The following is a 431,796-nucleotide window of genomic DNA, read 5'->3' as shown; positions in this document are numbered from 1 at the left end:
TCAACAAAAAATCACTGTTTCTTCCCCCATCGTCGCTGAAAGTGACATGCCCCTAGTAGTAAAATCATTATAAACCGTAAGTCAACAATAAACATCAATCCTGGGGGTCCAATGAATCGTAGGCACTCATATGCAAGTCTCTTTCAAAGCCCTCGCGATTTTTGGATCGCGAATATCTAAAACGAGCGCAGAGTCAACTGATTTTCAAATAATAGGTTTGGCCACGCGGCAAATTCAAACCTCTTTAATTATTCCTGCTGTTCGGTAAGGTTCCATATTTCACCTAGCACTAATTAAATAAGGAGTTGCATGAGAGTTCAGAGAAGGAAAACATTGTAAACACTCGCTTTCTTTACCGTCATATTATAATAGTATTTATTGACTAGGGGATAATATTATTTACCGAAACTCCGTGAAAATCTAGTCCATACAAGTTCTTCTTGATAGATTCTGTTGTTTCCGTGTCACCATAGCGGTAGTTCTCAAGCGCCCCTTTAGGAAGTTCCTTTTGGGAAGCATTAAGGGCCAGAGCTAAGGCCAACATAGCATCATAACCTATACCCAAGTACTCTTGACCATCCATAGTGAAATTGTAATTGATGCGGGCAGAGGCTGATTTCCGAAATTCACCAGGCGTCTGAAAATATAGGTTAAAAAATTTATACTTGGGAGGAAAAGGGAAAATCTTTAAGATGTAAATTTATAGCCACTTAATTACAGAGTAAGATTCTCTTTAGGATTTGTAGTGCCATGCCAAATGACCAAAGCCAGTCTTAATTTCTTCATACTCCCATTTTGTTGTAAAGTTTACAATTATTTAAAAAATGCCATTTAAATTTTCAACTTTACCCTTGGGCAATGACAACAGCTATCAAATATCTAAACTGATATTTCTAAGCTATCTATGATACTTATTATTGTTAATTTATATATTTATTCATTTAATCATCTATATGTGAACATTGAGGGCGCTATTTACTTTCATTAAAAATACAGACTCACAATTCCAGTAGCTGCTGGCGTTTCTGTCCTCCCAAAGACACTGTATGTAGCACAGAAGTAACCGTTGGATGCTGTTTTCACCTCCTCTGGTGAACAACTGTCTGTACCCTCGTATTTCAGCCACCATTCCTTTTGAAAAAGGCCTTTGATGAACCAAACATATTTCACACCGTACAAGCCTTGTTTAAAAGCCTACAAATGAAATTATTGAACATACTTATACATTTACATAAACAATATTGTTATCCAAGCAAGGCTTTATTCATGTTACGGCACCGGCAGGAATAGTCATCGGTTGCTCACTACAGTCGCTCTCTGAAAACTATCATAGGGAAAGTGTTCTTAGATTGTAGTAAGTACCAATCTGCGACCATGTGTTACTACTGAAGGAGCTCTCGGTTTGTGGGCTAGAGATAGTGAAAGATGCAGACCTGAAGATAACGACATGATGACTTCCCTCAATGTTTTTGACAATGTGGTTATAAACTTGGTTTTTCAAACATAAAGTTTCCCCAGGTGTGTCAATTTTCTCATGCTGGACACTTACTTGACAGAAAACGCGATATGCTGATCCCTCATAAAATTTCCGAAGATAATCCGTACATCGGTGTCCTGTTAATTGAAAAAAGAGAAGCAACAATATAGGGATATATTTATAAACTGGGCTCAAAAAGAAACTTATAATTTTTATGGACAGGATTTTTAAGATATTATGACCTTGTGAAAAATTATGAGTTTTGTTTTGAGTCCAGTTTATTTAGTTTTGCTATTTTTTTAAGTAGGCCTACATAGAATCATAAAACTATGATATCATAGATCATAACAACTGGACTTCCGGCCAAATGTTGATCTGGCGGCAATGGGTCTTTGACCTGTGACAAGATGGTATTACCAGAGGGGCGCTGATTTTTACTAGTCAAACTTTTTAGGGCTATAATTTTTTTATTACAGAATTGAAGGCCCCTGCCAACTTATTACGAAGGCCACCTCCCGATCCCCTGTTGAGTTAAGATTGTTCTTTCTTGTACTGTGGAATAATGCTTGCTTAAAGCCACAGCTCACGGTTGTTTGATGTGATCATTTATTATTATTTCTAGCAAAACATTACATGATTTTCAATTCTATACCTTTACAATACCAACAGTTATCACAATAATATACACATACATTTTTAGCTATTTTTAACTTAGATGTTCTTTTCTTTATCAAACTTTTCATCTTTTTTTGCCTTTTTGAGGTAATCTTTATTCTATAAACTGTATATTTGTGTGCAAATTGAGGGCGCTATTTATATACATATATTTGAAATTAAATTTAGCCCAATAATATGAGTTATTCCTTTCATTTCATGATAAAAAAAAGTAGTAGAAAATTAACTTGCTATATGTTACTCATTTTTATGTTTTAATGCCATTTTACAAGTGTCTACCCCTTGAAAAGATGCAAACAAGATTTTAGATAAATAGCGCCATCAGTTTTCAAATTTGCTTTAAAATAAATACAGTTCTACATCCCATCAAACAACCGTGAGCTAGAGTCCTACAAATTCATGGCACATTGGATGGCCCAGGAGACGGTTTACAAGACTATCGTATCCATGCCTTCAAGGTGAAATATACCCACACATGTTACCGTCTGGTTATGGTCTGGCCTGCTGTCTGCTCTATCCTAGGAAATGGGGTCTTCCAATTTGGACCCTTACGGTAACTTTATTGTAGAATTTCCAATGCATTCATGAAATGTAATAGGTGACGCGTTGTAAGGTGCGGTAGATTTAGACCAAATCTAGTGGTACATATCAGGCCGATAATGGAGCTGATACTACCGCTATTCAATAAAGCGTGACACCTTTCAACTAAGTACAATTAGCGAAACTTGTTTTTGTTAATTGGTATTAGTCCCGGTATCGATCGACGATGAGGGCGTGTGCATTGGCCGCCGTTGACGTCACAATTTGACTCCGGAATAGTTTTGATGGCCATTCTTTCAAATGAAAACCCACCCTACCCGCCCTTGTTTCGTTTGGGGGGAAAAGGGGGTGGGGGCGTTGAGGGCTTACTTTTTGGAGCCTGAGCGGGTTTTTTTTCAGATTATTCGCGTTGCTGGGGACGCGGCCCCTTCGGGAACAAATAGGGGTTGGGAAAAAACTTTTAAGCTTTTAGGGACTATTGTGATTTGCTACAAATTGTTATATTTAGTCGTCCGTGTAGTATGGCGACAGCATAAACATTAAAGTACATGTTGAAAGTATATGTTTTTCTTCGTTCGCCTGTGTATCACGGTGACAGTTGGTAATTCAGAATTTAAAGGTGCTCTTGTGTTTAACATTGCACAGATAGCCAGTGTATATACGGCTTTGTGTTTTATGTGTTTTTTATTCAGTATTATTGAGCCATAAAACTATTCCGTGGTCATTCCGCACAAAAGTTTGGTTGTTTTGTGTCTTTCTTCTTTGTCGTCGATATCCGGGGCTAAGGAGACCGTAAAATCACTAGCTTGTACTTGGCGAAGCATTATCAGCTTTTTTTACAAAATACTCATTTTCTTATATTAGAAGTTAGAAGCATACAGTCAAACCTTTCCAGTATGATATTATAATGTTTGAGAAGATTTTGCCCATCTATACATACAAATTTCTTAGATATTGACTTTTTTCTAATACATAATTTCACTTCTGGTGGCTGGATTTCTGCACATTCCACTATCGATTGAACCGAGGCAAAGCAAGCTTATACTAGCTGAATAATTATTTTTGTTTTCTCCAAAAAGTCCCTGTTTCGCCCAAATATGTTTTAACATCACCGTATTTACTGTTATAAAATGACCAAAATTCTACTACTACTATGGGGGTGTACTTAAAAAGTGTATATCAAAAGTATGACATCGAATAGGCGCGTGCAGCTACTTTTTGTGCATTAGTCTTAATTAAGTGCATGGTAATTAGAATTTCTTTATCACTGGCGTTCTGCTTGATTACAGAGACAATAAGAAAGAAATGGAAAGAAAAATCAGTCTCTGTAGTGTATGAAATACCTTAATAAGTCGAATTGTATCAGATATGTCGGTTGCGAAAGTTTTTGCAATAGCTACTCTGATACCGTTGTCCTCTAAATTGCTCTGAAGATCTTGTGATACCTGTTAGAGAAAGAAAATAGAAATTTTTAGAGTAATCTGCAATCGAATATAAATATTGTTTTTATAACAATTTACTTTTATGAGTACAACAATGGTAAGAATATTTTCAAGCGATGTAATTTGAGCTGTTCCATTTAACGAAGTGCAGCCGAGTTGAATCGTAACCATAGTAATGTTTGACACTGAGTTTCTTAATTTCAGCTTCAGCAGAGTTTGCTCATAATTTTGTCTAAAAATGCCATTAGTAATGTTATGCTTTATGATTCCGCGTTAAGGTGGTACTACACCCCTGATAAATTTTGAGACTAATTTTGCATTTCTCTCAAAAAACAACTACACACTGCTAACAAAAGTTATGTATATTATAGGGGCAAGGAATCCAATTACTTCACTGAAATTTCAGTGATTCAAGACAAGTAGTTCATTATAACCGTATGATAAGAAATGAGGTACATTATTATAGCGGTACCTCTTTTCTTATCATAAATAACGTACAGTTTGTCTTGAGTCACTGAAATTCCAGTGTAGTAACTGGATTCCTTTCCCCTATAATATACATAACTTTTTTTACCAGTGTGTTATTATTTTTTGAGAAAAATGCAAAAATAGTCATAGATTTATCAAGGCGTGTAGTACCACCTTAACAATCTTACACTTAAATGTGGTTCTCTTGATTCAGTTAGTATTGCAACTGTCTTCCAATCCATCTCTTTAAGAATCTCAAGGTAGCCTAAGTTAAGTTTAGCAGCCGATGCAACAGTACGGAAAAACGTTGGGTACTTGTTTCTGTCAGCAAGAGCGGGGGAGGTTGCGGCTCCGGATACCTGGATAAAATAATGTGTATAAAACCAAGACCTATACGTAAATCATAGTATGTTGCGACTCACGTTCAGAGCCAGAAGTGGGTAAGTGTAATAGCTGCTCTGTGAACATTTGGCAATTTACACACAGCATAATAGCATATTGTACTAATCTACACATGGCAGCAATTGCACTTACCCACACAAAATATAACCGCCAATGGAGTATGACGATTTCTTCAGTAGTCCATATTTTCAAGGTAAACAGTAAAGTAAATCTGTTTATAGGACCGTTCATCGAGAATGACATTTAGTAGGTGTCTTTATTTTTGGATGTCTCAGACTCTGATTACAAATTATACAATAAATTTATTTAAAGTACTAATAGATTTCAGATTTAAAAATACAGACTTTTCATGTGGGAAAAAATATGTTCTATGGGCACGACCTGAGCTGTCCTGTACTGTATGCAGGTAAAATCAACCGGCTTTGTTAAAAAAATGGATTGTTTTTAAAGAATTTGGTGTTTAGGATCATTTTACCTAGATCGCTAAAGGACCAAATCACGAGCTAGCTGGAGTAATGGCGGCTATAATTATGCAAATTAGGAGGTTGATGTTTATGTCCGTGACGTCATTTTTTATTATTTGTGCCAAACAATGACGATCATTTGCACTTTTCTTTCCATGGTTGCGACCGTACCGTTTGAAGAGTCAAAAGGAGTGCCTGAATTATCAATACATGAAAATACCTCGCCCCACAGCGTGTAATTGACGCACGGGTTTACATGGCTTACGGCACTATGATCAATATTCAATTATGCAAATGAAATATCGTCACAACAGCTTGATCATACCCATAGCAACAAAATGGCGTTGTTGGCATTTTATAGCAATTCAAATTTGCTTCGCTTCAAGTACTTGCAGCTTTCAATAACAAGTATTGAGTGCATAATTATTATAATGATTTAAGCTTCCAAGATTTCCTCTGGTGATATAATGCTGCGTTGCTATCCTTCTTTCAAACATTGATATTACAAATGAGAAATCGGCGGCCCTAAACGGTCATACACGCTAGGTTCGAACTATTCATTTTTTTAAATAGAATCCCTACTCATATATCTTTGATCCCGTAACAATAACCCCCCCCCCCCCACACACACACACACACACACCCACCGACATCGCCCGGTTAATAATTACATTATACAACCAGAGGCGCTGAAATGAATACACGGGATCGATACACGTAAATGTGCTATGCATGATTGATATTCAGGCGATAAATCTTTGGATACCGGGGTGGAAAATGATGAATATCTCCCGTAAATGATTTCGTATAAAGAAACCAGATGTGGTTCCTTGCACTTGAATATATATTTTGAACAGATATGATAGTCGTTAGTTTGCGTCTTGAGAGAGTAGCTTGCGTCTTGAGCTGAAAAAGTGACCAAAATTCAGAATTTTAAATAGCGCAGCGTAGACCCTCGTGGAGGTAGTCTCGGGCCAGACTGTATGTGGCTATCACGAACATACAGGATCGACGAATGTCAGACCGACTGACACAAACTAGCTGTATGAGACTATCGTAGAGGCAGTCTATAAGCAGATGACAATGGCGAATGTATGCTCGCTGACCGTACAGAGGTCAGTCACAGGCTAATGTCATTAGCCTTAGTCGGATGTCCTTCAGCCCACTATGCATTTAAAAACTATTAAATAGGTGGGAATACAATGGCCATGCGTGGCTGTGAATTCAACCTACCATGGCATTTTCTGCCATGAAGATATCGGGGCGATGACACTGTGCCCCACCTTTGTTCCATAACCATTAAGGTATAGGACATTTTTTGTTTTTGCTATAGCCCCCGAATGAAATGTATTTAATTATGTTTGTACTCACTCAGGTAGCATTGCATAGTGTCTCAAAATGAGGGTTTTTCAATATTGCCGTCCATTTCTAATCGTCACCCCCATAGACTTTACATGTAAAATAAAAAGGCTCAAAAAATTTAATAGCACCTAGTTTGGATGTAAAATTCAAACAAAATGATTCTTGAGTGATTACAAAGATAATTAAATACTTTTCATTCGTGGGCTATGTGGATTTTTTTTAAATGTATTCCTTGTACAATGAAATTTCACAATAAAATGTCCATTGGAAACAAAGGTGCCCCCCCCCCCACCGAAAAAAATCCTGGTGCCGCCACTGGGGATAAGAAGATGTGATGACAATATCTAAGTCATACTGCAGTTACTGTCCGTTTTCCTATACACAATACACAGTGCTCTTACCATTGACGCGTGACCTCTACAAATAGCGTACGTTAGAAGTATGGGGATTTGCCTAGTTAACGTCGCTGTGTGAAAAATAACCGGCCAATATTAAAAGTATTCTTCTAAAATTCTAGAAAATATAGTTTTGTAATATGTCCTAAATTTTTAGCTAATTTAGATGTTTGGAAATATTCGTACTTTGGTGTTTTAGTGTATGTTATAGGTAATAGTACATTGCCTAGTTAACGTCGCTGTGTGAAAAATAACCGGCCAATATTAAAAGTATTCTTCTAAAATTCTAGAAAATATAGTTTTGTAACATGTCCTAAATTTTTAGCTAATTTAGATGTTTGGAAATATTCGTACTTTGGTGTTTTAGGAAGGATATGTAAACGACAGATAACACGAAAAATATGAAGAAATTATTTCCAAACCGTGTTAAGTCAACAATCATTATGTTGCTCATTTTCAAGAATGCTGGTTAACAAAAAGCAGACCATTGTCTCATTTCGTGAACAAAGGTCAACATACCATTGTTTCCTTGCGTTTCCTTTATAATCGGTTACCCAACTGAAGCTATAATACCAGCTCATTGCGATACCGCACATGTAAAATAGACACATGTGCACAACCAGAGAAGATCTGATTTAATCAGTTGAGCTGTTTTCAATGAGTGTTATCTTGGTTTAATAGCTTTTAATGGGGTTTAAGTCCTGAAAAGGTCGTGGTGAATTCTACTGTAGACATGACTGCATCATGTCAAGTCGACTTCCTAGGGAAGATCACGAATTAATACGACATACCTGTACAAATTGCCACAATCCCGTGACAGCCGCTATTTCCACTGTTATAAAGGATAATACAGGCCCTATCATACCAATACGTACAGGTGGCGTGTAAAACATCTCGTACAGGCCATTCAGAGCCACTGCTGTAGATTCCTTTAAAATAATAAAAGAAAGAAAATAAATAATTATGTCGAAAATCCATGAACACGTATCTGAATTTCAATAAGAATAAGAATCTTATTACAGAAGGAGTTGAAAGTTGATAGCTGAACGATATAAGCTGAATGATCAGAATACTGGACATCATATTAGAGAGTTTGCGAAATGAAGTTTGAAAATGTACTTCAACCGCAACGGCAACGTCATAAATATCGATTGGATTTATTGCTCAAATTTACTTCAGCGTCTGATTGGTTTCTGCACTAATCGCCTGTTGTCGCTTAAACTCTGGACTAGTGTATCAATGGGCAATCAAAAGATGGGCATGTGCGAAACCTTGTAAGCGACTGCATCAAAATGCCTTTTGTTTCGTCAAGGAGGTTATTAGGTTTCTGTCAATTATGGGTTATTGGTTTCTGTAAATTGTGGGTTATTATAGGTTGGTCTTAACCCTGAAATTATGAGAACTTTTGGGCCACATAACTGCTAAATTGGTAGCCTAAAGTATATAAAAGTATACATATTTAGAATAGCAAAGGCTTGATAAATCCATCTGTGAGGTCAAATTTGGGTACAAATGCTCAGTTTTGGAGAAAATCTTTAAAAAAACACGTTTTTTAACCCAAATTTTTTCGGGTAACGTAATAAACAAATTACGAAGCCCAAAAGAGTCCGTAATTGCAAAACTTCATTAAAAAAAATATTAGGATTGTTGCAAGCGTCAGCTAAAATTTGCAAAACTGTCGGGCCAAGAGAGCTCATAAATTAACATCACGAACAGTAATATCCACAATAAGTATCTACATTCCAACCGAATACACTTTTTAAACACATTAACTATCACGTTTTCCCTGCAATCGATTAGACCCAAGTATGTCAAATGGAAACATAATATAATGCAATTGCAAACCAGTAGGTGAGCGTAAGTAGCTATAGACACAACAAATGTACAGCCTGTCTAAAAAAAATTGTGCAAGAGAAAAGCGCCCTCTATGGCAATTAGAAAATACCGTTGTGACATGATGTTTACATCAACGTCAAGGGCGTAGTCGTAGCTCTCAAATACTATTTGTTCTGTTCAATTTGCTTGTTTTAATCTCGAGATATGTTTAGTTAACAACAAAAGGGTACAATCACAATTGTGCCACTTTTACTAGGGAAGATCCAAAGGACTGTACATGTAAATCAATGATAGCATCAAGTTTATCAAGAGTTCCCTCGTGTAATCAGAAGACCGCATCAATTATACAACAATAAAAATAGTTTTTACTGTTTTTACTGTTTTATCATGATACAGGTATTATATGATTCTCTTTTAGAGAAATAGCTTTTTCACATTCTTCTGTAAAATTAAATACATGCGCATGTCAATGATTTTATCATGGTAAATACTGTTTTCTTTGTCACTCACGACATGTTAAAAGACAAACAAATATTGCAAACTTATAGGTTAATGAACGCGTATTATTTGTTGGGAGAGAAATTAGACAAAATAATGCAGCGCGCTGATGTTGATGCGTCTTATGCACGAGGCCCGAAGGGGGAGTGCATTAGACGCATCAACATCAGCTATCATTGATTTACTTGTGTAGTCCAATTCCTTAGTAAAAGTGGCACAATTGTGATTTTAACCTTTCGTTGTTAACTAAACATATCTCGAGATTAAAAGAAGGAAATTGAACAGAACAAACGGCATTCGAGAGCTAGGAATGCGCCCTTGACGTTGATGTAAGCATGTCACATTGGTATTATCTAATGGCCATAGAGAGCGCTTTTCACTTGCACAATTTTTTTTGAGACAGGCTGTATATGGGACATCACAATAAATGTATGATTACAGAAGCAAACGTGCATACTATTAGGTTAAGTATAAGTGTTGTTATTATGCAACCTTGATACACTCAGTTCCTATTTAAGGGGAAACGATATTGTATACTGGGTTTGAATGGTCTAAAATGTTTCCCGGTTGAAATAATATTAATAATAAAAATAAATCAATTTAAAAAACGGTGAAAGTGTTATGTTTTTATGTAATGGTGTCCACTGCCGACTCATGGTTGTCAAGTTAAAGCCTTAATGTACGATCTTTTTGAATTTTTAGATTTTTCTTCCAAAATGATAATATGCAATCATTATGAAAGTTCCCAATACATTTGGACGCGAAAAATATTGGAAATTTGCAAAGAAACAACATCATAAACTTCATCTCTATCACTCGAAATATCTCGCACTTTTTGGATTAGGACGCCGAGGGCGGCCTCAGAGTTAGTCTCCTACGCAGCCAGTTTGGTTATACTCCCTCCATGTGTGGAGGGAGCGTGACCAAACTGGCTTCGTAGAAGATTAAGATTTGCGATCGTTCCGACATATGTGATGCGATCAAGCAAAATCAGTCGGAACTCGGAAATATTAAATTTTCAGTTTTTTATAGGATAGTAAAAAGCATTCACAAAACTGCATTCGGCAGAAAACCCCAATAAAATTGAACAACCAGTTCCAAAGATATGAGCGATTTAAGAGTTTCCAAAACAATAGGAAACAAAAGGAAATATTACCTTTGTTTGGCTATATCTCAAAATCAATATTTGCGAGTTCCGACTGATTTTGCTTGATCGCATCACATATTATCATAATCTGAAATATTATGATAATATGTCGGACCAATTACAGAAAATCATCCAGTTTTACTACAAATAGGGCGAATTTGACAGTTTGCTCATAGATGTAAGTTGGAACATGTGTAATTATTACAAATATGCCAAAAGAATTCTGAAAAAAGATCGTACATTAAGGCTTTATAATACTCACATAGTAAACACATTGATTTGGTATTTTTGCGCGCTTCCTCTGTATTGAATACAATGTGTGTCAACTTTTACTTCAAATAGTATGAAATCGAATTATTTTGCGCAGGTATTCCGATAACATTTGGCCGACCCACCCCTCTACCTCACCCCAATCCCCAAAATGTCCAGGCATGCCAATTATCCCCAATGCTGCATTGGGTAATGGCGAACTGTCATCATTTGTCATAATGGGTTATTCCATTTGAAATCCACACTACCTCTGTAGAAGACTTTGGAAATATCTTCCACAGGGGGAGTATGAATTTTGAATGGAATTAGCACATTACGCAGGTCCATTTCAAATTCATACTCCCTCTATGGAACATATTTCCAAAATCGTCCACAGGGGTAGTGTGGATTTTAAATGAAATAGCCCAAATTTCTGACGCACGGTAGCTGTCAAACGGAAATTATAACCAGGATATAATTTAGTTTTCCCTTCCCATATTCATTTAAATTCCTGATAGGCCCTATCCAACGGAAGTCATACCAATTTCACCAATTAGATAAACACTTGCACTGTCGTAATCGTTACAAAACGCTGTTCAATTGGGCATTGTGGCATTCGCCGTGGAAGTAGTGATGTAACAGGATTATAGCGATGATTTGGATGATATGTGACGTGTCATGTCAAAAGCAGACACTTTTGGGCAGGTTATCAATTTTGAAGTTTTTACATATCTTAAATAAAGAGATATTTTGCTCCACAACGCCGTTTTCCCCAATGAAATCGGACACTCCTAAGATATTGAATCGTAAGTTATGGTATTATAAAATTGGAAATTGAGATATCGGCCTTTAAAGATATTATTGACAATGTTAAGAGTAGGAATTATCTTGAAAAATGTCTCAAAAAATACCAGATGCCAGTTCTATTCCAGTCTGAAACTATCAGACAATATTTTAAACATTAATGACATCACAAATTCCCAACAAACCCAAATTGTGAAAAAATCACCCTGGACAGATTTTTGGCTATTTCTCCATTTACGATCCTGCCCAAAAGTGTCTGCTTTTGACATGACACGTCACATATGCTGCATCAAGGTCACAGGTTTTTTTTAAAATTCCGTATGGAAAATCGTTATCAACGAATATACGTCTAGCCCTCTTCTTTTGTTCCATTATCTATTGTATTTCTTTTGTTCAAAGTCTGGTCAACTGTCGATTATATCAAGTAATGTGGACAGGTCAAGATAATGTGGACAGGTCAAGATAATCTGGACAGGTCAAGATAATCTTGGTCAGGTCAAGATAATCTTGGTCAGGTCAATAAATTTTGAACAAGAGAAGTACATGTTCATATTTAGAAACACTGGCCACATTATTTGACTTTTTGGACATTTCAACAAACTTAAAATGCATCTAAGTTTAATATATTTTACACGATCAGCATAAATTATTATGCAAGTTTATGCATATTAGATTTCAATGAAGATGGTAAACAATACTTGTGTGTATTGAATGACACCAAGAACACCTTTATTGAATAATGCAAATTAGTTTGTATTATGTCTTAAAGCCTGTATAATTAGGACGAGGATGTCAATCTACCTTTGTCCCCCCTCCCCAAATAACGCAGATTCCGACAAAGTAGGTAACAAAACAAGAGCCATGAGGTCTTACAAATTAAGTTCAACCAAGGATATTTTGCACCTAAAATGCAGTACATTACAGGCCACAAGACTAGATGTAGAAAAACTACAACAATCTGCGGCCTAACCCCAACCAAAAAAGGTCGAGGAAGGTACCCAGGAATATGCGTTGATTTGGTTCAGTACATTTGTTCTATAAGTATATTAAAGATAAATATAAATTCTATGGTGTTAAATGAGTTATCGCCATGTCTAGGTAAAACACACCCACTTTGACCTTTGAACTATTTACATATTCATTATTAATATTACGAATATGTATAATCGAGTGGGACATGACCACAAGTGAATTGAATAGAATCTCCGGTTAAAATCAATGCTGTATTGATTTGATTAAATCACTTTCAATTGACACTAGATAAGACTCGTAGACTCAAACGCAGGACACACGGGAAGAATATTACACTGTCTCGGTGTGTTTTTTATTTTGGAAAACCCTAAACTTACACAAGATAATCATATCAGCTTTTCCAGTTTGTCTTTTGGAAAATGAATAAACCATAACAACAAATTCGTTTATTTTGGCTCACCGTATATGTAAGATAAACGGTTCAAAACAGACCATTACCATAGATAATCGGTGTCTTGTTGAGGTATGGTTCGCATGTTAGTCGCTCGGAAGGCTCGACCCTTCGGGGTCTCGCCTTCCGAGCGACTAACATGCTCACCATACCTCAACAAGACACCGATTATCTATGGTAATGGTCTGTTTCTCACCCTTTATCTACTACTTAAACTTTCTCTCGGTCTCCTAGAGTGGATAATATTCACTATCTGAATGTAGATAGTTATAGCAAAATTGGGATCCCAAAAAATTACCATGTGCAAAGGGGGAGGGTATAGATATTTTGGCATGTGGGAGATGTGGGGGAAAGCGATTTTCGGCAGCCCGAAAGTGGTGGCAAGCAATTTTTGGCATGCCGTTTGGAAATTGACCCCCCCCCCATATAATTATTGCACAACTTCTTACAAATATAGCAAAATATAAGGTTTGAAAAAATCAACAAATTTCATAAGATCGATTGATGGCTTTCGCGTACGTTAGCGAGGTCAATTAGTGCTCTCTCTTTATCCAATACCACATGATTATTGGAAACCAAAAAGGTCTTTTAAAGCAATGTCATCAAAGTGCAAGAGCTTAGTTATTTATTATTAATTTATTAATTCACTCCCATCCTAGAACAAAGATGAATTTAATTAGAAATATTAGTTCAGAAATATTGTGCAAAATAAAAGAATATATTTTCCCGCCAAGAACCCAATGGCAGATCAATTAATAAATCTTGTAAAGTACAGAAGTGAGTTCAAATGATATGATTAATTGCATAAATCTGTTAAAAATATAACAACTTGGTGGGAAATGTCTCCATTATCTTTAACATCAATAAATTCGCTATAATCTACATTCAGACAGTGAATATTAATCCTCGAGGGAATATTTTTCCATATGAATTTTTTTTTTAAATTGTGGCCTTGATGCAACATCATCGCTATATTAATTCTGTTACATCACTACTTCCATGGAGAACGATTTTCCATATCAATTAAAAAAATTGTGGCCTTGAAGCAACGCTATATTAATTCTGTTACATCACTACTTCCATGGGAGAATGAATGCCATAATTCATGTCCACTTGAAGAGCGCTTTGTAACGATTATGATGGTGCGAGTGTTATCTAATCTGAATGGTCGACTGCAGATCCGTCGGATAACGCCTTTTCAATGGGAAATGAACTTTGCTGCTGGATAAGGTTAGCATTTATTCCGTATTGAAAAGCGTGTTCCGACGGATCTGCACTCGACCGGCCTCTAATTGATGAAATCGTTCTGACTTCAGTTGGACATAGGGAGACCGGGCTCATCCATTTGACCCCGCAAGAAAACCTCATTTGAACCCATCTCGCTCAGTCAGTGTTGCCGATACCTTACAAGCAGTGAAAGAAGCATAAAGGCGTGGCGAATCAACAATAATGACCTCCCAGTCCGAGCCAAATATGCTATAACGGAGAGTCACTTCATTGATAACCCATCCAATACTAATTGATGTATGTTGCTCCATCAACTCGTAAAGATACTTTCAAACAATATCCAAAACCGGGATCTAAAGTTAAATATGTTATAAACTGAACTAGCACGATTTGGCGCTTTAACCGCAGTGTTGACAACATTCGTTCCCGGAACCACCGCTAGGTGGCAGCACACGACGAAAGCTTTGATGGAACACCTTCATTACTTTCATATGGAAAAACCAGGTGATGCGCTGAGATGCCCGAGATATCTATGATGTAGCCACAATTTTGACATTGTAGCGCTTAGAATGGTTTCAAAAGGGTTGGAAACGCTGATAAATATACGAAACAGCATAGATCTGGGCCAAAAAAGTGCATTTAATCGACATATCTAATAGACCCGTGACGTCTGCGTGACGTCACGGGTCTATACATGTACAGATAGCCGGGTATAGCCCCCTTCATCTGGCCAGTTCCGAAAAACTCTGGATCGATGAAGCTACAAGTAGTGAATATAACTGACACTCTATGCTCTTGTAAGCCTATACATTAATACGTGAATGGTATTTTTATAGGCCTATGAACAGAAAAACAAACAGAGATAGAAAACGACAGAATCTGGATATTTCAGATGAAATAATAAAATAAATAATAACCCATAACAACCTCTGCATTAAAGTTTAAACTTCAAGATAGGTTGAAAAAAATGCACTTCAAATCCCATTAGGTAAAAATACAACATTTTTGGGGTACATTCTGTCTCAAAGACTTGCATAATAACATAGCAAAAGTTGACTTTTCTTCCTTAGGCTGCGTTCACATAGAAGTATACTATTCGGGTATACGGTGCACGTTTTGCAGGTGCACGCGTATAGCTTAAATCGAGCAATGCAATTCCATAGTACCGGGTCACATAAGGCTACGATCAGATAGAAGTATACTATTCGGGTATACGGTGCACGTTTTGCAGGTGCACGCGTATCGGGCAATGTAATTTCATAGTACCGGGTCACATAAGGCACTATTCGAAAAGGCCGTATACCATATATACCTGCGTATAGTATAGTATAGTATAGTGGGAATCGTGCGTGCTCGATTTTAGTGCAGCGTATACCGTCCTAATTTTAAAACTAAACCATACGTGGGTAAATTCATTTTTTTGTAATAGATGCACTATCTAATTCTGCACATTATGACACCTCATTCAATGCAATGTGACCTCCAGAAGTAAAGTTACAAGCATTTGATTAGACGAAGAAAATTGGTAAACTGACCTACAAATGTATACTCGCTATTAGCTATACGAAATACGCTCATTTGACCAGGCTGAGTTCACATAGTATACTCCTATATGAACTCAGCCTGATCGAATGAGCGTATTTCGTATAGCGAATACCGTATACCGTATACTTCTATGTGAACTCAGCCTTATGGCGATATTGAGCTCGCTGAAAATACTAGTACTAAAACATCAATTTTGCCAAAAAGAGATTTCCTCCGGAATCCCCAGGAAAATGAACAAGAAAACTTTATGGTTTGAGTTCGCTAACACCATACGGACCGTGATTGGCATGCATTGTACTCTCATTGCTCTGTCTTCAGATACACAAGTATGTATCATGGAGTTCGCCATTTCCCATTGTTCGCCATCCCCTGCTTAACTCCATGAGAACTACCTGCCTATTGGTCAAAAAGAAGTTGTCATTATCAATTGGACCAATCAGCAACATTGTTTTTTTGTTTTTTTTCTTTAACCTCAAAGAGGTGCGGCAAATTGCCTTTATTTCTTTGTTATTATCTCTTTTCCATATATCCTTATTATATCATAATTAATACATAATATCATGCTTCACTTGACATTACTCATATTATTATCATACAATATTTTTGATTTGGAATTTCATATTCAATACATCATGTTATCATTTTACAGGCCTATACATATTGGGCCTATATGTATTATTATCATACAATATTTTTTGATTGGGATTTCATGTTCAATACATTATGTTATCATTTTACAGGCCTATACATATAGGGCCTACATGTATATTATTATCATACAATATTTTTGATTGGGATTTCATGTTCAATACATCATGTTATCATCTTACAGGCCTACATTGGGCCTACATGTATTATTATCATACAATATTTTTTGATTGGGATTTCATGTTTAATACCTCATGTTATCATCTTACAGGCCTATTCATAATGGGCCTACATGTATTATTATCATACAATATTTTTTGATTGGGATTACATGTTCAATACACCCATGTTATCATTTTACAGGTCTATACATATTAGAACCTCATAGTTTAAGACAAGATTACATAACATTCCAGTACACTTTACCGTACTGCCAACCATTTGAATCAATGTCGATTCTTAACTTTCTTTTCGTGTTTGAAATTATTTGGTCAATGTTTTTAATTTCTTGAATAAATAAACTCGAAATTGGAATGATTTTTTTCGTATCATTATATATGATTTTTGATTTATAAATTGAATAAGCGCCTAAAATAATCAAAATATTTGATCAATTGTATTCAGATTTGTCAATATGCCATCCACAAATAACTTTTTCTAAACATATATTAAACACTCTAATATTTTGAATATGGCATATAAAGGCGGAAAATTGCTTCCAAAACGATTTATTTTTTGAACATGTTATAAAGAAATGTTCATAGTTGTCAGTACAATTACAAAAGTCACAAATATCAATGTCACTAAGTTTCCATTTGTGGAGATTTCTTCTACATGGAATGAGATTATAAAGAACATTGAATTGAAAATGCCCTAATTTATTAATCAGTCTATTTCGGATTTTAAATAAAAGATTTTATTCCACGGCTTGTCTACAACATTTAATTGTTTATCCCAGTATTGGATGCAAACTGGTTTCTCGAAACATGTACTTAAAATATTATATATTTCTTTTGTTTTTAGTAAGGAAATGTGTTTAACTTTCTTGTTTTTAACTCAACTAATGAACTGGGAATTCTCTCACAAGAATATAACCTTTTTTCCTTAATTTGTAACTTCCAAGTTTTTGGGATTGCCTCAATTATTTTGTGAAGGTTAAATATATTCATAGGGCTTACAACCATTCGTGATAACTCTTTTAAATTTAGAAATCTGTCTTCTACTATAATATCTTTCAAATAAATAATACCGGCATTGATCCACTCTTTGAATAATAATATTTTACCTTTACATTTCACATGGCTATTTCCCCACAAAATTGTGTTTGTATTAACATTAGAATCTTTCATCTTGTTTCCCTGCATATAATACCAAGCTTCCAATACATCTTTGTAGAAAAGTGGAAAATCCTTGTACACCATGTTTTTTACATCAGCACTCTTACAATTAAATTCAAGTACTAACGATAGCCCACCAAGTGGTTCAAACCAGTACTTTGATATTCTTTTCCAAATCGCATTGTCATTTCCATCTAACATTCTAGATACCCATTTTATTTTAAGTGCCTGTACTTGATGTTCAAGATTGATCATTTTCATCCCACCTTGCTCCATGCAACCAGGAATAGTTTCTCTCTATACTTTTTCTGTACCTGAACCCCAAAGGAAGGTAAATATGTGTTTATTAACAGTTTTAAAAACGTAATCAGGGACATGTATACAACTAGCATTGTACAATATTTGTGAAATACCTACTGATTTAATAATATTGACTTTACCGTAATATGTCAACTTTCTGGCTTTCCAACAATTCAGTAATTTTTCTAATTTTTTCAATTTTGGTTCCCAATTGAGTTCCTCGACTTTTTTTATTTTTACCAAAATATATTCCAAGGCATTTTACTGGATCTTCCGTCCATTTGATCTCTTTATTTAAACCAGGTGGTTTGTTTTTGCCCAGCCATATAGCTTCTGTTTTTTTCTTATTCATTATAACACCAGATACAGAACTAAATCTTTCTATTTCTTTCATGACATTGTTTGCAGAAACCATGTCATTAACAAAAACCGTAGTGTCGTCAGCTAATTGGACAATTTTAATTTGCAATTCTAGATCAATATTAAATGTGACACCTTTTATATTATCGTTATTTCTAATGCATGTTGACATATATTCAGCAGCCATAATAAATAACAAAGCTGAAAGAGGACATCCTTGACGAATACCTCTGTGTAGTTTAAACGACTTTGATAGCCACCCATTCATAGAAATGCAACTATTTATATTGGCATATATGGTTTTAACCCAATTTAAAAATTGTACCCCAAAACCAAACCTTTCAAGACACGTTAACAAGAAGTTAATTTCTAACGAATCGAAAGCTTTTTGAAAATCAATAAAGAGAACAGCACATTCATTATCCATTTCGTTGCAATATTCAATAACATCTTCAATCATTCTTATGTTTTGACCAATAAATCTACCCTTAACATAACCACATTGATCAACACTAATTATTTTGTTCAGGACATTTTGAACACGTGATGCCAATACTTTAGTACATATCTTATAGTCATAATTTAACAGAGATATTGGACGAAAATTATCTAAATTATTTTTTTCACCCTTTTTGTAAAGTAAATTGATTGTCCCTCTTCTTTGAGAAAAAGACATTTCACCATTTTCAAAACCTTCATTTAATGAATCAGTTACCATTACTTTAATATCCTCCCAGAAACATTTGTAGAATTCTGAAGTTAAACCGTCACTTCCAGGAGACCGGTTTATTTTTAACTGTTGGACAGCTTTTGTACACTCATTTACAGTTATCATACCTTCACATATATCTGATTCTTCATTTGTCAATGTTTCTACACGAATATTATTGACATACGAGTCAATATCTTCATCTTTAATTTCCTTTGACTTATACAAATTACTGTAATATTCTACTGTCTCATTATACTTTTACCATTTTTCGACTTAAGCTCCGTAATTGAATTTTTGACTACTTTATGTTTTTCAAGGCCCATAAAGTATTTTGAATTGGTTTCACCCTCTTCATACCATTTTACTCTAGCTCTAATAATTGCCCTTTGGTAATTTCTTTGTATCTTTTTTCTAGTTTTGCTTTGGCTTCAATATATTCATTTTTGTATAAATTAGCATCTTTGTCCATTTTATTTTCGAATAGTTGAACATCTTTTGAAAATCAGCAACATTGTTAGAATAATTTCACCACACAAAAATATTGGGGTGAATTATTTGCAAAGCTCCATTCTGATTGGTGATCATCATCATCATCATCAGTCGGCTGCGGAGCAGGCGACTACAAGCTTTCTCCAACTGTTGCGATCTTGGGCAAGCGAAACAATTTTGGAGGTGTTGTACATACTGTAAGTACAGTGTCCGCATCCGTCCCGGTTTCCTCTTCCCATGTGGTGGAATATAAAGGGCATATTCTTTCACAGGCTCGTCATCTTCAAGACGCAGTATATGGCCGAGAAATTTGAGTTGATGAATCTTGACTCTGGCAACCAGTGTCAATTAAGGGGATTAACATTAATTGTTCTTTAATCAGTGTCTTAAATTAGATTAAAATTTTTAGATGAAATGATATTTGACACTAAATTGAATTGAATCTTTGTAGAACTTTAAATAGAACTAAGAAAGTTCTGCACAGCTGAGATAGAAAAAGGTTCTGCACAGCTGAGAAAGTTTAGTTTTTTTCATGTCTTTCTTTTAACAAAAGGCGAAAATAAAACTCAAAATTTGCAGCAGACATTGGACACTTTCTGAACAAAATGCTTATCCCAAACTGTACTGACACATAAAAATAATGATAATAATAATAAAACCGCATTCCGCATATTAGGTTTTCAGTTTCTTATAAGCTTTGAGACTCGGGATTTAATTAAGGTGGACTATTCAATAGTAGCATCCAAGTAGGTTTAAAAACTGTTATTATGCAACCTTGACACATTTAGGTTCTCTTTGACACCATGACAATGGAATAAACTAAGTTAATATTTGTTTGCATTTTACAAAATTCTTTGATATCAATATGATCAGAATTATGGTGATCCACCTACACAGCAATTCCCGCCATAATATAATGGGCGGATTTTTGATAGGGGGAAAATGTATATCTTAAATGATCGTCGGCTTATAAATCCAGTTCAATTTGCTAATTAGGTGAATGGAAATATCCTTGGGGAAATTGATGTCATTGATGTTTCAGCTAGGCTGGACTAGAGTAATCATGTAAAATGTGTTTATTAACCCATGTATAAATTTGGTCAGGAGAAAAACTCAATTTGAAACACTAAGTTTGTCAATCATACACCATTTTCTTTTCAAAAATACAGAATAATTTTGTTCTATTGCCGATAAACTAGGTTTAACGACTTGGAAAGCGTGGGTTTTTTTTTCAATTTGATATGCAAATTTTTTGAGTTATTTTCAATGGCAAATTAATTTTATTGGCTTACAAGCATGACAACAAGTGTGTATGCAATCAAATTTTATGTACTTAGACTTAAAGAAAATTGTTGTCTCAAATCCCATGCGCGTTCGTTTTCCCCATATATAGTGAAGGAGATGGTTTTTCTTAGCACGTCCATGTCAGCTGTAGTTTTTGCCGTAAAATCATGAAATTCTGAGACAAATTTGGAAGAAAAGTTACTTGATTCGATACTCGCATTGTTTAGGTATAAAACAATTGATATTTGTACTTGTACTTCAATTGTGTAAATCAACCACAATTTTATCCTGTGTACTTTTAACACTCGAAAATAACATTTTAATTCAAAATCTTTAATTCAAAATTCATTCCGCATTCGTTTTTGAAACTGCCATGGGCTTTGAGACATAACAATTTTTTTAGCCTTATATTGTACATTGTATATAATGAATGAACACTTTTCGGTGCAGTGATGTGTTTCAATTTATCAATTCACAAATGTGTAAAAGAATGAACTACGTGTATTTTATATTTTTTAACGAATTACCGTATAGGTCGGAGTAAAATAAACGAATTGTGTATGATTGACAGAAAACGGTTTTGTAAAAATATTTTTCCAATTATATGAAGCCTGGGAGCTACATTTATAACAAATTGAATTGAAGTTTAACATTGTAATAATATTATCAATAGCACAAGAAACACATACTCTTAATACCAGGGTCAATCATATAAAAACAACATATTTCCAAAGGGGTCCATTAAAAGGTAGATATTGAAATCGTCAGAATAATATTCCACATAAATTTCGCAGAAAAGGCATGCACCCAGGGTTAACATTCATCAGGCTGTTGGTATACGACGGTACCGACAATCTATATTAAATATGAAATGGTTTTGGGGTTGTTCTTTTCAAGTGTAATATGACCATTTGTGTAATATGACCATTTGTGTAATTAAGTAGCAAACCTTTTTAAAAAATTTTGTGAACATGGCCTTAGGCTTGTATTTGGCCAATGTTGCAATCAAAATTTTTAGTTTTCAAATGTGTATATATAATTGAAATGCTGATAAAATTTCTTACTGTATCAATTTTTAGTGTGTTAAAAATCTTCGATTGTTTTATAATTTGAGAAATATGTTTATTTAATTCAAATACTAAATTTTCTTGTTATGTAAATTCTATTGTGTCACAAATCTGAAACCGTGTAAATTATTTAGTTTCCAAAACATGTCTTTTATGCTGTATTTTGGCAAGTATAATGGAAATCTGAAATCTTAAATTTCTTTCTTGAAAAAATTATGAATTCTGAATTCTATATTAATTTTGATAAAAACAATTTGTTGTTAAATTTGATGCGCTGTGTTGGTTATGTATTTTATAATTATGTATTTTATAATATGTAAAATATGGGTTAGTTTCCCCATTTTAAATTTATGATTGTGTATGCTTATATATTTATGTATCCTATGTATTTAAATATTTTGTTTCATTATTTTGATGTATTTTAATGTATATTTTTATGTGACCCCTGGGCCTCATGGAAGAACAGAGGATACCTTAAAACATCCACTGAATGAGTAACCCAGGCAAAAGAAGAAATAAAACAAACAAACAAACAAACCTGATTTTTTTGTGTGTGCATATTTGTAATGTTTACACATGTCCCAACTTGCACCTAAATGGAATCAGACAAATTTGTTGTGTACAGTGTTTGTAGGTCAACATAGCAGAATTTTTGATTATGACTTTATGTCCTCCCATAGAACTGCATGTTAAATGGCCAAAATAACCAGTGGGATTTCTTTCACTTTATCTTGTTATTTCAGCTTAAAATGGACAGCAACTCTTTCCGGCAGATACATATTGTTTCAACATTTTGAATAAAGAATAACAAAATAAAAATTAGACGGAAATCGTACATTATGGCTTTAACAAAATTTATTTTTTTTTAAATTAAACAGGTTAAAACCTGTTGTGGGGAAATGTATTGCTTAGGTGTCCCAAAGGTTTCTTTCTTTTCTTACATTTTTTTTCGATCGTCATTGATTATTTGGAAAAAGGTGTAACTTTAAATTTGTTTTCTGTTAATGAAACATTATTCAGTTTGTGTGTTCCTCGATGAGACTGGTTTGCAGTTATTGTTAACAACATGTATGCACACAATACAGGGGCACTCACAGTAGGCAATTGAACCCTACTGGTAACGCTGTGTTGTAGCTATTGGGGATGAACTAGTTAGTATCATATATCAAAAAGTATAAAAGCTATGATTTTAGTACTTTCGCTATGTTTCAATTACTTTTTTTTTTTCCAAATATGTGAATCTTCAACCTGATACAAGCTTTAATAACGGGGAACATACATTTTTATTAAAAAGAAATCCTACCATCTATCCAAACTCGCCGTGTTATTCCAATGCACATTTTACTTCACCGGGCAGCCATTTTTTGATCGTATTTTGAAGATTGGTGTCATAAAACCGTCATAGGTACAAATTTAGTACTTTCTGTCAATCAATTATGGCTTATTCTCTACATGTCAATCTTTAAATAATTGGCATAGTCCTTATAATAACGGTGGTCCGCCTCGATGAGTAAATGACAGCAAACAGCTGCAAACCAGTGAAAAATATCCCAAAACTCGGTCAGTGGAGCTCCGCTCGTACATGTCAATAGAGTCATTATCGATTGGATTAGTCGTCCGTAGCGGACAATTCGGTCGCTCATTGGATCAATATTATCAGGTGGTAATAAATTTGCATTGGACACTAGATTACTATATAATGGTTTAGTACTGCATATATCGGTTTAATCTTCAATAAGCGGGATGGCTGGAAAGGTCACGGTGAATTCGCCGTGGACGTAAGTGTTCATAACACATTTTTAAACACTTGAGAATGTTCTTGCAATCTTATTGGTTATAAGATTCAGAATAACGAGGGTCAATCAAGTTCTACCTCCGCTCACGGTTGTTTGATGTAATGTAAAACTGTGACATTTTAAAGTAAAGTTGGACAATGATGGCGCTATTTATGTAAATCTTGTTTGCATCTTTACAAGGGGTGGTCACTTGTAAAATGATATTAGAACATCAGAAAAAATACTAACATAATGGCAATGAAATTTTCAATAAAATTGAATGATGTAAGGAATAAGTAACATTATTTGGCTAATACAAAATTTAAAAAATATATGTAAATAGCGCCCTTAATTTGCACACAAATGTACAGTTTATAGAATAAAAATTACCACAGAATAACAGAAAAATATAGTGTGATAGCTGTTGGTTTTATCCAGGCCTAGAATTGAACATTATAAGGTTATTGTTAAAAATTAATAAATGTGACGTAGTGTATCGAAAGGAGACACTTTTGGGCAGGATCGTAAATGGACAAATAGCAAAAAATCTACCCGGGGGTGATTTTTTTTCACAATTTTGGAATGTGTAAAATAATGTCTGATAGTTTCAGATCGGCATACTAGCAACTTGTATATTTTAAGACATTTTTCAAGGTAATTCTTATTCTCAACATACAATATTTTAAAAGGCCGATATCTCAATTTCCAATTTTATAATACCATAACTTACGAACTCAATATCCTCGCTTAGGAATGTCCGATTTCGTTGGGGAAATGGTGATGTGGGGCAAAATATCTCTATATTTTTAAGATATGTAAAACACTCAAAATTGATAACCTGCCCAAAAGTGTCTCTTTTTGATATGACATGTCACAAATGACCACATCAAACAACCGTGCGCTCTTCTAACTTAAGTTCTGTAAATGGAAGCCTCTTTCAACTCAGCATGATTATACATTGGAATGTCACCTACAATTGAAGGCAAATGCATATCCTTTTCAGATTTTTCTAGGTGATCTTAGAATATGTGTGCATCCAGAGGAGGCTTAAAGGCATTCCTACAATGCACTATGATTGGGAAATTTGATCAATATAACCTAATTTTAAAGGCAAAGTCCCCATTGCCACACACACAAAATGGTAATTTTAAAACTGCAGCCAACAAGCTAATAGTTGAGACTTAGGACTGATATTTGATTTTCTTACAGGAAACATTCATATTGTCCCACTGCATTAATTTTATTCCTAAGTCTCGATGTTATGAATGTTAAATAATAGGATGAAAACACCAGATATTTGCACACAATTCCAATGCAAGGCATGATCAACCATACCACATGTGTACAAAAGCCAGACATACAAGGTCAGAAACCCCATTGTGTTGTGGGAATGTCTTTAAACATCCTCTGGTGTGCATCTGAAGTAACATGAATTTCCCAAATTAATCAAATTTCCAGTGATGTATTAAAATTTATCAATTCACCGATGTGAAGAAATGAACTATATGAATTTTTTTATTTTCTAATGATAAACTATATGGGTCGGAGTAAAATGAACGAATTTGAGGCAAATTATGTTACGGTGGTGGTCTTTGCCTTTTCAACACGGTAATTTAACTTATATTTAATTTGATTAGATATCATTACAAAAATGACTGAATGATTAACCTAATTTGATAATAACATAAATTATTGTGATAGCAGTAATTTTACAATTTACATATACAACTTTATTAGCTGATTTTCTTTACTGCATGAAGCAATCACTTCTCCGTGCACTTCGGTATTAAGGGGCGCGCCCGCCCGAGCGGAGCCAACATATTGTGCCACCGTATGGCGTAATTATAATATGTTCAAAATGTTTAACTAGAAATTTTAAGAAATTAATTTTTAAATTATTGTGCTGCAAATTTAACCAAATTTCCGGTGATGTAGTTTGATTTATCAATGTAGAAATGACCTACATGTATTTCTTTTTAATTTTCTAATGAAATACTATATTATGGGTCGGAGTAAAATAAACGAATTGTTAATGATTGGTCATATAATAACAACATGATTCCAATGGGGTCTATTAAAAGATAAATATTGAAATCGTCAAAGTAATAGTACATAATAAGACATTGCTCCACTGTTAACATGAATGCACCAGAGTGAACAAAAAGGACCACTATTGTAATACCCCATCAATTTTGATGTTTATAGAAAAGCCTGCCTATTCCAAAAGTAATCTAACATTGAACACTTGTTATTCCATCACCATCCCAACTATCAATTGTGTGAACTGTGAAATGTCTATTTATTGTATGAATATTCATATTGGTTCTTTCTTTGCATATTCTTCTCTTCTCTTCTTTTTCCTTTTATTTGGTAAGATTGTGTACTTGTATGTTGTAACTTTACTCAGTTTAAGTTGGTGCTCGCTTTAGGCCTCCTGGCCTTTGAACATCACTTCATAAAATTACGATGTATGATTATGTGAGCCTTGGACAACAATAGCCCATTGTTGACCATCTTTCAGAGTGTTACAAGGAACATACAGGTAATTTACTTCGTCAATTTGACCCGTTGAATTTGAAAAGATTCAAACTGCATGATAGCGATGCTACTTCAATTGTAAACTGATTCAATAAAAAATGTTCAAGGATAGATATTAAATTAAATCTGAGAAGGTGCTATACTTGTCGTACCAATCAATTATATAATGTTAATGTGAAGCAATCAGACACAATACACGTTATACAATAGTGGGGGCAAACTTTAAGGCGACGCGATCTTTTGTTGGTCGAAGCAACCAAAATAAATCGATTTTCAGTGTCTAAATCAATATATTATTGAAAAATAACACTTTAATCTTTTCCATAAGTTCATTCTACAAATCATATACTGTGAAAATTTGTTTGATTTATTGTTGTTCATGAGTTATGTACGTTTTACAAGAGTATTGTTGTTTCAGCCCTCTTTACAACATAACTCAAACGTATATCTGTGATATTTGAATTCTTCTACACGCTCGCTATGAAATGATCAATGCAATTTATGCCGAACCTCACTACCATTCGCAAGATGCTGAGAACTACCAAATCGCAACAGTTTAAAATAGTTGCTAACCTTAAATCAGCCATTGTTCCATTTTTAGCGCTGATATAATTGGGAAATTTACAATCAACGTTCAGTATCCGAAATTGGGGGAGTTGTTTTAGTCAGGTCAGGTGTGAAATACACCCACACCTGACTGTGCGTTTTAATTACGTTGCTTTCTTACTTTCTTGATTGTCTCTTCCTGGCTGGCTTGCATCTTCTTCTTAAAATGGTGATTCGTGATATTGAAAAAAAAAATCAATGCATATACCTATAATTCAATTTGGTGTCGGAAAATTAGTTCCAATTTCTTGGTACTGTTGCAATCGGCATAAAATGTACTTTTCAAACACGTACATAAATCATTAACAACAATAAATCAAGCAAGTATATGATTTGTAGAATGTAGTAAAATATAATTATTTTGCATTTCACCCCAGAGATACTTTTTGGAAAACCTTGAAATAAAATGAATGAAGATAAGATTCAACAGTACATTCAAGTTATGGCGATGAATTTCCTTATAGATATCAAACAACGAATTTTAAACCTTTCTATCCAGTTAAATATTATTTTAACTAAGTACAATTCAAAGCATACAATTGAATACATGAATACAAAACCCACCCAAGTCCATGGGAAGTGATTTTGAGAGAAAAACCTGTGTATCATTTTAATTCCTTCAGTTAGATTTACCCGGTCAATATGGTAAGTTTTACGTGCAAATGAGTGGATTAACCTGTATTAGGTATGACGATTAGCATTTCAGGGACTTCGTGGGGTTCATTTTAAATGCTGGGGGTTTTAATCATATACAAAGACAACAATGTTGGAATGAGATTACCACTAGTAAGATAATACAAAATAAAGCACACAGGTATGTATAATGTTGATAAGCATTCTGACATATAATATAAACCACATACTTTCCTTTATGAAACCCATTTTTGTTACAAAAGTTACTCTCCAGCAATGAATGGGTTACAAGTGGACTTTTATACATACTGGATTTCAATCAATGTGTTACAAATCATGGAATTGGGTGGTTCTTTCATACATGCAATTTTTCACATGCTCAATAGACACAGAGGATGAATTTGAATTGTTCTTTCATACATATGAAAGACCCATGTATAGCAACACTTTCCCATGCTTAACTCAATTTGGCCAACGTATGGACTTGGGTGTGTTTTGTATTCATATATTCAATTGAATACAGCTACAAGGTGAATAAAAAAAGGCCAATAGGGCCAAGAATCGACATTTACGTGAGAACAAAGCTGAATTTTCACATTGTTGAAATTTCTATAAATGCCACACTGAATAATCACCTATTATGAAAAAATGAAGTGAATCGCAATTACCGTTTAATTTTTACGAGTCATTTTACTGCAATACTCAATTTAATTTAACCAAGTATTCGGAATTTTGCATTTACATACGTATAACAGCATGTAAGGTACAATTCATGTGAAAATGTATACATTTCAAAAGCTTCCACACGAACACCCTCCCGTACCCATCCCCTCCAGCGTTTCGCGCCTCAGAGCAGGCCTCATATTGATGGATACCTAGAAAATTGGCAACGTTGACCTTTTGTTTGCAAAATTACAAGCGCTGTTCCCTTTCCATTACTTTTCCGCCCCGGTAAAATCCTTCCTGGATCCGCGGCTGAATGTTGTCATCAATGTTGTTGTAAAATAAGAGACCGAAGCATGAACCAAATATTGTATGGTTAATTTCTTTCCCGATCTAAAATTGCGATTGTGTTCATCAACACTGCTGTGGAGGCTAGTGAAGGAATTTATGAGATTGGATAGGAGATGCGACGAATTATTTGCTCAACGAAATCTATTTGTAGAATCAACAATGTAAATTTAGATAAACACATTACCACATTACAACTACAGACCTAACAGGTGTAATGGAACTCAGCGATATCGTGTTCAGACCAAACACAGAAATACAATAATGACACATTCAGTATCAACATTTAAAAGGACAAAATATCTTTAATATTGAATGGTCTTTCAGTAACATTGAAGTTGATATTCGATAAAAAGCTGATTTTTACTTACATTTGAGTTTTCATGTTATCAAAATTTCCTCACTTCGAGATTCATTTTCAAACACTAAACTTCTATAATGTAGGCATTTTTCCTATGTAAATGTTGTTATGAGAGTACAATTTGCCAGATATACGTTAAGGGGGTACTACACCCATTGATTTTTTTTTCATTTTTTTGCATTTTGTGAAGAAATTACAAAAAAAAATGGACAAAGTGGTATGCAAAATGAAGGGGCAAATCTTCTCGTTTTATTGGTGGCATCGGTATCAACGTAGCTTACATGCTTTTAAAAGTAGAAGCCAAAAGGTGGTACATCACTGATGATTTAAATTCACTTCATTTTGGAAAGCTTACTATCAACGGATTTCGTTAAAATTTTGGATATGTGTTGCTAACACGTTAGGGAAATAAAGTTGATATGTAAAATGGGAATAAGTGGTTCCTGATTTCTTTTATGACTTCATGAACTTGGTGCTCCACCACTATCAAAAAAGGAACTGGTTAAAATGCTTCTATTTTCAATGTTGAGCTATATTTTGTATTTTTAACTTGCGACATTATTTCACTGAAACTTAATTAAGCCACAGGTAACAGGTTACCACAACCATACTACAGCAATGTTGAAAAAAATTGTATTTCTTGTCACCTATACCACCATATTGGGTAGTTTTCCGTAAGCTTAACGTTTGTGATTTTGGTAACTATTTTATATTTATTTGTGAAATCCATCGCAACTAGGCATTCTAAATTGTACTCACCATTTACATCCCAAGGTATATTAGTATATCCACCTTGCACTTCTCGATATATATCCAGTTAAAGACAGAATATCAAAATTATTCCTCATTATGATATCACAAACTCTCACATGTGTATTCAAAATTGATGCTTAAATTTGACCTGAACCAATTGACCTATAACCTGACATACGGTGACCTAATAGCCTTTTCTTCTCCTAACAACACATTATAATATTATTGACTAATGACTATACATCCATTGTGTAAGTGTTTATATATTTTGCATGCACCACTAGATTTTCTATAGAGAGTATAACAAAGGATTTAATGTATTCTATTCATGTACCCTACTTGAACATGCTGAATAGAATAAATCATGGTTTGTTATGAAACACGCATCTGAGTAACTAGGATACAGTAAACAAAATATATATAGGGCTAAAATGACTTACTACAATTGTTTAAAAGCACCTTTTTCTTCTTTTTTCATATTTTTTTTATTTCACATGATCCGTGCATATATCGCCTAGCTATAAATGAAACAATATTTATTTAGACCAATCAAACCAATATATGGGTGTAGTACGCCCTTAACAGTACTTAAAATACAGAACTCAAGTTATGGTGCCAATTCTAATATAAAAATGTAACGTAAGTAACGTACCATTCTGTTTGACGTATACCATATGTATGTACCTATCATATATAAGGCATTTTGAACATATTTTGAAAAGTTATTTCAAGAGATGAGAACACTTTTTTGAATAAAAGTATGTCGGAATTTGTGAAAAAAAAAAAAAATGCAATGTGCATAAGAGTAACGAATTGTTTTTACTTCTCTGACATACATGAAAGTAACATTGGAGTCTTGTGCAGCTTCTGTGTACGAAAAACAAGTCAGTGAAATGTTACTTTAAAAAGGTAACGTGAGTAATGTGGAAGTACCAAATAATTATCATACGCTATGGTACAACACTCTGAAAAAGTTGATAACCTAATATAAAATAGGAAAACTGAATACATAAGAGATGACATTCTCGTCCATAGTGCAAATTGCTTTACACATATAAATGCCCATTTTCGTCAAACACCGACAAGATCGTGAAGTTAGATGTTGACAATCTCTTTTGCATGAATAAATTTGAGGAGCTTTGCATATCCCATTGGTGGCGAAGGTAAAGCGCAATCTATGAAACATCTCGTAATCTCACGATGTCCGTTTTTAACCTTGGCATATCGACTAGGCGATCGACCATCTTATCTCATTTCGTTTTGTTTGAATATTCCTTTCTTATCGTTTTGTGATTCACAGAGTGCCGAATACACAAAATTGTTGTTCTGAGTAAACGGCGTTTGAAAGCTGTTTGAACATTTGGTACCATCCCATATGTCCTTCTAAATATTGAGAACATTGAAACAACAAGAACAAGAACAAGATTGAAAACATTCTCTGAACTCATTCAAATCATAACTGAAAAGTCTCCTGTTTATTTCAAATGTCATGTAACTTGTGTAGTGTCTTTGTAAATTTAAGATCAAGGGTATGTAGTGTAAGTTTTCTTATTAATTTGTAAGTTTAACACAGCTGAAGAATATGTTCGTTTGGTCTTTATTCCTATTATCTGTCGCCCTAAAAGCGCCACCATATTGTTATTATTATTATCATTATTATATACTAAATAACTGTAGAAAATAAATTGAATCAATCCATGATTAAAGTCATTACCAGATATGTTGCTAAATCTTACGTAATTTTTGACAGTTAAAATTATCATTGAAATTCAATTAATAAGCCCTACTTTCTTCCAGAATGTGCCATGCTACTCTCAATTAGTAACAACATGTACTAATAATAGTGCTGTATTTGAAATAAAACGCATTTCTAACCCCAGGGAGTATTGTACAACTACTCGTGAATACCTTTGTTCATAATTTAGTTCGTCTCAAGGTTACACCTTATTATTTTATTAACCCTGTTACCATTATTTGCAATCAATTGTGTTTAAATGAACAAAGTATTAATCTAGTCACCTTAACGTTTGTAGTGCCGACAGTTGTCTATTATAGTCATCAATACTTGTGACATATATAAGGCACAGAAATAACAATGTGATGAAAGTTGAATTACAAGCAATTTAATTTACTCTGTTAATTTGACCTGTTCAATTTGAACAGATTTGATAAACATAATTAGGGATGCTGATTGTTAACTGATTCGATCAAGGTTGTTCAAGGATAAACATTTAATTAAATGTAGATTAAATGTAGATTTAATTACACTCCTCCACTCAACTGCCACCGTGACCGAGTGGTAAAGCGTAACGCGTAATCAAAGGAAGTTTCGAGTCGCTGGTTCGAATCCCAACGAAGCCTGTGGAAACTTTTTTTTCTTCAAAATTCATGATCGCATTCCGAAATGAGTCACTTGTTGGTAAATCATGTATCGTATCCTTAACGTAACACATATGGGCCGGCCAGGCCAAGATTGACTAAATTTTGACGTCGTTATTGGTTTACCATGTAAAAACAAAACTATGAAAAATAATTCCAAAATGTATTTATATTATCAAGGAATTATGTTAGTCATGTTACTAGTCTAACTCCGTCGGGGTGTGGTAGTACAACCCACTCAAAGTACGTGTTTTCAGTCTTTTTATGATATAGGCCTATGCTTCACAATTATTTCGTAACATTGGACCATTGGTCTGTAAGCGCACACGCCGGTACAGGTTAAATTTTTCCTATTTATTTTTAATCCATTTTCTTTATACATTGCACTGGGGAATATATTGTGTGCACTTTTTTCTATAACGGGGCAGATTGAGCAAATAACGCACCTCCGATCGCGTCAAACGTCCAGACAGTGTTGCCGTCACATTGTTTGTTTTTGCTTACGATATTGGCTGTTGCCACATTAAAATGACATCGACCACCATCGTCTGACGTAACATACAGTTAATGAATGAATAGTTAAGGACTCGGATAGCAACGTTTGCACAGTAATTTTGTGGGACCTGAGAGCACATCAGAAATATCGAATTGCAATCTGAATACGAGGAATGTCCTTCTGGTATCAAATAATTTTGATTTTTTAAAATTCGCGATATAATAAAAATGTTATGACAAATTATCAAAATTTGATATTTTATATTTTTCAAAACACTCAAATATTTAAAATCCAATTAGATATGTCTGATGTGCTCTCAGGTCCCACAAAAAGTGAAAAAATAATCTGAATCTGAAACATTGGTTATCTATGTTCAAGATAACCCATTTGTTTGATACGGGTTGTTGTGCTTTTAGATAGGTCACTGAAATTTAATGAAAATGTCATTAAGAAATAATGATGTTGTTGCTATATAGAAAATATGTAAAAGGTGCAAGGATGTATTATTATAGCAGCAAATTAGTTTTCAATAAAGAAATTAAAACATTGCGTTTATGTTAAGCGGTCGTTAGTTTCTAAATTTAGTTTTAAAAGAAACTAAAACAGTCAAAATATTGAGCTGTTATGAAAGCGACCATTGATTGACTTTCATTTTTTGAGACTAGGAATAATTTTGATATCCATAACACAGTTTAAATTTGAATGGCGTGATTGGGGCTCGAGCAAACTGGCATATGAAAATATTGAGAGAGAAAAAATCAGGACTCAGCGGGGATTGAACCCCGGTCGCTGGATTACCGGTCCAGAGCTTTACCACTGTGCTACCTGAGTTCACAGACGATACTCGGGCAATCTCAACTTAAGTCCCCATGATAACTCTCTCATTGTGTCTCAGCGGCCAATTATATATTAAATAATGACGCCTCCTTCGTCATTACAGTTTAAATTTGCTTATTCTTTTTTTAAGAAATGTATTCAAGTAGGACCGTATAGGAAATATGTGAGTGGACACTACGTATTCATAGGTGTCTCAATTAGGCGCGATATGTTTCTCATTTGATAGCGTTTAAACCAATCAATAATCCTATTGCTGAAGAGGATAATAATCTTCTACATATAGAATCATTAAATAGCTCTAGTCTTTGTATGCTTTGGCTAAATAAGTATGTATAAACAATAAACAATGAGAGGACGTTCCTGAACCTCGTTGACTTAGGGATGATTTGAAATTACGGCCAATTATGACTTTATTACCAGCAATATGGAAAAAGAGACACATGTAAAACCGAAAAAGGGTACCATTTTGTTGAAGGAGCAGAGTTCAACAAACCATAACCCCGCTTCTGGATATCGTTTGAAGTCAAATGATATACTATTTCAAAGCTTATGATGTATATTTTCTAAATACGAAATAAAACAAAATTGACCGGTGGCCAAGTTTACGGCTGATTCGTCGTGTCTAGTCACATAATTATATTGAAATATCTTGGTGACTATTGTTTTTTGTATTCAATTTAATTGAAATTGAAATTGAGATAGAAAGAGAATTAGATGCATTTATCTTTTACAGATTAAGCGCGATACTTATTATATCATAGATTGTAAATTCAGCAATACTTTGCTATCTCGCTATCACTTGAACAACACGAAGTGTCATTCAATCATTCTCTTATGACCTTATACATGTATATTGAAATATCTTGGTAAAATTGTCATTATATTTTTGTACTAAATTAATTAGAATTGGAATTGATGACAGAAAATGAAATACATTTGACGAATTTCTTTCTCTCTAAACAAATCACAAAAAGTAATTACCCCCTTTACACAAAAGGGATGTTAGAGGTTTAAAATTGGGGTAATAACGAGTAAAAGAGTCGATTGTATTTTGTTTCTCTACTTTATTATCGTTAAAAATATGCGAGTATTTGCGGGTTAATCATCGCCGCCTTCGCCCATGGCAGACTCCCCGACGTTATCATCTTCATCGTACTGGAACAGCCCGTCAAATTTAAACCGATGTTTGGCCATCGTTCTCTTCATGGCTTTGTTCACGTCGAGCCCTTTCTCCATTTGCTCCTCGAGATCATCCGATGACGCATTGTTTATGCATCTCGTTACGCTTTGACGCATCATACTGCATAATTGACGCGATTCGATACGTTTTGACGCATTTTGTTACGCAATCGACGCATTTTGACGCATTTTTGCATTTTGTTTTATATTTAGGGGTGGTGGGAGGAGAGAGGTTCTAGCCGGTTTATCCGGTTTTATATCACGAGTCCCCTTGACTAGTAAATACCCCTCATAATTTACGTTTGTTTTTAATCCTGCTCATTGACTCATTTCGTTGCTCATTCCCTGCTCATTTTACTAATTGACATGCTCATTGACTCATTTCACTCCTCATTTCACCGCTCATTTACTCATTCTCCTGCTCATTTACTCACTTCCCCGCTCATGTACTCATTTCTCCGCAAAATTGACGTGTTTGATGCAATTGGCGCATTTGAGGAGAGGTCATGTAGGGGTCAAAGATCGTGTAGGGGCACTCAGGGTCGAACGTCAAAGGTCACTTCTGTTTTGCATGGTCGCACCTCTAAGTTTTACTTCGATACGGGGTATAAAACGAAAAATTCCCTAGACAAAATACATTTTTAAGCGCATCGACCTTTTGACCTGTCGACCCCGCGGGTAGTTTGTAAATCGACCCTTCCCAGCAAACACAAAAACGTTTTAAAAACGTTTTAAATAAGTTATATTTTGGCTTTTGGTTTAGGTAAAAACATTTTAATAACATTTAAATGTCGGGTTATATAAAGGGTATGATAACGTTTTAAAACATTTTGTATGAAAACACACTACAACAATATTTTTAAATGTTTTCAAAAAATGCTATTGTAAACTATATTTGAACCCAGCAAACACAGAAATGTTCTTAAAACGGTTTTTTTTTCAAAACCTTTTAATAAAATTTAAATGTCGGGTTATATAAAGGTCATGAAAACGTTTTTAAAACGTTATTTAAATATTTTGGGCAAACATTTTTCGCAAAATATTTTTCAACCCCAAAATAATATTCTGTTTAGAATGTTTTGTATCAAGTTTTCAAGAATGTTTTTGGAGTGTTATTAAAACGTTTTTATACCCTTTATTTAACCCGACATCTAAACGTTGTCTGTAAAACATTTTTAGTTTGCTGAGCATTAGATTATCAAAAAATGATTATTGAGGTTATGAAAAGGTTTTATACTCTTATTATACCCTTTATATAACCCGACATTTAAACGTTTCCTGACAACCTTCTATAACCTTTTGCGAATGATGTCGAAAACGTTTTGTGTTTGCTGGGTTAACGGGTATACCGAATATGACGCCGATACGTTCCGTAAACCGGTCGATACGTTTTAATTAGGAAAAAAATTCTTATTTTAAAAATTCGGTGTTTCTAGAAAAAAACATCCCCTGAGGATCATTTGGGTGGGTCAAAGGTCACTTCCGGGTCAAAGTTCATTTTTTGAAAAAAAATTGATTTTTTTTTCCGATTTAAAAAAAAAAATTCCGGTTGACCTTTGACCTCATGAATATTAAGTAGGCCTGGAATACGTACTTACTACTTGTAATAATCGGATTAACTACCATAGCAATAGGTGAAAACAATTTTTTTATACATCGCACTGCACTACAAGCAGGTTGCACTCATCACCTGTGTATGTCTGCAATCATAGATTGAATACAATACCGGTGTTTTCAAAGATACTAGAAAAATTACGAAATTTACGTGACACGCGATCGGGAACGCCAACCGCATGCTACATTAGAAAACTAGTTGGTATGCCCTCTAGAGGGTGAAATCCATTGTGAATTTGTCAGCCGTGGAATTCCCGTAAGGCGGTTACGTTGCTGTTGGTAGCAAAAAAATGACGTTCCAAAATGACTTTAAAAAAACGCATTACAAAATGCAGAAAAATGTTATGTTTGTCGTGTTATGAAGCGAATCAAATTATCTAAATAGAACAATTAGAGTCCGACATGTAATAAAATCCATTTGGGGGGTTATAATTTGACCTAGTATCTAGACAAGAAGAAGTGAATAAAGTTCGATTTTTTTCGACGCGAATTCGAACGGGCAGATTGCCTATTCATTTGTGTGTGGAGAATGCCGTCCAAAAATCATCTTGCGATGAGGCCTTTTAGGCAAGATCGTGTCGTCTTACGACAAAATGCGGTGTGAATTGTCTGTTTTGGACGGGGGACAGCAGTGCAACGTCATTTGAAGGATATATTACTAAAACCGGATGTAGAAAGTCATATATTTGAAACATTTAGGGGCAAATTTACCTATAGGGGCAGTCTGGGGCACAAATATGAAGGTAATTTGATCAAATTGATTTTCCGTTTGTCTTATGATAAAATATGTTCCCATTTTCCAGAAACAATCGGAACAACTTGTTTTATACCTTTACATTTTAATTAAATTTGGGGTCAGCGAAAATACGATTATCCTTACAAAATGTAAAACTTTTTTAAAAGTGCCTTTAGTCGAAAATATTTATATTAAATTTCCCAATATTTGTATTGTTTTGACTTCTCTGCATCTGAAAATGCAGAAACTTGTTGCAAATGTTTATAGAATCCAGTCTAAATGAACGTTAAAAGTGCGCTTTATCAACCAAGGTCACAACAACCGGTTCAAAATTTTGTTTGTTCGCAAAGATTTACCGCTATGCATTTCCAGTTTATGCTACCAGATCACGCTGATGGCGGCAATATAAGTGTCTACAAAAGGGAATTTGTTGAGTCCTCTTCCTTTGTAATGAAAAATAGATAAGAGGGATTTGTCACATACGATCGATTATGTTGTGATTCCTTCTCATCTACTATTTCCATGGTATAAGGGCTATCAAATTTATGAGGAGAAACTCATCAAGTTAGTTAAGGGGGTAGTACACCCTTCAATAAATTTGTGACTAATAACACACTGGTAACAAAATTTATATATATTATAGGGCAAGGAATCAATTACTACACTGGAATTTCAGTGACCTAAGACAAGCGGTTTGTTATTTATGATAAGAAATGAGGTACCGCTAGGATGTACCTCATTTCCTATCATATATACTGAACCGCTTGTCTTGAGTCACTGAAATTTCAGTGTAGTAATTATATAGATTCCTTGCCCCAATAATATACGTAACTTTTGTTACCAGTGTGTTTTTAGTTTTTGAGAAAAATACAAAAATAGTCACAAATTTACCACAGGGGTGTAGTACCCCCTTAAGCTCCGGGGTTAGGCTATTCAAGGTAGCCTATACACAGGTCAAGTACATGATCAATACCTCTGAAATCCAGTAAGCACTCTATAGATCACAGTGCCAATATTGATAGTTACAACATTGATTGTGAAAATGTGCAAGCAATCATTGGAATAATGTCAAGACTTACAAACATTTAAAAAAAATAATATTGATCATTTTCCTTAGGCTTACATTTACGATACAACTGACACTTCAGTTCATTATCGACCTCTTTGTCTTTCCTTGTCTACTACAAATTGAGATTTAAGTATTTTGTTTTCACATTGGTTGTGTTCAAGGGTATGTGAGACCCTCAAATTGGCTCTTATGCTACATCGCGGGTCTCTCATCTCATGCTTCTTAGACAGGCGTCCCCATCCTTTCGATGGAGATAGTGAAGCAGCTTGTATACTGTAAGTTGCACTAAAAAACCCGCACATGACACATAATTAAATAAAAGAATTTACAGTATCTTTTGTGTTGTAAACTGTCATCATTCTTTTGTCTATGTGTAACACGGGTGATAGAATGCAGTTTAAAATCCCCTTCAAGGCCGCATCATTTCACATTTAGGTGAGATAGCTGGGTCCCCGTCGCGGCTATGGCTGCCATTGAGGAGTAGAAATGCGTGAAATTGGATTCGTCAATACAAGCTTCTTCACCAACTCAATATCATGATTTCAGTTATGTATCAGTATGCGTTAGTTATTTTATGAGAATATTGTTTTCTTTGTACGGACTTTTATAACAAGTTTCATATTTATCATTACATAATCATGATAATTGATTGTGTTGAGGGGCATGTGAGGCCCACAGATTAGCACTTGTGCTACATCGGTGGGTCTCTCATGCTTCTTGCATAGTCGTCTTCATCCTTTGGATGGAGATCGTTGTGTTTTTGGTTTATGCACTTACTGATGTTGTGCATTGTGCAGCTGGCCTGCTTTTTTATGCATAGTTATTATTTTTGTAAAGTTAAATTCACATTTTGTGAATTGATAAGTTTGGACGTTTTATTATAATGTTAAGCGCGTTGAGGAATCTCTTATTAACAATACGTTACTATAAGTATGTGCATTAGTGCGGTTTTAATAAATTTCTTATTATTTCTTCTTATTATTATTGCATTCATGGTCAGTTTTGTTTGGTATTGTACGCCATGTCTATTACTTAGGCTATTGTTTTAAATATTGCAATTGAATGGAATGGGACGAATTGAGATGTTGAGATGAAGTATTACATTTTGGCAAATTGCTTCTTCATCTTAATGATTATTGATGTAGGTTTATATGTCCAATTTGGTGTGATAATAATGTATATATTTTCTCTATTCAAAGATACCTTTATTTTTGCTCTCGGTTCCTGAATACTACTATTACTGCAGTTATGCGCATATAAAATGGTAACGCGACATTTAGACACCTGACACACTTTTAAAACTTTTCGGATATTCGTTGTCATATTGAGAATTCGTTATACCATGTTTAAGCCCTCGTATCAAGGATACCACCCACCAATTTTGAGTCCAATCGGACAAAGTTGGAAATTTGACCCCTCCGTAATGACCTATGACCACGGTTGACCTCAATGTTATTTCGCGCATATATTCCCTTCGTATCAAGGATTCCACCCACCAAGTTTGAGCCAGATCGGACAAAGTTTGAAATTTGACCCCTCCGTAATGACCTTTGACCTCGGTTGACCTCAATTTTATTTCGGGCATATATTTCCCTAGTATCAAGGATTCCACCCACCAAGTTTGAACCCGATCGGACAATGTTTGAAATGTTACCCCTCCGTTATGACCTTTGACCTCGGATGACCTCGATTTTATTTCGGGCATATATTCCCCTTGTATCAAGGATTCCACCCACCAAGTTTGGGCCCGATCGGACAAAGTTTGAAATTTTGACCTTTGACCTTGACCTCCAATGACCTTTAAAACCACCCCATAAACGTGGAATGCCCGATATCTATCTAAATCCGAAATATCGGATCGATGCGTCATAGCGCGGCGAAATGCACAGCCGGACAGACAGACACACAGAGCTCATTATTTTATTAGTATAGATAATCACAAAGTGATCACGTGTTGTTTACCGCCTTTGCATTCAAATGTACAGGAAGACTACCCGCTATGTAGAAGGTCACTTTGAGACTTACTGTCTACAAGCTGTTATGTTAGCGCGGAGGTGGCCACATGCGTATTTATAAATACGTATTTATAAATATAGTCGAAGCATGCTGTTTATGTACAATCATAGGCTGTAATGAAAATGGCCGTTCTCTTCAATTTACACTAGACTACAACACCCAAAGTCAACATCCCTCTTATTTATTGATTAATGGTATGAAAGGGGTGTAAAACTGTAAATTATGAAATTATGATCCCATGCTGCATTTGGTAGAAACAGGCTTCTCAACAAACATCAAAACTGCTGGAAGACCAATCATTTTCGTATAGCCTATGTCAGTCCAGGAATAAAGTCCAGCTCAACAATTTGGCGTTAACAGTTTTATGAGGCAAATACAGGCTATACAAACCTACGATTAAACCAAGATACAATATACAAGATATTTTTTATTGTCCATAATTCCCACAAATAACACACGTAAAAATAAGAAGAAGAACAAAAGCTTTAGGCGACGAATAACCCTGTTCTATGGGCGGGCGGACCCTTCAAGTAGGGTCGGTCGACCGGGCGTTTCTTTTTGTTCACTATAGTGAACAATGGTGAATCTGATAAATCTGAAAAATTGCAAACACATTTTCTAAACATTTTCAGGCAAAATTAATCAATTTTATCCCCCAAACGGCTGATTTTATATGGTTTTAGCAAAATTTCAAAAATTAAATATTTAGTAATAAATAGTTATTATAGTAAACCGCACATATGGTCGTTGTTGCTATTTATAGCAACAACTGTACCGGATCATTTCATAACTTACCTTTGTATCACTAACGAGTAAAACGATTTCATAATCAGGCAAAATTGACTTAGCATTGTTGATATCTTCTGTTGCCATCTGACCACCAACCATTGCATGATATCCTTTAGTCCCTGTACTTAAATCCTTTGGTAAGGAAAATAATCCACCAATGTATAACTGTTGATTCGCATTACAGACATAAAAGAATCCGGCAAGCACATATAACATCATTTGTAGGATTCCAAAACGGCAAGTTGAGCACATTTTGCTAAATGCATGCATGCAACGGCAGGTACGTATTAATGCTCAATATTTCGCTCTTTCATAACCTGAGAAGTTCTCAGAAAACAGCACCACGCACATATATATGAGCGGGATAATGGTAATTGTGTGCTGTACAAGTGAGGAAAATTACGCCACTCTTGCAATCCACGAGAATACATTTTCTAATCATTACAAAATCATATCTGCGCAGTTCCAACTTTCAACACAACTTTCTATATGCAAGTGTTTGCTTTTTATTTGATCACAGATGCATAGAAATATTGTATTACTCGAAATACAGTTATGACAGTCATGACAGTACTACAAAATGCAGTTACTGATAGCTACTGATGTGTTTATAATTATTGTTCTGAACATTTTGTTCACTATGTTCACGCTCTATCCCTGGAATCTGACAGAAAACGTCTTCTGTCTTTGACTTTAACAGTGATCATTAACGTAATAACGTTCAAAGGGGCAGTTCTATAATTACGTATAGTGTGCTATTTTTGGCAAACTGAAAGGGGACAAATAATTTTTGACTGGTTTAAAGGAGATGTAATTTTTGGTACGCAGTAGTTGGGGTTACTTTTACAAATAAATTAGGAAAAAAAATATCAAAAGTTTCGAGGTTGACCGGCGTCGTCCTACAAGTTTTGTTTTATTAAGTATGTCAAATGAACAAAATGATATACGGCTATTTCCATAGGCTACATGACCATAGTATCCATTCTTAGTATTTCCTCAAAACTGCCTATGGACTCTATAGGGGCGTTGCCCTCTGCTCCCGTCCCGCCCTTTTTGCAACTCTAGTCAATCAGTCTGATAACTAATAGAAGGGCTCTGATGGACCAATTTTAAATGGTTCTCTGCAACTCGTAGGTGCTCTATATACCATGGGCTATTTTAACATACCTCCTGGCACGTGCGTGCAGTGAGTTTAAAATTCCGTGCAGTGAGAATTTTTGGCCACATAGGTGTCAAAAGTGCTCCGGTTTCAATGAAAATGATCTCAAATAATTTGTTTGTCATGTAAAATGAATAATTTCGAACATTTTTAGTTCTAAATGGCTTTGGTGGTATTTTTAAACAAGTAACAAAATCTGTGATAAATGAAAGTTGTTATTCAAATCGAAAAAAACCAGGTTTTTTTTGTGACAGATCAAATGTAAAAATACGGGGTCTTCGGGTGACAGAGCATGTGTTCGTAAATAAAAAATAATATAGTGTCTTGAGTGACAGCGACGTTGAAAGGGGTCTTAACAGCCATACGCGTCACCTTCAAAGTAGGAGTGTAACCCCTTCCCCGATAACGCCTATCTGTTGTTTCATTGCATACAATGTTGTTACCGATTGTTGGAATTTGAGTTCGATTCCACAACCATCCATACCTCTCACCTATTGTATTGTTTTATCATGCGAATTGCCCCATGGATCACATAATTTAAAAACGAGGATGACTCTGATTATGAGTGACATGCATTGTATCAGCCTGCCGGTTGCGAGGGCCCTAATCCTTTGCTGTTAAGCACATTTTAATTGGATTACGTAACTGACCTGTCCTTGTCACCGCCCTGACGATGACAGTGCAGTAAACAACACATTTTGGGGACTAAAATAAGTTGAAAAGCGATCAAATTATGACACAAATTCCTTTACGTATTGATTATCAACAACGTAAACTTGAATCCGCTTTAAAACACCGCAATCGGCCAATTACCGAGATGCATGTGAATACGTTTTGTACACAAACCTGTTCAATTGTATTTAAATCAACGCCTCCAGATTTCAGTTGTTGTGATCGAAACAGACCCACTTTTTACTATTGTTATGGAAACTCTATGCCTGAGACAAAATTCGATCACACTCGGGCACACATGCAAAACGAGCAAGATGCATGCGAATACGATTTAACGGTAAAATGTTGGCAACCCAGTTGTCAGGTATTTTTACCGTATAAAACATGTGTTAAAACACTACTCCTGTGGAAGATTTAATTAGGACGATAGGAAATATCTTCCACTGGGGCCCAGGGGAGTATGTTCTTCAAATGTAATTGGTCAGAGTTGATCGTTTTGAAACCCATACTCCCTGTATTATGGCTTTACCTATCTTTCACAACTGGGTTGAGTATTTCAAATGGAAGTTACCCAATTGTCTATTTTATTTGAAACTTATTTTCTCTCTGTGGAAGACTTAAATTAGCTAAATCTTCGACAGGGGTAGTGTGGAATTTAAATGGAATAGCCCAATGAACGCGCAGGCGATGCAGAAAATTCATAAAAATATGTCCGTTTTACAATATACTTATTATAGAATCAAGGACATTGAGCATTTGATGGAAAGTATTCTAACTATAATTGAAGAAATCATTTTAATACTGAAGCTACAACGAGATGCATATGGGGTTCATACGAGCATACAGATTGTCCATCATTGAAATGTTTGTGAGATCGGCCGTAAAAGAGTTTGCGATTTCACATTATAGGCGCAAAGCGCGGGCATAAAGTTAGCAATAGGTTGATTTGTAACGCCTTACGCGGTTTATGGAACGTTATTATATTTTCACCCAACAAAAAATTACAATTTTCCCGTAATGCAAATATTCATCATGCGCGTATTTTGGGGGGACATTGGGGGCGCCAGCCCCCGCGGTAAAAGCAGGAGGCGGCCAAAACGAAAGGGCGGCGGAAGAAAGAGGGGAGGCAAACGAAGGGGCGGCAAAAAGAATTGTCAAAGACAAAAGGCCGGAAAAAATTTGAAAAGTATAAAAAAAATTGAAATTGAATTAATTGTATTATTATTGCTTTTAGGGCGCTAGCCTTGCGCTGGCCAGACTAGAGGGTGGAGAAAAAGTTGGGAATTTTTGAAAATGAAAGTCCAACTTAAAGCCATTTTGGTGCACCATGTTTTACACTGTTAAAGCTTTAAAAATGTATGGGCATCCAAACCGGAAACCAAAACGGCCACTTTGTTACATCAATAACACTAAAAGGCAATGTGGCCGACTTGCTCTAAAATAATCATAGATCCACGATCAACCCGGCTGTGAGTTTTTTGTTGGCAACGGTGGATCTAGGGGACTAGAAGTTTTAGGCGATTTTGACAACATGTGTGCAAATATTCTCTTCTCCGATTTTTTGTGTCAGTTCCTGCAGAACTGACACCTTTAGTACAGGTTTGACGATCACGTGACAATTCGAATCATCATATCGAAATATCACGTGCTCTGTAAAAATATCAATATCGATATCTATACTATTCGTCAATTCAGCCCCAAACCAAATCGCCCACATGCCAATTCGAACCCTGTATATTGATGTACAAAAAAAGTTGGCCAAATTTAACTATTTCGTGATTTTCTCCATAACCGTTGTTTTTACACCAAATCTGTATATTTAGATGAATTGATGTCTTGCATTCGGTCACAAACCAATTCGTTGTACTTTGTGCAATAACCCTCTATCTTTTAAACCAAATATCCTAAAGAGTCGTGCGATGTCGAACTTTTCCTCTGGTCATAAAGAACAAAACATGTCAGCGGCGTATCTGTACGTAGCCGCAGTTTGTAACCCTCACAACACGGACTTCCGGTCCTAGGAAATGGAATATTACTGATAAATATATAAAGATGGCAAAATCAGTAAACCAGTTTAAGTTACAAATAAAGAAAAGTCTAATAAAAATTACATCTAATATTTAGGGATTATTTAATGACCTCACCCATCCCCCCCCCCCATCTCCACTCCAACTATCAATTTCTTGTGTGGACTGTGGAATATCTATATGAAATGTTATAAATATTTATATTGGAGTCTTTCTTTGCATGTTCTTCTCCTCTTTCTTTTTTCTTTTATTTGTTAACTTTGTGTAATTGTATGTTGTAACTTAAGGCAGTGTAAGGGGGTGCTCACTTCAGGCCTTTGGGCCTTTTGAGCATCTCCTCATTCAAATGTTGTGTCTTTTATATTTTGTATGTTGATTTGAATGAAAATAAAATGATGATGTATGATGATGTACATCATTTCCTACAGAGTCGTGAGATATGTCAAACTTTTCCCTTGGTCATAAGGAACAAAAAAGTCAGTGGTCGCATATCTGTAGGATCATTGGTTAATGAGATATAGGCCTAGTCACTTTTTTTAATTTTGTGCACTTAACCCTCTATCTTTTTAACCAAATATCCTCGAGTCGTGCCATATGTCGAATTTTTCCTCTGGTCATAAGGGAAAAAAAGTCAGTGGTCGCATATCTGTAGGATCATCGGTTAATGAGATATAGTCACTTTTTTGTACGTTGTAACATATTAAATCGTTTATCGGCCTCTTTGGTCAATATCGAATTGGTTTGTGGCTGACTTAGCTTGGGGCCAAATGCATGAATTGGCATATGGCCAAGTCAACTGTGGACGAATTGATATGGCCGAATCGATCTGCTTCCATGCTGACCAGGAAGTGCCGAAAAATTACGTACTTTTACAAGGCAAAAAGCAACTTTTCTAGGCATTGTTGACATGGTGCCTTCGCCCAAAAAGGTTTCCTACTATAAAGACCTAACTTTTGAGATGGTTTGTATGTTTGAAGGTGCAAAATTAACAATAAGCTTAAAATCATGGCCCGGTTTACCGCCGAGTTTTGCAAGTCATCATCAATCACTTTGACAGATGACGTCAGACACTTATCTCTGTCTTGATAATATCGACATAAGTCTTGATAGTAATACGCTGTTTTACTTAGCCTATATCTGGTGGCAGCAGCATTTTTCTGATAATACACGGGGGGAACTGACGGGGTCCACATCTTTTTTTTCTTTCTTTCTTTTTTTTCAGTTTTTGTATTTTATCAGTAGGCCTACTTAGAGCTGGTGGGGAGAGAAAGCATTAAAATACATTCAGGAAAAAATACAACTCGAACCAAAGATGAAGGCTCCATTTCAAAATCAAAATTTAAAAAAATAATAAAAAAAAACCACCAGACATGAGCAGGTTCAAAGACCCACAGAAGGAAGATGACAAAACAGAGTCCTGACCCTATCCGAATCCTATTTTGACCTTTACACAAATAAACCACCAGCCCCCTTCTTCATCACATACAATATTTTTATAAAAACATCCAGCATGTCCAGTGTTAATTTAACAAAAATCTTTTTGTATTGCGCTGGTATATAGGAGTTGCAAGGGCCTGATACTTTGCTGATATCGAATGATGAAATTCGCCATCTTCCTCCTGTGAAAAAATTTGAAGAATAGAAGGCTGACGTTGCGCCAAGTGTATAATTAGGCCTATTTAATGATAAAATGAACTACCACTAAATGTTCTTGTCAGTGCTGCAGTGCAAAACTTCTCTTTAACATTACATTAAAATAATAGTTACATTGTAAATTGGAACTGACACCAATTTTTTTCAGGAATACTTGTTATGATTGGGCTCCCGGCCCTTTCCCTTTAAAACATTAATCTGTCCCTGGTTATAACCGTGTATCTTGTCTAGTTCGTGGAAAGCGAAGTCGAAGAAGAGGAGTGCAAAGGGGAGTCAATAGACATGATAGAAGGTAAAAAAAGCTAAAGTAAGGAGGAAAAGGAATAGAAGATGACGAAAAAGAGACAAAAAATACGCCTCTGTTTGCTAGTTCTAAGAATGTTTATGTGTACGTGTGTGCAGCATTTTTAAACACTTTGTACTTTTATACAAAGTACAAAGCACAAATCTTCCATGCGTCAACATTTTATGGTTTAAATATATTAATATATAATTGGAACTCAACAAAAGAAATCTGCTGGGATGTGAATTTTGGTCCAGAAAGGTGTTCCATGTCAGTGCATTTTGCTGTTGTGTCAGTTGGACAACTGCTTGGTTACTGACATGTGTTTAGAGTAGAGTATTGAAGTAATCCTGTGTGCAATTTTTGTTCATTTTTATGGAGAGGATTTTAAGATATTACCTTAAAGGTATAGTATAACAGGTGAACCGTGAACATAATTTTGTTGTTTAGATATATTAAAATTGTAAAATTCATATTCAATTTTAACAAAATACGTAAATTCTTATGTCCTTAAATTTTAAACAAGGTTCTTCATTTTAAGCCTTATAATGTTTTGGAATGAATAATTAAGACTATATTTATAATTCATTTGATCTAAGAGTGTTATGGAGATTAGATGAGATAAATTGTCTTTGTTGACACGGCATTTCAAGAGCATGACCATGTTCACTTTCATTAATTTAATCACTCAATATACTGAGCAAAATAATTATAGTGGTTTATTACATTAAGCTTGTACTTTAGGCAGGGTTTCATTACTTTCATGATGTTCATTTAAAATAATAGGTTTTGTTATTTGTTTAACGGTCACAAGCAGATAGGGCCACTTCCTCTATAAAAAAAAAAAAAAGAAGGAATATTTGTTGTACGATTTTGTCTCCCATATTTGCAAATTCTTCTGAATATAATGTGGTGACCACCCCCTCGGGCTCCCCCAGAATGGTTAATACAGTCGTATTTATCGTAAAATGTGGGTAGCGTACCGAAACGGAAAATATTTCCAAGAGTGGCTCACCTGGATCCGTCCGTATTCAAAGAAATCGCCCTACTCAATTAGACCTAAGTGCAATTCAATGTTTCGCTTCTCTTTTGCCCCTTTTTTCTCCTTTTCACATCTTTGCCTTCCTTTTCTTTTCCCTTTCTTGGGGAGGGGAGGGGCACCCCGTACCTGCTCTAAGGTAATGATCTCCAAACTATATGCTTCGGTCCCTACGATATGAGCGTGTTCAAGAAAAGGGATGCTGAAAATTTGACAACTTTACCTGAAAGTGGGCATAATAAAGACTCTACAAGCATCTCGACTACATATTCTAAGCACGGATTTTTATTTGTCACTGCACGGATTTTTAATCTCACTGCACAAACGTGCCAGGAGGTACGTTAAAATAGCCCCTGACGACGATTGGGTTTACAATAGCGTGAGAGGAATGACATTTACGTTATATTGCTTTTCCTTGTTCAGATACATGTCCGTGAGAAATCTTTTAAAAATGCATATAATTGGCGATTTAAAAGGTGCGTAATGCGTGGACTCTCTTCTACAAAGATAGCTTTATTGGCTTGGTTTTTGCATAAACTATATACGCAACATTCGTTGATGTTCTATGCCATGTTGATTATGTCTACTGTCATAAAATTGCCACTATTTAATATTTCATTTGAATGGAATGGAATAGGAATTGGGTCTAGATGTTGATTGGAATGGACACTTGGCATATGTTGGGGAAGCGAAATCAGTGTATGGATTTGTGCGTGACATGTTAAACTATTTCACAGTGATTTATTTAGGCACCACATCAACTTTGGTCCTAAATAACTATTGGTGCTACAGAGTCATGTTAAACATCAAGCGTGTGGATCGGATTCCAAATGAAACCATCTACAATCTGACCAACACCACTCCACTGGTTGCCAGAGTCAAGATTCATCAACTCAAATTTCTCGGCCATATACTGCGTATTGAAGACGACGAGCCTGTGAAAGAATATGCCCTTTATATTCCACCACATGGGAAGAGGAAACCGGGACGGCCGCCCACACTGTACTTACAGCTGTACTTATGCTGCAGCCAAACAAATTTATTTCGCTTGCCCAATATCGTAATATTTGGAGAAAGCTCGACAGATAATGATGATGATGCCCGATAAGATACCGATGACTCTTAACATCACATCATGTAATAAATTGTATCAAGCATAATAATTAACATTTGCAAAGTGCTGTTGATTTTCATTTAAATAAAAACGAAAGCACTATGCACAGGGGACGATAAAAATAGACATCGGTACCTATCGGTGCACCGCCGATAGCGCTATAGGACCAAATAAGACCTTGTGCCTTATTATTTATGTAGGTTTATATGTCACGTTGGTATCAAAATAAATTGTATATTAACCTATATCTTTCCTGTCGGTTGCTGAATACTAGAGCTATGAGCGTTCAAAATGGCGACTTTTGAGACACCCTATTTAATGTTCATGTACAATCAACAACACCAGGCCAAGAACAAAACCAACCTCAACTGGCGCTAAATATAGACTTTTGCAAGCTAATATTTTAAGTAATTTAATTAAACTAGATACTAGTAAAACGAGACAACAAAAACGTAACACACAATAACAAAAAAGCCTGCCTGGGGGCACTCACTAAAATAGGTGACGGGAATGTGTAGCGACAACTACCCCCATCCCCCTATCTAGCCAATTACCCCCTTTTATTTACCCCCTTTTATTTTACGCCAGCAAACTGGCAAAAGAACGTATCTGTTCAAAGAATTTAATCATTAATTTGTTGATTTTTATATCTTGACAATGTTATGACTCAAAATTGCTCAAAAGTTATGACTCAAAAGTTGGCCAACACAGAAAGACCTGGAGAGCTTTTGAGCCATTCTCACCAAACGACCCCTTTTTACGTGTCCAATCTCTCACCAAAGGACCCCTAGCTTCAAACTGGTGTCCGCACATCTCAGTCACTTCCAAAGTCAAGTATACCCGAGCCAACAACTCGATTTTCCTAACTCACCTTAGTGTCATTGATGAGTAAAACGATTTCATAATCAGGCAAAATTGATTTAGCATTGTTGATATCTTCTGTTGCCATCTGACCACCAATCATTGCATGATATCCTTTACTTCCTGTATTTAAATCCTTTGGTAAGGAAAATAATCCACCAATGTATAACTGTTGATTCCCATTGCAGACATTAAAGCAACTAGTTAGTATGTAAAACATCAGTTGCAAATTTCCAATGCTGCCAGTTGAACACATTTTTGTAACAGTAAATGTTACCGTTAATGTTAAATGCAGATTTCCCTATCAAAGCCCCAGAAGCTATGAGAAAGTACCACAACACACACACGCAGAATAATATATAAACAAATATCGCAGCAGCGATCGACGAGGATGTCTTTTCTAATCATTGCAAAAGTCATCGTATCTGCGCACTTCCTGCGTTGTATATATATATATGAGGAATCCAAATACAGAAATAATATCTTTATACTAAAGCTTTATAATTTCCTTATAGGTTGTTTAATGAAGCCTTTATATCGGAGCAAAATTGTACTATTTATTTGTGGGAGTGGCCTTTCTTTTCCTCCATAGGCGGCGGAAGTGGGGGACGGAGGGGACACGTCCCCCAATTTTTTTCCAGGGGGAAGGACCCCCCCTACAAATTCCTAAAAGAAAAGAAAAACAAAGTAATAATAGCCCTGCGCATCTTCCCTTTTAGCCCCAAAAGGATCTTATACGCATTCTCACAGATTTCTTGTGCTGAGTGCCAATTATTGGGCTGTCAATGTTGTCCAGGATGCTGTTCAAAGTGAGTGCATTTTGCTGTTGTGTCAGTTGCACAACTGCTTGGTTACTGACATGTGTTTAGAGTAGAGTATTGAAGTAACCCTGTATGTGATTTTGGTTCGTTTTGATGCACATGATTTTAAGATATGACCTTTTTGGCTCAGTGTAGAACAGTTCATATTTCATATCATGAAAATTATTCTTTATCATTTTACCCATAAGTATTTCATATTTTTTATATAATAATATCATATCAATTTGTAAGCGCTCTTTAGCAAAGTCATAGTTCATTGAATTTACAACCGTATGACAAAACTGGCGAAAATAGTAACTTTTTGCACAATATTTGCAATTTAAAGAGATTTGGCCATTGCTCATTCTATTGACGCTAATGTATGGACAATTTAAGTGTGCTTTTTCATTTAATGACATAAAATTGGACAAATATTGTAAGGAACACTTGAGGTTTTGACTTTTAAAACCTTCATTTTGGTCAAAAATTGTGCTTGGATAGGTAGTTTTCAACAGATTTTCCACATTCGCCTTGCTATAACATTGAATTGTGTTATCTGTTGACCTAGTGACGAAAAGTGTTTTTAGGGGGAAGTGTTAGCTTTCGTTTGATATAAAAAAAAAATTCTGATTGGATGAAGGGAACACTTGAGGTTTCGACAAAACCAATCAAAGAGGCCCATTTTTTAGCTAGAAGCTTCACAGCTCCTACATTGCTATGCACTCAACCGTGTAATGTAATGTAATCAAAGACTGTGGTGGAGGCATTCACTGCTTGTTGTTCTCTGCTTGGAAGCTCTTTGGACGAAAATGTGTGCTCAGGTGTATCGAGGTGGAAACTGTGCGCATGATGGTTTATAAGAGAATCGTTTTTGTATTCACTGTCGTAGTGCACGTTAGAATATGAACGTTGCTAGGTCAACTGGATCACGCTTTCTTTGTTACGAACCACTGATCGAAATGATCACAACACAAAGCCTATGGCATATCAAAATTCTGAACAGTTGCATGAGCCCAGGCTTGGAGCAGTAACCAATGGTTACTAACGTGCACTACGACAGCGAATAGAAACCTTTCCATATGGCGCGGAAGCGGCGATCCAGGAAAATTACACTACTCCGATCTGAGAGTACCAACTTACAGAAGCGCCACTCCGTTCGCAAAACTAAGGACAGTGTAATAGCAGGACCGTGAGGGTAGACTAGGTATTAATTGTTGGTCGAAGCAGGAAAATCAATATATTATTGAAAAATAACATTTTGATGTTTTATAAAGTTCATTCTACAAATCATATACAGGGTGTAACAATAAAATTTGTACAATTTTGAAAATAGAATGACACAAGTATGCCGCTTATTTTTTGGTTTGATATTTATATTTCTATCAAGATAATTTCTTTAGCCACCAGCTAAGCTTTGTTCCAATAAAATCGACGGTACACAAGTGAAGATATGGCCAATTATGTAACCAGTCTTAAAACCGCTTGGGCCACTTTTGTCTAAGTGTTACAAAAGTGACTGAATAGAGTTGAACCATGGACCAGTTGGACGATGCTCTTATGATAGGTAGTTTTAAACAATGAGGTATTCGAAGTGGTAGAAATGATTACATAATAGAATATCTCCTTGAGCTTTTGAAAGTCACAACTAAAGCACTGACATAACAACCTCATTTAGTAGAAATCGTGGCTGCAGCTCAACAACTTCAACACCAATTCACGTTGGAAGAGCGTATTTTTATGGTTGTGACATTCGGTAGCACATGGAACATGGAGTCAAGCGGAAACCATAAGATTCTTTATAGCTCATTAACCAAACTCACGTCTTCCATCAAGGCGTACAATTACATATAGAAGTATGTAGAATTTATAAACAGAAATGCTGGCAATAGTGGTCGCCCCAGAAGCCCAGTTGAACTTAATTTCAAAATCTAATTGTGTTGTACTTGGATGCAAGAACTGTTCTCAGTTTTACCAATTTACCAGGGATATGAGAAATTACTTTAATTATAAGATAATTTGAAAGAAATTTCACGGCTTCATTTATAGATTTTAAAGAAATATCATATTACTATTAAGTTCATGTTAATTATGAAGAAACATAAGAAATTATATGAAGATAAGCATATCTACGCGGTTCAAACTTATGCGCAAACATGGCAAAAGTGGCCCAACACGTTTTCTGGACTTCTGAAATGTCTTCTTTTGGCCAAGATATTGCTAATTGTATTGCATATAAAATGTGTACCATAACTCTTTTAGTTTTTGCCTGAGAAGTCAAAATGCAATTGTACAAATTTTATTGTTACACCCTGTACTTTGTAAACTTGCTTGATTTATTGCTGTTAATGAGTTATGTACGTTTTACAAAGTGTTGTTGTTTCAGCCCTCTGCAACATAACTCAAGAACCACAGGACCTAAAAAAAGTAGGCATATGTCTGTGATATTTGAATTCTTCTCGCTATGAAATGATCAATGCAATTTTTGACATAGCTCACTACTATTTGCAAGATGCTGTGAACTACCAAATCGCAACAGTTTAAAATAGTAAGTTCTAACCTTAAATACGCTAATTTTCTCATCTTTTCTGGAAGTTCGAAGTTGGTGTTTTATAGGTTGTTTAATCACATAAACAAAATGTGTGGTACTGGGGCTGCCATGTGCCAAACACGTCTTTTCTCATATTTCTGGAAGCTCGAAGTAGGTATTTTTTATAGGTTATTTAATCACCTTTTATTTAAAAAAAACTAGGGCTAGCTATTTAGATTATTTTTTCTAATACCACTTATTGTATTATTAATAACGTTCGCGGTCACATCTCCGGTTCTCAGGAAAAATAATAATTTCGGCATCGGAAATAGAAATTAGCGCCAAATAACACTATTAAAATCCTCAAGGTGTGTATTTATAAAAAAATCTTCGTTTGATAAATGATCTTAAGCAATGCTAGTTAGCAATATGTAGGATGTTTCATAACCTAGATTTCGCATCAAAATAGGTCAATTACCATAGAAACCCATTGAACTTGACATATTTTGATGTGTACATAGGTAATGAAACATCCTCACATGTTGCTAACTAGAATTATTTATAAAGATCATTTATCATATATTATTAAATTATTAGGGGTTCGTCTGCTGAAAAACTCACGTGAATGCTGATAACATTATATTGTTATCTTGTCTGCTATTAAAACAAGCGCGATAATAGCGACACTCATTGATAATATAGTTACTAACAAATTGTGATATGTAATACAATCAGCAATCTTGGTTACTATGGTTACAAATATTAGTAACAACATACACATAGTGGTTAATAATTTTAGTTTTGGTAATAAATAATTAATATTACTGCCCGGGGTCACTGCGTGTATATTAAAAAAAATTAATGACGATATGAATAGAATTATTAGAATATAGCCTTTCACAGATGATATGGAAAAATATTCGTGATAATAATAATGCTGAAGACGATTATACTATATTTCTTTCAATCAAGGCACTTATATTTTTCCTGTCGGTTGCTGAATACTAGAGCTATGAACATACAAATTGGTAGCGCAACTTTTGGGATACCCTGTATATTATACTAATCTTGTTCCTGTAAAATCAACAATACCAGTTCAAGAACAAAGTTTTAATTGGCGATAAATAAAAGATATTGCTCAGGCAAATATTTCAAACTATATAAAACTACGTACAAACCTACTGGCAGAAAGAGACAACGAAAAGACGTCCCGCACAAAAACACAACCCGCGGGAGACACTCGCTAAAAGTGGGTGACGGGGATGTGCGGCCACAATGGCCTACATTTCGACTCCCTCCGCCCAAGAACGCCTTTTTTATTTTACTGTCAGCGAAAGACCCCGCTTTTTCAAGAATTTTGAACACATTTGACATTTCTGATAATCTGCCACTGATTTTTATATTTTGAAAATGTTATGAACCACAGTTTTCCCAGTCTCACCAAATAACCCCTTTTCGTGTCAAAAGATCTCTAGGTTAGAACTATTGTCCGCACATCCCCGTCACTTCCAAAGTCAAGTGCCCCCTGGCCAACAACTAATACTCGATGATCATTTCCTGACTAACCTTTGTATCATTGATGAGCAAAACGATTTCATAATCAGGCAAAATTGATGTAGCATTGTTGATATCCTCTGCGGTCTATTGTCATTTGGTCTAATAGCATTTCGTCTAATTCCCGTTTAGTCTATATTCAATTGGTCTATTACCAGAAAGGCTAATTGCCACTAAGTCTAATAATCATATAGTCTAATGACCATTTAGTCTAATATTGTTTGGTCTAATAACCGGTATGTCTACTGACCATATAGTCTAATAACCATTTGGTCTAATATTTCTTTAAAAACCATTTGGTCTAATAACCGTTTGGTCTAATAACCGTTAGGTCTAATACTCGTATGGTCTAATAACCAGTTAGTCTAATACCATTTCGTCTATTTATTAATAAACTAAATGCCTGTAAGACTAAATGGTGTGTAGACCAAATGGGTATTAGACCAAATGGCTATTAGACCAATTGGTTATAGACCAAATGAGTATTAGACTAAATGGTTGTTAGACCAAATGGTTTTAGACTTATTGGTTATTAGACTAAATGGTTATCGGACCAAATGGTTATCGGACCAAATGGTTAAAGGACCAAATGATTATTGGACGTACTGGATATAGACCTAATGGGTTTATACGAAATGGATGTAGACGAGATGGATATTAGACCAAATGGTATTAGACCAAATGGCAAATCCCCTCCTCTGCTGCCATCTGACCACCAACCATTGCATGATATCCTTTACTTCCTGTACTTTTTTCCTTTGGAAAGGAAAACAATCCACCAATGTATAACGGATGATTCCCATTGCAGACTTTTAAAAACTGGCAAGTACGTAAACCATCAGTTGTAGATTTCCAATACGGCAAGTTGTACACATTGTCGCAATAGTACCGGGTACTGTAATAGTTACATGCAGAGACAGGTATTAAATATCCAGTCTTTTCCAAAAATATTTTTGGTAACCTCAAAAACTGTCATAAATCACCACACACAAATGTAAACAAAATATGGCAACAATTCGTGAGCGGGTCCGTGAGGATGCGCTTTCTAATTATTGCAATTTTTCCATATCTGAGTAGTTCCGAGATTCTGCGAGAAAGGTGCGAGATTCTGCGAGAAAGGTGCGACATTGTAGGTTTTTTAGCTGTGTTGTGTGTGAAAATTAATTACAGGCTATTTTTATTTAAAGCTGAATACGTTGTTTGTAGCATCTTATTTACAGTTTCAGGCGTTATATTACTTTTTGGGTTTTTTTAACTGTAACTGATATCCGTTCTTCCTCCCTTTCTTTCTTTAATGTAGTCGGATAACTTGTCTTTGTCTTGCCTTGTACTGTCCCGTGTAGGCCACTCCCGGGGAGGGGTCACTTCCATTGTGGCCTGTACACCATCCGCGATAATGAAAACGCGTAAAAGGGGTAGTTTTTCGTGGGTAGGCACGGTACGCGCGTAACGCGTTTAGGGTGTCAAAAACATAAAATATTGGAAAAAAGGGTAGCAAAATTGCAATTGCTAATACGCGGAAATGAAATTTAGGGTATGAAATTTGATGCAAGAAATAAAATCCCTGTTTAGGGTGTGAAAACACCTGTTTAGGGTATTGTTAAAGGGTTAAATCCTTGTTTAGGGTGCTTTTCAAAGTTGATTATCGCGGATGGTGTACAGGCCACAATGGGAGTGACCCCCTCTGGGAGGCCACTGCTTTAGCAATGTCCTCATGTTCCATTGTATGTGCATTCAAAATTAATAATGTTGCTACCATTTAGACAAACCTAATTATAATTATTGTTTCAATATCATTATTACCATTAGCAATATATATTATGTATAATTATTATTATGATTATTATAACTTATTCTCAGCATAATTTGCATAATATTTATTTACTACTAATTTCTGCAATTATGTGCATGTTGCATAGTATACTTTGTACTGCACAGATTCGTATATATTTTGTATTACACTATATTTATATTGTACATGCATTGTCAGATAAATACACATGATTGATTGCCCAGCAAACACAAAAACGTTTTAAAAACGTTTTAAATAAGTTATATTTTGGCTTTTGGTTTAGGTAAAAACGTTTAATAACATTAAAATGTCGGGTTATATAAAGGTCATGATAACGTTTTAAAACGTTTTGTATGAAAACACACTACAACAATATTTTTAAATGTTTTCAAAAAATGTTATTGTAAACGTTTTTTGCAAACATTTTGCCAAATATTGTGTCAATACTTAAATAACATTATGTTAAAATATTTTAACCCAGCAAACACAGAAATGTTCTTAAAATGTTTTTTCAAAACCTTTTAATAACATTTAAATGTCGGGTTATATAAAGGTCATGAAAACGTTTTTAAAACGTTATTGAAAATATTTTGGGCAAACATTTTTCGCAAAATATTTTTTCAACCCCAAAATAACATTTTGTTTAGAATGTTTTGTATCAGGTTTTCAAGAATGTTTTGGGAATGTTATTAAAACGTTTTTATACCCTTTATATAACCCGACATTTAAACGTTTTCTGTAAAACATTTTTGTTTGCTGAGCAGAAGATTATCAAAAATGTTTTTAAGGTTATGAAAACGTTTTATACTCTTAATATACCCTTTATATAACCCGACATTTAAACGTTTTCTGACAACCTTTTATAACCTTTTGCGAATGATGTCGAAAACGTTTTGTGTTTGCTGGGTGATTGATTGATTGATTGATTGATTGATTGATTGATTGATTGATTGATTGATTGATTGATTGATTGATTGATTGATTGATTGATGAATAAAAATATTATACTGCATAAATATTTTTATTCGAAAGATGTTAAAACAAATGCAATCCGTTTATGATTTAATATCCGGTGACTCTATCGGAAAAAAATTAAATAAAATTAAATTGTGGATTTGTATAGCGCCTTTTCTTCAGATCTTAGAGGACTCAAAGCACTGTAATTTCTCTGCCATGGTGAATCATCACAATCAGGTCGCATCAACTAGGCCAGTTGCTGCCGAACGGCGCAAACCTATCCGCACATAGATTGTAACATTATCTGTGCAGCTCCCCAAATTCCATTGGGTCAAGTTTTTGACAACCAAACAACTCATCGCCGATTTTTGCGATACAAGAGGAAACCGGAGATCCCGGAGAAAACCTGCGAGAGCGAGCATGGAATCGGGATAAACCAAGTGCACATGAGTCCTTGGGCCGCGCCGGGGCTTGAACCCGGGACCTCAGTGGTGCAAGGCGAGGGAACAACCGCTGCGCCAACTCGCTCCCCCATTTGACTTGTAACTGTAATCATTTTGTCGTTTCAAAGCATGCAATATATATATTTAATGCGCAAGCATGCAATAATTATATTGAATGCTCATATGAGTACAAATAGGAAGAATGTTTTCATGAGATGAAATATGGACTATTCCGTATGGTGGTATATTCGTAGAAACAAAAACCCGTGGTCAGAACGCCCCCCCCCCCTCCCCAGGCGACTGTAATTCAGGAAAATTGCTCGGCTCCAATGCATTGTTTATGGGCACAGCGAGTAGTAGCTAATTACGTGTCCAATTACAGCGACCTTTTGCCAATGCTTTTAGCAAATTAAAATTAGTCCAAAATTAAAATTAATTATAGAGAGCGAACAGCATAGAGGGTGACTGCTTCCAGTAATAGCTTGATTTAACTTAAGTCTCCCATTATTATATTTGGATATCATCTGCTGAGAGACTCTTAATTAAGCGCTAAGAAGCGACAACGACGAACGCAGAAACGTCACTAGTAATAAATTTGCCTGTGATGTATGTTAGAAAAGCCTCGCAGGGCTAGTAAAGCTAAATGAGGATGAGAACTTCATTGTTATTGGCTATTGAAAACTTGAAGGTATTGTATATTCTTCGCCTTGATTCTCCTCGTGGCGCGGTGACCGCGAGGGGCCGCTCGAGGCCACGCATTATTGCCATCAATCATGGCGCGGAGAATATTTCGCCAGCGGACGTACGGCTTTGACGTGTTAAGGTAATCCACTTTTTCAAGAATTGAGTCCCCCAAAACAATTCCTGACTACGGGCGGGGATCTAGTCAAAGATACCTGGATTTCATTCGTGTACATTCTTTGATTCCAACTAATCCAATAAGAATTACAGAAAATACAGCGACATTCATTGATAACATTATTAACAAATTGTGAACTTTCATGGTAAAATTGTGATATGTAATAAAATCAGCTCTCTTGGTTACTATGGTTACAAATATTAGTATTCGCTTACCAACAATATAGTTGATAATTAATTTCAAGATTAGAATATAACCTTTCAACGATGGGAAAAGATTGATTATATTTCTTTATACAGGGTGTCCAAAAAAGCGGACCCAACGGATGTGTTGATATTTTAAAATGTGTTTTCACCAATCATTCAGTAAAATGCTTACATAATTATGTAAAATTCACATCATTTACAAGAAACCAGAGCTCATTGTGATAAAACAGTTTTTAAGATAATGATCTCGGATGTAAAAATGTTTGCAGGATACATGATGCCATTTCTATTGATTTCAAGTGGCATCGTACTGGTTTATTGCGCACGTACCATGTGCTTATCCAGAAAATAAATGCACACCCGCTATAGAGTTTTGCTTTCTAAAAACGACAGGAATTCTAGTTGCCACTGATACTGGAAAACCTTGAGGATTTCCGATTTGGAACTATTTTTCTGCTGGAATTTGTAGCCTTTGGACACTTTAAAAGTCTAGGTTTCCAAAAATTTCTGACTTAACAAAAAGTCCAGAAAGACAAACTCTATATTTGGTGTGCATCTTGGAAGCTCGAACCCATGCACCCACTGATGCCAACGGACTGCAGGGTCTATTCATTTATTGTGTCCGATTCGAGAGCTGACATATTGGAAAATGTTGCTAATCAATAGTCATGAAATTGTACAATTAGCGTCCAGATTCCCAAATTAGGTGACCTTGTGTTAGACAGGTGTGAAATATTCGCCGTAGAAGTAGTGATGTAACAGGATTAATTACCATAGTAACGGGTATATACTATTTTTGAATGCATTGCACTTGTCCTGCACATAATTATCAAGAACATGGATAAAGACCTGGATCGTAATTCTATAGAATTTTCACATCATGCATAAACCTACTGGTAGAAAAGACTGAGATAACGAAATACGTAACGCATAATAACAATAACTCACTACGAATGAGTGACGGGGATGTGCGGCCATGACCTCCATAGGCCAAAAAAAAAATTGTTTGCTTGTCCATATATCACTTTCCGAAGCTGGGTCGGTCGGGAAAAGTTTTTGTTTCTTATATCTTTCCAATTCAAGTATAATGTGAAGTACTTGTTTGTATGTAAAACACTCTCTAACCACATAATTTACACCAAAGACAGGTTCAAGGTAAATCCTGGGGTAAACCCTATACTTCATTTGACATGTACATGTCTATTTAACTTGTGTAGACGATGAGAATGATACAAAATATCCAAACCCTCAGCCAAGTATGATTGGACAGGGGAAACATGCATGAAATGGTATTTTACAACATTTCTTTTATATCTTCAGTTTTTTAGATGAAATTTTCGTGACATTTTCGGAAAATTGTAAAAAAAAACCACCTTTTTCAACAACAAAAAAAGTTCCACGGTCGGGACTGCCGAGACGGTAGGTCGGACGAGGACAAGCAAACAACTTTTTTTGCGTCATCTCCCTCTGCCCAATGACCCTATTTATTTTACTGCCAGCAAAAGACCCCGCGTTTCTAAGAATTTTATCAACAACTTGTGACATTTTTATATTATGTGAATGTTACGACCCAAAATCCCGCCCAAAATTGTTCCCGGTATACAGAAAGATCCCCTTTAGGCAAAATTGATTTAGCATTGTTGATATCTTCTGTTGCCATCTGACCACCAACCATTGCATGATATCCTTTACTTCCTGTACTTAAATCCTTTGGTAGGGAAAACAATCCACCAATGTATAACTGTTGTATCCCATTGCAGACAGTTAAAGAACTGGTAAGTATACAAAACACAAGTTGCAAATTCCCAATATCGCCAGTTGAACACATTTTTGTAAGAGTACCGGGAGCCGTAAATGTTACATGCGGATTTCCCTAAGCTATGAGAAAGCACCACAACACACATACGCAGAATAATCATAAACAAAATATCGCAGTAGCGATCCACGCGGATGACTTTTCTAATCATTGCAAAATGTGATATTCATCCGTATCTGCGCACTTCCTGTGTTGTATGTGAGGAATCTAAATACAGAAATAATATATTTATACTAAAGCTTTATAATTTACTATAGGTGGTTTAATGAAGCCTTTTTATCGGAGCAAAATTTATTAGGCGGCGGAAGTGGGAGGAGACAGAGGGGACACGTCGCCTAATTTTTTCCAGAGGGGACGGACCCCCTAAAAATTCCCAAAAGAAGAAAAAATAAAGTAATAATAGCCCTGCATCTTGCTTTGACCGAAAACACCATGTTTGGGCCAAAATAGACCCAAATTTCACCATTTTGGGCGCTTCTCTCGCATTGGCCCACCAAACAGCAAAATTCACCTTCATTTTGGTCAGATATTCCAATGATGTTTGTTTCCCCCTCCCAAATCAGTTTTGTTGCTTCCGCCGCCACTGTTTTCCTCGCTCTTTTACTTTTATTCTGTTTCTTTCTTTTCTCTTCATACATGTCAGCATGCTACTTGTGTTTGCCCGGACCGACTGGTTAAACAAACAAATAAGAACGACACAGATATTTACGATATATGACAGTTTCAGGTTACAATTTTCTGTGTATTGTTATCTGGTCACAGAAATTTTTATATTGTACTGAATGATTTTTCCAGAAAGATGTTACAACCAATGCAAATTGTTTAAACAATTGAAATTGTGCATGATTTATCCCAGGGCTCTGTCGGAACACATTGTGTTTGACTTGTAGCTGGGATCATTTTGTCGTTACAAAGCAATACATTAGCTGAAGGTTGGGTCGGTTGAAACTAAGGGCTATAATATTGTAGCTCTTAGTTTTATTATGAAGCTAAACTGGGGAATTCGTCAAAGGAAAAAATATAATGTACGGGAAAGTGAAGGGCTAACACGAAATGAGCCAGATGAAACAGAAATAGGTTTATGAAATTTATTTTGAATCAATTAACATACGGATCAAAATGATAAATGTATATCTTAATAAGTCTTACCAGAGTCACATTACAGCAAAACAAGACATGATAACAATATATTCGCCATCATGTTGACCAATCTAAACTACACATCAGGAGACGAGCCTGGTTGCGACTATAGGGTCTATGTCGCGGCCGTACTGTTTGAAGAGTTAACAAGGAGTGATATATATCTTTTAAAGCAAGGGTAATACCTCGCCTCACAGCGTGCAATTGATGCATGGATAATACGACGTTCACTTGATGAACGGGTATCATGACTTAAAGGTCATATTTATTATATTGCTCGGACAACATCATATCATTGGCAAGCTAATATTATGAAGACAATGAAAATGACTCCTTTTTGAAAATAAGACGTTTAAAATTGATATTCCGCAAAAACCAACTCAATAGCAACATATGGGGCAGAAGCTTGGACGCTCAAGAAAAGAGACGAGAAGAGATTGTTGGTGTTCGAGATGTCTTGTTTAAGGTGGATAATGGGAGTCTCCAGAAGAGATAGGCTACGGAACACATCAATAAGAGAGGCAACAAACAGCCAGGTCACAATACTAGACAAAATCAAAGCCAAACAACTGTTCTACTTTGGACACATCGTACGGATGCCAAAGGACAGATACCCTAAAGCGCTGGCTTGACAACATAAAAAGCAGCTGCCAAGAACTTGGGATTATATCAATCTACAATGAAAGGAGTATGGTCACAAACAGAGGCATATGGACTTCCATGGTGAAACGGCTGATAGCTCCAAGGTTCCCAGGATCCGAGGGAGGAAAGCAATAAGTCCAAGTAAGTCCAAAAACCAACTTACGCGGTGAGTTCCTTCGAACGAGACAGATTTGACCTAGAAAAAAAATTGACGTCATGAAATGAAATGAAATGAGATGTGCCTGCTTTGAGAAAAGGGACTATAAACGCTTTCAATGCACAGAACGTATACTGTTGTTGTCCTCAGAAAAAAAGTCTAATCAAGTGTTACAAATTTAATGTTTTGACTTTTACTGTGTGATTTCTTGTCACAGACACCATCACTCACAGATTTAAAAGAAATATAAATTTAATTATACCTGTTTTGGATGAGTGGCATTTTCTAAAATGTGTTGAAGTTATTTGATAAGAAATTATGAAAATCTGTTAAAGCCTTAATGTACGATCTTTTTTCAGAATTTACCTTTATTTTTTTCAAACCCCCGATTTTTTTTCCATATTTGTAATACTTACACATGTTCTAACTTAAATCTATGAGCAAACTGTCAAATTCGCCCTATTTGTAGTAAAACGGGATGATTTTCTGTTGGTCCGACACAAAATCATAATTTTTTAGATTATGATTTTATGTCGGGCAAGATCGCAAACCGTAGTCTCCTACTAAACTAGTTTGGTTACGCTCCCTCCACATGTGGAGGGAGCGTAACCAAACTGGCCGCGCAGGAGACTAACTCCGAGGCCGCACTCGCTGTCCTAATCCAAATAGTGCGAAATGTTTCGAGTGATAGAGGTGAAGTTTATGATGTTGTTTCTTTGCAAATTCCCAATGTTTTTCGCGTCCAAATGTATTGGGAACTTTCATTATGATTGCATATTATCATTTTGGAAGAAAAAAAATAATAATCTAAAAATTTAAAAAGATCGTACATAAGGCTTTTTAAAGCCTTATGTACGATCTTTTAAAAAAACACAAACGAAACTATATTTCTAAAATATAAAGTATTGCCAAACCAGTGTTTGGCCAGGTATTTAATAGCATTTTCAATTTTTATAAGTATTTCCCAGTAATATCCGGTATCAGAGATGCCACTTTTCCTTCTTTTGCCTAAATTCCTTATTTTATAAACTCGAAATTTCCCCAATTTTAATTATCTTCAGTCGCCCATTTTAGGACTTAAAGATAATATATATCGCTCGGACAACATCATATCATTGGCAAGCTAATATATATAATGAGGACAATGAAAATGACTCCTTTTTTGAGAAAATAAGACGTTTAAAATTGATATATTTTATTTATTTCGCCGCTTATGTATTTCTTTATTTTTTGTTTAAAGCATATTATCATTATAGCGCCCTCTATTATTTGGACCTATTTCAGTTCGTGCAAATTGGTATGAGGTAAAACGGCTCCTATTCACGGATTCATTCTTTCCTTTCCCAGAATGTCGAAGCTGGTAAAAACTGGTAATAGTGGTATACCAGAATTAGCCGGTTTTTTCATGATTTCTCCGGATTTACATCGAATTGGATCGTCAAATTTCAGGATGGTAATGAGAAAAATATAATCTATTATATAATATACCAAAAACTCATTAACAATGAAAAAATTGGGGATGATGCTGTCGATCGGGTTACGGACCTTTAACTTTTAGCTTCTTATACCATTGTGTGTGATATTTATTTATTCCTACTCCGAAACTGTAAAAAGTTGTAAATGAATAAATTGGCAAATGTTAATTTTTAAGAAAAGATACATCACTTTCATTCAGCAACACTTCCAAAATTTGAAGTTGATTTCAAGAGATGCACCATGGTACTATACTTTGATCAGCTCGTAATCGGCGGACCTTATAACATCGCGGATTAATATCAACATATTTTATTTTCAGAATATTCTTGTGATATCTCGCCAGATGCGTCACGAATAATAATTAAAGTCCTATACTTTGTTTACTTTCTTTAACACACAAAATATAGACCAGACATGTCAACTAATAAAATCCTTAACGTGGATCTACTTTTTGGCGTAGTGGTAAAAGCCTAACATTTCCCGCCTATTATGAACTGATCAAACTATAGTTTATGATTTATATTATCATATGGTGCCCAATTTTTTGTGGCCAAAATAATTTACTGGGTGGGTACTTTTGGGCAATGGGCAAGTTGAATTTACTGGGTGGGCAAAATAATTTAATGTTATTTACCTCCTTGCTTGCTCCACACTATCTTGCTGATTTTATTCAGGAATACAAACCTTCTCGAAATCTACGTTCATCCTCAAAACGCTATCTCGTTTCTACATTAGTTGCATAAGTGTCATATGGACAGAGACCATTTTATTTCGCTGCTCCTGAACTTTGGAACAATTTACCTTATAATGTGAAAAACTCTCTGACTCTTGTACAATTTAAATCGTCATTGAAAACACATTTGTTTACTCTAACATTTTGTGATAATTGATTTATCTCATGTTTACTTTGTTCATTTACATCACCCGCAAAAAATGTATGTAGGTTGTATTGTGTAGGTATTGTTCGTTATTTGTTTTTCATGTTTAAGCGCTAAGGGACTTCGGTGTAAAGCGCTATATAAGAGTCGTATTATTATTATATTATTATTATTCGTGCACATTATTTGATTCCAACTCTTTATAATCCAATAAGAATTACAGAAAATACAGCGACAATCATTGATAACATAATTAATAACAAATTGTGAACTTTCATGGTGAAATTGTGATATGTAATAAAATTAGCTCTCTTGGTTACTATGGTTACAAACATTAATATTCGTGTACCAACAATATAGTTGTTAATTATGTTCAAGATTAGAATATAGCCTTTCAAGGATGGGAAAAGATTGATTATATTTCTTTATACAGGGTGTCCAATAAAAAGCGGACCCCAACGAATGTGTTGATATTTTAAAATGTGCTTAAATACGACGTACTATGTGAAATCCACATCTTTTTGATATCATTTACAAGAAACCAGAGCTCATTTTGATAAAATTCAATTCAATTCAATTCAATTTAAGGAACATTTATTTCACAACTTCAATAAAACATGATATAATGACAAATACCAGAATTAGCGAAAAAATATCATACAAAATTATTTAAGCAGGTAGTCTATCCGATCACAAGCCCACTGCTGACAGTCAAATGCGATCACGGTAGAACAAACAACTATGTGATTGGGCAAGAGACAGGACAAAAGTGAGCCTGAGATAAGATATAACGAGTAGCATCAATCAAAAATGTTGTTGTTTCAGCTCTCTGAAAGGAGTTGTGGGGCAACACGCGCGGAGCAAGCTCGTCGGGTGCGGGTTGTCGGCAAACAGTACCAAAAAAATGAAAACATTTAAGGGTCTGCGGTTGAACAGACAAACAGGAAAAGACAAGACATTAGAATAAAATAAGATGTGAACAAAAATCAAAGAGAATTACTGGTAAACCGGTAAATTGCTCTTAAAATGATGTTGAAAGGAGCTTTTGAAGTTTTGAAGATATGATCTCGGATGTAAAAAATGTTTGCCTGATACATTTTACCATTTTCTGTTCAAGTCGCATCGTACTGGATAACTGCGCACGTACAACGGGTTATTCCAGAAAATAAATGCACACCCCTATATAGAAGTTACCTTTTAATAAAAGAAATGTCTGGGTTTCCAAGTTTGCTTTCTGAAAACGACTGGAATTCCAGTTGCCACTGACACTGGAAAAAGCTTGGAAATGCAATTAAATGAATGAAAAATCACGGAATTGTCAACACGAGCCTCTCAAATTGAGGATTTCCGATTTTAACTACTGTTCTGCTGGAATTTGTAGCCTTTTGACCCTTTAAAAGTCTGAATAAAAAGTCCGGAAATCCAAACTCCTCTATACGCCATGGGTACTCACTAAGAATGAGTGACGGGGATGTATCACCTCCATTTATCATCTCCCTCAGCTCTGCCCAATGACCCCTTTTCATTTTACTGTCAGTAAAAGACCCCCGTCTTTCCAAGAATTGTATCTACAATTCGTCACATTTTTATATTTTGTGAATGTTACGACCCAAAACTGTTCCCAGTATACAGAAAGATCCCCTGGCTCTTCTGAGCTATTTTCACCAAATGACTTCTTTTTAGGTCAAATCTCTCACCTCAGGACCTCTAGTTTCGAACTTGTGTTCACACATCCCCGTCACTTTTTCCTGACTAACCTTTGTATCATTGATGAGTAAAACGATTTCGTAATCAGGTAAAATTGATGTAGCATTGTTGATATCCTCTGTTGCCATCTGACCACCAACCATTTAGAGAATAAACGATAGGAATTTTTATTTTGCCTATCCTCTACCGTGTGATAGACGACAGGCAGGTCCAATATTTTGAGTAGTGGATGCCGGCGCAGCCGGTATCCACTACGATAAAAATATTGGACCTGCCTGTCGTCTATCATAGGTAGAGGATAGGCAAAATAAAAATTCCTATCGTTTATTCTCATTCTTAGTCAGTTAAATATTATTTTAATAACTGTAAACAATTTTTTAAGCAAAAACTAAGTTACCGTCATAAAACTCCCTCATTATAAAATGAACGAAACTTGTTTACAACTTCACGTATTCTGTTGCGCGTATTGCTAGCGCGTTCGCGTATTTCGCACTAGTCTACGCATCCAGCGCGATACATACGCGCACCTCTACACGCATGTTACGCATTATCAAGACGCATGATGACGTGGGGTCGTCTACGGCCTGATAGACGGCACCCAAAATCATGCGATTGTCCAATCAGAAATGTGTCTACGAACTAGACCACTCCCACTGACTAAGAATGCATGATATCCTTTACTTCCTGTACTTAAATCCTTTGGTAAGGAAAATAATCCACCAATGTATAGCTGTTGATTCCCATTGCAGACATTTAAGAAACTGGAAAGTATGTAAAACATCAGTTGTAGATTTCCAATACTGTCAGTTGAACACATTTTTGTAATAGTACAGGTGTCGTAAATGTTACATGCAGAGTTCCCTCCTTTTAAAGCTTTAGAAGCTGTGAGAAAGCACCACACACACATACGCAGAATAATAAATACGACAAAATATCACAGCAGCGACCCACGAGAATGGTTTTCTAATAATCCGATATTCATCTTTATCTGCGCAGTTCCTGTGTTGTGCATCTAATAATTTATTGCATGTTATATTTATATAGTACGTAATAATTTATTTTTCTTCAATTCTGTTTCTTTCTCTTCATATAAACCAGCATGCTTATAGCGAAGGTTCAGAACCAGAATACCAAAATAATCACCAGCACCCACAGATTCTTCCAATCTATTCATAAAACGTTAACCCAATCAAACGCCATATTGCAGATTATATACCTCATATATAGATTCCTGTCATCTGATTGGTTGAAAGTGCAGTCATTGAATTAACTATGCCCGCAAAATGAACTATGGACCGGTCCATGGAAATGAACTATGGACCGGTCACGTGCGTCACGATCAAACTGCGCGTTTTCCCAGCGTAAAATGAAATTACGCACGCGTTAATGTTTTCACCCGCTATAAATACGCAGAAATCGCAGATTGCAATCTGTGTGCCGTTCGCATTGAAACTATTAATTTCTCTTCCCAAAATCGATGCTTTTAACCAAACAGATGACAAGAATCTAAAGATTTGGTATATAAAACAAATATTGACTGCTTTTATTCAGGGCATAGTTAAAATTATAGGCCCGCAGTGATCTCAAAACCATGACTATGCCCCTCGGCTACGCCTCGGGGCATAGTCATGGTTTTGAGATCACCTTGGGCCTATAATTTCAACCATGCCCCATAGCAGTCAATATTTGTATGTATTTAATGGTATAATTCTACTTAGCCACATCTTAATATACTCAATGGCAGTTAGCCAGAAAGCCTCAACTCTTGAATTTACTTCTTGATTCCGACGATAAATAATCCAACAAGAATTGCATAAATAACAGCGACAATCATTCAGAATTATTAACAAATTGTGATATGTAATAAAATCAGCTATCGTGGTTAGTTACTATGGTCACAAATAATTTTATTACTGACTACATACCAACAATATAATAGTGCTTAATGATTTTAGTGTTGTCAATGTCACTACGTGAATATAAAAACAAATTTAATAACTCAAGATTAATAGCCTTTCAAAGACACTAGTATGGGAAAAGATTCTTTATAATAATAATGCTGAAGATGATTATAATATATTTCTTTATACAGGGTGTCCCAGAAATATGATCTATGAAGTATGATCTCGGATCATACATTTTTCACTTTTCTGAGAGTTTTTTTCAAGCCTTATGTGCGTCCATCGATGACTCAATCATTTTTCTAAAATATCAAATCTATTTGGGAAAAAGTGAAACATGCAGGTTTTACGGTTCTTGAGTTATATGGGAAAGCTTTTAAATGTAAACTCTCTTTATAAATTTCTCTATATTGGACCAATACCTACCCAGCAAACACACGTTTTAAATAAGTTATATTTTGGGTTTTGATTTAGGTAAAAACGTTTTAATAACATTAAAATGTCGGGTCATGAAATCGTTTTAAAACGTTTTGTATGAAAACACACTTCAACAATATTTTTAAAATGTTTTCGAAATGTCATTTAAAAACGTTATTGTAAATATTTTGGGCAAACATTTTTTGTAGAATATTTTTTCAACCCCAAAATAACATTCTGTTTAAAATGATTTGTACCAAGTGTTCAAGAATGTTTTTGGAATGTTATTAAAACGTTATATACCCTTTATATAACCCGACATTTAAATGTTGTCTGTAAAACATTTGTGTTTGCTGTGCAGTAAATAACCAACAAATGTTATTTAATGTTATGAAAACGTTTTATACCATTAATGTACCCCGGTACACTTTATATAACCCGACATTTAAACGTTTTCTGACAACCTTTTATAATCTTTTGCGAATGATGTCGAAAACGTTGTGTGTTTGCTGGGTAACAGACCTATCAAATTTAAATGTAATTTTTTAAATTCTCAGATAACTTTCTATATGATTCAATTTTATATAGTTTTTACAAAAATATTCAAATTATTTTTGATAAGAATAGAAATATGTATCATGTCCTCCATGGATTGAGGTATGTAGCCTGTACCACACGAAAATTTCAAAATTGGTCCTGCAACCATTTTTACATTTTTTTGTTTTTTGGTTTTTGGTTTTTGTTTTTGCAAATGATAGTTAACAGATGTGACATTCACATATATTTACGCTGAATGATTGGTGAAAACACATTTTAAAATATCCAACATTCGCTGGGGTCCGCTTTTATGGGACACCCTGTATTGTATATTGATTCTTTCACAAATTAAACTATTATATACATGATTTGCGTTGTCATAGTAGGACACTGCAAAAAATATTAGATATTCAAATTGCAAAAGAAATTATAATCGGTCAAATGAATGTATATGATATAATAACTTCATACAATAATGAATGTAAAAACACTTCAATCGTGAACTTCGTAGCATTTGACATTTTCTTTGTCAAAGAAAATTCTGTATATATCAAGGCAGAAACATAGATATATTATCTACTATTAAATCAATGGAAAACATTGAGAAAGACAGAAAATTTTTTTAAAACTGCCAAGGTCTTTTAAAGCAATTCAAAGCGTTTAAGAATACTAAATTATAAGTAATATCTCTAAAACCAAGGTTACCTTGTATGTTATGGATCATTTTATTCATGTTTTTCCTAAGTTGTATTGTATATAATTATTATTATGTTATGTACAATTTGACACCTTTTGTTTTCAATGTAAAATTAATGCCTCAGACCATCAAACCTTTTGGTAACCTCCTACTTTCTCTTACACGGTTGTTTGATGTGATCATTTAATGTTTCTTACAAAGCATTACATAATTTTCAATTCTAGACCTTTACAATACCAACATCTATCACATTAATACACATATATATTTTTTGCCATTTTTAACATAGATTTTCTTTTCTTTAACATATTTGTATCTTTTTTTGCCATTTCGTTTTAATTTTTTACTATAAACTGTATATTTGTGTGAAAATTGAGGGCGCTATTTACCTATATTTTTTATTTAATTTAGCGCAATAATATGAGTTATTTCAATCATTTCGTGATGAAAAAAGTAGTGGGAACATTTCCTTGCTATGTTTATTCATTTTCATGTTTTAATGCATTATACAAGTGTTTACCCCTTGTAAAGATGAAAACAAGATTTGATCTAAATAGCGCCATCGGTGTTCAACTTTGCTTAAAAATGAATACAATTCTACATGCCATCAAACAACCGTCCTTAGTTTATATGTTTTAGAATATGAATTATGTTCTAATTTAATCTAATCTAATCTAATCAACATTGTCAAACATTACCATGGTCTATGATGAGTTGAGATAGAAACGATATTTGACGACGAGTAAGTCTCTGAATGATGAAAGCAATCGGCAAAAATTCAAAAGCTTCAAATATAAATTACAAGTTCTAATCATCGAAGTAATTATTAAATCAGAAATCAGAGACCAAAGCGCAGCTATTATTTTTTTTAACTTGAGAATGTCAAAAGTAACATGCGCCAAATGTGAAGACAATCATTAACATTTAATATTGGCCGAACACAAACAATATGAGAACCATAGTAACGTGAATCAAGAGCTATATAATCACAGACTCAGTAGTTATGAAACGAATTCAATGATTTCTTTATTAATGAAGGGCCAATGTTACATCACAAATTCACAACCCTGGTAAAAATTATTATGATTATTGTACACCTAGTCAAAATAACATATTTATGAGACCGATGAATTAACCAAACGAATCGGACATTTTGAAGAATATTAATAAATTTGAACAATGAACGATGGCATATGGGAGACGTTATCGCTACAAAGGTAGCTAATAAATTTCCTAAGCCTCTTATACTACAATTTAAAATTTGTTTTTTGTCAACAAAGGTAGTTAATGAACTTCCTAAGCCTCTTATACTACAATTTGTAATTTGTTTTTTGTCAAAATGTCATTTTCCTACCCAAGTGAAAATAGCTAAAATAATTCTACGGGGACATAACGACTCGAAAATAGTGTCCATTTTATAAATCAAAAGCAATATGAATTAAGAGTCACCCATTTCACAAATACGACTGTAATTATTGTCGACAAGATTAGTGTCTTTGAAAAGAACAGTATCGTGGTTAATTTATCATTGCATACATACACAAGTGATTATTGCATCCTGTTTTTAAACTGACTGCGGAGGAGAATAAATGGACGGGTCATTGCCATGCAAATTAGCAATTTTCATAGCCTTGGTTAGGGTTAGGGTAGAGGTTACGGTTGTGCTGTCCATAACCTATATAATGGGATAAGCGACTGAAATCATACCGATGTATCCTAGGTATAATTTAGTATAAAAAGTATAATTTTGATAACGTCATTATATGTGCACGTTGTGGTCCTTAATCTACCAAATTATTGTTTTAAAAAGGTATAAACCTACTGGTAGAAAAGACTGAGATAACGAAATACGTAACGCATAATAACAATAACTAACTACGAATGAGTGACGGGGATGTGCGGCCATAATGACCTCCACTTGTCCATAGATCACTTTCAGAAGCTGGGTCGGTACAAAATATCCAAACCCTCAGCCAAGTATGATTGGACAGGGGAAACATGCATGAAATGGTATTTTACAACATTTCTTTTATATCTTCAGTTTTTTAGATGAAATTTTCGTGACATTTTCGGGAAAATTGTAAAAAAAAACACCTTTTTTCAACAACAAAAAAAAGTTCCACGGTCGGGACTGCCGAGACGGTAGGCCGGACGTGGACAAGCAAACAACTTTTTTTGCGTCATCTCCCTCTGCCCAATGACCCCTATTTATTTTACTGCCAGCAAAAGACCCCGCGTTTCTAAGAATTTTATCAACAACTTGTGACATTTTTATATTATGTGAATGTTACGACCCAAAATTGTTCCCGGTATACAGAAAGATCCCCTTTTAGGGGCTCTTCTGATCTATTCTCACCAAATGACCCTTTTTTGTGTCACCAAAGGACCTCTAGTTTCGAGCTGATGTCCACACATCCCCGTCACTTTTTCCTGACTAACCTTTGTATCATTGATGAGTAAAACGATTTCATAACCAGGCAAAATTGATTTAGCATTGTTGATATCTTCGGTTGCCATCTGACCACCAACCATTGCATGATATCCTTTACTTCCTGTACTTAAATCCTTTGGTAAGGAAAACAATCCACCAATGTATAACTGTTGCATCCCATTGCAGACAGTTAAAGAACTGGTAAGTATACAAAACACAAGTTGCAAATTCCCAATATCGCCAGTTGAACACATTTTTGTAAGAGTACCGGGAGCCGTAAATGTTACATGTGGATTTCCCTAAGCTATGAGAAAGCACCACAACACACATACGCAGAATAATCATAAACAAAATATCGCAGTAGCGATCCACGCGGATGACTTTTCTAATCATTGCAAAATGTGACCGTACACCACGAATGAGCCGTAAATGTCCTCAATTGTATTCTGAGTTACAGTGTAAAATGGGCATGAAGGTCATATTCATAGGTATTTCCATTTGGTGCTACGTGTATCTCATTAAATGAGGTACACGTACATTTAAAAACACAAACGAAACTATATTTCTAAAATATAAAGTATTGCCAAACCAGTGTTTGGCCAGGTATTTAATAGCAGTTTCAATTTTATAAGTATTTCCCAGTAATATCCGGTATCAGAGATGCCACTTTTCCTTCTTTTGCCTAAATTCCTTTTTTTATAAACTCGAAATTTCCGCAATTTTAATTATCTTCAGTCGCCCATTTTAGGACTTACAGATAATATATATTGCTCGGACAACATCATATCATTGGCAAGCTAATATATATAATGAGGACAATGAAAATGACTCCTTTTTTGAGAAAATAAGACGTTTAAAATTGATATTCCGAGACAAGATAAGGTCTTGCCTTTTATTTATTTCGCCGCTTATGTATTTCTTTATTTTTTGTTTAAAGCATATTATCATTATAGCGCCCTCTATTATTTGGACCTATTTCAGTTCGTGCAAATTGGTATGAGGTAAAACGGCTCCTATTCACGGATTCATTCTTTCCTTTCCCAGAATGTCGAAGCTGGTAAAAACTGGTAATAGTGGTATACCAGAATTAGCCGGTTTTTTCATGATTTCTCATCGAATTGGATCGTCAAATTTCAGGATGGTAATGAGAAAAATATAATCTATTATATAATATACCAAAAACTCATTAACAATGAAAAAAATTGGGGGATGATGCTGTCGATCGGGTTACGGACCTTTAACTTTTAGCTTCTTATACCATTGTGTGTGATATTTATTTATTCCTACTCCGAAACTGTAAAAAGTTGTAAATGAATAAATTGGCAAATGTTAATTTTTAAGAAAAGAGACATCACTTTCATTCAGCAACACTTCCAAAATTTGAAGTTGATTTCAAGAGATGCACCATGGTACTATACTTTGATCAGCTCGTAATCGGCGGACCTTATAACATCGCGGATTAATATCAACATATTTTATTTTCAGAATATTCTTGTGATATCTCGCCAGATACGTCACGAATAATTAAAGTCCTATACTTTGTTTACTTTCTTTAACACACAAAATATAGACCAGACATGTCAACTAATAAAATCCTTAACGTGGATCTACTTTTTGGCGTAGTGGTAAAAGCCTAACATTTCCCGCCTATTATGAACTGATCAAACTATAGTTTATGATTTATATTATCATATGGTGCCCAATTTTTTGTGGCCAAAATAATTTACTGGGTGGGTACTTTTGGGCAATGGGCAAGTTGAATTTACTGGGTGGGCAAAATAATTTAATGTTATTTACCTCCTTGCTTGCTCCACACTATCTTGCTGATTTTATTCAGGAATACAAACCTTCTCTAAATCTACGTTCATCCTCAAAACGCTATCTCGTTTCTACATTAGTTGCATAAGTGTCATATGGACAGAGACCATTTTATTTCGCTGCTCCTGAACTTTGGAACAATTTACCTTATAATGTGAAAAACTCTCTGACTCTTGTACAATTTAAATCGTCATTGAAAACACATTTGTTTACTCTAACATTTTGTGATAATTGATTTATCTCATGTTTACTTTGTTCATTTACATCACCCGCAAAAAATGTATGTAGGTTGTATTGTGTAGGTATTGTTCGTTATTTGTTTTTCATGTTTAAGCGCTAAGGGACTTCGGTGTAAAGCGCTATACAAGAGTCGTATTATTATTATATTATTATTATTCATGCACATTATTTGATTCCAACTCTTTATAATCCAATAAGAATTACAGAAAATACAGCGACAATCATTGATAACATAATTAATAACAAATTGTGAACTTTCATGGTGAAATTGTGATATGTAATAAAATTAGCTCTCTTGGTTACTATGGTTACAAACATTAATATTCGTGTACCAACAATATAGTTGTTAATTATGTTCAAGATTAGAATATAGCCTTTCAAGGATGGGAAAAGATTGATTATATTTCTTTATACAGGGTGTCCAATAAAAAGCGGACCCCAACGAATGTGTTGATATTTTAAAATGTGCTTACATACGACGTACTATGTGAAATCCACATCTTTTTGATATCATTTACAAGAAACCAGAGCTCATTTTGATAAAATTCAATTCAATTCAAGAAACATTTATTTCACAACTTCAATAAAACATGATATAATGACAAATACCAGAATTAGCGAAAAAATATCATACAAAAGTATTTAAGCAGGTAGTCTATCCGATCACAAGCCCACTGCTGACAGTCAAATGCGATCACGGTAGAACAAACAACCATGTGATTGGGCAAGAGACAGGACAAAAGTGAGCCTGAGATAAGATATAACGAGTAGCATCAATCAAAAATGTTGTTGTTTCAGCTCTCTGAAAGGAGTTGTGGGGCAACACGCGCGGCGCAAGCTCGTGGGGTGTGGGTTGTCGGCAAACAGTACCAAAAAAATGAAAACATTTAAGGGTCTGCGGTTGAACAGACAAACAGGAAAAGACAAGACATTAGAATAAAATAAGATGTGAACAAAAATCAAAGAGAATTACTGGTAAACCGGTAAATTGCTCTTAAAATGATGTTTAAAGGAGCTTTTGAAGTTTTGAAGATATGATCTCGGATGTAAAAAATGTTTGCCTGATACATTTTACCATTTTCTGTTCAAGTCGCATCGTACTGGATAACTGCGCACGTACAACGGGTTATTCCAGAAAATAAATGCACACCCCTATATAGAAGTTACCTTTTAATAAAAGAAATGTCTGGGTTTCCAAGTTTGCTTTCTGAAAACGACTGGAATTCCAGTTGCCACTGATACTGGAAAAAGCTTGGAAATGCAATTAAATGAATGAAAATCACGGAATTGTCAACACGAGCCTCTCAAATTGAGGATTTCCGATTTTAACTACTGTTCTGCTGGAATTTGTAGCCTTTTGACCCTTTAAAAGTCTGAATAAAAAGTCCAGAAATCCAAACTCCTCTATACGCCATGGGTACTCACTAAGAATGAGTGACGGGGATGTATCACCTCCATTTATCATCTCCCTCAGCTCTGCCCAATGACCCCTTTTCATTTTACTGTCAGTAAAAGACCCCGTCTTTCCAAGAATTGTATCTACAATTCGTCACATTTTTATATTTTGTGAATGTTACGACCCAAAACTGTTCCCAGTATACAGAAAGATCCCCTGGCTCTTCTGAGCTATTTTCACCAAATGACTTCTTTTTAGGTCAAATCTCTCACCTCAGGACCTCTAGTTTCGAACTTGTGTTCACACATCCCCGTCACTTTTTCCTGACTAACCTTTGTATCATTGATGAGTAAAACGATTTCGTAATCAGGTAAAATTGATGTAGCATTGTTGATATCCTCTGTTGCCATCTGACCACCAACCATTGCATGATATCCTTTACTTCCTGTACTTAAATCCTTTGGTAAGGAAAATAATCCACCAATGTATAGCTGTTGATTCCCATTGCAGACATTTAAGAAACTGGAAAGTATGTAAAACATCAGTTGTCGATTTCTAATACTGTCAGTTGAACACATTTTTGTAATAGTACAGCTGTCGTAAATGTTACATGCAGAGTTCCCTCCTTTTAAAGCCTTAGAAGCTGTGAGAAAGCACCACCACACACATACGCAGAATAATAAATACGACACAATATCACAGCGACCCACGAGGATGGTTTTCTAATAATCCGATATTCATCTTTATCTGCGCAGTTCCTGTGTTGTGCATCTAATAATTTATTGCATGTTATATTTATATAGTACGTAATAATTTATTTTTCTTCTTCTGCTTCTTTCTTTTCTCCATACTGCAGTTACTGTCCGTTTTCCTATACACAATACACAGTGCTCTTTCCCATTGACGCGTGACCTTTACAAATAGCCCTACGTTAACAGTATGGGGATATGACTAGTTAACGTCGCTGTGTGAAAAATAACCGGCCAATATTAAAAGTACTCTTCTAAAGTTCTAGAAAATATAGTTTTTAACATGTCCTAAATTTTAGCTAATTTAGATGTTTGGAAATATTCGTACTTTGGTGTTTTAGTTAATGTTATAGGTAATAGTACATTGCCTAGTTAACGTCGCTGTGTGAAAAATAACCGGCCAATATTAAAAGTACTCTTCTAAAATCATAGACAATATAGTTTTGTAACATGTCCTAATTTTTTAGCAAATTTAGATGTTTGGAAATACTCGTACTTTGGTGTTTTAGGAAGGATATGTAAACGACAGATAACACCAAAAATATGAAGAAATTATTTCTAAACCGTGTTAAGTCAAAAATCATTATGTTGCTCATTTTCAAGAATGCTGGTTTACAAAAAGCACGACATTGTCTGATTTCGTGAACAAAGCCACACATAACATTGTTTCCTTTCGTTTCCTTTATAATCGGTTACCCAACTGAAGCTATGAATATGAGCTTTATTGCGATATCGCACATGAAAACAGTCACTTGTGCACAACCAGAGAAGATCCGATTTAATCAGTTGAGCTGTTTCAATGAGTGTTATCTTGGTTTAATAGCTTTTAATGGGGTTAAGTCCTGCAAAGGTCGAGATGAATTCTACTGTAGACATGACTGCATCATGCTTCATATAAGCCAGCATGCTTATAGCGAAGGTTCAGAACCAGAAAGCCTTAACTCCGAACTTTTTTGCCATTTTGAGATTTTGGTACCAAAATAATCACCAGCACCCACAGATTCTTCCAATCTATTCATAAAACGTTAACCCAATCAAACGCCATATTGCAGATAATGGTATAATTCTACTTAGCCACATCTTAATATACTCAATTGCAGTTAGCCAGAAAGCCTCAACTCTTGAGTTGAGGCTTTCTGGTCCGAACAAAATTTGGTCAGACACTGTGATAAGTCTTTCTGGCCTGCACTAGTATATTATATGTGTGACGTGTCATGTCAATAGGAGACACTTTTGGGCAGAAAATCGTAAATCGAGAAACAGCCAAAATTGTGATGAACTCAATATCTTCGCTTAGGAATTTCCGATTTCATTGGGGAAAACGGCGTTGTGAAGCAAAAATTGGTAACCTGCCCAAAATGTCTCCTTTTGACATGACACGTCACATGTTGAAGTGCCGGGCACTTCACAATAATCCATCTTAAAGCACTTTTTAGTGTAGTTACAGAACTATAATAGATAATTGGCTTGAAATGTAAAGAGATTATAATAACACATGAAAGTTAGCAGCCGTAACTCAGAGATTGTAGATTTCACTTAACGCCAGAAAGACGTAACTAGGTTAAGGGTAGACATTGTATTGTTGGTAGAATCACCCAAAAATCGATTTTCATTATCTAAATCAATATATTATTGAAAAATAACACTTTGTTGTTTTGTAAAAGTTCATTCTATAAATCATATACTTTGAACACTTGCTTGATTTATTGTTGTTAATAAGTTATGTACGTTTTACAAAATTGTTGTGTCAGCTCTCTTTACAACATAACTCAAGAACCTCAGGACCTACAACAGTGATATTTGAATTCTTCTACACGCTCGCTATGAAATGATCAATGCAATTTTTGCCAAAGCTCACTACCATTCGCAAGATGCTGTGAACTACCAAATCGCAACAGTTTAAAATAGTTGCTAACCTAAATGAATACTAAAGCATATCTTAATTCCACTATTTTTAATCATAATTGACATTTGTTATAATGAATATGATACAACTTCTGGTTGACCAAACTTAAGTTAAATCAGGCACTTACATTGTGACTTGTAAATAGGTTTAGTTCGCAAAAATATTAAAACCTGTTTTTCTCTAAATGGCATTTCTTGAGTTCTGGTCCTCAACCCTCGATAATAAGCTTGGCTTGATGAGCATTTTGCTTGAGTCCGGTCCAATTACGACCCCCAGCCATAGAGTACCGAAGTGATGACGTCACAAAAACTTTTTTTGCATTTCAGCGTTTTGAATACCATGTATCGGTGGAGCATGATGAAAAACATCCACAGTCCAAATTTGGTGGGAATCGGATCATGAGGGCCCGAGATATGACCGCATGAATACCTAATTAGCCCCATTGAAATCAGTATAAATTGGCCTGGTTCCAAACAGTTATGAGCCACGCAGGGCTAATAAGGCCAAATGACTTATAAAAAGTTAACACTTCATTACAACAAGTTATCACAGACCAAGTGACAAACAATAATGAGCTGTGACATCGCCGTTATACAATTGGAGCACCATTGACCTGTTTGCCAAATATTCATGAGAACCGCATATACAATGACCTGCGCGTGCACGGCTATAGAGGTTGTGCATTTGACGAATCATGATTCCACATGCACCAACTCATGAATACCTGAATTTCATTTACTTATATTCCTTGACGATTAATAATCCAACAAGAATTGCAGAAATAACAGCGACAATCATTCAGAATTATTAACAAATTGTGATATGTAATAAAATCAGCTATCTTGGTTAGTTACTATAGTTACAAATAATTTTATTAGTGACTACATACCAACAATATAATAGTGCTTAATGATTTTAGTGTTGTCAATGTCACTACGTGACTATAAAAACAAATTTAATAACTCAAGATTAATAGCCTTTCAAAGACACTAGTATGGGAAAAGATTCGTTATAATAATAATGCTGAAGATGATATAATATATTTCTTTATACAGGGTGTCCCATAAATATGATCTATGAAGTATGATCTCGGATCATGCATTTTTCATTTTTCTGAGAGTTTTTTCAAGCCTTATGTGCGTCCATCGGTGACTCAATCATTTTTCGAGAATATCAAATCTGTTTGGGGAAAGTGAAACATGCATCTTGAAGCAAATTTCTGAGATTTTCAAAAATGATTAACAATTCTGTAGGTGTTACGGTTCTTGAGTTATATGGGAAAGCTTTTAAATGTAAAATCTCTAATTATTAATTTCTCTATATTGGACCAATTACTAACAGACCTATCAAATTTAAATGTCATTTTTTAAATTCTCAGATAACTTTCTATATGATTCAATTTTATATACTTGTTACAAAAATATTCAAATTATTTTTGATAAGAATAGAAAAAGCATCATGTCCTCCATGGATTGAGGTACGTAGCCTGTACCACACGAAAATTGCAAAGCTGGTCCTGCAACCATTTTTACATTGGCGATCATATCTTCAAAATGAGCTCTGCCTTGGTGTGTTTGCTTGTTTGTTTGTTTGTGTTATGTTATTGTTTTTTTGTTTTTTGCTTTTTTGTTTTTGTTTTTGCAAATGATAGTTAACAGATGTGACATTCACATTATATTTACGCTGAATGATTGGTGAAAACACATTTTAAAATATCCAACATTCGCTGGGGTCCGCTTTTATGGGACACCCTGTATTGTAAATTGATTCTTTTACAAATTAAACTATTACATACATGATTTGCGTTGTCATGGTATGACACTGCAAGAAATATTAGATATTCAAATTGTAAAAGAAAGCTGTAAGAAAGATCTTTGATGAAATCCTTTCAGTCCCCTATTAACAATTATAATCGGTTAAATGAATGTATATGATATAATAACTTCATACAATAATGAATGTAAAAACACAAGTTCAATCGTGAACTTCGTAGCATTTGACATTTTCTTTGTCAAAGAAAATTCTGTATATCAAGACAGAAACATAGATATATTATCTATTAATCAATGGAAAATATTGAGAAAGACAGAAAGTTGATAAAACTGCCAAGGTCTTTTAAAGCAATTCAAAGCGTTTAAGAATACTAAATTATAAGTAATATCTCTAAAATCAAGGTTACCTTGTATGTTATGGATCATTTTATTCATGTTTTTCCTGAGTTGTATTGTGTATAATTATTACTATGTTTTGTACAATTTGACACCTTTTGTTTTCAATGTAAAATTAATTTTGGGAATCTCCTACTTTCTCTTACATGGTTGTTTGATGTGATCATTTAAAGCCATATTATAACATTTTCACACAAAATAGATTTTTCTTTTAATGTTACGGCGTACCGAGATCTACCCTCTTTCCCTGAGCCGACGCTCTTCCGATCTAAGACCCATCCACAGCGGCGCACATGTCGCCAATACGTACCACTCCTTCGGTCATGTTATGGTACGGCCCTTTGTTGTGTAGATCACCGTCGCGCACGCCGTGTACGTACTGTGTGTTATGAACATCGTGTATGCGTTCGACTAATAATTCCATCGTAATAATAAAACGCTGATTCCGGCGTTTTATTCAAAATCTCGGATTTTGACAAAACTACAGCACCTAGAGTCTTGATTTTTCAGGGTATATTGGTTTAATAAAGTACAATATAATCGTGTAAAAAATTAATTTTAAAAAATCAGCGAGGGCGTCCTCCTCAGCAAATGTTATAATATGGCTTTAATGTTTCTTACAAAACATTACATAATTTTCAATTCTAGACCTTTACAAACCAACATCTATCACATATATATATTTTGCCATTTTTAACATAGATTTTCTTTTCTTTAACATATTTATAACTTTTTTTGCCATTTCGTTTTAATTTTTTACTTAAACTGTATATTTGTGTGAAAATTGAGGGCGCTATTTACCTATATTTTTTATTTAATTTAGCGCAATAATATGAGTTATTTCAATCATTTCGTGATGAAAAAAGTAGTGGGAACATTTCCTTGCTATGTTTTATTCATTTTCATGATGTTTTAATGCATTATACAAGTGTCTACCCCTTGTAAAGATGAAAACAAGATTTGATCTAAATAGCGCCATCGGTGTTCAACTTTGCTTAAAAATTAATACAATTCCACATGCCATCAAACAACCGTGCTTAGTTTATATGTTTTAGAATATGAATTATGTTTTAATCTAATCTAATCTAATCTAGTCAAACATTACCATGGTCTATGATGAGTTGATAGTTATGAAACGATGTTTGACGACTAGTAAGTCTCTGAATGATGAAAGCAATCGCCAAAAATTCAAAAGTTTCAAATATAAATTACAAGTTCTAATCATCGAAGTAATTAATCAGAAATCAGAGGCTAAAGCGCAGCTATTATTTTTCTTAATTCGAGAATGTCAAAAGTAACATGTGGCAAATGTGGAGACAATCATTAACGTAAAACATTGGCAGAACACAAGCAATATCAGAACCACAAACGTAAATCAAGAGCTATATAATCATAGACTCAGTAGTTATGAAACGAATTCAATGATTTCTTTATTAATGTAGGGTCAATGTTAACATCACAAATTCACAACCCTGGTAAGAATTATCATGATTATTGCACACCTTGTCAAAATAACATATTTATGAGACCGATGAATTAACCAAGCGAATCGGACATTTTGAAGAATATTTAGTCAATTTGAACAATGAACGATGGCATATGGGAGACGTTATCGGTACAAGGGTAGCTAATAAATTTCCTAATCCTCTTATACTACAATTTAATTTTTTTTTGTCAACAAAGGTAGTTAATGAACTTCCTAAGCCTCTTATACTACAATTTGTAATTTTTTGTCAACATGTCATTTTCGTACCCAAGTGAAAATAATTCTACGGGGACATAACGACCCGAAAATAGCGTCCATTTTATAAACCAAAAGCAATTATGAATTTAGGAGTCACCCATTCCACAAACACCACTATAATTAATTATTGTCGACAACATAGATAATACAGTAGAGAATAATGAAATTATGGTTCATCTCAAGCTTTGTATAGTGACGTCAATGCCTTTTCACGGTTACGCAGCAAGCGTGTCGACCAAACCGCCTGGTACACGTACGTGTAAATTTGCGAAATTCGACACTGCGACCAGTGAAATACGCACCTACGTCACTACCGAACTTGAGATGAACATACTAAGTAAAGTATGTTCTAATGAGACCAACTTTGTGAAGATGAAAGGAAATTGTTTTGCAAATAGATGAGACATGATCATTGAGTGACATATCCGAATCAAATATTGTGCCAAGATTGCTTACATTAGTTGCAGCAGGTATTTGTGATGTGCCAATAAGTAGAGGAGGAATGTTTATTCACGTTGATAGATCCTAGCAATATCATTACTTGTCATCGTTCAATTTCAAAAAAGTTCATATTCATCTAGTTCAGAATGCCGTCAATACAACATTCAATGCGACGTAATGGTGATTGAGATTATTCTTTCCACAATATATTTCCAAGAGGGACAGTTTACAGAGAAAATAATACAGGGCCAATAATTGACCCTTGTGGTACCTAAAGTCAGTTATGAAAAATTGGCATTAATTTGCACTTTTTGAGCTCTATCTATAATATAAGACTCAAATCATTAACAATGTCGTCAAAACGCTGCAAAATGACACACAAAATGATTCAGTGATCAACCGTATCAAAGATGGGTCGCTCTCATTTTCCGATTCAAGAGATGAGAGCAAAGTGGTCCCGACGCGTCGGGACGATTTCTTCTTTTACTGGGTTGCCATGCTTACTGCTTTCGTTTCAGGGCAGAGAGCCCGATAACTCCAAATATGTGAATTGATACAAGGACAATTTAACCTATATAATTCAATTTTTATTTGTCTGCCAAACAAAGCGTATTGGATGTACCATTATGCCACATCCCTGTACTCCTTAGTGAGTCCAATATGTTTATTTACCTGATCTGAAGCAATATGCAAACAGAGCTAGAGACTTCGGGGAAAAGAAGTTACATCTTGATATTAGTTTCAAGCGTCCACATAAAGCTGCAACCAAGGATACGATTGCATAATTGTTGATACAGATAATTCATCAACATGATCGAGCTGGGTAGATGCCAAATTGTATTTTTATTATTCCTTCAAAATAAGGTTAAATAAAAAAACAGCTTCTTATCATCTTAGTGACCATGGTAACTCTATTGAATTTTTATTATCATTTAACAGTAACATTGCTCCGACTTTCCTAGAAACACAACAAATTTGGCTGATTCCAATGCACCGGAGTATGAAGAGCTTTGTTGTAAAACCCCTTACCTTCACTTGAGCAATTTTGAGAACACATCAACAAAATCATCAAAAAAATCACTGGTATAAGGGGGTTTTCAACAAAAGCAGTTTTTGCGGGAGGCTCATCCTACCCACAGATCCCAAAAAAACTGCTTTTGTTGCAAACCCCATACGGTATATCAGTACTTTTTTTGATGATTTTTTTTATGTTTTCTCAAAATTGCTCAAGTGGATGTAAGGGGTTTTGAAAACAAAGCTCTTCATATACTGATTGGTACCCATCAGTTTTCATTATTAATGAATGAGTTCCCAGCAAACACAAAAACGTTTTAAAAAAGTTATATTTTGGCTTTTGGTTTAGGTAATAACGTTTTAATAACATTAAAATGTCGGGTTATATAAAGGTCATGAAAACGTTTAATAACGTTTTGTATGAAAACACACTACAACAATATTTTTAAATATTTTCAAAATGTTATTGTAAACTATTTTTGCCAAATATTTTTGTCAACACTTAAATAACATTATGTTAAAATATTTGCACCCAGCAAACAGAAATGTTCTTAAAACGTTTTTTTGTTTTCAAAATGTTTTAATAACATTTAAATGTCGGGTGATATAAATGTCATGAAAACGTTTTTAAAACGTTATTGCAAATATTTTGGGAAATATTTTTTCAACCCCAAAATAACATTCTGTTTAGAATGTTTTGTATCAAGTTTTCAAAAATGTTTTTGGAACGTTATTAAAACGTTTTTATACCCTTTATATAACCCAACATTTAAACGTTTTCTGTAAAACATTTCGTGTTTGCTGGGCAGTAGATTATCACAAAATGTTTTTTAATGTTATGAAAACGTTTTATACCCTTAATATATCCTTTATATAACCCGACATTTAATCGTTTTCTGACAACCTTTTATAACCTTTTGCGAATGATGTCGAAAACGTTTTGTGTTTGCTGGGCTGATACATCAACATTGCGAGTAGTCTTTGACAAAGACTAGTGATATAAACAAGAAAAACATTCAAATATACGGAACAAAAAGAATACAATTTTCTTCTGTCAACTTTTTTTTTTATTGAAGCAGTATATGTTTTTGTTTCAATATTTCTGTTTTGCACTTTTCACAACAAATTTTCCGTTCTTAAGTTCATAAGAATTGAACAAGTAGAACAAGTTGAAGACTAGTACTGCTATATATCAGAATCTTACAAATATTATGCACTATGTTCTATCAGCACTCTAATTTCCTGAGTAGATTTACATAGTTAATTCACTGTTATCAAAGGTAAATGTCCCAATTGACATCCATAACTTTCACTTGACACCCTATTAAAATTGCGATTTTAGCCTACCTAGTCACTTCACTCAAATTATTATGAATCATTCTTCAAGTGGTCTTAAAATGATCATATTAATCATTTTAGTGCTGTGATAGCGCCATCTGTTGTTATTACGTTAATGCCATATATAAAATGTTTTGAAGCTATTTATTCAAATAGAATATAAAAACATGCGCTTTGATAAGTAAGCTTGTGATAACTTATGGTTATGCAAGGTTTTTGAGCGCTTTCGTTTTTACGGGCCGTAAGCGTAAAAACAAAAGCGCATTGAGGAATTTTATTTATCAAATAACATGTTCTTTGGTCTCAATTATAGCTTACCCAGCAAACACAAAAACGTTTTAAAAACGTTTTAAATAAGTTATATTTTGGCTTTTGGTTTAGGTAAAAACGTTTTAATAACATTAAAATGTCGGGTTATATAAAGGTCATGATAACGTTTTAAAACGTTTTGTATGAAAACACACTACAACAATATTTTTAAATGTTTTCATAAAATGTTATTGTAAACTATTTTTGCAAACATTTTTGCCAAATATTGTGTCAATACTTAAATAACATTATGTTAAAATATTTGAAGCCAGCAAACACAGAAATGTTCTTAAAATGTTTTTTCAAAACCTTTTAATAACATTTAAATGTCGGGTTATATAAAGGTCATGAAAACGTTTTTAAAACGTTATTGAAAATATTTTGGGCAAACATTTTTCGCAAAATATTTTCTCAACCCCAAAATAACATTCTGTTTAGAATGTTTTGTATCAAGTTTTCAAGAATGTTTTTGGAATGTTATTAAAACGTTTTTATACCCTTTATATAACCCGACATTTAAACGTTTTCTGTAAAACATTTTTGTTTGCTGAGCAGTAGATTATCAAAATATGTTTTTTAAGGTTATGAAAACGTTTTATACTCTTAATATACCCTTTATATAACCCGACATTTAAACGTTTTCTGACAACCTTTTATAACCTTTTGCGTATGATGTCGAAAACGTTTTGCGTTTGCTGGGTAGTCAAAACATTTAAATACGACATAAACTTAATAACAACACAAAGCGCTATCACTGCACTAAAATTAATATTTTTAGTTTTAAATTGATTGATATGATCATTTTAAGACCAGTTGTAGAATGATTAATATGACCATTTTAATAGAGAGACTGGGTTGGTTTTGGGATCTGAAGAATACCCATGCGTGTAGTTTTCTCATAACCTAATACTTCTAGTAAATATTTAAGCCTGAGATGCACTTTCTTACGCATAAAATAAGTACTCAGTTTTATAAGCCGCCATTGTTCACAGTTCGAGAAGATATGATATACCACCACGGCCAATTTGCGGAAGCAAAACGTCACGCATGTGACCTGCACCATAGTCTAGCTAATAAGGAAGAAGATTACTATCCCTGCATATTATGCCTCATCAATTACTTGGTATAACCGATTTACTATAGAATAGTTCTTATACCATGTTAACTGTATTAATATTTTATCATATTGATAAAATGTGGCCAAATTTGTATTAAATATCTTCCAGGGTAATGGTGAAACGGATGTGCCTACTAAGCATGCCGTTGGGTGCAACATATACAGGTAGCAAAGACAAGGCCAACATCCTTAACGACCAGTTTTGCTCTGTCTTTACCAAGAATGAAGATACTTCAGGCATTCCAGACCTTGGACCTAGCCCATTTCCACCAATCCAACACATTGAGGTGTCAACTAATGGTGTCATCAAGTTGTTGAAAAAGATCAACCCTCATAAAGCCACCGGTCCAGACAACATCCCAGCCCGTCTCTTAAAAGAACTCGCTGATAGCCTCGGACCCATGCTTACCATTCTGTACCAGGCCTCTTTGGATAGTGGTATTCTCCCTGATGTGTGGAAGTCGGCCATCGTCGCACCAGTCTTCAAAAAGGGTGACCGGAACAAACCAGCCAATTATAGACCTATTTCCCTCACCTCCATCTGCTGTAAGCTCCTCGAGCATGTCGTACATAGCTCAGTGATGCGCCACTTCGAGTCACACAACATTTTGACTGACCACCAGCATGGTTTCAGGAAGTCCCGCTCATGTGAGTCCCAACTCATCATCACGGTTGACGACCTTGCTCACAACATGGATAAAGGCCTCCAAACCGATCTCATTCTGCTTGATTTCTCCAAGGCGTTTGACAAAGTGCCACACCATCGCCTCCTCCATAAACTCAAGTTCTATGGCATCCATGGGAGCCTGCTCATCTGGATCAGCAACTTTCTCCAGGGCAGAGTCCAGAAGGTGGTTTTGGAAGGAGAATCTTCAGACCAAACACCTGTGTCATCGGGAGTGCCCCAAGGAACAGTCCTGGGCCCACTACTATTCTTAACGTATATTAACGACCTCCCAGACTGTATCTCTGTTGACTCCCATGTGAGACTGTTTGCTGACGACAGTGTTATTTACCGTGTTATTAACAACACCGATGATGCAACCCAGCTCCAAAACGATCTTGACGCCTTGCAAGAATGGGAAAGGAAATGGCTGATGGAGTTCCACCCCGAGAAATGCCAACTTCTTCGCATCACCAAACGCCGCAAGCCAGTGAATTCCACGTATTTTATCCATGACCATCCTCTGGAGGCAGTCCCATCCGCCAAATATCTGGGTGTTGAATTCACTGACAACTTATCCTTGAACAGACAAGCAGACTGCACCAGCAAGAAAGGCTTGAAATCCCTTGGTTTCCTACGACGCAACTTGAGCTGCTGTCCCCGTGACGTCAAGACCCGTTGCTACAATACATTTGTCAGACCAGTTGTTGAGTATGCCAGCTGCGTATGGAATCCTACCACCAAGAGAAATATCACCAAGGTTGAGTCTGTGCAACGCAGCGCTGCCAGGTACATCATGAACGACTACTCCCGAGAAAGCAGTGTTACATCCATGCTGAATGACCTCGGATGGGAATCTCTACAACAACGAAGAGCAATCTCCAAAGCCACCATGATGTACCGAATCGTCAACCATCTCATTGACATTCCTGACAGCCAGCTGATACCCTCAAACACCACCACCAGGGGCAACTCTCAGAGATTCCATGTTCCATTCTCCCGCACAGCTCTACTGCAAGGCTCTTTCTTCCCAGACACTATCCGTCAGTGGAATGCCTTGCCCCAGGAAGTTGTTGAGTCGCCAACCCTAGACGTCTTCAAGTCCAGAGTGTGTGGCGTCTCCTTCACCTAACCAGTCCACTTTCCAGTCATCTTTTTAGCTGCACATTCACCTTGTATATAGGATCAGCACTCTTTGTCTGCACTTACTTGAATGCACCACAACTAATGTGCGAGTATACTCCAGCGGAGGTTTCTGCCCCGGGGTTTCTGCACAGTATCGGAAGATGATGATGATGATGAAATATACTGACCTATGTCAATTCAGGTCATAGAGATGATATGCCACTTGTGTGAATTGTGACATTTTTCAGTCGCAATTCCCGGATAGTAATAGAAGTTCTCTGGGTGAACGCACACGGTGAATTTCATTGTACTTAATTAATGTGATATTGAAGATTATGGACGTTTTATATACACCATAAACTTAACAACAACAGATGGCGCTATCACTGCGCTAAAATGATTAATATGATCATTTGAAGACCAGTTGTAGAATGATTACGTACACAATTCCCGGATAATAATAGAAGTTCCCTCCCCATGTTCCCCATCATTTTTGTTAAATTTTCACAAATGAAGTGTTAAATTAAAGAAGATCTCTTCCGTATAAAATGTATAAAACTGAGCGGTTATTTTTGTATACCTTTCTTAAGTCAGTAATTTAGATTTAGATTGTTTTTTATTGTATCTCTAAATGAATGATGAGAAGTATATAAAAGTATACATTTTCAGAAAGGAAATGATGCAAGGAATCCAACTAGCATAATAGATTCCTGCCAAAATTAACAGTTTTTGAGAAAATCTCATAATTTTATTTTATTTTACTGACTCAAGGAAGGTACTATGCGGACTTATATATACCACTGTGATACACATGTGCTTTAAGACCGAAATTCAACTCAAAACTTGGAAACATATTGTTCTGGAGACTCAGAATAGACCTCCAGTTCCCGTATCTAATGTTAAAACAACACCATAATGTGATCAAGCAAAATCAGTCAGAAGTTGGAAAATCTTGATTTCCAGATATAGACAAACAAAAAACTTTCTTTTGTTGTCTATTGTTTTGGAAACACTTCAACTTTTCAGCTAAATGTTCGATTTCAATGGGTTTTTCTGCAAAATGTTTCTTTGCAAATACTTTATACAATCATGTCGAAAACTAAAAATTGAATTTGCCCGACTTCAGACTGATTTTGATTGTTCACACCAAATATGGAAATTTAGACCACGCGCCTTTAATCAGTAGTAGAATATACACAATTTAAAAATTACATTCAATACTAGGTATTGATCAACCGTCGCGACGGTTTAATTGCTATAGGCCACATTAACACAAATCACATCTTTTTAAAAGATTTAAAGACACAGATTAACACACTAATAGAAGTCATCTTGATTCATATTATATACATAATAATAAATAATTCATAATTACACAAATTAAAATACAAAAGTGTCAACTATTCATAATATTGCATTATGGGTATAATCAGTTACAATTAGGCACTTGTTGACTACGTTGAATTCATTTTGCAACAAGAACCAGCCTAATGATTTATTTATACGACCTAAAAACCAAATTAAAACCAAATCATGTTGTCATAAAATGTTGAGTTCATAATTGAATATTGTATGACACCATGATTTGGTTTTAATTTGGTTTTCATTTTAAGAAACGTTTTAAGCCAACGTGCTGTTTTTTGCTGGCCACGTCTCAGAATTTGGTACATGCGCTCATACGGTCCTATATGCAACCAGTGCAAAATGAACGATTGCGATGCTATTTATGCAGGATTGCAACCCATGTGCTTGTCGGATATGGTAATACTGGTTGTTGTCACAAAATGCAATACCTAATTTATGACATTACTGCCGGGGAAACAAACCAAATGATCGACGAAAGTTTTTAAACGAAAGTGGTTCTATAGGACGAGAGGACGAATCAGATTCAACTGACGATCACGTGTATCGCAATCTTAACCCTACACTACTGGTCATCTAATAGCATTTCTGATTGGTTGATAACTTGAAATGCTCATTTCAATTGTCAATTACGACTAGGCGTTAAACTATTTGTGGTCAATGCTACATTTGTAGAGGATCTTATCAATACCCTCCTTGATTGGTTCAAAATTGGACACACTATTGCTTTTGTCCAATCGGCAGGTAGTTATCATGGGGTAACAAATCTCGATGTCATGTGGACCTTCTTGTTTCAGTACTGATGGGGAAGAACCTTTGTAACGGAAACTTCTCTAGATTTTGGGACTAAAACAATATTTTGGTGTGTTCCCCCAGGGTGTGTTCCTTATGTATATAGCAAAAATATCATGGTGTTAACAAAGTCTCCAAGCAAATATTGAGAACACAAGTAACATTTGTATTTGAAATATTGCTTTTAGAATTGATGCTCCCGATGTACCCCCTTCATCTAAATAAAAATCTACTTGTTCTACGTTGTATAGATAATTTTTTACTAGTACTTCTTGTGTCTGACTGAGGTAGCCTTCTTTTTCCACCTGTTAAGTGAGAGACAAAGAGAGAAAACCCCAATGTGTTAACATGGTAGAATAAGACAAGATGAAATAGTTTGTTTTTATAACTTATATTTATGTAGGTAAGAAAACGTTCCTTGGTTTTTACTTTTGAGCTGACATGGCTGATGTCTTCATTTTAAAATCCTAAATAAAGAAACGGCGTAAAGGAATCCATTCACATAACAAAAGTGACTTGAACCGGGACCAGGGCCGCCATAGATTTTCTGGAGCTTACAACTCCTTACTGCGTCAGTACCAGACACGTGACTCATGTCACGGTTCAACGGTCTCTGACCAGCAACAAGCATGCCTCATTCACCAATCCATCAACCGGGTGAACAAGGAAAGGTGATACATTCCGAAAGCTCTCCGATGAGCAAAACAAGCTTCGAGTAATTATTTAACTTTCTTCATCAGCAATATGACTTGTTTTAACAAGTCATATTATGTAGTTAGACAATACTATGTAATATTATCTAGTTGGTCATATTATGTAGTCATATTATGTAGTCTATTGTGTAATTAGATAAATACCTATCTAACTACACAGTAGTTCAATAAGGTGTTTTTCAGTGGAATAAATCACATTCCTTCGGTTTACCATAAAATTATGTGCAAACTTTAATCATTATTCTTACCATAATTGTATATATTCCTGGCAATAATATTCTCCAATATTCGCCATTTGCATTGGTTCTAAATGGATACGGATTATCCCGTCCTACAACAGTTACTTTAGCATTGGGAATGTATCGACCAAACAGATCGTAAACTATACCAGTTACACCTGAAAGATGACCACAAATATACAACATTTAGTAGCACAAAAGACACACATAATAACATAATCCTTCATCCATTAACCTTTTTGAAGTATGGCGTAGTCAGGCGTACACAATAGGAGAGCAGTTTTCAATCTGGATAAAACCCGGCAAATTCAAAGGCTTTACCCACTTCGTGCAGCGGCATCCTATTGTTGCCGCCATACCTCTAAAAAGTCTAATGGTATTGCCAGTTTCGGCAAAAAATAATGTTAAATTAATTACAGGAACCTTAGCACCCGTATGCAAAATAGAGCAGGATAAGATATTATTATTTATATAAGGCTTTTTATCGATACAATAAAAACACGTATTTGTTATTGTCCAACAAGAGTACCCCGATGTGAACAATACTAAAAATGATATTGTGCGATTCAAAAATAATATTGTGCATCGTCCATACGCGTATCGCGTACGCCATCGCGAGTCACCCTGGTCACGGCACCTGACAGCACCAACACGCATCACAATACAACAACACAACAAAACGGCCACCGTACCGGCTCACAGGAGATTTTAACAAGTAAAACCACAAACTTAATTTGCGGCAATTCTGGATGATGAATTACCTAGGAAATATAATCCACATCTACAAATATACCTGTATATTTTCCGAATTTGTCCTTGGGGAAGGAAAGAGCAGAAAACAAGAAGGTCAAAACTTAAGCTTACATTAATAATAGGCCTAACAGGCCTACGCAATGGTTAGGCCCAGTGGTTAGGTAAGCTTAAATTTTCATTTTACCGCAGAGAGAAAGCCTGATATAAATAATTAATAATAATATTGAATGGCTTATTTTCGTGTGATACAAGAATATATTGCACTCGATAGAAAATATTCTTGTATTACACTCAAAGCCATTCAATATTATATAAATATTGGATGCCAATATTTGAATGCCTGACCTTGAACTTCCAAGATTGCATCCTGGACGTTTAAGATTACATCTTTGACGTTCAAGGTTACGCGTATAATCTTAGGTGTATTTTAGCCTTTCGGCTATTCAATAACAACTGCTTACATACGTAGTCTCACCTCTATGTGCTTGTTTTATATATTCCAATAGAGATTTTCTATTCTCCATCCAATATGCTTCTAAATGCTCTTCTTCAGGATATTTACAACATCCAATTTCTAATGTTAGCTCCAAACATCCCAAATTAATATAATTGTAGTCCTGCATACAACCTGTGTGAAAAAGCAGAAAACCGGTATTTCGGTAAAAATGTTACTTCAATGCATTTCCCGGGATACATGTACAGTACGTCACGCTATTGTTCGACTAAGGCTACATCATTTTTAACGCATGCTTGTTCGTCAATACAGCTTTAGTCTCCTCCACCTTCGCAACACGGTACGTGGAGTGACTGGAATCACACTGACGGCGGAGGAGAATACTAGCTGGTCAGACAATTTAATTATATCAAGCATATAATACCTGAACAATCACCGTCATTTGATCGATTTACTACAGAATATATTGTATACACAAAATATAATTTTAAAATTGTAAACCTATTAACTTATATATTTGTGTACTAAAGTATAAGGACACGTGAATAAAATCATGTCGAAGACAAAATGGCCGCTAATCCGCCTATTGTCTAGACCTAGGATACATATTTCACAAGAGGGCAGCAGTCTAGGATGCTTATCCCTTCGTATCGATCCCTGTGCATACTCTATTGATTTTGGTTTCTGTAATACATACTGTATTGATTTTGGTTTCTGTAATGGATAACCAATCAAAAGAAAGAATTTGCCAGGAGACAGAAACGAATACGCCCAGGCATATCTTCATAAAAGATGGTTTGTCGCACTTCATGTACTTTTTCGTGCTATACGCTGGCGAAGTTACGTAATAATCGGATTAACTACCATAGCAATAGGTGAAAACAATTTTTGAATATACCGCGCTGCACTGATATGTTCACGCGGTACCTCTGCATGAACCATATCATGCTGATCACTTGCACCTGTAAGATTAGTATCTTTGAAAAGACCAGTATTGTATTCAATCTATGATTGCAGACATACACAGGTGATAAGTGTAACCTGCTTGTAGTGCAGCGCGATATGTTCAAAATTGTTTTCACCTATTGCTATGGTAATTAATCCGATTAATTACGTAACTTCGCCAGCGTATAGTCAATAGGAATAACTGACAAAATTTGGATATTATCAATAATAGATCAGGAAACTGGTAAAAATCCGATGAAATGTGTTAAAAGCATTTGTTTATCTGTGATTAACACTTTAAATTAATAAGCCAAATCGGCATTGGAAGTTTGCAATGCATTGTGGGACAGTTTTTGCAGTTTTGAGACACTTTGTCCTTTGACCTTTCAGAAAATTCAGAAATATTGGGTTTTTGTACGTACAAAATATCATCTAAAATGTTTTACAATAATTGAAACAAATATAAAAATGTTCATTATTTTAAAAATTAATTATTTAAGTATTTTCAATGATAAAATTATTACAATAATAAGTAAATTAATAATAATTACGTCAATTTCCCCGATATGTCAGAGGTCAAAGTGTCCCAAAACTGCTCTCAAAAACCGGAAGTTAGAATGGCGATTGGGCTTTATTTTTTTTTATTAAAGTCCCATTCAGTGATCCCAGCGAATGTGTAAATAAATTCAAACTGAGTATAAATTGCTTAAAAGTGAAGGATATTAAGTCATTAACATTGTCAAAAAATGAGGAAACAGCAGTATTGACCAAGTTGAAGCTCTATTCAAATACATGTAGCCAAATTCTCTACTTAGTCAGTTTCATGTAAAATGTCTTATATTGTCTTTAATACAGGGCTTTCGGCTGAACCATTAGCAGGCTATGTTAGCACATCTATGACAATGACAAAGGGTACCAAAATCTGAATTATGATGATTTTTACGATCGACCTGATGAGCAAATCACTGAATGGCCTTTAATGAAAATATTTCATTTTGTGTATAAAAATGTAAATTTGCAAAGTTCCGAGCATTTCAAGCTTTTGACTAAGTTTAAGTCGGGAAGAAAAGTAACATTTCCTCGACGCTACATCCAGTGGGGGTTGCCTTAAAAGTGAAGGAGGGGGTAAACTGTGGGGGAAGTGCTGACACTGGCTACACCCGTACCTGCATGCTTGCAACCGTTATATCGTCACTTTCACGTCTCTCGTCACTGCGATATGATTAGCACAACCTCCCGAATGACTTACCCGCTACAGGATACCAATCCGCTCCGTTAGTTATACCGTCTTTGAAACCACCTTCCGAACCACCGCAGAAGGTCTCATTGAATACGTGCATAGTTGGGTGGGGTTGGGAATAACTTAGTGCGAGATGCCGAAGAATGTCATCATCCGGAGCTTTACTGTATGGTGACGTATCGTTGGCTTTTTTTTTGTCCTCTAAAAATAACAAAAGCAGACGAACTCTTTTTATACACTCATGTCACATGTTTAGGGAGTGGCGGCGCCAAGTGGGTGGAGAACTTGGGTTTTCTCCCTTTTCACTTCCCACAAAAACAACAACGTGTTGCTACTGCGACTAGGACCTTACATGTCCGCCACTCAATTGTTTAAAGTCAAAGGTACATAATGCCAAAACTGTCGCTGGATGTTGATATAAAAGTTGATGGATTGAGCGTGATATATAAATTTATCAATCTTGCTTTCAGTTTTCAAATATCGCGCTCGACGAATCATGAGAAAAATCCGTCCAATTTTATCATTATGTTTTCAGAATTATAATAGCCTTCATAAAGATTCCGAGTGGTGGTTATGTACAAAGGTATCACCAGATTCTGAAAACATAATAATGCCTTTTAAATATTGGGTCTTATTCTATAATTAACAAACCTGATGATGTTCTTAAATGACTATTTTAAGTAAATATGACTGATGTCAGATTGAGCTTTTCATGGCAGGTTCGTGTGGGTGAACTTCCTTGCATTAAGTTAAGACACAGCTTATTTTGCCCTGAGCTTGTTGTCTTGTTTGCTGAGTTCTATTTGAACTTGCCTTCAGTTTTTGACTTGAATTTGTTTTTCAACTACAGCATGTAGTTTCCGTTGTTTGATTTTATATGTGTGTCCCTGAAGAAGAGCAGTTTATCTGCTCGAAACGTCTGTTGTTTTTCGTCTGTTTGGTTTAGTTTGACAGCTTATGTGCCCCGTGATTTTCATCACTTGTTCCAGTATAAGCTAGTATATTTTTGCACTGTTTTCCTGATACTTCTGCGGGCTCTGCAACTGGTAATTTTTGGCCATCGAACTTGATACCAATTAATATTTGCAAGTAACGTCATTGTATGTCATTTGCGGAAACATCAGTATTTTAAAGTATTTGGTCACTTACCGGAAACGACCCCTAAAGGACCTTTGACCCTAATTTGTGTACAACTCTATATAATAGTAGTAGCCAATGCATGTTCAAGTCACGTTGCCATAGCTGCAATGCTATGCAATGCAATTCTACAGTTGAGGAAGAAGTATTTTGAAAAAAAATCAAATGTAGTAATTAATTTTTGAAGACAACACTCATGCTGTGATTTCATGTGATGTGATGTTATACAAATATTAACTGTCTATGAGTGTGATGGTCGAAATATAATCACGAGGTGAAAGATGGATTGTTCCATTCCACGAGCCGGAACGGCGAGTGGAATGGAAAAACACATCTTTCACCGAGTGATTATATTTCAACCATTACACGAATTTAAGACAGTTAATATTTGTTTTATATCACTCATGCATATATTCTATTACTAAAATACTATTTAAGGTAGGAAATACATTTTTTCATCAACATAACACCATGTTTTGCCGTGATGTAGGCCTATTTCACATTTTGGGGTCCACCCCATAACTAAATCGGCGAGTCCAAGAGTCAGCGCGCGGCTTGGCGCAGGCGCACTACGCCAGAGCACATGATGGTAAAGACTATCACACGGAGAGGGTGATAGTAAAAATGGCAAATGGTAATCAACCAATGAACTGTCTAGAATTTATGTATGAGTGATATAAAATGCGATGTCACATCACATCACAATCACATCACATATGTCACATACTATTATACACACATTATGTATTACATACCTGGAGATAGATTATCGTACGGATAGTTCGCCAGCAGTGCGCCACCATGCAGATTGGCTGAAAGAACAAACGATTCGGTCTCAATCCAATCCATTATTGCTTGTGTTTCGGCCTGAATAGGAGTATCGTTTTCTTCAAAATAGTCCGGAAAGTTTCGATTTAGGTCGTACCCATTTCGATTATATCTGGAAAAAAGTGAAGTATATTATTTATTTACGCCGGAGTCCTACAGCGTTGTTTTCTTTGGTTTTTTCCATGCTGGGTGTTGGTGTAAAAATATATTTCTTCCGCCAGCAATAATCAACCGATGATTACAATCTCACCAGTAAAGTGGATTATTGGAAATAAACCACTTAGTTTATCAAATTTATCAACTAAAAATAAATGACACGTTGGTAGCAAATGGAGTACGAGTAATACATTTTGTTTAAATTTCAAGAAACATTCTCGTTTAGCAATTCAACTTTGCCCTTACCCCAAGTGATAACCCAAACTATATATGGCACACCAAAATGACCAAATGTTTGAGAGTTCTGCATGAGTTACCTAGAGGAGACAATGTGTCAATGTGTCTTTGAATAGATTTGGGTAACAAAGATTACATTAACAAAAAAACAAAACAAAAACAAAATCAAGTCCTCGTCCTTAAAAATAGGAACCTACCTGCCCATTACACCTGTACACCCTGGAGCAGCGTCTTCAAACCCATCCGGATTCATTGTTGGTAAGATATGAATTCGAGTCCGATCTACAAATCTTGTGATGTCATCATCAAAACCGTACATAAACAGTAATTCTTCTGCGAACTGAAGCAGCATTTCGCGACCAACAGCCTGCATTTTGGTCAAAGGCATGGCGAAAAGAAATTTAAAATTAACAGTTATTCCTTTTCTAAGATATTAATTACAACAATGCGTGTCATGTGAGAGCGTGGCATGGCAATTTAATTGGCAATACGTGTTAATGTACAATAATTGTATTTCCTTTGCTATAATGTTTATATGAAATTAATGAATTGATTGATTGATTGATTGATTGATTGATTGATTGATTGATTGATTGAATGATTTTACATTTAAAATCAGATCTCCATTTTCCTCATGGTGCATTTGGATTGCATAAATGAATCGTGAGAGAACTCCGTTCTTCGGTCAGTTCGGAGGAGCTTTAAATTGATGGTCCCGAGTACAGATAGCCATCCATTATCTGTACACGTCTGCCGGAGGTGAGGGAATCGTGGAGGAAGTGAACTAATTCTAATATCTGTGAGACAATATCCACCATATACAGCGGCACGACGCTTTGAGACTAAAAAGTGCCATACAAATGGAAATAATCACATATGTGACCCCTCGGCACAACTGAGCCCGGATGTCGCCAGTGCCACTATTGAGATATGCTCCATCGAACTTAACAATAAACAATAGGAAACAAAGGATTTATTGACTGTTTTATTGATTTTTCACTACTTAAATGTCAAGTACTATAGACATCATTTTAAAGCTAATTTCAAGCAGAATATTTTGGTTGAATATCTCAAAAATGATGATTGGCGACTTCAGGGCTCAGTTGTGCCGAGGGGTCACATATTATGTAATAAATATCTACGAAAACTACAATGTTATTAGTTTACAATCCGATAATGGACCAACTCATGACTTGTTCCAAACTTTTAAGAAAGAGCTAAGATATCTTCTTGGAAGACAAAGATAAGATATCTTATCTTTTTCTTCCGAGGTCAAAGTGTAACATAAACCCCGCGTATATATCAATGAATCGATCGACCTAGCAATAGCTAGCAATGTTATTTGGGTTCGTTCGTTGGTGTTCAAGACAATGTTCTAATGACACACATCCCCTCGATGCCCATATCTAAAAAATGTTCAGTCCGGTGGTTGAAATCGGAATAGGCTCCACAATTTACACAACCCCCACACACCAAATTGAAGTATATTTCATTCTGCTTATTAAATTCCTTTCAATAATCGTCTCGAGACGACTCTTTGAATATATAAAGTTAGTAGTTAGTTGCCAAGGAATTACACACTTGCAGCTGTGGCACAGAAACGACAAGTATAGGTACAGTGTCATGTCAGATCGTAGAGACCGGCGGGAATATAATAAGATAACCTTATCACGCACTCTGTTGCACTAAAACGCGAAAACAAGTGACCAAACGCTTGTATGTAATTGTAGGGCCATCCTTTGCGTTCGTTGACAACCCTGCCTTACCCGAGCGTATGGTAGTATGCTAGAGATTTTACAAATTGTTCTAATGACAATTATATTGATAGTATATAATGGGGCTTGAAATTTGTTATAGAATAGGTATTTCCTTGTTTGCCAAAAACCGAAAATTTAATGTTTACCTACTTAGTAGGCAAACATGATCTAATTACACTTATGAAAATTGTGCTATTTTGAAGATTCGTGGAGATGATGAGGTATTAATGGAAAAAATACACTTATAATTATCTATCACATGGTACCAAATACAATCTAATTTTCAAGGATTTAAGATAAATCCCAAGGGATTATGATTAGGGACCAATGAAGTGTTGGATCTAAAAATTCAATCTTACGGATTTTAAAATTAAATCTTTAAGATTTAAAATTTAAGATGGTTTTTAAATCTTAAGTTGATTGGTCCCTAATTGCAACCTTAAGGATTTATTTTTAAATTTGTAATATAGAGGGTTCACATACAAAGTATACATAAAACATTTAGTTCCATAAAAGGCTTGGCAGGACAAAGGTACTATATACTATGGCAGTTGAAAAATCCAGATTTCGTTTATAATGTTGGTGATGCACAGACCAATGTTTCTTAGTGTTTATGAAACCATATAAGAGTATTTCAGAAATAAAAATATAGGTCCATTCAAAATTCAAATCTAATAATTGATTTAATGATTAGTGATTGATGGACCTTTTGTTGCACAAATTAACTTCACACACAACTTCACATATACAAAATGATCGAAAGTATCATTGATCAAATTCAATCAAATATGTAACCGATCTATTTTTTTCCATTATTTCTCTTTGGAATCGCGTTAATAACTAATTCTAAGGAGGATCTGAAATTGTTCTTTCTTGATTTCATCAGAGATCCTATAAAGAATATTTTTGTTCAAAATATCTTACAAAGACATGAATCGATTTAATGATTTGTAGTTGATGAACCTTTTGTTGCACCAATTTAACTTCGCACATAACTTCACATGTACAAAATAATCGGAAGTGTCATTCAATAAAATATGTAACCGATCTATCTTTTTCCATTATTTCTCTTTGGAATCGCGTTAATAACTAGGAGGATCTGAAATTGTTCTTTCTTGATTTCATCAGAGATCCAATAAACAATATTTTTGTTCAAAATATCTTACAAAGACATGAATCGATTTAATGATTTGTAGTTGATGAACCTTTTGTTGCACCAATTTAACTTCGCACATAACTTCACATGTACAAAATAGTCGGAAGTGTCATTGATCATATTTTAATCGAATCTATAACCGATCTACATCTGACCGGATAGAAATTATACGCCAATGTACCATACATTTGCTCTCATTATAAACACCCTGCATAAGTATCTGTTTCTAAATTTCTTCGTGGAGTCGCGTTAGGTCCGGGGTTAGGTCTGAAGGATGAAGTGAAAATAATGTTGTTGTTTTTCATGACCTTCAAAATATTTTCATCCCTTTACGTTGTACATGTATCACAAACCACTCACAGAAGTATCCTGTATTGTTCTGAGCAACACTAAATGAAATTGCCGTCTCTCTGGAACCGTAAGTCTAATTATGATGGCGTTTTCAGCAAAATAAAGTTATGAGAATGGCTCATGTAATGAAATTGAAAACTGAATTTTGATTTTGATCGACATCAGATTCATTGTGTTTGATCGCAGCACATATTCGAGTCACTTCCGATCCTGCCGGGCCTCGAACCCACGATCATATCCTTAAAAAGCGAGCGCGCTAGTATAGACCAAAAAAGGACTTCCCCGTCTGGTCTATAACACTAATCTTACAAACAGCTTTTATCTAAGATAATTGATTTCATGACAGCACTTCCATGCATATTTTCTTACGAACTCATTCTACCCACCTCATTTCCGTGCATGTTACCAACATACTTCACTTCTGGTACGCCCACTGTATGATGTTCAGGATTCGCACCGGATATAACCAAGACCCATAACTCCCTACCTGTATCCAAATTAAGAAGGGGAAAAGTACAGTTTATAGTCAAGTATAATTAGCCCTATAGCAACTTAAATATGGGTTTCAAAATGTCCTGCAAGTTTTGTGCGATTACAACTGGCAACGAAGATAAAACTCTGATGAGGTACCTTGTAAATTATACCAGGAACCTTTTTTGGCAAAAATGCAGCTTGTTCCCAAAAATGTTTGATGGCCCTAAAAAGCTAAATTTGAAAGTTTATCCTGTACGAACTTTTGAAGGCCTAAGTTCATGTCTGAGCAGAGGCTGGTTACTATTTTACCACATGCTTGACCTACATTGGAGATTGACTACGGATGTTGTATTGTATGCCAGATGCCCGGCATGGCTAATTACAGGGCAATTAAGTACATTTTGATTACATCACATGAATGATTTTGCTCATTATCAATATGGTCATTAATTATGGACTATTTAACATGAATAGATGACATTCTTTGAAATGAAAACACTTGGAAGTGTTTGATGCAGTATAGTCTTTATGGGTTGTGTTGGAGGGGTCAAAGCGACATAAAATAAGCAAAACAAGTCCGACCCCTCAAATGAAGCTTCAATCCCGAAAAATACCGAGGGTTCAGAACCAGAAAGCCGTAACTCACTATGACCAGCTCTCACAAAATGAGCATAAAGTTGGCTCCTTGCATTGGTCTTCAAAAATCAATATTTCCTCCACAATACCTTTTGTTTCCTAATAAATTTTGTCATGATTAATAGACTCTATCTTCTATAGTGCCCTGACGAGTTTATGCTCATTTTGTGGGAGCAGGTGATTGTGAGTTGAGGTTTTCTGGCTTTCAACCCTCGATACAAGGAATTTGCCTTTGTATTTCTTTGTATTCAAATGGTCGACCCTCTCGTTTGACAATTTCAACCACAACCCCGTGAAATTTATTAAACACCCACTACTTTAATGTGTCATCTAAGTTAGTAATAAACCACCATACCTAAACAATGTAACCATGGTACCAGCCACTTAGTCAAAGGCTACCGTTTGGTACTCTTTCGCGAATACCGGCACTTACCGTCAACAGATTGTCCAATACTGTACAAATCACACATTTCAGGATACATTTGTTGTAGTGTTTCCAGAGCATAAGTTAATTCAACATAGTCGTGATATTCAAAGTCGATGATTGGCACAGCCGAGGCACACGTCATAAAAGCTGCCATGATTGACAATGCGAGGTAGTGAAGATGCATGGTGATCACTCAGGAATGTTCTGTAAAAAACGCAAATTTGGAAAGAAATCGGTTGTCATCCATTTTGCATTATCATGTCTGTTTGTTATGCTCGTATATGTATATATAAGTTCTAAATAAAATATTTTGCTGGAGGTTCCGTCTACGTACGTCCAAGGCTAAAGGAAGTTATTCGCCCAATTCGGTTGAATATGAGATAACCACTTCCATTTCTGATAATGTTGGTTTAATGACTTAATCAATTTATATAGATCTATATACACCAAAAAATGTATAATTCAGTTCTTTAATGCGACAACTACGAAAGATATGAGAAGAGGGAGACACGAAACCCGGAGATGAATTTACGCTATGCGCGGGTGGGTTCTCTGCTCTTCGACCAGAATTTCCAATGACTATTAAATGTATTGAACGTTCTGTAGGCCAACAAGAAATATATAAACTAATCTGATGATATTGAATTATTGAAAAGTTAACACGTCTAAAAGTCTAAACCAATAAAATACACGTCATAACAATAGATTAGTAGTAAAGTATTTAACCAACTACTCCCAGTGAAGTCGAATTAATTGCTTTAGGAGAGTCGAAGGTCTCTAACTTTCACACGACACTCAAAGCACCCACTTAAGTATAACTAATATGATTGATTCAATTGATTGAAGAAATATATAAATAGAAATTCAAATATAGATAAACATACACTATGTAATAAGGAATCGAATCTTGAGCTATAAGTCAGACGTTTTAATGAAGACGATTTTCAAGTATATACCAGGAGTACTGGTATATGACACACTCTTAGCAAAAAAGTTCCAAGTAGAGCATTAAAAGGTTCCTAAGCTGTCCTGTGTATAGAACCTTCTACAATGAACTTAAAAGATTCCTATAAAGGCCACAAAGAACCATTTTAGACATGAAAAGGGTTCTGTAGAGCCTAGAAAGGCCCATTTGGGGTACTTGCAATTTCCAAGAAGCCCTTGACTTCTCTAAACATGAAAGTTAACGTTCGAATCTGCGATGAATAGATGGTCCATGTCATCAGTTTCACCTCTTACGAAACGTACGTTTGAAAATCGCAATCTCTCATAAAGTTTCGGACCAATTTTTGCCTTTAAGAAAACTTGCAGGACATTGTGAAAACAATAACCTATTTTGCCTTTAAGAAAACGTCCTCAACATTATCTCGTAACCAAAATACGACATGAGACAACCTTTACGTATTCATATTTATGTACCTCCAAAATAGCAACATGATTGATTACCATGTATCACAATGAAAATAAAATGCTACATCCTTCGAAGGATTTAGTTATTTATTTTGTTATTATCCTTATTATCATGGTGTGGAACTACGTCCACGGGACGTCCACACGTCAAAGTGCAAGACAAATTGATTACAGATATATCGACTAGTCTCCCTGCCCTCTATCATGGAATAATTGATAGGAAGAGGCACTCCCTAATTAGCATGAGGCCGCATTCTTATTTAAATTAGCCATTGTGTTATAAATTCATATTCATGTTTACCGGTAGCACTTTACACCACCACGTAGGGTAAGCCATGAATAATTTAGTGTTGTAGGCCTAAAGTCAAATAAGCTTCATTCTTTCCAGTCTTGAACAAAATAGAAGGCGGAAGCGGGAATCGATCTCGGGACCTCTCGGGTGAAAGGCACAGCGTACAACCACTAAACCAAGTAACTATCTGCTGTGAGACGTGTGATTTTAATCCTTGATATTGCTCAATGGAATAAATCGTGAAATTAAATCAATAATAAAAGAAGCAGAGTTTTATTTAGGGCTCAAATTGGAGAAAGCTCTACTAGAGAAAAGGGAAAATATGTGTCTTTGCTCTAAAGAAAATATTTAAGTTAGAAAATAATCAAATAAATATAAATAAATATTTTGAAACAGAATGTTACGCCTCTATTGGAAAAAATATATTACAATAACTTGTCTATACTATAATTTATTATTTATTTATTTATTTATTTATTTATACACGAAAAAAGTTATCACAAACTGCTGTAAAAGAGTGCTCGATTTCGAAAAAGAGCAGTAGTATTACACGTATATCAATACATACTGTATTGATATACGTGTAATATTTATTTTTATTTATTTATTTATTTATTTATTTATTTATTTATTTATTTATTTATTTATTTATTTATTTATTTATTTATTTATTTATTTATTTATTTATTTATTATTTAATCACTAACATTTATACTCACATCAACACTCACTCACTTAAAATTAATCTCATTCTGATGACAAAACAACCCAATTAATTATATCATGAACAATATTATTTAAATTATTTACATTTTTTAAATTTGACCAAATATTTTTTATAAATGTCTCAGATAGATCAATTTGATTGTAGGTGCATGCAGTAGAAAATAGTCTAAAGACAATATATGCAAAGTTTAAGGCCTATTATGGTGGGTATACTTTTGGAGCTACATTTTATCTCAGGTCGAAATATGGTGAAAAAATGAAATGTGTAAAAAACGCGTTTAAAAATTAAAAAAAACGTTGTTTTTAAATCTTTTTATCCGATTTGCATAACTTTTAAAATTTTGTTTAATGTACATGTATTATCAAAAGTGCATTATGTTAATGTGTCTAATAATGAAAAACACCGTCACCACTGTCTATTTTACCATAATGACAGATTCAGTAATCATCCATCTTACAAAATAATATTGTGTGAAATAATATGTGGTCAGTAAATCAATCAACCAATCAACACCCTCCTCTCAACCACTCTTGCATTCATTCATTTACCTGTTATACCTTCACACTTTATTCCAACAATCAATCATCAATCAATCAATTCATCAATCAATCAATCCATACATCAACATATCAATCAGTCAATCTGTCAGCCATTTAGTCTCACGTCATCACAAGTCATAAAATTAAAATTGATCGACAACTTGATTGGTCGATCAGTTCATTGTTTCATTGTTTGATGGTTTGATAAGTCTATTGATCGAAATTGACTATTATATAATTATTAATATTGTTATTGTTTGATTGATTGATAACTTGAAGAATTGATTTATTGATTAATTCGTTGAGCCGTTGCAAGTGAGTACGTGAAATGTTTAAGAGCTGAGTTACTTCAATAGGCCTAATTTAAATAAATAAACAAGCAAATAAATAAATTAAGTAATTAAGTAATTAAGTAATTAAGTAATTAAGTAATTAATTTATACATTCATTCATTAATTAACTAATTAATTATTAGATAAATAAATAAAAGTTGTGCAAGAAAAATCAATGCAATAGATGTCCCATTTCGTTTTCATAAAATTTCCAAACGGCGTGTCCAAAAATGCCCCGCCCCCCCGGCCTGCCAAAAATCGCTTATCTGCAAATAAAATTGTGACACCCCCACCCCTCGTTGCACATCCAAATTATTGGGATCCGATCCCGCAAACCTTAAATTAAATAGATTCATCAGATTGGTGGATAGGCCCTCCTATAGGCTTACAGTAAGAAACATTTTTTTTTAACAAAACCGATTTTTTACTCATTATTGACCATAGGCCTATTAAACAGGCGAAGAATTTGGTTTTGTTCAAAAGACAATTTGCATATTTAAGCGTTTCCGGACGCGTACTGTTATCCTAAGCCTTTTTAGAGCGTTTTATTTAATAGGCGTAGGCCTACCATGAATATGTGCAAAAATCCCCTTCTCCCCCCCAGGCTCAGAATTATTACACAGCCCTTGATAATCTCCGGGGAAAATCTCCAAAATCATTCAATCATTCTTTTGATAGACCTAAACTCTTCTAGTAGGGATTTTAAATACTATGAGTAGGCCTACACGAAATTCAGCAAGTGACATATCAGTGCAATGTACAAGTGATATAAACGCCGTGCATCAGTGTGTCACTTCATTAATATTACTAACCGGCTCACACGCTGTAGTGTATAAATCAAAATTCAAAACACTCGGGTGATTATATAATCAGTGGCCTCAGCTCAATTGAGGGCGTTTCAAAACAAACGAGGTCAGTGGAGGTCAGTGGTCTCAGCTCTCAGAGCGGGCGCACTTTCAAGCTTGGTACTCGCATTGAACAGACAAAGTTCGCAAAACTGAATGGCGGCTTTATTTGTCAACCGTAATTAACATGATCAAGGGGTCGAACATGAATATTCATAACCGATCGATAACTGGACTCATTTTCTACCAAGCAAACCAGCGGGATTTGTCATAGGTTTGCGTGCTTAATAGAATAACCGTGAATTTAGTGTCACCCCCGTGCCTCTATTTGGGTTATTATCATTTTTACGCGCTGGGTATACGCCCTCTTTCACGCCTGTCACAAATCACACACATTATAAATATGTTTGCTTGAATTAAACGAGGTCGATGAACTCGCTCGATATTATTTCAATATTATCTTCAAATTTATTAACTTTAATAAATAACAAGTAAATGACGGAGTTTGTTATGTTCAAAAGTCACATTAAGCATCGATTGCAAGCCTACTAACTTTTTGTGGGGTCTTATATAAGTGACAGCCCGATCCAGTTAATGGATAGGATACTAACCACTAAGATCCTGAAATAATTGCATTTGTCTGAATCCTTTTGTGAGCTTTCTAACAACACAAAATTTGATGTCAACATTTGAGCTGTTTTGAATTATGAGTCGATATAATGAACTTTGAATATTAGGGATTTCAAATTGACAGAGGGCCGGTAAAGTTTGAATTTGAAATCGGTTGTCTTGTGAACTTGGCAACAATCTATGAAAAATAAAACTGTAGAAGTAGCGATGTAACAGGATTAATTACCATGGCGATAGCTGAAAACAATTTTTGAATGTATTGCCCATAGGCGTAGATCCCGGAGGATTTTGGTAGAGGGGAGATGGTCCATACATTCATCCCCCCCCCCCCATTGTTGACGCCTGTATGTGTGTTTCTGACCAAATGAACCTCATATTTGGCCATTTTTGCCCAAAAAGTGCCACTTTTATACTTATATTCAACTTTTCCACCGTATCATTTTAGCTTCAATATGGCAAATTTTAATCGCGCTTCGCGCGCATTTGTACCATAAACTTATTTGGTCGCTAAAAGGTGGTGGATTCACTATACTTCAAACAATTTTGCAACCCCATCCCCCCTCCCCCCAATGTCAAAAAGAAATCTACCCCACTGGTATTGCCTTGCACTAGAAGTATGTTGTAACTCTGCATTGTACCAATAAAGGCACATTCAGTGATTTTTATCCGGACGACCGTAAAAATCATCAAAATTCAGATTTTGGTACCTTTGTCATTGTCATAGACGTACTAACATAGCCTGCTAGTGGCTCAGTCGAAAGCTGTGTATTTAAGACAAAATAAGGCATCTGTAATTCATAATACTGACAGTATATAAATTACAGATTCATGTAAATGCCTTATTAAAAAAATAATGTTTAAAATTGCACGAATTTCCAAACAACGGTTCCTATACTCACGATAATTAAACTTTTGATATCAAATTTGGTATCAACCTTCGAAGGAAAGTGTATAGAAAATTATTATATAAATTATTTTGCCATAAACTCATCAGACTCTGATTAAATGAGGATGGAACTAGTGGCGACTTTTTATTTGGCTGTGTTTAGATTGCTACATGTATTTGGATGTGCAACTTCACAAAATGACTAATCTTCAAACGACATTGCACCATGCACATTGAAATTTGGCCATTGGTAAACTATAAGGGTACAGTCATTTTCATGTCACCACTCGGCCTTATTAATAAACAAAACTAAGCAACGAAAAAAGAAAACATATCGTTGCAGCTCATGGGCTGACGTATTGTAATCAGGCGTCACTTTGTGTAGAGCATGCAAACTTCAAAATGATTTCTATCTCATATAGTTTGGTAAATGCTGCAACTGCCTTAATATTATTAAAACGCACCGAATATTTAAGAAAACTCAGGAGGTTCTGAACTAACGCAGAACTCCAAATCGGAGGTTCTGCGGCATAAATTTAACATTTATAGTTAGAAGTTTGTACTAATGATCTTTTTTCGGAGATGGCAGAAATGAAAGGGACGTGTATAGGCGGTATCAAAATGATTGGTACCCATCAGTTTCCAGTGATTGTGGACAAGACTACCGCATCAAAATACAATGTAGGAAGCTGTCTTATTTATAGATGAATGTTTTAAAAGGTCATAAAACTGTAAGTCCTGGGCATTTCAAGAGGATCCAAGCTTGCATATTGAAGGAGCGGGCTTGTCGATAAACACCTAAGACTGATGGGTACCAATCATCTCGATACAGCATGTACACACAAAATTGTCTACCATTGACCATGTTACTCTAAAAGCATGTGTTCGAGTGAAACTTGATTTCTCTAAACATGCAAGTTAACGTTTAACGCAAAAAGTTAACGTTCGAATCTGCGGTGAATGGCTACTCCGTGTCATCAGTTTCATGTCTCGCATCTACAGGAGAAGTTTGACATACATGTAACTAAATATTATTCAAACCTCGCTTTGCACCGAGCCCCGGTCGTTCCCGACGATTTTTGTATATTTGATTTGCAGTCTCTGAAAGATTGCGATTTCCAAACGTACGTATCATACGCCCGTATATTTATTCAAAATCACGTTTGGAAATCGCAACCTCTCTATCATAAGGTTTCGGACCAATTTCCGTATTGAATATGATTGAAGGTAGATAATGGCGCAAATAGCCAGAGTAGCTGAAAGCGCCAACAACATATCAATTTGTAAGCGTTCTTTAGCAAAGTCAAAGTTCATTGAATTTACAACCGTATGATAAAACAGGCGATAATAGTAACCTTTCAGAAAACGTCCTCAACAGTATCTCGTAACCAAAATACGACATGAGACAACCTTTACGTATTCATATTTATGTACCTCAAAATAGCAACAGGATTGATAACCATGTATCACAATGAAAATAAAATGCTACATCCTTCGAAGGATTTAGTTATTTATTTTGTTATCACGATTTTTGAGGGTATCGTATGGTCTGGAACTACGTCCACGGGACGTCCACACGTCAAAGTGCAAGACAAATTGATATCAGATATATCGACTAGTCTCCCTGCCCTCTATTTGGGTTATTATCATTTTTACGCGCTGGGTATACGCCCTCTTTCACGCCTGTCACAAAACACACACATTATAAATGTTTGCTTGAATTTAACGAGGTCGATGAACACGCTCGATATTCTTTCGATATTATCTTCAAATTATTTAAGTTTAATAAATAACAAGCAATTATGATGGAGTTTGTTATGTTCAAAAGTCACATAAAGCATCGATTGCAAGCCTACCAACTTTTTGTAGGGTCTTATATAAGTGACAGCTCCAGTTAATGGAAAGGCTACTAACCGCTAAAATCCTAAAATAATTGCATACTTTGTTTGAATAGAGGAATACTTTTGTCAGCTTTCTAACAACACAAAATTGCTCAAATGCTGTCAAATTTGAGCTGTTCTGAATTTTGAGTCGACATATATCTGAACTAAGTGATTTCAAATTGACAGAGGGCCGGTAAAGTTTGAATTTGAAATCGGTTGTCTTGTGAACTTGGCAAAAATCTATGTAAAACAAAACAAAACTGTAGAAGTAGTGATGTAACATTTTTGAATGTATTGCCCTGTAGCCTACTAGAAGTACGCTGTGACTTTGCATTGTACCATTAAAGGCCTATTCAGTGATTTGCTCATCCGGACGGTCGTTAAAATCATCAAAATTTTGGTACCTTTGTCATTGTTATAGATAATAATAATAATAATAATACACAGATTTAGAGAGCGCTTTTTAAATGAAGAAACAAAGCGCTATGGAAAAGGAAAAATGCAAGAGGGAGGAAACATTTAGGTGAAAAGGTGAGTTTTTAGGTTCTTTTTGAAAGTTTGGACATTGGGAGAGTCACGAATGTGGGAAGGTAAGCCATTCCATAGAACAGGGGCAATGATGGAAAATGCTCTGTCACCAGCCAACTTGTGGGATCTTGGAATGGAGAGACAAGTGGCAGCAGTAGAGCGCAAAGAGTACCCAGAATGACGGGTGTGAAGGATGGAGGACAGGTATTCAGGTGTAGATGAAGCAAGAACCTTATAGACCTTTTTCCCTCTATCCCACAATGCACTATTCCAGGGGGGTATGACGTAGTTCATCAACCTCATAGATCGTGTGCATCCGATGGTCTTTGCCATACCTTTGCAATTATTTTGTCTTAATATGGGCATACTGATTCCATATATGCGGATTATCGTAAAGGCCATCGATGTTACTAATTATGCAATTATTGAATACACGAGTGATGCAGTTACGGAGCGATGCAGAACATCTGTGTAAGAGATTGTGTTTACATTTTATTTTCATCTCCGAAAAAAAGTGATACGGACACCGACAAAATATCACGGCGTGTCCCGTCATTAGTTTATTACCATTAGGTCTATAAAATATATACAAAGTTAGGTTCCAATAGCAGGAAACTTTTTTGGCTGATGACACCATGTCCATAAGGCATAAAAATGTTGTTTTTGCCCCGAAAGGTATTAGTGATCGCGGCGCCATTATCGTGATTATCGGGGATCCTTTTTTTGTGATGAAGGCACCAGCCGAAATGTCCGTATTCCAGAATGTAATGAACTTAACACTGTAATCCCCCGGGGAGATGATGTAGTTTGCGACACTCATACCCCCCTGGAATAGTGCATGATGGGAAAGAGGGAAAAAGGTCTATAAACATGGACGAGAGTGCGGATCTGGACACGTTTAGCAACTGGAAGCCAGTGCAGACTATGAAGCAAAGGAGAAGTATGCGTATATTTTGGTTCTCTGAAAATGAGTCTGACGCACTTGTTCTGGAGAAGCTGTAGGCGGGTGAGGTTTTTCTGGGAGATGCCATTAAGCAAGGAGGAGCAGTAATCAATCTTGGACAGGACAAGAGTCCTAACCGCATTGGTACACGCATCAAAACTGAGGCACCTTCTAATCCTCCAAATATTGCCAATCTGCCAGTTCAAAGTTTTGGACAAATGTGCAACATAACTGGACATCTTCATGTCATGGTCAAAAATGACCCCTAAATTCTTTATGGATGAAGATACAGAGATCTCCAACCCATCCAAATAAAGGGTGAGATGTTTGAGATTAATGTAGTGATAATCAGAAGAGGCAGCAAAAAACTCAGTCTTCGCCATATTGAGCTTGAGCTTGTTACTGGTGAGCCAAGCTTGTAGCTCATGGATGCAGTTGGAAAGTTTGAACAAGGCACAAGCTGCATCACCCGGGTGGGAAGGATTAAAGGTGATAATCAGCTGAACATCATCAGCATAGAGGTGATGTTGGAGGCCATGATTACGAATAATGTTCCCGATGGCATGAGTGTAATAGGTGAACAATATCGGACCAATGACCGATCCCTGGGGGACACCATAAGGCAGATGAACCTTATCAGAATAGCATCCCTTCACAAAGACCTGACTACTGCGATTTTCAAGGTAGGACTGGAACACTCTATTCTTGGCTCAACCGCTGCAACAGAATACGGTGATCCACCGTATCAAATGCGGCAGTCAAGTCCAGTAATACCACAAAGACAGCCCTGTTGTCATCAATAGCTCTGAGAATGGTATTATGAACAGCCAAGAGTGCTGTCTCGGTGCTGTGAGCAGCCCGATACGCTGACTGCAAAGGCTCAGCCAGTTAATTGCACTCGACATACTCGGTGAGCTGAACACTGACAACCTTCTCAATCAGTTTACCAACAAAAGCCAGATTGGAGACAGGTCGGTAGTTCGAGAGCTGCTGTTTGTCAAGGGGCACCTTTTTTAGCACAGGCGTGATGGTAGCCCTACGTAGTTCAGCAGGAAAGCAGCCAGAAAGGAGGGAGTTATTGACGATCTTAGTAAGAATAGGGAGAAAAATATGGATATGTTTCTTTAACAACCAGGTCGGGAGGGGGTCTAGGTCACATGACTTGGAGGTCCATGGCATTATTATTTTAGATAACTCTTCTTCAGACACAGCTTCAAATTTGTCAAACGAGCATTGCAATGTGCTAGATGTAGAACATTGAGAAGTGGTGTTTGAAGAGGTAGCATGGACAGCATCAACATCAGCACGAATTGTTTCTACTTTACCAATGAAATATTTACAGAAATCATTAGCTAATGTAGCTGGAGAGCTACTATCAGGAAGGTCACGTGAGGTCTTATTCAAAAGAGCATTTATAGTCTTATACATGTCCTTAGTGTTACAATTGAGTAGCCTTTCATTATAATAAAAATTCCCTTTAAAAGGGAAAGCCAGCTTCAATGCAGAAGAGGTCTTGTAATTAATTTGGGTGGAAGGCATTTTTAGGATCACTCTTTTTTATGATCCATCATGTTTCATGACAGTCCACCAAACCATCAATGATGAGAACATGCACACAGAAACAGCAAACCAAACATTAACTCCTATAACTTCCTGTCAACTCGTTAATTAATTACTCCAAATTGTTCTGTCTTTTTGTCTTTTCTGCCTTTTAGGCTACCCTTAGCTCATTATTAATATAAAGAAATACACTGCAGTTTTTAGTTAATTGGCTAAAAACTGCCATCCTATAGTACTTGCTTTATACATGCACATTAATTTTATATTAATTTTTATATTAATTCGCAATTTATACTTAATATCGCACATTATAAAATGTATAAAGACTGATATTGTTCAATAGGCCTACATGTAGGCCTATATAAATTATACCCATATCAAAAATAGGCCCTGAAATTGCATCGAATTTTTCCCGTTGAATAGACAAAACTGATGTTTAAGATATCAATTATTTCATTTTGACATTTTGAATCATTTTATCCATAAAACGATACAGGTAGGATATTTTTAAGAGTTGACAGGTTTGCTGTTTCTGTGTGCATGTTCTCATCATTGATGGTTTGGTGGACTGTCATGAAACATGATGGATCATAAAAAAGAGTGATCCTAAAAATGCCTTCCACCCAAACTAAATTACAAGACTTCTTCTGCATTGAAGCTGGCTTTCCCTTTTAAAGGGAATTTTTTATTTTACTTTGACTTTAACATCCATAAAGATTTTAATTCTGTTATCAATACACTCACATCTCATGCTGTGTTGGTCTCCAGGAGGTCTGCAAATGTAAATCTAAAAACGCATGATAACAAGGATACTATAATTTTCTTTCGTTGATATGCTGTGGTAACTATTATAGGCCTGGCATATAACTTTTAATGTCATATTTCCTTCAAACCATAACTCTTGAAATTCTCACTCGTTTGCATTCGTTGAAACGGCAAAACATACTTTCTTTTTCTTACAAATCAAATAGTAGGCCTTACATTATATTTTCACCATAAAAAGGTCCGCAAAGTAATTCAAACCAATGCTAGTAGGTCCCCTACCCTGTAATCTCTTTAGCAAACAGAGACGATCTTCGAATTAGATAGCCAGCTGTTAGCTGGCGAAAAGATGCTTTCTCTTTGCTAATAGTTGTTGCAGCTTCCCTCTGGGAATCAATATAGGCTTGACGGTCAACTTCAGTCCTTGTTTTACGCCAGCGCCGTTCACGCCGCCTACGTAAGCGTCGCGCATCCTGAACAGTTTGATTAAACCATTCAGGTTTGATGCGAACGGTAGATGTGCTAACATAGCCTGCTGGTGGTTCAGCCGAAAGCCGTGTATTTAAGAAAAAAATAACACAGGATATCAATGAGCTACATGTATTTGAGTGGGGCTTCAACTTCGTCAAAACTGATGTTTTCTTCGTTTTTTGCCAAATTTTTCTTTTCAAAAATACCAAATGATAATTTGAATGACTTATCCTTCACTTTTAAGCAATTTATAAACATTTTTTTTTACACTTTTGCTGGGATCACTAAATGGGACTTTAAGACTTTAAGGAAATTTCACATTATGCAGAGTCCATGTACGTTTCACTTGCATGCACCTGCTTTATTAGTGTCTTGGAAAAGAGCGGTATTTACCTGCAATATCCAACTTGATTTTACTCCGTACATTTTTACCCCGTGTTCTAATAGTGTATGATTTGGGTCTGCATGCAATCTAAATAGAGCGATCGAATCGGTATGAATTACTTAGCATATTGAGTTTGATACCATATAGCAGCATAGTCGCCAAATCTGTTATGTTTAATATCCTTCGATTTACCGATTTTATCTTATACAACACATGTTTCAAAACATTTTAGTGGCATGCGCCAGTAAATGTTCCGTTGTTAATACTTTTTGATCGCAAAGATTTTTGCATGTACAATATACTAAACAAAGATTTCCACGATTGTTGAAACGAATTAAATATGTTTGTTTTGGTTTTTTTTTTTTTTTTTTTCTCTCTCTTTTGTTTAACTTGAAAACCTCTAGCATATCAATAGTGGGATACATTAAAGCTTATGATGTGTTGGCACGTTTTATAGTCTATATCTTGATAATTGTGCAGGTCTTTGATCATTTTATCATCTGTACAATTTTTAATCTGTTAATGATTGTGGGTTGTTGATATATCTCTACGGTCTTTGACCCAGTGATCATCATAATCAGGTATGTAATGACTATCTTCACAAATAACTGGGCTATTCCAGTTGACATCCATACACCCTCTATGGAAGACATGACCTTAATCTTCTACACAGGGAGTGTGAATTTCAAATGGGGTTACCTGAATGGGTGACGCCATTTGAAATCTACACACCCTGTGTGGGAGATTATGGTCATGTCTTCTATAGGGGGTGTATGGATTTCAACTGGAATAGCCCAATGCAGCACAACTAAAAACAATAATCATTTACCAAGTTTCAAGCAGTAGAATATAATTGAAAATATTATAAAGACAAAAAAGGGGTTGTCAGATGTTTTGTGTTCACAATAGTTTTTCGGTAGGCATTCGCATTTTTGTTGACAAATAATATATGAAATCAATAAATCATAATAAAATTGAAAATCAATTTACCATTTTCCTAAAACTATAACATATTTCAGGATCAAACCCATTAATGTTTATAAAACGTTATAAACGCGTTATATACGGGTTTTGGTTATGGATACAACAGTTTAATAACATTTAAATGACGTGTTATGTAAAGTTCACTAAAACGTTCTATATATATAATATTTAAAAAAATAACAACATTTTAGAAAAGTTGTCAAAATGGTATTGCAAAGATTTTGCCAAATATTTTTGTTGGAGTCGATCTTTAATAACATTACGTTAGAATGCTTTTCGTGAAGTTTTCAAAAACGTTATCTGATGTTATTAAAACGTTTTATACCGTCATATAAACATAAACGTTTTCCGTAAAACGTTTTGTGTTTGCTGGGACAACACCTACACATTTTTAAATAGAATGATTTGAGCCAACCTAATGTGTGGAACATAATGTGTTTTTAAAAATTGGAACCGAGGCTACTTTGGGTTCTTTTGCATAATCGCAAGGATAAATACCGAAGTTGAAACTACAAAACACAAAATATGGGGTTTTACCAATATCATCCTTTTCTAAATCATCGAATTTTCTTTTGTTGTTTAGGAAATACAGCGATTTCCCCAAAATTCATGAAAAAGATTTGGGTCCACGGATGATTAATTGGAACACACCCCACACGACGTAAGATGTGTTTTTCTATGGTCGTTGGTGTGTGGTGTGTGCTCCAGTTAATCACCCGAAGACACACATCTTTTCCATGAATTTTGGGGAATTCGCTGTATTTCTTAAACAACAAAAGTAAATTCGATGATTTAGAAAAGGATGCTTTTGATAAAACAACATACTTTATGTTTCTGAGTTTCAATTTGGATATTTATCCTTGCAAGTAAGCAAATAAATCCAAAACTGTAGCTCCGGTACCAATCTTTTAGAAACACTCTGTACGACGAGGCCTAAAGGCCAAGCATTGCAGTGAGCAAACCATAGTAGAGAGCACAAAAAATTAAATACAACAAAATTTAAAACCATCAAGACAAGTAGACAAAAGTAAACCAAAGTACATTGACGAACAAGAAAACATTATAGCAACTGACAATATCCATGATATCACAGCAAATAATTGAAGCTATAGGCCTATAGATAGCAAGCAAATTATGATAGGTTCAGAGTTAATGGAAGCGGCGGCGTCTCTACAATAAGATACCAGAGAATGCGGCCCTGAAAGAGGGCGAACGTGCTATACACACTTCCATTGGTGGGGTTGGGCCCGGGTTGGGGTTGGGGTAGGGATCCGGGTTGGTTTATTTTGATCTATGAGCTTCTATGTTTGTATTAATTAAACTTACCTTAATATATTAAATGATTTGGCTCCTGAAGATGTATAATTCCACTTAATTCCTGAAGAAGATTTACCATTATATTATCCAAGCACACCCCTACATGTATGAGACTCCAGTCTGATAACTAACTCCAAATGAACATTTGGAGTTTACCTTGGTGGTTTATCGATACAAATCCTATAGATATCACTACCTAAATTAGATAACGATTCGTGATTATCAGTACCATTTTATTCCGTTTGTTTAACGAGTGATTCGATCAAACTGATCAAAGATAATCGTGCTTATCGAGCAAGTACACAATTAGGTATGGCCTGCTTGATTGTCGACTTATCGTCAAGTTTATCCTGCCTAAGTGAAGTTAAGTTAAGGGTTTTAAGAGCATTGCGCGGTCATAACGGTCGTGGGCAGGCGGGTGTATTATAGGGTACGATGTTTTTGTTCGTTTTTAAACCCCATGCGTTTACTGTTACAAATTTTACAAGTCACGTCTATAATACAGGGTGACTTGAAAGTGCCAAAAGAATAAATCAAATCAGTCCCGTTCATGATAAGGCATGCAGACAATGGTTTATTTCGTTACAATTTCAGGATATAGCCTATCAGTATTTTAAATATTTTTGACCATCAGCATAATCATCAGTCGGCTGCGTAGCAGGGGACTACAAGCTTTCTCCAACTATTGCGATCTTGGGCAAGCGAAACAATTTTGTTTGGCTGCAGCATCCCTTCAGTATCTCCCCAGGAGGTGCTGGACATACTTTTAGTACAGTGTGCGCGGTCGTCCCGGTTTCCATGTGGTAGAATATTATTTCACAGGCTCGCCGTCTTCAAGACGCAGTATCATGGTATAGCCGAGAAATTTGAGTTGATGAATCTTGACTCTGGCAACCAGTGGAGTGGTGTTGGTCAGATTGTAGATGGTTTCATCAGCATGATAGGAAAACAAAACTCAAATGACCATACAGTCATTGTTTTGTTCCGCTGAAAAACATTGATTTTGATATAAATTTCAGCTCTAAAAGACCACAAATTGCTCATTCCTCAGAATTTTTTCAAGGTGATTTTCACCAAAAGCCAAAAAAGACCAAGTTGACATTTTCGTAGCTCCGAAAGACTCTGCTTTTATACTGATACTGATATACTGTCAGCTCCCAAAGCCCACCAGCATGACCAGTTCCAACATATACCACAAAAAAGATGATAACAATTTGATTACAAGTTGGATGCTGGGACTCTGACCAGAAATCGTGGGTGCGATGGTTCGGGCCCTGTCAATTCTGTTTTGATTTTCGTTCTCTCGATTTATTATGTAACTTGAATTTATCCTAGCAAAATGTCATTATACTAATCGGATTTACAAGCAAACTTCCCAGCAAACACACAACGTTTTCCAAAAAAGGTTTGAATGTCGGGCTAAAGGGTATAAAAACCTTTTAATAACATTCATAAAACTTTTTTAAAAACGTGATGCAAAACATGTAATTTAGCTGTTGACAAAATGTTTTGCAAAATGTACCTCAATATTTTACAAGGCGTTTTTAAAAGGTTTTGAATAAATGTTTTAGGAACATTTTTGTGCTTGCTGGGTTGATGTGTCCATTTGAAATTAGAACCACCCTTTACTTTCACACGCTACCGTAGAAACCCTGCGCGCGTGCTGAACGGGTTGGGTTCAACAAACAGTATTGTACTCGAGTCAGCATTTTGTTTTGAAAGCCCTCAAGTCAAGAAAGTTGGAAGAAAATATCAATGAATGAAAGAAATTGGCTTAAATGCACACAAAGACAACTTGATCATTGGTTTGTTGGCTTTTGTACAATAACCACTGTATTTATCAAATGCCACTATGGCTAAATCAGTTCATTGTCAATTTGAAAAGATATGGGTCTTTATTTCCATCAATCACACCATGCACAAGAAAACAAAACAATTTGTTTTATAAGCCAATATTTGTCAGTGGTTACGTCTTTAAATCAGTGAATTAAAATCAGTGAAAGTAGAAAAAATGGGGATATCCACAAGCGACAAAGAAAAATGGACCCGTTGAGGTATTTTGAGAATATAACAAAAGTCTCAAAAAGTACACCAGAGACAGAAGCCCATCTGTTTCAGGAAATTTTACATCATTATACTTTGATACCTAAATCTTTTAGTACTTTTAGTTTACGTATATAAATAGCCGCCGGTATAACTTTTTGTTACATAGGCTAATTAATGCATGATAATTCACATGAAGACAATGAGATAATGTTCTGTATAGTGGGTCGGGCTCCGTTCCGAGTGGCAACACTCTTTGCCGCGTAAGAACAATACATTTGAATAATTATGACGGAGGATCATTGAGCGGAAATTTAAATTTTCATCAAAATAAAGCCGAAACTCTCTGGATCGTGAATTTGGGGGATGGTAGATTTACTTCTGAATATTTTGAGTTGAAACCATGTTTTTGTTAATGATTGTTAACCAAAAATGACAAATATTAAAACATTTGAAAAAACCTAAACAGAGTTAGGCATATGACTTATTGAATTTCATATTTGCTCTGAAAAGTGCATTTCACGTGGCAATTAAAGATCTGCGAGCCAAAACAATTGCATCACGCGATCTTGATAAGTAGCCTATTTTTGAGCAAAAACTACTTTCTCGGTGATTTTGGTTGATTTAGCATATTTTTGCCCAAAGAGGTTCATTTTAACTATTTTACAAGGTATTTTTGCGTGAAAGTTTTTCCGGTCGTTTTACAGCTGCACTTGAACAGATGGCACGTTTTTTTTTTTTTGGTTCTCGACTGTTGTTTGCCATTGTTTGTTTTTTACATCATTAAGAAAAAACAGATTTTCAACTCAAAACAATGCAACAAAAATATACACTGACGGTTATAGTTATAAGTACAAAAAGTTGGTCAATTATCAAGTGTAAGATGTAAGTGTTCTGAAACAGATGGATTCTTTTGGAGAAGATAATATCATGAAAATGTACAACTTTTGACATTTTTGAAGTTTTAAAGAAAATTTGGAACTCGTCGTCTGCAGTCGATACCTGTGTGAAGATTGTTTAGGCTATATTCGCCGTAGAAGTTAGTCTCGCGGCCAGACTGTATGTGGCTATCACGAACATACAGTCTGGGAAACTGAAGGATCTACGTGATTGTGATTGGACAGTCGATTCTGAGTGTCAAGTCACGCAATTGATATAACATTGTTCGCAATTGGTCAAGATACCATGACGTAATTTAACCCCGGAAGCCGTTCGTCAGCTGGCTGCAGTGTATTACGGGGATTTCCCGGGAACTGTTTACGGTTGTTTACGAGGATTTTATGTAAACAAACAAGGTGCTAAACATGAACAAAAGAAAGTATAATTAAAATGCTGTGTGGCGATCCGAGTGACACTTTATGGATACAATTTGTATGGATTTACCGTGACCGGCGCGGCAGACAGCTGAAGCACGATCGCGACAGAGACAGCACAGGGCAGTTTTGTGCTGATCTAAGAAAGCTTAAAAGTGACGTGAGTATATTTATATTTAATTAAATAATTAGGTGGCTGGCATTTTCTTCGGAAGGGGGTGGGTCTCAAATATACTTGGGGGAGGGGCGTAGAATTTTCAGACCAAAAATAGGGGGGGTTATAATTTTTTTAACACCCAAAATAGGGGTTTGTAGAATTATTAAGGGCTGGCGACTAAAATTTTCACGCTGCTAAGGTCTTGTTATTTAACTTCACAATCAAAATGTGCATACAATCTATAGCTATATAATGCAAGTTTTTTATGCACTTCACGCATCTTCATCGCTCTTAGCCTTTGGCGCACTCCGCTTTAGTTCCGGCAATGAATGATTTGTCTTGAGTGCGTGTAGGTGGAAGGGGGTGGGGTGGGGTTGGTCATAAAATTTTTGACCCAAGATAAGGGGTTGTTAAAAGTTTTGGCTGCGATAGGGGGGTCATAAAAATTGACTCTGGTCACTGACATATTTGGGACCCCCTTCTGAAGAAAAAAATGCCAGCCCCTTATACTAGGAGCTTTACATGAATTGAATCCTACAGTCTGAGGGCCGATGACACACATTCGATGGGTGTACATGTAAGGTGCTTGCATGGAAGGTCATTAGTTCAAATCATCCTCCACTGACCTCCAGACATGCGCTCCAGAAGACATGCAAATGCATTTGCATGTCTTCTGGAGCGCCGGTCTGGAGGATGAGTGAACTGATGACCTTCCGTGCAATAATTAGGGACTGTGCAATAATTATGAGCCGGGGAGGGTAAAATTTCGAACGGTTCGCCAAAATTGCTTGCCCCACCCTCTCTCAACCTGCCAAAAATTATTTGCCCCCCCCCCTTGCGCATGGCCGCATGCCAAATTTTTGGGATCCTAATTTACAAGATACATGTTGCGGCGCAGCAAGCAGGAATATTTATGTATTTCCGCACTGTTTTCCTAAGCCTTTTAGAGCGCTTTTATTTAAAAGGCGCCACATGAATGTGTGCCAAAAATTCCTAGCACCCCCAATTTTACCCTCCAGGGCTCATAATTATTGCACAGCCCCTTATATGTACCGCAGGGTGGTGAATGGGGGGGGGGGGCAAAGTTTTTTTGGTAGGCCAAAGGGAGGTTTGATTTTAAAATAGGTGACGAAAAAATAAAACCCTGTTCTATGGGGCTGACCTACTGAGATTTTTCCAAAATTGGGAAACAATTTAAGTTTACAAATGAATGCCACTGAGTAAACCAAATGTTGGGAGGGTAATTTTTAAAGTTTGACTAGCTATAAACATGTACCTACAGTCCACCTGATCTGCAACCAGTCACAGTGTATCATTTTCAATTTACCAAAAAAAATTGTTTGATTTTAAACAATAAAAATATTTTATTCTTTTTCCTTTAAAATTTACAGGTTGAGGTGGTGCCGAGTGGTTGACCAAGCCTGGGAAACTTACAGAAGCCACCTGGGAGTCAGCAATATGAGGTTCCACATTCTGCATTATTAGTCTGATGTACACTGGTGTGGCAACAAGCATTCCACAAACAACTTTTAATTTAACACATTCCAATTTAGAAACTAAATTTATGCAGTGAACTGTGGCAACAAATGAATAAGGATTGATATTATGAAGCTTTGTTAGACTGGATAGACAGAAGCTGAGAATCATGTTTATTCAGTGATTCTCAAATCTCCAATGAGTGCACCACTATGAACTCTTTAAATTACACCATAGTACCACTTTCAGTGCACCTTAATAGCATGTAATTGGTACAAAATTCACAGCAAAATCATCTGGCCATTCTTACATCCGTTCACAGCTCAACTTATTGTCAGAAAAATGCAAGTATTTTCATACCCTATGAAATACTTCCACTAACTCATTGTGTGGCAATAGATGGCCTTGAGGTCTACATGAAATGTGTAATTTCCACCTCTTGATGAGAGATGAATGACTATAATCTGACTTATAAATGACCATGGTATATAAAAAATACATTTTATTCAACCTCTTTTCATGGTATCTGAAGATTTACTTTTCATACACTATTGAAAGAAACTATAATTATATTTGATAACACAAGCACTGGTAATACTGTTGGTAATTACAAATGGCATTTAATAACAATCATGACTTTGTATTTCATGACTTTGTATGTGTAACAATGGAAAGAAAGAATAATAATTACAAGCATAATTATTTTAGTTTGTTTGAATTTGCTTCAGTGTTAATACCTGGGGAACTACTCAGAATAAATGTGTTGTCATCATCGAGCAACAATCTGCAGGAAAGGGTACTCTTTTCATGCATCATCGTGGTCTGCAATTTAATATACAATCCTAAAAACCTTTGGGACAAAAATATTTTTGCAGGCCAAAATAAAAATCATGAAAGATCATGGGTTTTATTTTTGCCTGCAAAAATGTTTTTTGTCCCGTAGGCTGTAAATGTTTGAAACTGTGAATACAAGAAACTGCAAGTTGAAGGGGTTGGAATAAGCGATAGCCCGATAGCCATGCCTACCAAATTTTCCATTGGGCTATTGGGTTTTATCTCCATGTGGCCCGTCGGGCTATTTAAAAACATTTAATTAATTAATTTAGTTATTTATTTTTTCGGTTTTGGAGTGTCCCTGGACCCTAGAGCTAAGGCCTTAAAAATTGTTTGATTGGCGTAACCCGAGCGACCTAAACTTAAACACCCTAAAAAATAATAATAAAAAAACCTTTTTTAAAGTTCCAAGGCCTTTATCATACGCAATTTACAGCTTAAAAAGCGGGTGCAAAAACGAAGAAAAAAAAAAAAAAAAAAAAAAAGGAAAAAATGCTGACCGACCTACCCTAATTTTTCAAATGTCAATCAAACAATTTTTTAGGCCTAAATGCTAGGATCATTCATGGTTGATATTTAAAAAAGAAGAAGAAAAAATAATAGGCCCTAGTGTTTTTAATATGCAAATAGTTATATATAATGTGTTCATGTCATACTCTATTAATGATTTCAAAATGGATACAAATGCATTTTGAAATCATTAATAGAGTATCTCATGAACACAATCAATTATAGCTTTGCAAAAACACTGGGGCCTTATTTTTCTTATCTTTTGTTTTAAATGTCAATGAAGACTGATCCTAGCATTTAGCTCTAGTACAGGGACACTCCAAAACCAAAACAATAAAAAAAAAAAAACACTTAAATACAGAACTGTACTCTCTGAACTTTAATTATTGTTCCAAGTTTGGTTCCTGAACCAAACCGTTGATTTTCAAAATTAAAAAGTAAGTGACAGATGCTTTACCACGTAACAACATACACCTTTTTAATTTCTTTGTAGCAACATTAATTACGGTACTCAAAAATTAAATTTTCTGACTGCAGTTCTTTCAGAGGCCCTGTATTAAATCAAATTCCTGTGTCATAATCTTTGACTGTTATACATGTGTACATTGTTTATGTAATTTTTAGAGTAATACTGGAGCCCTTTTAGTTTTGTTCTCCATGAACACAATCATTTTGTGTTCTGTGTTTCTGCACAATTCATTTTCATACAGGCCAAACAAGTGTTTTTGTCTGATTTTTCTCAATTGCTGAATGCTGTAACTTTACATCTAATTGCTATTTGAGAAGTAGTATGTGACAAATCAGTAGGCTACATAATCCACTGAATAATCAGCAATAATAGTTCTGTCTGTTGATTCAAAAATCGGTTGTTCGCTATTTATGTCCAAGGTGGCCATCACAAGGTCCAATTTCCAAATCATCATGCATGCTCCTGTATATGTAAGACAATAATAACAATTAAACATAATATATTAAATGGGTCTGATAAATGTCTGCATGGAGATTTATTCACCAATAAAGTGAGTGCTGAGACGTCTCATGCATGTTTACGTATCATTGAATCAGTGACATTATGGGGATTTAGTATTTTTCTTTCAAATCAAAAGCAAATAAAAGAGCCATTTTAGTGTGCTGCCATAGATTATGTTTTTCACATTTTCAAGCCTTTCTGTGATTGTTTAGGGTAATGTAGCCTCTTCCAGTTTTTTAGTTGCTTGTCTTATCTAGGCTTATTTATATTCCACCATTCTTAATTAATTTCACCAATATACTCTATGGTGTTTTGCTGTTGGCATGATTCTAAAGGAAAAAATGAGTTGACATTAAGCATGTTTCTACTTACAAAGTAACAGGTCATTGTCTGTCAGAAACCCAAGATCGTGTTGCATCAAGCCATCTCCATTACTGTTGTTCATCAAATGTCAACTGCAAACCAAATACACAAATTAATGATTTAATAAATGGCAGTTTTTTCTCACAAATGATGTTTTCATCATAAAATAAGTATATCCCCATTTACCAATTCCTCATGTTTGCTAAAAATTGTGCCCTGAGCTGGCGCTCTAATTGGATATGGTATATTAACCGGCACTCAACTTGAGCTAGCTAAACCTGATTTATCTCTAGGCCTCAACCGACATGGCAGATCTGTCTACCGATTAGATATCGATGTAAATAATATCGGCCAATATCTGATCCGATCAGATATCAGTTAAAAATTCTTTTTTTTTAAATTTAATTTAAAATTTTTTTCCAAAGTTTCCAACAACTTTAAAAAACAACTGGACCTATTCGAGGTGCTAAGATCAGCCAAAATTAATTTGAAAAAAAAATTGGAAACAATTACGATTTTCCATGCATTTATAATAATTATGTAATAGATGAAGAGCTAAGAGGTAAACATTTGTTGATAGTTTGCATATTGGATAACAAACTGTAATCTTTATGTAATTTTGTTCCCAATTTTTTCTTCAAATTAACTGTGCTAGCACCTCAGAATAGGTCCAGTGGTTCTTCAAAGTTGCAGAAAACTTTGCAAACAAAAATAATTGGAAATTTTTTTGAACTGATATCCGATCAAATACCGATATCGAAAATATCTGGCCGACGATGCGATATCCCATTTAATGATCGGTTGATCCTATTTATCTCCAAACAAAAATGATACTGAAATATTATTTTAACTAATTTTGAGTTAGATTCAGAATGCCAAAATCGGGACTTCACATGTGAAAAAAATCCCCACCATACTCCCATGGGACCAGGATTTGTACCATTCGAGAATCGAGACAGTAACGTTTGCTTACTACTTACTTGAGTACTCTAGCTTCAAATTTGCACACAATAGTTTTACATGTCCAGCTTTGTACGCACCCGACGCACGAGTCCATTTGCTATCATTATTTCAGTGGATCTGCCGATCAGCATTGACATGTAATATTTCTGCTGATTTTGATGCAAGTTAAAATTTGATTGAGTCAACTGTGTATTTTAAGGAAATGCTGCCTGTCTAATATTTAATTGAAGTGCAAACTGCAATTTTAGCAACATTTTTTTTTCTTTTTCCAGCAGTGATCGGCTTTGTTTACTTACAGCTTCCCTAGCCATTGATTTCTAAGTACTAGATTTTGATAGCTCAGGACTCGTCTTTAAATAGTGTGAAGCTATCTGTGACAAATTCGAAGCTAGACTTCTCGTACAAGCGTTCATGTGTATTGTGTAATTACACACACAATCAAATGTTTATAAATTAACACTGTATGAAGGCCGCAGTCACCTCACACTTCATCCCGAACCTGGTGCACTGCTGCCTTGCAATGGTGCTATAAGTATAATATATGTTGCACTTGCAGTAAATCAAAGTTTGATGAGCGCCAGACGCATCGTGATGTTGTAAAGTCTGAGCTAACAATGTGTTATGTACAGCACAAAGTTAATTTGTAAATTTCCACTGACTCCACATCAGCAGATCACCTCTGCAGACAACAATCAGACAAGTGTGTTCCAACGGTAATAAAAATGACTGACTGAGCTGAGCTGAGTAAATTTTGTGATGTACACTCTCGTCAAAGGTTTACTCATGTACTCCAAACGCCATGCCATCAGACAGAATCAGTATGTAGAGTATCATGCATGCATGCAATGGCTAGTATTATAATATATTTATAATATTCCAGTGTAATAGTATGTATGCCATGTACAAATGATGTAAACATTGTAATGTACAGGAGGATGTATGCAGAGATTGCAGGGATTTTAGACTGGACTCAATGGACCTGGCCTGTCGAGCTGTATCAATAAAATCAACAGAAATCAGTTCGTTAAGTACTTACTTTCTCGTCTTGAGATTTTCTTTCATGAAAAGGTGCTCAAAATTACCAAATAGATGTTGAAAATTCGGTCAATTTTCAATCAAATCTGCTCGCGTTGACAGATCGTGCTACGGTGCTGCGGCGAACGAAATCAATCAGCTGTTCAAAGGTCAGATCAAATTGATCAGGTCAACAGTCACTTCCGGCACCCGAAATACGGGGCACCAATCAGAAGAGTCGTTATATGTGCTCTTTTGCAGACTGTTTGTTAGGAGGATCGACGAGTGTCAGACCGACGCAAACTGGCTGTGTAGGAGACTACGTAGAAGTGACGTAAGTAATCGGATTAACTACCATAGCAATATAGGAATGCAAATTAGAATATATCGCCCTGCACTACAACATTCACGCGGTGCCTATGTATTCGACCATAGATGTCAACGAAAGGCTGATTACTCGCACCTGTAAGATTAGTATCTTTGGAAAGAACGGTATTGTATTCAATCTATGTTTGTTTGTTTTTTGTGTGGGTAACTGGTTCGTGCAAAACCTTTGCATTTTGGGGTAACGTCGAGGGTTTTTTTTTCTAAACCTTATTTTATTTATAAGCAAATTGGATTGTTCAAAAAATATATGGTTGTAAAACTCTATTCTTTGAGTTTCTGAGATTAAATTTGGTTATTTGTACTTTAATGTAATGTAACCCCCGAAAACCCAGTACGTACCAAAAATTCAGAAACAACACCCTGTATAATTATACAGTCCGCCTGTAGCTTCTGTTGCAAATAACAAGGTATTTTCATTTATAGCAAAAAGGGAACTGAAGGTGGCTTCCAATGGAATAAGAAATATGCAAAACTTAGTGCATTGAATAAATAATGAATGATTGTTTTAGCTCGTGGCTGATAGGTTCGAAAACAAACCTCTCCCAGTGGGCACAACTGACGTTGAAATCACGTTCAAATCAGGTTGAAATTTCGACGTCGAAATCAATTTTGACGTTGAAATCAGGTTGAAATCACGTTGTATTTGCAAATGGACCTCAACCTGATGGACTTCAACCTGATTTCAACCCGATTTCAACCTAGATGTTAGTTGAAATCAGGTTGAAATTTCAACGTTGTATCAACGTTGAAATTTCAACCCGATTTCAACTAACGTCTAGGTTGAAATCGGGTTGAAATCAGGTTAGGTTGAAACTTCGACGTTGTATCAACGTTGATTCAACGGCGAAATCCTAACCTGTGCCCACTGGGATCTCTTAACTGCCCCATATCAGAGGGCTTTGGTTGATCGGAATAATAAGGTCCCGGAGTCATGAAAGGTGATGCAGTCTGAGAATCTCCGCCTCAGTGAGAATAGATTCATCAACAATCTATGATGTGAACGTAATTCAAATATGAGAGGCATAATACATCATTCCAATAAAATTATGCAGTCAAAACTGTTTTAACAGTTTAATTCTTAACTTCAATCCTCCCACTTTTAATGTCCGAGTTTAAAGACTTTCGATCACTTCGCATCAGGTATATGTTGGGTATTGTGAATAAAATCTTAACATTTTGATTTGGACTTCGGAATATCTTTAGAGGGATGCGCGCGCCCCTCAGGATATTCGTCGCCTGATTCGTCGGTGTCAAATGCAAACTGTTTCGACTTTCCAAACAATGGACGCACAATTATGAAACGCTAATCAGTAAAAGACGATCAATTTAAATTGTGATCAAAATTTATTCATAAACAATGGCTATAGCGGACACAATAACACAAGAAATATCATGTTTGTACAAATATATTATGATCATTGTTTCGTAACATCTTCTGTAATATTTGAAACATGCACTTCAATTATTATCTTAATGTTGCTATCTTCAGTAGACAGCAGTCACCTTTTATATCCATGATCAAATGACAAGCATAATATATTTCTATACTAATATGACTAATAATTTATTTAGGGAATGGTCAAAAGACCTTTAATGAGACAAGGCCCTTTAACGAGACAATCTCCTTTCATGAGACATATATTAGTAAAGCAAAATAAAAGACTATTACAGAAGACTAAAAACGGACTCCTGGACTTTAAGCCATAATATACGATTTGCTCACAGCGACACCTTCAATTTTTCTCGAATCTCTGTTATAAAAATAAAATAAAATAAAAGGACATATCTGATAGTGAAAACCAACAACATTTGAGGAAAAATTAAAATCAATATTTTATGCAAATTCGCACATTATTGCTTTAATCGAAAATGAGACACAATTTGTATAATTTTTCTCGCTAGTTTTAAATTTGATTTGGCTTCTTTGATGTTTTTTATTTGGGGAGTTCCATAAGATTTTTTTTGACCTGTGGTTCTGACTGCTTAATCAGAAAGAATTTCATGTTTCTTGTTTGATTACAAGTTTTGCTGTTTCTGATAGGTCTGTCACACTACGACGGACTGGATCAACGTACATCACCGAATACAAAAATATTTTATTCGGTGGAAAAATCACCAGTCCGGCAGAAGATTCGGTGGGATTTTGGGTCCGATTCCCGTTCGTCGCTCTATGCGTTGTGGCCGCTAATAATCCTGCAGGCGTCTTATATCCGATCGTTCAACGTCCGACAAATGACCGGTTTTGGGGTCCGATTCCCGTTCGTTTCTCTATGCGTTGTGGCCGCTAATAATCCTGCAGGCGTCTTATTTTCGATCGTTCAACGTCCGACAAATGACCGGATTTGGGGGTCAACGTCCGACAAATGTCCGGATTTGGGGGTCTGATTCTCGTTCGTCTCTCTATGCGTTGTGGCCGCTAATAATCCTGCAGGCGTTTTATATTCAATCGTTCAACGTCCGACAAATGACCGGCGAATCCGTCGCATGTGGCACCAACAGGGACGTCCACCCTATCAGAAAAGTGGGGGAGGAGAGTGTGTTTGAGAGGGTTTTGACCCTTAGAGGCAGTGACGTAGCAAGCACTTTTTCAGAGGGTGAACAAAGTGGGAAAGACAACTTTTAAGGGGTAAATTTTGACGAAAATGGTCAAATATTGGCTAATAAGTACAAAAGGGCTACAAATCTGATATATCAGGGCAACCAGCGTCCGGGGGCAATAGAGGTGAGAAACCTTTGGACAATGAAGGCCCAATTGAAGCCATTTGTCATTTTTGGATCAATTTTAGCACTATTATTGGGTACTATTTTAGTTTGAAACAGCCGCAAATTGGTGAAACGAAAGCCTAATTGAAGCCATTAAAAGTTTTCACCATTATTGTATAATATAAACAATTGTTTTAAAAATAACACGTGGATGTCCATAGCAGAAGCAAAAAGGAAGACTTGTCCATTTTTGAAAATGAAGGTCCAATTGAAGCCATTTGCATGGGGACTGTAGGGCCTATTTACATTATTAGGCCTAGGCCTATTGTGTATAAATTTAGTTTTAAAATGGAAAATTTGGAAAATTGTTTTAGTGCATCATTTTTACACTATTATTGCCTTAAACAAAAAACAAAGAAGGCCCGATTTGAATTTGCAAAATTTAAAATGTTACACTGATCCACTGACACTTAGATATATAAGACTTCAGACTCGTAATTTCAGGTAAAGCATGCATGGATTGATATGTTAAAGTCAGGAATAGACCTATAAGTCCGTCTTAAATACTGACTTTGGTGACAAAATATCACGGGCCCTGCATATGGACTGGCCAGCAGTAATTTTCACAGGCTTTTGGACCAAGGAACCACATTTAAGCACTGTCTATAATAATCACAGGCCTATAGGCCTACTTAGGCTTACTAGTACTACTATCCTGGGCCTACTCAATAACGTATACAATTTAACCTTTTCCATGTTTTCTCTTCTTTTTTCTTCCTTGTCAATCACTAAAACTGGTAGGAATTTGATATTGCGTCCTCTACCCTTCAGAAAGTGCCCCTCCCTCAATACTACTTACATGCATAGGCCTACTACTAAATCACGTGCAATTTTTTTTCTCTTCTCTTCTCTCTTCAATTTTTCTCACTTTCTTTTCTTTTTTTCTCTCCTTTCCCCCTTTTTTCTACTTGTCAGTCACTAAAGTACTGGGGAAATATGATATTGCGTCACATACCCTTCAGAAAGTCCCCTCCCCCCATGATCGATGCACATGTTCGCCATAGGCCTACATCCGGCACAAGCGCCTGCGAAACCTTGCAAACACCCGCGCGGTATATAAACGAAAGAATAACGAACAAACCCAGGGTATATAATACAGAACAGTACGAACACACATCGGACAACTTCCGAACATGTGAATTCGGTACACTCCGTTTCAAGTTTTGTGCATGCACAAAACTTGAAACGTATTGTCGACGGACTAAACAAACATCACCTAACACGAAACGCATTTGGCGGATAATAACAGGACATATGAAGAACATAAAACGAACACTAACGGATTTGCTAAAATACCATCCGTTTCTTATACGGAATACCGATCCGGTGTAGTGTGACACTAAGACGGTCTAGGTCAACGTACATCACCGAATGCAAAAATATGCTATCCGGTGGTGAAGGCCTCACAGGAACGTATTTGCAACGAACACGGGCCGAGTGCAACGAACAAAGAACGAACATGAACGAAAGGAGAGCGAACAAACTCCGGCAATATGCAGCACCATACGAACACACATCGGATAAATACCGAACATGTGTATTCGGTACACTCCGTTTCAAGTTTTGTGCATGCACAAACTTGCCGACGGACTTAACGAACATCACCTAACACGAAACGCATTTGGCGGATGATAGCAGGACATAAAAAGAACATAAAACGATCATTGACGAACAACAACGGATTTACTAAAATGCCATCCGTTTCTTGTACGGAAGACCTATTCGGTGTAGTGTGACAGACCTATGAATTGTATGATAATTATGGATATAAGAACGTTTTATAAAGAAGTTATGATTAAGTAAGCTTGGTAAATATATACGGTATTTACACATTTACATACAATTCTAATCTTTACGTACCAACAAATACATTTAAAATATCATTTTTAAAATGTAGATATGATGTGGTCCAGAATGGCTTCGTTAATGATTTATATTTGATTTGCAGACCTTGCACTGCCCATTTAAGCTTCGAAATAGTTTTTCAAGGTATTGTACGCGTTATCAATACATTCAAATGATCTGTTGAAATCCAATCTTTCCAGGATTTTAGCGAAACATGTGAAGGGTCATATATAGGGCAATAAAAAGCCTACAGATCATGTGAAATGATTTCTTAACTTATCACACCACAATATCTGAATGAAATAATTGGAAAAAAAGAGCTAGGAAAAAAAGCTATTGTGCCTGCTTTTTGTAATAGCTATGGTTTACTCAATTGGTTCATCCACTATTTTGTGTTTGAAATTTTACTTGTAATTGATACCAACAGTCATTTGATGTTCTTCGAAGGTTGCCGTGTCCTGTCTAAAGTCGATGAATATCGAGTGATTATCTTAACTCTCGACCCATTTGAAGACAGAGACAGTGTTTTTGGAAGCCACCAAAAGCTGCTCCTTGCCGTCAATCTTTCTAGTTGCGATTCCACATGAACTTCTCTGTACTCCTTTGGATATGCAGCCCAAGTACTTCCCAGATAATGAATATCTAATGATGCAGGGATGCGAATCACCATACTCACTAGCAGCACTGACTACCAATAGTTCATTACTTGCTGTAATACACGTGCCCTTGGTAGATAACTTCGTCTTAAGCGATGGTGAAGCTATTGTTTTTTCAAATGTACCCGACATGTCTAAGTCTAAAATAATCGTTCCACCAGATTGAGTTATAAACAAATTGGACTTTGATAACGCAATAAATCGAGGAACCGAAATAGAACTAAATTTACTCGGGAAACTTCTGGTGTGACCACCGTCTAAATTATGTACACTTATACAATGGCTTGAAGACTCTCCAACAAACACCTGGTCATGTGATATTCCTATTCCCAAACAACTACAATCTCTCTCCTTCTTAGCTGAATTTGGCGGAGAAACCGTTTCAAACAAACAGAGATACTTTCCTGCATCATTGAATATACGAACAAATGGTGTGTTGTCTGTTACGTAAAAATATCCTCGACTATCGATAGCAACACCATATGGGTGTGATTTCTGTCCAGGTAACGAGTTAATTGTAGTGTCGAGAAAGAACTTGAACTTAAAGTCCTTTGTATAGACATGGACAGAGCCTTCCGAAGTTTCCTCTGTAATGGCTACATCACCATTGGGCGATACTGCAATACATCTCGCCTGTTCCCATGTCCCAAATGTTTGGTCGAATTCCCATACACCGTGCTTCATTTGTCCTGCAGATTGCACTTCGCTAACTTTGAGGCTTGTCTTTCCGGTCCGCAAGTTCTCCAATTCTAAAACGTCGTGATCCTCAAACACTTTCAAAGTTTTATGACTCAGATGACATTGTTTGCACAACCATCCACACGCTTTGCATCTACCCTGTATTTCCAATTCAGGATTTGGATTTTTGCAAGACATGCATTCAGGTTGCTTACAGACTTGTGGAGATTTCAGTTGTGGTATGTAGAAATTAGTTGGTAAATCGTCGACGCCATTTGGTGGCAGGTGCGATTCCTTGCGACAGTTTGGACATGTTATAACAACCACGGTCTGTTTCCCTTTGCCGACATTGGCCCATTGGCGAATGCACTCACAACAAAACGTATGCAAGCAAGGTAAAGCTTTAGGATTGTCGAAGTTGAACAAACATATTCCACAAACAAACAGGTATTCGTCGGTTTCTTCTGGCATTGAAATAGTCTCTTTCGACAGTGCCATATTAAATGGTGAAATTTTAAAGAGTCCAAAAAGATTAAAATAATACGCAGAGCCCCACAGCTAGAATTTTATCGTAGGTGTGCGGATTTTCCAAATGCAGACCTTTTCAAGAGAAATCTTCATTCTGGCCAAAAGTAGACCTTTGTCCCCTTTGCAATTGATTTTTGCATCCACCCACAACATAAATATCGTATGATTTTTTTGACTTTGGACCGATATGCCTGCAGAATCCAGAGGTGAGAGGTCGAGTCATCATTTCCGTTTCTAATCAATTGCATGATTTTCAGGGTATTTGGTGGTTTCCGTCACATTTACAGCATAATATACGTTATTCAGTTTGACAACGGCACAACGGAGCTGGAATGACGCTTATGCAATGTATCAGTTGTATGATGGGGCCAAGAAAAAAAGTGACAAACTTTGGCGCTTTTTTTTTTACATTTGCGACGTTTTTCGTTTTGTTGGGTAGATTTATTTCCCGGATATACTTACTTTTTGAATATTTATTAATAGTCGTTAAAATAAACTTTCTGTTAACAATTCGTATTTCACAAACACCTAATAAGATCACCATTCAATCAATACAAAAGAATACTCAAATTTGGTAGTCCAAACAACTGCTGTTGTATAGGGTAGAAACTGCAGGCAAAATGTAGTTAGTTTTGAATAGGCCCCTACACCAGGAAGTTTTAACCACGATGCTGTACCTTTTGGCCAATATTAAAGATAATAGTGTATCTGTGCTGAGTATCTGAGATCAAATGTCGTCTTCTATCTCTATCACTTGCTCCCCTCCGATTCGCTTTAAAGAGCTAAAATGACGAGTTTGTATAATGAAGTAATTCTAACTGTATTCACGTGACGTCTATACGAATCTCATTTTAGTAATATTTACCCAAAAGCAAAGTATAGTTCAAATAATAATATCCATGATTTTGGTCAGTTCAACCTGCACGTCATGTTTTTCCACGCACTCTCTTCTTAAAGAATGAAAAGAAATTGCTTATAACATTCAATGGTGTTGTACTGGATCAACAAGCTGATGGCAGTTTTAAGGTTATTATAATCAAACCACAGACGTTAGAAGATTGTGCTCTCATTTTCAAATTTCTACTACAATGTGTTTCTGAAAGATTTGTACCGAAGCTCTCATTTGCTTTCTTGCAAAGATAAATAATTAATATCCAAATTGAAACTTTATGAATCTTATCTTAGGAAATGCAACGATTCCCCTAAATTGATGATACTGTCCACGGATGATTAAATGTTACACACATTTCATGTGTTTTTGTGGTTTTGTGGGTTACTTGTCCGTGGTTAAAAATCCTGTGCATTTTGGGTGTATTCGTTATATGATATCTTCTATAACCAATATAAGCAAATTTTATTATTTGAAAAGAATATTGTTCATAAAACTTTCGGAGATTTAATTTGGTTATTTGTTAGCTGTATGCAAAATAGCCCCCAAAACCCAGTATAAACAATTCAGAAACACCCGGTATACAGTCCGCTTGTAGCTTCTACCATGTCTACTGAAAATAAAGGATGTTTTCATTTATAGCAAAAGGGGAAATGGAGGTGGCTTCCCATGGAATAAGAAATATGCAAAACTTTAGTGCATTGAATAAATGATGAATGACTGTTTTTTAAATTTAGCTTGTGGCTGATGGGTTAGAAAACAAACCTCTCTTAACTGCCCCATATCAGAGGGCTTTGGTTTATCGGAATAATAAGGTCCCGGAGTCATGAAAGGTGCTGCAGTCTGAGAATCCTCGCCTCAGTGAGAATGATCAACAATCCATGGATATGTGAACGTAATTCGAATAGCGCAGAGTCGTAATAATATTGAATTTGAATCCCAGCTATGAACAAAATGATGTAATCAAAACTTAAACTGATGAAAGAAAGTAGGATGATTGAAATTGGAATGATATTTTTTTATCTTTACAAGCGCTTGATATATTATGTCCGAATGTATAGACTTCCATCATGTTCACTTTGCATCAGCTATATATTGGGTGTTGTGAACAAAATCTAAACATTTTGCTTTGGAATTCGGAATGTCTTCAAATTTGCTTCTCTCTTTTCTTTCCACATAGGCCAGCATGCTTATGCATAGGTATTTTAGCCTGGCTTGAGCATTTGTTTGAGCCTGGTCCCATCAGGGCCCATGTGTGCCTCCGTATGGAGCGAGCGTTTAAACAAACAGATATCTCTCGGAGCTGCGCCTTTCGAGATATTAGATTTTTTACAATACCATTAACGGGTGCGCAGTTATGAACCCCCAATCAGTGAAAAGACATTCAGTTTAAATTGGGGTGATCAACATTTATTCAACACTAGCTATAGTGGACACTATAACACAAGAAATATCATAAAAGATATATATAAACATTGTTTGATGGCCTTTTTAGACAATAATTATTTGAAACTTTTCAATCATGCTGATTTATAATTTCTTAATGTTGCTATCTTCAGTAGATAGCAAGTAGTCAGTCACGCACTTTCGAGTCGGCATCATAAACCTACATGGTGTAAAATCATTTTAAAACTGTTTTGTGACCCTGTAGATTATCACACTGGTAAAGTCTAAATGGATTGCATAGTTTACAAAGAAGACTGATGTTTATGTGTCTGTTTTTTCTGATAGTTGTGCTTTGTAGTTGCATTACTTAATTCTGTTTACACGAGTATCGGGATCGTTGCTAGAGTGACAAGCCAATGTTATACGGATGGTAAATAAAACTTGTTTTACGCATCATTTGTATAGAAACGAAACACTTGCACTTTAACGCTGAGCTGAAAACAATACCCATAGTCCAAACTAAAAATGCACCATTTAAGCTCATTTAAAGACGTAATTATAGAGAGCCATGTTTGATCTTGAAAGTGTTTTGGTGTATTTTGTGAAATGGTGCATTTTAACCAAATTGACCTTTGTGTATCTTACACCAATGATGCGTTTGACACAACCGCGGTGTAAATTTCAATCAGAATTGAACAAAAAATTATCGCCATTTATTCTTAAATTGTGGAAGTATGAAATAATTATATTAAATTGATGTCAATTAAAGCAATCAAAAAATTAAGACTAATATGACAATAATTGATGTTTTTATGCATTATAATATAGCAACTATATGTGGTAAGTGTAAGTGCCGTCGAGTGTATGTATAATTAATGCTGTTAATTGTCCATCGTTTGCCATCTATAAGTCAGATAGTGCCTAAGGGCACACGTACTTAGACATGCATATTCTACAAGAAAAAAGGAACATATCTCGCGGCAATTCTATCCAATATGTGAATACAAACACGTTAATTCAGGTGCGGACGCAGAACTCCGATACCCCGGGTTATAGCTGGATTTATTATGGGCAGAATATACTCTGCTATCTTGCAGAACACAAATTGCGAAATTAATATATTTCTTGTTCTGTTTATGACATCTTTATAGTATGGAGGGTATTACAATTTATCAGCCTCCAGAATGGGCCATCTTTAATGCATTCGGGACGGGTTGTGACAGTCCGGGATTTAAACCATACCCTTATCGAAACCAACTCTACACATGACCGTCGCGACGGTTTCACGTCTCTTTTCGCCCTCCGAAGGACGGAACACTCTTCTAGTTCATTAACTAAGTTTGAATTTTAATCTACAGATATGGACAATTAAATTAAGACTTTTTACTGAATTAATCATCCTAATAGATCTAAGCAAGTTGCCACCACCGGTAATTGAACTCAGGACTTCTTGCTCCAAACTCGACATGCTATGCTAGAGGCGAATTCCCTATACCGCCACTGTCCCACGTATGCACCCCTTGAAAACCTTTGCATATTTCCGTACAAAATCGCGGGATTTACTACAACTGGTGGTAAATAATATTAGTCATGATAATCATGACGTAAAAGCAAATTTAATGTTATTTTAAAGCTGATTTCCAATCTTTAGGCTTATTTTAGAGCAAAAAGTAAGATCTTCGCATGTTCCGGGAATTGCGTTATCATCATGATCATGATTATATCATCATCATCATCATTATCAGTCGGCTACAGCATCCCTTCATATCTCCCAGGAGGTGCTGGACATACTGTAAGTACAGTGTGCGCGGCCGTCCCGGTTTTCTCTTCCCGTGTGGTGGAATATAAAGGGCATATTCTTTCACAGGCTCGTCGTCTTCAAGACGCAGTATATGGCCGAGAAATTTGAGTTGATTAATCTTGACTCTGGCAACCAGTGGAGTAGTGTTGGACAGATTGTATATAGATGGTTTCATTTTGGAATCCGATCCACACGCCTTAACATGACTCTGGGATGTAGCAAGATGTTGCAAAGGCATTGATCTTGTTTTCCATGTCCTTGGTAATTACCCATGATGACTCGCACCCATACAGAAAGACAGTAACACAAGTTGTCTCAAACAGCTTGATTTTTGTTTCGATTGGTAGGGATGGACTTCTCCAAAGGCGTTCCAGTTTCCAGAAAGCTGCCCAGGCTAGTGCTTTTCTTGCTGGTTGGGCGTTACAGTTTGCAGTCATATATTCTGTCTTAGGTGCGCTGATGACAAGGCCTGGATCTGCTGGTGCAGTTGCAGTCCTAGTAAGCTGCGACTGGACCCGGGCTATGGAAGATTCCAACAGGACAATATCATCAGCAAAATCCAGGTCGTTCAGCATCCTAGCACGATACCTGCTTGAACGACGTGGGTAAAGGTAACAATTCCAGAGTCAATTCCAAAAGTTGATTTCTTCAGAAGGTAGTCTACCAGGATAATGAACAGGAATGGTTCCAACACATCACGCTGAAGCACTCCAGTTGTTACTTGGAAAGGTTCTGAGATACTTCCATTTACCATAACGGCACTATTACATGGTTATAAGTTGTGCATGTTTTGCAAATTCCCTGTCACACCTGCTATATTATGTAATTAACTCTCTTCACGCGGGTGGCGACTGCAGACGACATGTTTTTAAAAAAATCAAAAAAATCAGGAATGTAAATTTTCATGACCATATTTGGAATCAACATGAAAATTGCATTAAAATGAGTACAAACAAGCCTAGTATTGGTTCAGTAATTCTTAAGATAGCTCTTGATATTTTGAGAAAATATTTCAAAACTTGGACTTTTTCCGTTGAAGCGAATGGCTAGCACGCAGAGCATTTTAATTATGGCTATGATACAGCAGCTGCTCTTCTTTTTTTGGTGATGACTCTCATGACGCGAGAACCTCATGACATCACACCATAGAAGCCCATAGACTTTCGAAATAAGCACCAAGGAACCACATATAATAACGAACAAGCGGCATTATTTATGCACATAATTTTGATATTAGTGTGTTTTCATCAATCAATTTTAATTAATCCTACTATAATTCACCAGAATCTGTGTGTGTGTCTGTCTGTCTGTTTGTCTGTCCGCCTCTTTTCTCGGAGACTGGGGGTCGCACGTTCCTCAAACTTGGTGGGTGGGTGCAGCTTGGTATGAGGAAGAACGAGTTTATATTTGTTGGTGGGTCAAGGTCACCCAAGGTCATGCAGGGGTCAAATTAGTACAAACTGTTTTTCTCGGATACTGGGGGTCGCACGTTCCTCAAACTTGACGGGTGGGTGCGTCTTGACCCGGGACAGGACAAGTTTGTATTGGTTAGTGGGTCAAGGTCACCAGAGGTCATCTAGGGTCAAATTAGTAAAAACTGTCATATGGGCATGAAACTTGGTGGGTAGGTGCATCTTGACCTAGGACAGAGCAAGATTGTATTGATTAGTGGGTCAAGGTCACCCAGGGGTCATCTGAGTGTCCAGAATCTGTGTGTGTGTCTGTCTGTCTGTTTGTCTGTCCGCCTCTTTTCTCGGAGACTGGGGGTCGCACGTTCCTCAAACTTGGTGGGTGGGTGCAGCTTGGTATGAGGAAGAACGAGTTTATATTTGTTGGTGGGTCAAGGTCACCCAAGGTCATGCAGGGGTCAAATTAGTACAAACTGTTTTTCTCGGATACTGGGGGTCGCACGTTCCTCAAACTTGACGGGTGGGTGCGTCTTGACCCGGGACAGGACAAGTTTGTATTGGTTAGTGGGTCAAGGTCACCAGAGGTCATCTAGGGGTCAAATTAGTAAAAACTGTCATATGGGCATGAAACTTGGTGGGTAGGTGCATCTTGACCTAGGACAGAGCAAGATTGTATTGATTAGTGGGTCAAGGTCACCCAGGGGTCATCTGAGGTCAAATTAGTAAAAACTGTTTTCCGCCTATTTTCTCGGAGACTAGGGGTCGCACGTTCCTCAAACTTGGTGGCTGGGTGCATCTGGACCTCAGACAGAACAAGTTTGTTTCAGTTAGTGGGCCAAGATCACCCGAGGTCATCCAGGGGTCATCTGAGGTCAAATTAGTAAAAACTATCGTATGGGCATGAAACTTGGTGGGTACAGTCAACTTTTATAGCCAAATTTTTGGAAGGTCATTTTGGGGTCATCCGGGGTCATCTGAGGTCAAATTAGTAAAAAATGTCGTATGCGCATGAAACTTGGTGGGTACAGTCACCTTTTAGAGTCAAATTTTTGGAAGGTCATTTTGGGGTCATCCAAGGTCAAATTACTAAAAACTGTCATATGGGCATGAAACGTGATGGGTACAGTCAACATTTAGAGCCAAATTTTGGAAGGTCATTTCGAGGTCACCTGAGTTCAAATTAGTAAAAACTGTCCTATGGGCATAAAACTTGGTGAGTAAAGTCACCATCAGCCAGGTAATCGCGACAGCCGAGAACCGCCAAATTAGTAAAAACTGTTTTCCACCTATTTTCTCGGAGACTAGGGGTCGCACGTTCCTCAAACTTGGTGGATGGGTGCATCTGGACCTCAGACAGAATAAGTTTGTTTCAGTTAGTGGGCCAAGATCACCTGAGGTCATCCAGGGGTCATCTGAGGTCAAATTAGTAAAAACTATCGTATGGGCATGAAACTTGGTGGGTACAGTCAACTTTTATAGTCAAATTTTTGGAAGGTCATTTTGGGGTCATCCGGGTCACTCAGGGGTCATCTGAGGTCAAATTAGTAAAAAATGTCGTATGCGCATGAAACTTGGTGGGTACAGTCACCTTTTAGAGTCAAATTTTTGGAAGGTCATTTTGGGGTCATCCAAGGTCAAATTACTAAAAACTGTCATATGGGCATGAAACATGGTAGGTACAGTCAACATTTAGAGCCAAATTTTGGAAGGTCATTTCGAGGTCACAAGGGGTCATCTGAGGTCAAATTAGTAAAAACTGTCCTATGGGCATAAAACTTGGTGAGTACAGAGTCACCATCAGCCAGGTAATCGCGACAGCCGAGAACCGCCAAATACGGGTAACCGCCTAGTCTATATAATAATAGGCATCGTCTATCTGTCTATCTGTCTATCTGTCTGTGTATCTGTGTGTCTGTGTGTCTGTCCGCCTATTTTCTCGGAGACTAGGGGTCGCACGTTCCTCAAACTTGGTGGGTGGGTGCAGCTTGACCCCATACAGAACAAGTTTGTATTGGTTAGTGGGTCAAGGTCACCCAAGGTCATCCAGGGGTCAAATTAGTAAACGCCTATTTTCTCGGAAACTAGGGGTCGCACGTTCCTCAAACTTGGTGGGTGGGTGCAGCTTGACCCCATACAGAACAAGTTTGTATTGGTTAGTGGGTCAAGGTCATCCAGGGGTCAAATTAGTAAATCTGTTTTTCTCAGAAACTGGGGGTCGCACGTTCCTCAAACTTGACGGGTGGGTGCGTCTTGACCCGGGACAGAACAAGTTTGTATTGGTTAGTGGGTCAAGGTCACCAGAGGTCATCTAGGGGTCAAATTAGTAAAAACTGTCATATGGGCATGCAACTTGGTGGGTAGGTGGATCGTGACCTAAGACGGAACAAGTTTGTATTGGTTAGTGGGTCAAGGTCACCCAGGGGTCACCCAAGGTCATCCAGGGGTCAAATTAGTAAAAACTGTTTTTCTCAGAAACTGGGGATCGCACGTGCCTCAAACTTGACGGGTGGGTGCGTCTTGACCCGGGACAGAACAAGTTTGTATTGGTTAGTGGGTTAAGGTCACCAGAGAGGTCATCTAGGGGTCAAATTAGTAAAAACTGTCATATTGGCATGCAACTTGGTGGGTAGGTGGATCTTGACCTAAGACGGAACAAGTTTGTATTGGTTAGTGGGTCAAGGTCACCCAGGGGTCATCTGAGGTCAAATTAGTAAAAACTGTTTTCCGCCTATTTTCTCGGAGACTAGGGGTCACACGTTCCTCAAACTTGGTGGGTGGGTGCATCTGGACCTCAGACAGAACAAGTTTGTTTCGGTTAGTGGGCCAAGATCACCCAAGGTCATCCAGGGGTCATCTGAGGTCAAATTAGTAAAAACTGTCATATGGGCATGAAACTTGGTGGGTACAGTCAACTTTTAGAGTCAAATGTTTGGACGGTCATTTTGGGGTCATCCAGGGGTCATCCGAGGTCAAATTAGTAAAATTTGTTGTATGGGCATGAAACTTGGTGGGTACAGTCAACTTTTAGAATTTTGGACGGTCATTTTGGGGTCATCCAGGGTCAAATTAGTAAAAACTGTCCTATGGGCATAAAACTTGGTGAGTACAGTCAGTATCAGCCAGGTAATCGCGACAGCCGAGAACCGCAAAATACGGGTAACCGCCTAGTAGGTAATTAATTCAGAATAAGTCTGTCTCACTGCTGGTGTCATCAGCTGGCTAATGATGACATGGTTTGTCTGTTTCTTTGTTTAGAGGGCGGGAGAGAGGAAGGTACAGTGACGGTAAGGAGGTCCCTAGCCATTCATGTATGACAATGACCATATGGCATGACCTAACTAGGGATGAGAGAAATTTACAGTGGTACATATGCTTGTCATTTTTTTCATCATGGTATCACCGTTATAAAACGAGTTTAGCAGCAAACATTTACTAAACAGATTTTTGGTAAAAACAAATTGTTCTTTTTGACTCGATTTACAATTTTAAAAAACCACCCTTTACTTTCTGGAAATAAGTGTGCTTTATACCCAAGCCTCCTAAACTCCTCATGCGGATAACTTGCCCAGGTGGAACATCCTTCATAAATCATCGAAGATGGTCAGAAATGTGTTTAAAAAAGTAAAAAATACCAGGGCGGTCATATGGACAGCATCCAATGGGGGATAGGGAAAGAGGGGTGGCAAGACTTCTCATAGGGGGCAGCTGCCCCCTTGCTCCCCTGTCGCTACGTCACTGCATAGCTTTCCATCCACGTATGTGTCGTCTGTCCCCATATACCATATAAACTAATAAAAGAGACATTAGTCAGGGCATGTTGTTGCATGGTATATCAAGCATAGGCCCCAGTTGCAGTTTTAAACGAAGGTGTTGCAACACATGAAGTTAAACTTCAAAAGCATCAGAGAAACTAATGACACCTTCCTTTCATTATGTGCAGCAATATGATACTGATACGTGATATGAATAATTATGCTGGACGCATTACATTGTCCTTTATTCATGTTACCGTTTAAAACATCATAAAACTCGTCTCCTGATCTTTGGCTTACAAAGATGGTGGAAGACATAGCCAAAGAATATTCAATTTCATACATTAATGAAACATATCTTGTTGATGTATCTTGTTAATGTTGATGTATTTTTGGAAGTCAATACAATTTATTATTGCTGGAAGGTTTTGTTAGCTTTGACCCCTTCGATGTTACTGTGATTACCAATGCGAAATCCATTTTGACTGTTTCTATAGATGTTCATCAAGTTCAGGCCTGATCTTGTTGATGGTTTTTGCCACGATCAAACTTAAGGGATGGGGTATGAACGTTTTGACAGTATTTATTTTGGGATATTAGAGCACATCAGACATATCGAATTGCATTCTGAATACGAAGAATGTCCTTCTGATATCAAATAATTTTGATTTTTGAAATTCGCAATGTAATGCACATTTTATGGCAAATTATTAAAAATCGATATTTTTGATATTTAACAGTAGTCGAAGTAAACTTTATAAATCAGATGATTTATACTTAAAGTGTATGTAGGTGGGATGAAAAGCCGACGATCAATTGAGAATTTTGACCTTTCGTATTGAAGATGGATTTTTTTCCCAAAACACCAAAAAAAATTAAGTCTTTTTGGGGGAAAAAGCCGACGATCAATTGAAAATTTTGACCTTTTGTATTTAAAATTTACATTTTTTGTGTATCTTCAATATGAAAGGTCAAAATTTTCAATTGATCGTCGGCTTTTCCTCCCAGCTACGTACACTTTAAGAATATATCATCAGATTTATAAAATTTACTTCGAGGACTGTTATATATAAAAATATAAAATGTGAAAAATATCAATTTTAATCATTTGTCATAAAATTTGTATTATATCGTGAATTTCAAAAAATGAAAATTATTTGATATCAGAAAGACATTCTTCGTATTCAGAATGCAATTCGATATGTCTGATGTGCTCTCATGTCCCACAAATATACTGCCGAAACGCTCAAAACGCTCATTCCAAATCCCTTAACCAACTCATGGGTTGATAAAATTGTCATCAATTACAGTCCAGGCAGGATGTAAGAGGACGGACCACCTGGAATATTAAATAAGATACAAACATTGATAATTGGCCTCAATTAGAATATGCGGGTGGTTAATTGTCCAGTTAGCAATGGGTATAGGTCTATATATAGTATGGGAATTAATTGCAAAATGGAGAAAGTAAAAATAAAATTTTATGCAGTAAAAGGGTTTTTTTAAATGCATGATAATTTGCTAGTTTTCATTATTCCATCGGTAGAAGCTATATGCTACAATAAGCATAAAATAAACATGTTTCACGTCCCCTCCCGCCCGCTTCCTTTTTTGAAGTTTCTTCCTTTTTTTTTTAAATTCAGTTTTAACTTTTCAAAAAATATGTCTAGGGAGTAGAGATGCTTTCTATAGCCATGCTAATAATATACAAGAAACACTTTTGGAAGGTTTTGTGATAATTAGAGGGGCTACCTCTCAAAACAACAAATAAAAAATAGAAAATAAAAAGCCTCCTCTTCCTCCTTTTTTTTCAAAAACCCGGACGTGAAACAGGTTTTTTTATATTTTACTTGGCCTAAAATATGCCTTTTAATTGCGAGTACTTTTTTATTTTTGTGTGCTTTTGATAATTTATTTACTATAGTATAGCACTTTTTGTGCGAATTATATATGACTCTATATAGGGACGGTTTCTCGAAGCATGGCTAGTTGCAGGCTTCTATGCCATCGTGCTAACAATTTTACATCGTGCATCACCTAGAAAGATAGAGCAATAAAATGGACAATATCTGTGGTAGGATAGCATGCTGGTTTAGGAAGCCTCACTAGCCAAGCTTCGAGAAATCGGACCTTACGGGTTTAATTTGTAACAGCGCAGCAAACTGAGCTTTCCACTGATTCTGAAGATAAAACTTGCATGCTCGCTTTAATGAAGATAAAACTTGCATGTTCGCTATTATACTCCCCTGTCGTGAGTCATAGTTATATTATAGACAAACAGGTGCGCTGTTTCAACAGATAAATTAGCAATAATTGATTAATATTGATATATCACCTGAGACATACAGGTGTAAAAACAAAGCATTAAATGGCCACCATTGTGCTCATAATTGGTATGTCAAATAATAAGGTGAATATATAGATTTAAACATAGGTCAAAGAATCAACGTAGGGTTTTCAACCCTTAAAATAAGAAGTCACCAGTGGTCATACAGACCTGATTACTTTTCTGATTGATTCAAAGATTGCAGTGTTTTGACATCAAGTGCGGGTGTTGACACTATTATTTTTTTATACCTGATGATACGATTTTACTTAATTTTCGCAATTGCATGTGTGAATGAACGTATGCAACATGATGTTAATTTTTACAATTGAAAGCAAATTAAAGACCGGGAAAAAAGATACCGTATATCGTTTATTGACTATTTACTATTAGATGCTCATGGTTAATGCAAATCAGAAAAAACACATCATCATATAAAAGTATTCGGTGGCCAACAAAATCAAAACGCATATGAAAACTGTCACGTGAAAGGATGCTTACATCGGACACCCTGTATAGCTGGAAAAATAAAATTTTAGGACTTTAGGAGTATTTTGTGGTTCTAATGTATTAGGTATTTTTGAGTAGATATCAAGTCGAAAAAGTTCGATCCGAAAATGTCAATTGATTCCGATTTTGCGTTTGCAAGTTATGCATGATTATCATACATTGTTCCATATAATTATAGTCCACTGTGTTGTAATTTCTGTTAACAGAATTGCAGAACAAATTACAAATTTGACGATACTTTTGCCAAACGAATGAATCTGCAAATTGCACACAAACATTATAGGCCTATAGCAAAAGGTTTCCGATGGTATAAAAAAATCTTAACTTTCTTTTTTTTTAATTTTTTTTTATTGGGGGATGAGACTATAGATCACGAAATGCCCCAAATCACAACATTTCATAAGAAGAAATGGTCAACTGGTCAAATAATGTACGAAAACTACAAAATGCACAAAATATGTAACCTGCTGTAAACTTGTTGCAATATTATTATTATTTGAATACTGATCTGAAGCTAAAACGCGGGTGCCGCGACTGCATAGTGAGCGTCACAGTAGGTGAAAGGGAAAGGGAACTGTATCCATACCAAACATTTTGCTTCAAGCAACTAGAATTTGTCAAAGTATGCCTAAAAGTTTCTAAAAACGTGACGTCTTGAACGAGAAAGCGTGCTTATTTTACCTACATAAGTCGTTGAATAGTAATACCGACCAACTTTGAAGTTTTACCGCCTCCGATTACAAGTTTCTTGTATCATAACATGGGTCAAAATAACTGCAAAAATGTGTACAATGTACTTTTTTTTATCCAAGTTCCTCGGACTTTTATGGTATATTTTGTGAACACCTTTGACATAATCAGCGATTATCTGATAAAACTATATTGAAAGAGAATTTAACATTATACTTTTTTAGTTTTTTTTATATCACCTATGCAAGAAAAACTGCTTTCATTTTACAACTATTATTCGGTATTCAGATTAGGCCTATTGCTGATATTCATTTTTTTTTTTGGCCGGTGGTCAAGTCATTAATTTGGCCTAATTTTGAGTTCAATTCGAGTCAAGTAAGTCGTTGTACAAATTCTATGGGATCGAGTGGAGCGGACTTGTCACAAAAATGACTGATACTGTGTGAGTTCTGACCACAACAAAATGTATCAGATACCTCAAATCATTATTAACCTATCGCAGGTATAATTTGCCTGTCATGTTTATATTAATTGTTTTTCCACTAATTAATATAGTGTATCCAAAATCAAAGTTAATGTTTTCAATACATGATTGTGGCGTAAAACACGTCAAATGTTGTTTGTTAAAATCGGATTAAAATTACAAATATAAGTACATTTATTTCTGCATCTTTGACATATGTAAAAAGATATGCCGTATCCTGGGGCTTCATATCGAAAAATAAAAATAAGAACTAGAGCCAAAGATGATGTAGAACACTGTTAAAAAAAAATTAAAAGTTGTTTAAAATTTTAAACAACCACAAGTTAACCGGTGAATCGCTCAACAGTTGTTTAAAAACTAAACAACTCAAATTTGTATAATTATTAAACAGTTTGTTGTTTAAAATGTTGACCAAGATTTAAACAACTGTTGTTTAGGGATGAAATCAAAACTCGACCGGCGGTTGACCGCCGGTTCCGCTCGGTTCCATCCGGTTACCATTGTTTAAAAAAAAATAGCAACCGGACGGAACCGGACGGAACCGGCCGAGTTTTGATTTCGTCCCTTAGTGGTATAACTACATGTAGTAGCAGAAGAAATCAAAATCTCCTCTATTATTATAGTCCCAAACGCGCGCCTTAATTACAGCAGCTATAAGTGTATTTTTGATAGATATCTACGTTGATGCTTAGTGAATGTGGTAAAATTGCATTGTTTGTTCAATAAAGACCTCATCTATTGGCAGCTAATTGAATGAATCCATCACTGCATGGTGGACATGTATAGCTTCCATCTTGACCACACTATCTGTCATACCCATCATTATGTCATCGTTAGAGTGAGGGGGATATAAATCTTTAATACAATAGCGAGTCGTATAGAATAATGGACGAGTAAACCCCAACCTCATCAACAGACAGATACATATAGACTTGTGCGACCACAACCATTAATTAACTTTGAGCTCTGTTAATCTATCGTATATTTCAAGTATAATAATTACCTGGCTTAGTTAACTATGACCAAGTTATACAGGTAAATCACAGGAATGTCGTTTCAGGATTCCCAATAATGTGCGACCCCAGACTAATGTTGTTTTTCTACACCAGGGTTTCCGAATAATGTACAAATCCCAGACTAATGATGTTTTTCGTACACCAGGGTCCCCAATAATGTGCAAACTCACACTAATGTTGTTTTTCCTACATTGGGGTTCCCAATAACGAACACTACAAACTTATTTTTTGTGCATCAGATTTTTTCAATAATGTGCAGACCCCAGACTAATATTGTTTTTCCTACACCAGAATTCCCAATATGATACAACCCCAGAATTATGGTTCGTACATCATGGTACAACCCCAGACTATACTTTTGTCTTTCGTACAACCAATAATGTAGAACCCCAGACTAATGTAGTTTTTCCTACACTAGGGTTCCCAATAATGTACAACCCCAGACTAATATTGATTTTCCTACACCAGGGTTCCCAATAATGTATAACCCCAGACTAATGTTGTTTTTCCTACATGTGCAACCCCAGACTAATGTTATTTATCTTGCACCAGTGAACAACCCCAGACTGATGTTTGTTTTCCTACACCAGGGTTCATTAATAATGTTATAAACCCCATACGGGTACGTAACCAAATGTAAAATTTTCAATTGATCGTCGGCTTTTCATCTCAGCTACATACACTTTAAGTACACATCATTAGATTTATAAAGTTTACTTCGAAGACTGGTAAATATCAAATTTGAATAACTTGTCATAAAATTTATATTATAACCGCTAATTTCAAAAAATCAAAATTATTTGATATCAGAAGGACACTCTTCGTATTCAAAATGCAATTCGATACGTCTGGTGTGCTTTCATGTCCCACAAAAAATACTGTCCAAACATTCATACCCCAGCCCTTAGGAGCTCTATATGTTTTAGACATTAATTTAAAATAGTTTTTCTGATGTCCTACAAACACGACAAATTTGTCCCATTCAAATCAAGTGTAAGTTGGGACATGTGTTAACATTACAAATAATATTGGCATAAAAAAACCATCAGGTTTGAACATTAATTACCAAATTACGGCTTTCATGTTAGGGAAAAGCTATTACATTATTATAGGTATTGCAAAAAAATCGACGATAATTGTATCTGTAAGCAATGTTAATGAGCCTGCGATGCGTAAATGTCATCATCAGTAGACAGTAGTATACGGGTTGGTATAGCTCATAATCGCATCACGCATGTGTTTTACAACTTACCCCGTTATCCCTGTCACATAGTATACATTTCAAATTGTTATATTCGAGCAAATTACAAAATTATTGCATGCAAAACATGGAAATACACACTTACCAACCATAGAACGGCAAAACTCATTCATTGAGAACGAAAAATATAGTCATTCGATGATATACCTGGCCAACAAGGCAATGCATGTAAAACTTTTCTGTAGATGATCCTGCCAACTTCACCACGACCATGTGGGCCAAAAGTCCAACGTATCAATATAGAAGTCCCCGTACAATCAAATGCCATGCAAGTTCAATTTTTTGTGTTTGGTTTTGTTTTGGTGGTCTTTTTGTCACCAAGTCTGAAGAGATGCCTCAGGCGACAATGGGACTACGACAGCATGGGTATTATTACTAGGAGCACGTGTATACCAGTTTCCATTAGCAATGTCTTCTCATTTTTGGTAACATGAAAACAGGGGTGTAAATAGGTCGGTGTACGAACTCGGCTACTATATATCATCTGGTCATCTGATTGGCTGTAAAGTGGCCATTGGTCACGCAGAAGGACTGCCGTCTTGTCTATTCTACACGCCCGCCCATATCATCCAGGTCCGCGACCACTCACCGCTACTGGTGTCCCCGGGCTGGTGTCAGCAAATGAAACACTGATTGACTATTATAGTTAGTTACCAGTGATCATTAGCAATACTCCAGCATGCATTTCATATATACTTGAATATACTGCTGAGACGCCACTCTATTCATATAACCGCAGATTATTTATATTCACCGATCCTCTGTTCAAATAATGTTTAATTACAGCAACGGCAAAATGCTGTACAGTGAACCCTAGATTAATGTTGTTTTTCGTACACCAGGGTTCCCAATAATGTGCAACCCCAGATTTATGTTGTTTTCTGCACTAAGGTTCCCAATAATGTGCAACCCCAGACTAATGTCGTTTTTCCTACTCTAAGGTTCCCAATAATGTTCAACTCCAGATTAATGTTGTTTTTTCTACACTACGGTTCCCGACGATGTACAACCCCAGACTAATGTTGTTTTTCGTACACCAGAGTTCCCAATAATGTTCAACCTCAGACTAATGTTCTTTTTCCTACACCAGGATTCCCAATAATGTACAACCCCAGACTAATGTTGTTGTTTTTCTACACCAGGGCTCCCAATATTGTGCAACCCCAGACTTATGGGTTTTTTCTACACTAAGGTTCTCAATAATGTGAAACAGTAGACTAATACCTACACTAATGTTCCCAATAATGTATACAACCCCAGACTAATGTTGTTTTTCCTACACTAGGGTTCCCAATAATGTTCAACCCCAGACTAATGTTGTTTTTCATACACCAGGGTTCCCAATAATGTAAAACATTCAACCTCGGACTTATGTTGTCTTCCCTACACAAGAGTTCCCAAAAATGTACAACCCCAGGCTTATGTTGCTTTTCCAAATAAAGTACAACCCCAGACAAATGCTGTTTTTCGTACACCAGGGCTCCCAATAATGTGCAACCCCAGACTAATGTGTTTTTCAACCAAGATTTCAACCAACCCGGACTTATGTTGTCTTTCCTACACACGAGTTCTCACTAATGTACAACCCCACACTTATGTTTACTACACCAGGGTTCCAAATAACGTATAACCCCCAGACTAATGTTGTTTTTCATTCACCAGGACCCAAATAATGTGTAACCCCAGACCAATGTTGTTTTTCCTACACCATGGTTCCCAAATAATGTACAACCCGAGACTAATGATGGTTTTCTTACACCAGGGTTCCCAATAATGTGCAACCCCAGAATAATGTTGCCTTTGTACACCATGATTCCCAATAGTGTCCAACCCAAGACTAAGGGGCTTAGCAATAATTATGAGCCATGTGGGAGGGTAAATGGGAGTTGGTTTGATTTGGCAAGCTAAAAGAGCGGCAAGCACTAATGTTGTTTTTCCTACACCAAGGCTCCCAATAATGTACAACCCCAGACTGATGTTGTTTTTTCTTACGCTAAGGTTCCCAATAATGTGCAACTCCAGACTGATGTTGTTTTTCCTACACTAAGGTTCCCAATAATGACCAATATGGTTTTTCCTGCACCAGGATTCCCAATAATGTGCAACACAGACTAAGGTTGTTTTAGGGTTCCCGATAATGTGCAACCCAGACTAATGTTGTTTTTCCTACACCAGGGTTCCCAATAATGTACAACCCCAGATTAATGCCATTTTTCCTACACCAGGGTTCCCGATAATGTTGAACCCCAGACTAATGCTGTTTTTCCTACACCAGGGTTCCCAATAATTACAACCTCAGACTAATGTTGTTTTTCCTACACCAGGGTTCCCGATAATGTTGAACTCCAGACTAATGCTGTTTTTCCTACACCAGGGTTCCCAATAATATGCAACCCCAGACTAATGTTGTTTTTCCTACACCAGGGTTCCCAATAATGTGCAACCCCAGACTAATGTTGTTTTTCCTACACCAGTGTTCCCAATAATGTGCAACCCCAGACTAATGTTGTTTTTCCTACACCAGTGTTCCCGATAATGTTGAACTCCAGACTAATGTAGTTTTTCCTACACCAGGGTTCCCAATAATATGCAACCCCAGACTAATGTTGTTTTTCCTACACCAGGGTTCCCGATAATGTTGAACTCCAGACTAATGTAGTTTTTCCTACACCAGGGTTCCCAATAATGAACAACCCCAGACTAATGTCGTTTTTCCTATACCAGGGTTCCCAATAATGTACAACCCCAGACTAATGTTGTTTTTCCTATACCAGGGTTCCCAATAATATGCAACTCCAGACTAATGCTGTTTTTCGTACATCACATACACGCATGTTTCTGCTTTTGGTTTTAGCCAAGTTCACTGTTTGCGTACTCTAAAGTATGTAGGCTAAATTAAATTGGATATTTTGGCCTATATTTTGGGTATAATATCGGATAAAATAAATGCATTATAATGTGTCTGCAAATTGATGACACAGCAGTGACAAGAAGGAGATGAGCTCGTCATCGCTATTTTTACCAATGTTATTTTTAGTCAGTGGAGTGTCTAGAAAATGATCTTGACCGTCACGAGCGAATAACATCGACCCAAGGGAGCTGCGGTCACTTTACCATTAGGTTATTACATGCATTAATGCATACACATTGTAATTTGATTGGGTGTCGTTTTATTACTCTTTAATAGAACGTCCATGCATATAATAATTATACTGATATTATATTCTTTATAGTATCTTAATGTGCCATCCGGATTAACTTCCGTTATTATTGTGGATGAGAAGTAAAGGAATTTTTTTTAAAGCAAAGTTTTTTTTGCATGTATGCTTTTTACAAAACCACAAACCGGCGCAGAGCGTGAAATTGATCATTGACTTTACTAAAAAAAAACCACACCGGGGATGTCATTTTGTAGACAGGTTGTTGGAGTTTAAGGCGAGACGGAAGGGAACATGATCTATAGTGGTGTTTGCAATCAAATATTGAGACAAATAAAGATGACACACAATAGAAATTGTATGGGTTCTATAAAGGCGATCCCAATTAAGGCTTGATATAAGGGGTGTCATTTCAGCCCAATGTGCATGATTCTTTTTCTTTTTTCGGAAGGGGGGAATCCCCACAAAATGTCCTTATATTAAATATGTTCTAATAATGTAATTTTGAGTTGATTCCCATTGCCAATGTCTTTGTCTGTCTGCACTTGTCCTGTCGGTCTGTTTTATGTACTTCATTGTCATTGTCTGATTGTATAGGCGTCATTTTTGGTTTTAAAGCTTCACCAGTGGCGTAGATAGTTTATGGTACAAATGCGCGCGAAAAAGTTTGCCATGTTGAAGCTAAAATGTTGAAATATGGTGAAAAAGTAGAACAACCCCTGAATTTACGAACTTCACTCATGGGCGATTACGTTTTTTAGCTTGCTCTTGTGATCGTCCTACCATCGAAATCATTATTTGTAGTTATTTATTATATCTTTGATGGTGAAATAAACATAAACTTGAACTTGATTATTGACGTTAACTCATGAACCGCAAGACATAATAGCTCATAATGGAATAAAAATGCGATTATTGGCTTCCCTGAATCATTTTTATAAGATCAATGTATTAATAAGAAGTACACTGCAGTTTTTTAAATTTTAGTTAAATGACTAAACTTGGAAAAATATGATTCCTGACAACCCAATCGCCTTAATACAACTTTTAATAATAGCAGTAAACTATCTACTTTCCGCTTCAAATTCCCCCAATAATTGATTCAGCTGTTAAAACCTTGATGAAACCAAAATTGACATACAGTCATTGACTCATTGTTCTTTTTTATACATCTCTTTTGTGTTACCATGGTTTTCTATTGTCTTTTTCAAACATGTCATTAGTCACAGCAAGATCATGATTTTTAAGGTGGTAGGGGCAATAAATCCAATTATTTCACTGAATGTTCAGTGATTCAAGACAAGTGGTTCATTATATAGGCCTATGTTAAGAAAAGAGGTACGTTCTGGCGGTACCTCTTTTCTTATCATAAATAACGTACGGCTTGTCTTGAGTCACTGAAATGCCAGGATTCGTTGCCCCTATAATATACATAACTTTTGTTACCAGTGTGTTATTATTTTTTTGAGAAAAATGCAAAAATAGTCACAAATTTATCAAGGGGTGTAGTACCATGCGCTGGTGGTCAAAATCGGAAAAATGTGCATTACAAATTATATTGCAGGGATTAAAGGAGTGCGGCCAAAATATTGAATTTGTGATATAAAAAGTTACAATGTAAATTTTTGAAATTCGTTCAACGTTACCATTAACATTTCCACATACAGTTTAGTTTGGTTCTTTGATTCACATGTAAATTTCTTACCTTCATACCATTTGCAGGTCTAGACTACGTGAAACGTGAATCATACAAAAACGTGTTTCGAGCTCTGCGTTCTTTCTGACTCCTGAGACTATTAAAAATTTTTATAATTCAATTATTGATTTTAATGCAATATCTAAGTTATAACCACAAGGTACTAAATTCGTAATCATAGCTTTGTATGAATTATTAATGAAAACTCTATCACCTAACTGGGTTACACACATTGCGGAAAATGGTGATATGTCCATGGGAAGTGATGGATGAAGGTGAGGTTCGGAGGGGGGAGGCACTTCATTAACTAAATTTTTCAAAATGGTGCCGGCCACCATCTTATATTTCTGGGTGAAAATGATGCCGTAATGTCAAACTAATGTCAGAATTGGAATCCTTGTACTCGACATATCCGAAAAAGTGTCTTTGTGCATGATTATAGGTGCTCTGGTTCAAAACTTCAATTTTCAAAATGGTGGCGGCGGCCATTTTGGATTTTGGCCTCTATCGAAAAATGCCGGGATTTTCGCGAGGGACATGGGGCTATTTTTTTCTAAATGGTCCATAGAGGTCGAATCGTCAAACCTTACTAGCCAGAGAGTGGTCACCAAATTGAGGTTTTTGAGCTAACTAAAGGTTGAATCTTTCACTAGTAAGTAACATTTGGTGAGAGAAAATGCCAGAGGGCTGGTGATAACAGACGATTTTTGGACCCAAATTCTGGTGCATTGGGAAAAGACATCATTTTTACACAAACAAGTCAGTATTATTTTATAAACCCATTGAAATGTCCCATTCCCGGGTCCCATTATCTTCTTCTCGCTCTGCTTTCCTCCCCCCCCCCATCTCTCTCTATCACCCTCTTTTTCTCTTTCTCCCCTTCTTATCCCTCTCTTTCTCCACTTCTCTCCATCTCCTCTCTCCATATCAACTCTCTCTTTCATTTTGTTCATGCATTGAAAGTTCAGGCTCATAAAGTCTGTTTGCGAGGCTTCCAGTGATGGAAAGTCTACCATAGTGGCAAGGTAGGCCGACATATATAAAACATTGATACAAATCTCAGCATCGCCCTTAACCTCTCTCTCCCTCTCATTTACCATGCTTATTGCCTATTTTTAAAATCTTGTCAAAAAGGATTGGTTCATAAAGGATGTTTGTGAAAGTCTTACAAAATATCTCCTTACCTCCCCCACCCTTCACCCTGTCTCCCCATCTCTCTCATTCTCCTTATCTTCCTCTCAGATTGTTTTACATAAGAAGCTTCTTTATAAAAAAAAACGGATGAAGCTGGGAAAAATGATACAAACCTCGAGAACAAATTTCGCGACGACATTGATTTCGCGTGGCTAAGTAAGTCGAACTCCCCATTAAACTTTATTTTTAATTTTGTCTTCCGAACATTACGAAATACCAATTGAAAGTTGCGGGGGAAAGTACGAGTTTCAAGAATTAAGCTCAAAAATAAGAAAAAAGTAAGGTAAACTTTTAGAGTTAATTGTAACACGATCAAGGGAAATGAGTCGGATGTCGCTAATAATTGGCAAAGAAAGTGTTAAAATTATTTTGTTTTATATTGTTTTCAGCGATTGATAAATTGACATAACTTCACAAAGAAAAGTTCCACCAACATGGGATTTTCAGTTTCTGAAAGCTCTAAATATCTTTTATATGCATGAAACACATGTAAAACTCATTTTCGACCAGGGTCGACATGTTCATTCCCCTTGATCATGTCACAATTTTTGATTTAAACATAAAGTATAACATTGTTCTTAAGAAATATAGTATATGATTATGAAACTACATCTTTAATCGACTTGCAACCATGATACCTGAAGATGTATACCGTAAACGTTCGCCTAATGGCGCTTTTGGATTCTTAGAAATGTGAGAGCGCCATCCTTGTAAAATCTCAACAGCATTAAGGATACGTGTATGTTAAATTGAGCAACCTCAGAAAAAAAATATCGTGACATGACCCAATACTTTAGGTCACTAGGTTAGTTGCTGGAGCAGCAAATGTTTTGGGGTTTCTTCAGGTATTCTTTCTCTTAATTTGTAAATCGATTCATACGTTATACCTAACTCATTTTGGTAAATCTTTTTATAACATTGTAATTTCTTCATATTTTTTTAATATTCTTCAGTTCAAAATTACACCTTCTATTGTCTGACCCGTTAGCTCAGTCGGTAGAGGGTGCGCCTTGAATGGTGAATGGTACTTGTTCGAATCTTGATTTCTGCCCCCACTTTTATGGGAAGAAGGGTCAAGAAATGTTTTTGGATTTTGTCCCCATTTTACGAACGAATATTGTGATTTTTTTTTAATTTAATTTTAATTTTCTTATTTTTTTTAAGATAAATAGGCACTGCGAACAACCGGCAACAAAAACCGCTGACAAAATTTGCTCCACCTGTTACCTATCAATGCGTGATATATTCCACTACATTTAACAGTTAAATGACCTTTGAAAAATAGAACGGCCTCAATGTTTCAAATTGTGTAACTACATTACTTTATTCATTTATGCATTATAAATGATCAGCTATTTTTTCTTTTCTTAAAAGGATCGGACCCAAGTAGATCAGACCATTGATCATATAACTATCAGACCACGAAGTAGTTACGTAACTCCATGATGGTATCGGAACCAAGCACTGCTTGTATGGCGATCATTACGATCACGCTATTTTGGTATGCCTTTTTGAGCGTGTTTATAGTGAGCCAGATTATGCGGTATTTAGCTGGACTGCCACGCAGTCTATATTTGTTTATGTTTTACTAATCATTGCAAATCTAGACTACGCGGTAGTTTAGCTAAATAACGGAAAGACTGTCTCACTATAAACACGCTCATAGTGTACCGATTGTTTCGATCGTGGTTCATTACTTAAGCGCGTGATCCCGTTGACATAGTAACATTACGTAACTTCGATACCGGGCTTCGATACTGAATAGTTGTTGAGTGCACATAATATGGAAAGCCATTGGGGTATTGTGTGCCTTCCAAAGCGCCTTATAGCATGTTCTCATTGTGTTGTGGAATCCTAGCCAGTATTCAATGATAGATATAGAGGCCTTGCGTTTATCGATTGGCTCCAAACAAAGGATTTGAACCGGTTTCTTCCCCGTAATCATGGTGCAGTGCAGTCCATTCAATCAAATGTTGTCATCAACCTATTAGATCGTAGTGCATTTTGTTATGTGTGTGAGACGAACTGTCGCGGTAGATGCAATCATGCTTTTGTTGAATGCATGAGTAGTCCGCCATATTTACGAGATGATACATCATATGCACAGCCTCTATTCAGTTGGTCGTTGTATGCAGTGGCGGCGCTACGGGGGGTGGGGGCAAGGGGGCATTTGCCCCCCCATGTATTTTTTCTTGCCCCCCAGTCCCCCCAGTTTTAGGCAAAATCCCACAAATTACGTAATTTACGCTTTTTGCGGCAATTTTGAGGAAAATGTGTCGATTTTGCCCCCCCAAGAAATTCACTTTGCCCCCCCCAATGCCCCCCGAAAAAAAAAATTCATGGTGTCGCCACTGGTTGTATGATTTTGTTCGTTCACTCATTCAAATTTTATTTATATCATTTGAAGACTGAGCCTATTATGATACAATGGAACAGTTTCAAACAAATATAGCTAGGGATTATTGGGGCAGAGGTTATCTTTTGAATCCTCTTAGAGGACTATCATTTTTTTCGGAAGGGGGGTCCCAAATTTACAAAAAGTCTGCGTCAATAAAATTGCGCACCCCCTATTTCGGCAACAAAAAATTTTATGATCCCAAACCCCAAAATTGTATTGAAATCAGTCTTTTTGAATAAAATAACATACTTTCTGTGGTCATCGTGTGACTCCCTACATTTTGGTCATAAAACATGTTATGACCTCCTCCTATTATTCTTTCCAAGACTTTATGACCTCCGTATATTTGGGACCCCCCCCCTTTCGAATAAAATGATATACCTCTTATGACCACTGATGCATAGGCAAGGACACTCGCGCGAATTGAAAGACTTGTCGCACGCGACAGTTCGTCTCACACACATAACAAATGCCTATACAATCAAATAGGTTCATTACAACATTTGATTGAATGGATTGAGTTACTCTAAAATGAAACGATAAAAACAAAGAATCATGATAAAAGACACATACAAGATAAAATAATAAAATTATATAAACAATGTTAAAGATAAAATCAAGAAAATAGAGAATAAAATTTCCTCAAATCAGAAAAAAAACATTGACAGACATCATAATCTGTTAGAAATTACTGCATGAGATTCGAACCATCAATCTTCTCCACAAGTTCTCTTTGTCCTCGCACTATAGTCTGGGCCACAACGTATCAGGTGAATGATTACCGCATTATCATGAACAAGTTTGTTCGATCTTGTTCATAATTGTATGTGTCGATAGGTTTCACCCTTGAACTACACGTACCCTTAATGATCAGTGATAATAGTCGGCTTTTACAGGGATGGCGCTCTCTCATTTCCATGAACTCCATAGCGCCATTAGGCGAACGTTTACGGTATACTACAGAATTGACACCTATAATATTTCAAGCTAACTTGGAAACAACAGCTCAGGCTATCGCTAGTTTCATTCCCGTAAGCCGTTAAAAATCCCCTCGGCAAATTGACACTTTCAGTCAAGTGCCACTACTATTGTGCATAAATTTACATGAATTTGCTGATTTTAATACCTTTTCTTCAAGTTCCATATGACGCTTATGAGATGACCTTTATAAATAATGCACTTTACTCATTGCGTTTTTTAGCGGTCAAGAGCCTAAGATAACCCTACTATGTAAATTAGATGACACATAAAACGAAGAGAATCCTTTTATGGTTAGTACAAGTAGTCATAATGGCCCAATGCACTTACTTATTTGCTTCAAATTGTGTTCAATTAGATTATAATTAAAATGCATTAACTTTTTGTGTCAAATTGGGTTCAGTTTAGATTATAATTAAAGTATAATTATGACAAATTGTATAATGGAAGAACAATCACTGTTAATGTAAGATGAGTTTTGTAATAATTTGTTATATTTTGTAGATTAGTAGGCTATTTCAACAGTTATCTACCACTGATAAAGCTTGATATAGCATGCATGCACTCTATTACATTTCAACAGTTATCTACTGTGCTGATAACATGCACACACTCTAGTTACTTCATCAGCTATCTACTACTGATAGCAATTATTTCATCAGCTATCTATGCACTCTAGTATACTGCATCAGCTATCCATTGCTGATAACAAATACCTCATCAGCTATCTACTGCTGATAGCAAATATTTCATCAGCTATCTTCTGCTGATAGCATGCATGCGCTAGAGTATACTTCATCAGCTATCTACTGCTGATAGCATGCATGCGCTAGAGTATACTTCATCAGCTATCTACTGCTGATAGCATGCATCCACTCTAGTATACTTCCGCTATCTACTGCTGATAGCATGCATGTACTCTAGTATACAAATATATACTGCCATGAGAGGTTCTGGTTAAAACTATGGGCCCGAGGTGAGATCAATAGTATACAAATATTTACTGTCATGAGGGATCTGGTGGAATCTATTGTCCCCGAGGTGAACTGGAGACCGTGAGCCTACTATTTTCCCGAGACCGCCAGGTCGAGGGAAAATAGTAGGCTCACGGTCTCCAGTTCACCGAGGGCCCAATAGATTCCACCAGATCCCGAATTTAGAGCAGTAAATATTTGTTTTATATCCTTCATTAATATAATTCTTTGTTCATTGATTGGTTAAAATAAATGTAGGCTAGGCCTAGTCAAAGCTAGGCTGGCCTTGCTTTGTTTTGATTGAATGCACGTAGGCCTAGGCTACATGCATGCATGCACAAAGCACGCATACAGTTGAGTGGCTAAAAGCTTACCGTGAAAGTTGTAAACCTCTACAATACCGCAGTGAAACGAGTAACCATGTTCTCTGTTATTTACCATGAAAATTAAGATACTGATCCTGATGTAACTCAGATTTATGCTATGAAACCGCCGTATTTTAGCTGCACTTCTGTGCTGCTTGTGAAGTTGTATGCTTCGCAAGACAACATGACTTGCTACACATTAATACCCCGGAACCGGTACTGATATCCCGCGTATGTGGCGAGTTGCACCGATCACTAGGAACTGCGACGCGGCTATGCGGTCATACGCGCTCAGAGGGAGATAGTAAAACTATTTCCCCGGGAGATAGTACTTTGAATAGTACCCCGTTCCCTCATCGATCGGCTTTTTGATTGCTTTGCAAAATAGCAAAACTATTTTTGGTCACATGATACTCGTTTAACCAATTAATGAACGAGAATATATTAATGAAGGATATAATACTATTTTCCTGAGGGGCGCAGCCCCGAAGGAAAATAGTACTATTGATCTCAGCGAGGGACCATAGTTTTAACCAGAACCTCGAATGAAGGCAGTATATATTTGTTTTATATCCTTCATTCATAGATTTTTTGTTCATTGATTGGTTAAAAGATTATATGAAAACTTCACCATGCTTCAAGATAGGCCTAGGTAGGGCATATGCACGGCAGTCCGGTTTAGGCGGTTAAAAAACTCGCACTGTCATGTTCATGTGTTAGTGGTTTTTAAGCTTAGTCACTGTCAGTGTTTATTTGTTCAAGTTGTTACATGTAAAAATATTTACATGTGTAAATTCGAAGGCCATCGTGCAATCGGGATAGGCCTCAATACGCACGGTACTAGGCCAGCTACCTTCATGCATGCATGGCCTAGGCGGTCCGAGACTGGTCTCGCACTATCAATGTTTGTTTTTAAGCTTACCGTGTCAGTGTCGCTCTGAATCTGACTGTGTTGGTCTGTGGTACCGTATGAATTCAGTAAATATTCCTGCGCTAGAACTGGTAACAATTCAAAATAAACAGCTGAATTGTGATCCTCTTCAGCAGTAGCAGCCCACTCCAGCTTGATTTATATTTCGCCATTTTTGTGTTGTCGTTTTTCGGCAGTGACAAAATACTCTTATAGTCAATGTCGAAGTTCAATGTTATTGTTATGCTTTATAGACTGCGACGTGGGTATGCTGCTATCCGTAAATAGTAAATATCCAAAAGTACTAGGCCTATTTACGGCTTGAAGGTACTATTTACGGACGTAAATAGTACTTTTTGGCACTTCCTCACAGAATAGTGTGTTTATTTTTGATCACGTGACACACTTTTAACCAATTAATGAACAAGAATCTATGAATGAAGGATATAATATACTTCATCCGCTATCTACTGCTGAATGCATGCATGTATACTTCATCCGCTATCTACTGCTGATAGCATGCATGTATACTTCATCCGCTATCTACTGCTGATAGCATGCATGTATACTTCATCCGCTATCTTCTGCTGATAGCATGCATGTATACTTCATCCGCTATCTACTGCTGATAGCATGCATGTATAGGCCTACTTCATCCGCTATCTAGCCTACTGCTGATAGCATGCATGTAGGCCTACTCTAGTTTACTTCATCCGCTACCCAGCAAACACAAAAATATGCTTTAAACGTTAAAAATATTTTTTTTGAAAGAAGAGCTGATTTGCAAAAGGCACTACATCCACTTTTTGACGTTTTGTGAAAAACAGCTTTTTTTAATTGTGCAAATATTACTTGTTCGATTTAATTAATTTCATTTTGGTTTTGGATAAAGTGGTGATGAATAGAAACTAAAAGAATAGGTTTGGTGCAATTTTCAAGCCTTCATATCTATTTCATCATTTCTTTTGTAAGCCCTTTTGCAGCACAATAAATTTACCCGTTTTCTAGAAACTAACTTTGTAATCTATTTTTCGCCCATTTTTTTTTGCATTACTTTATGCAACTTGACCAATGTTTTCAAAATCAAAAAGAAAAATTGAAATATCTCATTTACTTTTTTAATTATGAGCTTTTAATTAAATTAATCAAAATGCCATTTGTGGCCATTTTTTGAGTATTTCCGAAGCTACAACGTTTGTTGATTAAAATTATTTTTTTCAAACATCAATGACCCAAAAACAGGTCGTTTTGGTTTCCGAAGATTCCCGAAAGGGAACATTTCCGATATCAAACAACCACCAAAATGTGTATTTTTACCAACACTATATGATTATGCCAATAATTTCGGCCAGAGGTGGATGTAAGCCCTTTTGCATCGGGTTAGGCCCTATATAAAGGTCATGAAAACGTTTTTAAAACGTTATTGAAAAATATTTTGGGCAAAAACTTTTGCAAAATATGTTATCTACATTTAAATAACATTCTGTTTAGAATGTTTTGCATCAAGTTTTCAAAAATGTGTTTTGAATGTTATCATAACGTTTTTATACCCTCTACACAAAAGTACTCTAGTATACTTCATCAGCTATCTACTGCTGATAGCATGCATGTACTCTAGTATACTTCATCAGCTATCTACTGCTGATAGCATTCATGCACTCTATGTACTTCATCAGCTTACTGCTGATAGCACTATGCATGCACTCTAGTATACTTCATCAGCTATCTACTACTGATAGCATGCATGCACTCCAGTATACTTCATCAGCTATCTACTGCTGATAGCACGCATGCACTCTATAGTATACTTCATCAACTATCTACTGCCGATAGCATGCGTGTACTCTAGTATACTTCATCAGCTATCTACTATTGATAGCAAAAACTTAATCTGCTATCTACTGCTGATAGCATGCATGCACTCTAATATACTAGTTTTTCATCAGCTATCTACTACTGATAGCAAATACTTCATCAGCTATCTACTGCTGATAGCATGCATGTACTCTAGTATACTTCATCAGCTATCTACTGTTGATAGCATTCATGTACTCTATGTACTTCATCAACGTACTGCTGATAGCATGCGTGTACTCTAGTATACTTCATCAGCTATCTACTATTGATAGCAAAAACTTAATCTGCTATCTACTGCTGATAGCATGCATGCACTCTAATATACTAGTTTTTCATCAGCTACCTACTACTGATAGCAAATACTTCATCGGCTATCTACTGCTGATAGCATGCATGTAGGCCCTACTCTAGTATACTTCATCAGCTATCTACTGCTGATAGCATGCATGCACTCTATGTACTTCATCAGCTTACTGCTGATAGCATGCGTGTACTCTAGTATTCATCAGCTATCTACTATTGATAGCAAAAACTTAATCTGCTATCTACTGCTGATAGCATGCATGCACTATAATATACTAGTTTTTTCATCAGCTATCTACTACTGATAGCAAATACTTCATCAGCTATCTACTGCTGATAGCATGCATGTACTCTAGTATACTTCATCAGCTATCTACTGCTGATAGCATTCAGGCACTCTGTGTACTTCATCAGGTTACTGCTGGTAGCATGCATGCACTCTAGTATACTTCATCAGCTATCTACTACTGATAGCAAACACTTTATCAGCTATCTACTTCTGGAAGAGTTAGCATGTATGCGCTAGAGTATACTTCATCAGATATCTACTGCTGATAGCATACATGCACTCTAGTATACTTCAACAGCCATCCGCTATCTACTGCTGATAGCATGCATGTACTCTAGTATACTTCATCAACTATCTACTATTGATAACAAAAACTTAAGCTATCTACTGCTGATAGCATGCATGCATTCTAGTACACTTCATCAGCTGTTTACTATTGATAGCATAAACTTCATCAGCTATCTACTGCTGATAGCATGCACGCACTCTAGTATACTTCATCAGCTATCTACTACTGATAGGAAATACTTCAGCTATCTACTGCTGATAGCATGCGTGTACTCTAGTATACTTCATCAGCTATCTACTACTGATAGCAAATACTTTATCAGCTATCAACTGCTGTTAGCATTCATACATTCCTTTTTCACTCGCTACGCTCGCAAATGAAGGGACTTTTAGGGTCAAAAGGGAGACTTCTTTGGCCTTTGACAACGTCAATGTCACGGTTCAGTCTTAGTCTTTTAGTTACAATATGGATTGTTTCCAAGACCCTCTTACACTTTTACCTTTTCCCAGTCAATCTGGTGTCCTTTGCGCCTGTCGATTTGTTCCTTAATTGCTGATTTGGAACTGGCTGCTTTTGATTTATGTTCTGTTCAGGTTCACCAATATACAGAAAATCTAAGTCTTTGAAAGGAATGCTGTACACACCAGATTGCTTTCCTTGTTCAGTTTTGTCCTTTGGGAGATAAAAGAGATCTGCGTAGTGTGTTCCAAGGCTCAAGTTGAACGCTGTGCTAACACCTGCAGAGTTAAATTCCCTGCGCAGCCATTGTGGCCCCCACTCACACACATACTTCCACAAATGTCTACACTTTTACGAGGGTCAGTCAGTATGTTTTAAGAGTTGACTTGTGACGTCGTTATGTGGATTGTTTTCATGGCATTTCTCAATGACTACATAAACACTGTACCTTTGTCTGTCAAACAACACATGTAAAAGTTATATCACATACATGATTACGTAGCAGCATTAGCATAAAATCAATAGACTAGGGACACTGCCAAATCACGCAAAAAAAGCGGGCCTTTTAAATTACAGCAAAGACACGTGTTTAAAATGTCCGAGAACAGCAAAAGTACAAGGTGCATATGGCTAGTTTTGGCAGGAATAAACACTAGGTCCTCAATTTGCTTTTGGTAAAATATGAGACTTGCCATTAAACTTGGGTGGAAATGGGACGTTTGGAAACTTCAACAACTTTAGGGCTTGAATGGAAGCAGAATTATCCTGCAAAAATGGCGACAATGAAAAAGCAGTTATTACAAATGACATTAATTATCTCAAAATGAAACAGATTAAAATAAAATGACTGGTCACGTGTGAGAGCTGGTACTCAGTGCGATGATAACTGGTGCAAATCAAACAACAATCTGCGCATGCGTAGGTAGGATGGCCGATACAACATGCTGGAAATGCACGAAAATTGCAAAATTCCATGTAAATAGGGCCTAAAATATTACAAAATGCTATGAAAATTTTAATTTTAATATTCATATGAATTTTTATGGATGATCTCAACCTGAAATGAACAGAAAAGTTTTAAAATAAATTTCTCATTCAAACGATGGCCTCTCTCTCTGTTCCACTACTTTTTGTATAAATGTAACAATAGTAGAATGACAGTTATATTTTAATCTCGGATTCAAATATTTTCTAGGGAGACTCCTGTTCTAATGTTTGAAGATAAGTCAACAGAACTGGCAAAAAAACTTAAATTTCCATGTTTGCTATTTTTGGCAATATCAAGATTTTTATAGAAAGAAAAGCCTTGTTTTTGTCAAAAATAAGACATATTTGACCACACATTTTAAATAAACTAAAACCTTTCACAGCCCAACAAACATGGTTCAATGAACTGGTTGTTTGTGTTCTATTACTGTTCCAAAAGGCAGCATTCTCCATACTTTAATTCCTGAGAAAATATAAAATAATACAACAATACCTCATTTCAGCCTATTTCCCTTCACAAAAACGACTCAATTTCAGTAGGTGACTCTAGACCATTGATTTTATGCTAATGCTGTTACCTAATCATGTGTGTGATATATATTTTTACGTGTTGTTTGAAAGACAAATGTACAGTGTTATGTAATCATTGAGAAATGCCATGAAAACAATCCACATATGACGTCACAAGTCAGCTCTTAAAACATACTGACTGACCCTCTTAATACAAGGGTCACTCAACACGTTCTACTTACGTTCTTTTAACTTTGGTTCTGTAAAGGGTGAACTCAGCATGCTCATACATTGTAATGTCACCTAAGAATGAGGGCAATAGAGGTTATCCGTGTTCTATAAGCTGCATATCCTATCAGCGACTGCTATACCTTGTTTAGGACTTTCAAAATAAATACCTGCAGGTACAACCATGACTGTTTCAAAATAGCCCGCCAAAGTCATGCATGTAACTCAGAGGTCATGCATTGAATTGGTTTGAATGAGGAATACTACGGAAAATAGTGCCTTTTGTTAGAAGTCACACATGAGTAAAGTGGATAACCTCTATATAATATTGATACCTTGAAGTTTATGCTATCATTAGATTTGATACAACAGAAACGGTATAAATATTTAAACATTTTCAAGAAAATGGGATTATATCGGTATCCCTTCCACAAGATAAGCTCCATATGTGGAAGTGTTATGATTATTCAAACAAATCATAACTGAAACAACCTCAAATGTGTTATCAAACATGAAGTTTACCATCAATAAAAATACATTTTAACTTTAACAAATTCTACCAGAATCCAATTTTTTAATGTAATGTCCGATGTTCTTTTAGAGTATGGGACATGTATCTATAATAATATGAGTTATCTTCAGAAGATAGCTTAAATCATGAAAATATATTAGGCCTACCATAAAGACAGTATTACTGAACACATACACAAAAATCAATCAAGCACAAAATATGCATACATAAACACAAAAGAGTAAGAAAAAGGCTAGTTACAAAATACAAAGTTCAATGTATCCAATATTTATTTTGAGTGTCTTCTTTCACACATTATGTAAAAAGTATGAAATTATACAAAATATAAATTAAACTGATACATTCTTAGCACTGGATAGGTAATACTGAATTGTCATAGTCCAAGATATATACTATTCTACACCCTATATGGATTGTCATAGTCCAAAATATCGACTATTCTACACCCTATATGGATTGTCATAGTCCAAGATAACGACTATTCTACACCCTATATGGATTGTCATAGTCCACGATATCGACTATTCTACACCCTATATGGATTGTCATAGTCCAAGATATCGACTAGTCTACACCCTATATGGATTGTCATAGTCCAAGATATCTACTAGTCTACACCCTATATGTCACAATCCAAGATAACTACACCTTATATAACTACTATCACATACACAAAGTTATGTAACTCTTCAGGAAACATGTAACTCTTCAGGAAGCACATGGACAATTGCAATTATATGCTTGCACTGGGCTAGGAATATGAAGAAAAGGCAATAAGATGGTGTTTTGGTCAGTACAAAAAAGAGTCTTGATTGGGCTCTTTGCATCATCATCATCATCAGTCGGCTGCGGAGCAGGCGACTACAAGCTTTCTCTAACTATTGCAATCTTGGGCAAGCAAAACAATTTTGTTTGGCTGCAACATCCCTTCAGTATCTCCCAGGAGGTGCTGGACATACTGTAAGTACAGTGTGTGTGGCCGTCCGGTTTCCTCTTCCCATGTGGTGGAATATAAAGGGCATATTCTTTCACAGACTTGTCGCTTCAAGACGCAGTATATGGCTCTTTGCGTGGGAAGATAATACACTGAATTATAACAAAAACCTTTTTTATTTTTGTCTTTATCATTTTTGCAAACATAGTTTTGGAAAATAAAACCTATGGTACAACACTTTTCACCAACTGGGCACCAGAGCTGTTACTTTACTTTCTTAGAACTGTCGGGTAATTTAAGAATTAGTTATCAGTGTAACTACAAAAATTAGCTGCCCATTTATATTTGAATTGCTCACATTGGTCTGAATTGTTATTGCCTGTGAGGTACACAACCCCATGGACCTTTCTTACAGAGCCCATGATTGGTTCATTACATGATATAATTATATGAAAAACCAATCAAAATAGAGCTTAGCAAGTTTAAGCTGAATCTCAGTCAGTCAGCCCTACTGCACTTTCTTGCCTTATCTGATTGGCTCAATACATGATATATCCCTCTTGTAACCAATCAAAACAGTTGTTAGATGCCGGTAGTCTATGGGGTTAACTCACCGTAATAGCAAATTTACTCCACTCTAACAGCAACAACGTATGAAACACATGGAATGTATTATGTTTCTTGTACTATTTTCGATTGCATTCAATACAAATATCATCAGCCTCGTTCACACATTTTGCCCTGCAAATTTTACTTGTCACCATAAAGTGAATGTGAAATACATCTTGCTACAGCAAAAACAGCTTAGATTCAATAAGGCCCCCAAAAAAAGTTTGTCTCAAAGCTCACGAGTGGTTTGAATACAAATGCGAAATGCGATTTTTTTTTTTATTCCCGACTTGGTATTTTTATAGTATTTTGAGAAAAAAACAACAACCTGATTTTCACCGAATTTTTGCGGAAAAAAAAAGTTTTGAAATAAAAAAAAATTCTGCATTTCTTTTTTTTCAAATTGCACAATTTTACAAATGCACGCACAAGCTTTGAGACAAACCTTTTTTTTTGCCTAACAACAAACCCAAGTAATATTGAGTCCAATGGACACAAAACACATCAAGGTTTGCATGGAACAACTTGTTTAAAATAATACCATCTCCCGTGTTATATCCGGTGATAGAGACATGACTGGGTCTCAAATCAATGATTTCTAAAAATATATACTAAACCTAGTTTTATAGTAAACCTGCTCAACAACCACCATGTTGCAATCTTCTTCCACATGCACCCATAGAAATAAATATAGTGTTTTTTCTCTCAGTGAGCCCATGATGTCAACCCACTTATGCGTATGCATGTTTACGCCAGCGCTTTTCAGCAAACACCCGAACCATACACCCTAAATTTCAAATGACTCCATTTGATATCTACACCCCCTGTGTGGGAGAATAAGGTAATATCTTCCATAAGGGGTGTATGTATTTCAACTGGAAGAGCACAATTTGAAGCTGCCCAATGAAATAAGCCATAACATCACTGACCCACAAGAGTAAAAATATATAAGACCGTTTACAGCACAGTCAATTGAAATTTCAGTAAACAATCAACGCTTCTCAATTCAACCATTACATAATTATTTTTTTTAACTTGTTGCAATACCTAGAACAGTGTATACATATACACTGGTAGCGAATCTCAAAACCATAGAATGTTCTTAAGGCAAATATTTCTCATTTTAATACTGTACATAATAATACATCTTGAAATTATATAAAATAGACTAATAAAATGGAGTTGCTACCTCAACTACATCAACTACAAACAAATACAACAAAATATCAATAACTTAACATAATTCATAAGCCACAAGTCAGGGCTGAAAATTGTACAGTAATAAAAATTAACTTAAATTCCTGAGAAATACAAAAGTTCACATTTTGCTTAGCCTCTGTTGAACGCATGCTTTTCTCTTAGTTTGGAAACACTCTCAGAACAAACTGACCAAGATATCTCTTCATTATCTTACACTCTTAGAAAAAACGGTTCTAAGTAGAACCTAAAATGGTTCTTTAGCTGTCCTGTATGTGGAACCTTAAATAGTTCTACAAAGAACAGAAAACGGTTCTGGAAAGGTTAAAAAGAACCATTTTAGACTTGAAAAGGGTTCTGGAAAGGCCAGAAAGAACCAATTAGGAGTTCTTTCAATTTTCAAGAACCCTTTTCACTTGTGGGCTCTACATACAGGACAGCCAAGAACCCTTTTTTTCTAAAAGTATAATGCCTCAATGCAATAGTCAGGAGGTGCAACACAACTCCCCAAATGCCAATAAAAAAAAAACAAATAAAAAAGTCCACTTTGTTCTACAAAAAACATTGAACTTCAGCCCTTTTTGGGAGGAAAAAATTACAATAAAAAACATTAAAATCAGCCTTTTTTTGTATGAAAAATTCACAAAAGGTCAACTTTTTAGGCCCCGTCCAAAAATATATATCCTCGATATGGGCATGATCACACACTTCATAGAAATATAGTACAACAATTGAAATCTGAATATAGTCAATATTGTTATGGAGATGAACATTAGCTAACACAAAATGTGGCAATCAACGTTACATTTTTGTTAAGATGAAAAAAAATGGCAAAAAACTGTTTTCCCCTGGAGTCTAAGCTACCAAGACCATGAGGTCCAAGACTGAGATGACAAGGTCTCGAGACCTACACTGAGACCTGCAAAAACAGGACTTGAGGCGGCTTTGAGACCAACCAATTCTTGAGACCTACGGCACTGGTGCTGACACATCACATGCAATTAGCAGTGCAAACTTGCGCATAGGAGCCAAAAAATATAATAATTTGTTCCACAAATCTGCCCTAAAAATGGGACTCTTTGATGCATTAAAAGAACTTTCCATTTTCCCATTTTTCAACAGATTTGAGTGTTAACCTACATGCATTAATTGAAAACAATACTATCTCATCATCCAGCAGATAATTATAACAAGAATTTTACTACTGGCAAAACCTGCCTATATCTTTTATGACACAAAAAAGACTTTAAACACAATTCCTATCTTTCATTGTCAGTTATTTAAATATTAACCCAAACCCAACCCGTGGTTTTCTTGCTATCGGAAGGGAAAGAAATGAAAAAGTAGAGAAGATGAAGAAAGAAGTCACTTGGTACCCCCAGGATTCGAACCTGGGACCCTTTGCATGGCACGCACAAGATCACCGACTTGTACCCACGGAGGAATACGATGCCCCGGGCAGTGATTCCTTGGGAATATATGCTGATTGCGTCATCAAGCCATGTGAGATGTATGCACTTACAGTGATTTTAATAGTCAGCTTTAGTGAGACTTTAGTTCTGTTAGGGTTAATTTAATCACTAAAAATTATTTTTTAGAAAAAAAGTTCCAATGATAGTACTAAATGAACAAATCCATCACACTTATTATAGTTGGGGGCGTACACATCTTACACACTATACATGCATGCTACATAGCGTGCCACCTGGATAACATGTATGGACTTATCATACACTTGTTTTCACCCTTAAAATCAACATTCCTTTTAATGTTTGTTTATCACTGGAAAGGTTTTTATGAATGAATTCAGCATCTTTTAATGTGAAGAGATAGGTGTACACCTTGTTTCACCTGAAATGTGCCAATGTGGTAGCGGACTTTGCTGCTCGCCGTATCAAATCAGGCATGTTATCCTTATTCCACAGAGCATAATACATGCACTCACAATGGCCCTTTGTTGGGATGTTTGCAGCGCAGCAGCATTAAGGCACTGAAGTCACCACCAAACTTGAAATGGAATGATCTATAGGTCATTATTTACCAACAGAAACTAAAATGTGACACGACCAAGAGGAATGACTCTTAATATCACTAATGTTGAGTTATTGATAAAATTAAGTGATATATTCATATGTTTTACTTTGTTTTGACAGTTAGAGAATCACTCATAACTTTGAAATCAAAAGTCCAATTTTTAAAGGGGTTAAACCATACTTCAAGATTTTCTAAAGTGTGAATGAATAATAATCAGCATTGAAGATTGTTGACATTAAGACTTGATCCTCTTCATCGTATCACAAAGGCATTGCTTTGAAACATTTTGAGAGTTGCATAGTTCAATATGATACATTGCACTTATTAATTACATTTTCACATAGAAATTAGTGTTAAAGCAAATACAGAGTGTATCAAAATGATTGGTACCCATCACCTTTGTTGTCTAATGAAATGCATGCTTCTTTCCAATTCAACATTAGATACGACTACAATTTATAGTTTTATAACCATTTATTATTACATAAATCTACAAATAAGGTGCATGTTATGCTGCATTTTGATGTGGCAGTCTTGGGCATGCTCCCTGGATATTGATGGGTACCAATCATTTTGATACACCCTGTTTCCAACATCTTACATCATAACTTCTGAAGTACACCACTCAAATGAATTAAAGGATCATACTAACTTGACAAGCTGAATTAGCTTGGTGCTCCTCAAATAGGAGGGATTTATAACACACCAAACCAAACCAATGGCGTTAACATTGTAAATCAGTTGAGTGTCATTTCACTCAATATAATCTTCAGGCAACAGAACAGCTGCCCTACCAAAGACAGTACTCAAGTCCCAAGACACTGAAAAATACTGGCACCATGTTGGCACCATGAGAACAGTAAAGAATGAATGCCAATCACGATTGTCAAATTCTGATCCTTATTTTTAAAACGATTTAAAAATTGTTTTGAGTAGTGTATAATGCACACTACTAAACTTCCCCTTGAACTGTATGTTATCTAATTTTCTCAATTCCCTGTATCAAGCCTCTATAACCATCTGTTTTCACACACATATAATTATACACACACGTAAGATTCAATAAAATATGTAGTTACCCAGCAAACACAAACTGTTTTAGCTAAAATGTTTAAATGTTGGGTCATATAAAGAGTACAAAACATTTTAATACCATTCTGAAAACATTTTTGGAAACTTACTCTAAACATTCTAACATAATGTTATTAAGCGATGATTTCAAAAATGTTTACCAAATAATAATACAAAAACACTTTGACAACATTTCTAAAATGTTGGTCCAGTGTTTATTTCATATAAAACGTTTATATAACCTGACATTGAAATGTAACGTTTTGACCAAAACGCGTTTTATGTTTTATGTTACTGGTCAATTATAGCTTTCACTTTTGTCGAGAATTATTAAAATAATTTCTTGAAAACACTGAAGAAAAATAGATACATAATAGGTAACAAAATATTCTTAGCATTTCATATTGAGCTTCTCATACCTTTGCACTATACTTTGTCTCACCTTGAGTTTGGTAGTGCGTCTTAGTACTTTTACACGGTTGCGTCATAAGCATACCAACAAACCGCCCTTGTACACATGTGTATACGCTCAGGTTTGCATGCACAATTTGATACTGCAACCAGTGAAATATGCATGTACGTCACTTCCAAACAAGGTATTCACCCTTTGCACGGATCTGCCATCTTGCTACCAAAACAAGGTTCTCCCTGCAAACGCATTTTTGTTTCTCACGCTTTTCTAGCAATGCACCAGAAAATTTTTGCAATGCGTGTGCGGTAATTAAAGCATGCGTTTGACAGGCGTACACACACACTTTGCAGGTAGAATCTCATTTTGAGATGACTGTGCGATCGGCGAATAGTGACTAGAATATAGCAAGCATTGGGTCAGTCCATTTGAGATCCATACACCCCTATGAAAGACATGACCTTAATCTCACACACAGAATAAGAATAGCAAATTTACCTGAACACATTGTATCATTGTGTTCACCTATATTCTTTTGTTTCACTGAAATCAATTTTGGTCCTTTATTCAACATTCATAAAACTCTTGTTTTAATATCTGCTTCTTACAGCCTCTATGACAGTCTGATATAATCCCCCATGTCAGGCAAGCTAACAGAATACACATGTTACCACATTATACAGCTTTACTCTGTGATTGTAGGTATAATGGTATAATAATTATGAGATTGCCCCTCTATGATTTTTAACCACCCTGTATAATTAGCACAAATGTACCATATTACAAGTACTTTCAAAACATATATAAATTAACAATACATACGCTTGTTAAGTATCAACTAGATCCATTGACACTATAAGTATAACAAAGTTATACAAAATCATTATTAAATGCATTACTGACCTTTGACCCCAACATATACACCCTCTATATATCACTAGTATACATAAGCGTGCTATGTATGAACCGCATCTACCTTTCAACATTTAGCAGCACATAACTACTGCACATTTGAAGAAAATAAATTTCAGTTGATAGAATAACAGGATTCCAAGCAATTTGGATATGATAATAAAATTTGGCAATTTCAAATTAAATCTGGAGCTCTGCAAAAACTGTGTTTTTTTTTATTGCGGCACATTGTAGAGAGATACATGATTATGACATCCTTTAATCCACCTACAAACCCTATTTTGCTTTTATGAGGCACTTATTTATACCAAGGTAAAAAATTTATTGCAACTCTTATCAGTTTACACCTTTAACCAAAGCAAGTTTTTGAAAGCCTGTTGAACTGATGAGTTAAGATCCAATTCCAATTTCTCGAAGCTTGGCTAGTGGTCAGGCTTCTTAAGCCAACAGGCTAGCCCTACCAATGTGGATCTATTTTATTGATTTACCTTTCTAGGTAATGTATGATATGAAATAAGCACTAATTGGGCTAAAGCCTGATGGTGTAGGAAGACTGACCACTAGCCATGCTTTGAGAAATCGGCCCTTAGCTACCTACTGTCTCATTGGGCTATTCCAGTTGAAATCTATACACCCCTATGGAAGACAAGACCTGAATCTTCCACACAGGGAGTGTGAATTTCAAATGGGGTTATCTGAATGGATGACTTTATTTGAAATTCCCTGTGTAGGAGATTAAGATCATGTCTTCCATAGGGGTGTATGGATTTCAACTGGAATAACCCATTATTCATATAATAATCATAGCATTGTTAGATTGTCATGACTCGCAGATCTCCAACATTCTAACATTATATCACACACAGTAATAGACCAATATATGCCTTGCATACACTTATAAACAAATATAAAATGCTGAACTACAAATCAGAGAAAAAAACAAAACATTATTAAAACACTTCCCAAGATTGCTGGTGCTTTTGTATGACACTAAAACACAATTAGCCTTTTGAAGTATGGCGTACACAAAAGGAGGGCAGTCTCTAATCTGGGTAAAACCCGGCAAATTCAACTTTACCCACTTCGTACAGCGCTATCCTATTGTGTCCGCAATATCTCGAAAAGGCTAATTCCATTGTTTAACAGTGTTTCAGAATAATACTTGATTCACAATTTCATCATGAGGCTTTGTAAGCTAATAAACTCTCAGCGTACTTCTGGTTGAGTGTCCGTAGATCTAGCATGATTTCTAGGCACTGGTTGAAGATGGACGTTTCAGAGCCATGGTTGCAGTACACAAATCTCTCCATCAACATCACAAGCTTAGCTTGAAGTTTGCGTATAGCCTCCACATTTTGAAGTTTCTTACGATCTAAAATACAACAAGGGAAAAAAATATGGCGAGTGTTACTTTTTTTTTAAATTTCATTTTATTTGCAAGTAAAAACATACAAAGATAAACATCAAATCATAAAATAAAATATAAATATTTCAGTTGGTCCACAAAAAAAAATGTTTGAGCTTGAACTTAATGGATAATTGAGGATGACTTGCTGTTTGCTTCTGGCACATCAAGGTGTACTATGTTTTCTTGAGTATTTTTCGAATTTGAAGAGTGTTTTTCACACTCAAACTGCTCCAAAATATTGCGATATAGCTGACGAATCAAAACATGACATTATATGTAACCTTTGAGCACTTGACAATTGCAATAACTAAGGATATACCTTCAAAAATGCATGTAGTATGCAAGTGAAAAAGCAAACCATTTCCATATAATTTCATATGCACATGTATGGTACGGAACTCTTTTTTAAAAATTGCTTCATCAGACCAAATATTACCATATTGACAGTTAGTCGTTAGTGTTTCAGTATTGAATAGACCAAAATGGCACCTGACCCGAGTGGCACGCAGCGCCGTTTAGATTTAAAAAAGAAATTAAAAAAAATCATATCTGATCAAACTTCATCCATCAGGAATATCTCCAATATTCTACATTTCAACATTAAACAATGCGATTCCCATGTTATCCTTGTAAAGACAGGCTAAAATAGTACAAAATGTTGCACCAAATGGTGTCATTTGCACCTCATATTTCAAAAAATCAATAGCCCCCCCCCCCCGCTGTGCAGTTTTCTTTTATTTGTTGTGGCACTTCAACAAATCTATTTGAGGAAGCCTGCTATAGACCTTTGTCTGACGCCCTCTTTTGAAAGGTTTAAGTCAACTCAACAATGTATTTGGTTGTGTGCCAGAAGACTATTAAGAAATTAACTATATGAGATAGACATAGCGCATTACATTATCAATATGACTTAAGGATATAAATCTTACCTGATGCAATGACTACCAATGCTTGTAACAGAGCCTTCTCTGGTGTTGTCAGTTTCAGTGTATTCAATTGGGTGGCTACTCCGAATATAGCTGACAGAAAGTCACCTAGACCTGACAAAAGATAATAGGAAAAATGTATACACACCAAATGGTAATTAGTTACAATTCATAAACAGGGCAGGCCAGATCATTCGACAGGGCAGAAATTTGACCAGAATTACCCAGTGCTTCTTCCTTGTGGTCCATTTCACACCAAAATTCACCTTATTTATAGGCCAAAAGTGTAAAATCAGTAAATAACAAATGTTTGTATGCTACGCGCACACTCATTTATATTGTCCGATCTGGACCACTTATCAGTACTTAAGTATTGAAAGAGCTTACCAGAAAAAAGAATGAATGAATGAATGAATTAATTAATTAATTAATCATTGTCCCTGTAAAGTCCTTAATGAAGTAGGTCATCAGCGGTAAGACTTTACAATCTATACTATACTTCACCGATCATACCCTCAACCACTGACCCCTGATACACCACTGATAATGTGCCATCCCAGTTGAAATCCACACACCCCCATGGAAGACACGAACTTAATCTCCCACACGGGGGGTATAAATGTTACATGGAGTCATCCATTCAGGTAACTCCAGTTGAAATTCACGCTCTGTGTATGGAAGACTAAGGTCATGTCCTTCATAGGGGTGTATGGATTTCAACTGGAATAGCTCAATTTGGGGGTATTCAGGTCCTTGCTGACAGCATACAGTAACATATGAAAACAAATTCTGCGTCAAATCTTATAATAAATATGAGTTTGTGTCGCTACTTCGATGCAATCAACTTGTGCATACGGTCTGTGAGTGTGGCATATTTAAGCAGTGATTAGTTTGGAATGCACTCTGGGCTAAACACAAACATGCCATGTAATTATTCCCCTATGCCTTAATAAAGATGGCAGCGGGTGAGTCCTGATTCTCTATTGGGCTATTCCCATGGACAAAAAAGATAACAGACTGCGTTCAAGCAGTCAAAGTCTCAGCATCACCCGATAATGAGGGCCATTTGTTCCATGAAATGTGACAGGCAAAACTACTATGCAGTTCGTTTTTTACGGTCTATCGTGTAATTGAGGTACGCAACGCCTATCATGTAATCACGAAGGCACGCAACACTGGCGTCATTGTTAGACACAGCACGATCAAACAATCAGCCCTCATGAATATGCGAGATTTCACAGCATACAATGCAAGGGGACTTTGACTGTTGATGCATGGTCTGTAGTAGTCTGTGGCTATTCCATTTAAAATCCACACTACCCCTGTGGAAGATTTTGGGAATATCTTACACAAGGGAGTATGAATGTTAAATAGAATAAACACATTAGGCGGCTCCATTTGAATTCCATACACCTTCTGAGAAAGATTCAACCTAAATCTTCCACAGAGGGGGGTGAGTTTCAAATACAGTTGGCTAATGTGCTAATTCCATTTGGAATTCATACTCCCACTGTGTAAGATATTTCCAAAATCTTCCACAGAGGGTGTGTGGACTTTACATGGATGAGCCCATTTTATGGTCCCAATACATTGAAAGCTTAAGAACTCACTTGTATGTTTGAGTTGTTCTACAGTAAGTGTTTCCCCCGATGCTAACGAGATGCATCCATCACTGGTATCTATAAGTTGACAGAGTTGCAGCAGAAGGATTTCAAAGCAACCAGCTTTTAGTAACACCACCTGTGAAAAATATAATTTACTGCAAGTTTACTACAAGTTGTTTCTTACTATAAGTTGTCAACAGTCTTAATCATGATTTAGGGTTCATATGGATTTGTGTTAGGATTAGGGCATATGGGGTAGAGGACTGAATAGCCCATGACTGTAAGGGAGCAAACCAAATGTTCAATGATGTTCTATAAATGAGAGGCAGACCATGAAATGTAAAGTGTGAAATTTTGAAAATTCAACCCACGAAAGATCAACTATGACTGGTATTTAACCATTTTTAACAAACATAATCATACTTTTTGACCCTCTTCCCCTCCTAACAAAAGGAACTAACATGTACACAGTCTATATATCTATATCCAGGAAGTTCAGCATGTGCTACGTTGGCTTAGCATTGTTTTTTAGTGTACATATGCGCCACTTTGATCGCGTGCATAAAAGTATGTACACATACCAAGTAACGGTAAGCTAACACAGAACATGCTGAACTTCAAAGCTGGTGCCGCTGACTGGAGGTAGATATATAGACTATAAATAGGATGTCATCAAACTTTTGGTTTGTTCCCTGAAGGAGGGAGTGGCAATAAAAAACAATACAAGCAGTGTTAGAAATAACCCAGCATTTTCAAAGGCCATTTGGGGCTGAACGCAAGTGTTAAATTGACACAAAAAACATACTGATCAGTTTCAAGATTGCAACGTTACACTGTTCCACATAATGTGACATTGGGGCTTGGGAGACGGGGGCTAAGATTTCAGAGTCATAAATCAATATCAGGTAAATACAAGCTTCAAAATAACCAGGCACCCAGGAGCCATTTACCCAATGGTCGTAACATATTGGCTCCTGGTCCACACCATATGAACCAGGCTCTACACTTTTTTTTAAATAGAGCCTGATAGTTAAAGCAAGTTTTGTATTTAATGTGTACAATTGAAAGTTAAATGACTCTTAGCTCTTTAAAAATGGCTCCTGGTTCACTAGATAATCTCAGGACCAGCCAGATCTGCTTATTTTGAGGCTTGGGTAAATACACACGCCAAATAACAGTTAGGATTGATCTTGCTGGCTTTGGTAAGAGTATTTCACAAGGGCCTGCAGCATAGCGTATCAACATGCTTATGACCTGAGGGACTGTCTTATTTCTAACACTGTACGAGATCATAATCCATTTGGCTTCCTCAAGAAAGTGATGTCAATACTTTGTGTGTGCAGATGTATCGCCTTTGATTGAACATGTAAACATGGCAGTTCATTGAGTTCATTAATCCAATACTATGCGCACTGGAGCACACACTGACCTCATATCCGTCGAGGAAGCCAAATGGACTCCGAGTTGCAATTTGCAGTGACAATAGTCACATATTTTGGTAATTGGTAATAGTTGGCTTTACATTCAAATTCATGACAGGCAGATAATTTCAATAACTTACCTGGTCTTGGTGGTGAAGCTTATCGAAGCCTGGAATGGATTTAGTGAATGTTACTATGTGACTAATGGCACAATGACTTACCTGGTCTTGGTGGTGAAGCGTATCAAAGCCTGGAATGGATTTAGTGAATGTTACTATGTGACTAATGGCACAATGACTTACCTGGTCTTCAGAGTCTTAGCCAGAAATCAGAAACCACCCGTCCAAGCAGATACCAAAAGTTGACCCTCAAATATAAAACAACTTGTATACACCCATGGAAGGGTCACTGGGGTCAAATATGTCCTGATTTGGCCTTAACATGTCACTCTGAGTTAGTCTCAATGTCATATAACCTTAAAATCATCTGTTTTAGAGCTATCACATCTGTAAAATCCATTCAATCCACCCGTCTAAAATTAGATTAGCCCGTCTTAAAGACGGGTGGACGCATGGCTGGCTAAGACCTTGCTGGTCTTGGTGGTGAAGCTTATCAAAGCCTGGAATGGATTTAGTGAATGTTACTATGTGACTAATGGCACAATGACTTACCTGGTCTTGGTGGTGAAGCTTATCAAAGCCTGGAATGGATTTAGTGAATGTTACTATGTGACTATTTGGCACAATGACTTACCTGGTCTTGGTGGTGAAGCTTATCAAAGCATTTAATGGATTTAGTGAATGTTACTATGTGACTATTTGGCACAATGACTTACCTGGTCTTGGTGGTGAAGCTTATCAAAGCCTGGAATGGATTTAGTGAATGTTACTATGTGACTAATGGCACAATGACTTACCTGGTCTTGGTGGTGAAGCTTATCAAAGCCTGGAATGGATTTAGTGAATGTTACTATGTGACTAATGGCACAATGACTTACCTGGTCTTGGTGGTGAAGCTTATCAAAGCCTGGAATGGATTTAGTGAATGTTACTGTGTGACTAATGGCACAATGACTTAACTGGTCTTGGTGGTGAAGCTTATCAAAGCCTGGAATGGATCTAGTGAATGTTACTATGTAACTAATGGCACAATGACTTACCTGGTCTTGGTGGTGAAGCTTATCGAAGCCTGGAATGGATTTAGTGAATGTTACTATGTGACTAATGGCACAATAACTTACCTGGTCTTGGTGGTGAAGCTTATCAAAGCCTGGAATGGATTTAGTGAATGTTACTATGTGGCTAATGGCAGGGGAGAATCGGTTGCAGAATGCATCTTCTGTGGCATCATCTTTTTCCAACACAGCAGCAGTATTCTATAAAGAAGGGGAAAATCAGTTTTTAAATCGAAAATGTGCTTAGATCAGAATCCTGATTGCGTGTATTTGGGGTCCAAGTCAAAATGAGGGACATGAATGTTAGACTTATGCCCATGAATTTTATATATTTACTCACAATGAGTTTTTTCACCTGATCAGCTGCATCATTAGTTATGACTGTTGCTATGATCTGGAGAAGAAAATAACCACATTCTGGTTTGTACTACTTAGAGTTGGGCTGATGTGGGTGGCTTCAAGAACAGACTTAAAGAAGTCCCTATCAAAGACCCATGTCTTTGCATCTAAATTTTAAAGCCGGGTAGTCAATCACTTGCCAGTATGGTGCTAGGTGAGTGGTCTAATCACTCTAGTATTATGATGCTTAGCAAGCTGTTAAAAGAATATAGCTGAGAGTGATAGTTCTACTGGATATCTGCTGAAGGCAACTGGTATACTCAACAATCGCAAAACACTGAAAGAATTCAGCAGCCGGTATACTCAACAATTGCAAAACACTGAAAGAATTCAGCAGCCAGTATACTCAACAATTGCAAAACTACCTTGAATTCTTCTAGAATGATCACGTCTTGGTCTGAACAATCATACTAATATTTACACTTACATGCACGCTCTGTTCATACTCTCTTGAAGACACCAAAAAATTTGTTCTCAGGTGTTTAAAAGTTAATTTATTAAGATAAAATCGGATATTAAGGGCTGGGGTATGAACGTTTGGACAGTATTTATTTTGGGACATTAGAGCTCATCAGACATATCGAATTGCATTCTGAATACGAAGAATGTCATTCTGATATCAAATAATTTTGTTTTTTGAAATTCGCAATTTAATACACATTTTATGGCAAATCATTAAAATTGATATTTTGATATTTAACAGTACTGAAGTAAACTTTATAAATCTGACGATTTATACTTAACGTGTATGTAGGTGGGATGAAATGTCGACGATCAATTGAAAATTTTGACCTTTTCGTATTGAAGATATGGATTTTTTCCTAAAACACCCAACAAAAATGAGGTCTTTTGGGAAAAAAATCTATATCTTCAATATGAAAGGTCAAATTTTTCAATTGACCGTCGGCTTTTCCTCCCTGCTACATACACTTTAAGAATATATCATTAGATTTATATATAATTTACTTCGAGGACTGTTATATATCAAAATGTGAAAAATATCAAATTTTATAATTTGTCATAAAATTTGTATTATATTGTGATTTTCAAAAATGAAAATTATTTGATATCAGAAAGACATGCTTCAGATTCAGAATGCAATTCGATAGGTCTGAGGTGCTCTCATGTCCCTCAAAAAATACTGTCGAAACGCAATAAACGCTCATTTTAGATCCCTTAAGTGCTGAAACAAATTTTTAAAAAAATTTGATTTCATTTCGGCGATTTGCAAAGAGCAATATTAGGTTTCAATGGCGAGGGAAAATCACTATTTAAAAATCCAGTTTGGGCAAGCAGTGGCGAGTGAGTGAGATTGCTTGCCTTAAACAAAAGGGTCTAAACACCTGGTGTTCTTTCGGCCAAATCAGCTACTTTTCACTACTGCAGTTGTTCTCAATAGGCGACCCGCAGTCCAGATCCAGCCCACAGACAAATAGTGTTTAGCCACCCTCTTGCCCCCCCTCCGTGGGATGCTGACCACCTGATACAAGGTGTATTTGGCCCTCAAACAAAGATCTTTAAAATCTGTTTGACCCTCCATGGCTTGCGAGCAAATATAATTGAGCAGAACGACATAATTCATACCTGATTTTTCTGCGAAGCACCATCATCACCCTTGGGAAGACAGCTTTGTACTGCAGCAAGCAGAATTCTTTCCAGATTGTTGCGCTGACTGTCTATATTACTCTGATATGCATCTACGATATCCTGAACTAGTTGAGCGCCCTCTGGCGTAATCCCTAATTCATGGATGCCATTCTTTGGCGACGATGATACATCGTTTCTGTGTCTCTTTGGTGTAACAGACGAACTATGCATACCATTTCTTCCGTTACTGCCAGGTTTATTATTACTTCTATCCTCTGTCATCTCCCACATTTCTTTCATATTACGAAATTGCTGAGTATATCGTGATCCATTCAAACCATTACTAGGGTGCAGTTTTGAGTTTGAATCACTCTTAGATTCCAATGATGCAGATGCATCGGATCGTCTTGCATCATCAAATTTGGAAGTGGAAGATTGTGGTTGACTTGATTTGGTTTTGGCATACAAAGATGCTAAGCTCTTGGCAAAATGTTGATCCAGACTTTGTGCTAAGGAACTATACCTAATATCGGACTGTCTGTGTTCAAAACTACTTCTTCCAGGCTCTACTGGTGATGACTCCCTGTCTTGTCCGTGCACAAAGTTCCTTGAACTCAATCCATTCAAATGTGTGTATTCACTACTTGAATGAGGTGAGATCCCATTCACTTTGGGATTGCCGAGTTGCTGTTCACTCGATCCTTTACTTGAAAGTACTGACTGGTGGGAATGAACGAAATAGCTGGGAGATGAGCTGTCGTCATGGCAAGTTGATGTTTTCGGCGAGTTGGTAAGTTGAGACGGAGGAGGTTGCTTGGCAAGATATTGCAGCGTTTGAGAAGCAGGAAACAAAAGGTTCTGCTGGACGTTATTATGATCTGTAGAAGGGATACTAATTTGGCTCTCTCTTGTTGATATATCTGTGGCATCAGTATGCTTTGCGCTATCCTGAAGCATACGCTGAAGGGTCCAACTTGGGGAAGAAGCAGCTTCACTACGTATTGCACCGTTCACAGGACTTATGTCCAGTCTATTTGCAGAGCTTGTATCAAGTCTATCTACCGTACAAAGCAAACCTGTATGTTGCATCTTGTTGAGGGGTGATGATTTGGAAGCCTTCTTGATTCTGCCCCCATCAAGTTTAGTTTTGACGCTACTGTGAGTTCTAGAGAAATAACTTAGGTCAACAGCGGCTTGATCGGGAGGAAGTTTACTAGGGCTACGTCCCTTTATCTCTTGCCTCACTGCCTGAAGTCTGTCCTTTTCTCGCTTGGTCATTCTTCCAAATCGAACAGCTGAAAAGACAAATCATTAAAAACACATTTGGATTTTTTTATGATCATCATAATCTATTGTTCTACCTCAGGTCAAAGTAATAGATTCAAAGAAAAGAATATGTATGCAAAGAGAAAAACAAGATAAATTTGACATTATCTTCAGTAATCACATAAAAATTTGAACTCATGCTTGACATCAACATAGTTTGAATTCATATGGTAAATTAAAATATACTTGAGCATAAGGTTTACTTTTATTTGTGACTTTAAATGTCCAATTTTGCTGTTTTAGTGTTTTTATCCATAGAACTCCATTTTCTAGGACTGGCAGTTCTCATTGTTTTATGAGTAAGAGTTCAAATAAGGCTAGGGATTAGGAATAGCCCCCATAATGGAAAGATAGTGCAACTACAATACCACCATCATAACAAAAGCAAACTGATGGACCTGTAACTTTCTCAGCAAAATTATGACAAGCCACTGGAAATTCACATACAACCAAGCCTTGAAATAAGCAGGCTCTGGGAGCAAATTTGCCCTTGTAAAGCCACCAATTGCTCCTGGTCTTTGTAAAATTCACATGAACCAAGAGCAATTTTCTAAAACAAATTGCTCCTGGTTCCAGTTTTGCACTTGATGCAGTAGTGCTGGTTAATAAATGCGTATTGAGATGTTGATGTTTCTAAATGCATGAGCCCAGCAGGAGGAGTGCTTTAGACACATCAACATCTTAGAACAAGTATCTACATTATTTTGGTGATATGCATTTAAAACCTATTCATACACAAGATAAAAATCCTGTGAATTTTGCTCACTTTTTTTAATTGTCACTAAAAATGTTAGAAAATGCGAGCAAATATAAATGCATCAACCCGCAAGAAAAATGAACGAGTCCAAGAGTACTAAGCATTGTATGCAGAGCGCACACCCATGAAATATACAAAATCAATGCACTCCTGCCATATTTTACTGCCGTTTTCTCTGATTGGTCCTCGCTTTCTAAAAGTGTATGAATATTAGTTGGTGCATTGTTAGTAAAATGTTTCTTACCATTTTTGGACATTCCCATCTCCATACATTTCTTTAAGCGGCAGGACTGGCAATGATTGCGGCTACTTCTCTTGATCTCGCATTCGTCATTGTTTAGGCATGGGCGGTATGTCACATTTTGTTGCACAGTGCGCCGGAAAAACCCCTACATGTATACAATGAAGAAGAGAAAAATAATGATAAATTTGTTTAAAAAAATTTGTATTTTGTATGGTGATTTGTGAAATTCAGGACATGTAACCTGGAGAGATCCTGAAGAGGGAGGTAAGAAAAAAAACAGACGATGGTGGCCAACAGTCATTTAAGGCGGCAACAGCCAATAGCGTAAACAAAACAGACAATATGAAGGCAATACTGCCTGGACGTGACGCCCCGAGCCGAGGTGCATTTTTAGCTCTATTGGCCCCGTGCAATGTATGAAAATAAATAATTTTGGATTCAAAATGAATGTGGAGAAAAAATTTATCATTGCCGGGGTGGGAATTGAACTTGGACCACTTGCTTGGCAGGCTAAGATACTTACTGTTACACCACATATACGTATTGGTTCACTTGGGGGAAATTTTCAGCATATATCATAACATATTGTGCGTTATTCATACAAAAAAATTAAAAAACAGTACTTACAATGAGGTTCACTGTCGAACCTCAACAGATTTAGACTGATAAAATAGTGCTTGATGTGTATGTTACATACACTTTTGGAATTATTTGAGACATTTTTGTGTTTACGACGTCAAAATTCAGTCAATCTTGGCTGCCCCCCCCCCCCTGAAAAAAAACAAGGAAGGAAACAAAGTGCCCTCTTTTCTGCTGTTCAATAACTTGATAATTTTGGATTATTCTGAAATATACATTTTGTTAATTGGACTTTTCTTCCTCATTTGACACCCTGTTCGTGAACATTGAGCAAGAATTGACCAAGACATGCGCCTCCAAACTCTCAAACCCCAAAATGAAAAGTTCCAATTTTAACGATTCAATTGTGCCTGTTACACTGTGTGCTTTATTGATTGGCCCGTGGTGCTTGTGTGCAATACAACGATGCGTTCCCATTGAAAATCGTTGAAAATGCAACTTTTGATTTTGGGGTTTGAGGCTTTGGAGGCGCATATCTTGGTCAATTCTTGTTCGCTTTTCACGAACAGGGTGTCAAATGAGAAAGCAAAGTCCAATTAACAAAATGTTTATTTCAGAATAATCCAAAATTATCAAGTTATTGAACAGCAAAGATGAATATAACTGACAAGTTTCTTTTTGTGCCTGGTGTATATGTACTTATAATATGCACATATTGGGTCTCATACATTTTTAGTATTATTTTGTTCATCATTGCCTTTGAAGGTTTTTTTTTCATTAAGAGGTATTTGTTTATTTTACTTAGTCTACAGTCAGTAAGTTAGCTAGTTTGTTAGTCAATTTACATAGGCCTATAGTTATGCACCAAAAACATTGCTATTCCTCAATCCTCAAACAGGCAGTGTATTTTAGGGTCTATGGGGTGGGGCCATGGGCAGAGCTAGTATTCCAAGAATTATACAAAATACAGCAAACTATGATTCATCACCATGACACCCATCATATAAAACAGTTTGTCTTTTTTCTCACTTGGAATTTGAGTCATTATGGTCAAAGATCGGTCAAGGTCTTTAAAGACCAAGATGACTATGCCAAAAATGACCACTGCCCTTGGCCCAAATTGTAATTGATTTGTAAGCTACTGGTCACTATGCTGTCCAAACAAAGCCAAGTCCAGGCCAACTAGCAGAGTGTGACTGTATGACCTAGAAACAGCCACAAGTTCACCTACAACTATAATCTGTCTGGACTGAAGTGTAAAATGCTTCATCTCTAAGAAAATCAACTCAGTGTTAGGAGTAAAGGACTATGCAATATTTCTATGTCAGAGGGGCAGGATATTTTTTTAATTTCCTGTCAAGATAATATTGGGATTCACAATATCTTCTTGCTTGGTATATTTATTGCACCCTCCTCTTTGCATATGCTTAATGCTCAGGCCTGTATGCACCGGGTGAATCCTCCCCCACCCCCCACACACACACAAAAAAAGGAAAAGAAGAAAAGCTCACTTTTCAATTTCAGTAGGTAAAATGTCCAAGAAGGTCCAAATTAAAATGTTAATGTTAAAAACAATTGGGGGAAGGGGGGGGGGGGATTCCAAATTATGAATTAATTTGTAATTGATTTTAGGCATTTTTTCCCCAGAATTTTGGCATATTTAGCCCCATTTTAAAAATAATTTCATCAAAGTCCAGAACATGAAGATTTATTTTGAAGTTCTCTTTTTCATCATAATTTGTTTTCATATTCGGTTTTTAGAATCCCAGCCTCATAAGCCCCACCCAATCCAAAATCGAGACACCGCCACCCCTGGTTGGTTTCAAAACATTTATTCACAAAAGTAATGTTTTTTTGTTTGTTGTTGTTTTTTTGAGTACACAGTTGATTTCCAGCAGAAATGCATACTTTAGGCAAAACGAAAAAGGTTTCTTTCCTGTACAATACATACAGGAAACAAACTTTTTTTTTTTTTGCCTGAAAACCAAAATGGAAAATATGGTTCTTTTTAAGTCAGAATTTATCCTAAAATATGGTCAAGTCAATTATAAATTAGGTTTATTTGTACAATAATGATAAGTTACCAGCACTGAAGATTGATTTTATTGATTTTGTACTTTAGTAATCCCCCCCATGTGCAAATATATTTTTTCAAATAAAAAACAAATGGATGATTGTACAATTTATTTCAAACTTCACTCAGGACAGAGTATATCCTAGCAAGCAAGCATGTTCAACATGGGCTAATTGTGATAATCACTTCCGATCCCCATCCATCTAATTATAACAAAGGCTTCATGTACCCACACAGCAGGGTACTGACCATGTGCAGTGTTTGCTTTCACTGTACCAAGAATCAGAATTCAACAGCTTCCTCAGGATTGACCGACTTAGAAATTACTGGTTCAAGGTGAACTGGATTGGCTTTGAGCAAACAAAATAATTGATGTCATTGTTTGCCAAATATATGCAATTAAAAAGCCATGACATACAATCTGTTCAAAGAAATTTTTTACATTTTTTAAAATCCAGATATTTTTGCAATTTTTGTAATACATGTACATGTTTGGAATCGGCCAAATATCACAATTTCAAATTCAAGAAGGACAGTACACCAGCCGGGGTACTCAAGTTTGGTTTTGGTAGGGACATGCCGCTGAGAATTTGAAAGTGGACCCATAAATATATACAAATTTTTGGACCCATTGAAATACCAAAAGTCAAAATTTTCGGCCGAATTTAACCCAAATTGTCTTAGTTTTAAAAATTTCCCCAAAATTTTGGGAAAATTTTGACAATTTTGGCTAGATTAAGGAAAAATTGGGCTATTTTCCGAAAAAATTGAGAAAATTTTGAAAAAAGGACCCATTCGTATACCAAAATAGGCTTTGAAAAAGGGGTCATTGATATTAAAAGGCTGAAAATGCTACCCATATTTGCGGCACGTCCCGTATGGTCATTTGTACTGAGTCCCCCCGGGACACCAGTAAAGGAACCTTCAGCAATTGCTACATGAACATTTTCAATTTTTCTTACAGAAATTTTTAAACATGGTTGGGATAATTAACAATAAAATTTGAATGCTATTTTTATGCAGTCACTACCGGGAGTCACTAAGGTTTTTAACTCAGTTTCTATATGTACATGTGTAAGGGACAAAGGGGAAAAAATAGGTAGTTGTACTAGTTACCTTCTGATTGCATTTGCAATAACCAATAAATTTCTAAAATTCAAAACTTATTTGAAGAAGAAAACAACACTCTATCATAAATGCAATAAAATTTTTATTCAACATGTCCACCGAAAAAATTCCAGAAAAAATTCACAAAGTTAGGTATAGATCATTTTGGCTCATCCAGTACATGTATATAAGCCTGGCTTTCATCCAGTAGCCTGAATTGAGCATTTTGCTTGAGACTGGTTCCATCAGGACCCTAGTGGGTCTCTGCACAAAACTCCTGATTCAACAACCAAACAAGTTTCTTACCTTGCAGCCTTCGCATGAATGCACGCCATAGTGGAACCCTGAAGCTTTGTCCCCACACACCTGGCAAAGAATGTTCATCTGATCATCAAAATCTAAATGAAAATCAAATGAAAAGCAAAACGAAAATGTCACACTTCGAATTAGTCTGTAATTTCATATTTACCTGGAATGGGTCACTCGCATATATACAAATGTAGAGAGCTATGCATCCAGCATCCATGTTAATCAAAACATTGAACAAGGGTCGGATTTTGAACTTGCAGTGGCATTACTCTTTCGGTGTCCCATTTTTGGCTAACTTGCCATTTAAAGGTCCATTTTTGGCTATATATGTGACATGTCATGTCAAAAGGAGACACTTTTGCTCCACAACACCGTTTTCCCCAATGAAATCGGACATTCCTAAGCGAAGATATTGAGTTCGGAAGTTATGGTATTATAAAATTGCAAATTGAGATTCGGCCTTTAAAAATATTATTGACAATGTTGAGAGTAGGCATTACCTTGAAAAATGTCTCATAAAATACAAGATGCCAGTTATATTCCGGTCTGAAACTATCAGACAATATTTTTAACATTAATAACATGACAAATTCGCAACAAACCAAAATTTTGAAAAAATCACCCCCAGGCAGATTTTTGGCTATTTCTCCATTTACGATTATATAGGGCTAGTTAGGGTCTCTTTTTTTAACCTCAAAAATTCCCACTTAGGGTTAAATTTTCTTGTTACAAATTATGTTTTGAAGGATTGTGTGATTAGTACTTAGGAAAATATTTTCTGCCCCCCTCCCTCCAAGCCATGTTGACTATCTGGAGAGTACTACTATTCTTTCTTGCATTATTCGTGAGCTGTCAGTGTATGTTGATGTTCTGAGAAGTCAATCTTTACATTTCTCATGTAAAACAGTCAAATTTACAATAACTAGCGGGATACCCGCGCTTCGCGCGGGTCCCCGCTAGATGAGTAAATGGGAGCGATCACTAAAACAGGAGGAATTACTGAAAAGGTAGAATCATTGAAAGGTAAATTTTATTTTTCTAAACCTGTCCCTTCTTGCATTTCCATTTTCTTTTCAGTTTATTCTGCACGGGCCTAGTTTGTTTCCATTAAAACAAAATGCTATTTAGCTTGTGATTTTCCGTTTCCATGTTAGGCCCTATTTATCTATCTAGGCCTAACCCCATTCCCATTATTTTCTAAATCTATCCTTTCTTATACGTTTCCCTTTATAGCTTCATTTTTATCAGCTGCTTAGCTTGTGATTTCCCGTTTCCTTCAGTTGTTATTTATTTTTCTTATTTTTCCTGATTAGTTTCTAATTTTAACTTCTTTTTTTCCCTTTAATTTTCCTGATTAGTTTCTTTCTTTCCCTCTTTAGTTTGCTCCCGTCTCATTTAGTTACTGTAATCATAACCTGTATAATAGGCCTACCTTTTTTGTCTTCTTCTTTTTTTTTCTGTTCATTTAGCTCCTTTCTTTCTCTTCAGTTTCTTTTGCATAGGTCTATTTTGTTCCCATGCTGCTTAGCTCGTGATTTCCGTTTCCATGTTATTCATTTATTGAGCCCCTTTCCCATGCATTATTTTATAAATCTACCATTTCTTACATTTCTCCTTTTAGTTTTGGTTTTTTTTCTACATTTTGTTCCCATTTTTCATATTTCCTGCTTAGCTTGTGATTTCCCGTTTGAATTTTATCTATTTAATTCTGTTCTCATTATTTTAGTTTTTTTACGTTATTTATTTATTTATAAATTTGTATTACGATGTGGTAATTTCACTAATAATTTATTTATTTATTTATTTATTTATTTATTTATTTATTTATTTATTTATTTATTTATTTATTTATTTATTTATTTATTTATTTATTTATTTATTTATTTATTTATTTATTTATTTATTTATTTATTTATTTATTTATTTATTTTCATTCATTCATTCATTCATTCATTCATTCATTCATTCATTCATTCATTCATTCATTCATTCATTCTTTCTTTCTTTCATTTTTAGCTTCCTTCTTTCCTCTCGTATCCTCACGATTTTTATCATCTTGGCGGGTAATCTCTTTAAAACCGAATCCAGTACCATGTATAATCCACAACCTGACCCATCAATAGGCCTACCTTTTCAGTTTTTTCTTCCTTTCTTTTCTTTCACGGAAAGTTGGTCTGTGCATATTATGCACCCCGTACGTGCGCGTCACATTGCTCAGTACGCCCACGTACTCACGCCAACCCCCTGCTGCCAGTTAGTTACGGTGCGCGCTACCACTGAGTTTTGACAACAAAAATCCCGGAAAAACCCGGTTTTAACCATATTTTCACTGATTTTGAGGCCAATTCTTGGTCTTGACCGTTTTCAACCAAATAAAGTGCAATGCGTTCCCGTATATTCCTCAATCTCCCGTATGAATGTGGCTGTAAAACTAAACGACGATTCATTATAGGCCTAGAATAAATAATAAAATTCACGCGACGTAGCCTTAATCTCTTGGCTGCCAACTTCGGTGCAGTGGGCGGAAAATGGGGTGCGTAGCTCTGCGTGAGGGGCTTAAAAGCTCGTAAGATCATTCTTAAAGTACCGTCACGCGATGTTGTGCATCTAGATAGCCTGAATCATTTCTTGGCCACCTCGCAGTTGGCAGAAAACAGGGCAATGTTGCTCTGCGTATGGGTTTTTAATAGAAATATTATTACGCGGTTCACACTGTCCTTATTACCCACAATGCCACTGCATGCGATTTTGCATAGCAACACGACAGTTTTTTATGTTATTCTCTTAGTTACCATCAATTTTTGCAAAAATGAACCTCAGATGGTTTAATGGCAATATGTACCCGATCAATGTACGAATAAATCAGAGCTGAAAGTGAAATCATCTCTGAGTCTATTCGCGCACAAGATTTAGCGACTTCCTTTTATTTATATAGATATACGGTAATGTGAAATGTAAACAAGTGCCACATTTATAGCTATTGAAAAATGCTTTCTTGTGAGAAAATAAATGGGAAAAACCAGGTAATATTCATTTTTACAAATATTTAGGCCTAAATGTATAACAGCAATGTACTGCAGGACATTGAACCCAGACTGACTGATCGGTGGATCAATATCCTTATAAATTATTATAATGTAGGTGTATGAACTGAATGTCTAGTCTAAACCCCTAGCCTAAATACACAAACCAACAAAGCAAAGGTGTAGGGAAAGAAAGCCCTATCTGCAATAGCTGCCAGGTGTCATACAATAAGATTTGTACAATATAGAATGCAGACATTATCAAAATGTCTATGGGGCAGCCATTGCAGATAGGGCCTTCTGGTCCTAAACCCTTGAAATGATGCTTCTGAGGTCATTGATCTGAAACAATACATCTTATTATCTCACATCCTGGTGTCATAAACCCCAGTTTCTCAGGAACTTGTATGTGGAGATGAACTGATACCCCATTTGAATTGTTTTCTTTACCGTTTTTCCCTCTCAACCAAGTGTTCAACATTAAATGCATGCAGGGGTCCCGGGGTGGGTACTCAAGTTTGGTTTTGGTAGGGACGTGCCGCTAAGATTTTGGAAGTGGACCCATAAATATACCAATTTTTCAAGAAATTTGGACCCATTGATATACCAAAAGTCGAAATTTTCAGCCGACTTTAACCAAAATTGTCTTAGTTTTTACAAATTTTCCCAAAATTTTGGGAAAATTTTGAAAATTTTGGCTAGATTAAGGAAAAATTGGGCTGTTTTCGAAATGAAAAAGGACCCATTCATATACCAAAATAGGCTTTGAAAAGGGGTCATTGATATACCAGAAGGCTGAAAATGCTACCCATGTTTGCGCACGTCCCGTATGGTCATTTGTACTGAGTACCCCCTGGGCAGGGGTGACACAAATTATATAAGTTTCATACAGGGCCAGTAGCAAGCGGGCGGCCGGGATGCCATGGCCGCCCACTTTTTTGAGAAATTTGTTATGTTTTTCTTTATATCTTTATTTCAATTTGGGCATATATTTGTAATTTGGCCGCCCCACATTTGTGATGACCGCCCCACATTTTTCAACCTTGCTACGGCCCTGGTTTCATATATCAAAGTGACTTCTTAAATCCATCAAATTCATCAAAATTTGAAATTTCTTGAAACATGGTCATCAAAATGTAATTTTTTTGAAAAACTTAAAAAAATAATGAAAAAACATTGTGAGACCCCGAGACATCGGCGAGACATCCCCGTCACCCATTTTTAGTGTGCCCCGCTTGAAACCCAGCATTCAAAGGGTGACGCTATCCAGAAACTGTGCATGCTATGTCCAATATATATCATCAGTATGAAGAAAAGTGAATATAAACAAACTAGCAACTTTAATCATGGCCTACATGACATTTACCATGTTTACCTTGGACTCTTTTGTCCTGAACATTCCTGGCCACTGGGCCAATCAAATCAATGCAGCTAGTTTGTAATTTATGCAGGGTGTGATGGTCAGTATTCTAGCTATAGGTCAATTTTGTTCGGTCAAGGATTTTAAAATACAGGAAGTTAATTTGCAGTCCAGGTTTTGTTTCAACAAGCATATTCATTGCAGTCAAAATATGACTGACTCTGTGTGATTAAATGAGGCTGTGGTCAAAAGTGTGCAATTAAACAATTTTTCACAAGAATAATCTACATACATGTATGGGGCGACAAAAAAAGCCCACCTGTTTTGCAGACCAATGGACCCTAATTTTGCAATTGTTTTTGGGGTTTTTTAGTTTTGCTAAAATCATGGCCATTTTTTGGCCTAATTTGACAGATTTTGACTGAAATTTTTTGAAAAAATTCAGAACATATTCAAAATATGTTTACAAAAAATTAAAAATCATAAAATTTTTGCCAGATTTTTCAAGTTTGCTGGGATATTTTAGGGTCATTTTAGCCTCCAGAGCCTCCAACTGATAACAAAAACATAAATTTTCTCTGTGTTTTAGCAAAACAAGACACATCAATGGCTAACCATTTTGAAAGCAATTTTAAAATGTTCTTTGAGGAAACTTAAGGGATCTGGAATGAGCGTTTCGACAGTATTTTTTGTGGGACATGAGAGCACATCAGATATATCGAATTGCATTCTGAATACGAAGAATGTCTTTCTGATATCAAATCATTTTCATTTTTTGAAATTCACAATATAATACAAATTTTATAACAAATTATTAAAATTTGATATTTTTCACATTTTTGATATAACAGTCCTCAAAGTAAATTTGATAAATCTAATGATATATTCTTAAAGTGTATGTAGCTGGGAGGAAAAGCTGACGATCAATTGAAAATTTTGACCTTTCATATTGAAGATATGGATTTTTTTTCCCAAAAAGACCTAATTTTTTTTTTGTGTTTTGGGTATTCAGAATGCAATTCAATATGTCTGATGTGCTCTAATGTCCCACAATAAATACTGTCCAAACGTTCATACCCCATCCCTTAAGATTAACATGGCTGTGCACTAAAAAAAATTAAATTAAAAGTATTGTAACTTCGTAATTTAATATTTGTGCAAGATATATAAAAAGCACTGGCGTCAATCTGTCTCAAAATGTGGGGACATACAGCCTGAAATTCCTGAATTGCCAGATAAGTGGCTGAAAAGAACAAAAAATTGGTCATATTGCCAAAAGGTGGATGAGACACACCCCCACAGGATTGTCGCGGTTTAAAAGTATACATTTTTTTGAATGGCAATTAGTCAATGAATCTGAATCTAGGGCCTAAACACAAATTTTGGGTAAAAGCACAAAAACAAATATTACTGCAAAAAACACATATACGTACATTTATTTTAAATAGTTAATTTGAAGCATTAATGTATTGAGAACATATCCTCCAAATCTGATGACATTCTTGCATAAAATAAAAATTTTACAGTCATTTTTGTAATTGAGGTCCGATTTGAGAAAAATGCATTTGAAAATTGAGATTTACATAGACGCCTGTGTTTTTATACCAACTCTGTGTTTACATTAAATTTGACAAATTTTCATTCCAAGTTTATTTATGTTTATTTTTGAGAGTGCGCAGAGTCCCTTTTTTCATAGATTATCTAACTTATTATGGTACATTAAGTTTTAACAATACATTTTGTTTTTATGAATCAGAAAAAAATGGATTAGATTGACAGCCTCATGGTATTAGTGCACACATCTCCCAGGGGGTCCACCAGGCTATATTCTGCATGCAGGGGTTTCCAAACATTGATTTCCAACTCCAAGAAAAAAGGGGTGTTTTTCATGAAATGCTAGTTGAATGTGTAAACCCATTTTATAATTATATTTTGATTCAAAATCCAAACTTATATGTCCGTATTCATTCCAATAAGCGCCCACCAAGGGTATTTTCAATTTGCTAAAGGGTACCATCAATGTTGAAGTGACAGATAGATGTCAATACAGTGAAATAACTGGAGGAATACAAGTCCTGTGTAAACTGGCAATACATTTTCTGCATCAGAAAAGCTACTAGAACATCTCAGGACCCGTTAACATACATAAATTTGTCCCTTACGAAAAAATTAGGTAAACCAGGTAAAAAATAAGCACCTACCCAAAATGACTTTGAGCGCCCTGGGCGCTTATTGGAATAAATACGGTAGTTGAGGTTCCCTCCCCCACACACAGGTTGGGATTAGCATTAGGATTAGTGTTGGGAATAGGGCTATGGTCAACAGGTCAGTTAGGATTAGAATTAGGGTTATGTTTAGGGTTAAGGCTTACATGTAGGTTATTGGGTTTTCTGCCTAATGACCCTTCGGACTTTCGACCTGTACCAATAAAGTTAATTAAGATTTTAGTGTGAATCTGTCTACTTATATATCAACCCCTGCACTTGTGCAAGCAGGGCTCGAATTAAGGAGGGCCCAAGGGCCCTTGGTCCCCGAAAATCAGCGAGGGCCCACAAAAGACACATCTGGCTGGGCCAAATGGCATAAAATTTGTGGCAATTTGCTCACTTTTTTGTGGGGTTCATAGGTTAAAACCAATGGCCCAAATTCAGGTCCACAAAAATTTGTGAAGGCCCTCAAACATTTAAGATCAAGGGCCCAAATGGCCCTCAGAAATTCTGGCTTATTTCGAGGCCTGTGTGCATGTGCTGTCACTATGCCAATGCTACTTGTACAGTAACTTACCCAATACACCAGGACCCACACGTTCCCTTATCTCCGGCCAATCATTAGTTTGGCTACCCCTCCCATCTTGTTCCATAGCAACTGTCATTCCAGAGTGATGGGATGTAGAGGCAGTGGCGATTCCTTCCATCTTCTGCTGGCTCCAATATATCTTGTCTGGGTCAGTGAGTGGACAAAAGCCTCTGCTTGAAGCTGCAGTACCTGTAGGCCAAAGGCAATGTACAAATTAGGCCACATAAAATAAATTTTTTTGGTTCTCGTCCGCAGGATTTCCGAGGACATCACTCAGACATTATCGAATTGCATTTTGAATCCGAGGAATGTCCTTCTCATATCAAACAATTTTGATTTTTTTTTTTAATTTGTGCTTACACATTTTATGTCAAATGATTAAAAATTGATATTTTAAAATTTAACAGTCCTCAAAGTAAATTGTATAAATCTAATGATATACTTCAAAGGATGTCTCCGGCAATCACAACATTATGCCTTATATGATAGAAAATTAATTATCAAGCACAAATCATGTGGTTTTATTTGAAACAAACTCATATTGACCATAAAAACAAATTAATACAGCCGTCTCTCAACACGCGATATTCAAAATTATATTCATGAGCGCTGAAATTGTCTAATGCACTGACATCCCAGTAATACAATGAAGGCGGACAACAAGCACCAGTATCCATAACGTCATTGCACTAGATAATTTTGGCGCGGGAATTTTGAATATCGCGTGTTGAGAGCCGGCTGTTTTCATTCATTTTTATGGTCAATTCTGTCTGTGTGTCTGTCCGGCTATGCGTTTCGCCGCGCTTCGACGCATCGTTCCGATATTTCAGACATGGATGGGTATCGGCCGTGCGCTGTTTACCGGGTAGTTTCAAAGGTCATCGGAGGTCAAGGTCAAAGGTCAAAATTTCAAACTTTGTCCGATCGGGCCCAAACTTGGTGGGTGGGATCCTTGATACGAGGGGAATATATGCGCGAAATAAAATCGAGGTCAAAGGTCATTACGGAGGGGTCACATTTCAAACTTTGTCCGATCGGGCTCAAACTTGGTGGGTGGAATCCTTCGTATGAGGGGAGCATGAAGAACATTATATGGAGGTCATCCGAGGTGAAAGGTCAAAGGTCATGGATTTCAAACTTTGTCCGATCGGGCTCAAACTTGGTGGGTGGAATCCTTGATACGAGGGGAATATATGCGCGAAATAAAATCGAGGTCAACTGAGGTCAAAGGTCATGTAGGGGCTAAATTTAAACTTTGCCCTATTGGGCTTAAAAGCTGCAGGTGCACTAGTTGTTTTAAAAAAAACAGGTACATACATGTACATACAATGTATTTTGTTGTTTTTTACTCCATATTTTAAAATCATGGACCAGATCGTGTCACATACATGTATACATACAGTACATTTAAAATAGACTTGGTGATTTATTAAAGCATTATTTACAATATTGTTTCATGCAGACCAGCCGAAGCCGACCTACACTCGTCAGAATATGCTAATCACTGGAAACTGATTATGATGCCCCGATTTCTAGCGCGGAATATACAGTATATCATATATGGACCCATACTTGAAGTATTCCAGAACCATTTCTATACCTGTACCCATACTAGGACCCGTACCCATACTTGAGTCCCAATTTCTGTACCCATACCCTTACCGGTGGCTCTGTACTCATGGCCTGGGATCCGTACCCGTACCCATGGTCTACATGTAGGACCCATACCCATATACTCATGGCTTGGGACCGTACCCGTATTCATGGAGTCATGGCGGGTCCCAATACTACTACTACGGTACTACTAGTACAAGTCTGAGACGTGTCGTTGCCAAAACTTGCCACTCAAGTCTCAACCTTACAAGAAGATCAGCGATTTCTCTGTTGATATCATTTAGCATTAAAGGGGCATTTCGTGATCCACAGCCTCATCCCCCACTTTTCCCAAAAAAAGTTGAGATTTTTACACCACTGGATACCTCTGGCTACATCATGCTTATGTACCAAATATGTCTTGCAGATTAATTCGTTTAGCAAAAATATCGCCAAATTTGAATTTCGTTCTGGTGCACCAGAACGAAATTACAACACATTGTCTATGGAGCAGTGTAAGGCCAATGGAACTCGATTATTAGTTTCCGATTGGATGTTTAAAAAAAAGGACGAGGTCGCTATTTCATTATTCATTATTCGGTCTCTTTTCATTATCCATTATGTCAACAAAATCAATGATTTTATGAACAGCTTTCTCCAAATTTAGGTACCCCACCAGTACCAAAGTATATATTGTTGATGAAAGACCATCTCAAAACAGGTATTAATGCTTAGATCATCTTTACAGACATTTTGCAACAGATTGAGAAAAGATTTGAATTTGTTTTCATAAAAATGAAAAGAAATTAGCAATTCTTGTAATCACTAGAAACATGACGAGCTACGGTAATCCTTAAATTTCCATTATTTACTACATCATCTACCCCTACAACTAAGAAAAAGTGCTGATTATGATCAGCAGGGGATGTCAGACATTTTGAGAGTTTCAATTTTGATTATTTCCATTTCAATGTTCAGATAATTGACTTTTTTATGAAAATAATGAAAGTTTTGGTCAAATTGAAAAAGTGATGCGGGCGGTCAATAGGAAACTAACAATCGAGTTCCATTAGCCTAATACACTATAATCATGCATAACTCGCAAACGCAAAATCGGATTCAACTGAAATTTTGGAAATAAGCTTTTTTCGTGGATATCTACTGAAAATGTCATAAAAAGAGGATGCTAGGATCACGAAATCCTCCTTTAAAACTACAGAATATTAATGGCAATGTTTACCCTCAACATGTAAACACACATTGAAGTTCAGGGCATATGCCCTGGGCGCCACTCTTAGGCATGTAGGGGGGCACCAAATTGACCAATTCAACATTGATTCTGCGCCCCTCCAGTCCAAGACCAAGCAATGAAAATCAAAATGTTTGTGCGCTTCACCCGCATTTCAGCACAAAATCATATGAAATATCAATTTAAGACAGCGACCAATATTCAACTTCAAAATAAACCAAAATTATAAACCAACTCAGGCTAGTACTGTATTGCAAAATTTGTTTCGAGAATATTGGGAGGGGCACCATTATGTATCCGTAACCCTGGGCGCCACAACCCCATGACCACTATAGCCAAAATAACAATTTCTCGATCATGAGAGGATGTACCTTCTGCGTCAGAGTACTTTTCATAGAATAACACGATCGCGTGACCTGCATGACCGAACCTTGACCTTGCCTAGCAACGACCGTGTGATTGGTCAATTCTCAAAAGCTGTGGTTGCGCTTGGTGCGCCGGTATTTGCGTGAGCGCTCGGCGCAAATAACTGTGCGTACCCAAGTTGGCTCTAATGATCGAGAATTTAATATTTTGGCTATAGCTACGGCTACGCAACTGAAAATTTCAGCATTAACATTGTCAATGTTAAAGTTGGTCTTTTTAAACTTCCGTGGTCCGGGTACGCGCTGGTGAATTGCGATCGCGTAGAAGTGACAAGGTCGCCTACTACGCGCCGCGCCGAAGACCAGGCAATGGGTCAGCCGGCTTATTGTCAAGTGCGTTGATCAGCCAATCAGCGATTCAGCGTGATTGTTTATTGCTTTTGCATTTACGCTCGTGTACGCGATACGCACAGGCACGACCACAGAAGTTTTAAAAAAACAACTTTAGTATATGAGTGAACAATAAAACAATCAATGCCAATGGTAAAGAAAGCAACTTCAGGCATTGTCATGTCAGGCCAATAAATTATTTTAAGCTTACCTAACTTCTAGTCTACGTGTTCACAGTCACACAATCACTGACAGTTACGTTTAATAGTAATGTCACGGACTTCACAGTCGAGGAAGTTAAACAGTAATCATCCAGGATAAACCACTGTCCCGGACATACACAAACTTTACACACAGCCAAGTTTGTTCATGAACTGCAAATGGATTTTCTCTCGCAATGTTTTCTCAGTCATGAACCCTTTTTGAACTCAGTGTTGCCAATCAAAGTCTAGCACAACAATTCTCCCAAATGGGTGCGTGTTTATTCTTGTAGACTTGAACAAAGTCTTGAATAGTAGCTTTCAAGTCGCGCGAAAGCTGAATGAAAAAAAACCCCTTTTTATATAAATTTTTTTGTTTCAAATCATTTCGATTAAATTCCAATTCAATGCATCAAACTTAGATTTTAATTCTAATTTAAAAGGATTTTAGGCGCTAGCGCCCTAAACGCAACACATTTTGATGTATCCATTTTTTCAAATTTTTTCATACTTTTTCAATTTTTTCCGCCCTTTTTTTGTTGCTAATTCCTTTTGCCGCCCCTTCGATTTTGCCACCCTGTTTTTGCCGCCTTCTTCTTCAGCCGCCCCTTCGTTTTGGCCACCCCTGCTTTGACCGGGGCTGGCGCTAAAAGCCCCCAAAAAAATATGTGCATGCTGTGTGTGTGCAAAGTAATGATTATTCGAGTAAAAATTAAAATATTGTTTATTTCAGGCATGATAGAGCCTACTGAATTCAATTGGAATCAAAATTGATTCCAATTCTTCCCTTGTAAATTTTAATTTGGTTCTATTCCATTTAGATTCTCTGTTTCTCAAAATCATTTCGATGAAATTCCAATCAATTTTTCAACACTCAACATTATTTTGATTCAATTTCAATTCAATTCTTGATCAAGTAAAATAATTTCAATTCACTGAATTTACCAAAATCAATTTAAATTCCACCATATTCAGTGGCGTACCGTGGCCGCCCCAACCCCGGGGGCTGAAGAAAATTCAATTTTGCCGCCCCTTCCTCAACAGCCCGAAAAAGTTGACCCAATTTTTTTCTCTGTCGTTTGAAAAAGTGAAGAGCAAAAAAAAAAAATTTAAAAAAAAAAAAAGGGTTTCAGGCGTTAGCGCCCTAAAAGCATCACATTTTGATGTATAATACCATTTTTTTCAAAAATGTTTATGTTTTATCAAATTTTTCCGCCCTTTTTTATTTACTAATTCTTTTTGCCGCCCTTCGCTTTTTGCCGCCCTGTTTTTGCCGCCTTCTTCTTCCGCCGCCTTCATTTTCTCCGCCCCTACTTTTACCGGGGCTGGCGCCCAAAGCCCCCCAAAAAAAAAATACGCGCATGATATTGTTATTATTGTAGCAGATGAGTGGGTAAAAAATTATTAATAAATTGGTGCGAGAACCACATTCGGCTCGCGATCGTACTAAGACTTGTAAGAGCCTACATGATTATTATGAAAATGTACCCGATTGGGCTCTTTGGGCGCAAAAACCACAAACTTGGCTTCAAGTGGCCCACTGACCTATTTTATCTGGTTATTGGTGTGGACAAAAGACTCAAACAGAACTTGACTTGTAATGTTTCTTCTTCAATGGTCAAAATGAAAACCTCTTGTGAAAGTCAAGCCCAATAGAGACAAAATCTTGGACGGACCATTGTATGAATTATTTATTAGCAAACAAAAATCCGGTGAAAAATAGAATACATGAAGACTAGGGGTCATTGAAAGGGCACTCAACTTGTAATTGTATGCGGCTGTTGCCGAGTCTGGCTTCTAAGAAATGACTCAAGAAGCAAATATTTTGTTTATCTATAAGAATAAATCTAGCACTCCGTTATGCCTGGGACGGTGTTCATAAATATCAGTGGCTCCGGACCCGGGGTAAAATTAGGGTAGGCCTTGGCCTACAATTCAGGGGCTGTGCAATAATTTATGTGTAGACCTACCCCTGCACCGGGGTGGTGAATTCTCAAAATGGTCTGCCAAAATCGCTTGCCCCCCCTTTTGGCCGTGCCAAAAATCTTTGCTCCCCCTTTGATGTGCCAAGGAAATCTTTGCCATGCCCCCTTCACAATGCCCAGGTCACAATCATCGCAAGATTTTGGGGAACCCGAATTTAAAACCTTAAATGTGACATGATCGGGTCCATGGGGGCCAAAGGCGGCAAATTTAAAATTGAGATAAAGGCAAAAATATGGAGTAAAAAACAATCAAATACATAAGAAAATACACATCACAAAACCTCATAACTTAAGAGCCAAATATGCTAGAGCTTTGGTGTTTTCAGTATATGATAGCCTAATGATACTACAAAAATGTCTCCTTTGGCCCCGAGGAGCAGATCGCGTCACAAATTGTTTTATCATCATGTGCCAATGAGCAGGAAATTTTGCATATTTGAACGTGTTCTTATTAATAAATGTTTTCCTACACTTTTTTTATGGCGTAATAATACTATAGAAATGGTGCCCGAAATATCTGTGCCAAAAATCGCTGCCCCCCCCCCCTTTTGACCTGCCAAAAATCGCTTGACTCCCCAAGTTTCGACCTAGCTGCCAAAAAATGTTTGCCCCCTCTCGATCTCCCCTGCTTTCCCCCTATAATTCACCACCCCAGGGGTAGGCCTACACATAATTATTGCATCACCCCTATATTTGTTTGTAATATTATGCACAGGGCATCAGGCAAAGGCCTACTCACTACATCTAAATTATTCTGGCCTGATTTTAATGGAACAATAATTGCGCAATGGAACAAAAGGCCTAATTATGTGTAACATTACTAACAAGCCCAAAGTGAAGATATCATGTGGTGTAAAAGTGGAATAAATTTGCGCGAAAGGCAAACAATTTGCACTTTTGGGGCTAATGAGGTTCTTGGTCAGAAACCCACATACAGGCATCAACATTGGGGGGATGATAGTAGGGCCCATCCCCCGGCAATTTTTTTTTTTGGGGGTTATCCCCAATCCCCCATCCCCCTACCCCGGGGATCATGGCCTAAAGACTATGCTCACGGTGGTCGGCCCGTAGAGCGGTAGTTTTTCCGTTCATCATTTTTGTATAAACAGGGGATAGATTTTGTTTTATTCCATTTTTACATAATGTAACACGGAAAGCTAAATTTACTGAATTTCTTTTTTTCTTCTGAAACTTCAACCTGGAACAAAAAATACCGCGCGTTGCCAATTCCTTTTTAAAAGGATTTTTTTTTTCTCGTCTGCACTTACTTCCGGTGGTGACGGTCAAAGTTCATAACCATTGGAGCCATTGTAAACAAATTTGTGAAAACCACGGAAATCGGACCCTGAATGTCAATGTATTTTACTACACTGTATATGCTGTAAGTCCGTATTCATGGACGGTAATGTTACTATAACATTCATGACATAGTGACGGAGGTGTGAGTACCTCGGGCTACTCACAGTCATGACAGTAGCTTTAGTTTTTCATATGTTTTTTTAATTTAATTTTAAGCTTATCACTCACCCATTCATGCATTGTCACCTCACTCAGTCTCAGTCACTGCACTAAATTAGCCCGACACATCATGGCCCTATTGGTTCCTTCCTCGCCATACAGTCAGTCTACTCTGAAGTACAAAGTACAGACGTGGATGCACACATTGTGCCGACTTTGAAGGCACACATACCTGCAGCAGAGACGCAGCACTACGCCCTGTTAACGCGCTGTATACGCACACGTTACTCGAGAACTCTAGCTTCGAATTTGCACACGATAGTTACGCATTCGATGCTAGAGTGCGTTGGTATCGTTTTCGCACCGGAGGTTATTTTAGTCTGTTAATTTTGAGAATTGGATGAAAGTTATTTCGATTTATATTTCTATTTTTGGACAGTCTAAAATTTTGCTGAAGTGTAATTTTAGCAACATTTTTGCTGCAATCGCCTGTCATGATCGGCTGTGTTTACTTCTGAACTTCCATTGCTTTACACGGTGTCATGCTTCAGCGAATCTGACTAGATTTTGAATGCAATGGTCTCTAGCCTAGAATGTGAAGCTATCGGTGAGCAAATTCTTGGCTAGACTTTTCGAGCAACGCGCGCGTTGTCACTTTGTACTTCAGAGTGGACAAACTGTAGGGCCATGAGTGACTTCTGTAGTAAAAAGTGGGGCACACTTATCAAAGTTGGTGATGTTGCTTCTGATGAAGAGAATCCTACTGACAAGGATAGACGTAAGCACACGGAGGCATTCGAACTGTGAACTCATGTCGCAGTTTCAAAGGTTCACCCTGTATTCATAAAAGTACTCATGTTCAGTTTTGTGATATAATCCTTAAAAATAACACTATCTGTACATGTAGGTATGCTAGGTGAATTCAAATTTGCCATCAAACTGCATCATTTCATATATCATATCTTTGAGTAAAGAAAGCCAAAACTGAAAACCTTTTTGTCATAGCACTTTCCGTAGCAAAGTTACATCTTGTCAAATATTGACTTTCATCAAAAAGATTCAGCTAACAAAACAGCATTTCGGTGGTGTTTCTAGATCTTAGTCTCATGATGATAGCAGCTTTTCTATGTGGAACTGCTATCAAAATCCCTCTAAAATTCCATGTGCAAGTGTCTCATCACCATAAAAAATCATATATTTGGATCAAGTGAAGTATAGAAAACATATTTATGTAGGTTTCCTGGACAAGGCTGTCCAATCTGTTCTTTTAAATTTCTATGTAAATACAAAATGTATGTATTGTGTTTGGGCCCTCGGTCTAGGCAAATTTTGCCGACTAGCAATAGGGTGGTCACATGAAAATTTCAAACCCACCCTTGGATTTACTTTTTCAGTTTTTCTGTCAGGATTGTTCCTGCTGCAAAATGATTCTAAAAACCCCTTGAATCAACTCAATCGGACAATCCGTTGCGAAGATACAGCCTTTTAAAGATTCACAAAATTCGCCATTTTTACCCCATTTTTAGGAAAATCCTAATTTTGTCATAAATTTGCATATTCACGGAGCGATAATTGTGGGAATAAAGCCAAAGAAGGCACGAGATGTATTGTTTTTGTTTATTTAATGTTCATTTATGCAAATATTAAAAATCCAGGGTCATAATTGCTATATTTGCTTCTTTACAACATTTTTAAAATGGCTGAAATCACAAAAATAACTCTTTTGCCAGGACTTTTAAGGTAAATATATGTGATTTTCACCGTTGAGGGCGCTATTATGTGCCAATTTTGACCTTCAAAGGCCTGTATTTCCTAAACTACACAACCAAATTGTCTGATTTTTTGCACAGGATTTTGCTCTGAGGGTCTAGATTGTAAAACTGAATATAGTATTGTACATCTTTGGGAAAATAGTTTTATTTGATGACAAAAAAGTATTTTGTGCGTAACTTTTTTATGCGTGACCGTACAAAAATGCTATATTCACCTTCATTACGAGCAGAATATTTTCTATCTAATTAGGTAGTCGGGTTTGCACAGAAGTTACTAGGAGACAAATTATATGGAATTCAAAATGCCCAAAAGTTTTCCAACTGCTGCAGAATCTGTTACATTTTCACCATACATTTGTGTATGTAGGCAGGGGTACACACAATAGCTAGCATTGGGGCCACCCTACTAGCAAATGTGTTAACGATGGTTTGCCTCTCATACCTACTATCTGAAGACTTCCTGCATCTGCATTTCACAGCAAAAAAAATGAAATTTATTCGCCACCATGTTATTTCTATGAGACATTAATTTTTGTTATGGTGACGATCGCTACAGTCACAAATTTGGTCATTTTACAGTCTTCAAATGTACCCAAAATTTTCACACATGCACCAAATATGTTTTGTTTAAGTCTTATTTTCATGTGAGGAACAGTAAGAAGTGATATTTTGTTAATAAAGTTTGATACTCTCTACCCTGGACCAGATAGGCTCAGGAGCCTCCGACCTTTGTTACGTAGAAGGCCAGTGGAAATCGTAGTGACGGAGGTGTGAATACCTCTGGCTTTACTCGAGACCTCTAGCTTCGAATTTGCACACGATAGTTACGCATTCGATGCTAGAGTAGTGAGAGTACTTTGCTATGGTTTTTCGGTCAGACAGCGGTGCAATTCTTCTCTGGTTGAATATGGTTAATTGTGTAAGAAAAGGAAAATGGTTAATTGTGTTTTAAAAGTTGCACCTGAGTGCTTAAGCAGTCAGGTTTTCTTTAACAAACACATGAATAGACCTGGCTGACTGTATTGTTTGAGAGTTGAATCCTATGGACTCAGATGCAACTTTTAGCACTGTTTAAAACGGTTTCTTTTTTTTACACAATGAACCATTGTGACTGAACGCAATGATGTGTGATGCTATAATTTGGTCCGTATGTGTAAAACAAATCCCTTCCCTTTTTACATGTTTGCATTTCTTGATTTATTCTAGGCCTGGCATTTTCGGTAATTTTGTACCCGGCACCAGCGATTTTATTTTTATTTTTTCGGTTTTGTAGTGTCCCTGGACCTAGACCTAAATGCTAGGATCATTCATGGTTGACCTAAAAAAAAAAAATATAAAAAAATTTCAAGATGTTTTGTATTTTTAATATGAAAATTGATACTTTGTATTCATGTCATACTCTATTAATGATTTCAAAATGCATTCAAATTCAATGCATTTTGAAATCATTAAAAGACTATGACATGAATACAAATTATCAATTTTCATATTAAAAATACAAAACATCTTGAATTTTTTTTTTTTTTTCAACCATAGACTACCCCATAGTCCACTTGCCCATTCTGCATATACTCTGGATATTGTATTTAAGCTTAAAACTCTGATTTAATTAATGTGTGCACAATTGATAGATTTTCACATCTGATCTTTTCAGTCACCCTACACCCTCTGTTTGTTAGCTCCCAAGTGGACTACTGACATTGGATTGCGGTCAGAGATGCTTAACACGGCTGTCTATGAGCTTCTATGGATGAGATTGTCGGAAATCTGGCCTACTAAAATTGGCCATGATGTAATGCATCTTTAAATGGATCTGGCTTGTGATTGGTCGCCCAGATCTCGTTATGGTTTAAATCCTCCGGTACCTATCATTACCATTAGTAACTACATGGTACACAGTATGCCGCCATTGTGTTGTGTATTGCATGAACGCGTCAATAAGTGCATGAGCGCCAGCGTATTGTATTTGCTTATGGTTAAATTTGGTTGATAAACAAGTATGATTGACAGTGTGAGTGTTAGGGACTTTGCCCGCTCAAAACCCCGTTTTAAATTGAAAGTCCATAGTCTATTTTTAAACTGGAATTTCGCGATTAATAAACGGGCAGATTTTAAAATCAGAATTGTTCAGTGAAGTGCCAATACAATCATGACATTATGATATGTTGCATTCAATAATATAAGCCAACGTACACTTTACTTTTACTGTCACTGATATAATTATATAAATTTTTTCATAACAATTTTATACTAGTATATATTTTGATGTAATAAATATCAGTATAATTTCGAGTTCAACTGAATGCTTTCATCATGATTAACATTAATAACATGCTTTTATTTATCAAAAATAGACTATGGCATAGTCTAGGTCAACCATGAATGTAGACTGTCCCACAGTCTGGGTTCGGTCCGGCCTGGATAATGGACATAATAGCCTATCAAAATATGCCATAGTCCTTCACCCCCCGATTCTAAATACACAGCCCAAAACCAATTTCTCTCTCTACACAAATTAGCTCAAATTGATGCCACTACATTGATCACACCTCCTATATTGAGCGCTAACATTCAGTGACCGCTCCCCACGCCGAGACTGTTCCGAAGTGTTAGAGATTTCACTTCCAAATATTCGTTCAACGAAGCCCGGTGATTCTGATGTCAATTACGAAAGCCCTGCCCCAGTTTCAATTCAAATATGGTAGCACAGCGCTATGCCGCGGGATGTGGCGCACGTTCGGATGGGACACTTTGTCATTGCTTGTCAACAACTGAGAGGTATTGAGCTCAAGTGGCACACGTCTGATAGACCCATGGTACGCGCAATAATAAAAGGCAACCACTCGACTCGGACTTAGGCCTATTGTCCATATTGTGTATATTATCGTGTGCGGTTTGCAAATGTTTGCACATTATTTAGCTAGGGAAGCCTTTTCAAATATCCCCGCGCTGCCAAGCTGCGTTGATTGGTCGGATACAATATCGTTGTTTTAGTAAACTACACAAACGTTAATGTAGTGAAAACATGGACGTGGTATATAGAAAGATTGCGTGACTCCAAATCCGTAAAAGTGAACTCCCAGCATTTTGTGGGAACTGGAAGTCAAATTGCTTACAGACTGGGAGGGTCCATGTATTGGGTTGATTTTTAATGCTATGTAATCTACATTACCAGTCGTTCTCCATGGACCCGAGGGAGGGTCTACCATGAATGATCCTAGCATTTAGGTCTAGGTCCAGGGACACTAAATAAAAAACTTTTTTGAATTTCGGGTACCCGGGCAGGGTATTTCCTGCCCGGGTAATGTAATCTCGGGCGGGTACCCGCTAGCCCGCCCGAAAATGCCAGCCTTAATTTATTCTAAATCTAAAAAGTATTTAGGGGGGAACTTATAACTTGTGGACCCTAATGGCATTATGACATTGCATTCTCCGTGTAGTTTTACCCCAGACCTAACTTGCCCAAGTAAATGCATGGGAAAGGTTCCAATTTGAAAAAACAAAAACAAGATTCTTTGTAATAAACATGCAATGAATTCATGTCAAGTATACTTTAAAATTGAAAGGTAAGTATAAATGTTACTTTCAAAGAAAAATAGCATAAGTTGCCCAAAACTGGCAAACAACAATTTGGACCAACACTACTCACAGTTCAGTTCAGTTCAGTTCAGTTCAGTTCAGTTTTATTTCATCAAATTCATCCATTAAATAAATACAATATAAAAAAGCTTTTACAAACATCGTATAATATGGTGAAATGATGAGGATGCCACTGAGCATGAGCGTGTTGTTGTGGCACCCTTTACAAAAGTTAGCATTAAATAATTATGATAAACAAAATGGTAGAATAAGAATAAATACAATAGCAAGATATATGCATTGTGGGTTAGGTATAAACTTATTATCACAAGAGCCATGCTTTCAATTATAAATCAATGAGTAATGATGTTGAAAATAACAACCAAACCTACACAGGTGTAAAAGGGTTGTAAAATCCCATTATAATATAAAACAGTTCAGGCATGGCATAAGTATTACGGTACAATAATAACAAAAATGTAAAATTAGCCGGGTGAAAGCATAAGCACATGATTGCACGTGCACTTGCAACAAGTATATAATGAGCTAAATTATAACTTACATAGCAGGTAACTATATATTAAATGCAACAGTAACTATATATTAAATGCAACAGTCAAATTAAGGGACATCTTTGTATAATAGTAGGACAACAAAATGGGATAAAGTCTTACTATTGACGGACATCCAACAAAAGTAGGACAAAAAATCAAAGTAGGGTACTAATTGTCCTTACAAAGTAGGGTACTTTTAGCCCTACTAGTATATGGCCTTTTGACTCTGGTGATCCAAACCATGCTATATCATAAAACCTGGCTATCCAGAGAATTGCGAAACCCAGTGACTGCTATTCGGGTGGAGCGGTTAGTGGGTTTAGCGGTTCTCGGATATAGTGTGTTTAAAAAGGCCCTATAGTAGGGCTGGGTACTTTGTCCTTCAATAGAATGAAATCCCACAATAGCAAGATGTCCTTCAAAATGTCCATGTGCCTGTACCAGAATGCTTTCTTTCCACGCACCATAACCTGGTGGAATGTGCTCCCTGCATCACTGTTGACCTCTTCTTCGGTGGAGGCATTCTGGGGAGCTGTCTTATTGGATCTGGTTTTTACTTGCACAATTATGGCTGTCATCACTATGAATATTTAAGCACTACTGCACAATGGACTTTGCACTGATGCACCTGAGTATAAGTCACAATTCCTTGGCCGCATGTCCAATTGGATCCTACCAAGTATCAGTGGCGGCGCCAGGAATTTTTTTTCGGGGGGCATTGAGGGGTAAAGTGAATTTCAGGGGGAGCAATATCACTGCAAAAAGGTAATGAAGTATTTTTACCCCCTCCCCCCAAACGAAACTAGTTTCGTTTATAGGATGTCATCGATCATTTGGTTTGTTCCCTTATTGGGACTCTTGAGATAGATCAAATATCACTTCATTTTTCACCAAAACCCCTGGAAAGGGTTTGGCTGTATATATTGAAGAAATGCTGCCTAGGTAAATGTATGAAAGTCAATTTTCATGATATCATGTTAATTTTACTTGTTGACATCACAATCACATGCAATGTGTACATAAAGAATTAATGCACTATTTTTGTCGTTTTTAGTTACTGATTTCAGCATGGCAGACCTAAGAGAAGACAAAATAGATTTCCAGAAATTAGAAAGAGAATTGGAGGCTGCTGTTGAGACAGATGCACAGTACTGGAGAGAAAATGATGCCAAGATGAGGGCTGTGGAGCAGAGGGTGGAAACTTATGAACAGTTTAAGTGAGTCTAGGACAAGGGGTGCAGGTCTATTTGCTGTAGAAGTAGTGAGGTAACAGGATTAATATAGCAATTAGGTGAAAACAAATTGTGAATGTCAAGTAATTCCTCGCGAACAAAACCTCTCTTTGGAGCTTCTTCACTAAGATAATACAGAATAGGTTCTCCGGGTTGATTGCCCTGCACTATATGTATGCTGTAACTTTGCATGGCACCATTGATAAAGAAAAGGCATATAGACCTGGATAGTATTCTATGGAATTTCACATTATGCAGAGTCATATACGTTTACTCGCACATGTATGATTTGTGTCTTCGAAAAGAGCGGTATTGTATTCAATCTATGATTGCACACATACACAGACATGACAGGTGATGAGTGCAGCCTACTTATAGTGCAACTGCAGGGTAATATTCCAAAATTGTTTTCACCTATCGCTATGGTAATTAATCCTGCTACATCACTACTTCTACGGCAAATTCCAAAGTGTTTTTCTTCAGAATGTTTTTTTTTCCTTAAGGTTCTTGCTCCAAAAGTACACTATTAATTGCGAACAGTCTTTGATCCAAAAGGTCTTGATTCCCACTGGTTTTTACTGTGAAAATGTTATTATTCCAAAGGATCATTGCTCCGAAAATGACAAGCATGTTTTGCTCCAAAAGGGTTATGCTCCAAATGGCTGTTTCTCCAAAATTATATGACAAGGGTTTTTGATTCGGATTTATGACCCATGTACCATACATACATACATACATAAAGGTATTTATATAGCGCCTTTAAAATTTATCAAGGCGCTGAACAAGGAGGGTTATTCCTTCATGTAATTTTACACGAAATTAGGGTTAGGGTTAGGGTTAGAGTTAGGGTTAGTTTAGGGTTAGGATTCACAAGGAGAGATAGGATGGGGAAAAAAGAAACACAGTGGAACAAGAAAGAAGAAAAGGTGAGTTTTCAGTTTCTTCCTGAAAACTGGAATTGATGGAGACTTCAAACTACCGGTAATGCTCCTTCGGCATAAATAACTTTGGGAATAAACAAAAATCTTGACCTAAAGATCCCTTTCTTTGGGTCATGTAAATTTTTAGGTGAGTGTACAGAAAGTAACATAAAAAATTTTCTTTGTTGCAAGAACAAATATTCTTTGTTGTTGAATTTCATCAAAAATAAAAAATACAGCTGATTAAAGCCATATTGTAACATTTACTGATGAGGACGCTGTTAATATTTTCAAAATTCTGTTTTGTACATGATTGTAATGTATTTACTTTAGTAAACTAATATACCCTGCAAAAATCAAGACTTTGATCAAAAATCAAGGTGCTGCAGTTTTGCAAAAATCCGAGATTTTGAATAAAACGTTTTAAAGTACTAAATGAAATATTAGTCAAATGCGTATGTGATGTTCAGAACACTGTACGTACATGGCATGCAGGAAGGTGATAGGCACATCAAAAGAACCAACATCAGTCACGTTCGACGAAGTGTCTTGTGTTGCCGACATATGTGCTGTTATAAAAATAGCGATTTTCTTTGTATTGCCTAATCTATTCAGACCAAAATTAAACAGGGACATATCTGGGTTTATCCTTAGTGTAAGAGAGCATGAAATAATAATAGGATTAGAGTTAGGGTTAGGATTTAGGGTAAGGGTTAGAGTTAGGGTTAAGGTTAGGGTTAGGATTAGAGTTGGGATTTGTTTGGTGCTCTCTTACACAAAGGATACACCATATCTGGCAGTGAACTATTAACATTTTGTGGAATGGAAATACAATTCTATATTTTATGGAAATGCCACAATAATAAGTGTTTATCTTAGTTAAAAACATGCTTGATATCAATTCTATGGAGTGACATGCATACACAAATGGATAACATATTGTCTTCTTTACCACAATAGAGACATGGTTGCAGCAGCTCATATCAGACCATTGGACAAGGAGGACAAACAAGGAATGCTGAGTACTCGTAACCAACCATGGAATCCATATTACAGGAAGACAAAGGAAGGCAATAACAAATCTGTGGCAGATGATGAAAACCTGAAAAAGGTATCGAAATTTATATCTATAAGTATAAGCGATGCCCATATTATGAGATTGTGGGAAATGGCTGTACCAAACTTACTGCCGTCAATTACAAACACCAACGATGAAAACAAGCACTGACATAATGTCCTGAAATGGCTTTAACATTTCCCGAAAATGTGTATTTTCCTATACTTTGTACAGGGAAGATCCAAGCAAAATTGCCTGAAATCAGGAAATTTTCTGATGATTTACCTTCTTGAAACACACCCAACAATTACTTAGAGGTTTATAACTGCGCATCCATAATTGTTCTTAGGGTATTATGAAAATATAAAAATTTTGACTTTGGAACTGAGGAATATCTCAAACACATACAATAGATGTAAAGTTCATAATCAAATTCATTCACTCCTTATTTCAAAAAATAACATTTTAGGAGCTTAATGATTGGGACAATTAAGAATTCAGTATATAAGCAGTCATTCAATATTACTTCCTTCTCGAATGTGTGATTGGATTAAATGATGATCCTAATATTTATGAGCCATCTTAATTTTGCACAAACAACATACATATGACAAAGACATTGACATTTTTAAGAGATTTGTTGGCCTCATGGTTAACTCATTAACAAAATATCATTCATAACTTCATGAATATTATGCAGCAAATATGATTCAATTAAAAGAATTTGATAATCATTTGCCTGACTGTGCACGTATTGCATTCAGGGTTATTACACTGTCATTGATATGTTGTTTTGATTTATTGTAAATTTCAGATATGGTTATAAATGGCAATAATAACATTACACCATCTAGTTTTAGTTCTTCATTGTGTGAAATTGTTGGGTTTGTTTTGGGCGTGTGTTTTTCCTTGGGAGCTATATACCCTGAAAAATACCTCAGACCAAAACATAACCTCCTATAAGATTGTGGCATATCAAAAGCTGGATTTATCAAATTCTTATAAAACAAACTTATTTTCTGTGTTGTTTTTGTTTTTCTCATTCAGGACTTACCAGTGCTTCCAAGTAATAGCAATGACTTTACAAAACAGTGGAGAAAACTGAAAGAAAACTTGCTGAAGTACAACTACCTCCTTGATATAGGAGGGGACAGATTAGTCAAGATTTTCCATGCGGAAATCAGTTTTGGCTTACTTGGTGACATTCTCTCGGTGCTTAATCAATGCTTGGAACCATCGCATTCAGAAGCAGTTATGCATATATTGACTTCTTTGTCGGAGACTAACAGATTTAGCTTATCTTTTGACTTTCTCAGTAAAACTGAAAAGACTCAGTGTTGTGAGTTAATAAGTAAACTTGAAAACTATTGCACTGGAGGTGATGAAGAAGTTGGTAATGTCGCTGGAAACGGAGGAGGACAAGATCAATTTGACGGCAGATTAAATGATATTGGAGATAAATTGAATGAAAACTCATCAAACTCAAAGGCAGAGACTGAGGAGAAGAAACAAGATGAGTCCGACAAGAACCAGCAAGAAGTAACATTGAATGAAAGCGATAACCAGGGAAGTGATAATCAGGAGATTGTTAGCAAGGAAACATTGGAAAGATTAAAAAAGATTTATAAAATACTTCCTTTAGGTCGATAATATCGTTATGATCATGGCATATTGCTACATAAACACGACACAAAAAAAGTCCTCCCTCCAATGAACCGGATGAACGGTATAAATATAAACCTGATAATGTGATAACAATTTGATTGATAGGTCGTATGCAGAATCTTGTTAGCTCCAATTTTATATCACATTTGCTACCAACAAAAGCATTAAATTGACAAAAATTGATACTAGTATTTGACATTTGGTGCATTTGCAAAAGTTGCAAATAAAATCAAAATGATCCCGTAAAACTGCTAGGCCTGATCAAGCTTGCTTGCCCGTTATGAGCCCATGTCAACTATCCCAGGTGCCCGTACAGAGTGTGGTTTATTCAATTGTTTATTTGAGATGTATGATTAATCCAACATAATCTTGAAATCAGAAGGGATAGATTGTCTTGGCTGGTGTGATCGATATTACCTAGCGATCATTTCGGGCCATGACATGGTCATCACACATTTACCTTTACGTGTTCCTGTTAATTAGCAACTTTTTAAAATGCACCTTATTTCAAATACTGGTATCAATCTTTGTCAATTTAGAACTAAGCTAACAAGTGTATGCACTCAACCATATCAATTAAATTGTTGCAACATGGCCAGGTTTAGGCTTATGTCATTGGAATGAGGACTGTCTTTTTATGCTGTAGCCTACGTGTTTATAAAAATGTCTGTGTTGATTTATTATGTAAACAGAGGGCAGTGTACAGAATGGGTTATTCCAGTTGAAATCCATACCCCTCCTATGGAAGACATAACCTTAATCTCCCACATAGGGGTGTAGTAGATTTCAAATGGAGTCACCTATTCAGGTAACCCCATTTGAAATTCACACTCCAGATATAAGGTCATGTCTTCCATAGGAGGGGTATGGATTTCAATTGGAATAGCCCAATATTTGTGAATATTCCGAATCATCCAGATGGACTGATAAAGTAAATTAAATATTTTATACTGTTCATCTCGACTTACGATTACTTCAGTATCACGTTGCATCAGAGATGCATCATCATGCCAAATGGGCTGGTGCTGAACTATTGGCCTGTGACACAGTAGAGGATGAGACATGATACTGTAGCCATCATAAATAGTAAGCAACCCTGGACCAAAACAAGCATATTTAAAGCACTACATACTTTAAATATGCTTTCTAAACAACATTCCAATGTGCGACATTTGGAACGACGATAAAGTACCTTTAAAGTACAAATAAAGCACAATGACCAGAAAAGTACATTTAAAGCATACTGAAAAAAAGCACATTTAAAGTACTGTACTTTAATTATACTTTATACCAAAACAAGCATATATTTAAAGCACTACATACTTTAAATATGCTTTCTAAGCAATATTCCAATGTGCGACATTTGGAACGACAATAAAGTACCTTTAAAGTACAAATAAAGTACAATGACTAGAAAAGTACATTTAAAGCATACTGAAAAAAGCATTTTAAAGTACTGTGCTTCGAGGTTCCATATCATATACCAGTAAGCTTATAATTATAAGCTTACCACATATGGAGCTTATTTAAGTATTGGTAACACAAGTATGTTCACATGCAAGCATACATTACCAGTAACTATCTCCTGTAATCAAGCCTGTATTTTTTGTAAGTCCATTAAGTCCTTCATTTTATATAAATATGAACAGTTTTATACATCCATTGCAATATGCAACCTTAGCACAAGATGGCCATTGGTATTTTTCAAATCTAAAAGAATGTAGTCATGTGACTTGTATATATGTAAACATCACATGACCATGATGACCACATTAAAGTACATTTAAAGTACACTGAAAAGCACATTTTAAGTACTCTTTCATTGCTGACAATACCGGGGAAAACCAATCCAGGTAAAGTATACATAAAGTACTGATAAAGTATATTTAAAGTACACACTGATGTTCAAAATTTGGTTAAGTCCAAAATAAGCACAATTAAAGTATACTCACTGACACTGGGAAAAAACTAAGTCCAAATAAAGTATAGTTAAAGCACACAAAATTTCCCATATTTATCAAAATATTCATAAAGTATAATTAAAGTCATATAAAGCACACTTAAAGTACCTTTAAAGTACACAGTTTTTCCAGGATATGAAAAATAAGCACATTTAAAGTACACTTTATATGTACTAATTAACAGAAAGTACAGTTAAAGTACCCATAAAGTACAGATAAAGTACATTTCTAATGTGCTTTATTTGGTCCAGGGAAGTTTCAAATATTTAATTTACTTTATGCAATGTTACAGAGTTTTTACAGGGAAAACCTGGATTAGCCTTGGTCGCTAATTAGCGCGTGTTTAACATATTGCCTAAAGCATGTCACATGTTTGAATCTCCGAGCAACATCTTTCTCAAGGGAAATTTGATGAGGAATCTAAATATGGACTTATTTTTTCTGTATGGGTTAGTGGCAAAATGTTTCATTTCAAAATTTGTTGAATTGCAAAACATTCTAACATACTTTGGGACACCCTGCATTCAGAGATTACCAAACAGCTGTGATTTTGGTTTCTTCCAAAGTCAGTAGGCTCCACCTGTCCTCTAACCAAATGAATGTTGTTTACTTCCAGTTTATTACTGCAAGCTGGTAATAAGCAATGCATTAAGTAACCCATTTCTTATCCGAATCTTTTTTATTCCACCCTGTATAACTTGATGGTCACCCAGTATAACGAGTTGAGATGTGTATATTTTAATTGCTTATGCCTTCAGCTTTTCGAAAATGTATAGTTTTGCTAGTTTAGGGTAAATAATTGTGGAGATAATCTAATTAGAAACTCTATAAAGGGTGGCGAGTTCAGGACACACGGCCTACTGGCACAAAAGTTAAGAGACCTAGCAACCACTTTTTGATCTGCTCATCCATCTGTAGCTGATTCTTCAGATCTTTATAAACGAGGTTGGACTGTGTAATGTGCACAAATACTCAAAAGACCAGATTTGTCACATATAATCAATCATCCGACATCAATGTGCAGGGTGTCATTTTATAGCAAACAAGGAGTTAAGAAATTTAGTTATTCCTCCTTTCGCAATCTTGTGGGTGCATATCGATTTGCGTGACGTATGTTGGACCTACGCATAGAGAAACATGCAACTGTCATTGCACATTGGTCCAGTGTTTTGTGTTTATGCGTGAAGAATCAAATGCTGAAGGCACCCAAAAAAAGATAGCACATGTGACATCACAGGAATAAACCTGTTTTGAAAACAACTGCACCATGTTTTTGATGAATCTGACGGGCAGCAAGTCGGTTTCATAGTTCCTCTCCAATTTCAATCTATGCAGTGATATTACGATGTTTGTTAAAAGGATGCAGATTGGCATTTTCCTTCAGAGTCGAAGAAGACAGGCGATGTGATGGGTCACATATGTGACATGATCAAGGGGAATGAGTCACATGTCGGCCCTGGTCGAAAATGAGTTTTACACATGTTTCTAAAGAGGACATTTAGAGCTTTCAGAAACTGAAAGCCCCATGTTAGTACGACTTTTCTTTCTGAAGTTACGCCAATTTGTCAATCACTGAAAACTATAAAAAACAAAAGAATTTTAACACTTTCTTTGCCAATATCTCAAAATCAATATTTTAGCGACATCTGACTCATTTCCCTTGATCGTGTCACATAATGCTTCTCACCGCGCCAGTACACTATGCTATGCAGACTTCCGACTTCCTCGTTAATTTATACAGGGACTGTCTTTTGGAATTTGCACGAGTATTAAACAGCTCTTCTGGAGCCATCCCAATTCTATTATAGAATGTAAGGAGAGAATGGTCAACTAGAAGCTAAAAATCACTCTCTTATATCAGATTTAAGGAGAGAGTGATTTCTCTCCCTCTCCTCAAAAGGCAGTCCCTGTTTATACATGTACCTTCCAAATCATATTTTATACCATTATTGTGTGAATAATAAACTGAGCTCAAAAAGAAACTTATAATTTTTCACAAGGTCATATCTTGAAATCCTGTCCATCAAATTGAACCAAAATTACACAGATTTACTTCAATACTCTACTCTTAACACATGTCAGTAACCAAGCAGTTATCCAACTGACACAACAGCAAAATGCACTGACATGGGACAGCTTCCTGGACCACATTCACAGCCCAGCCCTGTTTCATGAAAAAGGTGTATGAAAAGCAGAAAGCAGCACCGTTTTATCATCTGTGCAAGGATCTTGTGTGCATTCTCACAGATTTTTTGTCCTGGGTGCCAAATGTTGGGCTGTGAAAGTGAAGGAAGTCCAGGAAGCTGTCCCATGACAGTGCATTTTGCTGTTGTGTCAGTTGGACAACTGCTTGGTTACTGACATGTATTTTGAGTAGAGTATTAAGGTAATCCTGTGTGTAATTTTGGGTCATTTTGATTGACAGTATTTTAAGATATGACCTTGTGATTCACAAGTTATAAGTTTCTTTTTGAGCTCAGTTTTTGTGCATGCAGAAGTGTAAATAAATACTTAACAATTCAATAGAGATGCAGACAACAACGCAATAAAATTCCAGACAAATCAACTTCATATTCGTTTTGTTTGTTTGTTTTATTTTAGTTCCGTCTTTGAACATGCAAGGACATTAATTGGGCTTACAATCTATTAAAAGACAGGAAGAATATAACAATTTCCCATTGTTCTGTCCACATTTAACAAAATACATGTATGACATGTATTGAGTTAATTCCTAGTAGTCAGGCAGAAGAGCAAAGCAAGATGGTTTGACAGTGTTTTTCTTTGCCGATTATTGCTCTATGGATGGTGCAAACGAGGTATTGAAGGGATGTAAAATTGCAGCTTTTGCCACCCATGGGCAATTCACAATTCGTCGTCCGTATTCCATAGTGGCGTATAGTGGGCGCCCTGAATAAACAACTTTTCGAGAAAATCGGGTTTGAAGAAATGCCAATTTAAAATCGAGTTGTGTAAATCAGACATTCATTATATTTTGTAAATGATGTAACATTTCTGTAGTAAACTGAATAGATTTTATTGTTATATATTTTCAAAAGAAATAAATACATACTATTGCTGGCAAACTGAAAATAAAACTATCGTCACTATGGAAAAGCGAACAAAACGCAATACCCTAACCTAACGTTAACCGTCATACCACCTCGGTCGCCGTGTAATCCCTATGGTGTTACTTTTTAAATCGTTAAGTATTCCATAGTGGCGTATAGGTCCGATACGTGTACGCCACTATGACATACGATTTTTTTCATTTTTGCCGATATTTCATAATTATAAAATGTGTATAAAAAGTGGTGTATGGTCGATACGCCACTATGGAATACAAAAAAATGTCACTTTGTAACTATACGCCACATTTAATTAATTAATTACTAATTAATTAGCTAATTATGACTAATGAGACTTAGAAAAAATGAAAGAGAACATCATTAAAAACATATGTGCCAATTTTCAAAAAAATGACCAAAAATCACTATACGCCACTATGGAATACAGCCGACGAATTTCCAAAGCAAAAAGTTTATACAGGGGTCACAATTAAAGACTGATCAAATTTTGTTAAAACCCATATTCAATTACTCCCCTGGTCAAGAAAAGGCAGTTTGACCTACAACTTTATGACATTCTGAAGTTCGGGCTCTGAAGCAAAAAAGATACAATTTGGTACAGTAAAAACATTTAATTTGAACAATTTCTCAATTATTTTATCTGTCATAACTTTTTAAATACAAGTACAATTTGTAAATGTGCTCGTTTTAGTTACCAAGTAACTCCATTATTCTCATTTTGCACCTCATTTATCTCATTTTGCACCACTCAGAACAACATCAGCAAAGGAAAAAACTGGCAAATCCATCTTACATGAAAATACAACAGGTCTCAGCCAGACTATATACAAAATAATGCTTCAGCATCATTTTCTAAGACTTTCCATAAAAATTACAAAAAGGTCTGCAAAACACCGACAGACAATCTGTGGATTTGTGAATGATGTGAAATTCTGCTAAATTTCTTACTGATGAACACACTGTGTTCCCAATTCTCTGCCAAAAAACTCACATGAGGTAAATATGCTTTACCAGTTTCTGTACACAAAGATTTTGATTACATATCCAAAATTCACATAGTTTCACTGGCATTCACACATCACTAACTTTTTTTATTAACTTTTTTTTTATTATGCAGAGAATTTACTTCCAAACCCTCACAGAACCTATCACTTCCTCCTCTTTGTGCTTTTTAATGCTTTCAACTAGTATACAATAAAACAGTCTTTATAAGACTATTGGTATTTGACACATAAAACATAAAAATAACATAGTTTGTCTCATGATACCATATAAAAGCACTCATCGCATTGATTGTAGAATAATAACATTACCTTAAATATTTCCTAACAGTAACATAATAATAACTATACTCATCATCCTTAAAAACAAATTGTATTTAATGGAAGAAATTAATTCTAATAGTAATAATAACATATTGTGTTGTGTGCAATGTATGGTTCATTATATATAATATATACAAAATACTAACCAATGTACAATAAACCTGTAAATAATTCTATGAAAACATTGGAAGACCCTTGTTTGTGCCTTGGTTCTCATCATCAAGCAAGGGTTCTAATGGCAGTCCATTTTATGGTGCAACAAAAACTTTTTTCTCTCTTTTTGACATCAATAACAAAAAAAAATAAAACAAGAGTTGTACAATGAGGATGTAAAAACATAGTGATTTCACAACATGATATTTATCATGTTTCAGATTCCATTATGCCATGATTTTATATCGCTTTACAGCAAGTATTTCAAAATTAACCAAATAATATGCATCGTCAAAAATAGCAATTACATTCACAATGTGTGCAGAGGACATACATTTCTTTTCACCTCCAATTTGGTAGTGACGTCAGTGCTTTTACACAGTTGTGCCGCAAGCGTACCAACAAACCGCCCTTGTATGCATGTACATGTTATATGCGATCCACAGGATTAGTGTAGCATGTACAATTCGAAACTTTGACCAGCAAAATATAAGCTGAAATACACACCAACGCCACTACTAAATTTGAGGTGAAACAAAGTATAGTTTGAATCAATTACCTGGCGCACATATGAAAGCAAATTGATGCAAGCACAAACCGGCGACCTAAAAACGTTGATGTCGCAGACTCGGCAAGTAAAAATACTTTCATCCCTACTACAGTGTATATAGTGGTTCCTTGCATGCCTATCATCAAGGTTTCATTTCACGTCTATCACCAAGGTTTCATTTCACACAGGCTGACAATTTATCAACGACCCCCCTAAAAAAAGTCAAGTTTCTTGGCTTTTCGACATTTCAGAAGAACGTCAAATCTTTGTGAATTCAGGCTCTGAATCTGAGAGTAATCTTCATCTATTTAATTGACCTTTTCGGTAAATCCCATAAGCCTTTGTGAGTACACCTGAGAACTCGTCATTTTGCGTCACGCCAATCTGCGCCGATGCACACATCGTTTCTCAAACATCATTACTGCGCATACAAGTTGGTATGATGTCAAATGATAAGTACTCGCAAAGGCTTGTGGGATTTACCAAAAAGGTCAGTTACTATAGTACCTCCATCCATCTCCTACACATTCACAAAAAATATTCGCCTTGTGCTCCGAGAAACCCCTGGAAGAGGACCACTGTTAAATTTGCCTTGTACTCCGAGAAGCGCTCTGTTATATCCCTGTGATCAAACCCCTGGAAGAGGACCACTATTAAAGTAACACACTCAGCATATAAAATAAATTCCTAGTTAAGCTACTTTGTAGCAAAGTAGGAATAAATGTCACACCAAGTATGCCACTCACTTAATATACATCAGGGAGTAATAACATCTAATAGAAAAGCCTACCTAATCACTGCCTGTTCTACACTGTTACTACAAAGCATATTTGTGCTGCAAGCTTCATAATTACGAAATAATAATGGCAGGTATAAGGATTACATATAGAGCAACATCTTTTTTACCGTCTTCAGTTTAAATTATGTTTTTAAAAATATGTCTGTTGTATGTATATTATGTATCTACAGTACAAACTGAATGTACAACAATAACAAATGCTTGTCAGAGCTTCATTTCACATAAGACCAATCCAGCAATGTTGATGACGATACTAGTGAAATGTTAGGCCAAAAAAAAAAGGTATGTCTCAAAGCTCATGAGTGGTTTGAAAACATATGCGATATCTTTTTTTTAATTGCCGACATTTTATATGGCGTTTTGAGCAAAAAATGTGATTTTTTTTTTTTTTTGAAATAAAAAAAAATTCTGCATTTCTTTTTACAAATGCGCGCGCGAGCTTTGAGACAAACCTTTATATTAAATAATAACAAATTATTCATTTTAAAACATTTTATTCAAAGAAATGTTACACTAAAAACAAGGTGAAACTAAAAGCTTTCATTCAGATAAAATGAATGACAAGAGTTGTGAATATTGGATTTGTCAAAGACATAAAAATGCAACAGCACAATTTTGCAAATAAGGATTTTAAACCAATTTAAAATATAGATTTTGCATAACCAAAAAATGCATGGACCCTTGGTTTGGTTTTAAACTGTTACATACTACACATTTTAAAATTGGTACAGTAAATTTTTATTTCACATCTCTCATACCAACAAAAGAAATGTACATAAAAAGAGTTGAAAAAGAAAATCATTATTCCCCTCCCCTTATATTCACTCACTCACATTTCCGAGTGAAGTCAGGTCTGTTTGCACAGAAGAACTGGAGTTAAGTTTTGAAATTGGTACAGTACAAAACGTTGTTGACCAGGAAAAAACCTATGCCTTATTGGCCCCTGAACATGTTTAAACCAAAACCTCCAAGATGTAACCTCTTGGCAGTTTTGTTTTAAACATGTTCAAGGGCCACAAGTACATAGGCGGTTTTTCCTGCCCAGTGACCAAAAATGAGTAAAACTGACCTAATCCTTTCTGACACTTCGTCTTATTGGTCACAGCAGTGGGCCATTACAGTTGAAATCCATACACCCTTATGGTAGATATGATCTTAATCACTCACACAGGAGGTGTAGATTTCAAACAGAGTCGCCCATACAGGTAACCCCATTTGAAATTCACAATCCATGTATAGAAGATTAATGTCACATCTTCCATATGGGGAGTATGGAGTTCAACTGGAATAGCACAGTGTGACACACTAAACAAAACGTATCAGAACAGTTTGTCAAAAGGAGTGCAATTCCATTCCACTCTTAAAACCTACACCTTAGTATTCTGTACTTAATCTCGAAAGTTTAGTGCCAAAAGTGGGTAAGTGTAATAGCTGCCATGTGTGCTACCATAAGTACAATATATTGTGTAAATTGCCAAATGTTCACAGGGCAGCTATTGCACTTACCCACTTCTGGCACTGAGCAGTCGATCTGTTAAATCCCAACTTTGTTGTTAACGTCTCTGCATTGACAAATTCCATCATATAATTTAATGTTCCTTTCAGTTATTCTATTTCAGCAAAATATTTAGGGGCCATTTTTTGAGGCCAGAAAAAAAGCAGAACGGACATTTAAAATGATTTTTTTCTACATATATATTCTTTTTTTTTCTGTCAATATACAAAAAAAAACAAAACAAAACACATAACACCTTTGTTTGGTAAGCTATGCTTCAAAGGTCATTTTTAGTATATTTTTAGTAGTTGTAGATGATAAATAATTTTTAATGTTTATCTGAAAAATATAATCTGTGGCCAACTTATTGTGTGTGTGTGTGTGTTAGCATATGCAAGTTCTTTGCAATTTATTGCAAATTTAGCCAAATATTTTGCCCCCTTTTGTGCATCACAGCATAACCAGGATATCGTCCTGTTGGGTTTAAGTAGGTCCTTACCCTACCAAACACAATTAGTATAAACTGATGCCTAAAAGCAATAAGTTCATAAGCACTCAGTTATTACTACAGTCTGTCTCGTCTCAAGTTGAGAGTAACACCATGTTTGATTTCGTAGTGGCAGATTCGAATCGGTGCGTTTACACAGGTGTGTCGCCAGCATACAGCGTATGCATACGCCCTGCAGGATTGGGTTAGCACACACAATTCTAATCTAGCACTATGAAATCCAGTATGACATTACTCTCAACTTGAGACAAGACAGGCTATATGCATTTATGACCCTCTTGCATTTCAACTGACGAGATAATAATTCACTACCAATAGAAACATTAGCCATTGTTTCTTTGTCTTCCTGATACTATTTGATACAAAGAGTTTGAACAAGGATATTGCTATGATGCACAGAAGGAGTTTCATTAGTGCTCACTACAATTGTTTACGCTGTCTGCTAGTGTACAAAGTACAGTTTCCAAATTTGGATGCATTGCAGTGCTTCTTATGCAGTCAAGAAACTTGGCATGTACTAATATATGTTATTTTGACACAAAATCATTGCATAATCACTACAGGGAGGGTTGCAAAATCATATGGGTGAACATAAAAACAGTGCGGAAATAGTGTGGCCCATGGCTACATATGTATCAGTGACCCTTTGAATGGGCTGATCCATTTGAAATCCACACCCCCACTGAGGAATTGCCCACCTAAAATTTTCCATAATATTTTGTTATCAGGGAATTTCTGTAATAATTTAATACATTGTTCGAGTTTTTTTCTCCCAACATACATAAATATGTTAAAAAATAAGCATACATATTATGCTCTCACATTTACATCACAGATTATCTTCTTTCTTAAAGAGATTCCTAATTGGGATATCCCAATCAAAATCCATACACCCCCTACGAAAGACACAGCTTTAATGTCCCACACAGGGAGTATAGAATTCAAATGGAGTCACCCATTCAGATAACTCCATTTGAAACCCACACTCCCTCTGCGGAAGATTAAAGTCAAGTCTTCCATAGGGGGTGTATGCATTTTAACTGGAATAGCCCATTTCACATATTCAACAGGACAGCTTAATTTATAGCATAATTCTTTGTTCATTTTCAATGATCACAACTTTCTTCGCTAGTAGCTAATTTACAAACAATTCACAACATGATTATTTCTCACTCCCCTCTCTCCTGCAATATTCACCCTGCCTTGAATTCCCCCCACCTCCCAAACACTGTTTAAGTACAAAGCATTTATCAAGCTAACATCCAAAATTTCGGAAGTAATTATATTTGCAACATTATGGGAATTTAAACTCTTGAGATATAATATATTATACACACTTGCATCTTCCTTCATGTGAAACAGGAGGAACCTTCCCTCAGTGGGGAGGTGGCCTATGTCGTAAGTTTACGGGGGAACCTGCATTTTCTGTTTGTAGTAGACATATACAGTTTGTGGCATAAATATTATCTCTCAAGAGTTTATAAATCCCATATCCTGCATACACAAAGCAACAGGAATTCAACTCCGTCCATAGAGTGCCATAGCATGGTACACCTGAATACAAACAGTCTGCTGTTTTCCATCCATAGTTAAAAACATTGTTGCATACAATTTGTACAATATCAATTTTATCAATATGCATTCATCAGTACATAATTATTAAACAACACAATTTTACATACTGTTGTACAATAATTGATTTTTTTAATGTTAACCAGTTTGAACTGTTAAAATATACATAATTTGTCATTCATTTCATTTCATAAAATGCAGTGTTTATGTTCTTATAATCATATTTGCATAGATCAAACATTACAATTTGAGATATGTAATTTTTTTGTCAAAATGAGGAATATATTCAACTGAAATGAAGGCATGATTCATCTCAACTGTGTGTGTGTGGTGGGTGGGTGGGTGAGCAGCCACCCAGTCAATTTGCTCTATATAATCTACATGTGTCCATAACACAAACAGTATCAACAACAAGTATGCAAAGCTGATACTGTTTTTATTTTTATCTGGTAGGTAAATTTCTGAATTGGGCTATTCCAGATGACATCCACCACCCCCTATGGAAGACATAACCTTAATCTCCCACACAGGGGGTGTAAATTTCAAATGGAGTCACCCATTCATCAGGTAATCCCATTTTAAATTCATACTCCCTGTGGGGAAGATAAAGGTAATGTCGTCCACAGCTGAGACAAACTTACATTCATCTCAAGTCCACAGAGGGTGTATGGATTTCAATTGGAAAAGCCCATTAGTCTTCATCCAAAGTAAAAGGCAGTCAAGATGATCTCAATCCTAGTGGCAAAGTTCAATAACCCACATTAAACTATCAAAGCTCAAAATTGACCTACAGTTGTGGAGTATGAGTTTGTGTACCCAACACATTTACAGGTCATTCTATGAGTGTACAAGTGTATTGGGGTTATTGAACAGTGCCTTGTCAGATGAGATTGATTGAGATTCTAGTGTAAACCAAGCATACAGATACTGCGTCTTCACTTGAAAAGGCCCGCCGATGTCTGCATACATCCTCAATGTATTACACAAGTCTTTGATGATGCCACATAAACTAGGTTCTTTGCCCGAGTGCATAAGCAGAATTTAGCTCACTATTTTGCGGCTTCCAATCAACATGTCAACACAACTATCATAAAGAAAATGTAGAAATTATTAGAAGCTTGCCCATCAGATTCAAATGGGGATGTCTTAGTTTAAATCTGTCTGCGGTAGACTGTTTGAGAGACAAGTGCTACACAGCATAGACAATTTGCACATTCCCTAAACTGTTTTTTATAAGTAAACAGCCAAAGAGATTGACAAGTCCCAACTCTGCCATATCTGCCTGTCATTCTTGGAGGGCAAAATAGTGTACCTCATATTTTTTTTGCCACGTGCCTGGCAAATTTCATTTTTAAATGCATGCTTGTTTGCATTTTGCCTGCAATGCTCTGTGCTCATAATGCGTATTACATGTACGTGCTACACGCACCAATGCTTTGTGACATGCAAACTTGTAAGAGCCAAATATCGTTCCATTTCAGGCTTTTGCTTATAAAATGCACTATATCGGTCACCATGTGTGATATTTCACTGGCGGATTAACCATAGCATAATGCTTGGTGTTATTCTAACTCTTATGCGTATTTTTGATACCAGCACACATTGTTAACGAGATGAAATACACAATTTTTGATGTTCAGAAATTGTCTATTATATGCCGCACAAAGCACCTAATTTAAATCTGCCGCTTGATTCAAGCTCCAAACTAAATGAACAATAATGCTATTTGTTTATATAAACATGTCATATATACCACTCTTAATAACATAATTCATATAATGAACCATTATAAATGTGTTTTGTACATACCAGGATTTACAAAAAAAACAACTTGGGGATACACCAAGCAGCATATATTGGTGACAACAAAATTACACAAGCAGCAATGCATATGTTGATGTTGTCTTCACTGTTTTTCAGTTGGTACAAAACATATTTTGAATTCAATCCTGAGTTTACATACATGTATACAGCTTGGTGCATTGTACCTTAGCTTGCCTACCTTGGTACATTATACCTCCTTACGATGCAGAAGCACAAAGTCTGTACTTTAAGTTGCTGTCCACTACTAGCAGATCTATATAATCCACCTGACAAATGAGTGTGTAAACTGTGTAGCACACTACACATGTGAACCCATTGTACCCATAATATTTTTTACTCTCAGCCAATCAGTAATGTCAGTTCACATTTCATTGGGTGCAGCTTAAATCGCAATCATTTGCTCAAAGCGTTGGCATACACACAAGCACATTTAAAGACACCGCAGGTGCATAGATGCGAGCGCAGAATGGCTGCTTCAATGTGTTGACATCACTGCCTTGCCGAGAGTAAAAAATACTCCATTAGGCTAACATTTCAAGCCGAATGAATAGGAGTAAATGTGTTAACAGGCTGGTACAAGACTGGTATTCAGCCTTTGATCACTATGTTATGGAAGTTGTTAGCATGTTGCCTAGACAACAGTATTGCCCCAATCCATCACACTCACAGAACAGCAAGTCAGGGCAGCAGCCTTGGGTCTTTCCCTAACGTTTGTATGTTTTAGGGGATTTGGCAAAGAAACATGTTATTGCCAAGTGTCATAAGTGATCTTGATACTTATGATGGAACTATAGGAAGTCTCTGCGATGTGAAATTGCGCATTAAGTTGATATGATCAAAAGTAATTACGGAAAAATTTATGTAAAATGTTCTGCAAAAAATCAATACAATCATCAAAGGCTGATTATCAAGCTGTATCTCAGTTTGGTTTTGGCTCGCATGAAAATACTCTTTGTTCCTGTTGATACACAACTCATTTGACTCTTGATGAACTTATCCATGTCCAGTTCACACATTATCTTGCTATATCTTTTACAAACCTGAATCAAATTCAGAACTTCCCACGGCATCATACAAACTTTGAACTTTTACTGATCTTGTCAATTAGCTATTCCAGTTGAACTCCATACACCCCCTATGGAACACATGAACTGAATCTTCCACACAGGGTGGGGATACCTGAATGGGTGACTCCATTTAAAATCTACATCTCTGTGTGGGAGACAAAGATCATGTCTTCCTTAGAGTGTGTTTGAAACAGCCCAATGCATTGGCAAAGTACTACAGTACAACAATATAATCCTCACCAACTAGGTTGTGGGACATTTTCAAGAACCATGGACACACAAAACCTCTTCCAATTTTATAAATATTCTGGCATATTTGTAAAAATGAGGTTCCGAAATCATGCAATGCAACCACTTGGACCAAATATTACCTGACCAGTAACTTCATTCAATTATATTGAAAAGTTTCCTGTGTAAAATCTTACTATCATATACTCTTTGCTGCATTAGCATTCTCCATTCCAACCATTCCTGCCAACCTCTAATCATTATGCAGCAATGGCTAAGGCATTGTATTGGTACAGAGGGGGGCATGGCAGTGAAAAGAATAGCTGACAAGCACAATGCAGCTCTCCTGTGTCATAATTTTGTCTGCAAGACGACCCTTAACTTTTAGACCTCAACGTGTGACGACTTCCCTGCATTTTGACTGATGTAGCTATAACATGAAACATCGTTCAAATCCGAGGATACAATTATAGTGTACACATTGCATACTCCCTTATGCTGATACCCGACTTGCTTACCACGATAATATGGAACAATCTCCGTTTCAAGCAACATTTACTTCAAGTCGACTTGATTGCGGTGGGTTTTAACATAACAGCAAGTATGCTGACGGGCAGTGACGGCAGCATCAGATACAAAGTTGGTGCCCTGATCGAGGTGCTCCACCCGTTACGCAATGAAAACGGTCCCAAGGCAAAAGCATCGTTATTAATTATTAATTAATCTTGACGATCATATTAATATTCTACGATGCGAGCACACGAGGTATGACAATTAAGATGACTGTTATATACCTGTAGCACCTTATATATAAAAAACACTGCACTGTGTTGCCTCCATTCATCACAACGATTCTCGTTGATGAAACATTTGAAACCCCACTCGTACAAAAAAAAATCTATGTCTCCTCGTACAAAGTTCCCAGCGTTTGTTACACATTCCGATATCACAATGGATCTCAAGTACTGAAACTGTAAATCAACAAGCTGCTCATACCATGGCTGTGCAACAACTTTTGACTTTCCGTGTTCCATTTTACACACATATATTGTAATTTTGTACACACTTCCGATTTCAATCGTCAGACTTCCTTCATCTTCATCAATGCATTCCATCATATTTGTTTTTCCTAATTGCATAAGTTTTTCATAATCATGTTTCAATATAATTCACCACAGTGTTGTGCATTCATATCAAAAAGTGTTTTCTCTTCCGCTCAATAATCAAGTCCGTACAAAAAAATATTGTTCGTTGCGAGAACGAACTGTAAGCGACATATGAGCCAATCAGATTGCTTGTTACATACTGGCGTACTAAGGAAGAGAAGACTGCTATTATTGTTGGCTTTCCTTGTCAATCATCTCGTTGATAAGGGCTGGGAATTCAGCAGGCAAAGCCACCTTGAGACTTAACACTCTCTCAGCACCTGTAATAGAGTATCAAAAGAAAGCGTTAGACATAATTTCAAGTTTGTTTACCACTTCAAAATGTTTCCCAATTAACAACAAAATCCTTAAAAACTTTTTTCAAAGTATAAAATAAAATTATATACAAATAAAATAGGATTGTTTGTGAGAATGGTTCTCTTTCACTCTTTCTTGCCAATTTGCAAGAATGAGCTGTTCCAGATGAAATCCACACGCCCCCTGTGGAAGACATACAGAGGGTGTAGATTTCAAATGGAGTCACCGACTCAGGTAACCCCATTTTAAATTCACACTCCCTCCCTGTGTGAATTTAAAGATTAAGGGCATGACTTCCATAGGGGCCATATGGATTTCATCTGGAATAGCCCAATGTGTGTAAAAAAAGATTAGTATTCCCCATGCGGGTGTCAACTGCAGACGACAAGTTTCAAATTTTGTTTTGAAAATTTCAGAAATGTAAATTTTCATGACCATATTTGGAATCAACATGCAAAATGCATTAAAATAAGTACAAACATGCCTAGTATTGGTTCAGTGGTTCTTAATATAGCTCTTGATATTTGGAGAAAATGTCCCAAAACTTGGGACTTTTTATGTTGAATCCTTTGTGGCTACATGTAGCACACAGAGCATTAGCATGATACTTACTCTGAATACTCAGGCTCCTGAGGTCTGTGATTTTCATGAGGATTTTGGCGAAGACGTGAGGTTCCAACGGTCGGCGTTTGCGCACGTAGAGACGCAAACCTTCCAGCAAAGGTTCTTGCATCTGCTCTATCCTCACTGGATCTTCTAGCCCTGAACGATCTGCAAAAAGAAAGGGAAGCGTTAAGCGTTTAGTTTGTATTCAATGGATGTGCAAACATATAATATATTGTATCTGTATTTATGGGGGGTAACCCCTATTGGTTCAGGACATGGATTGTCTTCAAACTTGCATACAATGTCAAATATCACCCCCATTATGCATCTATGTGAAAAAAACAGGAACCTTTTCAGCGTAAATGTGAATAATTAGCATAATTAGAAAGCCAATATGTTGGTATATGTAGGCCTAGTCCTAAAATGGGCTAAAATAAAAATAAATACAAACTTCTGCAGAAATTTGGACTTCGTGTGAAAAAAATTTGGCATCTCTAGTCATGTTTTTGCAGCAGGTATCTTAAAAATTCATGCATGTCTTACCCCCAGTAATAAGGCAAATGGCAGAAAGTAGAGAGAGCTCTGTCTCGTCGATTTTGATTTTGTTCAATGCTGTGCGAAGGTGAAGATGGTGTCAGGAGGGTCCAAAGCCCCCTTTCTTCAGCTGCTCTTGGCTTAGGGTTAACCCACTGGTGAAGGTAACACTTCTATCTTCTACATTAAACCGTGAACTTATCCTCAGAATCTGCATGGGAGAAAAAAAAGATTGCTCATTCAAGTTTTATTCTGGAAATTTCAGAGATCAGATTATCATTTGCCAATAAAGACGATCTGGTTACCCTGGACTGAACAGTTTTCCCGGACAGGAGTGGAACAGAGCCGGGGTTGGGTTTTTACATCCTCCAATCTCGTAATACGCTATCATTATTTTCTTCACATAATTTGAAAAGTAATGATTAATGTTACATCATGAATCATAATGGTAAAATAATGAGGAAATGTGTTGCAATTAGGTATTACGTACCTTCATGTACACTACAAGATTCCTATTGGGCCATCTGCACAGGTACAGCGTAGGTACTTGGCTGGTACTGTGCAGTAGCAACATTGGTACTGTGTAGGTACTCTTTGTGTACCAGTCAGGTACCTTGGTAACAGTGAACCTGTGTAGGTGGCCACAATAGGAATCTGGTTGTGTAAGCATACTCAGAGTAAGCCTAATCGCAAGACATGGATTATAGACACCTTTCATGGGGTGTCTTTTGGTATACATTAAAATTACCAAACTCACCATCACTTCCAAACAGGAAGCTTTAAGTAGTGTAATCTGGTCTTGTGTGCTGAGTGTTAGAAATCCGGGCAACTTCTTGGCAAAATCCACCACCATAATGATGGCTTTTGAAGACATATCTGTCACATAGTCGAACATCATTAGATCTGTATCTCCGACTTCTTGTTTGGGCACTCCCTCCTGTGTTTGTGGATTCAATTGAAGGAACACAATTTGGATAAGTATACAAGTTTGCAAATTTGATGGGAAAAAATAACCCAATGAAAACTGGCTTGCTGATGATGACTATATGCTGCTAGAGTTTGTGTTGGCGCATATTGTTGAGCTATATGGCACAGACAACCTTTTGTGAGGAGCTTGTCAGAATGTAAAAATTCAATGATTTGGACAAACAACAAATTGCTACGAAGGGGTGTGTGTAATAATAAGCTGCTGAAAAACAAACAGGCTGACATCTAACTAGAAAAAAAATAACTTGGTAAGACATGTGCATCACGGAATGACGAAACTAATACACAAAAGAGTGTTAGTAGTTTAGTGAAACAGTGGGCACTTCAAAGCAGCAAAGCATGATGGGACATTTGGTTATGACATTGAAGGAATCAAATTTTGATCACAAATCTACTGACTTGAATCTGAAATCCATTTGAATATAAACATTTAAGGAATTAAATTTTGATCATAAATCTACCGACTTGAATCTGAAATCCGTTTGAATATAAAATTGCATGCAAAGTGGTACAATGCCAAAATACTTTTTTGTTCTTGCTGTTGATTTTGAAATGGGAATATCCCGCCAAATACATTCATAAAATAGCAATGCCACTGAATTCCTTATTGCTTTCACAATAACCAAAGTCTTGATTGTATGTGGTATTGCAGTACTTTTTCTTGACCTCAAAACATTGAAATGATTTTTTTTTGTACTTTAAATTTTTTTTTGAACTTTGAACTGATATTCTATTTTCCACTCTTGCAGCATTTTTTTACAAAATACTTTATTTACTTTATTTACTCTTTATGTAACATTCAGTCAGCCAGGAGTATAGCATCCCCTCCCTTACCCATCTTCATGAAGTCCTATATGATGTTAGTGGCAGTTATAAAGCATGGCAAAAGATGGTTGATGTACATCGGCTAGTATGCTAGCATGTTATTATCGTGCATGCAAAGTTATTATCATCACTGAACAGGTACATACAAAGCTTGACAAATTATAAATATTCTTGAGCTCCACGACAAATCATGTCCGCAACTATTCACTCCTACAATATTTGTCATGTATTTCACATCTAAAATTCTTAAATCATACCAAAAAAAATGCATAAACATTTCAATCTTAACAAATATTCTTTTTGCCTTTCATTGTCATTAAAAAGTTTTGGTTCATGTAAATCTCGAACTACTTCTTACCAAGGGTGTAGAGATTTATACTATTGGTAGTAGACATCAAAGAAACTATCCAAAAACACACTTACCAGTTGAATGTTGCGTTTGCCCCTTCTCATGCTATGTGGCAGTAATATTATTTCTAAACAAGCCATACTTTACAACAATGACTTTTTATAATACGTAAAATCTGTCAAGTTTGTATGTACAGCTCATTTTGTTGGAGCAATTAATAGCTTCGTTAAAATTAAAAGTGATGAGTATTATTAATCAAAGAAAGTTTGAGTATAAGTGCCCACCAAAGGAACAGACCCGGTAGAAAACACGCCACCAGTACTAGTCACATCCGTACTAACACAAGAAGACATACTAGGTAACAAGGTGCTAGTAGGGGAGTTAGCTTGCTTCATGGAAGAGCCCATCTGTGCAGAGAAAAAAAATGGGAGCAAAACAAAAAAAATATATACAATATGTAGAAAAGAAAATGGTTCAATCAACATAAAAAAGAATAGATATATAAAAGTGTGCAACAGGGGGCTAGTACATGGAGCACAGCACCAATACCAACACTGACATGATAACATGGTCAAAAGAAAATAACAATTGTTAGAGGACAAGTTTAGTTTCATAGTACACAAGCACAATATTACAGCGATCAAAGTCTTGAGTTACCAACCCCATTGCACTTACAGACATGTAACATTATTTCAAATGTATACAATAAATGTAACCATATGACGTTGCTTCTGAATGATGAAACACAGTTAGCAAGCCCAGTTCCTCTTGGAGCATAAATTGTATTATTGAAGACTACCTGAACGTCACACATGCTCAATATGATACATGAAACCCACACCGACGACGACAATATCAGCTGGATAGTCGCCATGGTGATACGCCACACAAATAATCATTCTATTTCAAACCAGAAACTGTTATAATATATTTATTTCACCCAACTATTGATTTGCTCTTGGCCCAAAGCAGAATTGAATGCCTTCCCATGATGCATTGTTGAAAATGTGTTTAATCACACATGGAACCAAGTTGCTGTACTTTGTTTAAATTTAAGATGGGTTCATGGAACATCGAGAAAAGTCAGTACGTATATTGCAAAAATACAAGCGTTATCCTATCAAAACTATCACCTTATTTGTTCCCTCAAAATAACATGTGCTGGTTCATTGTGACTAAGGTGCTGTGATGTTGCAATGTATTGAAAAATATCATTGTTTTCCCAATATATGATATATCAATATTTTCAATCTATTAACATTGACAACATAAAAATTGTCAAATTGTCAATGTTCCTGCCATGAACAGGGAATTATATAGTACCTTTCTAGCACTTCATACTTTTTTGATTAATTAAGAGGATAAAATTACAACCAAATCAGTGAAATCACAGCATGTCATTGCTAAAAGTGACTGATATATGATTGTATGATTTTGCCGCATTAAAGTAAAGATTTCAATGATGTTATATCTTTAAAGAAGTCATTTTGTTGGTTTCGTGCCCACATATGTTAAAGCGGCTCACAAATAATCAATGTAGTCGATTTATTCACTGTTTTCAATTCAATATCAATGGTCAATGTTTTTTTGAACATCGCAACAGCTAAAATAGAGACACAGGAGCAAGGTACAGAGGGAAGGCAGGATTTACCAACGTAGCTTTAGCCAGTGTTTGGCCATGTAATCTGCAGTCTTGTTACTATTTTGGGATGTGCCAAACTATCATGTTGTAATAAATGGCGGGCTGAAACATCTAGCTGTTAACGATATCATGATTGAGCCTTTTCATATCACGATGTGCACATGACCTTTGATATTTCGCTCTAGCGTGCAGGAATCGCATTACAAATGTGCTTTTTATGAAATAAAAACCTGTATGATTAATTATAGTTTAACCCCCTGAGTACTACCTGCCAAGCTAACATTGCCTCTGATTGGTCAATTGCATGATATCTTCACTTTAATCACCAATCAGAATGGAGCTTTGCAAATAAATCACCCCAATTTTTTTGCATGGTGAAATTATCTAACAATGTTGCTGATTGGTCCATTTGATAATGAAAACTTCTTTTTGGCCAATCGGCAGGTAGTTCTCATGGGATTAACCTGTTGTATCTCAGTTCCCACATATAACTAGTAAATATTAATTAGAAAATGATTTTTATCTAGTATCAGAATTACAATATCTTTTACAATAACAGGAATAAACTTCTATGCCCATTGTACCTATTGCGATGATAAAAAAGTGCTATACACTAGAGATAAGAGTTGAGTGACATGCCGATGCAATACCATATCATTACCAGCATATAAATGTGACTAATTCACATCTGTGACATCTGTGGAAATATCACATCTAATCTAGCCCTTGTTTCATTGACCTAAAAAGTTGCTTGCACTATTCAATGCCATTCAAATGAATGAATGAATGCTTTCGAATGACCCTTCCCTTTAATTAGCCCTTTCCCACCCTCCCTAAAGTGTATTAACCTCTCCCCCTCTCTCATCCATGAAATATCCATTATTCAATCTTGAAGCAGTGCTATTTTCCATCAGGGCTCGAAAAAATGTTAATTTCCTGGGAAGCAAGCTAAATTTTCCAATTTATAACATGTTTTTATATACAAAAGACACAATTTCCTTCCAAATACCAGAATTTCCCTCCAAACACCAACATTTCCTGGGAATGAGCTATGTTTTCCATACTGAATGACCAAGTAGTTGAATATGCCCATCATTTCGTACTTTGGCATAAATTCCCGACCATACATACCTACAGTGCATCACTCTGAAATCATTTTTTTCCACACCCTGTACACCATACACATGTATAGATAAATACACAATAATATACCAGTTGCCCAAATTGGTATGAAATGAACACATCGGCTTGTTACGTCCTGTTCTGTCTAGACTGCGATCGAGCTGTGCATTTCCGGTGGATGTAACATAAAAAGCAACAGAACAATTGCTGGGAAACAAAAGTCAACTGTTTGCAGGCCACCGTGCAATAGCTAATGCATTGCCATGCAAGATACACACGCGATCATCCCATTCAGTCCTTGCGGGGAGCAGCGCATCTGAAGATACACACGCGATCTCCAACACTCCTATCCCATTCGGTCCTTAATGCGGGGAGCGGCACGTCTTATGATATGCAATACATACACGCGATCTTCAACACCTAAATTCAATTCAGTCCTTGTGGGGAACGGGACATCATACTAAATTCTAACTTACATGGGGGGAAAGAACTCTTATATGATGTCTCTACTTAAATATGTGATGCACAGGTTTTCTGCCTTATATGGTAACATGGAGGCCTATCATCAAAACATTTTCAAGGAAATTTCCTTTTCCTTCAAGGTGTTACTAAACATCTGGAGTGTATACATATATACTACCCTCCCCCCTCAACTTAATAATACAACATAAATTTAACCCTATGAGAACTACCTGCGGATTGGTCAAAATGAATATTGTGTCAAATTTTGTACCAATAAGGAGGGTATTAATAAGATCATCTGCAAATGCAAGTTTGACCATAAATAGTTAGCCTAGTCATAATTGACAATTGAAATGAGCATTTCAATTTATAAACCAATCAGAAATGCTGTTCGATGACCAATAGTGTCCAGGGGTTTAAAGAGCTTCTGCTGGCCTGTCAACACTTTGAAGACATGACAATGTGACAGCAACATATTTTCTGTTCCTAAACTCTGTATTTTACCTGGTTTGAAATGACATCTATCCTACATGAACCTGATGATGATGTCATACATCATCACAACATAATATTGCCCTGAATGGAATATTTATCCTAATGCTATGACCTGACCTTACTGTATCCATCAAAATCCCTGACAAACAAAATCTAAAGCACATTGTACTACCACTGAACCCTATAATAATCCTACTAAAGGACCGATTACATCTCTGTGCTATTGGCCTGGATGTGAACTATTCACCTTTCCTTACCGGTATATGGTACCATGTGCATGGCCTGATCCCACACATCAAATTACTACAGATTTATTGACAATATTACTGGGTCTTAAAATTTATAGTTTCCCTCACCTGATGAGGCTGAAACATAGAACAGGATGCCCTTAGTGGCATAGCCAAGGGGGACAAAAAGGAAGCTGCCCCTTGTGTGAAGTCTTGCAATGTGAGATGCTGGCTGCCCTGATATGTAAGATTTTTAGCCCTTTTTTGTACTTTTATTTTTGACCATTTTCTTCAACGTTTGCCTCCCCCCCCCCCTTTCCCCTCATTGCCCACCCTCTGAAAAAGTGCTTGCTTTGCCCTTTGCCACTGTTGCCCCTTCTCTACATAAACCCATATCGCAGGTTTGTACAATTGTAATAAAGTCATCATAATACTTTTATTATAAAACCATCACTCTCTTTGAAAGGAAAGTTCAGCCTACATGTATGTGACCTCACTAAACCTTGGCCTGAACTAGTGTGACCCAGCCTCCTTGTCATATTAAACTCAATTTGAGTCCAGCCTGCCTGTCTGACACATCAATGGTGCAATTTGTAAATATTTGTCTGATTTGTTTGTAACTATATAATTGGCAAAATACTCCAGCATCCAAAGATTTTGACATTCTGCCACTACAAATGCTTACATAGCATGTTCCTAGCCCCAACCCTGTCATTCACTTTGTCATGACCTGTCCTAGTTCCCTAGTACTAGCACTTCATTACATTACTACAGCCTACAAGTCCCCCAGTTGATGTTTCTACTGGCCAGCATCAAAATCCTAGGAACAGGCACTGCAATCTTAAGTCGCATCACTTCACAGTTTTCTTATGCAATTCTTGGTTTGCTTAAAAATTAACAAAGACTTGCACAATTCAAGCTCCAATAGTCTGAGTTGCACATTTAGACTCCTCCCCAACTGTATAACCTTGACCCCTCGGACATAAAGTCCACTACAAAAAGTACAAATCGAGCCTTATTTGGGAATAAGTCATTATACATGTAGGATCATGAATCTGACAAGTCTAAAATCAGAAACAAGGAAATCTGAGGCTTTCCTTCATTGCTTGTACAGTCTGTAAATAATTTTCAGTAGTGACACACTCTAAAAAGACTAAAAATTGTAAACTTTTATGCTTCCATGGTTACGTAAATGATGTGTCAATGTACTTTAGCTCTTATAGCTTTCTGAAAAGAAAGGGAAGGACATGAGTTAATGCCAGGTGGGTGGGGGTATACATTTGTCAACATTTCCTATCTAATAATGGCATTGCTCCCCGGCATTGCTCAATGACACACCCCCACCCCCATTCAATTAGCATGGCTCAAAATTTAACCTCAAGTTGTGGAGAATGAGTTTTTCGTACCCAACATATTAAAAGCTCATTCTCCAAGTGTAGAACCATATTGAGGTTACAAGGCCGTAAAGAAGTGTGTAAAGAAGACTCCCACATTTCCATCTCTTTAATATTTTGTCATTTATATATGGAAATGTTAAGGTTACTATTCCTGAGGGCGTGCTTTCTAACAAACATGTCTTCAAACAAAATTCATATCTTGAAATATAAACACTATACAGTGCACAAATTGAGAAGTTTGATTGAAAGCGGAAATAATCTAAGGATTATTATTCTAGCATGATATTTTGTCTGACCCCAATAAAAATGTTTATTATTTAGAGCCTTTGAATCCATAATCATTACAGTGCAATGACAATTATCATATTAATTTTGGGTAAGATTTAGACCCCCGCAAATTTGCAAAATTAAATCGTTTTTATTTATCATCAAAACTTGCATGTTCCTTTAGTAATAAAATTGTAAGGTTTAAAAATATCTGAACTCGGTGACCTGCATTTGACTAGCATGATGGAAAGGTTTACAAATTAAAGCCAACTTCTACCCTTGTCTAAACAAGCTCCATATGGAATGAATTCATATCTGTGAAATCACAACCAACACATGCTTACTGATGACCTGTTCATATACTACTGACATCCTACCTTACATTAGTTCAACTAAGTTCATTATACATGAGTTCATTCTATATACCAATGGCCCAATAAGGAAGGGCCAATTGCCATTCATATTCTAATAAAAAAAATATGGTATTTGAGTTCATTCTATATACCAATGGTCCAATAAGGAACTGTCGATTCCCATTCATATTGCAACTCCTGATTTGATTTCAGGGATGTAAATGGGCAACATATCCATATCCTGAAAATCCATCTGGTCAGGACAGGTGGCTGAGGGTTTGTGTTTGGTATTGAACATTTAGGGGGGTTTGTCTGTGGAATAGGCTGCAGGGTATCACCTCCTCGTAAAAGTATTTTTGGTTCTTTTTACGAATTATCATCATCCAATTCGGAAATGCAAAAACAATTATTTTTTTACATTTCTGGATTTTTTTTGGGAGGGGGGGGGAATTTCCTGTGATTTGATTTGATTTAGTAATTATCTTCCTAGTAGGTGATCATCTGACACATCAGAGCAGCTGAAAAATTTGCCATGTTGCTTCCCGGTATTCATAACATCATTTTAATCGGTTTTAATTGCCAATTTGAATAGAAAGCGATACACAAAACTACATGAATGCATACAATGTGTACATTCATGTAGTTTTACATTGGCAATTGTGTGAAGTGTGTCCATCACTGATTAATAGCAATACTCTCAATATATATGTGGACGTGACCGTATCTGTATTGGTATAATTATAGAAGCTCATTGTGCCATTTATAACTGTGTTGCTCTCTGGGTGAACTCTTCCCCTTCCTTGCATCACACCCACAACAGAGCAGCTCCCATTCCCAGAATGCACTGCTTCAAAGTCTTAATGACCAGCACATATTATTATAGTCTGCATACTTTCCTCCAGGCAGTAAAATAAAGTAAAATTTTGTTTTTTTCTCAAAAACTGCTCATTTTTGAAGAATTGGTTATGCTGCTTGCATTTCTTTTGTTATCTCTTTTCTGAAAGTGTATACATTTATATACTTATCATCATTACTTTTAGAGATATATAATAATAAAAAACAATGTCTAAATTACCACCTATAGGAAGGCATGCAGACTATAGTCAAATCGAGACAATAGTTATTATTTTGAGTAAGTGGTATGTGGTGTGAGATAATACTTCCAAAATGTCTCATAGACCCTGTTGATGTTCTGCAAACAATGGGATATTCAAACTGAAATCCATACACCCCCTATGGAAGACATGATATTAATATCCTACACAAGGGTGTATATTTCACATGGAGTCACCCATTCAGGTAACCCCATTTGAAATTCACACTCCCTGTGTGGATGATTAAGCTCATGTCTTCCAAAGGGGTGTATGGATTTCAACTGGAATATCCCAATGACCACCTTCAAAACCAAAGCACACCCAGGTCTATGTTTGTGATCTATCTCCATCTCTTGCAATGCACTCTGGGTAGGCATGCTTCTATGCTGTGCATCACACCCATGTACCCAGCCACAAATTATCATGTGAGAATAACGGGCCACTAACGGCTTGCAACCAACATGGCTGCCTGTTTGCAACTTTTCAATCACAAACACCACCAACCAAAATGGTATCATACCAGAAATAGTTTATCCATCATATCTTGGGTATGGCTTTACTCCACAAAAAGTCCAATTTCCAAAATTTCAGTTGATTTGGACAATGAATTTGCGAATTACGCAAAATTGCATACATTACGGTGTCCCATAGGCCACTGCGTTGTAACATACAAAGAGAATAACACAAATTATGCAAGGTATCTGATGGTATAACAATCGCAACTTTTTTGCAGTAAGTTGAGGGATGAGCGAGTGTAAAGTTCCCCTTTAAAAAGGCATGGCAGCTGTTCATAAGTTAACTGAAAAATATTGCATAGCATTTTCAGGGTTCACATGATAGACATAACAGAAAGAATTTTTACATCACAAAAACTGCTATACATTGTACAGCCTTTTGCTTAAAATGTGTAGCATTTTGCCATCCTGTACATGTCCTAAATGGCAGCTACTGCCACAAGTACTTTCTCTACTATCCTCACAACCACCTCAACATAAAGATCATGGTAGGGATACTTATCATCAAGGAAATATCCTTGTATGCAACTTTCTATTTTCTCTCTCCTTTTTTCTATTTCTGTAGGACACTACAAGTTACATAGCCATCTGCACACTGTTATAGCACCTATGGTATCTTATCTGCCAAGGCCAGGGGTTGTTAACCTTTTTGAATCTGAGGGCCATGTTGCTAATTCAGATTACAAATAAAAGACTTTGCAGGCCCCACTGGAAATCATTGAGGGCTGTCTGTGGCCTAAGGGCTGCAGGTTGCATGGCCACCCCTGATGGTGGTCAAGGGATGTACAGCTGAAATGTATATCACCTTTAAATTAAAAAAAAAAATTATTTAAAAACATATAATTTCTTATTATAATCTCATAATGTATTTAGGTCTTCAAGGAGATGAGCATGTGCCAATGAGCTAGTTTTAGTTCAAATAGCTTAGAATTCAAACTGTGCTTGCGCTCGATTTGAAATCTGTGTACATACTGTAAAACATTGTATTAAATTTGAAGATTCACTTAAACCTGCTTTCAATCTAATAATAAATCAACAATAATGCACTTCTATTGGCCATTGAGAATTCCTAGTTTAGTTTTCTTTTCCAAAATATTGCACAACTGCAGGCCTTATGTTCCCAATTATTATATTCCAATAATTTTGTTTAGATATATGATTTTGAAAGATAGGTGTGAATGCCCGAACATGACCTTGTCTGTTGATTAGAATGTTCAGACATATGGTGTTTGTCCCATGACCAAAAAAATAAAAAATTTCTTTCAAAAAACCCACAAAAACTGATTAGACTTTAGTATTTAATTAACTTATCTTTTAGGGGAATTGCAAAGTACTTTAATTGTACAGGGCAGAGGCAATTTTCTATTCATAATGAATTAGGTGATTAGTTTTCTTGACAATTCTGAAAAAAAAAAGACAACGTAATCCTTTGTCTATATTATATGACATAACAATCACTGACAACAATAATGGACACATTGTGCTTTGAAACTGAAGAATATTATCCATTATTAATGCTGTGCTCAATATACCACCTAATACAACAATATACCACCTAATGCAACACCTGTGGCAATGAATCAAAAATAAATACTTTGGCCTAAAAAGTAAGCACATACAAGCCTACATTAGGTTCTAGCTCAAATGAAACCTTCAGAAATTGTGTCAACGATCCAATATAAATACCTTGACCTAAAAAACTCAATGCATATCCTACTTAATGAAGTTCTAGTTCAAATGAACAACCTTAAAAATTGTCAAATACCTTGGCCTAAATATTAAACACATACTCTTCTATACATTTAGTTATAGCTACAATGAAACCTTGAAAATATCACTTTATTACTGCTTTCAAAAGCCACAGCCTATCATGAAGCAGCAAGCAAGGAGCTAGAGCCTGCTGACTAAGAACCATTGTAAAAGATCTGGGCCATTCTGTACTAATTATATCCACTGATGACCTGATTTTGAATTAGATTGGCCTGCCTCTCTCTATATATAGCAATGGTTGCTGTGACTAGGGTGGATGTGGTTGTCACTGGGAAGGAAACAAAAATATGGAAATGGTGGGGGCACTTTCAGACATATTGTTCCTTTCCTTTTATGTTGTCCAATGTCCTTCAATGACGTCTAATAATAAATTACCCATAAATTGCATTATTTCCTGAAAACCAAACAGGTTGCAGTCGCACATGACAGATCCAAATGCACTTTTGTGGAAAGGTAACTTGGCCTTACAGAAGAAGGAGCGTAGCTAGATTAATACACAGCAGGTTAATGGATTCCAGCTGTATGTAGCGCAAGGTGGACATTGGTATGAAGAACGATTTTGTTGCTTCACCAAAGAAGGCTTTGTTTGTTACTTGTTTTTCCGCTATAATTCGTTTTTAAGAGCGAAATGAAACATACATGCGCTATACATGATCCTTACAAAGCCCACTTCACATTAATGATTTCCCCTCATCATAACAAAGGGAAATGAGGTCACAAGGCAAACATTAACCACCAAGGTCCCACCTTTACACCCAAGTCTGCACACAGCATGACAGGCTCATAATCCTAGTGGTTTGCGGTTTCCAACCAAAAGTCCTCCATTAAACCCACATAATACAAACTTTTATTGATTAAACCCCAACACACTTTCTGCTTTTTGGAAAAGAAGGGAATTAGAAAGAAGATGAAGAGAAAACTTGTTTGGTTCGGTTCCAAAGAAATGATGAGAAAAGTTGTTTGCTTTGGTTCGGTTTTAAACCATGGACCCCTCGGGTCCAGAGGACAAGACTGAGGATAGCAAGCATTTTTCATGTGTATCATCACATCGTATGATCATGCTTGCAGCTTGCTTTGAGCTGTGTATTATTTTGTAGTATTCAGGCTGCATAGGGTTAACCTACACATGTAATCACCATACACAAAGTGTAGATAGCAAAAGAGGAAAAGTGGTATCTCTGCACAAAGGTCGCACCTTGACACAGCATGACAGGCTCATAAACCTAGTGGTTTGGGGTTTCCTACAGTCAGACTCCAATCAAAAAGATGTGGGGTTTTAAATCCACATGTACATCCGTTTCTTGATTAATTTAACTCATGTGATCACTACCCACTAAAGTGTAGAGGATAGTTCAAACCACGGCAACGAGGATTTGTAAGGAAACATTGTAGAGACACAAACCTTGTTTAACCTTTGTGCCCGTGAACCTATGACATCTTTGGACTACTTGTAAAAATGGGTCATATCTCCTCTGTCCTAACCCCACCTTCTTATCATCGAAGTTATACAAGTCAATTGCAACTTGTTAAATTTACATGAGTGAACTTTATGCCTTAGTATATATTCTTAAAACCATATTGATAAAGGAATTCATAGAAAAAAGTATAACAGACTTGTAATGACTCGACTTGAACAACGCTATCAAAATTTTAGTACTTGAGACGAGTTCCAAATCCAAATAACTCATGACTATACACCATTATGACTTAGGACTCCAATGACATGACTCAATCCCCTAATAACTCGTCTCTAGGCCTAGATGACTCGACTCACGACTCTTATTTTGTGACTACTACAAGTCTGCCATAAGATCAACATTTTGTTTCCCTTCCTGTAGCCTTCCAGTAGGTGTACCAGTAGAATATGTATCTGTCTTTAAGTGTATGAGCTTGTGCCAATGAGCTACTTTTACCTACAAACTGTGCTCGATTTGAACATTATATTTTGAAGATTCACTTAAATCTAATAGTAAATTAATATGCACTTCTACTGGCCATTCAAGTTGACATGTTACTTTTCTTTGCGAAGGATTGCACAACTCCGGGCCCTTATGTTCCTAGGATTTTGTTTCACTCAGCAGTGACTCATTCTGTAATGCTGAACCAAACTTAGGTCTGCATGGCCTAATGGTATTCAAACCTGTCATCGAACGGCTGGATGGAGATACGCCACTGCAGCACATACCTTAGTGGATCATACCATGTTTTGTGTTATGTACAAGACAAATAAATGGCTAGCACTAGGGTACCCATCTAGACAAGGGTTTACAAAAACAACAGGCTATTCTATTTGAAATCTATACAACCCCTATGGAACATATGACTTTTATCTTTCACACAGGGAGTGTGAATTTCAAATGGGTTCACCTGAATGGCCGTCTCCATTTGAAATCTACATCCCCTGTGTGGAAGATTAAGGTTATGTCTTCCATAGGTACATGGATTTCAACTAAAATAGCTCAATTGTTTATCAACTGTCTGCAAAAAATTTGCCCAAAAATACAAATGGTCATAAAAACATTTTAAAAGAAGTTGTTCGCCCCAGAATATAAAATTAAAGACTTTAGAATATGTCACACAAATACAGCCTAGAAAGGACATAAAGGTCATCGCTTTTAATGAGAAGGGATGCTGGCATAGATGATGTCTCTTTCACCTCAGTAGAGTGACATTTATGATTCTAGAATTTGATAAGTAACAGTAATTTTAGACACATTACTGACACTTTGATTGACTTAATTACATTAATGTCCCAATTTTAACGTGTTTTATTATCGCTGTAAGATGACGAGACGGATGACCGGTAACTCAAGACTTTGCCCATATAACAAGACTTGGAACAAGTGACATGCACAAATCACAAACATGTACTATAAACACAACCCAATGCTTTCTGAACATTTCGCTCTCGAGCAGACATGTTCTGCCAGTCATTAAATTTGCTTAACAAGTTCAACAAGTCATAAAAAATTTAAATTTTTTATTTGTTTATTTAGTTTTTGTTCAATTTGTCACGACTTCTGATAAGTACATGTCCTCCGGTGCACTGTCTGTGATTGAGTGCAATACTGAAGGTTAATTACCAACATGACTAATCATGCAGATATACACAGATATAAGGAAGGGAAGAGTCAGTGTAGCAATTACTTCAATATAGATATATACAGATAGATATATAGATAGATTAAATAAATGTCCTTGCATTAGGTCATGCATCATGCGTTATTGATATACAAATGCAGCTTGCGTAAGGGCAAGTTTTATCTCAAGTAAATTTTTTTTTAATTTCGCTAATTTTTGTATGTGCCATAAAGCTCTGTAGGTTTTGTTTATGTTATAAACTGTAGAATACCATTACATTAGATTAATCTTACAATACATGTTTGTACAGATGCCTGTTTCAGTAGTACAGTTGCTCAAATGTCAATAATGTTTTTGTGGAGGGCGCCTGACTTTCGTATAAAAAAAAAACCCTCATTTATAGGCATGCTTAAAGATGGAATTCTACAGTATGCCAAATGTAACTGAAACATGTTTCCTCTTAAGCTTTCAATCATATAAATTAACACACTTTATAAGATTGCCCATACCTTTTTCTGCAATGTTGTGCTCATTTTCCACTTACCCAAATAACACTAACATTACTGTAACCTTTTTTGAACTTCTATTTTCCATCAATATTAACCTACACCACAATACATGTATAATCACACTACAGTTACTGCTCTATAGTGTTTTTACTCTCAACAAGGCGGTGGCATTGGGCACAGCTTCAAATCAGGATTGTTTATTCAAACGCTGGTGTACATACGCACTGCATATATACGTGCACAAAACAGACACGCAAGACACAGCTGCCTCAACGTGTTGACATCACCGATTTGTCAAGACTATTAATACTATAGTTCTATAAATCAAAGCCTCGAAATAAGCAGGCACCCAGGAGCCATTTACCCAATGGTCATGACATTTTGAAAAATGGCTCCTGGTTCACTAGATAATCACAGGACCAGGAGCCACTTTTCCAAATGTTTGGCTCCTGGTCCAGATCTGCTTATTTCAAGGCTTGTCCTCATGCCAACCCTGACTAGTAGATAGTTACCACTCGGTATGCCGGTTGGACGGGCTCTGACGGGAACGTGTCGCAATGCGCCTGCAGCACCTTCTGGGTAATGTCTTCTATCTCAGGTGGGATGATTAAGCTCTCGGAAACCTCTTGTTTGATCTTTTTTCTTTTTATTCCTGTCGCTTTCTAACACCTGTCATTTTGGGGAAGATAAAAGAGATTGTCATACTCACGATACAAAGTAATGTCAATGCAAAACATACAACACAAACTCACCCCCCCCCCCCCACACACACACCCCCACAAACCTCCAACACAAAACTCTCACACACCCACCCCCACCCGCGTAGGCAGGAAAACGAGGACCTCATTTTTCACTTGATTTAAACTATACTAACCGAGGACTCACACATCCATTCTTAATCGCCATACCGTGGACCTCACTCACACACACCACACCACTTACTATCCAACCGTGGCCCGTCCTATACCACCAATAGGTGGACCCGTTTTAAATGCATTTTTACGTTATTTGCGATGTCTTGGATATATTTAAAACACCGAGGACGTCCACTGTCACCGGGTGTCCTCATTTGACGTTTGTGTATCCTTGTGTGTGTCCTCGTTTGCCTGGCTACGTAAACGTCCACTAACACAAAACACACACTCACCCCACCCCCATACACCTCCAACACAAAACACACACTCACACTCCCTCACACAAACCTCAATTCAGCCGAGGATTGCATCAATTCCCACTGGGGAAGGGCTGAACATGGCCTTGCTTCTTGACCCTAATATATGAAGGGTGTTTAACCATGTTACCTAAGCGACTGCTGACATGTGACATTTATACACATTTCCTCCATGCCCAGCAAGTCAAGTCCTTACATATAACCCTGTACATTCACCTAGTAACAAATCACTTTACAGTTTATCAACCAATGATTCCTATGTATGGTATAAATAAAGGTGATGATTGCGCAGAGTACACCTGAACCTCTGTGTGTACTGTGCACAAATTATCAGGTAGGCAGCAATGGAAATTGCCATCAGAAGTCAAAGACTTGTACCTCTTCCTTATACGGCTATATAAATGTGATTTCATTGTTCACAACATAGCTCTTATCTTTTGAGGTGGAAATTACATTGTAACTCTATTCTAAAGGTGTGTTATTCTGTGCATTTCATAACACATGACACGTGAGGTCAAACACAGTCTTGTAATAATATACACAGGACCCCCCTCACTCCAAACCTCTGTGCCTTGCCAACTTAATCGCCAATATGCTGCAAAAGATTTGGCACATGGATGAATGAACTTTTAGCAGTATTTAATATTGCAGTGTTCTGTAAGCCTAGAAAAACATGCTTAAATGAACGGCGTGCAGAAACTCTGTCAGAAAAATACCGCAGTCATTTTACTGAATATGAATAAAGGTCAGTGTCCATGTGAAATTGCTACACATGACACAGGTCACATGGTTATAATATGATATGCGCATATCCCTCCCCTACTCTCTGTTATAATAGTCTGGTGTCAGAGTCTTTTCGATCATGATTGATGGCACACATTTGGTATTCATACTTTAGTTTACTCATTGAATAATGACAGAGATGCCTCTTAGTACCACTCAAAAAGCCCGAAACGGGATGAAAAAAGCCTGAAATAGCACATAAATTGAGATTTAAAAAAGTCCCAAAATCGCTTAAAAGATTTAGGTCATCCCTGGGTCACACGATGCTACACAGCTTGTTCTGCCATATTTCATGATATGATGTAAAACCTTTTTGCTCACATTGTACACATGCTAAAATCAGCAAAGACAGAATGCTAATATATGGTTACACTAGGATCCATAACGTGCTCATCTATCAGGGCACGGTTCTTTAACACCAATACATCTGTACATTCATTGAATGACCTCTGAAAATTTGGGTACAAAAACTCACCCTACAATTCGAGGTCAAATTTTGCACTATGATTGTTTAATTGAGGTTATTAAACTATGTCATTGGGATGAGGCCATTGTGGTCCATAGTGACTAGTTTACTACTTACAGTCTTTGGACATTCCCACATCAAAACACTTTTGGAAGCGGCAGTACTGACATCTATTTCTTGTTACTTTGTTGATGACACACTTTTTGTCCCTATGACATGTGTACTGCATATTCTTTTGTACACTTCTCCTGAAGAAACCCTGGGTGTGATGAAGACATATAAATAATCACATCAGTTATATCGAAAAATTACACAACTCTTGATTTCAATATAAAAATATTTACCGCTGAAATTTTCAGCTATGAAAGCCTTCATCAGCAGAATGACTTTATAGTGCCCTAAGGTCCTACCTTCAATAGCTGCCCTACAGACATTTTGACAATTTCTGCATTCTATATTGTGCACAATCTCATAATATAACATCTGGCAGCTATTCCGGATAAGACCCTTACTTGATCTAGCTTTCTTCAGGTGTGATAATGATCAGATTGCATTAGTTGAATGAATTTACAAAAACAACAATAACAACAAGTGTTTACGTTGTTTTTGGCAAGTATACCATAAATAATCTACTTGTGATAAAATGTAAACAAAAACAATTACACCGGCAAATCAGAAACTTTGGACTTTGCACAAATTTGAGAAGTGAATTGATGTTGAACTTAAAAACGAGTTGAGTGACAAGATAAGAAAAAGCACGCAAACAAACATGTACAAACTAGCAATTTGAACCTGGAGTAATATCCTTCAATGTTCGCTCTTCAAACGGCAGGTGTTGCAGACCAGGTGCAGGTGCGTGACAAAGTAGAGATAGCAACATCTGACCTTTGTACGTTCAGGGAAACACGCTCTTTCCTTACATGGCCATCATTCAATTACTATCTGTATCTACATTGGAAACAATCTTTTTTCGCATCTGGTCCCACATTAGATTCATAGTACTATTGTTTTTTGAAGTCCTTTTAATTTTATTTTGTTGTACTTTGCAGTAAATCTATTCATACAACAGGCCAGTTGAAATCCATACACCCCCTATTGAAGACATGATCTTAATCTTCCACACAGGGAGTGTGAATTTCAAATGGGATTACCGGGAATGGGCGCCTTAATTTGAAATCTACACTGCCCGTGTGTGAGATTAAGGTCAAGGCTTCCATAGGGGGTGTATGGATTTCAACTGCAATATCCCAAACTAGTAACATGAACAAGCTATAGTATTTTACTCTCGGTGAGACAAGGATGTCCGTGCGTATTTCACTGGGTGCCGCTTTATATCTTGAAAAACACCACGAAAATGAATGCCCAAACTGGTGCCTCAACGAGTTGCCATCGCTGAGAGTAACAATATACCTTCTCTTCAACAGTACAATAAATCTACAACATCTCTACTAACATCATTGAGTTAGCACTTACTTTACACCCTTCACACGCACTGACTCCGTAATGGTAACCCGATGACTTATCCGCACATACAAAACATGGCTTATAAACTCTGGGAGGCGGTGGTGATTCTGGTGAGGGAGGATGGTGAGGAAGACTTTGCATATGAGATGGCTGCCCTGATATGGACATTGGCATTCCTTCCGTATGCATTGTATATGGTGCCTGGTAACTTTGGACTGTCAAGACAAAAGAAATGGTATAAATTAAACAATAAGAGAATTATTGTTTTTTTCTCGTTCTTAAACAGATAACACGTAAAGTCATGTTTGCATGTAATTTATATATCTACTGTCTATTTTGATCATGTTTAACCAGTCACTCTTTTGCACAAAATTGGCGAACCATTGAGTTTTTAACACGAGGATGCAAATAACGCACTGCTGCAAAAGACTGCTGCGTGCATATCATCTTACGCGCAACACAAACGATTCACACAGCATTGCAGTTCGATACGCACCCAGCTGTGCTCCATTGTCTCATATAACACTGGCACGAACCAATGAAATTAAAGGAAAAAACTGTTTAAGAATATTTCATTACAATTCAATCTGTACCAAGTTACCAACCAAATTGATCCTTCATATTATGTATTAAAGTCATAAAGATATGATAAAAAGTTCTGAAAGAATGAATACAACAAGCTACTGTAAAGAACTGAACAATCTGGAGATGAGAGTAGGAGGGTGAAAAGTCTAAAATACCAGTAAATTATTGGACTTGTAATTTAAGTAAAACATAATTTACCAATTAATTGTTCTGAAAGAATGGTTTCATAAAAATCACATTTCAGAAAAATAGCATCTCTACTTACAATTTTGCATATGAGGATGTGTGTTGGATGATGGCGAATCTGGTGAATTTGGTTGTGGCATATTAGAAAAGTTTGCCTGCTGATGTGGCACCTGGTGTGGTGCAGGTGGAAGTGGCATTGCTACATCTTGATGCATCGTATATTGCGGCTGCTGTTGATGATGATAGCCAGCAACTGAAAAACAAGAAAGAAACGGAAACCATTTTAAATATTGCATTTGATGGTGGCAAAGTTTGCACCACAGAAAAAATATTGTGTATCACTGGAAAATATATTCTTCTCTGAAAATATAGATGATGACCTTTGTGTAATCCCTAAAACCAAGGCAAAATATTCAATCAAGAATTTGGATTTCTTTTCACTAGATTCACTAGTGCTCAATTTGGTTGTTACTTCTTAAGGTTACTGATGAAGCCAATTAATGACCTTTCTGCCATCCTTTACATTAGGAACATATTGCTTAACCAGTTGGTCCGGGCGCACACACGCTTGGGTCCTGATGGGACCAGGCTCAAACAAATTGCTTGAGCCTTAACCAGTTGGTCCGGGTGCACACACGCTTGGGTCCTGATGGGACCAGGCTCAAATAAATTGCTTGAGCCAAGCTAAAAAAGTTTATATAAACATGCTGGCCTGTATGAGAAATGACAGAACTGGCGAAAAAGAATGCAAGAAAGGCCACTCCCAACAAATAGCATTCATGAACAATTGTGCTCTTAACCCTTGGGTTGGGCAATAAGAAATGGTAAATTCTTATTCCATGCCCTGATACAGAGACAGTGTGTAACAGCTAAAAAAAACCAAAACAAGTCACTAAACAAAATAACCCAAAAAAGTTATACCAAACACTCTACAAAGAACATGTCTGATGGGAGTGTTATTAATGACAACATTTATTAAATTCAAAATGGGAAATGCTTCAAAAAGGTTACCATTGTGATAAAAAAAAAACATGAGTAGCCGAGAGTACCAGCCTGTACCAGACTATCAGCCACAAACTTTGTGATGGTGTACGTGTCAGCCTTTAGCCATATCGTACACAGTTGCACTGTGACAGACAAGCCAGGCAGGCATCTCAATTAAGTCAAGCTACACCTGGATAAATTACCTCCTATTACACCAATCAAACCATTAGATATTTCACACTTGAAACATAAACAGACTTTCCCCATCCTCCTTTGAAGTTCCCTCTCTTTGATTCAACTCATTTGGGTTTTGACGGTGCATTGACCACAAGATTGCAGAGTTAATGCTTGGGTGCAAATGTATGTATAGGTAATATTGCCATTCCACCTTTTAGTTCACCAGGGTTCACAGCCTACGTAAATGGAGTCGCTGCAAAACAGCCTACTGGTTGATGCCAGTTTAGCTTATTGTGAAACAGGACCTGAACCGTGAACCTCCTCCTAATGTAATCAGTAGACAACATAGGGATGGCGGTACCAAATAGGTGGTCTGAAGATAGATGTATGGCTAATGAGCACCACGCTCCATTAAAGTTCCCATAGTGCAGCTATTGCCAAGCTTAGTTGCAACTGGATTTGAACTACATACATGTATTCAAATGTGCCCATAAAATGATAGTTCACTGGAAGTTTGAATGTAACAATTTTGTCATTTTCCTACTTTGTTAATTAATTAAAACAAAAGTAACCATTATACCTGCCCATTTTAATATATTGGTAGCAGTAATATATATTTTCAGCAAATAATTTGGCTTTATTATGCCAAATAAAAATAAAATGTTTGCATGCTCTGAAAAAATTGGGATGGAAGGAAATTTTTTTATTTTGCACATACTGAAATTTCAACCTAATTTTACACTTTGAATCTAGCCAAAAATGGTATATGACTCAAGTGTCACAAAAGCTCTTCTCATACTGCGAGTATTGGATCACTGATTCATTAATATCTTACTCACTGTTATACTCAACAATTTATCTATTTTTTGCAGCGTCATAAAAATACAGGGAGTACAAAATCTTGTGATCATAATTTTTTTTTTTTAATCAATAAAAAAAATCTCGTGATCATTAAGTTCATTGAATTCAAGCTTTTCAGTGCTGTTATCAGAGCTGAAATCGGGAAAACCCGATAAGAGCAGCCAACGAACAAAACCAAAACAATAGCTGCCCTGGATTTCAGGTCTAAGGAACTGGTCACATGGTGGTGGGAAATATCAGCGTAATATGAAATTTAACGAGTATACTCTTTAAAATAGACCCTCCATGCCGCTGTTTTTGTGCTTATGTCGTCATATCGTGTTGATGATTCATATTAAAGTCGAAAAAGACAAGTTAATTTGTGTGTATGTTATCTTTTTTTAAGAACTGCTTGATTTATTGTTTAATTGGACGTAAAAAGCGTGGGAAATATCTATAAAGTAACAATTGTAATTAACCTGCATTCATATTCCATTATTTCGAAGCTGTATTTAACTTGCGCATATATGACAAGATGAGGTAGATGCGGTTTCGAATTCAGCATGCTATTTATCAACAATCACACATTGCTTGTAAAACAACGACATACGAAACAATTAAACTTGCAACTACCGTCATGTTCCAAAATTTAATCATCATGCTCACGGTCCACCACGAGTATCAATTCACTTGTTGGTAACTACATTTAATTATTTTCGCACCAGTATATTATTTTCCTGATGACCTTATTTCCTGGGTAAATTTCATAATAGAACAGCACACTCTTGAATGTTGATCTTCATAGGAATTCAGTTCTTGATGTGATGCGAGTGTATAACCATGATAGATGATGCATAAGTCTCACACATCATTTTCTTACTAATTAGACATGCCATGCGTTTCTTTTTCATTATTTTAAATCATTTATTACAGTATTAAGTCTTGGGGTAATATACACCTGTGTTTCACTATCAAGTAAGTCACTCACTTGTAATTGGGCTATTCCAGTTGAAATCCATACACCCCATGGAAGATATGATATAACCTTATTTTCCCCCACAGGGGATGCATAAGATTTCAAATGAAGTCACCCATTCAGGTAAACCCCATTTGAAATTCACACTCCCTGCGTGGAAGCTTAAGGGCATGTCTTCCAAAGGGGTGTGTGGATTTATCTGGAACAGCCAATTCCTCCCATCCATCGCCAGTTACAGCTATACCTACATGTATGTCTGCATTTTGTTTAACATGCAGACTCAACAATATGTATCCACGTATCTAAAAGTCAAGTCTATCAACAGGAGAAGCTACAAACACTCTCCGCCACTGCAAATAAGCATGCGGCAACAGGGAAAACCATGTGACAGACCGGTTTAAAGTGATTGGATATAAAAGCTCCTTGCCCTGTCCCAATTAATCACGTCTCCATACAACACGGTATAGGCGACTATGCATGTAAAAACATGAAACCTATGGAATTTTAAAAAGCATTCCTTTAACACTAAGTAGAGTTTCAATTATTGAGGTCTATTAATAGACTATTTATTGGAAGGGTTGCGAAATGTATTATGAGGTAAACACGGCCGGTACGAGTTGAAGACTTTCCCCCGTCAGCAAACATCTGCCAGCGAGACTGTTCAGTTTTGCCCAGTCTATCTAGTCCTCACACCTGCCTACAAATAACTTCAAGCTGTGTCTATCAGTAGGCTGGCTACAGCCACGTTCAGATGAGGGTTTTACTCGAGTTAATTTAACGCGGCCAGTGATAAAATACCATAAATACTGTGATGTGATAACTTGACTCTCCACACCCTGAGCTTATCATGATCACTGATTTAACACAACCATCTCACACTTGAGGTTTAATTTAATCTATCTCATTCTTTTCCCTAAGGTAAATCAGTTGTGTGTTTAGGTTGAGATAAGTTAAGCACTTAACACGACTGTTGTCCACACAGGCACTATACCTTGGTCTTTATCAAAACCCCAGGAACTCAGTTACACACCCACGGAAACTCAAACTTACCTCAACCTCAAGAGTTAAATCACCCACGTCTGAATATGACTTAGGGCCTATTATCTAGGTTAACAGAATTAGATCAGGGAGGGGAGGAGGAGGGAAGCAAGTCAGCCTCACGTGTAATAGGCAACCAACCCCATGTCAGCTGCATGGCCGACTCCCACCCGACCCATGCCTATCTCTATGGCTTTACTACATGTAGTTTAACAAAATGCCCACTTTAGGAAAATGCTTCAAAATTTTCACCTCCATGAGAATTATGTATTTTTCCACATGCAAAAGTCAAGTTATGTATATATCTAATTTGGCGTTCAGTCTTATGGAAATGCACAATCGGCAAAATAAACACTGTCCCTGCATGTCTTGCATCTGTCAACCTACAGCGAGCGCCCAATTGATGCCTAAGAAACCATGCTGTGAACTTGATTCTGTGCCTAGCATCACAAATTTGTGAATGAAATGATATCGCCACTTTTGGCAATTCACCAAGTTATGGTTTCTTCTCACCCAGTGAAGTGAATCATTCACATACAAAACAGACCAAGTAAGGTTTTCCAGACACTTCAAACATCACATTAAATAAGGTAAAGCCACTAAATATGTTTCCAACTGGTTGAATAATTGCAGTCAATCAACTACTTAAAAGTTTCGACTCCCCTCAAAATAATTTTACTCAGAAGTTGGGACAAAAGGTCTTAATCATAAAATCAACAGAATGCACACATTTTAATTTTAAAGGAAGGTGTTTGATTTGGGCCTTTGAAAAGAAGTTGACTAACATTTGAATATTCATGAGGCAAGCTAACCAATAGGAAATGACCTTTGATTAACACATTAATACATTTCTCAATACACAAGGGCATCTTTTCGAATGTTTAAGCACCTATATTTCTTTCTATTTAATAGCTGGTTTGATTCATTCAAAGTATCAAGAACATTTCGAGCCACTAAAGAGGACTTTGCTGGTAATTAATAAACTTGCCATCACACCAATCTTAAAGAGAAGCCCAGAGCACTTCTTCTGGGTGAATTAAACCTACCTGGTTATCAAATTAATCAGTGACAAGGTTATCTCAGAATTTGACAGGGGCTAGTTGATGCAATAACATTTAAAACATCAATTAGCACCTGTCAAATTCAGAGATAACCTTTTCACTGTTAACTTGATAACCAGGCAGGTTTGGTTCACCCCAGAAGAACTGCTATGGCAGGGCTTCCTCTTTAAGGTGCTTGTTGTGTGTGATTTAAAAAAAGAAAAAGGTCAAGACATATAAAAGGCATTAAAACAGCATTTATCATTATGGTAAAGCTGATGGGTAGAATAGAGAGCTGTCAACCTCCTTTGTGAAACGGGCCCATTAGATAATTCTAGGGATGTGAGGCGGCAGTATAATATATGTGGTACTAATTCTTACACAAAATGTCTGTGTATTTAAATTTTGAACATCTCCCGATTCCCAAGTAGACACTTCGGTATAGTATATCTATCCCAATCAGCTCTGTGAAATTCTATACTCCACTAAGAATATAGGCATCCGTAGTGTAATCGGAGTACTTCATCCATACATGTACATGTATTTGGAATATAGCAACATTCATATTTTGTCCCTAGGCTCCACACCTTTAAATGCAATCTAGCATTTATAAACGAAGACCCCTTAAGCTGGCGGAGATTGGGCAGCCAATACTAAACAATGCTTTCAATGCCGAGGGACTAACCTCTGTTGACCTGGCATGCACCAAAATCCCATTGTAGATGGATGACTTGCTGCAAAGTCTGCCTGCCACAGAGCTAGGTGATGGCAATCAACTGATTAAAGTATAATATACCACTGCAATGACTTAAACACATTATATACTGTCCGCCTATCAGCTGATGGAGACTGTCTCTTAAACAGACTTGGGCTTATCCCTCCACATTTGTTTTATAATGGCGTGCGCTTTTGAGAGCTCCAAATAAAATGTTATAAGACAAGGGGGCTATATGCTATATTATATAGGCTATACTTCAACTTGTAAATAAGCAAGACTCCTAGCATTGTGGATTTGATAAAGAAAGGTATATATACACAGCGCAGCAACTACACCGAGTAAAAATGTGTGACGAGCGCATGCTTTTGTAAATTTACACAAGTGCAATTTGGAAATTCATGCCTCTCTGTAGCAATGTAACATGAATGGGTTTCTCTTTTCACTTGGATTTACCCAACTAGTAAAGAAAGAAATGGCGAGTTGGCAAATTATAAGAGACTCGTATCTATCATTCATCCACACAGAGAATTTCTGAATATTCTCTGTCAAATATTGTCCCTCTTTTTTCCTGATCAGAGTGGAAACTATTTTCATATCTGGTAAAGCACCAAAATAATAACAATCATCACAATACATCTACTGAGTATTGGCCAATAAAGTTGGCAACGAATTGCCAATAACCTATCTAGCAAACAGCAGGACACAGATACAGTTTGACTGACCCCACACTAAACCCTGTATTTCTTTCTATCGGTAAAACAAGCCAACATGTGGCCATCTATAAATACGCGCAATGTTTGTGTAAAATGATTGCACCGTAATTTGCCTCTGCTGAGCCTATAAAGAAGGGGTATCCACAACGTGTTCATCTTTGCAGTTTAGATCCCTTGTACTAGCTTTGTGCCTGACCACAAAAGATACAAGACTAGGATCCACAACATGCTCCTCTATCAGGGCTGTTCTTCAACACCAAACCAGTTGCACATTCATTGAATGACCTATGAAAATTTGGGTACACAAACTCATACTCTGCAACTTGAGATTAAATTAAATCATATTATGTAATTGAGGTTATTGGACTATACTATTGGGATGAGGCTATTGTGGTCCATACGGTGTCAAAACAAAGGTACACCTTGTGAGTCAAGGTACTTTTCCATCCAAACAATGGGCATTAACATAGTGATTGGCATGTATGTTTGTAACAATGGACCCTGTTCTTCTAGCAGGTACATAAATAAATTTGTTCAGAATCAACAATGTAATCATTTTTTTTCATTTATGGGTGATGTGCAGTAATGCGAGGTACTGTAGAAATAGATCGAGTCGACGGCGAGTGTTGGGTTGGATGTATCCTTATGTAATGAAATTTGGGGTAAAGATTACAATGGAGGATTATGAACTTTATTCTGCGCTCTTTTGTTACATTGGTTTTACACAGAGTATACACGGCACAGAGACGGGGTATCTTCACAGTCAATGTTCAACCGCCCTTTCATGTTAATAGTGGGTGATATCTGGCAACATTCGCAGTAGATCAGTATGAGGCGACAATTTACAGAGTACACTGGAAGACGCTAACACTTGCACTGTGATAAAGCTACCATACAGAGAGCATATAATCAAACATGACCTACAGCAGCTTGCCAGACTGCCAGTCGCAAAAAAGTTTTTCCGTACTTCCTTTCTCCCCCACTAAATACAAAGTGTGCAAATAGTCTAGTTACCCACCTTTTGCAGAGCAGTAGAAATGACCCACTCGGCGGTGACACACATACAAAATACAGGGGCTGGGGGTGGGGGATAAAAGTATGCTGCAGCATAAACATACTGAAAGATTTGCTGCTTGTGAATACAAACAAAAGACTAGGCACCTGAAAAACATCAAAACTACATGTACCATCAAAGTACCATCCAACCTTTCTGCAGTAACACCATCCCAAGAAGACACAATTCAACAATCAACTTTGCACTGTCTTCTGTTCAGCCTGTAGTTGACCCAGTTGAATTGTGCCTTACGAGAGAGGATTCCCTTCTGTGGACTCCTATGATAAACAAGAGGGACTGTCTCATCACCTGTCACATGTCAGGGAACCCTTTATTACAGGTGAGCTTGACTGACTAAAAACAAGCAAACAACAATTCACCTGAGATTCTTCAAATATCTTGAATGATATCTCAAAATGTCATTCATCATGTGCATGTACATTGTACCTTTTGCGTTTCCAAGTCTACAAAATATTCAATGTATAATCGATGGTCTGTACCGATACCACAGAAATAGAGACGAATAATGGGCTATTTCAGTTGACTTCCATTTATTTACCCCCTCCCCCTATGGAAGGCATTCTAAACCTTAATTAATCTACCACACAGGAGGTGTAGATTTCAAATAGAGTCACCCATTCAGGTAACCCCAACTGATCTACACCTCCTGTGTAGCAGATTAAGATTCTGTCTTCCATAGGGATACAGGTATATGGATTTCAACTATTTGAGGGTATTTATGTTTTGCCGGGAGTGTATTCAGAACTTATCACTGCTTGTGTGTGACAATCAAAGACTGAAATCGCAATTTGAAATGCTTCACAGTTTGATGCACTGATTGAAATGAGCAACACAAATGTGTATTTATCATAAGATTTGACGCAGAATTGTCTTCATTTGATTCTGAATGCTGTCGGCAAGGACCTGAATACCCCTAATATTTTCCCCCATAGCTGAGAATGCCAATGGGCTATTCAGTTGAAATCCATACAACTCCTATGGAAGACATGAACTAAATCGCCCACACAGGGGTGTAGATTTCATAAGGAATCACCCATTCAGGTAACTCCATTTGAAATTCTTACTCCCTGTGTGGGAGATTAATGTCATATCTTCCATAGGGGGTGTATGGCTTTCAACTTGAATAGCTCAAAAGCCAGGCCGGTATATGGAGTCCTCTATTTCTGTGACTCAATACACAAACTATATGACTTACATGTCGTTACTGGATTGATATTCATATTTACATCCATCGTGTGTGTTGGCAAGGATACCCGTAGACCTGGAGATAATGAAGAGGAAGAAGTTGTGGACTGGGGCGAGAGCGGCGGCGCTGGCGGTGTCGGCGATTGCCCGCTCCTCGTGAGGCCTGAAAACTTTTCAACTTTGAATTTTAAGTGCACCCAGTCACTACCGATGCCGGTACTCGTCGATTTTTCTATTGTTTTGATCTTCTTGTCTTTTGCATGGTCTAGTACCGTTAAATCAAGCGCTGAAATGATATAAGAGAACAAAAAATAAACCAGTTAGTACTTTAGGCAGTAAAATACACAATACATTGTACTTAGTTTCACCTGAAGTTTTGTAGTGATGTCAGTGCCGCCAGCATGCCGACAAGGGTGTTTGTACATTTTGTAATAAGTCAAAATGAGGGAAAAGGGCTCCCTTTGCTTTACATTTTTACATTAAATTAGGTCGTAACGCGATCATAATTAAATCACAGAAATATATTCAGGTCATCAAGTGTCCGCACATGGGAAAGTGTCATTCGCTGCAACATTTATTCCAGAGTTTTTATGTTGTTATTATTTTGAATTGAAGCATGATGTTGCATGGAAAATGTGGGCATATACTATGAAATTCATAACACAGTCAATAAGCACCTCCTTAGCATGACTTACTTACCCTCCCCTGGCTTACTTATCACCCCCGTTAAAATATTTTTGTTGCATTATAGTAAAGGTCACACTTACAGAGTTAAGATTTTACGCATTCACCGCACAGTGCAATATCACGTTACGCCCATTTAGTACGCAATGCAGGCCGCGTACATAATGTACCTTAATGTGCATCACCACTCGGTGTGAAATGCCCCATTGCTCTTAGTGAACTCTGCACTTTCCAAGCAGCAACATGTGCAAATCAAGTGGTGGATCATACCAAAAAGGCTATCTAGAGCAAATAATTGTACCGTCCAAAAAGGATTGTCAAGATGCAAGTCTTACAAAATGGCATATCCTAAAAGACGTAAAAGTTTGTAGAAATCGGTCCAAATTGTACCAGCCTGGGTAGACCGGGGAATGCAGGGATAGAGGTAGTGGGAGCTCCTATCATGGCCTATTATGAGTACCTAGGGAGAGATCATGTTAGAGTAACATTACCCAGAAATGGCTGATAGAATAGTAGATGTTTTGCAGTATAGTATAGGCTCAGTTCTATTAACTCCCTGATAAATGCAACAAGTGAAATCAATGACAACAGCTGTTGAACTATCACACACCAGAAATAAATTTTCAGTAAAAGTAAATAGTGTTTCAAACAAACTCAAAGATCTAAAGGTCAAAGGTTGCTATTAACCATTACACTAATGCTGTAAATGCATGAGGCAAGTTTATTACATGAAGAGCAAAGGTAGAAATGTTTCTTGTCCTTTGGGGTCATATTAAAGCATGGAAACGCCTATGGTGTAAATATGATTGATGAAGGATAGACAAGTTCAACGACATAAAATATTGACAAAATATCCAAGCTAGCTGTAGAATCCATGTTGACTGCTCAGTGCCAGAAGTGGGTAAGTGCAATAGCTGCCCTGTGAACATTTGGCAATTTACACACAGTATATTGTACTCATCTGAACAGGCCAGCTTCACATGGCAGCTATTGCATTTACCCACTTCTGGCACTGAGCAGTCAATGTATATGATCCATAATGATCTCTTCCTAAAGGTAAAGCTCAATGACCCCCATTAAACAAAGCAACACTCACATTTTGACCTCAAGTTGTGGAACATGAGTTGTTGTAGCCAACACATCCAAATGTCACATACACACACATTGAGTACAGAAACATATTGAGGTTTACAAAAACTGTATCCTAGAGATTGTCATGTTTCAGATCCTATTAAGTTAAGGGTCTTCACAGTCTTCTACCAAAACTGCTGGCTGGCCAGACAGACTAAGTCCCTCAGAGACATTTCATCAACTTGGTATATTCTAATCAGCATCCTTCTGAGACTAATTTAGGCTGGCCTGGAATCAGAGGGTCTGTGCTGGAATATACTCCTCATGTTTCTGGATAGTGCAAAATCGTTTCTAGTTTCTACCAAGTTGTGTGAAATCAATCTTTGCTTACATGACCTCAGCTGACCCCCAAAGACCTTAAAATTACCTTCAATTTTGTTGGTGCATAGAAAAATAAGGATTATTTCAACCAAGTTTCATGAAAATCATTATTTAAGCCTATCCATTTGATATTACCCCTGATGACCTTAGAATCAGTTGACACATAATGAGCGATAAATCAAACTTACTTGAGAAAGAATGGAGATGCCCCTGCAATCTCCAGGGTTGAATGGTATAAACTTAAAAGCAATCCGCTGATATAAGAGGAAAACTCATGTCACTACCATGAACTATACTCCAGTATCAGTATGGCAATTCCAAAAACAGTACTTTCAGCAAATTATAGATTAACAAAACACTATTTTAATATGCTCAAGTGACAAATCACCCAAATTTAGTTGACATAATATGAACAACATAAAAAAACAACCACAGATTCAATGGTAAAACCTTGGACTTTGGTATTTTAAAACCTGAACCCATCATCACCAAGATGCCCCACAAGCAATGGTTCCTTCATAACACTTATATGACATCAACTTCCTGTCAAGCATATCACTTTATTTACAATGTTGCCATGGTAACTGTTCCAAACCGGAATATACCAAGTGCTGAATTTCAGGCGATTGCATTCATTTTCCACCCCTTAAAATTCCCATTATTACGCAGAATATAATTTAAGTGAATTATAGCAACAGTGAAATGAAATTAGCTACATTTGGTAGAATATTTTCGAAATAGGGCTCGTAATCAAAACAAATTATTATGATCTTTACACCTGTAGATCTACCATTAAACGGAAACCAACACAAAGGATGAGGCTCCAGTGTGGCACACCAGTCTGTTTGTGTCTCCTTCAACTTTGTAAACTGACACAGTTAAAATATACCTATTTATACGATTACTATGAATTAAAACCCACAACTTTGTGTTTTAAGGATTCACTTGAATTATACTGATTGATAATGATATTAGGGGAATTGGGACATTCCTCTTCAGGATGGAAAGTTGAAATAGTTATTGTTTGTGTAGATTGTTAAACAATACTTAAACCAGGGAAGTGCCACTAGACTGCTTATAAACCTTCAGATCCTCACTAAAAGACCAGTGTGTGTGTTGGGGGGGGGGGGGCTGCCCTCCCCTTTGGCTATGCCACTGCTTATGCACTAACTAGATTCTGAAGGTTCAAAAAAGGTTAACTGCTACCATTAAACATGATAGTTATAGGCGAGGCACTAGGAAAGACAATGCCTTTAATATACCATGGCAATGAAGCTACTGATCAAACCTGTTTTACACCTGACTGATAATGAAACCCAACCTCAACATCTTCAAACCTTTTAACTCAATTAAGTAGTATAACAAAAGGTCATATCTCATTTATAATGGGGCACTCCACACAGATCCGCTATTCCGTATTAATGTGGACTCCTGATCTGGATCAACATGGACTTGCGTACAAGTGACTGTCTACACGATGCAAATTTCACGCAGTCACAGTATAAGATTTGAAAGCGCGTTCCATAGTGTGTGGACGCACGTCAAGCAATGTATGGAACTACACCATATGCGTTGCATTATAGTAAAGGTCACACTTACAGAGTTAAGATTTTACGCATTCACCGCACAGTGCAATATCACGTTACGCCCATTTAGTACGCAATGCAGGCCGCGTACATAATGTACCTTAATGTGCATCACCACTCGGTGTGAAATGCCCCATTGCTCCTAGTGAACTCTGCACTTTCCAAGCAGCAACATGTGAAAACTGAAACCTTAACAATCCATCAAATTCCTAAACAAACAAGTCAAATTTGTATATTCTATATCAAACCAAAGTGCATTATATACAGAGCCGTGGGTCATATGAAATAATCTTGATACATGTACATGTATGATCCCTTGCCATGGCAATGTACTTCAGCAAAAGTGTGTAGATAATTAATGAGCAGAATGCTTTTCAGACTTCCTGATATGTTAATGACACTCATCTGGTGTGTGGTGACTGTTGCTACTACTAGTCATCTTTTTACCCCAGGCAATATAATGGTCTAGCCTTAAAAACACTCAAACCGCAGGTTGAACCCCAACTTGAACATTCGGCCTCTTTCACAGATATGGCGGTATGATTAACTGAATGGCGGTAAGACATTTGAGGTTTTGTTTGGTCAGCCATCTTAATTGAATCTGATCAAGCTTTTCTTTTATCACTGCGGCTAAAAATAACACTGTAACTGTCTAAAATCCATTTATGGCCGAGCACCTCGTCACGTCGGATACATGTGCGTACAACATCGCCTATGTAATGTGATTTCAAAGGTTAATTTCATGTAATACAAGCACAATGCCATTTCCTTCAACTTGCCACATCTGTATCGCCCGCTTTGATATCAAAACTTGGCATCCCTTTCTCATTCTGGAGTACATTGTAACATAACAAGAGAAAACACAAGTCTCCCAGATGGAGTGGGAGTGGCAACAAGTTGGTAACTAATTCCAACAATTATCTTACAGGCCTACTAGTTCCTAGGTGGCTGAATACAATGTCATAAGCTTCCATATTGCAACTGCTGATATTTTACGGGACCTGCGCTTCCATTTAAAATATTCTTCCCTTGTCAAGTTTTCACACTGATGTGGCAGTCACTGCCACATCCAAGGGAAAATGGAATAGTTCCATGTTTGTCAGAAGCCAATAATCAAAGACATGCATGTGGAAGAGTCAGAAACAGTTAATTATAAAATAAGGGGGTAAACTATTTATAGATTTTCATTTGTAGTAGTATAGTGCCTGCTGCTGGATGACCTGGTAAATGGCTATAAGGATCTATGGTCCCCAAGGATCATGCCCTGCCTGCCATGATGTCATTGATGAGGTCTCTGTGTCCTCAAATCAGTTCATTGTCCTGTAACAGGCAAGGTCAGTCTAATGGTGACCTCAGATGACACCGTCACCTGAGGCCATCTACATGGTTCTGCATGATTTAACATACATGGCCCAAAACTTGGGTTTGCAATATGGTCAAATTACCCGGTGAAGAGGAGGGGGAAGAATGAGCAGCTAAAATTGACTGGCTGAAATAGGGTGATTTTGCTAAATTAGGCGCTGTGCTCTTATCACATTCCCTTGATCCACTATTGGTAGGCTAACATATTTTCCTATATTTTACAGATTAGATCATGTTAATAGTCTGATGGAGAAGATTATGACCCGTTTCTGTAAACCACAATATTTTGGGAGCATGGAACTTTAAAAGAAACAACTCATTGGTAAATTTTTTGTTAATTAACATTTTAAAAAGGGAATTCTTGAATTACCTGTTGGAAAATAAAATCTTTGCAAGCATAAAATTGTGCGAATCTGTCATGCTTTACGTTATTAGTCACTTTGTTCCACCTCCTTCCATTTTGGTAGTGACGCACACTGGTTGCTGTACTAGTGTACAGAATCATGTGCTACAGCCTAGTAATCTCACAGAACATCTACAAACGTCACATACAAGGGCGGTTTGTTGGCGTGCTTAATGGTGCAAATCTTGAGAAAAGCACCGATATCAGTAACAAACTCACAGTGAAATGAAGTGTAAAAAACTTTTGAATTTGATTGGCCTTCAAGTATAGGAATGGCATGATGTATAAGAATGTTTGGGATTTTCTTTCAAGTTTCAGAAGCAAAGTGAATGTAAAGAGGATAAACCTTCAAATATAATCGCTTAATAAAACATTGAAGTTCATAAACCAAAGCTTTCAAAATTTAACAAAATAGAAACATCTACAGCAAGTAGATCCCTGAATTTTACATTTTGCATATTTTAAGTTCAGCTCAATAAACAGGCAGCTTTAAGACAGTGACATCCTGAACTCCATTATTTACACTTGACACATTACATTCACACAAGAAGAATGTCCCATGTCAAACTGTACAGCTTGACCCAGTGAGCTTCATTATCTCTTCTGGCATTATACACCAAAATAGCCTCATTCCCAATTGGCACAGTTAGTTAACCTACATTTAACAACCATAGCCACAAATTGACCTCAAGTTATGGAGTATGAGTTTTTGTCCCCAACTAATGCAAAGGTCATTCTATAAATGTAAAACCTAATTGGGGTTGCAGAACTGTGCCCTGACAGGTGAGGATATCAGAGATCTTTTCTGGGTGAAATGGAATCTTGTTTTTACCATGCCACTCCCTAGCGGAGGCCCAGATCACTGCTAGGGTAGTGTGTTTTTATGCTTTTGTACAAAACACTAGAGGAGATCAGGGAAAGGTCTATCTGCTACGTGTTGAAAACCATTTTGTTGGCCCCTAGATTTAAGAGCAGAAAGGGACTGCTAATACTGCTGCATTAACTTTGGAGAAAGCAATGTTTGACTAAAAATTTGTATTCATCCAATTTTTGCACTGAATTTTTTCCAATTATTTAAGCAAACACATTTAACCTACGAATTAACCTAAATTGTTCACATTTATTATCAATATTCCATACTATTTATTACCAGATGCTGATGATTAAGTTATTGCACTGTTGTGACAAAATCACATTGACATGTCCGTTGTTGTAAAATATTCGTAAAAAAATCTAATTTTCAAAAAAAAAATTTTTTAGTAGTATTTCCTTTTTTAGTATATTGCAATTCTAACAAATATGCAAATTAGAGAAGATTTTTTTTTGAACAAATGTATTTACAAGTGGAAAAAATGCAAATTAACTCATTATCATAATAATAAATAAATGCAAATTATCCCCATAACCAAAAGAAAAATTGCCATAGTTTCTAACCATGGCTTACCTATTCAAGTATACCTGAGAAGTCAATCCGCTCATCCATTCATGAGATACAGCATCTGGACGATGCAGGGTTAATTTCTGTGCAAAATATGTAAATTTGCTAATTATCATAATAAATATGCAAATTAGAACCAAAAAATATAGCCAGAGTTTCTGATTATGGCCTACATATCCTACAAATCTGCAGCAAATCAGCCTACCCATTCTAGAGATACAGCATCCAGACGTACACACAGATGGACAGACATTAACAACAAGGACGATGAGATTAAATTATCTAAAATAATTCTTTCAAGTATCAGTTACTACATCTGAGTCAAAGCTTCCAACTACTTCCAAAATGAAATGGAATTTAAGTCATATCACTTCTATGATTTTCTTCCTTCACCATCTATAGATATAATTTTTTCTTGTTTCATCTCCTATCTGATCTCATCTGTTTGAAGATGAACTCCCTGCATCCACATCATCTACTTTCTCACGGTAATAAACCATATTCACAGCTTGAGACACTCAAGCATGCTTGCCACGTTCTTGCATTTTGAAAAGCAAATGACATTCACCAATCTCAAGCACATGTCTTGCATGCCAATCTAGGCTTGCAAAATTTTAACTTTTCCAATACTTAAAGGGGCATTTCGTGATCCACAGCCTCATCCCCCCACTTTTCCGAAAAAAAGTTGAGATTTTTACACCACTGGATACCTCTGGCTACATAATGTTTATGTACCATATATTTCTTGCAGATTAATTCGTTTAGCAAAAATATCGCCAAATTTGAATTTCGTTCTGGTGTACCAGAACGAAATTACAACACATTGTCTATGGAGCAGTGTAATACACATAATCATGCATAACTCGCATAAGCATAAAATTGGAATCAACTGAAATTTTGGAAATAAGCTTTTTTCTTGGATATCTACTGAAAAATGTCATAAAAAGAGGATGCTAGGATCACGAAATCCTCCTTTAACAAGAATACTATTTAGACTAAGATTTCCCAGTATTTAATATTTTATTGATTCAAAAATGTCTTGTAGTTCTGGGGCCAAATTACAAATTATTTCACATGATAAAGGATTGCAAATTATTCTTATTATTTACTATATATATTTTTAATTATTTTAAAGCTTTTGGATCAGCTGCACATGTCCTACAGACAGTACAGTAAAAATTAGAAAGATGTATTATAAATCATCCCAACTGCAGGTCACCAAAAACGCGAGATAAGGTTCAACTTTCTTTCATTTAAGTAATATAATGTACCTATTGTGAAAAACAATGAAATCAGTGCAAAATACAGAATTATATTTTCAATATTGCAAAATAAACCGCATCATCTGCATGTCAATATGATGCCTAGAAAAAATAGAATAACATTCACATACGTGCCAGTGCAAATTGCCAAAAATTATTTTTTAACTACAGTTTACACATGTTCAAATTAAAATCTAAGACATCTTTAAGATTTTTAATATAATTATGTTGTGCTTATTTATAATCACAACATTTTAAATAAAAATTTCTTAACTGCACATAAACCATCAAGACAAGAACCAATGACCTATAATTTGATCAGCTCGTAATCGGCGGGAATTGTTAGGCTTTTATCACTAAACTGAAAAGAAGACCTATGTTAAGAGTGATATAGTTGGCCTATCTGATTTATTTTGTGTGTGTGTATAAATACTAGGTAGATAGAGTATAGGACTTTGAATTAATAATTTGTGATACTCCTGGCGAGATGTAACAAAACAGCTCACGAAATAAAATGTATTAATCCGCAATGTTATAAGGCCCACCAATTACGAGCTGATCAACTATAGGTGCAGCTCTTGAATTTCAAAAGTCTTGTCAGATCCATAGTGATCAGTATAAATAAACTTGAAAAAAAGTCCCTCCACCTCCATCATATTATGCTAATGGCCTCTGATGATCACACAAAATCAAAGACTGACCTTCTTGTATCCATTCTATCATTGTTGAACTTCAATCCGTCCAGCTGTACCTAAAAATTCAATACAAAGTGACCACAGATTTCTTGGCAGCTATAATAGTGCCTCAAAATCTGACAAGTATTGAAGGGTACATGCAATGCCCCATCTAACGCAACTAGATTGCAACTTCTAATAGCTGTATCCTTGGAGAAAAGAACAGAGAAATTCACACCGATGACCTATGTTGAGTTGTGCCCAACTCCTCACCATAATGACATCAATATTCATCAAGTACGCCTAGTTTAGTAATAAGAACCTTAATTTGCATTACAAATTGGATGGTTCAACTTCAATTAAGCTTTTAAACTATAGTATTTCTTTGGTTTCTGCAAAAGTCAGAGGAAAAACAACAGTCGATAAGCAGAGATCACCTTAACAAAGTGGTCAATTTGTCAGTGCAGCTGTGGGTCCGGGATGGTCAAAATATGCAGGGGCAGAGAAAAGGAGGTGTTTAATAGGGCCTAAAAATTGTCAAAAGTGTGCAGATTTTGCATGATTTTGACAAAATGCATTGGGTGCGGTGCCCTTTAAACACCCACTAGATCCGCCACTGGCCCATCTAGAAAAACAAAAGTCTCATTAATGTTGATTGGTGTGCACATAAAATAGCAAGTATCTCTTGTACTGTAAAATGGCTAGGGCAGTGGCTAGCTCAATCTCTGTACCCACTCTATCGGTGGCCAGCTCCGAACCCACTCTGTCTTGAACTATTCTCAGTGTGCACTATTCTCAGTGTTTTCTTATTAATGGTGCACTGAGTGATATATTATTCAAAAAGTGCAGAATAAGGGGCTATTTATGCAGCTTGCTTTTGTGTCACCAACACTTTTAAAGTGCTTCAAGTTTATGTCAGGAAATTGCACACCACATACGTGTACAATGTACACTACTAGATTCCTATTGTGGCCAGCTGCACAGATATACTGTGGCCAAGTTATGTGGCTGGTACTTAACAGTACCAGTGTAGTACCAGTACAGAACCCCTGCTGGTGGACCCTGTGCAGTAGCAGCATTGGTACTCTGTAGGTACTCTGTGTGTACCAGTCAGGTACTTTGGCGATGGTGTACCTGTGAAGGTGGCAGGAATGGAAATCTTTGGCAGACTTGAATGCCTATGTGAAACAAACTGTGCCTATGTAAACATGTGGAACAAAATAGTGGTTACGCCCAGTTCATGCTATATATTCAATATTGAATATTTGATTCAAGATTATTCAAGTTTTGAAGATGAAGAAAGCTAAATTTTTAAAGTTCTAACTTCCAAAAATATAATCCAACCCTGCACTATGTACATAAATCAAGTAGGGGAAGCCCCAACATCCTACAAGCCAATAATAGCCCTACCATTGGCTTGCCATATGACAGGTTTGATGATCACCAAATTGACAGCAAGCTTTTGTAATAAGGCCAAGGTATAATTAATTCATTCCATATTTGACTTGACCTTAATATGAAGACATTATTTATTAGCAAAGGGTTTAGGTCAAGTGCAGTGAAGTGTTGCTTTCTCCATCATGACAAAGTTAATCACTTCAAAGCAGGAGTGCATGGCCCACCTTTCAGGACCCCGGGGCCACATCATGAAGTTCAGAGGGCATGAAGTTCAGAGGGCTAGGCAGTTTGATGGCCACATTACATAGAATTATTACTAGCTTTTGTTTTATGCATATTATTTATAACATTATTTTTTGGTAAAAAAAGGCTTAATTTGCACATTGGACATTGTCCAGGGCCACAGGTTGTCCACCCCCTGCTATTAAAAGAGTGATAAATCCACATTTCATATCAAAACTTTAAAGGGGAGTCCCACCAGAGCAGTTCTTCTGGGGTGAACCAATTAGCACCTGTCAAATTCAAAAATAACCTTTTCACTGATTAATTTGATAACCAGGCAGGTTTGGATCACCCCAGAAGAACTGCTCTGGTGGGGCTTCCTCTTTAAAAACAAAAGCACTGTATGATATTTCTTCCACTGCATTTAGTATATAATAATCATTATCGCTAGATAGAATCGTTATCCAATAACATAACAACATCGGATAATTTGAAGCGAGTCCATATTTACTCTGTAATCTACAATATATGCTGAACAAAGTCCAAATAAACAAGAACTGACGACATTAAAGCAATATACACATTAACATACTGAGCATTGGTTAATAATCCAAGGGTTAACAACTTAGTAGAGCTATCAATTTACCACAGGAAACCTAAATATGTCATAACTGCTCATTTTTACTCTCAGTTGACACAATTTTCAGAACAATTAGAACACATATATGGTACTAATGTGATATAAAATGACATTCAATGCACTTCTTTGCACCAATGTTACAAGTTAAGGCGACATGCTCTTTTGTTGGTCGAAGCAACACCCCCCAAATGATTTTCATTGTTTAAATCAATATATATTGAAAAATAACACTTTAATGTTTTGCAAAAGTACATTCTACAAATCATATACTTTGAAAACTTGCTTGATTTATTGTCATCAATGAGTTACGTACGTTTTACAAAAGTGTTGTTTCAGCCCTCTTTACAACATAACTCAAGAACCACAGGATCTACAAAAGTATACCTGTGATATTTGAATTCACACACTTTATATGTCATGAAATGATCAATACATTTTTTGCCAAAGCTCACTACCATTCGCAAGATGCTGTGAACTACCAAATCGTAACAGTTTAAAATAGTGCCTAACCTTAAATAATGATCTCAAATCCCTTTCATTCTTCTGGTTCAAAAACCAATGACACCTTTTCATTTCTTAATTACTCCTCTGTAATTCAAGCTAATGTTTGCATCTTGGGAGTTTATCATTTCTCCGCCATGTGTGGTATAAAATTTGGGTTTGATATTTATCTCGCCCTCCTAGCTTGCATTGCAGTGCAACTATTTAGGCGTACTAAACCTAACCAATTCATAGAAAGTATATTTAAGTAAATTATTAGGCCTACTTCTCATGGCAAAGCTAAATGGTAGAGTTAGATTGTTTAGGGAGAGAAATAAAATGTTAGGGGTGCTGTCAAATCCCTCCAAATCAATAATGCTCCACTTTTGTTTGTTGTGTTTTTTCTTCAATAAAAAGGTCCAAAAATTGGGGGGGGATAACAAAAGGCCAACTTTTTGGTGAAAGGGTATTCAAAAGGTCAATAAAGTTGCAAAACTAATTAATGTTTTCTTCTCTCCCAATCTACCAATGGTCTGGCATTGATGGAAAAGTCACAAAAGCTTCAAACTAACATTTCAATGCAATCAAATGCTGCAGTGAATAAAGGGTTGACTTTTACACCATTTCTTTCCATACACCATTTCCATGTACTTTTCAGCCAGGGCACACTGGTGTCCTCAAATGTCCTTGTACATGTACTGTAGTAAAACATGCACACACACTTGAAACTGTCCTCAAATGAACTTCCTCAGACAATCACAACTCTTTAACAGTTACTCATTTCACAACAATCCAAGTATGCATAATTATTCAACAAGTGAGATTTGACATGTGCGTAAGAGACCGTCCCCAGAAGGCAGGGCAAACAGCTGAACATGGGGTTTTTATCTTGGCTAATGGCACATCTGTATGGTTCAAATGTCTCAATGGGTGGGCCTATGTTTTCTACTGCCTATTATTTAGTGACCTGTGTGGAACAATACCAACTTGGGAAAGAACATGAACTTTTTACATGGGGACACCGATAACAATAATGTGAAGAAATGATTAAAGCACATTGCACATTTATGTACTGCATCACAATGAACAAACTAGACCAGGCCCAGGTCTCTCCTATAGAAGTGTTTTACAAATTCTGAGCACACAAGTAATGGCCTAGGCTATACATAAAACTTCACGCACATTTTGTAACTTCTGCGACATAAATAAACTAGCAACACTTCTCAATACATGGAAATTGTCAAAACTTAAAAATAACAGCATGCAGGCCTACGTACAGGGTTGTTATTAGTGTGATATTACCATAATTAATTGTGGCTTGTGTTTTGGAAAATGTTCATATTTTGTGCACAAAATACTATATTATAAGAGGAGTTCTGGACCAAGATATTTAGATAATCAGCTAAATTTAGTGCAGGTTGTGAATGATCGTCCATGCAGTGCCAGTCATTTGCACAGAGTTGAATGCTGGATGTGGCTTACCAGTATTTTGAACCTTCATTATTACCACTGAATAAATTAAACACTGAAACATGATAAATTGCCACTTGAAGGAAGGTAGCAAAGCCCTTCCAACCCACTGATTCTCCTTGAGGTCAGCAATCCTTTATTCTGAACTTAAGTGAGGTCAACAATCTTTTTCCTCCTCAGGACTGCTTATCTTCCTTGCTATCATGATTAGCTGATAAAAGATGATCTATTTCAGGCAGTGGTAAACAAAGCAGCTGTTGGGCTTTGCTCCACTAACCTTCGGCCTCATTGCCAAAATGCTTCATACATGTAGCCTATTCTATCTTCTACAGGTCTACAGAAAACTAATATTTCATGTCACATTTTAGGCCCAGCATTGAGGCGAATGATCTTGCAGTCCTTTGAATATCCTATGATTAGAAATTTACAAAATTGCAATAATTTTAAGCACTTGTTACTAATTTGCCCAATTATTTAAAATGCATTATTATTATTTTTAAGTACCGGTATGATATTAAATGGCTAATTAATTTATTATTACTGCTATTACTAGTATTAGTTTTTAATATTATTGTTATTATTTCTTTTAAATGATATAAATGGCTCATTTGCAATGAATGCCCTAAACTGTCAATGCATGACACAAACAAATCCTATTGGATGGTCAGTGTCCTTTGCAAACAGCCCCTGGCTATAGATGACTTCATCCAATCAATCTTCCCTCTCTCCTAACCTCTTTCACATGTTGCAACTCCCATTTTGTATGGCCATGGTTTGGTTAATGTATTTTATACCTTGGTAGGCATCTATAGTCTGAGACTTCAGCTTCAGTGTGGTTAGCCACCATCTATCCATCTTGTGGTTTGCAGGTTAATTCTCCTCCCAATTTAGCATTTGCCTGCGGGTATCTCTTTCATTACTGATGATAGGATCTAGGCACAAGTACATGACTGGTAGTCATGGGAGTTTACAGTATCATGTTGCTATCTTATTGCATATTATTGCTCTTGCCTAGTCCGACCTGTAGGACCTTTTTCTGTATGTCGATCACCAAACTAGAAGTAAAACCAAATAACTCACAAAAGTCACCATCCCACCGCGGTTATCTTTCTCGAGCGAGTCTCAGTAGATGGTCTGGCAACGTAAGAAAAAACAGTCCTGTTTGCCAGACTAGTCTTACCAGGGATAGCTCAAGAGCCTCTGCCACTACTCTATCCACAAGCAATCCGAGGTGGTGCACAGCACGGCGCTTTCGGATCTCTTATTGCAAAAATAAGTTTCTCACAATTTGTATGTATTTCTTTATTTGGAGGAGTACAATTTTTAATATATTTTTTGCGGAGTTGGAGTCACTGGACCTTAAACCAAGCGCTACAATCATTTATGGTTGATTTTTAAACTAATTGGGAAAAAAGTTACCCAATAATTATAATTTTGTATCCAAATGGGGCAGATTTGTAACATGTGTTCACTTCAGAATCTATTTAAGATATAGAAATGTGTACAAAACCAATGCCATTTTAGATCTTTAATAGATAATGAAGTGAACACAAGTTACAAATCTGCCCCTTTTGGATACAAAGCTCTGGGTCTCAAGTAAAGTATGACATTTTACTGGGTGTGTGCGAAATGAGGGCATCTCATAAAACACATAAAATCAATTTCAAGAAAGGTTTTGAATACAGATGTGTAATTATTCCTAAATCCATATCTCCATGATAAATTTTGGATTATTACAGCAATCAAGACTTTAAAGTTTAAAATGAAATGCTCAGCATTGATGCTCACAACACAGATAGAAGTGTCATTAGCTAATTCATGGTCAATGTCACCTGGCTTTAATGTGTCCTTACATCACAGAACTAATCATGCTAATGCAATATCCTCATATAATTACAACAAGGTCAAAATAGCCATGGTTATGAACCTGCTGAAGGTAGGACCCTCAATCTTCATCAACCCATTCATGCCAGTAAGACAAGTAGATGTACATATACTCTGCATTACTATTTCTATAGAATACAGACTAGTGTTATTTCGATTCAGAAAATGAATTTCAATTCAATTCAGATTCAATTTTCTTTGTAGTAACATGTTTCGATCCAATTCAAATTCAATTCTTATTTTGTAAAATCATTTTGATTCAATTCAAATTCAATGCATTACTAACCAATTTTGATTCAAATTCACAGCATTTAAATTTGATTCATGTTCAAATTCAATTCTTATTACCAACCCTGATACATTTTACCGAGCATTTGACTAAAAGTAGTTCAGGGAGAAAGTTTATTGTAATATGATAAGCTGACAATACAAGTGAAATGGCAGATTCGAAATACATGTTGCATGCATTTCCGATTCAATGAATCGAATTGAAATGAAAAAAAAACAAAAACATTTTGATTCAATGCATTGAATTGAAATGAAAGAAACAAACATTTCGATTCAATGAATTGGAATTGAAATGTAAATTGGCCAATATCAAATTCAATTCAATTCCTATTCCAATGCATTGAAATAACATGGACCCGGTTGCCTAAAAAATCTGTGGGTATAGATAGCAATGTGATTTGCTTTAATTTTTATTACTCATGTGATGATCAAGCTAGGGCATCCAGGAAACCCGGAGAAAGGCGCAGGATTGGTTGTTTTAGTAAATTTCCTATACTTAAGGTATAGGGAAATTTTACATTTCGCCACATATATAAATTGTACAAATAGCACAAATAGCTAGAAGTAAATGCAAAAGACAAGGGTTCAAAGGGCTTTAACGTAGGCCCTACTGGCCATAAGCAATTTTGAACTTAGATTATTTTTCTCATATCCTAGTTGCTTCCAATGATCGCTATTTGTGCAATTTGTGCAATTGGTGGAAAGGGCTTTAAGGTGCCGACTATATAAGCAATTATGACATTGATCGCCAATTCCCTTCTAGCCGACAGCAATTTGTGCAATTTATGCAATTTAGAACTTAGATTATTTTTCTCATATCCTAGTTGCTTCCAATGATCGCTATTTGTGCAATTTGTGCAATTGGTGGAAAGGGCTTTAAGGTGCCGACTATATAAGCAATTATGACATTGATCGCCAATTCCCTTCTAGCCGTCAGCAATTTGTGCAATTTATGCAATTTAGAACTTAGATTATTTTCTCATATCCTAGTTGCTTCCAATGATCGCTATTTGTGCAATTTGTGCAATTGGTGGAAAGGGCTTTAAGGTGCCGACTATATAAGCAATTATGACATTGATCGCCAATTCCCTTCTAGCCGTCAGCAATTTGTGCAATTTATGCAATTTAGAACTTAGATTATTTTTCATATCCTAGTTGCTTCCAATGATCGCTATTTGTGCAATTTGTGCAATTGGTGGAAAGGGCTTTAAGGTGCCGACTATATAAGCAATTATGACATTGATCATAATTCCTTCTATAGTCAGCAATTTGTGCAATTTATGCAATTTAGAACTTAGATTATTTTTCTCATATCCTAGTTGCTTCCAATGATCGCTATTTGTGCAATTTGTGCAATTGGTGGAAAGGGCTTTAAGGTGCCGACTATATAAGCAATTATGACATTGATCGCCAATTCCCTTCTAGCCGTCAGCAATTTGTGCAATTTATGCAATTTAGAACTTAGATTATTTTTCTCATATCCTAGTTGCTTCCAATGATCGCTATTTGTGCAATTTGTGCAATTGGTGGAAAGGGCTTTAAGGTGCCGACTATATATGCAATTATGACATTGGTCCGCCAGTTCCTTCTCGCCGTCAGCAATTTGTGCAATTTATGCAATTTAGAACTTAGATTATTTTTCTCATATCCTAGTTGCTTCCAATGATCGCTATTTGTGCAATTTGTGCAATTGGTGGAAAGGGCTTTAAGGTGCCGACTATATAAGCAATTATGACATTGATCGCCAATTCCCTTCTAGCCGTCAGCAATTTGTGCAATTTATGCAATTTAGAACTTAGATTATTTTTCTCATATCCTAGTTGCTTCCAATGATCGCTATTTGTGCAATTTGTGCAATTGGTGGAAAGGGCTTTAAGGTGCCGACTATATAAGCAATTATGACATTGATCGCCAATTCCCTTCTAGCCGTCAGCAATTTGTGCAATTTATGCAATTTAGAACTTAGATTATTTTTCTCATATCCTAGTTGCTTCCAATGATCGCTATTTGTGCAATTTGTGCAATTGGTGGAAAGGGCTTTAAGGTGCCGACTATATATGCAATTATGACATTGATCGCCAATTCCCTTCTAGCCGTCAGCAATTTGTGCAATTTATGCAATTTAGAACTTAGATTATTTTTCTCATATCCTAGTTGCTTCCAATGATCGCTATTTGTGCAATTTGTGCAATTGGTGGAAAGGGCTTTAAGGTGCCGACTATATAAGCAATTATGACATTGATCGCCAATTCCTTCTAGCCGTCAGCAATTTGTGCAATTTATGCAATTTAGAACTTAGATTATTTTTCTCATATCCTAGTTGCTTCCAATGATCGCTATTTGTGCAATTTGTGCAATTGGTGGAAAGGGCTTTAAGGTGCCGACTATATAAGCAATTATGACATTGATCGCCAATTCCCTTCTAGCCGTCAGCAATTTGTGCAATTTATGCAATTACCCCCCCCCCCCCTGCAAAAAAGTCCACTGTTTCAAAAGCGAGTTGATTTGTTGTAAAATTCTTAACTCCTAGTTGCTTCCGTATGATGCCTAGGATGATGATGATTGATGAGGATGACAAGATGCCGATGCCTCAAATTTAGTATGACTCGGGTGATGAATTGAATATAATGATGATGCCTAGGATGATGACTCCGATATGATGCCTAGATGATGATGACTCCGATAATGATGAATATGATGATGATGATGATGATGATGATGATGATGATAATGATGATGATGATGTTGATTTACAGACGATGATGATAATGATGATGATGATGACGACGATGATTACGCTATTAGCGGGAATAAGGGCTAAATCAACCGGAAATTTTGTGTATTAGCATTCCCTAACCAAGCCTAAGCATAATGACAAAATGAATGAAGGTGTATTAGCGTTATTGAAATTAGGGGAGCCCCGAGAAGTTGAGTGTTAACGTAGTTAGGGCGGTTTTCGGACTGTTACCATCCCAGCAAACACAAAACGTTTTCGACATCATTCGCAAAATGTCGGGTTATATAAACATGATAAAGGGTATATTAAAAGTATAAAACGTTTTCATAACCTTAAAAAACATTGTTTGATAATCTACTGCTCAGCAAACAAAAATGTTTTACAGAAAACGTTTAAATGTCGGGTTATATAAAGGGTATAAAAACGTTTTAATAACATTCAAAAAACATTCTTGAACACTTGATACAAAACATTCTAAACAGAATGTTATTTTGGGGTTGAAAAAATATTTTGTCCAAAAATGTTTGCCCAAAATATTTGCAATAACGCTTTAAAAACGCTTTTCATGACCTTTATATAACCCGACATTTAAATGTTATTAAAAGGTTTTGAAAAAAACATTCTAAGAACATTTCTGCGTTTGCTGGGTTCAAATATTTTAACATAATGTTATTTAAGTATTGACAAAATATTTGGCAAAAATGTTTGCAAAAATAGTTTACAATAACATTGTGTGAAAACATTACAAAAATATTGTTGTAGTGTGTTTTCATACAAAACGTTTTAAAACGTTATCTTGACCTTTATATAACCTGACATTTTAATGTTATTAAAACGTTTTTACCTAAACCAAAAGCCAAAATATAACTAATTTAAAACGTTTTTTAAACGTTTTGGGTTTGCTGGATAGTTAGGGCGGTTTTCGGACTTGTTGTTTCTTTCTAAACATCCTCGTCGTATCATTCTTCCTTAAATTTTCTCGGTTTGTAATAAGGCGGTTCTCGACAGCAATGGGACAGCGCTATTTTGGGAGTCTAATTACCCAGGAATAAGAGCTAAATCAACCGTGAAATTTTGTTGATGACGATGCCTCGCATGATGAAGACTTGGATGATCATGATGACCATGATGTTGAGGATGACAAGACGGCGATGCCTCAGATTCATGATGATGATGATGATGATTAAGGCAGCCCGAAAAGTTTAGTGTTAGTGTTAGAGGCGGTTTTCGGACTTGTTTTTTCTTTCTAAACTTCCTCGTACGTATCATTCTTCCTTAAATTTTCTCGGTTTGTAATAAGGCGGTTCTCGAAAGCAATGGGACAGCGCTAAGGCGATGCCTCAGATTCAGTATGACTCGGATGATGAATTGGATATAATATCATCACACTGCCGACGCAGCTTTTGACTATAATGATGATGCCTAGGATGATGATGACTCCGATATGATGCCTAGGATGATGATGACTCCGATAATGATGAATATGATGATGATGATGAATATGATGAATATGATGAATATGATGATAATGATGATGATGTTGACGACGACGATGATGATGATAATGATAATGAGGATGATGATGATGATGATGATGATTAAGGCAGCCCCGAAAAGTTTAGTGTTAGTGTTAGGGAGTTTTCGGACTTGTTTTTTCTTTCTAAACATCCTCGTACGTATCATTCTTCCTTAAATTTTCTCGGTTTGTAATAAGGCGGTTCTCGAAAGCAATGGGACAACGCTACGGCGATGCCTCCGATTCAGTATGATTCGGATGATGAATTGGATAATTATAAGGGAGTGTTCATTAATACTTTGGTAGGGGGGGCTGGTCTTCCTCACATTTGTCGCTCGAAAACTTTTTTGACCCCCCTCGATGGACCGGTAAACTTTTTTGACCCCCTCTCTTTGACAGACAAAACTTTTTGACCCCCCCCATTATCGTATATTAACAAACATACTTAATAGTGATGTTTCCAGTGGTGTGGTATCTGGGTAACATGTCATTGAGAGAGGCAAATGTTTGAAATATTTCCAGTGGACAATTGCGCATAAAATACAAGCACAAGGAGCCCGGACATGGAAATTTTCATTTTATACTTAATTTAGATTTGTCCCAAATCAGGGTGTTTATCTGATTTTACAGGGATAAATGAAATAGAGGATTTATTTGGAGGCTCATAGGCACATCAACATATTTGGATCCGTGGCTATTATGATAGTAGGCCTACAAAAATTTGGCCATATTGAAGCTTGAATGGTCAAATATTGTTAAAATTTGAACTAATTTATGCAAAAAGCTAAAATGGTCAAATATGGGATTAATTTGGTCACGCAAATGTACACAGGTATCAGTTTTGGCCCCCAAAGATATTAGATATGTGTACACTAAGTGCCATCATTTTTTCAAACAAAAGCACTGAAAACCCAAACTTGCCCATGTTAAAAGTGATATAGAGGGTATCAATGCGCGCGCAGCGAGCGAAAATTTTGGGTTTTGAAGAGGGAAAAATTTTTTGGCCCCCCCTTTCCTACCACCTAAAACTTTTGGTCCCCCTCTTTTTAAAGGTCCAACATTTTTTGGCCCCCTCCTTTTACCAGCCCCCCCCACCAAAGTATTTCTGAACACTCCCTAATATCATCACACTGCCGACGCAGCTTTTGACTATAATGATGATGATGATGATGATAATGATATGAAAGCGGTTCTCGAAAGAAATGATGGCCGAGCCGGAAAAGTTGAGTGTAACCGTAGTTAGGGTGGTTGACGGATTTTTCTTTTTGCTTATAAGCATCCTCGTGCGTATCATTCTTCCTTAAATTTTCTTTCCACCAATTGCACAAATTGCACAAATAAGCGCTTCGGGAAGCAACTCAGATATTGTCCTCATTGCTTTTATAAATTGCATAAATTGCAACACCTGTGGCTATTTCTACAATTTGTAAAGATTGCTACGTACATGGCTATTTGTGCTATTTGTACAAATTGCACACTTTATTGCAACGGTATGCAATTTGTGCAATTGACTGACATAAATGGCACAAATTGCAACACCTGTGGCTATTTATGCAATTTGTAAAAATTGCTTACATACGTTGCTATTTGTGCTATTTGTACAAATTGCACACTTTCCTGCAACTGTAGGCTATTCGTGCAATTTACTGACATAAATTCCACAAATTGCAACACCTGTCGCTATTTATGCAATTTGTCCGACATAGATTGCATCAATTGCAACTATCTGTGGCTATTTATGCAATTTGTGAAAATTGCTTAAGCAACTGGCTATTTGTGCAATTTGTGCTATTTATACAAATTGCACACTTTCTTGCAATTGCAGGCTATTTGTGCAATGACCAATCCTGCGCCTTTATGGAAACCCGCCAGTCTGACCTATTTTGTATTATCGCCACATTGACCGTGACCTAAAATGCAAAATCAAGCACAGATTGTGTGATGCAAAATTACATTATATTCTAGAAGGATGCTGAACTATATTTTTGCCGGTATTTTTGTAACCAGCTTCCTCTACAAGCAGCAAATGCACATAGACAGGGTTCGAATTCGGCTGTATCGCATAACAGTTTGCTCCTTATTTTGAAGTTACTGCTACCCAATTTTGCATTTTGTATAGCACTTTTTATCATGCTTTAGTATATGGAAGTATGATAGTAATCCTGATTAAGATGAATTAGCCAAAAACTGCTATGCAAAATTTTTAAACAAATTCGAACCCTGCACATAGATCTTTGCGTTCAATGTAGATTACGACTTTGTAGCACTGAATGTGTCGGACAAATTTTTGGTGGTCGGGCCTACCATCAACCTATGTTTCTGGTCAGAACTACCGTTGAGCCATGTTTTTCTGGGTTTGTGGTCAGGCCTACCATTAATCCATGTTTCTGTGCAGCCATTGTTGCATCAGGAATCCACATTTAGTCACTTTTTAATTTCTGTAGCATAAAGATGATTTATTTATCCTAGCCTAAACAATACATAATGTAGTATATTACACTTAGCACTTACAAATTTTGACCTAATCTGACAGGCTAGCTGTAATAAAGACCTTGCCAACAAACACGAAACATCACCAGCACTAATGAAATTGTTATTACATATTTCACATGGTGCATTACATTCATTTGTAATAAACACCAGCAAATCTCAAGAACATATGTCAAACATATTGAAATGTGCACATAGGGTCTTCACAGTGTCCGAAATAAGGAAAATATGGAGGTTATCCCGAGGATAACTACAGCATAAATTCTGCTTGTCCTCAATACATTTTGGTTGTCCCCAAAATGTGTCATACTTTTGGAGGCAAAATATAGTGGTTGTCCAGGGGATAAGTACATAGCTCAATATGGTTGTCCCCAGTGATTTTTGGACAAGAGGACAAGAGGATAAGTGCTTATTTCGAACACTGGGTCTTCATACCAATTTGATACCATTTCAACTCATTAATTTCACATTCATTTGCATCAAATGACAATTAAGCTTGGTTCAGATCAAGAGAAAATAAGGTCCTGTTTAGGACAGATAAAACATAATTTGCAATAATTGGATTTCTACCTTGATTGCAATTAGTGGATTGTCATAAATTAATTGCCGACAGTGGGTGTTTACTGTTTACACTATCGTTAATTTTTACACTCCCCAATAGTAGCATGTATGGACTGTTTGACATTCAAGTACACACAGCAAATATAAAGTTTGAGTACTGTACTGCCAAATTTGTCAATAAAATGAAGTCATTGCTAAAACAAAGTATAAAGTCTGTCAATCTGAACAAAATTATATTCTAAACTTTCCAGTATAAATGTAGGATTACGATGATTTTGACTTCAGATAATGTAATGTGGTTTACGGTATCTTGAACATTTTTCTTTTCTTTTCTTTTATTGCTCCTTATGCCTGGGCTTATCAATCAGTGGATGTTTTAAGGTATCCTCTGTTAGTCCACATGAAATCCACATCTATTTTGCATGAAAGATGGAGTAACCATCTGAAGATTCCGAGAAGTAGGAATAACTGTGTTTGGATCAAAAGTTTTTATTCAATATACCAACACAGATGAACTTTCATGTACTTACGTAATTGCATGTTAAATACGCTTAACTTTCATTTTATAATTGTAATAAACAAAATAGCAAAATTGGACCAAAAATCATGAACTTTCCATGAAATTCGTTAAAAAATTGGATCCATAAATCAATTGCAGAGGGGATAAAAGGCCTCCTTTTGGCCAGAATGAAAATTCTCTTGAAATAGTTCTGCATTTGAAAATTCCGCACCCACCACGAAAAAATTCTGGCTACCTACGGGCCTGACGGTACGGGTAGAGTATGACTGCATGTACCTCATGCGCTGGGTTCGGATATTGTTGCACTTCAGCGAGTCAGAAATAATTTGAACATGGTTTGCCTCAATGGATCATACATAATGGGGCCTCTCAGACATGGTTTTCATGTGAACTGAAATAAAACCTTAATCAATCAGCACATGGCGAACATGAAAGAAAATAAACCACCTAATCAGTATGCGCTCAGGGTGATGTAAAAATTACGGTATACATAAAAGACATGCTGAGACATGTACTCACGCCAATTTTCATTACTTGGCTGTTATTTTTATCCGCATCAAATGAGTTAATTCCGATGGATCAACGTAGCAAAAATGTACCCCTTCTCTAAAAGATCAATTTATGTCTACATGATGGATTTCGTTATTTCAATGAATTAATAATCTAGGGGCCTACATGGTGTATGCGATAAAACTTCTGTATTTAAAAGATTTAACTCCACCAATGTACTTCTCAATACTTTTTCCATGCCTTCACTAAATACTTCCATAAAAGTTTTAACAAAAAATATGATGAAGATAAATTATTCTAAAACTTACAAATTTGCCTTTCATGAACACAGAATCATCAGGATCTATAAATTTCTAGTAACTTCTTTGAATTACTTATAAGCATAGATACACTCACGTTTGGCACATGATTTGTTTAATATGGTTACCAAGGATATAGTGAATAGAAGAGTTAGTGACAAACACATGAATAAGAGACAGACATGTAGCAAGACATTTATTGCACTTACGAGCCTTCGGCATCCTGGTAGGACTAGTAGACATTGGTATCTCTTTATTCTCTATTTAAATCCGGCAAATAATCAACAATGGAGGAAGCAGGCACAATAATTTCCAAAACTCCACTTTTCTACAGATCCACAGGATAATTCAACGTATATGTATGATCCGACAGGAAAAATAACACATTTATGAAATCCAACTACAAGACATGTGCTAGATGAGCATCAAAAATGATATAGAAGTGGTAGAAATAGTTGTCCGGGTGTGTGACTGCAACAGCAGTGTCTGTATATGCATGTGCGCCGAGTTTACCATCAAATTCATCTAGCTCTAAATCCTCACAGACAGACAAACGCACAAACACATTCATCCATACACACACACTTCGTGGCAATGCATAGTCTGTCCCGATAGCTACAGTACAGGGTTTTTTTGTGTGCGGATTTTTTTGCTATCTACACTACACGTACATGTAGGTAACAGTGATACAGGCATGCAAGCAAGAGCGGCTGGCCTGAGGTGCACTCTACATAACCTTTACTCCCTGTCTCTGTCATAAAATCCTCACAGCTGGCAGCATACTGCTGCATGACTAGGCCAGCATGCTGATTTCAAGGACAAACCCCCTAGGATGTCAGAAATAAGTTGTGTGTATGTATATGTGCCATGTTTGACCTGCCTAAGGTGAACTGTCTGTCTAGTCTGCTGTGCTCATGCTGAAATGTATCTCATTGTGTACGAAAATTTTAACTGATGATAAATACTGATGAACTTGCATTCAATATGTGTGTGGGGGTGGGTGTGCATGTAGAGCCACAGGCATGCATACATGTGGGCATGTTTGTACTGTACCCGGGTACACGCTTGGCATAAAACAAGAAAAGTTGTACTTGTGACAGACAAAGCATGTGCATGTACACCCCCACATACATGTACCCCCCCCCCCACACACACACACAAATGGATTCTACTGTTAGTGGTGCATTCCTTTGCACAAATCTGGTATCTTCCATGCAAGCACATGGACAGAAGTGCATCTGTTTCACTTACCAGGTGCAGAGATGCTCATTTAAAGCACACAACAAAAGAAACATGCACATAGGGGCTTTATGAAAAATGTACCTGTATACACATTATCATGTAAAAGGACATGAACCCCCTCACCAGAACTTAAGAAGTGGGGTACACATAATTAGCGCACCTCCCCTTAGCCAGTCCAATTCTGTTTGGATACTCTTATCAAATTGGAAGTTGTTTACATTGTTTGACAATTCAAGTGGACACCCAGTCAGGTAGATATACAGTGACAGTTGCAATTGAATACCAACTGGTTTACCAAATGTACAAACATACAAATTGGGATCAACAGGTACTCTTTAGTGGAGATAAAGTTCAATATGGTAAAGTTGAAAAGCAGTTTACTAGGATCACAAAGAGTTTTAAACCATCTGCATCTTCTGTCTGGAACCACAATGACACTCAAATCTATTTTTGATTGAGTATGTTTAGTCCGCCAGTCTGGTATAAGGTCCCCTATTCCGAACCCACAATATCCTATAACTGAGGGTGCACTATTATTTTTCCAAAAGTTGAATAAGGTCTGCACTATCCGCTATTCAGAATATTATCAAAATAGCGGACCCTATAAATTCCAAACAATTTACCGCTGAAGGTAATTTTGTGTTTGGGACTTTTGGAATAAAGATCTTCATAATCGCAGACCTTCAGAACAGTGTGTTGCAGTAGCTTAGGCAAGACTTTCCCGGGGGGGGAGGGGGGATGGGAAGGGGGCAATGCAACTAAAGGAGGAAAATACACATTGTCAAAAATGGACTATTTAAGTACAAAAAAGGCCTAAAATCTTAAATATCAGGGTGGCCAACAGGCCACAGGGGGGTACGACTTTTTATAGAAGGAAGCTTCCCCCATTGGCAACACCACTGGTGGGTTGCTATTTTTAACTTCCACCTCTAAACCCATTTATTACCACCTTCTTCCCCCTCACCACCTGCATGACTACAAGCCTTTGCCACAACATCCTTTGACACTGTGTGCCAAAATCATCAGGGAACCTATATAACGTTGTACAAGACAATGAACAAACCGCTTTCTCTAGAACCACCACTAGCCAAGTAATTATCAGCCCACACTAATCCGAGTGAATGTTGATCAAAGTCAGTCACATATTAATTGAGTGAAAACCGCATCCTGTCCTGTTCATTGACCCTCCTATAGTACATATGTATCACTATATGTACCACAATGGCCTCATCCCAATGGCATAGTTCAATAACCTCAATTCAACAATCATAGTGCAAAATTTGACCTCAAGTTGCAGAGTATGAGTTTTTGTACCCAAATTTTCAAAGGTCATTCAATAAATGTGCAAATGTATTGGGGTTAAAGACCTGTGCCTTGATAGATGAGCATGTTGTGGATCCTAGTGTATGCTGACCTCGGGATGGATGTATGCAGTCTATTAAAAACAAGCACCAGCATCATTTGTTCATATTAAAAAAAAAATAATGAGTCACATTGTACATCAATAGATTCATTTTCTCCCTCAAGATCATATACCTATTATCATTGTATGTGTCAGTTCTCACAGCAAATGTACGGTTTGGTAAAAAGTAAAAAATTTTGCGGAACATTCATTTTCGTGCACGATGCAAGTATCACAATAAAACCAGTGGCGGCCGGCACCAGGAATTTTTTGGGGGGGATGGTGGGGGCCGGGCAAAGTGAATTTCAGGGGGAAAATCTTGCACAAAACTGCCGCAGGGGTTTTTGCTTCAAAAGTGGGAGGGTGAGCAAACTGGGGGCCTCCAATGTATCTAAGGTTTATGCACATTTATATAGCAAATTTGAAAACAAGCTAGTTCCAAATTCTGCAAAGCGAGAAAAATTACACGCACAAAAATTACCACTTTTAGAGCACTTTGTCACCAACAGTGATGATATACCAGTGCATTAATTTATGAACATTTTATCATACAATGAATTTCTACGTACCACTACCCAGGGATGTTTGTGGTTTACGGAAGCAAATTACTCACAACTCCATGACTTGATTATAAAATAATGAATAGTAGAGTTAGGAATTTCAAATTAAGACAGTTGTGGCCAATGACTCACAGGAGGGGGAGAGAGGGAGGGAGGGAGGATTGTTGTGTACTAATTATTGAATTATTGGTAATTAATGAGTGCATGGAGAGTTGGTATGCAAAGATATTTCTGGGAAATTTACCTTTGGTTAAAAAAGAGTTGTTTCTACCTGGCATTCATTGCATTTTTAGTTATTTCAGAAACCCCGATCTCGTTGCTTACATGCAATATTAAAATATTTGAAAATTAAAACATATGTAGGCCCTACAACCCTAAAAGATTCTGTTTTTCACTTCTTCTGCTAATTGCAAATGAAATGGTTTCAGCTTACTTCACTTGCATCACTTAATTAGGGTTTCACAAATTTGGCACATATGTTGTTGGGGGAAGGGTAAAGATATTTTGGCACACAAAAAGGACAAAAGCAACTTAATCTTTGGATTACCACCCCCATCCCTTCCCCCCTCCACCCCCACATACACACAATTTATATTGCACAGCCTCTAACTGCAAAGCCATTGTCAAATCATGGATCTGTGGTCAACATCCAATTTGGGGATCAATTTACCCATACTGAAAATCTGGGGTCAATCCCCACATGTTAGTCAATGCAGTAGCAGGCAAGCAGCCAGCTAGCTACCAGGGTTTAAATTCCAAAAATAAAATTTTGGTCCCAGCGAAGCCAAGGGGTGGCTCCCACATATCCTCTCTGCTCTAGCAATTCAATTGCTGCCATCAGATCTAGCTCAACAGCCTGGCCACTTGGGGATGCATGATAATGTGTGTTGAAAATGAGGGAAATTGACTTATTTTATGAGGTACCAAGTACTTTCAAAAGTTACATCATTGCTGACAACATACTGCAATGTATTCCAGGTTTCAAATTGAGTTGTGCGGACATGCACTTGGGATTGACTTAGAAATGGCAATCCTCAAACACGCCGATCCTCAAAAATTCTATAACCACCTGAACATGACTATTCATAGCCCTTTGACAGTTACAACATTTTGAATGAGGTCTACATCACTATTTCAATCATTGCATAGGTATTCACATTGCCCCGCAACATGCAAGTTCAATATTGATCACCATTTAAATCGTGCAACAATTGTACTCCTTTTACACACAATCATACATTGTTTAGTATTCAATACAACAATGGACAACCTTCCTCTTGCAAACCAAGTTTGCCTATAGTTTCAGTCACAAAATTCTAGTACTGGGCAAATGGGCAGGTTAAGTTTAAATCCTTTGGTTCAATCATCGGCATGAATCCAAAATACAAATGCCTGCTGGCCTTAATTCCAGCCTTTTAGTTTTAACCCTAGGATAAAGCCGACTTGGGTACTTTGCCATATCAATTTCACAAAGTTCACTGCAGCACTGGCTTTTTATCCCCTTTGCTTTCCGATCTTTTATCAAAAAACACCCAACATCACTTGCAAAATAGCATTTTCGCTTTGGCTATTGTATTTGACCTAATTAAAGCCCCCGCCTATAAACAGATTTTTTCCAAGTGAAATTTGTCTAAGCCCCTCTTTTTGGATGCACCTACCTGAACATTGCCATAAACTGTGTAAATAAAATTGTCATCTAAACATTCTGGCATAGGATGATGAGTCTGACGTCAGATACACTGTATTTTATTGCATGTAAATTCCTAATTTGGACTTCATTTCATCATTTTAATAAGAGCCCCCTCCTTGAAAGTGACGAACGTAAGTGACCTATCCTAGAAATCTGAAGTCAATTGGCTTATAATTCTTTCAAGAGATAATGTATGTATGAAAGGACATTACAAAAACAGTATGCCTTGGGATAGAGGCATAAAAACCACATTTGACAGCATTTATAACAATTTTGCAGAATCTAAATCAATACCTGACAGGATTTGCAACAAAGCTAGCAGGACCTATTACCGCAATGCAATTGAAATAAAAAATACAAAAAAACTCTTGAACGTGTTTGGTGAAACAATAAAACCCATTTTATCATGTTCAGAATCAGAAACCCCACCTGAAGGGACTCATGGCTTTAAAAATAACTAAAATAGAATATGCCAACAAAAACACAAGCCTCATAAAAACATTTTTAGAACTGATTTCTACAACTGTGAGTTGATTTAAGTATTTTAATGGATTTATTTCGCATGTCTGATGACTGAAATGGCACCACATTGCTCTGACTTTGTGTTTGCTGTTATCGGTCATTGACAGCACACAGGATTCCTTAGAGTTTTGAAGCTTTTGCTATATGACATTGTTGTGGGACCACCATCCAGGGCTTGTGTTATTGTATATGGAGCCGCAAGAGCCATGCATCACACAGAAATAAGTAGACTACTTCCCTACTTAGTTTCCTGACAAGAAAGAAAGACACATTTCAGTACATATTCTACCCATTTTCCGGGCCAATTTTAGAAAGCTTACTCAGCTTGTATTTACCTATCTTGAAATCTGAGAGCAGTAAGCAGCACCTATGAAGACAAACATACGCGGACACAGTACTATGAATTAGATCCACTGCTCATCGCAGTAGTTTTAAAGAGGAAAAATGAACTTAACATTAAGATCATAGGGAGGGTTGTGATGGGAATAGAAGGCGGTTCTCGAAACACTGGTTCTCCTGACATGTACTAGCATTTGACACAAGACACACCTACAAACCCCGGGGGGTCATTCCCATTGTGGCCTGTACACCATCCGCGATAATCAACTTTTGAAAAGCACCCTAAACAAGGATTTAAGCCTTGGCTAAAACGATACCCTAAACAGGGATTTTATTCCTTGCATCAAATTTTATACCTAAATTTCATTTCCGCGTATTACCAATTGCAATTTTGCTACCCTTTTTTCCATTTTTTCATGTTTTTGACACTCTAAACACGATACGCACGTATCGTGCCTTAACCCACGAAAAACTACCCTTTTCACGCAATTTTATTATCGCGGATGGTGTATACAGGCCACAATGGGAGTGAACCCCCCGGGCTACAAACTCAACCATCGCCTACTTGAGATACAAATGCTGCAAAGATGGACGACAACACCCATACTGGCAAAGATTGAAAGACATTGCGTTGACAAGGTTTATAGTAATTTAATCCTATTTGACCTTTGACCCATGACACATATGACAAACCTACAATTTCGACCACTGCCTACTTAAAATATATAGATGCTGTGCAGATGGATCCTCGCTAAGATCGAGCGATATTACTTTGACAAAGTAAGGGATCGACACACACACAGACATGCAGAATCAAAGCATTCAAAATATGTTTTATAAAATATGAAGATCACACAGCGGATTAAAGAGAGATCTGTATAAAAGAGGTCCAGATATGGGAAGTTTGGACTATATAAAATTAACTTCACAGACCCAGGAAATACAAAGCATATAATGGCCTTCATTATCATGGCATTACAATTCTTTTCCAATGTAATTTGTTGATTCCCTAATACCAATTGTAAAGATTGTTTCTTCAAGCAGGTTCACTACTATTGATAAAAGGCAGAGTCTAAAATTCCAGTCCATGGATTTATTTGTTGTCATTCTGATTAGAACCAAGGTGAACACACATTTTGTGTAATGTTATCAAACTTTGTTTCAAGGATTGGCAAATGGCAATTGTCAAGTGTACGTGATACATGCATTTTACAAAGTGCATTCAAAAGCTGCCTCTACTCGAAAATGCTATTTTAAGTAATTCTTAGGTAGAACATACTTGTTGCGTCCATGTAACATACTAAGGGGCGTATACGTACATGTATGTATCTTGTGGACCGTGTTATACTGCGTGAGTGTTTATCACAGACCTACAAGCATGCAAATTATTCCTCCTTGGCCAAGAATTATTCAAAATACCTATGATAGGCATATTATAGTATGAGTTGAATCTGAAATTGAAGGAGGCTTTCAGAAGAATCAGTTAATTGTAAGATTTTTGAAAAAAAATCTCACAAAATGTTGCTTTTCACTTGTCACTATAACATATGTGCTTTTATAATTGTTTGCCGAACAAATGAGGTAAAATGAAAGAAAACTGCTATTTCATTCCAGCGCCCAATTGTGAAAACATATATTGGCAAATGATTGGCTAATTAACTGAATTAATCATGGACTTTATTTAAAACATTGTCACAACAACACCTAGAAGGTCTTGCTTCTTTTAAGGGCTGGGGTATGAACGTTTGGACAGTATTTATTGTGGGACATTAGAGCACATCAGACATATCGAATTGCATTCTGAATACAAAGAATGTCATTCTGATATCAAATATTTTTGATTTTTTGAAATTAGCAATTTAATACACATTTTATGGCAAATCATTAAAATTGATATTTTTGATATTTAACAGTACTTGAAGTAAACTTTATAAATCTGATGATTTATACTTAAAGTGTATGTAGGTGAGATGAAAACCGACGATCAATTGAAAATTTTGACCTTTCGTATTGAAGATATGGATTTTTTTCCCAAAACACCCAAAAAATTAGGTCTTTTGGGAAAAAAATCCATATCTTCAATATGAAAGGTCAAAATTTTCAATTGACCGTCGGCTTTTCCTCCCTGCTACATACACTTTAAGAATATGTCATTAGATTTATATAATTTACTTCGAGGACTGTTATATATCAAAATTTGAAAAATATCAAATTTTTATAATTTGTCGTAAAATTTGTATTATATTGTGATTTTCAAAAATGAAAATTATTTGATATCAGAAAGACATGCTTCAGATTCAGAATGCAATTCGATAGGTCTGAGGTGCTCTCATGTCCCACAAAAATACTGTCGAAACGCAATAAACGCTCATTTTAGATCCCTTAAAACAAGAAATTCTGGAAGACAAGGGTATTTTTAAAAATTTTGACAGGGCAGCTATAAGTCCACCCTATCCTTGTATTGAGTTGACTTTACCTCATATCTCACCAGTTATTATGTGTAATGTATTAATGCAATTGAGGTCAGTCATGACTCTCTTTTAGAATGTACATAATGCCTGTTTGTTTTGGCAACAGATGGTTCCTCACAGCTAGGCAAATTGTCATTGCAATAATGCAGTCAGGTTCTAATTTAAATAACTCTATTTTGTCCAGCCAGCCAATATATTGTTTAACCAGTTGGTCTGTGAAGACACATGCTGGAGTCCTGATGGGACCAGGCTCTTGCAATCAAAATGCTAAGCTGAAAGCTTAAATAGCATGCTAGCCTGTATGAAGAGAAAAGAAAGACACAAAATTGCAGAAAACAAGCAAGGGAACGAAAGGCTACTCCCAACAAATTTAGTGTATAATTTTGCTTAGTCCTTCAGTTGAGAAATAAGAAATCAAGCATTCTCATTTCCATGACTTGCTACAAAGGCTGAATTGAATATTGAAATTTCCTATGCTCCAAAACCTGGTAGTGATGTTCCTGGCATGACAAGAAGTCTAGGTTTTGCCAATTTCATAACATGTTCAATTTTTCAGACCCACAAATGTCAGCATTTTCCAGAAAGCTGATCTCAATAGACATTTCAAATTCAATTCCATTTACTTAGCCAGTGATCAGCATTGTTTGGTATTTTCCAGAAATCTCAACTGCTGGGGAAGTGGCTGGAGAAGGGGGTATGTATTCAAATGCATGACCTATTCAACACCACCAGTCCATGCTAGAACTGGCTCAGTTCCTCGGACTATGAGGCCGCGCTTTGCGCGCCCAGCGAGGCCGCGAAGCGCCACTTCAGAAGACTACTTCCAGCGGGTACTGGTCACGGCCCCGGGGGGGTCACTCCCATTGTGGCCTGTACACCATCCGCGATAATCAACTTTTGAAAAGCACCCTAAACAAGGATTTAACCCTTGGCTAAAACAATACCCTAAACAGGTGTTTTCACACCCTAAACAGGGATTTTATTCCTTGCATCAAATTTCATACCCTAAATTTCATTTCCGCGTATTAGCAATTGCAATTTTGATACCCTTTTTCCAATATTTCATGTTTTGATACCCTAAACGCGTTACGCGCGTATCGTGCTTACCCACGAAAAGCTACCCTTTTTACGCGTTTTCATTATCGCGGATGGTGTACAGGCCACAATGGGAGTGAACCCCCCGGGGTCACGGCACTGGGTCCAGGGCTAGTCCATGCCTCTTTGGCAGTTCTTGACCCACAAATGTCAGCATTTTCCAGACAGCTTATCTCAATAGACATTTCAATTCCACTACTATTACTATTAGCCAGTGGGTCAACATCGTTGGGTATTTTCCAGAAATCTTATCTCAACAATAAATGCCAAATCCACTGCTGTTAGCCACCTAAAAAGCTTCATTGGCAAATATCTGGATGCTTTATAATAGTAACATGCTAATGGACTGAGGCCATAGAGGAAAGTGAATGGTGTACTATATACATTTTCCTAATCCTATGACTACATAGTCATGAACAATTATACAAAAATTGGTGAACCCATCTCGAATGGATTGAGAATCTGGGATGGATCAACGTCCGTGTATTAGGGTCAATACCCACTGTGTGTTTGACTGGTGTACTTTGTTGTATCATGTTCACTTCCTTTAATTGTATCAATCTTTAAACAGTTTGAAACCGCATTGCAACCGTCCAAACATAAATGGCCTGTAATGTCAACATTTTCACTTTTTGAGACATAGATTTTGTTCCTCAAAATAAGCTTTCTAATGATTAACAATTAACATGTCCCTGTTGCTTGTCTGCAAGGTAGTATAAAATCAGTAAACAATTTGGGAAACCCTTCGTTTTCTATTGTTTTTCAGCTCTGCCAACATTACACTCACAGCCCATTTGTGGTGGATGCAGACCTAGAAAAAAGGCAATCTCCTTGCCTGGAAAGTTGGTCATTTGGAGGGAAATTTTGCTTTTTTTTGATAAAGAAATACATAAGAAATGGTGGGAAATCCTGCTAAGTTGGAAGGAAATTTATCTCTCTTGCTGGAAAATAAACATTTTTTACAGGCCTGGTGGATGGTCACATTTATTAATTGAATGAACAATGAAAAAGGCTACATCATTCTACATTGTAATTTCTGCCATAATTTAAGAATGTTTTCTAAGATTTAACAGTATTCTACAGAACAATTGAATAAACTTGCACTTTGCTAATGCAGCAATAAATTTGTTACAATCAATTACCTCAAACTTTTGATATAGTGCTCAATGCTCACAAATGTTGACAAATAAAAGAAGAAAAAATACATATTTCTTTCCTTTTCTTTTTTCTTAATACTTAAAGCACACATAAACCCATAAATGCACAGCACTCATTCACCACAGGCTGTGAAATATCTTGCCGGCATTAAACCACATAATCAAATATCTTGTGGCATGCACTGTTCCACAACATGCCCAGCTGACCCAGCATAATATATCAATGCTGCCCTCTATTGATGAAACCACAAGTTAAAATACAGATAGAGGGCTTTTGGGAGGATATGAAATGGCACCTGTTCTTGTCTACAGATTGAACTTTACACATTTGGAACTTAACACACAGGCCTTAGCCAGATGGGGTGCGGTGGGGGCGACATACTCCTCCTAAATCTGCTAAAGATCTGCTTTGTCTGTAAAGAATAGCAAAAATTGGGTCAAAAATGTCAGACGATGGTGGACTACATTATTCACTGTGGCAACAGCCCGGGCAACAGCCAATATCGTAAACAAAACAGACAATATGACGGCAACACTGCCTGGACATTGACGACGTGCGAGTTGTGTTTTTAGCTCTATTGGCCCCGTTACAGAAAAAAATGCACAAAATATATTTCTCATTGAATGTATAAATTTTCACATAAAAATAAATATTTTTGGATTAAAAATGAATGTGAAAAAAAAAAAAAATTATAGCCGGGAGTGAGCGGGACTCGATCTCGGGACCCTATGCACCGCAGGCGACAACCGTTACCATTACACCACGTTAACCGTGAACACAATGGGGGAAATTTTAGGTATATATCATAAACATACCGTGCGTTATTCATACAAAACATTCAAAAAACAGTACTTACAATGAGGTTCACTGGCGAACCTCAACGGATTTAGACTGATAAAATAGTGCTTAATAACATACGTACAGTTTTGGAATAATTTGAGACATTTTTTGTGTTTACGTGTAAAACCAATGACGACGTCAAAATTCAGCCAATCTTGGCCGGCCCCCCCCCCCCTGAAAAATGTCACAGAAGTTGATAAATATATCCCAAATTTCTGTTTAATTTATTAACAAATAAAATCAAAAATTCAAAAAGGGGATACAGGTCTACTTTTGACCAGAATGAAGATTTTTCTAGAAAAGGTCTGCAATTCGAAAATCCGCACCCTGACGGAAAAAATTCTGGCCACAGGCCTTTACAGCCAAAAGCCAATTAGCCATGTAAACTTCAAATGCCATAATCTGTTCATCTCAAACCTGAGATACTTACCAATTCAAATTAGATAGGTTGTCTCCTCTCCTGCCTGATGAGCCACTAACTGTATCATAAAAATAGAAGAAAGAGAAATAATTAACTTCCTTTGTGGCTGGTGTTTATAGTTTATAGTCTTTTAATGCCGAGAACTTTACAGTCCGGGCTTATTTTAATTTTATTACCTGCACTAACAAGAAATCACGACTTAAATGAGCATTTTGTAGATATCCACAGAAACAGCATATTCCCAAAATATCAGTTGATTCTGATGATTATATGTAGAGGCCTATTTAATACATTGCTCCATAGGCCGTCACCTTCATTATCATCATTCTCCTTCGGCTGCGGAGCAGGTGACAACAAAATTTCTGCACGTCAAGCAATCTTTGGCAAGTACAGCTATATCTGCTTGAATACCTTCACCATACCCTGGTTCACATAAATTTAGAATGTAGGTTACATTATGTCTTCTTTTGCCATGACAAATCATGACACTACACATTGCTTTGGTAATTATCAGGTCTAGTGCCAGTTAAAGGAACATTAAGATATTTTGAAGTACTGCAAAACAAGTTAATTTTGTGAGGAGCTCGGACAGATCCGGGAAATTTAATTGATGTGACATACTGACATTACATTTGTGAAGGTATAAATTTGATGCCTGCAGGTTTAGCAAGTCGCCAATTGATTGTAATGAGCGTACCATGCAGATTACTAAAGCCGATCACCGATGTAAATCACATTTGAAGTCATTCAAATAAAATCTATTATATAGGAAGGTAGAACCCACTTTTCCTGATCAGTTTCACTGCATACCGTATTTCGTCAAATAGTCGCCCCCCTCAAATAAACGCCCTCCACCACTTTTTTCAACCAAGATGTTTCAAAAATGCCGATATTTGCATGCTATCTTGCGTAGTAAGCTTACCAAGTTGCGCACATGGTCGATAATAACGTCAATAATTGGCGAAAATCTGGATCAGAAACCCGGAAGTGAGCCAGAAGTCAGTGTTTCTAGTTCATAGTTCGTCATTTTAGTGTGTCTTTTTAGTTTACCTAATGATTTTAACGGGAATTATATCGTTCTAAAATTGACCTTGAATAAACGCCCCTTGGGAAAATGTAACGCTTCGGGCGTTTATTTGACTAAATCGGTATTTGCTATTGATTTTGTGCAGTGTTACAGCTCATGTGATGCGATCAAGCTAATGAGTGATGTTGATCTAAATCGAAATTCAGTTCGCAATTGCATTAACATGAACCATTCTCAGAGCTTTATTTTGCTGAAAACCGCATCATAATTAGACTTTCGGTTCCAGATATATGGCCATTTTAGTGTCGCTCAGAATAAGAAAATAAAAAGGAAGTTGAATTCTATTTAATTGGCTATATCTCAAAATCAATATTCCCGACATCCGACTCATTTTGCTTGATCACATATGTCCAGTTTATGATTTAGACAATCTTGTCATTGTTGATATGAATGTTGTGTGCTCGGTCTCTTAATTTTTGCATCGGCACCGTGCAAATTATAATTTAATAATAGCGCATTACACATGACTATGACGATTGAGGTAGTTTTATGTTTGGAAATGTGCTTCAAAGTTGCAAAAAAAATATATGAGTGTGCCTTTAAAACCAGACCAGTCACAATCAGCATGATTATGTAATCACTCCATTGCAAGAAGCTGGCACAAGGTCACAACATACATAATAGCCATGTGGTGTCCTCATGGGGTCAATTGGGTTGTGTTGTGACTGGGTCACTAAATTCAATAGATGCAATTCAGTCTGTATGGTTTTGGGACCTTGAAGATATTCTCAACCTACATTCATATACAAACAAAGGCGATCGAAAATGGACTCCTTGTTCCAGTTTCAAACTTTTTGATCTGGGACAAGCTGAGGTGACCATTTCATTTAGGCCCCCTATTAATATTTTCATTAATATTTCAAGTATCAAAGGTGGGAGTCAACACTATAACATTGATTCATGAAGTGTTTAACGGTAAAAAACTTCATTGGCAACTTTTTTGAAAATTTGTTGGAAACAAGAAATTCGGCTTCAAGAGCACAAGAAACATGGCAAGAGAATACTTCTTAAAACTTTGTTTAAATGATTTTAGGAGAAGTATGACATACTACTAGAAAGATAATTCGCATAATGGTACATTATTGGCTCTGGAATTTTAGGCAAACTAAAAGTGCTCTCCCATAAAGAATTAAAAATAATGAATATGTTGGGTAATGAAAAATTGGTGCTGGGCAAGAGACAGGAACCAATGAATCAACTTTGCCTAATCTTAACACTGGAAGGTAATTCATTTTACTCTAATGGAAATAATCAAGAACTGTAGGTGACACATCAGAATATATTTCAATTGTTCTAATATTTTATAATGAAGGTACAATGATGTAAATATTTCATTAATTAAAGCCATAATATAATATTTCTGTAAAAATAGATTAGTATATATTTTCCATTAAATGCTAGCTTTTACTGTCAGATATGTCCCCTTTTAATTTTGAGCCGAACAAGTGAGGTAAAGCATAGAAATTGGAATTTACTACTAGCACCCATGCATGTTACTCCCACGGTTGTAATACGGTACGATCCTCGGGGTGCATGTGTATGTGTATCCCGCTCGCCGTGTACATACTTTGCATACATGTTCGACTAATATTTCCAGCGTAATAATAAAAAGCCGGTTCCATCGTTTTATTCAAAATCTCGGATTTTGACAAAACTACAGCACCTAAAGTCTTGATTTTTGCAGAGTATCTTTATTGACTAAAGTACATTACAATCGTGTAAAAACCAGAATTTAAAAAATTTTTTTTTTTTTCTCCTCAGCAAATATTATAATATGGCTTTAAGGCAAAAGATTATCTCAGTGTAGCACTGCAAAGAAACAGTATTGTTCTTTCTATGTATCTAATAGTACTAGGATCAAACTGCATGCTTCATAAGATCAGAGTCATTTTGTGATTACAAATTCGATCTCCTGGGCCTAAATTATGCAGATCCTGAAGATCTATGATATAGGGCACAGGCCTAATTATAAACCAGGGATGTTATAACTTAGCAAGGGGAAAATGTTTGACTCGGAAACATTTGGTAAACAAACAGGTGCGATGAAGGCACAGTATGCTATGTGGGATTTCTTTCTTAATGCACTTTGGGCCCATTCTTATCTATTTCTTTATTTAGCATTTTATTTTTTCTCTGTAGACCTTGGCTTTATCATGTTATGTGTGCATGTTGTGGTGTAACTTCTCCTGAGTCATTCTGACCTTTCGTTCACCTCTTACTTTAAGGTAAAGTGGAAATTTTTGCGCTTCATTTATTTTTGTGTTTTTCGCATTCCAAAATGCTGCAGCAAAAATAACACAACGCAAATATGTTCACTCTCGTGTATAAGTCAATGTACAGACGCTTAAAATCGCTAATTTTGAATCAAGCGAAACAGTTCACAATTTCCAAAAAGCAAAAAAATAATTGCCCGAATATTCCCTCTTTTATGGTATGTACATAAGTCAACATAGAACAGTGTTAGGTCATAATGGATGCTTCAGCCTTGGATCTATTCCTTGTTGCTTGCTCAATCAATACATAGATGATCAATAATACTACAGGGACTGGATACAATATTAATTAATGTTAATTGGTTTATTCAACTGTCATGAAAAATACATTACAGAACAGTCAAATTCGGTATGTTTGTAATCAATGGACTTACATGAAACTATAGACTGCTTCTCTATACAGTCTATAATGTACCCAAGTAAAGCTCAATATGGAAATCCATCAGTCTTGCTGCACCGATCCGATCTGCATCATTTTCAGTTAGAGTGGTTCTGAATCGAGAGCGGTTCATGAAGGATAACCTAAATATTGCAGATTTTTTTTAAAATTAATTTTAAATCTGTGAATTGCATTTTTTTTTTCTTCTATTTAAAATTTTTTAATTTAGGCCCAATTGTTTTATTTTTGTTTGGGGGGTTAAGGGTCAGGCCTATTTGTAGGGTAGGTCGGGTTACTAACAATGTTTTTTAGGCCTAATTCTGATAAATTCCGGTACATACATGTAGGCCTACATCAATATACATCCATACACACTAAAGCAATCAACCAACGGTAACGGAATATCCCCCTTTACTTCAAGGGTCCCTTTCTACATGTTAACCCCATAAACATAACACAAAGAAGAAAAAAAAACCTTGACAAGTGTGGGGGAATATGGTTCAGCAGTGAGTCAATGACAAATCTCTGAAAATTGCTGTAAATAATAAATAAACGGGTACTCCGGTAGGGGAAGAATTTGAAGGAAAAATGTTGACCCTCTTTCAAAAGGATATTTTTTTCGCAGCCACCACAGTCACACTTTTAATTTAATTTTTGTAAGGATAAGATGCCATGTAAGAGGGAAATAAGAAGATCCTCTGCAGGATTTGATCTAATCACATGCTCTGTAACTGCTAATCTGAGCCGGAAGGGTTTCTACAGGCAGCCACCATTGCTTGTTGCCCTATACTGATGACCTCCTATACACAAACTGGCTGCCTGATAGTGACACCGATCAGTTGTGTTTATAATCTTTAAAAGCCAAAGTGTTGGTGATGGCCATCGGGCACAATATCCAAGAGAAATTGATTATTGTCCAGTGTATGTTCATATCTGGGTCATGGTTAGCACATTCAGCCAACATCTTGGACAATTTAAGAACACTGAATTACATGTAGTACTTAGTATTGTAATGAGGAAGCTTATTTAGATAGATCCTGTTCCTCGCTTGTCCGACACAACCTTTACCGCAATACACAGATCCAGTCATTCAACATGATAATAACATAAAACATTCATTTCCCATTTTTGAAACTATCAATATCATAACATTAATATCATTACATTAATGGTCATGTTGTTTTTAGATCTAACTTCAATGATCATTGTACTTTCAGCTTTTAGGAATTTTAAAATAGGAAGATTTTAAAAATTGGGACCATTAATATTCTTATTGAAATAAACACAGCAATATGTTGCAAAAACTGATGTTTTCCAAGTTTGGTGGAAAGAATCTCTGTTTGTGCAAGGCTGCCTTTAATAATTAGCTCCCCTGGGTAATGTTGTGTATAAATGCAATCATGCGACCTCATGGATTGGCCAAAATGAATATATTGTGTCCAATTTTGAATAAGATCATCTGCAAATGCAAGTTTGACCATAAATAGTTGAAAGCCTAGTCATAATTGGCAGTTGAAATGAGCATTTCAAGTTATCAACCAATCAGAAATGCTGTTAGATGACCAGTAGTGTCCAGTGGGAGCTCATGGAGATAAGGCAATGTTGCACTGACCCCTCAACTCTACTGAAAAACCAACTGTAGGAACAGAAACTGCTTTTGAGAGTGACTATCCTGGTAATATTTTGGCAAAATTGTGTAATCACCAAAACAGGGAAACACAAGAGCCTGACTACTCACCGCTGTATCTTGTGGGGGCGTTTCGAAAACATGTTTCCGTCTCGTAATTTGACACGCAAAACAATCCTCTGTCAGTTTTGGTTCATTTGTTGTATATCCTAATTGATGTGTGTTGTTAACAACAAAACTCGCTCAATTGGAAAATCAAGTAGCATGCATGTGTCTGTCAAGTTAATGTGTCATTTTTGTTTCAATCCTAATTTGTAAATGTTTGGATACTTCAGTGTAGCATCCGTCCAGTGTTGAATGTGTCAAACCATCCATGGCAATAAAAAGGTGAAGTAGAGTCAAACCTGTATTTTACAGGACGGAGTGCTCATCTCTCTTTCGTTAGCAATTAGGCCAGATTCCACTGTGAAATGTTGCTATGGGGAGCGGGGATCGCCACACCCCCTCCACAGTGAGTATATTACCTTCCCAGCATTTAAGACTGCTGATACCCATTTATACAACAGAGTGGAGAAGAGTACTAGTAATCGAGATAAAGTGCCTTACTCTTACTCAAGAGCACAACACGATGGCGTCACCGGGGCTCGAACCCGCAACCTTCCAATTATAAGTTGGAGCCTGTTCCGCTCAGCCACCGTGCTCCCTTGCAATAGTGATCAATACCAAAATGCACTTGTGACAAACCCTCACAAACAGATTGGGACCGGTGAAGTGTGATGTCGGGTATTGCGGGTAATGTGACTGAACCTCACCATCGACCACCTTTTGAAGTGGTTAATATAGTGGTGAATACGCGGTGACGTTCGCGTTACAAACAGTTTGGATGAAGGTCACAAAAAATATTTTCTGGACTTCCGCCCTCCCCACTAAATATGCGAGTAATGAATTGTTGCGCTGCATTTGCTTTTAAATGCAGGGGAATAAAAGTGTGGTAGTGCGAGGTGCTCAGTATAAACATGCTCCAAGTGAAGTGTACATGAGGCTTAAGTTTATAATGCAACAACAGCCACCATCACTATAGTGGACAGGATGACAGGAAATTGGCTGGTAACTCTTGTGTCACTTATGTCAATTGAAAGTGATGTAATTCAATCTGATGCTACCCACAGCACAAGGTCTCCACCATCTAAACCACAAAACCTGTGTTCACTGTAGTTTATATCATTCCTATTATTAATTCTTGGACACATTTTAAAGTAACAAGTGCATCCAACAAGTATATGATGTTGTAAACTACGCACGACTTGAAAACAATTTAGCCAATCAACCTACACAATGTTGTTTACTAACTAAACAGCCGGTCGCTAAGGTTGGAGCTACTGCGAAATATACATCACAACGTCAGGCAGATCGTGTCCGAGAATTAATTACAGCAACAGTAGCTGTATATGGCCACAGCAAAGACACCAGGTCAATCAAGCATCTACATGTATAGCCAATGGTGACCATGATGATGCGGAGGTTTCGGCTCGTGCCCATCGTGTGCAAGCTGAAATTTGTAATATTGTGATCGGAGGGACCTGGACCAGAACAGTACTAAGTATGTGCGACTTGTTATGTATCAGTTGAATTTCACAACAGGGCTATGATTTCTAACTACACCTCCAGTAAGAATTCGAATTGAATGAACACAGCTTTCAACTGCTGTACTCGATCCAACCGTGATCTTATATCGCGTATTTCAAACTACAACATGAACGCACGACCATGGATACAATACTAAGCAATCACGAGAGCGTTGCCAAAGTTGGATGCGTCACAGTCACACAAGTGTACGCAAAATATTTTCATGCTATGTCAGGCTGTGTTCATTCAATCGGGAAGTCCCACTGTAGAACCAGCCCTGTTCCCAAACAAAGCCCCTCGAATAACGAGTGAAGAGATCTTAGATCATCATCACAGGTATCAGAGTCCAGCACAGAGCCTGCACTAAGTAGACCAAGAATTACTTACTCCTGGCATAGGTGCATTCGGCCATTCACACATACACAATCAGTTACTCTTGCCTGACAAGGAGTATACATGCTACTCCTGGTAGAGTAATGGGAGTAAATCATTGGAAGGGTCATTGACCATAATTCATATGTCATATGCCACCCATTGCTCCAACTATAGTGGTCAGTGCCAGCTACATCCATTACACCAACTACTTCCAAGCTATATTTTTAGGTCACTGCCATTACATCCCATCTGACCGGAATTCTGTGGCAACTCCTGCGGATCCTGAAGTCAATGCCATGCAAATAACATTGTTTTTTGTAAGAATTGCATGCCTGTGGTAATTGTTTCCTTTATTTCTACACTATCAGTTTACAGCGATTGCGCAAAATGCAATATTGTATCCATCACAACCCCTAGAATTTATCCAGGGAAGCCAAGTTTTGCTACACTACACTACCCAGATGTAGGAAGAAATAAAAATCTCACTCCTAACCTTTTCATCTCTATCATATCTGTACTTGACCTCTGACCCGCAATGCGTCCTTGGAGACATGCAATATTAGGCTTTGTTGTTTTTAACTGGGAAATAATCAGCAAGAGGCATCTCCCTCTAGGCAAACAGACAACTTCCAGTCTGCCATTCCCAGGGGGCAGTTTAACTCTACTGACGTCAACGAAAAAACTCGCAACTTCCATAAACTCATTTACAGAGTTACAACTCAACATATCCAATCCACTGATTCAAGGTAACCCCTGACCTCTTCTGCGAAAACTGCAATATTTGACACTCAATATCCCTGGTGGAAGGTGCCACTCTGTGTCACTTGGGACTTTGCACCTGGGGAATGGTTTTTTGCTGTTACCAAAGGTTTTCCTAAAATTGTTTTGCATGAGATAGGTTTTCATGTATGCACAGTTTCTAAACTCATGCAAATTCTCCTACCAGATTCATAAACATCGCATGACTTGTTATCATTGCCCTACTGGCCCATCAGCTACAATCCTTTAGTGTGAAATTACCATGAGGCCCTTAGCCAGGGTGCAGGGGTATGACACACTCCCCATAATTCGGCTAAGGTCTGCTTTGTCCATAAATATTTGCCAAATTTGGCCAAATATGTCAATTATAGAGGGTAAAGGTCCGCTTTTGGCCAGAATGAAGATTCTGTTGAAAATGCATTTCAAAAATCCATACAGGGCCGGGGTCTGATATCCATCAAATGGAATATAAATTTGTATTTATGTAAGCCTTCACATTATTATTGGACAGAAGTCACATCTATAATAAGTCAGTTAATCAGATCAAGGTCTATCGCAGGGGAAAAATGTGTGTTTTTTTAACAGACAATAGAAGAGAATCGCTCCAATCAATCTACACTCCACCAAAACTAACCTTGATAATTAAATAATAGAAACACTTGGGCTGAGTTCTAAACTTCACTACAATGTAGTGTGAAAACTATAGTGTTTGGGGCATTGGTTTCTTCTGAAGATGACATTAGAACCCGGTGACAAAATGTAGTTTGCTTTTACCGGCTCATATAACAATGTATACCATTGAATCAGATCCTCCGGGTGAGGAGAAACAACAATGTATAAAAGCCAGTAATTCCTCCCTGGATCTGGAAGTAATTGGTAATGATGCCTCTATGGCTGGATGGGACTTTGCTGGAATGTGATTTTTCTCCTTGCAATTTGCATTACAGAAAAGCTTCAGTGTCACATTTTGATAGATAGCCTTGTCCACTAGGATCACACTTCCCAAGTAATGTCCCGATAATTTATGCATATTAGCTAATTAATTATAAATATCCAAATTAGATGGTGGCTTGAAACCACCACTGCATGAAGGTTCCCATATTGCAGTTTTAGCCAAAGTTTGGTTGCAGTTGTATTTAAAGTGTTCATATCACAGATCATGCTATCATAAATAGATGTCTCCTTTCGGATAACCTAGAAAAAAGAAAGACTAATTTTGAGGTGAATTTGACCTAAAAATCAGTGCCCCAGTGTTTTACATGCATGCTGCCTGCCACATTGAAACAAGAAACAAACTTTTAGCTGTCAACAGATGGCACTATAACCAGCACCAGGTGGTAATGGACAGTTATAAAGGTCTATTCAGCGATTTCTCATTCGGAGAATCATAAAAAAAATTATCAAAATTTAGTTTTTGCACCTTTGTTAACAGCCAAAAAGCCGCATATTTGTGACATGATCTGGTCCATGGGGGGCAAAGGCGGCAAATTTGAAACTGTGATAAAGGTAAAAATATGGAGTAAAAAATAAGAAAATACATAAGAAAATAGACATCAAAAAACTTCATAACATTAGAACCAAGTATGCTAGACCTTTGGTTATTTCAGTAATGATAGCCTATTGTATGTATGATGTAACTCAATTTTCAAAAATGCCTCCTTTGGCCCCCATGGACCAGATCGTGTCACATTTTAAGACAAATATGCAACATTTTACATGAAACTATAATTTTTCTACATTTAATTTAGCCATATGTGTTGGAAGGGCGCTTCAAGTTTGTCAACACTGCTATTTTCCTTGTTTTTTGCCAAATTATTCACTTCCAAAATATCTAATGACAATTTTAATAACTTTTCCTTTAATATCTTTGATTTTTTGCTGGGATCACTGAATACATTGTGTAGACATTTTAAATAAAATAAGTAGGCCATTATAATTGAAGAAAAGAAGAACGACCCACATAAAATGACTTGTGTCAAGCACATGCATGTGCGCTTTATGGAATAAATACAATATTACACTTGCCGACAATTTAGGAAAGGGGGTGTTCGCTATCCAGCATCCGACATGCACTGGTGCAAGAAAAAATATCTAGAGCATCAGACTAGATGGCTGTCTCACTGCCTTACTTATCCTTGGCAATTCACATTACAATTTCAGTTAGTAATAACAAGAGTTGGGCTTTAGTATTACTACTAAAAGGAGCTGGAAGTATTAGATCACAATTTCTGGATCACAGAATCTCCTATTTTTGAACTCGGCAAAGTGTGACCGCTAATATCCGTTATGATTATATTCAATTTTCTAAATGGAACAGAAAACTGAAAAGGGGTTGCTTTTGGTGCTACGCCAAATTGGGATCGAGCCAACAGCGTCTAGTGAACAATGGCTATGATTTCTTTTCTATGCTGTTTTTTCTTTCTTTTCATTCTTTCTTTCTTGAGTTTGACTCCCAAGTTTAAGCAAGGTTGATACCAGAGAACGGTGAAAACACCATTGTGGGTAGCAATTTATGGAGTCAATCTCAGGGCAGAAAGGTAAAAATAACTTGTATCAGTGCAAGGAAAGCAATTGGATAGCTTTGATTACATCTGACTCGCTGGCCAAATAAAGTTCAACTGAGTGAAAAGGTATTCCCCACATCATATTATGATGAAGCAGGTAGACCTATATCATAAGTCACCTTCTAATTTTGGCTTTGGTACTGGATAAAATGGCACAGTTTATCCTCAGAGCTCAGATAAGAGAATACCGTACCTTAAAGATTCGCCTAATGGCGCACATGGGCTCCTCTGCCTTAGGGTTCATTTCACGTTCAAATAAGCAGAGCTCTCTCATCTGAAAATCCCAACCAGAATGTAGGATCTGCGCCCTTATTTGCTGGTTGGATTTTTATGGGAGGGCACTTTTAGTTTGTGCCTAAAATTCAGGTTTTATATCAAGGAGCCCATATGAGCCATTAGGCGAATCTTTACAGTATGTGCATTAGAAACAACTAAAGCGATTAAGGTGGAATAATTATGGCAAATTTTCTGGAAACTAGAAAATGCTGTGAGCAAGTCTTAAACAGATTAATTAAGGAGGGCAAAGTACATAGGCCTACTGATCAATACGGCTTTTGTTTGAAGCAAAACTGACACATATAGACTGGATCTGCAGACATGCAATTATCATAAGGCAGAAGAAAAAATTGTTTGCTTGTCAATGAAGTTGGGTCGGTCGTTCGGAAGTTTTGGCCCATTCATGTTCTATTTCCCCATTCTTCCTTGTTTTCATGTTATGTCAAGAGTCAAACATTAGGCAGATTGGTGTAACCTTTGCCCTAGATAGCATACCAAAAGGATATTGGCAAGGTTTAGTAGCGGAATTATACATGTGAGCCATGTAACCATACAATCTGATTTGCACATATGCAGCTAACAAACCAAGTGGTATACTTTTTATGTGCAAATTGACAGTTGATGACCCACATATCCATGCAGGATGCACATTTGAAACATCCAGTAAGTTTCTGTATCATAAACTGAAATCCCATATTTTACACATAACTAAGAATTCATATGAACTGTAATCAGACCACTCCTGATCAAACAAGTATACTATGTTGGGCTAATAGGGCTAAATACAAAGCAATTACACCCATTTGGACAGGAAATGCGATGAAAAGACGGAGATGTGGGTAATTTCAACTGTGGACTATATCCTTGTGACCCACTTTTATTCTTCTTTGAGCTTTGTTAATTGTCTAACATTGTATTATTTTGTGTCAAGGTTGTCATTCAGCCAGATGCATTTAAATAATAAATTGAACTCATAAAATCTATTCAACTGGCCTCATGTTTCAAACAGGCTATGGTCGTTTCGCACCTTATTCTACATGTAGGTGCATCTTTGGGCAGTCTGTTGATCTGGAGGTCTAACATAGCCTTACACTTCAAAGGGTTTCAATCAGGTAAGCACAAAAGTTTCAGAGGTGTGATTGCCAGTGTGCCCTCTGGTGGTGCATAGATCAAGTTGTGGGAGGTAGACCCTACATGTAAGTAGGACCGGAGTGATTTCACAAGTTGTTGGCCGGAGAAATTGGTCCAGAAGAATTTGAGTCAAGAAAATGATAATTTAGCTTTTCGTGGCTTATTGGGCAAATCTGGCAGCAATATCACCAAATTGGCCCCGGGATTGGCCCATGCTGAAAATCCTTAGAGGGGATTGCTGAGCACCAATTTCACTATGACCAGGTCTCCAATTCCGATTCTCTGATTTTACCACTCCGGGTTTCAGAACAGATCCGCATATCAATTTTATCGCAAAACGTCACATAGAATCACGTCATTGGTCAGCAACATACTTGGATTCACATAACTTGTTCAGAAAGTAACGCATGCAAAATCAGAGAAAATAATTCTAATGGCACAACTCACATTTTATGTAGCTTTCCCATGTGCAGCAAGTGACTCATCTGTCAGAATAGTATTATTCCTTGAACTCTGCAATGAAAAATCAAGATAAAAGATTAGGTCAGAAAATTTGAGGTAAATGTATCAATCCAAATACACTGAAAAGAACTGACATGAAATAGTGAACTTTGCTGTGTGAAAGCACCATATACCTACCAGTACATGAGCAATGTAGAACATTACCCACGGAACAACATGTACTTGTATTAGGCCTACACCATTTCAGGAGACAATAGTAACTAACCTATACCATAGCAATAGGTGAAAACAATTATTTTTGAATATATCATGCTGCACTACAAGCAGGTTGCACTCATCACCTGTGTATGTCTGCAATCATAGATTGAATACAATACCGTAATCAAAGATCCCGGGGGGGTCACTCCCATTGTGGCCTGTACACCATCCGCGATAATCAACTTTTGAAAAGCACCCTAAACACGGATTTAACCCTTGGCTAAAACGACACCCTAAACAGGGATTTCATTCCTAACATCAAATTTCATACCCTAAATTTCATTTCCGCGTATTTAGAAATGGCAATTTTGCTACCCTTTTTCCAATTTTTCATGTTTTTGACACCCTAAACGCGATACGCCAGTATCGTGCCTACCCACTAAAAAATCGACCCTTTTACGCGTTTTCATTATCGCGGATGGTGTACAGGCCACAATGGGAGTGACCCCCGGTCAAAGATACTACATGTGATAAGCATGATGGTTCAATGCAGAGGTACCTACCGTGTGAACGTACTAGTGTAGTGCGGTATAATCACAAATTGTTTTCACCTATTGCTATGGTGGTGAATGGTCCATTTGGCTTCCTCAAGACAATGACAGTATGCATGTACAGATGCACCGCCTTCGACTACTCCTATGTATAATCCCACTGGGTTTATTAATTTTTCAAAATGAAAAATTGAATAACATTAAAATCAAGCACACATGGTGTTTGCTAGACACAAAGAAGTTGAATATTACTTTCAATTATACCACATGATCCTGACTAATGAGAAAGTCCCTGAGTGAAAACTGAGACTAATCTTAACTTATTGTCTACCAATTCAACACTTTATTATATCAAGGCAAGGACATGAGATATTAAAGCCAATTCACAATTTCAGCAATGATTTAACCAGCCATGCCAGGCATATTAAAATATCTAAATTTGGATATGATTACCCAATCTGAGTACTGCAAAATTTGTATGGATGTCTAGGCAATACTACATGAAGTCTGTCCTACAGACGGTGCACCTGTATTATCCATAGGGAGATAAACTACTGGGAACCACACACTCTTGGACACCATAGCTCCACCTATTCATGGGGCATCACAGTTTGTGACTTGCGGCTTATGTCCCCCTATCGCGAGTAGTCTTTGACAAGACTAAGGCAAAACTTGATTGTTGGCAAAGACGATGAACTCAGTTTTATATCACTAGGCTTTCTGTGTTTGAAGATCTATGGTTTTTATTTTGATTCATGTTAACTGTAGCATATTTTTGGGAATACTCATAGTAGGCTCATAGCCAGTCAGCCCCCCCCCCCACATTCAAATTTATACTTTTGTCAGAGTGATTTTTTTTCAGAATGTCCGTATTTTGGCTTCATGATGAGATAGGCCTACATCCATCTTTTAAAACATGAAATACCAAGTTGTAACAATTCATTTTGACAAAATGGCACATTTTCATAATATTTTATTTTCATCTTGCATACTATTCAAATTTACAAGTATGTTGGTCTGTGAAAGCATTTGGGTTATTTTATGTTGTATTCTTTAATTGTGGCAAACTTTTTCTGATACATAATAAACTTAAAATGTGAATTGGAAGGCACTAAAATAACAAGACATGCCAAAATGATTTCTCACTAACTCTAATCTGGATTTAAAACAAAATTTGTGGAAAACTTGTTCAACTCAAAATTTTTGAATGTCCCTTTAATATCCTTATTTGCCAAATCCTGGATCCACAACTGTACATGGTTGCAAATGAATGGATTTGTTTATGACGGTGAGCAGCAGCACTTTGCTTCCCAACCGTAATTAACATTTCATTGATATTTTTGTACGTCCATCCGGCTTGAAACCCATAACTGACGTTAACTGCATTGGATGGCTGATATTTATGCATGAAAGAAGTTGCTGTTGTGGATATAATCTATATCTTATATTCTTTCACTTTCAACTTCCTGTCAATCTGAAAATGTGATCAAATATTGAAACCCATACATGCTGAAGTGTACTAGATTGTACATTTTCTTTCCTCAAACGTGTCTTCCAGATGCTGACACCATTTCAATAAGCTCATGTCAACTACCTCAACACAATGATCTACCCATTCTGCATTCCCATACTTTGCATCATCGGACTTGTGTAGGAAATTCAAATATGATTGTATTGGACCATATTAGAGGTATGACCACCCCGATAGGCGATAATACACCCGACCCTTGCACTTGATGCATGCATGCAGATACATCCCTCACAATATGCATTAGGCATGTGTGGGACTTCCAAAAAGTGATCACTGTTTTCAAAAGAAAAGTGTGTTTGTGCAAATTATCTGAAAAAGTGGACCTAACCCCGCTAAAATTGCCCTTTATTAGACTTTTTAAAATGCCTTAACACCAAGAAGTAGACATTTGGTCAATCTTTCTCTCCCTTTTGAACCTTTCTATTGGAAAAAATAGTATAGAGTGGACTTTGTGAATTTAGGGTTGGGATGTTGTTGCACCCCCGTCAGTGCATACGGGCCTGATACCCACCCACCCATTCATACACATTCACTAGGATTTATAAATGAAGTCATCTTGTAACACTTCCAGCAAGTCAACTGGCCTGCAAGGTACAAGTTCCTAAACAAACCAGCCAGTGCATGTCTGTTTTTGTTGGCCAATCTATGACGAGCCCACAGGGCAAGAAGTCCACAATTGAGTCATTTTTCCACACCCAGTTATCTCTCGTAAATCTCTAAGGACTTGAACCTATCATTCTGTTGTGGCAAATGCCCCCTTCCTTGAACGCTTCCTGCTATATTACTGGAAATTATTCAGTTTTATATGAGAAAAACAAGTAAGCACTGAGAACAAAATGAATGCTGTTTTGGCCTGACCACTCTAGTCTGAAAACCATACATGCATGGCTATTGGCTAGCCGGTCACAATGTTAAAAAATAAAAGAAAAAAAAAAATCAAAATTAAAGTACCCAAATAAATACTACAAGATGAATGCATGATCAGTCAGTTTAAATTAAAACATCCGTGAGTGTTTTGCCATTTTCTGTTATTTAAAAGCTGTAATATATTGTCATCAACCTTTTAGGTAACCAATACCAACAGTGTTAGGAGGAAACTTGAATAGCTGCCGGTGCGTTTATTAATTTTGCTCATTCTTAGTGTACGGATAATAACCCGAGGGGGAAATCACTGGTTTAAATGAACACTTTCACAGGCTTTACCCACTCACAGCAGCAGTCAGCAAGGGCATGTACACTGGCCATCGTACTTTGTCAGCGTTCAGCGCCCTCCACTAATATTACTCTCTCCCTGTTATGTATATCGCCGATTGGATTTCATCCCATCCAGTGTTTTGAAAAGATTTTTTTATTAATTTGTCCACATTGGTGTTTACAGATTTAGAATCGTTGCCAGGAACAAAACCCTATGCTTAATCAGCTTTGCTAAGTTAGTCACAACATTCAAACCAATAATCATATGATAGAAATAATTGCTACAATTGTGACATTTCGCTTAATTAGAAATACTTCTTGCCTAAAATCTACGATAGATGATAATCTTGAAAAGATGGTATTAGCAGATGGAGGTGCTTTGCTAGACTGCCGCTCTCTTTATGCTCAAGTTCAATATTGTGAATTTTTCAGCTGCAAATTGTAATACTAAGCTATTCCAGTTGAAATCCATACACCCCCTATGGAAGACATGGCTATTTAATCAATCTTCCACACAGGTGTGAATTCAAATGGGGTTACCTGAATGTGTGACTTCATTTGAAATCCACCCCCCCGTGTGGGACATTAAGGCTATGTCTTCCACAGAGGGTGTATGGACTCCAACTGGAATAGCCCTTTCTATTATGAACATAGACACATCACGTTTATTACTTGATATGTGCCCAGGCTATAGGCCGAATTTGTTACTTGATTGCTTACTAAAATCATTGTCTGTGTGATTTGTTTGTATCGCTTGACCTTGGTTATATGCTAATTAGTTACTATCATTATAACTTAATCCTAGAGTAATTCTGACCATGAGATGACCAATGAGTCACTACATGGATTAATCTGTTCTCACAAGGCTATTTCTCAGAATATTATTATTATAAACAAATACAAACAACCATATTAACTACTTTGCAAATATTTAAAAAATATGAAAATATGAAATAAAACAGAAGTGAATGCAGTTCCTCTCCTACGAAGACAAGAAAGAAAGAGAGCGATATTATTTCATTCTGATTTGAATTAATACCATAAAGGCGGACATTTTTGAGTTGTTATTTTTGTGGTTGCTACTTGGAATGTAAAAAACATGAAAATATATGACCACAAATATTATTAGTTTTAATAGGGGATGATTAGGTAAGAAAATCTTTTTAAAAAAAAATTTCAAGGTCTCATATCAACTAAACGAAGCACCAATTTTATTTTTAGTTTCAACCTTCGTCAGCATCACTGTTACTGAAACTAATTAATTAGGTGCCCGAGGAGAAAGCCGTGTCAATCCATCTGTGTGACATTGGTATTTTTGAAACTAAGTTTTCCCATCCACATTATGCACAATATTCCTTTGCGCACCACCACCGGGCAACATCAACCAGGGAAATGCCCTAGTTCCAGGCCTCCCTGATGATTTCTACTTCCACAAGCTTGCCACCCACTAGCACCATGCAGTTCAAACTAAAGAGATTTGAATTCGATCGGACGTTTATGACCACTTTTCCACTTCAATTTTGATTTTTAAAATTACATACAATATTAACATGAAGCTGCACTTGAAAACATGTTTTCCCTTTTTTTTAGAGCAAGCAATATAGTATGACTATCAAATATGTCCAAATGTCACCTGCTCGAGTCCCTTGACGATTACAGCTCAAATGTGGAAGGTTCGCTATGTCAGAGGTTCGCTATGTCAAAAATATTGTTGGCAATGTCGATTGTCGAATATGAAATAAGGTTTACTATTGCGAATATGAAATAATGTTTTGCTATGTTGAATATGAAATAAGGCTTGCTATGCCAAATATGAAGTAAGGTTCGTTATGTCGAATATGAAATAAGGCTCGCTATGTTGAATATGAAATAAGGTTGGCTATGTCAAATATGAAATAATGTTTTGCTATGTTGAATATGAAATAAGGTTTGCTATGCCAAATATGAAGTAAGGTTCGTTATGTCGAATATGAAATAAGGCTCGCTATGTTGAATATGAAATAAGGTTGGCTATGTCAAATATGAAATAATGTTTTGCTATGTTGAATATGAAATAAGGTTTGCTATGCCAAATATGAAGTAAGGTTCGTTATGTCGAATATGAAATAAGGCTCGCTATGTTGAATATGAAATAAGGTTGGCTATGTCAAATATGAAATAATGTTTTGCTATGTTGAATATGAAATAAGGTTTGCTATGCCAAATATGAAGGTTTGTTATGTCGAATATGAAATAAGGCTCGCTATGTTGAATATGAAATAAGGTTGGCTATGTCAAATATGAAATAATGTTTTGCTATGTCGAATATGAAATAAGGTTTGCTATGTCGAGTATAAAATAAAGTTTGCTATGTCGAATATGAAATAAGGTTTGCTATGTTGAATATGAAATAAGGTTTGCTATGTCGAATATGAAATAAGGTTTGCTATGTCGAGTATAAAATAAAGTTTGCTATGTCGAATATGAAATAAGGTTTGCTATGTTGAATATGAAATAAGGTTTGCTATGTCGAGTATAAAATAAGGTTTGCTATGTTGAATATGAAATAAGGTTTGCTATGTTGAATATGAAATAAGGTTTGCTATGTCGAGTATAAAATAAGGTTTGCTATGTCGAGTATAAAATAAAGTTTGCTATGTTGATATGAAATAAGGTTTGCTATGTTGAATATGAAATAAGGTTTGCTATGTCGAGTATAAAATAAGGTATGTCGAGTATAAAATAAGGTTTGCTATGTTGAGTATATGCTATGTTGAATATGAAATAAGGTTTGCTATGTCGAGTATAAAATAAGGTTTGCTATGTCGAGTATAAAATAAAGTTTGCTATGTTGAATATGAAATAAGGTTTGCTATGTCGAGTATAAAATAAGGTTTGCTATGTCGAATATGAAATAAGTTTTGCTATGTCGAGTATAAAATAAGGTTTGCTATGTCGAATATGAAATAAAGTTTGTTATGTCGAGTATAAAATAAAGTTTGCTATGTCGAATATGAAATAAGGTTTGCTATGTCGAGTATAAAATAAAGTTTGCTATGTCGAATATGAAATAAGGTTAGCTATGTCAAATATGAAATAAGGTTCATTAAGTCAAATATGGAATAAGGTTCGCAATGTTGAATTAGGGTTAGGGTCTTGCAGTTATCGACATACCGTAAAATCTCGTCTACAAGCATATAGTGTTTTTAACAAAAGCTTAATTAATACGAAACAAGCATAAATATGACAATACAATAGATTAGTCTTACAACATACTTTTTTGTATGTGCTTGAATCTGTAATGTGTTTGCTCAAAATCCATAATGGCACCTGGATTAATTTAGTTTTCATCAGAAGCACTCTATATGCTTGTAGACGAGGTTTTACGGTAGTGACTCTTATTTCATATTCGACATTGCGAACCTTATTTTTGACATCACAAACTTTCAACATTATGGGCGGACACCCCCTTGACCTGCTTTCTGTCTCAAGTATCTCAATCTTCTCCCCTCTCCCTCCCTTTCAGCATAAGATGCTGCATCCCATGGGGAATCTACTAAAGGCAATCACCTGCAGACAGGCTGTCTCTTCTTCCCATACAAGTGTCAGGTTTGATATTGGAAGGAAGCCTCTTATATCTAAAAATAAGATTCCTTCAAATCTCTAACCCAAGTCACAGTCTTGGAATAACTCAAAGATTTCATTTATGTACATAGTAAGTGTAGGATCAATAATGAAAGGTACATGGAAATCAGTGGAGTAGAGAATCAAAGCGATGTAAAGACTGTTGCATACTCGCGATGCTGCAATGCTTTTTACCAGCATCACCAGGGAAAACAACACCTGTCCGGTCGCCAGTGCCGAGTAAATTTGCAGCCAGGCGAGTGAAGTTCTAAAATCACCAGCCCGATCAGCGAGTAATATTTCACGCCGAACAATCACCTTCGGTAGTCCAGAAAATATACGCCCAGCCCCACAATCGTGCACATGCATATCTTTTAGCTAAACTTTGGATTCATTCATATAACTTTTTTTACCAATTGACTTCATGTGGTTGTATTTCTACCGGAAGTACAGAATGGACAGAACACCTGAGTAAAACCGACAGCCTACACTGATTGGTCGTTATGATCTAGCCTTGCTAGATCATAACGATCCTAACTTGATCTACGCTGATCTATGCTGGCCCAGGCAAGATGGAAACACGGTCGCAACTCAGATATGGGGACCGCGAGTCCGCGATTCTTGGACAGTTACAAATTTTCAGTTCGGATTGGTTAATTTTATGACCTATAAATAGCCCGATTGATTGGCGAGTGACAAAAAAAGTTCCATACCTGAGCATCGCACGATGAAATTGATATATAATCCACAGTTGTGACATGCACCTTGTAAGACTTCAGACTCGCAAAACAACAAAAATAATGTACATGTATATAACTGCCAGAAATTGTTGTTGAAGTAAGCATTGAGTCCCTCTTGCCGACTTTGGTGACAAAATTTCAGATATACATTGAAACTACATGTGTTGCTCAAACTTGGCTGATATCAAAAAGCATAATCGTAGGTCACCTACTGGTGTAATATGGAATCAGACCATTCTCCTTCAAGGATCAGGCATACCACCTGGTAATAATTTTATAATATAATTCCTACAATTGTAAGTCAGAAGCTGCTTATACCAAGAACCAGGACAGTCAAATCTTCAATGCCTCACAGTATAATTATTGCGGTTCTTCCAACACTGGTCCAATACGTGATACTGCTCTCAATCAGTCGCATTAAACACAGGCCAAGTGGCCAGCTCTCTTAAATACTGAAGGAAAAAAATGTGACATGGTTCACGGGTATCTATTCACTGCATGTCATTCACCCAACACTGCCTATTGTTACCACATGCTCTGGGCTAGGTATTTTCAGTATAACAATGCCATTTGCATCGGTGAACTTTTTACACGCATTGCATGCAAAGGTCGAAAACAGATATTTCTTGTTCCTTTTCCTTTTTTTCTTGCTTCACCAAGCATGACGTTCGAACATGACTGACTACATAAGAATGCTGTATTAAGACCAACTCAAATCACAGCGACTTGAATAGACAAGGAAAAAATACCACAATTTGGCCATTTTATAATTTATACATTCAAAGTTTGATTAAAATCAATCCAACCAGAAAAAAACTTTATACACTCAGCAATGAAAAGCAAAATAGTAACTCTTAGCCCTTAGGGCAAAATGCTAAATAGAAAAACTTTTTTGAATGCATGTGCCCCACAAACACTTGAACCATGACTGAAAATAGGTCAGGTCTATGCTCAACTAGTGCAGTGCACATACTATTTTGCCTTCCAAGTTGTGTTTCACTTGTACATACATAAAACTATTTCACTTTAAAGCTGAATGGCAATCGCAGAAATTCGCAGAATTTTGTGATGCATAGCTTGTCGCTTTTGAATAAATTACTAATTGCAGAGATTGAAGATGACAATTAAAATACCAGAAAACAAATTCGTGGAACATTCATTCATGATGATTTATTAGTTTGTATTATCGTAATTTACTTCCAAAAGTTCATGATCAAGAAAAGTAAATTACTTATCAAAAAATAGGAAATAACAAATTCATTGGTATACAATGATTGGTTATATGCATTTCATGTTTATACAAGCCATATCGCTTGGGAATTGAAACTTTTCTCAACTTGCAAAATCAACATTGTTTTTGCAAAAGTGATGAAAATCAATCTATCGCATCGGTGCTCTGAAAAATGTGTTCTTTTTGCATGAATGTTTGATAGGGACAACATTTTATGTTATAACTTTTAAAGAATTCAATTTTCCAAATATATCAGGTCACCTTCCTTTAAGTTATTCTGCATTTTACTTGTTGCTCAAGAATTAGGTGAATCAACACGATGCCACTTGTGCTTATATATCAGTGGCAAGTTCTGATTCGTCCAATTTCTCTCTCAACAATACCCCATTATCAACCTACATGTATAATGAATTGTGCAAAAGTTATCACATTATTCATAACCCATTGACAATTAACATTATTCTTACTGTAACAAAGATACACAAGTCATTGAAAGTCATTGAAATGTTGCATTGGACATTGAGTAACAGATGACAAAACCTTTCAATGAACTCAGAAACTATTTCAATATGGGTCAGTGTGATCTTAAATCACCTTGCTTTTATCTACTGGCTATATTCACATTAGAAGAACTTCCTATGAACCTTTATAGCAGCATGGCATGCAAAAGTGGGGCACAACATTTTGTTTATGTTTTGAAATTGGCATAACTATACAGGATAGCCAGTAGTAGCACCCTGTGTTTTAGGGTTACTGTTTGAGAGAGGGTGTTTCAATGGTAGGGTTAGGATTATGGTTTAGGGCTAGGTTTTGGGTTAGGGCTAGTAAATGTCTTACTTCCTTTGATTGACTGTTATTCAAATTTACTGTGATTAGTTTTAAGAGAACAACACAGAAATTACATAATTTGTCAGAGTTGTAATGAAAGCAACTGGCACCTCTTTAATAGGCCTGGCAAGTGAAGTACGACCTAAACAGGAAATAGAATAAAATAAACTAATAAATCTTAAGGCTACATTTCGATGGCTCAAACTTATATACAGGGTAGCGTTTCTTGGTAGCGGCCATAAAGGACCCAGAGCAAAAGATAACCCAAATATGGAATTGACCTGGCCTAAATTTGGGGTAGAAATAAAGAAATCATACAAACCGTCGAGCGTCAGGCGAATCAGCAATCTCCAAGTTCTGGAACAGGTACGAACGAATGGACGAGCGAATCGAAGATCTAATCTGCACGGCACTTGAATGGTTCGAATTGAACTGTTCGCTTAAATAACCTAGTTTGACTGTTTAAAACCTTGTTATGAAACCTTTAACCTGGTTACATAACCTTTAACCTTTGTTGAACCTTATTTCGGTTCATAACACCTCATTGTTTTATAACACCATTAATTTGTTGGTTTATACCACTTATTGTTTTTATTACCTGACACAAACACGAAGTAACTGACAACTGAGATTAGGTAATACGGTTGTCGTATATATAATGTGAAAATTAAATATGTGAAATATACGCTTTTATTCGCCTTTTCAATTGCTACAGAGACTGACTGCACAAGAAGAGTTTTTGTCATAACACTAATGCATTATTGCCCAATTTTATAAATAAAAGGTCAATTCATGACTTTTAGAATTTTGGGGAAAGGCCGCTACCTTATTTCTTGTTATTTTGTAAAGAAATAAGAACTTCCATAACTATCACTTAAATTGCATATTTGTGGGTCAATGCTTATCAGCTGAACATTACGGGATTATTTTGGCTTGTTTTGAACTTCAATCAGCTGATTCAAATCACGTGAATCACATTCTAAAAATAACATACCAAAAGTGTATGCAAACAAGTCGCAAATTCTCTCAATCGAACGAGCACGCAACAAGGTGAAGAAGTTGATATAAAAACTGACTTGCAATTCATGTGATAGTTATTTATTTATTTGGAATTGTTCATTGTTCTTTCTTTCTTTTGGGGGATTTCTATTCTTTGTTTACTTTGGGAATGGGACAGGAGAGAACGACGGACTCGGTTTCTATGATAAACCATTCAGTAACCATGGGACTCGGGTGATCCCCGTGAGCAATTAACCTCGCAAGGCTCCGACCTAATTCGTACGAGCTAAAGGAGCCATTGCTTGAACCGGTACCATTTGACAAAATGGCGAACTCTGTACTCGATTCAGAAAGTTATCGAATGGATTTCCTGTGACTCTATCGCACAGGAAATACTTACAATATGATTAATTTGGAATAATGAAATAGATATAAAAATGGCCTAGTATAAAAAGATAATGTCCGTCGTTCTGATTCCTAAAAGAAGCTCTTGCCGAGTGGCTTATGACCCCAAAGGGATTTGGGCATATCGAGTCAAGCTGGAATCCCGAACGGTATTTTCTCCCAGAGACCCCACCGGCGTAAACCGGCGGGACTGCAGCATCCATACCATTCCAAGACTCCCTCGAATCACCCAACAAGAGCTTAGGGGATGACATGCTAAATCGCTAACCTCAAAGTCTGTATTTGGAAAAATACAGTAGATCAAAATTTGAGTGCAGACGATAATTTCACGAGCTTGCTCTATACAGGTCTGCTCTGGTCGAAAGTAATTTGAACAGTGAACAATTTTCTTTCTTTTGAGAATGCCTCAAGCTGATTGGCCTAGAAAAATTGGAGGAATGACGTACTGAAAGCTGATTGGGCAATAATTTGTTATGACGTATTAAGTGTTTTTATGATTGAAAATTCCTGGTAATCCTAGTAATTAGTAATTCTTTAAATTGCTTTTATTTCTAACTATAATTTTACTAATTCTTCATTAATCTATAAAACTGACCTAGTTTCCAAAACTGGGGAGAAGCTGCTTTCTTATGAATATAATAATTTAATGAGAAATAAAGTATTACGAATTCGCACTGTTATTTGAGAAACCCCTCGCTTGAATGTGAAGAAGTCACTGACGACAAAATGACAATAATGGCGTCTTTTCCAAAAATAAACATTGAAATTTGGCAGGGAATTTTAAAACAATGGTTGCACCTCCAAAATTGGGCACCATATCAGCAGAAACCTGGATTGCTGAGGAATATAAATATAGAAAATCTAAGAATTTGAACCATGTTTTATACTGAAATGGACCGAATGTCAGCCGATCCACGAGGTAAAATTACGTATTTTGTGCCGATAGAACCCCATTTTCCTTGGATCGGACTGTTTACGTGGACAATTTAGGCTCGTACATGCATGGAAATTAATGAAACGATGCAGTTTTGGCATCAATTTGGGCCAGGAAGTCCGGACATTGCATGACGGAAAGCCCAATAAACGAATACAATGCGATGACATAATAAATTAGGTAAGCTTAAAATCTAGATTGAGGCCTACAGCTCCTCCCGCTTCATTATCCCCCTCATGAAAAATTTCCCCGAAATTGTACAAAGTATCAACCTAATTTTTATGCTTAAGAGAAGTAAAGAGTGCAGTCGACAGATTTTTATCGGATGTTCGCACACAACGAGTCCCACACACCCTTATTTTTACTTAACAACAATGGCCATAAAAGTGGCAAAACCACGGGCCTTGACTGGGTCGGCAAACTTGTCATTTATTCAATCTTGAACACCACCATCAAAAATCTACAAAAAGGCATGCCTCAACAACATGAAGCAACGGTTTCCTTGTGACCCAGTCAGTGTGGTATTCTCGTGTAGCCCGGCTGTCGGCCCTTACAGTTACCTTAATTTGACAGCCTGGCTAGTGTGCTTCATCCTACAAATAAATTACTTTTCTTTTAAAACAGTACAAACTTCAGCTATTCATAATAATATAATTTAAATTTTGATTTACTATGGTGTTGCTGGCCTATGCAGTTTACATTGATAACATTTTGAGTAAAAGTTCTTTTTGAGTGCAACAGTCCATTTTGAATAGAAGTATTGTGGCGCAGTCCATTTGGAGCACATTATAAAGTCCATTTCGAATAACATCCACTGATACAGTCCATAAATAGGTTAGGGTGTGTGTGTATTATTGTAAGCTTCCTTAAAATTAGTACCAAAAGTACACAGTTCTTGATTTCAAAGTTCTATTGAAACAGCAATGTCGACGTTGATGACCAATTCCAACTTCCAGTACGCAGTGGCAGATATGAAATGTCCATTTTTTTTCTATGTAAAATTATTGATATTGAATGATAAATGTCAATCATCAAATCAATGAATGTCCATATTATGGTCATAGAATGTTCTTTTATTTTATGAGTTCAGTTCAGTTCCATATGATAATCATGATGAAATACAGTCCATTATACAATCCATGCATGTATTTGATTCATGTACAAACAGCATTACTACACACACACACGACAACAATGAATTTTGCTAGCGTAAATATCGTCGATTTTCTTACGTTTTTCATGCTATAAATGTCAGTTCGTAGGCACAACAAAATGTAGAATCCTCAAATATATAATTCAGAGACTTCAATGACGAGCAAACATAAGAAGAGTGCGAATATTCTGTCCATTTTCGTTGCCGAAGTTTTCTCAATCTCCGTGTCACTGGGCGCCGCCATCTTCTCTGCTTCAATACTTGTTTGGATACGCTTGGAGTCGTTTACTTCATGGTTGACATCCTGAACATCGTCGGTTTTCTCTGCACTCGTGAAATTATTTTTTTGAGTCAATTTTATATTAGTTTCAGTTCAATAGCTTAACAGTTCGCTCCATTTTTGAAAAGTCTTTTACATTCAATGCCAATTTTAGCTAGCTGATTCCATCTTGTTAACAAGTTCCCAGCATTCGTAGAATGATCCATCGTAAAATTTACAGTTGAAACAGTTTAAGTTCACTCAATGTCTTCTCACCATTTTATGCAATTATTGATTTCACAAATATTTAATGTTATCAATGCTTCTGCTTACATAAATAATTACAAGCAACACCGTCCAGGCCAAAAGTTATAAATCATTTGAAAATCAACTTTTATCATCTACTTTAAACTATCGGTTCATTTACAGTTCATTATTATACCATAGGCCTACGTCGACAAAATCTTTTAACTTTAGTTCTCAAGACCTACAAAACAATTCAGTTTTTCAATAGCTTCTACTTTACAAATAGACTCATCTGTTTAATTTAGATAATTTTCCTAACAATATCAAATAAGAGTAGTGCGAAGATGTTGCGTTTTAGAACAAGTCAACAAAACAATCCTAAGAAAATTAAACCACCTGAGTCAATCCTACTCTCTCCTACAAAGCCTGACCTAAGTGGATTGAAAGGAACTAGTACGTCCTACGAAATGAGAGTCGAAGCACACACCTCGCCCCTAGACTTTGCAGCAGGGTGCAAGAAAAACCTGATGGCTTTTAATTTTGGTTAAAAAAAAACAAACAAAAAACCAACAACAATTAAACAATTTTGAACAATTTTTGTCACATCTCAAATCATGTGATAAACTACAACATCTTTCAAAAAGACTACTCGAGCTCAAAATTCAAGTTTATCATACTGCTCACGATACTAGTAGGCCTACTTCCATATTAAATTTTAGGCAACTAACTTTTCTTTCTACTTTTATAACAACAAATGAAGGTCCCATACTACAATTTCTTACTTTAATACACCCCCGTTCATGTCCGACAAGGAAACTTCAAGATCTACTTCTGTAAAATATTCAACTTATCTACATGTGCTATAAATAATCTTATTTTCAGTTACTTCAACAACTGTATTCTACCTTCAACACACGTTCACGTTTATAGCAAAGTTTCATATTCTACATTACTTAGTGTCACAGTTATTTTTAATTTGTCACAGTTAGATTTATCTTGTCACAGTTAGGATTACTCTTCCGATCTCGGAAGTAAATAATAGTTTATTAAAGTTACTCTAAACGCTTATGTATAACCGCCGGCGCACTAGCAGTTACAAATGCGGAGCTACTATAATAATATTTATTATTTATGTCATGTTCGGTAAATCTTAATCATAATTTCTAATTATGAATTATCTCACATAGCCTATGCGCACTTAATACGCATACTAAGTTACTTACAAGAATATTCTAATTCTTTCATTTACAACTTCACTAAAGCCGCTAGAACTTTACAAGACAATGGTGCCGGCGAGGCCTTTTCCTGACTCCATAGTCCGTCCACGGTAGGCCTATGCATTTTCCGAGGACACATAAAACAACATACTTCAACTACTATACAAATCAACTAGTTTAGTTTTATCTTCAAATAAAAACTTAAACTTCACGCATTAGCGGCTTTTTGTGCGCAGTGCAAGATGCCGGCGAGTCCCTTTTCCAGACTTCCTACACCACAAGAACCAAAGACTAAACGGCGGGGCCTTTTCCGCAAATCATCGGCCCCAACTATCGTCACAAGTCGCAGTACCAGATGCCGGCGAGCCCTTTTCCAGACTTCCAATACCACCATGAGGATCAATGACTAACGGCGAGGGCTTTTCCGCACATCATTATCCCAATTAATTACTCTATTCTTAATTCTATATACAAACCATGTACATAAAACTTTGTCACTGTTGGTTGTGCTTTTCTACGCACAAACCGTGTACTTTATTTGTCACTGTTGGCTGTGTTTCTATACACAAACCGTGGTACTTTGTCACTGTTGGCCGTGTTCCATACACAAACCGTGGTACTTTATTGTCACTGTTGGCCGTGTTTCTCTATACACAAACCGTGGTACTTTATTGTCACTGTTGGCCGTGTTTCTCTTTACACAAACCGTGGTACTTTATTGTCACTGTTGGCCGTGTTTCTCTATACACAACCCGTGGTACTTTATTGTCACTGTTGGCTGTGTTTTTCTATACACAAACCGTGGTACTTTATTGTCACTGTTGGCTGTGTTTTTCTACACACAAACCGTATACTTTACTTTGTCACTGTACTCTTAATATAATCTTAATCTTCCTCGTCCCTTTTTGGCGGGAGACTTCTTCTTTGACTTAGCTTTACATTTATTTTCCTTATTTACTCTTACTAAATCTTCCTCAGATTCTACTATATTTGAATCATCATTACTATGCCTGGTACTTTGTTTGAACATAGGACAAACTTTTGCGACAGGTTTCGCTCTCTTCTCCTTGATTGATGGCTCGATTGGGCCTACTTCATGTAGGCCTACCATCTCAGATCCATATGACTTTTCCTTGACTGTATCATGCAAGTGTGGTCCTATTTCAACCAAAGGTCTATTATAATTCAACTTAATTTCCTCATTGTACTCTTCAGCTATTCTTAGTGATTCAAACTGTACTGCATCTATTACTGCTTCATCAAGCGTTTTTGGCTGCCTTATATACTCTACATTACGTCTTAACTCATCATCGCTTACGCTTGCTGCTCTAAAGAAATATTTTTAGCAAATTTCTCTTTTAATTCTTGTGATAAATCAGGGTATGCCAATTTAACTAGCTTTCTTATTTCATGTGCAAGTTCAGGCAATGTTTCATCACAACGTCTCACCCTGTTTTTAAGTAGTATTTCAAACCACTCACTTCGATTATCTGTGCCAAATCTTTGATTCAGACGAGCAACCAACCTTGAATACTGAATATCGTCAATATCTTCAAATTCTCCTAAAGTGCTACATGCTTTTTCTCGTAAACTCATTGCTAACCACATAGCTTTCTCTTTTGTATTCCACTCGTTAAATTTGGCGGTTATTTCAAACTGCATTAAGTAATCAGACCAACACGTGGACCCATCAAAAATCGCTGGTTTCACTGGTTTCAGATGATTACTTCTTTCTTAGCTACAGTTTCTACACTATCATCAACTTTAACTTCATTATTTATGTCCTCACTATCCGCTTTCCTTATCAGACAGAACGCTTCCATAAAAATCTATTAGGCCTACATTTTCTTCCCGTTGTATGCCTATTCCTATTTTATTACTATTATTTTCTACATCTACTAATTTGTCATTATTACTTACTGGGCCTATTTCTTGACTTGCCATCTTGTTTACTTTCTTATTTACTGAGTTACGACTAATAATTATGGGTTTATTTCCTGGAGAAATGTAATACTATCCCACCGCTGCCACCAATGTAATGAAAGCAACTGGCACCTCTTTAATAGGCCTGGCAAGTGAAGTACGACCTAAACAGGAAATAGAATAAAATAAACTAATAAATCTTAAGGCTACATTTCGATGGCTCAAACTTATATACAGGGTAGCGTTTCTTGGTAGCGCCATAAAGGACCCAGAGCAAAAAGATAACCCAAATATGGAATTGACCTGGCCTAAATTTGGGGTAGAAATAAAGAAATCATACAAACCGTCGAGCGTCAGGCTTAATCAGCAATCTCCAAGTTCTGGAACAGGTACGAACGAATGGACGAGCTTAATCAAGATCTAATCTGCACGGCACTTCGAATGGTTCGAATTGAACTGTTCGCTTAAATAACCTAGTTTGACTGTTTAAAACCTTGTTATGAAACCTTTAACCTGGTTACATAACCTTTAACCTTTGTTGAACCTTATTTCGGTTCATAACACCTCATTGTTTTATAACACCATTAATTTGTTGGTTTATACCACTTATTGTTTTTATTACCTGACACAAACACGAAGTAACTGACAACTGAGATTAGGTAATACGGTTGTCGTATATATAATGTGAAAATTAAATATGTGAAATATACGCTTTTATTCGCCTTTTCAATTGCTACAGAGACTGACTGCACAAGAAGAGTTTTTGTCATAACACTAATGCATTATTGCCCAATTTTATAAATAAAAGGTCAATTCATGACTTTTAGAATTTTGGGGAAAGGCCGCTACCTTATTTCTTGTTATTTTGTAAAGAAATAAGAACTTCCATAACTATCACTTAAATTGCATATTTGTGGGTCAATGCTTATCAGCTGAACATTACGGGATTATTTTGGCTTGTTTTGAACTTCAATCAGCTGATTCAAATCACGTGAATCACATTCTAAAAATAACATACCAAAAGTGTATGCAAACAAGTCGCAAATTCTCTCAATCGAACGAGCACGCAACAAGGTGAAGAAGTTGATATAAAACTGACTTGCAATTCATGTGATAGTTATTTATTTATTTGGAATTGTTCATTGTTCTTTCTTTCTTTTGGGGGATTTCTATTCTTTGTTTACTTTGGGAATGGGACAGGAGAGAACGACGGACTCGGTTTCTATGATAAACCATTCAGTAACCATGGGACTCGGGTGATCCCCGTGAGCAATTAACCTCGCAAGGCTCCGACCTAATTCGTACGAGCTAAAGGAGCCATTGCTTGAACCGGGTACCATTTGACAAAATGGCGAACTCTGTACTCGATTCAGAAAGTTGCGAATGGATTTCCTGTGACTCTATCGCACAGGAAATACTTACAATATGATTAATTTGGAATAATGAAATAGATATAAAAATGGCCTAGTATAAAAAGATAATGTCCGTCGTTCTGATGCCTAAAAGAAGCTCTTGCCGAGTGGCTTATGACCTCAAGGATTTGGGCATATCGAGTCAAGCTGGAATCCCGGAACGGTATTTTCTCCTCAGAGACCCCACCGGCGTAAACCGGCGGACTGCAGCATCCATACCATTCCAAGACTCCTCGAATCACCCAACAAGAGCTTAGGGGATGACATGCTAAATCGCTAACCTCAAAGTCTGTATTTGGAAAAATACAGTAGATCAAAAGTTGAGTGCAGACGATAATTGCACGAGCTTGCGCTATACAGGTCTGCTCTGGTCGAAAGTAATTTGAACAGTGAACAATTTTCTTTCTTTTGAGAATGCCTCAAGCTGATTGGCCTAGAAAAATTGGAGGAATGACGTACTGAAAGCTGATTGGGCAATAATTTGTTATGACGTATTAAGTGTTTTTATGATTGAAAATTCCTGGTAATCCTAGTAATTAGTAATTCTTTAAATTGCTTTTATTTCTAACTATAATTTTACTAATTCTTCATTAATCTATAAAACTGACCTAGTTTCCAAAACTGGGGAGAAGCTGCTTTCTTATGAATATAATAATTTAATGAGAAATAAAGTATTACGAATTCAAGCACTGTTATTTGAGAAACCCCTCACTTGAATGTGAAGAAGTCACGACGACAAAATGACAATAATGGCGTCTTTTTCCAAAAATAAACATTGAAATTTGGCAGGGAATTTTAAAACAATGGTTGCACCTCCAAAATTGGGCACCATATCAGCAGAAACCTGAATTGCTGAGGAATATAAATATAGAAAATCTAAGAATTTGAACCATGTTTTATACTGGAAATGGACCGAAATGTCAGCCGATCCACGAGGTAAAATTGGCGTATTTTGTGCCGATAGAACCCCATTTTCCTTGGATCGGACTGTTTACGTGGACAATTTAGCTTCGTACATGCATGGAAATTAATTAAACGATGCAGTTTTGGCATCAATTTGGGCCAGGAAGTCCTGACATTGCATGACGGAAATCCCAATAAACGAATACAATGCGATGACATAATAAATTAGGTAAGCTTAAAAATCTAGATTGAGGCCTACAGCTCCTCCCGTTTCAGAGTTCTTGACACTTTTTTGAGGATGTTACTACACAATAGGACCTATGTCATAAAACTTAGAAGCAAAATATGTCCAGAAATATTGGGACATCTGAACTTGTAGCAAAATTGCATTGTTTGACCTACCATGACTTATGGTTGTTCTCGCACAATTTACAGGGCACACGCATCACCAAGCGCCAAAGGACCATACCGAGAACTGCAGTTTAGGATTTCATTTTTTTTTAATTTTCTGCATGTGTTGTATCAAATATTGCATCTTAAAAATGAAAATATATTTTGAATTGTCTTCTTTATCTACCTAATATAAAGATGGGCATCGAAGTACGGTATTGTATTATTTAGGCCTACTTCTTTGGATGGAGCTGGTGCCATTTCTTTTACATTTCAGTAGTGTACAGTATGTAAGTAAGGCCTGGTGTATATTTGAAGCTGGATAATTTTTGTGATGTCATAGGAGACAAAAGTCGCTGACACGTTTCAGTTGAATAAATTGACAGTTTATAAACCACCTAACGCAACCGTCGACTGCAGTAAAACTTTCTTTCCTGTGAGAATGTAATTTTGGTACTTGTCCAGCAATTAATTTTACTGGCCCATCTTTCTCAATAATTTTGCTAAAACGCACAAAAGTGAATTCATGTCAATGTCTCGGAGTTCATATAAAAAAATATCTCTTTCAGAGCCTCACATCAGAAGTTAAATTGAAGTGGAAAATTGGAAATCAATAGGGTACTTTATATTGCAAGGTACATACATGCATATAGTTTGTTTGGCTTATAATTGGCAAAAATTATTTGGTTTTTGTTACTGCGCGCACCTAAAAGTATTAACTTACGTTCGTGTAAATTCACATAAGCATGTGCCAATCATGCAATACACAATGCGCAACTATCATATAGTGCTGCACCCAACTACATGAACGCAACGCAATATCAATACACAATGTTTTTGGCGTCTCATTTTTTTCGCCAATTATATACCAAACAAACTATAGTAGTGGCATTTTCATTTATACCTACAAGCACAATTTCCAGCACACTGGTACATTATAAATCACTTCTAATAATGACTTCCAATTTCTCTGCAGTATCAACAAACAAAACAAATTCATTTAGTCTGTACTATGAGTACCCTCAGGAAATCTCGTATAAAAAATCTCTTATGATCGCCAGTGATCCGTATCAATAAAGAAAACAATAAAATTATGCAATAATCGTCGAGTACTCTTTTCAGAACATTTTCTGTTAATCGCCAGCCGAGCTTGACACCTTAAATAAACAAAACAAAGACACCTTTAGGCATTTGATAAAAAAGTACAACCGGCATAAGATAGAGCATCTCATCTCCTTAATAACATTGCTCATCATCAGCAATCTTTAAGAAAGTGCAAAGGAGTCATTAACCGGAGCGGCGGCAGTGACAGCACAACTTCCTGCATGCCCCCTGCCACATTCCACACACAAAATATATATTGCTGCTAACACAATAAATTCCCCGCATTAAAATTGCAGATTTCTCTTTTGGTGAACAACAAATTATTGCTTCCAGATTTGGTAGGAATACATCAAATTCTTTATTAGATTAAGAAAACTTGTTAACTTGCATTGCAAGAAACTTTGCTGTATCAAAACCACAAATCCTGGAATTTTGTGTTCAAACTTATCCCCTGTACTGAGTGTACTCTGTTTTTCACTGCACCATTGTTTTAAAATATATTGTAGCGTTGTCATGGGGTGGGGTGATCCCCTATTCCCCCCCATCCTGTGCAATTCAGCCCAAACTCCCCATAAATGCCTCTGGCAAGCAATACTTTCTGATTCACTGGCCCCTATTTCACATCATAATTAACTTTTTAGATCGTCTGAATGAAAGAGTGTAATTTACATCCATAACAATTTTTAGAGAAAAATGAGACGAAGGGCTGATGATGACAATCTCATTTTCTAAATGAGACATACATACATCACTTCTAACATAATATCAATACTAGACTAACTAAAACAAACTGCGAATAACAAGAAATTTTATAACCGTTTTCAAAGAATGACATCAAACATTAGGTTAAAACAACAACTGAACTGATCTTTTATTACAAAAATGTTGACAAAGTTGAAAGACAAAAAAATCTCATCTTCACTCAGCAAACTTTAGATTAGAAATAAGGGGGAAAGCATTCAAAGCCGAGGTATAAGAAATTAAGATGTCTACACACCCACCAGGGTTGATCTTATCAGTTCCTCGCCCAATAAACTCGTCAACCACCGGAGTGTTGATTCCCAATTTCCAATCATGTTGTGGCCCAGTTTTTCCATCCAATCGTGTCATTTAATCATGCCCTGTTATTATAAGATGTGATAACAAATAATAATAAACCTGTTCGCTTTCATGAACATTGCAGTCAGTGAATGTCTCTTAAACTCTGATATTTTGCTCAGAAATTTAATTTTGTGTTGTGACTGCCATCGTTAAATTACTGAATGTTTAATGCTCCTTCCTACTTCAGGACCTTAGCATAGCACATATGAAAAACATTTGATTGCGATCAAAATCATTCAATTCATAAGTACATATCTCAATTTTCAATCACTCCGCCTAAATCAATATAACTAAGAGGCACACAAATAATCCGATGAATAATCAAAAACTAGCAATATCAGCAATCTCTTTTAATAAGACCAACAAGCTCAGATGAACTCTCAGGACTATTGCGAGTTTATAATGTTAATTTATGAAGTTTGAATACTACTTGCTATGCTGTGCAATCATCCATTTTACTCATAAATTGACCAAACTCAGCTCCGCCACAACCCAGAAATATGCCTCATCAAATGACAACACTACCAAGTCAACTTATCTCTCTTCTGTCATACAGCTATACCCATATTCCATCCCTCAACCAAACAAGTCTTTTCCTGAAATCTATATGGACTAAAAGAACAAGATAATAAAAATGAAAAATATGACGTCTGATATTCTGACGCCTGATACTACTCTCTCCAATGGGAGGAACGACAAAAATATGAATGCCATTAAAAGATGATATTTACACAGAATGGGGAGCCTCTGTCTCGCATTGTCAAACTCCAATTTATAGTGTGAAGCGTTTGGCAGAAATTCTACCAATCATTCTCAAAAGGCCTAAACCTGGTGCAAAAAAACCAAAAATATCATGTATGCCTAAATATAGTGTTAAACGTCTCAAAGCTAGGCTGAAAATAAATAACAATGCACACAAATTTGAGACTTTTAAAAACCTGAATTCAAGCTATACACCTGATAGACTGGCCCCCAGTCTCGGTTCGGTTCCATCTCTGGATAATGTAACAATAAATAATTACGTAATGCCCTAAAAAAAAAAATGCCAACTCCCCCCTTATTTTCTTCAATGCCAAAAACCTATTCCTCTTCATCCACAAATCGACGCCACTAATTACACCCACCACAGTCAACCATGCAGCAATATAGAAATATACTCAGTATTATAAGTGAACGCGAAAGTCCATTGATCGCTGATTCCGAGACTGGTCCAATCTGTTAGAGATCTCACTTCCAAATATTCGTTCAACGAAGCACGGTGATTCCGATGTCAATTCGAAAGCCCCGCCCAGTTTCAATTCAAATATGGTAGCACAAAGCTATGCAGCGGGATGTGACGCAAGATCGGATGGGACACTTGTCAACAACTGAGAGGTATTGAGCTCAAGTGGCACGCGTCTGATAGACCCATGGTACGCGCAATAATAAAAGGCAACCACTCGACTCGGACTTAGGCCTATTGTCCATATTGCGCATATTATCGCGTGCGGTTTGCAAATGTTTGCACATTATTTAGCTAGGGAAGCCTTTTCAAATATCCTCGCTGCCAAGCTGCGTTGATTGGTCGGATACAATATCGTTGTTTAGTCGCTACACAAACGTTAATGTAGTGAAAACATGGACGTGGTATAGAGAAAGATTGCGTGACTCGAAATCCGGAAAAGTGAACTTCCAGCAGTTTGTGGGAGCTGGAAGTCAAATTGCCTACAGACTGGGAGGGTCCGTGTATTGGGTTGATTTTTAATGCTATGTAATCTACATTACCAGTCGTTCTCCACGGACCCGAGGGAGGGTCTATACACCTGAAGAATGGTAGACCATCTTCTATAAATTTAAAAGATACTTTACAGTGGATTTGGCCAAAAACCAAACTACCACTATTTATAGAAAGGTGATTTCCTGTTCTTTATCCATACTTCTACAATATTTACAAGACTTTTACGGAATCTTTGAAACTGGTGATAACTAATTCAACAAATTGATCATCAAGAGTATAAACCTAATGAAATTTCGATGTAACGTAAAGCATGATATACAATGTATACAGAGGTACATACCTTTCGAGTAAAAAAACAACTCCCAAATCTGATTTGAAACACACACATTGATAGTTTCAGCAATAACAACTAACATCTATAGCGGAATAAATAAGCTTGTATGTATGTGCTCTGACACAGTGCAACTGAAATAACTAATTACAATTGCAAACACACACAAGCAGCATGGAGTAGCCCAGATTAATTGAACCATAGAAAAATTCCTGTTGGTATGGGGGGCAATAAATACCATTGGCAATTTTTTGTCCACCTCTTCCCTTTCCCACTTAAATTACAGACAAACCGCTTTGTTTTCACCAAGGTCAATGCCCACAAAGGTAAAACTGGAGTCAAACACCTTGGCTTATTGTTAACAGACTGGGGAAAGTTCAAATGCCATAGGGTAAAGAACTTGGATACAGGGCAGGTTTACCAGCTGGGCTGGCCGGCCAGTGGTTCTGAACAAGCACAGGAATCCATAGATACAGGTGGATTATTAAAGTGGGAAGACTCTTGGGGACCGCTACTTAACAAACACCTTTAGGGTTAGATAAACTAGTTCTGTCCCCCTCCTCTAATACAAAACATGCAGACTTGCTTTTAGTTTAAAGGGATATTTCAGATACCAGCTGGGCTGGCTGGCCAGTGGTTCTGAACAAGCACAGATACAGGTAGATTATTAAAGTGTGAAGACTTTTTGGGGACCGCTACTTAACAAACACCTTTAGGGTTAGAAAAACTAGTTTTTCCTGACAAGTTTTGTCCCCCCTCCTCTAATACAATGCCAGCTTGCTTTTCAGTTTAAAGGGATATTCAGAGATCAACCAGGATCACACACAAACACATGGTTTATTGGGACTGTTAATATTTATATGTAGCATCAGAATGGACTTGCAACATCACAATGTTCACACAAAATAATAACCTGAAACCAATCACAGACAAAAGTTTTGAGTGGTTCTGAATAAGAATTCCTTTAAAAAAGGAATGGGGCGCCCAATGGGAGCTTTGATGTGATGTGCTGAAATCTGGGGGGCACTCCCACTTTGGAGGTGATGCGTATGTAGGGCTGTTAAGACCCCCTTTGTCACCATCACTGTCACCCAAAGACCCCATTACCAGCACCGTATGCTCTGTCACCCAAAGACCCCATATTTTTTCTTTATAAAAATGATCAGATCATATTATGAAAAAAATTATATATTTGGCAAAATAAATAAGTTGTTGCAACTTTTATTTTCTTATTTCATGTTGAATTATGATTGTACCACATCATGAAATTAAAATACCAACATTCTATTCTAAAAAATTACCATCCCTAAAATGTGAGTATGCCTTTAAAAGCATCCAGTTGTGGCAAACTAAAAATTAATAATCATTTTAGGTACCAAATGAAGTGGAAAATGGGTTTATTTAAAATTAGCAGTGAATCTAGGAAAATGTACTCTAGCCTGATGAGTCATGTGTAATATAAACATGAAATTCTATGAACAGTAAAAATGTTTAATGTTCTTGGGCAATTTTCACCAATCTTGATTTAGATATGTACAGTTGGTTGTGAATGAATTATTTTTCCCCTTTCAGCTATATTATTGTTAATTCCGGTATATACACATATTAAATCCTGTGATATTATTAATTCTGGTTTAATTTTCACAGCATATTTTGAGGTGTAATTCAAAGTGAAGTCACCAGATCTATTTTTGAAGCCACAGACATTTTTTCTTTGTTTTATCAAACTATTGTTTGAATCTAGGACATTCATTTTACAGGAAAGGGACTCAAGAAATACAGTAGTCATATACTGTTTTATACACATGACCCAAAAATGAATGAAAAAGCATATTGGACTAAAAACTTGCTGAAACCGGCTGAAAGTTTGGTGTGCAATTTTCTTGTTTGAGCTCTTCCAAATTTACAATGTATCTGACTTGGTTCATTTTAAATGTCCTACAAAAACTGTAGAGGAAACAAAATTATACAGTTTATGCAGGCCCCGGAAACTCCCATACCAGCGCAAATGCGTGGACAGTGCATTGCATAACCGGTTAGTGTGGAATTAATACACAGGGCTAACCTCACAATTTGAAGTAATGATGCTGCCATGGGAAGGCTGGAGCGATTGCCGATGCAAGTTGCACCCTATTCGGTAATTGTACCGGAAGGCTACATTCAGGGCTTCATCAAATTAGCTGTATTGCAAAGACTTTTATTTCTAACCTTTACAGCAATCAACTTAATTTTATGAAGCCCTAAAACGGCCCGGATGTAGCCTACTTGTATGGCTGCACCATTTTTCTTCAACTGTGATGTTCAACTGTGACGTCACTATCCTCAGATGGAGATGCAAAGTTGCAAATCCAATTCAATCGATATAAGCTGAAATACTCCTTGGTTTTGGCAACTGTCTCTATATCTGATATTGGTCATTATTCATCCCACCTACCAATAATGAAACAGTTCTTTCATGTGCAGCATTTAACATTAATTTTACCATCAAATGTAGGTCACCTCCCCGGTATCTATGCCAGTTCTCTATCCATCTTCCCCAAATCGCTCAAATGATAAGACAGCTGTGCAAAATGATGGATGATACCTGGTGTACAAATGTGTCATACTTGCTAGTTAAACAATGAAACATTCAAGCTACATTATTACTCAACACTCATCATCAATGCCTCTGTCATCGTGCAAATGTTCATAATGTTGGCATATTTCAATATTTATCATTTTATTAATGTATGTGTCCGTTGGTAGGAATGGAAGATGTCAATGACTTTGGATGAACTTGATTTGCATCATTAATGCTCGCTTCCAATTTCCACCATCGATGCCGAATATCAACATGTTTTATTTGTATGCAGATGAGTCGAGGCAGAAGATTTGTCACCTTGGTTTCTTAACCATTAGGCACGTACACACTTTTTTGCTTTTAGAAACACAGTTTTCATTGGCGTAGGAAGATTTTCAACATTGGTGACCGATCCTGGGGTACCCGAGGGGGGGGGTACCCCTCAGGGTGAGGAACTTTTTCAAAAAAATAGGTTAAAAACACCCCTTTTCCCTCGTATCTGGTCACATTTTTTTTTACACTTCATCTGGAATTATTGTGAGCTGAAGGGGTACTATCTCCATAGACACAGACATAAAACACCTTTAAAATTTTAAGGCCACAAAAAATACACCTAAATTATTTCATAGAATATGCATGTTTTATTCAAGCATACAAGTATAATTCATTTATCGGTGCCAGTTCTTTGAAAATATAAAAATATCCGCTCTGTAACAAAGGTGTTGTCTGCGAACGAGGAGCACGGGTGAGCGAAAACAATTAAATAGTGGAGGTAACAAGACCAAAATAATGCCGAGTTAATTTATATGCTTCACTTTAGGGATTATTCAGTCTTGTTATGCCAAGGGAAAAGACTACAATTAGTATGCATGGGTGCAGTTTATTTCAGAAGATGTATCCAATTCTCTCACTGGTATTAAAATTGGTACCGCTAACTGAATGTATGATACTTCATAGTTAGTATAGTTTGCGACGAAAGAAATGAATACAACTACTATTATTACTAACTATTTTTGCAGTAATTCCACTTCAATTGGCAATCATATCCAACAAATTAAATTTTGATCAGATTTAAAAAAAATTTTCACTGCATCTTGGCAGTATTAATAACTACTCTATTCTAATTAACACCCCCGTGCCCTGGTCATGACATTTTCCAAAAGGCGTTTAATAGAGGGGGGCTATAATTAGAGAGTTAATTCGGTACATATAAGACCACCGATATGAATTATTGATAACTATTCTAAAAATAACCAAAGCACGCCGCTTGTTTTTAATACCGGTATTGTGATGTTGGGACTTTATACCGGTCAAATTTAAGTTATTTAACCATAATGAACGGTTTGAACACTTCTTGAATCATCATTAATTAACAAGTGTACAGTTTGACATCTTTAATTACCCAATCATAAGAGATTGGGTATCTCATCACTTATTCAAACTTCATTCATAAAATATCACAGCCCATATAATGCCCGCAGAAATGCCTCAGTGGATGGATATAATTCGAAGGCTTCCAACAAATAAATTACTTCCAGTTTATAAATATTGATTGAACAGGGACTTTTCAACAGTCGGTGCATCATTTCAAGTACCTACTTAATTCATGAGCTCATCTTACAGACTAGAACACACAAAAGCGATAGGTGTTTACATTATTATTATGCTTAAATGCTGTATATGATATAATAATTTGGCCTATAGATTCCCTTTGAGTCGTCTATACAACAGCTGTCAAGCTGGCATTGTACATTACTCAGTTTAGCAAGTGAAGATAAACAACAGATATAAAGTACACAATGTATCGGGCAGTTTTAGAAGAAAAAAAATACAAAGAAAAAACAACAACTGCGTTTACATCTCCTTCGATATAAAACCTCATTTTTCAATGTACAATGTATACTAGAACAGATTTGTCTTGGGCCGATTATCAGGGTAGTAAGCGGGACAGCCAGGAAGGACAGCCATACTGCCCCAGTTTTTGAGAAATTTGTTACGTGTTTCTTTATATCTTTTTTCTTTCAATTCGGGTTCGGGAGTATATTGTATTTTGGCCGCCTAACATTTGTGATGGCTCCCCGACTGCCTCACATTTTTCAACCTTACATGCATTCTCTCATTACACAATCCCATTAAATTCACACAAATACATGTATCATGGTCTTCTTGATTCACCTTAAGTTCTTAGAAACTTGATCAGGTCTGCTTAAGGGCTGGGGTATGAACGTTTGGACAGTATTTATTGTGGGACATTAGAACACATCAGACATATCGAATTGCATTCTGAATACGAAGAATGTCATTCTGATATCAACTAATTTTGATTTTTTGAAATTGCAATTTAATACACATTTTATGGCAAATCATTAAAATTGATATTTTTGATATTTAACAGTACTTGAAGTAAACTTTATAAATCTGATGATTTATACTTAAAGTGTATGTAGGTGGGATGAAAAGCCGACGATCAATTGAAAATTTTGACCTTTTGTATTGAAGATATGGATTTTTTTTCCCAAAACACCAAAAAAAATTAGGTCTTTTGGGGAAAAAAATCCATATCTTCAATATGAAAGGTCAAAATTTTCAATTGACCGTCGGCTTTTCCTCCCTGCTACATACACTTTAAAAATATGTCATTAGATTTATATAATTTACTTCGAGGACTGTTATATATCAAAATTTGAAAAATATCAAATTTTTATAATTTGTCATAAAATTTGTATTATATCGTGATTTTCAAAAATGATAATTATTTGATATCAGAAAGACATGCTTCAGATTCAGAATGCAATTCGATAGGTCTGAGGTGCTCTCATGTCCCACAAAAATACTGTCGAAACGCAATAAACGCCATTTTAGATCCCTTAACACTGAAGCCTTAAATTGGTGAAATTATGCACTTTGCGGGAATCTTGTTTCCCACAAATGTTAAAATCTTGCCAAACTGTACTATCTTCTGAGCCATTAAAAAGATAATTCCACATGCTCTTGCTCCATGGTCCCTTCCTTTAAAATGGACCACAACTTCTCAAGACACAGTGTTGCCTGTTTCTGAGTTTTTGGATGTAATAAATTGTTTCAAGAAGTATTAGAACTGCTTTTCTAACAACCTAAAACTTGAGGATCCCAAGATGAAATTTTACCTACTTTTCATGAAGATCCTCTTGCTCTTTATATTAAAGTCAGTGCATCCAACTATGGTGAGGATTGATGGAAGTTTATGAATATCAAACAATCTCTGCATGCATTCATCATGTGACACAAAAATTCCCACATTTCGAGATTTTGAAGTTTGATGGGGCTCACCCTTTCAAGCAGTTTTTGTTATTTAATAAAAATAACATCTGAAGATAGCTCCTGATAAAATAACAGTTCCTTAATCACCTCAGAAAATTTAATTGGTTCAAGAAATCAGCAAATGGAGCCATTTTTACCATTTCCGATTCAGATCAGAAGGCCAAAATTTGGGCGATTGAGAAGCCATCAATTGATATGCAGTTCTGCTCATCACTAATACCGAGATACTGAAATACAGTCAATGACTTCACTCAAGAGATGATTCATCTAAATATTATTAATCCTACACATTAAATCAATATATATATAGAACATGAAATATAATCTATTTCACTTGGGGACGATTTCGCTAACATGAACGATGAATCGTAAATCCTCTAACCCGTCGTAAGCCCATACCCCCACTGTAACTCTTTCATAGGATTACATAATGAATTTGGACTTACGGTTGGTTTACGGACTTAAAATGCGTCATGGTAAAATGTTAGTAAAATCGACCTCATATTTTTTACCTATAGGCCATAAATGTTGTAAGCTATGCATCAGGCAATTTCTAATACGTTTAATTAAATTGATCAAACACCCGAATTCCAAGAAGACATCTTTGGCCTTTCAATGTAAGCAAATAACATTATGTGATTTTTTTTTTCAGTACATATACAATCATATCATACGATAGTGCACTGACATTGCTGTGGATATCCTAATCAATACAAACCGAAACATACACTAGGATCCACAACATGCTCATCTATCAAGGCACAGTTCTTTAACCCCAATACATTTGCACATCCACTGAATGACCTTTGAAAATTTAGGTACAAAAACTCATACTCTGAAACTTGAGGTCAAATTTTGCACTATGATTGTTTAATTGAGGATATTGAACTATGTCATTGGGATGAGGCCATTGTGGTCCATAGTGATACATGACCATGAACGTTTCACCACACTAACAATGAGGTCACTGCTAAATCCAATACTTAGACACATAAGATGCTAAACACGTTTTAATTAAACATTTCTCTGAACTGAAACAGGTCTTCTACTTGCCAAGTTCTTAATCATCGAGTCTAAATTAACCTGCATGTGTATGCTCAGAATGACAAGTTGGTTTTTTCCCGTCCTTTCCCTTCCCTCCTGTTTTGAATATCGTTTCGCCAAACATTTCAAGTACAATACAGGCCTTTAAAGTAAATCCATCCAATTAGAATTTTTTTTACTAATGAACCATAATTACCTGGTTTCTAAATTTCATTTTAATAAGCTGTGTGATAATTAATTACATATTTTGAATGGGTTGGTATAATCAATAATTAGTATCTGACATTTTCTAACAATAGCATACATTGATTGCATCATTAATGGCCTTGAACCTGTTACCTGTTTCAGGTCGTTCACTCTGTTGTTGTTTGTCCTACACTACGATACATGTCCAATTCATCATATCAATTAATTTATCAATAAACTTGCGGCTATTGATTTCTACAGTACGCAATCCACATCTATGCATTGCATGGATAAGGTACGTTAAAACATAGGGATTCAAAATTGAGAGTTAAAGACCCATTCAGTGATCCCAGCAAAAGTGCAAAACAATTAAAATTGTTTACAAATTGCTTAAAAGTGAAGGATAAGTCATTCAGATTGTCATTTGGTATTTTTGAAATGAAAAATTTGGCAAAAAACAAAGAAAACAGCAGTATTAACGAAGTTGAAGCCCCATTCGAATACATGTAGCTAATTTAGATACGGTCAGTATCTAAATTACAGATTCATGTAAATTCCTTATTTTTGTCTTAAATACATGGCTTTCGGCTGAACCACTAGCAGGCTATGTTTACATATATTTATAACAATGACAAAGGTACCAAAATCTGAATTTTGATGATTTTTACAATCGACCGGATGAGCAAATCACTGAATGGGCCTTTAAATGAATGGCTCTAGTGTGTGTAAGGTCCGCTGTATAGGCCTACTCTTTAGGGGCTGTGCAATAATTATCAGTCCCCCCGGGGGGGGTAAAATTCCTGACCGGCCCGCCAAAAATCGCTTGCCCCCCCCCCTCTCGGCCCGCCAAAAATTCTTTGCCCCCCCCCCCTTGAACATGCCAAATTTTTGGGATCCCAAATTCCAAACTTTAAATGGTCTAGATGTATGTTGCGAGCGCAGCGAGCAGGAAAATTTGCATATTTACGCGTTTCCGTACCGTTTTCCTAAGCCTTTTTAAAGCATTTTATTAAAAAGGTGCCCGTGAATGCGTGCAAAATTGCTTGCCCCCCTCTCGGCTTGCCAAAAATTGCTTGCCCCCTGACATTTTCTAACAATAGCATACATTGATTGCATCATTAATGGCCTTGAACCTGTTACCTGTTTCAGGTCGTTCACTCTGTTGTTGTTTGTCCTACACTACGATACATGTCCAATTCATCATATCAATTAATTTATCAATAAACTTGCGGCTATTGATTTCTACAGTACGCAATCCACATCTATGCATTGCATGGATAAGGTACGTTAAAACATAGGGATTCAAAATTGAGAGTTAAAGACCCATTCAGTGATCCCAGCAAAAGTGTAAAACAATTAAAATTGTTTACAAATTGCTTAAAAGTGAAGGATAAGTCATTCAGATTGTCATTTGGTATTTTTGAAATGAAAAATTTGGCAAAAAACAAAGAAAACAGCAGTATTAACGAAGTTGAAGCCCCATTCGAATACATGTAGGTCAGTATCTAAATTACAGATTCATGTAAATTCCTTATTTTTGTCTTAAATACATGGCTTTCGGCTGAACCACTAGCAGGCTATGTTTACATATTTATAACAATGACAAAGGTACCAAAATATGAATTTTGATGATTTTTACAATCGACCGGATGAGCAAATCACTGAATGGGCCTTTAAATGAATGGCTCTAGTGTGTGTAAGGTCCGCTGTATAGGCCTATTCTTTAGGGGCTGTGCAATAATTATCAGACCCCCGGATGGGTAAAATTTCGAACGGCTCGCCAAAAATCGCTTGCCCCCCTCGGCCCGCCAAAATAAACGCTTGTCCCCCCCCTCGCCCGCCAAAAATTCTTTGCCCCCCCTTGAACATGCCAAATTTTGGGATCCCAAATTCCAAACTTTAAATGGTCTAGATGTATGTTGCGAGATCGTTTTTTGAATACTGAAAATCTGTGGTAAAAGAACATATAAACAAGGCCTATTCTTCATTGGTAGCACTAATCTAATTATAAACATGTTGTGAAAAGATTAAATTTGCTTTCAATTTGCTTTCTGAATGATTAAATATTAAACTATAAGTTAAAAACATAATAAAAGCCAATACTTGAAAATTACCAAAATTACCAATATTCCTGGGCCGTTCAAAATTCCCGGAAACTTTCCGGGAAACTTTCCAATATTCCCGGAAACTTTGCACCCCTTTACACCCCTACCCCCAGGGCTCATAATTATTGCACAGCCCCTTATTCAACGTAGAATATTTGATGCAACATGCTTTCATTATTTAATCTATCCCCATTCTATTTCCAGTCATGTCTAACTTCTATCAAATGCTTGATGACGTAAATTGATAATTATTTCCGCTAGATATTCGACATCAAATATACGGTACTTTTGAATCAAAGTTTGCTGTATGTATTAACATGGTAAGATAATCCAAAGGGTCGCCTCCATGAATGGCTTGCAGGCTTTGCCTTTTGAAATTTGCAGGGGAGCTTTTAATCGCTCTCCTTGAGTGCTACAGGAGAGCATTAGGAGAGCATTTTTACTGCACTGTATATATGTGGTTATTATTGTTACACCAAAGGTAGACGAGCAATAAAAAGCTCTCCTCAGCTTTATTTGAGGAGAGTGATGGGGAGCAATCGCTCTAACTCTCCTCAAACGGCAAAGCCTGGCTTGCAAATATGGCGATGTCTGTGTCCGGACTCAAATCCTTATCTCTTTGGATTTAAAAATGTTTTATTCCACTTCTGCCTATGACAGACTATCTAAACCATAATAACAGTTAAGAGCATCAAATTCTGTACTAACAGACTTTATTAAACTTGAGAAAAATAGGTCAAATCATGAGATCAATGCTGCCAAACCTTGAACCACACTGGGATTCCAGGTCACACCATGATCTGAAGCCAAAAAGTTCATACAAAATCTGGAAATTGTGTAACTAGCACACATTTTAGGAGGCCTGGGTGCTTCTTATTTTGGATTTGATTCATAAAATTTCTATATACATGTATGTGAAACTTAATATGCATTATGCTTTACAGGAAATGATGGCTAGTAGAACATTTCAAACATACCCAATTAAAACCTAGAATGGGGCGGAATAATAGGTTTGTGAAGCAGCATATCTATACAAGCCCATGACAATAAACATAACAACATAACAGGCAGTCCAATACCTTGTCAAAGAATAATATGGTACCTGCCATTGACAATCAAAACATTGCAAGACAATACAATGTCTGAAGTCTCTGCACTCTATAATTCCAATCTACTAAAGATAACACAGGAAATCAAATCCTGTTTTCAACTTCAATGCATCCTTTTTGTTTTCAACTGGCCTTGTTCCTGTTGTACAGAAACTTAGCACTTTTTCAGGCTCTTCTAAATCTCTGCTTTTGTATCCAGGCATAAACACACTACATTTCAAGAGTGTAGCGCAAGAAATGCCGACCTGTAATAGCTACAAGGTGTCATCATGGTCATTATGTGTACAATGTAGAATGCAGAAATGATCAAATTGTCTATAGGGCAGCTATTGCAGCCAGGCCTTTGCTGCACTGCACCAAACCCATGATTTGCATCCACACAGATAGGGAGTGTAGAGACTTGGTCGTCAAGCCCTCGGAGCTGGTCTCACCCCTCCCCTCGGTCTATAAAGTCTGTGAGGGCCATAAACCATAGACAGTATAGTAGAGCTGCATGTCTATGCACAAACTGAAGCCACAATGCGAAGATAGAGTATGACTTGATGCGATATCATAAATGATGTATTACAGCACCGAAATCAGCGACAAACAAGCTAAAACTGACAAGATAAGCAATGGCATATGCAACAACTTTGAAAATGTATAAATTTTACAACAACTTCGAAAACCAATGACTCTGGCATTAACGACCACATTTTTGCATGACTTTGACAATTGCCATTATTTATAGTAATGCAACAAAGTGTGTATAGACAGTATGCCCCATATCCCTCCTCAAATTTTTAGAGACGTACGTCATTGATTAACTTGTCTTACTCCTCTATTATCAAGTTGCTGCTTCTTTTGTGACTTGTACTCATTATTTACCTCATCAACTCAACGCCTATTAATTCCCATCTTGACCTTTCAGGGCTTCAGTATATTGTTGCTTACAGATCTCGCAATTTTACTGACGTGCTATAGTGGACAATGATCAAGGTACACTAATATGTAAAATTCCTTTTTCAAGCAGATTCCACACAGAGTATGTGCGTGACTGTATACCATCGATCTACATACCACTGCTTTTCAGAAACCAAGTTCACCAATAACCAAGAAATTCACTTGACCTGACCTTGGTCATTCTGTGAGGAAAACCAGGTCAATGGCAAAACTACTCTTGCCCAGAGGGTCAGTCAGGCATGATGCTGGCTGGTCATTTTCACTACATATCTTTATCTGATCAAATTAATCCTTTAGGCCTATATCTTGCATTGATTTGGAATAGATTGAAGAAGTTCTAGTATGAGGCATATACGAGGGGGTATCAAAAGTTTTAGAAATGCCCAGAAGTGAAAGAGCTATATCAATGAAATTTTGTCAGTGCAATCACTGGTCCTTATGTACATTATGGTCCAAAAATGGTCTCATAAGTATGTTTACTTTTTTTACAGGTGGCACTAGATGCCAATAACCCGCTGCCCCAGTTACTGCGCATAAACTGCAAGATTGAGAAAATTGAGGCAAGCAGCATTATTAAGATCCTGCTTTTGAAGGGTTGCAGTGCCTAGAAAATTGATGATGAAATGAAAGTTATCTTCGGTGGTGACTGTGATATGTCACTGTCGCTTTGTGGAAAAGGAATTTTTATTTTATCACAGATTTTCTGGGCACTGTAACCCTTAAAATGGAACTTAATCATGCTGCATGCCTCAATTTTCTCCATTTTGCTGGTTATGCGGTTACATAGGCAGGTAGTGACATCTAGCTCCAGTAAAAAAAAGTAAACATACTTATGAGACCATTTTTGCACCATAGTGTACATAAGGACCAGTGATTGCACTGACAAAATTTCATTGATATAGCTCTTCACTTATGGGCGATTTCTAAAACTTTTTGATACCCCCTCGTAGGCCTTCTATGGTTCAGACCCCGGTTCAGACTATTCGCCCTTTGCACGGATCTGCCATCTTGCTACCAAAACGAGGTTCCCCTGCTAATGCATGCCCAAAATGTGTATTTTTGTTTCTTGTGCTTTCCTAGCAACACACCAGAAGGCTTTTGCAATGCGTACGCGATAATTAAAGCATGCGTTTGACAGCATACACTTTTGGGGTAGAACCAAATATTAGTCCCAAACAAAAATGTTTTGTAATCTCATAACCGGTGCGATCTTACCTTTCCGATGTTGATTAAGATACTTCTTGCATCGATCCCGAGATGCGAAAAAACCAATAGTCATTTTGTCCCACATAAATGAATAAATAACAAAACCCCGATCCCCGTGGACTCACCCAAAAGGTGACGTCACACCATATGATCGTCCCTTATCCGACTTGGGATCCCCTACTCGGACCAAACTTGTAGGGGTGGCGGGTCGGGATAATCAACATCGGAAAGGTAAGATCGCACCGGTTATGAGTCTACCAAACATTTTTGTTTGGGACTAGACTCAGTACACGGTCGATCTTACCGCTTCGATGTTGATTAAGATACTTCTTGCATCAACATCTGAAAGATCGATCTAGCAAGTAACCGGCGGATGGAGGTACAAGATTGGTCAGCATCTGATCAGGGATCGGGAGCGGGTAACGATGGTTTTCGCGAGGTCAGAAAATATTTTCCCCCAACGGTCGTGAGAACAAAAAAGACCACGCGATCACAGACATAAACCTCCTTACTTAAAAAGTTTGGTGGTTAAGAATAGCGACACTGGTTCTTACCATGCTGAGTATTCTGTATAGTCTGAAAACCTGGTACCCGACACCACCGTATTATGATCGCCCGAACAATGTCCCGTAAACCTCCGCCCGTCTCTGATTACTAACGTAAACGGAAGTATCGTAGAGAAGGGCGAAGGTGGCTTCCGGGACACCGCCTGCTAGATCTCCTCAAGGGACAACCGAACGGTATACCCAAGATGATGAGATAGCACGTGTCGAGTGGGTCGTGGACGCTTGAAACCTTCGCGATCCCCGGACCCCACCAACACCTGGACCAGCCATCGCGACAGCGGCTGGACCGAAAGGCTCTGTAAGGGTGATCAATGCGGGCGTGAGTCCCTCGCAAGGCTTGTGTTCGAAGAAATAGTGCTGCAGCGCCTTATCGGACACCCCAGCCTATCTTTGGCTTCAGCGAACCTTGCCCAACCCTGGGGATTGGAGAGGGACGAATGTCGGTATGCACCGCGCCCGTTCGTAGTCGCGAGAACAGCGCGCCGACACAGTGTCGCTCCAGTGTTTGTGAACACGGAAGCTAACCTCGAGACCGTGTGCAACTCAGCACCGCCGGCCGAAGCCAACGCCAAACCGGAAAGCCATCTTGAGAGTTACGTATTTAAGCGTCGCTTTTGACGGAAGGTCAAAAGGGTGACCCTTAAAGTAATCTAAGACTGTGTTGGGATCCCTTAGGAGGATCACTTTCCTTTTGGTAGACACTCGTTGAACATACCGTCGAGGCGTAGACTAATAAGGTACCCATCGGCTATGATAGTCGACCCGGCTCGAAACCTCGGTGAATGGAGAGGACAGCTGACTTATAGTTGGCCCCAGTGGCCCGCTGAAGTCTTGCTTGGAACTTTTCTGTCAGAAACTCCGGAACTAGCAGCACAGAGGTTCTAGCGGAGAGCTATTTGTCTCATTGCACCAAGCGTGGTATGGAGCCAGACTCTGGCTATACGTACGGAGGGTAGACTTCCGTCTAGCCCCGGCGATGAGAAAAACAGCTTCTGATGAAAAGTATCCCTCCGCTGCGTGTTCCCTGGTAAGGGCCATGCAGCTAACTGCAGGTGCTCTAGTGATAGACTGGTACCTCCGCTCCGGCATCCGGAGTAGATCTGGTACCTCGGGGAGCGCCAGCGGCCTCGCCGCTAGCAGAATGACCATGCAGTCTTCCCACCCGATCTTGGCCACCACCCTCATGAGTAGTGAGATCGGAGGGACTGCATAAGCTGTCATCCTCCCCAGTCTATGGACAGAGCGTCCACGGTGAATGCTTGGGGTCCGCGACCCTTGAGCAGTACACCGGCAGTGGATGATTGCGATGAGATGCGAACAGATCTTTCGAGGGGTGGTACGTCCCTTGAAGATCGTCTGAGCGACCTGCGGAGCAAGGGACCATTCTGCTGGTCCTGACACCCTTCCTCGTGACAGATTGTGCGCGAGGATGCTGGTGACGCCCGCGATGTGTATCGCTCTCATCGTAATCTGCCTGAACTTGCACCACCCTATCAGGTGTTGTGCATGCAGGCTCAATCGTGGTGGCCGGAGTCCCCTTGTCTGTTGGGGTAGGCTACCACGGTTGTGTTATCCGTCAGGACAACGGTATGTGATTCCACGATCACCTCCTCGTGGCGAGGGAGGTTGATGTGAAACTCTGTCTCTATGGCCCCATAGGCCCGAGACGGAGTCTCCGTGGATGTGGACCCCCAGCCCCGTTTTGATCGCTATGGTCGTCACTACGTGACATACCGAGGGTGCAGGAAACCTGACACCCTGGGTCAAATTGGGCTGATGGGTCCACCACCAGAGTTCTCTCGCGCGATCTCCGACAACGGAACCGCAAGGGATATTGGGTGACGACTGGGCCTGCAAGCAGGCTAGAAGGTGTAGTTGGGTAAGCCTAACGTAGAAACGGCAGTACAGTACGAGGTCTACCATACTGGCCATTAGGCCTACCACCTTCATCCATGCCACAGCGGGTTTTGCCCGAGACTCGCCAAGAGTCAGGCACACCGCACCATGTTCGCCACCCGCTCGGGTGAGAGCACCGCGAACCCCTCCGTGAGGGTGATCTGGGCCCCTACAAATAGTGGTGTCTGCGTCGGGACCACGCTGGACTTTTTTGAGCTGATCAAAAAAATCCAGGATCCCGCACCCTACGGACTATCAACCCCATGAGACCCGTAGTCTTCAGTGGAGTGCGTCCGTATATGAGCCAAACGTCCAGGTAGCAACTGATGTTGACACCCCTGTGCTTCAGGTGCGCTGCCACCGCTCTGACCAAGAGTGTTAAACACCCTGGGAGAGATGGGCAGGCGGATGGCCGGTATCAAAACTGGTAATTTTGATTCTGTACCTAGAAGCGCAGATGCCTCCGATCTTGAGAGGCGATTGGCATATGCAGATAGGTGTCCGAGAGATCTAGCGATGCTGTTCCCATGCCCCTGATGGAGCAGGCTAGCACCGGGCGAGAGTCCCCATACTGAACCTCTTGGGCCTGAAGAACGTGTTCAACAGCCTGCGGTTCGGATGGGGCTCCTGTCGCCGTCTTCCTTGGAGCCAATGGCTCCAAGATCACCCGTAGAACGGGGTAGACCGGGACAATCGCCCGCTTCGTGAGAAGCTGTGTGATCCCTGTCAGTAGTGCCCGACGCTGGGGGCCGCCTGACGGCACTACTGTGGACCTCTGAAATGTGCAGACGAATGGGGAGACTGGGTTGCCAGTCTGTAACCCCACTCACCACTGACCATACCCAGGCGCCAAAGAGATGGTTTCCCACCTCTGGGTGAAAGCCATAAGCGGTCGCCCACTGGGAGATCCCCTGTGGAAAAACCGCTGAGCCCCCAGGAATGCTCTGCCTAGCTTCCCTTGGAAGAGCGCTTGCTCTTCTTCGGGCTTGCCAGCTGTTCCTGTGCTACCCTTGCTCCTCCCAGAAATGGGTGCTGCAGAGGTAGTGGGCTCGGGTACTGTTGGTGGTGCACGGCCTGCTGAAGTCGGAGCTCCTACCCATGGTAAGGGCAGTTTCCGACCTCTTCAGAGTGCTCCCGTTGGTAGCTTCTTTGCACGGTCCTCCACCATAGCGCAGAAGCATCCAAAGAGAAAAAGGACCCTGCCTTTCCATCGCGTTGAGCGATTGGAGTGGCAGGCCCCTCCCCGGGCGCTGAGTGGACACCCTATGGGCTAGGCCCATGGAGCTCTCGTTGAGGCTAGCTGTTAGCACCGCTAATAGGCTCACCTCGCGGTAGAGCTCAGATGTTGTCTGAGCGTGATACGCTTGACGACATCTGGGTCCCTCTCGGATCCCCTCAGGTAGGTCCCGTGGTCCTCCCGCGCTACCCGCAGAGGAAGCGTGCAAGCACGCGCGTCATAGCTCTACTGAGCTCGACAGCCCCACGATATCTACCCGTGAGGTTTGCCGGGAATGAGAGTGCAGGCGTCCCCTGTGAGGAAGCAGCAGCTGAGCATCCTACTGAAAGGATCCCTGGTCCTCCTCCATGGGCTCCCCCTTAGGGGTGTCCGGAGGAAGATCAGTGCTGTTGCTCCCTCGCGGGCAGCGGGGAAGGAGACTGTAGTGATGTCACTACCGTACTCAGCTTCCGACTCTTTCCCTCGCCCACAGTATCCGTATCATGCTCCGATGATGACGGTAACTGAGGACGGGCATCTGAAAGCGGGTAAGAAGGCATAACCACTGTGTGGCTCGCCGACTACCTGCCAGCAGAAGAGGGAGTACTCCCGCAAGACCCTGAGGTATCCGCCATGGCACCACTGGGTCCGCATGCTCTCGCAGCCGTCGTCCCTAGCGCTTAGCAGCACGGGCCTACCCTGATCAAGATCTGGGTTAGCCCCATGCCGGCTGGCCTGGTCAACAGCTGATGTTGGTACTGCGTGGCCATCGCTAGGCGACACTTGCCACGGTGCTAGGCCGTGGAAGAAACACCCTGCGGCGGGTACCACGGGCATACCCGCCGGCAGCTGACCCTGAAAGGATCCGCCACCAGGGTAACCCCATGGTACTGCAGTACCAGCACCGCCTCCCCTTGTTGCCACAGAGACTGTGGCGACTAAAGGCGAGTGCTGCGGTACCGGTGCGGTATCAGCGTGGGTACCCGTGAGGGTTCCCAACTGTGGACCGCTGTACCCTCGCCACACTGCGCTCCCTGTTTGGGGATCAAGCTGTGTGCTGGCGTGGTACCGGCGCTGTACTAGCGTAGGTGCCCGTGAGGGCTCCGGCTGTGTACCACTGTACCCATGCCTCACTGCGTTCCCCGCAAGGAGATCAAGCCGTGTGTATGGGTACCCGCTTACCGGCTGTCCCTTGGCTAGAGGGAGCTTGCCTAGTACCACGGGTAGCTGAGCGTGAATAACACCGATCAATCACCTCGCCACCTGAATAGGCAGCGTCAATCAATGGAGCTATGCCCTGTTGATTTGACAGTGATCGATCAAGAGAGGGTAATTGACCCATTGACGGTAATGGATCACCCACGCTCCGCTGGCTCTCGAGGACATAAGTGGGTTGTTGATCAGCTAGGCTGTTCAAGCTACTCACTGTACCCTCTAGAGCTTCGCCCAAGGTCGCTGTGTGTGGCGGACCACTCACGGCAGCTATGGGCGGGTGCATAGCGGCTACCACTGAAGTCAAGCCGTAGCTCGTCTTTGTAGCTGCCACCGAATGCACCTGGGTCGCTGCCCCGTGAGAGACTGCGAGCCCAACCCCTGAATAATCGCCAGCCAGTCCCTGTGGACAGCCAGCAGCTATTCTAGGGCCCAGGGTATCACTCGGCGGTCCCGCCATGGAACGCTGCCGTGTGACAACCCCAGTTGGTTCTGCTAAGACTACACCCACAGCGTTAGCAGCGGTATCGTCTCTGCTGAACCCATGCATGCTAGGGTTCAACCCAGGCAAGCCCGGGTACCCTTGCATGCTGCCCGTCGCTGGCTACTACTGTGGCTGTTTGAGCCCGTGAGACATGCCTGCAACAGACGGGTGTCCTCCTGCTAAAAACCCGTGAGGATTTTCGCTGAGGGCTGGTATCCTCCTGCTACAAAACCCGCTTAGGGTTTTCGCTGGTGGTTACCGCTCTGCTGCCTGCTACTTTGCTCCGACGTATAGTCAGTGCTTTCGCTGGCTGCTGAGCCTTTGGACGCGCTTAGCAGTCCCGAAGGAACCGCCTGCTTGTCCGGGGACCGGAGCCCCTTAAGCAGACCTGCCATGACCCATAGGGGCTGTCACAGCAGAATCTACCGTGTCGACTGGTATCCTCCTGCTGCAAAACCCGCTAGGGTTTTCGCTGGTGGTTACCGCTCTGCTGCCTGCTACTTTGCTCCGACGTATAGTCAGTGCTTTCGCTGGCTGCTGAGCCTTTGGACGCGCTTAGCAGTCCCGAAGGAACCGCCTGCTTGTCCGGGGACCGAGCCCCTTAAGCAGACCTGCCATGACCCATAGGGGCTGTCACAGCAGAATCCACCGTGACGACCTTACCAGTGCCCTTGGTAGAATTCTTCTTCGTCTTATGGCGATGACGGAGCCTATCCCAATCGTCAAGCTGGAACTCGGAGAGTCCTAAGCAAAAGAAAGACATCTAGAAGATCGTGAGCACTCCCTGTGGGTGAAACAGAGCGGGTGTGGGTCCCGCTCCGTCACCAGGGAAGGGCAAGCCCGACAGGGCCGAGGCGGCGAGGAGAAAGGGAGGGGGGCACTACCCCCCCCAACACGCGACTCAAGCCCAGTAAGCAAACCTGAGCACGGAGGCTGGTCGCTAACGTTAGTGGTAAAGTAAGGACTGGCTAACTTTATTACTAAAATGTCAGACGGGTCCCTACCAATCCCCACCGTATGAATATCTGATTAACTCGTCTTTATTGGACGGTAATGAAGACATAACGATAGAGTAATCACCCTAACATAGCAACAATAACCTACCGTACATGAAATACAATGTGTATGTACAAACATCTATTGTAACTTACAGGCTGCAATGGTTGTTTTACGTGGGAAACAAAATGAATGGCGCCAACGAGCGGCCATTTTGAATTGCTCGTGTGTCCCGTGATACAAACGGAGGCACGATATGTAGCTAAGTTTTGGATCGTTTTTGTCACTTTTTCGCCAGAAAATGCCGTCAAAACTATCCTCAGCCGAACAATACCGGTTTGGTTTTACCTAAGGTGTGAAACTACAACCGTATATCTCGCCTCGGTCGAGAAATTGATACACAGTGCTATGAACAATCGATAAGCACGCCTGTGTCAGTCGGAGACCAAGGAGAATAAGGGACGATCATATGGTGTGACGTCACCTTTTGGGTGAGTCCACCGGGGATCGGGGTTTTTGTTATTTATTCATTTATGTGGGACAAAATGACTATTGGTTTTTTACGCATCTCGGGATCGATGCAAGAAGTATCTTAATCAACATCTGAACGGTAAGATCGACCGGTGTACTGAGTCCCTATAATACTAGTATAATACTAAATAGTAATAATACTATACTGCGCCAATAAAGTATCCTTACAGTTGGAAAAATAATCACAATTTCAAAACTGAACAATATTTGGGTAAATTTGTTTTTTTAATAGATGCACTATTTAATCCTGCACATTATGACACCACATTGAATCCAATGTGACTTCAAGAAGCAAAGTTACAAGCATTTGATTAGACGAAGGTCCAGTTTTAAAAGTGACAAACTGGCCTATTCAAAACTCCACAGACTAGACATCTGGTTTGAGAGTGGTGAATGGCTAATTTATGCGTTTGGCTTTAATTTAAAAACAAAAGGAATAAAAAGAAAACTGAAACAAAAGAACTGACAAATAAAATGAAAGTTATGAAAAATATAGAGAAGTAAAAACTGAAATAAAAACTGCTTTAAATAACGCTTCATTGAAGAAACTGTGTTGTCTCTTTGTTTCGCTTGTTGGAATCTTTTTACGCCTTGTATAGGCCAGTTTGTCACTTTTAAAATTGGACCCTCGTCTATTCAATTGCTTGTAACTTTACTTCTAGAGGTCACATTGGATTCAATGTGGTGTCATAATGTGCAGGATGAGATAGTGCATCTATTCAAAAAACAAATTTACCCAAATATTGTTCAGTTTTGAAATTGTGATTATTTTTCCAACTGTAAGGATCCTTTATTGGCGCAGTATATATAATAATAATATATAATAATACTACTATATTACAAGGGAGATATTGTAACACACACATTAGCCTACATACATTACAAATGAGAAAAAGTTAACAGTAAACCATTGAAACGAAAGTCCGATTCATTTCCTCACTATTATGAAGAATTGCTTCAAGGCTGATAGCAATTTCTTTGTAGTACCTCTTCCAAGAAGGGGACGTGGGAGACAGAGCCTTTCCAGTGGCAGCTCCATTTGTAGAACACCTTACCTGTGTTTGTTCAAGAAGTGCTGCCTTACTGTTACTCTTGATTCATTCAAAATCATGCTCAAAACATCTCTTTCTCCATAATATTGTGACAGTGTTTTCTGACTTTGATCATTTTACTCTTGCTTTTTGCACTTTGAAACTGTTGAAAAAGGCGCAGCATAAATGTAGTTAAACAATAAGAAATTGTCCTCTATTTACAATTTCTCTCTTTTCATCTCCTCGATCTTCTCTTGTCAAACATGAAAATTCAGCAAGTTTTCCCTCTAAATCAGGAATTAATGTAACATCACAACTGATCATCATAAAGGCAGCCTTCTATGTGACCTGTTCTGTTCAAATATGACAAATTCTGGAACAACTGTTTATAGACACAGAAAACCAAATATGACACAAAAGTCCATGCACTTGAGACTCTATCGCTCTCTCAGCAACCAATCTGCTATAGCTAGTGAGAAAAGGGAAGGAAGTGATGAATAAACTGGAAGGAAACGGGAAAATTGTGATGCTATAACACGGCCTAAACTTGGCTCAGTCTCAGTCATGAAAAACAACAGACACCATATGATTTGACGGGCCATGTTACATTCAACAGATTCATTCAATATGGAAATTTCTGTTTATGCTGGGGGTGTTTTCTTATTTCAAAATTTTTGATTTAAATTAACCCAGCAGTTCGGATCCATGTTTTTCTTCAGACCATCTAATAAATAAAATGAAACATATAGGGGGGAAGGCTGTGTAAATCAGGTAATCACCTCAATGAATGAATGAATGTTCAATTCAACCACAGATCCTGGAATTTCATATTTTTGCTCATTTTAAAGGTACATGTACTACCAGTGTTTTTTTTCTCAATTTTTGCATTTATACCAGCTAATTACATTTCTGGATTTGAAATTTGTGTAATTAAAAGTAAAAAACTGTGAAAAAGCTGGTCAGTGGTTAAAGTGCAAAAATGTATGCAGAATTTAATAGTTATAAATACAGAAGCCATATTAGGCCTGTTATCGACACATGGTTTCTAACTCAACACTTCGAAAAAAGTTGATAGACAAGCTTAAATCACGCAGATATGAGTTACGATTGCCGACTTCCGGTGTAAACATACTTCCGGGTTCGGGTCAACTTTGGGAGTTAATTTTTGATTTTCTGATGAAAACATGATCATACGGTAAGCTTATTCGGACAAAATAGCATGGAAATTTTATTCTTTTTCTTTTTGATGTGTGCCGTTAAGTGTCAAAAAAGGACAATTTATTTTGACATGTCGCATTTAAGGACATATCAACGATAATACGACACATAGTACGACAGTCGATACCAGGCCTAAGCCATATGAAGCAAAGAAAATAAATCTCCAGATGTATTTAATAGCCTTTTTTTTTTCAAACAAAAACCAACATTTTTAAAGGTAGGCCTACAACGGTCACTATGTTGGTTGTCATTTCCGCAAACCTTGAATAACAACCAATTAGTGCTTCATTTTCTATCTTCAGGGAAAATTAGCGAATCCATCAATATTGTCACGGTCTCTCCAATCCCCGCCGCATATGGACAGATCTAGTTTATTACCATCATCTTGTTGTCCTCATCAGATAATGATGCCAACATAATTAAGTTCTGAAGGCTACACATCTGCTACTCCACACAAATTGGATGCTTTTGGTTATGTCCTTGCAAACTGTAATCATTGCATAATCATGAATTATAAAGTCAAGAGAGAACTTTCAACTTTTTAACTCCAAAAATTGGATCTGACAACAATTAAAGAAATAATTTACCAAATGTATGATGCATGATGGAAAGCACAATCACAAGTATGATAGTTTTAGTATGTAGCTGCAATTTCAATTCCGTATGATGACCATTCATCCAGGGCTCCGGGCAACACAAAAATCATTTCGCCTACCTTTAGCATCTCATAGCCAGGATATTACTAGTAAAATCATGTATTAACATGCTTGGTTTCATCGACCCAATTAGCACCCTCCCCTAATAAGTGCCCCATCAGAATTGTTCAAGTGTTCTGCGTAATCAGACTAAGCACCCCCTTTTCAATGTACCTGAGCAACCAAATTCCATCAAATATCATATAATACCATGATGATTTTGATGGTTCACTTCATTGTTTGAATAAGCTATGCTATGATGGGACGCACATTTAATCATAGACAGTAGAGAGTCTATGATTTAATATCATATTGCTACAGTGGATGTGATGTGGCTGACTGGTTTCCAGGACAGTATGGCAATTGGGGCCTATTCATTTCTGGGGCATAGTCAGCAAGATTCATCAACATCAAACACCGCTGATTTTAGATATGTTATTTTCACTCTTTATACAACACAGGATCTGAAACACTGCATTCAATGTAATTAATGTCTCTCCCCAATAAGCACCCCTACAGAAATTAGAATGACAACAGTCTAAAGCACCCCTTTTTAATCAGGGGTGTGAGTGACCTCTATTGAAAAAGAGGAACTTTGTTCAAAAAAGAGGAAAAGCACTAAAATATGCTCAAAATGGGCTGAAAATGAAAGAAACAGCTAAAATTTTGCCTCCAGCTTAAAAGAGGAGATTTCACACCCCTGTTTAATGCACATGTATAAACTTAATTCCATGAAATGTCTGAATAAAAAAACCCTTCTAATCCTTCCAGTTTAGTAATGATGATTTTGACTTCAGATACTACATCTAGGCCTATTTTGAATGTAAATTCCCATTCATAACTTTCATTTCATAATATAATATCAATAAGCACCCCCTAAAACTGACCAACTTAAGCACCCAGGTATTAGTTCAAATACAGTAACCAGAATTTTACTAAAATTGTACTTTTTTGAGGCTGGTTCTTAACCTTTGTTTTGATCAAATTCAAACACACTGGTTCTAAAATCTGATCCACAGCCAAGTGTGGAACTTTATCCAGCTCATAATTGACTATTGGGTAAAATACTTAACCCTTATTTTAAAAGCTAGGTTATTGCCCTTGTAATCAGGCAGGGCCAATGTCCTGGCATAAAAGAGGGTGCAAAGAGGGAGGGAAAAAGAAATATCTTCCACTATACAGAACACACGTCCTGCCTTTGTGTGCGCCCGAAATTCTACACCCCTGCTGGGTGCCTGAGATCATTTGCATTAAGAATATGCGATCCTTCACTACCATTCATAGCGGCTTTCTGTTGTTTAAACAAGAGTAAAATGACCGGTACACTTCATGTACAGGAAACTATTAAATTATACATTAAAATAAAATATAAGTATAAGAATTTAAAAAAAAATAAGATTACAAACTTACAAAGTTGCAGAAAAAATACAGAGTTGTCTGTTTTCACAAGTTGGGCCACTGGTGGTAAACTTCCTGAGGCATCTGCACAGCACACACGTTTGCACAGCACACACGTTTTACTCCCGCTTATATCAAGCATAACAAAATTATTTCTACTCCCAAAAATGTTCCACTTGTTCTTGGTAACAATCTAATAATATATTTTCCAGCGGACAAACAAGATTAAGTACTCGGCGACTCTTAACACTGTCACAATCTTAAAACGTAGTACGCGAAAGCCAATTTTGGTTAAAAACCGAACTCTTACCATCAGCTGGCTGAGTACTGAAATTTTATTTCATTATTTTCCTGGCTTGTAACTCCAAACTAGCTTGCGACACCAACACAACATGCCTGCTAGTGCAATGTTACAAGCCCATATGCCAGGTCTCTATGACTGAATGGCTCCGCTCCAAGGTGTTGTGACCATTTTACTCGCTGTCTTTCACAGCACTGAATAGAATTTCTTTCCTGGCCGATTTGACCCTGTGGCTATTGTATTCAGTCATACGATAGAATGCTCACCACGATCTAAAACCGAATTACTGACCTCACTGCCAGTTCTATGCAGGCAGGCGGCTCTATTAAAATGTAGCAAAAGGAAATTGCTTGCTCCAGTAAGAATTGAATAGAAACAATTTCATTTTTTCTGTCATCTCCATCTGTTCCCCTCTCATTATTCTGACTAACCAAAGTTCTCCATTTTAACAAATCACAGCATCAGGAACATGACACAGAGAAGTCGGGAAAAGCCTGTTAGTCCAAAGGATCATTAGTCCAAAACGAGTTTAGAGCATTTTCGGATAGGATTATCAAGCTAGGAATAAAGTTAGGGTTAGGTAAGCATTAGGGTTACAGTTTATAGTGGTAGGGATAGGGTTAGATTTAGGGTATAAAGGGTTTTAGGATTAGTGTTATGGTTAGGTTTTGGATTAGAGATATACTGTTTAGGGTTAGGATTAGGGCTTACGGTTAGGGTGAAGTTTAGGGTTAAGGTTAATCGATCTGATTCATCTGTAACCGAAAAGTCAACGGAATGGCAAACTTGTGGGAAAAACAAACACATTTTCCCCATTACTCATTTTGAGTCCTTTCAATAAAAATGCTGGAACAACTTTTGATTGTTTTTCCTCAATTTTCTGGTATTAAAGTCCTCCATTATTGCAGAGGTTCCTTCATTCAGAGGTCATAACCCAGAAAGCAATGATTTCTGTAATTTTAATCAAATACCTGGAGTGGAGTGCACATTGTTTTACCAATTTCTGGAAGATTTTTCCTAAAACATGTGTATTACATGCCTTTGGGAATCGTAATTTTGTAGTTTTATTGCCTTTTTGTTTTGGCCCTCCAAAAAACAGAATTAACTTGTCAAATTTTGCTTGTTTAATCCTGGTGACACAAGATGATGTTTATATCCAATTAAAGTGTGTTTGTTCAGTGTAGTAAACAAATGATGATAAAATTCAAAAATTCAAAATTATTCAACTTTTTTCCAATGTTTAAATGCGAACATATAGGCCTATAAATAAATCTTCGTTTTTTAGTTAGAGTGGAAGTTAATGAAAACAAAAGATGATGATCCACAAAAGGTAGTGGGGTTCCGATTCGCTGATTGAATCGTTATTGGATTCCCATAACAATCCCGGTGCGAGCCCATTCTTTTCACGTGTTGTTCGCGTTTTAGCAAAAAACAAGGATATTGTTGAAGGGCATAAAATTTGCGGGACGTTTACCTGAAACCTTTGCAAAATGAGATGCAAAAGGGGTTGTTTTCAAAGTGCGCGCTCACACGCATGCCTATCCGTGGAGGCGTGGACATATGGAGTGCAGGGTCCAGGTTTATAACAAAGATTCAAACAAGAGCCCACAATTCAATCAGTAAGCAAAGTATAATCCAGGCATGAGAATGATCATCCATGAAAAAACCTGAAAAGTTTGAAAAAGCCAGAAAAAGCTTTTGGTGAAATGAGGCTAAAAAGGTGGAAAGTGCGGAAATTTGGACCACAAAAAAAAAAAAGCAGGAAAATTCTCATGCCTGATAATCCAACTTATTTGCATTGTTGGATATATGAGTTATACAAAAGTACTATAGATGAAAATCAAACTACTGCAGCGTGACAAACTGTTAACACATTGTAAACATTATCACTGACTCTTTCATCTCCTTGTAACATTTATAACCATGTTATTACCAATCATCCTATGTTAGCACGCGAATAACATGTTGCAGTACGGGCCAACTAACACTATAGGCACACACAGTGGCGGCAGTAGAGGGATCCACGTAGCAGAACTTGTCGGAATGCAAAGCATGAAATCTCTGTAAATGTCACTCACATCAGATTTATCCCTGCGGTACATGGCAATACAACAGTTAACACAACTGTAATACAAACTCTGGAACTGTTTGAAACATTACACTGATGATCATGAAGATCTGCAGATGAAATTCCACTATAGACAATATCTTATATTAGATACTATCAACTTTGACACAGTTTTAGGATTAGTAATCTTATACTATAGCTGTGTCGTCAAAGGTCAGTTCGATTTTCATTCAAGCGGCTTTTGTCAGGCAATTATCATTATAGCTATTTTCAGACACCCCTGATTCTAACAAAACATGGAGGGTCTGTAATTTGTAACTGTTAAATATTATGTTTATAAACACCGCCAGCGACAGCGCAATGCAAAATTATAATAGTTTTGGATAGCGCACCTTCACCTTAAGTTTTTTTCCTTAGCTGTACCGTGCACGCAGGTAAAAACATCAGTTTTTTTGCCGAAATAAATTGATTTTGACTGACACTTTTTGCAAGAGATTTTTTTCCAAAAATTTTTAGTGATTTTTTGTGGTCATTAGTCTCTTCTAGAAATACAAAATTAATAAAAATCCTGACTGACCAACCCCATCCGTAAAACAAGTTTTTGTTAATTGTTCTCCTTATTTCCATAATTAAACACAAAAATCCAGACAAATTATGTAACGACCAAATAGATGATCAAATGAAATGATTATGGTGGGAATTATTGCTGAGTACTAATAAGGCCAGTATTTACCACTCCCTTTTATGAGATAGAGAAATTAAGCAAAGCATGAATGACACACTTTAGACACAAAAGCAAGGACTCCTAAGATAATATAAAGTTGCAAAATATCTGATCTTGAACCGTCCATTGGTGACATAAACTATCAAGGATGCCCAGAGGGCAAGGAAATACCTTCCAAGAATAAGACAAGTCAAAAATGTCAGTTTGCAGAGCTGCATATATCCATCCAGCAAACACCTCTCTGGAAAGTCTCCAAGTTTCTTGTTCTTGCATGACAGAAAGAGATAAAGTCACAACCCATCCCATACAGGGTGGATTTTAAGTTTACAGAGTTGGACTGCTATCTACTATGTATACTCTCTTGAAACAGAACCACCTCCATTTCAAAACAGGCAAATTTTATAACAATGTCACTAATGACTATAGGCTTCGGAACTGGGGAGGAGTGGGTAGCATCCCAGCACTGTGTGCTGGGGATTGAGTATCCTTCAGCCCCCAAATAAATTCAAGTGATAATAACACTGTCATCAGTTACCAAAAAATATTGCAGTTTTTGACCAATTTTGGGCCATATTTTCTGACTTTGGGGGACCCCCCAGAACAGGTCATCATCAACAAAATTTGGTTTTGTCAGTCCCTCTCCCTTATATTAAAAACTATCTTCCAAAGCCACTGGTCATTGACAAGTACAAAGGGGTATATAAACTGGCATATTCTCTGGGTATGGGGAAAAAGATTAAAAGAAGATCTTTTTGGAAGTTATGGAAGGAGAAAGATAGACCTTTTATAATAAAAAAACATGTCAAGTCACAGAAAATTAAAACAACTCTCTAAAAACAGTAACATCAGGGACTGTCTTTTGGAATTTGCAGGAGAGAAATAAATAGCTCTTCTGGCGCTTTCAAGGGAAGCTGTTTAGAGCATTGACAGTACAATGTAAGGAGAGAATGGTCAACTAAGGAGAGCTGTAAATCAATCTCCTATCAGATTTAAGAAGAACAGTAGAGAGTGATTGCTCTCACTCTTCTCAAAAGACAGTCCCTGGTACATGTATGACTATGATGAAAGAAATAATAATATCAAATTTGACTTGATTATTTCAGATACCTTGTACAGTACATGTACAATAGCAACCAACTAAAGTAGCACTTTTCGCAGTGCAGCAACCCAACGTTTTGTTCCGGTTTGTGACTACAAACTATCATCAAGCAGATCAATAGAACATGCAATTGTGCAACAACTTTTGGTACTTATTTTCAATTAATGGACCTGGAAATCCTGGCAATGGCAGTGAACAGCCCACATGTAGTAATAAGGAAACTGATCATACCCACTCAACCTTATAGCGTGTTTCCATAGAAGAAGGCACAACAAACATTGTGTTTCGCTATATCCTATATTGCTACCAACATGCCTTTTATACGTCCACAGACTCCACACTATACTTTACTGTGTAAAATGGCAGTTATTCAAAAATGATGCAATTTTCTCAGCTCCTATGCACTAGTATGCAGTGTTCGAATTTAGGAAAAATAAATGGTTGTCCCACGGACAACCAGATTACAATTTCTGGTTGTCCGTCTAAGTTTTTGGTTGTCCGTAGGCCTACAAATGTGACTTTTGGCTAGATTTATGGTCGTCCGGCGGACAACCGAATCATTATTTTTGGTTGTCCTGCAACTTTTTTAGTTGTCCCGGGCAACCGGACAACCAAAATTTCGAACGCTGCTCCTATGAACATTTTCACCCTACATTCATTTTCGCGCTTTTCACGTTATATGCTGCTAGAACCCCGGTACCGCAAAAATAACAACAAGCAAATATATTCTTTTCATGTATGAAAGAATGAAAGGAAAACTTTGTGAATTTTAAAAACTAAGGGAAACTGTTCAAAATTAGCAAAGCGTGAAAAACTAAAAGCCAAAATTGAGATATAACTAGGCATAGATCCTAGTTCATGATATGACATGATATTGATAACAAATTTGGTCTAAAACTTAATTTTTCATATTTCTCAATTTGAAGATTGAAAAGGGCCATTGCTGTCATCTCCAAAATGTCAAAATTCCATAACTTCTCGCCATCTATCATACTGCAGCATTTTAGTACTATCTCCCCTTCTCTTACACTGCAAGCCACAATTTCCATGTCTAATAGTAACTGCCTTCGTGCACATCCCTTTTAAAGGGATTTTATACGATACATCAATTTATAGTCACGATCATTGAATATGAAGGGAGCAAAAACACTAAAATCTGCTGAATACTATGTGTAACTACATTTTTATATCATCAAACAAATTGATATCCATATCTTATATAATACGGTACCAATAATATATAGTATTAGAAAGTACAAGTGCACTCGTATTTTACCCTAAAGTCCCTGCAGCTCATCTCTAATCCTCAGTGCAAGCTTCTAATCCAATTGAAACAGACTCATCGTCAGTGTCACACTAAATCGTCATATCTTGGGAAAGTACATCATTATTTATGCCACTGAACTAATATTGGTTTAGCAATCACCTCAACTGGTATTGGTATACACACGATACATTTAATTTCTTTGATAAAATACTGGTTTTAAAAATCAAAATTAAATTCAGTATGCACATAAAAATTATTTAAAACACTTCAAAAATTGTGTGGTCACCAAAACTCAAACTCAAATTAAGTATTCCAATTCCTTCAATTATGCATCCAAGCTACCAGTCTTCTTTATTGTCATACTGGACATCCTCCATGGGACGCTGACTAATATGATATATTTTTAATTTGTACACTTTTTGCCCATTTACATCAAATCCCCCCCCCACCACCACCACCATTGAAAGTTGTCTTTAAAACTTCCCCCTTCCCTGCCCCTACCCAGGGCCTAGATTTCGTCTTGGTTTGCGAGAATCAAAATTCATCAGTCATTGCACTTACTGTATGATACAATTGAGAAGCGGATTCTCGCAACCAAATCTTACAAGAATCAGTACGAGAATCGATTCTATGATTCTCGTCGAAATCTAGGCCCTGCTACCCTGCAATTGGTTTGCGGTGCATTGCTGATATCAATTACTTTTGGCCACAACTCCACGCAACTCGCACCGCACCACAAAGCAATTGCAGCGTGGTATGAACGGACATTTTAAAACAGGATATACATGATCCCTATCACTTGGTGGCACCCTAACGGATAACCCAGATGGTGTACTACAGGGTATACGTAGGCCTAATTGTAAACAATTGGCAACAAATAAGCATGCACCTACCAAAAAAGCTTGCATTGGGTGCCCTAGCTGCCCTGGTTCTGCTTTAATGGAACAAACCCAGTACGTACCGATAAATGAAACTTTGATTTAGGCCTAATGATCAATTTCAATACAATAAAATAATACAATGTGGGTGCAATATTATCAGCACTTTCTTATTATTTTTAAACATAAATGTAAATACTTTCATGTACTACACCCTTATCGTTCACTGTTTGCATTCAGAGAGATTCTCAGCACACACTCAACAAGCCAAAATAGCCTCATAGTCAGTGTCATAGCTCATTAACCTCCATTCACTAATCATAGCTCAAAAATTGACCTCAAGTTGTGGAGTATGAGTTTTTGTACCCAAGTCAACAAAAGGTCATTCTATGACTGTACAATCATAATGGGTCAAAGAACTCTGTCCTGACACATGAGTTTGTTTGAATTCCTAATTGAAGGTCAGGTTAAATCTAACTCTATGTGAAAATATGTTATTTGCTTTTCAGTATGATTCCAGACTACAACACCGCATGCTCGCTACTGGTGTATGTAACTGCTGTATGATATCGCAAAAGGCTGGCTCATGGATGGCTATCTCTCCCCGGATGGTAAATTTGAACAAACTCAGTGTGTGTGCGCAACCTAGTTGACCTCTCTGATATCGGCCATTTTTGTTTACATTTTTGACATGTCACTATGTCAGTGGTTGTATCGTTATCATCTGGGCTTTCTAAATGAAAAGATGACATGACAAGTAACCAGTACCGTATTATGAATGTGAAATATGGAAAGAAACAATACAATATATAATTTCCAGGATCTGTACTGCTAGTATATTTGTACGTACAACATAATATCGCATATGAAAACCAAGTTGCCAAGTAGAAACACTATAACTATAGCCACCATGGAGATTTAAAACTAATTGCAAGTAGTTGATTATAGCTCAAGTACAATGCATTAAAGATACCAGTAAAAGCCAACATACGAGCCTCATACATGTAGGCCCGGATATCAAATAATACATCGAAAGGATGCAATTGTGGTATTTGCCCGATTGGGCCACGCTTTGCGCCTTTCCAATCCAATGACATGCTGATCTTCTAATCAATGGAAACAAAGGAAATTCAATGATTAATGATTCTATTTTAGTTTCACATGATTTGGGTATCTCCTCTAGTCTCAGTTCAATTCACTGTAAACCTGAAATCTTTACCACATGACCTTTGCATTTTGATTCATCATGCCAAGTTTGGCATGGAATTGCACAAATATTTTCACCTAAATTGTTTCCTGAAGTGTCTGGGGAGATGACATTTTCATGCATTTTTGATGGAAGTACATGTACAATGTATGTTTTATAAAATGTACACTTTTTAATTTGATATAAATTCAAAGTTTTCTTTCCAAAACATACCATATTGACTTATAAAATCTTACAAAATCAGGGACTGCCTTTTGAGGAGAGCGGGAGTAATCACTCTCTACTGCTCTCCTTAAATGTGATATAGAGGGTATGCAATACGACGTCACTCATATCATAACAGAGTCATCCTCATTTAAATAAAATGTTGTTCTCCATAAGGTATCACAGGAAAATTCAATAGTAGTACGGTACAATAAAATGTGATAGGTACTATGAATGGTTATGGAATCATAGAGACCTGTCCCTCTCTGTCATCGTTATCTTAGAACTGTCCTCCTGCATGGCTGCCATTTCAATTGTTATACCGTTCCGGTTGGTTTATTGCATACACTCTATAGGAGAGTGATTTATAGCTCTCCTTAGTTGACCATTCTCTCCTTTCATTCTATTGTAAATGCTCCAGACAGCTCTCCTTGAAGGTGCCAGAAGAGCTAGCTATTCAATGCTCTCCTGCAAATTCCAAAAGACCAGGTGATGCAATGACGAAGTCACCCTAAATGTGTTGAAGGAATGTGAAATTAACAGATTTAAGTCCCACATTCCATTGCCCACCAACATGCCCATGTTAATACGCTAAGCTTATTTAATATACTTGCCATGAAACAACATATTTTTGGTATTTTCTAAACCTGCAACATGCATTTTAAATTACCGTATTGGTCCGAGTATAGTCCCACCCGTTTTTATGTGAAAATTTTTCACAATTGGGGGGTGGGATTATACTCGAATTTAAAATTTTTTTTTTAGGTCAACCATGAATGATCCTAGCATCTAGGTCTAGGTCCAAGGACACTCCAAACTATACTCGGACGAATACGGTAATAGTTTAATTAATAACCTCGACCAATCAGTAAATGAGTTAGCAACTTAGCATCATTGACCTTTAACCACACCCATCATGCAACTCGATTTCCCGGTCAAGACACTTCATGGAAATTCTTATGACAGCGCAACTGCCACCGTGACATGCGATGCCCTTTTAAGCGTAAAGCTCAAAACATGACAGCAAAAATACAAATGTCTATTCTATAGTAAAGTGTTTGCATTCATGTAATTTGTTATCGACAATAATATAAATTACATTATAAATCTTTAAAATTTCATCAGGAAAATAGAAGGAAATAGTCAAATATTTGCATGAAACTGCGATGCGTTACTTGATATCAAAAACCCTGTAAAATTGTGTTGCCTGTTTCCCCGACACATTATGTAATAATGTAATACGGGGAAACCTCACCTCATGTAAGGACACACAAAACGTAATTTTGTGAGATGCCCATTTCCGACCAAGTTTTACAGTTGTGCGTCCAATCAAACGCAGCTAGCTTTTGATTCCTATAATTAGGCTGAAATATACACAGAGACAATTTTACATACATGTACTGTATGCACAGAGGCAATGTTAAATGCACTGGTGATATAACACAATATGTAATGAACTCCCCACGGGTCTCAGTGGCGTAGCCAGCACTTTTTCAGACGGGGGGGCAAGACAAATTTTAAGGGGGCACCTTTTGGCGACAAAATAAGTTAATGTTACAATTGCATGCGAAGCGCGCGAGCAATTTTGCCATATTGAAGCTAAACTGGTGAAATATGGTACAGAAAGTGAATAAATTCGCGCGAAGCACGCAAATATTGGCACTTTTTAGGTTAAAATGCCAAAATATAATGTAAATTTTGTCAGAAACACAAAAAGTCTTAAATGTCGGGCGGTCACCATCCCACAGGGGGGGCAAGAGGGGGCAAGACTTTTCACAGGGCGGAGCTGCCCCCCCCCCCTTGGCTATGCCACTGACAGGTCTAGGCCTACAAGTTCACTTGTGTCCGATATACTACAAGGTTTGCCTCATCCCTCATTTGGAATATTAGACCAGATTCACCAGAAAATATGGTGTTAGAAGTGGGATATAAGCAGGGACTGTCTTTTAGAATTTGCAGGAGAGCATTAAATAGCTCTTCTGGAGCCTTCAAGGAGAGCTGTTGGAGCATTTACAATAGAATGTAAGGAGAGAATGGTCAACTAAGGAGAGCTAAAATCTCCTATGGAGAAAAGTAGAGACTGATTGCTCTTGCTCTTCTCATAAGGCAGTCCCTGTATTAGACCCGCATACATGTATAATAATGGTGTCAGAAGTGGGATATTACTAGATCTGATCGTATAGAATGTATTCGGTGTCAGAAGTAAGATATTACTTAGACCAGAACCAACCAGATACTTGGTGTCAGAACTGGGATATTACAACTTATTAATATTGTGTCAGAAGTACATGTAGGATATGACCAGAATGCACTTGATATCACTCATGTCATATGTGGAATATTAGACCAGATTCACCCAAATATATGGTGTTAGAAGTGGGATATTAGACCCAGCAATCCAGCATACATAATTATATGGTGTCAAAAGTAGGATATTTGATCAGAAAAGGTTTTAATTGGTGTCAGGAGTGGGATATTACTAGTAAAAAAAATACTAGAACATATTTGGTGTCAGAAGTAGGATATTATTAGACCAGAACATAATTGGTGTCAGAAGTGGGATATTAGAACATATTAAACATTGTGTCAGAAATGGGATATATTTTATTTATTATTCTATGGTCCGATTTACCATTATAAAGTTTTCAGCTTGATTGAATGACCACCAATTCCCATCTGTGAAATTTCACGTCCGTAATTTCAATTTGTTTTGAATAAATATATAAATGCGATTTTCTAGACCAATAGGAATACTGTGTATTAATTATTGGTCGACCAAAAAGGTGCACCATTTCATTTGTGACATTCAACTAAATATATTTCAGCCCTACAATTTCACACATTCACAGGGTAAATGAAAAAAATAGTACCAGCATCCTTCTTCGGATACCAAAATTTATACCACTTCCAATAAAATCTGGGGTTCTGGGGATGAGGCTATTAGCAATCAAGTTATGGTAATATTATATAAATATAAAATGGAAATCTTTACCTTAAATTACAGATTTTTCTTATGTTAGAAAAATAATTTTGTAATTATAAGAAAAGAGGTAGAGGCCTACGGTAAAGTAGTAGCATATTATTTTTAAATTAAAAAACATCTGTTTTTTGTTTTTGTTTTCCCCAAAAATTTTGCTTCAAAAATTAATGCAATATCATTCATTGCTAAACTAATTCCTTTCTTCTGTTTTTGTCACAATACTGTATTTCGCACATTCCGTTTCTGCGGTTACTGAGCAATAGGCAAACTCAGAGACACTGAGACTGTAGTCTCTCAGTGTGTGAGTTACCACAAGAGAAAGTGCTTTACCCTACTCCAAGGCCGAACGATGAACTCAGTGTTTTTACAATAGGGAAATCATTTGCTTTGCTAAGCACAAACCAATGTGTATGGCCTTGGTTGGTTGGTACATGCATGGAACTAAGGCTTGTCTTGGGATAGCACTATTAATTACTAGGCCCACGACACAGGGAAGAAAATCTTAATTTAGTCTGATCATGTTTGTGATTTCTTAGCAAATGAACAGCATTATAGTATGATATGAGCAACTAACATTCATATCAGGGAAACATGGCATAGCACGCAATAGAGCGAGAGCAATTGATCAACACACACGCACACAGTGTGAGTGTGTTATTGAATGGGTATTTTGGTGGAAGTTGTCCTTACCTGGAATTTCACTGGCACAGTGCACCAACAAACAAAATCTTCCGACAGATTTCTACACTTTCTCAAGTCCTCTTAAAGATCACTTAGACTTCCAATTCCACGGACGACAGTCCACATACACACTGTTCTTGCCTAAGAACGAGATATTCGTATAAAATCAAAGAAAAACACGACAAACCACAGAGAGGTCAAATACAGTATGATATGCTATGAATGAGCGAATACACTGGCCTGCTAACTCAACGCCCTCAAGTTGTATTCTCTCGAAATAAAGTAGTGCCATCAACATACAAAAAATAAAACATTCAAATGCTTTTCGTAAGCTGGTATTTTTAATCAACGTATGTTATCAATAACAATCAAAATATTTATTATGCTTTTTCGTTATTTTGATCGTTTTATAAGCATTTTATAAGTAAATGCGGATCACTATTTCACATTCCATTACTGCTTCGTTCGGTAAGACGACCGTGTCCTCAAACTACTTTGCATAAGTTGAGGTCGTCTAAGGTCACCAAAACAAAACTTTTTGATCCCATCAATCAGGTACCGTTATAATCGATAAGCCATTTCCCAATGAATGGATAAAATTGATGATGTGATCGATGACGCTGTTGTTATCAATGGCTTATTTAGGGAGTGTTCGGAAATAGGCCTACATGAAGGGGGCTGTAAAAAAGTTTTGTACCTCTAAAAAGGAGAGGATGGCCCCCAAAAGTTTTGTGCAAGCCAGGGGCGGCGGAACGAATTTGAAAGGGGGGGGCAGTCAGGAATTATAGGGCATAAAGTAAGGCCTATGGCCCCAATTGCAAATTTTCGCGTGCATGTTACTTTAGGTAGGCCTATACTGGGAGTATTCTCTTTTGAGGGCAACTATTACTAGAAGAAATTACTATTTCTAGGCCTATGTTTCCATTTTTCAGATCGAGGTAGGCCTAGGCCCTTAAGTGGTCAAATTGAAGATGGCCGCAAACACCCTTAGAAGAGGTTTTTACAATGTGTCTTACCCTATCAAATTTGATAGGGGCCTACATCCACAAGAGCTAATTTGTTTGGATAAATGAAACATAGCTATATTCTAATCTTTTGAAAGAACTAACTGGCAATAAAAGACCGGGTAAAAGACACATTTTAATATTTGGCCAATTTTTGGGTTATTCCTTCATGTAATTTTACACGAAATTAGGGTTAGGGTTAGAGTTAGAGTTAGGGTTAGTTTAGGGTTAGGATTAGGGTTAGGATTAGGGTTAGGGTTAGGATTAGGGTTATGATTAGGATTAGGCTTAGGGTTAGGGTTAGGATTAGGGTTAGAGTTAGGATTAGATTAGGCCCCTACACGAAATAATTACATGAAGGATCGACCAATTTTTGACAAAATTTTTTAGGCTGTGACAATCAAGTCCAAATACTGATTTCAAGATATGATTTCTTCTTCTTCTAATTGTATTATTCCAATTTTGGTCCAACCCATTTCTTTTCTTTTCTTTTCCAGAGAATTTATCAAAATCAAAATCAAATAGGCCTATTAAAATTACTAGCAAGCTCTTTGCCTATACCCTATTATAACAATTTTGAATGCTTGGACTTGTATCACGTCTTTGGTGAGTTTTGTGACAGCAACACGTGCAAAATGTCACGTTTTTGGTCCATTTCCCCTCCAAATGCAAAAATATTAAAATTTGATTGTTAGGCCTATTGTTTTTCCGGGTTGTGTTTGTTAATTATCGTGGCCTAGTGTATAATGATTATCATAGCCTATGTTTCATTTGGCAAAACATGATAATATTTTTGAATCAAATAAAATGAGTACTAGGCCTACATTTTTTCTGGAATCAGTAATTCCAAATTATTGTAAAAAAAAAATGTAGATATTTATATAGCGCTTTATGCCGTAAACAGCCTCAAAGCGCTTTACATTTATTCCGCCGTCATTAGAATAATCGGAACCACGTTTAGTACCCCTAACAGCTTCCCATTGCACCTGGGTGGGGTGAGGCAAGCGAACACGGTGGCGGGACGGGGACTCGAACCCACGCACGTCGAGCAAGCTCTCAGATTATGAGTCCAAGGCCGTATCCACTGAGCCACCGTGCCCTCGGTGTATACCAATTATGGTATACTAGGCGGTTACCCGTATTTCGCGGTTTTCGGCTATCATGGTTATAGTGGCTTTTGCAGATCTCAAAATCAGGGTTTGTCCTTTGGCTGGGATCACTTTCCTCACAGCTGAGCTCAATTGCAGCATTTTGCAATTTGACCTGACTTTCGCAATCAATTTGAAATTTGACCTGACCTTTGACCACGGATGACCTAACAGACGCAAACCTAAGCTTTCTTGGCCAAAGTTACACCCACCCACAAAGTTTGAGCTCAATTATATGAGCAATTTGAAATTTCTACCTTTTTTGACCTATGACCTCTTAACCGTAGGTCTGACGAAAAGGTCACCGTGGAAACTTTTATTTGTTAGTCATGTTAGTCTAAGATGAACACACCCACAAGTTTGAGCTCCATAGGAGCAATTATACTTCAATTAGACTTGACCCGGTCGTTGACCTTTAACCTTAAAAATATAAACTGGTTCTTCCTCATATCAAGCTGCACCCTCCAACCAAATTTGAGGAATGTGCGACCCGCCTAGTCTCCGAGCAAAGATGCGGACAGAGACAGACAGACAGACAGCTACAGACAGACAGATTTCGGTGAATCTTGCTATAAGATTATAGTAAAATTTTGTGCTCAGTGAAAACACCATCTAAGCTTGTACAGTATAATTATAAACTTCTTTTGCTATTATATACAATCGCACGTTGCGCGCTTCGATTTCAAACTTTCTTGCGCTTCTTTTCAATTCCCCCCCCCCCCCCGCTTTTTGATTTAACAGTCCTCGAAGTAAACTTGGAAATCTAATGATTTGTAATTTTAGGTCTGTTGGGGGGGAGTGTATAATATACATAAAATGTATAAATGTATAAATGTATAAATGTATAAATGAATAAATGTATAAATGTATAAATGTATAAAATGTATAAATGTATACACATAGACCTATCATTAAATTACCAAGTTTACTTAGACTAGCGGGACACCCGCGCTTCGCGCGGGTCCCTGCTAGATGAGTAAATGGGAGCGTTCACTATAACAGGAAGAATTACTGAACAGGTAGAATCATTGAAAAGGGACATTTTATTTATCTAAATAAAATCTGTCTCTTCTTACATTTTCTTTTTTAGTTTCTTCTGCTCAGCTTGTGATTTTCCGTTTCCGTGTTATTTATTTAACCCCGTTCTCATTATTTTCTAAATCTGTTCTTTCTTACATTTCCATTTTTTTTTATTTGCTGCTTGTGATTTCCCGTTTCCATGTTATTTATTTAATTCTATTCTCATTATTTTAGCTTCTTTTTTTGTTACATTTCCTGATTAGTTTCTTTCCGTCTTTGTTTCGTTATCATAATCCCGTGACCCGTCCATGTACCTTTTTGTCCTTTATTTTTCCTTCATTCCGTATTGTCATGTCCACTGGTCTCTGGCTCGCAAGTCGTGTGGCTCTGCGCCGTTTACTCGCGCATTGGCGTAGTGCGCATTACGCACGCGGCGCCGACGCGCTGCCGGCCAGCTGCAGTGACGCGTAGGCTGGCAACAGATTTTCATAACAAAAACCCCGTTTTTACCTATATTTTGACTGTTTTTGCAGCCAATTCTTGACCGTTTCCAACCAAATTTTCGCATTACCGTCCCGGTATATTCCTCGAATTCCTGTATGAATTTGGCGACATTTGGATCGAAACTGACGGAGCCTTTGATGGACTCAGATACAACATTCCCCTATTTATAGTAAGACTAGCGGGATACCCGCGCTTCGCGCGGGTCCCCGCTAGATGAGTAAATGGGAGCGTTCACTATAACAGGAAGAAATACTGAACAGGTAGAATCATTGAATCATTATTTTCTAAATCTGTTCTTTCTTACATTTCCCTTTTAGCTTTTTTTTTTATTTGCTGCTTGTGATTTCCCGTTTCCATGTTTTTTTTTTTTTTTTTCTGTTCTCATTATTTTAGCTTCTTTTTTTCTTACAATTCCTGATTAGTTTCTTTCCTTCTTTGTTTCTTTATAGTACCGCTTCATCTTTTCCCGTATTTATTACGTCCTCTCATAGCGTGTCTGCGCGGACGTGTTTACCCGTTATCATAATCCCTGGACCCGTCCATGTACCTTTTTATCCTTTATTTTTCCTTCTTTTATCATGTCCGTCCACTGGTCTCTGGCTCGCAAGTCCCGTGGCTCTGCGCCGTTTACGCGCGCATTGGCGTAGTGCGCATTACGCACGCAGCGTCGACGCGCTGCCTGCCGGCTGCAGTGACGCGTAGGCTGGTAACCGATTTTCATAACAAAACACCGTTTTTACCCATATTTTCACTGTTTTTGCAGCCAGTTCTTGACCGTTTTCAACCAAATTTTCGCATAACCGTTTCGGTATATTCCTCGATCTCCCGTATAAATTTGGCGACATTTAGATCGAAACTGACGGAGCCTTTATACACGATACATAGATAGATAGATAGATAGATAGATACATACATACAACATTCCCCTATTTATAGTAAGATGAAGTTAGAGGACTGTTAAATATCAACAATATCAATTTGTAATAATTTGCCATAAAAATTTGTATTTGTATATGTATTATATTGTTTATATCGCGAATTTAAAAAAAAATCAAAATTATTTGAATAACAGATGGACATCCTCGTATTCCAGGGACTGCCTTTTGAGGAGAGCGAGAGCAATCACTCTCTACTGCTCTCCTAAAATCTGATAGAGGAGAGTGATTTTTAGCTCTCCTTGGTTTTACCATTCTCTCTTACATTCTATTGTAAATGGACTAAAACTGCTCCCATTGAATGCTCCAGAAGAGATATTTAATAGGCCTACTCTCCTGCAAATTCCAAAAGACAGTCCCTGGTATTCAAAATGCAATTTAAATCTGATGTGCTTTCATGTCCCACACAAAATACTGTGCAAACGTTGGTATCCGATCTCTTAAAGTCTTAGTATTCAAAATTGCTTGAAAAAAGGCTATACAAACAACAAATTTGACTGATTCTAACTAAGTTGGGACATGTGTAAAACTGTAAACCGAAACATCACAAATATGCCAAAAAATCAGGGTTGACAAAAATTTAACCAAATTCATTTTAAAATATCGTACAAACAATATAAATCATATGAACGTGAACGTGATGCTTTAAAAGCACGTGGTTTGAGGAGTAGAAACACCGAGCATGGAAGAGGATGTGTTCATGAGCTAACTCTAATGTGATGACTCAATATAAACTGAATATCCTTTCTCAGAAATCTCAATTGATGCTGTAACCATAGAAACGATTTCTCTCATTTTGTTGTCATCGTTAATGATCCCATCAGGAGGATAGCAATTTCTATTCGTTTTAAAGACCGTTTAAGAACATATCAAACTGCTAATTGCAGAGAAGATGATCTTCTCTGCTAAATATGAAACGTGACTTCACTACTAAAATAGTAGTAGTATTTATATGTTAACGAATTTCTCGGAACCTTGATAAATTAACATACAAAACAGTGTGACATAATGTTAATAAATAAATTCTGTTTGATTTAGATTGATATTGTTGTTTTTCATGTTTATTTATTTATTTATTTATTTATTTATTTATTTATTTATTTATTTATTTATTTATTTATTTATTTATTTATTTATTTATTCATTCATTCATTCATTCATTCATTCATTCATTCATTCATTCATTCATTCATTCATTTATTTATTTATTTATTTATTTATTTATTTATTTATTTATTTATGATTTATTTATTTATTTATGATTTATTTATTATGATTTATTTATTTATGATATCATCAGCAAAATCCAGGTCATTCAGCATCCTATAGCAGGATACCTGCTCGGCCGACGTGGGTAGGTAACAATTCCAGCGTCAATTCCAGAAGTTGAATTCTTCAGAAGGTTATCTATAATGAACAGGAATGGTGCTAACACATCACCCTGACGCACTCCAGTTGTTACTTGGAAAGGCTCTGAGATACATCCATCTACCATAACGGCACTATTGGAGTCCTTGTAGAGCACCTGGATGACATTTACCACAACCTTAAATATTCCATAATGCCGCATAACTGAAAAAAAAAATGACGGACCTGTTGATGGAGTCGAAGGCTTTTTTGAAGTCCACAAAAGTGACTGTCAACTGAAGTTGGTACTCATTCATGTGTCATTGAAGCCTTCCGGCTTCCATAATCCTCTTCAAAATGTGTATTTGCTGAACACAGCTGCGACCTGATCTAAAGCCAGCTTCTCAGTAAAGGATCAATGTGAGGTCGGATCCTGTTCAAAAGCATCTTGTTCACTTTTGCGGCAATGGACATAAGCGAAATACAAAATACCACGGTCATGAGAGAGAGAGAGAGGTCACTTTTCTTTGGTAGAGGAATGATTACATTTGTGACCCATTGACGTGGCGGTGTCAGTGTTGAGAATCCTTCCATGCAGAATTCGAGAATCATATCAATCATGCTATCCCTCCTCCTTGAAGTGCTTCAGCAGTTATAGCACAGTCCAATGCTGCTGCCTTGTTGGTCTACATGGCTGCTATTGCTTCGACTACTTCTTCACGAGTTGGGGGCTCAGTGATGATAGGAAGATCTTCAACAGCTAGTGCAGGAGTGAGGAGTGGTTGAATCTGATACCCAACTTGGCAGTCCGCATGGCTCTTGATTTCCAATAACTTTCTCAGCAACTTCACGAACCGCTGTTTCAAACATGTCAAAGGTCTCATACCTATCAAAGATACTAAAGATGGGTGTGGCGTCATCCATGCTCAAGACCTGGAATCTGTTTGATAGCTCCAGCTGAAATTCCTCCTTGGTATCAGGATCTTGCCAATTCTTCCAGTTGAATTTTGGTCTCTTGCAAGGTTTTCCTTTGCTTGTTCGCAGACTGGCAGCTAGACGGACGCTCACAATACGATGATCGGAGTCCACTTCTTCTGAGTTGTATGCTCGACAGTTGCGGAGAGAATTTACCAACTTGCTGTTTATTAGAATGTGATCTAAGTAGTGTGTATGGGTTGATCCTCTGGGGTTGATCCAGCTGGATGGGTCCAAGTCCAGAGACGGTTCCTGGGTTGGGGGAATCTCATCTGGCCGGTCTGAGATTGTACTCCTAGCAAGTGTTGACAAGACGCTCACCATTGTCATTGGTTGAATCATGGTAGCAGTATGGACCAATGACCCAAGGATGGGAAAGATGACTATCTGTTCTTATTCTGGCATTTAAATCACCGAGGATGAGATGGATGTTGTGCCATTTCATACCAGGTGGTCAGATAGAGATGAATAGAATTCCTCCTTGTCAGAATTCGTTGAGCACTCAGTAGGTGCATATACAACAGGGATGCTAAGCTGAGGGTTACCATGTTACAAATAGTATCCTCTTGGAAACAGCTTCAACACACTTAAGACATCTGTCAATGTGCTTGGACATGACCAGACCCACTCCTCCATGCCTTTGCTTGGTAGCAGAACTGAATATTAAAACCCAGTTCCTATCGTCTGACCAAAGTTCATCAGTTGGGCTTGGTGTAATGAGACGATGTCCATATAGCTGATGGATTTTCCATTGTTAATTAACAGTACGGACATTATAAGTAAATAATATTATCATAGTGGAAACCTAGAAGGGAAAGCGGCTCCTGCCAGGACCTAATTGATGGTATTCTGCTGAGCTTCTGGAATAAAGCACTTCAAGCCGGGATTTTGAGAAGATAAGTCTGTGGAGTGGTTCATCATGCCAGGTCCTATATAAAATCAGGACGTATCATCACAGGAGGAAACTTCATGAGTTCCATTGTCTTCAAACCTGCAACCATGATTCTTAACGCAGGCTTGAGAACCAATTAGAATGGATTCACGTCCATTATATTCAGAAGGCTGATTGAAGATATTAAGACTGTATATCGTTGAACATGTTGAATCACATTCATTGATTTCAAGACAGCCTTTGATACTATCCATCGAGGCGCCAAATGAAGATTCTTCAGGCCTATATAATCCCAGACTGGTTATGATGCTATAGGCAAACTGTGCTTACTTGCTTAATTCGAGTGGTGTCCTCGAACTGTGATGGCTTTCCACAACTTCCTGTCCTCCATTGCTGTCTTGAAGTCTCCTGCCTCCAGTCCAGTGTCACCTTCCAGAATGTCAATGTAGGTCAGAGCAGGTCTTCCAGGTTTCCGCCTCCCATGCTTGGGTATCCAATGAACCATTTTAAATACGGGCTCATCACTTCTGGAACAGTGGCCTGCAAACCGGGTTCTTCTTTCCCTGATCTTGTGACTTATTTTGGGAAGATCTCCATATAGGTCTGCATTTGACATATGCTCCTTCCAATGCACATTCAGAACAGTTCTTAGCATGCGGGTGTAACAGCCATCCAGACCCTTTGCAAGTTTAGGGTGATGGTCCATGCTTCGCATCCATAAAGCAGCACCGACTCCACTGTTGCAGCAAAGATTCGAAGTTTGAAACTCCTTGTAAGAGTTGACCTCCAGATTTTCTTAAGTTTACTGCACGCCCTCCATGCTGCTGCTTTACGTAACTTTACATCCCTTTCTGTGCTTTTCATCCAAGCGCCTAGGTATTTGAAGTCATCTACCTCCTCTAGTTCTACACCCTCATTTGTTTTGATCCGCTTTCTCTTCTGTTATTGTAGGACATGTACTTTGTTTTACTTCCATTCATCTTCAGACCCACTTTAGCAGCTGAAGTCTCCACTCTATGAAGCAGTTCTTGTGCTTGGTGTATTTCCTCAGACAACAGTGCAATATCGTCAGCAAAATCAAAGTCTGTCACCACGACTGGGCCAACTCTCCTACTTCGCCTCTTTTCCAAATGGAACCCTATATAGCTCCTCTTCGTTTCCATCAATAGCTATTCTCAGTGCAAAGTCAAGGACAATCACAAACAGGTATGGTGCGAGGGTATCCCCCTGAAGTACCCCTGCCAAGATTTCAAACAATTCTGTCTCGCCATCTGGTGATATTACTTTGGCTTTTGTGTTTTGGTACCTTTGGCCAATAGCTTCAACAATGAGTTCCGGAATACCGTAGGCATGGAGTATCTTCAACATCTTGCCTCTATGGATGGTATCGAAAGCTTTCTTGAAGTCGATGAATGGTATTATTGCTGGCAGGTTATGCGCCTTTACCTCTTCAATCAGTCTACGTAGTGCAAGGATGTGTCCAACAGTCGTTCTACCAACTCTGAATCCATTCTGATTTGTTCTCAGATGCTGGTCAATTTCAGGTCGGATCCTATTAAGTATCATTCTGTTGTACGTTTTGGCTACGATGGAGGTTAGACTGATACCGCGATAGTTGTTTCCTGAACTAAGATCTCCTGTTTTGGGGATAGGAACAATATTAAGTATGGACCATTGATCCGGTTTCTTCCCTTTGAGAAGTGCGTCATTGCAGAACCCTAACACAATGTCATCTAGGTCGCATCTCTTCAGCACTTCTGGAGGTATGTTGTCCTCTCCACAGCTCTTTCCCTCAACCAAAGATGCTTTAGCTTCTTCATAATAGGCAAAATGTACGAGAATATAACGCATGTTAAATTGGTATCACAGGACGGGGATCCGGCAGATATGGGTTTACTATACGACAAATACAAGGTGGCACCTTGTTTGTATGTTTGTGATTGATTTTGCATTGTAAACGAACATGACTGGAAAAGAAGAAGAGCTGGGATTTCATCTGGTAAAGAGACAAAGAGTTGGTGACGAGGTCACCGACTTCGACTTCGCAGACGACAAACTCAGGAATTGCTGAGTCGAGTTGAGTCCAGGCCTAAACCCACATACAGGTGCTAGGGCTAGGTGTCGGTCTTCAAATATCTTGGAACCTGGATTGAAAGTTTAAGGATAATAGAAGGACAGGCAAGGCAGCCCGGGGAGGCAGCAGAACGAAGGGCGCGGAAAGGCGTGCAACAATCTCACAAACATCTGGAGGTCCAAGTTAAAGGAGGATTTCGTGATCCCAGCATCCTCTTTTTATGACATTTGTCAGTAGATGTCCACGAAAAAAGCTTAGGCCTATTCCTAAAATTTCATTTGATTCCGATTTTGCGTTTGTGAGTTATGCATGATTATGTGTATTACACTGCTCCATAGACAATGTGTGTAATTTCGTTCTGGTATACCAGAACGAAAATTATTCAATCTTTGCTAAACGAATTAATCTGCAAGAAATATTTTGTACATAAACATTATGTAGCTAGAGGTTTCCAGTGGTATAAAAATCTCAATTTTTTTGGAGAAAAGTGGGGGGATGAGGCTGTGGATCACGAAATGCCCTTTTAAGTCCACTGGAAAGAAATTTAAATAAAGAAATTTTATATGCTGCAAAGGTAATAGAGTATGTGCCGGGAGTCGGTGCTGATTGCAGTGAAGTAGGAACTGACCAAAGAATGATTGGATGATTAATTGTTACACCAGGATGTTGATGGTCCATTGGAAGCAGCATCAGCACCTAACCAATGCTGAACTGTATGGGGATCTTCTTAAATTAGTTTGAAAGTGAGAAGGATGTTAATTTGCCGGCCACCCTGGGTCCCTGGCCTATGCGCAAGAAGTGAAGAGTTAATTGTATCAGGTGATATCCAAGCTACATGTACTTCATTGGATGGAATCCAAGACCTATAAATGATTGTGTGAATGTAATGTAATGTAATGTAATGTAATGTAATGTAATGTAATGTAATGTAATGTAATGTAATGTAATGTAATGTAATGTAATGTAATGTAATGTAATGTAATGTAATGTAATGTAATGTAATAGTAGACCCCTAAGCATGAGAAGGGACGGTCGCCCAGGACGGTCGGTATTTTTGGCTCCCAAAATAAAACTTAGTTTTCAGCCATCTGGTAAAGGAAAATTTCCATAATTAATGACCTTTGGCAAATTGTCCTTAATTTTGAATAAAACTAATTATTTTACGCGGTATATTTTTGGGTCTGTCAAATGTGGTGCAAAGTTTTCAGATGTCCATGCATCGTTCTACACCGGCACATATCTATTTCTCATCTTCTCATCATGTCTGATAGCTTCTGGTACCAATCCAGGTGCGTCGTTGATATTCGTGATGGCCGCAAGATCGTTGCGTATCAATCTAATGACATCCCCATCTCGTTCCGTATTTTTCGGTATAGTAGTAATTGAATACATCTTTAAAAGCGGGCAAAATTGTTAAAATCCGGCAAAATATGGCTGCACCACAAGCATGCAGATTATTGCAGACATACATGCACTATACGATACGACACAACACCCAGCAGAAATTATACATTCCCGTGGTGCATTGTAAGAAATCGAACCCCCGAAAAAAATAACACCAATTTGTAAATTTTTTTACTGTGTTTTCCACAGAATGTGCATGTAGAAACCATATTCCTCTCCATCCCTTACTTCCCTACACCATACCAGAGAAGATGAGAATGCAAGTGGCAATGTGGCCCGTCAAGAACCAATTAAGCCGGGCTTAAAGGCCGGTATAGGGGAGGGGGAGGGGGCAGGATAAATTCCCCCAATATTTTGCCAGCGGGATGGTACATACAATTATCCCCCAATGTTGACGCCTGTATGTGGATTTCCAACCAAAATGCACCCTAGTTCATCAGTTTAGCTTCAATATGGCAAAATTTTCACCAATGGGGCCATAGGGTCGCCTGAGTAAAATGCAAGTGTCCCAAGACTTATTTTCCAGGATTGTATGAAGATGGACCTCGCTATTCTTTGCATTACAATGTAAATCATTGTTCATATAGCATCGAAATGTATTGGAATTATTGCCTCATTACTCATTCACAGTCAAAATAATTGTAATTTTTGGCAAAATAACAGATTATGTTATTAAGACTCTGAAATAATGGTGCATCGTGGGAAGGCTCGGTTATCTGCTCTGGGCGACATCACTGCCTGATCGTTCATTGCACCAAACATAATCCCCATCCATCTACCAAACCGTCGGAGCCTGTCATTTGTAATTGTATAGTCAAGTATAACATAGATGTATGTGTAAGAGATTAAACATGTTTCTGGGGTCGATGACCGAGTATATCGTCACCCTGAAACCTTACTTTTTCATTCACGATTTTGGATAATTCATAGTGATGCATGATTAATAACAAAATGGTTAACATAATGAATAATATATTTAGTCTGATCTAAAGTCGTATTTTTTTACCGCACAGGCCAAGTTGATATTGTTTTTATTTTGTGTATTTTGCAAGTTTTTATAATTATATATTTTTTTTTTTTTTCTTTGGTTTAGGCATTACAGACATAAACAAATCACCCGATTTCGACACCTAAAATAAAGAAAAGAAAAGAGTTTCGACGCCAGCAAAACCCGCCAAAACAATAGAAAAGTTTGTCTGTTTGCTTGCTTGAAACTGTTGTTCCTTGTGGACACGATTGGGTTCGGATGGATAAGGGACCGTTCACAAACACGTGTTGGGGGCCTGATACAAAAAGGGGGCACTGAAATTTTTGACCCTCCAAGGAGGGGGGGGGCTGAAAAAAATGACCACAAATTTTCCTGGAAAAATTGAGTTTATATGCTTTTAAATAATTTTCATTAAATTTTTGTGCATCAGGCCCCCCCTTACAAGTGTTTGTGAACGGTCCCTTACACGAGTAGTGCTTCAATCTGGATGTGTCTGTTTGTGCCGGTCGGTGAGCAGTGGCGGCGACATGGGGCACCCGGGCCGAATTCCCCCAGTCAGAGCTCTTTCCCCTGATGTTGCCCCCAGAAAAAAATTACGAAAATTTCCACTTTTTGCGGCAATTTTACCCTAAATTTGTTGATTGTTGGCCCCCCCCTGAAATTCACTTTCCCCTAATGCCCCCGAAAAATCCTGGCGCCGACACTGTGTGTGAGGGGCAAGGGTGTTATGGTTCATGGTTGATCAAGGGGTGTCATGGCGGGACGTGGGTCAATCTAAACTTCGGTGGTCAAAGCCTATGGTTGGTTAAGGGTTGTCATGGTGGGTCAAAGGGTTTTATTATGGTGGGTCAATGGTGTCTAGTTGTTTTTGTCGTGTTCCTGTTTGGCAGCACATCAGACTACCATAATATTATCCAATCACCAACATGACCAAACCAAATTTGAAGTTGACTGGTTATTGCGTTTAAGCTGCAGAGTGGATTAATGAAAATGTGGGCAAAATATGCAAATAAGCTTATTAATATTCATAAATATGCAAATAACATGACACAAAACTATACAGCACTTCAGGCCACCATATCCTATTCCTGTCACCATACCAAGTGAGAAATTGATCGGTTATTGTGTTGGAGCTACACAGTGGATTAATGAATTTGCTTCCGCCCGACAGCCAAACAATTGAAAAAACAAAGAAAAAACAACCTGACAATAAGCCCCCATATGTGTGTGGGCCAAAAATTCACAAAATGATGCCTTCTTCATGTTAATTGACATGATAAAAAAAAATAAAGATTTCCCAAAGTCTTCAATGCAAGTTGATTATAGGTAGGTAAACTAATTGAGATTGCATGATTTTGGGTCCTAACAATCTCAGGGACTGTACACATAAACACTTGTTAGGGTCTGATGCAAAAAGGACCCTCCTAAGGGGGCCCTGAAAAAAATGAATGAAAAATTTTCCTGGGAAAACTGAGTTTAGGGTAAGATGGGGTGTAAGTGGGACGGTGGGGTAAGTGGGACATTACTACACTAGATCTTCATTGCAGATTTCCCAAAGTCTTCAATGCAAGTTGATTATAGGTAGGTAAACTAATTGAGATTGCATGATTTTGGGTCCTAACAATCTCAGGGACTGTACACATAAACACTTGTTAGGGGTCTGATGCAAAAAGGGACCCTCCTAAGGGGGCCCTGAAAAAAAATGAATGAAAAATTTTCCTGGGAAAACTGAGTTTAGGGTAAGATGGGGTGTAAGTGGGACGGTGGGGTAAGTGGGACATTACTACACTAGATCTTCATTGCAGCACTAAATCCACCAATACGATACCGAATGGTGACTTACCCCATTGCAAATATGTATGTTATAATTTCACTGCTCCATATTGGACAACACTACCTTGATGTGGCGGCCAACTTTGTGGAATTATTACCGAATATTTAAAAGTCTTTGCTGAGAATTAGGAGAAATTGAGAGATAATATAATTATTTCATTTACCATAAAAAGAACGCTTTTTACAAGCCTGATTGATATAGCATAAAATCATGATGAAATCATGCAATTTAGCCAATCAGGGCCTATTTAAATAACAAAATTACTAAATTAAATTGCATATAATGCCGCCAACAAGCTCAAAAATTAAATTAATACTGAAAACGCCCATTGAAGGACTTGATTATTGATTTTGTGGCTGAAAATCGCAAATCGTGGGTTTCAGATTCAGATGAAATTAATAAACATTATGATAATAGTATTACTATTTTATTGGTATAATTCATTAGGAAACGAATTTGGAGAAAACCTTCTGTTAATAAAATACTATGCTGAGCCACCAGCCTGGGTGGCTCACGCTCCAGTAATTTCATATGATTGAGCTCAGTAATACATCAAAGAATGTCTTCCAATTCATGAAAACAAATAGATAATCAGCTTATCGGATTAAAAGCTTATAAAGGTCTTGCTGCTCAGCGAGTGTTTGTAATTATCAGAAGGGTTTCTCCAAATTCATTCTCTAATGTATGTTAATAATGCTATTAGGCCCTACTTTTATATTTGTTTATTTAGATTGCTGTACAATATCAGGTTGTCTTTTTAAATTATATGCACCTTAATATGCATCGACCGTGATACTGTGTAGATCTGTGTTCTTTGAATATTTGCATCTTAACTCTTATAATTACATGAACTCACACATTGCATGGTTAAACCTTTATGCAAACCTTTATGCATGAATACATTACATATAGGCCTATGTAGATTCTGCGTATGTTCGCCTTAACAAATCAGCATTGCATGGGCTATCTAACGCATCTAGACATATTCTATTGATATTCTGTATTGTGCCTCGATGAACTTTCTGCATGTACATTTTTTATTTTGCACGAACTTACACTTTATAGTAGAGCTTAGATTAGAGTAGGCCCTATTAGCATTTAGTTTTGTTGTGGATTTTGATGTGTTTTTAATGAGCTTTCTCCGCCATTTTGTATTGGATTCGTCACTCTACAGACCGACTGAACTTCGATGGACTAAAGAAATAAAGAAGAAGAAAAACACAGCTGTGGCAGCGAACTTGAAGGGGTGCGCCTGAATTAATAGGCGGATATCCTTGATGATTCTGATTCTGAGTGCCCAAATGCTCCAATATAAATATGAATTGCTGTAAAATATGTTCTTTTAATGTAATAATATCATAAATATATGTGTCAAATTTACCCCTACCCCTTACCGGTATGTGTCCCACTTCAAGCCCCAAAGTGTTGGGGGTAAGTGGGACAGATGACTCATTACATAATTGGCCCCATCACCATTGTCCTAGGATTATACACCAGACATTGTCCTAGGATAATACTTGAATTATAAACATGTAAGTCCAATCTTTATTCACTTACGTGAGTTTTATATCCAATAATATCCTTAAGTGTCCCACTTACCCCATCTTACCCTATTCTGTCGGTCGGACATCCGGGCTATCTCTAGTCTCGGGCCCAAACTGCATGTGGCTCACGGTTTGTTGTGAACAACAGAAACCGGCTGTGAAGGAGGCTACATAGCGATGTTGCTGGAGTGACCCTCAATTTCGGAGAAAACGACACTCGACCATTGAATTTAATTTTAAGTCTGTCAGTATATAAACGGTAAATCAAGTAAGTTTCTTCCACTCTGAAGATTTAGAAACGGTTGTTTGATTCCACTGACTATTTGCGATCGAAATTTACATAACACCAATGACAGAAATCATCAACAAAAATCGAATGTTTTCACTCGACCGTGAGTCGCATCATCAACCGGAAGTGACGTGGCACGGACCGACAGAATATGCTTTGTCATGTCAAAAAGGGGGGCTGAAATTTTTGAGATCTGAAAAGGGAGGAGGCCGGAAATTTTTCGCAATGATTTTTTTGCATCAGCCCCCCCGCAACAAGTGTTTATGAACGGTCTCTAATCTGCATCTGACACAGACCCCGGCCTGAACCACGGGTGTCTTTTTTACAAGAAATTTCTTGTTTGAACGGAGATACATTAGGAATAGCCGGAAGTCCCTGGGAAGTGTTACATCTGCACTGCCGGCATGCAACGTTATCTTAAAACATTATCTGCTATCCGTCGGTTGTGCACTGTTAACAGTGAAGTAGCATTTGTACGACAAAAAAAGACTGCTAGCAACTATGGCAGGAGCAAAACCAACTGCAGGGATTATTAGTAAGTTAAACAAATTAAAACGTCAAGCTTTATCGACGCGAGAAAAGCTTCCGAATTTGGCAATTACAACGAATTCGGAAGTATTGCACAGCGCCTTTGAACATAGACTGAATCTATTCTGTCGGTCGGACATCCGGGCTATCTCTAGTCTCGGGCCCAAACTGCATGTGGCTCACGGTTTGTTATGAACAACAGAAACCGGCTGTGAAGGAGGCTACATAGCGATGTTGCTGGAGTGACCCTCAATTTCGGAGAAAACGACACTCGACCATTGAATTTAATTTTAAGTCTGTCAGTATATAAACGGTAAATCAAGTAAGTTTCTTCCACTCTGAAGACTTAGAAACGGTTGTTTGATTCCACTGACTATTTGCGATCGAAATTTACATAACACGAATGACAGAAATCATCAACAAAAATCGAATGTTTTCACTTGACCGTGAGTCGCATCATCAACCGGAAGTGACGTGGCACGGACCGACAGAATATCTGAAAGGTTACTGCATAGCACTGCAAGTGGAGTCAGACTTGAAGCAGGAAGAGGTGTTCGCGTAGATTTGCTAAACCAGCATGACCAGACAATTGCTTGAATATAAAAATGTTATTATTTTTTAAAATAATTATCATAAATTTTATGTCTGAATTTCCATTCTCTTGGTCGGGCTGACGTCACAAAGGGGAAATAGCCTTGTAAAACCAGTGTGCGCATGTGCAGCGCATGTGCAGTTCTCCTTTCTCAAGCTGGTTGCTATGGGCGCGCTTGTGCAAAGGGGACGAAGGGGACAATGTTCCCGGATGTCCGACCGAGTGAATTGCTTTGCCTTTATGCTGTTTTTATACTTTCTGCTGCTTGCCGCTGAGCAGCGTGACGCTAACTTCATCATGTAGGTATGCTAGGTGAATTTAAATTTGCCATCAAACTGCATCATTTTATATATCAAATTAAAGCCCTTGAGTAAACAAAGCCAAAACTGAAAACCATTTTTTCATAGCACTTTCCGTAGCAAAGATACATCTTATTAATGATTGACTTTCATCAAAATGTTTCAGTTAGCAAAATTCCCCAAAACGGCATTTCGGGGTGTTTCTAGATCTTAGTCTCATTATGATAGCAGCTTTTTTTAATGGAAATGCTATCTAAATCCCTCTAAAATTCCATGTGCGGGTGACTTATCACCATAAAAAATCATATATTTGGGTCAAGTGAAGTATAGAAAACATATTTATGTAGGTTTCTTTCTTCGGGCACTTGTTTTAAATTTCTATGTAAAAATGCATTGACATTGTCGGCAAATTTGACTGACTAGCAAATGTGTTAACTAAGGTTTGCCTGGGTTACCTACATCATGCCCAAGTGCGAGCGGAGCGGCATGACTCGGAAAGCCACTCTTGCCTCACAGCACCGCTCGAAGATCGGATTTTATTCTCATACGTATTGCGGCACCGCTCCAAGTTGACTTGAATTCAACTCCCAGTGGTGCTGCCGCGGTGGAGTGATCGATATATCGGCTTGCCGCTGGTCTCCGCTAGCGTTTCTGGTGCGACTGCACAGTGAAGTGAAATCATCTGCAGTCACTGAGTCAGAGCGGCAAAGCGGCACGCAGGAAAGTATGTAACCAGCATTTAAAAGGCTAATGAAATGAAATGATTAGTTTCCTGTCACTTTTTTTGGTGAAATATGAGCCTATGAGGTCATGATTTCATTATTCATTATTTTGGAAAATTTCATTAATTGTCAAAACTTTCATTTTATATGGCTATTACCTTTACATGTATAATTGTTGAAATACCAGATTGAGAAAAGATTTGAGACTCAGTACACCGGTCGATCTTACCGTTTCCGATGTTGATACTTCTTGCATCGATCCGAGATGCGGAAAAACCAATAGTCATTTTGTCCCACATAAATGAATAAATAACAAAAACCCCGATCCCCGGTGGACTCACCCAAAAGGTGACGCCACACCATATGATCGTCCCTTATCCTCCTTGGTCTCCGACTGACACAGACGTGCGTTTCATCGATTGTTCATAGCACTGTGTATCCATTTCTCGACCATGGCGAGATATACGGTTGTAGTTTCACACCTTAGGTAAAACCAAACCGGTATTGTTCGGCTGAGGATAGTTTTGACGGCATTTTCTGGCGAAAAAGTGACAAAAAACGATCCAAAACTTAGCTACATATCGTGCCTCCGCTTTGTATCACGGGACACACGAGCAATTCAAAATGGCATTCGTTGACGCCATTCATTTTGTTTCCCACGTAAAACAACCATTGCAGCCTGTAAGTTACAATAGATGTTTGTACATACACATTGTATTTCATGTACGGTAGGTTATTGTTGCTATGTTAGGGTGATTACTCTATCGTTATGTCTTCATTACCGTCCGATAAGACGAGTTAATCAGATATTCATACGGTGGGGATTGGTAGGGACCCGTCTGACATTTTAGTAATAAAGTTAGCCAGTCCTTACTTTACCACTAACGTTAGCGACCAGCCTCCGTGCTCAGGTTTGCTTACTGGGCTTGAGTCGCGTGTTGGGGGGGTAGTGCCCCCTCCCTTTTCTCCTCGCTTCGCCTCGGCCCTGTCGGGCTTGCCCTTCCCTGGTGACGGAGCGGGACCCACACCCGCTCTGTTTCACCCACAGGGAGTGCTCACGATCTTCTAGATGTCTTTCTTTTGCTTAGGACTCTCCGAGTTCCAGCTTGACGATTGGGATAGGCTCCGTCATCGCCATAAGACGAAGAAGAAATCTACCAAGGGCACTGGTAAGGGGGCTCCGGTCCCCGGACAAGCAGCGGTTCCTTCGGGGACTGCTAGCGCGTCCAAAGGCTCAGCAGCCAGCGAAAGCACTGACTATACGTCGGAGCAAAGTAGCAGGCAGCAGAGTGGTAACCACCAGCGAAAACCCCAGCGGGTTTTGCAGCAGGAGGATACCAGTCGATCACGTAGATTCTGCTGTGACAGCCCCTATGGGTCATGGCAGGTCTGCTTAAGGGGCTCCGGTCCCCGGACAAGCAGGCGGTTCCTTCGGGACTGCTAAGCGCGTCAAAGGCTCAGCAGCCAGCGAAAGCACTGACTATACGTCCGGAGCAAAGTAGCAGGCAGCAGAGCGGTAACCCCCAGCGAAAACCCTAGCGGGTTTTGTAGCAGGAGGATACCAGTCCTCTAGCGAAAATCCTCACGGGTTTTTAGCAGGAGGACACCCGTCAGTTGCAGGCATATCTACGGGCTCAAACAGCCACAGTAGTAGCCAGCGACGGGCAGCATGCAAGGGTACCCCGGGCTTGCCTGGGTTGAACCCTAGCATGCATGGGTTCAGCAGAGACGATACTGCGGCTAACGCTGTGGGTGTAGTCTTAGCAGAACCAACTGGGGTTGTCACACGGCAGCGTTCCATGGCGGGACCGCCGAGTGATACCCTGGGCCCTATAATAGCTGCTGGCTGTCCACAGGGACTGGCTGGCGATTATTCAGGGGTTGGGCTCGCAGTCTCTCACGGGACAGCGACCCAGGTGCATTCGGTGGCAGCTACAAAGCCGAGCTACGGCTTGACTTCAGTGGTAGCCGCTATGCACCCGCCCATAGCTGCCGCGAGGGGTCCGCCACACACAGCGACCTTGGGCGAAGCTCTAGAGGTACAGTAAGTAGCTTGAACAGCCTAGCTGATCAACAACCCACTTATGTCCTCGAGAGCCAGCGGAGCGTGGGTGATCCATTATCGTCAATGGGTCAATTACCCTCTCTTGATCGATCACTGTCAAATCAACAGGGCATAGCTCCATTGATTGACGCTGCCTATTCAGGTGGCGAGGTGATTGATCGGGGGTATGCACGCTCAGCTACCCGTGGTACTAGGCAAGCTCCCTCTAGCCAAGGGACAGCGGTATAGTGGGTACCCATACACGGCTTGATCCCCTGCGGGGAACGCAGTGAGGCATGGGTACAGTGGTACACAGCCGGAGCCCTCACGGGCACCCTACGCTGGAACCACGCATACAGCGGTACACAGCCGGGAACCCTCACGGGTACCCACGCTGATACCGCACCGGTACCGCAGCACTCGCTTTAGTCGCCACAGTCTCTGTGGCAACAAGGGGGCGGCGTGCTGGTACTGCAGTACCATGGGGTTACCCTGGTGGCGGATCCTTTCAGGGTCAGCTGCCGGCTGGGTATGCCCCGTGGTACCCGCCGCAGGGTGTTTCTTCCACGGCCCAGCACCGTGGCAAGTGTCGCCAGCGATGGCCACGCAGTACCAACATCAGCTGTTGACCAGGCCAGCCGGCATGGGGCTAACCCAGATCTTGATCAGGGTAGGCCCGATGCTGCTAGCGCTAGGATGACGGCTGCGAGCATGCGGACCCAGTGGTGCCATGGCGGATACCTCAGGGTCTTGCGGGAGTACTCCCTCTTCTGCTGGCAGGTAGTCGGCGAGCCACACAGTGGTTATGCCTTCTTACCCGCTTTCAGATGCCCGTCCTCAGTTACCGTCATCATCGGAGCATGATACGGATACTGTGGGCGAGGGAAAGGAGTCGGAAGCTGAGTCCGGTAGTGACATCACTACAATCTCCTTCCCCCGCTGCCCCGCGAGGGGCGCAACAGCACTGATCTTCCTCCGGACACCCCCTAAGGGGAGTCCATGGAGGAGGACCAGGGATCCTTTCAGTAGGATGCTCAGCTGCTGCTTCCTCACAGGGGACGCCTGCACTCTCATTCCCGGCAAACCCCACGGGTAGATATCGTAGGGCTGTCGAGCTCCGTGAGCTATGACGCCGCTGCTTGCACGCTTCCTCTGCGCGTAACGCGGGAGGACCACGGGACCTACCTGAGGGGATCCGAGAGGGACCCAGATGTCGTCAAGCGACGCTCAGACAACATCTGAGCTCTTCCGCGAGGTGAGCCTATTAGCGGTGCTAACAGCTAGCCTCAACGAGAGCTCCATGGGCCTAGCCCATAGGGTGTCCACTCAGCGCCGGGGTGGGGCCTGCCACTCCAATCGCTCAACGCGATGGAAAGGCATGGTCCTTTTTCTTTGGATGCTTCTGCGCCACGGTGGAGGACCGTGCAAAGAAGCTACCAACGGAGCACTCTGAAGAAGTCGGAAACTGCCCTTACCATGGGTAGGAGCTCCGACTTCAGCAGGCCGTGCACCACCAACAGTACCCGAGCCCACTACCTCTGCAGCACCCATTTCTGGGAGGCGCAAGGGTAGCACAGGAACAGCTGGCAAGCCCGAAGAAGAGCAAGCGCTCTTCCAAGGGAAGCTAGGCAGAGCATTCCTGGGGGCTCAGCGTTTTTCCACAGGGGATCTCCCAGTGGATGACCGCTTATGGCTTTCACCCAGAGGTGGGAAACCATCTCTTTGAGCGCCTGGGTATGGTCAGTGGTGAGTGGGGTTACAGACTGGCAACCCAGTCTCCCCACATTCTGTCTGCACATTTCAGAGGTCCACAGTAGTGCCGTCAGACGGCCCCCAGCGTCGGGCACTACTGACAGGGATCACACAGCTTCTCACGAAGCGGGCGATTGTCCCGGTCTACCCCCGTTCTACGGGTGATCTTGGAGCCATTGGCTCCAAGGAAGACTGGCGACGGAGCCCCATCCGAACCGCAGGCTGTTGAACACGTTCTTCAGGCCCAAGAGGTTCAGAATGGGGACTCTCGCCTCGGTGCTAGCCTGCCCCATCAGGGGCATGGGAACAGCATCGCTAGATCTCTCGGACGCCTATCTGCATATGCCAATCGCCTCTCAAGATCGGAGGCATCTGCGCTTCTAGGTACAGGATCAAAATTACCAGTTTTGATACCGCCATCCGCCTGTCCATCTCTCCCAGGGTGTTTAACACTCTTGGTCAGAGCGGTGGCAGCGTACCTGAAGCACAGGGGTGTCAACATCAGTTGCTACCTGGACGTTTGGCTCATATACGGACGCACTCCACTGAAGACTACGGGTCTCATGGGGTTGATAGTCCGTGGAGTGCGGGACCCTGGATTTTTGATCAGCTCAAAAAGTCCAGCGTGGTCCCGACGCAGACACCACTATTTGTAGGGGCCCAGATCACCCTCACGGAGGGGTTCGCGGTGCTCTCACCCGAGCGGGTGGCGAACATGGTGCGGTGTGCCTGACTCTTGGCGAGTCTCGGGCAAAACCCGCTGTGGCATGGATGAAGGTGGTAGGCCTAATGGCCAGTATGGTAGACCTCGTACTATACTGCCGTTTCTACGTTAGGCTTACCCAACTACACCTTCTAGCCTGCTTGCAGGCCCAGTCGTCACTTAATATCCCTCGCGGTTCCGTTGTCGGAGATCGCGCGAGAGGAACTCTGGTGGTGGACCCATCAGCCCAATTTGACCCAGGGTGTCAGGTTTCCTGCACCCCCGGTATGTCACGTGGTGACGACCATAGCGTCAAAACGGGGCTGGGGGTCCACATCCACGGAGACTCCGTCTCGGGCCTATGGGGACCATAGAGACAGAGTTTCACATCAACCTCCCTCGCTTACGAGGAGGTGATCGTGGAATCACATACCGTTGTCCTGACGGATAACACAACCGTGGTAGCCTACCCCAACAGACAAGGGGACTCCGGGCCACCACGATTGAGCCTGCATGCACGACACCTGATAGGGTGGTGCAAGTTCAGGCAGATTACGATGAGAGTGATACACATCGCGAAGCGTCACCAGCATCCTCGCGCACAATCTGTCACGAGGAAGGGTGTCGGGACCAGCAGAAGGGTCCCTTGCTCCGCAGGTCGCTCAGACGATCTTCAAGGGGATGTACCACCCCTCGAAAGATCTGTTCGCATCTCATCGCAATCATCCACTGCCGGTGTACTGCTCAAGGGTCGCGGACCCCAAGCATTCACCGTGGGCGCTCTGTCCATAGACTGGGGAGGATGACAGCTTATGCAGTCCCTCCGATCTCACTACTCATGAGGGTGGTGGCCAAGATCGGGTGGGAAGACTGCATTGTCATTCTGCTAGCGGCAAGGCCGCTGGCACTCCCCGAGGTACCAGATCTACTCCGGATGCCCGGAGCGGAGGTACCCAGTCTATCACTAGAGCACATGCAGTTAGCTGCATGGCCCTTACCAGGGAACGCGCAACGGAGGGATACTTTTCGTCAGAAGCTGTTTTTCTCATCGCCGGGGCTAGACGTAAGTCTACCCTCCGTACGTATCGCCAGAGTCTGGCTCCATACTACGCTTGGTGCAATGAGACAAATAGCTCTCCCGCTAGAACCTCTGTGCTGCTAGTTCCGGAGTTTCTGACAGAAAAGTTCCAAGCAAGACTTCAGCGGGCCACTGGGGCCAGCTATAAGTCAGCTGTCCTCTCCATTCACCGAGGTTTCGAGGCGGGTCGACTATCATAGCCGATGGTTACCTTATTAGTCTACGCCTCGACGGTATGTTCAACGAGTGTCTACCAAAAAGGCAAGTGATCCTCCTAAGGGATCCCAACACAGTCTTAGATTACTTTAAGGGTCACCTTTTGACCTTCCGTCAAAAGCGGCGCTTAAATACGTAACTCTCAAGATGGCTTTCCGGTTTAGCGTTGGCTTCGGGACGGCGGTGCTGAGTTGCACACGGTCTCGAGGTTAGCTTCCGTGTTCACAAACACTGGAGCGACACTGTTTCGGCGCTCTGTTCTCGTGACTACGAGCGGCGCGCGTGCATACCGACATTCGTCCCTCTCCAATCCCCAGGGTTGGGCAAGGTTCGGCTGAAGCCAAAGATAGGCTGGGGTGTCCGATAAAGCGCTGCAGCACTATTTCTCCCGAACACAAGCCTTGCGAGGGACTCACGACCGCATTCATCACCCTTACGGAGCCTTTCGGTCCAGCCGCTGTCGCAATGGCTGGTCCAGGTGTTGGTGGGGTCCGGGGATCGCGAAGGTTTCAAGCGTCCCACGACCCACTCGACACGAGCTATCTCATCATCTTGGGTATACCGTTCGGTTGTCCCTTGAGGAGATCTAGCAGGCGGTGTCCCGAAGCCACCTTCGCCCTTCTCTACGATACTTAGTAATCAGAGGCGGGCGGGAGGTTTACCGGGACATTGTTCGACGATCATAATACGGTGGTGTCGGGTACCAGGTTTTCAGACTATACAGAATACTCAGCATGGTAAGAACCAGTGTCGCTATTCTTAACCACCAATCTTATTAAGTAAGGAGGTTTATGTCTGTGATCGCGTGGTCTTTTTTGTTTTCCCGACCGTTGGGGGAAAATATTTTCTGACCTCGCGAAAACCATCGTTACCCGCTCCCGATCCCTGATCAGATGCTGACCAATCTTGTACCTCCATCCATCGGTTACTTGCTAGATCGATCTTTCAGATGCTGATGCAAGAAGTATCTTAATCAACATCAGAAAAGGAAAGATCGACTGGTTTACTGAGTCTAGTCCCAAACAAAAATGTTTGGTAGACTCATAACCGGTCGCGATCTTACCTTTCCGATGTTGATTATCCCGACCCCGCCACCCCTACAAGTTTGGTCCGGTAGGGGATCCCAAGTCGGATAAGGGCCGATCATATGGTGTGACGTCACCTTTTGGGTGAGTCCACCGGGGGATCGGGGGTTTTTTGTTATTTATTCATTTATGTGGGACAAAATGACTATTGGTTTTTCCGCATCTCGGGATCGATGCAAGAAGTATCTTAATCAACATCGGAAAGGTAAGATCGCACCGGTTATGAGTCTACCAAACATTTTTGTTTGGGACTAATTTGTTTTTATTTTAAAAAATGAAAAGAAATTTGCAATTTTTGTAATCACTAGGAACATGATGAGGTAATCTTTAAATTTCCATTATTTCCCACATCCTCTACCCCTACAACTAAGAAAAACTGCTGATTATGATCAGCAGGGGATGTCAGACATTTTGAGAGTTTCAATTTTGATTATTTCCATCTCAATTTTCAGATAATTGACTTCTTTATGAAAATAATGAAAGTTTTGGTCAAAGGTAATAGCAGAAATTTTTTGGTCAAATTGAAAAGGTGATACGGGCGGGTGATGGGAAACTAATAATTTCATTACATAGCCTACATAGGCCTTACACGGTGTTATGCTTCATAATTTTTTACTACATTTTGGTATTAAAAATAATATATCTGTGGCATACCCCCGGGGGCATGCTCTCTGCTGGTGCTGGCCCTTCAGGTATATTAGCCTTTCTGCCTTTTGCTTTCGACCTGCCAAAAAATGCTTCCCCACCCCCTTTTTTTGACCTGCCCACAGAATTATAACAAGAGGAACAGGACTCTGCCGCCAACTTGATACATGCATGAGCAAAAAAATTGCGGGTATTTCGCTTTCGTGTTTTGCTTGAAATGTACCTATAACTAATTGGTGTGTGTGTGTGCGATACTAGACATGCTTCATAGCGCAACGCTACGTGTGGATGTACCGTTTTCATTCCAATAAGCGCCCATGCCCCAGTACCCACCCAGGGTATTTTCAATTTGCTAAAGGGTACGGTACCATCATCAGTCTGCTGCGGAGCAGGCGAGTTGAGGCGACTACAAACTTTCTCCAACTATTGCGATCTTGGGCAAGCAAAACAATTTTGTTTGGCTGTAAATTTACCTACGTTATAATATAATAGCGTCCCAAGACGTTCTAGTAGCTTTTAGTATTTGTCATGCGTCAGATTTTCATATACCATGATGCACTCATGAGCCTTGAGTATGACGGACCTCTCAATTACAATGACTGTACCTGTGGGGAGAAATGTGACACACCATTTCTTGATTTTGACCGACAAATGATTGTCCTTTTGACGCACTCTCCGGCCTGGAAAAAATCATCGTTCATGATCGTTGAGCTAATTGAATTTGCGATGTTGTAACCACCACGTAATACGTTCGAAGTTCTTCGCGAACTTTCATCGGTTACGGACGATAGAACTACGCACTATTAAATTGATGTTTACTACATCTTTCCCGCTTCCGGTCGCGCTAGAAGGCTTTTGCAAAACTCTCGACCATAGGACAGGTTTTTAAATTGATGTTGAAGTTCACAGGGGTGAACAGATTGAGTGAAAACGGTGGCCCTAAATGTATTTATTTTCAGCGTTTGATCCACCGTAGGCAAACGGGACACATTAAAGGATAAAATGTATGAACCATTTAAGGCAGCTGTGTACTCTAGACATTGTTTATTTCGCAAAATTGAGTTTTTTTGATATGTTTGTACTTTGTTATGTTTTTTATAAATACAAGGAATGAAAATCCAGTTGTAAACTCCAACTGCAATATTTTAAGGATTTTATTTCACTATTCCACTCGTGTTTGAAATTGAAAAGGAAAGAAAATCTTTGTTGTACCAGCAGGGTACACGCGCGCAACAACGCATCGCTTTGCGTATCGCGCAATTTGTTAACGCACAAATAGGCTACGCATACGCAACGCATATCTGCATGCGCGGCGCATCTTTTGGAAACACCACGGAAGCACAAAAACCTAGTGGGCAAATGGCTCCGTTTTAGCTGATAAAATGTGGGTTTTTTCAAGTTCTTTCCACCTATTTAAATATCAAGTTCTGAATGGAATTCGCTCAAACTTTTTAAGGGGCCGTGGATTTACCCGATGTTTATGTAATGTAAGGTAGAAAAATAAAATATGCCGCATTCTCCTGCGAGATTCGATGAAAGTGCAAAATGTGACCACTTTAAACTTCAACGGCCATTATTTCAATGTTCATTTTCTCGGTAAAATGACGATTTAGGTACACGATAACTCAATAAATACAGCATCTATAATAGGTAAGCAAATATGATCATCGTAAAAAGCATGATCGACTCAAGAAACGGTTTTCTCATTTTTTTTATATTTTGGTCTATTTCCGATTTTAGGCATCATTTTGTGCAAATAGGCGTTTGTGAATTTTAAAAGTTCAATTTGATGCCTTATATGGTCAATATCTCAAAAAATAAGGCCAATATCAAAGAAATAAAAAAAACGTTTTTGGATGGAGCCTCAAGATTGAGCTAAAAACAAAATAAAATATTTTGGAAAGAGTGTATTTTTGTTATGATGTATCTAACAAATATTGCCAAATACTTAATTTTTTGTGATTTTCTTCATAATTGTTGTTTTTACCCCAAATCTGTATTTATATTAAGATTTATTGATGTCTTGCCTTCATAAAAATTTATACTTTTATATGTTTTGCGCGAATAATTACAAAGTTATTGCACTTGCATGTCTGAGAGTACACAGCCTCCTTAAATATTGTCTGGTATTTATATAACTTTTGCAATTGGTGTAGTAATTTGTGATGCACGGTGACAGGAAGAAAAGACTAGGTCCACCCCCATTCACGCTGTACAAAGTTAGAAATAAAGGAGCCATTTAGCACGCTAGGCACCACTAAGCATGCAAAGTGCATAGCATTGGAATTTTGGTGATCCCCTTTACCGTGTGAGGCAGCATTGCGCTGCTCATTAAATATTCATGAACCCATCACGTCACATACACGTGGTCTCATTCGGCCGATCAGAGTCGTCGGAATTGACCCGACGTGGTTTTATGAATGAATATATGACCTTACAGGGTCAGACATATGCATAATTCATGTGTTTGAGACATTCAAGATGGCTGCTTGGCCCTGCCAAAAACAGAATGAAAATCTGTGGTTCCGTTCGGAAAATATTGCCCTTTGAAAATGGACTTTTTTCTGGCGTCAAACGAACAAAAATTTCGATGACTGAAGATACTCAAATTTCATTTATCTGTAATTTTGGTTGTAATTTTTTGTTGGACATGGTATATTTTTTCAAATTTCATTTATCTGAAGATACTCAAATTTCATTTATCTGTAATTTTGGTTGTAATTTTTTGTTGGACAGGGTATATTTTTTCTGGCTTATTTCAAGTGGTCATGAGTAGTGAGATATTATGTAAGCTGTTGTAGATCAAAGGTCACAAGTCATTGAAGGTCATTTTCCAAAAACTGCTCAAAATGTGCAATAGATTTTTATGACTCAGTACACCGGTCGATCTTACCGTTTCCGATGTTGATTAAGATACTTCTTGCATCGATCCCTAGATACGGAAAAACCAATAGTCATTTTGTCCCACATAAATGAATAAATAAAATTAAAAAAACGATCCCCCGGTGGACTCACCCAAAAGGTGACGTCACACCATAGGATAATTATTGTTGCTATGTTAGGGTGATTACTCTATCGTTATGTCTTCATTACCGTCCGATAAGACGAGTTAATCAGATATTCATACGGTGGGGCTTGGTAGGGACCCGTCTGACATTTTAGTAATAAAGTTAGCCTGTCCTTACTTTACCACTAACGTTAGCGACCAGCCTCCGTGCTCAGGTTTGCTTTCTGGGCTTGAGTCGCGTGTTGGGGGGTAGTGCCCCCTTTTTCTCCTCCTCGCCTCGGCCCTGTCGGGCTTGCCCTTCCCTGGTGGCGGAATGGGACCCACACCCGCTCTGTTTCACCCACGGGGAGTGCTCACGATCTTCTAGATGTCTTTCTTTTGCTTAGGACTCTCCGAGTTCCAGCTTGACGATTTGGATAGACTCCGTCATCGCCATAAGACGAGGAAGAAATCTACCAAGGGCACTGGTAAGGTCGATACGGTGGATTCTGCTGTGACAGCCCCTATGGGTCATGGCAGGTCTGCTTAAGGGGCTCCGGTCCCCGGACAAGCAGGCGGTTCCTTCGAGGACTGCTAAGCGCGTCCAAAGGCTCAGCAGCCAGCGAAAGCACTGACTATACGTCCGGAGCAAAGTAGCAGGCAGCAGAGCGGTAACCACCAGCAAAACCCTAGCGGGTTTGTAGCAGGAGGATACCAGTCGATCTGGTAGATTCTGCTGTGACAGCCCCTATGGGTCATGGCAGGTCTGCTTAAGGGGCTCCGGTCCCCGGACAAGCAGGCGGTTCCTTCGGGACTGCTAAGCGCGTCCCAAAGGCTCAGCAGCCAGCGAAAGCACTGACTATAGGTCGGAGCAAAGTAGCAGGCAGCAGAGCGGTAACCACCAGCGAAAACCCTAGCGGGTTTTGTAGCAGGAGGATACCAGTCCTCTAGCGAAAATCCTCACGGGTTTTTAGCAGGAGGACACCCGTCTGTTGCAGGCATATCTACGGGCTCAAACAGCCACAGTAGTAGCCAGCGACGGGCAGCATGCAAGGGTCCCCCGGGCTTGCCTGGGTTGAACCCTAGCATGCATGGGTTCAGCAGAGACGATACCGCGGCTAACGCTGTGGGTGTAGTCTTAGCAGAACCAACTGGGGTTGTCACACGGCAGCGTTCCATGGCGGGACCGCCGAGTGATACCCTGGGCCCTAGAATAGCTGCTGGCTGTCCACAGGGACTGGCTGGCGATTATTCAGGGGTTGGGCTCAGTCTCTCACGGGACAGCGACCCAGGTGCATTCGGTGGCAGCTACAAAGGCGAGCTACGGCTTGACTTCAGTGGTAGCCGCTATGCACCCGCCCATAGCTGCCGTGAGTGGTCCGCCACACACAGCGACCTTAAGCGAAGCTCTTGAGGGTAGAGTAGGTAGCTTGAACAGCCTAGCTGATCAACAACCCACTTATGTCCTCGAGAGCCAGCGGAGCGTGGGTGATCCATTATCGTCAATGGGTCAATTACCCTCTCTTGATCGATCACTGTCAAATCAACAGAGCATGGCTCCATTGATTGGCGCTGCCTATTCAGGTGGCGAGGTGATTGATCGGGGTATGCACGCTCAGCTACCCGTGATACTAGGCAAGCTCCCTTTAGCCAAGGGACAGCCGGTATAAGCGGGGTACCCATACGCGACGACTTGATCCCCTTGCGGGGAACGCAGTGAGGCATGGGTACAGTGGTACTCAGCCGGGAGCCCTCACGGGTACCCACGCTGATACCGCACCGGTACCGCAGCACCCGCCTTAGTCGCCACAGTCTGTGTGGCAACAAGGGGGGGTGCTGGTACTGCAGTACCATGGGGTTACCCTGGTGGCGGATCCTTCAGGGTCAGCTGCCGGCTGGGTATGCCCGTGGTACCCGCCGCAGAGGTGTTTTCTTCCACGGTCTAGCACCGTGGCAAGTGTCGCCTAGCGATGGCCACGCAGTACCATCAGCTGTTGACCAGGCCAGCCGGCATGGGGCTAACCCAGATCTTGATCAGGGTAGGCCCCGTGCTGCTAGCGCTAGGACGACGGCTGCGAGGGCATGCGGACCCAGTGGTGCCATGGCGGATACCTCAGGGTCTTGCGGGAGTACTCCCTCTTCTGCTGGCAGGTAGTCGGCGAGCCACACAGTGGTTATGCCTTCTTACCCGTTTTCAGATGCCCGTCCCCAGTTACCGTCATCATCGGAGCATGATACGGATACTGTGGGCGAGGGAAAGGAGTCGGAAGCTGAGTCCGGTAGTGACATCACTACAATCTCCTTCCCCCGCTGCCCTGCGAGGGGAGCAACAGCACTGATCTTCCTCCGGACACCGCCTAAGGGGGAGTCCATGGAGGAGGACCAGGGATCCTTTCAGTAGGATGCTCAGCTGCTGCTTCCTCACAGGGGCGCCTGCACTCTCATTCCCGGCAAACCTCACGGGTAGATATCGTGGGCTGTCGAGCTCAGTAGAGCTATGGCGCCGCGTGCTTGCACGCTTCCTCTTTAATGTAACGCGGAGGACCACGGGACCTACCTGAGGGGATCCGAGAGGGACCCAGATGTCGGCAAGCGTATCACGCTCAGACAACATCTGAGCTCTTCCGCGAGGTGAGCCTATTAGCGGTGCTAACAGCTAGCCTCAACGAGAGCTCCATGGGCCTAGCCCATAGGGTGTCCACTCAGCGCCGGGGTGGGGGCCTGCCACTCCAATCGCTCAACGCGATGGAAAGGCAGGGTCCTTTTCTCTTTGGATGCTTCTGCGCTCGGTGGAGGACCGTGCAAAGAAGCTACCAACGGAGCACTCTGAAGAAGTCGGAAACTGCCCTTACCATGGGTAGGAGCTCCGACTTCAGCAGGCCGTGCACCACCAACAGTACCCGAGCCCACTACCTCTGCAGCACCCATTTCTGGGAGGCGCAAGGGTAGCACAGGAACAGCTGGCAAGCCCCGAAGAAGAGCAAGCGCTCTTCCAAGGGAAGCTAGGCGGAGCATTCCTGGGGGGCTCGGCGGTTTTTCCACAGGGGATCTCCCAGTGGGCGACCGCTTATGGCTTTCGCCCAGAGGTGGGAAACCATCTCTTTGGGCGCCTGGGTATGGTCAGTGGTGAGTGAGTGGGGTTACAGACTGGCAACCCAGTCTCCCCACATTCGCCTGCACATTTCAGAGGTCCACAGTAGTGCCGTCAGACGGCCCCCAGCGTCGGGCACTACTGACAGGGATCACACAGCTTCTCACGAAGCGGGCGATTGTCCCGGTCTACCCCCCGTTCTTCAGACCCAAGAGGTTCAGGGTGGGGACTCTCGCCTCGGTGCTAGCCTGCCCCATCAGGGGTATGGGAACAGCATCGCTAGAGCTCTCGGGCGCCTATCTGCATATGCCAATCGCCTCTCAAGATCGGGGGCATCTGCGCTTCTAGGTACAGGATCAAAATTACCAGTTTTGATACCGGCCATCCGCCTGTCCATCTCTCCCAGGGTGTTTACACTCTTGGTCAGAGCGGTGGCAGCGTACCTGAAGCACAGGGGTGTCAACATCAGTTGCTACCTGGACGTTTGGCTCATATACGGACGCACTCCACTGGAGACTACGGGTCTCATGGGGTTGCGGGACCCTGGATTTTTTGATCAGCTCAAAAAGTCCAGCGTGGTCCCGACGCAGAACACCACAATTTGTAGGGGCTCAGATCACCCTCACGGAGGGTTCGCGTGCCCTCACCCGGCGGGTGATTTAACATGGTGCGGTGTGCCCAACTCTTGGCCGAGTCTCGGGCAATACCCGCTGTGGCGTGGATGAAGGTGGTAGGCCTAATGGCCAGTATGGTAGACCTCGTACCGTACTGCCGTTTCTACGTTAGGCTTACCCAACTACACCTTCTAGCCTGCTTGCAGGCCCAGTCGTCACCCAATATCCCTCGCGGTTCCGTTGTCGGAGATCACGCGAGAGGAACTCTGGTGGTGGACCCATCAGCCCAATTTGACCCAGGGTGTCAGGTTTCCTGCACCCCTGGTATGTCACGTGAGTGACGCGACCATAGCGCCAAAAGCGGGGCTGGGGGTCCACATCCACGGAGACTCCGTCTCGGGCCTATGGGGGCCATAGAGACAGAGTTGCACATCAACCTCCCCCGCTTACGAGGAGGTGATCGTGGAATCACATACCGTTGTCCTGACGGACAACACAACCGTGGTAGCCTACCCCCAACAGACAAGGGGACTCCGGGCCACCACGATTGAGCCTGCATGCACGACACCTGATAGGGTGGTGCAAGTTCAGGCAGATTACGATGAGAGCGATACACATCGCGGGCGTCACCAGCATCCTCACGCACAATCTGTCACGAGGAAGGGCGTCGGGACCAGCAGAATGGTCCCTTGCTCCGCGAGGTCGCTCAGACGATCTTCAAGGGATGTACCACCCTCGATAGATCTGTTCGCATCTCATCGCAATCATCCACTGCCGGTGTACTGCTGAAGGGTCGCGGACCCCCAGGCATTCACCGTGGACGCTCTGTCCATAGACTGGGGAGGGATGACAGCTTATGCAGTCCCTCCGATCTCACTACTCATGAGGGTGGTGGCCAAGATCGGGTGGGAAGACTGCATTGTCATTCTGCTAGGTACCAGATCTACTCCGGATGCCGGAGCGGAGGTACCAGTCTATCACTAGAGCACCTGCAGTTAGCTGCATGGCCCTTACCAGGAAGCAGCGAGCGAGGGATACTTTTCATCAGAAGCTGTTTTCTCATCGCCGGGGCTAGACGGAAGTCTACCCTCCGTACGTATAGCCAGAGTCTGGTTCCATACTACGCTTGGTGCAATGAGACAAATAGCTCTCCCGCTAGAGCCTCTGTGCTGCTAGTTCCGGAGTTTCTGACAGAAAAGTTCCAAGCAAGACTTCAGTGGGCCACTGGGGCCAGCTTAAAGTCAGCTGTCCTCTCCATTCACCGAGGTTTCGAGACGGGTCGACTATCATAGCCGATGGTTACCTTATTAGTCTACACCTCGACGGTATGTTCAACGCAGTGTCCACCAAAAGGAAAGTGATCCTCCTAAGGGATCCCAACACAGTCTTAGATTACTTTAAGGGTCACCCTTTTGACCTTCCGTCAGAAGCGACGCTTAAATACGTAACTCTCAAGATGGCTTTCCGGTTTGGCGTTGGCTTCGGGACGGCGGTGCTGAGTTGCACACGGTCTCGAGGTTAGCTTCCGTGTTCACAAACACTGTAGCGACACTGTTTCGGGCGCTCTGTTCTCGTGGCTACTGAGCAGGCGCGGTGCATACCGACATTCGTCCCTCTCCAATCCCCAGGGTTGGGCAAGGTTCGGCTGAAGCCAAAGATAGGCTGGGGTGTCCGATAAGGCGCTGCAGCACTATTTCTTCTGAACACAAGCCTTGCGAGGGACTCACGACCGCATTCATCACTCTTACAGAGCCTTTCGGTCCAGCCACTGTCGCAATGGCTGGTCCAGGTGTTGGTGGAGTCCGGGGGATCGTGAAGGTTTCAAGGTCCCACGACCCACTCGACACTGAGCTATCTCATCATCTTGGGTATACCGTTCGGTTGTCCCTTGAGGAGATCTAGCAGGCGGTGTCCCGGAAGCCACCTTCGCCCTTCTCTACGATACTTCCGCTTACGTTAGTAATCAGAGACGGGCGGGAGGTTTACCGGGACATTGTTCGGGCGATCATAATACGGTGGTGTACGGGTACCAGGTTTTCAGACTATACAGAATACTCAGCATGGTAAGAACCAGTGTCGCTATTCTTAACCACCGAACTTATTAAGTAAGGAGGTTTATGTCTGTTAGGGTGCATCTATAGCCCCCCTATTTTTAAAATGTTAACCCTGATTTTTGTCCATAGTATAAATGTGTTCCACTATTAAAATAAATACCTCACACAAAATTTCATTGAAATCGGACCTCGTCCTATGGGGCCACCGCCATCAGAACATTTATGATAAGCTATATCACAATTTCATAAGGCAGCTATTTTGCTTCATATACTTTGTGTGGCTAATTATAGCTGCCATATTCTCAATACTGCTAAGTGCATCAATTTAAAGATTTTAGACCATTTCCAAAACATTTGCATATTTTGTTTGTAAATGGCAGCTATGTTTGCAGTCTTGATTGCTGTATCAAGTAATAGCTGCCTTATGTAAAAGAGTTTTACAATAATAATAATAATAATAATAATAATAAAGCAGCATTTGATAAAGCGCTTGATGCCCAGAGGCCCCTAAGCGCTGTACAATAAAAAAAACATCAAAGCAATATCAAATTATAAACATGCATAATTAATATCAGAATGAAATACAAGCTTAAAAGTACGCTTTTAAAATCCTAAAATGCTATTTTCAGCACTCACTAAATTACATTCATTAAGAAGTTCAGTGCTTCTTGAGGAGTCTGGTTTTAATCATCAGTGTTAGATTTGCGCTTTCGGAGATTTGGTTTGTTCTTGCGGCTTAGTTCAACAACTTGTAGTGTATTTTGGGAGTGCTTTTCCGTTCTTGCTGCATCCAAGAAGTCCGCGCTAAGCTTTAAACCGCGTTCTGCACAGTCGTTGATAACATTGATGGCTCCAATGTTGGCAAAGGATTCTTGATATGCTGGAGAATTTGCCATGTATTAACATCTTCAGTGAGAAAGTGTTTATTTGCAGGATGTGGATAGTGAACCAAGAGTCCTCGTTGACCAAGTCTCCAAGAGATGTTGCAGCGATGATGTTGGTTGGACACTCAGGCTTTCCAAAGGCTAATCCAATCCGCTTCTAATCTTAGGTGCTAAGATGTCTATTGCAGGTTTAACTGCAAGGAGTTTATCAGCGAGTGCACATCGCTCATCTGTGGGCACTCTATCACTAAACAGTGCAAGGGGCATCATCTCTCCTGTCAAGTACCATAAGTGACGCTTCAAAGCTTTAATTGCACTTGAAGAAATGACTGGATTCACAGCCTCATAGTCATACATGAGCAACTTGTGAAACAGATTGAGGTCATGCCATATAGGGCATCAGCAGCTGAAGTGCAGGTCAACCACCATAAACTTTAGATCAGAGTGGCGAAGATAACAAATTCTCTCACTTTCGGCACTTGATGGGTGGCTGTTATGGTACCTTGTGGCAGCTGTGAAATCTGGGCTTCTAGCAAACAGATCTTTACTGAGTAAAATAGCTTTGCCATCCACGGGCTTTGTGGAGATCTCCAGGTTGCTTGGATTTATTTGACATTGCTGCATCATCATTTATTGTGCAATAATAGTGTGAATTTATAGTATTTACTTGTGTCTGCCATTTTATGTTATTTTATATACTTTTTTCATATTTATATCAATTTTAATGAATGCTTTGCTTTTACTCTGTACATTGACATGTAATTTGACCTTCGGGTCACAATATGTTGGTTTTAATAAATATACTTATACTTAAATATAATCATCGCTTCCTAAGAGGATGCACAGCTCGACAAACTCAAGATAACCATCTCTCTGCTCTGAATGTCATTTATATGTTTGTTGACCTTTGACCTTATTTGGCTGACATTTGACCTTTGCTGACATTGAACTCTGTTGACCTTTGACCCTCATCTGAATATCCAAGAAACAAATCCCACAGCAGAGTGTTAAAGTAATGTTTCATATGGCCCTCTTCTTTCCATTTATACATTACATGCATTATATAGGGTGTTTTTAGAGTGCAAAGTTCACTTTACTACACGTTTCAATGGACAAGCCCATTTTCGGACTTCAAGTCTGTGGTGGCCCCATAAGACAAACTCCGAATTAAATAAAATTTTGTAGGGATTAGTTTTAGGACAAGTGGAACATGTTAAGGCTATGGACAAAAATAATGCAAACTATGGGGGCTATAGATGCACCCTAATGTCTGTGATCGCGTGATCTGTTTTGTTTTCCCGACCGTTGGGGGAAAATATTTCTGACCTCGCGAAAACCATTGTTACCCGCTCCCAATCCCTGATCAGATGCTGACCAATCTTGTACCTCCATCCGTCGGTTACTTGCTAGATCGATCTTTCAGATGTTGATGCAAGAAGTATCTTAATCAACATCGGAAACGGTAAGATCGACCGGTGTACTGAGTCTAGTCCCAAACAGAAATGTTTGGTAGACTCATAACCGGTGCGATCTTACCTTTCCGATGTTGATTATCCCGGACCCCGGCCACCCCCTACAAGTTTGGTCCGAGTAGGGGATCCCAAGTCGGATAAGGGACGATCATATGGTGTGACGTCACCTTTTGGGTGAGTCCACCGGGGGATCGGGGTTTTTTTGTTATGTATTCATTTATGTGGGACAAAATGACTATTGGTTTTTCCGCATCTCGGGATCGATGCAAGAAGTATCTTAATCAACATCGGAAAGGTAAGATCGCACCGGTTATGAGTCTACCAAACATTTCTGTTTGGGACTATTTTGATGCAACTGCTGTGGTGGTGACTTGGTCAAAAGTCATGTATGGGTCTGTGGTATATATGTAACCACCATATAGGTGTTCAATGCACCCTTTGATTGCCTCTATGTCAAGTCAAAGTTTATGTTGAATTTCATCACCCAGGAGTCAAATCCAGCACTGTGTGGATGTTCTCTCTAATTATGCCACTGCATTTAAAGACTTTCTACATGACTTGTTTTTAAGATCTTGTGCATTGTGGAATTTGGATTCTTCTAAAACACTTTCCAGAAATTTACCTATGTGACACAGTCTGTTCGACAAATCAAGCCGATATTAGATACTTACAAGTATTGTAATATAGGCATATGGATCAAAAAAACAATGTAAAATATCAGAAAAGGATTATTTTCAAATATCACAAGTTCACAACTTCAAAACCAAAGTATTACTAGACACACACCATATAAAAGTTTTCCAGCATTGCAAAATACACTGATTATGACATTGTGCAACGATAAAATGCTTAATTTCCATAATTGCAGACACTGGTCTGAGAAGATCAGATTAATACGTCACATACATCAACTTCAGGAAAAATTCTATACTAACTAGCAAATGCAAGTGCCTGATATAAATGGACCTGAAGCTTTGTACACTGTAAATGTAACTTGCAGGAAACAGATTAGACAGAAATGGTGATAAACTTGCCTATGTGCTGGCAAAGAGCCATATAATGAAAGCCTGCTAACAACTTTGTAAGCCACTCACTTTACGTGTAAGCTCTTGTACACTGAACCAATTATGGTAAAGTAACATCTTATTTGGGCACATACACAATGTGCCATGCACCATAATGAGCTGTTTTAAGGGCTTGATTCATTTGCCTCTAAAACAATTATAGCTCAAAAGTCGACCTCAAGTTATTGAGTATGAGTTTTTGTCTCCAACACATTCACAGGTCATTCTTGGGATATAGAAACATTGGGGTTCCCGGACTGCAGGGACTGCCTTTTGAGGAGTGCGAGAGCAATCGCTCTCTACTGCTCTCCTTAAATCTGAAATAGGAGAGTGATTTATAGCTCTCCTTAGTTGACCATTCTGTCCTTACATTCTATTGTAAATGTTCTAAACAGCTCTCCTTGAAGGCTCCAGAAGAGCTATTTAATGCTCTCCTGCAAATTCCAAAAGACTGTTCCTGGGACTGTGTCCTGGAAGATGAGTTTGTTTGATATTCTAGCGATAGAATGGGCTATTCCTGTTGAAATCCATACACCCCCTATGGAAGACATGACCTTGTTCTTCCACACAGGGAGTGTGAATTTCAAATGGGGTTACCTGAATGGGTGACTCCATTTGAAATCTATACCCCCTGTGTGGGAGATCATTGTCACATCTTCCATAGGGGGTGTATGCATTTCAGATGGAATACTTTGTTTAGTAGCCCAGAAAATGGAGGGGAGTTAACTTTATTTAAAATGGAAACACATGATGAACTTTGGGACAGGTGATCAAATTTAGAGCTGTGAAGAGAAGAGCAGACGACGGCAGAGAATGAAGACCTCAGACCTGTCTGATTAAGCTAGGATACTATTATTAAACAAGTGAACAGTGAGTTAAAGGGTAGTCATTGGTTTACAATGAAGCGTTCCCTTTTTAATGAGTTCTGGCTTATACCAATTCATTCTACATTCCAGTCGATCATACCACTGTTTTTCCATGTTTATTCTGCATGGTGGTAAATTATTCCAAATTAACAATGTGTAGAATGAAATCTTATTATTTTTTGTTTTCTTTTCAGTTATTGGAGATGAAATCTTGAAAGGACACACCGCCGATACCAATTCTCACTTTCTCTGCAAAGAACTTTATACACTTGGGGTCAAAGTTGAAAAGGTCAGTCACAAATGAGTATGGTGATTGTAGTCTTATAAATAATATGAAGCAGTGCAATGGATTAGGCCTCAAAATTTTTTTATTTTAGGTGGTAAAAAATCATTCTGATTTAAATTTTTAAATTAAAATGATTTCCTTAGTTTCAGGGCTATAAAATTGTGCCATAATTTAATTTTGAGGGCTATTTCGGGATTGGAGGAATGTCGCCCTTAGCCCCATTTATTTTGAGCCCTGCAATGGATCATTTCTTGTATGACACATGACCTGCATCACTGCATGTACAATGTATAATCTTCCAATAATGTATAACAAGATTTACTTAAAGCCATATTATAACATTTCTTTAAAAATAGATTAGTATTCATTTTCAATAAAATGTTAGCATTTACTGTCAGATATGTCCCCTTTTAATTTTGAGCCGAACAAGTGAGGTAAAGCAAAGAAAATTGGGATTTTACTACAAGCGCCAATGCATTTGTAATATGGTACGATCCTCTGGCGTGTGTATGTGTCCCGTACGTAGTACTGTGTTGACATCGCATACGCGTTCGACTAATATTTCTATCGTAATAATAAAACGACGGTTCCGGCGGTTTATTCAAAATCTCGGATTTTGAGAAAACTACAGCACCTAAAGTCTTGATTTTTGCAGAGAATCTTTGTTTACCAAAGTACATTACAATCGTGTAAAAACCTGAATTTAAAATTATTTTGAGGGCGTTCTCCTCAGCAAATGTTATATTATGGCTTTAAGGTGTTATATTGATATTCTTAGTTAGATCTTAAGTCGAAAGAGAAAATTCCTGTTTACTAAGGTGAAGTGGTGTTTTTTATCTTTCAGATATCAGTAGTTGGTGATGATTTACAAGTTATTTCTCACGAAATAGCTACATTTTCTTCCAGATTCACACACGTGATCACATCAGGAGGAATTGGACCGACACATGATGACCTCACATTAGAAGGTAATGGAATTCATGAATAGGTTGGTAACAGTTGAAGAATTCAGATGGAAAGTATATATCCAAAGGCTGTCTTACACTTTGTGATGAGGTAGAATCAAAGCTTTAGGTAGACCTGTACGGCCGTCATTTGGACGGCCTGTCACGAAAATGGATGGCCTACAAAATGCTTAAGCCGTCCGTGAGGCCGTCAAAAAAAAAAGCATGTACCTATAAGGTTGGAGTGCAAGAGCCCACTGCATAATCCTTTCGTCCGCAACTTTGGACTTTATCAAGCAGGATAGTGGTTGGTGATTGATTGGTTTCGATCACAAATTCGCGGCCATATAAAAATGCTTGGAAGCGTGGAATAGCCCAAATAATGGCTAAACATTCTTTTTCCATCACAGAATACGCTCTTTGACACTTAGTCAACTTCTTGCTGATGTAGGCTACTGGAAATATCTAACCAGCGTGCTCCTGAAGCAATACTGCCCCTATGCCCTTATCTGACGTATCACTACAAAGAATGAATGTCTTCTGTAAGTGCAGCAAATGCAGTATTGGTGAGCTTGCCCGCTTACACTTCAGTGCTGTGAAAGCTTCTTCTTGAGGATTTCCCCATCTGATTTTGTTAGGTTCTCCTTTCTTGGTGCAATCTGTCAATGGGCATGCTATGGCTGAGAAGTCTGGTATGAACTTTCTGTAATATCCCGCCAGTCCTAAGAATTACAAACCACTGTTAGGAGCCTCTAAATGTATATAAATGATGCGTTTTAGCAAGTACGACATTCAAAGGGTTGGATGCCCTACTTTCAAATCCTCCTGGCTAATGCCCTGGGTAGAATCAAACAGTACAAACACCGCCATGTTTGTGTGTCGCTCATGGAGGCAACTCAAGGTACCTCCGGATTATTTTGCTATGTGCCTGGCAAACTTAGACCCTGGTCAGATGTACATAATTGCGTCATCCGACCATCGTTTTCTTTACCATGGTCTGACTATAGTTGACGAAACAATGTACGGTCACACAGCAGTGTACTACAGCCGGATAATGGTTATTAAGAGCTTGATTTCATGCTGAAATGCATGATCGGATGACGCATTGTACCGGTCACACGGTTTGTTGTTTGTACTAACTATAGTCACACCATAGTAACTTGGGCACCAACGATGCTAATTAGCATCATTGGGGAAAGATGGTATGACTATAGTCTGACAGATTTTGTGTAACTGGGTTTTTTGTTTCATTTTCTGTAGGAGTGGCGATGGCGTTTAAGGAAGAGCTTTACCTTCATCCAGAAATAGAAGCTGCATGCAAGAAATACTTTGGTAATGATTTAAGTCCTGACTCGCCGCATCTCAAGATGGCTAAGGTATGAAGTGATATGTAACACTCTAATAAGGTTATCTCATTCTCTTGTTAGCAACAATGAATTCATCGGTCGCAACACATAGTGGCATACGTGAAAGACAAAATACGAGAAAAACATGCTTGAAAGATACATGTATGTTAACAATAACTGAGTCGATACTCCTCCATCGTTATCTCACAATGGCACTATTCCACTTGAAATTGAAGTTTTAAGGTTCAATCTAGGCCCCGGCAAAAAACGCAATTTTTGGAAGTAAAAAACGAGATCCAAAATTTTAAAAAGCGAGAAAAGCGAGATTTTCCCCCGAAAAATGGCACAAGAAGCTTTAAAAACGCCAGAAAATACGAAAAAAAAAAAAAATAAATAAATAAATAAAAAATGTTGCCTGCCCTCTATTGTTCAGATTAGGTCAGTTTAGATTGTACATGTAAACAGAACTGCCGATGCCGGCGTGAGTCGAAGAAAAAGTGACAAAAATTTGACCTTGAATTATGTTTTATAGTCAAAATATTCCAGTAATTCAATAAATATAATGATATTTGGCCTAAACTTGAACTCATTTGCAATGAAATGTCATTTTTTATTAAGTAAAGCATTGGCTTTTGCACTTGCATTCCGATGGAGAAGTTCATTTAGTGGAATTCGGTGAACTTTTATGGCATAAAGCAACATTTTTATAGTAAGTATACTGCTCGGGAACTTTCTTAAAAAGCGAGATAATTGGTTAATAGCGAGATTCGCGGCGTGAAAAGCGAGATCTCTTTTTTTGCCGGGCCTTAGTTCAATCTATTAAACTGTATCTTTGAATGTTAAAAGGAATAACTATTATAGGAAAATTTGGAAAAATCACTCTACGCCACAATGTGTTGCGACTGACGAATTACAGGGATTACCTTACCACTCACACAGCTATCAAGTTACGGAAACAACATTCTTTTGTACCTAAAACAGAGATGTAACTTTTCCAGCTTATTATAATTATTATCATTATTTGTTTTGATGATGACATTGGAAAGCATGGTATTGCAGGTTGACCCACGCCACACAGTACACAACGTTGGTCTCGTCACATACGGCTCTATTTGAGATTTTTGAGAAAATTGGTGTGTAGCAATATGTTTTGGAGCTCTTCAAATCCACCAACTTACAGCAGCCCTCAAATTAATCGAAGGCTATTGCCTTCAATGTCCTAAAGTGTTGCCTTGGTGCCATACATTTCTATCTGTTTTCAAGTCATTCAAAAACATGTAATTGCCTTGGTGCCCTTTTCAAATTTTTCAAATCGTTTTGGATTGGCTTTCAAATTCTTAATTTGAAGGCTGACTTACAGACCTTAATTCTTTCTAATTAATGAGATATGAAACTTTGATTTTGGTCTATTCGCTGTTTTTTTAAAAAATTGTTAAAACTACCTTTGTACATTTCCTCTTTCCTCCATAGGTACCTCAATCAACTCGTCTGTTGTACGGCGTCAACCAGAAGACAGGCGCAAAGCATGACTATCCACTCGTCTCTGTGAACAATGTGTTTGTCTTTCCTGGTATTCCATCGTTGCTAGAACGAGCCTTTCATTCTCTTAAGGTATGTATGGTGTGCTGGAAATGGGTTTTTTGTGAGACACATTTGAATATATATGTAATAATATGTAATAATATTTTTACCAAAATGTTGCAGGGATATGCCACCACTGTATAAATGAAACAATTACACATGTTATTATAAATTTGTTGTTGACAGGACCAGTTATTTGCCAGTTCCGGCATCACATTCCATGTGCGAGAAGTATATCTGAGTGAGCACGAGTTAAAAGTTGTGGACATTCTCAACAAATTCAATGCCAAATACAAAGATACAGTACCACTGGGCTCATATCCAGAATGGCATAACAGGTAACAATAATTAGGGGCTGGTCACAATATAAAGATACAGTACCACTAGGCTCATATCCAGAATGGCATAACAGGTAACAATAATTAGGGGCTGGTCACAATATAAAGATACAGTACCACTAGGCTCATATCCAGAATGGCATAACAGGTAACAATAATTAGGGGCTGGTCACAATATAAAGATACAGTACCACTAGGCTCATATCCAGAATGGCATAACAGGTAACAATAATTAGGGGCTGGTCACAATATAAAGATACAGTACCACTAGGCTCATATCCAGAATGGCATAACAGGTAACAATAATTAGGGGCTGGTCACAATATAAAGATACAGTACCACTAGGCTCATATCCAGAATGGCATAACAGGTAACAATAATTAGGGGCTGGTCACAATATAAAGATACAGTACCACTAGGCTCATATCCAGAATGGCATAACAGGTAACAATAATTAGGGGCTGGTCACAATATAAAGATCAGTACCACTAGGCTCATATCCAGAATGGCATAACAGGTAACAATAATTAGGGGCTGGTCACAATATAAAGATACAGTACCACTAGGCTCATATCCAGAATGGCATAACAGGTAACAATAATTAGGGGCTGGTCACAATATAAAGATACAGTACCACTAGGCTCATATCCAGAATGGCATAACAGGTAACAATAATTAGGGGCTGGTCACAATATAAAGATCAGTACCACTAGGCTCATATCCAGAATGGCATAACAGGTAACAATAATTAGGGGCTGGTCACAATATAAAGATCAGTACCACAGGCTCTTATCCAGAATGGCATAACAGGTAACAATAATCAGGGGCCAGTCAAAATAAAAGTTAAAGAACCAGGAGCTACAGTTTTATTTCAGGGCAAATCTAGGCATTAAAGCCATATTATAACATTTGCCGAGGAGGACACCCTCAATATTTTTCAACATACCCTGCATAATCAAGACTTGAGGTGCTGTAGTTTTGTCAAAATCCAAGATTTTGAATAAACTATCTTAATAAGACGGTTTATTATTACGATGGAAATATTAATCAAACCTGTACATGATATGCATAACACAGTACGTACATGACATGCAGGCACTTGTGACATATTAAAAGAACGATACGACTCGCTTTCGATTGAGTAGCTCACATTGGCGATATATGCGTTGGTATTAGATAGGGATTTTCTTTGTATTGCCTTGTCTGTTTGGGCCAAAATTAAAAGAGGACATATCTGACAGTGAAAACTAACATTTTATATCAAAAAATATACAATTCTATTTCTTATGGAAATGTTATAATATGACTTTAACTGTATGATGCCTAGATTTGCCCTGAAATAAAAAATGTAGCTCCTGGTTCTTTAACTTTCTATTCTGTTACAGCAGTTATTTATTTAGGTGTAAAACTGTTAGGTTGGTGGCAAAATAGCTGTTAATCTCCTGCTTGAAGTGATGCAAATTCTGGTTTGAAGCTACATGTGCTGGTAGGGCATTCCATTTGCCAGCAGAGTATGGGAGAAATGATCTTTTCTGTGGATTTCAGGATTTCCATAGTAATATTGTGTGATTTAATAGAACACCTGAGTAGAGGGTCAGCTGTTTGAAGCTCCTGGAGTAGCGTACCTAATCATATCACCACATTCGCAAGCAAGCTTTTGTCTTGGAATTATGGACCAATTTTGAATAAAAAAAGTTATAAATTTTCTGCCAATAACGGCTCATTGTGTATAAATTTACTTGTTGCAGTTACTACAAACTGAAGCTGATTTTAGAAAGTGGAGATGAGGAACTAATAGAAAGTGCACATTCTGAGCTCGTAAGCATGTTACAGGGTAAGCTTGCTAACCAATCTTAACATCGATAAAAGCACTGGCTTAGATGGCTTGCCGGCTCGTTTTCTGAAAGATGCTGCAGAAGTCATTAAAACTCCAATTACATCTATTATTAATCTCTCTATCAGGACTGAAGTGTTTCCAAGTGAAATGAAAATTGCCAAGGTCAAACCATTATATAAAAAGAAGAGCAGGTTGGAAGTAGGCAACTACAGACCTGTTAGTATTTTGTCTGTGGCCTCCAAAATTTTGGAGAAGGCAGTGTTTGTACAATTTAACAGGTATCTCATGGAAAATAACATCTTATTTAAATTTCAGTCAGGTTTTAGAGGTAAATATTCCACAGACACATGTCTTATCTATCTTCAAGATCATATCAGAAACCAAATCAGTGCTGGTCTGTTTACTGGAATGGTGCTTCTTGACATCCAGAAAGCATTCGACAGTGTTAATCACTCTATTTTATGTCAAAAGCTTACTGTTCTGGGAATGAACTCCACTAAATGGTTTGAGTCATATCTGAATTGCAGATCTCAGATTGTTAATGTTAATGGCTCAGACTCCAACTCTATGGCTTTAACATGTGGAGTTCCACAGGGGAGTATCTTGGGTCCCATTTTGTTCCTTTGTTACGTGAACGACATGCCCAACTGTGTTGACTGTATGCTCCTTCAGTATGCAGACGATAGCGCTCTTTTGGTTTCTGATAAAGATCCGTTGAAAATTGGGCAGCAGCTTAGCAAAAATCTCGAAAGCAGTAACAAATGGCTCATAGATAATAAACTTTCTCTCCACATGGGTAAAACAGAACTCATTCTATTTGGAACAAAACGTAAATTGAAGAATTGGCAAAATTATACCATTGAGTGTGAAGGGCAAACAATTCATGCTACTCCCTCAGTCAAATACTTAGGCCTTACTATTGACCAGTGCTTGAATGGTGACGAAATGGGTCTTAGTGTCATAAAAAAAGTAAATTCAAGACTCAAATTTCTTTACAGACAGGCAAAGTTTCTTGATCAAAATATCAAGAAAATTGTATGCTCTGCTCTTGTACTTTGTTTTTTTGATTACTCTATTTCTTCTTGGCATGCTGGCACACATAAGCAGATGAGTAAAAGCTTACAAATTGCTCAAAACAAAGTTATCAGATTTATTTTAAATAAGAATTGCATGTATCATATTACAGAAGATGATTTTAAAGATCTTAATTTCCTTAACATACAAAATAGGGCTAAACAACTCAGGTTGAACCATGTTTTTGATATTTTCAATGAAGTTGGCCCAGACTATCTTAGTTCAAATTTTACTAGAGTTTCAAATGTGCACCAATATAGTACTAGAAACAGTGCTCAAAATTTTTGTGTTCCAAAATCCACTACCATCACTTCTGGCTCTTTTTATTATAATGCCATTCAGGATTGGGCCAACTTACCAAGTGCAATCAAATCAATTTCTAATAAACCAAGCTTCAAAAGGTCTGTAAAAACTCATCTTTTTAACCAAATTTAGTTTCTAATGATTTTAATCATGTTTAAAGATTTTATTTTACTTTTAATATTCACTTGTATATATATTTCTTTGTATGTTTTTATATGTATGTATGCCTTTTGCCCTTCCATGTATAAAGGACCCCTTCGGAAATAAGCCTTTGGGCTTAAAGGGCTATCCTGTGATATCTCCTTGCTTTGTTTTTTGTGTATTATATGTTATTTATCTTAATGCATTTTATATCTATTTACCTTGTATTGTTGTGCAACATTGTGCAATATGGAGATACCGAATAAAATCAAATCAAAATCAAATCAAATCAAATTGCTGCCAATGGGCTATTCCAGTTGAATTCCACACACCCCCTGGGAAGACATGGTCTTAATCTTCCAGGGTGTAGGTGTCAAATGTAGTCACCCATTCAGGTAACCCCATTTGAAATTCACAGTGTGGAAGATTAAGGTCATATCTTCCATAGGGGGGTGTATAAATTTCAACTGGAACAGCCCAATATAAATGGCAATCTTATATCCTACAGTGTGTATCTCAAAAAAATGTTACGATCCAAAGTAAAAAATAATAATATTAAAAATGTTAGGCCTCTCTTTGTTTACTCAACTCAGAAAATGCAGAGTAATATCTCAACACAATGGCTTTTATCCCATCCCATTTTAAGCACCTACATCCAAGATACGGTGACTTACATAAAGTAGAGAAAATTTAGTTGATCCACTTTTCCCTATATATTACTAAAATTGCGGTGTGATCAGTTATACCTCTTGAATTGTCTACGGCTCAATATTCAGAAATTAGACCAGGATTTTTGGCATGCCCCAGTAAAGTGGCTGTAACTTCTAAACCAAAGTCTAAATCAAACAAAAAAGATCTTGACTTGGCTGACAAAATTTTCACTCATACATAAATTCTAGACTGTTTATTGTTTAATTTTGAACCCCATAATGGGTACTGCTGCTTTCTGACAGAGCTTCTAATGGGTTAATTTCATGATATGTGACACGATCAAGGGAAATGAGTCGGATGTCACTTATATTGATTTAGCGATAATGGCAAAGAAAGTGTTAAAATGCTTTTGTTTTACATTGTTTTCAGCGATTGATTAATTGATGTAACTTCACAAACAAAAGTCGTATCAACATGGGGTTTTCGGTTTCTGAAAGCTCTAAATGTCCTCTGTAGAAACATATGTAAAACTCATGTGACTCATTCCCCTTGATCATGTCACATATAATCAACCAATTGAAATAGAGCTTTTAGATCTCTCCGCACTTTTAAGCTGAATCCCTTCCAGCCCTACTGGACATTCATACCTTATCTCTGATTGGCTCAATATATGATACATGTCTCTTTGTAACCAATCAAAATTATTTTTAGAGGCCAATAACTTGGCCAGTAGTGCCTGTGGGTGTAATCAACATCTTCTCTGTTCCGTTCTCACAGAATATATAGTACACTACCAAAAGGATCCGGTATCCGTTGCACCAGAACAAGTCTATGCGATTGGAGGGATCCTTAATTCAGGTGGGCACTTTTCAACGGCAGTAGGCAATGCAATTAACACCATAGAGAGGGCACTAGACCAGTATACACTTGAAGAGATTTGTGTTGGATTCAACGGTGGCAAAGATTGTACTGCATTATTACATATGTATTATGCTGTAGTGAAAAGGTAAGCTGTTTCTCTCAAGTGGTGGTGCCATTTTCTTTTGGGGTGGCAAGAAAATTTAAGGGGAGGGGGGAAAAATCTGAAAATTTGGCTACAATATGGTATTTTTCACCTGCAAATTCAATATAAAGTGTCTCATATCGCCAGTTGGATTTTGCAGTGGCAGATTCTAATCGTGTGCACTAACCTAATCCCGATGGGTGTATACAGAAGCGTAAAAGGGCGATTTGTCCATACGATAGTGACGCAACTGTGTAAACTCATTCAAATCTGCCACGGCAAAATCCAACATGGCGCTACTTTCAACTTGAGAAAAGACAGATTACAGTGATAATATTGAATTTTTTAACAGACCTTATCTTCAGCATAGTATCTTGTATATTTCAGAAAATTTCCTGATTACAAAGGCCACCTACAGGTGTTGTATGTTGAAGCGCCTACATTCCCAGAGATAGACACATTCATATCGCAATCAGTGAAAAGGTAGGTGCAATGATGTATTATCAGTAAAATCAGTGGTTGTCGTCTCCGAGGTTGCTGGAAATAGGTGATGCAGAAACAGGTACAACCTAAAATGACTATAGTGTCGTGACCAACTAATGGATTCTGCTAATTCCAAATGATTAGACCTGTAGAGTCCTGACTCCACCATATTTGGTATAATCGGAGCCAGAGATAAACATCTATATAATTTTGAATTCAACTGCATGAATGCGTTCATTGTGATAAATAAGATATTTTTTATTTCTCAAAAATTGACTGTTCAATTCAATTCAATTCAATTCAATTCAATTCAAAGTAGTTTATTCACATATGCTTTTCCATCTTACATAGCAACAACAATAATAGAAAAGGAATAATAAATAATACAGTATAATAAATTAAAACACGATACACTTTGTAAGATTGCATTTTAAGCAAGTACACTCAATATGAGTTGCTGTGGCATAGTCTATGACAGAATGTATTAATTTTGTGTATTAAAAAAAAAAATTCTAGGTACAATTTGAAAACTTTAACAGTACATGGCAGAATGAAAGAGGCATTAGGTGATTTGAAGAAAAAACATCCAGAGCTTAAAGCAGTACTGATGGGAACAAGAAGAACAGACCCATACTCAGGTAAATATTGTAGTCGGGCAACAATATGTGTATTAAACGGATGCACTTGTAAGCTAATACATGTGTGTCTTTTTACATAATAGCTGCTAGGAACATACCAGTCTTATCTCAAGTGGAGGACTTCTCAAATCATCCCCAAGTCACATGGTTTAGGAATGTTCTCTGTATTCCTAAACCATGTAACTTTGGAATGATTTAAAGAGACCTCCACTTGAGATGAGTCTGGTATTTATTCTTAGCTATTATGTAAAAAGAGACACATGTAGCAGCCGACAAGTGCATCATTTCGATATGGATATACACATATAGAAGTAGAAATGTGTCAAAAGTGAGACCTTAAAGACCCATTCAGTGATCCCAGCGCAAGTGTAAAAAATTAAAATTGTTTATAAATTGCTTAAAAGTGAAGGATAAGTCCTTCATATTGTCATTTGGTATTTTTGAAATGACAAATTGGGGAAAAACAAAGAAAACAGCAGTACTGATGAAGTTGAAGCCCCATTCAAATACATGTAGCTAATTTAGATACTGTCAGTATCTAAATTACAGATTTGTGTAAAATGTCTTATTTTGTCTTAAATACATGGCTTTACCACTCGCAGACTATGTTAGCACATCTATGACAATGACAAAGGTACCAAAATCTGAATTTTTATGATTTTTATGATCATCCGGATGAGCGAATCACTGAATGGGCCTTTAAGACAGCATGATTTGTGTGTGTATCTGTCAAATATTCTATTTAGTATGGACTTTTGCAAGGAATTGTTTCAAAAGGAAAACCTGAATATTGCTTTAACTTCTGCATGTGTGTAAGTTAAAGGAATAGTCACACATGCAAATGAAATACATGTATTAATCAATTTTAAAATAGCCTAAAATTATCATAAAGTATTAAGAATGGCAAAAATGATTAAGAAGAGGCACACAAATGATTTTGATCTTGTACTATTATTGTTAGTCTTTTAGTTTAGACTCATATTTAGTTTGCATTTTGTGGTCCTGAATATGAAAATCCTTGCAAACACTGCACTGTGTTTTACTCAGGCTGCAAAATCAAACTTAATTCAAAATGACTGTTAAAATAATTCCGTATTAGGGGCTGCATGATGGATTATGATTTAGCGGTCAAGTTAGCGCAATCGATAAGGCATTCATTTGACTATGGTGTGAGAGTTGGCAGGTTCGAACCCTGGCGGTGGTTTAGTACGCTCTCGTGGAAAAATTTAGTACGCTTGAAATCCCCCTGGACAAGGAACTTACTGCTAATTGTCTCGTTGTAACCCGTACGAAACTCGGGGAGCTGATCCTGCCTGCGAAGGGCAATTGTGGATTGTCTAGGGTGTGCAGTTCTTTGCTTAATGGTTTATGGAATGATATACGCTGGCGAATTTACGTAATAATCGGATTAACTACCATAGCAATAGATACAAAAATTTTTTGATTATATCGCGCTGCACTATTACGTTCATGCGGTACCTCTGCATTGAACAGTAGATGTCAAAGAAATGCTAACTACTTGCACCTGTAAGATTAGTCTCTTTGAAAAGAGCGGTATTGTATTCAATCTATTTTTGATTGAAGACAGGTGATGAGTGCAACCTGCTTGTAGTGTAGCGCGGTATATTCAAAATTGTTTGTACCTATTGCTATGGTAGTTAATCCGATTAATTACGTAACTTCACCATCTTATAGGGCTGTAGTAGTCAGTGACAACCTGTTAAGTGTGCTGATGCTTATGGATCAACATCTAGGCATTGTTTCTGTGCTTAGCGCTTTAAAAACAACTTTATCACGTTTTATGTTTAATAATAATAAGATTGAAAAGAAATATTGGTCATATTGCTTATTTTACTAGTATTATTTGCTTCTTGCATGTATAAGTATAAAGTATGCAACATAGTGTTCTATATTTCATTAATGTAGTACCAAGAAGTAACAATTAAACAATTGCTGTGCATTATTTACTAACACTAACACATTGTTTCTATTGCCTAAACTATTTTCTATTGCAGCTTCACTCAGTGAATTTTCTCCAACAGATAAAGACTGGCCAGAGTACATGCGTGTGAACCCGATGCTAGAATGGAGTTATCATGATGTATGGCAGTTTATACGACAGTTATATGTGCCCTATTGTAGACTATATGATCAAGGGTGAGTGGTATGGCTGGGAAAGAGAATGGACCCTGCCATGTTTGTGTGTCACTCATGGAGGGCAACATAGTGTACCGCCGGATTATTTTACCAAGCTCAGTTTCTGAGCTTAGACGAGTCGGCAATAAAGTTGTTATCTTAAAAGATTGACATACCTTCTCTCTGATTTGTACTCATTAGGCCAGTGAATCTCGGTGGATGGCGGTCCCTGAACTTTCCCAATCAGTAGCCTTGTGCCATGGTCACTTACTAGGAGGGAGGTCATGTAATCATGTAACCCTAACCCTAACGTTATAATCTAATAACGTAATAATCGGACGCACTATCTGAAGGTCTGGGGTTCAAGTCCCAGTACAGACAGGCATGACCGGTGTTTTTCATATGGCTTATCTGCCTATGCATGTTATGTTTCCATTTATGTTAATTTGTGTTAGGGAGTGTTCATAAATACTTTGTTGGGGGAGTTGGAAAAGTTGGAACCTCTGACATCAAAATGTTTTTGATCCCCTGTAAATAAGGGTGGATTTTTTTATACCCCCTATTATGGTCTGAATTTGTTTTTATCCCCCTCCCTTCATGTCCTAAAACAGAAATCAAAAACATATGTTATTAACTCATTAGCTAAAAATGACTGTTATTACTCATAGTATTACACCCAAATTGTAAAGTGTGCAAATTTTGTTGATTTGAAGCTTGAGAGTACACAATTGAACACTTCACATTTATACGTGCGGCAAGCGCAAAATATTTAGGATGTGCATGGCTTGTCATACATTTTACCCTGGACTTTTACCTCAAATTTTTTGATTCCCCCCCCTCATCAAGGACTGATTTTTTTTATCCCCCCTTTTCGGACCCAAAATTTTTATCCTCCCCATATTTTCCAATCCCCCACCAAAGTATTTATGAACACTCCCTTAGTGTGTGATACATGGTTCTTCTTTCCCCAGATAAATTATACTTATTCCAATCATTGTTTATTGATTACCCATGCAGGTACACCTCACTAGGAAGTAAGACTCACACGGATCCTAACCCATCCCTCAGATATACTAATGAATATGGTCAGACCGCTTACAAACCGGCCTGGATGCTAGAAAACGGTTTGGATGAAAGAAGTGGAAGAAATCCTCTATCACCAAAATAAAATGGCGTAACACGGATGGAAAAGTGCAAAGTCATTGGAAAACGCTTTTCAAGGGTGGGGGGGGGGCATGAATTGTGCTTTTCCATTTAAAATCCACACTCCCCCTGTGGAAGATTTTGGAAATAGATTCCACAGGGGCAGTATGTTTTTTAAATGTAATTGATCAGGGTTATTCATTTTGAATACTCCATACTCCATCACTCCTCCTGTATTATGGCTTTACCTATATCTTCCACAACTGTAGTGATTATTCTATTTAAAACTCAAACTCCCTCTGTGGAAGACTTTAGCTAAATCTTCCACAAAGGGAGTGTGGATTTTAAATTGAATAGCCCTTTGTGCCACTTGGATAATGCTGCATTAAGATCACCCTTTTTATTCCGTATTGAAAAGTGTTATCCAGCGATTATGCCACAGACTACTACAGACTATTTATCAACAGTCAAAGCCCTGTGCAACGTATGCTGTGAATTCACATAAATTCATGAGGGCTGAGTGTACCATTGTGCCATGTCTAACAATCACGCCAGCGTTGCGTGCCTACGCGATAGAGCTTTGCTGCGTGTCTTTGTGTTTACACGTAAGACCATAAAAATATGCGGTATATGCATAGCATTTTCATCTGTTGCATTTCATGGAACAATCGGCCCTCATTAACGGGTGATGCTGAGACTGTTTGGAAATTGTCTGTTATCTCTTTCGTCCATGGATTACACACACACCGTGGGATCTGACATGGGCTGTCAGGAAATGTGTGTACAGAATTGTGCTGCATTTATACACCTATCGTTAAAAGGGATATTCAGAGATATTTTGTATAAAATTGCTTGCTCAACTGCTCCAAAATTGGGCTATTTCAGTTGAAATCTGTGCACCCCTATGGAAAACATAACCTTTATCTTCCACACAGGGAGTGTGAATTTCAAACTGGGTTACCTGAATGTATCTACACCCCTGTGTGGGAGATTAAGGTGATGTCTTTCATAAGGGGTGTATGGATTTCAACGGGAATAGCCTATTGATCAAGAATCACAAATAGTTCAATTTGATGGCAAATTGCTTATACTTTCTTCTTCACTCCTATACTTACAAAATGATCTATAGATAGATACTATTCTGAGCCAACTCACTCACCCAAAATGTGACAATGAAAATGGACTCGTCCAACTTGCAGGTATTGCAAGTGAACCCTGGTGGGGGGAGTGGGGAGTGGATTGGTAATAAACACCTCAAATAAAGAAAGTCCGCAGTCATGTAACCCGTCCTACACCAAAACCTGATCTTGTTATGACAATTTGATTGAAGCGATGCGTGTGCAGAATCTTGTTAGCTGCAATTTGATACCAAATTTGCTACCGAAAACTCTAAATTCACAGAGATTGACACCAGTATATGAAATTTGGTGCATTTTCAAAAGTTGCAAATTAAAAAGCGGACCACGCGGACCTGTAGAGGTAAATGGGAGAGCGAGACCATTGACATAGCCCGAAACAAGCGCTTAGGTCATATCGATCGCATCGTGCCCTAGTATCCATCAGCAAAGCACTGTAGCAATCAATGCGTTTTAAATTAACAATTGAATAAAGCGCGATTTGGGATAGTCGACAGGGGCGATCGTGGGCAAGCAAGCTTGACCATATTGCCACGCTAAGCAATTTCGACCGCGTGCTTCGTTTTGATTTGCAACTTTTGAAAATGCACTAAATGCCATAAACTGGTATCAATCTTTGTCACTTTTGAGTCTTTGGTATCAAATTTGGTATCAAATTGGAGCTAACAAGATTCTGCATACGACCGTATCAATCAAATTGTCATAACAAGATCGGATTTTGGTGTAGGACGGGTTACATGACTGCGGACTTTCTTTATTTGAGCAGTTTAGTATAGGTTGCTTGTAGAAAGGTAGTTGACAGTAAAAACCTTGTTATTTCACTCCTATACTTACCAGTACACAATAATTTTTATTGGCTGTGGATTGGAAAATTCAATCATAACCATGTTGTTGATCATTTGTTGAAGCAGCTTGGTAGTATGTTTTTTGTAGAAAATCTTTGATTACCCTTTTATGGTAACTGTGATTGGTTATTGAATATGATAATTGGGTTTGATTTAAAAATGTGTGGATGTGTGTGATTTTAATATCTGCTATTTTTATTTAACTATGGATATGACATCTTCATCTTGCCAATCAACTCAAAATAGTAATAATTAAAGGAGTATTTCGTGATCCTAGCATCCCCTTTTTATGACATAATTCATTAGATATATTAGCTTGTTCCCAAAATTTCAGTCAATTTCGATTTCTGAGTTACGCATGATTATGTGTTTTACACTATAGGTCACTGTGTTGTACTTTTGTTAGGTCACTGTGTTGTAATTTTGTTAACCAGAACGTAATTCAAATTTGACAATATTTTTGCTAAATATTTTTGTTTGACAATATTTTTGCTAAACAAATTAATATTTTTGCTAAACAAATTAATCCGCAAGAATGTTTTGTACATAAACAGTGGTATGAAAATCTTTTTTTGAGAAAAGTGGGGTGATGAGACTGTGGATCACGAAATGTTTCCTTAAAGTAAGTTTTTAGAAAAATTAGTAATTATGAAAATATGATTAATGAACAAGTAAATCATAACAAATTATGCTCAAGGATACAGATGAATATCAACAGGTCATTTGACTTAGGGATGAAATCAAAATCAACCGTCCGGTTGCTATTGTTCTAAACAATGGCAAACGGGCGGAACCGGACAGAACCGCCGGTCAACCGCCGGTCGAGTTTTGATTTCATCCCTTAATCATGTCCATTGTGGAACACTCGGTATGCGTGAAGCTTTGCCGGCAGCAACACATATGCAGTACAGTGGGGTTATGCCAAATATGAAAGTATCTGGTATTATGGTCAATAAGTTGAGAACGTCTTCACCTACAAAACGTGCAATAAATGTTGTAATGTGTCAAAAAATTATGTATTATATATCTTCTACTTCTGTTCTCAAAAAATTGATACATAGGGGGAAAAAGTGATTTAACTTTCAACCCAAAGGGCATTCACAGAGAATGTTCTTATGTGAATTTTGTGTGAAAATTATAATTTATAATTGAAATTCCTGCAGTAAAATTCTTGATATTAATGATCTACACACGCTGAGCACTTTGTGCACAAATCTTTGTAGTGCTTTGCTTAAAGACACCAATTACTATTTGGTGTCATATTTTTACCCTAATTATGTCTGAGGTACATGTTTTTAGTCCCATACATGACCATTCAAGGTGGAGGATTTTTCATGGTGTTTTGCTCATTGGTTTTTTGGGACGTTCTATTCGAACTTTTTTTGGGATTAAATTTCTTGGTAAAATAATTGTGATGTAGTCAAGCAAGTTGTAATGTATCATATGAGATATGAGCAAAATCAAATTTCATATCGTCACTGGGCGGAAAAACCTTGTATGTACTTTTTGCCCCTGAACATGAATGAAGCAAACCATTCAATATAAAGTCGACACTACCAGGCTTTATCCATGTTCAAGGGCCAAAAGTAAATGAGGTGTTTTCTGTATGTACTTTTGGCCCTTGAACATGGATGAAGCAACCTCTTCAATATGGTCATGTTTTTTATACTGGGCACCTATAAAGGGTGGCTCTGTTGCATTCTTACTCATCAAGACGTGTTTACATGCATGTAGTTTATTTATTTGATATTTATTATGAGCTTGTCTAGTACTATTTTGTTCCTTAGACATTGGCCTTTCAATTTCTAAAACAAAAATTTATGATTTTCATTTGTACTAATTACTGTAACTCGTTAAATCTAATCAGTCAGGGGTGGCTCATGTGGTGGAGGATCATGTGGTGGAGGATCACAATGCAGTACAATGATGATTTATACACTATTGTCTCAATAAACATTATTGATGGATTTCTACTTGTTTCTGTACTTGATCTCGGCTAAATGATATCATATTTAGCATTCATTGCCTCAGTATTTGTTAATTAGACAATTAAAAATTACTAATTACTTGTTGCTACACTAATAAAGTTCATTGACCTATGCATTTGAATAGGGATTTAATGTAGGGAACATTCAAAAGGGTGCTACGGGCAAACAAAACATGATAAAAGGCTCAAATTTCTTAAGCAGACCTTGGTTGTGATCCTCTTTACTTACGTAAAATAAAAACTAGTAAAACATAGAAGATTTATGACAAATCTGAAAGAGCCCTCACGCTCAACTTTGATCCAAAAAGTAAATTTTTACGAAAACGCTTGGTCAGATTCTCTTTAACTTTCAAAACTGGATTGTTGAACTTCTTTTACATCTAGTTACATACCTCAATCATAAAAATTTGCTTCTCCAGTGCCAAATAAGGGGTGTTTTGAAGAAATTTATATAAATATAGATAGATTTTTGACAACCCAGCATCTACATAATTGAAGTACTTGACCGTCATAAGTTCCATATGACTGGGTGGGCAATTAAGTTAGCTATTTAAACATTTAAACAATTTTTACATTATCAATGTAAGTCGGGGGGTGACACCCCTAACTGAATTAATATTTTCATCCTAATTTTTGCTTGTTACACCCTGTATATTTTATGGGTCACCCTGTATAATGACTCTTATTGTATCGTTTCTGAAATCATCTGAGTATATGCTCTCAGAATATATATACTTTAATTGGGTTCTAATGTCAACTTTTGAAGTTATAGTACCAAACCTGTAAAAGTATGTGATTCGCTTGAAAAATACACATGCAACACAATTGGTGCCCAACATAAAAAACATGACCATATAAAGTCTACACCTACAAAGCTTTATCCATATTCAAGGGCCAAAAGTACATTAGAGGTTTTTCCCGCCCAGTGACAATATGTGCCTATTTAAGATTTTAATGTGCCGAGAAGCCTATCAATACAGTTCCTGCTGTATGATTGTATGTTGTAGAAAACAAAATACAATGGAATTGAATGTAACTTTTGGTCATATCTCAAAATTAATTTTTGCTTGATTTCAAATATTTGGATGCAGTTGTAGTATTAATAGCACATTGAATGAAACAAATTACTATTTTTGTATGTGGACATGAAGAGTATTTTATTTTTATAAAATGCTCATTATTTTGTACATTATATTTTACCTTATGTTAACAAAATTGTATTGTATATGACAGAAATAAACTAATTTTAACAATTATTCTGTGGCTTTGATGTTGTAAATATTAAGACAAAGTAAAAATCAACAGGGAACCTTGTGTGAACTTATCTCAACAGAGGTCACACAAAAACCAAGAAACAATTTTGATTTTTTTATCAGGGCAATAAACTCCCAATAATTACAAAAAGGGCAAATTGGTATTTTCTATATGGAGAAAATTTGCTGGAATGGAAAGGCCCTGTACAAACCAATAGGGATTTCAAAATGGCAAGCAACTCCTTTGATAAACGTTAGAAATGGTAAGTGCAATAGATTGATCAAATCGGACCGAGTGAATATAATCACCGCTCCATCATGCTCCCTTCTGATCTGCCTCAAAGGATATGAACCGTGGATAATCTGAAGGAGGATGTGTGAATATTAGGGTGAGGCGAAAAACAATTTTTTTCTCGGATCGACTTGGAACTCTCGGAGAATTTTACTGGGGTACATGCTAATATTGTGCTGAAATATCAGTAAGATGGAAGCATCCCAAGCATGTTTCACCTAGGCAGTAGATTTTCACAAAATACCTACTTTTTACTGTATAACTCTATATAGAAAAATCAGTAGAAACAATCTGGGAAAAGTAGGTATTCAGATGCCATCCTAACTTTGGGTAGTTTGTTTGGACCCTCTAGAACATCACCATTATTTTGGCTAAAGACACATATTTAAGTTAAATATTTAATGATATTTGGGTTGCTATATTATTTCCCCAGTTCTACTCAGTCAAATTTACCAAATGTGGTATTATTGCATAGATATGAACTGCAGCATTGCCAAAAATAAATGATATATGATTTTCGGCTATCCATGTTTTGACCAGAGGTCAAAAGGTCACACAGCCTTAAAAATTACTGCCATTCAGGCATCACATGACCCTTTAAGCCCAGCTGCTCTAAAATCATATCTCATGTATTGTTTGTACTTTTGAAGTTCATATCTACCCAACAAGACCAAGATTGTGAAATTTGACTCAGTAGAACTGTGGAAATGCTCAATACACACTATACAGTGCATAACATGTAATCAGGGATAGATAGCAACACACACTATACCATAGACCTACATACTTTGCTATCAAGTGTAGATACCAATACACACTGTACAGTGTATACTGTGTTATCAAGGGTAGATTATAGCAACACGCACAATATCATACATACTGTGCTATCAGGTGTAGATACCAATACACACTGTACAGTGCATACCATGTTATCAGGGGTAGAGATAGCAACACACACAATACCATACATACTGTGCTATCAGGTGTAGATACCAATACACACTGTACAGTGCATACCATGTTATCAGGGGTGTAGATACCAATACACACTGTACAGTGCATACCATGTTATCAGGGGTAAAGATAGCAACACGTACTATACTATACCATACATACTGTGCTATCAGGTGTAGATACCAATACGCAATGTACAGTGTATACCGTGTTATCAGGGGTAGATAGCAACACACACTGTACCATACATACTATGCTATCAGGTGTAGATACAGTGCATACTGCATACCGTGTTATCAGGGATAGATAGCAACGCACACTATACCATACACACTGTGCTACAGGTGTAGATACCAATACCAGTGGCGGATCCAGAGCAGTCAGAGGGGGGGGGCAAATTTTTGGAAAAAAAAATGTAAGTAATGGCCGCGAAGTGGCCATCCCGGAGCGCGATGTTCCCCCTCAGAATTGAGAAAAATTTGTAAAATGAACCCATTTGGTAACGCACACTATACCATACACACTGTGCTATCAGGTGTAGATACCAATACACACTGTACAGTGTATTCTGTGTTATCGGGGGTAGATAGCAAGTTAGCAACACACACTGTACCATACATACTGTGCTATATGAGGTGTAGATACCATACCAATAGGCCTATACACCTATAGGCCTATAGGGGTAGATAGCAATACACACTAGTATACCATACATAATGTGCTATCAGATGTTGATTCCAATACACAGTGCACAGCGTCATCATCCCTATATCTTTGTGTCAAAAATTGCCGTGATAGTACGGCGAATCCTCTCGTTTTCCAAAAGCTACGCTGCTACGCATGGCGATTTGTTCGAGATAGGCTGAGCGATTCAGGCTAAGCATACCATATGCACACGATATGAGATACCACATAGCCTGCAACAGAGTCTCTATTCTATGTTTTTACGATTTATGCATGATCAAATTACCCCATATGATATTGCCATTACAAGAAAATTCGATTTTTGTCAGGTAAACCCCAGGTTTTGTTTCCAATACGCTAACTGGAAATGCAATACACTAATTAGCGGGGATTGCTGTTTGCTGTGGATATATTTTACTGCATTTTATCCGTAATGATTTTGAAATCGTTCGTCAAAATTGTGATATGTTAAACTGTTTGAGAATTATGAATTGTATAAAGGAACATGTTCACAGAATATTAAAGCACAAGTCTATACAATGTACTATATCAACACACTGTACCACTTTTTCTTTATCTGCATCAATAATAGAATATTGATTTCAAATGAATTGAATGCATCTCTCCATGTTGAGTTTGTACTCCACCACTGAGCGATCTAGCGATCGATTTCTAGCCAATCAGATGGGACTCCTTTTCTTGTGTTCGGTGAAATACCAATCGCCCGTGGCTCACCAACGGAGCATGAAGTTTATATTTATAATATAGGGTGTCGACACTGTGCAGTGTATACTGTTTTATCAGGGGTAGATAGCAACACACACTATACCATACATACTGTGCTATCAGGTGTAGATACCAATACACACTGTACAGTGCATACCGTGTTATCAGGGGTAGATAGCAATACACATTATATACCATACATAATGTGCTATCAGATGTTGATTCCAATACACACTGTACAGTGTATACTGTGTTATCAGGGGTAGATAACAACACACACTGTACCATACATACTGTGCTATCAGGTGTAGATTCCAATACACACTGTACACTGTAGGGTGGGGCGAAAAACACTTTTTTCTCGGTCTACCCAACAAGACCAAGATCGTGAAATTTGACTCAGTAGAACTGGGGAAATGCTCCATAATGCTACCCCTACCCCTTAATTTAGCAACTCAAATATCATTAAATATTTAACTAAATACACGTGTTATAAAAAATAATGGTTATCAATCTGACACTGCTTGCTACTTGGTGATGTTCTGGAGGGTCTAAACAAACTACCCAAATTGTTTAATATTGTCTATGATGTAATTTCAATACCTACTTTTCCCAGGTTGTTTCTACTGATTTCATATAGAGTTATACAGTAAGATAGAGTTATACAGTAAGAAATAGCAAATAAGTAAAGATTTTGTGAAAATCTACTGCCTGGGCGAAACATGCTCCGATCTTACTGATATTTGAGCACAATAGTAGTATGTATCCTAGTAAAATTCTCTGAGAGTTCCAAGTCGATCCGAGAAAAAAAGTGTTTTTCGTCCTACCCTAGTGAACATGATATTTCCAAAAAACACAAAACGGTTACATCCAACTTCTCCTTGCTGACATTGGTGGACAGCATTTTAATAAATCCAAAAAGAGGGTGGACCTGCTTCATAAAATCTGACACATCCCCTGTAATATTAAAAATTGGTCTATATTGGTTGACATCAATTGCAACATTTTGCATAAATGCTTCACAAATAAAGATTTGTATCACCTGTTTTCATTAGCCGCAAATTTTTTAAATGTTGCACACATCATCATCATCATCATCAGTCGGCTGCGGAGCAGGTGACTACAAGCTTTCTCCAACTGTTGCGATCTTGGGCAAGCGAAACAATTTTGTTTGCCTGCAGCATCCCTTCAGTATCTCCCAGGAGGTGCTGTACATACTGTAAGTACAGTGTCCGCGGCCATCACGGTTTCCTCTTCCCATGTGGTGGAATATAAAGGGCATATTCTTTCACAGGCTCGTCATCTTCAAGACGCAGTATATGGCCGAGAAATTTGAGTTGATGAATCTTGACTCTGGCGACCAGTGGAGTGGTGTTGGTCAGATTGTAGATGGTTTCATTTGGGATCCAATCCACACGCTTGATGTTTAACATGACTCTGTAGCAAGATGTTGCAAAGGCATTGATCTTGTTTTCCTTGTCCTTGGTGATTACCCATGACTCGCACCCGTACAGAAGGATAGTGACACAAGTTGTCTCAAACAGCTTGATTTTTGTTCCGATTGGCAGGGATGGGCTTCTCCACAGGCGTTCCAGTTTCCAGAAAGCGGCCCAGGCTAGTGCTTTTCTTCTTTTTAGGTCTCCAACACTAGAGCCCATCTTGGAACCCAAGTACTTGAAGTCTGTGACATGGTTGATGGTACTACCATAGACTTCAAGTCTGTTGCACACACACTGTTGTAACAGCATATAAACAGTAAACAATTACATCAACAAATTGAATGAACACCACGTACCAGTTCTTAAAAGGTTGCTCTCAGCCTGGACATATAACTTTATTGGTCAAATATAGCTCATTCATATACATACATTTTAACCACTAAAAATTACTGAGCAGCTCAGGTATTGTTCACAATGGGTCTAATTTAACATTCTTTTCATGAATTAAATTTACAACTTACAAACAAACAAAAGTTGCATAACATGTTACTGTTTTGTTACAAATAATGTGAATATACATGTAGTCACACCGCTTTCAACCATATAGAGGCCTTGCATTCTTTTATCGATTGGCTCCAAACAAAGGATTTGAACCGGTGTCCTTCACCGTAGTTATGGCGGAGTGCAGTCCATTCAATCAAATGTTGTCATCAACCTATTCGATCGTAGTGCAGGGTTATATGAGCGAGACGAACTGTCACGGTAGATTGCAATCATGCTTTTGTTGAATGCATTTGAGTAGTCCGCCATATTTACGGGATGATACGTCACATGCAAGGCCTCTATAGGTCCACATAACATGAACAATTACATATACCCATAGCGTAGAGGACATGCTTTCATGAATCAAATCAATAAATGTTAGCAAATCAAGCCCATCAATTCGCTGACATAGTGCACTGGTTCAAACCTGAGCTCATATACCTGTTCCGAATTTTGATATGCCATAGGCTTTGTGTTGTGATCATTTCGATCAGTGGTTCATAACAAATAAAGCGTGAGCCAGTTGACCTACCTATGGTCATATTCTAATGTGCACTATGTCAGCGAATACAGCATGTATTTTGTTCATTGCTCGGCAGCCTCATGAATGGGCTATTCCAGTTAAACTCTCATACACCCCTATGGACACCATGACCTTCCGCACAGGGAGAGTGAATTTCAAATGGGGTTACTTGAATGGGTGACTCCATTTGACATCTACAACCCCTGTGTGAGATATTCAGGTCATATTGTCCATAGGGGTGTATGAATTTCAACTGAAATAGTCCTATGATCTGAAAACTTGAGGTACAAGCCTTCTCAGAAATAGCAGAGATTTAGGCCTCCTTGCTGCCTGTATGGAAGATTAAGGTCATGTCTTCTATAGGGGTGTATGGATTTCAACTGGAATAGCCCATTGCCTCCTTTGGCCTGAATGAATCCGATCATGTAACATACAGTGAAGTTTCTCAGCTACCATTGTTCTGTTTAAACAAAATTCTGTTAATTTTCCTCAAAAAAATCTATTTCAATTTTCCAAACCCCAAGTACATTTTTGCTTGTTGGAAAATTGTTGTTCTTAACAATTTGTTCAAACTAGCAAAATACTCACAGAATACCATTGAATACAAATCTAAAATGAATACCGGTTTTTGTTATTGCTGTATTGTAAACTACTTTGTATGTAACAAATATTCAGACATGTGATGAGCAACTAACTACAATATTTTGCCAAATCCTTTTTAAAAGCATACTACGATTACATATTATTTTGCAGAAGGTCCTATGCCCACGACAGATGTCACACACATACTATGTGAGGACTATGCTTAAAATGGTTTTAACAAAACATTATAGTGCGTCTATTTGAATTGAACATGTGATATGCGTTAGGTTTATGGGCTACTACTACCGTATAGCATGATATTTTAACCGTATTTATTTTTCCAAGATTTGAACTGCTTTCTTATACTCACAATTTCAAAAAGCCACAATTTAAAGCATATAGGTCAAAAATATTTGTTTGTACGCTTCTGAATTCGCAGTTCTGAAATTAACCACAAAAATAAAAATCTCACAAAACAAAAATTTCCCGCTATAGACCACTTGACATGTGTCGTCATTGCCCGGCAATATGTGTGCAAATCATGGCAATTTCCATTGTTCTTTGCCCTGCAGTGTGCGCACTGCTTAGGGCACATGCATTTAAATGGCCCACCACATTTCATGTAGTCCAAGAAAGCCATTGAACAGTGTAGCAGTTCCTTCAAGCATATCGATAGACCAGTCCCTCGCCTTTGTTGATAAACAATGATATCAAGTTTACTATTTAGTATGAAATTATTTGAATTTGTCCTTCTGTGTAACACATAAGGGAACAACCCAAGCCAAAAGATTGACAATGTCCTATAAAATAAATGGTAAAAAATGTTGATTACGTTTCTCTTATGTTATTAAAACATTGATGTTATTTTGACTCACTATGGTTTCGTTACAAAAAGGGGGAGAGAAGGCAAGCTACAAAATGAAACTAGTTACGTTTATAAGACATCAATTTTTTGGATTGTCCCCATATGTCCTGATATCACTGTTAAATACTAAAATAATAATCTAATCAAATGTCAAGAACTTTGACAACTCTTAGTTTCATAAGATATTAATAATCAAGAACTATGTCTTGGTTTTGGTCACATTATTATTGTGACCTTTAAGGAGGTACTACACCCCATGATAAATTTTGTGACTAATTTTGCATTTTTCTCAAAAAATAACTACACACTGGTAACAAAAGTTATGTATATTATAGGGGCAAGGAATCCAATTACTTCACCAAAATTTCATATGTTAAGAAATGAGGTACATTCTAGCGGTACCTCTTTTCTTATCATAAATCTTATCTTATCGCTTGTCTGTGAGTCACTGAAATTCCAGTGCAGTAACTGGATTCCTTGCCCCTATACACATAACTTTTGTTACCAGTGTGTTATTATTTTTTGAGAAAAATGCAAAAATATTCACAAATTTATCAAGGGGTGTAGAACCACCTTAATTACTCGCATCACCATTTTGTTATGTTTTTGATGATGTAGTATTGTGACTATTTTGTTCAGTTTCTAAGAAAGCACATTGAAAACTAGGAATGTACATTACTGAGACCATTTTGATCAGTTATCAGAAAACATTTGAAACCACTTATGCCAAACATAGTGAACATTTTGTTCAGTTTTTGGAAAACACAAAACCACTTAATCCATATAAGAGTAAAATTTGTTCAGTTTTTGGAAAGCATAATTTTCAATGACCTTGTGCTGACCGACCCTGTCCTGATCATCTGTGCCACGCGATGCTACACAGTTTGTTCATCAGAGTTCTGCAAATGAGGTGCCGATGTGAAAATAGCTCATTTTGTTTAGTTCTGGAAAGTATAATTATTATTTATTCACACCATACACCCACCCGTTCCGTGATGGTTTTGAGGCATCAACACACACAGTGTACTGTCTGTGGGGTGAAACCTAACACCCCTCTCATCAAGCGGAACAGGAGGGTATATCCAGTAAAGAAATAACAATATAATCATACAATATTACCAAACAAAGAACATTTTGTTCAATTTTGGAAAGCACAATTTAAATCCACTAATGTCTTACAAACAGTTGGATCAAGC

At 37.5% G+C, this 431,796-nt stretch overlaps 6 protein-coding genes and 2 long non-coding RNA genes across 11 annotated transcripts in view; 2 read left to right on the top strand and 6 right to left on the bottom strand.

The window, feature by feature from the left end:
* LOC140154067 (gamma-aminobutyric acid type B receptor subunit 2-like) overlaps window positions 1-76,567 on the bottom strand; it is a 100,754-nt gene extending 24,187 nt beyond the window's left edge. Inside the window, exons 1-12 of the mRNA XM_072176677.1 lie at window positions 76,415-76,567; window positions 72,697-72,822; window positions 49,762-49,887; window positions 40,950-41,075; window positions 8,017-8,154; window positions 4,791-4,961; window positions 4,036-4,137; window positions 2,851-2,857; window positions 1,550-1,614; window positions 1,003-1,194; window positions 404-637; window positions 1-52 (exon numbers count right to left, since the gene is read on the bottom strand). The exon at window positions 1-52 is cut by the window's left edge and continues 12 nt beyond it. Coding sequence (XP_072032778.1) covers window positions 1-52; window positions 404-637; window positions 1,003-1,194; window positions 1,550-1,614; window positions 2,851-2,857; window positions 4,036-4,137; window positions 4,791-4,961; window positions 8,017-8,154; window positions 40,950-41,075; window positions 49,762-49,887; window positions 72,697-72,822; window positions 76,415-76,567 — 1,492 coding nt within the window. The remainder of the gene's footprint in view (window positions 53-403; window positions 638-1,002; window positions 1,195-1,549; window positions 1,615-2,850; window positions 2,858-4,035; window positions 4,138-4,790; window positions 4,962-8,016; window positions 8,155-40,949; window positions 41,076-49,761; window positions 49,888-72,696; window positions 72,823-76,414) is intronic.
* A 13,829-nt stretch (window positions 76,568-90,396) lies between these two features.
* LOC140154819 (carboxypeptidase D-like) lies at window positions 90,397-149,495 on the bottom strand. 2 transcript variants are annotated; one of them, XM_072177405.1, is made up of 9 exons: window positions 148,978-149,495; window positions 102,381-102,578; window positions 101,224-101,324; window positions 97,771-97,940; window positions 97,108-97,292; window positions 95,225-95,416; window positions 93,052-93,204; window positions 91,833-91,981; window positions 90,397-91,176 (listed from the first exon to the last, which is right to left on the bottom strand). In XM_072177405.1, exons 2-9 carry the CDS (start codon window positions 102,556-102,558, stop codon window positions 90,994-90,996), a joined length of 1,311 nt encoding a protein of 436 aa, XP_072033506.1. In that variant the 5' UTR covers window positions 102,559-102,578; window positions 148,978-149,495; the 3' UTR covers window positions 90,397-90,993. The 2 variants fall into 2 exon arrangements, with proteins under 2 accessions (XP_072033506.1, XP_072033505.1); XM_072177404.1 differs by lacking the exon at window positions 148,978-149,495 and having other exon boundaries at window positions 102,381-102,611.
* Window positions 123,162-126,804, bottom strand: LOC140154818 (uncharacterized). Its single transcript, XR_011859318.1, has 3 exons — window positions 126,534-126,804; window positions 124,544-124,626; window positions 123,162-124,132 (listed from the first exon to the last, which is right to left on the bottom strand). It is a non-coding gene; the product is annotated as an uncharacterized lncRNA (long non-coding RNA).
* A 23,958-nt stretch (window positions 149,496-173,453) lies between the features above and the next one.
* On the bottom strand, window positions 173,454-199,276 carry LOC140154827 (nuclear receptor subfamily 1 group D member 1-like). The gene is made up of 9 exons (XM_072177414.1): window positions 199,088-199,276; window positions 195,268-195,468; window positions 188,098-188,189; window positions 184,032-184,176; window positions 181,702-182,999; window positions 179,785-179,919; window positions 177,130-177,259; window positions 175,523-175,633; window positions 173,454-174,557 (listed from the first exon to the last, which is right to left on the bottom strand). The coding sequence occupies exons 2-9, from the start codon at window positions 195,395-195,397 to the stop codon at window positions 174,364-174,366; spliced, it is 2,235 nt and encodes a 744-aa protein (XP_072033515.1). The 5' UTR covers window positions 195,398-195,468; window positions 199,088-199,276; the 3' UTR covers window positions 173,454-174,363.
* Window positions 199,277-202,355: 3,079 nt separating this feature from the next.
* Window positions 202,356-217,741, top strand: LOC140154817 (dynein axonemal assembly factor 19-like). 3 transcript variants are annotated; one of them, XR_011859316.1, is made up of 5 exons: window positions 202,356-202,442; window positions 209,479-209,641; window positions 211,537-211,687; window positions 212,681-214,384; window positions 215,511-217,741. XR_011859316.1 is itself a non-coding variant. In XM_072177402.1 (4 exons), exons 2-4 carry the CDS (start codon window positions 209,493-209,495, stop codon window positions 213,281-213,283), a joined length of 903 nt encoding a protein of 300 aa, XP_072033503.1. In that variant the 5' UTR covers window positions 202,356-202,442; window positions 209,479-209,492; the 3' UTR covers window positions 213,284-214,556. The 3 variants fall into 3 exon arrangements, 1 of the variants encoding a protein (XP_072033503.1); XR_011859317.1 differs by having other exon boundaries at window positions 202,366-202,418; XM_072177402.1 differs by lacking the exon at window positions 215,511-217,741 and having other exon boundaries at window positions 212,681-214,556.
* A 1,097-nt stretch (window positions 217,742-218,838) lies between these two features.
* LOC140154815 (retinoic acid receptor beta-like) lies at window positions 218,839-259,117 on the bottom strand. The gene is given in 11 exon segments (XM_072177401.1): window positions 218,839-229,292; window positions 229,942-230,100; window positions 230,479-230,680; window positions 231,227-231,406; window positions 232,915-233,037; window positions 246,077-246,197; window positions 246,199-246,222; window positions 248,098-248,243; window positions 249,458-249,663; window positions 250,299-250,472; window positions 258,976-259,117. Coding segments are annotated over 11 exon segments (1,464 nt in total). The 5' UTR covers window positions 259,013-259,117; the 3' UTR covers window positions 218,839-229,200.
* Window positions 259,118-366,440, bottom strand: LOC140154816 (uncharacterized). Its single transcript, XR_011859315.1, has 4 exons — window positions 366,224-366,440; window positions 307,126-307,191; window positions 294,591-294,639; window positions 259,118-259,251 (listed from the first exon to the last, which is right to left on the bottom strand). It is a non-coding gene; the product is annotated as an uncharacterized lncRNA (long non-coding RNA).
* A 16,102-nt stretch (window positions 366,441-382,542) lies between these two features.
* On the top strand, window positions 382,543-418,860 carry LOC140154813 (FAD synthase-like). The gene is made up of 12 exons (XM_072177400.1): window positions 382,543-382,707; window positions 405,062-405,156; window positions 405,998-406,121; window positions 407,358-407,473; window positions 408,914-409,054; window positions 409,211-409,362; window positions 411,111-411,196; window positions 414,146-414,374; window positions 414,759-414,854; window positions 415,371-415,492; window positions 417,508-417,649; window positions 418,646-418,860. The coding sequence occupies exons 1-12, from the start codon at window positions 382,674-382,676 to the stop codon at window positions 418,794-418,796; spliced, it is 1,488 nt and encodes a 495-aa protein (XP_072033501.1). The 5' UTR covers window positions 382,543-382,673; the 3' UTR covers window positions 418,797-418,860.
* Window positions 418,861-431,796: the final 12,936 nt, after the last annotated feature.

The sequence above is a fragment of the Amphiura filiformis genome, chromosome 6, assembly GCF_039555335.1.
Source record: "Amphiura filiformis chromosome 6, Afil_fr2py, whole genome shotgun sequence".
NCBI lineage: Eukaryota > Metazoa > Echinodermata > Ophiuroidea > Amphilepidida > Amphiuridae > Amphiura > Amphiura filiformis.
The sequence above is the reverse complement of the archived record's forward strand: the minus strand, read 5'-3'. Positions and strand labels throughout refer to the sequence as shown.

Bases quoted from the DNA above. Each gene is read 5' to 3' on its own strand.
- LOC140154819 (XM_072177405.1), bottom strand. From the start codon at position 102,558: ATGCATCTTCACTACCTCGCATTGTCAATCATGGCAGCTTTTATGACG. The intron at 91,982-93,051 runs GTGAGACTACGT...GTCATCTTTCAG, and splicing joins TATAAAACAAGCACATAGAG to GTGTAACTGGTATAGTTTAC. The intron at 91,177-91,832 runs GTAAGAATAATG...CTCACTTAACAG, and splicing joins CAGGAATATATACAATTATG to GTGGAAAAAGAAGGCTACCT.
- LOC140154827 (XM_072177414.1), bottom strand. From the start codon at position 195,397: ATGGAAGGAATCGCCACTGCCTCTACATCCCATCACTCTGGAATGACA. The intron at 184,177-188,097 runs GTAAGAAACTTG...GTATACATGTAG, and splicing joins ATTCATGCGAAGGCTGCAAG to GGGTTTTTCCGGCGCACTGT. The intron at 183,000-184,031 runs GTAAGAAACATT...TTGTCTTTTCAG, and splicing joins GATGGGAATGTCCAAAAATG to CTGTTCGATTTGGAAGAATG.
- LOC140154817 (XM_072177402.1), top strand. From the start codon at position 209,493: ATGGCAGACCTAAGAGAAGACAAAATAGATTTCCAGAAATTAGAAAGA. The intron at 209,642-211,536 runs GTGAGTCTAGGA...TTACCACAATAG, and splicing joins GAAACTTATGAACAGTTTAA to AGACATGGTTGCAGCAGCTC. The intron at 211,688-212,680 runs GTATCGAAATTT...TTTCTCATTCAG, and splicing joins ATGATGAAAACCTGAAAAAG to GACTTACCAGTGCTTCCAAG.
- LOC140154813 (XM_072177400.1), top strand. From the start codon at position 382,674: ATGGCAGGAGCAAAACCAACTGCAGGGATTATTA. The intron at 405,157-405,997 runs GTCAGTCACAAA...TTTATCTTTCAG, and splicing joins TTGGGGTCAAAGTTGAAAAG to ATATCAGTAGTTGGTGATGA. The intron at 414,855-415,370 runs GTAGGTGCAATG...AAAAAATTCTAG, and splicing joins ATATCGCAATCAGTGAAAAG to GTACAATTTGAAAACTTTAA.